General features: G+C 47.1%; 11 protein-coding genes and 7 long non-coding RNA genes across 50 annotated transcripts in view; 6 read left to right on the forward strand and 12 right to left on the reverse strand.

Moving 5' to 3' along the window:
• Positions 1-12,614: 12,614 nt before the first annotated feature.
• On the reverse strand, positions 12,615-45,035 carry RGS9 (regulator of G protein signaling 9). Of its 2 annotated transcripts, XM_064522767.1 has the most exons (17): positions 44,841-45,035; positions 38,304-38,400; positions 35,501-35,551; positions 35,223-35,329; positions 34,370-34,421; positions 33,277-33,335; positions 32,823-32,899; positions 30,933-31,014; positions 30,269-30,331; positions 23,735-23,764; positions 23,094-23,155; positions 20,640-20,753; positions 19,538-19,653; positions 18,967-19,054; positions 18,042-18,180; positions 16,748-16,833; positions 12,615-15,138 (listed from the first exon to the last, which is right to left on the reverse strand). In XM_064522767.1, the coding sequence occupies exons 1-17, from the start codon at positions 44,901-44,903 to the stop codon at positions 14,967-14,969; spliced, it is 1,458 nt and encodes a 485-aa protein (XP_064378837.1). In that variant the 5' UTR covers positions 44,904-45,035; the 3' UTR covers positions 12,615-14,966. The 2 variants fall into 2 exon arrangements, with proteins under 2 accessions (XP_064378837.1, XP_064378838.1); XM_064522768.1 differs by lacking the exon at positions 12,615-15,138 and having other exon boundaries at positions 16,748-16,836.
• Positions 45,036-52,120: 7,085 nt separating this feature from the next.
• Positions 52,121-83,366, forward strand: GNA13 (G protein subunit alpha 13). The gene is made up of 4 exons (XM_026099025.2): positions 52,121-52,525; positions 54,225-54,451; positions 73,113-73,163; positions 78,140-83,366. The coding sequence occupies exons 1-4, from the start codon at positions 52,243-52,245 to the stop codon at positions 78,710-78,712; spliced, it is 1,134 nt and encodes a 377-aa protein (XP_025954810.1). The 5' UTR covers positions 52,121-52,242; the 3' UTR covers positions 78,713-83,366.
• Positions 83,367-96,443: 13,077 nt separating this feature from the next.
• ARSG (arylsulfatase G) lies at positions 96,444-143,504 on the forward strand. 9 transcript variants are annotated; one of them, XM_064522775.1, is made up of 13 exons: positions 96,447-96,541; positions 113,980-114,228; positions 114,329-115,142; positions 115,323-115,510; positions 116,782-116,829; positions 117,316-117,472; positions 117,669-117,806; positions 122,664-122,854; positions 123,780-123,860; positions 127,987-128,095; positions 135,085-135,205; positions 140,331-140,421; positions 141,481-143,504. In XM_064522775.1, the coding sequence occupies exons 3-13, from the start codon at positions 114,922-114,924 to the stop codon at positions 141,810-141,812; spliced, it is 1,677 nt and encodes a 558-aa protein (XP_064378845.1). In that variant the 5' UTR covers positions 96,447-96,541; positions 113,980-114,228; positions 114,329-114,921; the 3' UTR covers positions 141,813-143,504. The 9 variants fall into 9 exon arrangements, with proteins under 9 accessions (XP_064378846.1, XP_064378845.1, XP_064378843.1 ...); XM_064522773.1 differs by lacking the exon at positions 96,447-96,541 and adding an exon at positions 108,569-108,658 and having other exon boundaries at positions 113,977-114,228; XM_064522772.1 differs by lacking the exon at positions 96,447-96,541 and adding an exon at positions 108,569-108,658.
• SLC16A6 (solute carrier family 16 member 6) lies at positions 100,104-108,477 on the reverse strand. Its single transcript, XM_064522778.1, has 6 exons — positions 108,359-108,477; positions 106,724-106,965; positions 106,435-106,578; positions 105,346-105,474; positions 103,293-104,114; positions 100,104-102,662 (listed from the first exon to the last, which is right to left on the reverse strand). Exons 2-6 carry the CDS (start codon positions 106,956-106,958, stop codon positions 102,421-102,423), a joined length of 1,572 nt encoding a protein of 523 aa, XP_064378848.1. The 5' UTR covers positions 106,959-106,965; positions 108,359-108,477; the 3' UTR covers positions 100,104-102,420.
• LOC135330270 (uncharacterized) lies at positions 123,856-127,003 on the reverse strand. The gene is made up of 3 exons (XR_010392185.1): positions 126,805-127,003; positions 124,769-124,886; positions 123,856-124,635 (listed from the first exon to the last, which is right to left on the reverse strand). It is a non-coding gene; the product is annotated as an uncharacterized LOC135330270 (long non-coding RNA).
• Positions 143,261-165,861, reverse strand: WIPI1 (WD repeat domain, phosphoinositide interacting 1). Its single transcript, XM_064522779.1, has 13 exons — positions 165,677-165,861; positions 164,577-164,659; positions 162,777-162,946; positions 158,803-158,899; positions 154,412-154,509; positions 153,279-153,371; positions 152,860-152,930; positions 151,836-151,943; positions 150,791-150,955; positions 150,234-150,341; positions 148,872-148,993; positions 148,374-148,474; positions 143,261-143,797 (listed from the first exon to the last, which is right to left on the reverse strand). The coding sequence occupies exons 1-13, from the start codon at positions 165,823-165,825 to the stop codon at positions 143,750-143,752; spliced, it is 1,413 nt and encodes a 470-aa protein (XP_064378849.1). The 5' UTR covers positions 165,826-165,861; the 3' UTR covers positions 143,261-143,749.
• Positions 164,656-174,345, forward strand: LOC135330269 (uncharacterized). Its single transcript, XR_010392184.1, has 3 exons — positions 164,656-165,456; positions 170,702-170,821; positions 173,737-174,345. It is a non-coding gene; the product is annotated as an uncharacterized LOC135330269 (long non-coding RNA).
• A 2,441-nt stretch (positions 174,346-176,786) lies between these two features.
• PRKAR1A (protein kinase cAMP-dependent type I regulatory subunit alpha) lies at positions 176,787-193,578 on the forward strand. 2 transcript variants are annotated; one of them, XM_064522780.1, is made up of 12 exons: positions 176,787-176,938; positions 177,957-178,019; positions 179,063-179,241; positions 184,411-184,584; positions 185,173-185,264; positions 185,497-185,558; positions 186,088-186,134; positions 186,759-186,917; positions 187,607-187,667; positions 187,953-188,074; positions 188,650-188,731; positions 191,124-193,578. In XM_064522780.1, the coding sequence occupies exons 3-12, from the start codon at positions 179,065-179,067 to the stop codon at positions 191,294-191,296; spliced, it is 1,149 nt and encodes a 382-aa protein (XP_064378850.1). In that variant the 5' UTR covers positions 176,787-176,938; positions 177,957-178,019; positions 179,063-179,064; the 3' UTR covers positions 191,297-193,578. The 2 variants fall into 2 exon arrangements, with proteins under 2 accessions (XP_064378850.1, XP_064378851.1); XM_064522781.1 differs by lacking the exon at positions 177,957-178,019 and having other exon boundaries at positions 176,811-176,938.
• Positions 193,579-195,726: 2,148 nt separating this feature from the next.
• Positions 195,727-210,880, reverse strand: FAM20A (FAM20A golgi associated secretory pathway pseudokinase). 3 transcript variants are annotated; one of them, XM_064522792.1, is made up of 11 exons: positions 210,570-210,880; positions 203,843-204,024; positions 203,710-203,760; positions 203,018-203,096; positions 202,542-202,634; positions 201,291-201,406; positions 200,563-200,743; positions 200,052-200,161; positions 199,639-199,720; positions 199,480-199,539; positions 195,727-196,414 (listed from the first exon to the last, which is right to left on the reverse strand). In XM_064522792.1, the coding sequence occupies exons 1-11, from the start codon at positions 210,878-210,880 to the stop codon at positions 196,150-196,152; spliced, it is 1,530 nt and encodes a 509-aa protein (XP_064378862.1). In that variant the 3' UTR covers positions 195,727-196,149. The 3 variants fall into 3 exon arrangements, with proteins under 3 accessions (XP_064378862.1, XP_025954761.2, XP_025954762.2); XM_026098976.2 differs by lacking the exon at positions 210,570-210,880 and having other exon boundaries at positions 203,843-205,743; XM_026098977.2 differs by lacking the exons at positions 195,727-196,414; positions 210,570-210,880 and adding an exon at positions 198,701-199,343 and having other exon boundaries at positions 203,843-205,743.
• Positions 205,765-285,719, forward strand: LOC112982511 (uncharacterized). Its single transcript, XR_010392188.1, has 13 exons — positions 205,765-208,981; positions 215,033-215,734; positions 243,992-244,072; positions 244,743-244,816; positions 247,713-247,870; positions 267,052-267,268; positions 269,583-270,814; positions 274,295-274,576; positions 275,436-275,845; positions 276,067-276,166; positions 276,362-276,417; positions 279,459-279,648; positions 285,580-285,719. It is a non-coding gene; the product is annotated as an uncharacterized LOC112982511 (long non-coding RNA).
• Positions 219,790-220,664, reverse strand: LOC135330272 (uncharacterized). Its single transcript, XR_010392189.1, has 2 exons — positions 220,530-220,664; positions 219,790-220,161 (listed from the first exon to the last, which is right to left on the reverse strand). It is a non-coding gene; the product is annotated as an uncharacterized LOC135330272 (long non-coding RNA).
• LOC112982512 (uncharacterized) lies at positions 246,061-247,153 on the reverse strand. Its single transcript, XR_003258991.2, has 2 exons — positions 247,010-247,153; positions 246,061-246,587 (listed from the first exon to the last, which is right to left on the reverse strand). It is a non-coding gene; the product is annotated as an uncharacterized LOC112982512 (long non-coding RNA).
• Positions 267,688-297,838, reverse strand: LOC112982508 (ATP-binding cassette sub-family A member 10-like). Of its 12 annotated transcripts, none has more exons than XM_064522784.1 (41): positions 297,357-297,832; positions 296,966-297,223; positions 293,393-293,504; positions 292,426-292,553; positions 291,854-292,064; positions 291,251-291,409; positions 291,051-291,151; positions 289,969-290,195; positions 289,501-289,639; positions 288,781-288,966; positions 287,562-287,709; positions 286,877-287,048; positions 286,242-286,300; positions 285,710-285,820; positions 285,434-285,609; positions 285,050-285,169; positions 284,559-284,697; positions 282,697-282,787; positions 282,410-282,549; positions 281,616-281,735; positions 281,249-281,444; positions 280,229-280,395; positions 279,375-279,502; positions 278,851-278,988; positions 277,826-277,936; positions 276,872-277,042; positions 276,573-276,683; positions 275,467-275,595; positions 274,599-274,667; positions 273,894-273,985; positions 273,368-273,488; positions 272,899-273,016; positions 272,346-272,437; positions 271,530-271,708; positions 270,864-270,939; positions 270,466-270,560; positions 269,888-270,007; positions 269,464-269,604; positions 269,117-269,196; positions 268,981-269,036; positions 267,688-268,306 (listed from the first exon to the last, which is right to left on the reverse strand). In XM_064522784.1, the coding sequence occupies exons 3-41, from the start codon at positions 293,421-293,423 to the stop codon at positions 268,208-268,210; spliced, it is 4,947 nt and encodes a 1,648-aa protein (XP_064378854.1). In that variant the 5' UTR covers positions 293,424-293,504; positions 296,966-297,223; positions 297,357-297,832; the 3' UTR covers positions 267,688-268,207. The 12 variants fall into 12 exon arrangements, 11 of the variants coding, with proteins under 11 accessions (XP_064378854.1, XP_064378857.1, XP_064378855.1 ...); XM_064522787.1 differs by lacking the exon at positions 293,393-293,504 and adding an exon at positions 294,476-294,535 and having other exon boundaries at positions 292,426-292,535; XM_064522785.1 differs by lacking the exon at positions 293,393-293,504 and adding an exon at positions 294,476-294,535.
• Positions 297,839-299,364: 1,526 nt separating this feature from the next.
• Positions 299,365-330,252, reverse strand: LOC112982506 (ATP-binding cassette sub-family A member 10-like). Of its 7 annotated transcripts, none has more exons than XM_026098971.2 (40): positions 328,834-330,252; positions 328,290-328,465; positions 325,275-325,387; positions 324,544-324,754; positions 323,881-324,039; positions 323,042-323,142; positions 322,009-322,235; positions 320,749-320,887; positions 319,886-320,071; positions 319,166-319,298; positions 318,318-318,489; positions 317,166-317,224; positions 316,593-316,703; positions 315,918-316,093; positions 315,396-315,515; positions 314,907-315,045; positions 314,262-314,352; positions 313,521-313,660; positions 312,890-313,009; positions 312,162-312,360; positions 311,688-311,854; positions 311,151-311,278; positions 310,597-310,734; positions 309,829-309,942; positions 308,870-309,040; positions 308,401-308,514; positions 308,125-308,235; positions 307,192-307,263; positions 306,487-306,578; positions 305,406-305,526; positions 304,947-305,064; positions 304,596-304,687; positions 303,672-303,850; positions 303,109-303,184; positions 302,167-302,261; positions 301,236-301,355; positions 300,836-300,976; positions 300,581-300,660; positions 300,437-300,492; positions 299,365-299,627 (listed from the first exon to the last, which is right to left on the reverse strand). In XM_026098971.2, exons 2-40 carry the CDS (start codon positions 328,402-328,404, stop codon positions 299,529-299,531), a joined length of 4,995 nt encoding a protein of 1,664 aa, XP_025954756.2. In that variant the 5' UTR covers positions 328,405-328,465; positions 328,834-330,252; the 3' UTR covers positions 299,365-299,528. The 7 variants fall into 7 exon arrangements, with proteins under 7 accessions (XP_025954756.2, XP_025954754.2, XP_025954753.2 ...); XM_026098969.2 differs by having other exon boundaries at positions 328,290-328,483; XM_026098968.2 differs by having other exon boundaries at positions 328,290-328,516.
• Positions 330,253-331,162: 910 nt separating this feature from the next.
• On the reverse strand, positions 331,163-371,309 carry ABCA5 (ATP binding cassette subfamily A member 5). 4 transcript variants are annotated; one of them, XM_064522797.1, is made up of 41 exons: positions 371,249-371,309; positions 366,363-366,490; positions 365,421-365,538; positions 364,711-364,832; positions 363,764-363,968; positions 362,418-362,576; positions 361,540-361,637; positions 359,503-359,732; positions 357,915-358,056; positions 356,989-357,177; positions 356,499-356,646; positions 355,427-355,595; positions 353,768-353,826; positions 353,061-353,171; positions 352,647-352,822; positions 352,090-352,209; positions 351,150-351,288; positions 350,854-350,944; positions 350,481-350,620; positions 348,869-348,988; positions 348,037-348,238; positions 347,619-347,788; positions 346,599-346,726; positions 346,069-346,206; positions 344,858-344,971; positions 344,206-344,376; positions 342,958-343,071; positions 342,594-342,731; positions 341,988-342,062; positions 341,361-341,452; positions 340,225-340,351; positions 339,836-339,953; positions 339,622-339,713; positions 339,287-339,462; positions 338,537-338,612; positions 338,357-338,451; positions 337,464-337,583; positions 337,087-337,236; positions 335,955-336,034; positions 335,635-335,690; positions 331,163-334,882 (listed from the first exon to the last, which is right to left on the reverse strand). In XM_064522797.1, the coding sequence occupies exons 4-41, from the start codon at positions 364,813-364,815 to the stop codon at positions 334,775-334,777; spliced, it is 4,941 nt and encodes a 1,646-aa protein (XP_064378867.1). In that variant the 5' UTR covers positions 364,816-364,832; positions 365,421-365,538; positions 366,363-366,490; positions 371,249-371,309; the 3' UTR covers positions 331,163-334,774. The 4 variants fall into 4 exon arrangements, with proteins under 4 accessions (XP_064378867.1, XP_025954735.2, XP_025954734.2 ...); XM_026098950.2 differs by lacking the exon at positions 371,249-371,309 and adding an exon at positions 368,507-368,624 and having other exon boundaries at positions 364,711-364,824; XM_026098949.2 differs by lacking the exon at positions 371,249-371,309 and adding an exon at positions 368,507-368,624.
• A 13,726-nt stretch (positions 371,310-385,035) lies between these two features.
• On the forward strand, positions 385,036-436,898 carry MAP2K6 (mitogen-activated protein kinase kinase 6). Its single transcript, XM_026099020.2, has 12 exons — positions 385,036-385,374; positions 408,349-408,415; positions 411,168-411,216; positions 414,661-414,774; positions 416,364-416,483; positions 417,333-417,449; positions 418,208-418,259; positions 420,434-420,561; positions 421,314-421,391; positions 422,861-423,000; positions 425,624-425,669; positions 428,576-436,898. Exons 1-12 carry the CDS (start codon positions 385,359-385,361, stop codon positions 428,651-428,653), a joined length of 1,005 nt encoding a protein of 334 aa, XP_025954805.2. The 5' UTR covers positions 385,036-385,358; the 3' UTR covers positions 428,654-436,898.
• An 18,449-nt stretch (positions 436,899-455,347) lies between these two features.
• Positions 455,348-457,935, reverse strand: LOC112982453 (uncharacterized). The gene is made up of 3 exons (XR_010392190.1): positions 457,367-457,935; positions 457,017-457,218; positions 455,348-456,358 (listed from the first exon to the last, which is right to left on the reverse strand). It is a non-coding gene; the product is annotated as an uncharacterized LOC112982453 (long non-coding RNA).
• An 88,551-nt stretch (positions 457,936-546,486) lies between these two features.
• Positions 546,487-567,270, reverse strand: part of LOC135330237 (uncharacterized) — a 20,937-nt gene continuing 153 nt past the window's right edge. Inside the window, exons 2-3 of the long non-coding RNA XR_010392114.1 lie at positions 565,754-565,823; positions 546,487-546,752 (exon numbers count right to left, since the gene is read on the reverse strand). This is a non-coding gene — a long non-coding RNA (uncharacterized LOC135330237). The remainder of the gene's footprint in view (positions 546,753-565,753; positions 565,824-567,270) is intronic.

A 567,270-nucleotide genomic window follows, 5' to 3' on the forward strand; every position in this document is an offset into this window, starting at 1 on the left:
GTGGAAAGTATACATGGAGTTCCTCAGCTTCCTGATTTGAATGACTTTGTTCTTCTTCCAGAGAAAGGGGGGGTGGGGGAAGAGAAGAGAGGGGAAAGGGAGAGGAGGGGGGGATTTGGCCTAAAATGAAACATTTTCCTTTTAAGTTGAACATTTGAAAATGGCTGGGAGGAAAGAACTGAAACACTGTAATGGCTGATACTGAAGAACAGCCTGGGACTTTTGCTTTTTGAGAACAGAAGCCAGGGAGAGAGCTGTGGTGTGAAAAAGGCAACGCTGTGTGCCTTGAAGGGGAAGGTGTTTGCGGCAGCCCATCTCCTGCAGACACTGAAAACCCCCTGCAAGGCGCTAACCCAATTAGCTCTGCGAAGAGCTGTGCTGCGAAAAGGCAAAGGCACTGACAGTGGTTTTGGTAAAGGCTAAAGACAGCTTCACTCTGCCTTGCACTCCCATCGCAGTCACTTTATTACCTTTGTACTACCAGATCTTGCAAGTGTTGGCTCAAGAGCCTTTCGCTCCGCATCTCTGTCCAGCTGGAAAGCCTTTCTTTGCATTGCACTGGCTCACAGGGCTGTTTTAAGCACGGGAGCGTTTCTAAATGCTGCAAAAAATGGTCATGTCATGAATGAATCTGCCCGCAGGAGATAGATTCATAGGTAGACAGATAGATAGACAGATGTTCTTCTTTAAGGTTGTATTATATACTACCTGCATTTTGATGCTGACTTCTGTGTGCAAATCTAAGATATTATGCCCAATGGATCCCATTAGTGAAGGTCCAAAGAAGTCAAGCAGAATACGTCAGGGATTCATTTGTCTCTCGGGTTGCCTGAGACACCGTGTCCTATCCCTTTTGGGGTGGCGGCAATCTTATGAGCTCAGGGAAACTCAAAACCTTTCTGCCACGTGAGGCCAAAATTCTGAAAAACATTCCTCGAAACTTTGATACCACTTTTGCATGTGAACCACATCCTGGCTGAGACAGGCCAGGCAGGAATCCTTTCCCGCCTCCTCGTTTCATGATTACTGTCCTCAAAACGAGACGCACCACCAGCGTGTGCTCCACACCCTTCTTGTTACGCTGTGTGCTCTGCAGGATACCCAGGAATCTCCAGAAGCAGTGAGTGGATGTGCTCCTCTCAATTTAAAGGGTAGCTTACATTATTCTGGTCATAAGGTGTGTATCAGCCATGTGTGTACCCGCTAGAAGAACCTCTTCCGTTTCACAAATAAAAATTTTGGTCTTACTGCAAAAAACCCTTTTCGGCCCTTTTCAGGGCTAGAATGTCATCTCAATGCATGGTAACGCAACTTCTAACGGAAAAAGAGTGAAGCCCACAAAAGCACACACATGCACACATGTATACGCATGAGCTCAGACACATGCTCCATCCCGCTGCTGAACAAGATGAAAAGCAGAAAATCATCCCTTTCTGAAAGTCTTTTTGCCCTGAATTTCCTCCCCATAGTGATAGGCTTTGCAAGGTATTTTAAAGAATAACTTAAGCAATAATTCCCGGGAAACCATTTGTTACCTATGGTTAATGTCCAATCTGTTCGCATTACATCTCAACTTTTTGACACAGAAATCAAGGAGAACACTCGCAGAAATCAGGATCCAAATTGGTTCAGCCTCTGAGGATAATAAAGACTTAGAAATATGTATAAATTTAAGTGGTTTTGAATAAGGACGGCATTTCAAAAAGCGGTCGAATTGTTACTTTGAAACAAGCCATTATTTTCTGCTTTTTTAAATTCCAGTCTTTAATAGGGGATGAGATCCAGACCGCCGAGAACCAAGGAGAGTTTTTGATGCAAATGAAAAGCAGTGTTTAAGAAGTAGAAGTATCCCATAATAGAGCCCACACCAAATTGTTGGCTCCACGGTCTGCCTGGAACATCTAGGGGTACATCAAAACCCTGGGAATCAGGGCAGACGGGCTTAGAGCCATGGTCTTTCCAGGCACCGACCTCACGGCTCACCTCGTTTCTCCTGGTGAGGACAATTCAGGACCCGCCCCACAACCTGCGTTTGGATATCTGTGGCCGACGAGCACAAAAAGTCTAACCTGGATTCAGGTCCGGACACGTGGCATGGGCAGATGTTGCCATGGCAGGGAAGGGACAGGAAAAAAGAAGAGAAGCTCTGGCCACCGGCTGCCCCTCTGCCGAGGAGGAGCGATGGGGAGGCAGCCGGGGAGCAACGCTCTCCTTCTTGGCACCTGGGGAAGGCGGAGGTCCCTCCTACACCCGGGACCTCCTGCATCCACATCTTCCTCCTCCTCGCGGGGAGGGGACAAACCCAAACCATGAAACGCCACAGGGACCCACAGCAACAGCTCCACAAAGCAGCCGCAGCAGAAACCTCGCCGAAACCTCTCCAGCGCGGCTTTGCTGGGGGGCAGGAGGAGGCAGCACCCCGTCTTCCCCCCCACCGCCGCAGGGCAGCGCGTGGCCCGTGTCCCCGGGGCCACCGTGGCTACACGGTCCCCACACCAGCGGGCTGCGATGAGCCTCCGCTCCCCCCGGAGAGGACGAGCTGCTGCCGGCACGTGCGGGAGGCAGCGGGGGAGAGCCCGACCCGGCAGAGCCCAGAGGACACGGTGAGGGGCAGCGGGGTGAAAATGCACGATTTAAAAAAAAAAAAAAATCAATCTCCGTTATCCACCCTCCTGCACGCAAACGGCCGAAACTTTCCCGAAGATCCCTGGGAAAACAAAAGGGCCACAGTGAGGACCGGCAGGACCAACCTCGCCGTGTACATCCATTTAACAAGAAAGCTCATTGATAAGCAAACCACCTGATGCTTGCACAGCAGAAAATAAAACACCTGGTCCTGCCTGTGGGTTGATAAGCCAATATCTTTAATCTTTTTTTTTTTTCTCTTGATGACTGAAGTACACACTCTGTGCGGCCCTGTGCTCCAGCCACATCGGTAATAGTAACACGGCTTTGATGTCCCCCTCATTCAACAGAATGTTGTTTAGTTCAAAGTGAAGAACAGAGGCAATTCTTTGCTTTTAAATTATTAGCTCCCTAAGTCTTCTGTAATGATATAGTTTGACTGAAGTGTGCAGTTTATTAACTACATAAAGACGATATTATTAGAGCGGAGAAAGGCAGCCGAAAGTTTTGCCTTTCAGCTCAGCAGCAGGGGTTTTTGATACTTTGATCTCAATCAATGCTAAATGTCTTTGTGAGATAGAGGGAGCAGCAGAAATTACCTTTGGCACCATGACTACATCAATTATTTAGTTCTTTTTCTTATAAATTAAAGTGTTCTTCAACTTTTACCCCAATTTTTTCTTCTCCTTTTTTTTTTTCCCCCTTCAGTTGATTGGGGGAAAAAAAGCTGACTAGAAGAAGTCTGGCTGTGAACGTTAATAAAAATCCCCCTGGCCTTTCTCCGTCCTGGTCTGGAAGGGTCCCCTCTGGGTGGGGAGATGGAGTCACGCTAACAGCAGCAGAAGGTAGCTTGGGTTAATGCGCTGTTTAGCCAAATGACTGCGTAGGTGGTTGTTGCAGATTTGTCCATGTCTAGCCTAATTCTTTTCGGTCTTTCTAGCACGAAGGCAGCCACAGAAATGGGATACCTGATGGAAACAGAAGGATTGCTCCGAGCAGGGTTTAAAATGTTGGTGTTTGTTAACGTTCCTGCCACTGCTCCCAGCACGGTGCAACGGGGGGAAATTTTAGGAGCCAAGACTAGACAGCCCCCATCTTGAGCACCAACAACAAAATTCAGGGCTTTTAAGCTAAAAGCTTATAAAGAGCCAGACCACTGTACCTGGGCCTGCGGCAGGCTCCGACGCTCCACACGCTGGATGCACGGGAGGTTCCTGGAGGTCTCCAACCACCTTCTCACCAAGGAGATACCTAAGCCTAGCGAAACGCCGGCCTTTGCTTAATGGCTGAGCCGTCACTCAAAGGCAGCTGCATCGCCCGGTGACACGAGTCTCTTTAGCTTGCACTAAGGTGGTGCTGATCATCCTTTGCTTGTCTGCACACCCCCTCATCAAGAAATTTTAAAACAGCTCCCTATAATCCTCAGGAGATCCCACCCCCCAGCTAGCAGAAGGATTCCCAGTGGCCTCAGTAAAAGCTGGATCGAGCCTGTAGAGCAGTCTGTGCCGAGGGACAGGGAGGTTAACAGCAGCATTTAAAACACCTGTGGGATTCAGGAGCACAAGGTGCAGTTTCCAGGTCAGGTTTGCAAAGATGGTGGAGGGGTTTTACAAAAGCTCCTCAGCAAGTCAGGCCACCAACTCCCATCAAAGTCAGGCCACCAACTCCCATCAAAGTCAGGCCACCAACTCCCATCAAAGCCCCCGGAGCCGGGTAACGAGGGTGGGCCAAACGTCACCAGCTCCTGGCCATCTGTAAGTTAAGCATCCCGTCTTGAATTAGCCCCTATAGCCAGTACAGGGAGTAAACCGTTTCCATCCCGTGCTAAAAGGGGCGACTGACTCCCCTCTCCGGCACAGAGGGAATTCAGCACGCCCAGGCCAGAGGCAGCAGGGTTAGTGCAGCCCCGTGCTTTTGTTGGCCAACATGTAGATGGTTAGAGATGTTTCAAGGGCATTTGCACTCTTTTAATTCTCCAGGGAAGAGGCGGGCGACGGCCAGCGTGCGGAGGCAAGGGAGGAGGGTATCCCTGCAATTTATGGGACGGCAGTCGGCAGCTGGGCTTCGGCGCTGTGGTGCACCAGCGCGTGCTGGAAACCACTGGAAGCCGAACCTCAGCGGGGCACGCGAGCGGCAGGACCACGCAGACGCCGAGGAGCTGGTCTCTGCACCCAGGGCTGTGCCTGACGCAGCCCAAAGGCTTAAAATACCGTCCTTTGCCCTGCATTTCTCTGAGGGAGAAATGAAAGAGGTCTTTGCAGAGATGTTGAAGCATGAACTATGGGAACTTCAGTATATTTGTATGTAGAACATGTTGGAGAACAACATAATTCTGTTTTCATGGTGATCAAAGTTTTGCAAGAAGGAGGCCTTGAGACAGTGCACTAAGCTGCTATGGCAACGTGAATTTTAAGAAGTAAACTGACTTGCAAGGGTTTATCTTTAGTGTGGCGTGGAACAGATGTGGGAATCTCTGCCCTGAAAGGGATGCTGGGAGGCATCACCTCCGCTTCCAGGCCAGGTACACTGCAAACCGCATGAAACATAACCCTGGCGGCAAGGGGGAGATCCCCCCGGTGACTGCATTCCTCCAACGTCCCTGAGGCTCCTGCACCCCAAAAGAGCCAAGTCATGAAGACTCTTTCATAATACATTCAGCACTACTCGTGCTGGGGATGAGTGTGCTGTGAACCACTTTGGTTCCACTCCTCCTGTTCCGGGACCGGAGTGGGACGTGATGTGATGCAGCAGCAGCACAGAGGTGGCTTCCACCCCCGCAGCCGGGTTCCCCAGGGCGTCATGACGCGGGCTCAGCTTACGTCTCGGCTCGCAAGCCGCCCTCGCTCCGCGTGGAGGCAGCGGTGCCGGCGAAGGCTCGGACGGCTCCTTTCACCAGGGGATGCTGCGCGGAGCTGTCGGGCTCTGAGTCAGCCGCTCTTCCCCGCTGGCACGTCGGGCAGGAAGAGCTTGCTCACACAGCTACCCGAACCCCACGGCCTGCCAAAACCACGCTGGGGATCCCACGGGAGCGAGCTCGCTCCCGAGCCAACTGGTGCTTCCTGCCTCCGAGGCCTGATCCTGCTGGGTGCCGAGTGTCCGTTGTTCCGCTTTGAAATCCAGGAGACCTGAGCAACGTACAGTCCAAGACTTCAGGAAGAAAGCAGGTGTTTTTGGCACTTTGGCTCAACGTCCCAGCTGGAGAGAAGGGAGTGAAGCGTTGGGCTTGAAGGGGGATTTGAGAGATGCCGGTTGCCAGGAAAACAGCTCTCTAATTCAGGTGTTTTACCAGGTGCTCGGTGACACGGGAGCAGGTTCACCGAGATGGCCGTGTCCCGGCACACGCCTCTCCTTCCAGGCTGCAGTCGCGTCCCGGGTGCACGCCAGCCCCACGGCGCAACGGCGGAACCACAAAGCAGCCCCGAACCCGGGTTAGGAGGGCAGCTAGGGCTGGCTTAGCCCCAGGCTGGCAGCGCACCGCGGACGCCAGCTCCCGCTTCCCTCCAGCAAGAGGTTGAGGCCTGCGAGGCCGCGGGAAGCGGCTCCCATCCTGTCCCAACAGTGTCCCCTTGAGGTGGCCGGCCGAGGCGGCTGGGGAACCGCTCTCCTGAGGCCTGCGGGTAACCCCAGGGCCCTCCTGGCCGGGCGGGCGCAGCCCAGGAGGTGCGGGTCAGCCTCGCCGGGACAAAACGCTCCGGAGGAGGAGGCCACGCTGGATGTCCCCCCGGGAGCGGAGGCCGCCGAACGTCCACCTGGGAGCGGAGGCTGCAGGAGAAGCCACACGGCCGATTTAGCACCTTCCCTCTCCCTGCCAGGGCTATTCCAAGGGCAGCCACAGTCCACCCGCCGCAGCCCCTGCTTCCGCACGTCCGCCCAGACCTGGGGGACGGGGGGGTTTCTGCGCGCCGGGGCCGCGCCGCACGGGCGGGGTCTTTCCCCTGCCAGCCCAACAGCGGGGGGGTTTCCGAGACACTGCCCGCGGGCAGCGATGACTTCTTCCAGTCACTAACCTCCCTCGTCGCCCGCGTTACCAGCATAGCGCGGACGGCTGCGTCGCCGCAGCCAGCTCGTTCTCCCGGGTGAATCCAGGCGGCTCCAAACGGGGAGCTGAGCCGCGAGAGCGGGAGCGCCGCAGGCCCCGGCACGGCAGGCCTCCGACGGGGCTGAGCTCCTCCGATGTCGCCGAGCTCCTCCGATGTCACCGAGCTCCTCGGATGTCGCCGCGCTCGCCGAGCGGAGCGACGGGAGGCCGTCGGGGCCTCCGCGGCGGCGGTTTGCAGCCTGCAGCCTCCGGGGATCCGCGGGCCGGGGTGGCTGCCATCACTAAGGGAAGCAAGCCGCCGGCTTGAGATGCATGACACGGGGGCCTGCCCCCCCCCGGGGAAAAACTGCAGAAATCCTCAAGTTGGAAAAGACTGAAAAAAGCACCGCCCTGCGGGGACAAGCGATGGGACCCCTCGGTGCTGACTTCTGGGACGTGTAGGCACCAGGCCCACGCGAATCTATTCGTTTTGAGTCTAACCGTGATACTCAGAGGGTGTCAGAGCCCTGACAGAGCCTCCAGTCTGGGGTGCTGAAGCCCTTCCTCTGGTATAAAATAGGGACACGGGGCCAAGGCTCTATTCAAGTCCTCCTTACGCGTCCCAGGTTGTGCTTGCCGCCCGGTTCTGGCACTGGCCGCGGGGCACCGGGCTGCAGTTTGCTTCCTGGGCTCAGAGCAGACACAACGCGGGTACAACCCAACGCAGCGCGTTACGTCTCCGTACTGCAGACGCTGCCTTTCCCGCTGCTGGCACACGTGTGCCGTCCCTGCCTTGAGCCCGAGCCTGGCCCGTCTGCGGAGAAGGGGAGATTTCCCCAGTGTGTCCAGCAAGACGCAGAGCAGTCTCCAGACAGCGTGAGCCTCCCGTTACTGCTGTGCATCGCTGGAGAGCCGGCACGGGCTGGACGGCGTCAGCCTGAGCTCCGCCGGGCAGCCGCAAGCCATATCTGGAAATAAAACACTGATGCCTCCACCCCAGGCCATTGAAAACAAACTCAGCGATATTTCTACAACCCCCCTGTGCCTCTTTACGAAGGCAGTGCCACCCCACCTGGGTCGCTGCGGACAGGACCTGCTTTTTAACAAGGGTTTCTCGGTGTGTTCCTTTGCCCCCGCATGTCATTAGAAAGAGATTCGCATGGTGACTGGGTATTTCATAGCATCCGTTGCAAGACTGTTGCTAAGTCTATAAAAAATAACAGTAGTGTCGGAGTTTGTCCTGGAGAACTTGTGCATTTACCAGGCTGTGCAATGGAAAGCGCTTTGGGACACGACACCTATCTTCCTCGGGAAGCTCAGCGGATGTGCCGGAACCGACAGACCTGGTGGGAAAGCCAGTTTGGGGAGTCGTTATCGAGCCTTCGCCCCTGCTGCCTGCGCGTTCGGGCAATGCTCAGGAGAAGGAAACCACAGACGCTTGGTTCCACGTGACCGCGTTTACTGACTGCACAGAAATGTGACACAAGTCCCAGCCAAAGACACGTTCTGCTACGTCTGTTGAGTTCTGAAGTAGAAGCCAAGGAGCTCCAAAGAGGAACTCCAAACTGGTGAGAGAAATATTACTATTGTAAGAATTCTTATAATATTAACATGTATAATATTAAATATAATATTATCAGTTTGTACACATCACAGTGCCTTCCTATCATTGTGTTTCCTGGATTACAAAACTCTCTCTCTCCAATTAGGAGTGTCTGAATAACAGTATTAACAAAACAATAGCGAAAGACACCACATTTGTCTCTCATGGATAGTAGGTGGCCACCACTAGTAACCACCGCAGCAGAACCAGGTTGTTCGGGTACAGCAAAGCCAAGAAGAGCAAACACACATTCGTACAGAGAGAAACACGGGATCTGCACAGTCCCGTTAGCCTCATTCAGATCAAAACCTTGGCTCCCCACGTGCATCCCAGCTGCTCTGCAGATAAGGTTTGTAGGCAGTTTGCCAGCAGGGCAGTATGGACTGAAATAGCTAGAGTACTAGGCTCTAGGCCACGGGGACACTGGATGTGCGGGATCAGCCAAATATCGCTTTCAGGTGAGCAGCAGCAGGCCTTGCGTGTAGGTCAGGATGCGGCCGCACTGAGCCAAGGTCCCTGGGAGAAGGTAGCAGGGAACAGGGATGAGGGGCAGCACCATCCTCCTGGACCTCTGCTTTGGGACGGTGCGTGTTTCTGCTGTTCTGGGAAAGTGTCTGGAAATAGAGAGGTGACACTTCATTGATTTTCTGAAGCTGTTCTGCTGCCTCGTGATTAGGAGAAAAAGTGTCATCCTGAACACGGTTCTGAAGGCAAGAACCATGCAACAGATTTCGGAGCATCTGATCGCAGCCCTCACCGTCAGCCCGCTGCAGCTCATGTCTCGCCCCAACAAGCTGCTTTTTCTGCTAATCTCTGCCAAGGCAGCCGCATGCAATGCCCTGAACAGCAGCTTCACCTCCTGCCATGGAAACGTGGACCACTGAGCATGCAGGAGAAGGAGAGACTGTGAGTCCTCTAGCAGAAATTAGAAAGATGAGCCATGTCAGCCACACAGGCAGAGCTCCACATGCAATTAGAAAATACAAAATAGCAACATCCAAAGTCACAGGCCACATGGCCAAATTACAGAATAATGAACCACATCACACACATCTAGGAAACCCCTCTGCACTTGAACAAAAAGTCCATCTCAAAACACTGACACCATGTAAGGAAAGCGATGTTCTAACAATCTTGACAATGATGCAGTTAAAGATGGTGTAAATGCATCAGTCTAGGTTTGGAGTGGCCCAGACCACCAACACAGATTTGATTCTGATCTTCCCAGGTGTTGCAGGGATGCAGTTCAACTCAGGGCACCAAGAAGCCACGAAAGGGAAACCGGAGCTAATACAGAAGTGCCCTGGAGCCGCTCCCGGTCCCCTGTAGCGCATGCTCTTTGGGATCATTTTTGTTTTTGATCAAGGAGTGATGTCATCTCATACAGTACATGGCTTCTCATGGAGTGTTTAATTTATTCTGCTTGGCAATCAGCTCTCCCTTAGTGAAACTGCTTTAAAATTAAAAATTCCTATTAACAATAAGGGGTGGACCCAAGCTGGGGACCCAAACGTGCCCCAATCTTGGCAGCACTTGAAGTCTGAGTCCTGCTCTGAAAAATGCCTGCAAGCTCTGTTCCAGCTGTGTTGTGTACAGCGTGCTGACACCTCATGGCCAAGCAAGCAAGTCAGATAAGACACCATTTCCCAGGAGATATATGTGTGTGTATATATGTGTGTATATATATGTATATGTATATATTCTGCATCTGGTATAAGGCAAGAAATGAGGTTCATTTATCAAGAAGTTTGCAATGAATGGATCTGAATATACCAAAGATAGGAAGGAAAGTAAGTCCAGAAATGCTTCAAATTCTTAAATTACAAACAGATGGGTATATCAGGGTCCATTATTCATAACTGTGGCAGTCTGAGCTTCCTTGACGCTGAAGGATGGCTCTAATGCACTTCTTTAACAGCATGGTCCTTGTACTGAACCATACGTGGCAAACGCGGGTCACGTCCCGGCTGCTTCAAGGGCTGCTTGTTACCCAGCTCTGCCTCCTTCTGTAGGGTTCTCCCAAGGGCAGATGACCTCCTTTGCGGAGTCCTGGCAGGCTTGGTGGCAGTGGTCCTCTTCCTCCTCAGAGTCTATGGGGTGGATTCGGCTCTCCAAAGAAACGTCCATTTTTATTTGGAAGAAGCTGTGTTGCGAAATAGAAACTCATCACGCGCAAGGCACTTTTTGAAGCGCTCTCTGAGACAGCAGACACACAGCACGGAGCCTGGCTTTGAGCTTTCTGCCGTCCAAACCCCAATTCGCAAAGCAAAACTCCCAGGCACAAGCCCGCGTGGGTTGAAAGGGAGGAAAACGCGCACTCCCGCCCCGTTGAAGCAAAGCCGCCGCGTGATGCAGCTCCGCCACGGCCAGAGCGTGCTGCCGGCTGTGTAACGAGCCCGCAGACTCGTGAATTTGGTTTTGTAACACGGATTCATGTAGGTGGTCGGCAGCGTAGGTGAAGCAAAACAGGTTGGGTACAGGTTAATTTTAGGGAGGGATGGTGACAGACTCTCTAGGCAAAAATGGCCATTCCTATAGCAACCTGTGCCAAACTGTCAACAGTTTGGAGGTTCTCCCTCGAGATACCTGCCATCCTGCGACCTCTGGGTCTCCGGTGGCTTCCAGATCACTAAACCACATCTGAACCAGAGCTCGGGAGCTACAGGAGCCCGTGGTGCTGGTGGGAGTGGGGACGAGCCCGCTGGGGCGCACGGCAGCCAGCCGCCATCTGCTCGGGGACCTCGAGCGCACGCCTTGTAGCTAAACCAGATTGTGCCAAAACCCCCACGGAAACGGATAAACAGCCTCTCCAGCGAAGGCAAACGAGGAGCAAGGCCCCAAGCGCCGCAGAGCCACCTGAAGCGAGGGCTGACGCCTTGCCGGCGGCGCGGGCGCTCACCTGGTCACCTTCCCCGCGTCCCGCCGGAGCCGCTGCTGCCGCTCGTCCAGCGGCTGGACCTTCCCGTGGGGCAGGGCCGGGCACCGGGGCGACAGCGAGGCGAGCACGGGCGAAGTCAGGCAGCCCCGCTTCAAGAGCCGCCCGAAGGACAGGGCCGCCCGCGACCGGCCGGGTGCCACCGCCGCCGGCCTCCCCGGCTGCCGGCTGCCGCCCGCCGCGGCGGGGAAGGGGTCAGGGCCGGTGGCCGCCGGCTCCCGCGCGGCGCTGGCAAGGGCCGGGGTGACGGGCGAGGGGCAGGCGGTGCGGCGGGGCCGGGCGGGCGACGGCGGAGCCCCGGTGCCGGCGTACACGGGCGGGTGAGGCAGCGGAGAGGCCGACGGGCAGGGCTGCGGGGAGGAAAAGCAGAGAGGTTGGGTGAGGAGACGCAGCCCCGTGGGCCTCTCCTCGCTGTGTCCCGCTTGTCTCCTCAGCCAGATGGTGGGGACAGGCGTGGGGACATGCCGCAGGAGGGGCCCCCAGCTCATGGTGCCCTCTCCCAACAGGCCCCTACCCTCAGGGTCAAACTGGACCCAGCTGAGCACCGGCATTTTTGAAGCCCTCAGTGACATCCAGAAGCAAAAACGCCGCAGGAAGCCTCAGAGCTGCCCGCAGGGTTGGAATCCAAGCCCCGGCTTGGGAAGGCCAGAGCGGCTTCAGGACTCAAGCTGTAAATCTGCACCCCGGTGCGACGCCCAAGCACAGCAGAGGCTGTGCAGGAGCCGACTCGCCGTGCAGCACTCTTCACCCTCAGCCCATGCAGGGAAGGGGAGAACTGCCATTTTTTCAAGCAAATGAGGCACAGAGAAGCAACTTGTCCAGGGTTGAGATGATTTCTGGTCCCACAACACGGACACTTAAGCCCCTCAGGCAGACACCCTCTACCAGAAAGGGCATTAGTGTGGCGATTTGCCCATGGAAAGCAAGAGGACCATTGCAACAGGCCTCACTGAACACTCTATGGATCAGGCTGATGTAAGAGATCAGCTTGTCTAACCCCTTACAAAGATCAGCTCTAAACACAGAGTCTGCTCTTTTGGGAACAATCTTAGTTAGGAATGGCCTAACCCTGGTAAACCCAAAGTACCAACATGCTACCTGCTGCGGTGGCCAAGAACCAGGACAAAACCCTGCTGACTAATAATACAAGATGCTACATGCTGCGCTAAAGGCCCCAGTGTCTCTAGCTGGCACAGCGAAGTCCCAGGCTCAGCCAACAAAGCCCTCAGGACAAGCTGGAGTACAGACGGATCAGCAGAGTACATGGTGCACGGCCAGGTCTCCCATCCATTTCCCAAGGATGCACTACCAGCACAAAAGAAATGAACCCAAAAAGGGTGCCAGAGGCACATACAGAAAATGCATGCATGCATGACGAAAAGATGACACAATGAAGGATGAACACACTGAGACAACAGAGAGAAAGATGAACCCAGTTCTTTTTTCTATATTTATTTTTATTAGACAAACGAATGCATGGAAGTGATGGCCAAGAAATGAAACATATTGCTCTGATTTCCAATGGAAACAAACCACTTCTTGGCTGACACAAAGTTCAGTTCAATTTGTACCATGGTCACACTTTGTACCATGCAACCTTCCTCTTCAGAGGGAACAAGCAGCAAGGGAGCAAGGAGTAGTATCCTGGGTCATACCAGCTTATTCAGTCTATAAGCAGAACAGAGTCAGCTTCTGCCTGCAAGGGGAGGACTGCTCTTCCACAAGCACAGTGTCTCCAGAACACGCAGCATTAACCCGTGCCAAGTGGGACAACTATGCAAAGCTGAGATGACTAAAAAAATAGGGAAAGAAGTGGATAGAAATAACATAAGAAACAAAAGCTACGAACAACACAAAAGTGGAATCAGAGCGACTGACTGGAACACACAGATTATTTGCTATTTATATCCTGACTTGATCTTCCATATGTTATTACATACTAGCAATCCCAGCCTGCCCAGTGCTCTGTCCTATACAAATTCTGAAGAGACAGCATAGCTCACCACATCCAAACAGCTTTGGACCAACCCTGCCAAGCTCCGAGTATCCTTCAATGCCCTTATCTCAAGGTAGGTTAAAAAAAAAAAAAAAAAAAGTACAGTCTCAGCCTGCTTCCCTTTATGGCATTGCAAAATTTGCCATCGTTTCCATTGGAAAAAAGAGCAGAGACTTTTACTCTGATGTCCAGGCCTGCTTGCTAAGACTCATGCAACGTGGTTTCAATTCCTCTAAGAAGATTTATCATCATTAGGTTAAGAGAGGTCAGGAAAATCACCTTAGCTCAGCTGTAAAGTGAACGAGACTAGTTTTGCAGTGATACCAGCTCAGACCATATAGCCCTGATTCTGTCTCTGCTAATATGCACAGGGAGGGCAAGAATTGCTGTTCAAAGCTGTTAGGGACCTAGCTATCGCTCAGCTATTCCCCTGTTAGTGAGAAGCTGGTCCTGTACACCCTGATACCTGAGAGTTGCCACTCGCATCCAGCTTTCTGTACCTCCCGTTTGCTGTAAAATCATCCCAGAAGGAATGATGGATGAACACCACAAACAGGAGGACTTAACAGGTTCCCTGTGTCTCAGTGTTCCCCACCCAGTCCCTCTCCTTCTCCTAAATTCTAACAGACAAGGATGCTTTTCTGCCTCCTCACTCCTTTTATTGGGCTTCGTGGGAATCTTCTCACTTCTGGTAATTACAGGCCTGGTCCAGACATACAGGGGCTTCCCAGCAAAGCCTGGAATCTCCCTGAATTCTTTAACACTAAACCAGTTGTTTAGGTTTCCTCATTCTAAAGAGCAAAAGAGAAAACACTACTTAAAGTTGAAATCAGCTCTTAATGCCTCTGCCCTGGTTCTTCCTTGCCTCTGGGCAACTACCTTATTTTTTATTTTTTTTTAAAACAACATAAAATAGAAGTGCAGGAAAAAGACAAGACAAGTCAGAAAGGATTTGATAAAAGAAACAAAGCTTTGGCTGCACTCTGAAGCCCTCCTGCAGGCTCTTGCAAGAGACTGCTCTCTAAGCCTGCACACCTCGGTCATCATGAGGAAGAGTAACAGGGGAAGAGACCCGAGGTTTCCACTGATTTTCTCCAAGGTGAACAGGGGACTTGGGAGTGTCATTAAAATTGAGGGTGACCCAAACCTTTGGGAACACTCATCATCTTGTTCTCACAGGAAGTCTTCCCCACTGTTCTGTCTGTGGCTCCTTTGCACTGTTTAGCAGGCGCAGGATACTTGGAGGGGTGTCAGGGCTGTCCATCTCCGCACTGAGCTGCCCAAGACGCAACCCCCGAGAGGACGTACACCCATACTGTCACCCTCCAAGGTGGGCTGCCTCACTCTGCTCCCAGTGGGGTCTTCCACCTCTGCTCTGGACAAGGCCAGTTTCAACCCAAAGGACTGGGAGAGCAGAAGGAGCAGAGCTAAACCCTGCCTTCTGCCATCCCACCTCCCTGACTGCCGGCAGCAAAGCAGGAGGCAGAGAGGTGGCCAGGGCACCCGGGCCTCCCGGTGCCTCGGCACAGCTGGGAAATATCCCCCTCCGGAGGGCACAGGGAGGGAGCCGGGGCCTGCGCCATGGCTCGGGCAGCGCTCCTAGGCCTGCCGTGCCTGGGAAGGGACATCTGCCGCCCCAGACGCCAGGGCAACACGCAGCAGGCAGGCTGCTGGCAGAGCGGGCCTGGCAAACGTGAGGCAGCACTGACACCTTCAGGAGGGGGAGGCGAAGCTCAACACCAGCCTCGGCTTGTCTTTTCCCTGCGCTGTGCCCCGGAGGGCTCAGAGCCTACTTGGGAGGCTCCTGTTTGAGCTGGCTCCTGCGATCCAGCTTGCTCATGACCTGCGTGATGTCCACAGTTGTGGCGGCTTCTCTGGCTTTGGCCTCTTCCTCCAGCTTCCTCAGGACGACGGGGCTAGGGCTGGAGCGGAGGTGGCGGCGTCCAAATGGGAAACCGGAGCTGGGCAGAGAGCGAGAGAGAGAAGCAGCGAGTTACTGAGGGGCAGGAGGGCACTGGAAACTCACGCTGTCACTCACTAAGCAACAAGCAACGTCCTGAAATCCCTGAGCATCCGGATGGCCCCAGGCAGAGCAGAATTACCAATCAGAGAAACAGCTCTGTTCAATTAAATCCCTGAGGCTGCGCATGGGGAGGGCACCTGTCACAGCACCTGCTAATACCTGACCTGGCAGAAAAAAGGCTTCTTATACATTAAATACAGAGCTGTAACTTGGCGTTTTGGCTGACTTTGCTCCATGTCTCAAAACTTCTCCCCAAAAGAAGCCAGTGAGAGGTCCAGCAGCCCATTATCAGAAGGGCATGCTCAGATATAGAGGCGAACATGCCACCATACCAAAAAGGAAGTGCAGACTAGGTGGTTTAAAACACAACTCAGTGACTCAGTGTCACGCATCAGCTGCAGAACCGCTAGAAGAGCGAAGACAGTCTTGTCCTTGGAGCTTAGGGCCAGGCAATGACCAGCAGACGACTCCTTTCGTTGTATGCATTTGTAGGTAACACTCAGTGTGAGCCTGAGCAACTGTTAACAGTGGAATCTTTTCTGGTGCCCTCAGTGAGCTCAAGATAGGGACCAGGATGGGTGGGGATCTGGTCTTTGTGATACCTGAAAGAATTCCTGCTCTCCACTTCAGCAAAATATTACCAGCAGCAGTGAAAACAAGTGTTCAACAACCTTTGGAGGAGGTACTAGAGCTTTAGCTTACCCAGGGTGCTGAGTACTGTGTTTCCAAAAGAGACATTGACAAACACGAAGGTAGTCACCAGGGAACAGTCACCATCTGCCAGTGACCTTGTGATGTGCAGCTCAGGGAAAAACTAGCCAAACCCAAGCAAGTCAGCAGGAGGATTTTTTTTTTCCTACTGACTTGAAATGGATGAAGCCAAAGTGTGAAAGTCCATGATTCCTCTTTCTTGCTTGCGAGGTTAAAGAGTGGAAGAGGAACAGAGAGAAGTACTCCACCCAGTTTGGCTCTGACACTGCATATTCAGCTTCAAGAAGCAACTGCAGTTCAAATGGCCTAAATTTGCTATGCAACCCTCATCTTAGTCTGGAAAAAGCTCTTTCAAGCCTGGCCCTTTTAAGACCTTCTACCCTGTGCCAGCAGTCGCTCGCATGTAAGATACCATTTGTTCCAATTTGGCTGCCTTTCACCATCACTTCCCAGGGGGTGAACAGCTTTGTCTAGGCACAGCTGAGCAGAATCGATGGAGGACACTGCAGTGGCTCTGCATCTACCCTGGAAGCCAATGTTTCATGGTGGAAGGCTCTCCCATGCCTGGTATACACTGCTCTTACTCTTTCCAGGAAAGGAGCAATGATTAATTCAAAAATCACACAGCAGGTAGCCGAGAATTGCCAAGTACATTCTGATTGCACACAAGTCATTTCCAAAGGGCTTATAAACAAACAGTGTAATCAGTCTCAAAGCAAGACATCATCTTAGTGAAAAATCTGTTTTAATTAAGTAAACACCTAAATCATAGTAATTTTGCTGTGACTTAAGCTGTTTCCATCCTTGCTACAACAATTACATCCAATTTCACTTGCCTTTTTTTGACTGCCTCTTGTGGCACAACAGCCTTGGCCAGCATTTCCTTGTATATTGGAGACTTTAAATAGCGACCATAGGAGTCCTACTAGGAGACAAAGGAAAACTGGTAGTTATGGGCTGCAAACACCCTTATTAAAATCATCACCAAGTACAGCTGCTCAGGAGCCAGGGAGGCTGGGAACCAGATAATCTCACCCAGCAGCTCAAGAAACTTTGCATCTTTCAGGCACATGCAGTTATTCAAGCCAATACCCTTCCATCTTACTGTAACATTCCTAAGTTTTTTTATCCCATGATAAAGCTTCCCAGGAAAGATCCACACCAAAAGGCCTGCACTCAGCTTAGTCCAGATCAGAGGCATCTCACAGTCATTGCAGGGTGAAGTGCTTATGTTTCAGGAGCTGAACCTTTCAGCAAATGGCTCAAATCAGTATAGTTCTTTTGCTTTCAGTGTCAGTTTACACCAGCTGCTGCTCTGGCCCACAGTGCTCTTTCCTAAGTGTATTTTATATCACTCATAAGGAGGAGTCACAGGTTATTTGTGATCTGATGATCTAATGAAAGCCATGACATTGTTTGCTAAGAATATCGGTCCCCTGGTGACCATGGCTGCACCAGTCAGACCTAAGAAGAAGTGTCTATCAACACAACCACAGAAAAATGTGTGAAAACACTCAGTAAAAGTTATTTCTAAGACATGAGCCATATCCTGTTATGCTCTTGGTACAAAAGTTATGCAGTTATATCACAGTTTCTACTACTTTTCCCAACCACTACTAAATCACAGTTGTATAACAAGCATCCCACCATGAAGATATCTGACAGAGCATACAGAGTGGCACTTACTGAATAAAGGACACCCCTTAAAAGAGAGCACAGCTGCTACTATACAAAACATTGATACTACAAGTGTATAAAACACTTTCAGATGCTGAATGAACACTGAGTTAGTCTCACACCAATCCTGGAGGTAAGAAAGCAGCAGCATCTCAGTTTTACATTCAGGAAGTTAGAAGATTTGTTCAAGCCATGGATGAGCTGGTGACCAGGCTGATATTAAGAAAGCAGGAATTCCAGCACACAGCTAACCTTCATTACCTTAGGCATGCTGCATGAGGGGGAAGGAGAAGCAACAAAGCACAAAAGCCTGAACCAGCACTTGCTTAAGTCAGCAAATTTCAGGGATTTTCAAACAAAGGCCACTTGCAAGTAACACTGATAGCTCACACAGGCCTGGGAAGGCCCCAAGAACATGGAATCCCCCTAAGGCTTTGGAAACAAACAACAAACCTTTTTCATCAGCATGTAAATATGGGTCTGAGCAGCATCTAAAACATAACGATGAGGGTGCTTTAGACCTTTGACAGTGATGCCCATTGTTGTGCCATCAATGTTAATCCAGCGCCTTGCTCCTGGAGCCAGGAAGAGTCTGGAATCAAGAGGAAACAATACTATAGTTAAAGGGAGAATTAATTCCTGGAGATTCTTCTGTCTATGGAACAAACAAGAAGTTCCTTCAACTCCCAGCTGGAATTTGCCACCATACCCTAGGGCAGCCCATCTCTTCAACAGAATGAGCTGAGGTATGACATGCAGTCATTTCCTCTTGCAGCCTAACACACGATATAAACCATGTTCTGGCCCACTGGAGGCCAAACGAGTCTCTCTAGTGCCTTCATAAAGTACCTCCTCTGAAGATCTCAAAGTACATCATCTCCATGAACTAAGGATCTTCTCATTTGTAGGAAGCTTGGGCAGAGGATAATTCTTAGACTTTTCACACTCAAAGTTGATGCCATGTACTAGCTGCTCTTCAGTAGTCTTGCCCTAAGGCAGATCCCAATGAAATATGAATGATTCCTTAAACTACCTGTATTCATCCACTTATGATTTGCTTGTGCATGCAAGCCTTGGGGCAGTCCCCAGATCTTTGGTATTCCACTCTTGTATTTAAACTACAATCTAAGTCCTCTCCTTTACAAGATTTAAATGTAACAGTGGAAGAGAGAGGAGAAAAGTAGTTTGTATAACAAAAAAGTGTTTATGCTTTCATCTTCAAAATGTTCCTTTCCTACATGGGGACATAGCACAGCCACACTTGGCAGCTTACAAAGAAAAGCCTCAGGAATAAATTATTTGGAGAATGGCAATGCATGAAGGAGGCAATGGGGGCTCGTTTAGAATGAGTTTAGGAAATAAAAATTTTCACACTCACTTGTAAATTTCCTCTGCTTTTTCTTTGACTTTGGATTGATCTCCGTACTTGAGATCCTCACAGGCTTCCCAGAAACTCAAATTCTCTCCTGCGCAACAAGGACTCAGTTAGGAGAGAGTGAGACTGAGGAAAACTCAATTCCATTTGTTAACTCCTAAGCTGAATTTGTTTGATTTGGTGTGTACTGGCTCCAGTTCAGAGCATCCCACCCTGAAGATCTCGGGGCTGAAGGAAGAAACAGCTTTCTGCTGCTCTCTGCTCAGAGGCAAATGACAGCTGTAAAAGCATATGAATTCAGCCACAGCTCCAGCTTGTCTGGGAACACTCCCCTTGCAAGAGGGGTGCCCCGCTACTGTATTTTGTGTGCTGCGCCACTAGATGGTATTGCAGGCACTGACTGCACAGCCATCTCCTCCAAAATCATTTCTCAGTTTGCTTTGTGACTTCGTCATTGCCTCAGCTCACAGTACCTACTGTAAAGATGTGCATTTCTGCTATTGCTCTACCTCAGCCGTACAGTGTCCTTCAGTGTGTCTCTCTTCCCTCTGTCTAGGCCACACAACAGACTCACCGCTGAACTCTTTCCTCAGGAAGAGCTGGAAGTTCTGCCGACCTTTTGGGTCTCTTATCAGCTCACTGAAATTCAAGGCCCATCGCTCCACACGCATTTTGGTGGGGATTTCCACTCTGTGAAGGTTTAACACAAACAGCGCTGCCAGTTTCACGTGGCCCATCTATTTGGCATATTAGTTGAAACCTGAAAGCCCTTTACTAGAATGCCAGGAGATTTCTCTGTGCTGTTTTCCAGAATGCTGTAATAAGCTCCTGAAGTCAGCCCACTAAGTAAGTGGTAATTAAACAACTTGGTACATGGTGAGATTAGGCTTTACCTTGTACTACTCTCACAATGCTCTCCCAGCTTTGCAGGAGGTTTGACTCAGCAAACTCACTCTGGAGGAAGCAGTGGTTGTAGCCCAGGGCTTAGCTTCTCACAAATGCACTCTGTGACGGTATCCTTCAGGGCCGTCTAAAGGGACATTAACACTAACTCAAATGAGAACCTGTAATATGCTGTATACGTTTATCCCAGAGATGCCATTGTATAACTAGCACATAATAGCTGAATGGAGATCCAAGGGAGACCTCACAGAAGGGATGGACAGCCAGTATGTATCTGAACCCCAAACTCTCTCCTAAAAACGCACCCTGAGGCGTGTGCAAGGACCAAGGGCCAGTAGTTGAAAACTCTGTATTACTATACCATTGGCAGTGCATGAGTTAATAAGGTTAAAGCTAAGCCAAGTAGCTACACCCAAGCATAACTGGTCATATCCCACCCCTGTGCCAGCAAGGGTCAACTGCACTCATCCAAGGGGAGGATTAGGCTCACTCAGCAGCTGCTAAGTGCATAATCCCACAACGAGTTTGTGAATTCCCATAATGTTAAGGAAGGCTCCACTTCAAGAGGAAGAAGATAATGCTGCAAGTCCAGCACAGAGCACTCCCAAGAGATCGTTTCCTTAGCATGGAAAAGCTATGTCAGAAGGGGAACGCTTCCCGACTCATGATCAGAGGCTGGGTATCATGGTGAGATCAATGCTTCCCCTTTCTGATTTCTGTCAGTATAAAGTTCAGTGTAAAACACAAGATGGTGAGAGAATATAAATACATACAATTTCGCATTGAGGTCCCAGAACTCAGGGTCATCTGTTATCCAGGGGTTGCTGGGGAGACATCCAGACAGGATAGGATCACTGGAGAGGAACTGCTCAGAGTACTTCACAAGCCTGCAAGTAAATTCAACAAAATCAAAATATTAATTTGCAAGCAGAATTGCAGCCAACCCCATTATAACCCCAAATAAATGGTTACACAGACTGTGGGCATCTTCAGAGGCGGCACCCATTTTAGAACTGGGACCTGGAATGTGGCCCCCAGGCTTACAACAAAATAATTAGCACAGTTCATTTTTTCCCCATTTCCCATCAAACAGTAGTCTCGCAGTTATCTTTCAAAGCAGTGATTTTGGCAGCTCAAGTGCTGAGATACAGAAGACTGTCTTCCACCACGCTCCTTTTGCCTCTTCAAACCAAGGAAGTGGGACTAAGCCCCCAAAAGGCTTCTGTCTCCTTCTCCAGCCAACAGGTTAGACTGACAAAGGCCTGCCCCTACGCTGTGTTGTGCCACCCATTAGAGAGGAAAGTGCCAGAGAAAAGGGAAGCAAACATTGCATTCAACTGGACTGGGTTCTCCTTAGCCTTCCCCCTGGGCTTGGGAGAGCCTGGCAAACCCTGGGAGAGGCAAAATAGTGCTGAAGGCACATCTGGCCTCCCCCTTCCTCCACATACCTACTATACAGCTTGTTGTTCTGCAAATGAGTCTGAAAATGGCTTGGCATGAAGTGAAAATCTCTCTGTCCCAGCAGGAACCAGAGAGACAAACACCTCTGCTACCTTCTAGGTTGGCCAGACTAGTAATTACAACCAATTTCACTAATGTCCTGGAATTTTAGTTTTCTCCTCCCTTTTTCATTCTTGAAAAAAGTCATCTGGTTTCTGTGTTTAAAATTCATTCCAGGCCAAGCTGCTTTAATGCAGTCAAAGCTGGGAGTGCACTGTCCAAAGGTTTGTTGCTAACAGGCATCTTGGCAGAGATCCTGCAGTTATACAGCGCTACTGCACAAAGCATACCACAGGTTTGGCATAGAAGTGCTTGATCCTATCTTCTCAGTGGAAATGCCAAGGAATTCAGCACCTGCACAGTTCACTCCAATCCATATATTCTAATCAAGCTACAAATCTGTATTCTAATCAAGCTACAAATCTGTCAGCTCAAGTAACATTGCTCTGTCCTTTTAATGATTAGTGCTTTGCAGCTCCTCCTAAATCAATGCAATGCTTTGATGCATGCACACTATCTAGTTGCTGATCCTACCCTAATCAAGAATAATTAGATTTGGACCCAATCCCACAGTTGAGATAGAGATCCAAATTTGCCAAGGATTTTTGGACCTACGGACTGGGTGCTACATATTCGCAAGACAAGGGCTAATACATGAAAAGCTCCGTTGCCAGACAGTTAAGTATCGCAAAATTCCTGGAAGGTAGCCAAGTCTCTCCCTAGCTCCAGCTCACTGTTTGGAAAACTGAGGTGAGGAGAGTTTTAAGGGACCTGGGAGTCAGTGACAGACAAGGGAGCAGAATTCTTGGTCCCTCATAAGTTGTGATCCTCACAAGAGGTGTTGCTTCCCCCAACTCTTCCTCCCATTTCATTCATCCACAACTATCTTCTCCCAGCTAACAGGCCTGAGCACCTTATTTATCTCAGATTTGATATAAATCAGTGGCAGGCAGTAACTACGTACACAAAACAGACTGATGGTGTGGACTGCACCTCCAGGCAATTGTCCAGCACATAAAATTCCAGGTGAGAAATGCCTGTGGCGAACGCAGCAAACAGGCTAACGCTAGGACTGGGAGCTTTGCACTTCCTTGGCTACATCAAGACTCTGATGAGGAAATGCTCCCTCAAGAAGAGGAATTGCTGATTAGTCACTTGGACTTTCATGGGGACTCACGTGTTCCTTCATAACGCAGAACAGTCAGAGACTTCACCAGCTTCGGGAGTCTATTACCACCCAAGCAAAAACACCCACTGGGGCTGAATCCAGCCAAGCAGGCTTGGGATCAGAGACCAGGAGGGTCAGTCTGTCTGTCTGTCTCCACTGGTTGCTTACCCAGCGCAGGCAAAAGATGGACACACTGCTGTGTCCCAGCAAGATAGCCCCAACAGAGCTGCTTTTCCAGACTGCAGAGCTGTGCTGGGTCCCAAGCCCCACTGCCCGGCCCCGATCAGCTAAAATACCTTGTGATTTCAAAGGGAATTTCAACCGAGAGGGTGATGCTGCTCTACAGACATTCAGACTCTGACCCCTCCTCTGCCTTACACCTTCTGGCCCAGGGAACATGCAGCCTCAAGAGCCAGCACACAAACACCCCTGCGTGTGGCCACCCTACCAATTCCCACGAGTGAGACACCAGCTCCCAGAAGACACAGGTTAATCATCTCATTAAGTGACGTGCACTGAAGACTAATTAACATGTGGACAGGCAGAAGTCAGGACTTACCCTCCCAGGGAGACAGAAGATTTCACTCTGGACTTCATGATGGCCTGCTGACAGTACATGATCTGAGAGGGATCAGATATACCCAGTTAGGAGCATGGAGGTGAGAGAACACAGCCATCTCTATCCAAACCTCCCTCCCTCCCCCAATTGGTCAAGCTAACTACAACACAGACTGCTTCCTCCCTAATTATTGGATGTCCAAAGAATCACAAAATCCCTGTCTTGGCAAAATGGCTATTTTCGCTGAGGTTATTGCAAGTGATTCTAGCCATACACAAGTGTTCTGGAAGATTTAGCAGGTAGTTATCATCGAGCCTTGGCTGTCTCTATACTAGTGCCATTGGATGCATCACCTATGATTTTTCTACCGCTAATTTAGTCTTAGCCCTAGTGCCTGTCCCTGCCTGAGCCTTCCCGTCACCAGGAGAGCTGGTGCCTGTTTGTAGCGGGAGGTGCCGAGGCAGGAAATGTCCTGAAAACACATCAACTGCAAACTCCATGGAGCAGAGTCTCTGCCAGCCAAACCCAGGTGTTTTTAAAAGAGCTTGTCCCCTGCAAAGGGGGCTTTGAGGCCCAATGCAATACTGATATAAGCAATACATGTAGGAGGAACACCTAGAAACGAGGGAAGGACCAGTTACCTCTCTTCTATAAACGTCCATAGTTTTTTTCTGTAAAATAAAGAAACAAATACCATTAAGCTGAGGTAGGTGCTTTCACCCACTTCTTTGAGAAATGAAAGACCATAGCAGGGCTGCCATTGTGCAGCCTTCTTCAACTAATTCTCATTACAATTAAAATCAAACACAGCAAGCTCAACTAATCAGGGTATCATCAAAGCTAAAAGCATCCACACACCATAAATGGTTCCATTAGCTGTATTTACTCTTTAGCATTGCCTCCTCCATCACAGCCTGCTTGTATGCCTTCAATTAAAGGGTTATTCTAATGGAGCTAAATAGATTCGTTTACAAGACAGATTAGATCATTCAGTATTAGCTAAAGGAGACAGGAACCAACACATTGCAAAATATAAACACCACAATTAAAAGCCTCAGAAGCAGTAGCTGCTGTGCACAGGGTGCTTACGTTGAGATTTGAATAACTTAGACTACGTTATATGTCATCCACAAATGAGCAAGCAATTGAAGGCAAGAAATTAACGGCAGGGTGTTTATTCACACAGCTTGCTTTGAAGCACAGTTACTTTGTGTGAAATAAACTTGAGGAGGGAGAGGGAAAGACAGGCTAAGTCAAGGATGTTCCCAGCAAGCCTTTAAAGGCTTACGCAGGCTTTCAGCTCTGCACCTCCTGTTCGAGGCAATGAGAGTCACGCAGCTAATCTGCAGCCCAGAATTATCCTAATTAACCCTGTGGCAGATGTGGGTCTGCAGAGTGCCTTGGGGCAGTGCAGTGTTGGTAAGCGATGAGGAATGAAGCATCTGGTATAAAAATGTCACCAGCAGCACACTTCTCCCAGCCCCTCGCTGGAGAGCCTGGCTCCCGAGCTGCCCTGCTCTGGGGGCGGCAGGGCTCTCTCCCAGGGCTGCTCTGTGCGGGGACCACGGTGGGGGCAGATCTGTTTTTGCCTTTTAACCCTATCGCTAGTTCTGCTCAGAAGGGAGAGGCTGTTCTACATACGGAAGAAAAATATCCACGTTTAGCTGAAACTCAGTTGCTTTTGAGAGGATACACTCACCATTTCAGTGGCAGGAGCCAGATATGCAGCAGATCAGCCAACCTTTACAGCACTAATGTGAAGCCAGCCCATCTGATCTTAACACAAACCTAACCTAGCCAGCATGGTACTAACAGAGATCCTCATTGTGGGATTGCAAGGGGAGGAAGCTTTTCTCTGCTGGAAGTGCCATATCTGGCTCTGAAGGGCTGCAGTGCACATTATCTCAGCAGGGACAACCAGGAAAGCAAACACTAGCAGCAGCAGAGATGCTCTGCAGGCCACACACAGGGAACTGAGATGGGGATTTAAGCACTGACATATCAAGGGAAGTACAAGGATCTTGGACAACAGTAGGATCATTGGCCACAGGGGTCTACAGCCTCCCCTGTTCATGCAAAGGCTCCTGGGACATGTTATAGGAGATGGAGGATGCAACTGTATTGTCTGGCTGGGAAAAACTAGCAGCAACTAGCAGGAAGTAGCAGCTGCAAAAGCAGGAGAGCAGAGCTTATTAAAAGCCAGGGCACTGACACTGGTACCTGAATGTAAGCAAGACTCCAAGGCAACAGGAATCTGGCTCAAAGAATGCAACTCCCACAGCATCAGCTGGTTAGTCTGAAAACTACTGGGGAAAGTGGCTGGCCGGGCAGACTGCACTTTGGTTACTAGCAACAGAAACACTGTTCTGCTCAGTTAGGCCAAACTGTATTCTGCCTCCATTTCAGCCACAACATTGAGCCCGACCCTCTGCTCACAGAAGTCAAGGATAAAATTCCCATTTCCTTCCACAGCCCAGGACCAGGTCTGTTTTGAGTATGCTGGGAGCTAACGGGATATTGATGCAAGGACTAAAGAATAGCTTTGCACCCCTTCCTGCTTTTAACAGTACACCTGATGTCAGGCCTTCATGTAGGCACCATTCCCCATTTCCACAGTGTCATCGTTGTTTCAGATACATTGTAGAAATGGAAGGCAAAAACCCATCTGCTTCTGCAGAGAAACTCATTGCTTTTACTGTCCTAGAATTGTCCTCTTTAGGGAGCTTCATTTCTGTTTCAGGCCAGCTATTTCCTGCACAATAGAAGTTCATTATCTCCTTTGGGAGCCTGAGATACAAATCAGGCCCCTTCAGATTTACCAAGCGCCAGCTGAACTGTTCCATTTGATGAAACTTGAGAGTGGTTAGGGCATTTAATTTAGGAAAAAATCAACAGATTAAAACCATTAGATGGCTTTAAAAGGCCCCTTATTTCTTCTGTTTTGCCAGATGGATGTCTTGGACAGCCCTGGTGCAGTGGGGTGAGAAGAGGTGGATGCTGGCATAACAGCTTGAAGACAGCTCGTATGGTAGTTAAGTTGTGTGAGTCTTCTACAGGGGTCTCAGAGGCAGGCAGTATCACCACGCACACACAAGACAAACAGCTGGTGGGAAAGAGAAAAGAAACATAAAGTTAAATGTCACATAGAGCAAGAAAGCCATGAATTAAAGTACCATCATGTGGAAAAGTTGTATGTAGGTAAATAAAAAGTCAAAGCCAACCCTATGCCTGCCCCCATGGAAAGCTTCTTTGAGTGTGTGTCCTATACCAAGGATCCCCCCTGCCAAAGCCTGAGTGTGCAGGATCAGCCCTCTGGAGAGCCAGACCTGGGAAAGCCAGGGCAGCGCCGGTGGGGTGCCCAGGGCAGGGAGGGGATTTGCCAGGGCTCACACAGACCTGGAGATGGATCAAAAAAGGAGCCCAGTGCTGACCACCACATCCATTCCCCTCCTCACTGAGTGCTGCAGGTGGTGGCTGTGCTCTGCAGTAAGTAGGAAGGACCCCAGCTATTTCACCTTACAGCCGCACACCACTTCCCTTCCCTTCCTCCCCTAGCCCTCCCATCACCAGTGTTTCTGGTTTCACTACTGGAGCCCGCACAGCCTCTCCCGGCTGGCTCCTTTCTGCAAAGTGCCCCAGCAGTGACCCCCGCGTCCCGCTGAACACACCGCCAGTGCTCCTCACCATACCCGGCGTGACCGCCAGCCAGCCACGGCAGCGCTGCCGAAGCGCCCCGTACCACCCACTCACTCTCTCATTTGGAAGGAAATAACATTTGGAACAGAAGAGTCATTTCTTATTATAAGATTAATTTTGCAATGCCCTTAATGACTGGCTTATTGCAATTACCGTGGATAAACTCCCCAGCGCTTCAGGGTTCAAATCAAAATGATGATTAGAGAAAGACCTCAGCCTGGCTCAGGCGAGTGCCACCTGCTCTGCAGAGCATCCTTCTCCTTGAGACACACAGCGGCACTTGGACAGCCAGCACAGCCCTGTCACACCCGCATGCCACCACCTGAGCGCTCACCACGCGCACAACGGCTGCCAAGCGTGGCTGGGGGCCAGCCAGGGCTGCACAAGAGCCCTGTGGCTGGAGCCGGACTAGGTGGCTAAGTCATGAGCTCCTGCGAGTGCTGGGACATCTCCTGCTAATTTTCAACCATTTGCATGGACCTCTATCACTGGCATGGGCCTCCCCGACCACAACGCGGGCATAACAGCCCTTGTGCTTTTGCCTGTCCAACCACTACCGGAGTTTACAGAGACTGTTAACAGCCAGACAACAGTTTCTGTATGTACACTCAGAGCTTGGAGCGAAGAACAAGCTCAGAACTCTTTTTGGACCTGGGCACTACGCGTCACCCCTGCAGCCTGCCTCTGCCCTGAGCGCCCCTGGCACGGCTCCCCATCCACACATGCAGCTCTAAGTTTTGCGAATGACCAGAGGGCTGGGAACGGCGGATCCTGTGTAAAGCACAGCCTGGCCTCTCCCTGGAGCTCACTGTTTCAGCCAGAGGAAAAAACCTGCGGGCACTGCTCTCTTGCACTGCTGCAACAAACAGCACTTGAGCACGCGAACAGGACCCGTTTTGCACATACGCAACACCTCTTCTGTGTGCAGATGTGGGCCTTTCCCTACACACAGCCAGCCCGGAGACCAAGGCACCAGAGGCAAACTTTGAATCTACTGTTAGACCATCTGAAGATGCATCTCTGCAATGCTGTTTCTACCCCAAGAGTGGAAAATCAGGTTTGTAACATGTCCATATGCTCAGTTTCTTTCAAATTGCTGGTTCTCCCCCATCCTGTTTATTGTTTCTGATCCTGTTGTTTGAAACAACAGGACTGATGTAGCAGAAGTTAGGTGTTTATTAGGCAGCTGAACCGACAGAGACACATGATATTAAAGGCCAGCAATGACTATAACAATCTGAGGCTAATTTGCTGCATACAAGAAGCCAGGGCATTTCATCTAACAGTCCTTGGATCCAGTGCAGTAATTTTGGCTAAGCTGAAGCACCATTTAGCAAGACTTTCTGGTTACAGAGGACTGCAAAAGCAAGTGTGTACCTGCAGGCAAGTCACTGGGCTCTGGCAGTTGCCTGGTAACTCGTGTGCAGTGATACTTGATTGGGAGCCTGAGAAGTGGGTAACAAAGGACTAAAGCATCCCCTAATTAGCTGTTCAATGGACAACTGCTTTACCTTATTCTTCCTGTGCAGCTACAACTCTTAGCTCATTATAGTCTTGAAGGATATCCATGGGTCAATAATAAAAGCTACCTTCAAAGGAGTTCAGTGTTTGGCTGAGCACCTGTTTATCCCCAGAGGATTCTATCCCTTAGGGAAGGAGCAGCCCCGCAAAGGGGTCTGAGGCAAGTGAAGATGATGTTCATGCCAATATCAGCTTCAAAGAAGTCATTTTGATATCTGAAATAAATTATCACTAGGAATATTTTCTTTTTCTGCTGTCAAGATAAAGGAAAACTAATTGGCCAGCAAAGTCAAGCTAGATTGAGCGGGAACAAAGCCACAAATCAAATGAGCTGGATTCATGCACTCATTTTCTGCTCCCACTGTTTCACCCACGTCAGCGCCAGAGGCTGGGCCTACAGAAAACATCAGTAAAGCTCCACACTGTCCTCAGCAAGGGGGTAAGATATGGCCAGTAAAGCACAACCCAGCTCAGCATTCACTGATGGAGCTTGGACCATCCTTTCTGCTCAAAAAGGCTGTTGAGCCACAGGTGTTTGAGAGCAGCCTGCAGGAAAGGGAAAGCTGCTAGTTCAATGGTGGGTAAGTCTGGCCTTTCAGCTGTTCTCGTGCACTGTCAAACGTTCTTTCAAAAGCAAAAAGAGGAGCAAGAACCACCTTCCCTTTCCAGCTCAATCTCCACAGAGGAGACATGGCTCAGAGACCAGCTTAAAGCAGAACGGCAGTGAAGTCACCCCAAGCTTGGTGTCCTTTGGCTCAGGCCCGCAGTACTCCTTGGGATCTCCATTTAAGTGCGAAGCGTAGAAGGCCGTGTCTTTCATGTCCAGGGTGGGAACTGAACTGAGATCCACCAGCCCACTTCACCTGCGCTACCAAGCAGCTGTCAGAGGGCTAGGGGCTTTCAGAAAGTTTGCAAACCTAAAATCTCCTTCCATATCAGCTGTAAAACTGGGGGCAAGAACAAGAAGTCAGGCTACTCTTTCAATTCCTGTTTCTCTCCTCCACTCCTTTTCCTCTCCAGTGGCGGCGGGGGGAGAGGAGAGGGGAAGCATTCCAGCAGCTGCCAGTTACAGCATAAAAAAAATAAAATATGCCCCCAATCCTAACATTTTGCTCATTTTTAGTCTCTATGGCAACAGAACACAGTTGGCCAAAGCAATTATCCTGCCTCTGGCTGTTGAAATGTTTAAAGACTGTTACGAAAATGAGAAGTCGTGAGAATATGGCGAGTTTGATCACAGTAACATTTGCATTTAAATGCTGAGACACACTTTGACTTCACTTCCAAACGAACGTCATGAAGTGCATAAAGACAGGATCACTTAAAAGGGCTGATGAAGAAAGGGAAGGTTGGCTCCAGTTCTTCAGCCACTGACTGCATTGGTTGTACTGTGGACTCTGAATTGGTCCCGCTCAATTTTCACAGTCTCAGGTCATTAATGCTGTTTCTTCAGGGCCTTCCTACACAATATACGTTCTTAGGCAACATATTTTGTCTCTAATGCACCACCCCAACTTCTTCCTGCTCATTCCCCCTCTGGAGGTCTTTTTTTTTAAACCTGGATCTTTCCTCTGATCCTTTATACCCCACAACCCCACATAGAGTTCATTCAGCACTAATAAAAAAAAAAAAAAAGCATCAACGAGCAGCTGGAAGTAGAAAATTCCTTACTTCAGTTTCACCAGCGGAGAAAGCATGTCCTGTAATTACACACACTAACTGAAACAGCAAGAGAGCTGATAAAATATCTTAAAGCCAAAAGAAGTTGCCAAACACTATTTTGCAGGCCACACCCCTGGACAACGAGACAGCTTCGACTTCTGGCCCATTCGGCTGTCACAGCTGAGCTGACTTGCTCAGCCTGCAATGCCCAAAAAACCACAGCCTCAGGGGCATTATCTGGGTCCTCCCAAGTAAATTCAGTAGATATGACAGAAATGCTGTCTCACCTGGTTTACCTTATTTTCATTAGGATCTGTTACTCGATCTAATCCATACTCTAGGACATCTTGCATGCCGGGCTGTTATAAACAAGAAACATCAACAGCTTTGTAACTCATTTGTTTTAAAGTCAGTGGGACACACTCCAGCGTGAGGAGAACTCCAAACCCAGAAGGGTTCTCCCTCGTCATTCTCCGCTGCCACCTTGCACAGGATACTCAGTTAAGGCCTCTGATGAGGAGTGGGACCGGGGAGCATCGCTCCTCAGGACAGTCTGAAAGCAGGCTGCGACCAGCACGGCTTCGCCCAGGAACCATGCGGAGGGCAGCCGCCCAGTCGTGGCTCTCAGCCAGCAGTGCCCCAGGGGAGCTCTCCTCCCAGTCGCTGGGAAACGTTCTCCTCCTCGGAGCATAGATGCTGCGGCTGAACCTCCCTCCCTTGCGTTTTTGAGGGCAATCAAGGAGAAACGTGGGGTGGATTCAGGATTCCTTTTGCCTCCCAGTCCGTGACTGGGAGAGCCAATGAAGCTGCAGCATGTCTCCCTCTGTCTATACCTACAGCCTCCCCCCAAACCTCCTTTGCATTACTGCCACCAAGAGCCAGCTTGTCTGTCAGCCCCGCGGCCTGGCTGGGAGAGCACCATTTAGATACTAATGCCATAAACAGTCACCTTCTACTTACAGGGGTTCGATTCACGAGCCAGTAGGCTCTCTCCTGGCAATCCAGGGCATACCTGTCCGCCTTCTTCCGTTCCTTCCCTGCCCTGCAAAGCCAAGAACAGGATTTAGTTCCAGCAGGAGTATTAATGAATTTTCTCTCCCCAAACCAGCGAGATGACAAAGGTGGCACACCCCCAGCCTCCCCTGCCGCATGGATCCCACCCAGGCTGATTGCATGGCATCCTCACATGGACTGCTGCTCCTGACCACATCTTACCCTGCCCAATTCTAGACTCCAAATCATGCTCCTCACATGGCCACACATGACTGCTGCTCCCTCCCCCCTCTTAGTTTTTTGAGAAATCATCTTCTTCCTGAGCTCAGCTGGGAGCAGACACATCCTCTTTTGATTAGACAGACGGCCCTTTGGTGGAGTTTTACGCTAACAACCAGTTACTTGGGGTCGGTCTGGCTGCCTCATGTTTACTGGTCTCAGATGTTGCTGGACAGTGTCTGGGGACTTCCACGCAGTTATGTCCTATACATGTCTCATCCTTGTCTCTCAGCACTGGGTGGCATTTCCTCACACAAACGATCTGCAAATGGTGCCAAGAATGTTCTCAGGCACTAAAACTCAATCATCTCTACTATATATAGAACAGGCACTAGCATGGTTTGGGCCTGACCAACTAATTCTTTCCCAGGCAACTCCTGGGCACAATCTGGGACTTAGCCTGGGCAAGGGAGCATTCCCAAAAGGCTGTTCAAATGTGGCCACCCTGCTGTGGTTTAACAGCACGGATGCAGGCTGTTCTGCAACAGTCAACCTCAACATTATTAAAGTCTCAGACAGGTTTAATCTACTATTTTAGAGATAGTCTTATCTAACTTTAAAACTGTATTTGGCATCTCTTAGCCTAAGTCTAACCTCAGTTTACAAAAAACAGTCTCATGTTTAATGAGAAAATTATCTGATGAACTGTATTCTGACCCAGTGGCTACAATCCCAGGGAAGATAAACAGCCCTTGAACAGCAGAAGCAACACGTGCCATGCTGGAAAGTAGAAAAGGTAAACGGAATCCACAAAAGTGGAAAAGATCTTATCTCCAGAACAGTAATCCCATCTCATATCCACTAACTTCCCTGGGAATCTGAAGCATTCAGTTCTTAAGATTAAGACATTTTGGCAGGGTGCCCAAGTACGTATTTCAAAGTTTTCTCCAGAAGTCTGCTGGGAACATTTACGTACTGCTTCTTAATTCCGATCTGAAGTTCTGCTATCAGATACGGGCAAACAGTAACTGAACTGGACTGATAACAGTTCCTAAGTCCAGGCGCCTGATTCACAAATGCTCACAGGCAAGCCTGGCATTACAGCCAAAAGAGACTGTACCTAATGAGGACTTCTACATTGCAGCATCAGACCCCGGCTTCTTGAGGGAGCCGCATCGGTTGCAAAATCCAGCCCTCCCTCTATACACTTACACATGTGCAAAAACCATTTGCAGAGGCACAAGCATGTGTCAGCAGGAAAGGCACCCACCCCTGCCCACGCTCTCGCTTTGACAGACCACACCGACACCACATCTTTGGTGGACAAACGCCAGGCAGCGAGAGAAAAGCAGGTGCAGCAAAACCTCACCGTCGCCTGCAAGCAGGCATCCAGTCATTTGCAAACAGCTACATTTCTTCATTCATGAGGTGTGAACAAAATGTCTCTCCTAAGCTGAGAAACCTCAAGCTGATATGAAAAATCAGGTTTGTTTTACAATTCCGAGGGGCATTTGCAAGTTATTTTAAAACTGCAATTTATGTTTTTAAACTGTAATTTAACTGCAGACCAAGACGGCAAAGCTTTGCCTCCTCATACCCTCCCCAATGACACAAATAACAGAACCCGAGTCGACTCACTTATACTGCTCTTTGGCCTGCATAATAACAAAATCCCACTTGTAGTTTATTTTTTTATTGAGCATGTTGTAATGTTCCTGGAATAAAAATAAAGAAGCAGTTAGTACAAAAATTCTGGACAAGGCACACTCATCCTAGGGCTTTCTTGACTCTCCACAGTTCGACTAGGTTAGGCTGGCAGCTGAGCCAGGAAATCCAGTTTGTTCTGAGCATAATTTATATGAATTACAGCATTTCAAAAGTACCCCTGCTGAAATTACCATTACCTTCAGAATATTTTTCCCACGCCAGCCACTTTTTCACTTTTACAGTTTTGGCCTTTGAGGCCACTGGAGTAACATTTCATGCAATTGAAAAGAGGCAATTTTTTTGCCGCACTCCAGCTATAGGAACAGACGGCCAAAGCTACAACAAACCTGGGGCTTGCAATAGAACAAGTACAACATCTCCTTACCTTTTCATATTCTTCTAAAAACCCCTTCCTCTTAATGTTCTTCTTTGCTAGGTAAATTGCTAGATGGGGAGAAGCAAATAAGCAGTAATATACCCTTAGACCAACATATCCACATCGAGTGGATAAACTGCCCACACAAACACAGGTATCTTTGGAGCTCGTGCTTGAGAAGATATCTTAATAGCCAATCTCACAAAAAGCTCACTGGAGAAAGATGAACTGGAGATGAATGCAGATTGGAGCAGCCACGCTCCAGCGCTCTGGAACACGGCACAACAAGCAATACGTGCCTTATCCCAGCAGTTACTCCTCCTCTGGGAACTGAGCCAGGGTTTCAAGGATCAGAGAATACTGGGCCAAATCTTTAAGATGTTGAAGTTTTCAGTGTTCTTCCTACAAGCTTTCCAAGTCCAGACCAATGTCTTGTTCCAAGTTTTATTCAAAATGTTCCAGTCTAGAAGTGGGGTTTTTTTCAGAAGATCTACAACATGATGTAGATAAAAGCCACATAGGACAATCTTGGCATAAACAAACCAGTCTGAACTGCACAGCAGAGCCCACAGGAGCAAGTCAAGCTGTTTGGCCCAAGTTTCACAACCAGCCCTATTATAAAAGGCACTACAATGGCAGCAAAAGATCAATACAGAAGAGCTGTCAAGAGGTATTGCAGCAACCACAAATTGTTTAAAGAAAGAACCATCTCTAAATGCAGGGCTTGATCCAAAGCTACAGGGAGACAGTCTTTGGCCAAGATCCAGGAATACACTTAACTACTCAGGGAAATCTAAGCTTGTGTTTAAAGTCTTCCCTACTCAGCAGAGCACTTTAGATGTGTTCCAGTCTGATGGGTCTTGGTAGAAGACAGAAATTTAAGCACTTTATCTAATCAGGGCCATGATAAGGCAGTCACATCCAGAGTGCTCCTTCAATTCTGCATTACTCACAAAATAACATGAAAGAAAATGCAAGGGGCTGGTCACTACATGCAGACACACAACAGAAAGACATGAACAGCAAACATGGTGCAGGACTGTATGCACAAAGACACAGGACTGAGCTGCCCCTCCTAAACAAATATAACGCTATCACTTACCATAGTCTGTGTCATCAGCAGGCCAGCTCTGTGCAGGCCAGAAATAGGGAGTCTGCAAAAAACAAACCCTTGGTTAGTGCACAGTAGCCTTGAACTCATGCCTAGAGGCACCCACAGTGGAGGGAGAGGAACCCTTTTCTCTCCGCCGTACTCAGAACCTCAACTCCCTGGCTGCGTGTAAGCACACACAGTGGTACAGTTAGGCCAGCTGTAGCAGGAGAAGAGGGTTCATCAGACCGCTAATGTCAAATCCACTTCTGCTTTGCGATCTGTTAAGATGGCCAGCCCTTCGCTACTGCCTGAGCATTTAGACTGAGATGCTGGAGCCTAATTTAGCAGCACAGGGGAACCAGACTCCTCATTTGAAGTACCTGTGAGTGTATCCTAATTTCTCATAATAAGGGAAACAGTCCATCCATGAACTTGATCATAACCCATTACTGTGCCTTCTATGTATTCATTATTCAGTTTCCCCAGAGAGTACTAGTTATTACCTAAATATTACCCAGACATCACCTATTACTAGGATTTCATTTGATACTTTAAGACCTGGAGGGAAAAAACACATTTAGAATAAAGAACAGTATTTTACAGTTGAATAAGAACACTAATTTAGTTAAAGGAAGTATCATAGCTTGCTTGTAAGCTGTGATCCAATACATAAAACTGGTGTCAGAGTGGGAAAATTGGCCTCAGGCTTCTCCGTGGACCCCTCTTTTTCCTTCCTTCTGTATGCTGAATGATAAGCACAGCCACATAGCCCGGTCTCGTGACTCCAGCTCCTGGGGAACTGCCTGCTTTTCAAACTAGCTCTGAACTCCCAATCAACATCTTTAGATAAGGTGCAACTCACTTGGAACCTGTACAGGCTGCTGTCCGTTTTAAGGGTGAGATTCTTTGGCTCCTGCAGAGGGTAGATGTATCCGTATTTGACAAACAAGTCTCCCAGGTGTAGTGCCTCTGGAAATGGAGAAGGCAGATGCTTTGATTGCACAGAAACACCGCAGTGGAATTCAGAAGTGAGCTACTACTCAGGACAGAAGAATACATCTAAGGGGTTTTGTCTATGGAGATCTTAAAGTTTTACAAGCACAAAGCTGAAAAGGCATCCCTGTCTACATTTCTACCCACCTTCTTCAGTGATCTGCAAACGCTGTAGAATCCACTGCAGTATATCATTACCTGTAAAGCAAAGAAACTATCAGGCACTTGTAGTCAGAAGTGTGCAATGCATGGGCCAAAATGAGACTTCTCCAGTCCTTACCCCTAACACTGCTCTGGAGCCTACCAAATGCACGGATCCCTTGTTCCATACATGCCCTCAAATGCATCATGCAAGAGAAGCAGAGACAAACCACACTGCCGTTCTCCCACCAGCCATGCTGTCCTTCAGATGTTTCTCCTGACTAAACAGCGATCAGCTTTTGATCGGGAGAGGGAGTGCGACGAAGGCAATCAACTCAGGATAGTATGTTGTGCGCATGCAGAAGACCCACATGTGGCCTGAGCATCACTTAAACCTTCTTGATTGGCTTAGAAAGGACTTAAGCAACGCAACAGCTCACACTCCCAGGGAGGATATCGTGCCCTTGTTTTGCACCATCGTATCTGGAAAGAAGCACTGCAAAGTATCTCCAGATTCACAGAGCATGGTGCTATCTCAGCTTTAGAAAGAGACCAGTGACAGATCTTCTCTAGTCCTTTAAGAGACACTAATTTCAGCATAGAAGCAACATCCAAGTCTTAGAGCCAAGTTGTGGTGGTAACAGGACATACTGAGAGGAAACAAGACTTCTGCATTCACAAACATTTCATCTCTCCCAGTTCATTTGTTGGGATGTGCCCAGTCATACTCACAGTCAGCATAAACTTCCAACAGTCTTCTAATCTGCATCCCAGAATGTAGTACTGTGAACCTCCTTCCATTTAAACAGGGCCAGGCACAAATGCACTCAGTCCCACATCAATACCAACAGCCCCTTCCTTCAAATGTCCCCTACAACTGCAAATTGAAATGATGACCTTTCTTGACATTGGAGTGATGACAGCCTTCTAATGGGGCTCAGAGCTTTTATCCTACTGCCTGTTTCCTGAAATAGATTAAATTAAAGGATTATCTCATCACTCATTTCTAGACAGCTCTCTTTGTAAGCATTTGCCTTAAAAGGTGCACATTAAACATGGATAGTTATTTGCCTTTTCAGTTGTAATTCCACTGGCATGGAATTTACCTAGCTATCTTCCTGAATTTGAAGAGCTGAGTCCTCTTCAGTGGATTAGCATCTACTGATTGATTTGCTCTAATGTCTTCACAGTTCCCTCATTAAACATGAATCAGTCTCTTCTGCAACACCTAGAAGCCAATCAGTGTATATACAGCTTGGGTAGCACTGAAAATATCGTCGTCTAGAAAGTGGTAATGACTGACAGGGAAGGAGACCATAACTCAGACGCTTGTCAGAAGCCGACTTGAATTTATGACCTATGCAAGAGGGAACTCTAGCAATTCTGGTTAAGGAACCAGAACGAAGCAGAGAGCACGCAAAGAGGATGAGCACTCGCAGGCATCTTCCCTCCACATCATCTATCTACCAGCTTTCAGGAAGTGGTATTTTATAGCGCTCAGACGTCAAGAGAAGTGCTTGTTCCCACTTCATTTAATCTAGTTGGCACGTTATCTTCAGTATAGGGGAAACTTCTCTGTAGCACTGCCTTAGCTATTCAACAGGAAATGGAGGAGGCAAGGCCAGATCCTTTGCAGATGCAAAGTGCCACACCAGTTTCAGCTACACAACAGCTACCTAAGCCACTATACAGTTTGGACTGCAACATATAGAATGTGCTCCTGAGAATGAGTTTCAGACATCATCCGAGTTTGCCTTACCATCACACCACCTCATACTGTGTCCATGGGCAAGTAACTGAATCTTAGTGCCTTTGCTGCCACATATTAAAAAAAAAAAAAAAAAAAAAAAAAAAAAAAAAAAAAAGAAACACCCAGAGCAAACAATACACAGGGCCTACAGGGCTTTGCAAATACCATGGGGAGGAATTAATCTATTTGGCCAAGTTTTTCTCCTTAGTTGCCTGGAGCAAGTTCACTGGATTCAGCAGGAGTTTTTGTTCTGAATTTCAAAGTACTGCAGAAAGCCCAAAGCAAGATAACACTTTGGTACAGTTTGTGTGACGGATCCTTCATTGTAAATATTCACAAGAGCTTAGGTGAAGGTCTGGAGAGCTGGGAAACAGAAGTGCCAACAGTGCATTGCTAGTGCCCCGTGAAAGGGACTAACAGGCACAAAGGAAGACTGCGATAGGAGCTGCCTCTAACACTAGAGATGACACATCACAGCACAGCTACCCGTCTGTTTTCTCCTCAGCCTGTTTGAAGGAGGAAAAGCTGTCATTAAGAGGCAGAGAAGTGGGTTGAATATTTTGTTTCTTTCTTGCGAATTGAAGAAAAATGATTATTACCAGAAAATGTTAAAAGGGAGACTAATTGCTTGTTGTTCATTTCTGAAGCACCATACTTCAGTTTGATTCCATTCTGCCTACTTTAACTGGATTTTAATATTTATCCCGATTTGTGATCCAGCACCAGGAGGAATATAACAGGCTCGGAAATTGAAGCTTCTGTTCACCTGTATTCTAAGGCAAAGCAAGGCCAACTGAGTTAAATTCATGTGAGACAGCTGTAAGTGCATGATTAGCATTCCTCGTGTCTCTTCCACACACAACTAGGAGTGCAATGAAACACAAATGAGAATGAGCTTAAGGGAGCAGGTATGTTTCAAAGGATATACTGCAGACAGTCCCTGGGAACAGGGGCTCCGGCATGCATCCAGGCAGTGCCAACACAAGGGTGGCCATGAGGTCCACAATTTTTCTTTGAAGAACTTCCTTGGCTAGTCTCTCCCCCAGGATAAGCTCTTACCTGTCACGGCATGTGGGATGTTTGTGATCATCACCCTCTGAGTGTGCATCTTGACGCCTGTGTCTGGATTCTGCATTTCCATCATAAGCGTCTCGATCTGCAAAGCATGACAGGGATGGGCTGTGTTACAGCAGCGAGCACGGGCAGGGGGGACCCCCCAGGGCCACAGCAGCTCTGGGCAGCCTCACAGAAGGGACCGCAGAGGAGCAGCACAGGGATGGACGCAATGACCACAGTCCTCCCCAAACCTCCCCCTTTCCATTGGGGACGCTGCTTCAAGACCACGTCAACCTTCGCACTGACTCAGTGTCACTCCCTCCTGCAGTCCACAGGAGACACATATACCACTCCACGAGAACTGAGCTAGGAAAACAAAAATCCTAGCTCCTTTTCCAGGCATAGCACTGTGATGGTTTTGCCTTACTGAATGATCTCTCTGCTACCTGTAAATGCTCCTTCTCTGGCTCAGTGGGCTGCTTGCTGGGGCACTTAAAAAGAAAAATGGGAACAAGAAGTCTGGAAAGCTGCTTCTATTGCTAAAATACCCCATCTGTGCACAGAATCAGAGATATTGCACCATGCACCAAGAAAGTCAACAACAGTTTGGCTGGAGACCAAACAGTAAAGGTTCTGTCTCTGACCTGCAGATAATAACCAGATGGGATTTTGAAAAGCGACAGGAAGAGCACGCGACTCTGCTCCTGGGCTGTGCAAGAAGCACAGACCCCAGGGAGGAGAGAACGACCCATCCTTTGGGAGAGCACAGGTGCCATCTGACCAAGTCTTTGAACAGCAGGCCAAGGACTGGTTACAGACGGGACCAGAATTTACATGTGGGAAAGCACACGTGCTTTTTGTCTATGGAGATTTCTTATATGCTCATCTGGGTACCATGAGAGCACTGGTTTTGTGGAAGATGCTCTTCCTTGTGTTCTGCTTCTACGTTGTTCAAATCGTTCCAACAGGACCAATTTTGTCTCTCTGCACATCCATTTCAGGAGAAGATGCAGCTTTTTAACCAGGATCAGTGGATTTAATGAATGTGACTTGATGACACTCATGCATAATGAAGGATAGTGTTTTCACAGGCACCACAGTGACTTTTGTCCTAAGTCTTGCCAAGTTCAATGAGGATTTAAGCTTGTAGTGACAGGATACACTCTGGGCTTGACAGTAAAAATGGATTTTCAACTGTTTTTAAAGCTAGTGTCAAACTAAGACTAAAACAGAGGAGTTTGTTAAAATTTTATATAAATATTTGTATTTATGTAAATGTATTCATACAAGATATCATAAAATAACAAAATGAGACCCAAAGCAGTGGAATATGAAGGGGTTTTTTTAGTCTTTTTAACTGAACCCCAAATTTACTGAGCCATGACACCAAAAGCAGGTCAGAAGGACTCATCCCAGCGCCCTTACCCAGGCAAAACCCTGCCCACTTCAGTGACAGCACCATCTTTGCCAGATCCAGCACAGTCAAAACCAACCACTAAAAAGTGACAAGCCAGGCACCATAAGTCATCACCAAGTTACTTTTAGCTACCTTCTGTGTTTTAAGACTTGAAGGTTCAGATTTCCAAGGCAGTTTCCATAAGACTGCAGGCAAGGACATGACTATTTTCATAGAGGAGAGCTGAGAGATCCGTGAGGTCCCTCAAAGATCGAAGTTGGAAGACCACCTCCCTCCTCCCGTTCCCCAGCTCTGCACAGCCCAGGGAACTGAGGGCTCTGTAATCACCTGGCCCCAATTCCAGCCGCTGCAAGTTCAGGGTCAGGTGTGGAGAGGTGCCGGTGCAGCTGTGTGGCACGAGGAGAGGCAGGATGCTCCAGCAGTCAGAGCACTGAATTAGGAAACCCAGATTCAGTTCCCTGTTCCCCTGTATGCAAATATGGGTAATCTTGGGGAATCACTCTGTCTGTAACTCAGCAGTTCCTTACCAGGGATGCTGGCAGGACTAATACAGCAGTGCCGATTGCCTCCATGCTGCAGTGATGGGGGCAGCACCTGGCCACACACCTCTAATGACGGACAGGCCCCACCGGCTCAAGCAGCATGTTCCCCGCACGTCGTACAGCACACTCTGCTCCAAGCCTTCGTGCCTGGAGCATAGGAACAGGGCAGCCGTTCACTCCTCGCTGGATTCAGGAGACAGGTCTTTACCAGTCGAGAGCAAGCAAGCGATTCAGAAACCCACTCGAGCCTCCCAGCACAGGATGTTCTCTCTTCTAATGAGCGAGGAGCTCCAGACATTTGTTGCTTTTGTATCCTGCTGGGCTCCCTCACATCATTTAAAAAACAACTTCTATTAAAAGGAACAAGTGAGAAGAACAGGGCGCTACCGTTGGGTGGTGCCTGCTGCTCTGGCGGCAAAGCATGCACTTTCCTGATCAAAACTCAGCATGGCTCCTCCTCGTCTCCCCAGGGAATGGTCTGCTCATTACACACCACTGGAGATCAGGAATCGCTATCAGCACCGGCCTGCCAGCAGCGGGCCAGAAGGGCTGGTTGAAACAGTGAGAACATCTGCTTGCTTTGCTACGGGCTCTAGCACATTTTGTCGTATTTTTGGCCAGGGAAGCACTGTCTGGTTTGACTTTATATAGCTAGAAGCCACTTCCTGCCTTTGGTTGGTAGGTGGAGACGCACGCAGAGGTAAACACCAGTGGGAGAAGAGCTAAAGGAGACAGACTGTGGGGCAAGCTCATCTTAAGCACAGAGCCGTCATAAGGCATAAACCCCACTGAGGTCTCCTTTCAAACCAACCTGAATCTCTACACAGAAATGACTTCACCCAGAAAGCCACAGAGAAGACGACAGGAAAACTGTCCCCTGTCTGACTGCAAGAAGTCACCGAGTTCATTAAGTGCAAAACACAACTAAACTCACAAATCATAGGAAAAAAGCATCAGCTTTACAGCAGCATGTGGGAACCCTGGGGATGGTCAGGGTCTTCTGCGCGAAGCGCTTATCGGCAGATGCTTCAGCGACTGACAAGGGACCGCCACAGTTCTGGGGGAGGCAGATCCAACACAAACCCTTTCCCGCAGGTGGAAATAGCATGGACAGATCATTGCTGATGGATCACTCGGGTGAGTTACCCTGGGTGCGTTTCCCATGCCTGTCTCTCCCGGCTTTGCCCTTTGAGTACCAGCTCCCCAGAGCCAGGGCATCTTCAGCACAGGGCATCGGTGGCTGGGTGCTGAGAGTTCAACATGCGACAACAAAATACCTCAGAGGTGAGAGGTTCAAACCCCTCTCAGCACGAACCCAGACAGAGGTATCCTTGCTTAAGATATAAGAAAGACAAATTCTCCAAGCAGGCCCCAGCCTACAGAGCAGCCACTCCTGGTGCTAAAAATCAAACAGCTACTGCTTTCTCTATCATAAATATTCACCCAGACACTGCTAGTGACATTCAGAACATTTCACACTTTGTGAGGTGTTTTACAGAGGCACGTATCCCTGGGTTATCCACTTCAGAGACAGGGAAAGTGAGGACAGGAAGGGAGGAGGCTAGACTTGGCCTAAAACTACAGTTCTTTGTGATACACAGTCACGAGTACTAGTTTCTTGTCCCTGAGATCCCTTGGAGAGAGCATAGGAAACCTGGAAGAGAATTTAGCTGCCTTCCTTCACGCTCCCCTCCCCATTGCCAGCACAGCCTCGGTCCACGTGCTCACCCTGCCACAAGGAAGGGACAAAACACGCAAGGGATCAAACAAGCCAAGGGGCCGGCAGAGGCTTCCTCCAAGGAGCTGTCACGGTGAAGCCCAGCTCCAGCAATGTACGTGGCCTCAAATAAACGGACAGCAATCTACTAAATAGCTCCTTCCAACAAAAACACAAACCAACCCCCAATACACTTCTACAAGTGTCCACGGATGTGGGCAAGCAACTGCTGGAGAGCCTAAACCAGGAGAATTCAAACCAAGATGCTGCTAGGGTTAACGAGCCACGCTGCAGATCCGAGACCCGGTACTTCCCCAGCTACAACGCTGCATCAGGAGGAGTCAACCTGGACGTCAGAGACCCGAGTAAGAGGGAGGCAGAGGAAAAAGGCAAGCGGCATCCATCAACCTACCCACGAGGTATGAGTCACGATGCAGCTCATGTAGCACAGCGAGGAATAATACACAGCCCACCAGCCGCCTGAGAGCACAACCCTGCAAAGTGCTGCTTGATGCTTTGCCAGCTGCTGCCTAATGGAGGCCAGATTCCTGCTGGTGGAGTAGGCAGACACCAAGAGGTTGGTCTGATTCAGATCTCCTGAGCATCTGGCCCGAAATGCGTGTTTGGGAGGCTCCCTCCCTGCCCTGACAGACTTTCCGACCAACATTCTTTCCTCCGAAGCAGTTTAGGAGGGAAATGAATAAATAAATAAAACAAGCCAAGCATTTTTAATGCGAATTTTCATGGCCTGGCCCGTGTTTGCCTGGCTGCCCTGCCCAAGGGCTGAAACATAACATAGGACACATGTGCAAGGTCAGAAGGGGGATCAGGGGAACAGCAAAGCTCAGCCCTCACCACAACTACTGTTTCTGGTCTTCTGCAAAGTCCCACAAGTTTCTTTTGCTTCAGCTCTCAGCAGCACTGTACCCACTGCTGGGCCTAAAGCCCCTGCCCCAGACTGGGGCACAAGGCAGGAACCACAGGATGGTGTCACCAGCCGTGAGGACCAAGCTCTACGGCCAGCCCAAGTCGGGCAGAGCAGCCTCACTGCAAGTACAAGGCACCGTCCACCCCCTGAAGCAAACAGTTTCCTTCTCCCCCTGTTCTGATGGCAGGGCTGCCGCAGTCACAAGCGGCCTGCTGAAGAACCAGCGTACAGAGGAGTGGCCTAGCTCCAAGCAGCAGCACAACGGGACCAGCAGCCTCACGGCACCTGCAGGGAGTCCCTTGGTTACAGCATGTGTGTCAGCTGGTGGCAAGGCTTGAGCACAGAATTAAGCAATTAACAAAGCTGCTCTCTAGGATTTCAGCTCCTTGAGGATCTAATCCTGCAAGGTGCTAAGTGGATATGTGTCAAGCATCCTCAGCGGCCACCACCACCAACTGCTAAAGCTGCTTGGTACTTCAAGGGTGTGCTCTGCTCTCAGAGGACATGGCCATCAGCACACAGACCACATCAACTTAACAGCCAAGGCTCCACCCAGGCCTGCCCCACTGTCTGGAAAAAACAGAGGAGGAAGGAATGTGGAGGTGAGAGCCGAAACCTTTCTACTGACCATCACAGGAGGTTCCTTTCCCAGTGCTAAACAGGTCTTAGACATGCAAAGCGCTGTAACTACTCAAATCCTCACCGCTCACAATGCAAGTTGCGTATTCTCCATAACAATCCACTGTTTTAACAGATCTTCCCACCTGAGGAACTCAGAGCACTTTGAAAAGGCTGTTATACTCCCACGGAGCAGCTAAAGCACAGCTGCTGGAGGTTGTCTTCTCAACGCACACGGTTTCTCCTCTGCACCCCCACGTGCAATGCCATGGAGGATTACTCAGTGCAGAATTTGGCCCAGCATATTTCCTTTGGCAGGGCTTCCCAGACAAATTTACCTAGAAAGGCACAGCACCAAAGAAAATATCCTCTTTATTTCCTCCAGTGGGAAAAGTAGCAGTGCTTTTAGTGCCAAGCACATACTTTGGGACTGAACAGCCTCAAACTTTTCCCCTTTTTCACCCGTAATCCTCCTGCCTTCTTAGGCTGTGGGCACTGCATGAGCACTAACTACAACTCAGACAGGAACCGGACGGCTGTACTTGTCACTGGAAATCCAGCTAATTCCACTCAACAAGATAAGCCGCAGGCAGGAAGAGTAGGTGGGAGAAACGCTAGCTTAACACTATGCTGTTTAAAAAAGAAATCTCTGCAGATATCAGTTATGCTAAAACCAGCTACATTTTTGAATGAACGCTACAGAAAAAAACCTAAAGGCGTTACAAAACTACGCATCCTATCCAAGGAGCGTGGGCACACATCTTCCCACTCCCTCAACTGTTTCTGGTCACAAACACTCATCTCTGCAAGGGGGGAAAGAAGCAGAGAGCAGACAGCTGGCCACGACGCCTCCTCCGAAAGCGAGCCTCGGCCGGGGGCACCAGCCTCCGCGGCCCCCAGTGAACGGGGGCCTAACACAGCAGGTGATGTTTTTCCTCCTGGTTTATGACACCATTTTTAGAGCCTTTGGGGAAAAAGAGGGGAGAGGAAGGAAACTTGTCAGGAGAACAACTGAGCGGAGACTAAGCTGTGAGAACAGACAAACCGGTGTTTGCTTCACACCGCCCCGCAGCCCCCATCCCTCGCCCCAGCGGGGCTCCACCGAGGGCACGCGGCCACCGACCGGGTCACGGCACCCGAACCGCGGGGCCGGCGCTGCTGCCCCCCGCGGCCCCAGGGCAGGCGGCGGCCGGGGCGCCCCACGGCCACGGCCCAGCGCCCGGAGCGGCCCTGCCCCGGGCATCGCCCCCGGCCAGGCGGGGCGTCAACGCCCGGCGCGGTGCGGCTGCCCCCCGGGGCGGCGCGGCTCGGCCCTCACCTTTTTCAGGAACGCCATGCGCGGGCGGTGGCGCTGCCCCTGGTCCAGCCGCGCGACCGTCATGGTGCCGGGCCGGGCCGCCGAACCGGGCGGGCGGGAGGAGCGGCGGCGGCCGAGCTCACCTGGCTGCGGACACCCGCCGCGGCCGACTCCTGTCCCCGCCGGAGGCGTCGCCGGCGCCGCGCGCCGTAGCCAATCAGCACCCGCCTCCCCGCGCTCATTTGCATGAGGGTGCGGGACTGCGCGGCTACCGCCCGGCGCCGCTAGGAGGCGCGCGCGCGTCCGGCCCGCGCCAGCGGGGCTGGGGCAGGATGCAGGGTGCAGGGGTGGGTGCAGGGGCTGGAGCTGGGTGCAAGGGATGGGGCTGGGAGCATGGTAGGTGTAGGGCCTGGGGTTGGGAGCAGGGGACAGGGCTGAGTGCAGGGGATAGGGCTGGGTGCAAGGGTTGAAGGGATGGGAGTGGGAGCAGGGCAGCGGTAGGACCCGGGGTTGGGAGCAGGGGACAGGACAAGGGGCTGGAAGTGGCCAGCCTGGTTTGGGAAGATGCTGGGTGCCTCAGGCTGCCAATATGAACTGAGCTTGATAGACATACTGGAAAAAATCCTTGCGAAACGAGGCTGTTCATGCTGACCAGGCCAGTAATGGCAAGGGGGAGCTGGCAGGACCTGCACACACTGCTCATTCCTCAGGAGATGGGGATGATCCCGCTGAAAAAGACTCCCGGACTGGGGCTGGAGTAAAACAAGGGCGCGTAAGACAAAGCTGTTGTGACTGAGCATCCTGCATGTGCCAGCAGGTGAGCAGTGCTCCAAGCATCTGTTCTTCAAACGTCACCGACCTTGGTCAGCTCTGCTCTCAGCTGTGGAGGCAGGAGCCAGCCTCGTGGTTTCTGGGGAGTCTGAATCTGCCGTCTGGGGAAATTCTCACTCACTGCGACCAGAAAAAGACCACTTGGTTACAGAGCGTTTCCTCACGATGGAGCTGTCTCACGCCAGTGGGTGGGAGGACACTATCTGATTCACAGCACTGGAAATTAAGAGCTTCCTTTGCCCAACCAGGTTCTGCAGAGAGCCGTGGAATCCCCTCCCGCTGCCCAAGGGCTCAGCCTGCAAGTACCGGGAGGGAGGAGAGGGCTGGTTCCTCAACCACACAAAGTGTCCCTGTGCCAAGTCTCACACTAAGCACTCACAGGAATTCATGCCAGCCATGTGGAGACGTTTTGCCTTTTCCACATTACACACACATACTTGTGTGTGTGCATCCCTGCATCCAATACAGAAACACAAAGAACACGCATTCAAACCACACCCTCCATGAACACGTCATGCAGCACCGCTTGGCATGTACTCGCACATCCTACAGATGCACATACATGCATGTTTACATCTCGCCTATACGCATGCATGCTCACACACTACATACACATTCGTTTCCAAGTCATATATGGAGAGCCCACATTTCCCACGCACATGCAAAACCGCTTCTCAGGGCAGTGGCTTCCCAGGCACGGTGTTTTTGTGACTGTTCTGACATTATGATCTGTGGCTCGCACACTTGAGGAAAGCACATTGGCTCTGAACTCGGAGCAGTGCTCTTTTTCCATTCATAGTAATAGCCTGAAGGCACAGGCTGCTTTCCCAGTTGCTTTGCTGCCCTCATGGAAGTATTTTATCTCTGCTCTTTCATAGTATCTGAACAAGAGAGTGGCTTGGAAGGCCTTTCTCCAGTGTCTGCTCGAAATCATTCCCATGTGAAATCCCCCCTTGTGAGTCACAACAGCCTCTGGATCACAGACGCCACTTGCTTTCCAGAAGGCTTTTCTGGCTCTCTCTGCTTTGGGCTGCTAGGTAATTTAATGATTATGAGTAACCTTTGTAGTTCCACGTGCTAATATCAAAGTAATCGTATCAATGCTTCAAGGCATCAGCTGACTGCCTAAAGGAGCAGGAGCAGAGTTCTTCACACGTTTTCAGTTTCCTAATTCAACTGCTGAGTTGCTGTTTGGCTCTTTGAAAGAAAGCTCAAACCCTGGAGGTCCTCTCGCATTGCAAAGGTGACAGAAATTCCAATAGCATGGACTGTCCTGAAGGAAAAGGAAAACAGCAGGAGAGAGGGAATTCAAAGTGGAATCAGCTGAAGTAAGGCAAAGGACAGTGAAGCCAACAGGCATTTTGAGCGTGACAACTACCAAAAGTGGTTCCATTTCTTTCTGAGAGACCAATTCTTTTGGACATAATATCAGGGTAGACACCAGTCAAAACCAGGTAGCGTAGTTTCTTGGTTTGGTAAGCAAACCAGCAAAACTCGTTATGAGCTACAAATGGTTTCTCTGAACAGCTATTTGCATCACCCTTCCTGTGTTGTGGAAGGGCTCAGAAGTAAGCTCTGAGGTGAGGTGCAAACCCTGGCCTAAATAAAGCCTCCAGCACCACCAACGGCATGTGCCCTCTAGGCTGTTCAGAGGAACAAAAATAGTCATTTCACCCTGAAATACTGACTTTAAAAGTTCCACTGAGGGTTGTCAGTGACTTATTTAGGGACAACATTTGAAAACTGAGTCTGCACATGAATTCTGAAAGAAAAAAATCCTTTCAGGAGAACCAGGAAACATAGCTGTGAACAGCTGCAAACTGAGGTGTGAACTCTCAAACCTTGCTGCACTTGAGAGCTCCAAGTCATTTTACATGCTGCAGTTCTGCCACGGAGACTCCCTTCCTCTTAGCTCAGGCTTGCATTTTTTTCGATTTCTAGTGTTTTCTGACAAGCTAAAATAAAACCTACAAATAGCTTTCTATCCATTATAAAGCTACTTCGTCTTTTTTATAAGAAATGTCCAGTGTAAATTCAGCTATGATGTTATTTGTAAATGATCCAAACCACCAAATGCAGAGAAGATCAGGGATAAACTGCTTTTCACATGCTGCCCAGGTGAATTACCCCATCGGTTAATGAGCTGGGACAGATCTGCCACGTGAAGCACAGGGCATTTAGATCAGATTATACAAGCTTGGAAAGGGCAAGGAGTCCAGAGCCCCAAATCGGGAATCCTTCAGTTGGAGAGAGCAAATAGACTTCTAGAGTCTTGGATAGTTTTATATGTGAATTTGTCAGTCAAGAAAGCAAGGGACTAAGAGTAGCAGGAGAGAGCAGGAGACCGAGCGCAGGCAGGAGCTGTGCCTTCCTACCCACCCAGTGACTTCTGGCTTTCCAACTCAGTCCTGACCTACAGCACCCCTAATTATGAAGAAACACATTTCCTGGAGAGATCACTGTGCCTCACAATGCCTGTTTTCTAACATGTATCCAATTTATGTAACTGTAAGTTTACATGAATGTTCATATCCCACATGTGAGGGACGTGATGTCATTGTGAAGATACATTCACATGGTTCATGTATCATACGGTGATGATGCAAGTCCGTGGGTCCTCCGGAGTGCGCAGATCCCTCTGTGTCTGCACCTGTGGGCCATGAAACGCACTCTGACAGAGCAGGGTAAAGCCGGTGGGAGTTAGAGGCTGAATTCTGCACAAGACCCCACAGAGAAAAGCCACACCATACTGACCAGAGGCCACACTTCACACTCAACACACAACAACCCCCACTTCAGCTTACTCCCACTTCAGCTGCGTCTGGTCCCATGTCATCTCCCTTGTTGTAATATCCCTTGAATTGCCAGGGAAAGGTCCAATGGGACCTGAAACTTTGTCTCTCCATTCTCCTTCCAAAGTCCCTTTAAGTTAGCCTCTTTCTTAGTAGACCCATTCACAGCTAAGATGACGATTCTCTTTGCTTTCTCTTGTGGAAAGCATGGTAGGTGGAATCCCCCTTTTTTTATAGATCACATTTCCTACGTGGTTGCCCTTTGTTCACACATCAGAAGTTGTGTCATGCAACACAAAAGGCATGTGGTGAGTAACTACCTTTCTATCTAAGGAAACTGGGGATGGTGGTGAAGGGAAGGAAGGGGGCTAACGTCAGTGAAGCAACGAGAATAGTACTGTGAGCATGTCAAGCACAGACTGAATTTCAGCACCCAGTTCCTTCCTTCCAGGAAAATTTCAAAGCAGTTTACCAAAAAAAGGTGGAAACTGTGGCATGGAGAGAGACATGACTTAGTCTCATGTGCCCTAGCAAGGCAATAGTTAAAGCAATGTCTCCAGAGTCCACCATCCTATCCGGTAGGGCACAACCACTGAAAACGAGGGGCTTCCTCAGCAACCACATGGGAAGAGCTGGGAGCAGGAATGGGCAGCAAGCATTTGTTTCCCGTCACTCCTGGACCTTCCAGAGACAGGAAAGCTAAGGAAAGAAATGGCAAAGAGGAAGGAAAAAGGCAAAACAGAGAAAGACCTTGCACACCCTGCCTTACAGATGAGACCTGGCTGCTGGGGAGAGAGGATGCAGCTGGGTTAACACCTGACCCAGGACTAAGCTATTTTGCTTCCCCTGCTGAGCTGGATAACATTAAGCCCATTTTAATGTCCTCCCCAGGGAACTCTGTCATCCTCAGCTCAGGTTTTAATGTGGTGAGGAACAGTCTTTCCCTCTCTGCAGCATGCTGAGGGCCATGTCCTTTTGACAGAAGACTGGGAATGGTATAGCTAGAAGGTTTTGGAGGGCACAGTTGGGAACGTGGAATGAAGAGGAGAGCAGTGATGGCAGCACTGGGAAGAGGCCAGTGACTACGCAGCAATGAGGTGACCTGGACAGTTGGAAATGGGGAGTGGGAGTAGTGGAGAATGAGGCGACAAATTGAGAGAACAGGCAGGAGTAACAGGGACGCTGTGAGAGGGACAGCAGGAAGCAGATGACTGCAGGATGATGGTTACACAGGGCAGCTGGCTGCGGGCAGCTGGAGCGAGAAGCCAGAGAAGAGGGAGGCTTTAGCAAAGTCACTGGCTTGGTGGGTGGATGAGGGAAAGTGAAGTGAAAGGAGGAAAAAGAGGAAGGAAAAGGACAAAACTGAGACTACCAGGGAGAACTAGACGAGAGGCTGAAGCAGCACTGAAAGGAAGCACAGGTAGTCCTGACCCTCACAGTTCTGACTTCTCGCAAGGGATGGTCTGGGTTAAGAAGGTTGTATTGCTATCGGGAGACACCAGAAAATAGCCTTTACTCTTCTTTCATTCACCCCCTTTATCATTGCACTCCAGGATTTAGGTGCATCTTGCTGTCTGGCCCAGAAGGCAAAAACACATCATCCTTTCACAAGCTTGGCTGTCGTTACCTTTTCTGCTGCACAACCATGATTTTCTTAGTCTGTTTCTATGACTTAATCCAGTTTTCTTTGTTATACTTTACTGGTAGGCATTAATCAGTTTCTCACAAAGGAGGCACCCAAAAATTGTTTTAATATTTCGGCCTTGACTTCTTTAACTCTCTTCCTCACTAAGAGGCAATAAATGTTCATTTCCCTTTAGGAAGAACATTAAACTTTTTGAAGGAAAGCACAAGAACTGTTAACAGTTTCCTTATGCAGACAAGAAGCACGCAATGAGAAAGGTTGGCAGGATTTTCATTCACTGGAAACTACTTAACTCCAAGAGGAATTGTAGGAACTTGGGAGTCTTCTGCGTTTCTGAAGATGAGATTCTCAGAGAACTGTGTCAAGCCAGCAAAGATCACTTGGTTTTAAAACTTGGACTAGAGCTCAAGAATTACTGGCTTTCATTTCTGTACTAAGACCACTAAGATGTGCTTCTTGGATGATTATATGAATTTTATGCAACCACATCCTGCTCTCTTATAATAAATGCTTTTTTTATAAAGACCATGTGGAATAACTCAAACAGAATTTATCTCCTTGTGGGGACATCCCCTATATAAGGTGTGAACGTTAATACCTATCATAGATTTTGATGAAGGAGGGTCCTTGCAGTAAACAGGCAAAGTGACATTTTCTCATGTTAAGCTCAGCTAACAGTTTCCTTATTCATCTCCTCCTTTTTCCTTTTTCAATCTTAAAATTATTGTTAAGAAAAAGCGTAAGAGCATTGAGGGAAGAAATCAGTAGATACCAAAGTTAAGGAGATGTAACAGAGATAAAAGAAATATTTAATAAAATCATTGCATATGCATTTGTGTGTATGTATGTGATTTCTGCAATATATTCTATGAACGGCCACATCAGAAGAGCATGACACAGATGTAGGCACTTGCAGCTGAGCTACATCACTCACGTATGCATGCTTGTTTTTCAGTCACATGAATCCTTACAGCTACAAACAATAACCAACATGTCAGTGGGCACGTATACGAGAGCACAGACAGACTGATTTGACCAATATGCAGGTCGTAGATCTCTAGACAGATTTGAACGACTGTACCAATAATCAAAGGTAATGATCTTTTTGCCTTTAATATTATGGACCAGATCTTCAGTCAGTGTAGGTCTGCGTAGGCAACAGAGCACCATGCTGGTATGTGGTGGTGCGTTCCCAGGTTACTTTCTGCTTGTGATGCACAGACGGTAAAACAGAATCAATTGTCCTCAGGGATGGTTCACATGAAGAGTGGATTTTCAATCCTGGCCATGTCCCTCAGTTTATTTATTTCTCTACCTCGCATGTAGAGGGTTGCCACCCCTAACAAAGCCTCACTAGGAGAACTTTTAAACATTTTAAAGTACTTTGCATTTTATAAAGGTAGGAGAGGACAAAAGGTCTGCATGCAACCCTGCACGAAACCCTGTAGGTTTTTCACTCTGGTGGCATATTCCAGCTCTTCGTAGAGGAGCAGACAGGAAGTACATGCCAAATTGTTCAAAGGCTTTTAATGAAACGATTCTCTTTTTCTACCAAGAACAAAAACTGCTGAGCTGGCAAGCTCCATCCTGCACCCTCTGACCGAGGGCTGAACTCCCCCCAGCCGCCTGCGCTATCGGCTTCCTGGAAGAGGCGCCGGGCCGGGCCGCCGCCGCCATGGCAGAGGCGCGCCTCCCCGCGCCCGCACGCCGCTGCCGGGCCTCAGTTTCCCCTCACGCGGGCACGGACGTCGCCTGGGTTTGCGGTACGACGGCCATAGACGGCAGCGGTGCTTAACGCCTCTAATCACGGCCGCCACCCACCTTTCCCCCCCCCCCCAGGAAACCCCCAACCCGGCCGTCACCCGCCTCCCGCCATTTCCTGTGAGGGACCGCTCGTGGGCGGGGCTCGCGCCGCGGTCACGTGACGGCCTCGGGGGCGCCGAGGCGCTGGGGGAAGGGGCGCGTCATGTGACGAAGGCCGCCCGCGGCGGCCAGAGGGCAGCGGCGCCCGCGGTCACGTGAGAGGGCGTGCGCGGCGGGAGGGGGGGCGGTGTCACATGGCCGGCGGGGCGGCGGTCGCGCATGCGCGCGCAGAGAGCGGGCTGCTGCGGGCCGGGCCGGGCGGCCGCTCCCCTCGCTGGCAGTGCTCGCTAAGATGGCGGACTTCCTGCCGTCGCGCTCCGTGCTGTCGGGCTGCTTCCCCGGCTGCCTGCTCACCAGCGGCGAGGCCGAGCAGCAGCGCAAGTCCAAGGAGATCGACAAGTGCCTCAACCGCGAGAAGACCTACGTGAAGCGCCTCGTCAAGATCCTGCTGCTGGGCGCGGGCGAGAGCGGCAAGTCCACCTTCCTCAAGCAGATGCGGATCATCCACGGGCAGGACTGGGACCGGGCGGCCCGCGAGGAGTTCCGCGCCACCATCTACAGCAACGTGATCAAGGGTGCGTGAGGGCGGCGGGGCCCGCTGCCGCCGCGCCGCGCCCGTCGGGCCGGGCGGGACGGCGAAGGGCCCCGGCGGGGGAGGAGGAGGAGGAGGAGGGCGGGGGCGGGGGGGCCGGGGGGTCGCGGCGCCATCCCGCACGGGCAGCGCCTTCCCTGAGGGCGCTCGCTGTGGCCCCCCCCGCCCCCCCGGCCGCCGTGTGGCGCGGGCAGCGGCGGTGCCCGGCCTGGCCGTTTCCCGGCGGCGGGTGGGCAGAGCGCGCACCTGGGCGCCCGAGGGCGCGGCGCCCCCGGGGGAAGCTGCCGCTGCGCCGCCGCCTGCGGCCCCCCCCGCGCCGAGCCGCTTTCGGCGCACATGGCTGGGGAGCAGGCTGCGGGCTTCCCTGCTGTCATCCGCCCTGCCTCTGCCTTCCCTCGGCCGCTGCCCGTGCTCGTCTGGCTTTCGAGCTGGGCTGTGCCATAGCCGAGTAAAGCCTCCGCCGGGCTCCTCAAATAGCAAAGCGCTGCGAGACCTCGGCCCCCTTCTTGAGGGGGGCTTGGGTGTTTTGTAGCCTAAACCCCTCTGATCCTGACAGAGAATTGTTTTGGAAAACTACTTATAAACCAAGCCTGAAAATAAACAGCAAGGTGGTAGAAATGAGCAGCAGGTATGTTGACTTTATTATAGTTTATTAATAAAGTCAGGTAACTTTTGCTCTGTAAGAGTATATATGCAAGAGCTGCGAATCTTCTTTTGTAGCTACTCTCCTGCACTCATTGATTTTGACAGATGGAAAAATTATGGAAAGACAGCAAATCTTGAAAAGATGGTACTGAACAAGCATGTTATTACAGAGCCAGCTGTTAGTGCATCTTGATTCCTTATGTCTCTCCCATGTCTTCACGGTTGCTTATTCTTTTTGCTGGAGTTTTCTTTTTGTTTTTTCTCCATCATTAAATTTAGTACCAGAATTTATTTCCCTGCATTTGCATTATCAGCATTGGCACCATTTTTTTTCCTGAAGTCCTCTGTAAAACTGGCTTAAAATGTTCGGCTTCTACTAGAGAGTATTTACTATAGCAAAAATAATAAGCATGAGGGTCTTTAGGTGGTAAGATTCCTTCTGCACTTAAGCTGTAAAAACATAAACTTTAAAAGTTGTGATTTTAGTAAATGTTGCCTGCGTATCTCTAATAGCAGTGGCCACTCTCTATGTCTACAAGTAGATATAACTATAAACCAAGTTCATTAGAATGCACAGACTGGGAAACCTTAAAATAAGGCATCAGATAGTTTAATATATTCTGAAATGAGCTTTTAAACATGCTTAATTTGTCTTGTATTCCAGCCAGGTAAATGTAACAGCCAAAAATGGTTCTAGAGGTCAGAAAAAAGGTGTAAATATCTGTAGAAAAGTTTTCTTGGTAGCACAAGTTGAGGATTTACTCACGAAAAGCAGCATTTCTGTGAGAGTTCTACTATGGATATTATATGCATGATCTGGGCTGTGTTTTTTTGATAGCAGATATCTGAGATGCTACTTGTAAATTTAATGCTTTGAGTCAATTTTGCGTAAATTCCATTATTTCTTACTCTGCGGTTAGTCTATTGAACTTCGACTGCACACAAAGTGCATTGTTCAAGTCTTTACAGACTTGTAGGCTAGTGAAATAGTAGATGCTGAGAAATTCTAATTGTGGTGCTCTTTGATGTTGTTAAAGGTGTGAGAGTCCTCGTAGATGCCAGAGAGAAACTTCATATTCCTTGGGGAGATCCCACCAACCAGAGTAATGGAGATACGATGATGGCTTTTGATACGCGATCAGTCACAGTGGTGCAAGGAATGGTGGAGACAGCGGTTTTTTTACAGTACCTTCCAGCCATCAGGGCGCTATGGGCAGATAGTGGTATCCAGCACGCATACGACAGGCGCAGAGAATTCCAGCTGGTAAGATTTGTATTTTAATGTTTTTAGTTGACTGTGTATGACGTCTTGTTCCTATATTGCTTTTCGATGAAACACTGATGAAGCAGCCTCCTTATGGATGTTAAGTGTGTTTGAATGGTAGTGTTACACTATGGTATTGTAAACAGATGTGTTTAACTCCTTTTTTCTTTTTTTAAACCAAGAATAATAAAGAGCTTCTGACACAGTTGTCCTCATTTCGTATGTGAGAGAACTGAGACAAAGTTTTTAATTCTTGTAACAAAGCTAGGAGAACTGATGGTCAGAATCTGTGTAACATGATTATTCTTACCCTGTGTTAAATAGTGTATTGGCATTAAAAAACATGATTTGCAATAAAGAAAGGCTTAATACTATTGTGATTTTTAAGAAAAGATATGCATGGGTTAATTAGAAGAATTTAAAAACCACTCCCTTCTCAATTCCAATTTGAGCTATCTTGCAAGCATTCCCTGTGTATACTTCCTGTTTAAATTTAAACGTGTATGTTAATTCTCATGTAATGAGATTTTTGTTATATTGAAGTTCTCAGCTAAAGATGGAATAAATACACAGTTCAGTAGTGGATTCGAAAAGAAAAAAGGAAACATGTCTTGATTCTTGAGTTGGAGCTTAAACTGTCCCTTCACTCAATTTCTGTGTTAATGCTGCAATAGGAGAGGAAGACTTTATTACGCTTGTGTTTATTCATTTGTAGGCTTGCACAGTAAAATGCCAATGTGGAGGAGCTTTTTAGGGGTGGGGCAGTTTGAGAACCTTAAAATAGATTAAATCTGATGTTCTGTTCTTGCAGAACTATTAAACCTAAGTGGCTTTGTGTTTTAATGTCTTAAAAATAACCTTTGTGTTAGTGTGAATCTGAACAATGGATGATGGTGTCTCCTGTTGAGCTATTATGAACAATTGTGTAATCATACACTGACTTAAATAGGTTGTGTAAATACTCGTTATAAATATGTATTGGCCTAATCCTGGAATGTCTTCCAGAGAATGTAGAATGGGCAAGTGCTCAAGTAGCCTATCAACTGCCCAGCCTAGTTCTGTGCTGTGTAAATAAGTTTCTAATGACACCTGTGGCTCTTTGCGCTACTGTGAGGTGACAGTACAGTTGGATGTTAAAGAAATTGTATTAAAACAGAGTTTTGCCTTCAAAATGATCATAAAGGAGTAATTATTCTACTAAATTCAAGATCCTCTTCTGGTGCAGATGTGACTCTTAGTGATGTAATTGCTGTGATGGGATAATCTGTTTTAAAATCCGTTAAATAAAATTTTGTCTTTCATTAACCATGTTTAGTGACTTCAGGCTGAATAGCTCCCTTTTCCTTTGCTGCCTCTGTCATTTCGAATCTCTGACCAGTAGGTTCTTTCCATAACTGAAGCATATGCAGAGTTTCACTTTGAGTAGGATTTGAAGTATATGTGTTTTTCTGAAATCTACCAGAAAAAAGATTGCTTTCTTTTAGCAGTTCCTAAATCTGTATCATCTTCTCTGTAAAGATGTGTCACATTATGCTTTAGATTGAACTTGAGAATATTTTTAAAAGAGCTCTTAATAGTTAAGTGCTGTCCTAATATTCAATTTTGCAAATAAGTTAACTGCTTTATTTATACTTCCATTGCTTTATTTTCTAAATCCTTTCAAAATCTCAGCCCAAGATATTCATGCCAAGTTGTAAACATTAAAAAAAACGGAAAAAAGAAAAGGGGAAGAAGTAAAAAAAAAAAAAATGTTGAATGATGTCATTGTATTGAGTGTAGTCAGTGTGATCAGTGCTAGCCAAGCGTGAAGTCTTGGTTGCTACCCCAGTAAGCTTCCAGTTTAAGTTATGACAGAGCTCGGTGTGGGCGAAGGAATAATGAACACTCCTGCAGGAGTACATATTCTTGCTGCATCTGCTGACAGGCTTTGTAGAAATGTATTCTGAGAACTTAAGTTGTGTAAAAACTGTAGCATAACATGGAAGGAACACACAAATCGGTTAAGAAGGGAGGTACAGGCATATCCAAGTCGGTAGGAGGGAGAACAGGGGGAAGTTGAAACAGAAGGCAACAGTTCGGTAGTGTTGGGTGCTGACTCTTGAAGTAAAGATTAAAGACTGAAAATTGTTAGTGTTGTAAAATGGGGAGGAGGGGAAAATACTTTTCCACTGCTAGTTCAACTGCAGGTGGCAAAAAATGTAGTGAAAGGAAAGTATCAGTGGTAGAATAATAAGGTGAGTAGGAGAGACGGAAGAGTGGAGGAAAAAGCATGTAATATTGGCATTGAGCATGGTAGAAGAGTATTGTTTGACTGTATATAATCTAACTTCTTTTCAGACTGTCTAGTGAGTTTAACTTTTTTTTCTTTGACTGAGTTTGACGTTGCACTGAAACTTGGCTCGTATTAAGAGGGCCGGGAAAGTACTGTTTATAATGGGAATAGGACACTTTGGGACAAAGGTAGAAGTGGGTAATGAGGAACATAGCAGTGATGAGTAAGAATAAAAGCATCAAAATTATATGGCAATACTGGAGGAGAGGAGCCAAGCACGTGCCGTTCTAAGTCATTTGTAGTTTGAACAGATAAATAGCAAGTACAGAGAAAGAGAGGCTGAGATGAAAGTTCCCGTACATACATAGTTAGAACGTAAATTCAGAGGTGCATGTACAAGTGCATTTGTAAGAGAACATTGAGCTGTTCTTGCTTTTTTTTTTTCTTTTTTCCTCTATCATCTTTCACTCATAATGGCAGAAACGATACTAGCAGCCTAAGGAAACAATGCAGTCTTTTTATAGCAATGTAAGGGGGAAACCCAAAACTCAGTTGTATTTTAATGGAATTAGAAATCAGCATTTCCATGCCTTGTTCACTAGAACGTCCTTCCTCTTTTTGTTAATCTAGCTGGTCATGGAGATAGTCAATATCTTCTATTTCTCTTAGTAAAAATAAAATAAAATAAAAAGGAGCCTTCTGGCCAGTAACCCAATAATTTTTAGGAAAATTCATTAGTTTACACCTCTATAATGCTTTGAAACTGGAAAGAGCTAAATAGAGTTTAATACAGTATATGGCACTTCAGTACTATTTTGATCGCTTTATAATAAAGTTTGAGGGATTATGACATTAACAAAGTCGTTGAAATGATAATTCCACTAACATCGTTAACTCCAGATTTTCAGGATTTTTTCTTTTTTTTTCTTTTTCCTTTTTTTTCCCTTCGTTGCTTAGTCAGTTCCTGTAAGTTGCACTTAGGATTCTAGTTATCATTAAGCTTTATCCCTTCTTCATCCACTGGGCCTTTCATCTGTGGCCTCTGGTCAGGTTGCTAGCATGCATTAGTTGTGTCTGTCTCATCCTAACACTTTCTGTCATCTAATTAACAGTTCAGATTTCCCACTGCAAATTGTTTTCCTCTATTAATCTTCTGTAATGACTTGAATAAACAAAGCCATTATCTTAATTCTATACCATACATACCAATGGTTTGTTTCAACACAACTGCAAGTCAGTATTCCAGTGAGTCAGAAAGCTGATGCTTGAATGCTGGAGTGAAACTTGTATTGCTTTATGTGGAGGAGTAGGAAGGAAGCATACATCTAAATGAGTGAGAAGGAAAGCAGGAGTGCTGTTGTAAGGAATATCTGATGATTTATCTGGAGTTTTCCTAGCTCTCATGTTTGTACTTGTGAAATGTTCATTTACAGGACTGTAAAGGTTTACTGTTTTTGTTGAGATTTGCTTTGAGGCACTGGTGGTTGAGGAAGTGTCTAGTGCTGGTGCTGTGTATCTAGTAAAGCAGAGGAAGGTGCTTCTGTGTAAGAGTACTTCTGTATGCTGCCTCTCACATCAGTGTTAGCTGTGAACTTGCATTTCTTGAATTTGCTGCTAGAATGATTGACGGAGAAGCACTTCTGAAACCAAGTCTTAAGAGTCTTCAGCTTCTTCGACAATGAAAAAGTGGGATGAGAGCTGAATTGCTCAGATGCACCATAAACTTCAAATATATTAAAGGATTATTCTTGGTAAAGGTAATTTGGGGGTGATTTTAGATGTTTGCTGCCAGCATTTGTTGGTCTTCAAATGGACGCTTTTTGCCCTTCTTGTGAGTTACTGTAATTGCTTTTTTTATGCCATGAGCCTTCAGTGTATGGAGGGAGTGATGACACTGTCATCGGTCATTGTACTCTGTTAGCATTTGTGTGGAACTGCTGCTAAAGTAGACATGAAGTACAGTAAGGATGATTGGATATGCGTTTACCTCTGGATCCTGTTTACTTTTGTGGCATGTCTGCAAGTGCTAGATCAGATTATAGAAGACAGGAAAAGGCGTGTTCAACTTTAAGTTCTACTGTTTGTTTTGTTGCAGTTTCTCTGTAGCATTTTGTGTTGCAGAGTAGCATTTTTGGAGAACGTTGTTCAGTTTACTGTAAGGATTTTATTTTATCTTACATTCCTGTTGGGCTTTTCTGGGTTCTCTTTCTGAATCTTGATAAGGCTATTGTACACAAGAGAACATTAAATTACTGCTTCTACTGGAAAGAAGTGACTCTCAAATGGCCACTGCAAAGTGTCAACAAAATTTACTATTCTTTCAAGTCCATAGGTAACAGTTCCTTGAAATGTGCCTGACTGTACCATAGTGATACCAGGAAGGTAGATGGTTTGAAGCCAAACTAGGCTGCCAGATGTTGATGTCTTCTTTCTGAAGTGTGAATGCCCATATTATGAAACAGCTACAAGGTCAATATTCGGCTTCTCTGAAGTCGACAAACATAGGATCTGAAAAAAGATTGGGTCTCTTATCTGTGATCCATTAAAAGTATCCACACCACATTTGTGACACTGAACTTCAAGAGCCTTTCAGCAGCTTGTAGCCTCTGGAATATGTCAGTATTCCTCCCAGTATTCCTCTTCTGTAATGCTCCCCACACCCCTGATTTGTGGGGTGAAGATGTCTTTCCTCCTCCCTTTCCCAGATCTCCTCTTATTTCTGGGACTGGGTGTTCAGTTCTGCTGTGTTCTGCTTGACATGTGTAGGTGGCTTTCATATTGAGGCATGCATGAGTGCATAAACTCTCGGTAAAAACTCAGATGGGTGGAAGAATCTTCTTCACTAAGGACATGAGATCCAGTCACCCGATGTTTCTGTAAATCCATGTATTTGCTATCTGGGCATGTATTTGTTTAACTTGGAATTACTGTATTTAACTACAATGCTGGGATTACACTGATTATTGCTTACATTTCTGTGTAAAATAACTGCTACTGCTTTGTATGTAAATATGAATTATTTTCCCCTCTTTCCCCAATCAATAGGTCTACCGAACATCAAATGACAGGGTGGCATGATACAGTGAACATGACTCGTAAAAACCCTTGGAAAGGTTAGAGCTACCAGTTGCCATCTGTTGGTTTTACTTTAAGTGAAAGTGGTTTATCAAGGATTGTTGCTGTAACTGGAGGGAAGAATGCTGTACAAACTTCTGCTTAGAAATGGGTCATTCAAACCTTCAGAAAAGACTCAGAGTTCTTGAGAATTTGCTGGTTTTCCTGCCCCATAGGCAAGATTATGTTGACTTTAAATTCATGTTAATAAGGCTCCATGTAGGCATTAACACTAGAGTTAAACAAGGAGGCTTGAGTTTCCTTTTTCCTTCTCTTGGTTTGTGGCTAGAAAACATTTAATGTGTATACTAGTGCTTTGGTAATGGTGATTTACCATAATACTCTAATTGATCTGGATTATCTTCAAATGAACTATTATACTAATTTAACACTAAGTTTTAACACTAATTTAATACTAAGTGCCAATTTACTAATTTAACACTAAGTGCCGATTTTTCTAATCTTCCAAATTGGCATTTGATTTTTTGTGTCAGTGTTTATGAGTTACTGCACCTTGTAAGAGTCTGCTCTCTGGGAGTGCCTTCTTCCCCTTTCCAGTATTCTTCTCTTCTGGCCTGTTAGCTTTTTTCTTTTTAGCTGTAAAATACTGAAGTGTTTACCAGACCCCGGTGTTCTCCATTGCCCATTGATGCTGTAGTGCAAACTAGTTCGTTTTCTCTGAAGAACATTGTCTTCCTCCCCTGCCCCCCCCCCCATCCTCCAAACATGCAGAAAATAGATTCATCCTCACCCCCAGTAGTTTAACTTTCAGATTTTAAAATAAATTTGATATAGCCTTTGTCTTTGCTTACAAAGTAGAGTGCTGACTGTGGTTGTTAGGCTGCATCTTGCCAATATATTTGGTGCAATGTGTATCTGTATGAATGCAGCTTTTTTTTTTTTAGCAACTGTTCCAACTGAGTATCTTTTTCTGTTGTTGTTACTAGTTTTAAGTAGAGATGTGGCTCTAGATTGAGAGGTCTTTAAATGGGAGCTGTCTTGATGTGGGCATGTTATCCCCACACACGCATGCCAAATAGAAGCATGTTGGGTTGTCTTCTGACCAAGAACACTAGCAACTTTCTGAAGGATTGTGTGCTATGTTTAGCTTGTACAAACATATCTTGTCCATGTGGTCTGTGTACAGCCTCTGAGGATGGAATTCTTAATTCAAACTTGATCCAAATATCTGTTTATGGAGAACCACTGCTTTTAAAATACTGACTTTCACAATACAGTGTGGGAGCAGAGCACTGAGTTCTTATCCACATTCTGTCTTGAAGAAGCTATGTAGCGTTGATCAGCGTGCATTAGTTTCCTTAAACACTTTGTTGCAGAAGACTAAAAGGTGATGTCGTACTTTTTTCAAAAGTCTCGCTTCTGTTCCTATGTGAGCCTTGATAAAATGAACAGTAAAATTAAAATGTAAGTGGCCTTTGAACATGCTCTGTATGTCTGCAGCTCCTAAAGAGCTCAGTCAGAGGAAGAGACTTTCTCAGCCTTTCACATGTCTTGAACTGGCTGTAGTTCATGGTGAACCTGTTTTCATGAGTGTTTGTTTTTTTTTTTTTTTAATTGGTGCAAATGTGTTAGACAAACTTTCACTGCCTTCTGCTGCTTACAGTGTAACATGAGATCTTGGTACAAAAAGGTATTCAAGCTGATTTCCTTACTGGCTGCTAACTTGCAAGATACTGCATGTTAATACCTGTAGCACTGTCTCTTGCACTGTTTTACACAATTTAAGTGTAGCAATGGCTAGGACTTGTTCTCTGTCTATCTAGAAATGGCTTATTAAATATAAGCCCAATCTACACTACAGTATTCATAGCTGTCAGCAAATCTCCATGCTGGTAAAACATGTGGTATGAATGCAGCTGTGATGTTCCAGCTATATGGGTGAAAATAATTTTGCACCTCAGGCAAAAAATATGGAATGATGTCTTTCATATGCAAATAATGGCATCCTTTAGGATTAAGGTGCAATGCCAGGGGCAGTGTTGATTTGTGCTGCTGTTCCCTAATTTTAAACCTGCTGTAATAAGATTTCAGCCTTAGAGGCTGGTTAAGTCTGCTCTCACTGAGCACACATTGCACTCAAGTTGTATTTGGATGACTGTGTTTTGGCAGTTTTATTGACCTGAACTTCAGTTTGTGATGAATGCTATTTAAAACGTTCTGTGTTCATGCTGTAGTTCTTGTATAGAACCAGCAAAGTGGTAGGAAGCTTTAGCTTGTGGTAGCTGAGGAAGTTGCTTAAGAAAATGTGAGAAAACATAACTACAGCTGACTCTACTAAACAAGAAAAGCAATAGAGTAGCTATATGCTAGTGTTCTACATATAGCGAGAAGTCAGTTGCACTTTTTCCTAATCCTCCACATTAGCACTGTCTGCTTGCACTCTTTTCTTTTTTTTCTTTCGCTTCCCAAGGTAAATTTAAATGGTGACTAAAGAAAATGTTTAGAATCATATATAGAGAGAGGGGCTATGTTAGCAACTGGAATAAGGTCCTGAATAATTCCCAGTATCTTCTTCACTTGCACGTCTGCATTAATGATGAACATTAGGACCTATACATGGAAAAGTTAAGGAATTCTAAATGTAGAAAACACCTGGAGTTCTTTGTCACCATAGCTTAGGTTGTCAGGCTAAAATTACTGTAAGAGGCAGTGTGCCACCTTTCACAGCGCTTAATGTACCATGTATCACACTTCTCTGTCATGATCATCCATGTCTTAAATGTTTTTTCAGTATTTATAATGGTCTGCTTAGTTAAAATAACTGGAATGTCATCTGCCTGTGCAGTGACTTAACCAAAGAACTGAAGAGATGTCGTGTCCCCCCCCCAACCCCCGCCGTTTTTTTAAGTGAAAGGTACAGGAAAGCATAATCACACAGTCAAACAGGAGTTTCTGTATCTTTATCCTTTGTATAATGAGGCCAGATAAATAATTTTAAACAAACTGGAGTCTCAGCAGACCAGCTAGAAACACTTCTCACTGGACACATGACACTTTGATCATCTGCTAGTGACCGAGTAGAAGAGGATGCAGAAATTCCAGACAAGGAAATGCAGTGCACTGACTTCTGCTGCAATCTGACGTATTCTGCAGGGGCTTGCAGGATGATCTGCTAAAAATGTTGCATGTAGATTGTATTTGGACCTTTAACTGTTTTCAGTAGCAAACAGTTACATAGCTGCCTCTGTAGCTTCATGTCTAGTAAGAAATTCCACAAGTGATGTGAAATGTTTGCCTCCTCTTGGATATTGGTCCTGTTCAGAGAGTCTTCTGGACTCAGTTACTGTTATGTTGAGTGCCTTAGACACAGCTTCTACAACTTTTTAAAGAACCAACCACTTATCTAACGATGCATGTAGATCTTCCACAAGACTTAGTAATTTTATCATTGAATCTCATCAGATAGTTTGTAACAAGAGCTGATATTTTAGTATGTCACAAATATTTAATTCTGCTGGTTTAGCACTGTTTGCAAACAGAAATAACAGAATTTAACTGAAATGGATTCTGCTAATTGAGTCAGTGACTTAGAGGAAGGAATTAAAAAGCACTTGGTCGTCTGGATTTCTCATGAGTCTGAAATGGGAACCAAATGCATGTTATAAAAGCGAATCCTAGGGTTACTTCACTGTGTGCGCATCGGTATCTAGTTGTAGGCTTCTACTTTTGAAAGGCTGTGGTTTAATATACAGAATATGTAATAATATGCTTTTCAAGTATCTTAAAATTCAATTCAACAAATTGCAGTACTGATATGTTTTTACATGCCAAACATTTGTCGTGTTTTTAGGAGCCTTTGCCAGTCTTGTACAACTTGGAAGCAAGTAAAGCTCTAAATGATGATGGATGGCAGATTTGCAGACTCACTGCTGCTTCAGTGTTAGATTAAATGCAGTTTGAGTTGCAAACATATGAAGTCATGGAGCCAGTGGGTCAGTGCACTGAAAGAAGAGCAAATGTTTACAGTCTGGTTCCAGTCTGTTTTGTGTGCAAAACATCTGAAGTTTATATAGATGCTTCCCAGAGTGTAAATAGTAATTGGGAGGTGGCTGTTTCATCTTGGTCAGTGCATGTTTTCATATGACGGCTACGAGGTCTCCATACGTGCCATGACCTGAAATCAATGAAATCTGAAAATCTTTCGCAACGTACCAGTGTCTTTCCTAAAGTAAACCATCAGGAAGAGGGATTTGGAGGATAAATACTTGTGAGGGAGAGAAGGGGGGAAGAATAAACCTTTGAGGAAAGAAAGTGCGACTGATCTTCTGGACGGCATATCCTAACTTGCTTTCACGGATTGATTTCTGTTCAGGTTCTGGCAAACAGAAGCATCTTCTCTAGATGTTCTGGCTCTGCAGAATGTGTCCCATATATCAATTGTTGTATTTCTTAACCTGGCTTTGATCTCTGGAAGAGGCTGCAATAGACTTTGGTGTCTGCTTCATATTTCGGAACAGTGATCTTAAGGATGTATGTTACTCCAGTATAAATGTTGTATATTTCTAGGGTTTTTAATTTGGGCGGGAGATTGTTTTGGGAACAACAGATTCCTGAGTTTTGCTCTTGAATTACACAAGCAGAATATCAGTTTGTACAACCCAGAACTACCCAGAGCTGCTTAAAATCCTCGTTTGTTAATGGCATATGGTGCATTCCGATTTCAAGTAGTCTTTCAGAATTAGTTGAAAATAGGATAACTGAGTGTCTTGTATGGAAGAAGCTGTAGTTTTATATGGTTTAATGGCAAACTATTCCTGACCTTGCCTAAAAGCTGTACTGAATTTTCATGGTTTTGAGCGAGTTTTGTTGAGAGCCTGGCAATGGAGGAGTACCTTAGCTAAAGAAAAAAAAATGGTTTTTTTGCTTCTTGGGAAAGCAGTTCTGAACTGGAACAATTTGCTCTGTAGCCTATTAGTATGTGGGTTAAGTTCTGCTTAGTACTAGATCGTGTCTGTATTGGGTTATTTGGCATAGCATGTTAAATCTGAAATCATGGAAATACTTTACTGATTGGAGCAAATTTGCATGTTAAGCAATTTGAAGGCTAGTGCAAGCAGGAGCAAAACCTGATGCTGGAGCTTTATTTGGAGCGTTTAGCACTAGAATCACTTGCACGTGGCTCGACTGACTTCCTCTCTTTCCGTTCGCGGCCGTTTGGGTATGGCAGCCGTGGCAGATACTCCTGGGTGTCCAGCAGCTCCCGGGTGCTGCTAGGTAGCTCGAGTTGGCGTGCTCTGTGCTCCTTCATTTGTTCTCCACAATTTGAGAATTATGGATTAATTGGATTACACAGTCAATAGGGGATAATAGATTAAAGGGATATTATTGGGTTAAAAACCCGTCTTAAACTCCTTCACCTTTTGCTGTTAACACCCTTATGCAAGATAAAAACGTCAGTCATGAAATGAACTTAGTGTGACTCCTCCGTTTCTTGTTTTCTTTGTAGTTTCATGATAGTGAGAGCCCTCCACCAAATGAGAACCAAATCCTATTCCGTTACTAAAAGGTTTTATAAAAGATTACTTTCTTGGGTCAAGACTTCAGCCCTCCTTTTTAGGACAGATGCTCAGTTTGTCTGACCGAATGCAAGAAAGTTTTCTCTTCAGCGTTGTGTGACGCAGTTCTGATTGCTCTGCAAAGAAGCCAGAGACAGCTAGAGCTGCACGCAGGAAGTGCCGAAAAGAGGAAACAGGAGAGTGTTTTGAGCAGAGGTGGGATGCGCTGTGACGCATTTGTGACATGTGCTGGGGGGAGTGAGGTTATTTTGTACTCCTCTGTAAACAAATGTAGTCTGTAACCAAAACTGTCCAGTCTTACTAAAAAGCTATGGTTAGTCCCTATGTCCTTAAGTTTTCCCTTTAAAAATGGGCAGATGAGACTTAAACTAGTCAGTTGAGCTGGAAAGGAAGAAGGTAGGAGATCCTGAAATGTCTGATCTTGGCATAAGGTATCTGCACTTTAGCCCTCTTAAGGCTGTGGTTCCATTAATGTTTCCATTGACAGCAGTGCCATGTTAAGGCAATTTGCCCTTCTCCTTAGGGAGGGGAGAGTGAAGGATTAGTTTTAACCTTGAACAGTTCACTGATCTGGTTGTACCCCATGGCAGCACTAAGGCTTGTGTTGGCATGAAGGAGGACGGCTGTGTTTTGGTGGGAGTACCAGTTTATGCTGGTTTTAACATAACTTTGGCCATAATTAACACTTAGAGAAAGGAAACATTTCTTTCCAGGAAACGTTTTGTGTTAGCACACTTTCAAGTATTTTGACCCAGAATTGCAGTTTGGTAAGTAAGTGGTACTGTTGCTTACCTTGACACTCTGCCCTAAACACTGTAGCACCTTTTTTAAAAAGGAGTTATTGTATATTCTTACTGTAAACTCTTGAAACATTGCTAAGAAAATCAGGGCTTAAAAAAAGAACAATATCAAGTGTTAAAGCAGAGGAGTGGCAACTGGGAAACAAATTGTTCCCCCCCACTTCAGCAGATACTTTTCCTATTTTATAATAAAAGGTCAGCAACTTGCTTGGTATTTGGATTTTTGTTTTTAAACTCAGTTCCTTAAGCAATTTAGAGCTAAGAATGGATAAAAGTCTTGTCCTTTTCTGTTGACTGGGGCATGTTTGCAAGAGAAATCCTCATTAGAAAGCACTGGGAGGAGTGAATGAGCAGAATTAATTTGTAGAAACCTGAAAGCTGAGAAGGAGTCAGTCTTTTTATCGCCAAGTCTGAGGCCAGTGAAAGGAACGGAACCAATTTAAGATCTGGATATAAGACTTGGCTCAACTTTTACTGGTGTAACAATCAAGAGAATTTTGGATTTGAGATCAGTACCTAATTTGAAGCGTGGCATAAATGTAGTCTGGATCATCTGCCTCTTTCATGTAATGCTCTGAACATTACTGGTTTGGGGGGGCAGAGAGGGTTCTCATGCTCTTGACTGCCTCTTCCACTAATAAATCTGCTTTGATCTGACCAAAACATCCCTCCATGAATTGCCTCCATGCTTATTACTGAGCTTTCGAAGACATCTGGTGAAACTTCAGTAGCAGCAGTGTTGATTCACAGTCAGTCGTCTTTTGGAGCAGCCATGTGTGGGGCTTCAAGCAAATGAAAGTTAAACATTCTTTATCTTGGATTCTTTAACAAAATCCCCAAATATGTTTTTATTTGGATTAAACCTCTAACGCCCAAACCGTACATAATGAAGTTGTATACCACAAAGATTATTAGGGTGTTGTAGAGATGCAGAATTTTAATGACTCTGGTTATTCCCCCATCTTTTGCCCTTAGGGCTGCTTTTCCTGTCACAGATGGCTTACCTTGTATCTCAATCTAGGCAGGCACACCAACCTAAAAATGTTGTATTTATCGTCTGTCCTTGCTCCAAACTAAGCTTTTAAAAGAGCTCAGCTTTTTTTAAGAGAGGAAATCTTTGCCTTTCTTTTCCCAGAAATGTGGGTAAGGTCAGGAAGAGAAAACGTTTAGTGGTTGCTATAATTCTAATCTACAATTAACAAGTTGTATCTCTTGTTTTCTTTAAATATCTGATTTATTCTTTCAGATACTTAATAAGTCTTGTCACCTCTGTGTTCCACCGAACTTGCAGCCAAACTTAGATGGTTTGATAAATTGTACATTTCTTTATTTAAAACTTATGACTAAATGTTTATTTGATGTTTTTTTTCTTTAGTTATTGCTATTGGCAAAAAATGTACCATATATGTTCCCTTAACAAGGCTAAAAAACAATTTGGCTATATTAAAGGTTTCAACAAATCATATTCTGATTACTGACAGTGTTTTCATGGAAACCAAGTAAATTGGTGTCACTTCCTGGGTTTAAAAGACAGGTTCATCTGTTGTGCATTTCATCTAGTCTTTTTCTTTTTTTCCAAAGTATTTTTGTGGTTACTTTGCTTTAGGCACTAACTAGCAGCATTTTAGACAGTAATTTTTCTCTGTGCCGTGTTCTGTTTGTTTTAAAAATAAATAAATAAATAAATAAATCTGTTGGACTTCAGAAGGCCACATATGAGCAGTTTTAATGCGCTGCTGTCTTATAGGTAAATGACCAACACAAGCTGTAATTTTGTATTTGTAAAAAGAGTGCATTACATAAAACTTGAAGGTATTTTATTGTGCAGGCATGAGCAAAACAAGTAAAAATAAATGCAGTGTTGTAGGGGAAGCTGTTGTTGTAACATCTAAGTACTTTGATAAGAATATGATTTAGATGTGTTTTCTGGTAACTTCTAATCAATTGTATGTTCATGATAAAATAACTTGGCTCGACTTTCTATGGTAGGGATCCCAAGACTCCAGGCGGCACACAAGCTGTTTTGAATCAAACCTTTCTGAAAATGGAATAATTGACAGTTATGAATAAAGTTATTTAACAGTCAACTTCCTGTGGTTTACATGCATTTCTGAATCAGGAGGAGGCTGAAGGGCCACAGCTGAGATATATGTTCCATTTAAACAAAAAAGTGCATCTTCTACGAGCAATCAAAGTGATTGCTTAAAGTCCAAGATAATATGGTTTATTTTAATTCTATATTAAAGGTGCAAAAGCACAATCTTCTAATGCTGCAAGTCATTCATTTTACTGCATTGGTTTATCTTCAAGAAATAGCTTTATTGCAGTGCTTATTGCTTCAAGTTTCGGTACGTCAGTGTGCATACCAGAAATGTATTTAAGCCTAGGTTTTGCTTTACCATTGATATTGGCATCTTTGGGCCTATGCTTTAATTTCAATACAAGGAAATGGGTAGTGGACAGGTTCAATAGTATGGTCTGTGTGGTGTAACAAACAAATTATTGTTAACCTTAAACCACACTTCAGAGGTTTGCAGTTCAGAACTGCTCGACTGTAAAAATGACTTTAAAAGTTCACCTGCATTTAAAAAAAAAAAAAAAAAAAAAAAGCGCACACATACACATGCAGGCACACATAAAAAGCATTCACCTGCAGCTAGGTTAAGACCTCCATATAACCTGACCAGAAGCATGCTGTGTTATGCAATATGTGATCTTTTGTGGGTGTGTTAGCAGCTCTGCGTTAAAGGGGCCATGCTGTCTCAGCAGACTTACCTGTTTTTATATTTAGCTTGGATGAGCTTTTGGGTACCTGTCTGAGAATAGTTGATCCTTACTCTGTAAGTAGATCTCAAAAATAATTGTAAATGGTATGTGTGTTTTTCACTACTCCTGACTTTGATAGAAGCCTTGTAACTTTTTAACCATAACAATAAAATTGTAGATCTGGTCTTTCTGGCTTTGTGACTTGTTCGAGGGCCTCTTGGTAGAAGAGCCATTCTAAGCAAGTTCAGTTTATCACCATATGTATGTCTCTTTTAACTAGATCTTTGATTGATTTTCTGTCATACGTGTTCCCAGAACATGGGTCTGAGCCCTGAACAGGAATTTACTGCAAGGCCAGTGACCTGTTTAACAGCTGCAGACCTGCAGCTCCTCAAGCTGCTGTCGTGTTTGTCGTTGGCGTGGCTCCGCGGCGGGGATGCGGGTGCAGGCCGGCTGCTGTGACAACGCAGCACGAGTGAGGCACAGTCAGCCGACGGCAGCTAGTGCAGCAGGGTGGGGAAACCCAGTTTCACTTTTCTAGTCATCTCGGGTAAACCAAATAGCTTGCAGTTAGCCTGAAGGGAAATTTTATAATTTCAACAGACAACTGTTGAATGCAGCTGAACAGCCACTGTCTTCGATTTATAGAATGTGAGATCTGGGTCTATATCTAATATCATGACAAAGTAGGCTGACATAGAAACAATACTGTCTTTGGTCTTTTTTTGGCTTAGCAGGTTTTTGTTGTATAGGACTGCAAATAGATCATCCTCTTACTGACTTTTAACAACTGCTGGAATTAAGGTTTTCCTTGGTGGTGTGAAGTGGTTTGGTTTTGTTTTGATTCATTCTCTCTCTCTCTCTCTCTCTCAATATTATATGATACTGAGAACAGTTTTCCAAAGATTTACCCCTTTAAAAAGGATCAGAAGTCTTGCCTGATTGTTTTGTAATGGCACCTTTGTGAGGCTTATGTAAAATGGGTCAAAACTCTGGTTTTGCAGTAGTATGTTCTGATAACGATCTATTGGTCATGGTAGTTTGCAGTTCGAGAGCGTGCCTGTAGTTAGCAGTGCTTAGCCCACTAGCATGGAAATGTCCCGGTCGGATGGAAGATTACCTCTGGTTACGGCATTGGCTTGAGGCTGTGCAATGTACAGGGATGTCTGGAATAAGAAGGAAAGAGATGAGGAGTTTAAAGCTCTTGTAAATTCTCAGTGACTGCAAGTTGAAAAAGTCAGTGAATGAACAATTTTTATTCTTAAAGATAATGTTAGGTTGAGTCATGCTGACAAGCACTTGCTTGGTGTGTCATATCAGTTGTCTGAATAGATTTTGGTAAGGGAATCACCCAGCAAATAAATTGAAGATGTGGAGGAGGAAAACTGGTACATCACTGCTTTATGGACTGTATTATGCTGTAAGTGAATGCCTTTCTACCTTAACCCCTTTTCAGTTTCAAAATACCCACCGTGATATTTATCTGCCATGAAACTTTACACATGATGGTCTCAAAACTTTGGCGGTCTTCTCAGTGTGCTTTTTGACTGCTAGTTAGCTGTCGCATGTGTGGGTCTAGAGTGCTAGTGTTGCTGCAGGCTGATGTGATGTGTTTTGCATTCATGTCTTCCGGAAATCCCCTCTTTTGGGAAGCTGCTTTTGGTGTTGTTTTGTGACCTTTACAGGCTGTGGTTTGCTTGTGTGCTAGAACAGCTCAGTTCACTGCAGGAGCAGTGAGCAACCAGGATTTAAAGGAGAGGCAGTAACTCATGCGTTCCAGCACTGCAGGGTTAATGCTGCTTTACAGACTAGACATTACTGAAGTAATATAAAAAGAGCTGTCTAAGATTAAAATTCATACATACATACATACATACATACTTATAGACTCTGAGGCCAAGGTATTTTAGAATAAATACCTACAGCTGCTGAATCTGCAATGTGGCTGACTTGTGATAGTACTGTGTTTTTGTCAACTCTTCCTAGAATCTAAAAAAGAAATTAAGTCTGACCTTAAACATTTTGTCTTTAGCATTCAGCTAAAGACAGTGGTTTTAGGATCACAGTTCAGGCCTCCCGAATACAGTTTCTCTTGTTTGGGAAGCTTGAAGCAAAAGTGCTCCTGATAGATTTGTACATCAAGGTTTTGTATGGTTTTATTTTCTGTAAAATGGGAATGCTCTCTTCCCTATGCTTCCCTTACAGGAGTGAGACTAGAATGGATTTCTGAAGTATTGAAAAAGATGTAGTCATAAAATACTTAATGCAGTCATCGTGAGCAGTTGCTACTGTGCTCCAAGCAGACTTTAAAATGGTTAGTTGTACTGCTGCAGCTTGTCACCAGAGAGAAAATAGGTAGTGTTAAGACAAACAGAAGGTAAAACAAGGTAGTAGATCTGTGTTGGACTCTGTCCCTGCAGGTGTGTCAGGCTCAAGGCATGTTTCAACGGAAGCCTCAGTCTTGCCTAATTAAAGGTTGATGTTCAAATTGCACGCTTAAAGGTTAGCTATCCACTTTCATTATGTGACTGTTTTTAGTACCTGCAGAACTTGCAAAGCTACCTGGGTTATGTGTCCGCCAGAAGCCTTTTTGGACTGTTACTTTACATTATTGTCCTGCTGCTGTTTAGATGACACAGTTTAATACTGAGGTTTCATAGTCTTCCTAGATAACTCTGAAGAGTTCAAATTCAACTGAGGAGGGAAAGTCCTCATCAGGATGTAACTACTGTCCTAACTCACTGCTCTGACTTGGATGTAGCTGCCCCTATTTTGGATACTTACGGATTTCTCGTCGAGAGAATTTAGCCAGAATTCCTGTTCTTCCATCTCCCGAGTGGGAATACAGATGATTTCCTTTGTGTATTTACTATTAAGAAAGTCAGATACAGCTTGATAATGAAGAGCTTTTAAAGGGAAGCATGTTTCTGCTTCTGCCATGATGCTGAGAATCCTAAGAGGTACTTCCTTCGTTTGCGATAAATTCAATCAGTAATTCAGAGTCGCGTAACATCATAAACCGCCATTTTCCGTGGGCATGTTATCTGGAGCAGACATAAATAGAAGCGTGGGTGTAGCTGCTTGAGCGAGTGCTAGGGAGGCTGCACGGGTCCAGCTGAGTTTGGTAGCTCTGGGGCTGCGCTCGGGAATACGGCTGTGCCGCTCCCGTGCTCGGGCAGCGCTGTGCCGGAGCGGTGAGCAGCGCTGAAGCCTGCCGTGCCGCCGGGCGCAGCGGTTGTTACCTTGGGTACAGCATCATGCTGGTATGGCTGTATTGCCTCTGGAGCAGTCTGGCCCTAGACCAGGAAGCTCTCTGAAAGATGCTGCAAAAAATCTTAAATTATAGCAAGTGAACTCGGGTTCAGCAGTGGCACTATACAGGTTCTTCCTTCCTTTTAGTCCCAGCATGCTCATAGGGCTCTGGAGAGTTGACTGTAGTTCAGGCTTTCAAAAAAATCCAATGTTAGTTCTGCATTACTGGGATTAAGAACTGTGATTGCTACTTGCAGTGGCAGTGATGGCTTGAATTTGGAAGGTAGCACGTGTAGTAGGAGAGAGATCATGCAGCGTTGCAGCATGGAGCTCAGTTCATTACCCCCAGAATAAGGGGTTAATGTCCAGCCTGGTCTTTGACAGGAAAGTCTAGTAGAGTGCTCTGGCTTCATCTGTTGCAGTTTTCTCTTCCCCCTTCTGCTAAACATTTCCCGTGCTCAGGCGCAGTACCCATAGAAATGGGATCTTATTGCAATGCGGTTATAAATGAGCTGATCTCCAGTGATTAATCTCCGTATCTGAATGCCTGTATATCCAGACTCTTCATATGGCTAGAAGAATCGAATGTGTGTCTTTTCATAACAGAGGTGTCTGACCCTGTGGGTGCTTCATGGGCAGTCAATGAAAATAACACCATAGAATTTATTTAGCAATTCTGAACTTGGGAAGAATTTAACTATTATGAATGTGACTGCCTATGCCTTTAAAGCTTGAATATTAAGCGGCCTAAAAATAAAAATTCAGTTGTGTTCTTAGGATTGTTGCTTTTAAAAAAAGATGGTGATTAAAGCTTGCAGCAGTTATATTTAGTTTACATTCTAAAGTCCAGTTAATTTACCTAAATCTGTTGGGATCAAGTGTGCCACTTATTTTAAAAACTGTTTGCTTTGTTTTTTTAGGGGGAGTCTGTAAAATACTTCTTGGACAACTTGGATAAACTTGGAGAACAAGTAAGTTTTGTTTTGTTTTTTTTTAATTTAATTTAGTTTTGAATTTGAAATAGTCTTTGTGATCATTGGGTTTTAAACAGATGAACTGTAAATAGTCGCTATTCTGCTAGCTTTATTTTCAGTAACTTTGCCTGTCGCATTATCTCAGCGGTTTGTCACTGACATGTCACAAACACAAGGCAAAGCAAAGGCCAAGAGGCTGTCTGCAAATACAACTTCTATGGAAATTAAACAAAAAACAAGTTACAGATGTTATCCAGGCAGAAGATTGCTAAAATAGCACTTATCTCCATGTTTATTTTACCAAATTTAAAGATCATACATGTTTTTACAAGAAACTGTTATTCTGCCTTTAGTGTCAGGTCAGGCTGGATTTTTGGAGTTTATAGCAGTTTTTGACTGAAGATTTTGATGTTGGAATATAATCTGATGCAGTAGCTATATTAGTCCATATTGGGTGCAACCAGACAGAGCTAACATGATCAACAAGATTGAAGAGAGTAGGCTATTAGCAGCTAGCTCTGTGCATGTAGACATTGTGTGGTAAGTATGTTGAAAAACTCGCTGCAAAGCTCCCTTAAATATTTATCAAGATAAAGAAAAGTAAATGCTCATTTCTTGCTTATACAGTTGTCAGTGTGATAGGGTTTTTGAAATAGTCATTCTGTAGTGTCAATATATAAAGCTGTTGATCTATATTACCCTTCAGTCATCCAGAGCTAATTGATTTTCAAACATGCCTGCTTTTGTTTTTTCAAATATCCAGTTAAGATCAGTAAATTAAATCGATATACAGGTCAGTGGTACCTTTGTGCAGTATCTACTTTAAAATAAACAAACCTGGTACAGAATAGAATGTTTTCTCTAGAAAAAGTTAAAACTGCTGTAGAATCCTTTTTGATAGAAATGTTGGTTACTGCTTGCATAATGAAGTTGTGTGTTGATACTTATTAGTCTCGTATTGCAGAAATGGCATGTGAAAAAGTGCCTTTAAAATGGGAAGCTAATTTGAATACCACGGGGAGACAGTTTCTCCCTGGCCATTTCTAGCTGATGGTTAACAAACGATGAGGGAATCCAAACCACTTCAGTTGAATACTGCTACAGCCCACTTAATTTCATTTTTCACTTTAGCAGATAAAAATTTAATTTTGAGCCAGTCTATTCTTCTTTGAACAGTCAGTGTTTCTAAAGTAGAGCACTGGTGATCATCTTGTAGGATGCATACAATTTCCAGATATTTTGCTTGAATTCCAGTGCTCATTCTGTCTTTGAATTTTGGTTGATCTTGAGTTGTCTGAGATAGTATGAGAAGCATAGTTAGCTCTTCAGTGAATTAACTGAATTTTCTGCTAATGGTGGATTTCTCATAGCCACTTTTTTGGACACATTTATGTACATATAGGTACAGACTTTTGCAGCTTCTCTTTCAAAGTTCTTGATCAGAAATATTGACCCAGTCTTTGCTTAATGCATGAGACTAGACAGTCACTGGTTAGTTCAAAATACACGTACAAATCATAGGTCTGATGTTCTCATGGAAGGATGAGCTGTGAATTATAGCATTTCCGATTTAAAGTTAGACCAAAAGCTGTTGAGATACAGAGGCTTCTTCAAGATTTGCTGTCATAGAAAATGTTAAGTAGTTGGTAGAAAAAGTGCTGGGTAAGTTACTGAGAGCGAAAGATTTAATAGGTTCCTCTGGTTTATTCTTATCTATATGCAAGTCTTGTCTAATGTGCTAGTGTAAGTATTTTACTGTTCTTATCTGATATCTGATACGAGTGGGCTGGCCTGCAGCTGGACTGCTTGTAAACAGCTAGACCTCTGATTCATGTGTCTGTTGCCAAAAGGGAGCTGATGGCAGCAGCCTTCAGGGGAGAGAAGCTACTGGTCCCATTTAGTCGGCTCAGCAGAGTGAGAGTAACCTGCTGGCACGAGTCCCCCGCGCTGCTTGTGACAGTTCTACTTCTGCTGCCAGTGATCTAGACTATCTATTCAAAATGTCTTGTAAAGAGACATTGCTTTGCATAATGTGATTGGATCTTATTCTTGCCTTAAATCTAATTTTAACAAGACAAACATTGTCATGGTGGCCAGAGGAACTACCTGATAACCAAACATTGCCCCTGTGAAGAAAAGGGGCTGTAGTGAATTTGGGGAAGGAGACTGTTCAGCAAAGACAACAGAAAGTAGAGAGAAAGTTAAAGTAGCGTGTTAAGAGTCACTACCAAAATGTATCCTTGGGAAGAGCAGGTGCTTGCAGGCAAATAGAGCTGCACAGAAAAGCAAACCTGGAAGAAGGTGAAAAAGAAAGCAGTGAACTTGGAAGATTGGAAGTAAAAATGGAAAAAGGGGCTAATTCAGAGTTGTTATAGAAGCAAGCTGTTAGTATCCCAGAAGTCTGTGCATGAGGGAGATAAGAATGAAATCATCCTTCAGGAAATCTCCCAGTATTTTAACGTTCTTTTTAGGAGTTGTATTTAGTCTCCTAAGTCAAGTGATGGCTCTATACCAAGTGCTTTAGTTCCAGTGCACTCATTGCAGACTGTTGTATCAAAGTAGCCATTATCTGGGATAAAACAGGGTAGATCTTCTGTGCACCTAGACTTTAACAGCGCTTGAAAGGGTTTTATTTGTGGCTGAAAGCATGGCAACAATTTTAAATGAGTAATCATATTGAAGAGTGAGTTTGTCAGGAATTCTAGGTTAAGCTCCTTGTTTTTGAAAGCTTTGCTGGGTAAACAGTCAGGGCCAACTCCTAAGTGAGTTTGCTTTATGCTCGTTTCAATATTGAAAGTATATATGGCTTTATCTCTCTCTCTCTTTTTTTTTTTAACTTTAAGAACTCTTGAGCTCTCTTAAGGTGTTTTTTTTTTTTCTGAGAACTTTCTTGAGATGAACTTCCTGAATAAAAAATAATGCACATTCCTGTTTGAAAGATGGGATAAGGATTTAACCTGCTACATCCTGTCTCCTAAATGTAACACTCAGATTTATCCAAAATCCTTTCTTATGTACTCAGTGCCACTTGATATGGTCATTTCTCTATTAACTTCGATTGTCCTCCTTTTCTAACAATTTCTGGTAGAAAAGACACAAGTTAAATATAATGAATAAATAGAAAAGTCTTACTACCTTTTAAAGTTGCTTGTTTTCCTCAGCAAAGAGGATAGAAGCTGCTCAGTTTGAAGAGGATTTGGTATTGCTTCAGCAGCTCAACTCTCCTGTAGACTGTGCAGGTTGTGGATGTGAAATACTACTACAGCAAAAAGTGCAGGGTGGGGAGTCAGTGCTTCAGAGAGCTGCATTGTAACTGCACGCCGTGATAAAGATCAGTGCCTTAATCTCGGACAACTTGAATAAAGAGACCAGAAGTCCGGACAAAACAGTCCCTCTTTAGCTAGTTTCACTTTCAAACTTGCATAATAAAGCAAAAGGATCCTTTAATATTTGGATCATTATACTTACCTCATGATTTTAATTGCTTTTTTAAAGGCGTTGGATCAAAGTTTGCCAGCTCCATTAAGTTTAGAATAGAGTGCCTATCTATATGCATGCTGTAAGCTTCTAGTTTCCTGCCTATGGAAATGTGATGCAATACCAGTATTTAAATTCCCCTGTAGTTTCCCCCCGCCCCGCCAACCCTCCCCATCCCAAGCTTGTTAGTTGAATTGGTCTTTTCTGGACCATGATCTTACAGGTTGTTATAAAAAGCTGCAAGTTCAGTAACTGGCACTGTCAAAGGAAGATCTTCAGCAGCAGATCATTCACTGAGAAGAGACTTAAATTCCAACTCTGAAACTTAAACCACCCTCTCTGATGTTGTGAGAAATGCTGGAAAAATGTAAGAAGGAGTTTCGTAACAGGTGAACAACAAAGCTGAAAATCTCAGCTTAAGCTATAGATGCACTTTTTAAATAGCAGAAGAACCTGGACCATGTGAGGAAGTGCAATTCTTAGAATGAAGAAAGCCCCAATTTGAATCTTGAATTTCATGCCAACAAAAACTAATAAGAATACCTCTTCCTGTGAGCATCTGCATTTCACTGAAGATGGCTGTTCATATAAGAACTACAGAAACTTTCATATTGCATATTTTATTAGGAGGGGAAAAAGCATGTTGTATAAATGCAGGAACAGCCGTCTCGGCCACTCTCCTAGACGGCACTGCTGGAAAAAAGGCTACTGTCCTCAGCTGCCTGCTTTTTCCGCTGATCTACTAACAGCATAGTGTGTTGTGGACAAAATCAGACTGTGTGAGCTCACAGGTGGCATACAGCTAAGCAGAAGTAACTTTTTAGACAGGTACAGCTCTTCCAAAAAAGGAAAGCTGTCCATGGCACAAACACAGCAAGTTGGCCAGGTTTGGCTCTTTTGGCGTGGTTAATTGACCATCTTAAAAATGACTTGTTCAGTGAAACTGATGTCACTAGTTTTTTATTACTATTATTATTTCTTAGTCAGTTGCACAATTTGCATTTGAATGTGGGAGGAATTGAGGGCTCCTGTTTAGAGTGGGGTGCTGCACTGGTTATCGGTTTGAGGAACCTGACTCTGTTAGACCCCCATTTGCTGCACTTCAGCATTGGCAACTAGTGTGTTTTCCAGCTTTGTGGGAAGAGGATGATGAAGCATAAAGTAACTTAGAATGAGGGAAACTGCCATAAGGAATTGATGGTACACCTTTCAGTGTTGTTTATGGATGCTTGTCATATGGCAAATGGAAAGCTACAGTTTTCTGGAGCAAGTGTTTTGATTTAATATTGTGTGTTTCCTGCTTTGGACCCCAGATTTTCCAAAATGCTTCAGTGTTAATATACATGCATGGGTATATTTACTCCAAACGGCATGCTATTCCTCTGCAAACTTTTCTCTAGATTGCAAGTTGGCTGTGATCACCATGCCTGTGACTTGTATCCTAATCAGAAAACTCTGCTTTATTTTTATTTATTTATTTGTTTATTTATTTTTAGGATTATCTTCCATCACAGCAAGATATTCTGCTGGCACGAAGACCCACAAAAGGGATTCACGAGTACGATTTCGAAATAAAAAATGTTCCTTTCAAAATGGTTGATGTAGGTGGCCAAAGGTCAGAACGGAAACGTTGGTTTGAATGCTTCGACAGTGTCACATCAATACTCTTCCTTGTTTCCTCAAGTGAATTTGACCAAGTGCTTATGGAGGATCGGCAAACGAATCGCCTTACAGAGTCTCTGAACATTTTTGAAACAATAGTCAATAACCGGGTTTTCAGCAATGTCTCCATCATTCTCTTCTTAAATAAGACGGACTTGCTTGAGGAAAAAGTACAAAAAGTGAGCATCAAAGACTATTTTCCAGAGTTTGAAGGGGATCCCCACTGCTTAACAGATGTCCAAAAATTCCTAGTGGATTGTTTTCGTACCAAACGCCGGGACCAGCAGCAGAAGCCCCTCTACCACCACTTCACCACTGCTATTAACACAGAAAACATCCGGCTAGTTTTCCGTGATGTCAAGGATACCATCCTTCATGATAACCTCAAGCAGCTTATGCTACAGTGATGTGCAAAAAGACATTTTTATTTGAATAACTTCTGTGTGTTGTTTTTAACTAGAAGTTTACAGCAGGAGTAGAGAAATCCAGATCCTGTAAGACTTCTTGATATGTGGCTAAAAGCTGCTGCTGAACACATTATTGCCAATTTCTGCAGAAATTCAGGCTTAAGCCCTTCCAGTGTAGCTTCAAGTTGACTCAAGTTGTTATTTTATAGCAGACCTATGTCTAAGTTACCTGTAAAGTGATTAAATTTGACCTTTTAAGAGCATGTATGCTAAAAAGAAAAAAAAAAAAAAAACCCCAAAACTAGAAAATTCATTCCACCTTCAGAATTCCAAGTCCAGACTTCAGTGAAATTGTTGTAATTGTTAGACTTTGGCAGTAATTAAAAAAAAAAAAAACTTTTCACATCTAACTTCATAAAGAAGACTGTGATTCCATAGCTGACTCACAATTTCTCAGGTCTTTTGTTGGTTGGAAATTCCATAAATCCTTGCTGGAATCATCTATTTGAGGCTAGAATACCTGGTGTAACGTACTTCCTCTTTAAGTATAAATCCTTGCATGGGTTTTGATTAGGACATGCTTTAAAAATACTTAGATTGGGAGCTTCAGGCATACCTGGCAGGAAGCACTAAGGCAGGCAGAAGTCTAATGACTAGGAAGTAGTAAATGGCACAGTACACTCTTTCACTCCACTGCATTTGTCAGTACTCTACATCCTAGAGCCATGACAAAGCACAGAGCACGACGATACGGTTCTCTTGAAATTCTGATGTGGGAAGGGGGAATAAGCTAAACTTGTATTTCTTATTTCCACTAACCAGAGGTTACATGTAGGTACCTTACCTGTTCTTGAAGCGCTTTAATATATCACTGTGGGGTTTGTTGTTTTGTTTTTACTTTCTTCATAACAATACAGCGTGCCTATTCTTTATCAGTAAGCATTTGGTGATGGATAGAAGTACTCGCAAACCTAAGTGCCTCTTTGTGTTCTGTCCTACAGTATTTTCAGTGGCCTTATGTGAGCGCGCGTGTTCCCAGCAGAGGCCTTGTGTAGCTAACACCACTAAGGTGAATGTTTGTTTTTGAAAAAAGAACAACATGTCACAGCAGAAGATGCTTCAGGTGACAAGATTCTCTTTGAAACTTTCCAATTGGGTCTAGAAATCCTAAGTGTACTTGAGCCAAATATGTTGCACAGCATACTCTAGCATACTGCTTGTGACTAATAATATTTTACCAAAAGTTCCACTGCAGTTCTCTCTCTTTTTTTCTCCTTTTTAGGGGCAGGGGGGCTTTAACATGACCGCGTGACTAAAAAATACTCTTTGAACAGATATCCTCGTACACCACACAGAATATTACTAAATAAAAGTAAGCTTACCAGCTTGCATTTTACAAAGTAGTGCCGCTACCAGGTTTCCTGCAGACTGAAGTTCCCTGTAGACTGTTCTGCTTGCCACTTTGCTCCATGGAAACTGCTAATTCCTGTGGATGATGATGCTGGCCATACTGTCTTGAACGGTTTTTATAACATAATACAAATGTGGCAAGAGGTGTGACACAATATTCAAGCTGCTTTGAGCAGTATCCCTTCAAGTGTGATAATGTTGCTGGAACATGGAAAAGCTGCCTGTCTTCTGAACTTAGCCTTTTACTTACTGTGATTGTAAGTCGTATTAACATCTCTGTACCTCATTCCCCTTCTACTGAAAGGAGAATAGTGTATGTGTACTTTAGTTAAGTGCTTTGAAATACCTTTATTTTTTGATATTGTCCAATGCGTAGTCATAGGTCTTAAACCTCAGTCTGTGATTTATGTGATGGGGCGCTATTTCTGGGAGGGAGGAATTCTGGAGAGCGCTTGGGAGAAGTCACAGCGCATAATCTCCTAAACGTGAAGTCTGGGTGCGGTGTGGATGTCAAGAGAGTAAATATGATCTTCGCATGGGCATACTTCGTGTAGATTTTACCTCCTTATTAGGCATGGATATGATTACTTTTGGTTCGATGTCTTCAGTTCCTGTATGAGCAATTCAAGAAGGATGACTAACTAGAGATATCAAAAGAGATTAATGAGGTTATGTAAAAGATGGGACAGCATGCCTGTGGTGGGGGTCAAAAAGCTCTCTTGTTTACCTCTTTGAAGAAGGATTACAGGTTGATTTGGTTGAGCTATAAATGTTAGGTCAGCAGGCAACGAACCTTTGTCTAATAGCCTCAAAAGTGTATGACAAAGTCCACTGTCTGGAAGCTGAAGTTGAACAAATCCACACCCTTTTAGAGGTGGCAATTAACCATTGGAACAAATCAATGAGAGTAGTAGTAGGCTTTTTTTTCCATTGCTAACAGTTGTTTGAACAAATGTCTTATAAAGGAGACTGTCTGCTCTGTTTAAAATAAGAATTAATTTGGAGAGGGACTGTAGTATGTGTTTGGCAGGATGGCAGACTAGATGATTATAAAGAAGACTTGAAACTGGATATTGGATGATATGAAGACTACCAGGAATATGCCTGTCTAAACAAATTCATTTATATGAAATGCTAAATTTTTACATCAAGGGACCTGTTAATTTGCTAAAGATCCTCAGAGCTGATGATAGTCTAAGGATATTGTCAGTATTCCCAAGGCACTGGGCATTCCTAACACTAGTTAAAGTAAATAATATATTCAACAGGCTTCTCCCCAAACCAAGTCTTTGGTTTCTACCCCCCTCCCGAAAGAAAGAAAGAAAAAACCAACCAAAAAAGTGGTTTTAATTAATGCAGGTTGCTTTCCCTGTGAGTGCTGGGGCTGCAAGCTAGCGAGTTGGAACCCCCGGCCTTGGGTTAGTGCTGACAAAGTAGGTCCTGGTACATGAGCACTATATGAATCTCAGGCAGAAATGAATGATTTTAATGAAATCACTGAGTCAAATCACTTGCCCACTCCCACTTCTTTAAGGGGGTGAGGGAACTAATCTTGATGTAGCTGTTTACATGGCTCCTCTGCTAACAGCATTCTGGCTGAACAAACTGAAGCAACATTGGGCTTTCCACCTTCCAACGTGCTACTTGTGAGCTCCCTGAAAGGGAGCATGTCGTATTTCTCTTTAGATGTGTTTCTAAATAGTATTTCTTTATGGCAGAATATAATTTTGGTACAAGAGATGAGGACTTTGTAGTTGAACAGACTGATTTGTATCCTGAAGCAAATAAACGAGTCATGACTGGCTGGTAAGAGTGAAGGTAGGTAGCGTAAGCCAGCGTGGGGTGCAGGGTCAGGATTTCTAGTGAAGAAGGGAAGAGCAGGAAGGTTCCCGAGACTCTTGGTTCTCTTTCGGGGGAGTGAAGCTTGTTGGAGAGATCACTGATGAATGACCCTGTCAAGATTTACCGCTGTCTTGCACACCCTTCATGTACGTGAAGGTGAAGCTGTTGTTTTAGCAGATGTTCCCTGCTGCACTGTATTACACTTAGTTGTATGACGCCGGAAAACTGTGCCTGTTCACGAGGGCTTTAAAAATTCTTCCTTTTTTTTTTTTGTCTGTTTTATGTGGGAGCTTAAGCCATCAATTTGTGTAAAACTTAAGCTTTCTTTTAGACTACCTGCTCTTTAAAAAAGAAGAAAATCAGGTGGGTTCATTGCTCTCGAGGGCCGTGCATGTAGACTCATTTGCCTCCTAGCAGCTTTGAGCTTTGCCCTCGGGACGGTCCTGGCGATGTTGCCCGGGCGAGGTGGGCGTCCCGAGCTTGGGGACGCTTGGCGAGTGGGATCGATGAACAGTTCCAGGTCGCCTGCTCAAACCGCATCTTATCAGTGTTCTCCATTGGGCCCCAGATTTGTCTGAGGTTTCTTTTTATTTCTCTTTTTTTTAATTTAAAAACAGGAACACAGTACTAGGTGAGGTTATGGTCTCATTGTTAGGAGAAATTCAGTGCTTAAGGGCTGAGAATCATGCGTGTTTAACATGTCCATCGCAGACTGAAGACTTCTCTAGGCATTTCTCTTTAAGGATGATTGCAGAAAATTCATTTTCCAACAATAATGTTTGCTGTTTCAAAATGATCAGAAGGTTTCATGCCATACTGAATTGTTCACAAGTCAACTTTACAGGTCTTGCCTATTTGATGGTACCATTAACGTAGTTTGTATGTTTTTTTTTAATTACACACCATTGCAATACAGTGCCATTTTGCAATTTCTTTGCATTGTACTTGAAAATGAATTGCAGACTATTTAAAACTGCTTTCCTGCGCTTTCAAGTAGCAGTGAGAGCTTACCTTACGTGAAGCCTTTATGTAAAAATATATTTTGTAACAACCTCATAGATCTTTAACAAAACCAAGATTTGTATTAGCTTTGTATAAATGTTTGTGGCTTACAATTTTATATGTTTAACTTTTTATAAACTTTCCAGGGACTACTTTTTATTGTAAATTTTTTTTCTCCTTGCTTTAGTTTGATTGGCAATAAATTATTTCTAAAGGAGGTCATAGAAGAAGAAACATCGCTTCCTTTTTATAAAATGGTTAAATTGACTAATAGTTTAAAACCTCTTACATTTGCCTGTACATTGCTCTGTACATACTCTGCAGAAATGTTGCCTTTCAGCTATTAATATTTGCCTTGTGTACAAAAATTACTGACGATGAATAAACATATACAGTCTCATATTGGTATTATGAAATTATTTTTCAAATTAGCATTTAATATGTGAAGGAAGTCAGCTGACTTTTTTTGCTGGCTGGCTAAGGCTGTCTTAAGTTTTAAACAATATGTCGGAGAATTCAGGCCTCTGGTCTCAAGCAGGCTCCGTGCTCACAGGTCCCATGTGATTCTTATGTTCACCCTGATTTTTTTGTTGTTTTGTTTCCTCCAATTGAGAGTGAAAGTAAAATTGCTGAAGCTGCATTTGACAACCAGCTTAGTACTCGATATTTGAAATATTGATGGCACTTTTGTTTGTGTTCTGGCATAAGTGGTGAACCTCTGTATAAATTATGCATCTCAGTATTGCGGAGTTGGCTGTTATGTAGCTGCATTCTGAATAAGCCGGCCTCTGCCGCCTCTAGCAGTGCATCACTGGCTGTTTTGGAACTAGCTGCAATGCGAAGCAATGTTTTGCAGCAAAACACTGATTTCTTCTTGTTAGTTTTTATAGGCTCGAGATGTATGCTTTATTTTCTACAACGAGACTCGGATTTGATTGTATGTTATGGGCACTTAAGCTCTGAATACTCAGTATATGTAGTAATGCTTATTTGCGTAGCTAATTCTCAACATTAATACGTGTCTTGGTAATCCTAATAGATAGGCTGAGAATTTTTATAGTTAATATTAATCTTTATGTGGAGTAATAGGAACTTGCATGCTGTGCCTCACTCTGCCCTGTGAAGAGCCGACTTTAGTACGGAAAGGGAGACAGCTCAGCTCATTGAAGTGATGAGTTAACTTGTCAAACGGCCTGAAGCTTTTCTCTAGTTTGCAAAACGGTTTTAATTCTGGGTCTTGCCTGTTCCGAATGGAGCTGCTTTGAAAGGATTATGACTTTAGCATTTGACATTTTTTCACACTGAAAGAAGAATTGCATTGAATGAGCACAGTTACTGATGTTGCTCTGACTTTGGAAACCAAACTTAGATTTCTCTTTTTTTAAAAAAAGCTTTTTTTCTTAAGTATCTTACTTTCCTAAGATGCAGTCAGCCACCTGAGGAATAAAATGGACGACATCTGTGACTCATGTTGGCAAACGGTTTTGTTAAGCTCAGTGTCACAAGGCTCGTCCAGACTTCTTGCTAAGGTCATCTTGAATAAGGCTGCCTGTGAGAATAGCTTTTCTTTACTGTGTGGGAAGGCTGAAGCCTGAGGATGTCCTTAGAGATGTACTGGTCATGTAAAATGCCTTTTAAAAAAAAAAAAAAAAAAAGTATGCCCTCTGTGTTCTCCGACCAGATCCTAGGTTAGTGGTGTCGTACTGTTCAGCAGTATCTTGCCGGCAATGATAACCCTACGGGAACTATAGTGTGCTAGGCTGGAAGAGGTCGGGAGAGCCAAAGTGTGTTACTGGATTTGCGTGAGCAATTGAAAGTTTCTTCACTTTCATAAAACTAAAAAAAAAAATACCGAATGGCATATGCTGCCAAATGTAGGTTGGGTTTTTGAGCCTCTTCCTTCCTGTTAAAGTAACAGCGATTACCCAATAACTGACATCAGGGAGCAAGAGGCGGGTGCAGCTCTGCCGCGAAGGCTTCCCCGGCCGCGGGAGCCCCGCTCCCGGAGGGGGGGCTCGGCGGTCCGTGCTGCCGGAGGGACAGCGCTGGGGAAGAGCTGCCGAGGGAGGGGAGCCGCTCTGGGGGCGGCCTGGGAACGGGACCAGTCTGCTCTGGCGCAGGCTCTGCTGGCTTTTCATCCCCAAAACAACGGTACTGGCATCAGGTTACTTCTGGCCAGTCCACCTAATGCACGGCTCGGTTGCGTTTTCCACACAAGCTGAGATGTTTTTGATGTGTTAAATGTGCATTGCTAGATGAAATTAATAAGAAGGGACCAGGTAGATGGAGTCCTAAAAGGTTCTCCAATAGTGTTTTATTTTTGCCTAATTTCAGGTAGCATTGGGTTCCTTTCAATGTCTCTGCTTTCTTCCGTTGTGTTTTTGTGCACGCTTAAAAATGAGAGGCAAAACTTTTGTTTCTGCAAGATCAGGCAGCCAGGCCCATGCGCTGGCACGTGCCGAGCGCAGTGGCAGGGTTGGAAAGGATCCCTGCACTTGAGTGCGGTAAACAAGGGGCAGGTGACTCGGAGATAAGGAATCAAAACATCCAGCAGAAATGAGATGCACGCTCCGCCGAGGACAGGAGCCGCCGGCCCGCCCGCGGTCGGGTGCAGCTACGGCCAGCCCGTGGCGGCTGATCACGCGGCGGAGGAAGTGGAGCAGCTTGATTTATTGTGGAGCGCCAGATCTGACAACCCCAAACTTGATGCAGGCTACTGCAAGCAGAGCTCTGCTTCGGTGCAGCTCCCAGCTGCTGGTGACTTTGTGCCAAGGTTGAAATCTCAGGTCCGCGTCCTCCCAACTCCTGGCTGCAGCCAGCGAGGTCTCTGCGCGTTTGCTGTTTTGCGGGCAAGGAGGGCAGGAAGGCTTCGGAAAACAAGGCTGGAACACATTTGTCAGCATGCCTAATAGATGGGAAAAAATCTCTTTTGTGGCTGGATAGTTCAAAACTTCATCTAATACTACTGGGTATGGTGATGCTGAAGAGCACAGACTGGTTTTGATTCATGTAGGGCTTAGCGAGGAGGAGTACAAGTATGTATCGCTGTACTGGACGTGAGTTCTCCCCTCTCCCTCTTCTGCTGTTCACTATAACAGATCTTGTTTCTCGACGGTGTAGAAGGTGCCGACCATCTTCCTAGGCCTCTTCCCGCTGATAAGCAGCGGTGCTTACAGCCGAAATCCCTGCTCGGTGTCTGTTTCTCTCTCCTGTCCAGTGCCAGGCCAAGCCTTGTACGTCTTGCACTCGTGTTACCGTGTTCTCCATCTTCCATTGCGTGCGGCCTGAAAGACGGTCAACATTTCTTACGTGAAAGCAAGCGCCCGTTTATCAGATTCAAAGGGGAAGCAGTAGCAGGGTGGATACCATACACTTAGCTCTAAAACTCCCCCATGTAGACTTCTGCACTGATTGAATGGCCATTTTTTTAATTGAACCTGTACTGTGCAAATGGTGAAATGACACCAAGTTTGAAGAATTTGTCTCCAGCAGTTCACCACGTCAGGCTTTACGTCAGGAGGCTCTTCCACGGTTAATGCGTGTGGTCATCAGCCCTGACACGTAGTGCGGGTTTGAGTGCTCGGAGTACCCCAGTCTTTGGTTTGGAGTTGTTTGTTTTAAGCTTTTATGGGAAGAAAAGGTAAAATCTTTAAATGATACAGATCTTTACGTGGTGGCCTAGGCATAATATTTAGCGCTTTTTCCATATCAGCTTGATTCTCTTATATTAATCCGAAATCTAATCTGGGGAGCGGCTCTGAATTGATGACCGTTTTCTGGTGTAGCCTCTGTTTTCCCTGAAGAAAAAAACAAAAACCCCGTTAATGAAACCAGCAATTTCAGAGAGTTCATACTAGGATTTTGCAGGGGGGCGAGTTGAGCAAGCTTGCAGCAGCAACAGCCTTGTTACATCATGTCTGGCATTTGTTAAAAATTGTCTCAAATTAAGGGGAAAACTTCCTCTTTTGCTCATACGGATGAACCAAGCAGAGAGTCCTTCCCCCTCCCTGCCCTCCCCTCCCCTTCCCGCTTACAAAACGGAGGAGAAAAGGGGATGTGATTCAGGCGGTGCAGAGCAGGGCGCCCGCGTCGGGTGGCTGCAGGCTGGCGAGAGCTCGCCGTGCGCGGGAAGTGCGTAAAGCGCAGCGACGGACGCACTGGCGTGTTCGTGCTTGGCAACTCGCGCGCTGCAAACCGCGGTGCTCCGCAGGGCTGGCGCTGGCGGAAAGGGACCGCCAGCCTGCAGTGACACTTGGAGCATCTTGGCCAAAGAGATGCTGGTTCTCCTTCCTGCTCTTCTCCTGCCCACAGCTTTCTGTGGATTGCCTTAACGTTTGGGAATTTTGGAGGAGGAAATGTGCCTGCTGCTCCCTCTCTCACCTCTGCGATAGTCAGGGAGAAATATCACTAAATACGTTTTTCAGCATATAGCAAAGTCCTCAGTCCGCCTCGTTGCAAAGGGAACGTTGCTCTCCGTCGCCTTCGTTAGTGATAAATCAGTGCACACTAATCTCCACCGGCTTTTCTCCGTGGATGTGGCCGAGGAAAGGGAACGCTGCTGTAAATGCACAAGCGTCAGCAGCAAGTCACCATGGAGGTTTCTTTGTCGTGTTAAAGCACTGATTGACGGAGACCTCGGCTGGATAAATACGCCGAGAGTATTTAGACGTTTGACATGCAAATTAACTACTAAAAGTAGCTGCTCCCTAGGAGGCAGCAAGTTTTATTTCCCCCTCTCTGCAAGCCGGGATGGCGGGTGAGTGCAGCTGGAGGACGGCCAGCCCTTCGCCCGAGCCAGGCTCCCGCTGTCGTCTCCAGGCCCCGGCCGACTTGCTCGCAGCAAGACCAGCGCCTGTGATTTACGCCCAGGGCAGGAGGACGGCGTAGCCCAGCACCTTTGCTCGCCGCCACGGCCGCTTCCAGCGGCGGAGGTTAGTCCCTCGCACCAGGCCCAGCTGCTCTCTGGCCTTGCAGTCAATAGGCTGAAAAAAGCACCAAATCTCAGCCACCGCGGGCGTCCCAGGTCAGGGAAGACCAGAAGTGACTTTGCCACCGAACTGTCGGACACATTAGACCTCCCACCCGACATCTCCGTGCTTTATGTCCTGATAAAGGGCAGTGTTGGGTGCTAGTTCCCATGGAGCACTCTGAGATCCCTGGAGGAAAGGCCTGTTCCAGCCTCTTGCTGAGGATTATTTTCAATCCAGGGCCCTCCAGCACCTCTTCACGGCAGGATTTCACAGATCCCGTCTCCACATTTGTGTCCCATCTTGCATGCAGCAGTCACACACCTTGCGAATAAATGGCTCCAGATCTTGCAATGCTGTAGGAAATACCCACGTGTTTTACAGCTCCTTAGAGGCAAAACCCCCCCAACAAGGACAACAAAACCCCAGAACAACAACAAAAATCCCTCATGTAAATTCCTGTTTCCTTAGCTGGAACTCTTTGGATCGCATCTTTCTGCAGCATGGGCTATTTTTTCCCCCCTCTTCCCGTCAGACAGGATTTCGGTTTGTGCAGACCTGGCAAGTCTAAATGTCACTCTATGTCTCACGCGGCACGGGCAAACCCGGGCTGCCCGGAAGAGCTCTTAGCGCGATGCCTGTGACAAATAGGCCAGAGCTGCGATACTAATAAGGGAAGCAGCGTATTCGTGATGCACGGCTATTTTGTTTGACAGAAACGGCAGGGTTACGAGGCTGCTTGCTGTGCGCGGTTCTGGCTGAAGAAAAGCCCTGCGACGTTCTGCAGCGGGACCGCTGGGTGCGAGTGACAGTGCAGTGCCGGTGCCGTGCCGCGGACAGTGCCGGGGAGCGACGAGGACACAGAGCATCAGGAGCGCCAGAAAAATGTGAAACCTCTCCGTTTGCTTCAGCCAGAGCCGTCTCGGGCTGCGGGAGAGGGCGCCGGGCTCTGATCTGCGCCCGGCTGGATTCCGGGAACATCTGAGCACTAAATATAGCCCTGTGCTAAAGCAGCACTTTCGGGGAGAGCAGATAACGTCCTGCTGCGGGACGGCTTCGCCGGAGGAGTCGTGCCACGGTAAGGGGAGGCGTGAATTAAATCGCTATCGCTGCATCAGCAAGTCTTGCGAATCCTGGGATCCCTGCCTTTTTGGTCATTTGATTTAATGTCTCTTTGAAATGTTTAAGAGAATAATAATAATGTCAGAAGAAAAAAGATAGAGCAGTGGTGTACGTATTTTGGAACCACAGGCAAAACTCTTCCTCTGTCTGAGCATAGTGTCTCCCAGCAAGCCTTACTCATGTTTGTGAAAGCTTTTGAATACAAAGAACATCAAATGGGTTTTAAATATTAGAGCTACGTTTGTTTGTTTTTTGTAAAAACACCAAAGCACTATTATGTACGTTGGGGAAACGCTGCTGCTGGCAGGGGAATAGAGAGGACGCACCTGTAAGAACCAGTAAACCCAGGAATACCCCACGCGCTAATGTTTCGCAGAAAAATCTTCTCTGGGTTGCATGCAGTCCCTGGAAGCCTTCGAGCGCCGTAGTGAGAGTGTTGCTGGTGCCTGGCCGGGCGCTACTTTTTTTCCCTTGTTTTTGCAAGTTCTGCACAGGTTCTGCTCCGGGGAGCGAGGTGTTGCGGTCACCAAGGCCCCTTCGCTTGCGGTTGGTTTTGCACAGGAGTCTTGCTGGTGTGACGGTGATGCATGGGAGCACCAAATGCAGACAGAGCTCCTTGGCGTGCCGCTCTCGGCGGTGCCCACGTAGTGCTGCCTTGTGCTCCTCGGGAGCCGGGAAAGCCCTCTCGTGATCGATTTGCCCGAGGTGCTTCGGCGAGAGCCGTGCTCCGCGGCGTGCTTTGCTGCGTTCCTCCTGCGGCCGCGGCCGAGTCCTCCGCGGGGCTCCCCGAATCCCGCCGTGCAGCCGGGATCACGGGAAGCGGCAGCTGCTCGTGGGCGCCCGCGCGAAGCAGAGCGCATTGCGTGCTGAGCTGCCCGCAGCCTGCGCCGGTGCCCGTGGGCGCTGGGAATCGAGGCCCGGCTTTTGCACAGAAATCAGCCCCGTTCAGCTGAAGGACACAAACTGGAGTGAGTTGAGAACTGGTCTTAAGCCAGCACGTGCCCGCTTGATGGGGAGCCGCACTGATTTCATGCTTTCGGGAATAAACGTCACTGTGGTTTCTGCACGTGGACGAGCTCCAGCGAAGAGCCCCGAGGAGCCGCGGCGAAGGGAGGACCGGCTGCCTCCTGCGCACGGACAGCACTGGAACTGGGCCGTGCAAAGACGGACGGGTCCCGTCCTGCAGCCGCTGGCCATCGTCGCTTGTTGGAAAGCAGCACCCTTCCTCGAGCCCTGCGCCAGGCCGTGGAGACGGGATGCTTCCCATCGCGAATGAAGCGGGCAGGGGATTTACATCTCCGTGCAGTGAGGTGGTATCTCCAGGCGGTTTTTAGGAAAGATTTTGCCTTGGTTGAGTTATTCGGGTATACAAATATTTTTCCTTCCCACATTCTGCAGAAGAAGGACAGAGATCAAGTCCTGTGTCATTATAGTTTGTCTTGTGTTAGACTCCCCCCGTTACTAACTCACAATGATTAAGAAGTGGAGTGACTTGTAGACCCAAGCAGCATGTCCACCTCCCCTGACGCAGGTAGGGTGAGCTGGAGGCGGTGCCCAGCGCACCAGCCGTAGCCCTCAAGTCGCAGCGTTGGACCACGCTCTGCCCTGCAGGACCCACCGCAAGCTTTGGAAAGCCCACGCTTCCCATAAGGGCTTCCTGAGAAACGCAGGTTTCATGGACGCACTGAAATTGCCCTGACTCGTGCAGCTCCTGAAAAACCAAGTTTTTGACGAATCAGAACTGATCGCTGGTCAAAACGCTCGGAAGAAAGATGTTTGCAAGCGATGCCGTTGCACCGCCTGCCGCGACGGAGATCTCGCGCTCAGGCTGCAGCCGCACGTCGGGTTCGGAGCCGCCCCCGGCTTCGCCGCTGCCTTCACAGCTCCCGCAGGGCCGCCGGCTCCCCGCCGCGGCGGAGCGAAACCCGCCGCCGTGCCCGCCACGTCGCCTCCCCGGGGACCGCGCGGAGGTAAGGGAGTGGGAAAAGGCACGTTTCCTAGGAAAAAATACCTGCTTTTTTCCTTCTGGTGGTTCCCCCTCTGGACACCCCAGGTCCTTATTTAATTAAAGGTAATAATGCAGCACCTCGGCTAATGGTGATCAATCACAAAGTATTCGCATTAGTGTTTTCCCTGTAGTTTTCACAACTTTTAAATTAACTGTACATAACAAAATACACACATTCTCCTCTCTCACACACATTTTAATTGAATAATTAGAATCCTGTTGTAACTACATGCTGGAAAAGAAAACAAACCAACAACAAATGCAGCATGCCAAGTGCCCGTGCTCCCGTTGCCTCGGCAGGATTAGAGATGTGTTGTCCCTTCCCGAGCCGAGGGCCTAGGTGCAGCGGAGGGTCGTGGTTTTCTCCTGCTTTGGTGTTCTTCTTCGTGCTGCCGGTTGTGTTTGCGTGTTTTTAGCCTAACATACTGCATTACTTTGGATGTAATGGCAATAAGCAGTGGCCTTATTTTGTGGAAATATATACTCAGTTACAATAATTATTGCAAACGTTGTCCGTATTGCTATTATGAGGTGTGTAATTTTGGACCACTGCTGTGCAGCAATGTTGTCCTTTATTTATTGGTGAAGATAGTAAGTATTAGTGAAACAAAGTCTTGAAATTGCATGGGAATCGTAAAAGGTTACTTGTATACTTGTGACGTTATAAATGCCATATTGCAGAGAGTGCATGTGTTTTTCTCGTGAGAAATTGGTAGAAATTTGAAATTCATTAAAAAATAAGTGGGAATACTGCAGTTCTGGAGAAAAGCTGTTATGTGAGTTGGTTGACTTAACCAGCTGTAAGATATTTAATAATCCTGTGTTGTTTTGGATTTGTTGCATAGGTTTGCTCAGGGACTCCGAAGTTAGCACGGAAGATCCCGTGAAACGGCTGAAGCAGCACTGTGAAGCCTTCCACTACGGCCTGACCAGTTGCCGTTTCACATCCAGCGTGTACTTTTCAAGTAAATGAACATATTTGCAACCTACAGATTCACGCAGGTATGTAATGAGGAGAAAAGGGGCAGATTGGAAACTGCCTGGTGGCAGAAATGTTGGACTGTTGAAAAACCTGACTCTGAGTTTGTTGGGACGCTGTTAAGTATTGCGGATGGACAGAGAGCTTCAGGTTCTTCGTTAGTGGTTCGTCAGAACGGAGATGTCCGATAGAAGACCGTTCCCAGGATCTCGTGCAGAAGAGCACGGATGTGAGCACACTTTAAAGCTCGATATCTCCGAGGTCCAAATCCCAGCTCCTGCAGCTGATTTGATTCTCTAGTTTTTATTCGTGTAAGTGGATCTGTTGCAGGCAGCGGGGTTCCTCGTGGTCCAAGAGCAGCGGGATCATGCTTCAAGAAGCAGCTGAAATGTGTTATATTCGTGAAGTCCATGGTCTGCAGGGCCTTAGAGTCCCATGAAACTAGTTAAACTTCCTAAGTTAATACAGTGCTCAGGTAGATGCTTTGGCTTCTGTTGAACATAATTATTTAGAATTTATGTTCGAGCTTCAACAGTGAAGATCAAACTCTTGTCAAGGCTGTTTAACTTAAGGCAAATTTTCCTTGGATATAGTAACAAAATACACTGTTTGGTCATTCCTAATGGTGATTTTTTGCAATGTGGTCTGTAGGAATTTTGTCGAGCCCACTTAATATCCATAGGCCTAGGAAGACTTTTTTCCACTAGCAGTCAACAATATATTCAAGCATCTAAATCTATTATTGTCCTTTCTACTTCTGTAAAGTAATAAATATTTCAAGAATCTGTAAATCAGCAAAAAAAATTCTAGGCTACTCTGTCTGGAAGCCAAATCTGCAAAAAGGATTTGCACTCGAGAATCTCAGCTTGGGATGTGACTGTGTGTGAAGGCTCAGACTGGCCAGCTCAGCAATGTGCGTTTCCTCATATGTAAAAATAATTCTATGTGTTCATAGCTTTTCTGTGTGCTTCTCAATTTGTCTCTTGAAAATAGCCTATTCAGTGGTGGGGTTTTTTTTTTTTAGAGGATGTCTTGAAATATCCGAAGAAGGAAAAACCCAGAGATGCTTCCTGCGTTGTGGGAGGAACCGTGACAGACCCGCATCCTCGTGAGCCCTGGAATTTCGTCTCTGGACAAGCTTCCTTGACAAGAGGTATTTCTGTTTGACAGCACAACTTTGTAAGTGGCAAAAACCAAAATGACTTTCAATATGCCAACAATCAGCTTAATAATGGAAAAAAATGCCGAATCCTGTCTGCTGTTAAGTGCGGTGGGGGAAGGTGAGTGGGGGTGCTCAGTGTTTTGTGGCTATGTACTTTTTAGAAGACTGATGTGTTTCTAACTCATTAATTCTAGATGATTTAAAGGCAGGACTGATTCACCGTGCAGCTTCGGCGCCCTCCCTTTCACCGCGTTTCCCAAGCAGACTAAACCGGGGAGGGGAATTCCTGACATACGCACTGGCAGCGCGTTGCTTGCAGCGGGCTTTTTCTGCTGTAGAGGGAAAAAAGTGCATTGATGGTTTTTACATACAGAAAATCCTCGCTGCACATCGATGACTGGATCTGAGTCTCGTATTACTTTGCTGTAAACTGAAAGCAAAGAGTGTGAAAAAGTTGCTCTGCTGGGGAAACAGCCAGGCCCTGGGTGACCTCGCAGCGCGGTCAGGGCGTGAGTTGGCCTCGTGGTCGCAGCAGGATTCTCGGATGTCTAAACCATCCAAACCCTCAATATCTTCCGTGGTCCTTCCATCGTAAAATAGCGCTGTCGTGTATCAGAGTTCCCTAAAAACGTCATGCTGAGAGCATCGGGTGTGTACAAGGTGTGCCCAGCTCCGAGGCGGCTTGGGGACAGACAGTGACAGCCCCGCGGTGGTGCCCTCGGGCTTCAGTGCAAAGTGCAGCTTTGAAACCAAACCGCGGCACGAGGAGGAGGTGCCAGCCGTGATCGCAGCGGCGGGGGGGGGCGGCTCCCCCCGGTGCAGGCGGGGGGGGCCCTGGCGGGGCAGCTCCTCCCCCCCCCCCCCCCCCCCCGCCGCGGCTGTGCCCGGTGGCTCCGCGCATCCCGGGCGCTGCGGCGCCGCGCGGGGGGCGGCAGGGGGCGCCAGAGGGCCGTGCAGCGCAGCGCCGGGCTCCGCGGGGGCGCAGCGGGGCGGGAGGCGCCCGGCCTCCCCGGGGGGGGGGGATCTCGCACCCCCCCCCCCCCCCACCACCACCCGTCCGTGTTTCGGCTGCTGCAGATCTGGCCTTTTTCTGGCCTTTCTGCAGCCTTTCGGGCGCAGAAACCGAGGGAGCGCAGCAGCTCGGCGCTTCCAAAGGAAACTGCGGTCTGCGACATGCAAAGAAGCGCCGGTGGCGGGGGGTGACGGTGGCGGTTAGCACAAGCTGCTTGTTTTGCTCAGCGGGAGCAGGTGGCTCGGAAGGGCCCCGGCGTCCGGGCAGGGTTCAGCCGCGTGCGGGCTGGGGCTGGAAGCCGCTGAGCCGCGTTAACCGTGCTGTCGTCTCTGAACGCGAGCCGGAGGATGCAGCGGCGAGGGAACGATTTTGGAGTTAGCGTTAATCTTTCAACATTAGCATTAAAATCTTTTCCCTTTCTGATCTCATGTTGCCCACCTAACACGTTGTACGTCGGAGGCCTTACTGGCGCGGGTGGGTGAAGACAGGAGTGAGACAGTGGTGGGACCTGGCAAAGGGACCGAAACATGTTTGCTAAAGCATCTAGAGGTGTTTGAGGGAAGCCACGAGTGGGTATTGGGACATCTCAGTGTGCCGCAGCAGTGAAGCATGTGAGAAGTGCATGGTATACCCAGAAAAACTGTTTTTAAAGAGTTACTTTCCAGCATTTCCTACGGCCTATCCCCAAATGTCCTGGGTGACGGAGGTCTATCAGCGCATGACAAACTCTGCACGGAGAAGCCAGCGCTGGTATCACCTCTGTTGGCCGATACCGACTGCAAACGGCGGGTTACGGTTTTCGGTCTCCGCTGATGCCGCACGTATCCGGGGTTTGCCTTCAAACCCTCTTGCACACGTCCTTCATTAACAGAGTTTGGGGCCTGATGTGTTGCACATAGTTGCAGAAGACCGTGCTTTTAATTCTTTATTTCTGGTAAGACTGATAACGGGTTTGCAGGTGCGAGAGGCCCTGCGTAGAGGAACACGAGCGTTTCCAGGTGAAGGGAGCAGCTGTGAACGCACCGGTGTCTTTCAGGGTGCCGTCGCTAGCTGGGAGAGCTGCTGTCACTCACAGGCAGAGCGGGGCGATGCGAGAGCAGCACAGGTCCGGTTGCACTTAACAGCTTGCCTGAAGATGAGGAAAGTTTCTTTCCATAGCTCCTGATTTTTAGAAACCCACTTCACAGGTTTAATTGGCGCTTCGCGTGGCAGGTTTAATTTCCTGTGTCCGGGAGCTGGGTTTAATTCCCATCACCAGGATTTAGTTAGGCTTCCTTTCTCCTTTGCGGGGCCCGGCGGGACGCTTCCTCCTCCCGGCCGGCGGGCTGACGTGCCGGTGCCGCGGCCCCGCGCAGGCGGGCGGGCGAGAGCTCCCGCTGTGCGCAATTTTCAGCACTAATTTCTGCTCTCTGCTTCATGGATCCGCCCCTGCGCTCCCCTCCTGGCTCCGCACGCTGCGAGCAATTAACTTGCTGCGAAGTTTATGAATTATCTGCTGTTCTGGCAAGGAAAAAGCACATACCGAAGTGCATATATCTATGTATTTTTAAATATGGTTTTGAAATAAGCACTTAAAAATACATTTGGGTATTTATTGCAGTTATTTCCTTGCCTATTAAAATATAATCTGATATAAATATACAGTTCATGGCTGATCACTTTATGCATTCGTTAGCTGACCAGTTTGGCCCATTCGTGTGCACCGAAGGTGCTTTTTACTGAGGAGAAGCCCAACGCGTGGGCCTGGCTGCAGGACCAGAGGAACAAGCGTCCGCTCGGGGGTTTGGGAGAGCCACGCTGCTCCCCATGTTCGGTTCAGCCCCGCTTTCCTCGCAGGTTTAAAGTTAGCCATGTGTTTGAAGAAAAACCCTGAGGTTGAGATTTTTGTCTCATTCAAAACTGCAAAATACAATGAATAAAAACCGAGCTGTCAAGATATCACTGCAGATCTGGAGAGGACAGGGGCTCTCAGTGAAAATATTTTACCAGTTAAAGTTTGAATGTATTTTTGCATTTAAATGCTTGGGCACCTGCTTGCCTCGGGATTTCTCCCGGCTGTGCGGAGGGAGGTATTCCCAGGCTCTCCTTGCTGTGAGCTCCTGATTGCAGCATTGCAAAAAGCTGCGAAGGGCTCTGACTCCTCACCAGCAGAGGCAGAAGGAAAACAGCCAAGAAAAGGGAGAGGAAGCAGAAAAGCAGCTTTTTGGCCTGCAAACTCTTCCTTTCCAGGTACAGCTTGTGCAACTTCCTTCTGGCAGAGAACGGGGATTGCGTGAGCTGCTCAGAGAGGGAAAGTCTTGCAAGGCCGAGGCAGCGTCTGTGCAGGTAGACGCCGGCAGGGGTTTTGCTGCAGCCCCCTCTCCCAGGATGGCTATAGCCAGTTTTTAAGCTAGAATCGTTCGAGGGCAGAAACTTTAGACGCCTGGGGTGGGTGTTTCTGAGTGGGTGCAGGGGGTTTTGTGCGCAGCTCGGGAGGAGCGAGCCCCAGCCGGGCGTTCCCGAGAGGGGGGCAGCGCTGGCGAGTGCCGAGCCCGATAGTGCCGGGCGGTGCGGCCGCAAGTGCCGGCTGCCGATAAAGCACCGCTGATAAAGCACGCGGTGCGGGGGGGGCGGATAGGGCACGTGCGGCGTTGGTGATGGGGTGCTCGGGGTCCCTGCACGGCTGGTTTGGGAGAAGCGGCAGGTGCTGTCCTGCGTCCGTGTCCTGCATCCTGCTCGTCCCTCTTCTGCGCATAGCTCAAACGAATGAAAACGGCCTGTTTGCCCTCAAGCCTGTCAGCCCGGGACAGATTTTCTAGCAGGACATGATGTGTGGTTGTAAAAGTGCAGCAATCGATGCCCCAGCTCCTGCTCGGAGTGCTGATTCTGGAGCCGAAGCGTCCGCATGAGGCAGAGCATCCTCGAAATCGCTGGACGGGGTCTTTGGGCGGCCGCGGGTGGCTCCTGGCTTCGGTCGCGGTCGCCATGGGGGACACAAGCAGGGGCACGGACCTGCTAGGGGAACAGTTTTGGGTAACTCTGGTCAAATTGTGTGATCGGTGCTGCGTAAAAGTCTCACTGACTTCAGTAGCAGGTTTGCCCGAGTGAGAGCATCAGAATCGGGCCATAGGCAGCCAGAACGTCTTGGTGCTCCTCCGGTGATCAGTGCGTCCGTCTCTGCGTACGCCGTAACGTGAAAGCCTTGACGTGCATAAATCGCCCAATTTTGATAACTTCATATAGCATAAGCGCGAGCTGGCAGAGGCTAGAAGCGAATCAGCGGAGCAGAGAGGTGCGGTGATGGGTAACGGGGTCGCTGGAGAGAGCAGGCTCATGAGAAAGAAATGCAGGACGACCTCCGAAGCGCTGGCTCCCGTCCTCCGCCTCCGCTCCGACTCTCGGGCACGGCTTGCGCTGCTCCTCTGCCCGGCGAGCAGTCGGCGGCGGGTAAAGTAGAAAAAGGCATCTGCAGCATTAATGAAAGCTCTGACAAAGGGGAAGCAAAGGGAGCTATTGTCTTGTTGGCCTTGTTCTCATGACGCCTGCATGTAATACATGTTTTTGGTTACGCTTGTGGCTTCTGCGACAAAGCAGTGATTTAGGGGGCTGTGTTTGCTGAGGCAGAGCTGCTCGCGCGGGCCAAACTGCTAGCGAGCAGTATTTTACCACAAATCGTTGAGCTTGACAACTGCAGCAGGAAAGAGGGTGGGGATTTATACTTGGTTTATTAGGTGAGTTGTTGCAATTTGCAAAAAAAAAAGAATTTTTGTGCTAGCACAGCCCTAAACTTGCATCTCCTGCAAGTAAAAGCGTTTATTAGTGAACCTGGGGAGGGGAGGACAGTCCGTGTTCTTCTGCCAGGAGCCCCAGAGGTCACTTGCATGGGCAGGAGGCACACGCATTTCAGCCGAAAATAGGGTTTTTTAATTGGTAGCGTCTCCAAGCGCCTGGGAGCCTTTGCCAGGCCTCCTGCCGCAGCGCTACGCTAGAGGGAACTGTTCCCTCTCCAGCCAGGGGCTGAGCAGCCCGAGCCTCCTGAATTGAGTTTCTCTAGATCTGCACTTACTAGTGCAGGTCTAACAGTGGAGACCGGCCGCAGTGGAGTATTCTGTGCAAAACTGCACTAACCGACAGGAAAACGTGTGTCGTCAATGCAGTATTTCGGTAAAATCTCGGGGTTCTGTCTTTTGATGTTGTTAAGCTGACATAAGTGCAAAGTAATTACGCTGGAAAATAACATATTCTCTTTGTCAGTCTTTAAACAAAGCCAAAAGTTAAAGGAATGTGTTTCTGAAGTGGTGCTCTGAGAAATTGTAAAGATGATCTTTAAAGAGGGAGAAAAATCGCTTTTTGTCCTTGCATCATTGTAAAAATTCAGGTCATGTTTACTATGGGCAGCTGGAAAATGATGATCTCAGATACTAACAAGTAACATCTGAAAGGAATCATTAAAACACTTGTGCTGTTTTGTAAGCACCTACTTTTAACTTTTCTTTCAAAAACAGCTTAGCTATTTTTAAAGATTCATTTGTCCCTTTAAGTCCCTGACTCTAGCCTATCTGAAAGAAGTGAAAAAGAACACGAGGTTGCTATTGCTTTTCACTGCAAAGGGAAAAAATATTACCCTATACAGCCTCCTTTCCACCTTGGAAAGGAGAGAGACCTATGGCTTGAGGGTGGGTTTGGGTTTTTTTTTGTCCTTCTGCAAGCTGCCCTTATGCCCTTATTTCCATTTGGCTGGCGTTGGCCTCAGTGGAGGAGTACCACGGCTTGCAGAAGCAAGAATTTCTTTTGCCCTGCATTATCCTCTTATTTACTGGTACAAAGTAGATATATGACGTTACTGAATAAAAAAATAAGTGTTTTTATCCTATTTTGTTCTGTTATTAATGCCTCCATATAAGGATAACAGAGAATCTGTCCCAGGAGGTCATGAGCAATTAACTTAAACCAGGTAGGAAAAATTACTCACAAATTGTTTGGGTGCAGGGAGACATCAGATAGTGTTATGGCTTTATGTGCTTTTACTTATAAGTATGTGAACAGTGTGGAGCCTTTGTAATGTTTTTTGTTGTTGTTGTTTTCTAAGGAAGCTGTTGCAAATAACGTTTGCTCAGTGCTGTAATTGAGCCAGAGTCATATTTGGAGACAGATTAGCTTCCTGGGAATTTGGTATTTGCATTAAGTCTGGTCCACTTGCATGTGTGATCACCTCTGTCCTAGCACTTTTGCAACTAGAATGAAAACAAACTGCAATTAGTGTGTATCGGTGGCATGATGTTTCCTTCAACAAGTAGTTAATTTGCAGGTCTAACATATGCATTAAGTTGGTATTTGGAATTGAGTAGCAGGGCTCAGTGATGCTAGGAGGCACAGATGAAACAGGGAAGGACGTGTTCCAACGGGTGCAAGAAGAAATAAGGCTTTGAGAAGGAGAAGAGTGCCCTTTAGTGTGTCTATCCACTGCTATTTATTAGTAGGTTGATTTGTGATACGTGAGCCGTCTAGCCTGGCCTGCAGAAAGTATTCTGCAATTCCGAGATGATAAAATAATTACATGATTGCCGGCTTCTTGAAGGCAGGAGGATAATGTTCCTAAGTACCGGCCATTCAGCTGCGGCTGGGGAGAAGAGGAGGCTGGTGAGGGTTGAGAGAGCACCGGCGAGGTCAGCGCTAATCCACCCGCTTCCAAGCGAGTGATATAAAAGAAGGTATGATTGCCCAATTTGCAGGGTAAACACGAGGAAGCGGCGTGTGAGGGACATTGCTGAGAGCCCTTGAGAGCGGGAAGCACGCGGGACCCTGCCGTAACACCCCAGGACAACCAGCGACAGCCTTTTCCCAGGAGAGGCGAGGGCGAGAAGGAAAGAAGTACATCAATTTTCTTAAAAGGAAGAAAAAAAAAAAGGAAAAAAAAAGAGAAAGTTTATTGCAAAACTCAGTGTTTCAGCATATTTCCAGAGTCCGCTAGGTACATTACAAACAAACCAGCAAGTCCTGCTCTGAACACGTTAAAGCCCGCGTCTGGGTCTCCGAGGCCGCACGCACACATACTCACTCGCTCACCTGCTCGTGCCGCCAGGGCAGCTACATCGACAGAAACAGAGATGTGCTGTGAGGTCAGTGACAAACATGTTACTCGATCTGTATTGGAAATCGTTGTAAAAAAAGCTACAGTAGAACCTCGTGGATGTGCAGAACAGGGAGCTTTCACACACACACAACACCGGGAGGCCTGATTCCACTTCCAAGCAGAGTTGTAATAGCAAAGTGCTGTAGTGAGGTCTCGTATTACAAAGACTTCAATAATTTTACAATTATATTCTACAGAACATTTACCAAAATGCTTGAAGTATCATAAATTAACAATAAATAAAAGTACACTTTAACGCAACATCGTATTTGTTCATTTACTCACTGATTCACAAAACTCTAGTCCGCTCTGAGGGTCTTCCAGTCATTGGCGCAACTTGGCGAGGTTCTGCTGTACGTGATAAAGTGCTGAGGCATATAAAGGACACAAAACTGCAGCATGGTCACAACGGGTCGCAGGCAGTGACAATGGATTGCTCGAGCCACTTCGTTGCAAGAGTGCCTGTTACTTTTTGGACATCTAAGACAACTAGAAAAAAACAAATCAAGCACCTTCCCGAAGAGGAGATTTTTTTTTACAGATTGTCCCACGTTTCTATGGCTGGTAAAATACAGACATGTCAGTGTAGCAGTTAATGCATGATGCCACTTTCACTTAAATACACAGGTTTTTTTTTTTTTTCCAAAGCATGTGTTCTTTGAACCAAAACAGACTTTTTATTTGTCCCCCTGAGTTGCCTAGAGGCATGAAGATGCATATAGGTGGGGTGAGCAAGCTTGTGTCACTGGGAGGAGGAACCTCTCCCATGAGGACTAAATGAACAGCTAGTATGTTGTCTTTTATAGTTTTCTTTACATGTTATCAGGTTAAAATGCACATAGGGTCCAGTTCATCTTGCCCTGAAGTCAGCAGCGAGAAGCCTCTCGCTGACTTTGGGATGGGGGGAAAGGGAGCAGGGGGGCAGCGAGGGTGGTCCAAGGCCCCACCAGGCAGAGCCCAGCGGCCGTGGGGCTTTGCACGTTCATTCAGGGATGCAAAGATTTACTTGTGCCCCTCGAAGTGAGAGTTTGGGGCATGTTTAGCTATTAAGACATACAGGGCCAAATCAGGGCTGCATGGTGTTCTGGTTACAGCAGTTGAGCTAGGTCCAAATATACCAGCTGAGGCCTTATGGAGAGAGATGCTTTATCTGTAGTTTGTTTTATCTCTTTCTTTTTTAAACAGCAAGTGGGTTATTTAAGACCTACATATTAAAAACAGCTAGTCTATGCTGTAAAAATAAAAGTTTCCCAACAATTTCACAAGCTAGCAATACAAGATAGGTACTGAAAGGATTGATGGAAAGATAACTTTTTTGAATAACAGATTATTTTTCCTCTCCAGTTATTTAAGCTAACAGCCTTTAACAATCTGAGAATAAATTAATAAATACTAGTTAAATTAGAAACAGTACATCAGATCTATCAATAAAAAACAGTTTGAAGGATACTAATTGGGAGAAGAAAAATGATCGTGTAGTGAAATATGTGCAGTAATAACTGGCCATAAAGATGCCTGGAACCTCCCATTTCCCAGCATTTGTGACGTTCAAGTTAATTAGAGGAACATTAACAATTGTTAGAGTCAGCTATCCAGCCTAGCCTCTTCCTCACAAATCCATGTTTTTCTGAAGGAAAACTCAGTTTGTTACTGGTGCCTTGTGACATACTCTTCTTTAGTTAGTATGATCTGTTTGTTGACTGTGCAGGAGTCGCAGCGTGGGATGAAAAAGGCAGTCAGAGACTGAGCTAACAGGGTTCGATGGGCTGCTTCGGATGTTCCCGTTCTCAGTTTTCCACCGGGGATCAGTCCAACCTTCACCTATGCTCGTCACTTCTCAGGAAAGCAGGAGTGTGAATCACATCTTCATGCTAGGCAGAAGTTATTCTTATGTGGCTATCCATATTTTCTATGGAGCTTTCCATTGTTGGTTAAAAAAAAAAAAAAAGTTGTCTTTCTAATAATAAAAAAAAGTTGTTGATAGCAACTGTTCACATTTAAAATTTTGCATTCCCTTTAGAATTTAGTTTTAAAAGGTGGAGCAGAGCTTGCATGTTCCCCTGGGTGCATCAGATGGAGAAGGAACAGTTTTTTATACCACGCTGTCAGAGCCTTTTCCTGAATTTTCTGCTTTTCCAATATCCATTTCGATAAAGTCCTCTGGTGGGTCTTGTGGGACTTCTGCCACGTTTTCTTCTACGCACTGCTTCTGGCTCTGACACAGTCCAACCTTGCACGGCCGCACTAGGGACAGGAACAGGGCGCCCAGGACCATGCCGGCAGCGCAGGAGTAGAAGGCCGAGCTGTAGTTCTGCGTCGTATCCACTAAGACACCTAAGGAAGAAACGTTTACACCAGTTAGCCACAGCCGACTCCCGCACTCCCCTGCCCATCCCTCCTATAGAATATTTTTAATCCAGTTACTGCAGCATTTGGTTTGCAAAAAGCCACACACACCCTAATGACAAACAAATACTACCTTAAAAAAAAGGGGGGGGGGGTAAAGCATCATTTCCAGGGAGAAATACTGTCATCTTCAGGCAAGTCAGAATCCTTTAGTTACTGCAGGGACTTTAAGCCCGAGATACCTCGGGCATCTACTTATTATGTTAGCAACTTCATCTTTTTGCAGAATGTCTGGTTAAGACATGCACAGTGAAAGCAATTCATGTGCATCTTGCACTAGAGCCTGAAATGATGCCAATTTTAGGTTTTAACAGGATCAGGCTAGCTAGCACTGCAGTGTTTTTCCTCGCTCCGAGCTTCCTCGGTGTAGACTGCCTCATCTTTGGGACTCTGCAGAGCTGCATTGCAGCAATCCGGTGGCTCCAGGAGTCTCTAATAGGAGTTGCAGGTCTCTAGCACTAGCCATCGTACCATCCTACCAGGACGCTCCCACAGTGGGAATCAGCACTAATAGCTGCTGTCAAACATACAAAAAGGACACAAATGTTTTAGAGGTACCTGCAAGGGGTGGTCCAGCCAACCCAGCTAAGCTTTGAATGAAGACATAGACTCCAGCTGCAGAAGACATCTTTGCAATGCCAACCACGTCATCTTCTGCCAGCAGCGGGATGTGCGTGCCCGCCACCGTCCCAAGCATGAACCCAAAAAATATGCTACATGTCATCAATCCCCAGAACTCAGAGGCAAAAGGGAAGGCAAACAGTGCTACAGACAGCAGAATAACACAGATGAGTTCAATGTAGATCTTGCGGATAGGCTTTTTGTTGAGGACCCAGCCGGCTGAAATTCTTCCAAAGACCTCTGCGATTGCCATCGCGGACAGTATGTACGCAGAGTGGTCTTTGCTGATGCCGAGGCTGAGACTCAGGGGAATGATGTACAGTGAGGGAGCAAAGAATCCCAGGGTGGCAAACAGACCGAAGAACGCGTAACAGATAAAGCTATAGTCTTTCATCACAGAGAAGTCCAGTAGTTTGGTTTTTGGTTCTGTAGGGGTGCTGCTGTTTTCAACTGGGATCTGTACGTTTTTCTTTGGTTCTTCACTTTTCGGCTCTACTTTGGCGTTTCCAGGCACGTTGCTGGGTGAGGTAGTTATTTCTACTCCTGAGTCAATGGACTCGATTGAGGTGCGCGTTTGCTCGTTTTCAAGCATGTACTTTGTCTCTGCGGGCTCTTCCACAGGCTGGACTTTCACTTCTTCTGGCTCTTTGATCACGATGGGTCGCAGCAGCGATCCGCAGATGACAATGCTCAGCTGCAGCGTCCCAACGGAGAGGAGGCTGTATCGCCAGCCGATCTGCTCCTTCAGAGCAGTGATCGCTGCGGAGAGAGGGCAGAGGGAGAAAGTAACCAAAAACCCTGCTGTTGCACCAAGAAGCTGCTTGAATTTACAGCTAGCGAAGTAACCAAAGCTGTATCGCTTCCAACTCCAGCTAAGCCAGGAGGGTCCCCAGCCCCTCAGCTCACACAGGGGGAGCCGAGCAGGGGTCACTTCTAGCAGTGCACCCAGGGGTGTCCCGTCCAGCACCCACCTGGCACCCTGCACCCCATGTTTGAGCCCAGCTGCAGCAGACAGTAACCCAGAGCATCCATTTAAAGCCTGGCCAGCAGCAGCTATCCTTCTGGTGGCCACTGCTGAGGCTCCCGCTCGTTTGTGATGTGCAAGGAACAAGGTGGTGTTATTTTTAGTGAATGAGAGCGCACGACATTTGCGTTTCCTCTTTCAGCTGACCCCACCCTGAAACCGGCTACTAGAGGAAGTCCGTTAGCTTCACTCAAAGGTGCGTGCAACTGCTTAATTAGGAGTCCTCGCTTGCAATTAAAGCGGCTTTGTAGTGGGTATTAACTGCAAGCAGGCTTGCACATCAGGAGATTGGAGCGGTGAAGGAGACCTTGGTGCCTGCACTGCAGTGACGGGGAGAGGGCAGGTGCCGTGCTGCCTTCCCGGGCCGGGGAAGCTCCGTGAAAGGTCCGGGCGCTCCGGCAGCCGGCTGCTGAGCCGTGCACTAAGCACAAGCCTGCGAACCTGTAGAAGCGGTTACTTCTGCAGCGTATGCTTTAAGTAGTTGACGTTTCTCAGTTGTATTTTTAGCTCTCTAGGCTACAGGGAGCCCAGCGGATTGGGTATCCACCCGTGTGCCCTATTCTGCCCAGAGACGCTGGGAAGGAGAGCAAAGCCCTCTTTCCCCATCGTTTGCCAGACGTGGATTGTGCCTCTTCCCCTCTCTGGGGCCAACTTTCCTTCTGTGGCATTGAGGGCTGGGACTTTTGGGGGTCCCCTCAGGTCAGCAGCTGCTGGGGATGGAGAAGGATGCTAGAGACCATAAGTCTGGTCTCTGCTGTACTCGCAACCCTGCCCGCAGGACGCGAGAGCCCACAGGCAGGCAGCTGCCTGCAAGGCATCGCTCGGGGGGTTTAGCGGCTCACGACGCTAAGACCCGCTAGCGCTAGCCCCGTATTTAAGGCTTTAGGGTCCCACGTGGTTGGGAGGAGGATCGGAGGGGTGCTGCGCTTTAGGCATGCATCTAGGGACAGCCCTCGGTCACCATACCTGGCGCAAAAGAGAAGACAGCAAAACATTCTCCTGTGGATGCCACTGCTGTGACCAGCGAACGTCTTTTGTCAAAATACTGTGATAAAATGGTGACAGTCGGGAGGAAAGAGAGGCAGTATCCAAGGCCTGTGAATAAATGCCAAAAATTGCCGTAACAACAAGTAAGGGAGAAGGGAAGACACCGATGCGAGAACACGTTAAGTCAGCTTTCCCGGTGGCGAGATTACAGGGTCAGTTCGGCCAGCTCAGCAAGTCACCCTGGAAGAGAACCATTGGGGAAACCAGAATGTTATTTTTTTTGGTTTAAAACCAAAGGTTGGGGGGGGGGGGGGGGGGGGAAGAGAACAAAAACCCAAACGTGCTAGATAGTGCCATCTGTTCCCAAGCAGCCAGCAGCGCCCGCTCTGAGGGCCTCGGTCGCTTCAGGCGCCGGAGCCTGTGGCTCTTGCTGCCTTCGGCCAGGCTCACGGCACCCGGGCCGGAGCGGGGACGCGCCAGCGGGGCTCGCCAGCCGCGCCGAGCTCGGAGGATTTGATCCTGGGAAGCAGGGAGCGCCAGGGAAGCGGGAGCAGTGAGAATATCTGCGAGAGCGTTCGGCAGCGCGCAGAGCCAAATCCCCAGCGGTCTGCCCTGGGTGACACAGGAAACCGAGACAGGAAAGGAAAGCAAACCCTCGCGTCCCCAAAGCCATCCCTGCTCTCTGGGGAGCAGGATCGTCTCCAAGGGCACTGGTTGCGATTCGGTGCAAGAGACTGTTTGCATAGGCTGAATTTGCACGTCGGGACTTTAAGGGGAAAGAAGTTAAGAGCAGGAGGGCTTAAAGCAACTGGGTGTCTCATGCACATGGATCTTGGGGGGGAAAACAACCATTTTGTCTGCAAGCAGCTCTGGGAAAAGCTAGTGACTAGGTAGAGTTCGAGTGAAGCTGCAGGGTGACGGATACCCAGTCTTTGCAAAAAAATAAGCCACAGCATGGAGGGAGAGAGAAGAGAGCTGCACGGTAACCCTTAGAGCTAGGGCTGCTTTTGCTGGGAGCTTTGTTAGTGAGCAGAAGCGTTTGACAGGTACAGGAAGAGGACAACTTACCAGAAACGACACCGATGGCGACGTACATGTCCACCACAGTGCGGGCGAAGGAGGCCGCGACCATGCCGGTGCTGATCAGCACCCCTCCGGCCATCACCACGCAGCGGTGACCAAAGCGGTTGCTGAGCACCGTCGACAGAGGAGCTGGGAGAGAAGAGCTGTGTCACCCCAGGGACGTCACCCCGGGAGCTCTGCCGGCTCCTGTCCCCGGGGACCCCCCTCTCCCGCCGCGCTTGTGCTCTGCCCACGGCTCATCCCGTGGGGACACCCAGCCGCGCAGTGCTCTTACCGGTGAAGGTCTGCACGAACACGCATATCGATATTATCCAGGAGATCCTGCTGTTGGTTTCATCAAAGCTTTCCATCAAATCATTGAAGAAGACTCCGAAGGATTTTATAATACCGTATGTTAGAGCTTCCACAAAGAAAAAAGCAAAAGCAACCGTCCAGCCCCATCCTCCGTCAGGCACTTTAGTGTACACGTTTGGAGCGGTGCACGACATTTTTACCGCTTTGACAGTCATTCTTGATCTGCAAGAGAGGGGAGAAAGCGCCAGGCATCAGTTTAGGATGAATTTTGCTTACAAACGCACAGCTTAGTCCCTGCAACATCCTGTAAGCTGTTAGCAAGTCCCTCTGCTGCCAAGATGCTAAATGCGGGAGTCGGAGGGAAGTTTCTCCCCGCGGTGCGATAGGGCTGGTCCGGCCGGCCGCGGCCTTTGAGCCGAGAAGGAGAAACCCGTCGCCCATCGCCGGGCCGGGCTGCTCCGGGCAGCCAGCTCAGCGGTTCGGAGCGGCCGCCGGTCACCTGAGCGCAGCCGCGGGCAGGATGCGATTCGTGAACGCTCCGCCGCGGCACGTGAAGCCTCTCGCCTGCCGGACAAAGCCGCCCTAATCCCCCCAGCCTGCCCCGCGGACCCTTCCCGAAACCCCGGCCGCTGCTCCGGGGCCGAGGCATCCCGCGGCACGGCTGGGGTGGCACCAGCTCGTTTCCCCGCGGAAGCGGATGGCTGTACCCACTGGCCCCCGCACGCTGCGGCTTCCTACGGCCGCGGGGAGTTTTCCCGAGTGGCCGTGGGGATGCAGGAGATGGATCACTTGTCGGGAGCGTGCCGGCTCGCCAAAACCGCCTTCCCCTCCGCCACCCCGCTCTGGGGACCGCCGGCATCCCGCGCGGCCCCCGGTGCCGTCCCGTGGGAGGGGGCTGCCTTGGGTGGGAGACCCCCCGCTCCGCCTCGAGGCTTTGGATGCCCGGGGGGGTCGGTCTGCCGCCGGCGCGGGGCTCCTCGGAGCTGGGGACGCGGCTCGGGGGGGCGAGCGAGCCCCGCGCGGGGTCCCGGCCTGCGCCCGGCGGCAGGGGTGAACCTGCGCCCCGCTGCCCCGGGGCGTTTGGCTTCCTCCATCTTCAACAACGCTGATGACTGTCCTCGGCGACGGCATCGTGCGGGCTGCGGCCCCGTCCCGCCGCCCAGCTGCCCCCGGCAGCCCCCCGGCCGCAGCCCCCCGATACCCGGCGCGGAGGCGCCGGCCCCGCACGTCCGCCCGGTGGGATCAGCTCAGGAGGCAGCCTGCTGCTTTTAAAAATATTAACCCCCCCTTGCAGTGCATTAGGCATTAAATAATTAATTAAGATGAGCGATGGGGGGGGGGATCTCCCGGCGCGGGGGCCCAGCCTCACGCCCCCCCCCCCATCACTTTCCCAGCGTTTCGGGCGCGCTCGCTCCCGTTTACGCATCGCCGCCGCCGCCGCACCGGCTCCGCCGCGGGCGCCGGTGCTGCCGGCCCGAAATAAAGCGATGCGCAAAAAGGGAGGGGGAGGGAAAAAAAAGGGGGAAAAAGGAGGAAAAAAAAAAAAGCAAAAAAAAAGCAAAAAAAAAAAAAAGCAAAAAAAGGGCCCCCCCGCCCCGGGGCCGGGCGCACTCACCGGGCGGCGTGGCGGGGCTAGGGGCTGCCCATGGCCGCGGCGGGAGGGAGGCGGCGCCGCTGCCGCCGGCCCCTGCTGCTCCGCTGCCCGCGGCGGCGGCTGCTCGGCGCTCGCTCCCGGCCCTTATATACCGGCTGCAGCCGGTCTCCGCCGGCGGCTCCGCAGCGCCATGTGCGCGCCGGGCCCGGCTCGCCCCAGCGGCGGCGCCGGCACCGCGTGTGCCGGCAGGGGCGGCGCTGCCCGCGGGGCCGCGCGCGGAGCCGGGCGGAGGGCGGCGCGGCGCGGCGGGGGCGCGCGGAGGTGCGCGGCGGGGGGAGCTGCGCGGGGGGGGGGGGGGGTTGCGCGGGGGCGCGCCAAGGTGCGCGGGGGGGTTGCACGGGGCCGCGGGAAGGTGCGCGGGGGGGGGGGGTTGCAGTGGGGCCACGCTAAGGTGCGCGGGGGGGGGTTGCACGTGTCCGCGGGAAGGTGCGCGGGGGGGTTGCAGTGGGGCCACGCTAAGGTGCGCGGGGGGGGGTTGCACGTGTCCGCGCTAAGGTGCGCGGGGGGGGTTGCAGTGGGGCCACGCTAAGGTGCGCGGGGGGGGTTGCACGTGTCCGCGCTAAGGTGCGCGGGGGGGGGTTGCAATGGGGCCGCGGGAAGGTGCGCGGGGGGGAGATTGCACGTGTCCGCGCTAAGGTGCGCGGGGGGGGGGTTGCAATGGGGCCACGCTAAGGTGCGCGGGGGGGGGTTGCAGTGGGGCCGCGGTAAGGTGCGCGGGGGGGGTGGATTGCACGTGTCCGCGGGAAGGTGCGCGGGGGGGGGGGAAGCCGCCCCCCAGCCCCGGCGGAGCCCCGTGGAGCCCCGGGGGGGCGGCGGGGCCGCCCGAGCCGCTCCGGGCGCAGCAGGTTCCGGCCGGTTCCTGCCTGCGAGGCCCGGGGAGGGGGGGGGCCGGGGGGGCGGGTCGGGGCTCCGCACGGAGCGGCCCCGGGCAGCGCCGGGAAACCGCGCGGGAGCGGCCGTGCTGGTTTGTACCCCCAAAACCAAGTTACCCGCGTTAAAATGCCAGGCGAGTTGCCGACCCTCTGCGCGAGGGCGGCGAGGTTCACGGCTCCGTGCGTGATCCCTCCCTGCTGCTTTTCGCGTTCCCGGGAGAAGCTGGGGGCATCGCGGTGAGTGTAGTGGGCACAAGTCCTGTGAATCCCTGACAAAACGGGCAAATCGTCTGCGTTTCCGCTGGGAAACTCGGCTCTCGCTCATTGCTCGTGGTGGTTCTGCTCAGACCTCTGCTGACCTGAGCCCGCAGCTCGCGGTCGTCCTTCTCCGAGGGAGTTTCTCCGGAGCCGGGGCTCCGGGCTGGCTCACGGGCTGCAGCTCCTGGTGCTGGAGACGTTGGTCCCTGGGCACCCGCGGCCCTCGGCCCGCTCCCGGCTTCGTCCTGCCCCTTATCTCCTTCCCGGCCTCCCGGGAAGCTACCTAAGGATTTTAGCTGCAGCCCCCGAGGTCGCTTGCAGTCCCATCCCAAATAATCCCGGTCCGAGCAGCCGGTGGGGCGAGAGGGGATCGTGCCCTGCGCGGCGTCGCGGAGGCTCATGTTTTCCCAGCTCATGTTTTCCCGGCTCGTGTTTTCCCAGCTTGTGGGAAATCCCTTTCCTGTGGCCTCTTGTATTTTGATTTTTATACTTCCATACTTTTGGGTATGGAAGAACGGTGACCACCTCGTCTGGCCGAGGAGAGCCGCGGTCCCATCGGACACGCTTTGCCCTGCGAGTCGCTCGCCCTTCCCGCGCTGTAATCGCTCCTGGCAGCTGCAGTGCGAGTGGTTGTGGGACAGCGAGAGAGGTTTGTGCCTCCGGGGGGGAATCAGAATGCAAATATCTTTGGCATGAAACAGCCAAAGGAGATTTGCTCCTTGGTATTTCTTGTCAGTACTTTGCATCTGTCTCTGCTTCACCTTCTCATTCTTTCCCTTTGCCCTTTCGCAGGCTTTTTTTCCAAGCGCGGTGAGAGCTCCCGGAGGCCTCTGGGTCGGAGGGGACGTCGGGAGGACGCGGCCAGGCCCCGGGCTGCTCGCTGCCGAGGTCTGCAAACCGTACGGCAGAGCAAGCGCGCTGCCGGGCGCGGGTTGGCCGGGGAGCTGGGCTTCCCCTGGAAAACGCTGTGGTCTGCAGCCCCTGCCTCCTGCTGTCAGGTGGGGCCGGGGCTCCGGGGTCACTTGTCCTGCTCGGGATTGTGCGGCCAGGCCTGCTCGGCACGAGCGGTGCTTCCTCTGAACGGCCGAGCGGCTAGCCGGGTGAAAAAAACCCTCCTGCCTAGGGATCTGGCAGAAGTCCTAGCAAATCTGCAAAAATATGTTTTTGTCAGTGCTGCTTATTCTGGTAGGAGAACTAGTATAAACTGTTCCGGTAGGAAACCTTTTCCTGGAATGATCCCTGGACTGTTGGAAGCACGCGCCGCGAGTCCGGGCGCCCGGCGGCTGCCAGACCCTGGAGATGCTCTTGAATTTCTGGGCTCCTGCTGCCTCCTATCTCGCTGCTTTGGACGTGTCCGTCCGGGCTTTCGGCGGGTTGCGGGGGGTTTGGGGAGCTCGGAGGGGCCGGTGGCGGCGGGAGCCTCTCGCGGCCGTCCCGGCCGGGGACTTCAAAGCGCGGCAGGTCGCTGGGCTCGCGCGCGGCTTTGCTCTCCAGACAGGCGTGAAAAGGGGCAAGAATGTGAAAAATGTGAAAATGAGCAGGCTGGCCCCCAGATTTGTAAACTTTGGGTTAATGTGTAAGAAACGGGTGGCAGCTAGGCTGGGCGCCGGGCCGCGAGCTGGGGCATGGGCCGGGCACGGCGGCATCCCCGGGCGCACGGCATCCCCGGCACCGGCCCCGCCGGGCCTTCCCACGCCGTTTTGGGCAAAGCGGGCTGGGGAGAGGCTTTGGGGCTTCTCTGAACTGGTTTCTCCAGTTTTGACTTATCCCTCGTCGTTCTTCGAACCACATTATCTGAGTTTGTAAAAACACATACTTTTACCTGTGCTGATTATTCCCCGGTCCAAAGTCCCCGGCCGGAGGAGCAGTTGGATAATCTCCGGCGTGTTAAGGAGCACGGTGCGGGTGCAGCTTATCTGGAGGGCAAAGGAGGCCCTAATTCGTGCGTGCAGTTATGCAGAGGCAGCTAATTCAGCCGCGGTGCTGGGCGCAGCCTTCCCTGCCGATGGCCGCTGAGCACGGGGAGAGGCGGCGGGGGCAGCAAGCCGGGGGGAATCTCTTGGGAGTCAGGTTTTCTGTAAAAAATTAAAGCTAAAAGAGGTGCAGAGGGTGCTTTGGCTCCCTCCTCGGAGACTTTTGGAGGAATTTAAGATGGAAATGGTGGGAAAGGCCTCTGCCGGGGGACGCGGGGTGCCGGGCGAGGCGTGGGGGTGAAGGCAGGGCCAGGGGTGGGTTAGGACCGCGGCCCCGTCCCCGTGCTGCGGGGACCCCCAGACCCCGACGTGGGGTCTCGTGTTGGGTGAAAGCGCCTGGCAGCACCTCCGGCCTCTGGATGCCGGCGGGACCGTGCCGAGCCCCGCGCAGGGCTGCCTGTTCCTCGGGAAACCCCCATTCCAGGCAGTACATGGCCCTTACGGTGTGCATTATATACATTTAAGTGTACACCCAGGGCGTGCGGTGCGCTGAAGCTGATGCAGACGGGTGTCCCCGCGCGCTTGGCTGGAGTCGAGCTGCTGATCAGGAGATAACCCGGGAGCGGGGAGGCGAGAGCTGCGCCGGGTCGGCACGGCCCGATGCCCACGTCCTCCCTCCGCCTCTCCGGGCGGCTTCTGAGGATCCGAGAGCGAGGGGTTTGGTCTGACCCTCACGCCTGAGTTTAGGCCCCGGCTGAGTCTCGCTGTGAATTAGCGGTTAGAGCGTGTCCTCTGCGAAGGGGGTTGTTTGGTTCTGCCGGCGGTGCCGTGCCGGCGTGCCTCCCCGGGCCCTGCCGAAGCGCGGGCTGCCTCCGCTATCTGGGTGCCGCAGGGAGGGCGAGGTGCGGCCGGGCGCTGCTGGGCCGTATCGCGCCTGCCGGACGCGCCTCGCCGGGCCGACCCGGAGCCCTTCCGCTAGCAGGCAGCCTCCGAGCAGCAGGGTTTATTTTTCCTACTGACATTAAAAAAAATGTAACTGGGGGAGCTGGAGCATCCTTCTTCCCGTGGTCTCCAGCCCTCCTGGAGGGTCAGGCCGAGGTCCCTCTTGGCTGTGCCCGGTGGATCCGTGCCGAGTTCGACCTTCTGGGCGCCCCGGGACCTCCGTGAGGCCTCTCTGCCAGGGGAAAGCACGGCAAGAAGCAAGGGGTGCTCCCGCTTCCAGAGCCTTTCCCCTGACAAAATCCAAGGGGATTTCCAAAGAAATCGCACAGGCAATTTTTTTTCGCAAAAATAAAGGCAATTTAGCTCTGGTCGGACATGTCCACGTAGCTGATCTAGGTTCTTCTTGTTGCTTTGCAGCTCAGCGCGGGAGGGTTAGCAGTGGCTCCGTGGTCAGGGCCCAACGTGGAGCCGGGCCCGGGGAGCGCTTCCGTCGGGATGGTGCCGGCGGGGCGCCGGGGCGGCGTGTCCAGCTGCCGGGCTGCCCCTCGCGCCCCCTCGGCTCGTGCGCAGGAAGCTTCGAGATCCACAGATGAGAGCGTATAAGTTAAAGCTCTGGGCTATGAATTATTAATTGAGTTACATTCCTAATCACCGTGGTGCTGCATGAGAAGACCTGACGCTGCCCGTCTCAACTAGAGGCCTAAGCTCTTAAGATCTGAATAACGAAGCCTCTGAATAATTTGTTCTGCCAGCTACAAAACTCTCGGCCTACAGATGGGGCTCATTGTATTTTCTCTCCTGCCTCCTTGTATCTCCTCGTCCTCTTTTGTGTTAGATTATTCGTTTATTGACTCTCCCCTCCTGCTTTATCTGGGTCATTCTGCCTGTTGTCCTCCTCGGCTGTGTTGACTGACCCACAAGAGTTGTGTCCTCAGCTGCACATTCCTTCTCCAAGGTCGCTGATACACAACTGGAAACATCTGTCATAATACTGGTCCTAGCTGGACGCCGCTGGCCCGCGGCGCTGCTGGTGCCCGGCGTGCGCTTCGCCGTCGCCCGCCCCATCCTTGCAGACGCGCGGGGTCCGCGCCTTCCCCGGCCGCGGCACTGTGCTCCTTTTTACCAGCTTGTTTTTGACGGATCTCAGCAGATTTGTCTCGGTTTGGCCTTAATTTTCTGCTTAAGATATTGTGTTTCCCTCCCATGTCATTAATTTTCAGGGTTTTCACTCGCTCGTCGTTGCGTCTGAGCCCTGCAGAGCCCTGCAAGCCCTCTGATTGCAAAGGCTGCACAGCAGAGCGCTCAGTCCTGTTAACCCAAATATTCCTGAGATTAATTGCATCCCCGTTTGCCTAGATTTCTGCATTTTCACTGCTTGGAAGCGGCTTTCTGGCAGCCGTCCTGCGGGCTGCAGCGGGCCGTCGCTGGCTGGGTGCGACTGGGTGCACGCCGCAGCGGTGCCTCTTCTCGCCCGCGACCAGGAATGGGGTAGCGCGGGTAAAACTGAGTTTGAGAAATGGGCTTTGGGAACTAACCACGCTCCTTGCAAACTGTGAAGAATTAAAGCAAGCCTGTGCATATTTTTCCCCTCTAGCAGATGTCAGCAATACTGCCTAACCTGGTGGGGCTCGCAAGTCCGATGGAAGAGCACTTCGCAAATCTGGGTGAAGCGATCTGCCCAGGGCTGCTGAGAATAACCATTGCAAAAGAGGAAGCCGGGCTGCTGGGCGTGAGACGGGCAGAATTGTGTGATGACTGCAGGAAAGAGGCACTAGTTGTTTCCATGCACCCAAGCAGTCAGCAGTTGAGCAATCCTGAGCCTGACAGCAGAAGTGCAACTTCAAAGGCAAAGTCTCCGCATCTGGATTAACAGTCCTTGCCCCTGCTGGACTGGGGACCAAAGGAGCTCCTTCAGGTGCTCATTGCTTCTTGTTTTTCTTGCACAGGAGGACTCACAGTGACCCCCCGAAGGGCAATCAGTCCCTCAGCGCCGCCACCTCGTTTGTCCTTCGGAAGAGACGGACAGCAGCACTTCAGAAGAGCGAGACCTGCTGCAAAGATCAGTACTTTAAACTCCGCACGGAAAGAGCCGTTTGTCAAACGCGGATGTCCTCTGGGCTGCCGCAAGCGTAAAGGAGCTGCTCGAGAAAGTCAGGCACGCTCCTGAAGGAAAAAATACTGTCTGGGTTTTGTGTTTAATTAGGTGTTTACCAGGAAAGAAAAAAAGAAAGTTAAAAGTAGAATGACAGTGACTTCAAACGATATTTCTGACTTCTAACAGTGACATCTTTGCAAGCCCTGGTTTTAGGAATTGCAGCTGTGTCTGGGAGTGCAAAAGACGGAGGGTTATAGCTCGGCTGGGAGCCGGGTGATCAGAGTAGGGGCCTGCTGGCCTCTGTGCCCTGAGGACCACTTAAAGGTGGGAAACCTGCTCCTCCGCTAAAGCAGCCGGGCTCAGCGAGTGCCGCCAGCGAGCCGCGGTGCGCCCGGGGCACGAGCCGAGTAGCCGGTGCTCGCGGGAGGGGGCTGCCCGGGCGCCATGCGGGCCCTTTCCCCGGCGGCGCTGCTGGTGCTCGCCGCCGCGCTGGCCGGGCTCCTCTGCGGCCGCGCCGAGCTCCCCGCGCCGAGGGCAGCCGCTCGTCGGAAGCCAAATTTCATTATCGTCCTGGCGGACGACCTGGGATGGGGAGATCTCGGGGCCAACTGGGCAGAGACGAAGGACAGCCCAAATTTGGACGAGCTGGCTGAGCAAGGCACGAGGTAAGCGTCTGGCCGGCCCGTCTCTTTGCGGGTGTCCCCGTCGCAGGCCGTGGGGTCCCCCCGCGGTGGGCAGCCTTTGCAAATACCCTCCGTGGGCCCTCCTGCACCCGGCTCGGGCTCAAGGGCGGCTGCTGCAACCTGCTGCCGCGTCTTGCAAGCGAGGGGTCCCGTGTTTTCCAGATTCGTGGACTTCCACTCGGCCGCGTCCACGTGCTCCCCGTCTCGTGCCTCTCTGCTCACCGGACGGCTCGGTGCTCGCAATGGCGTGACCCACAACTTCGCCATCTCCTCGCTCGGCGGCCTCCCCCTGAACGAGACGACGTTAGCCGAGGTCCTGCAGCAGGTTGGGTACAGCACGGGGGCCATAGGTAAGCCCGAGGCGCTTCCATTGCGTGGGCTGGGATAGGTCTCGGCAGCCGGTGGGACGAAGCTGCCCCTGTCTCTGCCTTGTGATGGAGGCAGCGAAGGTAGGTAGGTCAAATGCTCCATCTGAAGGAAGGGAAGAGTAGACTCCCATCACTTGTCCCCAGCTTGAAGCTCAGGGGACAACTAATGGGGAATTTAAAGGATTGAGTGTGAGGGGTTTTGCACTTCCTTCTCTCTGTTTGCAGTTGCACACGTAAATAATTTATCCAAACAAGTAATATTCAAGCATAAAACACAGCCTGAAATTTGGGTCTGCTCCAATTTTAGATTGAAGCTCTAGTTGCATAACCTTGGAAATGAATACACTCTGTTTTCGTCAGAAAACATGACTGTGCAGAATAGCTGTGTCCTCACACATCCCACGCTGGTTTTGACACGCTCAGCGCTGCTTTGGAGTGTGATGCCGCGATGGTTGGTGTCCGTGACTTGTGGGCGCCCTCCTGTAGATAAGGGATTGTCGCACCGTCTTCCCAGGCATCTGCAGATAACGGAGTGAAAAGTGAATTCCCATTCCAACCTTCAAATTGGGATGGAAGAGTCACAGAAACCAGGAAATTCAGTTAGTGAAATGTATCCATGGTCGTAGCCAGACACTCACTTTCAGTGCAGAGCTCTGCTTTGACTGCAGGGGTTATTTGGGTTATTTGGCTGGCAAACTGATGTGGAGCTAAGCCCTTTCTGGCTTTTTGTCCTACTGAATTTTACAAAGCTCTGGGAGCGGGGCCGGAGCTGGCGTTTGGTCTGCTTGGAAGGTCCTTGAGCAGCTGTGCCAGCAAGGACGTGCGAGAATAGGGTGCCCTGAGCCAGGGCGGCACGGGAGCCCTCGGTTTCTCTCTGCCTGGTTAGTTTTTGCTGTTCTCTCTCATACCAGCGTTCTCGGTGCGAGCAAGGATCAGGACACCAAGGTGTGCTGGAGCTGGGAGGATGAAGCCGGTTGTTTAGAACTGGTTAGAAAGTCCTCTCCTCCACCACTGAATGCGTGAAAGAGCCTTTTAAGGCTTCAGACAGTAGATTTGCTCAGACACCAGATACCTTCAGCATTTTTTCTGGGTTTCTGCAAAGCTGCATTCTAGAAATCAGGCCAGCAAAAACAAGTAGCCTTTTTGTTGCTAGATTAAAACCTGCTGCACTGTGCCCTGTGTGTAATCGCTGCTAACTGCAAAGTCCACAACCAAGTTAATCTCTGAAAAGACTTTTTATGGCTTCTCTGCAGGCAAATGGCACCTGGGACACCATGGCCGCTATCACCCCAACTTCCGCGGTAAGGATTTCCCTCTCTCCTCCGAGCCAGTCACAGACCGATCGTTGCGGGGCTCCAGGGGGACAATTTGCAGAGCGGGGTGCCATTCCTGCCAGTGGAGGTGGAAAAGGGGATACTTCTGGCATTTAAGCCAATATTGAGGGCTTCTGCTTTGTGGCTGTGGTGGGTTATGCTAACACACGCCTTCAGTGAGGTGGTTTCTGAAAGGAAGAGGCTGCCGGGGAAAAATAGCAGGGAAGTGAAAACAGAAGTGAGGTGTCGGTGGACGGTCAAGTAGCTGTGACGTGAGCAGGGCAGATGTGTCTGGGCAGACCTCCCGGATGGGTCGCGGAGGTGGCCTGCAGTGGGGCCTCGCAGCTGCGGTCTGGAGCAGGCTCTGCTCCCCGCGCGCCTAAATGCTCAGCAACCCCAACAGTGCAAGCAATTTAGAAGAGCCGAACTCCTTCCAGCAGTCTCACCCCGCTCATGCGCTGGTTTGAACCTCAGGTTTTGACTATTACTTCGGGATCCCCTACAGCAACGACATGGGCTGCACGGACACCCCCGGCTACAACCTCCCACCGTGCCCCGCCTGCCCTCGGCACGGCGCAGCAGCCAGGTACGGCTCCCCCGGGGAAGGGTCCGTGCCGGGACTGCCAGGCAGGTATTTCCACAATCATCCCCAGCCCTGAGAGCCGTTGGGGCTGGAAGGGGAAGGCTTTGCTATGGGCCTTTGCTTCCCTCGGCAGAATGGCTGGGTTGGCCGTGTTGCATCGTGTCTCTGTGAGCCGCTGGTGGACGGGCTGGTCTGCTCATACTGGTACCGGTGACTAACGGGGCTTGTGATTTCTTCCTGGCAGCTGTGTGAAAAAAGACTGTTACACAAATGTGGCTCTTCCTCTCTTTGAAAACGTCACTATTGTCCAGCAGCCCGTCAACCTGACCAGCCTGACGGCACAGTACGCGGAAAAAGCATCACAGTTCATCCAGCGTGCCAGGTAAGGATGCTGTGCACCGGCCCGGTCCCCAGCGCCCAGCCCTTGGCCGGGGGAGTTTGTGGAGTCACTGCAAGTGTTTTCTGGTCATTACAGGGGAGCAAGATGGGGATGTTGGTGGTAGGTTGCTAGCCCAAGAGAAACGGTGACTCTGGGGTGCTTTCCGTGGGCTGGAGAGCAGTAGGTGTTTCATGGGTGTTCCCCGCCAAGCCTGTTTTTTTTTTCCCTGAGCTCTGCTGTACTTGACAGCTGAATTTGGCAGCTGGGTCTTAGCTGACAGTGCTCTGGCTGTGGCCATCCCACTGTGATGTTGATACTGCAGAGCAAATAAAGCAAACCAGCGCTAGCTGAAAGCTGCACACACGTACGAGGAATCCAGGTCTAAGAAGTGCCGCGTTTGTGTGTTGCTGGGGTGAGCAGATTTTCTCTAATGATTCCCAGCGAGCAGATCTGTGGAGAGGAAATTTCAACAGTTCTGCTTGCAAACCCACTGTAAAGAGGGAGCAGCCACCTAGGATTTCATTGATGTTCTGCAGGATTACCATGAACGTGCTTTGGCTTTCAATACATCTCCTGTAAAGGGATCATGTGCGTTTATGAACACAATTTACTAGAAAGGTCAAAGCTTTTGATCTCTGTGTATGCTGGCTTGTACTGTGACTCGCTCGCCGCGTGATGGGGAGTTTAGTCAGAAGTGCCATGAGATCCCAGGTGGCGGGAACGGAGCACAGACTTTGCCGTGCCGGAGGTGGGAACAAACCAGAAGCCCTGGTGGAAAAGGAGCCGCTGCCCGTGGGAATAGGTGTGTTCTGCAGATGGTTATTTAGCTAAGTAACTCATGGATGCAAAGACATTTTCAGTGGTCTGGTATCCTACAAAGGCTGGGACAGAACTAGGAATTTGGGCATCAGACTCTTATTCTGGTGCCCAATTTTCTCTTTTTTATTTTAATGGTTCCATTAAAATGCTTTTCCCTGGCCCAACAATCTCTGATGTTTCAGAGGCAGGCAAAGATATCATTAGGGTGAGCGTTTTGCCTTGCTGCTCTCAGTTCAGAGGCTCTCCCAGAAGGAGCAAAAAAAGGTCACCCAGCAACCAACGTGGGCAGATTGCCCCTTCTCATCGAAGGTTTCCCCACTGTGTGATGCGGTGAAGCATTTTTTTACAAACAAGGTGGTGTTGCTTGCTGGTGGTCACACAAGAAAGCACATGCTATGGTCTCTTGGGTGAAAGAGGTGTTTGGATATTGCAGGGTGTGGAGCAGAAAAATGCCTTGAGGTGAAATGTAGGAATTAATTAACATGACTTCCCCTCCCTGATGTAATCACTGCCCAGCTGTAGGGCAGTGCACACTTTGGCTTCTAAAATGGGACTGGACGTTGGTTCCTCAGTCCTAGCCACTCTGGAGAAATCTGAGCAGAAGAAAATGCTTGGGGATAGTAACCGGAGCACTGGGACTTAAGGTCCATTTTCTCTTGGCCTTATAGGAAAATTAGGAATCTGGGCTTGTAGTTTCCAAATGAATAAAACACCTTTTCTGAGCTGCGGAGATGAGAACCCTGAAATCTCTGCTGATGGGCTCCCTGTCATGTTTCATAATTCTAATCCCTATTATTTGAGGATTAGGAGCTGTGACTTTACAAAATGTTTTTCTGCAGTGTGAAGAGGGGAAATGCTGCAGGGCAGTGACTGGCCCTGGAGCCATCTGAACCGTTACGGCCCATTGCCGCTGGAGCGGAATCGCTCTCCTTGCTAAGGCCATTGCTAATGGTCTTGTAAGAGGCAGTCCTGAACCTTTTTTAAGTGATAACCACCTGCTTCCCAAGCACAGATCCAGGAAAGGCACATGTGGGTGGTGGTGTTTTTTCAGAAATGCTTGAATAAAGGTTTGTGTTCTTTAAAAGAGTACAAACAAGAGCGGACAGACAGGGAGAAGACCGCAAGAAAATTTTAGGTGTAGCCTGGGCAAGCGGTGGAATTATGGCCCAGAGAAAAGCTCTAAATGCACCAAGTCTCTTTGGCTGAATGCTGCCTGCAAGGGCTCGAGGGGGAAGTCCTGCCTTCCCTGGAGCAACAGGAGCGTATTGCTGTATTCCTGCTGCTCCCCAGAGAGCCGGCAGCGGCTGGGGACCCCTGGGCCGAGCACGACCCAAATCTCAACCAGAGAGTGTAGTACTAGTTTGCTGGTGCTGCCTCTTCTCCTGGGAAATCCTTGCACAAACTTCCGTAGGGTCCACTGAGGGGCCCGTCAGTTTAGAGTTAATCTCCAACTCCTTTATTGATTTATTTTTATATCTTTATATAACGATATAAACTTTTATAAGCCTGGGTACCATTTTGCTTGCAAGTTTCCCTTCTCGGAAATGAGGAAGTGGCCACTGCATGCGACTGTTGCCCTGGCCGAGCAGTGCACTGCGCGGTCAGGATGGAGGGCTATTCTGTGGGCAAGTTGGACACTTGCGTTGGAGTTGACAGACATGCCCAACCACCTGGTTGCGTTTTGGTGCTTGTCTGTTTGAATGCAATTTGTGCAAAATCTGAGCCCTCCAGCCTGGCAAATGTGCTTTGTTAGACTTTGGAACCAAATGGGTGTGCTCCAGGTTAATATAAAAAACTTTTAACCTCTTAATAGATATTTGAGAGTTATCTGTGTTTACGGAGAACTGGATTAAACAGGTACCTGCCTTTTCTCTCACTCTCTTTGATAGCTTATTTCAGTTTTGCTTCGCCTGACTCACATGCTGTGGGGCAATGAGAAGAACACTGGATTTGTCGTCTCAGTGTTTTTTTAACTAGTCATGTCAAGGTTGAGCAATTTGTTGCAGTGAGATTTGGCTCCATCCAGAAGAACACTTAGAGCGCAATGAACATGAGAGCAAAGGCCAAGGACATTAGCCTTAACTTATTGATTAAAGGTTTGCTCTGTTTTTGGGAGAGGGGCTGAATTATGAAACGTAGATGCAAAAGGCCAATGGCCTTTACAGCTGAATAGAGCAGTAATGAGTCCATCTGGATCCTTGAGATTGTTTTCCATCAGTCTGAGGCCAGGTTGTTCACACAAGTCCCCCTTGGAGCGGATGGGACAAACCCTTCTTGTTCGTGTTGCTTCAGGGCTCCAGGCCTGAGCCAGGGCTGTGCTGTGCGGTGTATGGTGCAGACGCAGAGCAGTCTTGCTCCACAGCAGCTGCTAAGCGCAAGCTTAAATTGGTGCAGTTCTCCTGCAGATAAGAAGTCAATTAGACGCTGAACATTTTTGCGTATTGAAGTGGTGAACGTTTCTGCATGAAGCCGAACAGCTCTTTGTGGCAGAGAAGGGCTTTGGACAAACTTTGACCATCTCTGTGGGCTGAGGAAACCAGTGTCCACCCTCCAGGCCGGGCCAAAACGCCCCTTGGCTCTTGGGCTGCTCTGCCGTCCCTGGTAGGGATGGTGGTGGCAGGGTCTCAGCTTGATCCCCTGCTGAAATGGGAGTCAGGGGAAGCTTTACCAGCTTCAGGAGCTCAGGGAGAAAGGTGCCACGTAGAAGAGGTAGGTTTTTTGCAGCAGTGACTCATAAGAAGTACAGTCAACGCCCCTGTTTCTTAAATTTCAGTATTTTACAGGAGCCGTAACAGCCCGGCAAGGTGCTGATAGGGCATAAAACCTTTTCTGGCTCCAGGCTCTGTTACGGAATAAAGAGGCTATTCAGGGAGGGATGAGATTTATTAATTTGTGATCTCGAGGGGATGACATCTGTTAGGCGAAGGAAGGAAGTGTAGGCCATGGGCCATAAACGGCCTTTGAAGAGGCCGGGAAAGCATCTTAATTTCTCCGGGAGCTGGAGTGGGCCGACGAGGTGGCCGCAGCTCCCGGGCCTTGGCGGCGGCGCGTGCATAGCCGGCAGCGCGCGCGAGCGCGGACGGGTCGCTGGGATCCGCTCCCTCCCCGCCACTTGTCATCCCACCCTTCCCTTCGGAGGTCCCTGAGGAAGAGCAGGCCTCATTGGAGGAGATAAATATAGCCATAAACAAGAAAACAGGACGTGTCCGCGGGCGGGCTGAGAGCCCGCAGGCCGAGGGGCAGCACGCGGCCTTGGCTGCGGACGTGCCGCCCCCGAGGCCGTGCTCGGGGCCCGTCTCTCTGCCCTCGTCATCCTCCTCCTCCTCCGTTCACACAGCTCCCCAAAGCAGCGGGGGGTGAGGAGCTCGCCGGGGAGCGGGAAGCACCGAAACGGGCCCCGAGCGGAGCGCGCGAGCGAGGGAGAGGAGCGCCAGGGCCCTGCTGGTGCCCCCGGGGCCGGGGACCCGCGAGCCCCTCGCGGACGTGGACGGCCGCGGCTGGTGAGGGGGGGCAGCCCTGGCAAGCGGAGGAGGAGGAGGAGGAGGGAGGAAAGCAAATACCGTCGGAGAGGTTTGAGCGGGAGCAGGGAAAAAGTGACTCACGGCCGGGAAAGGACGCGCCGCGCTGGGCGCTTCCTCCCGCCCGCGGCGCCCTGGCAGGTGCCGCGCGGGGGGTCGGCCGGCCCCGGCGCCCTGTGGTGCCTCGCGATGCCCTGTGGCTCTCACCCCCATGGCGGGGGGAGCGAAATGGCGGGGGGAGCGAAATGTTAGGGGAGCAAAATGGCGGGGGAGCAAAATGGCAGGGGAGTGAAATGGCAGGGGAGCGAAATGTTAGGGGAGCAAAATGGCGGGGGAGCGAAATGGCAGGGGAGCGAAATGTTAGGGGAGCAAAATGGCGGGGGAGCGAAATGGCGGGAGAACAAAATGGCGGGGGAACAAAATGGCGGGCTCTGCCAGTGGGTTCACCGCCCCAGGCGCCGGCCGAAACCCTCCTTCCCCCCTCGCTGCCCCAACCGACGCTCTTCCTCTGCTTCCCTTTCAGCCAAAATGGACGCCCCTTCTTCCTCTACCTGGCCCTGGCCCACATGCACGTGCCGCTGGCGGCCCCACAGCCCGGCTCCCCGGGCAGGGGCGTCTACGGAGCCGGCCTGAGGGAGATGGACGCGCTGGTGGGGAGGATCAAGCGAGCGGCTGACAGCCATGGGGAGGGCAACACGCTCCTGTGGTTCACAGGTAAAATGGTGGCAGCCGCTGGGGGACGGGGAGGCCGCTGCTCATCGCGTGGCTGTGCGAGGGGGACGTCGGAGCCGAGGCGGGCAGGACTCCCCCCGCCATCACCGCAAAACCGGCTCGTTTCCCCGCTGGCTTTAGGCGACTTCGCTGCGGGCTAGCGTGGGGGTGTGGTGGGCGAGACGCCTGTTTTTGCCCGGCCCTTGGCATCCCGGCCACTCGGCAGACGCGGGAGCGACGAGCGGACGAGGGCAGCCCGCCCGGGGCTCCCGACGGGGGCTGCTCCCCTCGGCCCTGGCCCAGCCGGGGCTGCTGGGGTCCCGGGGCTGCCGCTCCCTCTCACCGGGCAGCTTGTTTTCCGCCCCGCCGCCCCCCTTCGGGCAGCGGGCTGAATCCGGACGGCCACGTCTAATTAAACCTCAAATCCTCGTTAATTAAAAAGCCCAAATCCGCTCTCGCTGAGAAGCCTCTCTAATGAGGACGTCTTGCTCCACTGTTGACCAGATGACAGGAACTGCTCGGGGGCTCATTAAAGCCCGAGGCAGGCACTGCTGTGCAGTCGTCTCCTCTGCCCCCATCTTGGGTTCGGTCGCATACGGGGAACTCGAGCTACCTTGAAGAAATGGGGCCCTTTCACTTGAAAATAAACCTTTATTACCAGCAACTGCCTGTCAGGCCCCGCTCTCCACTCTTGCTAATGTAGAAAGGCATCTGGTGATAGAAGGGAGCGTAGCAGAGGGCATTGGTCTTCTGGCAGGGCACAAAAGCTCCCTAAAAAGGGGGGACAGAGGGTGCCCCAGGTGCCACTTTGACCCTCAAGCACGGAGAAGCCCTTGGAGAGCAGAGGGGTGGCCTCATGCCCTCCATCAGCCCACCCGTGTCCATCCCATCCAGCGATGTTGCTCACGGAGACGTTTTTGTCTTGCAGGTGACAACGGCCCCTGGGCTCAGAAGTGCGAGCTGGCCGGAGGCGTCGGGCCATTCGCCGGCGTTTGGCAGCGGCAGCGAGGTAACCCAGAGCATTTCTGCAGACCCATTTTCCTGTCTTCAGCATACACACAATGCTATCTCAGGTTTTCCCCCAAAACTGCCACGGGGCTGGCCTGTGACACGAGGCCCTGGGCTGCCCCCAGCAGTCCTGTGTCACAGCCTTGCGATGAGTGGGCACCACGAAAGCACCCTGAGTCCCGGCGAGCTGGTGTCTCAGGCCCTTTGCAAACTGGGGGCGAGCAGCTGCTGTTTTCAAACATTTGGTGCAACAGCTTGTTTGGGTTTTTTAAACTGGCGATTGAGAACTGGCCTGCAGGAGCTGGGACCCGAAGGAGGGCACCCTAAGGGCTCGGCTGACCCAGCCCTGTTCAGACTGCTTCCCTGCTGGAGCGTGCCGAGCGTGCTTGTGCTCTGGTCACCCACACGCTGCTGGCAGCCCTGGAGCACAGCGTGGGAGGCTGGTCCACCGCAGGTGTCGGGGCGTAAGGCAGGTGGGATGGAGAAGGAGAGCTCTTGCAGTCCCTATTTTAGGGTCACCAGTTCCGGCAGGGTCTTGCATGCCCTGCTGCGGCGAGCTGCGAGCGTCCTGGGCACGCAGCACCAACTCCTTGCCTCGGAGGAGAAAGCCCCAGCAAGCCCCCCGAGCAGAGCTCTGCGGGACTTTTATTTGCTTTTTCTCTAACATTTTTTTCATCCTTTTCCGGCCAAGCCATCTGGTTGGTGGGTTTATTTCGGCTCGAGCGGCCAGAAGCATGCATGAGTCAGGCGTTTCCCACTTCTGCTTGTATTACGCACTGTAAATGTGTGTCGGGTTATGTTTCCCTGTTTGCTCTGGGTCAGTCGAGGGAGGGGAGGGAAGGGAGGCCGCGGCAGAGGAGGCGAGCGCGGAGGCAGCGCGTCTTTCCTCATCTGCTTCCTGACACCTACCAGAGAGAGGAAGCCGAGGCTGGTTCTCTGTGCAAACACCGCTGCGGGGCTGGCAGGCTGATGATTTGCTCTTCTCCTTTTCCGGTTCCCTGAGATCCTTTCGTTCGGGTGTCCTGGCCTCGGGAAGAAATGAGAACCTTAATTTTTTTAGTAAACAGACAAATCCTGCTGATGACCTGGGCTGCTCTTGAGCAACCGACAGTCACAAGTTGGAGCATATGGTACAAGCAGTCCAGCATCTGGGAACAAAACTACAAAAACACAAACCCCTTCCAGCATCTTACTGCCCACATGCAGCCCTACAAAAACAACCCAAGCCCTGAATATCACATAAGGTTAGGAAGTAGATCAAGTTGTCAGGTTTCTAGGAGCTGGCTGTAAATATCAGCTGGGAGCAATGATTTCTGAAATCCCACAGCTTGTTGTTGCACAGATAATTTGAAAGCAGAAAAACATATCTGGAACTATAATAGCTGCACATTACTGTCAGCCTTTGGCTGATCTGTATCTAATACTGCAAACTCCCATGACCTTAAGAGCTCTGTTTCTTTAGCGCGGCACCATGCAGTACTTGTTTTGTGTAACCTGTTGGGTAACCCTGCCTATCCCTTGAGTGCCTCAGCACTTTCCACCTTCACCTTCGTCCTCTGGCGCTGGGGAATGCGCTGTGGACTGTCGCCGGCAATGCCCCCGGCCCTGCTTCCAGCGGGAACGGGCTCTCCATGCTGCGGAGCAGCATTCCTATGGGGGAAGGCCTTTTTAGGGAAAGGGAGGGAAGTGGATGAAGGATTATTCAGGAGTATATACATTTCACATAGTTCGGCATTTCCTTTTAGGGTCCAACCCAAATTCCAGGAATGTTTTCCATTAACTTTGGTGGTCGCTGGATTAGGTCCTCACTTCGAGCAGCAAATCTATGTGCTTGGCTTCCCCTTTCTCCTGTTTGAGAGCTCTTCTGAAGAGGAGCTTCACCTCTGAAGAAGAGCTTTCCCTTTGCTCTGCAGTAGCCCCCAACCCGCTCAGAAAATCAGTTTCCCATCTCCGGCTCTCAGGGCCTGCAAAGAGCCCTGGAAGGAGGGAAGCTGTGATGGGCACGGGGCTGTCGGGGCCATGGTGCTGCGCGTGTTTTGAGCCAGCTTTGAGAGGAGGCTCTGGACTCGTCCCCCTCCCGGGACCCGCTGGCCAGCACTGCCGGAGGGCAGGGCTGTGGCAGGTGGGGGACCGGCATGCGGTGGTTTTCTTCCTCAAACGGGAATGTTCAGTTGTGCCTTTCCTGGAAAGCCGTGGCCTCCATCAATCTCTGTCACAGCAGGATTGCATCACCACTGGTCTTGAGAAAAATCCCTGGTTTGGTCTGGGATATTTCAGCACAGTTTACTGCTGAAAGTGTTAACGTTAGCTTGTCCACGGGCAGCTCTGGCTTCCTGTGTGTCTAAAGATACCCCAGTGTCTGAAGTGAAATATCCAGTCAGCATCCTTTGAGAGACTCTGCTTGTTAGGGGCTTGTGCCTGAAGCACTGCGCTTACTGGTCCTTGATGTGCCCAGCCTGGAAGCAGAAAGTCATGTGAAGTACAGATGCCGTCTTATGAAGCTTGTATTTAATACGCAGGCAGAGATGTGGATTGATAATAATTGCTATACTTGATATTGTTTCTAACAGCATCTAAAAATATGGGCAGCACTTTAAGTCATATGTGATGCATGCTGGAAGCGCTGTTCATACTTGCAGTAGCCTCAAGAGATCCCGGTGCAGACTGTGTCCCGCTGTCTCAGGCCCCAGAGGGAGGAACTCGAGAGGTTTGGGTGGGGAAGGGGACAGGGGAACATGGCTTGTCTGAGCTGCCAGGGCAGGCAACGGGGTTAGAAACCATGTCCCCGGGTTCTGCATGGTGCCACTGTTGCTGCATAGTACCCGCTACGGAGCAGGGATGACACCCGTGTGTCTCTTCTTTTTCTCCAGTAGCGTAAGTACAGCTGCATCATTTTGAGAATGCAGGATCGTCCCAAATAACTGTAAAATAAGGCCGTGACTCACCGTGACTCCTGGAGAGGCTAGGACGGGATGGTGAGTTCCATAGAAACAGCACACGCGCTCCCAGACGAGAGCTGGGTTCAAAGCTTGTTGTGCAGCAGAAAGAACATCTCCTTTCTCTTGGCTCTGCCTGAAGGAAATGGCTTTGGATTAACGCTGTTGCCATGTGCACGCCTGAAAGCAGGGCAAACAAAAGGAAATGGCCTGTAGCTTGGGAAGTTTGTTTGGTGAATTGGTTGAGATTTTCTCTTTGTCCCCTTCCCCCTCTCCCTTCCCCTCCGGCTTCTTGGGGCTCTTTATGCCACAGCAAGAGCGGAATTTCTGCAGTACCCCCGTCTTGGTGCTCAGGACCCCTCCTGTGGGCCTTGGACCCCTCCTGTGGGCCTTGGGACCCCAGGTGAAAAGAGGGATGGGGCGACTTCCCTGCGGCCATGCAGAGCTGCTTGTTTCCCAGAGCATGGGCTGGCAGGGACCAGCCTCGAGGCAGAGTAGGAGCATTTGGGCTTTGCTGGGAAAGAGATGAAAGGGTTAATTAAATGACAGCAGGGCGAACTGTAATGTTATCAGAAGGAATGTATTTTTAACGGAGCAGTTCTAGCCGGCTGGGGGGGGCTCCCAGCGCTTTCTCAAGCGGAAGGCAGCAGCTCGCATGCAGCTGGGCCGTTTCCAGCCCTGCTTCCCTCACCTGCGTGTCCGTGTGCATCCACCCGCGCACAGGGGCACGGTCCTGCCGCGGCCCCCAGGCCCGCTGCGTGAGCACGGCCCCTTTGCAGCGACTGTCTGCTCTTTGGAATAATTTCATATATTTCCTGCCTTCTCTGCATTCTCACACAACATCAAAGGTTTATGAAAATACTGCAGCTCCAGCAGCTTGGTTTAGGGAAGCAGCACTGCATTTCTCACTTGCTAGAGCAGATGAGAAGTAAAGGGCAGCATGCCCAAACCAGAACCGCTTTTTTTTCCCCTCTCCCTGTTTCTTTAAAAAGCTCCTTTAACTTTCTTTTCCCTCCATGACCCAGCTTCATCTCTCCAGTGAAATCGTCCTCCTTTGTTTCGAAAGGGTCATTTACTTGGTCTCTGCCTCTGAATAGTTCCTTTATATGGGAAACTCGGGTCATGAGATTTTTCCTTTCGTGAAAAGCGCCTTTGCAGGAGGACGCTGAGCGCTGCCTGTTTGTCTTACAGGTGGGAGCTCAGCGAAGCAAACAACCTGGGAAGGAGGCCACCGGGTCCCGGCGCTGGCGTACTGGCCCGGCCGAATCCCCGCCAACCGGACGAGCCCCGCCGTGCTGAGGTAGGGGCAAGTGCTGCCTTCCTGGCACCAAGGGGCTTTCTGCAGACCCGGCTGTAGTTAAGCACTTGCTGTCAGCGAGCACAATCGCATCAGAGAGCGAGATGGCTCCTGTTTGCCTTGGCGCCGCGTCAGGCCCCTTGCGATTAAACCAGGAGAAGGTGTGTTCCCGAGTGCGGTTTAAAAGGACACCCTGTTGCTAGACAGGTGACAAAGCTTTGGGAACCAGGTGATTATCTCAATTTTGGCAGCAGTGACCCATGTTGGTTACTGACTGCATTGTGTAAGACTCTACTTTTGTCCTCTCCCAGGCCCATAAGACTTAATGCTTCAGCAAATAGGAGCTGAAAGCTCTTTTTGTGAGGCTGGTGGATTCACATTAGCAGCTGTAGGGATCTGTGTTTCTCTGCTGCGGTGGCAGACTGCCTCCCGATAATTAAAAGATGACGACGTTCTCTCTCTCCACCGAGAAGCAGGCTTAGGCTTTGTGGTTTGTGAATGGCTTTATGTGGAGGAGGGTGCGGTTGTGGGAACGGCTGGCTGGAGAGAGGAGGTTTACAATCAGCTCAGGATGCGGCAACGTTTAGAGGTGGTTCTGGCTTCTCCTGGGAGTGAGTTTTGGGGGAGAGCGGAGGGGAAGGATTGCTGTCTCCTGCTCCTCACCTCTCTGGGGAAAGTTGTGCTGCAGAGATTTGCATGGAGCCGCAGCTGACCGTCGTGCAGCAAATGCTGGTGGCCCTTCTGCGGCCTGGTGATGGACTGCCAGGATGCGGGCCAGAGCCACCGCGCCTGCTCAGGGGGCTCCAGGCCCTCACAGCCCTGCAGCCGTCTGCCTCCTCACCCTCCTTGCTGCACGCACACCCGAGCCAGCCTGGCCAGGCCCTTTACTGGGATTCACTGGCTTGGGTCCATCACTTCCCAGGGCAGTGCTTCAAAGCAAGGAGATCTGGGCCAACTGCTCCAGGTTTGGGTTGATCCTGCCCTCTTGGCCACCCCTGTCCTCCCCATAGCAGGAGATATCCTCCAGTGTGCTTTCTCTTATCAGCTGCTTGTGTTTGGCTCCCCATCATCCCTCTGTTGACTCCTTCTGTTGTCCCCGGCGCCTGCATGTCTCGCCCCACTCTCCCTTTCAGAGGGGGGATTGCTCTGCAAAGCCAAGGCCTTTCGCTGCAGCCGAGGGTGCCCCAAGCCAGGCAGCTGCTGCCCTGCTGCCATGTGCTCAGGCCGTCTCCCTGGACAGCAGGGCACTCGCACAAGAGCAGCAGGACTGCACGGCCCTGTCCTGAAAGACCTTATCTGCTGCTTTTCCACCTCCCAGATCTGGTCCAGCAGGTTTGACAGCTGTAAATCTAGACAGCTGCCAGTGCCACGGTGGCACGTGGACTGTGCAGCGCGCTGGGGAAGGGGGGTGGCCCTGGAGAGCCCATGCCATCCCCCAAGAGTGTGGCTTGGGGCTTTTTATTATTTTGAAACAAAGACGCGATTCAGTGGGCTGTCTGATTCCCGCGCCGCCCTGCAAAGTGCCCTCACCATCGCGGGGGCAGCCAGGAGTGCTGCAGCGAGGAGACTGGCGTAATTTTGCAGCCATATATGGGGCCCCGAGTTGCTCCACTGACGAGCACGAGCTGGTGCCTTCAGCCCAGCCGGCTTCCGGTAATCTCCTGTACGCTGACGTCTCTGCAGCTGGGACGCGTCCCACCTCACGGCTTCTCCGGTAAACAAAGCCCAAGTTTTGAAAGTGCTGGCCCAGATGCACGGAGTTTGGTTATTCAGAAATGCCTAAGGGGGAATCTGTCTCAGACACGGAAATTCAAAGTCAACAAACCCCAAGGAGGTTTCATAAAGTTCAAGTGTGTGACACAAACCAACAAAAGGCAGGAAATTGCCAGCGAAGGGCTGACGGCCTCGCTGCTGTAACCAGCTCTGCTGTCCAGACCAGCTCCAGCAGTGACGTAAGCAGCGGTGCAAAACAACAGTCGCTGGTTTGTGTGTGCTGCGCTCGCCCGTCGAGGGGCAGAGCCGGGGCGGCAGCCGCGGGGGAAGCCCAGGGTCGCACAGCCGTCAGCCGCGCTGGGCGCGAGGTCTGGGGTCGGGGTACCTGGAGGCCCTGCGCCAGCGCGGCCGGGCCTGGCGTTCCTCCGGGACGTGGTTCCTCTAAGGGATGCCTGCCATCCATCTCGTGCTGCCTGGGCGCTGCCAGCATCTGCCACGGTTTGTGTGCTGATGCACTGGTGACCTTGGTGGGATGGGTTTTCTACCCCAAATCCCTCTGAACCAAGCTCCTCTTTACATTGCAGATACCTGTCCTCCCTATCCCCGTGACGTTTCATCAGCGGATTCCCTTGCATCTTCCCCATCCCATCCAAGCCACAAAGACCCCTTATAGGAGATCCCGAAAACCCGGTTTGAGGCTTTCTCAGGCATGTTTTATTGTCCCCCTGCCCTGCAGAGGACTGCACTTCGGGTTCCTCAGAGCAAGGGGGACCGACGTCCCTGGGCAGTGCTGGGGTCAGGCACTGGCTTGCTCGCTGCTGAGTCTGAGACCCAGAGCGCACCAACGTCCGCGCCGGCACAGCCCGGTGCTGGCTCGGACCCATGCCGGCTGGCTTGGGGCCATGCCCTGGCATCAGGAGGAGGCAATGCCGGAGTTCCCGCTGTGAATTCCCTTTCGGGAGGCAGCGAGGGTGGTGCCAAGACAGCCCGGGGGACGCGAGTGGCGGCTGGTGCTCGGAAAGGCCTGCCACCGCCGTGGCCCGGGCCGTGGCCAGAGCTCACGGCAGGGGTGCGGAGGGGAGAGGCCGCTTGCTGCCTGAGTGCTGCCGTGGGGAGCCCGGCTCTTCCTCCGCGGCACAGAGTCACTCTCCCAGGGCTGGCCTCCAAGGGAGAGTGCCTGCTTTTTGCTGCCCTCCTGAAATAGGGAGGTTGAAGACTTTCCCTCTCGCTGATAGGGATGGGGAAGGAGCTGGAGGGGGGATTAAATCTGAACGTGCCGCTGGGAAACGTCTGCAGGCAAGGAATGACTTCTGTGTGGTTGGAGATGTGCAAGAGAGGCTCTGGGATCCTCTGTCAGGAGCGGCACAAGGGCAGACGATGGGCGAAGGCCTGATTAACTGCCTGCTTAACGCTTCCTTCTGCCCCCGAGGTTATGAAAATGCTGAGAACGTTTGCAGGAGAATAATCTGCCGAGAACTGTCTTGCCTCTACCCGCACCTCGCTCCCCGTGGCAGAGGGATGGGGTGCTCTGCGGGATCCCTGAGGGTGCTGGCCCGCCGTGTCCTGGGCTGCTAGAGCTCCTTTGACCCGCCTGGGCCAGGGTTGCCGCAGCCAGGCCTGGTATTGCTTTGTTTTATGTTCTCTTCTGCACGGGGAGCAGGGGTGAAAGAGGGTTAGCATGGCCAGGGGCTGGGAAAGCTGAAGCCAGCAAAGAAATGCTGATGCTTGCCGCGGTCCTCCCCTGCGCCAGCACGAACTTGTGCCTGCACGTTGATTTGCACAGAAATCTGCCGTGTCGGCTTTTCTTAATATTTGTTGGAGCCTCCTGCCGCGCTTATGCCCTACCCCACACCAATAAAAAGTAGGGCACTGAAGAAATAGGTCAGTGGGATGATGAATAAGGAACAAATTGCGCCAGCCCGATCGTGCATGCGGCACAGAGCTGTGCAGGAGGGGAGCGCGCGGCCCGGGGCGTTGGGAGAGCAGGTTCTGCCGCCCGGGAGCTGCTCGGCGCTGCACAGTCATCGGGTTGTGCCGCTGTTGGCCCGAGGTGGCCTGGCGTGGAAAAGCTTTCTCTGCCATGGTCGTGCCCAGCATACTCATCGTTTCTCCTGGGTTCTCCCTTTGAAACGCCCGCCCTGGGCCTCACCCTCACGCAGGCGGAAGGCCACCTCTCCGGGCTCAGGCTGCTTCTCTTTTTGCTTTGCTTTTCAGAGGCAGCAGGAAGTTGGAGCTCCTTCATTTGCTAGGAGCTCTCTTGGCTGGGTCTACGGCGTTGGCAAAAATGGCTTTCCCTTTCACTGCAAGTGCAGTTTCCCTCGCTTTTCTTCTGGGGTCTGTGTGCTTGGAGGGCCTTTGCTTTGATGTGAACCTTGACAAAAGTCTGTTTGTGGCTCTTTCTGTGGGGCAACTCTGCACTCGGCTGGAAAGATTTTTAACCACCTTTGCCCTCCATCATCCATAACGTTGTCTTCAGACCTCCCAGAGGTCTTCCATGTTCCCTGTCCCAGCCCTTCTCCTCCAGTCTGGTGGTTTGGTCTAAAAAACGGTCTTGATCCTGGACTTGCTCTGTGTCCTGTTGAGCATGTGGTAGGACAAAAAGGGCAAAAATGACAGCTGGTTGGTGATACCTCTTGGCCAGTCTCCAGACGATGTTCCCAGATACTCCTTCTGGAGGTGATATGGGCACAAGGTGGTGGCCCAGAAATCCTAGTCAGATGCAGTGTAGCAGGTTTGGTGTTGGGCTCTCAAAAGAGAACCCTTCCCAGAACTGCAGGATGACCTTTAGTTTGGGCAGCACAGCATTTTTCTTTCATGCTGGTTGATGATCTGTGTGATATTTGATGTCCGATGCCTTAGAAGTTTCCTCTTTGATTGCTCAGCCCTGGTCTCTCACCAGCGTGCCCTGAGGTCCCAGCTCCAAAAGGGCCCTTGTGTCCAGCGCAGAGGCCCGGCACACAGAGGGAAGGCTGGTTATCAGCAGCGGAGTTGCTGTGTGATATACGGGCAAGCAGGACTCTGTGGCTGCGGGGGAATGACCCCGTCCCTGCCATCAGAGGCTGTTCACGGAGGACACTGGTTGCAGCTGTTGGTGAGGAGCAGGTTGATAGCGGCATGGAGAACCACAGGATCTCCTGGAGCCCTGGGTGCAGGAAAGGGTGGCACGCTGACGTAGCCGTGGGTGGGAGGGAATTCAGGACACAGACCCTGAGCTTGGAGTGTGAGTTGTTGGGACAGAGCTTTAGGTGCTTGTCACGTACCTGCAAGGAGGGGCCCTCTGACCAAAGCCATGCTGAGAACCTCCGACCGGCTGAAAACAAGTTGTTTTGGCTGAATTTGTTGCTTGGAGGCTGGAAGCTGTCTGACCACCCAGCATCCCTGCCTTGCAAGGCCTCTTTCAACTTCTAGGGCCGTGACCGTTTCCAGAGGGCCTGGCTGCTGTTTCGGGGCTGCTTTTGGTAACGGCGATTTTAAAGCATACGAATGCACGTGCTGGGGCCAGGTCTGGAGGGTGCTGAGCACCTGCAGCAGCCGAGGGGGCTGCGAGCCCGAGCCGCGCGAGTGCTGGGGGCAGCGGTTTCGGGCGGACTCGCGCTGACCTCGGTGAAATTCCTGCCGGGATGTGCCCTCAGTTTGCGCAGCGGGGCGGCGGATTTTTTCGGCACCTCCTGGCTCGCCTGGCCGCTCAGCCTGCCTCGGCGAGCGCGGCCGTAGCCGGGGCTGCCTTTCAGCTCTCCTCAGCATTGTTTGTTCTTATTTGTCCTCCCGGTCTCTTAGCAGCTAAATTAAAACTCGCTGAACAGGAGAAACAGGGGCCCTTAAGTTCTGGGCTTTTTCTTCTCTCCGATCACGCAGCCGTGTTTGCATGCTGGCCAGTAACGAGGGGCCCAGCGCCGAAGGACACACGTGAGCGAAATTCCTGCTGCCTTCCGGCACCCCGTTGCTCCGCGGCTCGCTTGCACCGTCTGGGGCCCCTCCGCGGGGCAAAGCCTGTGCGCTGGGAGGGGGAGGAAGCCGCCCCGCTTTCGCCGGGGATCTGCCGTTCGGGCTTTGCAGCGGCGGGGCCGGGACGCCGCGAGCGGGGTTAGATAAGGCGGGCTTGCGGGCGGTGCGTCTCTCTGATCTGGACGGAGTCAGGCCTGCCCGTGGCCAGGAAATTCGGCCTGCAAAGGGGCAGTGGCTTTGCCGAGGCTGTGCGATGAGTCGGTGGCAGCCAAGCGTTCCCAGCCCAGCGAGGAGGGTGCTGGACCTGTGGCCCCTCCGAGCCGAGCGGACTTGCTGCCCGGTGTGCGGTCATGGAGATGGTTGCCTTAGAGGTCTGGCTCCGGGCCACGGGCAGCAGGCAGCTCGCAGGCACCAAAGCAGCAGCGCTCGCCCTCTGCGTCCCCGAGGTGCCCGTTGCAGGTGACAGGGTGCTGGACACCCGCTGCACTGTCCCTGCAGCACACCCGTCGCCCGTGGAGTGACCAGGAACGAGCCCCGGGCAGCACTCTGTGCCTGGGGCGGCAGCCCCTGAGAAGAGCGGGTTATGGTGGAAATGCTGACAGGCGTTTTGGTGTAAGTGCACAAAATAGCACTGCTCTCATTTTCCATTCTGGCTGCTATGGCTCGTGCTGCGCGATGCAAAAGTGAGACCACATTTTCCTACGGTGTGGGATCTGCTGTGATTGGCGTAAAAAGTCCCTGTGCCGGCACTTTCTCCGGAGGGAGAGCTGGTGCCTTCCCCGCATGCCCAAGCCCCGGGGCCGCTCCCTTGCTGCCAGGTGCGAGGAGCCGCGGGACGCCGTGCCGTGCCGTGCCGTGCCGTGCCGTGCCGTGCCGTGCCATGCCGTGCCCTGCGTGCCACGAGCGTGAGCTCGTAGGTGCAGGGCTTGCACAACACGTGGCTCGCCAGATGCGGGGTGAATCAGGATGGCCAGCCTGGCTCTGAGCCATGTCTGAGCAAAGAGCTGCAGCGGGGATAGGTGTACGGAGCAAGGCTTGCCCTGGTTAAGTCTGTGCTTGAGTCAGTTTTTAACCTTTTGATGTAGAGCTCGGTTGTTGTGCTGGGTGCTGCAGGACCAGGGCTGAGCGTCGGGCCTTTGCCGGGAGCACTTCTCCCGTCACCGTCTGTGACCCTGGGCATGTCTATGGCCTCATTCCCCACCCGGGCAAGGGCACCGGCAGGGCGGCCCGGCTGCACCTGGCCTAACGCAGCAGATCCGAGCTCAGAGGTGGGGCTGGGTGGCTTCCAGGGTGCTTTGCTCATTGCATTAATGAAATCTACCTCTTCCCTCCAGCACTATGGACATTTTCCCTACTCTGGTGGCCCTGGCTGAAGCTGAGCTGCCTCCGAACAGGCGCTTTGATGGTTTGGACGTGTCCTCGGTTCTCTTTCGGCAGTCGGACAAGGGCCACAAGGTAAGGCAGCGTCACCGTTGGGTTAATTCCTGCCACCGCCTCCCTCGACGGTGGTAGTTAGTGCTTCGTCTCCTATCCCGCCGCGGCTAATGGGAGGCAGCAGGTCAGCAGCGGTGTTACTGCCCTGGTGCTGCCATTCGTCCCCCTCTCAAGCTCATCCTTCCAAAGCCGGGTGGTCCTGCCGGGCTCAGGCTTCGCTGTTGTGAAGCTCTGACAAGAGCCCGGTATCATGGGCCGGGCTGCCGGGGGCTGGCGGCCCCCAAGCACTGCCCGCGGCGCCTGGGCTCCTCGCCGCTGGGGCTCCGCTTCTGCAGCTGCAAACCCAGGAATTTGTGCGAGTCTGTGGTCGTGGCGCGGAACGACTGCCGGGACTCCTGGGGGCCATAAAAGGGCTTTCGGATTAGCCAAGAGTTATCTGCTGAGCAGCCCAGTTAGCAGAAATGCTTTGTTCGTAAATCTGGGATTATAGGTTAGAGTCCGTATGGCTCCAGTGCACAGGGCTGCCGTGACTCCCCAAGTGCCAGACTCGGCAGGGCTGCGTTTGCTGACCCGGGAGAAGACGCCGGCCCCGGCCGTGTGCTTGGGTCCCCGCTGCCGGCACTGGGGAGGGTTTTCACCTCCCGCGTTTTGCAGCAGCCCCGTGGTGCCCCAGCCTGGATTGCCACAGCGTTTCTCTTTTCTGATTCCACAAGGTACACAGCGTCAGAAGCAAAAGATCACGGGCACTCGGACCTAGATGTGTATGTTTTATTTATCTTGACAGATAGAGACATAATTAAGCACTCATTCTCCGAGATCCTTGGCTCAGTAACGTGTCCATTATTGGTGTTTAAGTGGGGCAGCCAGTCCAGTGTCCTGCAGTTTTCTGTCCATGCAACAATAGGAGCTGCTGACAGCTCCTTCAAGCATAAAAAATGCAGGTAGCAGAACAAGCAATATGGTGATGTGTTTTTCTCCAGGTTGCACAAGACTTCTGCTGAACAAAAAAGTGGCTTTAATAGCAATCCCACAGATAAAGCCTGATTTTGCTTTTAAAGTCCATCTTCCTGCGAGCACCACAAGCCACAGGTGGGATCTTGGATTTGCTTTCTGCCTCCATCAGGGTTTTGGTATTTGGTTCGTATTTATGGAGCCCTCTACTGAAGCGTGAGATAAGCTGTGGAAGTGGATGGGACGTGGCCCGTGTGCGCTCGGCCGTGCTCTTCCCGATTAACCTCTCATCGTGGGCTCGCGACGCCGGGAGATGGGAATAACGGTTTGCTGGGAAAGGCCTCCCTTGGCGTGTGCGTGTGGTGTAGGGAAACGAAGCCTTGTTGGCAGTTCCTGCGCGTAACAGGAGCTCTGCGTTTCAGACCAAGCAATAAAGCAGCCCCGAGCAGTCGGTGTGGGACGGCAGCGAGAACGGCCGTGTTCCCCCAAGGCGTGAGCTCCTAACTAAGGAGCTTGTTCCTGGTGCCCCGTTCGCTCCCGCTGGCTCCCCGATCTGCCCTGCCGGCCGGCACGTGCTGATCAAGAGCAGGCGCTTGCCTGGAAGGCCTCGTCTCCTCGAGGGACTTTGTGGACCTCCAGGTATCTGAGAGAGGAGGGGACGGACCTGCGGAGCCTCCTGCTCCGTCGCACGGAGGTGCTGCAAGGCACGTCTTCCCCGCGTCCTCTGCCGCTTCCGACACGCTCCCACCGCCGCCGGCTCCTGCAGGGCATCGCCTCCGCTCAGGAATGCGGCAGCTCCCCGGCCTTTCCGGCAGCAGCAAGTACTTCTGGAGCGGTTTTTAAATGCTCTCAGAGGCAGGGTGAGAGCCCAGGGCTGCGAGTTAACCCCTGCAGGGCTGGGCTCCGCCTGCCCCCGCGGCCCGAGACGGGTCGGCGCTTCGGGGCCGGGTTGCCGGTGCTCTGCCCCGCGGGGCGGACAGCACGGCCGGGCTGCTTCCGTGGCAGATGTGCTGCAGCTGCCTGGCCGCGGGCTCACTGCGGCCACCGGCCCAGCCGGCCGCGCGCGGAGGTGACCTTTCTCGGAGCGGCGTGCAGCGCCCAGCGCTCAGCCCGGGCCTCGCCATACCGCGGCGACGGCATCCCGCGGGAGCCAGCCCGGGTGCCGGTGCCTCCCGGCTTGGCTGCCTGCAGCGCGCTTGGCAGGGCAGCGACGCTCCCTTTCATCTTGAGCTTACGAGCAGCTGATAGCAAAACCACCTTTGATGTCGCAGGGTCTTCCTTGACACAAATCCTCCCGAAAGCAGTTCCCTTTCTCGCCCCGCCGTTTGATTTACGCACGGCGCTGACAGCTGTTTTCCTAATCGCGGTCTCGGCCGTGCTCTGGAGGCCGGTGGCCGGAGGTTTCCTTGCGTGAGCTCCCCGCGGTAACCTTGCTCTGCGTCCCAGCCCGCGCACTAGGCACCAGGACAACCTGTGACTGTGCTGGGGCCAGCGCCAAGGTCCTGTTTTGAGCAAGGGCTATTTACAGTAAAAATAAACACATCATACAAAATGTATCAAGGGTACAAGTGTCAGACAAATAAGCTCTTTCCATTAGCTTAATGTCAAAGGGATGTGCTCCTCCTCCCCACGCACTTGCTCGCTTGTGAAAACAGCCTGGAGGACTAAGTTCAGAAAACAGATTTTCAGGGCAGAATTATTTTTTTCTTTTTAAATAACAACATCACAGATCAATAGATGGGTCATAAGCCTTGGGAACGTTTCTTGAAAGGGCTTCGTAGAATCAAGCACCTTATTTATTGCAGGAAATTTTAATAGATTTTCTTATCGTGGGGTTTTATGAAGCATGTTTAGGAAAAAGCTTGTTGGTAGCAAAGGAAGTTTAAGTAAGTGCCTTCACACTGATGTTACAGCATCCAGACTGGGCACTGTGTTGCTAAAGTTAAAGTTGTCTGGCTAAAGGGTGTAGGCAAAGCGTAGATGTAAGCCTGGAAGCAGGTGGATTGGTTCGATTGCTGCTCGCATGGCCCTAGTAGCTTAGCTCAATGGGCCCTTAAATAATTAGTAATTTCCACTTTGGAGCTGCTCTATTTCCAGAGGGGTGTCAGCGTAAGCGGGCTCAAGAGCAAGGATTTTCTCCTCGTGCAGAGCACGCTGTATGCCTCTTGTGCTTCCTGCCTGAGCCTCCCACAAACGGGTTTTAAGTATTTTTCTTAAAACATGATTTTAAAAAGCAAATTTCAGAAGATGGGTTTTTTCCCCTTATATTGCAATTGAGGGAAATAAAGGAATTCTTTATGAAAATGAAAAAACAGAAGCATTTTGGAATCCCCCCCGGAATTCTGGCATTCTTGAATGGGTTTCGAAGGGGGCCCCAAGACAGCGGCTGCGGCGTGCTCCTGGTAACGGTGTCCCTGGCGTGGCTTAGCCTGGCCGTCACGGGGATCGTCGGTGTTTCCGCTGCTCCGCGTGGTTTAGCTGCAAGGCTGGTACCCAGCCAGGCAGGATGCCATGGTGACGGGGCCCTGGGGGCCCCTCCGGAGAGTCGGGAGGGAGAGATGCTGTATTACACCCCATTGTAAGGGCAGGAGCAAATGCGGGTGATCTCTGACCTCGGGGTGCTCCGGAGGTGCAGGAGCGAGCGCGTTCGCCCGGGGTGCTCACATACCCCAGGGCACAGTTTCCGTACAGGCCAGGACAGCAGGACACCTGCTAAGTCATTACAGCGCTGATCAGCTGCGAACACTGTTACTAAACTTGGCACGGCAGCTGCCTACAACTTCAGCAGATGTTTCTAATTTTTAGCACAGTGGAAATTTCTTGAATCACTTTTAAACTCCATTCCTAGGGAGGAAACCTCTAGTGACTCATCACTAAATGAAGCTATTGGCTCCAGAGCAGATATTATCTGACAGACAAGCCCAGTTAACCGTCCAGCTCACTTGTCTTCTCACTCATGTGTGCCAAGGCAGTCATCCTGTGCAGATCAAGTGTCCTAAATACTGAAATGGACAGATTCGACCCACCCTTCCCTTCCTCTCACCCCGATTCCCATTGCCGTGGCTCTTGTTGTCGGGGAAGGGAGCACTCTGAGAACAGGGTGAGTCAGCCAGAGGAGATGGACCGTGAATGGCGTTTCAACACCTAACTTAAGAGAACAGCCTCTGCTTCACTAGAGACATGAGGTCATCCTGAATTTGTGGCTTGTTTGCTGGCACCAGACAACTGCACGGATCTCTTAGATGTCCCTGCCATGAGCTGAGCTGCAATTACAGCAGGAGGGCTGGAGATGTGTGTCTTCTTGGCATCCTGTTGGGCATCCTGTTGGGTGAAGGTGCGGTAGAAGAATGCCTCAGCCTCTGTACAAAGACCATCACAGCTGGTAGCTCTGAGAAATTCTCTTCTGGAAGGCCTCACACCTTCAGGATCTCATTCTTGCACCAGAACTGGTCTGGGGAGATAAGCTCCAGGGATTAGTATCACTGGGGTAAATCAAGAGCAGAATCTGTATTTCCATTTAGGAAATGATACTGATCTTTTTGGAAGAGAGTGCATGAGATTTCTAGCAAAGGGGGTTGTGGCTGAGGACAAGCAAGGAGACTACAACAGGGGACTCTACATAGTGCTACTCCATCAGCAAAGAAGTAGAGGTGTTACCTGCCATTGCAGGAATGGCTGCGGTTGGGCTAATCTCACCCATTCAAGCACTGAGATGATCCTGTTGAGAAGTGATAGAAACCAGGGTGATCATTACAAACAGCTGAAGCAGATGCTGGAGTCTCCCTTGTGCACAATTAGCGCCCGTCCAGCAGTTGCCGGGGAGGATGACAGGCTCAGTGGGCTGTGGCTGCTGAAACATGCTGCAGGAGGAAGCATCTGTACAGATCCCCAGCAAGCAAAGGGGTGGCAGATCTTTCATGGTCCAGCACTATCTTGGCCATGCCCTCCTGCGGGACCAGGAAGGCACAAGAAAGATGCCGATGTTTCCTGTTTTCCTTTTGGTGTCACACCTGTAGGCTTTTTAGCAGGTAAAATGTGGTTTGTTGTCAAGCTCCTGTGGTTTGCAGGGGCTAAATGGCATCTTTAAATGTGTGCACAGGTGGGACATGGTCTCGTGTGGAGAGGAAGCGGGTCTCGGGACAGAGCAAACTTTCTCCGCTGTGGTCTGACAGGTGATCTTCTGTTCTTCCTGCAGACACTGCTTCACCCCAACAGTGGGGCAGCTGGGAAGGACGGAGAGATAAAGGCACTACGACTGGCTCAGTACAAGGTGTTTTACACAACAGGTACTATGTCTGTTTTGGAGATTGTAAAGTCTAGAAAAAAGCTTCTAAAGTTCTTGGTTCCCTGCTGATAGGCTTAAAAGCCGAATCAGATTAATAGAAGCAAGAACAAATCCAGCAAGGAGTAAGTGTATGCCCACACGTGTCTGCATGATGTGCTTTGCAGCCCTGGGTTGTTGACTGGGGAAGCGTTCTCGGACTAGCAGTGGGGCCTGGGCTCCCAAAGTTGGACATCGTGGGAATGGGCTGAGAGCACTCTTTCTGGCAGCCTCCATTCACCCTGACGTCTAATAGTAGGGGTTTTCTGGGCCAGAAATTTTATATGCTTAAAAATAGGCCTGTACTGAGGGTGTCGAGCTAGTCTGAAGATGAGATGTTTAGCCTGAGGGTTGCCATTTCATGCGACATCAAAGACAGTTTTCTGCTGGAGGACTAGCTGACTCTTGGGCCACGTGGAAGGCCTGGGTTCGCCCCATGGTTGGGAGCGCTGCAGGGTGTCGTTCTCCCGGCACAGGCTGCCTGGCAGTTGTGCCTTGGCAGAGCAGGTGGCTCCTCCTGTGGCTATTCCTTGAGGTTCACCGACCCATGCTGCCTCCAGAGCCTCCAGTTGCTGGTGGTGTCTGGAGTGCTCACCTTCCTCTCCCTCCCTGTGTATTTGACTAGCTGCCCTGGGGCTGTTCTCAGGCCTCTTTTGCTTCTCTGCTGTCAGTGTGCTCAGCCCATGAGATGCTTCGCAGTCCTCTCCTTGCCTTTACATTCTCCAGATGTCCTTCTGTAAGTGGGTCACCCAGCTGCAACCTGGCTGGAGGGCTGTGGCAACCACAGCTGGAGTCACACACCTGGTGCTGTGCCTCTCAAGTTAAAATTATGTGGGGCGAATCCTTTGCCAGACAGTGTAGCCAGCCTAGGGCCTGTCACTTACAGCATTTAGACCGTGTCTCCGGTGTTGCACTCCCCAGTATCAGGCATGGCTGTCACAGATGGGTAAGGAATACAGAGTGATACCTAGGCAGTGGTGACCAGCCTGGGACTCCAGTGTTTTTCTCTTGGTTTCCTCTCTAGGAGGAGCAAAGGCTTGCGATGGAAGCGTTGGGCTGGAACAGCATCACCAACCTCCGCTCATTTTCAATCTGGATCACGATATCCAGGAGCAGGAGCCTTTGGACGTGGCATCCAGAGAATACCAGGCAGTGTTACCTGCAATCAGTAGGGCTTATGCAGAAGCTCTTCAGGATATTGCAACAGACAACGTCTCGGTTGCAGATTACTCCCAGGATCCAACAGCGACCCCCTGCTGCAACGCCCAGCACGTGGCCTGCCGATGCCAAGCTCACGGGTCTCGTGCAGCCTTGCTGGACCATGGCACAGAAAGAGCAAAGCGGCTTTGTGTTTAATCAAGTAATTGCTCAAGCTGCTCCTTTTCTGATTCTGGCTTGTGTTAATGGGACTGTCATTCAAACCGGCTCCAGCCTTGAGGTTGGCCATGGAGGACAGGGATGGAGGCTGTGGTTCCCTTCGCTCTGTGCTATAAAACAGCGTAGGTGAGTTGAGTGTATGGGCATGTGGAGGGGGTCCCCTTTCCTGCAGCTCATCACAGACCAGGACTGTCCCTGCGGCAGACCTGTCCTGTGTTGCTGGAGCAGCAGGTCATTACAGTACCTGGTGGTTCTGGGCTTGTGGAAGTACAGAAAGGAGGCAAGGTTTTGTAAAGCTCTTTTGCTGAGAAAGAGTCAGGACTTGGATGAAAATTACCTTCTCCAAGACCTGGCTTTTGGAAAGAATTCCTCTGGGAAATTCTCTTGCCTTTCCACGATAGAAAATGAACCTTACAGAAGAGGGCCTCTGGGAGCACGAGGAAGGGAAGGAAGGGGCCCACAACCTCTGAACAAACATCCCTTGCTTGATGTTGAGAGCCTGGAAGTTTGTTGTAGAGAGAATATTTCCTGCCTTTTCCATGTCAGGACAAGGTGAGTGCTCTGGGAAATGAAACACCTGCTTCTCTAGCTGCCAAGTGAGGTTTTTTTCAACAGGGGTTGCATTAAAGACCACAACTCTCTGTAAAAGAAAGAGGGTTTGGGGCTCGTAGTGACGGCTGCCCTGGACTTCCCTGGCATCCTGCTGGGCACGATGCTCGGCTTGCGCTAAGGCTGCTCTGCACTGACACAGCGGAGATCAGAGATTGTTCTGAGATGACAAGTAGCCAAGTCGCAGTATTTTGAAAGGCTGCTTGGAAATGCGTGGGAGAGGTGTGTGCTGCAGAACTGGGGTAACTCTTCCCTGTCACCTCTCTTTTGAAGGACCAGTGATGTAACTGCATTTTTGGGGGAGTCGAGTGGAAGGTGTCTGCCCCTAAAACTCCCAGCAGATCAGGGCTGCAGGCAGAGCTGCAAAGGCAAAATCAAAGGTGCAGCTGTAACTTCGAAATGGCCAGGATTTCTCAGCAGCTGAATGAGGGTTTTCTGAAACAGTTTGGACTCAGATTTAGGCAACCAGATCCTTTTCTTGAATCCGTCCATAGGTAGCTTGTCTAAAGCAAAGCAAGGAGTTAAACGAGCAACAGGGAGCTGGGAGTTGTAATTACGGGCAGCTCTGCCGGGATTTAGATGGGCTGCGCGACAGTTTGCAACTAAGCCTGGCCTGCAGCCTCCTCACCTCCCTTGCTGGCACCAGATGAAAGTGGCAATGCTCCGCGGACTTGGCCAGGTCGCGCTGGCCCAGGTGTGGCCGAGAGCAGCCTTCCTTTCACCAGGGCCCCAAACCCACTCTCCCACGCGCTAAAACTTAATCAAGACTGACATCTTTAGGGCCCCACAAAGAACAGCAGGAGCACAGGCAGCGAGCAGCCGGGGACAGACCGTGACTTTATTCAGTCTTTAACCATAGCAAACTGCATCTTCTCTAATATCACTGCAAAAATACTTTGCCTGGGTAAAATAGTATGTATATACTGTACAAAGACATAAGTTCAATATATCTTCCTATAAGTACATTTATACACATAAAACAGCATAAATTAGAAAAGGGAAAACCAAGTATATAAAATTCTGGTTACATACAAATCTGATTAAATTAGCATTTACACTGTGGTTCTAACATATAATTTGTTAAATATAGCAATGTGCATACAGTACATGACCACCCCACCCAGACACCAATTCGAACAAGGGGCTAGCGGGGCCAGGTATTCAGTTAAACATACTGTAGTTAAAAGCAGTGGCCCACCTTGGATTTTTTTCCTCTTCTTTGAGACTCACAAATCTACTCTTCGATATTCCTGGCTCTTCCAAAGAACCTCCCAGCAGCTGTCCTAAGCGCGGATGTTTGCTTCTCATCATGACCTCTTCGCTTTGCCCGGCTGACCTCCACGGCACAAGATTATCTACCAAAATCAAAACAGAACGGCCTTAACTTTTTTCCCAGCAACAGGGTGTGTTTCAAGTTGGTTTTACGCACATGGGAGGAGAAGGGGGAGGGAAGTCCTGCGGTGTTTTACTTTCCATTTAAAGGGAGATTTGTGAGCTGGTTTATTTATTTTCCCCCTCCCCAAATTTATAGTCCTGAGAACAGGAACCATCTGGCTCGGTGATAAATGTGTCCTGTATCTAGCTGGCATGGCGCTGCTGAGCACAGACGCACTTGCACAAATTCGATTGCTAAGGGGGGGACTCGTTCACCTCGCTAACGTCCTCCCAAAAGTTAAGCCCCCAGGGTGGCTGGAGGGGAGAGGAGCGCGACATCTACCACCGTGTCTCTCTGGGCACTGCAGACAGAGGCAAGAGTTACACACCTACATTTTAGACTCAGTTAGGAGAGAGGAGTCTTATCCTAAGTATCAGCAAAACTTTTTAGCGAAAGAATAAAGCAGCAACATACAGGGAATAGGCAGCAGCAAGGACTTCAAAATGCTTCATGTTGGCTACTCGTGTTTAAACACAAGCCCCAGGAACAGAGACCTGTGGAAAGATTTACACCTGATTCTGGATAAAGCTTGGGCAGAGCTGTGGGTTTGCCGCATTACCCTAGGTGGGTATCTCTGCTTGGACACTAACCACGGGTCTCCCTTTGGGTCAGCTCCAGCCTTTCCAACAGTGCCCTGTGTTTCCCAGCCTGACAGATGCGGTCCCCACAGCCTCAGCTGCAGGACGGTCTGCCCAAGATCTGTCTCTCGATGGGCTTTGGGAGCATCACTTGCCCATTCTGAGGATCGTGACATTGGCACTGGATCGTACGTTGCCAGAGGGACCTCAGTTAATACAGTGATAAGCTGGGCTTCGTCCTGCAAGCCCCAGCTGCCCCAAACGCCTGCGGGAGTTAGAGGGGCAGGAGTTGCTCTGAGGAACAGGAGGCCGGACAGATTCTGCCAAAGTTGCTCATCCCCCTTGTGATGAAAGATTATGAGTAGAGCTCCGCAGCAAAATCTTTTGCCTTTCCTATCCCAACAGTCAGCTGCTAAAAAACAAAAAAAACCCACTTAAAATCAGTAGTGTCACGTCTGCACAACTGAAAGAGGGAAATGCCATCCAGGCAAATAGTGAGGAGGAACATGAACAAATACAGGTCACACGTAGCCAAAGACGGGGCGATAACCTGGTTGCCTGTATTAAGAATCCGTGGTTTGGACAAGCGGGGACATGCGCAGACCCCACGCCGGGGCACTGATCGAGGGGACGTCCCTGCCGCCTGCGGACAGCCGCACGCTGCGGTGGGGACGTCGGGGTGCTGTGGGGCTGCGGTGCACAGGCCGCTGGGCGCTGGAGGCACGGCCGGGCTAACGCTCCTGCCCGTCCTTCCAGGGAGTAACCGCAGCGACCGGTTGCTGCTTAACGCTGATCATCAGGACGAGACCTGCACGAACCTACTCGGGCTCTGCATGCAGCCAGCCAGTGCCTCTCGGGCTCCAGGCTTAGTTTATTTGACTTAATGAAACAGCTCTCCTGATAAAACCTTCAGATCAACTCTGTTCCTGAGGCTTTGATTCTCCGAGCCTGCAAAAGAGTGCAGCCAAACACAGGCATTGATGGTGTACGCCTGGAAAAGCACTCGGAAATCTGCTAAAAGAAACCACCTTTTCTACTGGATTTCAGAAGTTTTAAAAGATCTGCTGGTAGGTATTCTTCAGGTCCTCACATGCCATATTATTTCATTCTTGCTGAATCCTGTAGGATTTCTTGTGTAAAACCTTGTAACACTACCCAAAAACTTTTCTAAACGTGGTTTTTTGGGGCAACGAGGGTAGCTCCTGAAAGGCTGAGCTGGCTGCGCAGCCAGGCTGGTGTCCGCAGTGCACTGCCAGGCACGAAGCATATACCAACAACTCCCCAAACTGCTGCAAACTTCTGCAACTCCAGTGAACTAGTACAAAAGTGGCAACTGCTTGGACAGATAATCGGAAAACAGCAGGAACTGACACACCATTTGCAGCCGTAACTGTAGGTAAAACTAGAAGCGACTGTCAAATAAACGGAGCTGGGTTCATTCCTCCCCTACTGCAAGGGTTTTGATCACTCAGAAGGGTGATGCAGCTCCTCCCAGCCAGTCTCAAGCACAGCATCTTTTCCTCGGGGTAGCTTTTAGCCTGCTGTCCATCTCAATAACATCCGAGTACTTTCCGCATAAGATCAACAGCAATTCCAAACTCCCTAGTGGACCTGAAAGCATTTAATCCACCCCTATCAATGCAAGCAAGATACGTAATTGAACTTGTTTAACCTCGTGCTACAGGATTCCTCAGCAGTACTGGCATAATCAGTAACAACAGCCACATTAATTCTTGTTGAGGTCAGTTTTTAAAATCACGCAAGTCCTCCCTGGGTTTCTCATCTCTTCTCTGACCTGTCCCTCCTCCTAGTTAATGAAGAGGCAGTTTCCTGCAATCAGCAACAGACTTTGTGTTAGAGTGAAGCTGTATTTCCTTACTATTAACAACCGAGCCTCTGAAGTTCTGCTCACCAGCACTTGAGGTCAGGGGAAGGCAAAACGTTTTAAAACAGAGAGGCACCGCTGGCTTCTAAGCACTGCTCTTTCCCCAGAAGTATGTCTAAGTTCAAAGCCATACTCGTGGCGTGGGCTGTGGGTGAATATTCCATTTTGTCACAAGTTTTGAGGTTTCTAAACGTCTTTTTGTTGCACACTGAAAGACAAACAAAACCCTTCCCATGTTTCCACAAAAGAGAATGCTGTCAAAACATTTTTGTTGGATAAGGTCAGGTTTTCTCTCCCTTCTTCGCACAGAAGTGACCGATCCCTGAAACCCCTTCTGAACAAGTCACTGGGACTGAACATTTCAGCACTGAGAAAACAACAGAGTTCAGTGAAAATCCAGAGCATCAAAACATCCTGACCAGCTCTCCTTACAAACTAACACAGCAGGAGCCAGTGCTGCACTGGCAAGGAGACCAGATGCAAACCACATTACCTTCAGCAACAGAGGGGAAAAGCCTGAAGTCCTAGCTGCAGACACTATCTGGAAGCTCCTATTGCTAAGCCACCATATCAACGAGTATTTTTGGAAAGCTCCTTCCCTCCCACACCACCTCCTCCCTACGTTACACATGTAAGTTGCTCTGTCAGATTAATTACAGCACAGGATTTTGACAGATCAAAGTCCATTTAATAAAGCGCCTGCTGTTGTACAGCAGGGGTTTGGGGCTGCTTTTATACTGTGTAGTCCCAGCAGGCAGACTCATTCAGCAGCAGCGTGAGTCCTGCTTGCTGGCGTTTGCTTGTCCCCGAACCACATGTTCAAGTGTAGGTTCATAGAAAGAAGCAAAGGATTTCTTTCTGGCCCTGCTGCTCCTAGGAACATTCCTTCCAGATGCCTGGGCCAGCAGCTCGGACAAGAGGGGAGACATTTTAAATATCCTTCCTAGGTACTGGAATAGGACAAACAGAAAGCTTTTGTTCCGAGTTTGCAATAGGTTACGCTACAGGTAACAAAAGAGAATTGGTCCACAGTTTATATGACTTGAAGAGCTGGATTTAGGTAGTGTTTAAAATGGAGTCATGAGCTAGTCATCTTTTACATAACACTTTGCATCAGTTTAAAGTGCCTGACAGAGGAGGTCAGTCTCAACATATGGAACAAATCCTGGGACCCCAGTAAAGTTTTTACTTCCTCCTCCTTCAGGCAAAATTCCAACAGCAGGATGTGTAAAAACAGAGTAAGGGATTCAAAAGTCTGCCAAATTTATAACTTGAAATCCATTACAATATGCTGCTGTATTAATGCATTACTATTATGAAGACACTGCTGATTACAACCAGGTCATATCATGGTAACCAAACTCTGTCCATTTAAGGGTTAAATATTTAACATAATAAATGCTTGTGTAATAGGAAGAGGAGCAGGAGAGACACTGCCAGGCTTATGTTAGATTTTTTAAAAGCCAGTATGTCCTTCCAATACCAACTGAGAAAGTGCCATTTAAAAATTGTAAAATGGTTTAAAACTCTGTTAGGATTTTCATCTTTGTATTCGGAAAAGGAGTTTCCTTTTTAGTTAGCTTGGAAATAAGGAGACCGGTGAGATTCAGTTATGTCCCGGTTGCTTTCCCATTCACTAACACAACTGACTGAAAATGCTGCAGGGAATATTAAGTGTTTATTTCTAAATGATGGTGTTTTTCAAATTAAAGCTATTCCTGTTAATAGTCAAGATATGTGCAAGGCACAAAGGTCAGATCTGGATCTGAATGTCATTCTGCACCTGAACTTCATTCAGCTAGTTTGTTCAGATCCATCTCTAATTATTAGGTTTGATCATCTTTCCCCATCCCTAGCTGCCATTGAGTGGGGGTGTAATCTTCCTGGCACTGTCCCTATAGCTTAATTAGTTACGTTAAGCTTCACAGTGAATTGGGACAAGCTGGGGGCAACAAGATCTCTTCTGTAAGAGGTTAATACTTTCTTCTTAGCATGAGGGTTGTATTGCTGTTTTAGGGATCCTGAATGCTCACAGGAGGAAACTCATTCTCGTCATCAAGACACACTGGTCCAGTTGCAAACTCATGCTCTGGGATAACCTCTCCTCGCAGGGCACCACCATCCTCTGAATAACCTGCCAAAGTAAAAATACCAAACATTAAGGATAAACAGATCTTGGCAAAAAAATCAGGAGATCTGACTTCTACACCCATGGCTTTAACTCTTGGAAACCAGGTTGGCAGCAAGTGCTGTCTGACAAACTGTAAAACAAGACTGGATGTGGTTACTGCTCTTCTAGTGGGCTTCTGCACAAGGAGGAGTATGGAAGAGAGTCCTGGGAAGCAGAACAAAACTCCTGACCTGTTCTCAGGGGCAGAGGATGAACCGTGAGCTCCAGAGATTCCTGCCACCCCAGCCTGCATTGCCCAAGTAACGTTTCTGGCTGCAACGTGCCTTTGGAAGTTCAAGGACTTCCTATTTTGCTCCATGAGGCTTTTGTGCATCTGCCTGAGGAAGGACTTGACACTTACCTGGCATGGTTGAAGTTGAAGGCACTGTACTTTGTCTGGCTACAGTTGCTGCGTAAGATTGAGGTAATGGAGGCTGGAGGTCATTTTCTTTGTTCTCCTCCGTCTTTCCTGAGCCAAGCAGACTAATTGTACAGGAACAAGGGAGAGGAAAAGAGTTAGCTCTGATCCTGCCTGTGTCTCCTCCAGCATTGGTTAGGGCACACACACACACATCCATGTCACCTTGAAACACATCACCCATCTGTAACACTGCATCCAGGCACCGACTGCAGCCCGAGCAGTGCTGCAGAGGAGGAGCTCATTGTTCTCTACAAATAAAGCAGGAGGGGAAAAGATAGGGAAAGCGCTACTACAGCTACAGGACAATGCTGGCAAGAGATTAGAAAGGAGAAGACTGGCCACAAAAACTTTAGATCACAAAGACAAACAGTGTTTCTAGCCACAGAAGAGGCTACGGAGGGCTTGCAACAGGAGTGGAATAGGTGGGTAAAGCAGCACTGCCTAGTTTAGGATGGAGTTTGAGCAGAGATATGCTATGATGTAATTTAACTCATGACCCAAGAGGCCCCTTCTGATGCTAAAAGAGGAACCCACATAGGAAGCCAGCTCCGGACTGCCAGCTGACAACAGGAGCACCCGGGCGTCCGCGGCGTCTGAAGGAGGCAGGCAGGCTGGAGCACGCTGGACAGCTCAGCTCTGAAGCGCTTTTGTTTTGTGACTTTTAAAAAACTGCTGGCATTTTCCTGGCTGTCAGCCACGTCACTACTTAGAGTACATGTTACATCCCACCCCACCCCGAAGGCGTCACATCTGGAGCCAAATAGCCCAGATGTGGGGTTATGTGCTTATTCGAATTTGCATACAAACTAAACAGCAGCACAGAAAACTCCCCTTTGTCACCACAAGCTGCATGCGTGAGTGCATGCATGCATGTGCGTGTGTGCTTGCTTAGGGAAGCTCCCAGTCTTGCTCCACATGATCACAGCCCTGAAATCCTCTCTCTAGCACCCAGCCAGGCCTGAAGGAGGGACTCGGTTCTCCTGCCACCCTGGCTGGCTGGTGTAGGAGACACCTCCTAAGACCCAGCCTGCCCAGCTCTGCCACCTAGGCTGAAATGTCCCAGGGCTGCCTAGGGATCTGAAATGTCTGTGGTTTCTTCTGCAGAAAGCCCTGAGTCCCTGCCTGCTGGTGTGGGTCCCACGGGGATCTCTCAGATTGGACAGCTAAAATCACATGTCACTTCTGACATCCTTGCTCCTACAGCTCCATTTTGTATTTTCAGGGGATATTTCTGTTACTTTTTAAAGGTCAGCCTCTGTATCAAATGTGCCTGGAGCACCAGTGCACTCAAGGTGTAGTTACCTGTGTTTCTTAATTAAGACACACTCCCCTCCATCTTGCGGGTCCAGGTTGTAGATATAGAGATGTCCATCTGACGTTGTCACTAACAATCGAGGCAGCTTCTGAATCCTAATGAGAAAAGCATGAGCCCGAATGCACACATCTGTGTATAGAGCCAAGCGTTTGCAGCAAGGAGAAAGGGTTAAACCTCTGCATCCCCCCGCCCTTGTACTGCTACTTGCTAAGGAGGGACTTCCAGCCACCAGCAGAGCTGCTTCCAGAAGAACATGCCTGGTCTAAGAGCATCCACACAAGTGGCTGCACTAACTGGCAATCCACAGGCCTAAGTTATTGCTGACAGTTAAGAAAGGGCAGCACAGCCTGACCTCTACCCCGATCCTGGACTCTTTCATCCGTGGGAGCCTGTGGAAGGTAGCCCAGATGTGGAAAGCACACACATACGCACACATGCACTGCTCTGCAGGTGCAAGATAATGGACAACAGTTGTGTTCTGCGTAGATAGCTACATCTGTCCACCAGCTGGTGTGACAGAGGGAACACAGATGTTATTACGTACGTGGAAAGGGCACAGATGTTCCTTTGTCCAGAGATGTTTAAGCGGACAGTAGCAAAGGCTCGATCCTGGTTCATCATTCCTGATACTTGAGCAGGGAGGTAGTTGGTGGCAGCCTGGAACATCTTTCCCATGTAACCACTCCAGGTTGGAGGCTCTTCTGGTCGGCTGAGGGGAGGGTCACAAAGCAGCAACAGTAAGGCTACTGCAGCTAGCCAGAACAGATCAGGAACAGCTGAAATGTCCTGATCTCAAGGCTTCCTTTGGAACTGTACACAACTGTACCGCTGTGCATCCTTGCACAACCCCTTCCTTTCCTATCAGGGAGGGCTGATTTGTTGGCACCAAGGAAAAACAATGCAGTGCTGATCCTTGCTGTGCACTTTCTCTTCCCGGTTCCCACTGCAGCGTTAGAACCCTGGATACAGCCATTAGAAAGAACCTTGCTTTAATGTGGGCTAGAGAAGTGGTCATTAAAATATACCAGCTTAGCTGTAAAAATCTTTATCCCCTCCTTTGCTGTGGGGAGGAATGGGAAGAACTTAACTTTTGTCAGTCCAAAAAAAGCTCAGAACAGCCACTTTTGAAGTAATGGGGACTTTGCAAGACTGACTTCGATACAGAGCACTAAGCTGTGTATTTTCCAAGGCTTCAGGAGCACTAGGTAGGAGCAATGTGTCTTTCTGGCCTGTCACATGGAAGGAGGACAGATTAGAGAGCACTATGAAGCCTACAAGGAGAGGATGGATACAGCAGACTCTCAATGAAAGAGCTGGAGTAACAGCGTCTCTCCATTCATGTCATCCCCCCACCATGCCACGGCAGGCTCTCAGGGTGGTAGCTTCACAGAGTGCGGAGGCTGACAAGAAGGATGCAGTGTGTAGCTTTTCAAAGTAGTGAGTCCCTCAAGACAGGAAGCAAAAGAGATGGTTTGCAGCTAGTGTTGTCCGTGGAGAATACATGGTGAAACGGAGGCCAGCTGTGCAGTGGCAGATACCCGAGGCAGACACACCCCAGGAGCAAGCAGGTAAACCCAGGGCCCCCTCACCTGTCAGTGAGATGTTCCAGTTTAAAGATGTGCACAGTCTCCGTGTTACTTGAAGCACACAGGAACTGAGAATCCATACTGAATACCAGAGAGCTGATGTTCACATACCTAGCGTCAAGGAAAGACAAGACTGGTTACATCATGGCACACCACCAAATGGGAACTGTTAGGTTTTGCTCACAGACAAGAGGATGGAGAGGAAAGAGAGCCTCATACGCTGAGAAAAGCACCGTGCCTGTCTGCTGCTGAGGCTGCAGGCTGACTAGCATTTCTCTAATCCCCTCCTTCAGCAGAGCTGAGTTAGTGACAAAAGCCAGGGAGGTGGCAACATCCTTGCTCACACAGCTGTTTGTGGAGAAAACATCTGTGCTTCCCTTTCTAGAGCAGCTAAAGCATCTGGTACTGCAGAGGCCAGGGAAGATGTGCAAAGCACCGGATAGTCCAGATACATGTGACATCTCTTCCTGTGCAGGCTCACCAGGGCCAGGGTGTCTCCGTTATGGCAGTCTCTGCACTACTAGAAGTCGGTATAAAAAAATCACAGGCAGGTCAGGGAAGCAGGACAGGAAGAAATCTGGAAACAATCTACTGAAAACACTTGAGGGAGTCTGCTGAATGGGAGCAACAGCCCGTCCCTGCCTTCAGACTTGGGGTCTGCCCCAAAGACTTGGTAGCTTCAAAACAACCCCTTTGAGAAGGCAAGAGTCAGGAGGATAACTTTGGGGACTTCATTATTTTAAGTAAGAAACAAAGAAGAACACAGCAAATGGACTGAATCTACCTCTGTTCTCTGTCACTGCCCTGTTCTGCAACACACTGAATTGAACCACTAAACTCGCCAGAGGCAACTGGGAGCAGCGTGGCTGTCTGGCACAATGACATTTCTATTTGATATGCTCATTCTTGTTTTCTTTCTGTAAAAGATGCCAAAGCCACCAGGATCTGACGTTGTCATGTCCCTCTGTTTACATTTCTGCTCCTAGAGCCCTCTGTATACTTGTCACTGATGGAGGAATGAACTGACCTTTTCATCCCTCGACGGAATTCGTAGAGCTTTTGCCCACCAGGAATGGAAAATACACGAATGACTGTGCCCTGCAAAAAATGCAAGTGGAAAGATCACATGGGAACAAGGCAAAGAGCGAGAGCCCCTTTTCCAACACACCAAAAAGAGTCAGTACACGCAAAGACTGCTCCTGTTTGTCAGCCAGGATACCCCTGAACCTGGGGTAAACCTGAACCCAATAAATTGGCCTCTTACAAGTCAGCATCCTTCCGTTTGCCCCTCTCCTCGGTCAGCTCTGTTTAAAAAAGCACTGCTCAGAGCTCCTGTTCTCCATGTACCGGGCCGCTGATGCACCAGAGCCAGCGGTGACCCCACTGCCGGCTGTGGGCCGAGAGCAGCAGGCAGCGAGGCGGATGCTCGAAGCAGCGCTCACTCACTTTTTCAGAAGCGCTTGCCAGCTTCGACCCGGTGGAGTTGAAGGTTAGAGCAGCCAGAGGCCCATCGTGGGCAGGAATTGTGCAGGCTGTTTTCTGTAGGACAGAAAGTAATGTGAATGTAAAGAGACATGCTGCTCCTCAAATGTGTAAGAAGAGGGCGTTCCCTGCCTTGAACCTGTCTAGGGCAGTCTGTATGTGTTCCTGGGATCGTAATGCGGTTAGGGTGTCCCTCCAACACCCTCAGCATTTCTTATCTCAGCTCTGCCTCACGCTCCATCTTCCACCTACCACAGTCACTGTGATTAAGCAAAGCTCATTTCAGCTGCAGAAGTCCTCAGCTCCCAATCTCTCTAGACCAGGCTGCAGGAAAGCAAATGCACCTTCTCTGAAGCCCGGCATTTTTTTTGTGCAGAGAAGGAGCTGACCTCCATGCAGTTTGCTCTCTGCACACCATGACTGTACAGTAAATATTGCTGCAGCAACACCACCCTGATACCTGCAGGGAGCCCAGGCCCTTGCTAGTACCTCTCACAGCAGCAGCGTGCGTTTTCCCCTTGTGCTCTGCTCCTCCCCTGCTGCAGATCCTTAGCCTCTTCTAGTTCCCACTGCACGTACAGAGCGACAGCGTTATGTAATCCAAAGCCCTGGCATAAACAGCAGATAATCAAGACCCTGCTTCTAGCCAGGGACAGATTTCCTGAGGGGCTGCGGACACCTCGCCCTCCCCAACGGCTCTGGTTCAGCATCACTTCCAGCCCGTGGGCTGGCAGAGCAGCTGCCCAGGGCCTGTGCTGCGGCTGCGGCTGGAGCAGCTCCAACCCTCCGTGAGCCACCTGGGTCACATCCCGCGCACTGGATATGCTGCTGCAGCTCCCATAGGGCATCTGCTCTCAGGCTGTAGGGCATTGATCCCGTTTTCTTTATTATCCGGTACTGGGAAATGGATGTCCTGATCTCAGAGAGGCAGTCCAACATGGGCTGGGGAACGTGCCTGCCCCGGGCAGCCGATTCCCCCGCAGTCCAGCTCGGCAGAGTGCACTTGTTCCTCCCTCCCAAAGGCCCCGCTGGCTCTGCTGCGGCTCTGTTTGTTTCCAGTCCCTGCCGGTATCCAAACGGGCGAGCTTTGCACTTACCAAAGTATTTCCGTCGTAAAGCACGATCTCTCCGCTGGTCGCGCTGCCGGGATAAGCCAAGTAGGAGTTGGCGTGGTTAATGGAGAGAGCGCACAGACCTGGCAAGGCAAGAAGAACGCAGCTGAGGCCGTTTGCCGGCGGAGGACAACACGCAGAACCGCGGCCATGGACGCGGCAGGGGGTCAGGCGCTGTCTCGCTCCGGTACCGGGAGCGCGCGGGGCACCGCTGGCAATCCCTCGGCCGTGGGGACATCTGCTGGTGCGGGACAGTACGGCTCCCTTCCCCGCTGCGTCCTCCCGGGCCCTGCTCAGAGGGAGCCTAGATTCTGCTTACTGTCAGGCTTGGCTTCTCCCCCGCAATCGTCTCTCGAGAAAGCACAAAGCACAGCAAGGGACACCTCGGTCTCGGGGCTGATAGGATTCCTGTCCAGACACACGGGGACACATCAGCTCCAGGGCGCAAGCGCGTGGCCAGCTCAGAAGAGCAGTGCAGTGGTACATGGCTACGGAGCCTGGGGCGGCTCGTGCAGTGCCGTTTCCTTTTTCTCCAAAAGGAGAAGGAGAGCAGAGAGACGAAACAAATGCCTTAGTTGTGCAGGGAGCTTCTGGTGCACAAGGGACTTGAACTTCGCTAAGTTTTAACCTCACGGGGAATTCTTCCCCATGGGCACAGGGAGGCCCATCCGCCTGTCCCCTCCCGGGACCTACGAAAGGAAAGCATCTCTTCCTCACTCTCATTTCTGCCGTTGGCTGAAGGCCCATCCCAGTGAATCCCGTCACGGACAGCAATGGATCTCACTTGCTGCCCGCAGCAGAAGCAGCGTCCTTGAACACGTGCTCACAGCCCTCTCGGGCAGGAGGCGAGGGTTCGACGTGACCCGAGCTGCCGACTCCCGCCGAGGGGTCCCACGTAGTCCCGCTTGCGGAGGCGGTTGCAGGGCTGAAGGTTATCGGGGACCCTGCCGGGCCCCGCTCTCCAAGCAGGAAGCGTGCACGTATGCAGACGTGCGCACACATGCTGTGCAACCCGTCTTGTCAGGACACTGTCCTGGCCCCGGCCCAGCAGCGGGGAAGAATCAGCTGAAGCTCTTGTTTTAGGTCATTGTTTATAGCTAAACAAAGAGGCTGCAGCGGAGCCAGGGAGCCGCAGGATCAGCCAGATCCAGTCCCTGTCAATCGAAGGCGTTTACCCCCTGCCAGGGACCCTGGGAGCATAGGAGTGGCAGCAGTTACGCGCAGGCAGTGGCACCCAAAGAGGGAGGGATAGGAGGAAAGCAAAGATAATCCTGAAGCTTTGATCATAAAGAGCGAGGTGCCTTTCCAGGGTGAACGACTTCCCCGGGCCGGGCAGCACGGGGAAGGCTCGGCGAAGCCCCTGCTCCGAGCGAAGGACGGAGAGAAGCCTGGAGCTAAACAAAGCAAGCTCTGAGCCGCCTGGGCTGTGAGTCACCCTCTCCCTCTGCCCCGCGCCTGTCTGGAAGAGGCGAACGGAAAACCAGGCCAGGGGAAAACACAAACACAAGTGTACTGAGCTGACCTCAGGGACACGCGGAGAACAAGGACCACAAGGGACACGGGGAGCCTTTGAAGATGCTCTTCTGCTCTCGACAGCCCTGGGGAGGGTCAGTGCACACAGCAGCAGGCCCGTGCCAGCAAGGCGCAGCCGTGGCGCTGGTGCTGCTCAGGATGGCACTTCTGGGAGTGCCACGTCACAGGTGACTTGCTCAAGCAGCATCGAAATAACCTACCACATGAGAGAAGCCTGTCCTTGCTCTAACATGAGCAGGTCCTGCTGCATCTGGAGCCTAGGGGGGAATCACAGGAACTGAGGCAACAGAGTGGTCTGACACTGGCTTGGGAGTCCCCGTCACCAGGAAGGGGGGGCCCGCTTTAAACAAAGAGGGACAAAGTGCCTGGTGGAAAAGCCCCTGTCAGAGCGGTCCTGCTGTCCTGCTGTCCCTCCTGCAGCTGAGCAGCAGCGATGCGATTCCCAAAGTTGTCCTCCCAGCTCCCTGAGATGTGCCCTCATGGCACACACATCAGCACGAGCACTGCAAACTCCTCGGTGCAAATCCCGACTCCGACGTGAGTCACCTTGCAGCCACGGCCCTCCCTTGAGCTGTCCTGCCCTCCTTGGACGGATCCGGGCAGAGATTTGCTGGGGAAAGGAGCCATCCTCCCTCTCCTCCAGCACCACAGACGCTCCCGTGTCTGCGTGTTCACGGTGATGGGTAGTCAGCCCCGTTCAGCCGTGTTACTCCAGGGACCTTGTTTCATTCCCTCTGGCTGCAGAGCAGATCAGACAAGCTCGTGTGCTGCTCGCCTGGAGCTGGAGAGCTCACAGACGAGCAGTGCGGTTTCCTCTCAGGACACAGATTCACTCCTTGTTTGAGCACACACAAAAAATAACAGACTCGCCCACCCCGGGCATTTTCCTCTCCTGCGTGGAGGAAGCTGGCCAAACATTACCAAGATGACAACCTCGAGCATGTGCAATCTTCCTGGAAAGGCCGTGCACATCGTCGCCGCAGGAAACACTGCTTCTCCAGCGCCTGGTCACAGCGTGTGCATGTGTGCGAAGGGAGCAAGAGGTCACCTCGCTTCCCCCCTGTCCCAAGACAACAGCTCTGGCTGCCTCTGCGTGCTGTAAGCACCCCCGGGGCCTGGCCCCACGCTCTGCCAAGCAGCCGAAGGAAAATGACGGACGCAGAGCTGGGTCCTGAGCAGTGGCAGCCAGAAATCTCACAACGACTGGCCAGTGGGTGTGCAGCAAATCCATGCACTCCACGGCTGGCTTTACAGTGCCCGGGATATGCACCAGGAGCCTGGGGGGGCCATGCTTGCTGCGTGCTCTAACAGCCCCACACAGATTTCTGCTCACAAAAGGCTTGATAAAAGAGTGCTTAAGACCCCACTGCCTTGACTTCCTGGACACACCGTCCTTGGGATCAGGCTTGGGACTAAAGCAGATGTTCCAGGGACGAAGGGAGCACATGTGGCAAGCACAACACTTGTCACTCAGCTCACTTCAGTGACAGCTGCTGCAGTAAAGGAGTTTTAAAAAATTAAGTACAAATGAAGTCCTGTGATCCGCAACAGCCCAGTCCTGTCCCAGCAATCGCCGATTGCTGGTGCTTTTAAGCTATGACCAGATCATTCTGCCCCACTGCAGAACAGCTCCAGGCATGGGTGTCCCCATCCTCGCTTGTGCGGCTGGGCTTTCTCAGGAAGGTTTTAAACTTTAATTATATTTGCAGCATTTAGTATGTTTAATCCACACGAAGACGCCATCTGTTAAGACCTGAGGTAGGTCAGGGGAGAAGCCAGGAACAGCGTCCCTTGAAAGCTCAGAAGCCAGGCGCGAGCACATCAATAACTTCACAACCAACCACCCTTGAAAAGATGCTGCAGTCTGCGACCGGGATATCACAGCAACATACGGCAGCGCTGCTGCAGGCACTCTGCCAAGTTTCCCTACTCGCAGCCAAAAATAGCTTCTCTCCCATTAACAGGAAGGCCAGATTCACCCTACGCTGTACAGCAGGGATTTGTTCTGCAGCCACCTGCCCTGCCCCTTGGGTTTGCCACATAGGCGGAGTAATATTAGGTGGCGGCCCAGGCTGCCGGGAGCTCCCTGGCAGAGCTTGCTCGGAGACACGGTGGAATTGGTGGTGTCCCTGGCTGCTTTTTCTGCCCGGGTGCTCTTCACAGCACTAATCGCCTTGGGAGCTGACCCCAAGCACACGGGTAATCGTAGGAGTTTTCCACCTTAGCGGAAAAGTGCATGTCTCTCTCTGTAGCCGAGAGAGAACCTGGTTTAACCACAGGCCTGAAGGGAGTGTCGAGCCACGCAGCACGGCATGAAGCTACGGTGCCCGTCTGCTGACTCACGCCGGCAGCACAGGGAAGCAGGATGCCTTTGTCCGCAGAGCTAAAACGCCACGGACTCTGACACAGGACACTGCAGGAAGGGCAGGGAGCCCCAGAGGAAAATATTCGAGTTGTCCTATATATGGAGGGAAGCCTGTGGTCCTGGCCTGCCTTAGAGCTTTCCTCTTTCGACAGGGAATCAAGGCACATTCCAGGAAACTGTGAGCTGCATCGACATCCCACGTGAGGACAGGAAGGGACTGAGTCTGGGAGGTGAAATCAAACCATGCCGATCATTTTAGCTCTCCTTTGAAGCATTTGCTCAGGACAGAACAGCGTTTCTTCTCTCACAAGCCAGACTGCCCGCCCGCCTCCTGTATGTTTCTAGCTCCTCAGCACTGAATTAATTGTGCTACTAAGAATACACAAACCACAGGTTGGTTTAAATTCTAACACTGTTGTGGCTCTGCAAAGCTCCTGCAGAGCTGATGTCTCCCTTTCACCCAGTCTCCCATGCCTACCTGTTGTATTTGGAGGTGTATCCAGAATAGTCTTCAAAAGCTTCATGTCCTTAATGTTATGGATGTAAATTGACTCCTCCAGGCAAACAATCAGCCTCTGCAACAACAAAAGGGACACGTACAGAACCTCACCAGCACGGGTACGATGCCTCTATTTGCCAGTCCCATAGTTCACGCACCCAAATCTCTGCTGTCTGAAAAGCTCAACAGGGATTTCTGACACACTGAAGTGCAACACAGCTGTGATCTCTTCTGCTCCTACATCCGCTCTCACTGGACGGCTCTGAGTTTTGTGTGTGTCTGCTTTTGAGAGCTGCCTGCATCTGGTCATGTTTCTGAAAGCAGATACAACATCTCAGCTTCTTCTCTGCTACTCTTAAGATCTGATCTACCACATTCCCAGGAATAGGAAGATGCATCTGGGTGATACCCTAGCAATGGGCCTTAATGACCATCTATTTGTACTGCTACTTTTCTTTATAGTTCTTTTCATAGCAAGTTACTTTTTGATCACAAAGAGCAGGGAGCAGAGAGGCTGCCAGCCACTCTTGTCAGTATGTTGGCTGACGGGATTACTCGCCCCTTGCCCTGACTTCTTCCTGATTTTGAGGCAAATATTTAGGTGATAGGCTTCCCACCACTAGTACTCTGCTGTTCAGCAAAGTAATGTTTCTTTTTCCAGTACTCCATCTTCTCCGTGCTTTATGTGCCTTGAGTTGCCTAGCAGAACTGTGTAGAGATCAGCCTGGGAGACATTTGTTCAGGGACAGCGAGAGTGGTAAAGCATTTCACATCTAGGATTTACACCATCTTGGCAGATGGATAGAGTATTTCCAAGTTAATGTGCTTGTACCTCTTCTGCTGAACTGATCAGGAACACCCACCCAGCCAAGCATCAGCCCCACAGCAACTTCCAAGAAAGGAGCTGCCAAATGATGGGGAGGAAAGGCAGAAAGCAAAAGGGAAGCCTGATGTGGTAACCTTCACCCTGGGCCACCATTTCCATGGTCTCTCATGGATCTCTCATCTTGCATAGATGCTTTTTTGGAACCAGGCTTTGGACCTGATTGACAGGTTGTCTTTTCTAAGCCTAGGTAGCACTCAGCTCCACTAACATTAGTGCCAAGTGTCCAGAGGCTCTGAAGACATCCCAATAGAAATGTAAGGCAAGACACCCTCTGGGATCCTGAAGCTGAAGCACCCAAATCCATGTACAGGAAGCCTCCACCCCTTTAGAAATGAGACCACTTATTTAGCATCTAAATGTGGAGTTTAGTTACTAACTTGAAACACCCACATTAGAAAAATCTTTGCCTTGCTCCACCATTCCTGCTCAGATCAAACCCTTTCCCACTTCTATTCCTGCTAACCACAGCATCTGGGGCTGTGTCAGAGCCATTTTGGATTTCCAGGAAGACTTCTCCTTTTCTACAGTAACAGCCCTCAACTTGCTAACTGAGACCGTCAGAGTAATATTTATACAGCCGATTTCAGCAAAACTACCACATACTTTCCCAGAACTGCAAAACACACTGCTGTTGACGAATATGTGAAGGGAGGTTTTCAGATGACAGCAAAGCAGCAGCCAGAGCTGCTGCAAGAGGTGCTGGCACCAACAGGGACAAAATCCAGGAATGGACAAGATGACTGACAGGGAGGGAGGCGAACAGGCAACGCTGGCTTGAGCAAACCCATCAGGTGTTAAAGAGGGCTGACTCTCTGCCTTCCACGCAGTCCCACAGCCCACGCTAACATCAGTGTAAAACATGCTGAACTGAGGAATGGGTTTTATCCTTGTTCCTTTTTGACCATGCCTCCCAGAGGGTGCTGGGGGCTGCAATAGCTACACGTTGTTCAAGACACTGAACGTTGTACAACTACTGCTTACCAGTATTTCTCTTTAAGATTTCACTTAGATATCAGCCAAGTTAAATACTTGACCTGTATGTTGATGACTTAAAGGCATTGGGTGTGGGTGCAGCCAGACAAAAAGTAGCAAATCTCTCCAAGAATTCCGCGGGGTTTTCAGCACAGTGAAGCAAAACCCAGGAAGGCTGCAGGAGAGCTTTCTGCTGGTCCTACAGTGCAGCCTTCTTCCCCACTTTGAGACAAACCATGGTCTAGCTTACACCACATGTAAAGCTGGAAACAAAGAACTCCTAGGAATCAGCAGCAACTGAGGGATTCTTTCATTTGCCTAACATGGATTTTCCACAAAGAGATCAAATCAAAACATGCAACTGTTCATTTGAAGAGATCTCTTTGTATTTTATCTGCCACCATTTTCCTGCGTTATGGTTTGTATGGGATTTGGCCTTCTATGGACTTTTAGCAAAGCAGCATTGCTTTCATACAGAAGTCTAGGGAAGCGGTTCACACATCACAACACGTGCTGAACCTGATTGCCACCAGTTTAAATCCTGAATGCAGATTCAGAACTCTGCAGTCTTTAGTTATATAAGGATAAATTTGGCCCAAAGTATTACTGATCTCACACCGCAGCGCACTCTAATGCGTATCCGCACGCCTGGGTCGGAGCTGCCTGCAGAGATCAAGTTAGCTCTGAAGTCCAATGTGTGTGAACAGAGCTCTGCCCAAGCTGAAAAGCAGGTACCGTACTCGAGTAAGAAGGCTGTGCTCACACCCTGATGTCTGCCACACTGACACAAGAAAAATCACTGTACTTTTGTGAGCGAGACGCCAGGGGACTGTCCTCTCTCTCCCTGAATATCCTGCAGCATCTTCAAATCTACCCAGATTTATCTCTGTTATGGTTGCAAGGCAAGCTCAGCCCAGGATTTGAACCCAAGCTCATAAAGCAGCCAACAGGCGGATGCATGACTGAGCCTAGGCATCATCTACAGGCAGTCTGTGGAACAACACATGGGAAAAAGCCTGAACTTAATGTTAGTCCCACATTGATCTCCTAGAGCTGCTAAACAGAAAGTGCCAGTTTTTTAATATATATATTTTACATATATTTTTACATATATATATATACACACACACACACCTATCTGTAATTAAAAGGAAGTCCATATTTTGCCAGTTCCATTGTAAGTTTCAGTGGGAAAAAAAATCAATTCAGGATAGATTTAATTGTAGTATAGGAACTTCTGGTCAAACACAGCTTTACTGGAAACTCAACCCAGAGTTTCCTTATGGGAGAGCCTTACTACAGGATCCACTGTTGCTAACCTAGGAGAGGCTGATTGTATACAATTATACAAACTGCTTATTTCTTCATTGTAGAACGTCCTCTGCTTCTTATGGCATATACTTTGAAAATAATTATGGAAAAAAAGAAAAGATGACATAAAATCCTCCAAAAAAGGTTCATGGCTGCTACAAGACTGTGTCAGTTCAGAGAATGACCCCTTAAAAACCTTTCTCAAAGTGGCTTGAACGTTTTCTTTATCTTTAAAACCAAAACAAGGTTGCCAGCAGTACTTGAAATGAAGCCTTTTTCCTCATCCATGGAGTTCAAGTTACTTTTGTTTTTTTTTTAACCAACTTTGACAGTCTCATTTGCAACAAAGCTGGCAGAGGTGAGCTGAAGCCTGAAGCCAGGGCTTGGAATGCAACAGATAGAAGATGATGAAAAGGTTTTTTTTAAGCAAAATTGCATGCTGAAAAGGCAAGAAGGCAAACAATAAAAAGCTTTTGTTTAACTGCTAGGAAAACAAGTACTCAGGCTCATTTTACTGAAACAGTTACAGCAGATAATATTAGCAGCCATCCTTCCCCTCTGTCAGAGATTTTTGTTTGATTATGGCACCTGTAGCAGAGCTGGTGAAAGAGAACTTGTACCTACCCTGAGCTCTGTGTTCACAATCTCAGTGCAAACCCACCCTGTTTTTTGCATTTCTGCTAGGCAGCAGGTCCCAGTTACACCCTCTTCTGTGTGAAAAGTCAGCACCAGCAAAGGGACAAAGTGGGACAACTTTGGCTAGCCAGTTTCTCTAGTCTCTTACCTGACGATTCAGCCGGATGGACAAAATATTACTGGAATAGCTATAGTTGCAGATCTCCGTCCCTTTCTTGAAGTGGTAGACATTCATTTGCTGTGGCTTGGCATGACTGACCACAACCACGAGGCTGCTGGAGAACAGACGCTCCACGATGTAAACATCTGGGATTTCATCTAGGTACAGAAGGAAAGTAAGATAGAGTCTTTAGCTTGGAACATGGAAGGTTTGTTTGAAGAGATAGGTGAGACAGCTGAGGAGGGAATCCAGCTGGAAGGCTCACTGCTAAGATGTTCAACATCTACTTTTGTTAAAAATTATCAATATCTGGCACAAAGCATCTAGGTCAAAGTAGGAAGGAGTTAATGGACTTTCCCTGAAGGCAGAATTTAAGCCAGCCCCATTTGACGATGCTGTTGTGCCTCTCCTTGGCAGGACCCTCCAGCTGTAGTTAATCCTTGGGAACAGGATATAAAGAGGAAGAGCTCACCCTTATCAAAGGAAGTGAGTGTCCTGAGCAGCTTGGTCAGGGACCTTCCTGGAGGGAGCGAACTAGCCAGGCCTCACTGAGGTAAGGAGCAACCGTATGTAACTCACTGTTTTTTCTGCATGGTGCCTGACTTTTTCCCAGCCTCCTTAGGGAAGGCCGATGCATTTAATCCCTCTCCATCACTGATTCTATACAATTATACAATGTCATGGTTTCTAGAGAGCTCTAGCGTGGCTCCTGGCTGTGGTGTGGTATGTCTTGCAGAGAGCACGCTAGGGACGACTTCTGTTGTGCTGAGGTGGCACCATTACAGGGGTCCTGGTGAGCCCATCCCAAAGTCATTGGAGACTGTGAATTCTAGCACAGATAGCTGCGAACTGTGTCTGATGTCTGGGCTGTCCTATATGGGAGGTATAAGGACCATGCTACAGCTGTGTTGTGGGACTACCCAAGTTTCAACCCATCAGCCTGAGTGCGTCGCTGGCAGGGATCCATTTCTCCTTGATCCTTTTTTTGGCCCTCGGGACAATACAGACTCCTAAACAGTTTTAAAATATGTCTGTGGCTTGTTGCTATGCAGTTGCTTAGTTACTCTGTGAAGCAAAGAGATGTGTCTGGACTTTGGTCCAGATGAGGCAGCTGTGCCTGGTTCCCTAGGCTCCATCTATGGCCAGTGGGGAGAGAATGGCATCTCCCAGGTCTCAGTTTTATCTTGGCTGGGGTAAGTCTGGGCCAAAACCCTTCTGGTGAGGGCCTGAACCAGACCGGAGTGTGTGCTCCGTGAGGTCTGACTAGTCTCAGGCTAAGTGCGCTATATGTTGCTAACAGCTGAAGACCTTTTTACACAGGAAACCTGTTAAAAACATCTTTCTTGTAAAATCACATTGGGCTCAAAGCCTGCAAGTTATCCAGCATCAATGTGGTGGCCTAAAGCCTCCTGTATGTGTATCTGAAACATGCTAGCAGTGAACTAGCTCTGAACACTGCAAACCAGCCCTGTGTGAGCAGGACAGGCTGTTTTCAGACTGAATCAGCAGTGGAAAAGTGATCTGGACTCTAGACTTGTGGGACTCCTTCAACTTTGTTAAAATACTGCTGGTGGTTGGGAATTTTCTGCAAGGCTGTAGTTCAGACTAAAGGCCCCTGTGCATGATGTAACTACGAGCAGAGTTTCTCTCCTGATATGGTACAGCAGAAACGAATGCCATCTGTGCAACAGCAGTAAGCAGAATAGCTCCCTCGAGGCAGATTAAAGTGCAATAGTACAGCTAAAAACTGTCTGCCAGTATTCCACTGCAGCAAAACGGGAGACTTACTGCTTTCGTGGACCTGGTCCAGTTGCTCCACAGAACTTAGGGAGAAAAGCCTGTATCCAGTTGTGGTTCCGATTGCCAGGGAGCTGTAAAGATAAGACAAGAGTCAGCAAGTCCAGATCTTACGGCTTCCAGGTTACAGCAAGAGTTACAGGAGATAAGGGAAATGGGCGGTTCCTGGTACGGTGATCTGTGAAGGAACAACTTCAGTGTCCACACTCAGACTAAAGCAGATAAGGTGATACGCCCAACCATCCTGCTTTCCATCTGAGGCTACCACAGCCTACGGATGGCGAGGAGCCTCATGAGGCAGCAAGGTATCACCCATTCGTATCGGTCCTGCGGCAGGAACGTACGGACACGTTTCCACCTGCTAGGCTGCAGGCAAGACCCTTGGGACACGGCAGTACTGGAGAGCTGGAGAAGAGGGCCGCTTCCTGAGCCATGAGCTGATCTGTCTGCACTGACACTTTGCTGGGGGCTGCACCGGCTTTGCCTACGCCGCTAATGGCAGCAGCACATGCACGCAGCACAACACGCCCGTGTGCCAAGGGCCGGCTCTGCTCCGCTCCAGCTACAACAAGCAGCAACGCCTAGGTCTGAAGCCAGCAGCTGGCCTGGGGCACCAAAGCGGGGCACCTGCAGGGCGGCTGCGGCCAGCGGGTTGGTGTCGGCGGCGCATCGCCACCCACCAGAGCGCGTTGTTCGGACACCGGACAAGCGCAGAGCGGCTCTGCAGACCCGACAGCCCCTGCAGGTGCAGGACACCGGTACCCGCGGGGCTGATCCCAACCCCGCCGGGGCTGCGCCTGCCTGTGCCACCCGCTGCCTCGGGGATCCCGCAGCCCCGCTTGGGAACGGCTGCTGCACGGCCTGGAAGCAGGTAACCGCGCGTCGAGCGGCGCCGAAACGCACCCAGGCTCCGGGGAGACCCGGGGGGCCCCGGGCGCCGGCTGCGGCTCTGCCCCGAGCGGCCGCGGGAACGGCGGTTTCCTCCCCACAGCAGGGCCCGGCCCGGGGGAGGCTCGGCGGAGCGAGGGCCTCGCCCGGGGCCGCCCCGCGCCGGGGGGGTCGGGTCCGCTCCCGCCCCCCGCCCCGCTTACGTGCAGTCCTGGTTGTAGGAGAAGCAGCTGAGCGCCGCGGGCCCCCCCGGCGCCTGGGCCGCGGCCTCCATGGAGCGGCCTCGGCCCGCGGCGGCCCCGGCCCGGCTCCGCGGCGCTGGCGGCGGCGGCGGGGCGGTGCCGCCGCCCATTGGCCCGCGCCCCGCCGGACAGCCCGCCCCCGCGCACCGATTGGCTTGCGGCTCGGCCTATCCGCGCGGGGCCGGCGGGGCGGCCCCGCCCCCGCGGCCAGCGAGGCCGGCCGCTATTGGCTGGCGGCGGGGAACAGCTGTGCGTGGCCACGTGGTGATGTTGTGGTTGCATCAGACGAGCCCGGACAGCTGTAGCGGCACATCTGGCGGCGGGGGGGGGGGGCGCACATCTGGCTGTGCGCGGCGCCCCGTCTCCCCTCCTGCCCTCGACACGCCATGCTCGGGGGTGCCCCGACTTAGCCGGGCCCGGATGAGCCGTGTGTCAGAGCCCGGCGTCCCCGGGAGCGCTGGCAGCGCTCCACAAAGCCTGTAACTCCCCGGGGGTGGGAGCGTGACTCAGCCGCCCAAGAGCAGGCGAAGAGGTGACCTAATAGCTGCTCGCAACCGCCCGCATGGCCCTTACAAAGACCATGGAACAAATCCCTTCTCGGTGCTGCCGTGTGATAGAAGGGGTAACGGCCACAAGTGGCAGCTTGGGAGGCTCAGGTCGGAGATCAGGAAAGAGGTTTCCACTAGGAGGGTAGTGCCGCCCTGGAGCAGGCTGTCCAGAGAGGTCAGGGAATCTCCATCTTGGGTGTTTTTAAACACCCGGTTAGACAAAGGCACGGCTGACCTGACCTGGTGGGGATGGCAGTCCCGTTCTGAGTGCAAGGTTGTGGCTCCAGAGGCCTTTGCCCTGCAACAATTCTACAGTTCTGCAATAACTAAGACAAAGGAAGCACTGTGCTGGATGGACAGGGTATTGACGCGTGATAGGAGGAAAACTTGTGATTATACCCAGGGCTCACTGCCTTTAAAAAAAAGACAGTCTTCCTTTCACGGAGATTTCTCTTTTACATTTCAGGATCCTTAGATAAATAATGCTTTGAAGAGTCTCACTTTTTACAAAATTTATGGTCTAAACTTATTGCATTTGTTTATTGGGAACAGCTTACTCATGTGTGTAGTATCACCGATACCTTGTAGGGTCAAATCTATCAGTGAAATACGAAAAAGTAGAACCAGTCTCTCAATGACAAATGTTCTACAATCCAGTACAATGACATTAACGGTGCACAGAAACGCAGGGGCAGAGCCTGCAAACCCCCTAATTAGATGAGTAATCCTCATGTGAGTGCTGAAGTCATTGGCTCTAGATCACTTGATGTGCACCACAGGACTTTTGGAAAAAGATCTACATGCAATACCATCTAAGTGAGGCAGATTCCATGTGGACACATATATCTGCCTAGATTAATCCCTCTTTGCAGTATGTGGGCCTTCAGGTGTCAGTAGTATTCCTCTGTTTTAGAGTTTAAGACCTGCAACTGTGAAGATGATTGATTTTTAAGAAATAGGAAAACAAACAGTTTTGAAACAGCATTAGCTTGGAGTGAGGTTGATGGCAGATAGTCCCTAGGACAAAGAGCATATGAACTACACTGCAAAGGCAGCAGGAGAACCATCTTAAATTCATCATGTTTGGGGGTAAAACATCTTCTATTCATAGGGGCTTAGTGGGGAGCTCTAATAAAACCTAAAAATGAAACACAAAAGTTGTTTTTGAATATCCTGAGACTGTCCCTGTGGTTTCAGCAGAGTTTGATTTTGAAATAGTGATGTCAAAGAGAAGATAGGGTTGTGGGGTAGGGAGAAGTTTAAAAAAGTCAGGGAGTCAGTGTCTTGTATTTTAAAAAACAGTTTCTGAGCAATTGCTACAGTTTAATGTTTGCTGCTTGGGCAATAACACAAGACTAAAACGAGCTGTTTTTAAAATGAAGCCTTGATAAAGCAGAGCCACAAAAGCATCTGAGACTTGGGCAACACTATTTTTGTAGCTTGACTGTTGCAACCACGTTAGTCAATCTTCCTTTCGGCTAGCAGCCTACAATAGCTATTTAATCAGCAGAGGTGGAAGAAACAAACTGTTTTTGCCCTCTGCCCCTGTGCAAAAACACTTGGTGGCATTTGGGACAGGTGCTGCTCTTGCACACAGCAGTGGTGGGTGGCTGTAAAGTCCTCCCTGGAGGCCATGAAATGGATGCTGAGGTGCTGTATGCAGAAGCCCTTGGGTCTTTCTGGTAAAGAAATGAGGTGTCTCTGATGCCTCTTATGTAAGGAAATAGCTAAGCTGTGGTTTTCAGGAATGCAGCTTTGGAAGGAAATAGTACTGAGGAGCTGAATTCTTTCTTTGGATCTGGCTATATGTCACACCTGGGAAAAATGGTCTGGCAGGGACAGCAGAGACTCATGCCAGACACCAGAAGGACACTCTTGCTCTGATGCATGCATTTGCTAGGAAGAACACATCAGGAGCTGGCTTCCCTTTCCTGACAATCCTGTGACTGCAGTAGCTCTACTACATGTGCAGTAATCATCACAGTAACAACCTCAACTCAGACATTAACTCCAAAACTAACTCAGAATGTAGCCATCTGATCTTGAATATTTTTCAGTGCAAAAAACTTGTATGATAAATGTTGGCTTGCATCCTCCACCCTTGAGCATATAGATTCAAGCTTTAAAGAGGAAATGGAGGTGAGGAAACCAGCTGCTGTGACTAGAAGGCCCTCTTCCAGCCGCAGCATTCAGCATGTTGCTGTTCCACACGAGAAGGGTCACATAGCTTTTGATATCTGTTAGGCTTTTCCATGGCTCAGTGTTTAAATTCCAGTCAAGCTCTTCACTTTCAGATAAAGGCCTTGTCTGGTATTTGAATGAAATCTGCTAAGAGAAAGAGGTCTTAGCAGGGGCTAAATCTGCTAAAAATCCTCCGCTGATGTTCAGAAGACCCAGGAGCCTATTGAGCATCTGGAGCCTTCCAGTGGGGAAAAAAGGCAGGAGGGGACAGCCAAAAGATGAATTTCTAATAAGGAGAGCAAGCATCTCTCACAGTAAGAAACCATCTCTCGCCTGTGAAAGGAGGAGGGAGAGAAGGCACAAACGCTTTTGCTTTGCTCTTGCTTATTACCCCACCCCAGTGGTATCATGATCATCAAGGCAGAGGAGGAAAAAGAGATTTCAGCCCAATCTTTAGGGGCTTTAACAGCATGAAGAGTCAAGTCCTAAACTGCCAGCCTCGGCTGCTCTAGGATCTCTAGGCAATAAATGCTGCCATCTGGTGCCCTGAGTCCAGCTGCACATGTCGTTCATACAGGCATCAGCATGCAGGGATGTTTTCTAGATAGGACTTCTTAAATGGAAAGAGCTGTCTCTGCTTATTCCTTGGAATATCCAGTGGGCTACCTACACCTCCACTAGCTTTCTAATATTAATGTAGAAAAAAACTCACTGATTTCAGAGATAGTAGAGCAGTCCTGCTAAAAATGTGCTATATACAGGAATATGGAAATTATACATTGCATTCTCCTCTTATTTTGAGTTACTCCTCATTTACATCAGAACAGGTAAGTATTTTTTTCTTGTATTGTGGAACAGTGAGAACAAAGTGGAGCACTGGACTTCATAATGTTAGTGGCTTTCCCAAACAAATCGCTTCATCAGTTTGTTGTTCAACATCTTCAAATGTTGCATGCTGGTGGCTGAAAAAACACAAAAGTAAATTCTTTAAAAGTTCCCCTTCTCCAGTCAGCTTCTTCATTATGATTATAGCTCTTCAAAATTTAAGCCATTATGTCTTCAAGGATGCCTATTTTTTTTTTGTGCCTATACTGCATAGACTTCATGCTTACAATTTATTTATGTACAGAGTATGTTGAGTAACAGTCAGATGAAGTGATCTGTTTGTCTCTTTCCGTGACAGTCACTTTCAAAATCTGTCTCTCCCAGCAATAGGAATGCTTAATTTAGAAAATGACATTTGAGAATATAGGATAAAAACGATTTGGAACTGCTCCTCATATCTTGACCATCAGGGCATAATACCTGTCTTCCTTTGTTAAGTAATTGGGAACAGATTCTCATTCTCAAACAAATCTCATTCTTTTGCTAAGATAAGTTACCCTGGGTGCTGCCCTGTTATGTCAGGACTGCAATTACATGCATGCTTAAGACACTGCAGCCTAGCTGGTTTGGATACTAGCAATGAAGCTGCAACAACCTGAGTTTCATTTGCTGAAGATGAACTCATGATCCTGTCCAAGCTACCACAGTCCAAACTGCAACCCCGGTGCTGTGGCCAGCTGTATCAGAGCTACTCTGCCATCCTAGTTTTTGAATCTATGTGCAAGAACAGATGTTGATCTCTATGTCACTGAATTACAGAAGCTGCTTGATTGTTCTGAGGGTAGGACTGAAAAGCTCCTGCTCACTGAGCTATTGCCTGAAAAGTCCCAGATCACCTGACTTACATCCATATCATCATCCTGATTTTGCTTGTGCTGGAACCTCCTCTGAAACAGACTCCTGGCCAGTGTGAATTTGGAAAAAGCCTGATCACAAGACCTAGACTCTGAAGAAGTCATCTGTTCAAAGCCTTTGCTTTGATGTCATGATACCTGTATCAAATATAAAAATTTGGGGGGCAGCACGGAAAAGAAAAAACAATGGACAGAACATGTCTGTGACGGAGCAAGACTGGCTTGTCTTGTCTTGCTAATTTGGCTGGACAGACATCAACCTAGCAGGTGTTCAGTGGGGCAAAAAGGCTACACAGTGGCAGCATAAGCCATGTGTATGCCATGTGCGCGCACACAATTTCATTGCACTCAGTTTAGGTACAGAGACCAGGAAAGATGCATCGAGTCCTCGAGAGCCATCTGCTGGCACTTGCATCAGTCTGGTGATAGAAGGACAGGAGCAGAGCTGTGTCCAATTCCACAGCCAGTCTGAATGTCACTGAAGTTTTCTGAGATTTGCTTCTATTTTTTCTTTTCAGTTTTAGATGCTGACCCTGAGCCAGATGCTGCCATTTAACAAGCTGTTGTTTGTGAGCACCCCTTTCAGAAGTGCTTGCAAAGGTCAGGGAAGAGCTTGCAAATGAATGCTGCATTTCCTTGTAAGTTGGATTAATGCTCCTTATCTTGTTGTCCTTACTCTGGCAAACATCCCATTTTCCTGCCTAGGATTAGAGATCACACTTACCCTGGTAATAGATTAGCCCACTGGAGGCATTCAAGAATTGGTCTGCCTCACAGCTGTCGTTCAGGCTGGGGTGGCTGATCTTGGTGTCTCCTTGAGGTGCACACTGGAGTCTTTAAAGTCTTTGGAGTCAGTCTCTTCAGCTAAGAACCACAAGACCTGCATCACAGAGAGCAAAGGGGTTAAAACTGGAAGGGAGAAGCGATATTTCTGCTATCCCTTTAACTATGAGATTCAGTACTAATCGTAATTCCTCTGTAATTATCCAAAGATCAAAGAATGTTCTGACATGAGATCAGAACAACCCAACATTGCAAGATGGAGACTGGGAACACACAGAGGACCTGGCGGTGGGGGGAAGGATGGGTTCTTGCACAGCCTGGTGTGACCAGACCAGAGAAGCAACTCTGCTTGATGAGATTGTGGAGGGATAACATCTAGAGATGCAGGCTTACTACCCAAGCTCCTAGCATGTAACTAAGTCGCATGGCCCAGATGGCTGTCTACTCTTTCATGCTAGAGGAAGGACTTTAAGGAGAAATGGAACAAAATAATAGTATAATAAATACACTCACAGCAGCAAAAATAGGAAGGCATCTACATTATCTATGGGACTAGAGTGTACCCAAAGCCAAGGTAACCTTAGCTATTGCTAGCAATAGCCTCTGAGTTCATGTGGATGCAACTCTTGATGACTTTGGCAAACCATGCTGAATCGATGTTCTTGTGACTGGCTCCAAACTTGTTCAAGTAACAACTATTGATCCCCATTACTAGAGCACATGAACATCTCAGGAGCTTGCATTCATCCTCAGCCCAGAAAGTTTTCATCCTCAGCCTGTTGATGGGAAGCTGAGACACAGGGAGGCTAATTGACTTGCCACATGAGAGGTAGGAAATCAGTAGCACAGCAGAAAACAAGAGCCACATCTCTCATCTTGCTGTTTCAGATTCAAAGGTTACAGTTTGAGAATGAAAAAGGCTCTATCCCATTGCTGCAGCAGATGGCACATACCAAGGAAAACTTTGACATTTCAAAGACCTATTGTTTTTAAAGTGGATTCCTTCCATCTGGGAAAATATTCTATAATCTTGAGGGAGAAGCAGTGTTTAAGGGGAGGATGGAAGCATAAACATGCATTGGAAATCACTTGATTCTCTGGCCAGTTTGTTGGATGTCAGTCCAGATGTTGTTTGGATGTCAATCCAGACCAAGAATAGTGGATCTGACTGACTGCATGATGTGTTTACTTTGCCACCTGCTTTTGGAGACAAGCACATAAGTAAATGGCTGTTTTGAATGCTTTTATGTGTCTGTTTAACTTGCAACAGAGCTATGTCACAGATGATGCTCTAAGAAGGAGCTTTTCCCAGACTGCCAGTATGTTAAAAGCTTGTGAACTTAGGATACTTTTCAATGAAAGTATTTACATTCTGTTGCAAAACAAACACTGATTGTATTTAACATGTGTTCCTGGAAAAGATGTCAGCAGTAGCTGCACACTGTCTCATTGCTCTTTAAAATCAGTTTGCGTCAGAGAGATCTTGCGAGTCAGAAGAATCACATTTGCAGATGCTGGAACAGTTCATGAACTGCTGGAGCTGCCCAGAGGCTGTGTAAAGTTAACAATGCAAAACAGAGAAGGCTTGCATACACACTGCAGGAGGCAAAGACCTGCTGCTCTCCCATCTCCTTCCCTCTCCCTGGAGGACTAATCTCCACAGCGTCTTTTTTCCGCAGTGCTTTGTTCTGTGCTGTGTTCTATCTCCCAGTTTTTGCGGCAGCACAGAACTGCAACCTGCATCCATAACCCTCTGCGTTTATTCCTATTCCCACTCAGAGTTGAGGAGAGTCCCTGAAGTCTTTTGGACTCCTGCACGGAAATCTAGGCAGAGTGCTGCCAATAAATACTGTTGGGACTGGGCCTTTAGATCTAGGAAAGGTGCTTGAGGACCTCTTCCCTCACTGCTGAGATGCAGATTAACTGCACCACTTCTTAGGTCAGAAGAAAGAGAGGACACTGAGTTCAGCTGAAACAGATGGCTGAGCGGCAGTCAGAGGGCAAATATCTGCATGAGAATTTAATCAGGGTATCATGGCTTTTTTCAAAGTGTTGTTGAGCTCTTCCTCAAGTAAATACAGGAGAGCTCCGTGACATACCTCCAACAATAACGGCACGCCGGCTGCACTGCCTCTCTCACACTACAGAGCTGTTTAGTAGTTACTCCGGAGGTAAAACGTTCCCAGCATTGCTCCTTGGATGTTGGAAGCTTTCCTCTGGGAACCATGCTGAGTGTGGGGAACGCTGTGTTCGAGCAGGCACGTCTTGCAGATGTAAGTGGATTCCCTGGCTGGCCTATCTTTAAGATCTGGGCACTTCTGGGTTACTCTGAGACTTATCAGTCATTTTCTTCTTCAAAGTAACATACGGAAATGATTGGAAATCTGCTGCTCAAAGCGAATTTGTTCTGCACTGGGGACCCTTTCACACAACTGTCTGCCCAGCTGATGTGCAGCAGGACCAAAATTGGCTTCCATGCACCATCTTTCAGGGTCCAAACACAGGTATTTTAGCCTACAGCACAGGTTGTGGTGGGGTTTGAGTGGGAAGCCCAGGCAGTATCTGTCAGATTGTGTGGTTATTGCTCATACCAATTCCTTGCTCTGTTCCTTCATCACCCGAATTATTCTTCTTTCATGTGGCAAAACTACAGATGTTGATACCAGATTCATTTACACTCAATCTCATCCAGAGGTTCAAACTACATGGCAAATACTGTGCATTGCTGTGCACTGTGTGGCAGGCACCCTTTTTCTCTCTGTGCATACAGGTAAACTGAAGCATCAAGCCGTCAAGTTCACAAAGAGAGTCAAGTCCAGAGTTTGGCGTGAAACCCAGAAGCCCTCACCAAGTAATCTACTGCTAAACTGCATAAGGTTTTTTTTCTGTCTTTTGGCAGCTAATCTATGTGTTTTCCTGTGATCACATTATACTGTCTCAGTGGGACATGATGTGCAGCAGCAATACACAGTTATATTCTGTGCTAGTTAAAGCTTAAACAAAATTACTAGAAATATGCTCAAAGTATACAGCATAAATTCTACCTGCGAACTTGCCACTGCGAGCTCATGGATTTTTCTCCCACTGACTGATTTCTGGTAGATGAGGACTGTAGGGCTGATGGCACTTTCTGTTGGTAGAAGAAACCATTCTGTATCACCCAAGCTTTTTCGTATGTCACCCTGAGGCAGCGCGCACACAGCAGCTGATCAGGTCAAGACAAACTTTTGCATGTTGGGCTGTCTCTTCAGACCATGCTTGTATATTCAGGATGATAGATGTACATGATTTAACATGATTTAACATGTAAAGCACTGTGTGGTGGATAAACATAGGCTGCTTCAGTCTGAGAGCTGCTCGATTGATTTGCTTGTAATCATAGTGACTTGTCTGGGATGGTGGTTCTTCATGGGCAGAAAATGATACTAAGTTAGGATGGTATCTTTAGCAGAAACACCTGCTGTTGTAATTACCGTGTAGCATTCCAGATACCCAGTGGCCCTGCTAATTCTGTTGCCTCTAAAATACCTATCGGGATCCTTTTTTATTTCCTCTGTCCACACAGCAGGGGACTCATCTTGACTCATACAACTTTCCTCCCAGTCACTGCCCATTCTTATTCCTGGGAGAATGCAATTGCTCATAGAGGTATTTTTTCTGGCCTAGTGATCTATGTATTTTGCATTTTCCTTTCAGAAGGATCCATTGACAACTCAGCCACTTCAGCGTCAAGCTATTCGTAACAGCCTTTTAATGCTGTTCCTTGTGCACTCTCCCATGCCATACTTCTGTTCCATGCATAGTTGTCTTATCCGGCAGTCTTAGCATGGACCTCCTTCCTCTTAGCTGACCTGCCACACCAGGAGGCTCTCATTTACCTCCTTGATGAATACTGCAATGCTTTATGCTTGCAGGAGGATCCTGAGTCAGTCAGGATCTCTGTGGGGTTTATATGACTGCATGGTGGTAAACAGAGTAGAAAGCCTTGACTTTTTTCCTTCCCGGTGACCATTCCACCTAGTGCTCCACCACTAAGGGCACGTGATGGTTGTCATCTCTGTAACAACTACTAACAACCCTCGGTGGTTGCCATTGGGGTTGGAACGAGGACTGACTTTAGGTTTGTCTAAAAAGCAAGTTATAAAATGGCACTTTAGGGCAGCTTCTCTACACTGTGGAGTTCTTATTGAACCTAACCAGAAATGGCTAACACAGCTCTATGATAGCCATCATCCTCGCCTTCCCCCTCTCCGTCTGGGATGCTGGTGTGGGTACATCGTGCTGGCAGTCGGGGCGGCTCTGCTCTCCTCTTCAGCAGCCACAGCCTCAGGCGACAGAACGCTTCATGAGAAACTCCAGTGCGTAAAGTTGCTTGAAATGAAAGTTGTGGGAACAGTGCTGAGGGTAACGCAAACTATTTACTTAGGAATGTGTATGACTTAATTAGACTTAATTAGACAATTAAGGCTAGGGTTTGACTGTAATTCAGACTAAATGTAGCAAAGTTTTGTTTTTTAATCTTGTTTTTAAGCCTTTAACGAACAGCATAAGGACTAACACATGAATATGTACCAGCGTATGCATAGGGGGAGCGTGATGTAGCTTTCACGGATAAGTCAGTGCTGACTCACGGCGAAGGAGCTGTGCACAGTCAACGAGAGGGACCTCACGTTGGCAGCTCAAGGCTCCTTTGGAAAAGCTGCCCCGTTCCCCTCGCTGCTGCGCTGCCCTCCTCCCTGCCAGCCCGGAGGGGATCGCATCCCCGGCATGCGGTACACCGGTACACCCCTATTCTTGTTTTCCTCACACAGAAAATGTCGCAGAACAGGTTTTCCATACGGGTCTGAACTTTGTCCCAGGCCCGGCAGGTGGGATCTCTCCCAAACTGACAGCGGGCCGGGTGCCAGCAGGGAGGAGCGAGGGGGGACAACAGCAGGCAGCTTGCAAAAAGGGAAGGCCAGAGAGGAAAAACAGTGCACAGGGGGCTGCAAACAACTGTGTTTTTTCTAGTTTTGAGAAATTTCCAGTAGTTTCCAAATTACAGCTCAAAATATTGACGTGTTGCCACACGAGCAGGTAGATTTGGTATGTCCTGGTGGTGCCCTGTGCTGTGGTAGTAATTCGGGAATATTAACGGTTCCTTACAACCAGCGCCCAGAGGGATTTGATCTTTGGTAAGAACACACGCTTTTGGCTCAGGGTCAGAAAACCTCAGGCCTTGGCTGCTAATTAACCCGAAACGCAGAGAAGCCGCCGCCTCACTGGTTCTGTGCGGCGGGGAAACGGGCTTCGCCGCTATCTGTGGTGTTCAGGGGGGTTTCAGTCGCCCCGGACGCAGGGCGGCAGGTGCTGCCTCAGGTCAAATCCCACCCCGCTGTCTCCCTTTTACACAGCCTAAGACCCGGAACCGCGCTCGCCTCAGTGTATTGAAACCAGCGGGTTTTCTCCTAAAATCGCCGTGTCCTAATGCGGGAATAAACATGTTTATTGAGGCTCGGACATGTCACCTCCCCCCCGCCCCCCGCCGCGGCCTAGCTCCCCTCAGGCGCCCCGCGCGCGGCCCCTTTAAAGGCGGCTCGCGCCCCTTAAAGGAGAAGGCGCCGCCAAGCACAGGCGGACACCGCCCCCCTCCCTTAAAGCTGCGGCAGGAGGTCGTTGCCCTCTTAAGGGGTCCGCGCCGCCCCGGGCGGGCGTGCAGCCGCTCTAACGGTCGAGGCGCGGCTCCGCCACGGCTTTAAGGGGGGCGCCAAACCTCCTCGTTCCCCCTCCGCGCCGCCAAGCGGCCTGCGCCGCGCCTCCCCTTTAAGGTTACCGCGGCGACGGCTCTGGGCGAGAGTGAGGCGCATTGACGTCACGCCGCGCGGCGATTGGCTGGGCCAGCTGGTTTCCGGTGGGAGCCGCCGCCGCTGCTGTCGCCGAGGCCGGAGGCCGGGAGGGGCGGTGGGAGCCCGGCGGAGCCGCCGCGCCGCGCGGTGAGTGGCGCCCGCCCGGCCCGGCCTGGGGGGCAGCGGCGGCCGCCCGGGGTGGGGGGGGGGCGCGGCCTGGGGAGGCTGGGGCGGCCTCGCGGAGGGGAGCGGCCCAGGGCGGGGGGAGCGGAGCCCCCCGGGACCGCTGGCGGCCGCGCCGGGCCCGAGGCGGGAGGGGAGGCCGCGCTACGGGGCCGCGTGCGGCGCCGAAAATATATCCTCCCCCCGCCCTCCCTTCCGCGCTCCGCCGGCCGCTGCGGGCCGCCGCGTCCCGGCTGTCCCCGGGGCTCGGCCGCGGCGCGGCTGGGCCTCGGCGGCGCCCGGGGCGGCTCCGGCCTGCGGGGGGCGGGAGGGCCCCCGGGGAGCGCTGTGCTCCGAGACGTGCACAAGAGCTCCGCAAAACCGCCGCGTTTTGGGGGGCTCGCGGCTTGTTTGGTGCCCGTCGCGCTGGCCTCGCTCCTCGCACGAGCAGCAGCGGCTCTTGTCCGCTCTGCCAGCAGGGCGATGCCCCTTCATGAGGCTATAGATTGCTTTTTTTTCTTTTTTTTCTTTATTTTTTCCTTTGTAGATTGTAATTTGCGGGCTGTCACGGAGCCCCCGAGCTCCTCTGGGGCTGTTAATTAGCATTGACCTTTGCTGCGTGAGTTGCCAAAACAAAAGAAGTAACTGGAGAACTTCAAGGCAGCGTTTTGGTCCATGCGAGCTCCGAACTTGGTGTTTGTACAACATGTAATAAATACATCTGTGTCCCTGCATGCTTCTGCGGGGATTAGCTGTGACAAGAATGAGGCCTCTTTGAAGTGTTAGCAATTTAGTATCAGCTCTAGGCCTCTCCTAATCTCTGGTAGCATAATTCAAAGGGGCACAGTGTTATATTGCCAGTGTGGCCATGCGTGCTGTGTTTCTCAGCCTGCTGTCTAAATAGGATAAAATGTGTAATATGACAGTGCTACTTGACTTTTCAGTGATATGTCATCTCTCAAGCTTACTTTATCTGAATCCATTCTTTTTCACCCTTTAAAAGCTGTTCCTGGGATCAACATATCTTACTGCATATTCATAGCTGTTGCCACTACCCTTGTCCCAGGTAACTTTCTTTATATTTCATCAAATATGCCCTGAGAAGTTCTTTCCTGTTTCTTTAGCCATCTCAGTATTGTTTTATGAAGAAAATTGACTTGAAATGGATTTCTGTGTGTATATAAATATGTAGATATATATGTACATATACACATACATATAATGGTTTTGTAACCTGAAAAAGAACTGCTTAAGCACTTTTTTTTTTTTTTTTGGAATTGTTTCTGTTGGCACTGTAATTCTAAAGTCTCTTGAAAATACGGCATTGTAAGATTTATTTTTATGTATGTGCTTTTGTTTATGTACAATTGGGGATATGTTTTGGGGGGTTGCAATGTACTCACTGAAATAGATGTGAAGTGTGGGCCAATTTAAAGTAGAAAAGCTTTTTGGAAGAAACACCTCTAATTCCATAGTTTCTGTTAATGGGCACTGCCTGGGCATTTGGGTAACTGGCTTTGGCTTTGACCTTAGTATTTCTAATACTTTCAGTACTTGCCTTTCTAATTCCCAGCTTCTACCCACCCATCTCTTGATTGCCATCCACCTGGCCCCATACAGAGCGTACAGCTCTGTTTGTGAAGCGAGCTTTCCGTCTGTGAAATCTTAGGCTTAATCAGCAGAAGGTTCAGCTAGAAACATCACTGATAAGCATCTCATTCCCTGACTTTGAGTGCTCACAGAGCATAATTTATTGAGGCTTTTCCAGCTCAGTTAGATGCTTTTCCTCTTGTGCCTGTGGAATATTCTGTAAAGCACCCAAACTTCTTGTTTCTTCCCTCATGCTAAATAAGCTTTTCCATAGCTCTGTTAAACTGAAGATCAAACTGTGGGATTTAATGTCTCTCTCACTGGGTAGTTCCAAGGTCTTTTTCTCATCATTTAGCTTGGTTACTAGACTTACAGATAAGAGATGGTTTTATGCTATGATAGTATTAAAATGATAATACAGCATAACTTTCTTTTTAGGCAGCATGACATGCCTGACTGTATCAGGCAGCAGCATCTTCATTTTTACTGGTTTATTTAACCTTCTTTTTTTCTCTTCAGCAATGGCAGCTTCCAGCAGCAGCAGCAGTGAGGAGGAGCGTAGTCTTCGAGAATGTGAACTCTATGTCCAAAAACACAACATCCAGCAACTTCTGAAGGATTGCATTGTGCAGCTATGTACAGTGCGACCTGAAAGACCCATGGGATTCCTCAGGGAATACTTTGAAAGATTGGAGAAGGTAAAAATAAGTGCTGGGAGAGAAGGAGAATGGAACAACCTAAATTTACAACCTCTCTATGGAATTTTAGAGGCTGACCTTCAGATATGACCAGCGTTCATATTGGTTGTTTGAAATTAGAACTGAGAGCGCTTTTGGAAAACAAATCCTGCTTTTCATAGTTTTTGCCAGTTGATCGTGTTTTAAAACCATCTCTGTAATAACTAAGCATGTATGGCAAAATATAAACTGATAAAGTAATTTATCTAGCTGGGATGCAGATATAATCCCAATCTAGCATTTCCTCTTAGCAGCTAATAGATAGGATATACTATCCCTTCTGTGGTCAGATGGTAGCTGTCGTTTATTATTCCATTAGGTTTTGGCAGTAGGCATTTGGTTTCCTATATTGAGACAAATTATTTATGATAATTCCAGTGTAGCATAGAAGTAGGCTAATAGTAGTTATCCAAGCCTACCTGAAATCAAATTGAAATACTTGTATTCCAACTTTCCAGGAGAGCAAGCCAGTTTTTGCCTTCTTCCAAGAGCTTAGTTTTGGTGCTTTTTCTTTGTTGTTCAATTAACTTTAAATTCCTATATCTAAGCAGACAAGAAGCTGTTGTGAAAATGTGAGGTTTTTTTTAAAATTAATGCAGAAGAAAGGTTAGATATAACTACTGTATTTAGAATACATCACTAGTAAATAATGCAACTGCGGTGTTATACAGCAGTCATTTGTAGGTACTGCTTTCATTACTTGTCTTATGTCAGGCCTATGTTCGTCTTTCATTCTAGGTAGAAATTAACAGAGATCAGAAGTATGTGTAGTGAAAATTATGTTGTAGTGAAATGGTTCATGCTAGATACTGGAAAAAATGAGTGGATGCTGCAGATTTACCTTCCATTTTTTTTAATCATGTCTTGAATAAATTATTTCAGAATACCAGCAGCAAACCAGGTAGTAATCAGGTTTTTAAAATCATTGTCCCTTCCTGTTGCCCTGTTTCCTTTCCCAGCTTGGATTCTGAAGTTTTGAGGTACTGATAGGTTGCCAACACTTGTGGTGTTATTATTTTAATAATTATCAAAGTAAATTACAATTTATTCCAAGTGCAGTAAGGCAAGCTAATCCATGTGTGGGGTTATAGAATGGGAGTGGTCAGATATTTTCCTTTAGTGAACTGACATGTAATGTGTAATATTTAATCTTGAAACTTAATTTGTCTTTAACAAGAGAACAAACATAGCTCTGAACTTGATCACGTGTATTTCAGAGTTGAATAAGTAATAGTATTTTTGTTCTGGTGCAAGTGGCTCTCTGTGTGCTCTGTCAGCCTACAAGAAAGCTGAAAATAAAAATGGTTAGATAACTTTTTTTTACCTACAGATTGCTCTTAGAGTATCAGGTATGTTGGCATAGATCATGCACATGGCCTAGTGCAATTGTACCTACAAGGGAAAGCATTGCATTCTTCTTACCTTTTTGAACTAAAAAAATGGCTGCAACTTGCTTTTTTTAAGTAGTTTCACCTTTCAGTCTAATGGATTGGTCTTAGTTTAGCCAGGTAAGATAGTACCTTAAGAGCTATCAAATAACAAAGCAGTGGACATCCTGTGCTACATGAGCAAACTTTGACATCTGTGTTTGGAGAGCACAAATGTTGAGTACTGCTGTTAACCAGCTCTACGCAGTACTTAGCTCTGGTTGAGCAAAAAATGTTTGAAAAGGGATTTGTCTCTTTCAGCTTCCAAAGGTACTGTCTGTTACATCTTTAATGAAACAACTGCTTTTCAGTTGATCTTCTGAATCTGTTACACTGAATGAGACTGGGGCTGAGGTACAGTCTTTTTGTTTTAGGACTGAATTTTGAAGGAACATGACTTAAAACTGAAGCTTGATTGCTATTTTCTCTCTGGTTATCCTGACAGGTAATCTCTCCCCAAAACACGCATACAGAGATGATTCACTGTGTCGTGTTAGTAAAATACATTGAACATATTTAAAAATGCTTCTGGATTTATGTTCAGAAACATTAAAATTACTGCCTCTGAAGCAGTTACAGCTCCTTTAGGAATTCAGATGTGTCCTCTCCTGAGTTATGAAAGCTTTCACATGAATCTAATTACTATGCATTGATTGTATGAATGTTTTTATTTTTTTTCTATTCGTGGAGGTCTAAGGCCTCTCTTCTTCTTGCCGTGCAAAGATATCTGGTAACACCAATGTATGCTAAAAGCTAACGGCTATCCAGTGCTGTGCCTGGCTACATAATTTAGTTTGAGCTGTGGAAACTTAATGTAGAGATCATTATTACAGGCTGCAAGATAAATATTAGATATTGGCCATGGCTGTCCACTGCAATAGGTATACTTTTGAAATATAGTATGTAACTTGGTTATGTATGTAATAGTTTTTATAGAAAGCTGCAATTAAGTTTGTGATTGATATCTAATCACTTTACTTGTTCCCCACCACCTGCCCTGTTTCCACAGATACATACCTGAACGATTTTCGTTTTTTCCCAAGGGGCTTGCTTGCACAATCATCTCAGTTAACATCAATTTACTTTGCAGCTGTGAAAAGCTCTGCCTTAAATTCACTTTTTTTAGCTTCCAGTGTTTGGGTGTGGTTTATTTGTTTTTGTGTTTTTCCCCCAAGTATCTGGAGAGCTGATATAGCATAAATACAAATTAAACAGAAGCAGGTGAGGCCATTAATAGTGTAATGACAATTACCAGGTATCAGACTATGCAACCTAAAACATAAATTTGAAATAGTGAGTCGTCTTCAGTAGCTGATTGAATTCCAATATGAAGTCTCATAACTTTAATAAACTCCTAACTTTAATAAATCTGGAGTCTCATAACTTTATTATTTCTTACTAGTAAGTAACAATTTAAATAGGCTAAATAACAACTATTTCTTGCCTGTTAGGAAAAATAAAAATTATGATTAGTGGTCACTGATACCAAAAACTGAACTGCTTGATCAGGTGAAAGATCAGGGTTCAGTATTAGATGTAATAAATAGGCTATCTTTAGTAATAAACCTTTTTAATAACCTAATAATGGTTATACAAACCAGCTAAAGGAAAATGAGTTTTTGTCCAGCATGTGTTTAATCTGAGGAGTTTATAAACTTGAGCAAAGACATTTCCTTGCTCTCATAGACACTGGTTAAATTCTAAGCTAGCTGAGAATAAGAACTGTCAATCTTTCTTCTGGTCTAATATAATTTCTCTCTTATCTGATGTTGTAGCATATGTGATTTAGTATCTGAAATAATAAAGGTGTATTTTAAAAACATGAATACATGAAAAGCCATTGCTATGAAAGCCATGAGATTAGATTCCAGCATGTCATTTACTCCATGGCACTTATGATGCATGATGTAAACGTATGGTGACTTATCTCTTATTCAGGGTATCTTCCTCTTATGTATAGAGCAGACTCTTTAGGATAGCTGGTATATTGCAAGTTAATATCCTGTCTTACCCACTTGTAACTTGTTTGTATGTCCACATCCTACCTTCACATGCTTGTGTGGTGGTGTGTGGTTTTTTTATAGTAATGTTAAATACCAGATAAGGCAGAAATTTCCACTTGTGCTTTTTCTTTCAGTACCATTTCTGTTACTTAAATGGACTTAGAGTCACTTTCTAAACACTCCTCTGATACACAGCTTCCTAGCTAAATGTTACTAAAGTGCTTCTGTCTTTGAAAGCTACACAATTTTGAACAGTGTTTTCGTATTTTATGTGACCTTGGAACAAACAGAGCAGCTGATGTTCACTTATTTTAGGTGTTAAGGGGTTTTTTTGAGTTGTGTCAAGGAGTCTGTCCGTGAGTGGAGAGTGTGTTTCTGCAGTTGGTGGTATTGCCCACTTTGTAGGAAGGTGGTTTAATCACTGCTGAAGCTATTTTTAACAAGACCTTCTGTAATAGATTTCTTTCTCTAAAATAAAAAGAGAAACAAGGCTTTAAATACCTCTTGTCCCCATCGTTTTGAAATGTAGCACTATTTTATTAATGGACAAGAATCAGGAAGTGAAACATAATTCAACAGACCAGTGCAGTTTGTTTGGCTATCTCAGAAGTACAAAATGTAAACTCACTGTAACAGTTATCTGAGGTCCCTTTCCTCAAAGTGTTCCTGTTATACATAGCCTCTGTGTATCTCCGGAGTGGAGTGTGGCAGCCAAACAGCATGCTGCCCACAGGGGAGGGAACAGTTTGATCAAGGACACTGGGACAAACCCAGCTCTTAAAAGTGCTCGGAGTTCTCATACAGGAGATGGTTCCTTGTTCTTTTAAGGCATGTCCCAAAACTGTATTCCCATAACACTGGGAGAAATTGATCTTAGCTGTCATGATTCAAATGCTTTGGCTCCGGGTTTTTTGTTTTGTTTTTTTAATTATCAAGTCTTAGTTAAGTATGGTGAATCTTCTGGAATATAGAAGAATAAAACTTCTGTGTGTTAAGTTAGCTAGGATTTGTTTTATTCCAAGTACACTAGTCTTCTATAATATTACTAGGAACACAGCACAGAGGGTAGCTGAGGGAAATACTGAAAAGGTGTAATGTTCTATGAAGTTGATAAATCTGGCTTGGGCATAAACTGCTGTTTGGCGTCTAGCATCCTTCCTGCAGCTCTTTAGTAAGCAGTGTTCATATTTCTTTCTCCTAAAATAACTGATGGTTATTGAATATCTAGTTGGTTCGTGACTTGACCTTGTTTCAAAAGCTTCTCGTATAACGTGGATTTCTGAGGAATCATTCTTCTGTTTTTCAAATGAAAAAGGCTTAACACCTCAAAGCTGAGGGAAAGAACTTCTGGGTTCACTATTAGGACAATTTCTTGATCATCTGTAGAACTCTTTCATTGCTTATTGAATGCACTAACAGAAAGTGTAGTCAGGTTGTTTGTTTATACTTCTTAATGTATTCAATTATTAATGTAACTTAATACCAATTGGGTATGAATATTATGAATGAAAGGCATATCTACTATCTGTTTTAAAAGGCCTTTGATCTTGATTGCTCTAGTCTCCCACTTGCCTCAGTGTGGTTGTAACAGTACACAGGAAGCTCCCTTGCATTGGCAGACTAAATTGGAATATAATATGTGACTGTTCTTTTTGCTTTACTGGATTATGTGACACAAACATCTATTCCTTCCTGTTTAGGAGGAAACAAAACAGTTGTTGAATCAACAGAAGTCTGGTTCACGCTCAGACTCGCGGGAGGATGAAATCTCTCCCCCTCCTCCTATGAACCCTGTGGTTAAGGGTCGAAGAAGGCGTGGGGCCATCAGTGCAGAAGTCTATACGGAAGAGGATGCTGCATCTTATGTTAGAAAGGTGACCTGCATCTCAACTGTTCAGAAAAATTGCATCTATAATCAAAGAGTTTATCTAAGACCTTCTGCTATTGTGTGCTAAATAACACTAAGCTTGTCTGGCTCATTAAGTCTTGTCATAACTGTAAAAAGCAGACCTGTGTGTATAGCTCTTTGGAGGGTGAAGAACTGTCATGCATTTAAACTGTTTTTGCATAACTTGCACTTGTAAATATATGTAAACATACCCACACAAAGTGCTTCTGGTTATTTCATAGCTGCAACAACATTAAGTTTAGCCTAATGGCTGGGCAGACTTTCAATTATTCATAGGGAAATATGGATTGAACAGATACTGTCACTCTCTTACAAAAAGAAGTTCCAAACTTATCATGGAGTGATGTTTTTAAAGTTGCATAAAATCATACAAGATTTTACTTTCTGCATAGCCCAGTTGTAAACATTGACTATACTTGTTTTTAGATTAATAGTGCTCCAAAAACTGGAAAAACTCAGTATTTTGTGGCAATGTGAGCAATTTATTTGGTCTGGGGAACACACAAGTTTTTCCTCAAAATTTTAACCTGTTACTTTTTTGATTGTGTCCTAGGTTATTCCAAAGGATTATAAGACTATGGCTGCTTTGGCAAAAGCTATTGAGAAGAATGTGCTGTTTGCCCATCTTGATGATAATGAAAGAAGGTAGGAATGGGTCTTTGCAGGATACTTTTTTAAGACAAAGTGCAGACTTCAGAAGAGCTGAATGTGTCATAATGTCCAAAGCTGCACAGCCTCTTTAGAACAGTCAGTTTAACCAGAGAGAGGTAACAGGAGAAGTATTTACTCACAGATTGGAGATACAGATACGTGTAGGAATGCATGTGTGCGTGGCAGGTGACGAAGCATTTGTCTAATTCTGACGTCCTTCTTTCAGTGACATCTTTGATGCAATGTTCCCCGTCACCTACATCGCGGGCGAGACTGTGATACAACAAGGTAAGCAGCAATGTTTACATTGATGAATAAGTTAGAGATGGTGAGCAAGCTGTGACCTGGTGCCTGTGTTAGTATGCTGCTTTGAAAATAAAAACGTTGTCTGGATCCAGTGACCCTTTCTTGCTATGTTATGTGAAGTACTGTTTACGCTAAAAAGTGAGGAGTGGAGTGCTTGTAGGAAGATGTGGTTTCCGTGTATACATTGTCTATTGGAAAGATGCTGGTTTGGCTCTGTAGAACATGTTGCGTGAATTTATGGATCCAATACTCCTTTCAAGTAATTGTGGAAATGCTGCAGATCTCCTGCATACCAGCATACCAGTAGATGTCCTCTTTCACAGGACTAAGACAAATATGAAATCAGCAAAAACTTCACCCTTTAAGCAGTGCAAAATTTGTCTCTGCCAACCTTATTATGTTACATATACCAAAGTTGACATAGATGTGCCAGTTCTGTAAAGCATAAATGTTTGAATAGCTTTGCTTTCCTTTTTGGCATGTATTAAATTTTTGATTTTTTTTCTTTTAGGTGATGAAGGTGATAACTTCTATGTTGTTGATCAAGGAGAAATGGATGTAAGCACTACCAGGCCTTCCTTTAGTGGCTTGCCTCGTAATAATAAGTTCTTACTTGTAGAAACTTACTTTGGTTTTCAGCCTCTCTGCTCCTTATTGACAGCTCAGTCTGACTGCACAGACTGAGGTGTATTGAGTTTCAGGATGAATGATTTGAACATGAACAGAATATTAATGCTTTACAGTTGAAGAGTTGAGTCTAGTTGAGTGTGGGAGAGACTTTAAAAATGCCAGTTTTACTTTTTCCGCTTCAAATGATCCATAGTTGTTGTTTTTTTTTTTTCTGACAACCTCTTGTAAGTCCTTCTAGTTGTACATTGCACAGACACTTTTATAACAGGATTTTATTTCCCATCCAAGTATCTCTGGAGTACACATGCATAGCCTCTGTGTGTGATGTAAACAAGACTCCCTTTGTCAGTGAATCTAAAACTTTTGACCAGCATTGGCACTTCAACCCTGGAGTGTTGATGAAATCCTGAAATGGTCCACTTTGACTTTATAGATACTAGGATTTCTCCCTTTACTATAAAGGAAAGGTGGGGTAGCAGGATCTTTGTGCTGTCTTTGACCAGCTCACATGACACCATGGGCTTGGGCTTACCACCGTGCACTGTCTTTCAGGTTTATGTGAACAACGAGTGGGCAACTGGTGTTGGTGAGGGTGGGAGCTTTGGAGAGCTTGCCCTTATATATGGAACTCCCCGAGCTGCAACTGTCAAAGCAAAGACAAATGTGAAGTTGTGGGGCATTGACAGAGATAGCTATAGAAGGATCCTGATGGTAAGTATTTTTCTGCCTGATGTGTGGCTTATGCCATTGACTCAAGTAGCTGTGTGCTAACCTGGATTATGCTTGTGGCTTTACTGTTCCCTCAATTTCTACTGGTTATTTGACCTTCTCTCAGCTCCTGTCTCTTGCTGGAGATTTATTCAAACTTCTGCCATCTCATTTGTGATCAGAAAGCTGATCGCTGAGCATCTTTGTCAAGAATGGCGGGGGTGGAGGGTAGTCTTGGGTTAGCAGAACAAGAATTCCAGCATTACAAAGGCAGTGTTAAACTGAACTACAAATACAATGCTTACTGGTTAGCTTCTGTCAGATGTTTTGGTTCTGCTCTGCATTTTAGCCTGCTAAGTTGTAAGTAATATGTGTGAATGACAATTGTAACTAACATGGGCAGGTGTTGTGAATTTTGGTAAGGTTATACAGTAAGAATGCGCTTCATAAACGTCAGGGCTATGACAAATGCTCAAGCGCTTTATGAAGGTTGCTGAGCTTTCTTTAATCTTACTGAAGTAATGGAATTTGAAAGCCCTTGAAATCTTGTGGATTTAGGGCCTGTGATACAGTTTAACCAGACTTACTGCATCCTGTATTTCTGTCTTGAATTTTATTTGAAGGCTGACGTCAAACATGAAGTAGAAAAACTTACTTTGGTATGTGTGTGGGTTTTTTTCTTTTTTTAATAGGGGAGTACTTTAAGAAAGAGAAAAATGTATGAGGAATTCCTTAGTAAAGTATCTATACTGGGTAAGTGAGAAGATCTTATTGTAAAATGGGCTAAATTATCATATTGCAATAATAATAATGCTGGGTAACAGCATTACTGTTACATGTTATTGTGGTAGCTTGTTTAAACAGACTGGAAAACCTGTATTGCTTTTCTTCATCGTTCCAAGATAATTCCTATTGAATTCTTGATATTTGTGCAAATGTTGCCAGAGACAGAAAATAGGCTGACTTCTGTATGTAAGGAGAAGAAAAAAATACAATTTGTGCCTCAAAAAGGTAATCAATGAATTGTTGACTCTCTAGAATCTTTGGACAAGTGGGAGCGTCTCACTGTAGCTGATGCATTGGAACCGGTACAGTTTGAGGATGGGCAAAAGATTGTGGTCCAGGGAGAGCCAGGAGATGAGTTCTTCATTATCTTGGAGGTAAGTAAGGTCAAAATTAAAAGCTTGGAAGTTTACTGATATTTAACATTGCTTATTCTGCCTTGAGACCTTGAGAGAAAAATGAAATTTAAGAACATACTTTTAGATAAGTGCTAATAAATTACTCGACATGCAGAAGCTTATATTTAGTTTTGTTATTTTTACGAATGGCAGTTCCAGGAAAAAGTAATATTTCTGGCTTAAATCAGTTTATCGTATTTCAAAAGAGTAGAGACCCATTCTAGATAGCTAGTCGGTCTTGCTAGCATTGTTACTGCATTCTGCATGGTTTTTTTTTGCTATTCATATTGTTGTAGTCGTAGTGTTATGAGAGAAATGGGAAGAAATCAATGTTATAGATAAGTAAATATCCAAGACACTTTAAGTTTTAAAAAAAAAAAAGGACAAGCTATATTTATGGAACAGTCTAGTGAACTATGCATGAACTGTGTAGTGTTCTTAGCCATTGTGATGTCTCAATATTTATTTCTGCAAAACAGCTGATCCCTTGTTGAAATCAATGTTTCAAGTGATACTGGAAATTCCAGTTGTTTAATTGTTGTGATTTATTAAAGGGCACAGCTGCAGTGTTACAGCGTCGATCAGAAAACGAAGAATTTGTTGAAGTGGGCAGACTGGCACCTTCTGATTATTTTGGTGAGTTACGTAGTGACAACTGTGATTACATAGAGCCCTGCCACTGTTGTACCTTACTGTGTTGGTGGCTGCTGTGGTTAATAGTCTTGGGATAGACTTGCTTACTTGCGGTTTTTGCTAACTCTCGTAGTTTGGCTCAACTTCGGGTAAGTATCAAGGTCATTTGGCATTAAGCTGTGTATGTGCATGTTATAGAAAAGTGTTAGTCTTAGAATACTTCATGTTTGAAAGGCCCTCTGGTAATTTAGTCCAATCCCTCTGCTCAAAGCAAGGCCAGCTTTGGAGTTATATCAGGTTGCCTTGGGATGTGTCCATTCCAGTTTTCCTCGTCTCTAAGGATGGACATCTCACAACTGCTCTGGACAATCTCTTTCATTGTTTGACTAATCTCATTGTGAGGAATTTCTTACTTATACCTAAGGAATTTTCCTTTTCGCAACTTCTTGTTTCTCAGCCTCTCACTGTGCACCTCTGAGAGTAGTCGAGTTCCATCTTTATAACCATTCATTACATAGTTGAAGACTACAACTGTAAGATTTCTATTTTAGCCTTCTCCTCTCCAGGTTGGACTTACACAGCTCTTCCAGCATCTCTTTGTACGTCCTGTGCTGCAGTCCCCTAATGATCTGGGTGGCACTGTTGCACTTGCTCAGTTTTGTCAGCATCTTGTACTGGGGAACCCAAAACTGGGTGCAGTACTCTGGATGTAGTCTCATACTTACTGAATAGGGTCTTTTCTGCCCTCTGTGGAAGGTGTTCTTGCTAAGCTAAAGTTACATGGTGGTTAAGGTTTTTTTTTTTAACTTGAAAAAGCTCATGTATGTTGGCAAAGAAAAGTGCAAAGATTCTATAAATACTGATTTATGGAGACTGAGATAATCTTCACATGGAACTAATCACTTGTCCATGGTATGTTGACTTATTCAGAGTTGCACATAAGGACTGGAAGTATATGCATACAGAGCATTCTTGAAGAGTAATATAACATTATATAATGAGATATTCCTGACTGACTAATTCTGGGTTCTGAAGAAAAGTGGCTTGAATTTTTGAAACAAAACCAAGCCAAAAAGAAACCTATTCAGAACTTATTATTTAATGCTTGAATGCCTCCTTCTCAAATATCAAAGAATTGGATTTAAGATAGAAAAGGTATAGGGAGAGAAGACCTAAGCTGTCGTCTTGCAAAAGTGTTCTGGCTGTCTATTCCGTTTTTCAGCTTTGCAGATGATGTAATAAATAAATACTCTATTGCAAGGTCTGAATTTGGATGTGCTCAAGAGTACAGTAAAAGTACTGGATCTGACCCAAAGATCTGTTTCACTCAGTATCTAGTACTTGATGTTTATTGTACGTATGCCAAGTTAGTCTTCTCTAATCTTTCCCTTGATGTATATTCCGTTTCCCACTCCTGAACCAAAAGTTGTTTCTACCATTGCGTTCAGGTGCTTCAGACCTGTCTCCCAAGGGCTTGTTTCGTTTTCCCTTAGAACCTACTTATTCTTTTGCAGCCTGTATTGTGGAGGCCAGTGAGTTCAAGAGTTTTAATTGGGCACAGAGGAAGAACGTTTTTCCTCATTCTTTTAAACATCCCTTCTGATAATGCATGCAAACTTATTCTCAGAGGAGCACCAAGTTCTTTCCTCAGTCCAGAACATAAAGATGTCCAGCCCAACTGCTTAAAAACAGACACACCCTAAAACTGATGCTGGGTTTCTTTTACTCTTGTTCCTAGGAATGTTAGGAGTAACTATTGCAACAAATGGGGGGGAGAAAAAAGCTTGTTGAAAATTTAATTTCTGAATATGTTGTTTAGCAAGTGTAACAGGTATTTGAAAAAAAGGTTTTGGCATGTCTGTGACTTACAAAATGGGAATACTAGACTTCAAGATACTTGTTGGTAAAGTCAGATTCCTGATCTTGATTGGCGATAGTGCAAAGGCTCCTGTTTTGTGCATCTAATAGTTTTACTTCCAAACCTTGGTCTTGTTTTTGCCTTTAGTTACCTAGAAATACCTGAATTGAACAGTTGCATAACTACATTTTGGAAAACTACCTGCTTGTTTTTTAGGAAAATTACATGGTTAACTGAGACATGGCCTTGCTTCAGATAGACCAGATGTTGAAAACTTTTCAGGCATTTTTCAGAGATATGAATGCAGACAGACTTTAAAAAAAAAAAAAAAAAGTTTCAGTAAGTTGCTCAAGTAGTTCTTTTACATTGATTTCACAATTGCTTATGGTGTAACTACATAGGTTCTTGTTCTGATTGATATTAAATCCTGAATTACCTTCCATTCAATTCTTAGAACAGTTTGAAATACAGCAGGGTAACTTCTTTGGCTCTGTGTGTTGATTTTTAACGCTGTTCACACTTTTCCTGTTGCCCTAGGTGAAATAGCTCTGTTGATGAACCGTCCTCGTGCTGCCACAGTTGTTGCTCGTGGCCTGTTGAAATGCGTAAAGCTCGACCGACCCCGATTTGAACGTGTCCTGGGTCCATGCTCGGATATTCTCAAACGAAACATCCAGCAGTACAACAGTTTTGTATCGCTGTCTGTCTGAAATTTTCCTCACTATTGAAAACATGCTTCACAAATGCAGACTGCTTTATTACCCTTGTGCAGAGCCACATTGCCACTGGCATTTGCAGCTTCCTGTCTGTTTTAAAAAGAAAAAAAAAAGCTTTTCATGGCACTATTTTTAATTTAGAGCATATTAGTTCTGTGCTCTGTCCCATTAAATAAATAGGAAAAAAATTCTATGGCGACCTTTGCTGTTACAGCTTCTCTCTGTGCGACATAGTGTCCAACTTGGGCAAATGCAGCCTTGCTTTAGTGAGGGAGAGATCTCCTGACACCTTGCCAATTGCCATAGAGTAAGGAGGTAAGAGTGGAAAAAAAATTTTTAAGGTGTTTCTCAAATTGTTGGACGTATTTTAAGGCTGTAGTCATAATCTGCTGTATTTCTCCTCAGATGAGAACTGCCCTTGTAACTGAGCTTCTTGGGGTTTGGGTTCTTTTTAATTTTTTGGGTACTGTAATCCTGGGTTCAATTGTGAGGCATCAGCTGCTAAGGAAAGCCACAGTTGGAATTTAACAGTATCATTGTTCCTGTGTCTGCTGGTTTAAGATTGCTTAGTTACATTTTTGTCAAGTGTAAAGCAAACAAAGCTTTCAAGGTTTATAGTTCTGATGAACTACTGGAGTTGTTACTTAATTTGCTGACTTGCCGCAACTAATTTTTTTTCTTTTCTTCAGCTGTAGATTTGCCATTTAAAATTTCTCCTCTTCAAAGTGGCAAGAACCAAATGTTGCATTAAATGCCTAACTTTGGTCTCCAGTACATAGAATGGCGTAAAAATAGCACAGCTATCCAGCTGTTAGTAATATTCAAATACTAGATTGGTGCAGAAATTGGAAGCATATGTTTTATTTTCCCTGTGACTCTTGCTTGCTACATATTCCTCAGTTGACTTTTTTTAAGGCTCTTCAGTTCAGCTGGCCCTTTGATACCAGGTAAAACAACTTTGAGTATTTATGGCCAGCATCAATTGCAGGGGAGATCATCGCTGGTCCATTTAGATACCATTATTCTTGGTAGAAAACGTGAGGCAGAAAAAGTGAATGTTCCAACTTTCCAGCGACACTCAGTTGTTTTAAGTATGTTTTGTTTTTTAAATCAATCAATTTATAATTTTTAAACTTGTTAATTATAAATTTAGTCTCAATACAAAAGGTGCATTCTTTCCTTGCTTATCCAATTTACATGACACAGATATTTCATACTTGCTCTCTTTTCTGAGTCTAATATGTTGCGGAGTCTTAAATGTATTTAAGTATTTACCAGCTTTGTGTTACATTATTCTGTGTGCACCAATACTTCCCAAAAGTTTTTACTGAATTCCACGGTTCAATAATGGTAGGCAATTTTTAAGGTTTCCTTTAAACTGTAATTTATATAAAGTAGTGTAGGTTTGTATTTGGGAGTGACAGCAAGCAGTTTTGCATTTGTTGTGCAACTACTTCTAACAATGGAGCCTTGTTTTATTTCTTTTCCAAGGTGATACGGATTCAAATTCAACAGACTCTCTCAGGCTTGTAGATGATTAAAGAGTCTGCTAATCGACGCAAAATAACACTGAGGATATCAGGCCTTTACAAAAGATTTTAGGGTATTTCTGACTGTGAAATCCTACTAGTGGGATTCAAATACTTAAGTGGTGCAAGTTCTCTATTCAGAAAATGTTGAGTAGAGGATTTCGGCCAGAGCCTGTAATGAATGAGGAAATGCTACCTTTTTTGGTGAAACAATTTGCTTCAGTTTTGACTGTCAAGGTTTTTTTCTTCACATGTGTTCTTCATGTTACTTTGAAGCACCAGAAACTGTGTGAACTAGTTAGAGCTCCACAAAAAAATGCACATTTTTTTATATAAGGCTTTCTAATCAAGTTTCACTACTGCATCTTTTTAGCTTGCTGATTACTCCCTTTTGTAGTTTTACCTACAAGATTTTAAGATAAATCAGCTAAGTCTGAGTTAAATATTAATCACAGTTATAGCTTTACCTTTGTGTGCAATTTAAATATGTTTGAAACCACAATTGGCATAGTTTTGCCTTAGCTAACATTCAGGGCTTTAGAACTAATTCTTTTGCTAGTCCACCTTTAGCGAATTTATGAGGTCTATTGCCCTAGAAAGCTATAGTCAACCAGAGGACCATTTTTGTATTGTTACCTGACTATATAAGTCTGATTTACTGTATGTGCTAATATATTATATTATATTCCTTTTGTTATAGATTGTCCTAATGGCAGGTAAAGCAATAAAATGATTTAAATTCTTAAATGTAATCGGTCTTTTTTTTTTTTCCTCCCCTCCGTCCCCATTGTATTTTGTTTTCCTTGGGCCTTAGAAGATGAATTATTAATGAGCTGGGGGAAACTAAAAGGCTTAATGGATTTAGCTTACTGTTAACCCTGGAAGCTTGAGTTCAGATCCTAGCTTACAGGACCGCTGACCCTTCTCCTGGTGCCTGCTGGAGAGCTCGTTCTCCACGAGCCAGGCTGTGCCTCTGACGCGGGAGCTGCCGTGGAGCTCCGGCCTCGGATGGGCATCACGGCTTTGGGAGTGAACGCTGGTAAAAGGTACCTGTGTCTTGCTTGGGTGTCCCTTGATAGCAGCTCTGGGTAGTTGCATCTCTTTTTAAAGTCGTTAATTCCTGGCCCAGTCACTATTACTGGAGCTAATAAGCTTCTGTAAGTTGCCCGCTCCCATCTAGGCACAGCCTTAATGGATGTTCTGAACATGCGATAATTAATCCTGACTGTGTTCTGGTGGACAGATAGTGAGAAGCAGAAGACACAAGAAATCGCCAGTAGAGGGGGATAGAACTGTGGAAATAGTGTCCGATACTGAAATAACTGCCACACCTTGCGTACTCGGTGTCATGCCTTTTATTTTAATCTATTTCCTGTCCACAAGAGTTGATTGAAGGGGGGAAAAAAAGGGGGGGGGGCGGCAGGGAAGGGGTGTCTGTAAACCCACCAACACAGAAGTCAATTTATTTGACTGAACTATCTTAACTTGCTTTTGTGAAAGCTGGAAATAGAAGGACGTGGTAAAATATAAATCAGGCCCAAACAAATGAGCCTTTTTTTTCTTATTCTTTCTTTTTTCTTTTTCTTGCTAACAGTCATGGCTCCAGAATACTGGAAGAATCTCTTTGCTAAGGAGAAACACTTCAAACTTCCACAAACACAAAAATGAATAGAGTGGGGACCTGTAGGGCCATACTCAAATTACAGCTACAGTCTCTTCTCTAGTTTTACAGGGTGGAGACAGGTAGCCAGCTTTAGAGCTATTGTGATGTTAGATTAAACTTCACTACAGTCCCATGTGAAAAGTGATAGCTGTGGCCAAACACGATTTAGTCCTTTTTTGTACGATCCAGGCACTTACTGCCAGCATTACTGAGTTCTCTTTAGGTTGGGCAAAACTCCAACCTGCAGGAAAATGAGCCAGTGTAGATGAAGCAGCTCACTGAGAACCAGTTAACGGCTACTGCCTTTGGTTATGCATCCTGGCAGCATTTGTGCTCTGGTTTGGGGATTCTCCTCCGAGAGATTTGCAGTGCTGTTGATGGCTTTTTGTTTAATTTAAAGGTTAATTTAGAATGATGAGCTTGTTGTAGATTGATTATTTTTCTTCCTTAAGGATGATGAATTATCAACAGAGTTCTCAAATACTTTCCCTAGACTGCCAAAAAGCTCAGTGCAATCACTCTTGAACAGTTAAAGGAAAAAGCTATTAAAGAGAGCTTCAGTAATCAAACCATTCTTAACCCTTGTCCTTGGGAAGAAAGGGGAAGATTGTAAATTCAAAGATCCCTGAACTCCAACCCTCTTTTGGTCTTTAGTTCCTATTGCATCCCAGAGATTGTGTGCGTGCGATCCAGTTCTAGTTTCCAAGGAAAAGCTTAAGTAGCTTAAATGATTTTTAAAGCTATGAGAAAATGACCTGAGCTAGAATCCCCTGCTTTGCCAAAATGTTTTCACTAGAAGTTGGTGGCTTCTTGAATTGTCATTACAGCCCTAAGCCCCTAGGTGGGTTTGGGGAAGGCTTGTTTCGTTTTGAACAGGGCTGTGCTTACAAGGTCGATGGCAATGCATACCTGCCTTGCTCTTATAACCTAAACTGATTTTTTCACCTATAAGACAGATAAAAAATAGAAGTGATTTTACTGCATTGTGAGGTAGTGGGCTTTTGGGCAGCATGCACAGATCAAAGTGGAGTGGGCTGATAACTTTATTTCAGAGAAGAGACCCGGGGGGAATGGACAAGCCTGGTGAATACCCTGCAGGTGCTCTTCAGTTGGACTGTGCTGACTCAATGTGCTGTCTTGTCTCCAAGTTGCAGGTGCTGACCTTGTGAAATAAGGTTGCTCTTTACTCAAATACACTGTCTTGATTACAGAACACAGACTTGAGATGAAAATACTCTTAGCATCTCTTTATTCAAGCCTCACCCTTGGATGTAGTTTGTGTCCTTCACTAGTGAGACCAAGATCCCATGCAGGCTGAGTAAGCCAACACCCATGTATTCCCCCACCCTCCCAGGGGCATGGCCAGCTACAGAACAGGAGGTCTCTGCTTTTCCATGGGGGAGCTGGTGTTCGGGGTGTAAAGGTCTGCCACAGTCGGACCCAGACTTACCAACACACTTGGTAACTTTTCATCCCAAACATGGGGGCTTTGGTTGAGCATTCAGCATAGGAACCCAGTGTGAATCCTGAAAATCTTCCAAGAGTTTCCCCTCTCAATCTCACAGGCTTTTGTAGACAGAGGTTAGCAGCTATTCAAGTTTTCCGCTTGCCTTGCAGGGATCTTCCCTTCCTGGGAACAGAGGCTAAGGACCGTTTTAACTGGTCGGCTTCACTCTGTCGGATGCGGGAGCCTCAGGCTGCGTGGTGTCGTTGGCCACCACCTTGCCTTCTCCATACGTGTCTATGCATTTCCTCACGGCTTTGAGAATAAGCTGTAACCGTCTGTCCAAAGCCAAGAGATGGGGCTCAGTGAGGACGGGTGCCAGGAGGTCCTGCAGGAGGGATTCCCTCATGACGTCGCTGAGCCGGTATTCGGGCTGAGCCAGGAGCTGGAGCCGTAATAATGTTGTCTTCTTTATTCTGGAAGAAAGAGGTTAGGCATTTAATGCAAATTTCTCACAGTATCCTAGCAAGAGCTGGCTGTCTTGGCCCCCTGGTAGTAGGGGTAGGAGGGAGGCAGAGCTCGATGAAGGTATTTGCCAAAGAACTTTGGAATGAAAACATGCTTTTTGGAGGAAATGAAAATTTTTGCAGAAACCTCTGGTTCCTCATTTGTTTTTCAAGATTGCAGAGTACTTGTACCACAGATTTGTCTTCTGAGAGAGAAATGTGGTAGAAATTCTCAGTAATGAGTGTTTTTCCTCTGAGTCAGAGAACCCAGCTCCCCAGACTATTGCAGGGTGGTGCTGCGTTCCCAAAGATGACATTTGTGGGGCAGGGACAGAGGGGAAGTCAAATGAAACAGCGTGGCTTAGCTGGTGGTAGCTGAAAAATCTCCTGTTACAACTCCAAGTAAAAAAGAAGGAATATTTACTGGAACTGATCCAACTGTGACTTTTCCCTTTAAGAGGTACTGATAATTAAATATCTTTCTTTGACACAAACAGGGATGAAAAGCATCTTGGAATGCTGCTGGGGACAAAACTAAGAAATAATTTTTTTAATCCTCAGCAAAAGGTTTAGATTGCAGCATCTATAATATTGAAATTAATCAGTGATTTTTAATTATTGCCTTTGAACGTTGGAAAAAAGCAGTCTGTCTTTATGGAGCCGCTTCCATTTAGCCGAGGCAGAATTTTCAGAGGGGGAAAAAGGTGCAGTCAGAAACCTTTCAAGCGGCTCTAGAATTTGCCTTTACATGCTCCTTGTTTACCCAGGACATCGATCAGTGATAGCAATCCGTCTCTCTTTCATCCTAGTGGGACGCACGCTGTTCCAATGACAGGCTAAAGGGCTGGTGGCTGCCGCTATGCCTCGCTGAGCAGGAGCAGCATCGCGTCGAGCGGCGGTGACGCTCCGGAGCAGCGAAGCGAGGTAGGTGCCTCGGGCAGTGATGCCCGCTGCATCGCACACGGCAGGGAGGAAGGCTCCACGACCAGGCGCCTTCTGTGCGGTGCTGGCACAGGGGCAGGTGATTTAAACCATCGCCGTTGTCCTGGCTGCCCACGAGCCTGTCTCGCATTAATATTCCTGAACGATTCCAGATTAAACCACAAAAATCAATTGGCCGAGCGCTAGGGCCAGCGACGAGGCCTTAAATCACTGTCGGAGCTCAGTTAGGAGGCTCTGCTGCTGCCAGAGGAGCCCCTGAGCGGAGCGGAGCGGATGCGAGCGCGATCCGGGCGAGGGGCGGCTCCCGGGAGCTGCCGCAGGCAAACGCCAGCTGTGTTTGCTCTGACCCGAACAGCAACCGTGCTCGGAGAAGGGGAAAGTCTGACCCTGCGGGGAACGGCTTACTGAACGCTCCAACAGTTACGTACGACCTAGGCAGAACAGGGAAAGCGTGAGATGGAAACCCTTCCCCTGGCCAACGGCGCGAGCGTCGCCCCTCTGCTGTGCTCGTTTGAAGGAGGTTGGACCCGGAGCCTCTAGGGAATCTATCGGCCAAGAAGATGTGTGCCAGCTCATTTGGGGGCTGTTCTCAGGCTTGTAAGTGCTGTTTTTAGGGTTTTTACTCTTCCAGGAAAAGGACCACCTCTCACTGTAGGGGTGTATCTGTGCTGTTTACTGTATTCAGTAACAGCAACGTCGGGAGAGGAGAGCAGCAGACTTCAATGTGTGGGACAAGGACTGGTACAGGAGCTACGAGAGGTAGCTGAAAGCAGCACGGCTCTTCTCAGGAGACTTAAATTTGCTGGAAGCCAAAGGTAGGGAAGAATTCAGCTGGGAACAAGCTGAACATGTTTAATAGGGAAGTGAGTAGCCCGTTGTTGAGCTTCACCATGTTTTGGGTGGTCCCTGTCGGCTGGAGTGGCCTAGACTCTGCACCCATAGGTCTCCTCGTAAATAGAAAATTTACTCGCCTACTAGTAAAATTGAGGAGCCCATAAGGCTCCTCAATTTTCGGCTGCTGCAGGATTTTATTCCTGCTCAGCTGTACTTGGCTGGACTTCATCTAGGACTGGGGAGGTGACTGGGCTGATGGACAGGGGGTCCAGCTAGCCCGTCAGGGCAGGCGGAAATCTGCACCTCTGCTTACTCAGGGAAACAGTTTTATTTCCTTTCCTAGTGTTTTGGATGCTTCCTTATTCCAGATGGATTGTCTGTTCTAGGAAATCAGGTTTTTTGCGTCTCCCTCCAGTGGACTGAGCTGCTTTTACACCGCTTTTGGCCCTAATGGGCTTATTAAAAGGTGAGACTTGCAGGTTGTCTTCTCACTACCTTTTATAAAGAGAAGTAAATTAAGAACAGCTCCTGGTAGGTAGATCTGGAAGAATAGGAAGGATCTGACCTGTGGGGATATTACTATTCAGATCAAATTAAGAGGCAGAGTTAATTTAAACCACACAAAATAGGAGCTCATCGGAAGGATTCACTGAGCGCCTGCAATTATAAATGACAAGTCACACTAGGTGCAAATAACAGTTTTTAAAATTAGATCCAGAAATATAGATGTTTGGGGAGAGAGCGCAATTAACTTCCCAAGGCTTAGACGGAGCAGGAAAGCAAGGAAATAGGTTAGACGTCTCCTGAAGAGAAACCACAGGAAGGAGCAGCTTTTTCCCTGTCTCTTTAATTTAACTTTCAGCTGTTGATTTATGTGAATTAATAAAGGAGTAGCCAAGATAGGGTTCAAATAGTAAAATTCATGAGCTTCTCCTTAATGCCATGAGAGGAAGAAACCTGATTAACTGCATCAAAGTTCTCCCAGGCTTTTGGATGGAGACTTCTGAGCTCCCTGTCCGACGCGCTCAGACAGATGGGTCTGAGAGCACCTCGCGTTGACCGGCTGGGAGATGCTAAGAGACACTTCTGGAAGGATTTGATGCAACAGACAGCGGCTCCTGGTCTGTCAGTGAAAGCCTTGTCAGGGTCTTCCCGGAGCTGCCAGATGGAGCCAAGCCTGGGCCCTACGGCAGCAGAGCTCCAGTCCCTCCCCGGGGAGCCCCAGCCCGGCCGGGCAGGACAGCAAAGCCGGCACTTACATGCAACACTGGGAGAGCGGCGCCAGGATGGAGGTTTCGTCATGGGAATGTCGCCCGAATCTAGGGGTAAGCAGAGAGCGCACAGCTTACCGCCTGCCCGCAGTCCTCCTCCCCTTCCAGACGCCTGCCCTCCGCGAGCCTGCCCTCCGCGAGCCTTACCCTCTGGCGTTGTCCAGATGTAAGAGGAAGCCGTCGTCCCCGAACTTGGTGAACATTTCATAGTGGTGACGGTCCATGTTCCCTGTTGAAGGGGAGAGAGAGGAGCAGAGTTTCCCTTGCAAGCGACTGAGGCACTTTCTGACCTACCCTATATTTTCCTTCGGACCCCCATGAAATATTTACTGCCCTGCTGGCAGTGTCCAAGCCAGACCCCGAGAGCTGCTGCCCTCCTCCCCCGGAGCCCCCCGGAGTGGGCTGGGGCGGTTGTGGCACTGCAGGGAGACGCGGCAGCCTGGGGACAGCAGTCTCCCCACTCCGTCTGCGGAGCAGAAAGGACATCTCTGCTGACCAACGCCTTTGAGCAGCACCGCGGCGTGGGAGCGGAGGCCTGCGCGAAGGACGGTCCGTCGCACCTATTAGGAAGTCAAAGATGGCCATGTCGACGATGTTGAGCAGCCGGTTGCTGTTGCTGTAGGGGTAGATCTCCCTCACGGTGTTGCAGTAGAGCGGGTTCACTTCCCACCTGCGGGGAGAGGGGAGAGGGGATGCCCTTAGCGGTGGCTGCTGCCTCGGCCAAAGAGCACCTCGGAGCTGGGCTCCCTCCCGCGTGGAGGTGGAGCGGAGGGGTGGCAGGGATGTCTCAGCCGTGGCTTGCTGAGCCACAGCTCTGCTGGCCGGGGGAACCGGCTGGCCTGTGGCCTGACCGCCCCTGAGCACCAGCCCGTTTTCAGCTGCATCTCTCATGCAGCTGTTTTCCTCCCGCAGCAGACACAGGTGCCGTGCCACCGGCTCTGCCCACGGAGCTCCCCAGACATCTCCCCCCAGACGTACATTTACTATACGAATGTCCATATCCTGCTCGTTCTCCTTCCCCCACGCTCCATGCGATGCAGACATGGGAATCGGCATCATTTACCCACTTACTCCTCTTTTCCATCAAACGAGTAGGACCGGATCCACGGGTTTGGGATGGAGAGTCGCGGCGCCAGGTTGAGGGACGGCAGGAAGGCGGAGAGGGATCCTTCCAGGAGGTGAGGGTTCCCGCACACCGCGTACTCGGTCTTGCACATGTACGGGCACTTGGCGAAGAAGCACACGTTGCTGGCTGGGAGGAGGACAGGAGAACGGGGAGGGAGCAGAGTCTGCGGGCGGTGGCAATGGCTCTGTCTGGTGCTGCCGGTCCCACACTGGCCCCAGTCCTGACGGTGGTTTCAGCCCGGCGGATGCTCTGGAGTGGAGCACCTCTCACGGGTGGCATGGGCTGGCCTCCTCCCCACCACGGGACGGTGGCTGCATTTGTCGTGTGACCAGAATAGGCTTTTTTCCTTCCATTATGCAACCACATAATAGAGGTGAAACTGCCAGATCATGGCAGGTACCTGGATTTTGGTGGATGGACAGACCCGGGCACTAGGGGATGGTTAGGAAAAGAGGGCGGACGAATAGTTACGGCAGACGCTTCCAGCCGGAGGCTGCAAGATGGATGCCTCTGCTGCAACTGTGCCTTTGCACATCTGTTTCCACCAGGAATTTCACTTCTGCCCGTCAGCACAAGCCCTGCCTGCCCCTTTCCCACGCGAGACTGCTCTGCTGCCCGCTGCGGGCCGGCATGGCTGGAGCCCCCCCGCCCCGGCAGCCCAGCGCTCACCTACCTGGGGAGACAAAGAAGACGCTCTGCAGGATTTCGTTCTTGGTGACCTCCAGGATCTCCTTGGTGACGTTGATCAACCTTCCGACGGTGGGGGGGACCCGCCGGAAATCCAGGATCCTGCATGGAGGGAGAGCTGCTCAGGGGCCTGCGGTGCAGAAGGACGTTACTGCACAGGCTGGCAACGGGGCACAGCGGATGCTGTCCTTGTCCTTTCCATTTGCAAACTGTGGGCCTCTTCCCTCTAGTTTGCACCCAGATGGAATTTTTCCCCCCAGGCTTCATTCTAGCAAATAGCCCAGGTGGTTTTTCCCTCTGCACCAAAAGCAGGCTGAGTTTGGATTTTGGTATTTTAACTGCTGCCTCCTGGCAGAATCTGGATGTTCTTCTCCAGGATTTGTCTCCTCCCTGAGCGGCTGCTCCTGTGTCCTTGCATGCGAGCCGTGTCCTCCGGGAGGGGGAACAGCCCCGCGGGCCCTTGCGCAAGGTCGGTTTGACGCTTGGCACTGAGACGCTGGGAGGAGAGGGGGGGGATCGCCCCCGCTTGCAGGCATGGATTCCTAGTGGATTAATCTCAAATATTCCTAAAAAAATCAGGGCCTGGGGCAGGAGGGTGTTCGTGCCAGGGAATGGAAAGCAGCTGCTGGTTGCTGAGTCAGTAGCAGGGGGTGAAACAGCCCATGCCGTGCTTTGCTCCCCGGGAAATGCCCGCTGCTTCTGAGGCTCGGGCACAGAAGCCTGGATTTAGCCTGATGCTGAGCAATATTTAAAGGAAAAAAATCATTTGTTTGCATCTAGCATCTTTCGGCTCTTAAAACTGCGAAGCGCTTCAGAAAAGCAGTCGGGGCTCGGCTGTCGGCTGGTGAAGCTGGGATGGGGGGAGGCAAACGGACCGAGCCCCAGGGGCAGGAGAGTCCCCTGCGTCGCTGCAGCGATTTAGGGGCAGAGGTGGAAACGGAGGGGAGGAAGGCTGCTGCAGTCCTCCTCTAATGAGGGTACTGCTGATTTCATTAAATACAAATACTGCTGGCAAAGGGTGCCAGGTTAATTGCTCATTAACTGAGGGCTTGAAACTACACGGCTGCAGTTTATCTCGGTCCGAAACAGGCCGTGATGGCTGTATTTGTGTGAACCCCTCCCTGGGAGGGGATGGAGGCTGCACCTAGCACTCGGCTTTGCCGATCGGTGCACGGGGGAGGCCAAGCGCACGGGGCTGTGTGACCGCCCGGTACAGGTGCCGCGGCGGGCCCCGTACCTGTCCAGGTGGAAGGCGGCTATCTCCGCGTTGTGCCTCTGGAAGTCCACGAAGTAGAAGAAGTCCTCGGGAGTCTCCTCCTCGCGCTTCTGCCTGGAAGAGAGCGGGGCGTCACTGCCCAGGCGCAGCCACCCGCATCTCCTGCGCCCAAACGCGGGGCGTGGGTGCAATCCGCACGCTCCCGCGCACGCGACACGAAAGCGCCCGGCCGTTTGCTGGGCCTCCTCGCCCAGCTGAGCACTGGAAACTTTACTTTACCTCCTGGCCTTGTTGGAGACCAGGCAGATGTGGACTGAAAACAACAGTTTTCAGGACACAACCAACAGGAACCGGCTTTTTTCAGGCGCGGGAAGCAGTTGCAGTCGGCACGGTGCAAACCGCCTTGCCAGGGTTGGGAAGTCGTCGGGGTGGGAGCGAACGGGAAGGATCCCCAAGCGCTCCCAGCAAACGCAGAAGGCCGCCGGCGCCTCGCTTACCTCATGGGCTTGAACATGGCTTTGCCGAAGTCCTGGAGCCTGAGGACCAGCTTCAGGTGGACGCCGCTGGGCTTCACGACTGCGGGAGCAGACGGGGCCGTCAGCGACCGGCTGCCTGGAAAAGCCTCCCGGCGCCCGGTTACATCCCGGGATGCGACGGACCCTCCCGCCCGCGTGAGTACCCGAGATGCCTCTTTCCAGCCGTCTCCTTCATCCCTAGTCCACCTCGGCGCTCCTCCCCTCTGCTTTTACGACGTTACCTATATTTTTGGCCTCTCTCCCCTTGCACCCCGCATATTTCCCCCCGGTGCTTCTCCTCCCGGCAGCCGCCCCTTGCGCCGTCTCGCGGACTCCTTGCCCCCACCCCAGTAGAAACCAGTGGTACCAGTGTCCTTGCACCCGCAGCCCAGCCTCTGCAGGGCGGGTTTTACCCCCGAACAGGCTCAAACTGGAGGAGGGTCTGGCAGCGTTGTTGCACGTAGCGTCGGGGCGAATTATTTTCCTTCCGAAAGGGAGAAACCTGACAGTCCGTGTCGCTCCCGGGGTGGCAGAGGGAGCTCAGGTCCGAGCCCGGGGGGTAGCGCAGGGCCGGGACCGCCGTGCCTGCGCCTCGCTGCGGGGCGGCAGCGGACACGGGCAGGATCTGGGGTTCGGCACCGCAATTCGGGGCAGGGACCGAACCGCTCACTCACTCTGGGCGCAGTCGCAGGCGCCCAGCAGAGCCTTCTCGTCCTGGCTGTAGTCTGCAAGGAGAGGAGGAGCCGTGAGGAAGACGCGGGACGCTCCCGGCGCGGCTCGGGGCTGGTTTCCCGGCCGGGGGCTCACCCGCGCTGACGGTGCTCAGCGCCTGCATGTCCCGCAGGAGCCGGCCGACGGCGGCGCTGGCCCGGGGGTAGAGCCCGTCGCGGCTGATGCCCAGGTGGAACTGGAGCCAGCCGGCGTCCGGCCGGAGCTGCGGCACCGCCGGGGCCGTCGCGTTGAGCCCCTCGCGGGAGAGCCTGCGCCTCCTGCAAGAGAGCGGCGTGAGGACGCGGCCCGGCGGGATCCGGGCCCTGCGAAACGGCAGCGTCTCGTCAAAGGTCCGTCTCTTCCCCCCCCTGCTTTCGGGGGATGCAGCCAGCGAGGAGCCGGCACGACGTGGGCCGGATCCAGCCCGACGTGCAGGGAGCCCGGTCCCACCAGCGAGCGCGGCTGGCTGGCTGCTCCGCTGCCCCTTCGCCGGCACTTTTTGGCATAAGAAACGGGGAAAAGCCAGCGGGGAGGTGTGTGGGCGGAGGAGCGTTTGCACAGGTGGGCTGGGGAGCTGCCAGGATCCGGCCACGTCGGCCTCTGCTTTTCCATCCCCACCGACGGGGAGGGAAGGAGCCGCCTGGAGCGTGAGCATCCCTGCGGGAGCGTGGGAATTCCCGCTCCTCCAGCCCCGGGAACCCTGTCCCGGCTCCCGGCCCAGGGCAACCCCATCGCCTCCGGCCGCTCCACGCTCGGCAGAAGCGGGTCGGAGCCGGCACGGCCGCTCGCGCCTCGGAGCGGGTCCGTCTCGGGGCTGGGCCAACAGCGAAGGCTGCCGAGCGCAAATCTTGGAATCTGCTTTGCGGTTTGTGGTTAAAACCACAGTTTTCCACCGCCGCGTGCAGACTGCCTGGGTCCCGGGGGGAGGCAGCGGCAGCCCCCGGGCAGCAAAGCCTCGAGGACCCTCCGCTGTAAGCGCCCGTGCCGGGGCAGGTTAAACCACGACGCCAGCGGCACAAGAGCCGGCCTATTCCACGGATTAAGTGCTCCCCAGAGGGGCCGCAGCCTCCAGGCAGGGATGGAGGAGGAGTTTGTGACGTGACAGCAGCAGCATCGGTCCCGCTCGTCCGGCGCGGTGCCTGCGGAGCCGGGGGACGGCGGCGTCTTGTCCGAGCGGCCGCGACTGAGGCTGCTTCTAGAGTCGGCGGAGACAGTCCGGCCCTGTCTCCAACCGTTTCTTCCTGCAGTGTGAGCTCCCGGACAGCACAGCTGTCGGATTAGGAAAATCGTTCGGTTAGGCTCAAAAATTACCCTCTGCAATGGGATTTGCAGTCTTTAGTCCAGCAAACAGGGATGCCGCAAGGCGATCTGGCAGCGTCAACCTTTAAAACCAAGGTTGAATGTCAGGATCTGGCCCTTCCTTGGCCAGTGGAGCTGGAGGTGCCTTCCCGGGGCCACCATAAAGTGAAGAAGTCTCCCCAGCTGATCAGCACCTTGCTCTGCAGTTGATCAATTAGCATTTCGCTCCTGATTGAAACATCCACAATTTGGACCCAAACGTTGCTAAACTGCAGCAAAAAGGTTACGTAGGCAGTGGCTAAGCTGGAGGGCCGTGACCCGACGCCTGGCAGAGCACAGGGCACTGGTTGCTCATTAACGGCGGTGGAGCCGAGCACGGCAGACGCACTCCTGATAAAGGCAGAACTGAGTTGAACAGCATTTTGGGGGAGAAATCTAGGAAATCGGGCAACGTGGCACGTTCCCACGCTGCCTGGCAGCGGCAGTCTCTGGACAGGTCCATGCTGGGCTCCCGGGTCCATCGGGCGCCTGCGGAGGATGCTCGGGAATAAGGTGCCCAAAGCCCTGGTTGGAAGGAAGCTCGAGGGCTTTGCAGCCGAGCGCCCGGCGGCAGCAGCCGGCACTGGGACGCGCTCGGAGCCGGGCTTGCAGCAAGCCCGCACGAAAGGCCAGCGCCCCGCCGGAGCGGGAGACGGTGACAAGGAGTTGCCCCCGCCGTGCACGCTCCAGCGCGGGCCAGGCCTGGAGGCACAGCCCCGACCCCCGGCACGGGCAGGGCCGATGCAGACCCCCGTTAGCCAGACTCAAAACCCACCCAGCAGCCGCCTGCACGCCTTGAACCCTGAAGCACAGCTAGCTCTGCCTCCTGCCCCTTCTGGCTTCCTGAGACGGTTCCCTTTAAAACCAGAGCTCTGCAAAATATATAATTATATAGGAATCAGGCTCATTTATAACCTGCTATAAATAGCCCCGGGGCTGTCCTCGCTTGCTGCTCAGCCAGAGCATCGGCTGCGTCGCGGCGGTGCGAGGGGCTGCGGGAGGGCACGGCGCGGGGTGACGCACGGGTCCGAGCACCGCCGCAGAGGTCAGGCGCGGCGGCGAAGCAGCGTTTGGGGTTTCGAAGCTGCTCCTCAAAGGATTAAAATAAGTTCTGGAGTTTTTGAGGGCTTTTTCTTTCTTTCTTTCTTTTTTTTTCCTGGTTTTGGAGAGGTGTGGATGTTTTCTGTTATTTCCGCCCTGCATCCCCATCAGTCTCTCCAGCTGGATTTACATCCTGCAGTCAAACTCCCGTTCCCAGTTGAAGTGCCAGGGAAAAGACACGTGACGGGCCGCAGCCGGCGTGCGGCGAGGGCCGGGAGCACTGCTAGGAGGTGGATGTGCGTCGCTGGGCTTCCCTCGCCACAGGTATCCAAAGCGTGCCACGTCCCGGGGCCACGCCGTGACCTGGCAGAGGGTCCCAGTGTTTCCAGTCCAAGTTTTGCTTCCATCTGGCCACCAGAATGATGACAGCCCCGCTGCGATGTCGGTACAGGATTACGCTACAGCTTGTTCCACCCGAGGGGAGCATCCAGCCGCTTGCAAAATGTCTTGCTAATGGTCAGATTGACGCGCGACACAGAAACGTGCTCTTTCTGCCGTTCGAGCCAAGCATGGGATGGCTGATAGCAACCTTGGCAGGAACCGGGCAGCCCCAGGAAGCTCGCGCGGACCTTATTGCACGCTCCTCTACAGCTGTTTTGAGGGGATCGCGACAGCAGCAGCTTCACTAAACCTACGGATTGGGAAGGAGCCACAGGTTGCCGGTCGTGCAGAGGACGCTGCCGTTGGCTCTCCACGAGCGTGTGGACATCTCCCACCGAGCGCGTCGCAGAGGACGTGGGTTACGCAGTGCTTCTGATGAGCTGGGCTCCTTGGGACAAGATTCCTCTATGCCCAGCGCAAATCACGGTCCTGAGAACCACAGCGGCTCCGGGCAGCACCTCCGTGCTACGTGTCCCGCTTGCGGTGCCTGGAAGGAGGGGTGGTGGGGTGACGTGGCCTGAGCACGCTCGCCGAATGCCTCCGCTGTTTATGAGCACCGCGTGCTTTCTTTCAAAGCGACTGAGCACTAATCAATACGCTACCCCCCTTCCCCTTCCCGCAGGTGCAAAGCTAAGGCAAGCAAGGGCAAACGCCATCACACGTTTCCTCCCGACCACCTAATACCTAAACCCGGGAACAAAAGGCAACACGCAGCGACTTCTTCGTGGCAAACAGCGCGTTTGCGCAAAGCAACAAGCTAAAGTAGGCGAATACAGAGTTATTACCAGAGCGGGGGCTCTCCTGCAGGCCAGGCTGGAAACGATGCCAGCGCCGTCGTTAGCGCTTGGCACTTAGTGCTCGGCGCGTCTGGTGGTACTTGGACACCGTCAAACGAGCTACGCGAGCCGATGCTGTTCAAATCGCCCGTTCCCGCAGCGCGCTTGCTTGGGGAACGTCTGTCCTTCCCGAACCCTAACGCGTGCACGAGGCATTGCTCGGCTCTGGGAAGACGTGAACCCTCCGCCGAACCCACGAGGCATCGCGGCACCTCGGCAGATCGGCCACAGCGCGCGTGGACCACGTGTCGCGGATACCGTCATCGCCAGATTGATATTCACACCGAGAAGCCAGCTTGGAGCCCACGGCTCGTGTCACCTGCTCGTACAAGGTGTCGGCACAGCCGAGATTAGCCCTGAAGCAAATTCCAGATCAATATCCACTCGCGGGAACGCCGGCACTGCCTGATAACGCGGCAATGCGCTTCGCTTGGCCTCAGCCGTGTTCCTCCGGCTCTTACTGTGGTCGCGTGCAGTCACCTCCCTGCCTCCAGCGCCCAGCTTCTCCGCCACGCGACTAAACTGCACGAGGACACGGAGAAATCCTGCTCCCGGGAGCCGGGAGCCGCTGGGTTTGCGTTACCCAGGCTCTGCAGCGTTCTGGGCGTTTTAGCTCGAAAGCTGAGCTCCCCTCGTGCGATGCCAGTCTTCTGCGTATCTGCAGGTCACGGGACCCAGCTGCCCGCGGATGCGGCGTGCCGGGAAAATGGTAAATCAGCCTCCTCCAGATTGACCCACGCTCGAGGCGCGTGTCCTGGGGTGGCCCCAGTGCAGGTGCTGCAGTTGGGTGCATGGGACGGCTCCAGGCCCACGGGACCGGCTCCAGCCGCAGGGATGATGCTTCCGTTCCGTCAGTGGGCTCTCCCCATTGCATCCTACTATGAACCACGAGCAAGACCAGGACTGGATGATCCCAATAAAAACCAGAGGAATAAATATCCAAGTGGAGGAAGCAGTAGGCTGAGTGTAGCTTGCTTAACTGGGGAAGAAGCAAACGTGATGGATTCCTGCCTTGAACAGTGCCGGGGCGGCAAGAGGAGCATGTCCTGCGTCTCCCGTTGGCCTCTGTCTCGTGGTCTCTCACCCTCTTCCTCCTCCTCCTCCTCCTCCCCGGCGCTTGCTGCCCGCAGCCACCCTCCTCTGCCCTCAGCCTTTCCCCAGGTGTTCCCACGCCCCGGGCTGAGGCTCCCGATGGTCTCTTCCCCCTGCCTCGCTCCGGCGTCGCTTTTTGAAAGCCTGCCCGGATGCCTTTTCGCAGCTCTCCTCCCGGGAGCGATGCGGCCCACGCTTCCCCACTGCAGCAGCCCGCGGGTGGCTGGGGAAGCAGGGACCGTGTCTGCCAGCGGCCCGGAAAACAGAGCTGGGCAGCAGAGAAGCGCCGAAGCTGCAGGGACCGGGAAAGCAGCAGCTTCTGTTGTCGTCTGAGCATGGCATCGGGCCTGGCGCGGCGCTGGGGGAGATGCAGCAAGACGCGGTCAGGGGCCGTCACAGCATGGGTCGAAGAGCTGCTGCGCTGTGTCTCTGACGAGGGAAGGAGCTGGTGGTGGATCCTGCCCTGGCAGAGCTCCCCTCGCTCCCGGTACGGCTCCCCTCGCTCCCGGTACGGCTCCCCTCGCTCCCAGTACGGCTCCCATCGCTCCCGGTACGGCTCCCGTCGCTGCAGCGCCTTCGCTCGGGCAAGGAGAGGGGGCTGGAAGAGCTGCACGAGGCGCTGGAGCGGGGCCCATCGCTGCTCCCTTGGCTGGTTAAAAGGTGTCCAGGCAAAGCGGGTTGCGCAGACCGTCGCTGCGGGCCGCGGAGGGGGCCGGCCACCGTCACGGGCTGGGTGGCTGGGCTGAGTCGTGCGACGTTTCGCTATTTTTAGCTGCTGCTGCTGAGACGGGGCAGCCGGGGCAGCTCTCCGCGAGGCAGCGGCGCCGCTCGCGTGCACGGATTTGCTTTCGGCTGCCGGCGGCGTCGCCGTGCCCGTGCTCAGGGCGCGTCCCACGCGGGGAGGGGACGCGGGGCCCAGCGGACGCTCGTCCCTGGGGGGCCTCACCCCCCGCCCCGGCAGCCGCCTTCCCCCCCGCTGCCTGCCCTGGGGGTCCCGCAGGGGAGCCCGGGGGGGGTCCGGGCGCAAGGGACGCCGGAGCCCCGCAGCCTTGGGGACAGCCCCAGCTCTGCGCGGGGTGCGATGGGGGGGGAGGCCGGAGAGGGGGTGCAGGAGGGGGTGCTGCAGGGGGATGCCCTGGGAGGGGGCGTGGGAAGGGGGTGCTGGAAGGAGGTGCTCCGGGAAGGTGCCTGGGGAGGGGGTGCCCGAGGGGGTGCCCAGGGATGGGATGCCGGGGAAGGGGTGCTCCAGGGAGGGAGCTCCCGGGAAGGGGCTGCCCAGGGACAGGGTGCCCAGGGACAGGGTGCCCAGGGAGGATGCCCAGAAAGGGGGTGCCCAGGGATGGGGTGCTCCAGGAAGGTGCCCCAGAGGGTGCCCGGGAGGGTGCCCAGGAGGGTACCCGGAGGGTGCCGGGGGGCGCCCGGGGGGGTGCCAGGGGTGCCCGGGGTGCCCGGGAGGGTGCCCACAGGGGTGCCCAGGAGGGATGTGCCGGGGGGGCGCCCGGGGGGGTGCCGGGGGTACCAGGGCAGGTACCCGGGGGGGTGCCGGGGATGCCCAGGAGGGTGCCCCGGGGGGGTGCCGGGGGTACCAGGAGGGGTACCCCGGGGGGTGCCGGGGGGTTGCCGGGGATGCCCAGGAGGGTGCCCCGGGGGGGTGCCGGGGGGGGTGCCCGGGGGGTGCTGGGGGTACTGGAGGGATGCCCAGGAGGGTGCCCGGGGGGGTGCCGGGGGTACCAGGAGGGGTACCCCGGGGGGTACCGGGGGGGTGCCAGGGAAGCCCAGGAGGGTGCCCGGGGGGGTACTGGAGGGATGCCCGGGGGGGTGCCTGGGGGGGTGCGGGGAGTGCCCAGGAGGGTACCCGGGGGGGTGCCCGGGGGGTACCAAGGGGGGTGCCAGGGATGCCCAGGAGGGTGCCCCGGGGGGGTGCCGGGGGTACCAGGAGGGGTACCCCGGGGGGTGCCGGGGGGGTGCCAGGGATGCCCAGGAGGGTGCCCCGGGGGGGTGCCGGGGGTACCAGGAGGGGTACCAAGGGGGGTGCCGGGGGGTGCCCGGGGGGGGGCCGGGGCGGCGGGACGCACCTGTTCCAGCGGGTCGCCTTGCGGCGGTAGTAGCGCAGGGCTTCGCGGGCGGCCAGCAGCGGCTCGGCGGGGCCCCGCGGGGCCGCGGCGCGGTAGAGCGGGTGGGCGAAGAGGCGCCGCAGCGCGGAGGCGGCGCGGGCGCGGGGCGGCGGCGCGGGGGGGCCGCGGCGGCGGCAGGGGCAGCCCGGGGCCCCGCGGGGCGCCGCCAGCTCCCGCCGCGCCCGCGGCCAGAGGTGGAAGTAGAGGTCGGCGGCCAGCAGCGCCCCGAGCAGCAGCAGCACCGCGGGCCGGTCCCGGCGCGGCCCCGGCATGGCGCGGAGCCGCCGGCAGCAGCGCGGGGAGCCGCCGCCGGGCAGCGCGGGGCAGCGCGGGGCGGCACCGGGCCGGGCCGGGCTGCGGCTGCGGGACCGGGGCGGGGGGAAGCGGCGAGCGGGGCCGGGCCGCGGCCGCGGGACCCCGGGCGGGGGGGAGCGGGACGGGGCGAGAGGATCGCGGAGAGCTGGCGGAGGAGGAGGAGGTCGAGGGCTGGGACGGCGCAGGGGCTGCCCCGGAGGCGGCGCGGGGCGAGCGCGGAGCGGCGATGGGGAGCCGGGACCGGGGGTGGGGGAGCCGGGACCGGGGGTGGGGGAGCCGGGACCGGGGATGGGGGAGCCGGGACCGGGGGTGGGGGAGCCGGGACCGGGGGTGGGGGAGCCGAGACCGGGGATGGGGGAGCCGAGACCGGGGGTGGGGGAGCCGGGACCGGGGATGGGGGAGCCGGGACCGGGGGTGGGGGAGCCGGGACCGGGGATGGGGGAGCCGAGACCGGGAATGGGGGAGCCGGGACCGGGGGTGGGGGAGCCGGGACCGGGGGTGGGGGAGCCGGGACCGGGGATGGGGGAGCCGAGACCGGGAATGGGGGAGCCGGGACCGGGGGTGGGGGAGCCGGGACCGGGGGTGGGGGAGCCGAGACCGGGGATGGGGGAGCCGAGACCGGGGGTGGGGGAGCCGGGACCGGGGATGGGGGAGCCGGGACCGGGGGTGGGGGAGCCGGGACCGGGGATGGGGGAGCCGAGACCGGGAATGGGGGAGCCGGGACCGGGGGTGGGGGAGCCGGGACCGGGGGTGGGGGAGCCGGGACCGGGGATGGGGGAGCCGAGACCGGGAATGGGGGAGCCGGGACCGGGGGTGGGGGAGCCGGGACCGGGGGTGGGGGAGCCGGGACCGGGGATGGGGGAGCCGAGACCGGGAATGGGGGAGCCGGGACCGGGGGTGGGGGAGCCGGGACCGGGGGTGGGGGAGCCGGGACCGGGGGTGGGGGAGCCGAGACCGGGGTCCCGCAGCCGCCGGGCCGAGCCGGGGCTCTGCCGCCCCCCTCCCCTCCCCGCGCAGCGGCAGCTCCGGGGCCGCCCGCCGCCTCCCTGCGCCTCGCCCCGGGGCTCCGGTCCCCTCTGCGGAGGCTCCGCCGGGCCGGGGCTTGGGCGCACGGCAGCGCCGGGCAAGCGGCGGCCGGGGGGCCCGGGGGGGGGCAGAGGGATGCGCCAAGGGCCCGGGGGGGCTTTGGAGCCGGCGGAGGGTCGGCGCTGCCTCCGCAGGTGGCTCAGGGCTGGCCGGACCCCGGGGAGCTGGAGTGCGGGCGCGGGGAGCCTGGGTGCATCTGGGCGTCTGTCACCCACCGCCCCGGCTCTGCTTGGCTTTCCACGAAGCAGAGAAGTGGGGGACGCCCCAGGCCGCGGGGCTTGCGGAGGGGCTTGCGGAGGGGCCGGGCGGTGGGCCGGGGGCCCGCGGGCTCGACGTGGGGCAGGCGTGGAGCAGGCTGGGGAGCGCCAGGCCGAGGCGGGGAGATGGAGGCGAAGCTGGCTGTAAGCGCGGGGAGCGTGACTGGACCGGGCTGGCTCCGGCGCCGCTGAAGGGAGAACAAAAAATAAACTGCACAAAGAGGGAAAAGTCAATTGTGCTTTTAGCTGGCTGGCGCGGAGCTGAGGGTTGCTCACAGCACCGCGGAGGGAGGCCGTGGCGTGTGCTGGGATCTGGCGTTTTGGGCATTGCGAGGGGACCTCGGTGGAGCTGCTGGCTGGGAACGCGTCCATCTTTCCCTACTTGAAGAGTTTAGATTGTAAGGTTTTTTGGGGGGGAGGTGCTATAATTTCTTTTTTTCTGTAATACCAAGTTTTATGTATTTTTCATAGTATGTGAAAAAAAAATCAAAGGCATGAACTGGGGATGAAAGTGCCCTTCGTGAAAGCGAGGGATGGCCGGTGCTTCTCAGGGGCAAGCAAGGGCTCGTGAGAGCAACCGCTCTGCTCCCCACCGCGCTCGGCTTCTCTTGCTCGGAGACCGCTGGCAGTTTTGTGCCGTTTTAGGACAAAGTTGGAATAATAATTACGCTGGGATTAATTTATGCTCTAAACCGGACGTGACTTGAGGTATCTAGAGCCAAATTTTGAGGGCTTTCCTCGTATCTGGACGGCTGCCCTGCTTTGCAGGGGCTGCTGCCTGCGGTTTGGGGAGCAGGGGCTCCGCTCCCGGGCGCTGGGTCAGGCTCTGCGGGAGGAGAAGGACTCGGCTGCCGCCGGCGCCCTTTATCGCCAACCCTCCTGGTACCAAAGGAGAGAAGAAGCTTTCAGGATGTAAAGTTTGGGGTGAAGAGGGGGTAAATTGTGGAAGTCTCCCCAGCTCTCCGGCCGCGGTAGAAGCGGGCGCGCAGGAGACCAACGGGGCGGCGGGTGCTCGCGGCACCCGGGCGCCGCGGGAGGAAGCCGAGGTCTCCGGGCCTCCCACGGGCTCGGCCGCTTGGCCGTTTCCCCAAACCAGTGTCATAATATACCCATTGTGATGAGCTGCCGCTAACAATGGGATTCCTTTCTTTTTTTTAAAAAAAACCCCGAGATTAGCCAGCTGAAGTTCACAAAATCTGGAACTGAACAAACCGGGATGAATCACCAGGAACAAACGTTGCTCGGTGGCTCTGGGGCCTTTAAAAGCCGCTCATTGACTCGCTTTAAACTAAAGGGCAACTTTTGACAAATGCTCCATCAGAACTGGCTAATACTCGCTCCGCTCCTAATCCTCTCTGAGCTGTTGCCCAATCGCTAATCTCGCCTAGCGACCACTATTAAATCTTTCCTTGTTTGCAACACTCATTCTAAACAATTGCATCAGGAGAAAAACATTAGCTGGGCCTGCGTCTCCGTGTTGCTCGCATGCTCCCCGGCAAGATCATTTAGTTTTTAATGAGACTAATAAAAAAGAAACAAAAAATAATACATCAATCCCATTAATCTGTAATAAATTGAAACACTACCGCCTTTCCCAAAGCGTTAGGGACTGCCAGCTCCTAACACACTGGAATGCAAAATTATTGTTCTTGTTATTATTTAAAACGTTCCACCCGTAATACCAGCTTCACCTGGATTTTGCAAACGCGGCCGCTTGCCTGCTCAGCCGTAAAGCCCCGGCGCACAGCCGCTGCCGGCGCGTCCAGCCAGCCGGCAGAGCTGGATCCGGCCCCGACGCAGGGGACGGGGGTCCCGGCCGCGCTCCTCCCCGGGCGCAGGGGTGGTGGGAGGCTGCGAAGCCCGCAGGGGTATATGGCAGCAGGGAGCGTTTCATCTCCGATTTCAGAGGCCGGAGCACTCCTGGTCTGTAATATCTAAGTCTCTGTCACAGCTTTATTCTTTTTTTAATAGGACTTTGCACTGAGCACAGCTCCGTCCCTGCTGCCTTTGCTGGGGCTGCTCGGGGTGTTGAAGTTTGCGTTGCCATGCTATTACTTCTTTGCAGGACGGGGCCTGTACGCAGGTGGAGTTAAGCAATTCCTTTGGGAATATTTTCTTTGTTAGTCCGGGTCAAGCGCCCTTTGCAAGGGAACAGCAGTGCTCGGACCAAACCCCTTTGGCCTCGGTCCACCCAGGCCGCCTCGTCGCCTTCGGCACTGGTTCAAACCAAGGTTTGAAGCAGGAGCTGCTTCCTTAGCTCCTAAGCACTGTCCGGGGCAGCGGTAGCTATTTCGGTATCAGGCTCGGAGGCCGGGACCGGGGAACTCCGGCTGCATCCTGGAGAGCCCCGTGAGCAAGGGCCGAGCTCCGGGGCGTGAAGCTAAGCGCCGGTTCCCAGCCCGAATTTTAGATGTGCTCATCCAAGCAGACCGAAGCAAGGAGCCTGTTCCTAAAATTAACCTGTAAAAACTGATTTGATAGGACACTGACAGCTAAGAAGGAATCAAATTATCGTTTGGAATTATCATGAGATAATTGGCCTCATTTACTATTTTAAGACTGAAAAAGGCTCCCTCCTCCAGACAACTGCAATGGAGGAATAGTCAGGCGTAGCTAATGTCCCCAAACATATCACTGAAAGCCTTAAATAAATGTACAATGACATCTCGTATTGAGAAAGACTTCCTTTGCATTTCAGATAGTAACTAGCAGGTCATTTTCAAAGTCATCTTTCATAAAAAAAAGGTTTTCCTTTTGTTTTCCTAGATACGTAATTTAAAACAAAATATTTGGAGATGGAAGTATGCAATTTGAATTCTTTTACACATTATTGATTTAGAAATCGTCTTCCTCAGAGATGCCTCATACTTGCCAAAGGTAAATGCCTTTGTCTGCTGTGTTTTGTCTCTTGCCTCTGCTTGAAGTGCTGCAGAAATTACACAGTCTGATCCAGCAGATTATACTGTTTGCAAAAGGCAGAAAGAGCTGAGAACTATCCCGGTCTTGCTGACTGTCTCATTAATTACTAGGATTAAACTCCACGGCGGCCACGCAGCATTATAAAGAAAATATAAATACGGAATGAAGGAGCCAAGTTCTGCGTTTGCCGCTGAGCTGTCGTAACGCGTCCAGGCGCGGGGCAGACGGACGAGGACGGCCGCTCTCCTGCCACGCTGCCGGCTGCCAGCTCCTCTTGTGGCCTGCGCGGTCTGGTTTTTCCCGTGTCCCTTTCCCTTTCCGGGTGTAAATTCGTGACTTTTCCAGCCCGGGGAAGACGCGGACTCCGTCAGCGCTGAGGAAAGCTTGCCTGAAGCTGTTAAAGACATTTGTACTTTGTGTAAGAGAGGAGCAAAGCCTGCGCGGAGCAAGGGAGGACGGGGACATGCTTGAAGCAGAGGCTTGGAACCGCCCGAGGAAAAACCAGGCTGACGCGCAGCACTTCTGGAACGCAAGCTGATGATGGTGGAGGTATCTGCTGTTCCCCCGACTCCATGACGTGGCTGGGTTTGGCTGCCCTCACGGCTCCGCTCGCTCCCACGAGCTGCACCGGGTTTCTCTGCTGTCCCGGGCTTTCCTGCCGCTCCCTCTCGCTAGCGGCAGGGCCCGGCGGGGCCGGACGGAGAGCAGGCCCGTGCATCCCGGGGCCGGATCCCGCTGGCCCCGGCCCCTGCTCTCGCGTGCCCTTCCCAACAGCAGCGAGCTCCAGGAGGCGAAGCTGCTGGCTCGGGCCCCGCGGGTGACGTCGGATGCTGAACGATCGCATCTGACCGGGAGGTTTGGCAAGGCAGGACACCAGATACAGCCCAGATGTGTCCGCCGCCGAGCTTCCCGCGCAAGGAGACGCCAGAGGCTGCAATTTCACCCTCTGCCTGCAACAAAAACGACTATTTTCAAAACGCGCTTTCCTGCCCCCCTGCACCCACCCGAGTTTTCCAGCCCCGGCCAGTTTAGGGCCAGCGAGGCTGAACCGGGCAGTGAAACCTCCCGTGGGGACACAGCCCCGTCCCCTCCGCCCTGGCCCCATCGGCCAGGCAGCAGGGGGAGGAGCCAGGGCCTGGGGGAGGAGCCACTGGGTGTGAAGCCCCACCCAGAGGGGGAGGAGCCAGGAAGGACCAATCAGGAAGCAGCATTGCCTATAAAAGCGCTGCGCTGAGGTGAATAGCTTTTTGCTGGGTGCAGACAGGGAAGGGGGAGGTTGGTGCATGGGCAGCTGTGAAGCTGGGCTGGGCGCTGAATCTGAGGCCTTTCCAGGTCCCCTGAGGTGGTGCGAGATCCCTGCTGGTCTCTGCCGCGCTGGTTTGGGTGGGGAAAGGCTCGTCTTGGCTCTTGGCTTCTGGCAGCCTCATGCTCCCCCTCGGCTTCGTGATTAAAAATGAAATATTTGGAAGGAGTGTTTAAATGAAGAACACGTTTCTGTTTGCTAACAATACAGAGAAAAGCCCTGGAGACCCTGATAGGACAGTTAGTGCCTCTCCACTTGCACTGGAGATGAGTGTGTTGAGACAGGGAGCCAGATAACTCCAGAGATTTTGGGGGGACAAAAATGTAATTATAAAGGAAGAATTTAGAAATATGTAGAGTGCAAACAAGCGGTTGGAAGCCTCCTTTGCTGCAGGACGGAGGAAGCAGAAGATGGGACATCCCCTCCAGCCCCCGGCACAGGCTTCCCTGCTGCCTGGAGCTGCCTGGGGCCTCTCCAGTCCGACCCGCCCGGGCCCTGGCAGCAGGTCTGGTCTGATCTGCTCTTGGTATCGTTCTCTTCCTTCCTTCTGCCTCTCCTGGCTGGTCTTTCAAGGCGTATGCTCCTGGCTTCGGCAGCCTCTCCAGGGCTCTGGGCTCAGGCGGTTGTTATCCCCCTTGGCAATTAGCTGTTGTACCGCTGAGCACCAACGAGTCGGGGAGGAAACCATGCTCGTGGGCCAAGGCTGAGGTGGGCCACAACGTGCAGCTCCCGTGTGCCGGGGCGGTGTCTAGCCTGTCCTCTCTAGCCTGTCCTTCCGGGCCTCTCGCCCCTCCCGCCACGCTCCTCTTCGCCCTGGCTCAGCCGTCGGCCCCCGGCACGCTGTCCGGCGTGTGCGAAGGCTGCTCCGCTCCTCCCGAGCGGGCCGCTGCCCTGCGCTGCGCTGGCCGGCAGCAACGGCCAGCAAAGCAGAGGAGCTGCTGCGATGGTAAAAGCGAGCAGCTGGTTGCACGGTGAGCACCAAAAGCAGAGCGGGGCGTGAGCCAGGGGCTTCGGGCCTGAACTCAACCACGGCTGAGGCTGATGTGTGCTTAGACCGATGGTTCAGGTGGCTGAGGCGGGCTCTCCACGCGCAGCCCCCGACGCCAGGCTGTCCTGTTTGAGGAAGGATGGATGGTGGTACGAATCGTGAGCGAGTCGTGAAACCCTCGCCCAACGCACGGGGCCAAGAAGGCTGCACCGGCCTCCCCAGCGCCGAGCCCCGTTCGGGGGCTGCGCTGCCTGCGCGGGGTCGGTACCAGCCCTTGTTCTTGTTGAGCTCCATACAGCTGGGCACATGGACAGTACTTTGTGTTCTCGCTGCTGTACGTCCACCCCTGCAAAGGCAAAGACACGGGACTGTTTTTCTTGGATGTGTCGGGGCAGACTGGAAAATGACACTGACCTCTTAAGCAATATGGGGTTTTGGCCGTCTGGACACTGGCTCAGCTTGCATTCGATTTACGAGATCTGATTTCCAAGATAGTAAAAGCAAAACAAGCCTCTTCAACAGCCTATGTCACTGGCTGTTGTTGCCTTTGCCAAAGAGGACAGGAAAAGCGCGTCTGTTGTTAAAGGTTAAATAACAGCAAATCACATTCCTTCTCTCCTAATGGTGCTGGGTTGCATATATGCATTCTTTAATCAGTATTAAGTTTGTTAAATGACTTTTATTGGTAGTTAACTGTGTAATGGTCTCAGTGGAACATCTGGTCCATGATTTGAAAAAGAATATTCCTCAACCCTTGCTGCGTGCAATTACTTCTGGATACAAGTGGAGGCTTTAGAGCCATTAAGAAGATAAAATGCAGATTGTCTGCAGACTTTCTTATAATTTTAATGGCTTTTAAAGAGAGGAACTCTTATTATTATTTTTTCTATTGTTACGGGGCGGTATAGTGGAAGCCAAGCAGAAGAGCTGCGAATCTGAGCGGAGATGGCAAAGCACAGATACTCTTGAGTTTTAGGGTCCTGTTTCCCCTTGGCTTGGCCAGGCACCCAACTCCCGGGTAGAGGGTTTGAACTGCCCTCTGAAGCGCCTGTGACTTTGTTTTCTGAACCTTGCTCATCTGTCAATCCGTTTCTGAGTAAAACCACTGTGGGCTGGTTTGGGGCTTTCTGTATAGTGATTTCAAAGCATGTCAGTAAGTGGGACAAGGGCTGTTTACAAAACGGAGGAAATGAAGGGCTTTGTGCTTTCTTCCATTGGTGGGGGAATAACAGATGGATCCCAAACCTCCTGACTCCCAGCCCAGTACCCGTTCATCCAGACCTCAAACAAAAATAGCTAGTCTCTGGGCAGCTGATGTGCATGGTAGGCTGTGACAGCAAACAGAACACCTTTATCCTGAAGAATATATGTTCTTGAAGGGAATGCACCAACTTAGCAGTAGAAGATCAGTTGCCTCATGAATTGTGTCCTTTTTTACACTACACCCCTCCATGGCCAGAGCTGGCTGACTCTGTTTGCAAGAACAGTGCTTTACATTATTTAGTGGAAACGATACAATCCTAGCTGTTGTTTGCAATACGTTTGCATCTCGTCACAGTGAAAACCGCATGCAGACATGCAGTAAACTTATGGCAAATTATTAATAGGGAGATTAAGTGAGACTGTTAAACCAGGTAAGGATGGATGTTCTTAGTCTATGCTGGGGACATGTTATTTATTGCAGGGAAGATCAGAGATTTGAGGAAGACCCTGTGCTACCTGCCATGGATGGCCTTGGGAGTGCCAGAGGCTCAGTTATGGGACGGAGGAGAGAGGCTGTGGCTGTGCATGTTTTCAGATGGAGAGGCCCTACAGAGGGGGAAATAGTGAAAATGAGGCTTCCCAACCCTTCTTGAAAAGGGTGAAACCCAGCCACAGCCTTAGGGTGGTGCGGGCACCTCGCCTGTGCTGGTGGGGACATCGGCAGCTCGGCCAAGGTGATCGCAGCTGGTGCTAGTTATCAGAGCAGGGACTGCTCCAGACCTCATCTCATGTGCAGCCAGAGGCAAGCTGAGGGGAAGAGCTGAATCACCCCAAACTTCAGTTGGAAGTCAACCAAAACGATGCACTCTTTTGGGCTGGGGTTTAGTAATGAGTTTCAGGAGGAAAACCTATGCCAAATTATTAAAAAAAAAAAAAAAATCAGTGTTTCATTCCAACACTGCTATATGCTTTGACTTGATCTTTTTGAAATGGCCCTGTGTTTCAGAACTACAAGGGAAAGAAAAGTAAAGGAGGTAAATTTCTTAATCAGAGACAATGCTTTGATATTGTTTTGGTTTACTGAGAAGAAAAAATCCTTTCAAGTTGGTCTGCAATTAAAGGTCTGTTTATTAAAAACCACCTGTATTTAGGGATAGTCAAAAGCAAGTCGAGGTAGTAACTCTTTGCTTCCCACTACACTGCAGGTGTGTGTACAAGCAAAATGTCAGGTGCTGGGGGGCAATCCTCCCGCTTCACGTGCGGCCTTTGCAGCACCGCATTTGTGTTCAGATCTTCCTGCTTCTGTTTGTTTCTACTTGTTTTTTCCACTCCTGACAGTATTAATCTTTCTGCCACTCACCAGGGTCAGCGAGGACGGGGTCATCTTGACCTTGGCTTGAAAGCTGACCGCAGGACAGCTGACCGGAGTAAGCTGTTTTGCAATAGCTTTTCTGGGGGAGCTCTCTGCGTGAACATAGGATTCTGCAATAAAAGTAACAATTTTGGAACAGACTGTTCGGGTCGGGAGCTACGCCTCAACAACTTATTAAATAGCTTGTAAGTAAATGCAGCATAAATTAAAAAGCCAGAACAAATGGAGCTAGGAAGGACCTCAAGAGGACAACTGCTCCATTCATAAATGTGCCAGGGTAGATCTGTCTCCTGGATCTCTGCAAACAACATTCAGATTGATTGCCTACAGGCTCCTCTGACTTTCTTGCCATCAAAACAGCTTGAACTATTTGGGCCTTAACTGGCTGTCAGCTTTGCTTCCTGTTTTCTGACTTTGTTGGAAGTCAGCACTAGTGTTGAGGGTTTCCCCCTTCCAGTGGGAGCTGTCAGCAGCCGACCTTTGGGGGTGTTGGATCTGCAGCCGTGCGGATGCTCGAGGCAGAACTGCGAGCAGGTGCCCAGCGGATGCCGCGTGCCGGTGCCTGCAGCCGGCCCTGCTCCAAGTACAGCCAAAGGCTGTCGATGGCTCTAAGCACCGCTGGGAAATAAAAGTGAAAGAGAAATGGTGAATATGCGAAATAAAGTGAAAGAGAAATGGTGAATCTCTTGGGCTGGCAGGACAGGAGCGCCCCGCCGGACAGCCGCTGAGCCTGCGCGCGTTTGCCTGGAAGGAGCCTGTGTCTGTCTCTGGGAAAATCATGTGTTCAGATCCAATTAAGATGCAGTTGTGGCACTGGGACTTCTTGTAGGTTGAAATGTCTCTGTATAAAAATGCTTTTAACATTTTAAACATGGGCATTTGAGCAGAAAGATGATCTTTGTGACTTACCCTGCCCTTTCTTACCTCTTTAGGGGTCAATTACTATGGAAGGGTTGGTTCATTCCCTCTCTCTGGAGAGGACTTGTGCCTGGTGTGACAGCAGAACTTGCTGTCTTGCTGGAGAACTGGGACAGTAAGCTTTTTTTTTTTTTTTTGAACAAGAAAATAGTCACCCTTGGAGGGAGGAGTCTATCAGCTGAAAATTCAGCTGTTATTTAATGAAGTCCTTTCTAGACTTCTTTATTAACCCTTAGTCACCACTGAAGTGTGACTATCAGGGCAGGGGGTACTGTGTAGATTGGAAACAGAGGTGCCATCTAAGGGGAAATAATTGTTTCTGGGAAATAGGTTGAATACTGAAGTAGATAGTTTTCTTGCAACAATGCTGATTTTTCAGGCACACAGTCAGAACAGATTTTCCTGATAGTCCCAGAGAAAAGCAGTTGAACAAAGCTGTTGAAGTGCACTTTAAAAGGCTGGGACAGGTGCCAAGGTCCACTTGCAAAAAGGGGACACAGGGGCAAAGTGATAACCTCAGCCAGGGTGAGCACAGGCTGCCCTTGCCCATCGATACAGCAGCAGAATATTAGGGAACCAGCCTTGTGGTAGTTGTTACCTACTAGGAAGGACAGAGGTGATTTAGTTTTTCTCTTAAATCTGCTTAGGAATGCCACTACCGTGCAGTGATTTACTGAGGTCCCTTACAGCAAGGAGCAGGCAGGTGGAGGGAACCAGGCTGGCAGTGCAGCCAGTGCTTTGCATTGACATAACTCCCTTGTCAAACCTCCCTGGAACCAGGAGGGCTGCGGCACGAGGCCTGTGGGTCCGGGAGGCTGCAGGCGGAGGATGCACGAGGAGTGTCTGGCAGAAGTCCCATGCTGCTGGTACCCCTGCAGGCCTTCGGCTCAGGGCCTGTCAGGCGTTTGCGTGGCTCTCCTCCCTCTTGGAAAGGGCCAGTGCAGCTGACAGCATGATAAGATAAAGCAGGGATAGAAGCGCAACTGCAGAAATTTGTTCTGTGAAAAACATGTCTAAACTCGGGGGCTGTCTTCATGTCTGGTATGAGACTCACCCTTCCCAGCCAAGTGATTCAGGCTGCGGCCAGCCCGTAAGGCTAGAGGGAGAGAAAACAGGGATGAGCTGTCTTCTCTAGACCTCATCTGGAGTTTCAGAGGTTTAACCCTTCATTTCTACCTAGCATATTTCCCTAGGAATTAGGACAAAATTAATCACTTCCAGCTATGTCTTAGTTCTGTTTGTGTTTCTGCACTCAGTGTGCCAGCGGTGTGAAGTTTGGGTGCTTGGATGAAAGCCTGGATAATCAGGGTCCACTTAGGGTGTATGGACAGGGCCTGAGAAGGTCTCCCTTCTCCCTTCCCAGGACCTCCAAGATTTGAAAACATTTTTAACCTTGTTTTTCTCTGTATTTTCAAGTCTCTGCAGTCCATGGGAAAGGGCACAGGTAGACTTTCCCACCCAAGCATGGTGTGCTCTGCAGGGTATGCCTTGGAGAGAGGTGATACCAATTTTAGGACAAGTTCCTGCAACAGAAATAGATCTTCCTGAGCGTACACTTAAATCTTAGTAAATTATATCTCAGGCTAAACTATTCATTAGAGTGCCACAGGGGAGCTTCAGGCTGGCTAGGTACATCATCACAGGAGATAGGCTGCAAATTATAGTAATTTGGAGAGAACATAGATTTGAATCCTAGGGCCTATGGTGAAAGTCATTGCACAATGAATTATTCCACTTAGCAATTCACACTCACGCACAGATTCAGCTGGAGCCCGAGTAAGTCTATAGCACAATATTTCTCTGATGAGCTACCAGGCATATCACAAGAGCTCTTGTGGGGGATTTTTTTGTGCTTGCTCTTGGGTTCATATTTCTGCCTTCACTGCTCATTTGGAGTTAAATGGCTGTGAAAGGGGCTTGTTCATCTGCTGTGTGCAATAACCATAGAGCAGGGAATGTTTCTTCATGCCCTCAGTGGTCGTCTGTGATGATGGCAAGCAAAAGACTGCAGAGTCGTCGTCATTTGTGCCCTGGCTAGTGGAACTGCAGAGCCACGCTGATGCACAGAGTTGTCTAATCTTTTTACGAAAATTGGTCAGGGAAACAGTCTAATTGGCACTGAGAGAAGCCTCCAGCTGTTTCTGTAAACTGTATAAATTGCCTGTTTTTATCAACTAACTGGAGTTTTCCTGGTGGGAGTCCCTGCGGTCTCCATGTTCCTTTTGGCTTTCCAGAATCATAAGTAATACCTGGGGTGCCCTTTGCATACGAGAGACAAAAAACAGCTCACAAGAACTGTCTGCTGATCACTTTCTGAAGTGCAACTCTTTGGAGAGTCACCCGGGAGGACAAACCGTTAGCCCTCGGCTCCCACGTATGCTCTGCGGGTGCCACGCGCAGGTACCCTGTGTGACAGGCTGCTTTTGGACACAGGTGCCTGCTGGATGGCAGCCTGAGCAGAGGTACGAGGCTATGCACGGTACTGGTGTTTGCTCGCTGTTGCTCCAGATTGTTTCTCCCAAGCTGCCTGGTACCCTAGAGTGACTGGTAAAGGTAGGAGAGTGATGAACGGAGCCCGCACTCCTGGGAGAGGGACGGTTTGGGCTTAGGTGGGTGAGGGACTTCCCTGCACGTGGCTGCTGCTCTCTGGGCAATGCTTCCTCCCCATGCTCTCCCCCGTGCTTCAGATCTGTTCAAGAAAATGGGATCTTTTGGCTCTTCTTTTCCTCATACCCTCTCTCCACTCCTGGGAAAGAGAGGAGTTTTAAGACATGCATGAAAATTGCCCTCAAATTTTGATGCTTGCTCTGTGGAGACGGCTGGGATTTTGCGTGGTTTCTGTAGCTCACAGTGACGTGGTAGGTCAGCAAAACCTCGGCAGCTCATCACATGGTCTTGTCGGCCTGTTTATGAGAGCACTTGTTATTGCACTCCTCCCGTTTGCTGGGCTGAGGTCCTCTGCTTGGCTGATTTTCTGTCTCCTAGCACCAGCAGCTGCAGCTCCGGAGGAAGATTTAGCAACATACAAAGAAATCTGCAACTCTGAGGAAGATTTTTCTCCTTCTCCTCAGCCTTACATGTTATTAAAAATAACTACTTTAATTATTAATGCCAGGGCCTGTTCATTCTGTGAACAAATGAGATATTGGTGCATGGAAAAAAGGAGCTACGAGATCACTCACACTGACTGATTTGTCCATCTCTGTCTAATATGCATTCAGGGGCACCTGTAAGCACTAAGAGTTTAGGGGAAAGATTTGAACTATATGTAATTCCATAAACATTCCTTATAATTAAAAGAGCCATGTGGTTTTGCAGGGGAAAATCTTGACTTTGGCCTTGTCCTTTCTGTTTTCCAGTGAAGCGTTCAGTCATTGTGTTTAAATCTCGCAAAAAAAGCAGATGCGTGCTGGAGATGCCAGTCTGCGTGGGCTATGTTAGCACCAGTCAGGAGGTTTCTGGTGGGAATTGCAGTTGTAAGAGGCCTGTGTTTTTTTATAGAACAGCTTGGGCTTTGCTGAACTGTATCTCTAAGACCATGGGAAGGTTTCTTTTTGGATAGGTCCAGAGTTAATGTGTACCTGCCTTATGGGAATGGTAGCTCAGAGCCTCCTGCCTTACAGGTGTGAGTAGATACATTGGCCACATGGCGGAAGAGCTACAGCCCCCAGCCTGGCATCAGCCTCTCGGCATTGCCCCTGTGGCAGATCTGCTTCTGGGAGCACTTCCCATTTCAGTCAAGTGATGCTACAGCTTGCAGTAAACATTTTAAAGAGCTGACCTTTGCTGTAGCACTAACCTGGCTTGTTTTATCTGAAATAAGTTATAGCGGAAGCCAGCTGATTTAAAAGATGTGATGAAAAGCTGGAAGTAATAACCTTTTGTAGTAGACCTGGGAGCATGCAAGAGGTATCTGTTCACCTCCTAACCCCTTTGCCCCTGGGACTGTATTGCTTTAGTTGGGTTGTTCCCCTCCAGAAGGACTTCCCTTTCAAGGTTTCCAAATCACATTTTCCAGTAATTTTTCAGCGCACGAGACACAAACATTTAGTCCGTGTGTCTAAGTTGAGATGAAAATAGCAAGTTTTCTCCTTGGTGTGGGTGCCCTGTTGGCTCAGACTCTGCCACTCCGATAGCCATTAAAAACATCTGTGAACCAAATGACTGAAAGAACAGCAAGAGAAAAGACTTCAGCTTAGTTGTGCTCAAAGTCTTTTTTAATCATTCACCTTTCTTCTCAGGCCTCAACTCACACGGAGGCCGATGGGGCACTCTCAAGGACCTGCAACAAGCAGCTCGGAGAGGCAAGCCTGTGCTCTTTTTTGTTATATTTGTTGTGAAGGCCTCTGCAGGAGAAATGTTAAGAGGCTGTTCACTAGAAAAGGTTGAAAATTACTGAATATCTGCACAGCTCTCAATTGCTGTCCATCTTCTCCACCATTTTTTTCAACATAGAGAGCAAATGTGTGTGGTGATTGCAGCTATTGCTGGATTACATAGTTATTCATGACACGCAGATTACAGGGTAGTAATTATAGCTGAGGTTGCTATGATTTTACTAGATCCCTAAGTATCAAGCTCTCATAAGCACTGTTTTTTTTTTCTTGTATGGCCATGGTTAGCTTTAGTTGGAGACACAAGCAGGGAGCTTTCAAAATGTATCCTAACTACTGGGTAATTACAAGCGCAAAATCTCCTTGAAAATCAGGTAACACCTGAATCTCTGGACTGAATTTGCCCCATTATATTCTGGATGCTATTCTGAGAGCTGGCACAGGCTCCAAGTGGCATTAGCAATGCAAAAATAGCACTGGGTTTGGCCACATCCAAGTTCTCAGGAGCGGATTGGTGTTCGTGGTGGCTGAGAGGGTGGCCTGAGGCTGGCCAGAGCGGGAGGCTGGCAAATCAGTTCACTTTTGCCCATCACAGGATCTCACACCAGCAGGTTATCTTTTATTATTAAAGACAGAAAAGCTACAGTTTTCAAACCAAAGTACAGAAGAGCACTTTTAAAAATAACTTTCTATGCATATCCAAGATGAATTTAGCCCTGAGACCAGTGAGTCAGCATGGTAGGCCAGGATCAAGTTCTGGAAAACCAAGCTCTGGTCCAGAGGCTGCTGGTGCTCTCAGTACCTGCTCTGCCAGGGCAGGGAGGGCTCCTCTGGGAGCAGGGAAGGAAGCTGGCATCTTTTGGCCTGTCTACTAGAGGAGAGCCTGGCTTTTGTAGGATTCACCAATGGAGGAAGCCAGGTTGTTTTAGTCTGGCCTGCTGGTTGCTGCTTCTCCGTCAGACTAGGTGTTTCTGCTTGTTCCCTGTCCAGCCTGGGGAAGGTTAGTTGTGAAGACCTTACGTCTGAATCAGTGGTCCGAACTGTTTCCTTGTTCCGTATCTGGGAGGTCATGGGTGAGTCCTGAGGTAAAGTTAGCTTCTGCATCTCCTAGGAGACAGAGATTGGGGTGAACACACAGGCCACCATCCCCCCCCCCCCCCCAAGAGATCAGTATCGCATGCCTTTCTGTAACATCCATCACTTTAGCACATGAATGTGTGTGGGTGTGTATGGATTCTGCCTGAGGGGGCAATGACGGAGTGGATTTCTAATTATAGCTAATTGCAGGCTTGATAGTCGCTGGATTTGGTCTGATAGAAGTCAAATGATTTCCTGTTGTTCAGTGCTCCATAGACACATACCCAGAGGCATCGGGATGGACGAATTTTCTAAAGGCATCGAGCCAGGCAAACACACACTCTTCTCTTTGCTTCCTGTGCCCATACCTCAGTAGAGCAAAACACTCCACCACAGGGTCACGCTGTGGTCTTGGGCAATGTTAACACTATATTTTATTAAATAGTGCAGAGATAGCTAAACCAGTTGAAATGGTCTGGTTTGGTGGAGTGGCGAGGGCTCCTGGGAGGAGTGGGATGACTTGGCCATGCTGAGTGCTGGGCTGTTGCGGTCAGTTTGCTTCTGAGAGGCAGGCCAGCTCCCTCAGTTAAGTACGTTCCTCTGCACTGCCTCGTAGCTGGTAACGTTGACAACCCTTCACACCAGTCACTTAAGAAAGCTCTGGCACAGAGGTATTTTCTGACAAATCAGAGCTGAAATAATTTAACTGTGTTCCCTATAGTGGTACTTTGTGCATTAATTAGTTAAATATTTATACTGTACTTTTAAAATCAACATTGTGTATGTTCTAAATATTATCCTAAGTTATTAAATTCATACATTAAAACATAATGGGGACATTAGAAGTGCATTTCATGTAGTTAATATAGTTGTAACATTGTATTGTCAAAGAGCCCAAGTGATAGAACGGGAACTCATTAGCACAGGTATTGCATACAGAATAAGGCAGATTTCAAACATAGAAATGATCAAAGTTAAACAAGGGTTTAAGAAGAAAGACAGCATCTTCTTGAACTGAATAAGGCAGATTTGACTCCAAATGTAATTCTTTTTAGCTTGTCGCTCACACAAGCCAGGATCCAGAATGATGGTTTCATAGCCTTTAAAATGTTTCAGACAAGCAGTATTTTTCTCTAGGAAAAAATACCCCCTCTCTTCCACGTGTCCTCTGCAAGTTGAACCTCCAGTCCTGAAAATCTGAAACTGATGCTGAGCATTTTAATCTTATCAAAAGTAAATGATGAGCAAAAATTAACATAAAGATTGATTTTTAAAAATATTTCAATGTTAACATTGTAAGTCGTACTGTAAGCAAGTATATTATCTGACTTTGGGTCTGCTCAATACTTTTTAAATAGATGCTGCTGTTATTACAAATGCTGGTCATATTTCTTTTCAGATCTTTGTAGGAAGTTAAATGGAGAAAAAAAATCTGCTTTAGGAAAAGCCCAAAGTAAAATGGAATGAAAAGAAAGAGCAAGCTCTCTGGGCACTACTGAGCAGCAGAGTTTGAAAGTCTATTATAAATCTTCCTGGTAGGACGAATTTCAGCAGGACAGGGGAGGTTAGGAGACCGGGAGGACACTCACTGTGATTGCCAAGGCCTTGAAAGGTGAGCAGATGGTCCCAAACGGATGGCATTTGCGAGCACTGATAGTCCCAAACACTTGCTCACGGACTTTTCTTCTTGCTCTTCTTTCCATCAGCCCATTTTCCACATGTTGTCTGAAAAAGCTCTGGCAAAGAACAGCCTTTGTGGCAAAAGGGGTCTCTGATGCTGTGAGCTGCTCAAGTTAGGCAGTCCTTTGTCGCTTGGCAAAGGGTGGCATGTTACTTATCAAACCTCTGACCCTGATCTATTACTGGATGAAACATTACGGCTTGTGGTAGAGAGCAGAATGTTTTAATGACTGCTTCTGATCTTAAAACCAATGAATCTCTGAATTGCCATCCAGTCCAGAAAATCCTCCTTGTACTTACACTGGCATTACGACATAAAGATGTACCAAAGAATATATAAGCACAGAGATCTTTGGAGATTACTTTTATCATCTTTCCTCTATTAAGAGGAAGCCCAGCTCTGCCGCCTTGCACAAGAATAACATTGGCTTGTCATTACTTTTAGGAATCATCCATTCAGTCTTTTTCAAAATGCTGTTCAACCATATATTTGCTCTTGTGTTTGCAATAGATTGGATTATGCTATTGCATAATCCACAGAATGTTCCCTGTGTATGATTTTTTTTTTTTGCTCATTTATAAAGGAAGCAACCTTCACTGCTTTAGCACTTCATACATCTTTTAATGAATCTGAGCTTGTGGCAGATTCTGTTATCTCTAGCTGTGAGGTTTTGCCCTTGGTTGGGAGCATGGAGTGGACAAGGTCAGAGAGAGGAAGATGATCTCACCAACTCACCTTGTGATTTTGTGGGTTAAAGGTGCTGTCTAAGAGCTGTGAAGGGGCCAGATGGCTTTGCATGGTACCCGCTGAATAACCCTGGCTGAGTGATGCTGACTCAGTGCGGGGATCGGCTCTTGGTAACTGAGTCTCTGCAGAGAAAGAACATGGTCATGAGAGGCACAGCTCAGCATCTCTCAGGAGGAAGGGGTGTCCTGCTGAATTCCTTCCCATGAAAGGAGGAGAAATTGCATGTAACTAATGCTAAATGGCATATCATTCAAGCAAAAAAAAAATCACACCTCTTTATTACAGAGATTTATCTCACTAGCTGTGTCAGGGCCTGGCAATCATCACCAGATGCTCATCTTCCCAGTCGCCTTATTGACTTCTGGGACATCCTCATAATTGCTAACAGTGGGAAATGATTCCCCAGCATCTGGAATGTGCTAATACTGGTTCAATGTGCTTATCAATCCACCTAAGAAAAGCGCGTATGTGCTGGATGCACAGTCAAGGGCAGCCTCACAAATTCAAAAGGATCATCATTTGATCCTATTTTTCCCCTGAATTGCTGTTGAATTCTTGATTCATTTCCACTGAACCCTGCTGCAGTTTGAACAGTTAAAGGTGGGAAGGTGTTGGCCAGATGTCATGTCACCCATCTGGTGACAGGGCTAGGAAGTTGCTGGTCCAGCTGCCCTCAGCCTTGGCTGGGGATTGTATGACAGAAGATGCTGAAATGCTATCTAAGCACAAGTTGTCCTTCAGCTCATGACAAGTTAATTTGACAGTTAAGGCCCAATAGAAATCTGCTGCTAAATTAAAGCTACTTCTGTTTTATTTTTTGGTGTAGGTTCAAAATGTTCCCTGCTTTCTTGGAAGCTGGCTGCAGCTATCGATAAGCACACCTGCTTGGAAACTTTTCAGCTAGGTGTCTTTTAATAGAAGAGGGAGTGTTGCTTGGAGATCCATAGAGAGAGTGAAGTCACAGGCAGGTGGGTTTCTGAGTTGCAGCTCTCTCCGGTCACCTCAGAGTTAGGGAAAGGGATGGATAGAACTATTTAAAGCAGATGTTTCAAGAACTGCTCAGCACCACTTCAAAGGTACCTTTTTCATTCCAGGTCAGAATACAAACATGATTTTAGGCAGTTTAATTTTTTCCCCCCCTCTTTCTTCCCCAGAAAAGTCTAGCAGCAGGGGCGAGTGTAGCCAGGTGACTTCAGTAGAGGCATTTGGTCAAATGAGAGAATTTGTACTGGCATGCGTGCAGAAATGTTGGTAGCCTCTGATCTGCCAGGCAGAGCTTTGAAGATGGAATTTTTTGAGGGAGACAATTATGCAAAAGAGTCTGTTTGAACAAGGGAATTAAATATTTTCCCATTTCATTCCTGCTTGAGGAATGCTGCTGAGTCTTAAACAATATGCAAGGGCAGGGAAAAGGCATTCTTCAGGCTTGCTGAGATCCAGTGCTGTCTAGACTTCATAATGCAACGGTATACACCGCCCTGCTTTGAACTCTTGCCATGGCCTCTCTCAACACTTCCTATAAATGGAAGCTGAGAAGCCTTCACTCTGCCAAAGCCTCGGTCACACTAATGAGACCCTAGTTCCTGTCAAATTTGGCAATTTGTCCCACAAAACCAGTGAACTTGCGGCAGGTGGTAGCAAAGCTCATTTCCAAAACCACATCCCTCTTAAAACAAAAAGCCACACTCGACTTCCCATGGTGGGATGACAGCATTTCCCTCCAGGTTAATGGACATGCATGGGGGACTGGCTTGGCAAGGGGATGCTCCTGCGGAGGGTACCTAGAAGCCATCACTCTGCAGAGGTGATCTTTGGAATGGCACCTTTCTGCCAAGTCAAACTGCTGTCTACGTTGTCTTAGAAAAGAGACGCTGCTTGAAGCCTGTCTCAGATATGAAAAGAGCACTATCTGTCTACCTGAGGTTGCAACTGTCAAAAATAACATGTTCCCTGATGCTTCTCTCCTATCTGCCTTCATGACTCTGTTGATGGAGTCTGGCTATGCAGTGTTGTTTTGGGTCACCCCGGCACTAGGATGTGTTTCGTTCCCCCGCCCTCTCCCTCTCCCCTCTCTGGGATCATGTTTCTTGCTGTAAGTGTAATCTTGTCTTTGCATGCTCCCCATTGAAGGCTGAATTGGGGTTTGGTCATCTGTTTTTCTAAACCCAGCCCAAGTAGTGAGCATCTGCCAGGAGGCAAAGGTTTTCCCTAAGCCCATGAGTTAAATAACTTGTTTGTTAAAGCCTTGTTCCTTTCCCAAGCACATGCTGCCCACGAGAAGTCAGCTATACTGAGCAGCACTGTGCGTGGGAAGGATGCCTTCTCTAACCGCTGCATGCTGGCTCTTGCAAAACCTGTGGTAGTATATTGCCATCAAAGCACAGCCATCCCCTCACTGGCCTGAGCAACTTCTGGCTTATGTGCATGTAGCAGTGGCCAGGTTCGCTGGCTTTGGTCCATTCATGCTCACTCGAGTATTGATACAGCCTCTCCCACGGTATACGACTGTTCCGTGGCTTCTAAAGGATTTTACTATCAAAGTCTGTGTGGTGTGGAGAAGTATGCTCTCTGCTTTTACCTTCAGAGAAGATAATTAAGTGACGGTGTTGAACAAAGCTGGGAGTATATGGTTGAGGCAGAAAATGAACCTACATCTTTTAAGTCCAGCACCCTCATCCCAATGCCCCCATGCCTGACTCACAGGAACTTATATCCAGAACTGGCAGAGCACGTTACTAAACTGATCTGACAAGTTGTCTTATTGTGAGCCCACAGAAACATCACTACTCCTATTAGTAGGAAATTAAGATCTTAGCTATTGTATTTTAAAAGATCTTGCAGTTTCCAGGAGCGCCCTGTGGTTTGCGTGCTTGCAGTTTTGGGTGCCTGGGAAGACACTCCTCAGACAGTACCAGTTTCCAGAGCTTAAGTCCTGAGCAGTGCACATTAGATCTGTTTCTCTGTGTGAAAATAGAGGCAGCTCAGATCTTTTGTCATTTTGATATATGTTCCTGCACTTCATCAAGAGACAGTGAATTCGTGTGCAAAATGGTAGGCTGTAAGCAAATAGGCAGAAGAGAAGTCAGTGAATGCTGCAAAGATCCCAGCAGACATTCAGCCCCTGATGTGAATGTGAGCTTTGGATTAACAAGCTTTTCAGACCTGCTGCAGTTTTTGGTTTGCGGTATTTTTGCATCTCAGACTGACATGTCATGCATAGGTCGTGTATCATGGACAAACATGTCAGGAACCATAAAGAAATCACGTTGCCTGTACGAACGGACTACTCCATCCATTAGGGATCTTAGCTCTACCTATCCTAGGAAGGGCAGAGGAGGTGCACAGGCTGAACAGAATGACAGAATTTACAGAAAGTAAATTAGAGCCTTGCATCCAGGATGAGCAGTCCCTGCCTGCACACATTCATTTACGTGCAGGGAAACTTAGGCACAGAGAGCTCCTGTGCTAAAGTTACACCGAGTCTGTGCAAACACTGAGAAAACCTGCAAAGTCCTACTCCAATTTCCTGCTCTAACCCACACAACAGAGACTAATATCCAGGGCCAGGAGCCAAGCACACTCAAGTCAATGGAAAGATTCCCCTTGACTTTAATGGTCTTTGCATAAGTGCCTAATTCCTTCCTGTTCGCAAGCTCTCTTGGGCTTAGTTGTGGAAACAACTGCAGACATAAAGTGCTGCAGCGAACTGTAAACCCTTCAAAGGAGTGCAATGGCAGATTTTGCTGTCCTCGCAGACAGTTGGAATGGATTTTGCTTGACAAAAAGCCTGATGTCTGTTCCAACCAGTGCCGTGGCTACAGTGTGAATGAGAGTTTTAACAAACATGTTCATGCGGACAGGGTTTGTGGTCAGCCCACTAGGTTTTGGAGCCAAGCTGTTCCCAGCAAGACAGGAAAGGCAGGGAGCTGGTGTCCAGGCTAGGCAAAGCTGAACCTCCAAGGCTTTGACAGGCCAGCATCTCTCACAGCTGCGGTTTTGCCGCTTGATTTTCTAGGGACCAGTTCAATTCCCTGCCTACAAAGGCCACATTAGTGGTAGTGATTAGATGTTGCCCAATTTTATCATCTCTTTATGATATGTAAGACTTTTTGGTTCAGAGTGTATCACTGCCAGACATTGTCCCATCTTGGGCAGAGGGAAGGAAACGAGATCCCAGTTCAGCAATGCTCTTGCTTAACTATAAAGATAAAGGTACAGTCCCACTGCTGAGCTGAGCACATTCCTGCCTGTCAGCTGAGTAACTCCTCATGTGCGTGCCATCAACGCACCCCATGTTGTGAAGCAAAATGCACTACCTTGGCCACCTTTGTGGCTCACTCCATAGGACTCCCTCTTTGGCAAAACACTTAAAGAGGTGCTTAACTTTAAGGACATACTTAAGTTTCGCTGACTTCCATGGACATTAAACATATTTGGAAGTGTTTGTCTGGAGAGGCATCTCAGTGCGTCTGGCTGGCTGTGCATGGCCATTGAGGAGTATGTGGGATTTTGTTCCTGACCTCTGGGACTGTCAACTAGCATCTTTAAGCATGAGATCTACCTGCTCTGGTCTAATCATACAAGGACCAATAATGGCAAACAGATTATTTAGTCTTTAAAAAGCCCACAGACATGCAATCTGACTCTCTGTTGGAGGAACAGTGACTTTCACAAGGGATCTATCTGAGTGTTTGAGAAAAGAAGAAACTATTTTCCATTGTGGAAGGTTCCTCAACTGACTGTCTGGGGAGAGGAGGTTGATTATGATTGCTCTTTCTTTCTCCATTTCCTAGAAACTTTCTGGATAGAATTAGGGGGTTAGAGTTTCCTTTCTCTCTGCTGTTCAGACATGGGTTGTTTTTTGTTATGTTTCTTTTTTCTACATACCCAAAGGATGTCAGCACTGCACACCTGCACATCCCACATTCGTTGTTACTTAGCACGATTATGAATATGACTCTGTTTACAGTGTGGCCTTAATGGCTTAGATTCAAATTCATATTCCTGGAGCCACGTTCTGCAAAATGAACAGAGACCTCACTTTCGCAGCTGTGCATTCCTGAGATGAAAAGGACAGCTCTGGCCCAGGCTGTTTCTTAGCAATAAGTCAGACCTGTGCAATCTATGGAAAAGTCTGGCAGCTGTAGAAAGCTGTCTGACTGTTAGAACAATCAGTGGCTCCATCTGGGTCTCCTCCCCATGCCCTGATTTGGGGAACACCTCCCCTCAGATTTCAAAGATTTCAAACTATTGCCCATCAGTCTCACTAGAAATGTGGCTCTATGAAGACTTCCAGTTTAGAGCCTTAGGAAATATAAAATGCTGGCCTGGCTCTTTCAGAATGATTATTTGCTTTTTAAACTCACTGACTGCAACCTAAACTGATCATGCTATTTCAGAGGAAAATAGGCAGCAGATGAAACACGGATGAAGCAATGAGTTCATCTCTTTGCAATCTAGCCAGGTACAATTTTTTCCCCTGGAACTTAATTAAAATACATACATCTTTCCTCACATATTTTATGAAGCTTGATGGCAAATAATGGTCACTCTCTAATTACACCACAACATTAACTTACTTTCATGGCTAAAAAGGACAGATCCAAGGGCAGTATCATTTCCCTGCATTAGATTACTTTGGGATGCATTAATTCCACCAAGCAGTTAGAAATGCAGGTAGTATAATCTAGGCCAGCACTCCCATGGGCTAGACTGTGCTGGTCAGTGGAAGATAGACTCCTCCAGGAGCAGCAGAAAGTATATGCATTAGTCTGGGCTTGCTGATAAATCCTCACCCTGCTGGTACTCTTCCCACTCCATTTTGCTGGCATTGGCACTGGCCCCATGGACTTGCTTTCCCTCTGGAATTTGGAGCTCCCCTGGCCTGAGAAGCAGCCCATCAGCCACTGCTTGTTGTCTGGTCACCCTGCTTTCTTTCTTGGCTTTCTTTTGATCTCCCCAAGGCTCCCTGATGAAAAAAGAAAAAAAAATTTGGATTGACTAATGAGGTATGTTAAGTATACCAAGCCACAAAACTGGTCATATTTAGTCAGAGGAAGTTAAACAGAGACCCTCCTTGTGCATCAGAATAGTCTGCTCTGTAAAGGAGGCCATGGGCTCCTTTGTGGGAAGGACGTAGTTGAGATGGAAACAAACAAACCGTGATCCCATGGCCTTCTGCTCCTTCGGTTATTGCAAACTATGATCAGCATAGGCAAACCAGCCCTAGTCTCAGCCCAGTGAGCCACTGGCATCAGTATTTACTGGTTAGTGCAGCTGTCTGATGTGCCTGGTAGCCAGGCTTTACAGAGGGTTTGATGCAGGCCCAGCAATGTCTTTGCATGCTTCCATGATACCTTTCCAGCTCAGTCACATCCTGCAGGGTCACTGGTTATGAAACAGCTAGTTTTAGAGTGACATTTTTAAAAGGCAGCTCTTCTTTTTAATATAAAATTGCTTTTCACGAGTATGAATTTTCCAGTGTGTTGCATTCTGCTTAAAATTACTGCTGTTCTATTGTGCCAAGCTCATGACATTTTGTTCCATTTTCTCTCCTAAAGCTGATCAGTTCCATGACATCAAAATCAAACCTGGAATATTGAAGTGTCTCAAATTGCAGTGCATATATTGGAAATGACTGTATTTTGACATGTTGCCAGGACAGTTACAGTATGAGCAAAGGCTACAGAACAGGCACAAACAGGTACAGAAGAGTGCTGTAGCTCAGTAGGCTCAGTAGTAAATGGGAGTTACAGCTTGAGATGGACAGTAATTGGCTGTAGTTTTCAAACATAACTGATAAAGCAGCAGAATCTGTTTCACTGAATCTCACTTCGGCCTCACACTAGTTTAAATATTAGACTTTGTGTAGGATTTTTAGTGCATTAAATTCTTGGTTTATGTCAGATGAAGAATTCTTTCACTTTGTATTGCAAAGACAGTTTAGATCTCAGCTGTAAGGCCAATAGCAATGTCCTACCTACTGTTCCCCCAGACGTTATGGTCAGGCTAGAGCAGAGCAAAAGTGTTTGCTCCGGCAGTGTGGACATGCTTTGTGGTCCTTTAACTAGATGAACTTTCAGGAGTTTGTTATGCTGAGAGAAGAGGTAGATTTTACTGAGAGAGTCTTTGTGAACAAGTGGCCTTAAACCATTTGGTTCTCTCCATTTAATATCCACTTTGGCCCAAAGCTGCTCCCAGAGACTCTGCACAGTAAATGAAACAGCCCAGACAAATGTATGGCCACTCATTTTTCTCCTGGAAGGGAAATAACTTGTTCCTTGGGTTAAATGCACTGAAACGCATAGGCAGACATAACTCCACTGAAGGTCATTGAGTTGAGCTGTTTATGTTAGCAGCAAATTCAGTTCTGAAAGTCTGATAGTTTGTCATGCAGTCCTATCCTTTCTCTGTTCCCAGGGCACTGAACAAATTCAGGTCCAAGATTTCTCTTAACCAGCCATCAGAAGTGGCAGGCTGCATTTCTCTGCTCGCGGGGTGGTGCTGGCACAGAGCGTGTGAGCCCAGTGTGACTCCACCAGTGGTTGGTATGGGCCTTGGCCAAAGCAGCGAGGTTGGAAGGATGTGTGTGGCTTCACTTGAGCAGTCTGTGGCTTGACCATCTGCAAGGAGACCAAATAGGCACCGTCTCTCACATCCACGCCCTCCAATTTAATGCACACATGGAAAAAGGCAGTGGTAGCTGCTGTCTGTATGATAAATGGTGCATCTCTAGGGCTTTCCTTTAGAGGCTCAAAGACCTTGGCAACACTACGCCTAGACCACCACACACAGTTCTGGGTGCCTCTGACAGATGTAGCAGGAATGAGGGGAACAACAGAAGAGGTGACAGCAAGACCAGCAAGTTCAGTTGAAGAGCAAAGAGCTTAGCTTGGCTGACTATTTTGGGGATGAGTTAATCAGCTATAATACGTGAGCCCTGCAAGGCATGGTGATGAGCAGGAGCATACGGAGGGGGAAGGGGAGATAGAAGAGCATTGGTGATAGCACAACGGTCTCTCTCACAATGTGATTGATTAGACTGCGAAAGTGTCTTTCAGGTTAAGTGGCAGATGCTTTATCATATGAGACATTTAATGTAAGATGAGGGCAGTTTTATTGTAGGAAATTGTTCTTTATCTGCAAGGGAGGCCCTGGACAAGCTGGACCAAGTTGGCATCTCTGGTTCTGTTACTACCGTGGCTCTCATAATGCTCTCAGTCAGAAAGAGGATTTTAAAATCTTTTTTTAATGAGGTGCCTAATTGAATCATCATCCCTGCCCCCCATGTGCACATACATTTGCTCTGCCCTGAAATGTGAGCTAAACACGGCTGGCGAGAAATGTTTTCTGAACATAGCTGAGGAGGGAGAGAGCTGAAGAGGGTGAAAGGGGAGCAAATTCATGACATTCTTTTTAAAATAGAAGATTGTAAAATACTAAAAAATACATTAAAAATAGCAAATAAGTTGTTTGTGGTTTCTTAAGCTAGTTTACATTCCTGGAAGTTGATGAGGCCCTAGATTATTGTTGGTTTTTTTAGATATCCTTCCATTTTTTAGGGTAGTTTGTCTGTAGTGTGGGTAGAGAGCTGGTGAATATGCTGAGGGGAAAAAAGAAGCTAAAAACGGTCATCAGAGGCAGAAACTGGCTGACTGTATATGCAACTCTTTTTTTTTTTTTTTTTTTTTTTTAAGAACTCAGAGCTGTTAAAGATTTGGGGAAACAGAGGTGGAGCATCAGGCATGACAAAGGAAGTTGACTTCATGCAATAGAGGGTATTTTCTACGTCATTAATCATCTTGCCTCTGTGAGTATGTAAAGCTGTGTCTCACTTTGCAAAATAATGAGTCCAGACTTCTGATTTATGTCATTTGGAAAGTGCCTAGTTCTGCAGTGAGAAGAAGAGATGCAGCCAAGCAGTCTTAGATCAGCATGCTAGAAAGGTGATGGTATGGTGATCTTGCAGGTTTTGTGTTACCGCCGCCAAGAAATTCTTGTTGCTGTCCAGTTTTGGTGTCATATCTTGTTTTGGCATTCTTGCTTGGAAAATAGTCATCTTCTTCATGAAAGTATTTCTTTCTCCTTTGTGTTACTCAGGCTTTTGCAGAGCTAAGCCTGAACGGTTTCCATGGGTCGCTGTTTCTTTGCTGGTAGTCCATTAAATCCAGAGTTAGTTCAGCAGGTCCTGGTCCAGACCAGAGGGAACATGGAGAGTGAGAGGGCCAAGGTCTGGTCTCATTTATGTGAATGTGTGATAGCCAGAGCATCCTCTGGCTATTCTGCTGATTTCCTGAAGGTCGCCCTGGATTTTTATTGCTTGTGCTAAAAGAAGTGCCTGGCTTGTAGTTTTAACATCTGAGAGGGAACTCAGAAGAAAAAACAGTTGCTGCATCAGTGTCTGTAGAAGAAATAACTGCTTCATTCTGCCAATAGCCCTGCCAGGATGTGTGCTGGTTTCCTGGGGAAAATGTTTCTACGTTTGCAGAGACCTTTGCTCAGACACCATATGATTCTGCCCTGATCAGAGGTGACAGTTATAAGAGGTGTGAGTGCCATAGCTGCCAGCTGAAAAATGCTGATTAATTTTTAACTCAAAGCTCTTTTCCACACTAAAGTTCTAGAGACAGGCCAAGATCACAGTTTCCTTTTCCTGCTACCAAACCACAGACTTTCCCAGTTAAGTGTATCCAGTGGGTATATTCTTTGCTCATTGCTCCTTTCAAACAGAATAAAGCCTTTTTTGAAAATTGCCAATTCACTGTCTTCCTTTTTTTCCTCAGCTGGAAGGTTCCTTGTAAAACATTAATGTCTGTAGGGTATTTTTTTTTTCCAGCAGGTTAATTAATATTTGATTCATAACCTCAAAAGGTAATGGATATTTATCCAAACCATGAAGGAAATGAATGTCTTCTAACAGTAATTGTAGTGACACTAAGTAATGCTCACTAACAACTGAGCTTTTTTTTAACCTTTCTGCTGTTTCAGGAAACAAATTCTGCTTAGGTCTGGAGGAGCTAAATCTAACCTTTTCACAGGGTTGGTTTTGCCCTGGTCTGGCTTGGTATTTTTCATAGTTTGACTTGACTTTGTAAACATGGTGCCTTCTTCTGAGAGAAAACAACAGCATTTGTGCAAAGGGACATAGACAGCATAGCGTAATTGCTCCAGCCTCAGTCAGCTAAGGCAATTGGAGACCTTGGGTGTTTTCATGGACTGGGAGGTCTCTGGCACTCTGTGAAACATTGTTTACAGTTCTGGCTATTGAAAAAAAATCCCAGATCATTTTCAAAATACTGGATAGCCCTTTCAGAGCTCCCATCTGCTTCACATAAATGGTGTTTATTGTCTTTGTCTCAGCTCTCTAGCTATTGTCATCAGTGACCTTAATTAGGAGCATTTTAGAAATTATGTTTAGTTTGTTGCTCACACGTACACAATTAAAAAGTAGTTATTTACTTGTACTGTTAACTGGCATGTTCTTCCTGGATACTGCTCTGCATGCACAAGCATACTTTAAAGAGTGTCAACTCTTGGAGAAGAGTTCACTGGAGACGAAAGTCCTTGTTGCCCATCATAGACTTCAAGGGAAAAATAACTGCATGGGTCTTGGGAATCTGAACAAGGTGAGCAAGGGGCACAGAGGTGGCATGAGAGTTACTGGGGGTCCTGGGTGCCAACCAAAGCAAGACCTGTTGCAATGCTCTGCCTTAGCTTTTCCCACCGCCCAGGCCATTGCTCACTGTTGCCCTTGGCTGGGTCAGCGCTGGACCTCATGCTCTGTGTCTCTACTAGGGGTCTAATTCTGCTCTCATAGCTCCAGAAGGGCCAGTGGCCTACCAAGAGCCATTCCAGCCTGGAGCAGGGCTGGAAAAATGATGCTGACGTTTCTAGGCCACTGACTTCACTAAAACCCAGGGGACAGTGTGCCCTGGGGTCAGGGTGGTGGACTATTTGCCAGGCACTTTAGCAATGGCACTGGTTTTGAGGCAGCGTGAAAGGAGCCAAGTGAGCTTGCTCCCAAAGAGGCTGTGTTGCTCACTCCCTTGTTTTTTATCATAAACAATGCAATTTGTGAGGCTACCTCCTGGAAGCGCCAACCTCTGGAGTCACGAGATTGTATATATAAAAAAATAAAATAAAAAAAATAAATCTCCATTTCCTATCCCTCACGAAAATGCTAACTGAAAGCTTCAAGCACAAAGGAATAGCTAGACTTTTTATGATTATTTTTAAAACCTATGCTATTTAAGATGATCTTACAGTTTTTTTTTTTTTTTTTTTTAGGGACATTGGCTCATGAATTTTTAATTCTTGAGCTTGGCAGCACTGGTTGAATTAGAGACACAACAACTGATTTTAATGAGTGTAAGATTAATGCAGATGAGCTTGGCTGAAACTGTGATCCAGCTGAGAGAGGATTTTCTCACTTCACCTACCAGTTCTCTCCTCAGTGGGCTATTACATTACAAGCATTACCATAGCAGAGCATATTCTCATTACTGCTCATTACCTGGGGGAGAGATACTCATTAAATAGCTTGTTTTATACAAGAGATTTTGCATTTTAACCCTTGGTGGCTGTCCCAGGCCCTTAGCGGTCCTGTATGGCTGACTATAGCTCTTGAGTGTGCAAGTGGGGAAGGAGGAGCACTGTGGATGGATGTGCACTGGTAGAGGAGAAACCTCCCTTCACTCTCTGTGTCAGTGCCCACTGGAAGAGGAGGGGAAGGAGGAGAGGAAGGGGGAGAGGAAGACTTTTGACTGTCTTGTGGAACCACCCTAGCCAGCTTCAAACAAGGTCACAGTCCACATAGTCCACAAAAGGAGCTTGGCATGGAGGATAAGCCATCCTGGAGGAGCAGTGTTGTTTGTACAGCCCCCAGCACCCGAGCTATCTTAAAAAAAACACAGAATAATGCACACTGGCAGAGACCTCAGGAGATCTTCAGTCCTTCCTTCTGCTCAGAGGAGGGTCAACACTAAATTCAGGTGAGGTTGATGACCACAGGCAGAAGGAAGGTTGTACACAGTGTTTGTCTCAGAGGTAACTTTAAGTGGTATGTCAGAGTTTGGGTACTTACCAAGCATGGCTGAATGCTGAAGGGTTCTTCAAGTCCCATCTCTTTTTCTGACCAAAATTTCCCACAAATTTCCCATCTGCGGTCCACAATCTGGCATTTTTGTCTGAGGAGCCACTGAAGATGAATGAATCTGACCCAGACATGAAGTGCTTAACACTCACTACTGTTTGTCTGGGGGCCCTCCAGTAACAGAGATTTCTCCAGGGATCCCTAGGCAGAGTAAATAGGAGAAAGAGGCTCAGCCATTGCCAGGTCCTTACCTCTCCCCATCTGTGACAAGTGATGTGGGACCTGTTACATCCAATAGTACACAGTAAGTGGGCTTAGCCCAGGTCAGTGGGGTTCAAGTAAAGAGTAGGGTTACTCAGGGAAGATGCACTTCTCTGGATGAAACTAATGCAGACTAGTGTGTCTACATCTGGCTTTTCTAACAGAGATTTATTTATATTTTAGAATCACAACAACTCATAATCATGATAATTTCCCAACAACATAAAACACAAGCAAACAGCCTCCACTGCAGAAAAGTTCCAAGATTTGAGTCATCAGAATCCAGCTTTATGCCACATGAAGGTGGGGGGGTGGGGACGGGGGCTATACTCTCCAGAGCTGTTGAACAGAGAATGTGACCTGGGACTGCTGAGGTGCAGAGACAACATGGCACTATTGGGTTGTTCAGAAACCTAGCTCCTGGCTGTCTGCATTTCTTTCCCCTACTAGCATTTGTGTTCATACTTTTCTCTCATCATGACATATCCCTTGGTGGAATGCTGTTTGATTTGTTTGATAAAGTGCATAGCACACTGGATTGTGTAAGTAGCAGTTATGGCTATGACAGAACTGGTGCCACAGAACACGCTATCTGCATTGGGCAGAGCTCTCCTACTGCTCTAAGTGATGCATTAGGCTTAACGACTTGCTTTCCTATACACCTAAAATTAGATATTTATATTGTGAGTGATCTTATTACCTGAGTCTGCAATAAGGAAAGATGAGGGAGGCTGAGCTGAACTAATTTTATTCGATTCTGTGGGCAACAGGCAGTTTTATATCTCTCATTTTTTATATGTTTTTATCAGGTAGCACTTTCAGAGACTGAAACACTGCAGTTTTTGCCTGTTTGGGCTGTAGAGCGAATGTGGCAGGCGCGTTTATGAGTGAAGTGTGACAAACCATAAATAATGAGGAGTCTCCCCGGAAAGCATGAGGGGACAGCGGAGGAGAAGGCCTGCCTGGCAGCTAGGGAGCTCACTTGGTGAAACGTGTTCAGCGCTCGCTTTGCGGGGATCTCCTCTCTGACCGTGGGTAAGGCATTGTGTTGCACTCTGCTTCGCTTTCCCATCCATGGTGTGGAAGCGAAACCCGTGTAAGGTGTGTTAGCAGTCTGCAAGACCCCTTGCATCCCATGGGGATTAAAAAGAGGAGGCTGCTGCGCTAAGGCTTGGGACCACAGTGGTAGACGGGCAGGACGTTGCTTTCAGTCCAGTTTGCCACCACAGTTCTGCAGCTCTCAGGAGTCTAGTAAAGAAATCTGTGAGGGTGAAAGGGGGTTCCTGGGACAAAACAGTTGTACACAAGAATTAGAAGACCCTGAAAAATAGTGGTCCAAAGCAACAGCGCGCTTGCTGTGCCCTTCTGCAGTACCCGAGGGTCTCTCCATGCTGGGGCTTGGGGCTGGGCAGGTGCGGGACTCCCCACGGCTGTGCAGACATGCCGGCTGCAGGACACCGATGTGTGGCTGGCAGTGGCCACCTCGCAGCTTTCGCTGGGGCTGGTCACACAAGCCCTCGCAGACCCACACCAGTCCAGAGCACGGTGCCTTACCAGGCCCTTCTCGGGCGATGGCTGGCGGGCCGGGACCCTCCACTGCAGGGACCCAAACACTTTCCCTCTGGCTCCTGCCACAGCGTGGCTTCGCTCTGCCCCGTCCTTTCCCCAGGCAACCTTTTAGAACCGGCCCATCCCGGGAACCTTCTAGAACAGGTCCATCCCGCTCCCTGCTCTGCCAGAACTGGCCAGGAAATGGCGGTCGCCACAAAATGGCGGTCCCCACAAAATGGCGGGCTCCTCAGGGAGCTCCCCCTGTGAGAAGGCGTCTTCCCCTGCCCAAAGCGGTCTGCTCTGGGAAAGCAGAAGCCTCAGAAGTGCAAATTTCCAGGGGCAGAACTACAGGCTTCCCAATATTTTGGGTCGTTTTGTGCCTGCCAGGCTGGATGCGGGGCGTCGGGGTGTGCCTGAGACACGGTCAGGGGCCCGTAATCAGCACCGTCCCAAACGCAGATGGCTCTGCCGGTGTCTCCCGGCATGAGGACCGTGTTTGGGAGGTTGGCTGCCGAACCAGGGATGGCACTGCTGCTTTGGCCATGGCACAGAAAACACCTGAAGCACTAAGAGAGGGTTGAGGGTGGACACCGAGCTCGGGGGACGTGTCCCGTCCTCTTGAGACACCGTGAGGGTCCCCGTGCCTCCGGGAAGGAGCCCTCAGACTGCGCAGAGGCGGGAGGTGGTGGGAGCACGCTGCCTTTGTGAAAGCTTATCCTGAAGTTTTAAAGGATCTTTTCAGCTTCAAAAACTGTGTATTTTACAGCAAAATTTCTCATGTTGTTAATATCGCTTTCACCCAGTCGGAATTATTAGCCTTAGCTCCGCTGCCAGTGGCAATGCCGGTGATTTACCTTGTCAACCTCCTTAGCTGCAGCAATGAAGGACAAACCAGTTTCACCTTTTGATTAGCTTCCCACATTGTCTTTCTTCTCATGTTGAAGCAAAAGTCTACAAAAAAATGCGCTGTCGCAACATCAGGAGACTGCAAACAACCCCCTCCGGGTACAGTTTTCTTGGAACGTATTAAAAAAAAAAATAAAACACCACAAACCCATTTCTCCTCATCCAAATTTCCCCCAGTAATTTTTTTCTCCGAGCAGCCTGAGCTGCTGGATGGGGTTTGCTGTGCAAGCTGTCGCCCGGCGCCGCGGTGCCGGGTCGGACCAGCCTGTCCCCTTGCAGCTGCCCGCGGCCCCCAGACGTGCTTTGTCGAGCAGTTGCGCCACGGCGGTTTGCCGTGTTTTGTGCTAACTCTGTCACACCGCTCCTATTTTTAGCGCTGAGGAATACAACTGCCTCTCCTCTGCACCGCGAGCAGCAGCCCAGGCTTCCGTGCACAACGGCACGCACGTTGCAAGGTATTAACTCGAGCTGTGTTCAGCACCTGTCCGAAGGCGCTCGGCGCGCCCCGGTGAGGAATGTACCCGCTCTGCGCCAGCTCCGAACGGCAGGGCTTCTTCTTCCTTGAAAGGAGAGGGGTGTCTTCATCCAGGGCCAAATGCCTTTTGTGTGGCTGAGGGTTGTTTCCAGTTGCACTGAAACGCAGCCTTCCAAGGGGACCTCATTCACCCCGGGGTGGCGAAGGGGAGGAGGTGCGTGCACGCTTAGCTGCGTCTGCTCGGGGCAGGGCTGAGCTACAGCTTGCAGGAGAAACCTGCCAAGGAAACCCAGCATCTCCCATTTCTGGGAGAAGCTGGTTGCCAGTGAAATCCACAGTTGCGTTGTCCCTTGTGTGGAAGGAGCCATGGTTTTGCCCTCCCAGTGAAGTCAGCAGAGAGAGCTCATCAGCTCATCATGGGCTTCATTTTACACAGGCGCTTACCACGTACAATTACAGTCCCGTGGATTGCCATTTCCATCCATATACTCTCTGGCCTGTTTTTTTCTTGGTGCCAGACTAAAATTATCTGCTCCCACTGAGTATGGCTGTGCACTGAATACCACATTTTTTCCCCTTTTAGCACAGCAATTTCCTTTATTTTTCCTGGGCTCAACTTAATGTTTGTGCTTTGTTTTTTATTTTTATAGGGCTTTTATTTCCCCGACGGGCATACTGAAGTGGAACGTCTGATCACTGGGATAAACACTTCCCAAGATAAAGTGTTTGTATATCCTATTTTTAAAGTTGGTCTTGTAAAATGTTTAAAAGCGTTTCTATTTAGCTAGCATTTCAGTGCCCATAAATGGCTTAAACTTTTTTGAGCTATTCTCAGTGGCAGTATCTATAACCCAGTGACTATGATATTGCACATTCAAAATGAGAAAGAATAAATAAATACATTAGGTAAAACACAATGGGTCAGCTACCTGGTGTTATGTTGGGAAAAGCTGCTGATTACAAGGCGCAGGAACTCCTGTGGTTATTTCAGAGAGAACAGGTTGCAAACAAGCTAGGATAACTTGTACTCTAGAGCTTTACCCTTCTGAAATGTATCCCAGAAATGGCTGTGACCTGGGCCAGGATGTGAGACTGAAAGTTGTGTGTCTTCATAGTCTCAGTGATGTGCTCTGAACTCCTGGGTCGAGACGTTGGCTCCCACTGAAGTCAGTAGGAAGACTCCCAAATGCTATGATGGAGCCAGGATTTCTGCTGGTCACCAGGCCTCCATGACCAGGCCCTTCATCTTGCTGAAGTCAAGAACAGAGCAGATTTAATGGCATTACCAAACTCTACCACCAAAGGCTCAGAAGAACTGCTTGGTTTTCTGAAATGCTGTTTCTAGAGCAATGCTGGAGGAAGAGCAATTTATCCACAGGAGGATGTGACCTAAACGGGCATAAAGAACGCATTCAGATCACGCCTAGCCTTTATTTTCTCCAACTATCTCCAGACCTCCAGGCCTATGTACCCAAAACTTTCTTAAAGGGTAACTCAGCCCCTGTATAATATTAATGAAAATGAAAGAAAAGAGCAAGAAGCGTTGACTATTGAGGGCACCAAGCTTTCTCCTGGAATTTCTTAAAAAAACAAAAAACATGCAAACAACACGTGCATACACACACATGCATTTGCAACCACTCACATACACATTTTAAAATGCTTTTATTAGACTGCTTGGGTCAATTTCTAGATAACCAACGTCAGAATAAATCCATCTACTCTCAAAAAGCCCCATTAACATTAGTAGCATGCAGGCCAAAACTCAGTTTGCCCCCAGAGGGCTGGATCAGTGACCCTATGACATTTTACACTGCTGTTTTCCACATTTTATATTTCAGCTTTCATACTCACAGTCCTGTCAGTATAATAATAGTACAGCGGCTTTTCATCTTCAAAGCACTCTGCAAACATTAATTATGCTTAGAATGGTGTTTGAGAAGCCCTCACAGTTTGCTCAGAACCCTGAGATGATCTCAGAAGAAGAATGAAAGTTTTCTGTGTGAAGCACCTAGTTTACAATATATTATTTCAACAAAGATGCCACCCCCTGTCAGCCTCTTCCCATTCCTAACCAGTTGCATTAACTGCGATACGGAAGATAAATAGAAAAATGTTGGAGAGCAGCTGAGATGCTGACGTATTTAGCATTAAGGCTTTAATAAAGATGAATGCTTTTTATGAGAAAAAAAGAATGTGTAACTTGGAACCTGTACAACTATGCAACATGCAAAACAGGCCTATTAACTCCCATGGCCTACAATTTAATAAATAACTCTCCATTAGTCATCCTGAAGCAAATGATACCCTTTCTGCTGAGGCTCTCTGAGGTAGAAGTAGGCGCTCTGTGATTCTGTATTCCAGACCTCAATTTCTCCATCAAAACTTGCTGTAGCAAAAAGTCCAAGTGCAGGGCAATGATCTACTGCGAAAAATGTCCTCTTGATGCAACTGCCCTCCCCCTTCCAAGAGGGCTTTGGAGAGACTTGTAAGTCCTACAATCAGAGAGAGAGCAAGAGAGAGGGTTAAACCAAGCTTGGGGTTTGCTCCCTTGGTTAAGCAGTCGTATCAGGGAGTTCAGGAGTGGAGCAGGCGTGTTACAAACCCTGCCTTTGCTGATATACAGAGACAAATGTTATTTGAAGTACCAGCTAGAGAAGAGTGTGCTTTTCTGCTGGAAAGCTTTGGTTTTAGTGCTGCATGACCTATTCAGCTCTCTGCCGGTTTGACAACTACGTGCCTCTGACTTCAGCTGTACTTCTAACCAGCTTACCGCAAGGTCATTTCTGCGGCTGTAGCTAAGGAATATGTCTCGTACCTGAAAGCCAGGAGTGTCACTGCTGTGGTGAGCAGTGCAGGAAAGCCTTTTCTTTCTAACAGGCAGCTGTTTCCATCCGGTTTGTCCTCTCCCACTTACCCCAAGCTTGCACAAGTTGTTCAGGACAATGTGGCAGCTGCCAGCAGGGTTTGGTCCTGCAGCGTGAAGGGTGCTGTGATTTCAGCTTCTTCTGTCGCCTCCAGCTGGTGCAAGATGTGAGTGCTGTGAATGGCCCAGACCTGTCCCAAAGCAAACACGGTTAGTTTGACCCAGCCCAATATTTGTATGATGTTTTCCAAGCCTGTGGGAGGAGAAAGGCAGATAAAAAGATGCTAAATCATGCTCCCATCCCAAACAGTGAGGAGGGTAGAGAGGATCAGAACTGAATCGATAGCTCTAAATGTAACTGAAAACATCAGGAGAAGAGATGCTTTATCAGAGAGGCAGGTGACTCATTGGCCCCAGCGAGAGCTAAGGGGCAAGGAAAGTCAGTCTAGGGAGAACTGCCTCTGGGCAGAAAAATCCTTGTGACAACCCACCTGGAGCTGGTATGGGGTTATATCATCAACTCTCCTCTGGGTCAGAGCACAAACCTTGATGGTCCCATTGCCTGCTGCGGTAATAAACTTTACTAGGAGGGGGTTGAGGACCATGCGTATTATCCCTTCTTTCCTGTGTGCACGGCTGATGGAGAGGAGTTTGGTACCTGCCTCAATGTCCCACACAGTGACTGTGGAGTCTTCAGATTCTGTCACCACCTGCCAGGAAAAGAGAACTTACTTTGACATATTCTGCCTTGCAGCATTTTGCCTTTGATTGATAAAGAACATCCTGAGAAGAGAATTGGAACTGTGCCAGCATGTGCGGCAGAATTGCATCTTCTTTGACTGGATGACCGGTACCTTCTGCCTTTAAAAGGGAGAACCACCATGGCCAAGGGGGCACATCAACTACCTGCAGGTATGTGTTTCTGCATGGTGCGTGTACCACACACAGTCAGATTGGGAAGGTAAGCACTCATACTCTGAACTGTGGCTGGCATTACACTGAGCCTGAGTTTGGAGCACAGACAGAGCATCCTTCTGTTCTTTTTGTGTTCAGCAGGCCTTTATCTGCCTGAAGCACTGCAGCTGTATGTTATTCCCATAGTGGCCTGAAGCCCCAGAAGGTAAATGCCAGTCCGTCCTAACCATGCTCATACAGAGTTGTTCCCTGCAAACCATCCTCCCCACTCTTTCTGTGGAACATCCCCCAAAATGTTCTGTCTCCTGGGGGGCTGAGTCTATCAACCTACAGATAGCCAGGGCAATCTCCTTTTCCTCATTTCCACCCAAGGTCTTGTTGCTACACTGCCTTGGGCCAACCTAAACCATTTCTCTCGCTCTTTGACATTTATGTCTCTGTGGAACATACGGTACCTATTAGCTCTTGCACTGAATAATCAGTAATGCAGAGGTCAAATGTGGGCTGTGTTAGGTTTTACTGAGTGTGAAAGTGGGGAATATTCCAAATATATCTGTAAAAGACTGGGGTTGGGCTATTCATTACTGCTGTGTGTTAGGAACGTTTCCAAGGGGAGGCATGTGCTGGGCTGGTAATGAGCTCTCTTTTGGCACAAGCAGAGCTTTGAATGGGTGTGAAAATTGGAGGCCGAAGGCAGTAAATGACAGACTTGGGGAGGGAGAGAAATTTGCAGCTGGGAGAGTGCTCCAGGTTGGGTGCACAGCAAATGGCTGCTGCAACAGAAGGGTGCTGCAAGGCTCTGTGCTCTGTGATGAGCATGCAAAGTGGCTGCATGGAAGAGGGCGAGTGGGAGGATGCAAACGGCTGCGGGGACACGTGAGGATGACAAACACCTCTTCGTCTCACAGCAGAGGCCGAAGTGGTTATCAGAGGATCCTAGCAGCAGTTTCTGAGTACTGCCAAGTGCAAGACTTTCCTACGTCAGCCAAGGTGTGCGTGGGTGGGGTGTGTGGCGGGGGGAGTTTAGTGGGCTGGTTTGCTGTCTCATCCCAACCCTGTCCCTTCCAGATCCCAAAATATGACAGAAAACACTATGCTGAGGCCAAACAAGACATGACAGGAGCCAAACCATGACATGAACTCAGGGGCCTGCAAAAATGGAGAGTTAAAAGGCACTTGGGACTTGTTTTCCAGGTGGTTTTGTGGGGCGTTGTTTTAGCCTTGCCTTCCCTGTTTACTGCAGAATGAAAGAGCACTCAAAATTGGGCCACTCTTTTCTTGTGGCTTCTGACATCAGTTTGGGAGCAGAAAGGCCAGGGCATAGGAACTGTAGCTGTGTTTTTCCAGTGGGTTTGGGAAGTGAGTGACTAACGTCACAGTAAACATGCTGGGCTGGGTGTGCCCTGCTGCTAGTCACTGCTTGAGATCTGCAGTGGGATGGGCTGGTGATGTGTCCACACACCCACAGACCTGGTGGCAACTGCCTACTCTTGGTTTGGGAAACAGATTAAGATAAAAAAAAAGAGAGAAGGAACTGAGGCACTATTGGTGGGTTTTGCTGCATTTTACCTTTTCCATAACCTAGTAAGGATCTGCCCATGTTCCTCCAGCTTCTTCTTAGTATCTCCAGAGCCCCACATCAGCCTCAGGCACTATCTGTCTTTCCCCTTCTCTGGTCCCAGAGCGCAAAGGATGCTACAGCCCCCTCATTACCCTCCCCTTAGGCCTTGTAAGATCTTGCTCCTTACAAGACAGTGCAGAGAAGTTAAAATTTGTTGTTATGAAAGTAAGGATACTGTAAGGACACTGTCTGGATGCATGTGGAAGAGCCTTCCCTGGCTGGGCTATTGTAAATGGCACTTGCAGAAAAACTCCTCTCTCCTAAAGTTAGTAATGTAAAGGTTTCAGGAGGGCCTGCTGGATTCTCTCCCACCCTGTGCGTTCTTACTGTGGTCACAGTCATTACTGGCTGCAATTGCACATTTTTCCATCATTAGGGATGACATATCTCCCTTATGAGGAAAGACTGAGAGAGCTGGGCCTGTTTAGCCTGGAGAAGAGAAGACTGAGAGGAGACCTTATCAACGTATATGAATATCTTAAGGGAGGGTGTAAAGGGGACGGGGCCAGACTCTTTTCAGTGGTGCCCAGTGACAGGACAAGAGGCAGCGGACACAAACTGAAACACAGGAACTTCCATCTGAACGTGAGGAAAAACTTCTTTACCGTGAGGGGGACAGAGCACTGGAACAGGCTGCCCAGAGAGGCTGTGGAGTCTCCTTCTCCGGAGATATTCAAAACCCACCTGGGTGCGATCCTGTGCAATGTGCTCTGGGTGACCCTGCTTGAGCAGGGGGCTTGGACTAGATGGTCTCCAGAGGTCCCTTCCAACCTCAACCCTTCTGTGATTCTGTGATTCTGTGATATGAAGCAAGCAGGCCAGTCTGTGTGTGTACAGGTTCTGGCCTCCTCCTGTATGAAGATGCCAACGAACCCTGCCTTAGGTGCACGTATAGATCAGAGATAGTGTGCTGCAGGGAAAAAGGAGCAGAAAGAGTTGGTAAAAATCTGTCCCAGCTAGACTGTCAGATCTAGGGAGAATATATCTCTAGTACCTAAAGAGGCCACGTTATGACTCATGCATTCAACAGATTTCATCTGAGGAAAGTCTCAAAAGAGGGAAGAAATAAAGGCAGGCATCGCATTTCTTTTACATTCAATTTTCTAAAACTGGTTTCTATTGTAAGTGTAATGCAGAAGCCTGAGCCAAATGCTGGGCAGCTTCAGAGAGAGCAGACTGGAGCTGGAATTCTTTCATTCTTCCCTAACTAGTAGGGGACAAAACCATGTGTTGAGTGTTGACAATTTGCAGGGCTTGCATTCTGCATTTCCATCCAAATTGGATGGCTGTCTTGGGACAAATCTCTCTGGAACTGCTGATGTGAGCAATCAGGGTGGCTAACCTGCTGGATGGAGGGGTTGCAGAGAGCACAGCACAGCAGGGCCACATGAGTCACTACTTCTTCATCCCTACTGATATGGGCAAGCTTTAACATGTATGCCAAACACGAGACTAAGAGGAGGCTGTTGCATGAACATGAGGGGAAAATCCCACTGCTCTAAGTGTTTGTCCTGGCTGGAGCCCTGGAGCTTCAGCACCAGTATTTGCAGGCAAGCCTCTGAGAAAATATCCCAGACTTTCAGCACCTAGGGAAATGAGAAAGAGAAAGGGAAGCTGCAATTTGTGCCTTATGCTTGTAGCTAAAGGTGGCTACAGAAACCTTGATTAAGCCTGCAGTTTTGGGAAAGTTCAAGTCGGAGCTTTATGGCTTCAAAAGATCTGGGTCTTGAACACTCACTGTAGTAGTGAGAAGTGAACAGGAGGAGGCTATCATGATGTCCAAGCTAAACACCTAACACAGGCAGTCTGAATATGGCCCTATCCTCCCTCTGAAGTAGGCAATCTGGGTTGCTCATTATTGTCATCCTACCCAAGGGCATAAGTCTAAGGAGGCAGAATGCCCCTATAAGTCAAGGTTCTGCCTGGACATGTGCTATGCACCGCTTGCTATGGATCATTACTTATTTATTTCTTTTCACACCCATCTTCCAAAGGAACTAAGGACAATAATGGAGTGCACATTGAGCACTGAGTGCTTGCGTAGTCTCAGGATGCTTTATGATCACTGCAGTTTTAATCCTTATGGCACCTCTGGGAAGACAGACAACGTTCAATGACCATTTTACAGCACCATGCAGTCAGCCCTGCAGAAGAAGAAATCCTTAGTAGTGCTGGCTCTGGGCAGAAAGTATGAATATAAGTGAGTTTGCATATACCCAATCCCACTGCAGTAAGCTCGAGAAGGTGTATCCATTCTTTTTATGTTCTTATGTGATTTAGAGTGACTAATTGCTGAGAATTCCTCCCTCCATTTAATTGTCTGCAAAAGGAGAGATTTCAAAGTACAGTAATTGTGGCCACTGTCAAAGGGAATAGGAGATAAAAAGCAGCTTCTATTACCACCGAATGGCCCCACATGTGTTCCTTGTCCATAGCAACTGACAGTATTTGTATCAGAATAATGCATCAAATACATATTTAATATTTCACCCAAGGATTTAAAATTGCTTTTCAATGAAACATTAGCTGAAGGAACCCCACACAGCCCTGATTAGACAGACAAAGAAAATATGAAAGTCATTTTCCCCAACTTGCAGAGTGAAACAGCTCAGCTTTGCAGCACTGGGAGGGAAAGTGGCATACTGTGATTGTGCTCCACAGGGAGACTGGGACTGGAAGAGAGCGAATGTGCTGAGAAATGAAAAGCAGGTCAAAACCCTCTGTTTTGCGAATGCTTTGGACACAGTAGCCAAACAAGGTAGTTTAAAGGTTGCTGGGTATTTCTACATGGAGAGCGAGAACTGAAGAACCCTCAGAGAAGTGATCTCCCCAGGAAGGGTTGCAATGCCAAGCGCAGGCCCAGCAGCTATACTGTGCTGGCACTGCCAGCCCAACAGAAAATCAACTGACAGCAGCACTTCTATGCTAAGGTCTGGGGTGGCCCAGGAAATGGGGCTGCATATTTAGGAGCCACCACTTCCACGTTTGTAGGGAGCACAGACATCTTATACCCCAGAGTGTGCCAGCTGCCTCCAGCTCTGCAGGACCAGTGGCTTCATGATATGAGAGCATTCATCCCAGAGCCCAGCAATACCATCTGTGGCTTTTGGAGACCTTATTCTCAAATACTAGCTTCCCTTCTGTACTCAAAGTCCCCGTCACTGAGCCAAGAGACCCAGAATTACCCAGTGCTGCCGGTAGCACCCAGCACAGCAGCAACACACTGAGTCCTGGGAACAGCTGAATATGAGGCCTTTGGCTCCATGGATGGCTACACCAAAACCAGCGGTGGAGTGTCCCCGAAGAACAGGGACGGGCTGTCACATCGCGGCTCCAGAGGCACACAGCATGACCACCCCTCCAGTGACCAGGAGACTCGGGGGCCTGCAGTAAGCAAAGCACCCCCCACCCTGGAAACACAGGCAAGGCCCCATCAGTCAGGTTGTCTCAGGTGTCCTCAGCATCTCCCCGCACAGGCTGCGTCTGTACTGCGCGCTGCAGACCTGGCTGGGGAGAGATGCCAAAAGAATTTTTTTTTTTTTGTCCTCTTCACGTTCTCAGCTTGTGACTCAGTTATCAACTGTTGTTACCTTTGCATCTCTGACAGATAAAGAAAGCATAACAGAATTAGCTCTATATCACCAAGGAGCGCTTAAATATTGTGATTACAAAATTCCAGTCTCGCATAATCTACTCAGACATGCAGGAAGAAACCTTTGCAATTAGACTCCCTGTGCTCTGACAGGAGGGCAGATCTTCCTTTTTTTCTTTTTTCCATGACTATATCTTTCTGTGATTCTATAGCAGCAGGGGAAAAAAGTCTGTTAGAAATGCTTTGTTATGCTAAGTCTGTTTTTTATTTTCCAATTGCCAAAGCATGATGAATGGAAGAGAGATAGAAGAGAGATTACTTAGCAACTTCCAAAAATTTGTTTTCAAATTTTATTTTTTTAGAGCCTCATTAAAATTGCAGGTTTTAATCTACGCTTTGTCCTTTGTACAGTAGAACAGCATCATCACCATATAATAGCAGCCATACTTTTCATTCAAAATTAAAACCAGATAGATGCTTCTCATGCTTTGCTTTCAAATCCTATTTTTAAAAATATTGATCAAGTGTGTTTTGTTTTTCTTTTCCTCTGGCGCTGCCAGTACTGTAAAGGACAGTCACTAATGAAAGACTTTCAGTCCCGAATCTTTGTGTATTACTGGGTACAGTTTCTTTTGTAGATTTAGGAACAGCTTTTGGATAGCATAACGTATAGACTAAAAACAACAAAGTGATTTCCGACACTATGATAGGCAAGAAAATAGATTTAAAAATAATACCTCTGCTGTCAGGGGGCACAGACCAGTTTGGACACATCAGCATAGCCTGTGATGTGCCTAGGGGCATGTTTCAGGAACTAATTGCTGTTGAAAGATCTGTTCCTCTATTACTTAAGAAAAATATGTCAAAAAATCTTCTCATGGCCTCAGGCACATCCTGATTTCTGCTTGCTAGGAGAGGTCTGGAGGAGGGTGACAGGGGCTGGGCGTGAGGACAGCCTGGGGGCACAAACAAAACCCACCTAGTGTATCTCATAGTGTTCCCTTTGCTCATTAATGAAGCTTAGAGGTTTCAGGACAAAACAGCCTTGAGCCAAGAAAACTGACCCACCTTCTTGATTTTCTTGTTTTTTTCTTGTACATCTTCCTCTTTCTATGATGAGGAGTTGCACTGAGAAGTCTTCTTCTGCCTCACACCAGGCATGGGAAACAGCTTCCTCGGGCACATGGGGATGGTGTGAAAGAGCAGGAGCTGGCTGTGTTCTCTGCGTTCCTGGAGGAAGGTAGAGGGGATAAATGGCCCAAGGCAAGTTTATCCACTAGTGCCCTGCCTTGTCACCATGGGAGTGGGAGTGAGGACAGCCCATCCTTATGGTGCCACTATACCAACCCCAGCCACTGTTGAGAGCACCATGACTTGGTGTAGAGGTGAAATCCTTCATGCCTGGATCTGCCCAGAGCTGACCACAATGCTCAAGGTGCTGCTAGTGATGTTTTTATCCAGACTTGACCCCAGGAGCTTTGAACTGGAAAACAGCTCATTTGGAAGGGTTTTCTGTATTTCCTTCCAGACCCACTCAATAAGATCCAATAATAACTAGCTGCTTTTCTATTTATAAATGAGAACAGTGGTGAAAAACTCGGCTCATGTGGTTGGGGCCACCGCAACCCCGGGTGCTCCTGTACAATGCCACGGCTCTAGCCCTTTGCCATCAAACTGTTCTTCTCCACTGTCCTGCCCACCAGCTCCCTAACAGGCCTGCCATTCTCCCTGGGAAAGAGCAGTTCCTAAAGCTGTTGCCTTTGGATACACACACATTTTTTTTTGCCTGTTGACAGGGAGTATTTTCCAATTCTTTTTAAAAATGGATTGTTTTTGTAGCAGCTCCTACTCCAGTTTGTAAAACAAACATTTCCTAAGCACTCAAAGTTTCTGATGATGTTATTGTTACTGGAATGTCAGCGGGAATATATAAGAAATGTATTTCTTTCTTAGTGGAGCCTGGGGATTTTGTGGCTCTTAGCATCACCCACTGAAGATACTCTGCTCATCTCCCAGCAGTCAGATATGATGCAGAGGGCTGGTGTATCCTTTTGGCTGAGGCAGCTGGATGCGGTCCCTGCTTTGGGTCTGAACTGGAAAAGCATTTGGGCTTAGATTAACACGTGCTAGCCCCTAGCTCTCGTGTAGCCTGCACACAGGAGGGGAATATTAGCTTCGCTCCAGCTGGCTCAGCCTAGGCTGGAGTCAGGCTGCAGCTGCTGGGCTGCCACAGTGCTGCCCCTTCTGCCTGTGCTGGCTGGACATCTCCGGAGCTCGCTGCTGCCAGGCCTGGAGCACCAGCACTTCTCGACTGGCCAGTACATTCATCTTTGCAATACGCCAGCAAAGTTCCAGTATCCCCGCTGTCCAGGCAGGAGACCTAAGCATGGAGAAAGGAGATCTGACAGCATGGTAGCATCAAATTCACTGGCTCACTTGCCCTGGGCTGTATTTCCCTGGGTGCAGTAGGCAAGGAAAGTGCTTAGAAAGGATCACCATCCACCACAGGGCACACATATCAGCAGCTGGTCCTATCTGCCCTCACCTGAACAAAACCTGCTTGTGGTCCCAGCTGATCAGCAAAGGGCTTTTCAAACAGGCCCACGCAAGGCTGCAACAGCCTGAGCAAACTAATTACACCATGGTCATCCCCCCAGAGCAGCAAGGAGTCCCTGGGGACTGACAAAGAGGCAGAGAGGGGTTGGGGCTTGCCTAGCACAACTGGAGCTCCTTTCCTGCTCCATCAGAATGTGCTCAGCAGCTGATGAAATGCATGGAGAGCAGCGACAGCCCTGGGATGCTGCAGAAATGCCCCCTGCACTCCCAGCTGATGCCAGGCAGCAGACGTGCTCTGCTTTGGTGGTCTGGTGAACTTTGGTGATCTCAGGCAGGAGCCCTACGTAAAGGGTTGCACTCCGGGAACTGGTCCTACACCCCCAAAAGCAGACGCCCAGATTTGTCTCTGCCTTCCCATATAGCTCTGGTGTCATGGTGGACTAGACAATTTGCAGCCAGTTCTGTTTCTGTCCACAGGGAAACGTACCTGGGAAATGCTGGATAGAGGTGTTTTCACCTGATACTTTCCCTCGCTATCTCTGCTAAAGGCAGGATACCAGATGTGATGAATATGCTCTGATCTGTTCCGACAAATACTCTGTTCCCTGGTGGATAACTAGAAAATCTTCCCAGACAAATTCTAGTTTCACATCTGTATACAAACTTGTTATTACTTTAGTATTAACTAACTTCTCCTTCTCACCCTGAATCTGGGGGCATTCTTAGCCCCTCAGACGAGAAAGGGGACACAGATTTATTGCTGAAGTCAGCATGGGACCAAGCAGATTCTTAAGACTGTAAAGACAGACGGTCAAGACCCTTTCCCGCTAGTGCAACCTGTGCATGTCCTGAGCAAATGAAACTCCTCGGAGAGGTGTGCTGTGGACACGCTGAAAAAGTGAATATCTGTGCTGGTGGGAGACACTGCCATTTTGCAGACATTGGCCATGTACACAGCATCTGTTGTCCAGCGTTTAAGCCTCCTTCTTCCCCTCTGTGAATCCTTGTTATCTGCCACAACCTGTTAGAAAGTGAGCACACAGAGCTGCAGAACAAGACAGTGGCTCATAAGAGAGGCAGCGGTGCCACCTTCTGCACAAAACAGACGAGTTTTCATGTCCTAAGGACTGAACATGTCCTGGGCTGGTAGGAACTGACCCACCTCTCCCAGCTCCCCTGGGAACTGGAGCTTTTCCTTGCATGCCTTTGGTAGAAAATTGAACACATTCTGACAAAATATTCTTTGGTTGTTGTACATTTTCCCTAAGAAAGAAGAAAATGTGAGCAGTGGTATCATGGGACTGATACAGCATTACCTGATGAGTTGTCCTTAAACTCAGCCCAGTCCTTTATAGCTCTCTTTACCTCGCATGCTTTCTTCCCTGGGAGCCTGCAGTCCTGCGTGGTGAGAGCTCCTCCGCTGCTGATGCTCACAAACCGTGGCAGTGGGAGGGAGGGTATTGCCAGCATCCTAGTAGGTGCTTCTTGCTGGGAAATTAAGGTAAGAAGTTGGTCTTGCACCAGAGGCCTAAATCTCTTAAAGGCTATATATGAATCAGTTCTCAGTTATTCTCAATGCTGTGTCTGTAACGCAATCGTCATATTCCCTGGTAGCAATATAAGATGGGAGTCGCACTCCTTTGTGGTTAGAGAAGTATTTGACTGAAAAAGTGATCCTGAAGCTGGCGGGTTGTGATGCACTATTTGCATGACTCCCTGGATTAACATGCTGGGCCAGGTTTCCTGTTTCCCTGTCAGGCCAGAAGAGCAAATTTTACCTAGCCCTTTCTCAGGCTGAGATCGCTATGGTCACAACAGGCACTTTGCGAGAGAAAGATTAGCAAAAGCAGCATACGATATTGCTGAGCTATGTGCTGAGAGTGCTCACATCCTCACTCCAGGAATTCACCTACCCCGTTGCCCTGTGTACGTCTCTCCACTCACCTTGTTTTGCACAGCGTGATGGATGAGGGGCTCAGTCTCGAGAAGAATCTCATTTCTGGCTTCCCTTAAGGAGTCCCTTTCTTTGTAATACAGCAGTAGGTATGTGCAGAGCTTGTCCTGCTCAGGAAGGCCATCACGTGTGGTATCACCCTGCAAAGTGGCAATGAATAAAGAAGGGGTGAAAGGAAGGTGACTTCTCCAACAGCGAGTGTACAGGCTCGGAAGTACCTGCGTATTTACAGTTAACTGTTTGTCTGAGCAACCCCCAGTACTAGGAGCTGTACAGATTCAGAATGAGAGGTCTTTTTTGGAGTGACAAGGACCTACACAGAGAAAACACAAAGTGGCTGTGACCAGCCCAGATGTCGATCTGCATGCTGTAGGTTAGGACCCTAATGGAAAGGAGACACCAGAATAAGATGTGCATCAACATGCTGGCAGGAACTCTCGCTGGCAAGGATGGGGGCAAACAATCAGTATGTCCTTAATGGGCCTGAGTCTTTTAATCCAGCATTGCTGAAGCGCAGGCATGTTATCCTCTAGACACCCTGCTTTCATTTAAACAGGTTGTCTCTGGTTATTGTGTGAGGGAGGGAAAACTGAAAGAGTGCTGGAGACAGCACCAGGCTGTCATGGTGCCTGCTTGGGTCTGCAAAGGCTGAGATGATGCCTCAGAGGCACAAGCTCGCCGGTCAGCAAGGGCACCACGCACCTGGATGTGAGGGACCAAAGTGGGAAGAGCTCGCCTTCTCTCCCTTTGCTTCGGTGATGAATTTCAGCGATGCACCAGCTGACAATATTGCCCCAGTTAGTCATGGGAGGTAAATATGGATCTGGGTTTCATCCCCCGGTCTGAGGCTCTTGTCTATAATTGTTAGGCTGGGCCAGTCCAAAAGTCTGGACCACCTTAAGAGATGGGAGCAGGACAATTGGTGGCAAAAATACTGTGCAAACAAACCTACCAGCTGCTTGGGAGCTGGGATGTCACCCCTCCAATATCCTACTATCAAGAATCCAAGCCACGCACTGCTAAGTATAACCAGGAGATGGCACACAACGAATAGAGATGTTCCTTGGGAGAGCAAACTGAAAAAGGCAGTTAGGCCTAAGGCGTCTGCTGCACATCCCCAAAAATGTGAGTGAAGTGACTCACTATGGCAGTTCCAGGAAAGAAAAGTCTCACATCTTCTTTCTTGGAAATCCATTGTGCAAAGTCCTCTCACTTGGAAAAAAAAGCACACAAACCCCCATTTTTATTTTGAAAGAGGGGAAAAATTGAGCACATTTCCCCCCATTTGAAAACATGCAGCTGTCGGGATATACCACTGCCTTCTGTCCCCATGGCCTTTCCTGTGTGAGCGGAGCCTCCTGTGACTCCTGTTTCTGTTCCTTTCATTCAGCTGCCCTTCATTCATTGCTCTAATATCCCATCTGTTAACGCATTCCTTGAAGAAACTCTGTTTATGGCTTATATGAAGTCGTATTAATAGTCAGCAAATAGAAGAGGTTTCTACCGACAAATCAGACCAAATAGCACAGCAATGTCTGCATGTCTCCATGGCTGAGCAAGGAAAGTTTGCAATCTCTGCCTCTGGACTGTAGGTCTGGATCTGCTGATTCACAGACTACATGAAATACATTTTTCGCGTAGGGCTTGTTCAGCCCATGTTCATTTGTGGGAGCAATTTTTCAGCACCTGTTTCTGAGGTAGTATAGTAGAAAATAACAAACCAGTATTTTTTTCTAACCATTGGCAATTCTCCCTTTCTAGGAAAGGAAGTATAAAGGTTGTACAACCAGCCATTTAGAGACCAGAAGAAAGATTTGTTTTCAATAAAAACATTACCTACAGAGCTTCTGCTACAAACATTGCATTTCCAGGAAATTATTGTCCATATCTCACTTGAACAAATAATTTCGAAACACATTGGTGTTATTGTTAAACCATATACTATGCCACTTAGCACATACCCAGCTTGTAACCAAAGAGGAGCTTCCCCTCTTCCCCCCAGAAGAGAGTTCTTTCTCTCTCAATTTTCTCTTCTTTGTCTTAAACATCAAAAATTAACTGAAACATTCAGTCGACAGTGACTTAAATAGTCCTAAGAAAAACAGGACCAAGCAATTCCTTTGGTCCATTGTCAGAGTCCTTTCAGCATAAGAGTGCAAGGACAGGGCAAGCCCATGGCGACACTGCCCCAGGCTGCTAGTCAATGCTTTGAGGCTCAGTCATTCCCTAAGCCTGAGGATGTTTAAGAGCTCCTAGTGAAGCATTTTTTCTTCCGTGAATTTGTCCAGGTGCTTTTTACAGCCAGCTAAACTTTTAGCTCTCACAGCATCCTTGTAGATGAAACTAGTTCAATTTCATGCCCTCTGATTCTCAGACTGGAAGAGTCGGTGAAGGATGCCACCATGAAGGACACATGGATGGTAACCAGGAGTCATTACTCACTGTCCCTTCCACTCCGAGAATCCCTATCAGTTTGCCCATATAACTAATACAACCATTCTTACATGAAATCCCCAGGACAGTAGATAGATATTCTGCAAACTCAAGAATCAGACAAAGATGATGTGCAACCATTCACTCACTGGAACCCATTTCTCGCTTTTCGATCCCTTGTGACATGCAATTACATATCCTCAGGCAACATGCAGAAGGATCAATTCCTCAGCCAGTGGCGTTTGGTATAACTATGCTACATAATGTTGGTGGGAGTCTTCTATCCTATCCTAAGAGGAAAAAAAAACATAGCTGTTTCAAGGCCAGTTATTTTTCAAATTAAAGCAGCATAAAAAAGTATATTTGCTTCTTTTCATTGTTCCTTCTAAATTCCTACTTAGCATCTTGAAAAACCTTTAGGGGATTTGCATTTAGAACTTGAAACAACTTTCTTACAGCGTGGCCAAAGAAAACTAAGGCGTGTGGGTGGAAGAAGCTGCGGTTGATGCCAACAGTCAAACATAGCGAGTAGATATCTTCAGCTACGTAAAGCGAGGCCAAATGGAGCACAGCACTACTTCAAATCTTCCTCACACCCTAGTCTTTAAAGACAGTTAGTAAATATGTGCTGGGACTGGGCACACAGTGGATATTTCCAATGGCCCAGTGCAAACCTTGCCTGTTAGTCCACCTGTGGACACACCACTTAAATAGCCGAAGAAACCTAAAAATAGACCATCTACAACTAAACACTAACAGTACTAAAACCTCCTTCCATAGCAGTGCTCCAGCTGCTAAATTACCTGCTATCAATTACTTTCACGAAGGCGTTCTCAGCCTGAAGTGTGCCCATTGGAAGCTGGGATCCTGGTGGTCCTGGAGCAGGTGATGGCAGACAAAAATAGCTTCCTTCATGTGCCTGCTTGTGGATGTCATCTTAGGTCCTCTTGGCAGGTTTTGCTGCTAGAGGAGCCAACTGCTGGCCCAGCTCCTGGCTCTAGAGGCCATGAGATATGGAGAGAGGGAGTGGGAAGGCTGTTGCAAAGAAGAAAGTGCTGCTCCAAAGTGAGGGTCAGCATGGTGTGTCCACCTGTAACAGAGCTGCCTATTTCATATATTCAAGGTCCCCCCCGGACTGGAAACATTTACCTAATAGAGACAAGGTAGTTGATGGTAGTTGCAACTCCTCCAGCAAAACCAGAATATTTTGCTGTCAATAGCTGTCATAATCAAGTGGAATGACCTGCTCCAGCATGCCCCAGATTCCTGGGAACGGCTGCCACTGCCTTTTACTGTACTAACCTCATGGGCACAGACAGCCCCCTGAGTGGAAGCTGCCCGGTGCCAGCAGTGGGCTTCACCCTCTGCAGAACGACACCTTCCAGGCACACGGGCAGCCAGGGGGTCTGCAGAGACTTTCCCTCCTCGTGATTGGGGAGGAAGAGAAGGGCTCCTGCAGGGAACAGCTTCTGGGCCACATGGAGCTCTTCAGAGACATCCTGTATCCAAAAGGGACAAAAAACATAAAAAAGCTGGCAGAGAAAATCCCAGTCTGAAAGTGGGGCACAGGAGGGAGAGAAAAGGGGGAGGAAGAGCAAGAAATCTCAGCAAGAAAAGGTTATCCTAATCCAGCCTTTAGCATTCAGGCCTCCAGCTCTTACTGAAATCCATAACGCACTTATCTGCCTTCTCTCATCTGACCTACAGATTGCTTTACTTACTGGTGTACAATTCTGTCATTTTCTAATAGCCAAAATTCATTCAGAGAAACATAAGACATGGCAGAAGGGATGTATTCAGTCCCCATGCTGACACACAGGTGGTTCTCAGCTCCTGCGCAGCTCATTTGCTAGCTTGCCCATCCATAAAGCACTACCTGACATCTGTGCTAGGACAAAGATGCACAGTGACAAATGGACACTTCCACTTTGCCTAGAACATAAGTTCATGAACTTCTATTATCATTCAAGCATGGTTTAATTAAAACAGCATGACTTACACAATCATCTCTCTCTATGTCCCACTCTCCACTCTTTTTAAAAAACGTTTCCTGCCTTTTCCAGCTGGACAAGCTATCCTTCTGCCTTCTTTGAAGTAAACATTTTGTTGGGTTTGGCTGCTGTCACAGCCACACATAGTCTTCTGCTTAATATTTTATCCATCTGCTGCTAAAGAACTAGAGAATGTTTTGCGCTGAGAGTCTTAAAAGAGTTTTGAGATGCTAAGTAGAGTTAAGGAGCAGCAATGCAAGAGGAAAATGTATTTCTTTTCAGCTTTTACGTGCATGCTAATTTAAGCTGAAATGCCTTAAAAATGAAATATTCTCAAAGATGTTTGTTATCCTAGTGCTCACACGCTGTAAATTGGAGAACACACACTGCTTTATTAGCTAAGGACCTGATGCACCGTACTCACCCCCCTCCATAGTTCACATACGGAGATGTAATCCAACACTAATTTCCTCTTTTGTCTCAAATGAATGGAAAAAGAGAATTGAATTCTAGTGCATTTGCAGTTGCCAACATCTGCCTTGCCTCATTTCTGTGCTTGAATAACATCTGGCTCTGCTCTAGGACAGCCATGTGTGGGCAATTGTGCTGCATGGACCAGGCCATGCTTCCTGTGATAAAGCCTCTCTAAGGTCTGTCAGTCTGAGTTTAACTTCTGGCAGCTGCCTGGAAAGACTTGTTCCTTCTCACTGCTCTGTTATTCTTTCTGCAAGTTGGGTATCTGAGCCATTACTTGCCTTATAGGTGGAGGCCACTTGCTAACGTTGTGCTTCCTTTCCGAGCAGACGTAAATAACTTCGTTTGATGCAAGTCCTGTCTCAGATGTTTTTTTTTCCAGGGCTGCTCTGAAGAAAGGATGTTTTTCGTTTGTTTGAGCTATGAGGCCTGGAAATGCCTGCTTGGGAGAGAGCACGTGTGGCAGGGCAGCTCCTGATGCAAATGCGGTAGCGCAAGCACGGGGCTCTGCGCAGCTGGCTGCGGGGACCGGGCACTTTGCCTTTACCTTCCCGGGGTGTCTGTAGGCAGAGTGCAGGCTCGTGGGCAACCACAGGAACTGTGTTACAGGCTTCACGCAGGACGCAAACCCTTCACTTGTCCTGTCTCAGCTTTACCCTTCTCCGTATGAGTTTCTCTTGTGCACATTTTGAAGTTTACATCACCGCTTTTTTTGAAGTTCCTTGAAATTCTCAGAAATACCACTTTTTGTTGTCACACTTAAGGGGAGCTGCTTAACTAGCACTTAAACTAAACAACATTAAATTAATATTTGCAGTACAGCCACAAGAGGAATAGCAGACTTGGAAAGCTGTGTCCTTCTTGCCTGACGTTTTCCAGCCCCCACTCCTTCGCTCACCCTGCAGGGTGGATATGCCCTCCCCTAGCTCCCAAAGCAAGGGCACACACGTGCCTTGTTTCCCCTTGTCTCCAGTATTGAGAAGTGACAGATTGACATGTTTTTTCTCATCTAACCTGGAACACATGGCTGCCCTTTGCTGTCCACTTCTGGAGGCCTGCTGGATAGGAAGCGGGTTTGGACGCGGCCGGCGCTCAATGGCCCATTGTGCGCATCCCCCGTGGAGGCTCTCTGCCCTTCAAAGCGCTCTGCCCGGCATCTGCACAAAATGCTAAATGACAGCGTAACATAAAGAGGGCATTATTAAACCCAACAAATAAGAATCTCTCTGGCAATAAGGCTAACTTGTTGCACAATAATTATTTTCCACAAGTTTTCTAAGGGGAACACGCAGCAGCCACAGCAAGGAGCCATCGCACCCACTCTGGAGGCTTTGCACTGGAGAGCTGCAGGCACGGTTCCTGATTGCCAAGCTCCAGGAGGTGGTGGAGGTGTCCTGCGAGGCAGCGCAGTGCTCTCTTTGCTTCAGATTTATCAGCAGAGAGGTCGGCTGTATAGAGGGCTTGTGGGGTGCTGCAGAAACAGGCAGAGCAGGTAGAACTTCAGGCCAGGTTCAGAGCTGGTTTGCCTGTCAGAGCAGTGTGGCTCACGCTTCTACGGGGCTGCTCTTAATCCTTCACTTGAAAGCCCTCTAGAGCAAGTGCAACTGTTATGGTCTTTATTTTTCCCTTACGGCTCAGGACAGGGGAAAGGAGAGAGGCAACGGAGAGCTCTGAAGGGAATATTTAAGATGCCTGTTAATTTCCCAGAAATCTTTCTCTTGTTCTTTTTCAGTAGAAAATCTATGTCCTCATGAACTTTACAGGAACTTTTGCTCGTTCCCTTTTGCCTGGCTGAGCTCGGCTTTGTGCTGCTAACAGACCCCAATTCTCCAAGCTCTGGCCGGTGGCCAGGACCCAGAATTCAAGACTTTGTGGCAGCAGTGGCACGAGCCCTATCTCCCTTCCCTGCTGGGTGATATGAAGCCCCAGGCTGAGCTGACTCCCCTTTTGGCAGCTTTCTGTGGTTTTGTTTCCCTTTATTCTTTGTGCAGGAGGCGATGGAGGCAGCTCAGCTTGCTCTGGCCTCCCCCTGCAATGCCGAGTAATGGAAAGCACCAACTATGGTGGAGAAAAACCTGTCAAACCCACGGTGCCAGAGTGGGGAGTAGTTAGAAAAACTGATTGTTCAAGAGGTGTTGGAAGGAATAGTCAAGGCTGGAGATGCTCTTTTTCCTCAATAAAAGGTGCAAAGCCTTACCTCTGCAATGCAATTACCATGGGGAAATTTTGTATCTCAGTCCTACCTGCTTTTCTGTTGCGCTGTGCTCGTCGTCTCCTCCATCCCGCAGCGACTCTCCCCCAGAGGACAGGACAGCCTTTAGCCCAGCGTCCGTGCAGGCAGGTAACGCTTCCCCTTCCCCTCGCACATCCAGCTCCGCTCGCAGCGTCAGGGGAAGGGTTTCTGGCTTGCTCCTAGGAGTGCCCCAGCCCTGGCAGCTTTAGAGGAGGCCCTTGTTGGCACGGATGAAGGAACTGCCTGCAGCCCCGGGAAGCCACCAAGAACGCTTCTGAGGAATATAATCTGCAGACCTTGGGGCTGTTTGCTTAGCTTTCATTCCCATTTGTACCTCTGTGTCATCCAAAGATCTCCAATGGGCCCAGATCCCCTTGTGCTATATGACAGAAAGATATTTCCCGGTTACAGAAGCGAGACTCTGAATAAGGGAAGAGACACAGAGGCAAACAGAGAGGGGCACGGGAGGGAGAGGATGGGGAGAGGCGAAGAAAGTGCAGGGTCCATCTGCACACCCCTTCCCTGCTGTTCCCCAGGGGCAGGCAATGGGGAGAGCCCTGTCCCCACTTCCAGCGGAGTGTGAGGCAATGCCCATTGCCCTCCAGAGGTGCCCGTTCTGCTGGGATGAGCGCTTTCCAGATGTGTAAGCTCACACGAGGGGGACTCCAGCTGATTTTATAGGTCCACTCAAACCAGCAGCCACCATAGCGAAGGTGCCCCTCTCACCAGCCAGCATCTCTAGAGGCATGAACCACAAAATGCTAATGAAAAAATTAACAGGAATGGGTCACGTAACCTGACATTATGGAGGCTCATGGCTTGCACTGCCCTGCGTTCTCTAACTCTGCTGATATCCCCGGGGCACTGAATAAGGCTCTTGATTTTCACTGAGTTTACATTTTCTGGAGCTGAGTGTATGAACAGGTGACCAAAATGTTCAGTGATTTCACTTACTAATTTTCCCAGGGGTGGTGAGTAGATCCAGAACCACTGTGCAATCAGGAGGGAAATCATCTCTCTCAAAATGTACCCTCCAACAGCCAAAACATGTTTTGAAGCTGAGCAGGAAACATACATAAGCAGTGATTGCAACATAGCCACCACTGCAGTTATATAAAGAAAATTGGACGTAATATTTGGACTTAATGTGATATTCAACAGCTTCTGTTGTTGTAAGAAACCCATGATAGGATGCTTTGTGCATGTGCATGTTAATAAACTCCTTCCACTTTTACAGTGGGACATTTGAAAAACATGAAAATAGAGAAGTTTCTGCTGTGCTGTTTGCTCGTAAACTCAAGGACAAACCTGGTGGTGACAAACTGACTTACCGAGATAAGAGTCCCTTTACAGTTGGGGCAATGCCCGCAGCTGGCAGTGCAGTCAGGGCTACGGACAAACATGTGGCAGCGCTTCAGTGGTCTGTGTGTTTGTCCCCAGGATGCAAAGTCCCTTCCAAACTTTTGTTTTCTTTCTTTCAGCCAGCACACGTGATTTTACAAACCCTTTTGGCAGCACTGTAAATATTTGCGCTCCCCTCTAACCAACGTGGCAATACAACTCCTTTTTTCCTGTGACATGTCAGCTAGGACAGGGCTGCCACACAGATCCATTACGAGATAGGCCGACAAGTCTGGGTTTCAAACAACTGACACACAGTTTGTTCCCGGTCCAACATCTGGATTAATTGCATTTCCCCCTCATTTGGCTCAGTGACCTCATTCTCAGCAGCAGTTCAGACACCCACTGCCCATGGCTAAAGCAATTGCATTGCTGCTTTGCTTCTGGCATCAGCACTATTGGTACCAGCTCCCACAAGCTTTGACTGGCTTCTGACCTTAGCGATACTTTATCAACCTGCTGGGGAAATCTGAGCAACTTAATGGAGTCATCCAGAGCAAATTAAATCCAACCATAACCTCAGTGGTGCTGAAGTAGCTGCAGACCAACACCAGCTTTGACCTGTGACATTTTAGTTGGTCATTGCAGCAAAAAAATGAAGCTAAACAAGTACGAGGTTAATTTTTGAAAGCGCAGTTTAACTCAGGAAGAAAGTAATGGATCTATTGTGAGATGTGCAGAACAAACGGCAGCTTTGCTTTGCAAAAAGATTAGAAAGAGATCCAGTATGCTTCCTTCCTAAAAGCTCTGTAAATGCATCAGCACCTCCAGTTTTCATGGAACATGTTTCTGTGCTGTTGCCATACCTTTTGGTGGGTTTTTGGATGTTAATTGCTTTTCTGTCATAGCCTGTGCAAGAGAAGTGCGTCCCCCCCATTAATGCTTTCTTTTTCATTTGCTTCTCCTTTCTTACCCTCTCAAAGGCTTCGTATCTGGCAGCTCCTCAGACTCCCCTCTGCTAGGAAAGCTAACTGCAAAGATTGTAATGAACTGCTGAAAGGCTTCCAGGCAAGAAATGCTCCAACTTTGATTACAAAACAGGAAATATGAGTGGCGCCTTGTGAGAGCCACTGGTTTCCAAGGAGAGGAGTTGACCGCACAAGCGACAACGATGCAACCCAGCGTGGAGGAAGCGCAGAGGTGAGTGTGCTCCGAGAGCGAGACCGCAAAGAGCGTAAATACGAGCGACTACAACCGCCTGGCAAACAGTCCTGTTTGGGCCACTTGCTGGATACAAGGACAGGGCAAATTTATGAGGTACTTCTCCAGGCACTCTTTTATGGTTCAATCCTTTGCAAATCAGGGACTTTCTGACCTAGACCTCATTTCTATGAATTCAGAAGCACTCACTGAAAATCCAACTTTACTGTGAAACGACAAACTTGTGGCAGGCTCCATATCCTGGCCCAAGGAGCTTAACTGCAGTTTCTGGTCATGTTACACCCTCTGTCCCACCTCAGCCACCTCTTTCCCTATAGAAAAGAGTTCAAGCTTACATAGCTACACCTGCTCCTGAAGGCCCCGCACAGCAACAATGACATATGTGGGTGTAACCACAGTTTCTGTACAGACATTTATTGGAAGGATATAAAAATAGAGTGTAAATTTTAATAAAATGTATTTAAACATGTCTCAGACAAATAGTTCCACACGTGTTACTTGGTGGGAGAGGAGCCCAGAAGACTGACAGCATGGCCAGATTCCCTGATGTGCCCAGATCCACCAAGCAAAACAAAGCCTTGATCCCAGAAACAGGTTACAACCCTTCTTTCTGCACATCTTTCTGGTCCCTTTGCTTCCTAAGCCTCTGTCAGATCTGCTCTGCTTGACAGCAGCTCTCAGCAGCGTGGGCACTATTTCATTAACCAGTCACTGGAAATATGGAGTAGGGCTCCATGTAGACATGGGCAGAGTCCACTTGAAACATCTTCTGAACTGGACAGTAACCCTCAGCTCACGCTCTCCAGAAAGAGCGAGCTTGTTCCTCTTCTCGTTATGCTGATAATGGTAGTAAATACGTGCAGTATCAAATCACTTAGGTTAATACAGAATAATTGTATAAATGAGCATCTCAGGTCTTTAACTGTCTTCCTGCTGAAGTTGTTTCCATTCAAAAGTTCCATCCAAACTTAGATCAAAATTATCCTTCTCTTGCTCTCGGGAAAGTTCCAAAAATACCTGAAATGGTCAATATAAACCTCTAATTATTTCTCTAACACTCACTAGACACTGCAATGAAGCTTTATAGGAAGTACAGCTCTGCAACACCCACAAGAGGTATGTGAAGTAGCTTCAGTGGGTGGGGAACAGAAACACTGGCTGAGACACCTGTGCTTTCTGGTTTACCCTGCCAAGAGGTGCAACAGCAGACTGCCTACAGGTAAGTTTTACCCATCAGTGGATTAACATAAGTATTCCTCAACTTTACCACAAGCCTTGTACAAGCAGCATTAATCTAGTGGTTCAGGAGCAACCAGAGAGGCCAGACACTGGCATTTTATCGAGGCCATCCATACCACTGGACAGCAATGCAACTGTGCACTCATCTTGGGTGAGTGGAGCCAGGCAGCAAACCAAGGCTTGTGCCCACCATGCCTCTTCCCAGCACGTGAGGTGTTGCATTGGAAAAATAATAATTAAAAAACAACAAAAACATTTTTCACCACTTACACCCCTCTCAGAGTAATCCTCCCCCTGATACACACCATGAGCGTGCACAACAGAGCCATGACCCCACCACCCCAGGCAGTTTCTCCGAGGAGCATCCTCCTGCCGCAGTGCTGGCTCTGGCCACTCTGCAGCTTTCGATCCTGCACATCCTTTACAACATGTCGAGCTTTGAAATCACTTGCCTGAGCCAAAGTATTCAAAGAGAAGCTGTACTCCTCGAGGTTGAAGGTTCTTTTGGCTGTGGAAAAATAAAAAGAGAGCTGAAATTTAGCATACTGTGTTCCACTTTTTCAAAAAGTCATTGTGTTTTGCTCTTACCTTCCTCTAGCTTGGAGAAAGACTGAGACAGGGGCACTGCATCTTCCATTGGGACCTTGTAGACTAGCAAAGACGGAAACCTGGAAGAAAAAGAAGTAAAGGTGACTCTTGTTCTGTACTGAACTTCTAGGGTTAAAAGTTTAGCTCACACTATGGAGCTAGACATTTTGCTGCTTGGATTACAGCAGGGCTGGACCTAGTGACATTATCTAATCACATCCCCATACAGAGACTTGGACCCATTCATCTCTCTCAACCTGAGATCCTGTATTTGGTCATTAAATTCAGCACATTTTTAGGGTGGAGGCAGTTTTGCAGCCACCATTCATTCTGTCTTTTATAGTTACCACTCCTGACGGGCTGCGCCTGGGAAAATCCTCAAAATCTCGGCATGCAGAAGATTGGTGCGCTCTGGGTCCTTGACTTTAATTTCCAGTAGGTAACCTTTGCCGAACTTGTTCTTCAGGTACTGAATGGAGCCAATGCACCTGCAGAGGGAGGAAGCACAGTGAACGGACAGAGATGTCAGCGTGGGGGTGCAATGAATCCTTTGGTACCCAACCACCTGGTCATTCCCAAAGGACACTGTACCGCTCCTCTCACCATTGCAACTAAGGGAAATATTTCATGAAGTCCACAGTAATGGACTCAAGCCAGGGAGGCCAGAGGAGCACCCCTGCTGCTCCACGGATCACAGAGGGGCAGAGACATGCTTCTAGCCTGGCCGCGAAGGGTGAGCAGCCACACATGCTGCCCCGCACTGCAGCCCACCGTAGCTGCCCGGACACCATGATGGCCACCCGGTCGCACACTGCCTCCGCCTCCTCCATGTAGTGTGTTGTCAAAATTGCTCCTTGCTCCTTGTTTTTCAGTGCAGCACGAATCATTTTCCTGAAGATACAGAGGGGAAAAAAAAAAAAAGCCAACACTTCCTAAGTATATCAAATGCTTCTTATTATACCTTTGCTGCTCGAAACACCTCTTCTCCTATAATAAGTATAAAAAGATATAACAACTTTAGACTGATGTGCACATGACAGCACTTTGAAGAAAATGACAAATTTTTAATCTTGACTCAAGCCCTTCCATAGCTTCTTCTGAAACCCACGTATAACTGTTGAGAAACTACATTGTCTACTGGGTTGAATTCACAACAGGGTTTTTCCTTCCCTTCGCACAGACTTTAAGCTAGGGAGGATCAGGAAAGCGGAGTTTCCAGCAAAACTGTTGGCAACAGGCTAACAGCGCTAACCACGGAGTGGGTAAACTTCTTTCTACCTGTCTCTGGGCGCCTGCTCTTGGCTTCCAGCCCCTTTACCCCGCAGCACAGTGCCCGAGGCACGACTCACCAGACGCGTTGCTGCCCGTTGGGGTCCATGCCGGTCGACACCTCGTCCAGAAGCAGGACCGTGGGGTTACCCAGCATGCACACCGCAAAGCACAGCTACAACAGGGAAAGATTTTTGAGCCAAATCTTCCACGATGCCTGGCACTGTGTGTGCAAGCACCTCTGGGCAGCATTTAACTCACTTTATCTACGAGAACCAGGGTTCTGATTTATAGGAAACGTGAACCTGGAAAACACTAGCTTACATCACCTTCAAATTGTGTTTCCTCTGTTTCCTGACACAGGAGCGGTGCCAGTTTGATGCCAAACTGCGCAGATCGACCTTGTCATCCACATCTCCATAAACCGAGGTAACTCTACATTTCACAACAGCTGTAATTTAAAGAAATTAAAACACACCTTTCTGGTTATCCCAACAGATAATTTTCTGGTTGATTTTTTTAAATACTCCTGAAGCTCCAGAGCATTCACTATTCTGTGGGGAAAGGGAAGAAAAGAAAAAAATATGAACATTTTTGTTATTCTCAGTTCCACTGCCTCATCTGAAAACAGTAAGAAAAAGGGACTTTCTTCCCCCTGCCTCTTTGCTCCTGCTTATTTTCATTAAACCTTTGAATTTATTAGAACATAAGTGAATATTTGAAGCAAAGTGTACTGAATAGGTGACAACCTCTTTTCTAAAAATAATCATTAGCATTAATAGCATTATAAAGCCGTTCTACCTTGCTTGTGTTAGTTGAGCGGGCAGTACTTGAACACCCTTCTTGTTGTGCCAAACTATAAAGTCAGAGGTTTTAGAAATCCTTCTCACAGATAAAATACTTAAAAGGATGAGAGGTAAATATATCCCCACTAAATGCGCATAGGTGAATGGGAGATTTTCCCGACCCACTCACTCAATCAAGGTATTTAGCACTGAAATATTTTTGCAGAATAAATTCCTGAGTTTCTTTCAAATGTTGTTTCTGGCCCCCAGTGAAATCTGATGTTCTGGTTCCCTCCCCATGCCCTCGGACTGGGGAAATAAAGCGTCCACTGAGAGCTGGAACCATCTTCCCTCCGTACCGGTTGACAGCAGCAGCCGTATCCTCCTTCCTCACCCCCTTCACGGCAGCGTAGGCCTCCAGGTGGTCTTGGACCGTGAGGTTTGGCCAGAGCGGGTCCTCCTGAGGGCAGTACCCCAGGAAATCCGGCGCGTGGTCCCGAAGGTGGAAGCTTGCTCCGTCTCTCCTCAGCATCAGCACCTGCACAACCAGGCTGTTTGCTTTGCTCTCATATAGCCTTTCCCACATACAAGCGTAAGGTTCAAAGGAAGACTATGGGCTTCTGCACAATTTAGGAACGGAAACCCAAAGGGCAAGAGATTGATTTTACAGCCCTCTTTCACAGAAATACAAGCAAGGTAAATTAGGGGAGATGGATCTCTTCCAAAATTTACTCAGGGTAAAACAGCCTCCAAAGATGCCTATTTCTCTCCACTGACTGTAGATGTTAGGCTTTGATTTAGAATTTAGTTCAATTTCTAGCTGTCTAACGTTAGTTAAGATTTAAACAGGTATATAGAAGAGTTACAAGCCCATCACCTCCATTCAGGAAATGTGCAGATGCGTCGCTGGTTTATCTCTACCTTTTGGCTAAAGACCATGATGTGTGGAATGAGTTTATGCTGCTTCTAGTTGTTCTATTCTATTACTGGTTGTCAAAGTCAGAAGTAACTCACAATAATTTACATTAATAATTTTAACAACACAATGCATTCGACTAAAATCTCAATCCCTACTATTGCTTGGACTGAAAATTATTGCTTAGCTTAGGTACAAACTGCACTCGCACCTCTATTGCGAGTCTGTCCCTTCCCTCCAGCCTACAGGTGCCTCCTACCTGCCCAGCAGTCAGTGGTGTCTCTCCAGCAATCATTTTGATAGCTGTGCTTTTACCAGCTCCATTGGGCCCCAGAAGTCCTAATACCTCTCCTGAAATCAATATGCACCATTTCTTAGTAAGACTTACCATTCAACAAATATCAGGAGCAATCACCATAAGAAAAGAGCATACTGGTACCAAAGATTTTGTAAAAATCAACAGCAATGTAAGGACCGTGCTGACAGTCCCTAAATTACTTCTCAACTCTCTACAACTGGTCCAGCATTATGAATCTTAGCACTGATCCAGGTCACTCAAAAGCCACTACTGAAGTGACTTGTGTAGAGGAGGGTTACATAATTTTAGATAACGTAGAGTCAAAGGTAACAAATATGAGGTATTCCCACTGTGCGCTAACGCATCAACCACATACCAGACATGCCTTAACTTTGAAGCAAGTAGATTTGACCTTTATGTCCTTGTTCAATAACTGAGTATCTCCAGAGAATTAACTGAATAGATATGATCGGGGTCTTTAAAATAGTTGTAGTAGAACAGTACCAGTTCTCACCTTTTTTAACACAGAAGGAGACATTTTTGGTTGCCATTTTCTTCTTCTTCTTAAAAACAGAACCAGCTTTCTTTATTTTATATTCCTTGCACAGATTGCTGACAACAACAACTGATTTCTGAAAGTGAGGAGGAAGAAAAAAGAATAGTGTAATATAGTGGATACCATTAAGACTTCAGTAATATTTTTCCCTTACGAAAGGAAAAATCCTTCTTCCAAAGATCTTTGGATTCATTTTCTAGTTCTCTGAGAATACGATGTGCAGTAGGACACTTAATTGCCCGTGGTCATCTTAAAAACTTTCTTCTCTAGTCTGATGGGATCCGCTCAGTCTACTCGGGGGGTTGATTTTCCTGGTGAGACTAATACAGCCAGAGCACTGACTTCCTTATTGATAAATTAATATATTTTTGCCAGCAGGCTTCTTATGAATATAAAATAAAGAGAGAAGGATAACACTTAGTTTTACCTCTTCCTGACTTGGAGATGCTATGGCATTTCTCACTGCTGTTCTTTCAGCTTTAACATCTTCATCTTCTTCTTCTAGCTCCTCCGGGTTCTGGTGGCTGGTCTCTCTTCTTGGGAAAATCCTGCGAATCCAACAGGTCGTCTATCTTAGCATTTTATTCTTTACTTTAGCTCTCCACCAATACATTTTGGATAGATCAGGATTGAACATCCCTCTGGTTCAGTGTTTCTTGTGTTTTCTATTATTTATTGTAGGGCTTTCTGTATTGTACAAAGAAGCAGGTTGGTATGTCCACACAATGCAGGCAACACCAAGTGGAGATACTAACGAGCTTGAAAGCCATTTAGTATTATCATAACACTGTAGTACTTAAGGGGCTATTTTAGTTATTAAAAAAAATCATCAGTATTAAAAAAATAGGGACAAAGGCAACAATTTTTGATTAAAATGTTTTCTTCAAGGAAAAGCAGTGTAGTTGGAATTTATATCTCACATGTGCCTATGGTGCATGTGCATTTATACAAACCTAAATATTGGGTCCTTTCTGAGAACTGCTCTTCCATATTTTATCTCCAAATATCGAAGTAGAAAAATGAAACCCACAGAATGGATGTAAGGCTGAAAAAAAGAGGTTGCCACATTAACAGCCTTGCCTTCCGCCCTACTACGGCTGAAGCTGAAAAGATGGTGGCAATGTTATAGCATGTGGGGAAAAACACATATGTGAAAATAAAGTCCATTAACATCTAGAGTCAAGGTAAATCCTGAAGGCTGTGAACTTTGTTAACACTTATTAATATTGCAGAAAATATCACTGGAAAAGAGAGAAACATAATTCATAAAATAACAGGACTGCATTAAGGTGTGATCTGGGCTTATTTTGCTTTCCCTTCCCCACTTCAAAACAACAAAATTATTTTTGCACAGGTGGGTAATCTGTCATCCTGATCCACCAAGATCCTCCTTCCATGTAAAATGAACTCAGTTTTCTTGCCTCCCTTCCTCACAAGTGAAGATGTGGCAGCAGTTAGTGCTCTCTGAACGGACAAGCTGCGATTTGGGTCTGAGCCCACCCTGAAGCTGTCAGGAGATGCTCCATCCCAGCGCAGCCGCTGATCCAACGTGAAACTTCTGTCGTGTTAAGCGCGGGGGAATTGTACACGTGTTTACATTCAGCGTCTTTTAGGAAATGAACATTCCTAAATAAAGGTAATCTTAAATGTTTTCTTACTGCAAAGACAGCTATTAGTACATCATTGCTTGAAGTCACATCAATTATTTCAGTCTCTTCTGTAAAAATCTATAAGAATAAAAAAATACACAGTGAAGATCTGTGATTCTGTAGTATAATGCTGGCTAACATTGGAACAGTTAAGTAGAAACAGCAAATACTTCAGAAATACATAAAAACTTCTGATTTACTCAAAATGTCCAAAAAACAGATGAACAGATTCAAGATGTCACAGTGCTAAATACAAGCATCAGCCTCTCCTTTTTAGGAATACTGGTCTATCACAGGAAAACATCTGTTCTCCTCTCCTTTGGGGTCCCAGTGGAGAAGAGGTGGAGGAAAACAAGAAACGAAAGGAGAGTCTCCTATTTGGACTCACCCTCTTAAGTCATTTATAGCACAGAAAGATATGGTCTTGTGTGTAGCTGGAAGATTTTGCTAAATTAACAGCTACCTTTCCAGCATCACCCCTCAGCTGACATGGAGTAAAACATCTTGTGAGTATTCTTAATTCTTGCTCGGTTTCTATGCAAAGTCAGAGATATAAGCTCAAATTTTCTCTTATGATTGTTCAAGCCAAGATATTTGACTTTGTATGGAGAGAATTAAGAGTGCTTACCAAATCTATAGTCATGGCTCAACTGCAAGAGAAGTAGCCCGTAGCGACAGTGAACAGCTGGAGAAGTTATATCTGTTCTGAAATGGTCATCTAATGACACACTCTGGTGACTCGGAAAGTTCCACCAGTAAGAGAAAACTAATGACCCTTCCTAGACACAGTTTGCAATTACCATCAGATTTTGCCCTCAGAAATACGTGCTTTTGTTTTCTGTACAGATGCATCCCGCAGCTCGGCACCATAGCTTACCTGCTGGCAGTTGATCACAAAGCCCAGCAGCGAGTACGTCGGAAACAAGAGAGACATGATGTAGAGGGAAATTTTAGGATCTGATGAGTAATCCATGACTCTGCTGATAATAAACAAAACCAAACCTACCTAAAAATGAAACAAGAAGGCAACTTAGCTGACAGGAAGGGTTACACCTCTTCACCGGCGCTAAGAATTACATGCATCAATATTTTTAGGTCCCTGTTGAATTTCTGACAATGGGCAACGAACACAGAGACAAGAAACGCTGAGGGTTCAGGAGCTCCTCAGCCATCTCTGCCTGAGTGAAGGCTGCTGCTTTGGGTCTGCCAGGAAAACTCCTCCCCAGACACAGGCCTGCTTTGGGCAGGAGAACGAGGTAGGTGATCCCTTCCTCTTCTTTCCCAGTCCTGGTTTATGCCAAATATTCCACCTTCTTTGATATCAGGCTTAGGCTTTCTGTTTTTAACCCAATGACTGGCATCTCAAAGCTTATGTCATGCAGACATGAGGTATTGAACAGAGCGATAAATAACCTTACTGACTTCCAACCCTTCACCAGCTCAGTATGAGTCCAAGTGTTTCCTCTGTTCATGGCAGGTTAATCAGAAGAGGGGCAACGATGTGGATCGCTCCATGGCTCTCCCTGGGACTGGCTGCCTTGTTCCTGCTTCCACAACTAATCACCCTCCCGTGCAAGGTGGACTCCTGAAATAGGCACTTACATCCTGCTTACAACCTGGTTGAAGCTGGTTAAATAGTTGACCAAAACAACAGAAATTCCCCATTGGTTTGGTTTTGAAACTTCACCATGAGCAAAACACTGGGCAGGAAAGAAAGAACTGCAGCATTTGTAATGAGTGATCTAAACTGTGAAATGACTTCTCATTTCCAGAGAGGGAGAGCAAAAGGCTGGGGGAAAGCAGAGGAACTGACACTGAACAGAAAAAGGTGAGGCTAGTTTGATATAGGATTGTCTGCTATAAAATACATGTCCTTATCTATGTCCTGGATGTACGTTTGGTGTTTTAACTTCTAATTTATCCCTAAGAGCTCAGAATATATTTTTGTAAACCCTACCGTACATTATCTAGCCATATACTTACCACTATCAGGATAAAAGACCAAAAATCACAGTTCCACCCTTTGCGAAACAGGAAGGAGATCAAATAGATGAAGAGAACAACAGACATTCCATAGCCCAAAATAGCCATAACCTGTAGAGAAAGAGCTTTCGTTAGAGAAAACGGAGTGGTGTAAAGAACCAGAAACCAGAATTGTTTTGGTTTAAATATACATACATTAAGATCAGAGCATTCAGAAATTACCACAATTACTCCCGAGTATAAAGGACTATAGCCCGTTCACTCCATAGTGAATCAGTGACCGACAGAATTATATTTACCAGCAAAAAGAGGCTGCCGACGCTCCCAGAAATCTTGTTACTCATTGCGAACTGAAGCCCAAACATCGAGAAGAGAAAGAGCCAGCTCAGAGGGATGTCCACCAGTGCCTGGCCGCACCAGTACGCCGAGGGCAAGAGCCCCGAAACCCGCAGCTGGGAGCGAGCTCCTGTCTAGGGACGCACACAGAAAAGGGCAGCTTATTGCAGGCCTCCGGCTGGCCGGTTACACCCTTGGGAACAACTCCATGAAATATAAACCGGGGTTGTTTTTTCCTGTCACCACTGTAGTATTATTCATCTACTGGCTGTGTTTCTCCGCTTGTGATAGAGCGCAGTGACAGCACCATGTCCTTGTCCCCAAACAAGATGCCTTGCTGTCCAGGCAGCCTGGCCCTGGGGCACTAATGCCTCCCCCCAGGACCAGCTCACCCATCCACCTCTCCTCCAACCCCGAGGCAGCCTCACACCAGGAAACTAGGAAGTTTCCAGGAAACTTGGGAGCCTCTATCCAGGAAACACCGGGACATGGAGAGCGTTCATGGTCTGCATGCCCACCATGCACGCTGCATAGGCAAGGAAAACTAAACAAACAAAAAAATCCCTACAAAAGCAAGAAAACACAGATAAAAGACTGCCACGATGACACCTATGTTTGGGAAGCTCTCGGACACTGCTTTGTCTTTCTATTTATCTGTAACACTCTTACATATACTTGCATTGTTTATTGTTCTAACCATGCCCTCGGGTTTGTTTTCTCTGGAGTGACCTGTCTGCTTTTATCTTACTGGGGTTAAATTCCTATCCTTTTAGTAATTTGTTAATCTCTGCTGAATGCAAAGCTGCTTATGTCCATCTCAAAATAGCTCAAACAGCATGTCACATTCAAATGGCCTAGTGACAATACAGTTGTAATCCCTTCTTCCCACCCAAGATCTGCTCCATTTCAAGGATTACCTTGTAATCCTGCAAGTAGCCCATTGCAAAGTGAGGAGGAAAACCAGGGAATAAAACCAGCATATAAATGAGGTAAAAAGAAACAAAATAATCCCAGAATTGTGCATCTACCTGAAAACAGAAGAATAAACCATTTGTAGAAAACAGTCACATCATAACAGATAGATACCACGGTTAATCTTACTGCGTTTTCATGATTTAAAATATGGTACTAACACAAAATGGGATTTGATGCCAAATATTGGGGGGAGAGAGGTTTTCCCCTTAAAAGACTAAACACAGCCCTACAAGGGGCTTGCCACTTGTGAGGAGAGATGGGTGGTGTAGGTGCCACTCCCATCCCAGACTGTGATAAACTACACCTATGGATCAGTGGGCCACAGCCTGATGAACACGGCGTAGGGAATAAAGGACCTCCTCCTCAGCCCTGGAGAAACCTCGCAGCCTCCCTCGCTGCTTGGCAGCCCTCAAGACCCACAAGGAAAAAATTAGCATCCCCCAGATGTTCTTGCTCGCTTCCCTCTCCCCTCCAGAGAGGCTGCTGCTAGTCCCAGGGACTGCCCAAAATCAGATGTGATGCTGGTGCCGGGAGATTTCCGTCGGGAAAGGAGAAGGCCCATGAAAGCGGTAAAGAACTGTCAAGACAGAAGGTTATGGGGAATTATCTCATTTTACAACTAAAGGTTAGTCTACACAGCCTTTTATTGATGGACTTGAACTCGCAACTGTCTGTGCTGGATTGGTCACCTCCTATCAAAGATGCTATTATGCAGCTTCTGATCCAGAGCTGGTTTGCATCCAGCTATCTGAGAGCAGAGGCAGAAGCTGTGTAGTTGTGCAGGGGCACGTGTTAAATTTATCCTTAGGATCACTCCTGAAATCAACAGTGCTTGTTCCATAGCCAACGCTGATGAAGGTAGATCAATGTGTATAAGCAACCTCATGTGGCTTCCTATTATTGAAACCTTAAGTAATTTTAAGAACAGTTGTTTGACACATTCTGGCTATCAGACACTGACACTTACAGAGAAAAATGGATGATTCCAAATCCGAATACGGGCAGTGGAATTGAAAGTTCTCAGCAGAGCATTGCTGATGATGTTCACGAGCACTGGAAAACAGTTGATGGCCTCCATGTGGCATAATACAGTAAACCTGTAGTTCTTCAAAGAGCAAGAAAACAAGATGAAAACTCAAAAGTTTTTTTTCTACTGCAGAGCAGCAGTAGAAATGAATATGCCAGGAGAATCCAGAGTTGAATTAATTTTGCCTATACCTCGGCCGCTTTAAAAAAAAAAAAAAAAAAAAAAATTACCAGGTACTAAAAAGTCTGTGTAACTATTACAAAAATAGTAAGGTTTGAGGTGGAGGACTGGAGAGATGAGGCCTCCTCTAGCATGTAGTCTACTGGTTAAAACACTTTCAAATCTCTGTACCCATGTCTTATTCAATAGGACCATCACACAGGTTCAACAGAACTGATTGCAGCATCTTGCTTAATCATTAAATTATTGGGAAGAAATGGGAGGAGGAGAAGAAAAATCCTTACCTGGCCTTCTTGAGACACTGTTATAGCCCCATTGTGTTTTAGCTCCTCTGTGATATTTTCCCCATCTTTTACTTCCACTGTCAGATCTTGACTTTCCAGAGCGTGGATAAAGTCTTCAATGCCTGATCCTAGTGTGAAAGCCAGAAGTGGAGGAGTCACAATATTGAACTATTAAATATTGAATGAGACTGCCTTTTTCCTTTTTTGGATCCCTGATGACCAAACAAAAACAGAGAAAATCTAATGACTATGGAAGTCAGACAGCATTTACGAGGTAGGTCATTGCACTTTCTGTGTAATGAATGGATTCTGGTCTCAATAACTGAAATTTTGCACTGTCTTTTTTTTTGGTCGTCTTCTTGACCTACTGCAAAATGTCATTTCCTTTCTGATGAAGCAACAGTATCATACTCTAGCAAAATAACATAGAATAACATACATACATAGGAATATCAAATGTAAAACACTGGAAGTAGACCATTCATTTGACCCAGCATTAGTGGGCCTTTATTGGTGCTGGCTTTCCGGATCCCACAGATCAGAAAAACAGAAATTGTTTGTATAGAGGTCTGGATTTGGGGCATGGAATTAACTGGGGAACATCTTGGACCCCCTTTAATCCTATTTGTTAGGATATCCTTTTTCAAGTCAGGATCTCATCAGCTGCTAAAGCAAATGGAGGCTCCAGTCACAACCCCTTTAACAATTTCTGTGCTCTTCTCTCATTGAAACTTTCATCACCTCTTGTATTCTCTTCCTCCTATAACCATCTGCCCTTTCACTTATTTTTCTTGCAACAGTAAAAAAACCCAAAAATAGAAAATTATGCTGATCAGCCTATTTGTTCCACACACCTGTTTTATTGAGGATGAGCAAGGTGGTAGCCTCCAAGTGAGCCTTCTTGCCAAGCGGAAGAAAATAGTTTGCAGATGACAGCTCCCAGGCACTGACACTCTGCCATGCAGCAACCAGGGCCATTTGCAAAACCACAGGAAGCAGAAAAACCACACAGAGCAGCAAACTACAGCGAGAAGGAGATGAATAATCCTTTTGAAAACAGACATTGTGCAGACTGCATTCGCGTATTGTAAATAATATACTATGTTTAGCTTATCCAATACCTTTGCTGTTAAAAATATTTTAGCAATTTTATTTTCAGAAATTCTAAAACCTTAATCATTCACAAGAGCCCTCAAAATTCAGCAGGAAGAGGGCCTCGGATCTAAGCAAGTCATATTTTTAGAGCCATGAAATCCCTTCAGACTTGCCTAAGAAACAAGTTTTTCATAAGTTAGCATTTCCCCCATTTCTTGTGCCCTGCCGGGAAATGGTGGCACACCAAACTGAAGACCAGTGAGGCCAAATGAATTCAAACACTGACAAAATGAGAGAAGTTTAAAAAAAAATTATAGAGGAAGTTTGCAAGTAATATTTTTTTCCTCCTCTTTTTATACCCAAGTTTATTTTAAAATCCCCTCTCCCACCCAAAATAAAACTATTCCTAAATGGTTCTTTTCTTCAGAAAGAAAATGGGGTTTCCCTTGCACATATCACTCTGTATAGGAAAAAAAAATGCACAAAATAAACCAGGTATCAAAATTGTTAAAAATCAAGTCATGGCTGAAAAATCAATGATGGGAGAGATGTTTGTGTCTGAGGGAGATTTTATACTGGTGTCACTGGAAAGGAAGAAATTTTCCTGTCCTCTGAGTGTAGCAGATCACCGAGATCATTCACAGCTATGACCTGATTTCAATTACTCCAAATGCTCATTGAAATGGGGGTGTGAAATCTGCCCCCCCTGCAGCAACTGTGCTCTTCACAGCATGCTCTGAGACTTCAGATCTGCAGAAGAGAAGCGCTTTGGTACTTACATTGACCCAAGGTTTTTCAATGAACTCTTCAGCTTCAAGAGATGAACCCGTGCCATGGCAAAGACCTGCTGCCTCCAGAGAGCCATGTCGCTCACAGTCGCCTCTACAATATCCGAGAGCAGCAGGGAATCCTGCTCCAGCTCATCTGGGGACCTTGTTCCTGCCTCGCTCCACTCCTCACCAAAGACATGGTCATCTACAGAGAGTTTTCAATATGCACAGTTATGTTTGAGATCAGGTTTACATCGCAATGTGTGAAAAAATAAGAATGCCTTAAATAGTGAACTATTTGTGGCATGGCAAATATTCCTGTAAAGTAGCCTCTCTCTTTATCCGAGAAGTGTTTATTTTGGAGCCGTGATCGTACCTTCTTGATCAACTGCGGTTTCTCCCTCCAGTTTCAGGAAGACATCCTCTAGGCTTGTCATGTTAACTCCGTAATTGATAATTCCCTGGTCAGAGGAACCGTCGAGACCACTGAACAGATCTGCAAGACAGAAATAACGTAAGTGCCTTCGAGGTACTCAAACACAAGCACAGGTCTCTGGAGCAGACTGTGGTGCATCTGAAGTCGGTCTGACTGAAGCATCTCCCAGTCGTAGGGAAAACAATAAAGCAACGAACCGGCAGAATGCGAAGGGTTAGGAGGGAACAGGAAACTGCCATATCCATCATTTTTTGAAGATTTTTTCCAACAACAGAGTTTCAGACTGTGTGTCCTCTCATGCAACGGGGCTAAGGGACTTCCAGCGTGGGTACAGCAGTGCATCACCAGTTACGGTGAGTGAGGGTCTTCCCACGTGCAGCAGCAAGCACAGAGAGGTACGGGCTGCACGGGAAAGGCTGCGTACATATTCTGGCTCTTTGCTGAGCTAAAAGAAATAAAACCAACCTTCAGATAACAACCATACACTAAGCTCTGAAGCTACTGAGTTTCCTCACCAAGGTTCACCATTACAAACAGAAGACAAGTGTTGTATATTTTGATATTAAATGTTTGGAAGTTAAAATTGTGGGAGGGGCCAGGGGGGAATAAAATGCAACAATTGTAAAAAGTCCTTATTTGACTCCCCGAGAACTTCTCCCTTTCCATTTCTCTCTCCCTACCTTTCTGATTATCTTTTTTTCATGGCAATTCTCAGTAATCTTAGTATACGCTACCTGGGAATTTATTCACATTTTCCAATGGCAGTTTATATCTCAGCTCATACTGACTGTGTCCTGAGAACACGGCCTCTGGGATGTACCGTTTAACCAGAGCTGTCACGTTCTCTAAGTCACAAGACTCGCTGACATGGATCCTGTTCAATTTAAAAAAGTAGATGGTTAATTTTGAACAAAAACACTGTATTTGCTAGGATCTATTAAATCAAAAGATCAGCATACTTCATTCATCCCTTACTCTACAGTAAAATAATGCTACCGGTTGTTAGAGCTTATGTAGATACCTTAAATGATAGCCGATGCCCCATTTTTTTTTCAAGAAGAGAGAAGAACCAACACACTTCAGCCTCCCATGCGAGATAAAAGCCTTGCGATCTAAAGAAACAAAAAGCCAAGAAGTTTATCCTGTAGAGCAGGGGTTCAAAACACGCTTGCAACTGAGCCTCATTTGAGAAGATCAATGTGTTCTGCGCTTTTCTGGGGCCGGTTCCCTTCCCCCAGCCCAGCACCACAGCCTTTCTGGCTTCTGCCACCCGTGCAGTGGACGGTGCAGTAAATACACAGACATCGGGCCATCCTCAAACTCAGTTCCAGCTCGAGCACTCGTCTGCCAGAGCTCAGACATGTGAGCTGAGAGTCCTACCAGGGATACGCCCAGGAAAACAGCAAGTGTCCTAGAGAGGTTGTTTGGTTATTTCACGCAACATGAATAGAGGAGAACAGATCTGCAATGAACTTGGTATAATGCTGTGGCGGACAGATGAGTGAACTTTTGCCTTAAACATTTCTTGGTACATAAGGCGCAAGCAAACCAAAACCCCGAACAAGCCTTCTGTTCCCGGCGGAAACAGGACCGAGCTGCTGCGACCCCTGAAATGGTCTCCCTGCGACCATGCGGGACACACCGAGCCTGCGCTGAACCGGACCACGATCGGACAGAGACTTTGGGACCTGGACTGCAAATTACTGCCGCTTAACACAACTTTTATAAAACTTGCTTAGCCGCGCTCCCTAGCTCAGTGAGAAAGGGCCCCAGAGCTGGTGCAGACTGGAAAGATAAGGGAGTTACAAGCAGTCTGCATTCCTGTGCGTCACGCTCCGGGAGGGAGGATGTCAAGGCTTTGAAATAAGGCCTGCTTGGGCGCCAGGACCCTGGGAAACAAAGCCTCCCCTCACTGCTGAGACAGTGTTAATTAGGGGGGGTCTGGACTATCTCCCCCTCATCAGGACCTTGGAAGATAACACCTACTGTCCCTGCTGGGGCAGTGCTAATTGCTGGAACAACGCCTGTTTGTCAGGGCCCTGAGAAAGAAGGGCAGAACCCAAGGAATCAACACATTTGTCAGCAGAAACCGCAACAGTAAAGATAAGGGAGAAAAGCAGCCCGCCTGGGAACAACGATGAGACCCAACAGGGAGCAGGAGACCCCAGACCCCAAAAATTACTATTGGTCTGAACTACCGCGTGAGGGGTGGGAAACTTAATTTGAAAAAGCTATAATTGCCCAGGGATTTCTTTGTTCAGGGTCCCTCTTCGGAGGCACCCAACTCGAGCTGTAACTACTGCACGCGTGTCATTCTGAACTTTTCAGCGGGAACCTAGGGTCGGACCCTGCTCGAGTTGTAATTACCGCACGCGCATCGCTAAAATTTACACCCAGGGTGAAGAGGACCAACGGGACGCCGCTGGATCCACGGGTGGTGATCTCTCTTTCTCTCTCCCCCTTTTCTCTCTCTCCTCCCCTTTGCCTTTCCTCACCTTTTCTCCCCACTGTGTGGAAAATAAATTTAAAAGGTTGTACGATATTTGACCTGTTTTAGCGTCTTAATCTCGTCCTTGGGATCGTAACGAAACCCTCACGATATTGGATCGGGACAAATGGGTATCGCCAGGGAAGCAGGACAAATGCCCTGCATTGCTAAGGAGAGCTTTTATTCCCCTAGCAAGGCTAAGTCTTGCTGTCCTTGTTGACCTGGAGTTTCTGTTAAGGGCAAAGATAGCAACTACCTAGTGCTGTCAGTGCCAGCGGAAACGTTGTCATGCATTTAACAGGACCAGGATTTCATCCCGGGTAGCTTGGCCTGGGCAAGGACTTCGTGCTCAAGGCTAACTCTGAAGAGAAGCTCCCGGGCGAGCCCGTGCTTACCTGCGAGGATATCGGCCTCATCCATGAACTGGGTGCTGAACAGAATCACTCGCCCGCTTCTGTGCTCCTTGAGGAGGCTCCACACCTGATGCCTGGAAAGGGGATCCAGCCCAGCTGTCGGCTCATCCAGCAACAAAACCTACAAAAGGAAGAAATTCCCATTTGAAATCAGATGTTCCTTCTTGCCAGGAGTTACTGCATGTCTTGTGGTTTTTGGTATTCTCCTGAAAACCTCAGGTCCTGGAGTCAAGAAAGGCCATCTTTTACAGAAAAGCAACCATTCTGGGACCTGTACAGTGATGAGGGAAGTATCTGTATTAAAACTAGACCAGCAGAATGAGGTTTGTGAATTTACTATCTTTGAGATATAATCACAAGAACTTTAAAAGGTACTGAAATCACGGGTGAGCTTGTAGTTAAACACCTGCATAGCATTTCAGTTAGGTTGGACCCAGCCTATTCATATTACACAGCTGCGTCTGCCACTTTACCTGGGGATTTCCAAGCAAGGCTATTCCAATGGATAGCTTTCGTTTCTGTCCGCCACTCAGTTTCTCAGCTTGTGTGTCTTGAATGCTGCTGATATCCAGCAATTCCAGAATATTTTGCACCTAGAGAAGTACAAGAAAGTCCATTTCAAGCACCAGTATTCCTTTGGTCCTTTTCTAGCCATGAAGGAGATCTGCTTGTGTCTGAAGGTGTGCATTCTGGCTAAAGCTGGACACTTGCTTTTATTTTTGGAGGAAACTGTCAGCTAGACCTTTTGTATTTCCCAAAGCAAAACAAGCCTTCACTGAAACGTGGGATTTGCCTAGTCTAACATTTTCACCAGAGCGCTGTGCAACGATGCTTTTCAGGGGAACACGCACACTCACCTCCCGCTTTACCTCTTTGGACTTGATGCCCTTGATTCCAGCAAAAGTCTGTAAATTTTCTTTCACTGTTAAAACTTCAAACTGGACATTGAATTGTGGGCAAATGCCAACCATCTCTCTGATTTCTTCCCTGTCTCCCATTTCAGACAGCCTGGAGTTGTATATGGTTGCAGAACCTGTTTGCAGGAATAAACACAACGAGGTGGAATGAACTTCTCTTGATCCACAGTTTTTAAATCCAGCCCACCCCTCCACCACTTCCCCTCTACATCCTACCTTCAGAAGGTAAGGTAAGTCCGCTGAGCACATTTAACAGCGTCGTCTTTCCAGCCCCACTGTGACCAAGTAAGGCAGTGATCTGGCCCTCATAAATATTTAAAAATAAACCTAGAATAAAAACATTAGGTTTGGGGAAAAACGAGCTTTTATTTGCTTCTGCTCACTGTCACAGGCATCAGCAAGACAAGTCAAGAAACATAAAAACTAAGTAGAAATGATCCATCAGAAGTGCATTAAGCAAACTGAGGGGTAAATTTTACAAATTAGAGCTAAATTCATGAGAAGTTGCTCTGTATTTAGCAGAGAAGACAGAAATAAAACAACTAACAAAAAAACCCTTCTTCCTCTCTATACTCTCAATAAAAATGGAAAGTCAGTCACTAAAAACTGAACAAAATAACAACCAATTGCATCAACTAATATTTTAGATAAATTTTCAAGCAGTACAATTATTGCTGTTTTACTTTGAAATATTTGCACAACTCTCTTTCTTCTTCTTTAACAGCAATCAATATCACAGCTTTCATACCTCTTAAGGCTTCTGTTTTCTTGTCTTTCTGTTTATAAACTTTTTTAATATTGTTGAGTCTAAAAGGAAGGTAGGAAGAATATTACTTCAGGATTCCCATTAACACATTTCCCTGGTACCCCTTTATACATCCTTACGGATCTTAATTCCCAGTACCTTACGTCTTTCGTGTCATTCCTGTCATTTTAAATAGACATAGAGATTCAGCAGGGTTTTGCACAAACACAAGTGTGTAACACAAATGGGAATATCAATATGTGGCATGCAATAACAGAGCATCAAGCCTCTCCTGGACAAGGTTGAGCCCATTGCAACAGATGGCCCTTTCGCTGCCCTCCGGCTTCTCCCTGTTGTCACTAAAGAACCTTTAACAAAGTCCACAGCAAAAAAATAATAAGCGAATGGTTTGTCTGAATTTCACCACTTGTGACTGGGCTGAATTACCTGCTTATCTCATCTACATTTTAACTCTAACTTTTCTCCATGAAATGCTTTGCAGAAACGTCATTAATATGAAAACTGCCAGGATAAAGTAAAACAGAACTGGTGGCACAAGCAGGGGCGGTGTTAGTGGGAGCCTTGGACCTGAGCTACCGAACTCAAACGGCGCGAATAGGAACTCCTCCTCTCTCAACCTGATGGCCTCCTTCCCCGTGAATTCGGGGGGCACCGGCTCTACATCATCGCCAAGTAGCTCCTCAGGGCTCGCTTCAGCCTGGGGCCTCTCGCTGGTGGAGCCTCTCCTGCCCTTCGCCCAGTACGAGGGCTTCAGGCAGAAGAACGGCGGATCGGGGATGCCGTATTTGCCTAGTAGGAAAGCAGAGAAAATGACCTGTGATCAGTCGAAAGCACAATCAAAGCATCGTTCTGGATCAGACAGTTAGGAGGGTCTGAAAAATACTTGGCTGCCTCAAAATTATTACTTTGTGTTGCTGGGGAGTTTTCATTAGTGTGCATGGGATCCGGGCCAAGAAGGGCAGGTTCAGCGCTATTTCTGATGAGTTCTGTCTTTCATTTGATGAATTAAAATATTGTCCAGTACATTATAACACTATTTTCTCACAAATAATTCTACAACAACATAAAAAGAAAAAAACACCACTAAATACTTCACTGCCTTTGATTTGGGAATTACCAATCTAGGCCAGAAGTAGGAAAGTCACTCAGCAATATAATACATTTTTTAGAAACCAAAGCCTATAGCAGTTGACACAAACAGTGGCGCATCCTCTCATTTCCCTGAAGAGCTATTACACACAATTGACATAAATCAAAAGTATACAAGAAAAAAGTATAGTTGTAAGTATACATCATACTTACCAGGCAGAACTTTGTCAAAGTAGATAGCTAGCAGCAGATACAAGACAGAGTCGAAGATCAGCATAATGTAAGTTGAAAATAAAAAGTATGATTCCTCCATAAGGTTAGAAAAATGGAAACCTATTCCATAATTTTCTAAAAGGAAAACCTGAAATAAAGGACAAAGTAGAAGAGTTTTCAGGCTGGAAAACCATGAGCTTATCATCAAACTATGGATGCAATCAACTTGTTAACCCAGAAATCTTTTGGAAATGCAGCACTGACCCTTTTTTTTTTAAATTTCTAGTGAGAAAGAGAAACAGATTTACTCCAGTCAGAGATCCTATGTTTCCATTCAGAATTTTCAAAAATAATCCAGAAACAGAAGAAAAGATCAGAGTTTTATAGAAATATGATATTGGATATAAGAAATATGATTTTGGCACACTTACAGAATTGTGACAGTGAGTGTCATCTAATACAAAAATGGTACAATTTTACACAATGATTGAATAAACCTTATGGCAAATTTGTAGTAAACTCAGTCTATTTTCTGGTGGTGCATAATTCTCCTCTCTGACAGGAAACCAAAAGATTAAATAACTGGTTCTCCCTGGAGCCAGAAAGCAGCATTTGGAGCCATCAAGATGTGACTGGCGGAAGACTGAGAAACGGAGCAAAATTACCCCAAGCGGGGATGGAGGAGGGAGAGCCACGGCAGAAAATATGAACCACGTCTGCACAGAGCTGCTGTTGCCAGGAGGAGATTTGCTGCAGCAGGGGCAGAAAAAGGGAATGACGGAGCAGCAAAGAGCCGGCGTCCCCGAGTCAGCTCTGGTCTGGCCCAGGGATCACCCCAGCAGATAACGGTGCTGTTGAGCCGTGGCCATGGGCTCTCTCCCATTCACATTATTCGGTGAGGACCATGACTCTGTAACGGGCCATGACCTCCTTGGCGTTTGTCGACTACTTAACTTAGGGATGTGACGGAGAGATTGGAGCCCCTCTTTGCTGCCCAGCTGCAGGTCAGCTCACACTGAGATCTCTAAGCAGCACATGGATACAAATGCAAACTACCTGCTGAAGATCTTTTGAAATGAGGGCTATAACTTGTCTTTCTCTACCACTGAAGCACAGTAAGATCTTTTATTGCCGTTATCTGTGATAAAACACACTCTGCCTTCACCCCAAGAGGACCCAGCTATGGAGAAAGTTCAATTAGGGAGGTAACGCACCATACCTTTGCGATTCCAGCATTAAATACAAAAGGACAAAAGAGACCGAGAAACCACTTCACAGGTTCGGGAATATTTTCTATCAGCACTGCAAGGCTTAAACATCCAAAGACAAAGGTGAAGAGGAACCCAATGGACCCAACGAGCTTTGGACTCCTTAAGAGGGAGCAGAGCAGGAAAACAAAGTGGACCTGTAAGAAACAGGAGATTGTCGTTGGTAAGATGCATTTCCAGTGCTACCATCCCCAACCCGAGACACGGAACGTGGCAGGCATGTGCCGAGGGCGCACGGCAGAGGGACCGTGCTGAAGGGGCTGTTCTGCTTCTGCAGCACCTCTAAGGCGTATCGGCACATGCACACAGGGCCACTCCAACAACTGGAGGAAAATAAATATCCTTAACTAGCAGCATTTCTACTTGCCAGGCAAACAGATCTCTGGTGAGCCGAGTCTATGTAGTAAAATACACCAGAATAGTTCTCAGTGGGAAGATCTGAGGTTTCGTCTGTAGCCAGTCTGCTGCCCCTCAGATCCTCAGGCTGCAATTCAAATCACTGCCAACTATGAGATACAACTGAGTCAGAGAAGCCACTTACCTATTTTATTGGCACGACCAGGAAAATATAGTTCTGAGTGACTGCAAGTGGCTCTGGAGTAATGTTTAGGCTAATCAAAATATTAATAAATTATGTGCTGAGAAAATTTGGCTTTAAAATCCCAACTTACACTTGCTAGGCCATACAGGAAAAACAGCAGTACAATTGCAGGGAAGCTGCTAAGGTAGAAAGTGTCCTGCACAGCGATGGCTGTCAGAAGGCAGGACATGACCAACACATAGACAGCATAGAGCAAACTCCAGGAGAGCCTGAAGATGGAAAGATAGTATTATAATTTTCTTTAATTAAAAATTGTTGTTCGAGCTTCGTCTGCATGGGAGAACCATTTAAAATTATAATATTAAGTATTTCCCAGGGTGAACTCATTCACATTCTACAGCACGACCGAATTCAGGTGAAAATGTCCAAAGAGAAAGAATACCCCCCGCTCAACCCTTATGGTTTGTCCTTAGTACTGGAGTGAAATTACAAACTCATCCAACTTGTGAACTCCTTGTGCAAGCACCCAAGGGTACACTGATTTTTGGTAAATAGGTACTTTAGTTGTATTACTTAGTTTTACTACTGAGGAACTTACCAAAATGCAATATCTTGTAATCCCATCATCTTCATCAGCACTTTGAGCTGCTTCTTTTCTCTTACAATATTCATTGATAAAAAATGCATGAATGAAGAGAAACACATCACTATAGTAATCATGAAATAACTGTACTCCAATGAAATTGAGGAGATGACGCTCCGGGATCTCATACGGACACCAGCAATTGATTTCATTTCTTCCCAGACAGAATGATTTACCACCCCCTGAAGGAATTCAAGGTAGAAATTTCTCATATAGCGAGGTGTAGTTATATAACGAACCTTCTAATTCACCAGCCCCAGAATTATTTTTAATGCAGGTCTATATAAAGCACAAACAAGCACAGCAATAAGCCCCGTGGGAAGGGCTCGTCTGACTCGCTCAGCTGCCTGCGCCTCGGCTAGACTCCCTTGTAGTCTGCTGAGAGAAATAAATCCTTCATCTCATCCCGAGGTAAATATCCAACTGCACAAATGACTCACGCTGCCCAAGATCCTGTTTCTCCCCGTGGGTAAGAAAACAGTCTAGATGGCTGCACAGCTAGACGGAATGACCCCTACCCAGACACATTTTTGAGGTACAACTTGGAAAGAAAGGGCAAGAAATGACAGACAGGCCTCCTCTAAAAGAAATTCATCCAGCAGACAGTCATACCACCCCAGCTGGATAAGGGCCCAGGCTCCAGCAGGAACTGCCTTTTTCTTGGAATCTGGAATATTCTCTAAATCAAATAGTGATATTGCATTTGGTTCACAGCCTTTAAGAGCAATTTTAAAGGGAAACAACAGTAAACAAACGCAACAGTCAACAAAACACAGATCTTCAAAGCAAAATTGAAAGCATGTCATTTTTTGCAGGGAACCTCGAGGTGGAGGAACTTCCAGTTCCGTGCGAGTTCCTGCTGCCTCTGCCAAAAATACTCTAAAAGCCTCTCAGGCATCTGAACAATTTCAGGTATTTGTTCTTCTGCAGAATTTTCTGATACGCCTATCCCTTGCTATTGTCACAGAGCAATTTGTCTTTTCTTGACCAAGTATAAAATAAAGAGAAACGCACTTCAGTCCATAAATTTTATTTACCTCTATAATAGCAGCATTGATACTGGACTGCAGGGACAGGAAACCTCTGTACCAGTACCTTGGGCTGTGACAGTATTGTGCTGAGAAATTATAACAGGTATCTGCAAGGATGAAAGGTTGAAGTATATGCATTACTCCAACAAAGCTATACCTGTCCATGCCAGACAATCATATGCCCATAGATATATATTTTAATTTACCTATGTATCCAAAGTTCTCATTTGGAATAGTCACATTCCCAGCAGGAAACCTGAGGTGATAGGAGAAGTTGTCTTTAAATACAACCCCTATAATTTTGTTATTTGAAATCCATGCTTCCTCCAGGGCTCTCTCATTTTCCATTGCCTCTAATTTTATACCTGTGGTTTGTAAGAAAAAACATTGCAATGAGTTTCTGCAGGTCTGAAAATGTGAGCATGGGAATTGGGTATCTATTCTGCTTTTGACAGCTTTGCAATTCCCTATCTACAGTTCTTCTCACTGGATGAGGTACCTTCACAGTAGATAATTTACACTTAACCAGTTGAGAAGTAGGATTCCTCAAAACAATGAGCCAAAGTGTCTTAATAGTATTATTCAATATAGTGAATATCTTGCAAGGCAGAGATGCTTCTCTCAGAAGCAGAAGCTGAGCTTACTAGTCATTTAAATATTACTAAATACTAGGAGAAATATTTGTGAAAATGGGAGATTTGGGATGAATTTTCTCTGTTGATTGAAGATGCTTAAAATCCACAAAAACACAACACAGGTACAATAGATTAAATAATGACAAATCTAAATATTTAAAAGACAAAATATACCTATCATTACAGAGTCCAAGGCCACCTTATTCATTATCAGCCTGGTGGTCACTGTTACGGGTGTATAAGCAACAGTAACCCCAGTAGCATCATAGACAGGATCACTGAGTTGTCCCAGATAAGCGTAAGGCACTTCTGGATGGTAGCTTCTCATCGTGAACAAACCTACTATGAATATCAGGGGCAGAAAGAGCAGAGACAGGGTCCACTCCTAGGTAAGGGGGAAAATGAAGAAGGAAACTTAATAATTTAACAGTATAAGAGAGCACATTCTCTGTGGAATTAAGACATAAACAAGGGGCACAGGGTTGCCCTGGCCTCTTAGAGGTGGATTAACTAAGGTCTTTGCACTGTACACGTCACTTCAGTGAATTATCCTGCCCAAAGGGCCCATCAGTGCTTTCATACATTACATAAATACAATTTCTTATAACAGCAAAGTCTCACAAAGTCTTCATTAGCAGCTGGGTTTTTAACTTTGCAGAAAGAAACTGGGGTTTAGAGAAAGGCAGGGATTGGATGCTCCTCCGTGTTTAGCTTTTCGCTGTTTTCTTTTCAATTTTTTAACTTACCTGAAAGCTCTGCATTTTCATCCTCCATTTGATAAGCACATTCTTCCACAAGAGAATTTTTGTTTGCTGGAATATGCTCACGTTTCTCTGAAGTCTTTTCATCTCTGAACCTATAATTTTTTTAATTACTTTCAAATACAACAAAAGAAAGAACAGCAGTGACTGTTTTATTTGCAAAACCCTTGCATTTATGCCAGTGCATAGAATTTTTTTTAACCATTTAATTGCAAGAGAGAAAACTGAAACAACTTAGACTGCACCGCATGGATCAATGCCCCAGCCCCGTGCATCGAGCACAAGGCCAGCCCCACATCACAGCTTTCGGCAGCAAGGGACCACTGTACCTGGAAAGGCTTGCGCTGTCCTCAGCACACTCTTAATCCTTGCACTTCAGCATTAAGGCAATGATTATAAACAAAATCTCACACTTCGGGGTTTCTGCAGGAAGAGGGTAGGAACTATTCCTAAGCTGGCTTCCAGGGACCTTTTTGCCTTCTTCTGATGCATCAGGGATATGATATCTGGTGCTTAGCTAGGGTTTGTCCCGCTGCGGCGCACGCTGTACTTCGCCTCCTCAAACGCGGTGCAAAGACCCCACAGAGTGGTCTGTTCTTGTACAGGGACTGATACCACTCCTGCTTTCTGTCCATGATACGCTATTTACTTTAGAGAGCTGAACTATCTATTCAACTCAAATCTCTAAATTGGGAGGAGGTATTTATGAAACGTAACGGGAAGATCAGACTGCCTGATCTCATTGGCTTGGGCGGCCTTAACGTCCAAGAAATGACAACTTTGTCATTTAAAATCACCAAAATCTTTTTGTGTGTAATTCTAATCTGCTATAGGCTTCACGCCAAGAAGTGTTGAGCAACTCCTGGACGTGTTACAGGCTGAGCTCATCCTGAAATCGGTGTCAGCTGAAGGCAACTTGGAGTTATGAAAGAACAAACCCTCGGATACGCACTCAGAGAACTGTCGTTGTCTGGGACGTTCATGGGAGGAGAGAGGGGAACCAACAGCCACGAACGTGCCTTGGTGTATTACTCCAAAAGACTTGGCAGCATCCGTAAACATTTCTGGCCAACGAAAAACAGTAATTTGTTGCCTGGATAATCATTAATGACAGTATTGGAAGCTTAAAAAGCTAGGCACAAAGAGGGTTGTTTAAGTCACTTTTGCAGATGAGATATGCTCACGTGAGCTGCTAGTAAAATAATCATGAGTAATTTAACAGAGTCAAAGGACTTAGTACCCAAACATAAAAGGTCTATATTCATAGCCAAACTACTCTTCTATCATATATGTAGCTAAAACACACTTTCAAACAAAATGGTTTCCTGATCTTTTGTAATTAAACTCTCAGGTAGAAGTATCGGAGTATTTGTATACCCAATCCTTTTAAACCTTCTTACTTTGTAAAAGGAAGATGTGTGCTCTCCTATTCCCTTTGGGAAAACAGTGTCTTGTGGTGCTGACTGGCATGTTGGAGTTCATCTTCTTCCAAACACTTATATTCATGTTTTTCCTCTCCCTCATTATTCTCCACTCTACCCCTAACCCTGCCAATAGCTGCGTTTTATGGCAAACAGAGGGTGCAAAGGAGAGAAAAACAAGACCAAGAACGCACACGTGAGTTTCTTGGGCGAGGAAATGCATCGCAAGCCAAAGCGTTTACTGCGAAGTTTCTTATTCCCATCCCTCCAAGAGGCGGAGGTCTGTCTCCCGGACAGCCCCAAAGGGATCTGCTGCTCCCCTCGGGGGAGACATTGCAGCAGCGAGTTGCAGGGAAGGAGAGGGCTTGAAGACATCAGGTGGAAGCAGATCTAAGACAGGAGACACCTTCCAGACGCATAGGACATACAGAATTTTAAATAAAACATCAGACTGAGCTTCCTCAGAGAAACACCTGCAGATTTCCAGAGAGGAGACCAAGCCCATGCCGAGGGGCAGCAGCTCTGTTACTTCTCTCAAAAAGTACATGTAACCTTTGGGAAATTCTCCAACCACTCACACGGGGCTGGAGCGGCACCACAAACCACAGTCTTACCCTGCCTGGCGTCCTAGCAGCTGGCAGAGCCCAGCAGAGATGGCAGAGCCCGTGTCCTACCTGGAGGAAAGAAATCTCAGCTGTAATTACACAGCAGACCCCAAATGCTGGAAAGGCAGCTGTGACCGAGGGTCTTCTCCGGTGTGCACTCTGCAGCCTGACACACGCGAGTGCCTAAGCTGGAAATGGGGACTGGAACACAGGTTTAACAACAGAAATCGGCTATTTCACCAGCAGGCTCTAAATGGACTTCTCTCTTACAGATTATATCACTATGTACAGACATACAAAAATAAAAAACAGGTTCTGGCAAGGGATGCCAAGGACAGCAAGAAGGGCTGCTTCAAACACATCAGTAGCAAAAGGGAGACTAGGGAAAATGTGGGCCCGCCACTGAATGGGGTTGATGCCCTGGTGATGAAGGATACAGAGAAGGCAGAGTTACTGAATGCTGCTTTTGCTTCAGTCTTTACTGCTAAGGCCTCAGGAATCCCAGACCCTGGGGACAAGAGAGAAAGTCTGGAGAAAGGAAGATTTTTCCCTTGGTCAAGGAAGATTGGGTTAGAGACTGTTTAGGCAAGCCTGACACTCACAAACCCGTGGGCCCTGATGGGATGCACCCGCGAGTGCTGAGGGAGCTGGCAGATGTTATTGCTAGGCCGCTCTCCATCGTCTTTGAAAGGTCATGGAGTACAGGAGAGGTGCCTGAGGACTGGAAGAAAGCCAGCGTCACTCCAGTCTTCAAAAAGGGCAAGATGGAGGACCAGGGAACTACAGGCCAGTCGGCCTCACCTCCATCCCTGGAAAGGTGATGGAACAGCTCATCCTGGATGTCATCTCTAAGCATGTAGCAGAAAAGAAGGTGACCAGGAGTAGTCAGCATGGATTCACCAAGGGGAAATCATGCTTAACAAACCTGATAGCCTCTATGATGGAATGACTGGCTGGGTAGATGAGGGGAGAGGAGGGGTTCTTGTCTGCCTTGACCTCAGCAAGGCTTTCGACACTCTCTCCCACAACATCCTCCTAGGCAAGCTCAGGAAGTGGGGGTTAAATGAGCACACAGTGAGGTGGATTGAGAACCAGCTGCACGGCAGAGCTCAGAGGGTTGTGATCAGCGGTGCAGAGTCTAGCTGGAAGCCTGTAGCTAGCGGTGTCCCCCAGGGGCCTGTACTGGGTCCAGTCCTGTTCAACTCATTCATCAGTGGCCTGGACGAAGGGACAGAGCACACCCTCAGCAAATTTACCGATGATACAAAGCTGGGAGGAGTGGCTGATGCCCCAGAGGGCTGTGCTGCCGTTCAGAGAGACCTGGACAGGCTGGAGAGCTGGGCAGACAGGAACCTCAGGAAGTTCAACAAAGGCAAGTGTGGGGTCCTGCTCCTGGGGAGGAATAACCCCATGCACCAGGAGAGGCTGGGGGCTGATCTGCTGGGAAGCAGCTCTGCAGAGAAGGACCTGGGAGTCGTGGGGGTCAAGTTAACCAAGAGCCAGCAAGGTGCCCCTGTGGCCAAGAAGGCCAGTGGTATCCTGGGGTGCATTAGGGAGAGCATTGCCAGCAGGTGCAGGGAGGTGATCCTGCCCCTCTGCTCAGCCCTGGTGAGGCCACATCTGGAGTCCTGTGTCCAGTTCTGGGCTCCCCAGTACAAGAGAGGCATGGCACTGCTGGAGAGAGTCCAGTGTAGGGCTACAAAGATGATTAGGGGACTGGAGCATCTCCCTTACGAGGAAAGGCCGAGAGAGCTGGGCCTGTTTAGCCTGGAGAAGAGAAGACTGAGAGGAGACCTTATCAACGCATATGAATATCTTAAGGGAGGGTGTAAAGGGGACGGGGCCAGACTCTTTTCAGTGGTGCCCAGTGACAGGACAAGAGGCAACGGACACAAACTGAAACACAGGAACTTCCATCTGAACGTGAGGAAAAACTTTACCGTGAGGGTGACAGAGCACTGGAACAGGCTGCCCAGAGAGGTTGTGGAGTCTCCTTCTCCGGAGATATTCAAAACCCACCTGTGCAACTAGGTGACCCTGCTTGAGCAGGAGGGTTGGACTAGATGGTCTCCAGAGGTCCCTTCCAACCTCAACCCTTCTGTGACTTAGCATTTTAAAAATTCTGTGCTTAGTTTGCTCAGCACGTAGGAAAGAATACACTCAGATATATTAGATTGCTTAAAACACTGCACTAAGCCGAATTTTACAACGTTCTCTTAAAGCCGAAGATGCAGAAATATATACTGTCATAAACTGAAACCTATTTATGCATTCTTTCATATCAAACTAAGGTTAAAAAGACTCTACCACCTTTAAATAGTCAAGAACCTTAATCACAAGTTTAACTGAGTCTTTTAGAATGAAAGACTCCAGATGACCTATGTGCTCATATTCTCACACAACATTATTTACGGTGTTATTAATTACCAGATGCTTTCATCTCTTTTAAATAATTCTTTAATCCTTAAAAAAAAAAACCAATAAAAACAGATATTTTACCTTAATGAGAAGGTTTGAAAAGTATCCCAAGTCTGTAGCTCGTAACGTGCCCGTAAAACACGCTGTTCAACCCCCCCCAGACGGACTCGCCAGTCGCTGCGGCTCTCTGCAGGGCTCCTCTGCTCGTATGCTCATTTTTTCATTCTGGCATTCCTGCCCAGAGTCATTCCTCACGCCAGCACTTCTCTTTTCACTGCCTTTCCCTTCTTCTCCCCCTGCTCCCCCTTCCTCCTTGGCAGATCTTCAGATTTATTTATGCTATAAAAAGCAAACAGAGCATATTGTTGTCGAGTGGCTGAAGCAGATTCTCTGAAAAGTTACTCAGAAAATTCTTGAGTCTTAGCCAAGAAAGGGAAGAAAAAAACAAAAAACAAAAGACTCTTCAACAAACCTTACAAAATCCTTTATCTGGCAAACTCCATTATGTTTCTCAGTGCAGCAGCAGAGGTTCGAGTCAAAAGCAGTATTATGGCACGCTGCTCAAGGTGGAGGAGCAAACGTTGACCCTTGCTTATCTCTGAACGGCCACAGTTCTATTTGCAAACAACTGTTTCAGTGAGACGAGCACCCGCATGCCAACACCAGTAAGGCACTGCCACCTGGGTGGAAACAGTCCTGCGCTCTTTGGATTACAGGAGAGCTCATAAACTTTAAAATAAGCTTCTCCGGACTAACAGGTACGCTTCTAAAGAGAAAGCTTCTGCTTTCACCCCTAGACTGGATCCCCGGCTCTGGAGCATCCCTGCTTCTTCTCTGCATGTCCCTCGCTTCCCAGCTGAGCAAGGCTTAAAAACCCAGCAGTGGGAGGGAGCAGCGAGCAGCCTTGCTGGGACAGAGGTTGGGCTTGCAAATGCAAAGGGAGCCGGATCTGCTTCCCTTTGCTCTGCGTAGAGAAAAAGACAAGAATAATAAGGTTTAAATAACGTGCAGATGTCTCAACCAGACCAAGGCAGATTTCAGAGGCATAAGTCAAGACACAGCGTCGAGTTAAGACCTGCCCCGGTATATCACTCCTAGGTGTAGAAGCCTTTGCTCCTCCTGCTCACCCCCTCCTCGCAAAGGAAAAAAAGAAAAAAAAAATGTTGTTTTAAGCAGGGAAGTAGACATGTCAGTTCTTTGCCAGTGAGTCTCAAGCAAAGGCACTTTCCTGCTCATCTCCTTAAGAAAGGCACTTACTTTGGAAGACCCCTATGACAAGCAGCTCCCTGGGTCTGCGGGGAGCAGCCCGTTGCTGAGCCGCTGCAGCCACCTGCCAGCACCCACCAGCCCACCCTGCGGCACCCGCGCATCCGCCCTGCGTCCCCGCGCCCGCATCCTCCAGCTGCAGTGTCCGCACCCGCGTCCTCCACCCGCGTCGGCCACACGTGAATCACCCACCTGCACCATTTGTGCACGCATCCACCCCCGCGTTGTCCACACCTGCATCTGCGTGGCCTGGGGAGCTGGTGGCACAGATGAGGGTCACTGCTGTGCCTGTCCCCAGGGACAGCGCTGCCTCGGCCCCACGTGGGTCCCAGGCCCCAGATGCACCCAGCCCATTCCAGCACACGGGGGGTGTTGGGGGACAGGGTGATGGGGCACACAGGGAAATGCCCAGCTGCCCGGACAGGTTATTAGTTTGCTTTCTGTTTGCGAGTTTTATCCGCCTGAGAGGAGCAGTGGGGTGAGGTGGGACCTGGTGGGAGCCTGCTCTGGCTCTTTCCCCTGCCATGAGAAGCAGGGAGCAGCAGTGCTTTGGGCTCAGCGGTGATAGACCCATGGCCCCAGATGCAGATTGTACACAGATGCTCGGCACCAAAGTCTTTGAACTCAGCATACAGGAAAAAAAAAAAAGAGATAACAGCTTTGCACCCCCAAGGGATGAGCAACCATCTCCTAACCTCTGGGCCCCAAATTCAACTTGAACAACAGGAGCCTGCAGAAACGGTCAGGACCTAGCATCCTTTCTCCCCCTCTGCATGTCCCCAGGGGTAGGGACCGGAGGCAGGCCAAGCTGGCCCAGAAACATCTGAAACACAGCGATAGCTGCTTCTGGGGGACAAAACACAGCCCTGAGCACTTCCACTTGCCCATGAGCACCAGAAAGTACCACCTGTAACACCAGCCAGAGGAAATTTTCTCTGCACTGAGAAGGCTAAAGCTCCGGTTTCCACAAGCCACGAATGAGTGGCTGTTTAAGAGACATCCTCTCCGTTCATACGCTATTTCCCCCTACGACTGCTTCTGCATGCACAGCAGCAGCATCCGCGCCTCTTCTCCACCAAGCGAGTCTGGTCCTTCAGCTTGTTTTGGTGAGCTGACTCGTGAAATAAAATTTTTTCTGGTAGGGTTATTCCTCAACAAAACAAATCTCACAGGTCAATCTGAATAGGGGTAAAGATGAGCTGTAGATACCAATCTGGCAGAGAATCAAGGCTTTATTTATTAAAATATGTATTTTTTTTGGTGCAGCAGAAAACCTACAGAGCTGCATGTGTTGTGACACTGATAACCAAGTCCCAGGGCGGTATCAAATCACACACAATAATACTGATAAAATATACTGAAAGGTTTCCTTTCTGGCTTAAAGGGCTCTGGGATGAAGTGGTCTCCAATCCTGAGCTCCGCTGAATGCTGCATCCTCATCATGCTCCTCGGGGTCCCTGGTGAGGTCTACAAACACCTGCAATGGACCACAATCCAGTTATTTCCAAGGACCTGACAATACCAACACTGATTATACATTTTCTTTGTCTCTCTCTCTCTCTCTTTTTTTTTTTTTTTTTTTTTTTTTTTTTGGAGATAAAGGTAATTTCTAATCCTGCCTATGAGGGTTTTTTTTTCCCCAGATAGACTTATGCTATTTCTTTTATCTTATATGAGATACATTTCTCGTATGCACAGCATTCTCATTTGCAAAGGTTTAAATCAACACTATAAAAGGCTGATCTTTTTTCTAAAGTATCAGTACCTGTCTGTCATTTATGGAACTTACTTAGAAATCAACATTCCCCTTCAAACTGTACAGTGAGATTTGAATTGAATTACTTTTTCATGATGCCTTTTCAGCAGTAGAGTAACATCTCACTTTCCAGAGTGTCCCTGACATTTTCATTTATCCTTTTAATATCAGTAACTATTTCTTCTCCAAAAAAACCTAATTTAAGCAATAATTTGGCAACCTTTTTCCTGCATTTCAAGCTCCACAACAATAAAATATGCTTTATAAACCAAATGAAACTTTCAGCATAGTAAAAGCACAGTGCATTCCTACTTTGAGTATGCACACAGTGGTAAGGGCTTTCCCATTCCACTTTCAGCACTTAAGCCTGGCTAAGTCACATTTTTTGGATATTTGTCTCTGACCCTGGTATGCAGGAAGCCCAGACTCCCAAAAAGCATGCTCTGAATCACACCTGAAGTAGCCCAAAGCAGAGGGTGTGAACACACTCTCAAGCCCTTTCTGCACTAAGTAACTTTTGCATGACCTACCTGTTGCAAGGTGCGCAAAGACAAGCTATATTCCTCAAGCCTTCTATTTTGTTTAGCTGTGGAGGGATGGAGAAGGAATTCTTAAAAATCAAACCCAAATGAGCAGTTTGTAAGCAATCTTCATATTCAATTGTTGCCTTTTACCTGCTTCTAGCTTGGAGAAAGACTGGGACAGAGGTAGTACATTTTCCATTGGTATCTTGTAGATCAGCAAAGAAGAAGAACTACCAAAAAAAAAAAAAAATCCATCACTTTGACTCAGCACTATGGTTTAGGAGCATTCTTATGGCTACTGTATTCTCAGATAAATCACTGAGCAGAGTCACTAGGAGCAGTACAGCGGCTCCGCAGGGTGTCCGGCCAGCTGCCCAACCCCACGCAGCCCCGCAGTGCAGCAACCTTTCCTGCTGAGCCGCCGCGGGGAAGAGCCGCAGAACTTCGGCGTGGACAACATCTCTTTGCCCCGCATCCTTCATTTTGACTTCCAGGTAGTAACTTCTGCCAAACTTACGTTTCAGGTCCTCAATTGAACCGATGTAGCTGCAGAGGAGGGAAGAAGGAAAACAGTGCTCTAACCATCATAAGCAGCAAATAAAGCTATCACTGGATGTAAGCAGCAGATACACTGCTCTTTAGATCTTATTCTTCAGCTATTTACACCATGTTCATTACACACTTGGGGCAAACCAAACCAAAATTAACATTTTCTATTAGATTAATAAGAGTAAACTAAAAACATTGACTAGGACAGTGCCGGAGCTGGAGACAACCCAGTGAACGATGCTATCCCGGTGCCCACCGTAGCTGTCCCGACACCAGGACGGCCACCCGGTCGCAGATCGCCATGGCCTCATCCAGGTAGTGTGTGCTGAGAATGGCTCCCCTCTGCTTGCTTTTCAGTGAAGTCTGAATTGCTTTCCTGGAAACAAAGGGATCACAGTTACTTCCAGGAACAGCTGCAGAAAAGTTTGTTTTATTTTTCCCCTCAAAAACCAACAGAAATGATAAAATAATACAAAGTGGATGACCATTTAAAAGACTTTAGTAGCAAAGGAAATTTCCATTAACAAACAAAAGACCAATGCTTTCCTTATTTTGCTCAGAACAGCTTCTATAGCACTGAGTTTGTACGGAGAAAGCAGTTACTAAATTTTGTGCCTGCTTTAATTAAAATAAATGATTTGAGCATACAGTCCATTTTCCTTGGCCTAGCTCTCGTTACTGCTTAAGTTATCTTGCTTAAAGATGACATGTGAATGCTAATGCTACATTGCAATTTGTCGTGTCAGCATCCTTCCAAATTTTACAGTTTCAGGTAAAACAGCCGTTGAAAAATAACAGTAAGTACTAGAGCTGAATGGTCAACTAGTTTTTGGAAAGGAAGAACTACCTATAATTTTGTCGCAAGCTCTGAAGAAAATAGGAGTTTTTTCTTTTGTACCAAAGGTATGGTTTCAGTTGGAGCCTACTAATAATTTTTTGATGATGCTATCACTAAGATCAAATCTGATGGCTAGTAATGGCTTGTTGCCTGCTGAGTAAGGGATTTAGTAAGTGGTACCCTGTGTAAGTAGGAAAAGGGAAAATATGGACATACTCTTTCACTGAAGCAGAAGCTATTTGCTTGTCCAACTGTTACCACAATAATGAGGATCAGATCCATTCTGTTACAGTTGTACATCCATAAGCTATTATACACCTCCTTGTTCTGCTAAAACAGCGCTACTCACCACATACGGCGTTGCCCCTTCAGATCCATGCCTGCTGACGGCTCATCCCAAAGCATGACTGTTGGGTCACCCAGAACGCTCAGCGCAAAACACAACTGAAATGGGAAAGACATCAAGGTAAGGCCTGTTTTTACTTTGTCTGGGCAACTACACTAGAACCAGGGAGTTGTCCCTGTACAGCTTAATTCCTGTAAATCTTTTAGGAGCTAAATCTCTTCATTCAAAAATACAGTAGGAACAGAGATTCAGAAACTGCCCCCAGGTGTTCTTAGTTAAGGTTTTAATCTTACAAAATCAGCTTCACCCAAACATCCAAGCCTGCCAAGGATTTGAAAGTGGTTTTCCATCCTATTTACTGGCAGATGCATGTTACGGGGCACAAAGAAGTGATTATCTGGTAAATCCAATTTGTAGTTATCATTTATCAAACACAATGCCTTGAGTGGGGAAAGAGGAGAGCGGGGAATCCTGCCAAGCCAGATTCAGAAGATATTGATGAAAATAAATCAGGCTAGAAACACACTTGCAGTATGCGCTTCTGTGTTAGAAGGAAGCAGCTCCCCTGTAAGGGCTTGTAAGGGCTATAATAATGCACGCTCTGGGTCTCCCGTGGCACAGAAAGCAGTGAACATCTCTGCCTGACTAGGGGACAGAGCAAGGCCAGGCTGACTTCACTTCCCCCTTGACTCTGTGGATCTCTCATTAGCATGGCATATTTGCAGAACAAGTTATACAAGACAGCATTTTAGTCCTTCTTCCAGGAAGAAAATTTCTACTGAGTGAAAAAAAAAAAAACAAAACTTCTACAGTGTCGAGGACCACATTCTGCTCTTGCTGACACCAGTACAGAAGCCAAATAACTCCATGAGCCTGAATGAAGGTTTCTTTGTGCATCATATTTGAGAAAGAGCAAGCAGGGATTTGGTTAATTACAAAACATACCTTTCTAGCTTCTCCCACAGACAATCTCCTAACTGCTGTTTTTAAATGCTTCTGGAGCTCCAGGACCTCTGCTATGCTGTGGAAAGTGGAATAGAAGACGGCTAAAATACATATCTCCATTTGCTAACAGTGTGGTCAGGGGCACTGAGGAACCCTGGAATCAAAGACTAATATACTTGTCACCTTGGGTTACTTGGTGATTATATTTCTAGTTCTATTGATAAATTAAGGAATTTTTGCAGAAACTCATGACAGTAAGTACAGCTAATCAGAGAATGGGAGTTATTAATGTAAAGGCCCAAAACTGAAGCAAAATCAGATGCTTTCTGAAGCTTCTCTAGATAAACTAGGGTGAAAATCTTCATAGACAAGGGATTCAAACACTATAATGTAGCAGACCTCATCTGAAGTCATGTTCCTCCAAGGTAAACAGGCAAATTCACTTCAGCTGCTGTCTTATCCACACCAGCCAGGTTTATTAATGCAACCACCTTTCCCTGTCTCCCTGTCTTTTAACTCTGGAGAGATGAAGAGCTGAAAACAGAAATTATTTGGCTTCATACCGACTGATGTTAACAGCTGCATCTTCTTTCCTCATCCCTTTCACAGCAGTGTAGGCCTCCAGATGTTCTTGCACAGTGAGATCTGGCCAGAGTGAGTTCTCTTGAGGGCAGTACCCCAGGAGCCCAGGGCTGCCCTGCCCTGGAGAAGAGGCAGCCGCATCACTACCCTTGATCAGCACCTGCACAAACACACACCATTGAAAGTGGTCTGGGTTATTCTGGAATGAACAAATGAGCCCCCTGGAAACTCTGTTTTCTCCTGTGTTGTAGCATGAAATAATGTGGACCTCATAAGCACACAGAAAAGGAAGTCCAGCAGTATTCAACTGGTATCTCCATCGGTCATGACATCTGCTCGTCTGAATCCAGGAGGGTGTTGTACAAAACCAAACGTGCTCACTACCACAAAACACAGGCTTTGGGTAACAGTACCAACGTAAGACTATTATCTCCTAATAATACTTTTTTTAATTTCAAACATTCAGTCCCAAATCTGTAACAGCAACAGTATTTCCCTCCAGCACATTTCATTAGTCATCATGCACATAATTAAATGATGGATTGTTACTGGCCCAACTCTCTTCACATTCATTTTCAATTTCCTGGCTTTGCAAGGCTTTATGAAAAGAGTGCTATTTTCTAAGATGTCAACATTTTTTATAGTGCTTGTGAAATTTCAAAATGGGCTTCATATCCACATTGAAAATTGTGTAGCTCAACCCTTAAGACTATAACATTAGTTTTAATGAAAACCAGAATGTGTTTTGAGGCCATCAACATTTTCTTTTTATTTCTGTAATTATCCAAGGTTGTGTATATATAAATTCCCTGACTACAAGGCTGCATTGCTGTTCTGCCTTTTCACATCCTTCATTTATAATGGCATCAAGGTTACTCCCCAACTGCTCCAGAGGAATCACTTACCTCCCCAGCAGTCAGCGTTATGTCTCCAGAAATCATATTTATAGTGGTGCTTTTTCCAGCTCCGTTGGGTCCTAACAGTCCTAATACTTCTCCTGCAACAAATATGCAGGAATCGTTAATGAGACTCTCTCCCCTGTGTGCTAGACAGTATCTAAAACTACAGTAGAAGAAAGGGGTATTCATTAACTTATCCCAGAAAATTAAACCCACGAATGTAAGAACCCGGGTGTAGAAAATGCCGTGTGCCTTATGCCTGGTTATACATGAGAAAGTTCTAACAAAACCATGGTCTCCAAACATGACCTTCACATTAGACAGTCATTTACAAAGGTTGCAGCAAAACACTTGAACCTTTTTTAACGCTGAAAGAGAGATTTTTGACAGCAATTTTCTTTTTTTTCTTTAAAAAGGAGCTGGCTTTCTTGTCTTCGTATTCCTTGCGTACACTGTTGACAACGATAACTGGATCCTGTACAGAAACAAAATGGGAAATAAAAAACCCTCCTGCTATCATATAAGACAGCTCACCTGTTCTTGCCATTATGTAAGACTCTTTAAAGAGGAAGATACTAAATTAAAAATCCAGGAAACAGAACGGAAAAATGGAAAAAAAAGTAGAATGTGAATAAAAATCTAGTTCCAGTCTTTTCTGCACTAACTCCCTCTGCTGCCAGGGCATTGTGGGCTCGACTGCAAGGTTAACACTTGGAAATCAAAAGATCAATAAACAAAAGTGCATAAACTAAGAAAGCAGAGACAGACCAGAAGATGGAGCGTGAGAAAGGAAACAACCTAGAACATTGGTTTTACCTCTTCCTGTGGCAGAGACCCTATCACACTCCTAACTCTCTCCCTTTCAGCTTTAACTTCTGCAGCTTCCTCTCCTGGATGGTCCCTGTTCTGGTGGGCGACCACTTTCCTCCGGTATATCCTACAAGCAGAGGAGGAGAGAGGATGTACACCGTGAATCACTTCCAGGAGTCTTTTAAAGTTTATTCCCAGGGTAGTGCCAATACAGTACCCTGCATAATTTATCTGAATTAAGGGAGCCACTCCACAGACACCATTTGCTCAAATATTTATCCATGGGAGGGGAAGGACAAATCAGTGATACACATGAGAAAATAAAGGACAGCATTAGCTTTTCTTCAACCAGTATTTACTATTCCCCTGCTCAACACATGCCAACAGTCTGTTCAAGGAACAAAATACATGACCCAGGTTTTTAAAGCTATTTAGGCATCTAATTCCCAGCTGATGCACATTTATTAATGTTTGACAATTAAATACTTTTAAAAAATCAGATGATCAGAGAGCAATTAGCAAATAATCCTGGCTTGACAAAGCTTTAGAGAAACTGACTGTCCTGCAGAGAACAACACTGAGGCATTTGAAAAGGGGTTTAAATGTTTCATTTCAATTTATAATTATTAATTCAGCCAACTACAGTGAAATGTCCTGAAATCAAATCTGTGAATAAAAAAAACTAAAATAACATTTATTATTCTCTCTAGTACACTGTAATGTAACTGGCTTTATATTGCAACATACTGGACTGGAATTTGCCGGATAACTTGTTGGAGCTTCCCTGAATGTAAGTCTGAAACTGCAGTGACCCAAAGGAATACAAAATTCCTCCCTTAGTTCTCAACTGCAACACCCACCCAAGCAAACTGGTTAAAATTAAAATTTTGGCTTTATTCACACTTTGCAAAATTTTTTTAAGCTCACTATAGGGCTAACTGGGACTCTCACTCTTGAGAGACTTTACTTCGGCTGTCAGAAATAAGCAGTGAGGGCACTGCCTCGCTCGGGGGGCCTGAGCCCACCAAGTACACCAACATAGCCTCGGCCCTCAAAGCACACAGACACTTCTCTGCTTGGCACAGACCTGAAGATGGGATCACTTCTCATAACTGCTCCTCCATATCTCATCTCCAAACAGCGAAGGAGAAAAGCAAAAATCACGCAGTGGATATAAGGCTAAAAAACAATAACGAATTAGGTTTGTACAGAGACAAGTAACACATTTGATTAATTTTTAACTATAAAGAGATGCTAAGACCTAACTTATTTACTTCAGGTATTGAAAAGGTAGTCACGTAGGTCTAAATTAAAGCTCAGGGGAAGATGTTAAATTGAAGCTTCATATACATTTCCATCTCACAGGCAGATCATTTACAAAAGCCTTGACTTTATACTGCAGTTTTAGCTCCAATGATCAGCACTCCAAAGGACTTTTTTTGAGGCTTCTTACAGGATCAGAGAGCACATCTTCCTTTTGAAGAAACAGCATTACACTGTTAGTTCTTTAATAACAACTTTTCACAGGTTGTCTGAAAGTCTGCCTAGGTTCTGCCTTATACATGAGCTCCATTTAATCCCCTCAACATTTTCCACATATGGTATAGCGTTTTATGGGCACATGAGACACAAGCCCTTGACTCCTCGGATGTACCTCCCCTTCATTCAATATGAAACTTCTACCACATAAGCCATGCTTTATTGATGGGAAGAGTTATGCAAACCCAGTGCAAGCCCATCACATTAGAACAAGAACCTTTTACAAAATAGCCATCATCAAATTGCTCCTTACTGCAAAGATAGCTACAAAGACGTCGTTATTCCATGTCTCAGGATGACTGTCACTGTAAACATTGTAAAATTCCTACAGGAAAAAAAATATCAGTCAATTAGAAAAACTCCTTACTATGGCTCCATTCATGCAGGGTGAAAACAGACATTTGGCACACAAGAGAGGCCCCATGGAGTGCAACCAGTACACTTAGCCCACTATCTTCCTCCTGGAAGTGGCAAAAAGCAGCTGCCCAGGGAAAGAAGAGTGCAAAGGTGCTCAATTTTTCCACCTCTGATCCTGCCTCACACGTACTGCAGTTTGCAGCAAGGTCCCAGGGGGAGGTAGCTGCAACACTGCTCCATCCCCACGCAGTTTAAAATGTTACTGATATGCCACAGAGCAGGATCAAAGCAAGTTTGGAATGTAGGGAGATTTAGCTTTTTTGCAGGATTAAGGAGGCTTGTTCTGTACCTATTTTTTTGGGGCTCATACTCCCTCAAAGACCTATATGGCTTCCATGGTTACGGCTAAAATTCAGGTGCCCTGAGTTGGACAAATTAGATCAATCTTTTCCATCAATACTTCTCTCCTCTCAGTGTTTTCGTTTCCTTTGGTCTGTTCTCCCCATCAGCCCAGTTCCTCCACTCCCTTCCCCTTCCCACGCTAGTCTATCTGCCAAAGTACAAAGTACATTATAACAGCTGCCTTTTATAATGAAACAAAAATCCAAATCAAGCAAAACTCTAAAGGACAAAATTCAAATTTTGGTCACTTCCCTTACTCCCCAGCCTGAATGATTTCTTTATTGTCTTTTCTCACTCTTTTATCTCTTGGACAGTTGGCATTTTGGGACAAGGAATTTGGGAAGTGTTTCATTTACATGAGTAGCACACCTTTCTAGGTTGTGCCACAAAGAAGCCATATTTACTTTAGGGGAATATGTTTACTTACACGTACAGCGAATATGAACCAGCCCACCAAAGGAAACACAGGAGCCACAGCAGAAAAGACCAGATAGGTTATACCTCCTCCGTCATCAAACGTATAGAAAATGTAGGTAATCTAAAATAAAGCAGGAAAAGTATTTCTAAAATTTATGAGCTCTTGCTAAAAACTAGTGTGTCACTGATTTTGGTTTTCTGCTGAATATCAGTATGCTTGGAGTGAAACCTCAAGTGGCCTGATGCGTAAATCAAATATCGCAGAGTGAAGGTTCACTTCACTTACCAGAGTAAGGATGAAAGACCAAATATAACGATTGCTCCGTCCCTTGCGAAATCTAAACGCAATTAAATAGACGAGTAGAACAAGAGATACTCCATAACCAATGATGCAAACAATCTAAAGGAAGAAACTGATATTAGTGACAAGGAGATGGATGTGAATAAAGTAAAACCTGTCTACAGCTGTTCACTTCAACTAAAATACTGAATGCTTCTAGATCACAAAGTACTTTGAACAGTATCTCATTGTGAGGACAGCTTAGTGATTCCCGTTGCACACAGAAACATCCTGAGACAACGGCTTAGAGGCATAGTCAGACGTGCTGAGTAACTGCAGCTGATGAAGACAGTGTGCACCGAGATGGCAGATGAACAACAAATGACAACAACGCTGGCACTGAGGAAACTCACCGTAAAATGAGGGGGGAATTTGTGGCTGACTGTTTTGTAGCAAATAAAGTATTCGAGCTTACCAAAGAAAGAATCATGCTAGCATTCAAGATGCTGACGCGAAATAACAAAAGCAGGATCCCAAACGTGAGGCTGACAAGGGCCCAGAAGAGAGAGACATCCACTAACGCCTGCCCACACCAGTATGCCGACGGGAAGAGCCCAGCGAGCTGCAGCTGGGTGCGAGCCTTGATCTGCAAAGGGGAAAGGGAAGCATGTCAGCAGGGCTGTAACATGAGGCCTCCGGCTTAGCTGGGGTCTGGAAATAGCGCAAGGGAATAGAGATGAACAAATCCATTCCTGCTCACTGTCTTCCTCTAATTACCCTCACTCCTCCCTCCACTCCCTCACAAAGAACACTGGAAGAAATCACCATAAAAATCTAAATCAAATTATCTCGAGGGGGAGAAAGACTGATGCTATTTCTGATCACCAACACCCAGGAGGCATTCAGATACCGAAGTTAGCTGCCAGTGGAAGCTGAATGCCCAGAGGCAGGACTTTGGCATTCAGAGCCCCGAGATGACTGCAGAGGAAAAAACAAAAAAATCCAATAAACCAAAACTCGAAAGACTTCCCAGCTCCAAAATCTTTATTAATTGACAGCCAAATTGTTCCCAAGTTGTTCTGGGACCAACCCAGTTCTCTGAGATGAAGGCTAATGAGCTTTGGACACAATGATATGTTCGTGTGGCCGTATTTCTTCCACGACCCCAGACTAGTAACCCTGGCCAGCCTACTGCATAGAGACACTGTTCATACAGAGGCCTCCAGTACGGACAGCATTGTGTTGTAGACACATACGCTGCATCTTTCCCCTGTGCCTTCAAAAAACAAACAAACAAACCCACCACACAACTCTCTTTGCTTTTTCTCCCTAGATTCTGAAATTACAGAACAAAGCGATGAGATTAAAATCTATGCAGAGACATCACATTTGCATTCATTTCTTCTTGCATAAGATCGCTTTCAGTCCATTTACCTTGTAATCATCCATGCTACTCACTGCAAAGTGAGAAGGCAAACCAGCAGTCAAAATCAGCATGTAGGCGAGACAGATAAACACAATATTATGCATTGTAGCTGGGTTTTGTACCTACAGAAGAGAAATTCATAATTCAGAAATCGTCAATAATCAACACTTCCCCAGTAAAAAATCTAGCTAGCACAACCAATATTCATCACACCTGCATGCACCACGTGGCACACAGGCAAAGTGTTATAGCACAACTAAGTACACAATGGAACAATAATATTTATGATAAATCATTTGTGTTTAAGAACACAATACAAAGCAATAAGCAGAAGCGTTTCGCTTCTTAAAATTTCCAGAGAGAAGTACTTCAATTACTGCAAATTGTTGAGGATAGGGACCATGCTTTTTGATACTGATGCTTGCCAAATGGAGGCTAAAACAAGATGGGGCCCACAAAGTGCTAGTGCTATTCTCCTAGCGCATTGCCAACACAGCACAACACAAGCCTAAAACATGTCTCATGGCACTGAAACCCTAGGAAACGCTTAAAAACAACTAGAGAAAAGAATTCTCTTTAAATAACCCATGTAATGACCACTGAGAAATGTCAGTAACTGGCCAGCAGCTGGACTTAATATTGTTGACCACAGGCCTTTGAGCTCGCTGGTCCAGCCAGGTTTCCACGCACCTTGCAGTCTGCCCATCCAGTCCTTATTTTGCTTCAGTTTGCTAACTATTTCTAATAATTTCCAGCAAGAAAGGTAGGACACTTACACTAAAAAAGGGGTCACTCCAGATGCGGATATGTGCTGTGGAATTGAAGAGCCTTAAGAAAGTGTTGCTGAGGATATTCATAAGCACTGGAAAACAGTTGATAGGCTCTGCACTGCACATGATCGTATATTGGTAGCGCTGAAGACATAAGATCAGAAGACATTACCTTCTTGCCTAGGACAGTTGGGAGGAGGAGCTAACTAGTGAGGATTTTAGGGAAAAGCAACGATGAATGCAACCTTGTTTTTGGGAGGAGTGAGAATGCTGAGACCTGAAAGCATGCTAACAGTAATCATTAGCAAAAAGATGAATAAAACCAACTATTTTTGGAGAGGAGCACAAAAAACTTTGTTAATACTCTTCTTTAAAGACTATTGTAAAAAAGTATGCAGTGGAAGGAGAAGCTTCCCACAAACAGAATTACAGATAATATCTAATACGTCAAATAAGTGTTTTCACCTTTTCTGATCTTTGCATTTCACTGTCCCTCATTTAAACACATTTCAGAGAATCATGTTGACATAGAGAATGAAAGAAGAAAAATTATCATTCACCTTGCCTTCCAGGGATATTTTTATAGCTCCATTATAAAGCGGCATACTTGTGATGTTTTTCTCAATACCTATTTCCGGCACTATCTTTTGAATCTTCAAAGCATGAATGAAATCCTCAATTTCTGATCCTGAAATCAAGCCAAGATTAGAAATTATTAGAAAAATCTTCCAATTACTCTAGACCATTTCTTACAGACAAGTTGCCACTCGTAAAGCAAAGGAGAAGGATGTTAAAAAAAACATACAGAATCTGAGCAAAGTTACATTTTTTATTATCTTTTCATTTTTTATTGAACTGATTAAACACAATAAATGTTTGTGTAGTTAATTTCATTACTGTTACTTTAAAATTATTCTTCTAAATTTTGGCTATTCAGTTATCATCATTATAATTGGATTTTGCTCAAAAGAAAACACCTCCCAAAGCCACAAATGTATGAAGAAACATACATAAAAAGTAAGAACAGTTAGTTTTATCAACTCTAAGAGGACTTAGAGAGATGCAGAAAACAAATTAACACCACATGTTCTTTTCACCTGTGTCATTGAAGATGAGAAGATTCGTTGACTTAATATGAGTTTTCTCTTCAGTGGGAAGAAAATACAAACTAGCAGTCAGTTCCCAGTTACTGAAGCTGTCCAACAGTTGAAGTGCAATAATAAGGAGAAGAATAGGAAGGATAAATACTCCAAAGAACAGCAATCTAGATGGAAAAACAGACCATAAATGGGTCCAGAAGCATTCTACCTTTCACATATGACAGTTACATGATATATGGGGAGGAAGGCAATAGGAGATTTAAGAAAGGAAAACTTAAGTAATTCAGAGTTCTACCAAGAGGTTCTAACTGCCCTTATTACTGTATTTTTTTAAAAACAATTTCTAGCTAGTTCTTAGTTTCCAAAAAAATCTCCACCAGTTTTTAAGCCTTCCCTCAGTCACTTGAGGGTACGTTCAGATACTTTGACAAGTATCAATGCCACAGACTAAGCAAGAGCTCCCATACTTACAAGGACCTGAGTAATTTTCCTTCATGCTTTAGCTTTAAGAAGCGAACTCTTGCCATTGCACGAACTTGTTGTCTCCAGAGCTCCATGCCACTTACTGTGGCTCTCCCTCTCTCCCAAAGCGTCAGCAGGCTTTGGTCCATCTCCTCAAGGTTAAAGCAGTCTCCACCTTCTGTGTGATCATTACTAAAAACACTATCATCTACAAAGAGGTTTCAAAGGACATGTTTTAAGCCCAAAAAATCAACAAAGATTTCTGTTCTAAATCTAGGAACACTCATTTTTAGCAAGAAAAGAAACAATGACAGAGAAAAAAAGGGTGCTAATTTACACAGAACATAGTTTACATGGGTGAATTCAGACTGGCTGAACCTGGACTCATAAGGCTATATATGCAACATCTTAACTGGCCTTGTGAATTGCCCTCTGACAAATTTCTCTCTTCTTCCTACCTCCCGGTCTGGGCAGTATAACTTTCAGAGTCATTACAATGTCATTCTTCAATTCTCATATTTAAAAGCCTGTGAAAATTGAGACTGAATCATCTAGACTTCTCTGGAAAGATATCTGTCACTAAAGGAAATCTGAATTTTTAATGTAACTGCTATTCTTGACCCACTGAAAACTATGAAAAGTCACATTTAACAGAAATTCAGTACGAATTCAGTTAAAAAAATGTATATTTGGAACCTTAATCACATCAAGCTTGCAAATTAAAGTCCATATTTTACCTTCTTGATCAACAGCTTCCTCACCCTCCAGCTTCAGGAAAACATCTTCCAGAGTCATCCTGCTAATCTCATAATTAACAATCCCCTGCAAGAGACTACTGTCGAGGTGGCTGAACAGATCTGCACAACAGAAACAGCACAGTCAGATGCAACCCAGGGACCGAGGCTAGTGTTGAGCAGAAACACAGACTGGCAAGATTATCACTGTACTTTCTGGGCTTCAAAACCACTCATCTCCATAATTTAAAAAGCACAGCAAAATTACTGTGCTCTTTAGAGGTAAGAGTGAAGAAGCATAAAATTCAGTGCTCTTAATTACCACAAGCCTTCCTGGCAGGAAAGTCTTATCTTGAAACCACAGAAGAGTCATTGGAAGTCCAGCTTTTTAAGAGAGTGAATTTTAGCTTGTAGATTAGTTGGTAGATTTTCTTTTGTTAATCTGCAGTATTACTAGTAGCATGTTCATTAAAGGTTTTCTTTAAAGCTGATATTTATGCAGCTCTGGGCTCCCTAATCATATGTAGTACAGATAAGAGAACATAATCATGACCTTCTCAGCAACTTCGCTCTCTGATTTTCCCACCACTTAGTGTCCTTTTATAACCTCAGCGCAACTACAGGTGTTTGTTACCTGGGAAGGTATCAGTGTTTTCTGCAGGTAGCGTGTAACACAGTTCATCCCCCTTCTGTCCTCTGAACACAGCATCAGGGATATACTGTCTGACCAGGGATGACATGACGTCAGGGTCACACAGGTCATTTATGTGCATCCTGTTTGTATTAAGAAGCAAATGCCAAGTCATGCAATAAGAAAAAGAATGCATATTTCATCCAGTTAAAATACTAAAACAGCAGTCATTCTTCAAGCCATGGGGAAACCTCCAAATCTAGGCAATATTTCAGTGGGAATTTTTATAGACATCTTCCAGCTCTGCGGTACCCGTTTTTACCATGCATATAAGAAATAGTTGAGGTTAAGAATAATGATCCTGGCTAGTAATGCCAAACCAAGAACACAGATTAAAATCCAAAGAAAAGCAACTTTACATTAAAGCCATTGTATGTCACTGGCACCACAGACTATGTGGAAATTGCAATTCATCTTGCTCTGGTCCCCTTTTGGCTGCTAGGAGTTTGCAGTGTCATCTTAGCTACATGTTCAGAGCTTTCAGGATTGGGTCCAAAGAGAAGCATCTTGCTATGGAAAGCAAGATATTTTTGGCAGCCTTAAAAGCCTTCTAAAATGAATTGTCAAGATTTCTATTTCTCTATATGGAAACTCTAAGAGACACAGACCCTATGAGCAAATACCACATCAACTAGAAGGTGGTTTTCATAAAAGTAAGTGATGACCAAAAAGAGAAGAATTTACCTTAAATGATAGCCAACTCCCCATTTTCTCTTCAAGTAAAGAGATGAGCCAACACACTGTAATCTCCCATTTGAGAGAAAAGCTTTCCGATCTAAGGAGGTATGAATACAAAGGATTTAAGTGGGATTTACAACTGTATAATAGATCGGCTTCATTCAGCTCCTTCTGAACTCAACAGCCATTTTAATAATGAAGTCAAGAGGAGTAAAACCAGGTCAGTGCTGAAATTTTTTGGTCTTTGCTGTTGTTGTCTTTTTGTTTGCCTTTCTCCTAAACACCAAGGTTACTCTTCATTATGCATTCTTACAGCTTATAGAAAATTTCCCATGCAGTCCAAGAGCAATAAGGAAACAGGACAGATATTAATTCAGACAATATCACTAATTTGCGTAAGTGCTGCTAGTGGCAAGTTCAGATATAATGTAACTGCTTCATATTGAAGCAAAGTATGAACTGCAAGGTCTTGGAACAGTACTTCAACCTGGTTTTATCTTTTACTCAGCTCAGGTGGGGTAGTTGCTATCAGATAAACCTCGCCTAGCAAGCATAGACCGCATCACGTCAGCACTCCATAGGTGGTGCTCTGCAATGGGAAGCCCTCGCTTCCAAATCATATTCAATCACAGCATGAAAATCTGGGCTCACCAGCATGAATATCAGCCTCATCCATGAACTGGGTAGTGAAGAGCGTCACGCGACTAGCTTGATGTTCCTTCAGAAGACGCCACACATGGTGTCTGGAGGAGGGATCTAACCCCACTGTTGGCTCATCTAAAAGCAACACCTACAAAGGTGAGATCACACCTTCATGCTCCTGGGTGTCCAAGCCAGCACTTCCACGTTTACACAGTTCCATTTGAATGCTTTTTAAAATCTCATTCTAAAGGTAAAATGCAACCCCCAATGACTGCCATTTTTATTGCTCTTTCTCCTAATCTAACATTACACTTTTTGTTTAAAATACAGTTTTCATTGACCTAGATTCCTTGTTCCTTTTGGCGGCCAAGTGAATTAGTAGGTCAGCAGATTTTTTTTGAGTGCCAAGGGAAAAGAAGTAGAAATGTCTGTGCCAAATCAAAATGCAAAACTATGCGCTAAACCTTTGTATATGTGTAAATATGATCTGCTCCCTACCTTTGGATTCCCTAAAATTGCAATTCCAAGAGACAACTTTCTTTTTTGTCCCCCACTCAGGGTATCAGGGCGGACATCCTGAAGATCGGTGAGATCCAACGCTGTCAGAACTTTCTGCACCTTGGCAATATACAAAAACAAAGGCCAGACTTCAGTATCAAGGTTTGGAGACCATCTGCTGAAAACACACATTGGGAAGTAGCAGCTGAGCCTGCTACAATAGCTCCAAAATATTGGGCACTTTTTGTTTCATATGTGGCTACAAACAGTACACAAGAGTATAGCTTCAAGATTGAAAACTTTACTGCTTTAAATGGATTTCCATTGAGATAAATATTGCAGATCAGACTGCTAACTCTTATGATACGGGAATAAAAGAGAATTAAAACACACTTCTCCCCTAAATTAGGGCTAGTCTAATTTTCAAAGAATGAAACACTGGTGATAATCTTTTATAAATCTAGCTCAACAAACTCTTCAAGATGCTGTAAAATAGAGGTCAGTCACCAAACACATACCAACCTCTTGCTCTACTTCCTTCTTCTGAATCCCTTTGATGTGAGCAAAAGTTCTCAGGTTTTCTTTCACTGTTAAGACTTCAAAATGTAAATTTAATTGTGGGCAAATCCCAACGATTGCCTGAATTCCTTCCATATCCTGTATTTCAGATACTTTGTAGTTGTATATCATTGCAGAACCTGTACACAGGAATAAATGAAACAAATTTTATAGTGTACAGTACTTCCCAGTCATATGGGGAGAGCACGCTGCTTTGTGTTCACACCTTTGACATTAAATCCAGGATCATGACTATGTCTCAGATGTTAAAAAAAAAAAATAAAAAAAAAATAAGGTGGGCAAAATAACTTTCTGTTGTCCAAAGCTGTTAATACCAGTCAAAAATATTTCAGAGCACCAAATCTCTCTGAGGAACTAAAACATATTTCCTGTAGATAGGCAGCTCAAGGAAAACATTGGACATCCAGGTGGGAAATAACCATCTGTGCATGTTTGCACACCCGAGCATATCCATGAGCGATATATTAGTCCCAAAGCATTTGTTAAGAAACAATCTGCGCTGACAATGAGCTAGACTGAACGACCCAAGAGAAAGCTGCTGCTTTTTTTTTTCTTCAGCCTAGTACACTTGAAAGCCAGACAGCTTCTTATCTTCAGCATACAGGTCCATCATCCTACCTGCTGAAGGCTGGGCAAATCCACTAAGCACATTTAATAGAGTAGTTTTTCCAGATCCACTGTGACCAAGTAATGCAGTGATCTGGCCTTCATAAACATTCAAGGACAAGCCTAGAATAGAAATAGGATAATATTAGGATGAAAGTCTGTGAAGGAAGTAATTTGTACCTGTAGTTTTTTGCCAAGTATGATAGAGGTATGTCATTTCTTTGGAAGATGACAGGCAAGAGCAGATCCCAAAGCATGGGTTGCATCTTCACAATTTAGTTTACATGTTGAGAGTGTTGAGGTGTTTTTACATAATGGTTTATGGCTGCAAATACACAGCTTTCGAGGAGACTCCTGCTATTGCAAAAAATAATTAGTAGTAATTTTTCTGGAGTGAACAGGAAAATAAGATAACACACTTTTAGGAATCCGCAAATAACCTACACCACCAGAAATAACCGCTGCATAATGTATTTTAATGTCACAGTGCTGAAGGCAGAATTAAGTATATCCAAAACATTTCAAAACAGTTTTGATTCATAAATAGTGAAAAGTGAAATTAAAACATTATAAAACCCTTCTTACCTCTTAAAGCTTCTGTTCTCTTGTCCTCCTTTTTGTATGTTTTTTTAATATTGTTTAGTCTAAAGGAAAGGCAAGTAAGCTGTTACTACTGGATCTCGCAATTCTGCCATGTTTTTTCTGCCTAGAAGTAACCTACAAAAACTACTGGAATGATATTTCTCAACCTCCTCCTCAGACTGATCCTGCTTGTCATCATCAGGAGGTTAGTACATTTCCTCATGAAAAAACCTGCTTTATGTAATTCATCTCTTAAAAGCAGATTTAGTTAATGCAATGTTCTAAAGGATAGCAAAAAGCCTGAAAGTTGAACTCAACAAATGATTAATTAATGAAGCAGGAGGCCACTGGGAATGAAATAGCACATGGTTGTATAATCAAAAGTGATCATAATGCACACGTGCAACGGGGCCTGATGACCACAACACGCAAAGCCTTTTTCTTTCATTTCCTAACTTACGAGCACTTGACTAAAAAAACCTTTGCAGAAGTTCCTTTAGCACTTTTCCATCCCTTCGCTTGCTCTTCTTCCTTTCCCTGGAGCATCTACAGTGATGTATGTATTATTGTAGCAGGTACGTATTTACTTTTTAGTCATCAGTATTGTGCAGCAAAAGCAATGGGCCAAACTAACTCCATAGGGATGTAAACAACAGTATCTTATTCAACATGCTCCATCCGTAGAACTTAAAGATGACAGTGAAGGGGAACAGACTCACTGCTGCTGCTCTGCAAGGAGGAAATTGCTAGGCAGCAGGTAAGTCACTGGCACAACCAGGAGCAGACGCTGCATGCCCCCTGCTCAGTGTTTAGATCCAGAGGATGACACATCAAATAAATGGGGAAAGAATGACAAACTGTACAAACCCTCCATTTGCAGTATAAACTGCTGCCAGTTTTTCTCAATATGTTGACATAAATGACAACAAGGACTCCAGAGTGCTCCACACACCTGGTGGGCCAAATTATACCCTATTACAAGCAATAAGAACTTCTCTGATTTCAAAAGAAGTGACAGAATAAGAAAATCCAGCCATTGACCTTACTGTATTTTAGACAGCTTGCTCTAACATTCACCAGAGCAATAGTGGCTATGCTATCTAGACTCAGATATAACATGTAGCGGTTGTTTTTCATGACTACAAAAGTCTTTACCTGATTGCTTCCTTCCCATCAAACTCTGGGGGCATCGGCTCCTCGTTATTACCAAGGAGAGGTCCATGGCTGCTCCCATTGCCAGCTCTCTCTTCTGTGTATCTGCTCTTGCGGTGGAACCAGTATGATGGTTTCAGGAAGAACAAAGGAGGATACTGTACTCCATATTTGCCTAATTCAGAAACAAAAAAGGTGAAATATCACCCCCAAATTGCTGTGTGTCAATTCAACTTTGATAAATGCCATATTCAGCCATCTCTTCTTCCATAGGCACAGAATGAATGCCTTTTGGCGGAACAGAAGGGTTGGTGATTCCTGCAATGAAAGTTGCCTGCTTGTCCATATCTGTAAATGCACTCAGGCAACAATCACAGCAAAGACCTCATTGATCATCTCTTTACTTGTTTTCAAAACATATTCTCAACCAATATCCTTTTAAAACCCAGTGGTTAGGACTGCTGGGGTAGATGTGAGGGATCTCAGTGCCTCACTGCAGGATTTAGGGTTCCTTTTGGAGGCTGTTTCTGAGGCAGAGCCAAATCAGGTAGCTATATGCATCTAGCCTCTGGGAAAACAGGTTTCTTCCCAACATCTTCCTCATGAACATGGCAATTCTCAATTCTAGTTTTCAGCCCCTCATGTAATGTGGCGTGGCACATCTCCATCAAGATGCTGTTCCACAACCTGACCAGCTTGCTTCTGGGGCATCATTTTTGCTGTTTCACATAGATTAGAATTTCCAGAGCTCTATTCCACTGCTCCTCAGCACCTCACCCTCTGTGAGAAGGGAGGGTTATAGAAAAAAAGTGCAACTAGATTCATATTCTTTCCCATACGTTTCTACTTACCAGGCAAAACTTTATCGAAGTAGATGGCCAACAGCATATATAAAACACTGTCAAGGGTTAGTATGATGTATAGGTTAAAGAAAGGGTACAATTCCGGTGTAAGCGCTGCTCCATATTTTTCTAATTTTATAATCTAGAGGGGAAAAAAGTACAAATCAGATGCAACACTTCCTTTAGCCCTAGAGACTATATGCAAGCCCCTGTTGTGTTGTCATGACCTTTTCTTCACCATAAACCAGTGCCTGCTTGCGATCATGACATTGTTTTTAAGCTCTGCAACACTGTGACGGGAAGTATCAGAAGTGCTCCACTAAGCGAAATTCAAATTTTGTGTACAAGCTACTACATAGGAAGGGTGATGCCGCATGGTATCCTCTGGGGAATCAGCCAGACTTCACTGGTTCTTGCCGAACACAGAACCCGCTGGACACATCCCATTGTTACAACAGTTTTCCACACACAGAAATTTATGGTATATACAGAGCTGGTAAAATTCATGATGCAAATGAGAGGCTAACTGTGTTTGTAACAAATTAGTATGTTCATACTTTTTGGAGTCGAGCTTTCTTTTTACAAATCACTTAGCACAGAGTTGCCCTGACTGGCTAACTGTGGCAATGGAGATTACACAAGGCAGCTCCCCTGTCAACTGTCCCAAGTCTGTAAGGTGTTTGTTGTAGGTTAAACTTTTATGACATGCTGGTTTCATTTTGAGCGTACCTTTGAGATCCCAGCTGTACAGGCAAAAGGACTGACGAGATTAAAAATCCATTCTAAAGGCGGAGGTAGTTTTTCAAACAATGTCATAAAGCCCAGACACCCAAAGATAACGTGAATGACAAAACCCACAAAAATAGCAACGTTAGGCTGTTTTAACAATGAGCTGAGCATAAAATAGAAGTGAATCTGCAGAAGAGAAAAACAGTAATTAGCAGGATGCATTTTTGCTGATGATAAAGGAATACCACAAACAAAAATCTAACGAGTAACATTACAGACATGGTTGGGTTTGATTGTCCTCTAATGATCACGTTCTGAGAAAGTGAAATCAAAGACCACTGGGCGCACATGGCATCTCACAAGGCTTGCCTCATTTAGCAGATGGCTGTAATTTAGGGCAGGTCTATAGGGATGGATGCTCAGACCCCTCTCTGCCTCCCAAGTAGGCTGGACAGGAGGCAGCCCCAGCACCATTCAGCACCAGGCTTTCCATTAATGTTACTGCTGAAGCCTCTCGCTTTACCGCAGGTATGTTAAACCTGGGACGATCCATGCACTTGACACTGGTTGTCCATACAGTCTTTAAAGAAATTACCATTTTTCCTTGGAAGGTCCCTGCTCTGTGTATAATGGCAACACACAAAAATTGAGAAGTTTGATTTCAAGTCAGAACCTCCCAAAACTCAAGTGATATTTTAGCCTACCAATTTTAACGATAAAACCCTAAGCAGTGCAGCAGTTTTTTTGTTACCTCCCGATACAATGCCCCGCCCAAGAGTATTCTGTAATCTAAGTTTATAAATACTTTAATTAGCAAATGGAAAAAATCCATGCATAATTTAAAAACACAGAAGTAGACTTACAGATGCTATGCCATAAAAGAAATAAAAGAAAAATATTTCAGCAAAGTTGCCTTCCCAGATTACTTCTTTTATCGTGATCGCTGCCAGCATGCTTGCCATTATTGAAATGTAAACAGCGTATAGCAAGCTCCAGGATAACCTGCAAAGGAAGGCACAGTTATTTTTTGCCTCTGTAAATGACTGCAGTTGCCATGACATATCTGGTACAAGACACACACTTTTTAATTCAAATGCTTAGTAATTCTCCAAACACACTTCCGTGTACAGTTTCTAGCCCAGCGTGCGCCAGCAGTGTGCTGTGCACCTGCTAGGCTGCAAAGCCCTGGACGTCCTCTCCTTGCCGGAGGAGGAGGAGAAGCGTTTTTGCTGTTGCACCGAGGTGGGCGTGCAACTGCCCACGAATCTGCAGGTGCAACGACACAGGCAAGAAGCCAAGGGGCATTTAAATGGAGGCTCTGCAGCCAGGACTATTTATTATGTTTTTCCTAATGACCTAATAAAGTCATGCTTAGAAGGCTTTGGGAGCAAATCTTTCCTGCTTTGGTAGACCCTCGATCATTTCCAGCATACTCCTAAATTTCTCATTTCCTCACTTTTTTGTTCTCTGTGCTTACTGACCCATTTCCTATAGGCATACAAAACCTAGACCCCAAGATCTTTGCTACGTGTATCTCTGCTACATGGAGGACATGCTACCTCTCTGGAGGAGAGAACGCCTTTATAAAACAAAAAAATAAATCCGTTATCGGAGTAACGTGCTTGGAAAATCAGGTCCTCCAGCAAACAATACACTACCAATAAAAGCAGCACAGGTTTCTACACATTGCTTCAATAACGTGCGGAATGGCTTGCTTCAGAGGGTCCATGCATACAGCTAGACAATCACAACCGACTGCTGCCAGCATCTCCTGGATTCCTGCTTCTCAGGTGAGCGACGGCAGCAGACCCACATCCGTACGTAACATACACGCTCAGGTAACGTGCTTAATTACAATTGGGAAAGTATGAAGAGCCCATACACTGCAGGTAATTACATCTCATGACTGGCAGAACCTCTTTAAGCCCTGGTAGCTTAATCACTGGCAGCCAGGCAGTTGAGGACACAGAGCCCATGCATGGCATGTGGTCTCCTGCTCAGCCCATCACCAGGGCTCTCTGAGTTTGGAAGTGAAGCTGAGCTGCCCTACGGACTGACACTTTTATTCTAGCAAATATAATTCCTGCAATTATGTCCAGTTTATCTCCTTCTACTAGACTTACCAGAATGCGATATCTTGTAAACCCATTGCTGTCATTAAAACCTTGAGCTTCTTTTTCTCTCTTATCACCTTCACTGATAAAAAGTACATGTATGGAGAGAAAGACAATAGAACGTAAAAAATGAACCAAATGTATTCCAATTTATATGAAGGTTTGATCAAGGGTGATTTCAGACGAATGCCACTAATTGATTTCATTTCTTCCCAGACAGAATGATTTGTTTTCACCTAAAGAACAGAAAGTAGCCATTAGTTGGATTTTTCATAATGAAATAGTCAACATCAGAATAAAGACCTATTCATAAGCATTAAAGTTATTAATTTTTTCAGTGACAATGTTAAGTTCTTAAGTGGCAAATTAGTCTCAATATTTAATATATTTCCATAACAATGCTGCCTTGAGCTATGAGTACAACCATGACCTAAAAAACCAAATGGAACAGAAACATAAGAGAAGCAGTACAGAAGTTATAGTATAGCTAAAGGACAGGAAATGCACAGCTTTACTGCTCTGTAAATATTGTGTTTGGAGTTGATCAATTTTTTATGATGAAACAGTTTTCCACTGAAAAACAGAGTTTGGAAAATACTGAACATTTCAAATTTACTTTTCAAAAGGGACCAATTTGATAAAACCCAAAATCTCAAAAACAAGACAAAAGTTTTGGCTATGGTGTTTCCATTCATTTTACTGTGACTTTTACTGTAAATTTGCAAAAAATAAAAGAAAAAAAGTAAGGAAACAAAATGAATTCTACCTCCACAAAGGGATGGTCAATCTCTAAGTGAGCAACAGACCATAGTTACTCCACAGCTTGGTTCTGACTGCTAATTTTCAGTGTAATACAGGAAATCTCTTGTACCCAAATGATAGGTGCAATTTGCCAGGATGATGCATTGTTCTTTTAACTTTCGAATCACACTAGTATTTAAAAATTAATGATCACAGAAAATTAACCTTTTTTTCTTTTGTAAAGTTGAATAACTTGAAAAAAACAAACAGAAAATACATTTTCCATTATGATGATACTTACTTCTATCATTGCTGCATCAATGCTGGACTGCAGTGATAAAAAACCCCCGTACCAGTATGAAGGAACATTACAATAGCTTGATGAAAAATTGAAGCAGGTGTCTGTAACAAAGAAAGAAAATGAAGCATTTTAGCTATATATGTACAAAAACATACACATATGCATATACATATACACACACAAATGTGTGTGCGTGCATGCATGTGGTGGGGGGTGACAGTATATTTGACCTAAGTAAGAGTCAGAAAATTAAGATTTAGTATTACTCAGTCTTTCCCCTGGAGCTGCCATTTTCCCCAAAGAACGATGCAGTTTTGGGAGTTGATGGCTTTGGCTCCATGGGCCACCTGATGCAACATCAACGTTGTCTTCACTGCACTGCAGAGCCAGCCAAGCTCAGCCTCCCAGCACTTCTGGCAGAAACTCTATTTTGTTTTGGATGGTTTGTTTCTTTTAGTTAGCAAATAGGGGTGCATTTGGTCTTACCAAAGAAAGATGTGCACAAATGTGGGTGCACGTTTATTTTTTAATACATTAAATGTGTATCAATATATAGATATGTTAGAAGTAGGTTAGTGCACACAATGTTCATTTTCAATGCATGATCTGACATGGTATGACACAGAGGGAGCATGAGAGCAAGGAATTTTGAGAACGTGTGTTAACATCTTTTTTCCTGCTGTTTAAATTTCTGTTTAAGGAAACAAAAATTCAAATCCCAAATATTATACTCTCTTGAAGTATTTAACACATACAGCCTAGATCCCTTCCAAGTGGCAGAGATTCATCTAAGCAGTTTGTCATGTAAAATCAATTCTCTAGGTTCATTTATTTGTTACCCAAATTGTCAAAGTCATCGTTTGGAGTTACTACACTGTAGCTTTGAAATCTGAGACTATAGGAGGAGTCATCCTTAAAAACAACACCAATAAGGTCTCCATCCAAAATTCCGTTTGTATCCAGCATTTTCTCATTTTCGACTTCTTCTGTTTTTATACCTGTCATTTCCAAACAAAACACAGCAGAATTTCTGATTAGCGATGCAACAACATGAAAATATGCATCAGCAACATTTTGTACTCCTATAAATTGTGTTGGCCAATCCTCCCCCCCAGTTTTGCTTTGGTTTTTTTTTGGGGGGTAGCTTTTTTAAGGTATGCAAGGGACTCTACTTGATATACTCTGCAATGAATTATCAGTAAGAGGAGATTCAACAGGCATAGAAGGAATTCCTCTGAGCTTTTTCCCCCACTGTTAAATAAAATACTTCGCTATAGAAAGACTCCCAGGTGCCTCCTTGATCATCAGTTAGGTGCGTGCACTCTACCTGGGCCAGCATGAAATCAAATCTTCGGCTTACAGAGACAATCTGCTAAGAAAGGACCAAAAAAGGGGACAGCTACAACCAGGCCTCTGACACCAATAATGTAGACTGATGTACTCATACCATCAGGGTAAAACAGATACCGTAACTATAAACGAGGATTTAACAGCTGCATTACCCATCATTACAGAATCTGAAGCCACTTTATTCATTATTTGCCTGGTGGTGCTTGTTACAGGTGTATATGCAAGTTTAACTCCAGTAGCATTAAAGGCAGGATCATCTAAGCGTCCAAGGAATTCATAGGGGATTTCTTGCCGTGGGAAATGGAATATCAGATTTGTCGATATGTATATTACGAAGATAAAAAGCAGCGATGTAATCCATTCCTAGATGAAAGAGAAGAAATAAAGGTGAGCAACAGCACAGTGTTTTGAGTGTTAGGTGGTATGGAAGAAGTCTGGTCCTGCTTCAAGGACTCTTCTCATCAAGCAGTGATCTGACTGCAAGGTCCAGTTCCTCCACACATGAATGTTTTCTTTATGTAAATGAGGAAGAGCTATTTTGCAGGTGTAATAATTTTAGAATAAGAGGAATGTTTGAAGTGAAAAACATGTTTTCTTAGTACCAGAGCCAACGACGTCTGCAGATAATTTTGTTCCAGTAATTGTGAATTGGACATTGTGTTCTTCTGAACAGCGCAGAAATCGGATCAACAACTGAAAGCAATAAGCCAGCTTTGAAGCAAGCTGTTACTATGCTGTGATATTGTTGTGTCACTGAAAGAATTGTAACTGCTGACATTTTCCAGAGAACCACATTATCAGCTGAGGCTTTTCATATACCACCTGCTATAAAAACATTTCAGAGTGGAAATCCTATCTTCTCCTTGGTGGAACAGATACTTGCCTGAAAACTTTCCGTTTTCATCCTCCACACCATAAGAATATTTTTCCATAAGAGAGCACGAGTTTGTTGGAATATTTTTGAGGCTCTCTCACATATTCTCTGCATTTTCCCAGCTAGGATGAGAAATAAAAGAGTATCATTTAGAGTAACAACTTCAGAGAAAGCAAAAGAACATGGCAAAGGTTAAGAGCTTTACCCATTTTACAGTTTGGACATCCAAGGAGAAGTTCAAAGGAAATGGTCCATGATCGCACAAGAGGCCACAGAGCTGTGCTGGACACAGCTATCTCTTTCAGATTCACAACTTAATCCTACTTCATCCCAGAGAGACTTAGCAGAAAGATGCATTTAACTAGCTATAATTTGATTAATAAACTACATAAAGTGAACAACAGAAACATTATTCTCTTTTGTACTAAAAATTTGAAAAGAGTGGCAAATAAAAGAAAGAATGTTTAATTTTCAAAATATTTTTTATCCAGTTATTCAAAACAGTTAAAATATCTATAATTCGCAGCAACAGTGTAAATTCCAGCTTTTGAGCACAAGGGCCCTGGTTTACACTCCACATCCAGCTGAGCCTCAAGTCCTGCATTTCGGGAAGCAAAGTTACGGGCTGCCTTAGACACGGGGAGTTTGGCGGTAAGCTGCTGCTCGTGCTGTCGGCTCCAGACATCGCAGTGAGCCCCAGAGCACCCTTTTACAGACGGCCCGTCTCCCCACGCCGACCACAGCGGGAAGGCAGCTGCCATGCCGGAGGCCAAGTTAGAAACTTCGGTTAGATGCTAAAAAGCAGCTAAAATAGATGCTGTCACCATCTCCCTTAAACAAGTTAGAGACCTACTTGTCATGCTTTCACACAAACGCTAATATAAGAAAGAATAACTCTGATATAGCTAGAGCAGAGGAACATTAAGAAAACACTGGTTTATTCCTTTATACCCACCTAAATACTAAGCAGGGAAATACTAGAGTTGGGGAATTTTTATTTCAGCTCCGACTTTGAGCATGCAGCCACGCGGCAAACGTCCTGCGCAGTAACAGCAGCAATTTCAGAGTGACTGGTTTCACCACCTTCCCAGAACAAGAGCTGGGAAGGAGCCTCAAAACATGTTTTTGTATTTTATCCTTTAGAATGACTGAAACCCAAATCAAAGCAACCTCCAACGCATTGTGCTCTTTTCCCTTTGGACATCATTTCCTGATTTTGCAGATTGGGCAGCTGGAGTTAATAAATGATTCTACTACTCTGTTCCCTTCATTGTTTGTTTTTGCAAGAATTAAATATTTGCATACTCCAGGGGCAAGGGATCCAGAATCTCTGTTTACCCTCTGACTGTTAGCATAAAGTCTTATCTCCATGGAGCTCTGCTTTGTCTGCCTGGAACTTTCTCCTGTTCTTAGACATCACAGTCTACTATGAAGGATAAAGGCAACTAGGAAGCGATTTCAAGGAAATGCTTTTTTTTTGCCCAAGCATGGATTTCACTCTTCATGAGCCAGCAGCCCATCAGCAACAAGATATCTGGGCAATAAACAAAGTTTCATGATGGAGTATTTGGGGAACAAGAAAAACATCATGGTCTTGTAAAAATTGCACTGAATTTCTACAGACATAACAGAAACACTTCATTAAAAGTCCAGCTAAATTCGTACCAGTTTTAACCTTATTTTTGCCGTCAGAGAAAGAAGCACATATCCCCTGCAACCTGAAAGATTAAGCTGCCAGAAAGTCAGACAATGATGCCTACAAATGCTGTGTGAACTCTGTCAGGAAGAATTTCAATTTAAATTTGATATTAAAAGACAAAACTTCAGCAGGAAAGATGCACGCCTACCTCTGCAAGACCTGAGATTTGAAACAGCAGGTTTGGAAGACAAAACTAACAACCAAGAATACATTTTGAGGTAGCAATGTTTGAGAAGTCATTAACCAGAGCACCACTTGTAAAAGTAATGGTATCACTGAACATCTCTGGAAAAATTTCCTATTTGAGGGCTCAGTAAATGCACCCACACTTCTTGTCCTCCAGGAACACACTTCCTAGTTATTGCAATAACTTTCAGTGGGATTTTGTCTCTAGTCTCGTTATATCAAAGGTTGTCCCAGGAAGGCACGTCCCATATAAGCACTTCATTTCTTCATTTACTTACTGTCTCAGGGATTTCCTACTCGGCACCTCCTCAGATTTTTCTCTTAAGAAAAATTAACAGAGCATATTGTGACTAACTCCTAAAAGTTGCTCTTCAGGATTACTGGCAGGAAACTTCCAGTGCTGGCTACAAATACAGAAACGTGGGTTGCATCTTGCTGTGCTTCCAAGGGGAGCCGCCGACTTTCCGAGACAATGATTAATCGCTGCGGGGAGGGAGCGCAGAGGTGAACACGCTCTCCCAACGCAGTCCTGTTTGCAAATTACTGCAAAACTAAAAAACTGCAGCTGGCCCCTAAACAACCCTATCTTCACCACCTGATGAATGTAAGACAGATTTATACTAATTCCCCTCTTTAATACAGAGCTTTTAAAACATATTTTTTTTTCCTACTTTCAGCTCCAGAAAGTTAGCTCTAAACCTGTCCTGTATCAGAGTCCAGCATTTTAATTTATACAGAGAAGGGAACTTTGACAATCCCCATTTTTAGAAGCTGTTACTGGTGATAGCCAGGCTGGGGAGGGAGGGGAATGAAGGGACAAGTAGTTAGCCGGGAGGACCCAGAGCTGGAGCATTCAACCTGCGGTGCTCAGCCTACAGCAGTACATGAGTGGCAAGAATCACAATCCACACGCATCCAGGAAAGGAGAACATTTTTGTTCTTTTGCCTCTTAAACATTTGGATGCAAGGTTCAATGTGTGTCAGAACAGAGCTGGAAAGTAGGGCTTTTGTTCTTTTAACATAACATCGTATTAAGAAAATAGAAAGAAAAATCATGAAACGCAACACCCCCCCCCCCCCATGAAAACACAACAGGTATAGTTTTTCCACTTACAAAACAGAAACATGAAACTTCTTACCTGGTAATGTGTTTTCCATTAGAAGTATGTCTCCTGCAGCTCTGAGATGTCTGGGATCTTCATCTCTTTGCGGTCCTGGAGATGGTTCAATGCTGTAACACAGCCCACTGGCCATGCCCCTCTCCAGCCTGACGTCACGAAGTCAGTTCACAGCGGTGTGAACGCTCTCAACATTTCTGGAGCAACAGCAATGACTGTGCCAACCAGTGAGCTATCTGGAGCAACATCTACAAACCAAGTGGCCTACAGCTTGGAGACATTAACACTACATTTCGCTGCATTTAACATTGCATTACACATGCATAGTGTGTAATATCATAGCACATTTCTATAGAAAATACGTATAAATCATGAAATAATGGGAAGAAATATCAAAACATAAGCTAAATGTGAATTAACATAAAAGTCATTTTTAAGAAGAAAAATACTTGATTGTAAAAAAAGTCCACTTGATTTTACCATATTCACAACAAAATGACACTTTCCAACAAAATAGTTTTAAAGGAAAATTCCAACCAGCTTAAATGTTTGTTCATGCATTTACCTTTGCTAAGGATTTCCCATGTGCTCCGATCAGAGTGGTGGAGAATTGCAGTAGGAGTGCTGCTGTGCGCTGAGACAGTGTGGTCACAAGTTCCTGACCTTACTCCAGCTTGGTGGCGAAGGAACCAAGTCCTTGCCTGGTAGCAATGAACTATCTGGAGGGGAAAACCTCCACTGCCTTTTGCCTATCTTGCTCAGAGCCTGAGTCAGCAAGTATTCCTTCCTCTGCAGATGACTCCTGTGTCCAAGGACCAATGGTATTTTTATTTCTTTTCTTCCCCCCTTTTTGTTCTTAATTTTCGAGTTTCCACTCCTTTTCGTTGCTTTTCCAGCAGCTGCCACACAGCTGGAATCAGGATAGGGAATTTATTTATTTTTTTAATAGGTTTTCAGTGGATTTGCTTTCAAAATAGGGAGGTAAGAAAATCAGATAAGCCAGGAAACACAAATGAATTGGAAGTGTGTATACCCACACGACAACTCAAGTAGGTAGAAGAATGCAAGTTGATTGTGCTGGAACTTCAACAGGAGGACTCTGCATCTGATTTGCAGAATTAGGTAAAGAAAACAAAAGCAATCTGGTTGTTGCTTAAGAAAAGGCCATAGCTCTTTTGCAGCTGCTGAGTTTGTCATTTCCAAAGAATAGGGTCTTTAGAAGAAGAAAGCATCTGTACTTCACTAAACAGCATTATAATGTTTAACATGCACACCTGCAAACACGCACTCTCTTTGGAATAGCTGGTCTAGTGCAAACAGCTCTGGCGTACCTTCCTATCTCCAGAAAATGCATTTTAACACAAAAACATCTGTTCTTGGGAGTCCTTTGGGTTTACCTTTCTGTGTCCTGGAGGACTGCTTGGGCTCTGCCAATGAGCTAGGGCTCCACAGAGGTGAAGCTTTGGAGCTTCACTGAAAAGCAGCTAGATAGCATGTATCATCTTAAAATCCTGTCAATAAGATCACTAAGCAGCTGCACTGCAAGGTTTTTGAGGAGGGAATTCGGGGCCAGCCAGAGAGAACAGCCCTTCCAAATCTACCAGGAGGAGAAAAGGATGTGGACACTGAGTCAGCGCCCTCAGAGGGGAACACTTGAAACAATTCACTTCAGAAAAAAGGAGAACTGAAAGCTGTGGGAAACTGGTTTCCAAAAAATAGTAATTAAAAAAAAAGAAACAGAACCAGGGGTTTTCTGAAGATTTCTAAGGCAACACTATAGGAGAATTAACTGACCTTACTGTCTTTAAAAAATGACAAGCTACACCCCTAAGACACCACTGAAGAAAATTTAGTGTGAAAACCTGGAAAATTCAACCAAGTTCTGGCTTGATTTCTTCAGAATTAATTTTTCCTGACGGGCACAGCAGATTCCTCTATAGGCACAAGCACAAACTCCTGTTGTTGCATTAGGTCCTTAGATGACCTGCAGCGCTGGAAGCAATCCCGTCCTCCTCAGCCCCCAGTCTCTTCAGCAATCATCGCGTTTCAGGCAGGGACGCAGCAAAACCCAGCGCCTCTCCCCTCGCACCCCTCCAGCCACACAGTGAATTTGTCTGAGGCACTGATCCAAATGAAAATGAACTGCTTTTCTTGGTGTGGGATGAGTTTTCAAGTGGATAAATCTGATTCATCTCCGCAGATGCAGAACCACCAGTGCCAGGAGCATGCAACTGCCTTGGGATCACTTTTAGCAAGAGCCTGAAGTTGCACTGAACTGATCTGGCTGTGAAATGAGACATTTTGCTGTGGGGTGCTCAATCGAAAGTATTGCAGTATCATTTTTTTGGTGATTCATTACCATCGATTACAAAACACTGTACTTCCCTGAATCCAGTTAAAACCACGATCTTAATCCTTGCATTAAAAAGCTAGTGATTAAACCCACCATTTTCATGATCTATCCCGCTTGATCTTCACAACCTGGAGCGGCAAATAAAACTAAAGGAATGTAAGCAAAACCAGGAACCCCACAAAACCCACAGACCAAACACAAATAAGGACCAAATCCAATAAAGGATTTAGGTGCTAAAAGGAAGACTCAGCATTTAGACACCAAATCACAGACTGCAGTCCAAAAACCTTCCCTCTGAGCTGCTGTCCCATCCTCTCCAGCCTCACCGCGACAGCTGATGCAGCCAGCCCCGCATCCCAGCGGGAACCCAGACTCTGCGCTCTCCTCCGAAGCCCCAGGAGCTGCAGGGAAAGAGCTTTTCTCCACCCAGCCCAGCCAGACTTGCAAAGTTTGCTTACCTTTACGCCCTGGGGCTCTCCAAGGAACATCAGAAGCCCTACTTCTAACACAGCAAAAACACATGCATAACAGAAACACGATATTTAACAATCCAATCCTCCTTTATTTCAGTAGCACTTTCTGCTGGAAAAGGAAAAAAAAGACCCTCTACTTACTTTACAAATACAACAAAGTGATAAAAGAAAAAGACAACCACAAACAACAAAGTGATAAAAGAAAAAGACAACCACAAAATAAACCACGAACGACTCAAAGTACCCAACTGTGACATGAGGATGAGCATCAGAAGTATAACACATTCAAACCTGTTACCTTCTGTTCCTACCAGAAACACTGGCTGTCCTCTACATGACAGACTGCACTCACTATACAGACGTATTTTTAAATAAGGGCTTTTCTTGCTAATGTGAACAAGATCAGAATTATTAAATTCCCCCACATAAGAACATATCCTTATGTTAACCCTACAAAGTAAATGTATCTTCAAAGTTTTGTATATACTAGCTAATTATTCTTCACAACATCCTTGCAAGGTAGGTAAAGAATCATTATACCTGGGAACGGTGCACCAAGTTAAATCATTTGCCCCAAGTCCCACAGGCGCATCACAGAACATGAACCTGAATCCAGCGCTGCCCTGTCTTCCAGCTCTGTTTTAAATCCTAAATCACAAACTGTTTCTCACAATTGTATGGTTGGGATTCAGTTCATCACTGATAACAGGTGAACTACAACAGAGGGACTCTCAACTTGAGGAATAACGCACTCTTGGGTTTTCAGGTTATTCTGTTGTTTGATTTTGCATCCATTTTTCCTTATTCTTGCAATTATAGACATTGCATGACACTTTGGAAGACTCTTGATTACAGTACAACAAGACTTTGGCGAAGTTTTGGGGTGGTATTTTATACCACATTGAAATGTGGTATTGCCATATAAAACAGAAGATCCTACCCAAATATGCAGTTAATTTAATGAGCCCAACTCTATGTGCAAGCAGCTGTAGTATGAACCCACCATCAACTGGGTTATGCCAGTATAAACAAGAAAAATACCAAGCTGAGAAAATCTAGATGCTAACAAAGTTTTCATGTGGTCTATTAAAAATATTAAAATAAGACACCTACTAGAAAAGTTTTGGTGATGTTATCCGAACGAATACTATGGTATAGAGTAAGAATTGCTTTACAGCCTATTAACTATGGCTGTAAACGAAAGAGAATAAAATTGAGGAAAGATGTCAAGGATAACAAGTCAGAATTGTACTTTTGTAACTTTATGTGAAGAGTATGCTGTACACCGCTAGACAGATGTACAGATGACACAGCTAAAGCAGTTTTAATACAATTTACAAAGATGAAATGAAGAAGTGTAACGTGATTTGGAGAAAACATTTATCTTGTGTGTATATTCACGGGAAAGTATCACGAGACAAAATTCTCAGTCTCACCTTTATTACAAATACAGGAAAACATTCAGAAATACTGGCCAGCTGCAGGGATGTAGATGGGAGCAATTGGCTGGTGGATTCTTAGGTGCTAAATAAGAGAGAGCAACAGGACTGCATAAACGAAAGGGCTGAATTTGGGTCATTTTTCCTTTCTGACAGGAAAGCTTTCAGGGAAGCCTGCGAAAGATTGCTACTGGAGCTGCAGTTTACACACTAGTGCTTTAAATCAGTTCATTACCACTATTTCATTTGCAGCACCCCAGAACTGGGCATATGCAAGTACCATTGCACAGGGCTTATCAGATCGATTGTCCACTCTCCTACGGGAATGGGCACCTTCCCCTTCGGAAGCAAACCATAGTCAGGAGGCACACGGGACATCCAGATGTTTGTGCAACTCTTGGGCTCAAATTTAACTACAAAATGTTATATGCAATTCTAAGGGTACAAAGGAGGAGGGAAAATTTGTACACATAGGGTTCATGTCTTCCCATACTGAATTAAATAACAAGGTTTCTACGGATATGGATGAAAACAGATTTGGGCTCTCAACATTATAATAAATCATTGCCATAAATATTACATACATTTTCATCTGGTTATTATAGATAGTTGGGAAACAAAACTTTGCCTTAAGCCATAGTTTTCTGAGTTTTGACAAGAAAAACAAGGGTATTTACTAACTTTAGTGTGAGCATACAGAATTGATATGACTTATGAAGCCAATGTTTTGATATAAATGCATCACTAAATGTGTTCATTGCAGAACACAATGAACTATTAACAATCTTTAATTTCACCTTATAAAACTAAATTAGCAATGATAGCTTTGTGTAGAAAAACAAAAATAATGCATCTTAAACATACATCTGTCACATCTGAGAATAAAGGATCACATATTCCACTCCTCTTAGTCCTCCTACTGTAAACTAAAGGCACCATACTTACTGATGAGGTTGTGCATTTGGATCTTACGCTTTCGGGTTTACGAAGCTGAATGAGAAACTACCATGCCAGAAAGAAGCAAACATTCATGTGCCGAGCACACTACTGCATCACTTACTTCTATCACAACAAAGATGGATTATAAAATATTGTTGCATGTGCTTACGAATCTGTTGTTAAGAACAATGAAAACATCTAAAACGGATTGTGTCTAAAAACAGCTGTCAGAATAAATGTGATTACACCCAAGAAAAGAATTAGACTGCATTGACAAAGGCTAGAAATACCAACATTTCTGCAAATATTGTAACTACATGGTTATTATGTCTTTGTACTTTTACTAAATGGGGGAAAAAAGCATCCGTTACTGTATACCCCATTTAACCCCACAGTGCACGCATTATAAACATTAATGCCACCTAGAATGGCAGCATGATTTAGTCAGATCTGCCAATTTGCAATAGAAAGGAATATACTGTTGGCAAGTGCCACATTGTATCTGTAAATGAACATTTATACATCAGCTGGATACCAAGCTAAGCTCATTGTGTAATTTAGGACCCTATTCACAGTGAATACAATACTTTGGAGCAATTTTTCCCCTCAGACAGGAGGACCTCTTCTAAGCAGGTGGCAGTGAAAGAAAGCTGTGCTCTTGGGTACACACCTACGACTGGCATGTCTATGTGCAACAGCAATGCCCACAGATGGCACAAGGTAAAGACAGCCACGCAGAAACAACAACTGGACCCACGGGAGCAGCATCTATGCCAGGTTACTGTTTTTGCCAAAATGAATTATTTTCTGCAAGGCGTGCTTAACCTCACACATAGCACTAACACCAAATAACTCCTAAGCCAGGAGAGCTGATCAGCATCACTTCAGCGTTTAAATGAGCTCTCTGCATAGCAAGTGGTGAGCATGAACGGAGGGACAAATGTGAGGTGGGCATGGCCGTAAGAGCGGAGCAGACTGACCAAGACCAAGAGGTGAGAGACTGTCTTGACAGTTTCTTCTCACTCCTCACTCACAGTGAACTAGAAAACAGTGAGCAGAGAAGGAATTTCTGAACTGACAAATTAATGAGGGAATTATTCATTCAATCATTATTCAGCAAGCATTATTCATATGATCAGGAAGGTGGAATGTGCTCCATTTTTTCCAAGTATTTTCTTTTTCCTTCCTCACTATGATGTTTTTCACGCACCTGACACCTCTTCTAGTGCTCAACACGTAGTACAAAGGATTAGCAGCTGTACAAAACATGAACTGTGGAGCATGTCTACTGAATCTTTGAGTTCAAAAAACAACTCTATCTTCCTGTGTTCTTTCCCACCAAAGCGTGCTGTTAAATGTGCCAAAGCTGCTATCTTCCTCCTCTTGTTCTTTAGCAAGTTCCACAAAAACCTAAAATTGACAAAAAGGATATAAATATATCATATTCCTTGTAAGAACTTACACAGTCACAAGATGCAGAATTCATGGTAAAAACCTTGCAAATATAGAATATATTGCTTCATATCCGAATACATATTCCAAGTTTCAGTATTTTGGTGTTTTCTCCTTGCTTCTACCCTCCCCCCTCCTCCCCCCCACACCATTTCTTTAAGAACACACTGAAAAGGAAGTTGAACCAAACACAAACTGAAGGACATTTATTGTCAGCATTAACTAATCCAGAATAAGCAATAATGAACCTCAGCTTTACTCTCTTTTCTGAAATAAATTGCAAAGCCTATCATTTGAGTAAGTGGCATTTTCAGTAATGACAGTCACTGCAGTTTACATGTCTTATTTCAAAAGAAAACGTGAAAATTGGAATAACACAATCAGTGGAGCTGACAGCCCAAATTTGCTTTGGAAAACGGGGCCTCTCTTCCCCAGAAACATAAGAATGGGAGTCAGCACAGTCAACGTCAGCTGAATGAAAGCTGGACATCACGTTCAAGCTATTTTTACAGGGTTCACCCTGGAGCTTCCCCTCTTGCTCCTCCCTCCACTGACAAAAATTTGCTTAGACTGGATGCCCGACTTCTATGTGGCAGAAGCTAAATGAATCCACCCCCAGACACCTGTGAACATATTATCTAAAAAACTGTTCCATAACATGTTAAACTGGCATGGTTTACCTTCATGAAATATAATGTGCTTTAACATACCTGTTCCAGGGTTGCCTGAGAAAAGCTGTACTCCTCAACATTAAAGGTATGTTTTACTGTTAAGAGAATTCACAGGAGTGAATACGCATTACCTGAGACAGCTTGATTTCAAATATTTTAAGCTAGCACAAATGCTTACTTTTGACTTCACAAGAAACAGAGTTGAGGACAGCAATAGTAATAAAAAAAACTAAATTAAATGAATTTGGAACAGAATGTGAAAGTGACAAGCTAAATCACATGCAGAATGAAGGCAAAGGTTTGAGTTACAAAAAACAGAATGATTTCTTTATATAATGTGTGGCAAAACACTTAATTACCTTCTTCCAGCTTCGAAAAAGAATGTGAAAGTGATTGTACATCTTCTTTAGGAATTTTATACGCCAAAACAGAGGCAAAACTGAAACAAATAAACAAACCAAAATTAACTTCAGATGAAATTACTGAAAGCAAAAATATTAAAACCCAAGTGAATGCACTTGAATCCATTTTCTAAAAGCCATGCCAGGCATTTTGACCTAGCCATCATCATACAAGAAAATAGTAACAGTCCAAAACCAGGAGATCAGCTGATTTATTACTCTGTCTCAAAGCAAGCAGGTCAAGGTGCATCAGGTAAGACTCCCGAGACAACTCTAGGATTTTTACACGCTCTTTAGCTAAGAGTCAGCCATTTATATTCTACCTATAAATTCTGCTCATGAAAGAAAATCTGTGTCAGGGGCCCAAAGAACATGTGATGTTTTGCCTTTAAGATGAACTTAGCTAAGTGTCACAAAATTTCTCTGGACTTTCTGCTGCATCCCGTGGTCCCTGCAACCTAGACTCCAGAACAGGGAGCTGCTTTACCATATTAATTTGTTTCCCAAAAAATAAACTCTCCTCCTAAATCCTCCACATTTGAGGAAACTTGCTTTTTTATGTAATTCCTACAATTCCCTTCTCTCAAATTCTCAATAACGGAAAGCAAACTAGACAACAGTAACCCTAGAGTTTATACAACAGAAACTCCAAGCTATTGAGAGGCTCAGTAAAATGCCCCTGAAAAAAACAAACAACCCTCAAACTCTGAGGTATCCACAGAAAACTGTCAAACATTTGTACATAAACGACAGTGATTTAGTGACTCAAATACTACCCACATTTCCTGGATGAAAGAGGGGCCCCTATCAAGAAGGAAGCTGTCAGGCAACAGCTATGCAGAAATCTAGTTTTGCTTCCCCTGTGCCAAACATCTGTGCACATATTGCTCAGAGATGCACAGCTCTGCCTATCAGCACTAGCAGTCTGTTTTATTAACTTGCAAAACACTTCCTCTTTTTTTTAGCAATGTACAAATATTTTTTTGTTAATTTTAATATCATGGCATCCCTTATGAAGCACTGATAAGTCACTGACAAATAGGAAGCTTGTATTAATATGAAAGTTTTCCGCATATTTATTAAACTTTACCTTTCTTGACGATTTGCATTTGGGAAGATGTTCAAAATCCGTCTCTGAAGATACTCCAGCTGTTGTACATCTGCTGTTTCTTTTAATTTCATTTCCAAAAAGTATCCTCTGCCAAATTTACTTTTCAGATGTTGAACGGTACCTATACATCTACCAATTGGCGGAGAGAGAAACAGGTGTTCTACATGTTACACCTCACTCAAAAAGTAGATTAACATTCAACAGAATCTTGTACAAGTTCAATTATGCTGCTCTAAGTCTAAGATGAAGGTAATTATCTACCTGCTCTTCCAAAGAAATGTATTCAAGTCAACAGGGGTCTTATTTTCTTTAGCACAAAGCATGCGCATCAGGTGGAATGCACAAGCCTGCTATACCTGAGCTGCCCAGACACCAGAATGGCCACTCGATCACACACAGCATCAGCCTCTTCCATATAGTGAGTGGTCAAAATAGCTGCTCTCTCTTTATTTTTAAATGCTGCTCGAATTGCCCGCCTAAAAAAGAAACAAACAAACTTGAGAACACAACGGAAGCAACAGTGAAACACCTCTGCAGCCGCACGTAAAATGTAGAAAGATACTATCGGGGAATCAAAGAGAAAGCTGCAGTCCTCCCACCATTGTGAAAAGCTAAACAAATTCACTCTTAGTTTCCTTCCGGTTTCTCAGCTGCTCTAGTTAGGAGCAAAATATTGAAGTATCAGTATTTTACAGAGATCTGGACAGGCAAAACTTCCCAATACGAAGAGCATTTCTATTAGGTACTGTATTTCTTCTCTCTCAGCAAACGTGTAGTGTGGAGACACACTTACACTGGCCCAGCGTTTGATTTGTGGAGTAAAGGCAGCCACCTTGTTAGACTGATGTCTCTTTTAAGGGACTTCCTGAAGCCACCGGGACATCTGACATGTTACAGTAAATCTTGGTTTAGTGTGAACAGAGTATCTGTGATGGCCAAACAAATCTCCTCACTTCAAGGAGCAGCATTACTCTCAAAACCACAGTTAACACTTGAGTCATCTCTGTGAGAAATTCAGAACTCATACTTGTTCTTATATACTACTTTACTTGGAAGATTTCTTTTTCTTGACTTTAAGTTTTTAATCTTCAAACTATTCTGAGAAAAGACACAGATGAGGTGCACCTTGCATGAAGGTACAATGCTAACTCCCTGTACTTGGCTATTCTCAGTGTTCACAGGAACGATGCACAGACAAATAGGAAAAACCCAAGTATCTGCTTTAAGTGTGACACCAAATAACACTCACCACATGTGCTGTTTGGCTTTTGGATCCATTCCAGTAGATGGCTCATCTAACAATGTAATCTGAGGGTTACCCAGCATACTCAATGCAAAGCACAACTGAGAGGAAAAGAAAAGTAAAGGATAATTATGCTACAGCCTTCTGCAAACACTGAATACAACAGCTTTAAAAGCTTTTCCATACCTTGCGTTTCAATCCTATTCCTAGCTTCTTTGTTGTTTTCTGCAGGTGGTCTTTTAAGTCCAGGGCACTTGCAATGCTGCAGAAGGAGAAGGACCACACATAAATGGCCAAAATATGCCAAGAGTGTGATCTCAGCTTTAGCATTCCTTGCACCATACAATATTTAAACATTCTCATTTAAAGAACTAAATTACAAATATTTTTATAATTTTATTGCTTTTTCTACAGTATCTTCCTTCCAGTGTTTTGTAAGTGAAGAGAACAGACTGTATGATATGACCTTTCCTACAAATTGACAATATTTTTGCCCCCCTGTGAGAAATGGGCACAAATCCATCAAATGTGTGGGACAAAACAACCTGCCCAGTGTCCCCAGAGGAGTCTGTGCTGACAACCCAAAGAATGGCTCTAGCCACTGGACTACCCATCCTTGCAGTGTGCGCAAAGATCATCATTAGAACTTCACTCCTTGCTCAAAATGTGTGGCTGAATACCCTTAAGTACTATACATCCCAGTGGAAATAACCAAGTATACAAATATCAATGGAATTTTGTGTTGCTGAATCTCTATCAACTAAACTACAAGCTAACACTTGCTGAATTTGTTAAAAGGACCCTACCATAAACTGGAATGAAAAAATATTACATTAGAAAAAGGAAAAAAAACAGTTACAAGATTATTATAAAAATATTTGAAGTTTTAGCTATATTTTCTTTTTTTTTTTTTTTTTTTTTAACTAAACCATTTACCGTTTTAAGACTTCCTTTACATCAGTCTGACTCATTCCTTTGATAGAGCCATAAATTTCAAAATGTTCCTCCAATGTAATATCTGGCCAAAGAGGATTTGTTTGAGGGCAGTACCCTACAAATTTAACTGAATCATCTTCACTATTCAGTCCAAAAGAATCAGAACCCATCAGAACCTGCAGGAAAAATGTATAGACTTTACTCAATAATAATTTCGCATAAATCTCACAACTCTTTTTATAAAGTTTTAGCAAAAAAGGAATTAGGAATCCTTGTACTAATAAAAATATTAAACTTAGATTCATTTTCTACTTAGTGTGCAGCATGTAATTTACCTGCCCACCAGTCGGCTCAATGTCTCCAATGAGCATATTGATCAGTGTGCTTTTCCCAGCTCCATTTGGTCCTAACAGTCCCAGTATCTCTCCTAAAAAGGGAATGACATTCAAAATATTGCCTGTGAGGTCCAAAAAAATTGAACTGTGAATTCAAAACCAAGACCCATTTTTGTAAATGTGGCAGTTCAACAGCAAGCAATTTAACTCAAACCTTTTTTTACGCAGAGAGAAACATGTTTTGTTGCCACTTTCTTTATTCTTCTCCCAAGAAGAAATTCCTTTCTTTCATCATATTCTTTATGCAAGCCACTGACCAGAATTGCTGGTATCTAAGAGAAAACAGAGATAATGCTTAGATCAGTAACTAACCAAGTGGGGTTAGCACATGGGCTCTCAGTCAGTGACGGAAAGTAGAAGAATGTGGCTGCCCTTGCTATGTGGGGTTGAAGTCAGAAAAAGCAATCCCCAAGTGCCCCTTCTGGGGTCTGAGGTGACTGCAGGAAGGGAAGGCTGCAGGAAATACTAGATTTTCTTTTTTGGTAACAATGGGGTCATGTTTCATACTGCCCACTGGAATTCAAAGCAGAGGCATGGCATTACCTCTTCGCAGTTCTGGCTGCTTAACAGTTCTTTGACTCGCAGTCTCTCTGCCTTCACATCTTCATCTTCATTCTCATCATGTGGGACATCTGGGCATTTCCACGTTTTGGCTTTTGTAAAATACTTTCTAAGAGGAAGAAAATAAAATCAAGCCTCTAATTCAGCATTCAGATCAAACAAAGCTCTCAGAGAAATCAGTGGAGATTTGCCCTCTTAACTGATAGACAAAGCAATTTGTGTTTGTCAAACCTAGAAGTAACATGTTTATGTAGCACATCTGAGAAGCCCCAAAAGGCAAAGGAAGAGAAAGAATGATTGCATTTATGCCATTTTTATGCTGAGCTCTTTGTTAAGGGTATCAAGTTTCTAGTCAGACAATGAGAAAGGAAGTTCATAATCATCTGCAAAGCAAGAAACAAATCTGCTTTGTTAGCGGCAAGCGAACTCCATCCCAGCGGGCAGGCAAACTGCACTGACCTTCCCTTCTGCTACACGCTTTTCTGGATTTTACACCAGTTGTTTCTAGTTATGCACTATTAGAAGAGGCAAATTTGAGGGAAAAATCTCAAGTTAACTCTATGTACAGATGATGTCCTTAAGAATTTCCCCATTTTGCACTGAGATAACGAAGTAAAAACCACACTTTTGCTCTCTGATGACTAAATTTCAGGCAGCTGAAGTTAGGAGAGCAAATTCTTTAGGCACTTGGGATGGGATGGGATATAACTATCCCTGCGGATATGCCAAGGGAAAACCAGTATCTGCAATAACTAGCCATGGTTCCCTTCTGTAAACAGTTTTCTAAACACAGGTGGAAAGTCTGAAGCTGTATGCACATATTTTAGGGCCAAATAGCATTTTATTTTAACAGAAAACATTTCTGTCAATGACACATTAATATAGCATTAAGTGTTAATAGAAAATGGAAGTTGTAGGGATCAAACCACTGCTTCCTTGTCAAAATATTTAATAACTGGATACTCCTGTGGTAACAAAGGGATGTTTTTGTTTTATTTTTTGTAATATCCTCCACAGCTATGCATTACATATTCCAGTTTACCTGCCAGTGTTATTGTTAAAAAAAAATCTTCTTCAGACTATTACTTTTTAAAAATCTATTCAACGTAGAGACAAACCTGAAGAATGGATCCTCTCTAATTGTTTTACCTCCATTCTTCACCTCAAGACATCGCAACAGGAAGAGCCACATTATACACTGCAAATAGGGCTAAAATAGACAAAAGCAATTACAGTTAATCAAAGCACTGCTAGCCATCTCCACATGGACCCTCTCTTTTGTCCTGCCCCGTTCATTCTCACTTCTTTCACAGCCCCTTTTCACCCTCTGCTTTTCCCTCCATCTGGCTTACTCTTGCCAAATTTAAGCTGCCTTCCCCTAAAGCCCACTAGTGCTGGTAGATGCTGCTTAGTGAAATGATACTGAGGACTTACAACCAGAGCAAACATGTCTATTTAGATTTGATGGCAATCATTTGGTCTTTGGGAAAAAGAAAGGACTGCCTTCTCTGGACTTCTTGCTCCCATAATAATGAAGATTAATAGCAGTACCGTTAATAACACTGCTAAAGCAGATGTTGAGCTGGAGAGGCCAGTAGCTTTTACTGATATTGTTCATGCTGTACTAGGTTGCAAAGCAGGAGGCTACAGTGTTGCTAACTATTAAACTGAATTTAATCTTAAAAAAAGGACCTCCCAGACCCAGCAGCAGTTAATGTTTCCCTATGGCAAACAGCCACGCTTACAGCTATAACTGCTACCAAGAGCCTGTCCCACGGGTTGTAGAATCCTTCATTCTTCTGCTGGTCTTTCCACGAGACCTGACAATGCAAAAAACACATTCAAGTAAACAAATATCCCCCAGAGGCTGCTTATTCTACATCTTACTTAAATCTCAAATCAGCCATTTAAGCACTTTGAGCTCTACAGAAATCGTGGTTACACTACTTTGAAATCAGTAAAATTGCGTAAAAGTTCCTGGAGCTGCTCCCAATTTAGAACCACAGACTGCAAATTAACCCATCCGCCCATCACTGCGTTTGCCAGAGATGGTCTCGCAGCAATCAATGCATCAAACTACCTCAGTTCCACAGGATGAGAAACAAATAATTTTTTATTAAATATTTAAGGGAAAACTTTTTTCTTTTATCATTTTAAAACTGCAACACTAACAAGAAAGAAGTTGACTTTTCACCAGCAGTTGCTATCCTTAATGCATTCAGTGGCTACTGATGACATTAGACAGCCACGCAGGTAACTGCTGTCCTATTTACATGCATTAGAGTAAAAGGCAATTACCAAATTCCAGCCATTAACAGGTGTTCCCGAGAGGATCTTCTGCATTCTCTTACCTTTACAAAACAAATCAGACAGCCAATAAGGGGATAGATAGGAGTGAAGACAGAGAAGACATAGTGCAGGATGCTGGTTGCAAGGTAATATCCCATAAAAAAGGCCACTTCAGTGACAACAGTACAGACCAAGGCTGTCTACAACAAAGAAAAAAAATCCATTTTCGCTCAGTTCAGACTCTGACAGTATAAGTTATCTAATTAGAAACACACTTTAAAGCTTTTATCACCTTGGGATACGGCAGCAATAAGGAAACATATTCAAATAAGGACACACATTCAAGTATAATAACTGGAAAGTCTGTTGTGGCTTTGCAGTTAACCTATCTTCATAGTTAAATAAATTCAGGATTAAGTTACTCACCACTGAAAATATAAAGGACCAAAATTCTTTTGTATTTTGCACTTTTTTAAATGTGAAGGAGACCACATAAGTGAACAGCACTACTGATGGGACATAGCCAATCAGACAAAATATCTGCAAAGATTAAACAAAAAAAAAGGTTTCTCAGCAAATATACAGCAAGGACCTGTGATTGAGTATCAACGGGGATTATTTTAAGGTGGAACTCTAATTTTGGACACATCTTTGTCACTTAATTTGAAATATTTTTCCACACTGGTACATACAGCATGTATTACTAAAGATTCAAATAAAAGAGTACATGGATACGTAGTAACTCAATTCACACAGAATGGAAGCTTTGAGTTTCCTTTATGCTATTTCCTATTTTTTAAGATACAGGCTGTCATAAATGTTGGCCTTGAGATTTTGGTAACTATTAGGAATTCCATCTGCAATTTTATCATTTTTGCAGAAATTAAAACAAGAGTAGATGCACCGGTACAAAAATAGCTCTGCAGTTTTATGACCGAATACCAAACACAATTAATGCAAAGGAACAGATTCTGGGAAAGCAGCTAGGAAAATCTGATTCTTTTCAATTACAGCTGAGAACTCAGAAAAGCACTCAGTATAAAAGATACGGAGACTTGTACTCTCCAATTTAATCACATGTTGCAATTCATTGTCAAGCTGGCTTGCGTTCAAAGACATTTTAACTTCGTCGGTAAGCGGTATGCCACTGAAAAGCAGAACAATTATCAAGTGGTAAAAAAAAACCCAACAAGTAGTGCAGATCTAGCAAACAAGGCACAGAAAGAAAGCATATTTTACTGGAAGAGCCTGATATTTTGAACTTTAATTTTATTCCAGTTGTGAATGAAACTCCAAAACTCCCTAGGAAGAAACAATATTTTGCCTTTGGTGTAATCTGACTAGTGTCTCTGAGCCAAAAGCCCTGGACACATGTCCTCAGGGCTTTCCAGCTCCTGGTTTCCCATCAGTCTGCTAAGCAGCCTGCCAAGAAGCTGTCGTGAAATCAAGCAAGCAGTCCAGTGCAACCCTGAGTGTCTTCTTACAATTGTGTCAAAACCAGATCATCTTCACTCACATTCAGATTTTATCAGGCATTTTCTGTGAACATGGGTTGAAAAAATTCTGCCGAATCATCAGTTCTAATAAGAATAAACGCTTGTGGAAAATAACACTAACAAAGTCCTTACATGCCCTTACATGCTCTTACATGCTATGATCCCTAACTACACTTACCACAGCAAGGAGCTTGCCAACATAGAAACAAATACCATAGTGAAATGCAAGCAGGCTGCCTATCATCAGGACAAGAACGGAGAAAAACAGTGGGAAGTCAACAACTGCTTGTCCTGTCCAGTAAGCAGATGGATAAAGACCCGCTATCTTAAGTTGTGTGTATGCTTTGATCTGCAAAAGGAAAAGGAAAAGAATGTCAACAACGTTAATTCTCCCCGGTAAGTGAGCTGGACCTCATTCTTCACTCTAATACAATGCTTTTAGATTGCAGTGAGGTCAGAGTAATTTACTTAGATATTCCTGACCCAAAGTTTTTAGCTGCCAAAGAAGCATAACGTATTTCCATAGGAGGCAAAAGGGCTTTTCTCATATCTATTCTACTCAACGTAGCGAGAACAATGCTCATGTCTGCATAGTTGTGCCTGCCTTGTTCCTCTCAAGGCGAAAGACAGCATTTAAAATGCCTCTTAAACTTCTTCAAAAAACTGAAATCTAGGTTGAGTTCTTGTGCATTCTATGAATCAACACTGCACTACAGCAATTACTGGCAAGCAGCTGCCGCATGACCGTATGTCCTCAGAAATTCTCTTATATGGCTAGATATGCACTTTTCAAATGTGTCTCAAACTGCACATCTTAACTGAAAGTTTACCTTATGGTTTTCTGCATTCTCCATGGCAAAATACGGTGGCATTCCAGTAACAATGATTCCTAGTAAAACAGATTGAAAATAGAGCTCTAGCTTGAAAACTGTGTCAGGAGCATCCTGAAAAATAAAATAGATTTATTTGATATGACGAACAACAAAACAGACACACACCAAAAAAAGAAAGAAAAAAAGAAAAAAAAGGATACTTGGTTATACATGCTTTTAAAAATTCTTATGTCTGGAAAATAAATTTTTATCAGACATAAATTTTCACTCCTTATACAAGTTGTTTTTAAACAATATTGCTTTTAGTATAGATTACAAAAAAAAGAAGAAAAGAAAACACAACAAACCATTTAACCATGGCATAGTCCATTCAGATGCTAATGCAAAAAACCCTAGTTCATCAGCTACAGAGTAATACCATGGAATCTAGAATGCATGTGACAAGGAGTGCATTAGTAATCAGAACAGGGCTATAAGTTTCAAAACATACACTTTGTACATCTTAAATTCATCTGAGCAGTAGCAAGGAGGGAAAAAGCTTATGGAAGTTTCTGGAGCATTGATAACTTGCAGTGTCTAATATACTACTGGAGTATTTATTCAGTGCAGTATCTTCTGCAGTACCTAAAACACTACTGAGAGTATTTAGCTAATGCAGTTTCTTCTTGACTCTCCTGCTTGCCTCTAGCCCTTCTGCTGAAGGTTATTCCCTGCAGTGCACAGGAGGAGGCAGACCTCCAGTGACCCCACGTTCAACTTCTCAAAATTGCAGGTAATCATGTAACAGGTATTTTCATAGGTACCAAAATCCCAGCATGTCATCCTCTTTCAGAGCCCCTCTCCCTCCATGTCTACATCAATTATAAGCTGCAGAGTGAAATCCCAGCTCCTTTCACATCCTCTTAAATTCTGTAAACATCAGCACTGCCTCACCAAGAACCTCCTCTTCAGGCTTTTGTTACCAGGGTCCAATCCTTCCCAAGAGAAAAAGCAGCATAGGGAATGGGCCTTCATGCATGGGGCGTCAAGCCCCAACCACCGGCTCACCAGTTTCTCCCTCATTTACCACGTTTTTCCCAACAGTGCCTCCTGCCCATGTGGAAGCTTTATGAAGGTCTTTAACAACGTGCTGCCCACTGCATGCTTAAGTGCAATCGTGCCATGAGCTCTTTTAACAGTGTCTGCTGCAGACAGCAGGTGCTGCTTACCTGAATGAAGGGGTTGCTCCAGATTTGAATACTCTCACTCACGTTCAAATTGCGAAGAAGCAGATTGCTAACAATATTGATCAAAACTGGCAGAGAATGCACCATGGTACTGTTGAATACGACTGTGAAAAGGTAGTACTAGAAAAAAAAAAGTATTTGCTATATTAATTGGTCTGCATGAAGGGTAATACCCTGCACATTTATCTTGATAATATTCCATTCTGTTAACACATGAATATCTCAGGCCTCTGATATTAGCCATATTTCCTTCATTATACTATTCAATACTTGAGACATTTTAAAATTTGACCTTATTATTAAAAATAACCCACAATTTCAACACCTGGAGTTGTCCTCAAGTATTCATACGAACAGCACAGATGAAGTTAATTCTATCACCTCTACTGAACGATCGGTGTCAACCTCACCAAGCTTATCCTGAATGTGTTTGTCAGGAAATAATATGACAAAATAGTCACCAACCAACTACCGGTCTTTGGGATATGGCAGTGCAGGTCCATCCTACTTACCTTTCCTGATTCAAAAACATTTAAAGCTGCACTGTGCGGTGCAGCTGAAATGTAATTACTGTCATTGACCATCTCTGATAATATGTTCAGGCTGCCAAGAGAGTTGACAATGTCATCGATATCCGATTCTAGCATAAGACAAAGAAAATGACATTACTACTCATCACCAGCTTAGAATATTTTACACAAAATTATCAATCAATTTTCCAGTCAACAGCAGTGAACTTTTCTCACTGATACAACCCTATCATGAAAGATCACTGTTTCCTTACACGTGCCTACCACAAATATCCTCTGCTATTTTGAACACCACAAATGTTTTGATTTCAGCTTCCCACTCAACAGACTCACTAGAATTAAAGAAAAATTTTTAGCTGCATTATCCAATTAAGTTGTACAGATCAAATACAACAGTCAGGAAGCGGCGGTGCCAAGAAATATTATCAGAATACTCAAAGTTTCAACGGTACAGAGAATTAACTAACAAGGCAGGAAATCACTGTCATTCTGACATGGTATTTGGAGGACTAATGTACAAATTCTGGACTGATCAAGTATGGGTTTGTTTCTATTGCACATATTGCAGCTACACAACTTTAAACATTCTGAATTGAAACAAAATGGGATTTTCCAAAGTGTTTTGCACTCAGACTTTAATGCTGACATACCTGAACGTCTCTGCTATAGTATCTGCTCAATTCATTTACAAGAGTCATTGCTCTTTCTCCAGAAATAGAGAGCATGGAAATACTACACATGCAAGAAGGAAGATCTCTGAACTGATAGATACCTATTCTCCATCAAGTTTAAAACTCTTCATGATAAATTATTTGGAATAATTTCAAGCAACATTTGCTCACAACATAAACACCACGTTGTACATGCTATCTTTCTGCGCAGGCTGTGTGCTTTCTTTCCTCACAGTGGTGAAATACTACATTTTAGTGTAGTAGGAGCAGTGTAATACACTAGTAGTGTAATTAGGAGCTATCCTCACTGAGCTGGCATTTGCTGTCCTACCTGTGGAGTTCTGCAAGAGGAGACGAGTTCTGTACTTGTGATATTCCTCTCCAGGCTTCAGCAAGTACAAATCTGGGGAAAGTTTGATAGGAGCTACAGAATTTTTGAAGTAGTGGTGTACAAGAAACAAAATAATCTGAACTAAAAGAAAAATCAGAAAAAGCAATAACCTGAAAGAAATAAAAGTTTCATTTTTATTAAAATTCAGTGAAAGCAGACCCAGTTTATATGTGCGTGTCAGTTGAAACATGCCCTTCACCCCAAAAAACATGTATTCAACAGTAACAGATAGTCTCACATTTGTTATTGTTTAAATGTAACTACTAAAATATACTAAATCACATCCTCCAGCTCCTCTGTTGTCATTCAAACAGATTTTGAGAATTTTGTACGCAAAGAAGAAAGCCCTAATACTTACATAACTCTCACAGATTTACTTTCCCGTCTTAGACTAAGGAAGTGAACTTTTGCAATAGTAGAAACCTGCTTCTTCCAAAGAGCTGTATTGCTCATTGCAGGTGATTTTGTCTCAGAGAACACCAGGAGGCTCTGCTCCATATCATCAACTGATTTTGTATCCACTTCTTCCTGTACTTGCTGGGAATTAAACACACTATAATCTGAAAAAGAAAAGAGGAAACTTATAAAAATTTGACTCTGACAGCACTATTGACTATGCAGTTTGGAATCACAGGGCTGGAAAAAAGTTCAGTGGCCATCCATTTTTCCTCTGACTTTTAAACTGGAACTGAAAGTAAATTCAAAGGAGGGAGAGATACCTCAGTCCTAAGTGCAGGTTACAAATATTAATGTCAAAGCAGGTAGTTGGAAACAAATTGTATTTTGTGCATCCACAACTGCACAGAAGTACAAACTTCCATAAGGAAGATGAAGCATATGGCCATAAATGGTGACACTGTAATGCCAAGAAGTCAGATGCAAGTACACTAGATGAAAAATTAAATACTGCAGAGAAGGCCAGTAAAAGGCTTTTCAGTTCCTGATCCCCCTGGAATCTGTTCTCACCTAAATCGCTCTTTGCTTTTGAATATTTCAGAAGTCTGGAATAACATGTGATCTGCTGAATCCTGTACTGCCTGATGGATTGCTTACAGGTGGATTTTTTATTCTATCGCTGTAGTGAAACTATTTTAAGCTGTGCCATGGTGTAGACAATTGCACACTAATTATTAAGACTAAATTGAATACAAGGGAAAACATAGAAGGAAAATATTAGAGGTCTGTCTCACCTGCTTGATCAATCTCTGCTTCAACTTCCAGCTTCAGATATACATCCTCCAACGTTGTCATGGAAACACCGTAAGTAATAACACCCAAATGTGAATGAGTGTCAAGATCAGAAAATAAGCCTAGAGGAAGAAATGAAATATATTGGTTGCTCTGAAATAGGATTACATCATCTTCCCAAGACACTTTCATTTAAGTGATTCCATTTAAGACTCTCTGCATCCCTAGAGCCTTCAGCACGACACTCTAAACGGCAAGTGGTGATAAGCTCCTTTAAGCGCAGAACTTTTTGAAATGTCTGGTCAGGTAGGGAAAATGCTGCACTGTTTTCCTGAAGCTGTGTTGTTTACTAAAAACAGATCACCAGCCTAAAGTCTACCTGTGCTTAGAGCTGCCTATCATCTGGCTCCAAACACCTCTCTCATGGAAACACCAGCATGGGGACTGCAGAAGAACTCACACTATATAGATCTGTGCCCAAGCACAAAGTGATTTTACAGATAAAATCGCTGAATAATTTCATGTTAAAAATTACCCACATCTGTAAAGCTACCTTAACTGGACAGGATATTCTGGGTAATGTGCATAATTTGAAGACCAAAAGTACATTCGGTGAGAACATTCATTAGCACCTCAGGACAAAAAACATTTTCACGCTCTTGCCAATCCTATAAAATGAAGCACTCAACAAAACCAGGAGCCTGAGTCAAGGTTAAACTGAAAGAAATGAAAATGCAGAACAGTGGGAAGGGCAACTAGGACACCCAGTGGAGCTTACCAGATCTCTGTAATTTTTTCTACCTCAACAGCAGAGATATATTCCTAACCTCTGCTCCTCTTTAAAATAGTTTGGGGGAATTGATTCCATCTTGCGTAAAGATGCCTGTTTTTCAAAAGTACGCTCAGTAACTGCTAAAGATAAAGCTAATAAATTATTAACTAGTTAAACGCAGTGAGAAGAAGATATTTATGAAATATGAGCTGCATTCACATCTGTATTGGTCTGTATCCTAGCTTTTCACATTGTTAAAAGGACATACTGTTTCTTCTGCTTTCTCCTGGGAGATGAACAAGGAGCCCTGTGTATGACTGATCAGATAATTGCTGCCATCTAGTGAAATCAGCACATTTGTTCCACTCTTCCTCTTTCACCAGTGAATTTTAACGTAATGACAATGTTCTTTCTGGCTCACAACAAGAGGGATTACTGTAGGACTTGTGCCTTTCTGGTTTCCTGCTGAAGGCCAGCCTTGTTCATTAAAACGTTCTGCAGTAAGATGACACTTCTACAAGACAATTGCATTCTTGGCCAAAAGGTCTCTACATTTCTGCTAAAAGGCATTTCCCCAATATTTGCTATTGGGTTCCCCCATCACTCTTAATATACCACAGTCCCCTCAGAGGAAGAGAGGAGGTCCTCTCTCAGCTGACAAAAATGAGTCAGTGAGAACTAAAGCAAAGACCTCACTGACAGATCTTCAGCAAAATCATAGTCAAACAAGTACGTGTAGAAATACATACATACAGAAATGATAATATACAAGCTACAGCCACGCTTGACAGATTTCTCTTCTACATTCTTTCAACCTTGCAACCCCAAAAACCCACCAATACCTGCAAACTTGTCCATGTCTTTGAGCGGCAAGGTGTACACAAGCTGCTGATCATTCTCTTGTATCAGGCTGGCTGCAGGTATATGCTGTCTTATCAATGATGTTGTTGCTTCAGTGTTGCAATACGCATCTATGTGCATACTAATAAAATACACAGAAACAAGTGGGTTTTTAAAAAACTTGCTTTTCTCCTTGTATCTATACCAGAAACATCACCCAGTAGAGCACCAAACATTTAGCATGAGGAAGGTAAAAGGATCTTCTTTGCCATTTTCTTTTTTTGCAGTGGGGTGAAGCAGGGTGCTCTCATCGATTTCAACAGAAAAAAAGGAAAGATAAATGACACCATGTAGCAGATATCACAAAAAGAGTACCTCAAACGGTAGCCAATTCCCCATTTGCTTTTGAGAAAGAGAGAAGATCCAAGGCATTTTAACATCCCTTGAGAAATCACAGCTTTACGATCTAGAAACAAAATCAAAAGCCCCTTTGAATCACAGTACTGTCAATTGGCTCCAACTCCCCCCCCCCCCCCCCCCCCATGTATTTCACATAATCCTGTACTCCAATGATTGAAGGAGCATCACCTTAGGCACTGTAACGCAACTGTTACTCACAGACAGCCTCTGCCCTTCAGGACTATATCACCCAGCATCACAGCAGAACTCACCAGCAAGAATATCTGCCTCATCCATGAAATGAGTACTGAAAACTGTCACACGACCCGCTTTTCTGTTTTTCAGGAGATTCCAGACGACGTGTCGTGAACATGGATCCATACCTGCAGTTGGTTCATCCAGCAGTAAAACCTAGATGCAAAATGAGAAACATTTTCAAGTCTATATTCACATCTCAGGAAATTCTACTTAAAAAGAGATATAGGCCTTTTTTGTTTGAAGGCTGCTCTATAGCTGTTTAAAACATCTGGAAAAAATTCTGAAGTATGCAAAGCAGCTATCTTCACTACTTTTTGAACACATACACCACCTGTTGCGACAAATGGAAAAATCACAGTAAGTTAATGCATTTTATTCCTTTTCTAACACAATTACATTTAGCTATCTATTGACTCGTTGTATTAAGTGATTGTTAAATATATGCATATGCTTTTAAAATCTCAGAGAACTGTCGCACTTATTTTTAAATACATATGTAAAAGTAGCATCAATTCTCGTAAGTCACAAATATGCAAGTCTGTAATACAGAAGAGCAGTACAGCTCCATTCCTCACTCCACGTGCTTGCTTACATGACTTTGCAAGGAAAGTCTAATGACAGTGGGTTTGTCTGTTGCAAGCCAAGCGTTACCTACCTGCCAGACAATTTAAAACTTTCATGCTACTTACCATATGAAGTGATCGAATCCATGGCTATTGCCATCACCTAAACTTTTAACATCCTGAATCATAAAGGATGAAATGTTTAAGCCATTTTATCTGTCTAAATCACAGATGAGAAGAGGGAACAAAATCAACAGCTGCTCACAGTAACAACTTCTGCATCCTATATATTACATTATGTTTTATATATATATATATAACCTCGATTTTAACAAAAAACAACATTTAGGTGTATTAAAGTCAAAGTCAAGAATTCAACTGTCACACACACCTTTGGATTCCCAAGAATAGCAACTCCTACTGATAGCTTCCTTTTCTGCCCTCCACTTAATTTCTTAGCTTGATTGTCTCTGATAGGCTGCATATCCAAATCTAACAACACTTTCTGCACCTTTGAAAAACAGGAAGCAGAGTTATTGTTAATAAAAGCAAGGCATTTTTTTTTACAGGATTACAATTCTCAGCATTTAGATTAACTGTTTCTAATTCACAGAGTATGTGGTATTTGAACTGTGCACCCTGCTAACAAACCCGTAAGTCAAAATCAGGGACTTAAGCTACAGCAAAGTAAAAGTTAGAAGATGTCTATGTTTCAACAAAAATGCTAGAATTTAAGTGTTCCACCAGCATTTTAATCTCCTAGGAAAGATTAACTATTTATCTTTGTAAAAATATCTGTCTACATTCTGCCTCCTTATCCGTTGTACTGTAAGCTAACATTCCTTTGAACACTTGTCTTAAGGAAGCATCTTTGCAGCGTAGGGCCGTTCCGCCCTGCTAGATTAAAAATGAACATGTAATGATGATACTTCAGTCTAGCTGACTTACCTCTTGTATCAAATCATTTTGAGGTATTCCTTTAATTGCAGCAAATATGGATAGATTCTCTTCCACAGTTAATATATCAAAGTGTATATCTAACTGAGGGCACACACCCGCTATTCTTCGCACTTCAAGCATTTCATCAATTTCAGAGACTTTGTGTCCGTAGACAGAGACGAACCCTACAAAAGCCAAGAGTAACCAACTGAAGTTTTTTTTACACCGAGACAGAAAGTAGGCTAACATGGTCAGTTAAAAATGGACATTAATCTAAAGTGAACACTTTCAGACAGAAGCCAAGGAAAAAGTTAGTGCGACTTGGAATAACCACAAAGGTTAATGTCTTCCATTTTCAAAAAAAAGGTTAAAAAACCACTGAGTAAAATACAGTCGAAATTTCTTAACATCAGAAAACCTCACCATCCGTCGGTGGACAAAGCCCACAAAGGATGTTCATCAGCGTTGTTTTTCCTGTCCCGCTGTGGCCAAGCAGAGCTGTAATCTGGCCTTCATAGATGTCAAAGGATAAATCTAGCCCAGCAAGGCAAAAGCAATGGGAAGAGGAGACATTAGTGATATATTTGAGCTACCCCGCAACAGGCTTGTATCACAGAAGTAAATTCAAATACTGACATATTGGGTATGCATTTACACTCTGCTCAAGGGAACACCTTACCTCCATACTTCGGTACGGCACGGAAAACACTGCAAGAGTAGCAGCAAACAAAGCTGGGGACGGTCACTGTTAGCACTGACTATGGCAAAACTTCATATTAAAAGCAGTAGAAGGTTTCATGCCACATGGGAAATGACATGAAAGGGAACAGGAAAATGGGGCAGGGAAGATCGCATTGCTTAATGACAGGGATGGAGGAGGAATAAAGACCAAGATGTCACTAGATTTTCTCTTAGTGACAGAAGGGCTTCTCTTTTTGTGATACAATTTTAGATAGATTACTGCCAAAGCGGTGAGAGAAGACACACAAAAGCATATCTGGCATTCATGCTCCAAGTCCCACCCTGCCAAAAGAAACCAAAAAGCCAAACTGAAACACAAAAGACCACTCATAATTCAGTTATTGCTCCTCTGTATCTCATAAGCAGCTTAAAAACTAAAATGTTCTTACTTCTGAGAGCCTCCACAGTTTCCCCCTTTTTCCTGAATGTTTTCGAAACACAGCTGATTCTGAAAGAAGACAGGCCATTTTATAAACTACTTTAAGATCTTTATATGTCATTTTGATCGATCAACATTATGCAACAGTCACAAAAAAGACGACCATGCTAAAGTTGCACAAAATACATTAAGGAGCCATAAAGGCAAACCACAAGACAGGAGATCTCGTAGGACTTACTGCACCTCCATACTAGCATCAGAAAGTTTCTTCTCAACACCTTACTAGATTATTGTCTATGATGACAGAGTAAGTTCAAATCTGTATTTCTTACAGAGTAGAACAATGCACTAAAGACTTCCCAAACTAGGGGCACAGCTATTCCCCAATGATTTCGCAGTCTGACAGAAGATTTAACAGACAGGATATGGAAAAGAGGTTTTAGTACAATAGACTCCAAAGATGCAACTGCTGACAGTTTTTGACAAAAATCAGGCAAAGGAACACAGGTTCTTTCTCTCCAAGAAAGGTAAAAGCCTTCCTTCCAGCCCCACTGTTTTTCAAAGTGGAAAAAAACAAAAACAACCAGTTTAGCTAAAGGAACAATGTGAAAGATGGGTTTTGGAAATGCATTTGAAAGCCTGGCAGGCTTGCCAATAGGGTCAGAGAGTGAATTACAAGTGTAAAGGATGGGGAGGAGAATGTGGAATGAAAGACAATGAAACCTGTATGTACAAAGATGGCAAAAGAGGGGGGGGAAATGACAGAGAGCTAGTAGAAGGAAGTTATGGAAAGAGTCCAGGGCAGATGAGCAAGGCAGAAAAGGCTACAACGTTCTCATATGAACATCAGAGCATCAGGAGAAAAAGCAGACCCTTCAACCTGTGCTGGACATCCCAAGAGACACGGGTAACAGGGACAAACGCAAGACTAATTCTGGTCACTAAGCTCAAATATTTATTTGAGCCTAGTTGAGCCAACACAGAGGAGTGAAGATGAAGAGTTTCTCTCAGGTGACATCATGCTATTCGATTGGAAAATAATGAAAACAAGGACTAAGGGAATGATTCTGAAAATATACTATGAAAAGCATTGGAAATACACGATAGTCCAGATGAAAGGCAACATGAAACAAAGCGTGATGAAAGCAAGCAGATCAGCTTTTCAGTTTTCTTTTACCCTCTTACATGACATCTGGGGTAAAACAACCAAGAAGTTCTCCAGTTTATGGAGAACTTCGCCTTCACATAAACCTAGAATTTAACTCTCTCTCCAGCAAGACTCAGATGTGCGCTAATGGAAAATAACCCTCCCAGAAGAGTAGGCGTCTCAACATCTGCAAACACTTACGCCTCTTGTGGCCTCAGTGAAAACGAAGGAATGGAAAACTGACTGTTTTTGAGAGGACTCCAACTGAAGGAATACAATACACAAACAAATCCTTTCTTTAAGCTGAGTGATGTATCCTTGGAGGACATCCATGTAGTTGATGGGACTTCATTAAAAATGGAAATAGTTGTGCTGTGTGTGTGGAGAACTATCTGCAATGCATACCATATGCTATTTGAATCAACACACTAGAAAAACAAGAATGATTTTCAAATCACACTTTAAACATCAGGAATTCAGGTGATCTGCTCAACTGAACTTGGGGAATGGGATGAGTCATACCTGATGGCTTCCTTTCCCTGAAATTCAGAAGGCACAGGTTCAACCATCTCACTGAAACTTAAACTGCCATTGATGCTGCTCTCATACAGTTCCTTGTAATTTTTTCTGTGCTTTGACCAAAATGAGGGCTTCATGAAGAAAAATGATGTTCGGCGTAGTCCAAACTCCCCTGAATAATAACAGGGAAAAAGAAAACTTCTTAACAGTAACTGTAGATGTATCTCGGCATTTGAGTTTTGGCTATAAAACCTATGAGCAACCCTGCAGCAAGTTTAGGAGCCAAGCCCATGTCCTAATGCTGGAGGGATCTGGGCAGCCAAGTTTATATTATCTGCATTTAAGCCATCATTCCCATCAGTGCCCCTAGCAGATTCTGGTTTAAGTATTTAAATACATGCAGAAATCTCTTTCGACTCAGTAAAAATTCCTAGTAATGAAAGAATGGTGACTTAAATACATACAATACAAAGAAACATACATCACAAGCAAAGGAAGCCGAAGGGCCTAACCAGGAATTAGTAGTAAGATTAACAACTTCATTCTATATTCTGTGTTAAAACTATTGCTATCACAAGGAAAGATCTGGAACAGGCAAAGCAGTCTTTAATTTTCAACCCTGTAAAAACAAACTGCAAAGGCTGAGGTGCTAGTTAACCCAGCAAAGAAGTTTTTCCTTTTAAAAAGATTGTCCGATACAAAAAAAAAAAAAAAAAAAGAAATATCAGCTGACATATCTAAAAGCAGTCAATTCTAACCATGCTAATACCGTCCTCACATCTCTCAGTTTTATTATAATAAAGATTTCAGCAAAAAGTAGTCTAAGCCATAATTAAAAATATATTTGTAAACAGCAGGCACCATCTCCTTTCTGCATAAAATTGAAATTAGACAAACACCACACTACTACAGTGCCAAGAGGCTGAGTAGTAACACCACAGTATGTCGGAGCCACTGAGAAAGCACCTAGTTGTTCAGAAATACCATCTAACTCTGCCACTGATTTCAAACTGGGAGCTCAGGATTTCAGGAAATTGTGACGCTGGCGCAGTTCAGTTTCTTTTCATGAACATACCTGGAATAACCTGATCAAGGTAGATGGCTACAAGCAGATAAAATATGCTATCCAGCACCAATAAAATAAGAGAGAGAAAGAGTGGGTAAGGACCATGATTTAGATTCGAAAATGTTGCACCATCTTCGTAATCTTCTAGATGCATGACCTGCCAACAAACATGGACAGACTGAAATTGGTACAGACCTGCAATTTTATCAGTCAGAATGAAATGACAGAATGGTGCAAAACTTAGGAACAGAAAAGATCAAAAAGTGACTGAGATCACAGCGACAAAGAATAATAGTTGCCTGATAGTCTACTGCATTTTACTTGATATTAAAATTGCCATAGAGACTTATTAAAATAGCCAATTTCCCCCCACCATCATCAGTTTTTTTAAAAAAAGAATTAAACTGTTTAAAAATATCTACATCACTACCACTTTGAAGGTGATGCAAGACAAATGATTGCTATGAGGCTGCAATCTGAGAAGTACTAGGTTATTTACCTCTGCGATGCCAATCAAGAAGGTGCACTGACACAATGGACTCAGAATCCACACAGACGACTTTGGGAAATCTTCCACCAGAACAATACTAAGACCCACAAAACCAAAAACCAGCGTCGCCAAGAATTCAACTATACCCACATTTTTTGACTTTTTAAATAGAGGCGTCAGCATAAGTGCAAAGAAAACCTAAGAACAAACAGATCAAAAAATGTAACAAGGTAATACATAAAAAAAAAAAAAACCCAACAAAGCACAGAAAATATAAAGTAGAAAGACCATAACTTCATTTTTTTCTCTGGTAAGCAAATCATGTTCCTGATATAGCCAATTCAGCATTAACCCAAGACCCACGTGTCCTTTAAAAGCAAACTATCAGGAGCAACAGATTTCCCAAAGATGCCAGGCAAGGGACCGCAGAAGAGAACCATGAAAGAAAAATATGAAGCCATACTTTGCAGTATGTGTACACATTCTAATTAGTAAACCTGTTAAGAGATATATAGTAAATAAATATTTTTGAATTGTTTATGAACTTTGACAAGTAATCTGCTATATTAAATTGATTCTTGAGTTTAATTAGGGTTTTAGCATTATACTATATAGTAACAGCAAATGTTTAGAAGTGGGCATGGTTTGGGACTTCAAAATACTACTGCACTGCATTTTTTGTTCAAAGACAGATGATGACTATAAATTCAAATACTTCGGTAAGGAAAGCTATTTCTCATAGCCACAATCAAGACCTGCACAAGCTCCTGAGCCAGAATGGACCACAGAAAGGGGATGGGGCACATAAGATACCCAGTTACTATATTGTTCTAATAAAACTACATCCAAGCTGTCTAGAAGAGAGAACACTATCAGACAGGAATGAAAAACTCTTGGATGCGATGGCCAAATTCAACGCGATTGAGAGTACTTACCGAAGAGATTCCATATAGAAAAAAAAGAAGAAATATCACAAAGGCACTGCTCTGGGGAAAGAGCGAAGAGGATGTTGCAATGACCGCCATAAGAATGGCCATGACGAAAATCAAACTTGTGTAGAGCAGCACCCAAGAAAGCCTACAAGCAAAAGGAGCGGGGCAGTGGAGGACACACACACACAAAAAAAACAAACAGTGAATGAATTCACAGTCTGAATTACTCACAGAATTAGCTAAAACTACAATTCTTTAATATTCCTGACATGCACCAAAGGACAGGCTTGCAGCAAAACAACAGCCCCCAAAAGAAAAGAGCTCTTGTAAATATCAGTATAACTGAAGCATTAGAACATGCCCATCGATACCAACTGCATCAAAAAGAAACAGCTAGATGATTCATGATATTTTTTGAACTTGCATAATTAATTCCCTAGTTTAACCAGAAGAGGGTAATTGAGTAGTATGTTTCAATAATTAAAGAAATTCTATTTAAAATTTAATGCATTAGTCAGTCCAGTTGCTGAGCAAGGTAATAAAATACTCTTCTGTATAAAAACAGAGTTGAAAGTCAGTGGGCAAGTCTGATCTCAGGAAACAAATTCTTACAGGTGACATTTTCCTCACAAGCAAGTCGGTCAGGCTTTTTTCAGTGGTCTATCAAAGCTGCACTACCAACATGCCTTTGCAGATCACTCCCATTTTACATAGGGATTCCCTGAAGCCAAAAATTAAAATGATTTTCTCAAGATCACAAATTCTTAACAAATACTGACTCATGAGGAGCAAGTGAGGACCGCTAGCCAATACTGTAGGTGAAGGATATAACTCATTCTAAACAAGACTTGTCACTAAGGAAATATCACCAAAAAAAAGGTCAAAAAAGAGCTTTGATAAAAACACAGAACAAAAGCAATCAGACAAAACCAATCGCAGCTGGCTGTTACAATGCACCAGGACAAGGTCCTAAGATGCCGTGGGCCATCGCTGCTGGAAGTGCAAAGCTACACCCAGTTTTATCTCTACAACTACCAATGTTTACAAATTAGTACATCCACTTCTGTGGAAAAAAGTATGTTGTATTACACAGGACAATTTCCATCACAGTGGAGAAACAACTTAAAACCTGTTGTTCAGACTTCTCTTTCTGTCACATTAAAATTATAGAGTTAGACTGGATTAATTATGGGTTGGGGAAATGCTGCTGATAAGCTCTGAAGAGAGACTGCATGTTACCTGTTTAGCCTCAAGAAAAGGTGTTACTGAGGCAGAGCATTAAAAATGACAAAACAAATTACATAAAAATCTCATGCATCATTTTATTCAATCCCTCCAAGGCTGGTATAGTTCTGTATTTATAAATGAAGCAGCATTACTCCAGTATTTACTTACAAAAACATGCCTATTTCTATGATACAATAAGTAGCTCCGTGTTAGATTTTCCAGAGCAGTTCATTTTTAGGCTGCTGCAGTATCAATCTGATTAACTGAAAACAATTAGTGAACTAAGAATAGGATAGATGGGGTTTATTACAAGGCTTTTTACATTTTTTCTAGAATGAACAGGTTATACTGAATACTCACATACCAAAAGGCAGTGTCATGAAGTCCCAATATTTTTAAGAATTCCTTCAACTTCCTCTCCTTTTCTGCCACAATATGAATTGCCAAATAATACCCAAATGGTGAAAAAGCAATTACTAGGTAAATTAAAATGATTGCACGAGGAAAACTGTCAATTTCCATCACTTCAGCCTCTCCCATAATGACAGCTCTTGTTAATTCAAGTTGTTCCCAAACTGACTGATTAGTCTTCAGCTAAAAGGAAAAGAAGGAAGAGTTATTCTTGCATTGCTTCTGATTTTACATCCCCATTCCACTCGCAAGACTGCAATGAATAAGGGCTTAGATTGGTGAAGAAGTTACTACTGCTCAACCGACGTACAGTTAAGTATCCTCTCGGCTCAGACACCTGCGAGAACACACACATTAGTGCTGATCTTCTCCACTGCAATTTAAGCCAACTCATTTTACCTTACATGCTTGTGATAGGCAGCTACCACGGCTCAGCTGACACGTGGTATCTCAGAAAACTCTGCTAAATCAGTTCTTCATCTGGGTTATAACTTCACTGACATGGAAAGATCTGGAAACTTCAAGGAAAATCTGAGACCTTAATTTCCCCACATCCCAGTCCGAAAGCACAGAAATAGAACATCTGAAGACACGGAGATAAAATGGACAACAGCTTTGCAATTCCTGTCCTCTAAAAAGATAAGACTTACTGAGAGAAGTGCGATGGGAGAGAAATACTTAGAAAGGTATTATTAACAAATACTGACCAGGAACAAAACAGCAAGGCAAATTTTACAGCAGCAGAGGCAAATGAACAGTGTTTGCAGCACAAGAGTGTGTATGTGCATGTGTGGGTGTTACAAGACAACCCTGGGAAGCTCAGAAAGAATGTCTGAACTAGGCAGGTTAGGATAACCTCTATCTCTCTTCTCTAAAAAGAAGCATTCTTTAATCAAGGGCATCCTAGAACTGCTAAAACCCTAAAAGCAAAATGTTTTATTTCTAAGTATGTAATGCCAATCTGGCAAAAGAATTGCAGGTCCATGTATCCTTAACTGAAGACCTTGGGACTTGAACTGTAGCTGTCTAGAGGTAGCCACTTAGATAAAAGTTGCTTAGCATGAGTAGCTAAATTTGCTGAAGCCTTAGGCCGCACTCCTAGTTCAGTAAGAAAGGGCCCCAGAGCTGGTGCAGGCTGGAAAGATAAGGGAGTTACAAGCAGTCTGCATTCCTGTGCCCCACACTCCGAAAGGGAGGATGTCAAGGCTTTGAAATAAGGCCTGCTTGGGCGCCAAGACCTTGGGAAGCAAAGCCTCCTCTCACTGCTGAAACAATGTTAATTAAGGGGTCTGGACTATCTCCCCCTCGTCAGGACCTTGGGAGATAACACCTACTGTCCCTGCTGGGGCAGCGTTAATTGCTGGAATTACTATCTCCCCTTGTCAGGGCCTTGAGAGACAGGCATGGGACCCGGGGAATGAAGAAATCACTAACCAGTGTAAAAGGGAAAACTGCAAATCCGGCAATTTGTTTGTGTAAATGCTACTTGAAAAGTTGGGGGGGTGTGCTTGATTTGCGGGAAACCACCGAGCACCCAGGCTTGCGCAACTCTGAAATAAATAAGCAAATGTCTCTCCTGAGTGTGTAATTATTGGCTTATTGCACACCGGGCAATGAATCTGCTTTTCGGACAACATAGGGAGGAAAGCAGCCCATCAAACCACCACTCATTTTGTTAAAGCATCTGAAGTACCATTTTGGGGTGACCACTGTCAAACACTTATATTTTAATGACTGCTATCATGTATGCTTCAGACTCATTTAAACACAGAAAGACAACAAATGTCCACATTATTCAACTGGACAAGAACATTTCTGTACAAAATATGGAAAACCCACAAAAAATATCCTGCCTCCTCAATGGATGTAAGCTAATGGTCGGTAAGGTATTTTATACAGTTAACAGACAACATCACAAAAACATTCAGAATGAAGGCAATTCAAGGATTTTAACTTTGTTGGTCTTATTAAACTGTTTATTGACTCTTACCTGTATAATTGCTGCATCGATGCAGGCTTGCAGAGCTATAAATCCTGAGTGCCAGTATGTTACAGATTCACATCCTTTCACCAAGCTGGAGCAACTAGCTACAGAATAGTCAAGGCATTTAAAAAAGCAAAAAGCTGGAGTTACAGCTGTCCTACCCCTAATGTAAAGATGTCACAGGTTGATGCAATCCCTTTTAAGTACTAGAAAGAACTTCTAAAAATACATATATACATCTACATATTTATATACACACACATATGTATATACCTAAAAAATATAAAGGACTAATTTGCAGTACTGGATTCAAAAGGCTCCCTTCCCCAGAGCAGACAAACAGCATGAGGGACAGGCTATTAAGCTTGTAACTGCTATACAAACAGTGAAAGGATAACAGGATCCGATGAGCTACCAGATAATCTTATGGATGGTTTATGGAGTGCTGTCAAAAACCCCCCGAAACCCAAGAACAAAAAACCCACGGAGCATTGCTGTCTCCTATGTTCTGAACACCTGCAAAGCTGCTTTACTGAAAAAGCCAAGTCATGCCAGGATGCAGCAGGTCCACAGACTTGCACACTATGCGGCAGAGAGCACGTCTGCACAGCACAGCGCGGCAGGGCCAGGAGTGCCCCCGCCGGCACATGGCCTGGCCCCGAACACACTCGAACAGGGAGAGCTGCAGAGCTGCTCCAGACTGGCACTGCACTGAAGCTAACCTGTGCATCTTACTCATTTCTGCATTATGCTAAATTACACAGCACTCCAAATAGCTTAATTTATTGTAGCATGCAACATCAGGCCAAAAAAAAAAAAAAAAAAAGGATCTGATTTTCTAGCTGATTCCCTTAAGAAGTAAAAATGAGAGTGTGCACATGTACCTCTTGATTCCACATAAACAGAAGACATGGTAACAGAGTCAGGAAACCTAAGCTGGTAGGACATATCGTCATTGAATACTACACCCACAAAGTTTGAGGGTTTAAAAGCACTAGCCTCTTGCAGTTCTTCTTCACTTAAATATTCTTCTGTGATTATGCCTGCAAGATAACAAATTATCATGTTAATTTAGATATCAGCACAGCAGCAAAAAAACCTGTGCAACAGTTTATCTTAAAGCAAAGTCATGCCAGTCATTGATAATTTGTTTGGATTTGGATATATAAAGGGCTATGCTTTTGTCCTGGTAAAGTAAACAAGTATTCCCATGAATGTAAGCCTGCAGCAGTGTCACGTTAATAGTGGGGTGAATAATTCAAAGGGAAGTTACCCCAGCACTTTTCCCTCAATCCTTTTTCCCCATTTCTCCTGTTCCAACAGCTTCTGTGCCTCAATTCTTACAGGCTACCTGAGAATTTATTTTCAAGTACCAGTACTTTTCAGCAAGGGCAGACCAACTGGCATAGAGAGTTAAATATATGAAAATACAGTATTTTGCCACTGACTTCAGCAAAGGACTTCAGCTCTCAGCTCACAGAAAGCACAGCAGCAGTTTTAAGGGAGAACAGACTTTGAAGGTAGAAAGTGGAATCATTTACTAAAAACAGAAGAGAATATCCGTAATGAAAATGCAGACATCAGGCTGTGCTATATCTTAGTGATACCTTTGAAGCATGAATACCACAAGGAAGAGAATCAAAGATACCAAACTAAAAATACATTAGAGTGGTTTTGGATAGATCAGTTACCACTAGCTGTGTCAGCTATGCAGAAAAGGTGCTTTAAAAAAAATCACTTTTAAAATCAAGGAGGTGACACAGTGTTAATGGGAACCATCATTAAAAAAAAAATCATTGTTTTGATAGTAACAACAGGATTGAAAACTCAACCTAGAATATCTGCAGATCAGTATCATCCGTTGAATTTACCCCAGGATGTCACAGTATAAGTACTAATTAGTTCTAGAGAGTTTCAGTGGCTTTTGGTACTTTGCATTTGCTCTAAAAACCTTTCCCTTAACTACGTAACACTTGCAACCTGTAACAGGAGTACATATGTGGAGAACGTGAACTACTCTGAGAAGGCAATGCAAGAATATTTACCAACCAAAAAAAAATGTCTTCACAGCCTGTTCTCTTTAGCTGTGATTGAAAAGAAATGCTTTCCAGTCTGTCAGAAGCGGACAGGTCTGATCTACCATTAGCAGCAACAGTGAACTTCCTCTTTAAACACAAGCCAAAGCATGAGATATACTTAGAAAAATAAAATGCCTAGGCATTCAGTATACCATCTTCAAAGTTATCGAAAGCCACTTTCTTCATGATTTCTCTTGTCATGCTGGTTGGTGGCGTGTATCCAATGACAAAATTCACCAGCAAGGAGGTATCTAGAGTACCAAGATGGGTGTCAGGTACCTCGCCGTATTTCTTATGTGGATGCATCATGCTCATGAGTATTAGCCAAAATAAGAAAAAGAGTGGGAAAAGGATTTCCTGTACAAAGAAATATAAAAAGTGAGAATTTCAAAGAGAAGTAATAGGAAAAAAAATTTCCTGAGTCATACAAAGTTTAAAGAAGGGACTGTGTCTTTAATCACTTGACTGTGAGGATTCCTTAATGATTTCAATGCAATAACAGATTTAGTGCCTTTAATGCCAAAACCTACTCTGTAGCACTGCAGCAGAATTTTAATAGCATACATTGGTAACTTGAGAAGCCATTTTAAGGAACAAAGGAATAATTCTACCCATTGTAAGTATCAGTAAATTTATGCTATTTAGAAAAAAGAAAACACAGACCATGAACCATTAAACAAGTCAAGCCAAGCACTGAACTGTGTTGTTCACCTCAGAACTTCCCTTAAAATTTCATACACATTATCTTTGCACATGGCTAAACCTCTAGAAGAGATAAAAAGCTTTTAAAGACGTCTAGTCCTGCAACACCAGTCAGCTATGATCCCTAGAAAGCATTTGGACTTTTCTGAAAGTGCACTAAGACTGCACGATTAATTCAAGGATATCTTCTAGATAATGCCTTACATTCTTATGATACTTTTCCAGTCCAAGGACCATAATAGCTTCTGAAAAAGCCTATTTCAAACCAGAAATCGGAGCAGACCTAGAAGCTTCAGAAATACCATAATGAAGCTGAGCATTGCCTCCAATTCGGGAACCACTTAAATGTAGGGAAAATGCAGACACAAAGATGACAGTAAACAAGCACTCCACTTACCTGAACACTACTTTTTTTAGTCCTACACTTAACAAGACAGTTCTTGAATAAAAGAGCTCTGGTTTGTCTCCATACTCCTGCCTCTCTCTGAGTACTTGGTGCCATTTTTCAAGACTAGTTTGCTTAACAGAAAAACAAACACACAAAAAAATGACAAAATAATTTAAAAACACATAAGCCAGGCAGTTACAGCATTCATTATCTCTAAAAAGCACTCTCCAACATACAAGCTAGACCCCTGTTACATCAAGAAGCTGTTAGCACTCATTTACAATCAGAGAGTTGTGCAAACAGGGCTAGGAGAGACCTCAGGATATCATCTGAGCAATCTTCCACTCAAAACCAGGATCAGCTCTATGCAAAGCAACAAGATTCAAGCTAACCTCAGCTTATTTTCATTTTATTACCCAGATATTATAAACAAATGCATTCATCTCAGTGCATAATTCCAATGTCCAACACATGAGTTCACGGCAGCTAGCCAGACCAATGCATTTAAAGAGAGATGTATCACCCCAGGCAAACTGTTCAATGTACTGTGAGTAATACTTTTTACTACAGCAGATGCAATACTACTTATTTTCCTAATTTGCCTTTTCATTAGGCAAGCAGAGTGAACACTACAGGGTCACTGAACATAAATGTGGGGGAAGGGGGGGATCTGAAAATGTTCTTTCAACAGGCACCATTTAAATTCCACCAAGACGTACCTCGTGAGCAGAGTTAACAGTAGGATGGGGAATAATCAGGTTTTTATTCCCAGTTCTGCCACCAACTTGTTGACAGAGGTTTGAAGTCACTGTTTAACCTCTATCTCCATTTCCTCACCTACAAAAGTTGAAATATAATCATTAACTTCCCAAGAAAGATCACATGAGAACAAGTGCAGGTCTTTATATTACTTGGCAGACAAGCTACTCTAAATGATTACCACTACTGTTTCTAGCTCCTATCATACTAGCCCAGCTAAGAAGATCAGTGCCAAACGAGTTACATGGCAGGTCTTGCAAACTCAGGGCCTGTCTCCTGTCTAGCATCTCCTTCCAATACAAAGATGGTTGGGATTACACAAGAAGAAACCATTCGAATGGCAGATGCATGGAAACAGAAGAGAACACCTTGGTACAGAGAGTTTCAGAGACTGCTCCCACATGGAACCAAGCATCTTGGGCCACGACTCTTGCCTGCAGCAATATCTGTATGCCACAGGTGAACAATTCGGTCATTTTTCAACATTTGAGTCAAAACATAGTACAGATTTTAAGAATTTATCTATATTTCAGGTTTTCTGGTTATCAACCCTTATTCAAAGGGTTGATAAATGTTTTTGGTGACTGCACATTCAAATCAGTTCTGTAACAGGACCTAGCTGTTCTGCTATCTTTTAGACAACACACAGTTCAAGGCGCCTTCCTTGCTATATTGTAATATGGAAACCTATTTTGGGAATACAAACACTATCTAACTAAAGTAACACATGAGGTTGCTCAGATGTCAGCACCACTGCTACGAGTTTAGCTTGTGCAATGAAAAGCTTTAAATTATCAAACTGCTTACAGATAGGTATTTATATCAAAGCATGCATTTCTTTAAGTGTAGGAGGAACGAGAAGAGAGGAAAGACATCTGCAAGCAAACAAAACCACCACTCACCACTTTCTCAGGCTCTGACACTCAACTTGGCTCTGCACAGGCAGGTTTGCAGATGCTCGGAGCCCGTTGGGGTCAGTGGTCCCCTGCGAGGCAGCAAGGCTCTGGCCAGGCACATGAAGCGTGAGGGTCTGCAGGAGACATGTTTGCAAGTCCACTGAAAATGAAGCCTTAGGAACAGGTTCCAGTCAGAGCAAGCAACTAACTCCTAGAGTGCCCTTAATAGCACTGAATTGAATTCTACTTTAAAAATTAAACATCTTTTCCCTCTTTCTATAAAAACCAAAATGCTTAAATGTCACCATAATGCCACTAATTAACTCTCCTAGAAAAAAGAAAGGATGCAATAGCACTAGATATTTTCAAGTGAGAAGCACTTTAACATGACAAAAGAGTTTTAAAAAGAATCAAGAAATGCAGCTATTGCTTACAGATTGCAAAAATCAGTGTTTCTTCTCTCTCTTCACAAGTACTAAGCACTTGGACTTCCACTGTTTGAATTTCAGGAGCAGATTTCAAGAGCATTTACAAGTGGAGAAGCTCCACTGACTTCCTTGCTGAACGCAACGTGACTGGACTAAAATACATCTTCCTCAGTCACACTTCATTATTTTAATGAAATCCATAAAAGTGGCAAAGCTAATTTAATCACATATAATCACTAAGGTCAATGACTTCTTTCTTTCTAGCCAGTAAAAAAAACAGAAAACAAAACAAAACATAGCATCATTTCCACATATCCATTGGAACGCTTCCATGCTTTAATTCACATCATTTAGGTTGAAGGGGGAGCCATTGTAAGCACATTAATTCATTTCTTGGTATTGCATCTGGGAAGCCATCTCAGCAAAGTTTCCAGAACTACATTACAAGCAATCAAGAACATTGAGAACTATCACTTCAATGCTGAAGAACTGTATCTTGGCAAAAAATGCTTTCAGAAACTCCAGGCGAGGAAAACAAATGCATATGCTGAACAGAAAAAGGAGCTGCCGAGACATTTATTTGAATAAGTATATTAGACAAACTCTCTTAACCTGCAAACGTCCTCAACAATTTAGCCACTTCCCTATGATCTTGCACTCATAGGAGAAGTGGCTGAAGCGCAACTGCTCGTGGGCGTCTCAATCAAAGCAATCTCAAGCAAGTTACCGGTTTTGCGCATTTAATTCTACATTTGAGATACTGATGATTCTCACAGGAGAAAAAAAATGATAAGGTGATACTTGGAAAGATCTCCCTCTTTTCCCCAGATGTCAAGCTGACAATAGTCTGTAGCGGTCCATTTATATGATTTTGTGCTTCAAAGCACATTCCCTTGTTTTTTAAGCTAAAGAAAGTGAGAGCCTCAAGCAATTGAAATGTGGCTTTGGGGGGGGGGGGGAAGGAAGTATATCAACAGACAGCAATATCCGCAAAAAGAAAAAATAGATTACTGATCTTGCTACAAGTAGATAACAGACTAAACCATGTGTAAGAAAAACTCCAACGTGCCTTTATCGGTCTATGAACTACTTAAGCTAAATACTTCATTTATGCATTTAAAAGACAGACTGAATTCCCTTCCCCATCTGAATCCCAAAGGAAAGATCTTTCTCCTGCTGATGAGCACCAAGAGGACCGGCAGTCGCGGAGCACTTATCCGCGAACTCATCGCTCCTTAACTGCGGGGTAACGAAGCCAGAGGCGGCAGCGGGCACGCTCCCCGCGCCGTTGCAGCGGAGCTCCGCCGGCTGCCGCTTCCCCTGCCCAAAGCAGCTGCTCGCCGGGGACCTGCGGCAGATCGCGAATTGCGAGACGGCGCCGGGGAAGGGACCCTCCTCGCCTGCCCTCTTCTCCCCAGCGCATCAGAGGGCTGCTGCACGCTTGCACACACGCCCAGCTAAAAAAACAACTAAGTAAATAAAGCAAATCAAACGCGCTATGCCAAGGCGTTTGCTCTATAGCAACGACGTGCACCGAGTGGTATAGCAGAACTCCTCCTCTTCCCCTGCTTTTTTCCTCCCCACACCCGTTTTGTCCCCACAAACGCCCCACGCCCCCCAGCCGCAGCGACCGGCGAGGCCGGACCCCCGCCCCGCTCCCCGGGCAGCCCTTCCCCGGCGCCGCGCCCCGCCGGGGGCACTCACCGCCCCGGGGGGACTCACCGCGGCCCGGCCCGGCCCGGCGGAGCACGTCGCGGCGGCAGGACGCAGCGCTCCCCGCCCGGCGCAGGGCGAGGGGCGGCCGCGCTGCTGCCACCGCCCCCGGGGCGGAGCGCGGCCCGGCCGCCTCCCTCCCCCCCAAGGACCCCCCCTTCCTTGAGCTGCCCCCCTGCAGCACGACCACCGCCTTCCTCCGCCTCCTCCTCCTCCCCTGGGCGAGCAGAGCCGTGCGCCGGGGTTTTAAGGGCGGAGCGGGAGCCGCCGTGCTCAACGCAAGGCCACGCCGCCGAGAGCCGCCCGTGTCTGGCCGCATTACCAAAAACGCAGTCAGAGCATTGAAATTAGTGCTTTGAGAACAGCTGCTGAATTCCGACCCCTCGTGCCGGCTCCCTCAATCGCCAGCTCCCGCAAAAGCAGGGATACGCTGACAGCCGTGATATGGCCTGCTGAGTCACTCCGCGTACACGGGAAAGGCCTTCGTCTTAGTCCACGGCCAGCCTTTTGCGGACAAGTGCAATGTTCTGTGATCAAAAACACGGAGTTTTAACTATTCCGTTCACACTGCTGACAGACCAATTTGGCATGCTCATTTTTAAATACCTACTTCAAGTCCTTAAGAGAGAGGATGAGCTGAAAATTAAACCCAGAGGTATTGCTGCAGAAGAGATGCTGTGCATGTGTTGAGGAAGAGACTGTGCAGCTCCTTGCGCTCCGCAAAATATTGCTTGGCAACAGCTTCCTCCAGGGAAACATGGTATTTTGATGGACGAGGTTTTGAGCCAGTATTTCAAAATGCCTGTTTGAGCTGGTTTTCTGTACCTGGTTAGTGCTGTATGAGCATCACATCTCTGTGTTGAAATGCAGCTGTATAACAGCAGCAATTTGGATTCAGTATTTTTACTTGAAAAACTGCAGTTGAGTGCCAGCTTCCACATCTGGAAGAAAAAGGTCTCAAGCCATCTTATTAAACAGAAAGCTCAGTTTACATTTCTAGGTACCACGGCTGTGCAGAAGCCTTTACATTCACACTTTCACATGCAATGATGATTAGGCCTATTTATGATTCAAGATACCTCATCTGCAGTTTTGCAGAGCCTGGTCCACTACAGCCATACTCCTGGACACAATAAACCATCTTCCCCTGCCTCCTTCACTCCCTGATGTGATTTTCTGCACACTCAGTGCCGTTACAGGGAAAGCGGTCTCAAAACTCAGGGGAACATCTCTGCCCATATCTAGTCAATGAGTGGCCAGCGCCTTCCCTAAGAGGCAAAAACATGCTTTGCTTGGTAGCTTGCAGGCAAATATCCCCGTGGCCCGGGCACCCCGGAGGAGGCTTTGTGGATGAGAGTGCTTCCACCAGGTGTCCTCCGAGAGCGATGCGACTCCCAGCACAGCATAGCGACAGCTTCCCCGACCCCGATACCTGCTTATTTCTATACAGCGCATCCAAACGAGTAGCTGTGAGGCAGCTCCCAGGTGGTTGGGTTCAGGCATCTGCAGTTACATCACATTTAGAAAATGATCAAGTCGCATCTCATCTTCTTGCTATTGCTCTTTTAGAAAAAAAAACAGCCACTGGCAAGGGCTGCTTTGACTAGAAAATTTTCTTTTTTCTTCTAATTTCCACACAACAAAGAGTATTAGATACAAATACTCTAAATAATGCCTAATTTTGCCTAATGAATGCTGAGTAAATACAATAGCATAATTTGAGCTTCAAGAAAAGTAACTTATCTTCATCTATCTAGCATTAAATATAACAGAAGGCCTGTCCAGGACTGAATTTTTCTGGTCACTTTGATGTTTGCTGTGGTCTCCTTTTATACTTAAAACTAACTTTAGCTACTTGTATTTATATTCTACCCAGAAAGTTTTGAAATCTTGGCAGTTCAGGGTATTTTAGCACAACAGCCCCTCATCAGTAGGTTGACACCTCTTGTTGAAGAGCTCAGAGCTTGGTATCTACAGCAATAGCCCATCTTAACACAACTCATAGCAACGGCAAAATGAACAGTGCACAGAGCACTGAAGTGGTCGGTCCAAATCACTGTGCCCTTCTACGCAACGGAACATGCAGATGTTTCAGACTATGTCATATGGGAGGATAACAGGACCTAAAATACATTCCGGTTTCAAATAGATGACTCTAGCAGCAGTAACTAACACCCATCACACTGGGCATCGTTGCAGTTTCTGGAAAACATGGCATGATGTCAGTGTGCCACAAAGCACACGTGCTGCAGAATCTAGTGGAACAAGCAAGTCAAAAACAATCCTCAGAATGGGGAGAGAGCTTGCATAGAGTAATTATCACCTAAAGTACTTCAATGCTTTTCATCTTCAAAGCACATTAAAACCATTACCTAATTAATTTTTACAACATCCCTGTACGTTCAGGTGCCTTAAATATAATCTCCATTTATAGATACAGAAGGCCGGGCAAGAGTTACGCAATTTGTTGAAGGCCAAAAGGAGTCTCCATGTGAGAAAAGGATGCGTATTCCCTATTTCAAACAGTGGCAATCAGAAACATCTCCAACTTTTACTTCTTGGCAAAAAAACTTTCAATTCAAGAGAAAGCAATTTTACTTCCTTAACTGATGTAATGTTTTAAGCACCTAAAACCAGGCAATGGGAATTATGCAACAAAGCTGCATGAATATTGAACAAAGGTTCAACAGGTACAAAGTATCCTATCTTCTTTACAGAAACTTAGACTACAGAACTATAGTTGCTACTTACCTCAAAATGGCAAAGCTTTCACTTCTACATCAGTGGTCTTTTCATCAACATCAGTCAAGGGTACAGTCCATAACAAACATATTGAGAGATTACACCTGGCAAAACAGTTAAGCATTAGGGAAGAGACAGTAACATTTGTGCAGTTATTTTAAAATTTTGGATGTTTCTTCTCCCTGCTGATGAGGGAGTTGTGTAAACACTCCATAGTTGAAACAATTGGTGCTTAGACTAAATTACAAGAGTTTGACAAGAGAAGGTAAAATACTTTTCCTGAATAATCTGTGGAGTAAGTTTGAGCTGGAATTCTCTTAAAGATAGCAGGTAATTCATGAGGGGTGGCTTTGAGAACAGCGAGGTCTATCTGACCACCAAAGGGGCTGGGGGATCCAGGCTAGTGTGAGAACTGTGTTACCTGCTCGAGGAGTTTTCCAGCTAAGTTGGGCTACAGCTCTTGAGAGCACTCAGTGCTGAGCGTGAGGCTGCAAGCCCTCACAACTGCTTGAGCAGTTTAAGGAATTCAGAGTGGTTCCTTGCAATAACGTTTGGCAACTTTTGTGCCAGATGGCAGGAAGTTTTTTCTTCAGTTATAAGGCAGCCCCAACCTTTTCTCTTTGCTTCAGTGGTTAGTCTATCTTCAGTTTCCACATAGCCAACACCACCTAACTGAAGGAGATGGTTAAAAGAGACAAGAGATTCATCTAAGTAATGCTGAAAGAAATCACTGTTTGGAGCCAGTATAGTCATGGCTGAGGCTAAAGTGATAGTGTTTCACTAGCTGCTCCTTTGAATGCTGTTTCTGCATGGCATATATAAACTCTATCTGCTTGGTTAAGTTTGGAATACATAATTCAAAAATTTAAAGAAATCTTTTCTGAACCCAGTATCTTGCCAGTGTTTATGCTAGTAAGTCTCAAGTTTGCTTTCTGTATACAAATGACTGACGGCTCATGACAAAACGGTGAGATTTTTTTCCAGTTCTCATCACACTCTGCTGATTTACTAATCTACGTTGTACCAGGAACTCTGAAGCCATCGCAGCACATGTAGAATAGCACTTCTTCCCTGATAAACTGCAGATGGACATTCACTTTCTTTCTGGAGAATCTTATGGAAATGCTTCACTGAATACTTGTGAATTGCTCAATGTTGTACACAGCTGTTGGATTCTCACCTAAGGAATTTATTATGGAAATGATCATTCAATACGCTGAAGTTCTAATATGCTAATACAAAGTGCTTCAAAAAGGAAACATGAAGTAACTTAATTTCCTTTCTCTGAGTAGGTAGTGACTCAGCCTTTAATTTAAAAAGCAAACATCAAAATCACAAAGAACCCTTCTGCAAATTCCTGCTAGAGAAATGATCGTGCAATATATTCTACACCTGAATATGGAACAGAGCAAGAGAGAAATGCCTATGTCAGAATGGCCATTATTCCTTGAAATCAAATATGGGAGTTCCACGGATCCTTTGTTGTGCTGCGTAAAGAAGGAAGAACAAGTTCTGCATGCAGATAACAATCAGATGGCCAGAGCTGGAACCCTATACTTGGATTTCAGTTTTGTGGATCCCAGGTCTTCTCCTGTCACTACACTTTTGGCTCCCGCATGGCTTTTATGTCACAGGTGGGAAGAAGGTCCTGTTCTGACTCCTCTTTCACATTCATCAGAGAGTCTGCAGAAAACCTAGGAATGCTCAAATGATTTTGATCATGGATGCTGAAACTTCAGGTAAGCAACTGTTCTTTCACCATTTCTCTTTTTATCAAAGCACTGCAAAAGAGATTTGAGAATCAGAGGCCTACCACATACATTGCTCAGAGATTCAAATACAGACAAAACTGAACTCTGTTTTACATCTTCCTTTGGACCTACCATCTGCTTATTAACTGACTTGAATACTACTCCTTGCCCATTTTTTGTTAATGTTTAGATCAGTTTTCTCATGCAAAATGTTGGCTTGTGCATTGGTTACATTTGTGCCTTTACTCTGCTGCAGACGCTCTCCTGACCTTGGAAACGTCACTGTTGCAGCGGAGACTGTACAACTGTAACCTAAAGGCTACTTTACTTTGAGTATTACCAGTCTCTGGCAGGCTATTCAGGAGAAGATTACTCTGTCTGGACTGGATCTAAGAGTACCTTCACTTTCCAGAAAGCAGAAATAAAAAAAGAAACAGCATTTATACCATAAATCATACATGCTTTTGTCATGCTATAAGAAGGCACAGATGTTCTCAACCAACAAAAGGATTCTTCTGTACCCTAACTGGTGATCTGTAAGCGCTCGAACATTGTAATTCTCTTTAAGAGTACTGGAAGAGAGCTGGTGCCAGGTTTTCTGCTTGTGCTAACAGCCTGGTTTCTCACTGCTGCAGGATTGCATTGAAGAACTGTTCTTTTATTTCTTTGAAGGATTGCTATTAGAGACTGTGCCAGGTAGAACCAAATTATATATGAAAACAGAGTTACCCATTGTGTCCCAGTTCTATCAGGAGACAGCATTTCCCATGTGCCCTGCTTTTCAATAGAACATAGACTGGGAGAATAAAACCACAGTAATATGCTTGTGCCTTTTTTGTTATTGTTAGTTTTGTTCGGCTGCAAGTCAGTATGTGGTATGGTACATCATTATGAACAACAGGGGTGCCAAGCTGTAGCAGAAACCACATCAGAAACTGCTGCTGCTTCCCAGCTCAGTTCACCTATTGTAGTTTCGTCCTGACAGAAACAAAACAAAACTGTTAAAAAGGCAGATTGTCTGGAATTTTTTTAGGTTTAATTAAGGATTTTCATGCTGACCTGGATGTACCTGTCAGTGCAGGTGAAACTCGACAGCAGATTATTTAGGCCTTTCCTTCAGGTCAGCTATTCTTCCCTCCTTCATACAAAAGAAGTCTAAAGGGGCACTCAGACAGTTGCCATGAACAGTTTAATCCAGAGACCACCTCAGAAATCAGGTAGCTTTGCTTGTGAACCATTATTCCATCCTTTGGAGCAGATGCAACAGCTCATAAGAAGGCAGAAAATACTTTAAAGAAGAAATAGATTCCATGTTTACTGGAAAGGATGTGCTTGCATCAATAAACCTGCATATAAGCACAAAGATGATGCATCCACATGATCCCAGACTCTGTCAGGGAAGCTCTTCAACGGTAATTCTGAGCACCTAATTTAGAGGCCTAACTCCTTTTCCTGAACTATAAGGAGGTTAAAATTAAACTGTGTGAACACCAACCTCCTTCTGTATTTCCTCTGTACTGTTTTTAAAACTCTGCAGCCAGCATACCTATTTCAACACCCCAGCTGAAGTGTGTTTTGCCAGCCTACCAAAGCCATGAACTCTTTGCCACCAAAACTTACTTGAAATTTAGACGCAGGGCATGATTATGAAGCACAGAGCAATACTGACAGCCATTTATACCCGTGGAAAAAGAAAAGAAGTTAAAGTGCTGTTCAGAACGGCAGTATTTTGCACCTCAATAAATGGTTACCCAAAATGCAAGTCCTTTAAGAGTCAGTTTTGCTTATGGCATGCAAGCCATCCTGCATGAACAAAATTTTATTTTGTGCCTTTATCCACTTTCTATGACAACATTAAAGCTGGCTCAAAATATAATTTCATAAAAGAAATTTCAGTCTTGGCCTAAGACCTGGCACAGAGAGTTTCAACTCAGAATAAACTTTTATGGGAAGTTAGAAACCTCTGAAAAAAACTCAAGTTTTCAAAATGAAGCATCTACAGCCTCTTGACAATATTAGTGCCAGAGGATACAAGGATAATACATACATTGTATGCAATGCATATAGAATACTGTAATTATAGCCATGTCTATACAAACATATATTCATTCTGGTCATGAATGATACCTCACATTTGTAGAAAAAACAATCAAAATGCCTATTTTAAATCAGTTTTGCAAAACAAGCAGAATTGTATCAAGTTCTCATCCAGAAAATACCAAAGGGCAAACTGCTTTTTTGCTCATACGAACATTAAGCAAACTCTCATTTTGTCCGGCTGCGGCTGAAGAACCAGGCTAGCTGCTGAGGGAGAATCGTGAACCTCCCTCAGGTAATCGCCGCCAGCACTGGTGTCAATTTGTTTTCTTAGGACTGGCAGTGCAAGGATGCTGGATAAGCAGTCATGCAAAATTTACACAGGGCAGAGGGGTTGTTCTGTAGCAGGCTGTTTTGAAAGGCAGGATTTTATTTGCCTCACAGGAGTCTAGCGCTAAGCAAAGGTGTCCCTCTAGTTAATGAAATGCAGCAGGAAGCAGGTGCTTTTCACCACTGTTCATACTGTGTATGGCAGCATCTTCTCAACTCAGTGGTTGTCAAACACTTGCCCAACACTAGTTATGTTCCTTTCCCAGTAAATTTTGCTGTATAGATTATGAAGTATAATTTCCTGTTTTAGGTAAGCGCAGCACTGGCTGACTTTGTATTTAGGTATACTCTAGATATACATGTCATTTAAAGAAAATTATGCTTCCTGCTGCCAACCCAATAAAAATATCCCTTCAGACAGAGGCTGCTACCTGTCCTTATTTAGCACTGCTTTTCTGAGAATCTCACATTTTGAGCTGCTAAACCTCATTCAGCAGTGTTCGAGAACATTTTTATAGTAGATTCCTCCTTCTCTTCCTTCCTTTTCCTGGCTGTCGGTTAGGCATGATCTTCTAGCCCTCAATATTTGAGCAACACAACTCCTTCCCTTGTACCTTCAGTACCTGGAATTTCCAGGTCACCTCCTCTCCAAAACCTGGGCAGGCCCAGGACAGCGTGTAGCATTACAGCTATTACCAAAAAGGCAGCTGGCAATCACAGCTGAGGCAGGGCTGCATGCTCGGCCAAGAGCTCCAGCTTTGGCAAAGCAGTCAGGCAAAGGAGCTCCAAGGTGCACGGCTGAAGTGGGCAGCGAGGCCCCCAGACACGACAGTTAACTTCAGAGCTTTAGCCCCCCCTACAAAGCACAGCTCACAAGTGATCTTCACTTTCAGCACATGCTCAAGGCCTGCTGATGTCAATGTTTATATTGAGTCATTCAAATTTGTATCGTGTTGAACAGGAGCACAAAATACTACCACAGGCTTTTGACAAACTCTTCAAATGTATTCACAAAGAAAACAGGCTCCAGTAATTAATGTCAGATCATATTACCCTGGGAGCTACATAAATATAATAAAGGTTTAATAAACCACCTCAAGAAAAACACTCATGTGGTGGTTGTTGTACATACAGAATGATAAAGACCATCCCTACCCTGAAGAGCTTACAGGCAGGCTCTAGTCTGGCAGCGAGGTTTGTCTTGGGTGCATTCCCACACAAAGCCCTCTATTCTCGCGGCACTCAGAACTGGAGCCTAAAGCCCTTGTAAACACCTATCGCTCACTCGCGTGCGTGGTACTTTGCATGGGGCTAGCTTCACTAAGTCCTCTCACAAAAAGCCCCTTGATAGGAGCATGTACAGACAGAGCTCTGCATCTGATGGGGGAATCCAGAGCAAAGAATGATTTATGGTTGAACTCTTTTTTCCAAGTAAAACAGCCTGCAATTCATTTTGTTTCAAAAGCTAAGGGCTTGGGGTAAGGAGCTTTTAAGCATTAGTCCTGAGAGTTTATTTCTTGTCAGCTTGATACAGGCGCCATCTTTACTGGTGGAATGAAGGAGTCAGGAAAAAACAGCAAGAGACAAAGTCCAAAGTACAAAGCAGTACTGCAAGGTGAAAGAAACATACCTAAGCCAGTTAGAAAGCCGCTGCTGAGGAAGGATATGAGGCAGGTGACTTGCTATAGACCAACATCTATTGGGCCAAAGGTTGTGACTACATCTATCATGGAGTTAAGAGCAATCAAATCACTGTTACTGAGCAGCATCGCAGGTCTGGTGGCTCTTGCTCCCAAGGTACACATCTCTGTCCTGCCCCCACCTCTACCTGCCTAGGAACAAGAGACAATTGCACCGAGATGAATGCAATTCAGTTGGCATTTATTTAATTATGCCAAAAGGCACTCATCTTAAAGGAACCTCAAAGGAGTCATTTAAAAGCACTCTCACTTGGCTCTCTGTATAGTGTGTATGCTGCTTTCACTAAGCCTTATGAAAGGGGTAGGATATTTGTGCATGGAGAAGTGCTTGCCTTTTCTCTACACAGACACAGCCAAACAGAATTTAGAAGGTCAAGAGTCTGAATTTGCCGATTACTGCTCCTCAGGACAAAGCCAATGAACACTGCTAGATGTTCAAATGAGGGCTGGCAAAGGACCTGCAAGTCTTAATACAAAGGAGACTGAAGACTGCAGCTACAATCCCAAAGATATTTAAATTTCTAACTCCCAAGTGGAGCTGAGCAATCACAGGCCCAAGAATATGAAGCTCTCTGGGTACTGTCTCAGAGAGGCTGGCTGATGTACACCGCTGAAACAGCTGCACTGAAAGGACCAAGAGCAAACACTGCAATTCTGGCAGAGCACAAAAGGTCTGCAACTAAAGACTGAACTAAGTGCTCATATGACACATAAAGGATATATTTTGGTCAATTACTTAACCAAAATAAACAGGGAACCTATTATATATACATGCATGTAATACAGAGAGAAGGAAATCCAGACAGGAAAAGAGTAAGCAATGTATTAGCATCAAAATCCACACTAGCAGTCAAAAAAAATAAAATAAAAAAGATACAATGCTTAGCTCTGCCCTAAGACACATGAGAGAGGGTACGGGAGCTCTGATGAGAGCTTTCTACATGTCTGCATGCAGGGTACATGTCTGCATGCAGGGTACATGTCTGCATGCAGGGTACATGTCTGCATGCAGGGTACATGTCTGCATGCAGGGTACATGTCTGCATGCAGGGTACATGTCTGCATGCAGGGTACATGTCTGCATGCAGGGTACATGTCTGCATGCAGGGTACATGTCTGCATGCAGGGTACATGTCTGCATGCAGGGTACATGTCAGGGCACAGACCTCTGCATGGCAACACATCAAAAATGTGACCATGTAAAACACATCTGGTGAAATTTCAGGCTTTTTATGAGACAAAAATGTCAATCAGAGCACATCTGTCTGTCTTCTGATAGCAAATTCCAGAAAAAAAGGACATGCAATATAAGATATGCCATATAAGAACACCTTCTGCAGACAGTGATATGAAGCTGCTTTGGTTTGTGTGTCTCTGAGTACTAATATTTAAAAAAAATCCTATCTTGCTCTTACATCTTAAGGTCAGCCTCTTTTAGCAATTCAAGATATATCCGATAATTCTTGCACCTCCATTTCTTTATCCCATTTGTTTAGGTTAAAGGAGACTAGTCCTTTCACCCTCACCTGTCCTGGAACAGCATGCTCAACCCATTATTCTTATCTACCAGTGTTTACAGCTCTAAGACTTCATTATTATCTAGGTTATTTAAGTTGTAAGCAGGCTTTGCTTATGAGGGTACTGACTTCTATGAGCTGCACGTACTTCATGGATCATGTTATCCTATATGAATTCCTCAGCTATCTGGTTAAAGCCACAAGACCACTTTCACCAACTCCCTATTCTACATGCACTGGCATAGTGTAGTTTAACTTCTGCTAACTGCAATATTCTCCTGTTCTTTCGATCCAACTATTTAAGATATTAAGTGAAAAAATGCACTATGTACTAATGGCTGTAAGAGAAAATGCTTGAGAAGAGAGAGACAGAGGAAGTCCAAACAAAAGGTAAGATGTAGCTGAACTCTCAGGAACTCTATTTGGCTTTCAAAATGCTCACAGCCTACAATTCCCTTTAAACTGGAGAACAAAAGAATGCAGGATATCATTTTGCACCATTCAGGCTGGGAAAGAGCAGATGGTCTTTCCTCCCATAAGCTACTAGTTGCTTAGGATGGCTCATTGTTTATCACCTCCTCTCTTAGAGGGCAAGCACCTTATTCTCTTTAGCATCTGCACCCACTATTTGCTTTGTCTTTTCTTCAAGCTCCTTCCCCAGACGTTCCCTTGGGGGCATCCCTTCCTCCAGCTAGTCCCTTTTGTCTTGGAGAATCTCCTATAGTTTATCTTCTATAGCAAAGGGCATTTCCTTGTCTGCCTGCCCCATATCAAGCATACCCTTTACTGTGCTTACTCTTACTATTCTTTGTTTTCTTCTGGCATGGCCGTATCAGAGCTTTGTACCCCAGAAGCATTAGGGAAACAGCCGGCAGTGCTGACAGCTGCGATATATCAGCAGTAAGACAGAGGAGCAGCTTACCTCTCAGCACTACTGCTGCACACCTTCTCTGAACTCAAGCCAGCACCACTGCATTGCTTCTTATCAACTTTGGTTTCAATGTTTTCTTCAAAGCTATAGCAGAGCTGTCCACTTAAATAGAGAAGAATCCAGAAAGCGTTCAGTTGGTGTGGGCATACCTTCCCTCTCCACATCCAGTTACTTTGCTTCTTTATTGTGGCTCACCGCTCTGTCAATTAAAAAAAATTATAGGATATGTCATGGGGTACTGTCTGGGGACAGGATAACACTTAATGTCATTCTCTTGCCTGGTGCTTCTAAATGCCATCATCACACTCACAGGAACAGACTAAGCCAAACCCTCTTCATGCTTGCCCCACAATATCCTTCCTTTTCCACAGTTTCCATTCCCATGGAAGGAGATGATAGCTGGATCAGCACAATCCAATAAAAATGCAAACCGGAAATAAAGGAAACAGAAATAGTCACTGAGTGATTCTTTAGAGGTACTGTTGGAGCTCATCCCATCTTCCTGCTCTGTGGAAGCTGACTAACGAAGCTCCTTTGCTCTGCTTGATTTCTTTATTGGTAATGTGTATTGTTTTTGGAAGATCCCACTTCCCAGGCACGGTGACTTCTATCCTTCCCTGCACATAGTTGTCATCCAAAGTACACAACAGCTTTAGAGGCCAACTTTAGAGTGGCAATAGTTATGGCATATTTACACTGTGTGACATTCTGTAAAAACTTATTTTGAGAGCAAATATCTGGTCTTGGCATACAAGAACCTCAGAGGTGTTTCAGACACCAATTTTACTCCTTTCTGTTTCACACTGTATATGCCATAACAGTTATAAACCATACATATGAAGAGCATGTGGTAGACCACAATCTGTGTTTTCTAAACGTCAGCATAAGAATTCTTAATGATGGGATGTGAACTAGGGAAAAGCATATTCCTTCCCACTGAGTAAGAAATTGAAATACAGAGATAAAGAAACTTGACAATAGTCATGCAAGAGTAAAGTGGGAAAATTTTAAGGAAACAGCTTTAAGCTTGCCATTGTGTGCGAACAGATTGCTGGAATTAATTTTTGGCCTGTAGATTATTCACAAGCAAACATTGAAACTGAAGCTTCTAATTGTATTTTTACTGGACAGAAGTGCCACATGACATAGCATGCCTTCCAAGTGCCCTGATCAAAGCAAACACCGAAAATGAAGTCTTCATATTTAAAACATACATATTTCAATGTAAATCAGTTTACAAATGTGATTAGATTTTTCAGTAGTGTCCTGAAGCCACAGCATGTTTATCAAATTTCTGTGCAGCAAATTCATTTCATAGCATAGTAATGAAAAAGCAAGCTGAAAGCAGGAATAAACAAACCATAGACATGTATAAAATTTGAATGATTATATACAGATAGTAAACACCACAGGAAAAAGTTACTGTCAGACAGATCTGGAAATCAGATTCTTCATTCAGCCTTATAGATTAATCATAAAACTAAGTTTCTTTTCATTCCTTGGAGCTGCTTTATTTTCAGGCAGCTTGCAGTATATGCTCTACTTAATTAGTTGTCCAAAACTTCTGTGGGTTGCGGTTAAGTGTTGCTTGTAGCATGTGAACCTCCCAACTAGCAAACGGTGATCAGAATCAATACCGACTCCACTATAAGCATTACAGATGCTTAAGGTATGCCATACAAGCGTACATTAATGGACCATGAACAAAGCAAATAATAGCAGCAGATGCCCTCTGATGGTTTATCACCGTGATACAGAATTAACATATCCTACGCTCTGACATTTACTTCATGTAGACAAACCGGTAAGTTCCTTTATAAGAAGTCATTGCATAGGTCTGCATACAGACATGACGCTACTTATTGACAAAACAAAATGCTTAAAGTTATGTTCCTACTAATTTAATTATATGAACATATAGGCTTGTATAATGAACCTAGTTATTCTGTCCACCGCCTTTCAGTTTTTAGATATGTAACCATGCAAGAAAGGATTTTTCTGTTCTACTTCAACATCTGCTCTGATGAACTAACTGCTACACAGCTAATCAAAGTGTTCTATTATAAACAAACCAGGCAACCAGCAACTCAAGCTGTGTTTAAAAATTACTTTAAAAGTGCTCAGAAGACAAATGGCCTTTTCCACAACTCAAAAATGCTTTTGACCAAAGGAGATGGTTTGAAAACCAGAGACTTGAACCTGCTACTGAACAGGAGCAGGCTGAATCTTAGCTAGGGAAAAAAGAAACTTGGTCATATTATCTACAGAATTTAGAATTTAAAAGTGAAAAAGATATGTCACTGGGAAGCTAAAAGCAGAGGCCTTCACATAGAGCTAGCATAAAGGCTGGGCGCTATGTTCACCAGAGCAATCTTGCTGTCAGTGCTGCTTCATTTAACAATAGAGATAATAAAAGTCTTTTGGTACCACTCAATTCAAAGTTGACATATTAGCTTATTCACAGCACTGTGGGCTTGATGCAATTTCTAAGGAAGTCCACAGGAGTTTGTCTATTGAGACTAGTTCTAGTTACACCAGGTCACACTTTGACATCATCATTTGTGTTTTGATCAGGGATGGATTTACTGCAGGCACCAGGGAAGGCCTGCAGCTCTCTATAATCGCCTGGTGCGGATCATATGCTTCAGGGCAGCAACTGTGTTGCTGTACAGCCCAAACCTCACCATCCATACCACCTCCGTCCCACCTTATCCTGCCAAGACTTGTCCACGAGATGAACTCTGTACAGAGTCGAACCATATGCATATGAATTACTGCACAGCACATGACATATGGACAAGTCTTTGCAGGTTCCAGGCTCAGACTAAACTAAGCCTGGAGAAAATTTTACTCAGCATTGGCAAGGTACCGCACAAGAGTGCCCTAATTTCAGTGAAGGACTGTAGGCAATACTGCAGTAATACTCAAGTTGCCCTGCATGCCTATGGGGTAGGGGGAATAGCGAAGATAAAAATGTACATTTTAATTGTTTTTTACATTTGGTGGATTTGAGCAATTCACCACGTTTCTGTGTTCTGCTATGCTGTCCCAGCCCATGTGTGCAACGGAGACGTCCTGGAATGCAGGACTTTGTCTGCCAGCCAGCGAGGGGGCAAGCAGAATGCTTTGTAAAACTGCAAAGAAAAAGGACTCCACCCTCTATAGGAAAAAATGCATTAAAACAACTGAGTTCTTGTTCTTGCTTGATGGATGTTCTTCGAATGGCCATCCAAAAAATTCTTCATGAATATCAAAGCAAGAGCACTCATTTTTCCCCCACATGCAAGTTAGCCTAACAACCACTCATTAGAAAGATTACAAGTCAAATTAAGAACTATAGCTTCACTACACATCCTCATACAGACAAGGTGCACAGGACGCAGTTGGCTTACTATGGCAATACTCAAAAGCTACCCATGCTGCTGCTAGTTTAGCTTATAGCTACTGAATTGTAACACTGCCATTTGTAATGTGTTAGTTAAGGGTTTGTCAGCATTTCCATCGTAAACCTTTCATTTCAGGGATTTATTGCTTGGCTATAAAGATCTGCTCTAGTTGGAAGTTTGGCATGAAAGATCACATACAGCAGCATATTTCTCTCACCCCAAACAATCACTTTCAACATGAGAAAGTTATACAAACATATTACTAATTGAGGGTTACAGTCTCCTTCAGATTTTGGCCCTTACAGCTAAAAATGGCAAAATCCTGATGAACTACAGCCTAATATGATCTCAGTCACTAGGGGAGTGCTGGGAAACAAAACAGTGTGAGGTTGCAGTATAAAAATCTGCTACAATACACATTTTCCAGCCCATGAAAAAAAGCACTGGTAGCACTGCTTATAATTACAGATGTATTCTCAGTGGAACCTTTTTACACGATTTTATACCTTTGGCATCAATATTTTGCTGGAGCGTAAACAGACATCTTTGCCACTAGTGTAGCTGTAAGTATTTTTTCTAAGGGCCCATTTCTTCGCACCTCTTCTCCCCAACCCTTTCTTATTTTTACCTCCTCCAGTGTTCCATAACAAAACATGTATTTAAAGTGTTGCTGTAGGAAGGCCTATCTTTTCTTTTCCTTAGGGGCTTTTTTAAGGTGGGGTTCTTAAGTATGGCAGGGGGCACATTTGCGGCTGCCCATCTAACACACTCCAGCATAACTGATGTCCTGATCACTGTCCATCCCTCCGGGTGACGCTGCTACCCATCGCACTGAAAGTACCTTCTGCTCGTTATGATGGTTTTCACACAGAAAACTGCTGTGAGCCCACCGGGACCGAGCTGGCCGTCGTGGCTCTGACAGCAGAGTCACCACCTCAAATATTCCATTTCAGACTTAGGATAAACTTGCAACATCTGCTCCGCCTGCAAGGGGGGAAGAAAAAACAAAGATTAGGAAATTGTTAATATTATATAACATGTCTAAGAGTTGCAGTCATAAGTCAGGATGCCATTGTGCTAGGCATAATTGTATAATGCACTCGGCATTGTATAAACACAAAGCTAAGAGGCTCCTTTCCAAGGGTGCTTTAAAATCTAAAACCGGAGACAAAACGGAGCCCGCCTTTATTCTCTTTCCACTCTACTTTTCCGCCTCAGCATCTCTCGTTTTCATCGCAGCGTATCTCAGCTAGGCCGTGCCAAGAGGGACGTCGTGTCCGAGGTCACAGGCCGCCCCGTCCGCAGCAGCTCGGCGTGCACCTAGGGGCGAGGGTCCCCCGCAGGACGTGTGCTGGAGCGCTGGCTCCAATGGGGCTGCACCGCCTTCGGCGGCACGACAGCCTCTGCGGGAGGAGCGGTTACGCCACCAAACCCGTCCCGGCTGGCCCCAGAGCAGCCGAAGTCGAGGGCGGCCAGCCCGGGTGAGAAACGGGTGACGCCACCTCACTCCTCCAGGCCGCCGGCCTCCTCACACGCCCGCTGCTTGCAGGAGGCCGATGGCACCGGCCTCCCTTCCGGCCACAGCCCGCAACGCAGCGCGTTTTGGACTTAATTTCCGAGCCCCACAGTGCAGACCACGAGGTGTTTCTGTCAGGCGAACGTCCTCGCCGCCCCGCAGCAAGGTAACTCTTAAGATGACGGTGTAAAAAACACAGGCAGCGGGGGCCTCCCGCCCGCCCTCTCCTCACCGCACTCGCCAACAGGGCCGCATTAATTATTATTAAAAATAAAGGGGGGGAAGGTGATTATAAAAAAAGGTGGGGAAAAAGGCGATTTATTATTAAAAAGGGGGGGGGAAAGGCGATTTATTATTAAAAAGGGGGGGAAAAAGGCGACTGGCCCCGCTGAGCGCACCAGAGGACGTCAGAGAGGTCAGACTCCCTGCGCTGCCCAGATTAAATAAGCAAAATAAAATAAAATAAGAATTAAAGCCAGCCGCGGCGCTATTTCCGCGCCCCCTCGCCCGCCCCCGGGGGAGGCGGCGCCGCCGCGGCCGCGCGCAGGCTCCGCGCCCGCGCAGCGGCCCCTGCAGGAAGCGGCGCGCGCGGACTACAAGTCCCAGGAGGCGGCGCGGCGCCCGTCGGGAGCGCGCCTGCGCACTGCGCTCCCCCGATCCAAGTTTGGAGCTTTTAGCTGCCAGCCCTGGCCCATCATGTAGGTGCAGCAGAGCCTTCCCTACCATTGCAAGCAGGGGGGGAGGAAAACCCCCCACTTTGCAAGCTGCCCTGCAAAGTGTGCAATTGCACGGCCCCCCGCTGCAAGGAGACCTGCTGCAGCAAGTCAGGAAAACTCCAGTTGCATGAAGATTGAGCGCTTGCAGTTTGCATCTTTGTTGCAAAACTAGCTCCAGAAGAGAGGCAAGGCAAAGTCTTTTGTGCTCCCCTCCCCCATCAAAGCAAAGGGGAAAATGTCTCAGTCGAGAGGTAAGGCTCCTACTTCTGTTCGTTGCAAATATGCAAAAAGTCGTGCATGCATTTTTAAGTGCATGCATGCATTTTTCGGGATGCAATTGCATTTTGAAGTTTGAGGCTTTCAATGGCTCTCAGTTGCATTTCCTGTTTAGTATGTGCCTTTTTGCAGACACACACACACTCACACACACAGTTCCTGTAAGGCAGGGCTTGCAGTTCAGCTGTGCATTGACGTTATTTGAATTCTTCTGCGGGGATTACTGAGCCCTTTTTGCCTTTTGCACAGTCAGGACAGATAAAGGGTGTTGAAGAGCAGATGCATTCGCTACTGTATATATGCATGCAAAATGGGCACAACGCATGCGAATTGCAGATCATTTTAAGTGCAAAATTAAATGAAACTTTTAAAGAAGTCTGCGGAGGAGATGAAAGGTGAAACTTGAGTGGAGTTACCGGGAATTAAATATATACCTATGTTTCCATGGGAAAGTATTGTTCTTGTGCCAGGACTGAGATCATTTTCCACCGATTTCTCCTCCTTAATATTTGGTAACTTTTGGTCAGAGGCAGCAGTGTGGTTTGTAACACCAGATCGCTAAGAGCATGCAGAAGACAGCTTTATTTAGCATTTAGGAGCAGGGGCTCAGCACTCCGGATGGAGCAGGAGGGGGATATTTGGGTAGAGGACAACAGTGATTTTTACCAGCACCGTGGGGAAGGCTTGATCTTGCTTTTTAAGTTTGTGATTATTCAGGAGTTGCTTTGCCTTGTGTCCTGCAAGGGAAGGGGGGGAGCTGGCGGATTTAATATTACAAAAATGCTGTGGGAATGCAATAGTCCCTGCAAGACCAGGCTGCGATGTTTAAAGAGTTGCTGCTCTGGCCATTCATTGTGAAAATAGATGCACATATGTCAGTGCCTGGCCATGCAAATGCAGCTTTTGGAGCTTCTTCTAAACGCTTGGATTTCATTTTGCAGCCACTTATTCTTGTATTTTGCAGCAATTGCATATTGGGGAACAAGGGGGTGGAGAGCCACTGCATGGCCCAGGTGGGAGTGCGTTCTCCTTGCCAGAACTTTTTTTAATAGACATGCATGAAGTCAGTGGCCTTTCGCTATATGGCTTCCTAGGGGGACCTAGGAAGGAGGTGCTTTCTGAGCTCTTGCCACACAGTTTTCCTTTGCAAGAAAAATGTAAAGTTGTTGTATAATTTATTCCTAATTTGGGTTTGCTGCAGTCATCTTTTCCAGCCAAGTAGAGAATTGTAAAAGTTTCCAAGAGAAAGAGCCAAGGAAGTTTGATAATGCAAAACTGAACAAAAATGATACCCGCAGCACATTTGCGGGACGCTCGCTTGGGGCTCTTCTGCATGCAGGAGGGTCCCTGCGTGCCTCAGAGGGACAGGGCTCTGCTGGGGAAGGAGGTGCTGCTTAAGGAGCCCCCAAAAGCCTTGGAGGTGGGAGACACTGGTCAAGCAGCACTGGGGAAGGAGACCTGCGTTGGGGTCACTGGGGAGGGGGAGCAACCCCTCGTGCATGGCTTAACATGCACCCCGCAGTGCCCGGCACTGGTCTCGTCTCTCCTTCTCCATACCAGAAAAATGGGAAAATGCAAGTAGCCAACCCACAAAACATGATCTCCATGAATGGCATCATTCTTGAATCAGTTTTCCATCCATCTCCTGCTCTGCAATTTGAGTGGCTGAAGTTTGAATTCCTTGCATAGATAACTTTTCCAAGTTCAGCTGTTCAGGCTGAGGTTTTTCTTGGGAAGGGGTTGCAGTTCCAGGGTCTGCACCAAAAGTGTCATTCTTCGGGATGAATTAAACAAGGCATAACATGCCTTTTGGAGTCAGCTTGCTTGTGCCGCATGGGAAGTCACTCTTCAGGTTTCTAAAACACTAAACAGATTTGGCTGCTGAGCTGTGCAGCCTTCTCCTTATTTTGGGTTGTTGCCAAAGTTGTCCTGAGAAGTTGGAGATTTTTTTTTTTTAATGCTCTCGTCAGGGGAGCAGTGGGCAAGAGAGGGTCATTCTCTGATAAGACTATTCCATGCAACGAATCTCACCCTAGTTAAGAGCTCAAGATCACTCCTCAGACACTGTTTGCTATTTGAAGGAGCTGCTTCCAACACGACCATAGCATTTGCCTTAGAAGAGAAAACTCTACCTGGGGTTGTGAAGCAACAGCTTCACTCTGGTTCTTTCCATAGCAGAAAATAGCAGATGCTCACAGCACCTCGCTCGCAATACCCGGCCGCGTTATCAGTGCTCTGCGGGGAGACTTCCTAAGACTGTGGTCAGCAAAATACAGACCAAGGCAGAAAGACTGCTACCAAGCACCTGCATTTCGGTGCACGCGCGTTTCTACTTTCATCCCCCTTTTCAGTTGCAAAATGGTGTTTAGGTGGATGGAGCAATGTATGGAAAACGCAGTTCCCCCGAGCACAGAACATGCAGGCAACCTGTTCCTTACCTTTGGTGTTAACTTCACTCTGGACAAGTGTGACTTGGTTTTGATGGTAGTTCAGAAGAAATTGAGTTGTTGCCCAAATATGGAACATTTGGCTGCCATGACTAATAGGATATTTTTCTGAAAGAAAAAAATGCAGAAGTCCATATTAATTACAAGCTAAACACAGCTTGAAGCCATAAATATGAACTCTTGTGACAACAGATACAGTCAAGAGTCTTCCAAAAATCATTGTAATGGATGAATTATTCACTTAAGCCCACATCAGAGAAAAAACTGTAAATATGCAAATTTTCCCCTTCCCTTTTGCAATTTCAATGGAGAAAGTTCCCATTAGAGCACTAATTCATAAACGGTTCATTGAAATGAGGTACATTTAACTAAGTGTTGCTGCTCATTGCTCTCATTCTTAACTCTTGCACTTAGTTGTTTCAAATATGATTTTTTGCTCTTCAGGTTCCAAAGGGATACTGAAATTATGAGAAACATGTCCCACGTGATGCAGGCTGAACATGTACCCTATGGACTTTGATCAAAGGCACTGCACCTATTCAAAATACTGCTTTTTAAAGTGCTCTTTTTTTTCCCCCCCAGCTAGAAATGTCAATGGAACAGATGTAAAACCTAAATGGTAGCTTAAAAAAAAGCATCCTGGGTAGATGGCAGGTTTTCACTAGTATAAAAATTAACCTTTCAGCATTGTGAAGATCCCTGTTGGTTGTGCAACGTACAGCTTGCCTACTCAGCAGCACCTCCGAGCTTCTTGCCCTTACCAGCCTCCCCTTGTGCAGTCCCTTGGCAGGGGAAGGGTTTGCAAAAGCAGGGTGCACAAAGACCTGCCACCGTCAGCAAGGTGCCAGTCTAGCAAGGCCTGGGCCAGCAGGAGCCACCAATTGCAGTTCAAGGTTTTTTTTTTTTTAAATATATATATTTTTTAAAGAGAATTTAAGAATTGCTCTTCTACCTTGCTGCCCATACCATGTCCTCCCCAGCTGTGGTGGAGCACATCTGTGCATACTTTGGCCCAGAGGAGGGTCTTGGGGGCCTGCAATGAGGAGCAGCCCCCAAGGAGCCTGTGTGGCCATGCGCAGCAGCGCTCCAGGTTGCAAGAAGCCAGAGCACATTTGCAGGGTGCCCTGTCCCCACGGCCACTCGGCACCTACTGCACACGTGCTCGTGGGGACAGCAGCTCCCTGGTGCTGGCCAGGCTGCTCAGCAGCCACAGGGACACTTACAAGCACTTAAAAACTGTAAAAGTAGTTGTAGCAACAAAAGCAATAAATTGCAGAGGAAAAGGAGTAGAGACCCATTTTCTCCTCCCCACTGCAGTCAGTGTAGATCTCCCACCACCACGCTAAAGCATTGCTCAGTTTTTACTTTAGTCACCAAAACCCTGAGCTTCCTCTGGGGCGAGCTCCCCCATGACACACACGGGCTGTTAAGGTGAAGTGAGTGATACGCGATTAAAACCACAGGAGCAATTTAGAGAGATGAGACACTTGATTCTTGCAAGAGCATTGGCATTAATGGAGTACGATTACCTTCAAAGTCACAGGAACTGTTTGCCAATTGTGTGTACTACAGCTACAAATAATAACCAGGATGACTGAAAAATAGTTTTTCCCCAATATGGGCATTCAACATCAACTGTTTCTCTTGCTAAAAAGTCATAAGACATTTGGAACCACCTCATCTAAAACAATTCCTATCCTTTAAGGTTTAAGAATTATATGGTGGCATTGGGAGGAAAGTTAAAAATAACATGGGATCTTCCATAGCACAGGAGCATGAGCTCCGTTGCAGGTCTCCGCTGTGAACATGCTTTGAGGACCACAAGGCGATGGCAGCACTTTCAGACAGCAGCACATCAGAAAAAATAATTCTGACCAACTACAGTAAAGGCAGTGGGCTAGAAGGCAGTGCATGCAGATGTCACTGCAGTTGCTCCCATTTCAGGGACAATCGATGCATTGGAAAAGTTCAGCAGCGTATCCGTACGGCTACCAGGCTCACGGAAGCAGCATCATTATGTAATACGTTGAGTCCATCCCAGGTGGCTGGATAAATTGTGACTATTCTTTTAATTTTAGACATGGCCAGAGCTATAATTAAAAAAATGTTTCATTACCTGTGGAGTTACTTAGCTCCCTTCCTTGGGGCCTGTCTGGGAATAGTTTAAGAGATTAGCATTATCAGCTAGAGCAATGTTAGCACTAAAGCAGATCTAGGACCCTGGACTCCTGCCACATTTGATATTATGTTCTGTGGTGAGAGAGCTGGTGAAGGCCATTCAGCAAAATGCCCATATTTACTCAGTGTGCAAAAAAGATTTTTTGCTTTTTGTCTTCCAAATCCACATCATTTTGCATGCTGACAAATGCAAATGGAAGAGCATCTCTTCCACATGGCGATCCTGGCTCAGTAAAAAGCAGTTTGGAAGGGGGAAAGCCCAGAACTCTTGCCTGTAGTTATTTTTTTTGCCTCAAAGCCAAAATTAAAGCTATCCTTCCTTTTAAGCTAGAAACTCCAAACACTGGGTTGACATTTCAGAGTTCATCCCATCATTAAAGTCTCTAGGGTGCTGAAGTACTTCTGAGTCAGCTCTACTTTGGAGGTGTTGCAAGCAGATGCTCGACATCCTTCAGCAGAGCTTTGGGAAGCCGCTCACACGTCTCCACCTTGCAGTGCCAGCCAGGCTCTGGCTGAACATTGCTCCAGAGTTGCACCTGGTGTCAAGGGCCCAAATTTGTATGAATGCAGGGAGGACTTTGGGGTAGGAGCTGCTTGGGCTCCCATCCCTGGAGGTGGCTGCGGACATCACTTATGGGGCTGCTGCAAAAAGCCATCCTGCATGCAGCCAAGCCTGGGAAGCGTGCAGACAGCCAGAGGCCTTTGCAACTCAGATACGGTTTCATATTTATAAGAAAGATTTCAGAGAAAGAAAACATTTTTTCCTGTCAGAGCAGGAAAACTTGACTGACCCGAGCTGATCTAGTTTCTTGCTGTTTGGTTAGCCTACTTAGCTTGCAATTTTATAATCACAGCTAGATTTTTCCCAGCCTACTCCGCACAGATCAAAAAATCATTAGGAGAAGCTAAAGCCCAAGCAGCATCCACTCTCCCTGCACTCAGATGAGACTGGTGGAAAATAAAGCAGTAGAAGTTGCAGATGAGATGCCAAAGATAAGGCAGCAACAGAAGATAAGTGCAGGAGTCAACACTTCACTGGCTGCCGTAAGAGGCCTTTCGTGAAGGCTGAGTAAGCCTAGGCTTCGTAGCCGCTTTTGAAGGAGAGTCTTTCTCTAAACAAAAATACATAATGGCACTCCATGAAGCAATGCTTATCAGTGCCAAGTGGCCTTAGGGCATCATGTGTCTGTTCTGCTGTGGAAGACCCAAGCAACATGTTTTTGCACTTACTTTCGTAATTTAACAGGGTTTGATCATGAAATTTCTCATTCATGTGCTTTCAGCAGGGCATAGCTCAGTTATTCATTGGTTTGACACTCAAGCAACAAGTTACATTATTACACACAGCTTTGTGCCATGTTATCATTTCGCATGTTTATTGCTTCTCCAGTAGTTCAAGGTCAGATATAGAAAGAGACTTAAAATTCCATCTTTAATGGCTCTAAAGTAAGAGTCCCCATCTGGAAAAAACAAAACTCGGAATAACAGGGTCATTGAAGAGAAGGGAGGAGAAAATTTTTTTAAAGGGTAGCCCAGAATTGATTACTTAGTTTCCCTAGACTTGCTCCATTATATCCTTTCTCATTAACTCTCAACACACCACATCCCATTTCCTAGCCAGCAGCATACTGGGGAACCCCCATAACAGCCCACTGGACCCGCATGCTCACACCAGTAGCTGCACAGAAGAGATAAAGCCCTCCAAAAAGGGGTCACAGACGAGAAGGTCCTTTTGGGACAAGCTGTGTGCAGAGGTTTGTACAGCGCCTAGCACTGCCCTTGGCACAACAGACCCTGTCACCCTGGGGCCCTTCTCCAAGGCTGCCAGAGTTATTTGAGGCACAGTTTCCAGCCTTAATTTCAAGGCAACTCAGTGGTGCTTTAACTGCCTACAATTAGTGTTTCTGCAGCACTGGAGACCCTAAGAAATAAAGCCAAGTTTGGCTTCATAAAATCTGGATTTTTTTTCTTTTAAGCAGCTGATGCAGCCTTTTAGAAAAGGAAGTGTTAGACTGATTGTAACATTTATGCATGCTACTGCCCAAGATTTAAAAGCAGAGGGATGTTTGACATTTATTGTAGTTTTATTTGAGAAGCTAAAGCACCTGTAGGATCCAAGAACAGCTGTCCCCCTTCTTTTGCATCAACAGGAAAAGGCAGTGACTTTATGTGCCATCATTAAAACACCAAAAACCCTTTAGGCACAGCTACATCTTAAGCAGAATTGTTGAAGCACCAAGTCCCAGCACTGTCCCCAAACACCTCGCCAGGAGCACAAGCTGCAGCGCAGTGCCCTAGCAGGGTCCCCGAGGGGACAATGGGCCCCCCAGCTCCTGCACCAGGCCAGGATCTGGCCAGCTGGCACTGCTGGTGGTGTCGATGCACAGGCAGAGATCTGAGCTTACTTCCAAACCCCAGGCAGAGTTTGAAGCAGCAACAGAACATGGAAACTGAGATAGTTTTCATTGCAAGCTTGAACCTCGCTGAAGTTTCGGAGGGAGAGGTGTGACCTTAGCCTGCAATACCCTCATGCAGGTTTGCTTCTCTTAACAGAAAGATGCTGATGGTTGATGCTGAAGCTCATTCCCAAGCAGACCTTAGTTGCTTAACTACTAATTAAATGTTTTCAAAAACCACAAGATTGACCTTTACTGCATGCCCACAGATTTTTCTTATTTAACAAGCCCAGGTTGACAGAGTAGCCTATTAAGGCAGAAGAAAGGCAATGCTCTAGATACTGTTGTTTTTTTCAACCTGTTCCAGAGTGTTTTCAGCTTTTTTAGCTGTAAGAGAGAGTAACCATAATCCCCTAATAACTGCTACCATGAGAAACCAGCTTGGAGATGGTGAGAGCTAGGATTGGATAAGGCAGAGTCTGATCAGATAGTTAACACACCTAAAACCAAAGTTTGCTCAGATATCTCTGCAAGAAGCCACAACAGCTATTATATGCACAGGTACTTAGGTAACCTATTCTGTATGATATAGGGCTGTCCTCCAAGAGATACCCTCTGGAAAAAATAAAGGCAATTAACATCGACTGACTTCCTTACCTTTCCCAAGGACACCAGTAATGTGCTTATTACTAATAAAACTTGGAACATCTCTACTGAGGGCTTGAATTACTGCCAGAGAATCAGTTGTACAAATTAACTAAAAGACCAGGCTGGTGCACTGCATAAAAGGACATCGCAGAACAGCCCACTGATAGAGCAGCATCCCAAGCAAAGGGAGAGCCCAAAATAGTCCCTGGCAGCTAGAGGGAGTGACACAGACACGGCAGTCAGAGATTATTAGTAGTAAATTGCTTTCTGAAGATAAGAAAGGCTGAATTCACAGCAGGCACCTTTTGGCAGAGCAGGACCTTTGGGCTTGCATCTCTCCAGCACTTCGCAGGGGAGACATGCCACCCAGAGCTCAGGGCTCTGTCCTCGCTTGTACCCATCTGAGCAAGGCAAAATAGCAAGCTTTTTTCCATGTGGCATGACTAAAGTTTCATTCATGTCATTAGGAAGCTTCCTTTATAGCTAAGCATGTGATTTTTTTTTCCCTCAAAAACATTTGGTACTTCCCCCGCAAGAAATCAGAAGCTTTATGTCTGATAAGAGGCTGGAACAGCTTCCCGCAGTCGGAGAGCAGTCCTCTGCTCACCCTTCCTGCGCACACCTCAAAACAACGCCAGGATCTGCAGCATTAAAAAGCACTTACTTTGCCTTGTCGGAGCCTGATTTGGGGCCCATCCTGCAAGAGCATCTCCCCAGGCAGCACCTCTGGCAGAGGGGCTCTGCCCAGGGAGGACCTTGCTTTATAAAGGCATCGCTGCAGCTGAGCTGCAAGGAGCAATCGGGAGAGTGAATCAGAGCAGATTCAGAGCAGCTGCAGCCAGCAAGGCCCTCGTTTGGAGGGGCTGGGGCCTGAAATTTTTTTTTTCTTCCCCCTTAAAAGCTGAATGTGATTTTTTTTCATATTCTGATCTTGAAAGTATTTATGCATGTGCTGAACTTGCAGCGTGCGAGTCCTTCTGCGGGAGTCAGTGGGACTGAATGTGCCTGCAGTCGAGCACACGCATAAGAATTTACAAGGTTGGGGATATATTTTGTCCCGGTTGCTAAGTAGAATGGACATTATGGGTCTATGTGGATGATTTATACTACCCTGCTTTCTCTTGGTTTGTTTTTTTTCCCCATTTCTGCTTATCTAGTCCTGCAACTTGGAAAAAAATACTGTTTTTGAGAGCGTGTGTGTTTATAAGTCGAACTACAGTCTCGCGCAGTCTTGCGCAGGGACTTCTATAGAGGCTTTGATAGAAAGGCTTATAAAGGGAGTTTTGTATTTATGGCTCCTGATTTAGAAGGCTGGGTGGAGGGTTGTAACCGTCCAAGGGGGTGCGATCCAAGTGGACCTGCGCAGATAGAAAAAACCCGCTCGGTTGCGTCGGGGCGCTTTGTCGGGGCGAAAAACGGAGCAGCCTCGCCGTCTCCCAGCGCGGTGCCGCGTCGCGGTGCGTTTCCTCGGCGGGTTCTTCCCCGGATGGAAGCAAAACCCGCGTGATGGGACCCGGGGACCGGCCTCTGCCGATTTCTGTCGCCGCGGTGCGAGCACACGTGTGCAGCCCGTGCCCGCGCGCCCCGCGTGAGGCTGCCCGGCCGCCTGCTCGGCCGCGTTGCCAGCAGAGGGAGCGTGAGTTAGCTCCTGCCATCTGCACTCCCCAGACCTGTCAAATCCCAGCTCTAGCGGTTTTGCTCCAAAAATCAGCAAATAAGCTCATAAACGGGAAAAAATAAAAAAGCGCGAGAGGGCTGTTGAGCGGGGTGGCACAAAGGCAGAGCGGCCAACGTCTTGACCGTTGTGAAAACTCAGTCGCGATACTGGGCTGAACGTCAAAATAAATTCCCCGTGACGACGTTCGGAGCAAGGAAGCGGATCTTGCTCCGTCTTTGTGCAGCGCACAGCAGCGTTTCTCCGGGGGTGTCTTGCACAGCTTTGGCACTGTTTAAACCTTTTGAACCCGGAGATAATGTTTTCCCGTGAGGAGCAGCATGACAGTGGCAGGTTAAACTGTGGTCTAACATAGCGCTTCTAGTGACGAGAAAACTTCAGCACGGGGTGAAGATGCTTGCTAAAGAAATGGCTTGGGACACATTTCTCTATTTCCATGAATATCTTCATTTGGAAGTAAAAGTTATTGACACTCTAGTTACAACTCTCAGAATAATGAAATCAAATGGCCAGTTGGCCCTCTATGGTGTTTGGAACATAAATTGCTCCTTTTTTTCCTAAGGTGGCTTCATTCATGAGCATAAAATTAAAACCCGAGGTTTTATATGCAGTGCATCAGCAGTAGAAGATGGCTTGGTAACAGCACAGTTAAGTGTCCAGCATTTACAATATGCTGCGGAAGTTAAATGTGTTTTTGGTAAAATGAGACTGCTGTGGCTGCCTGGAGTACATGGTAACAGAAATAAAACCGTAGATCAGATTACCATGTGATACCATTTATGTGTTGTTATATCCCACTGGGCGGGTGATGACACCAAGACAGAAATCCCTCCGAAAAGGAGAGATGCCTGCTCGGAGGGCAGAGAGATTGCTGTAAAAAGATACAAGTGCATTAATGCGTCGGGAGCAGCAGTTCAGAACTGGAGGACAATACAGGTACATGCTTTTTTGTTGGGGTTGTCCTTTTGGTTGGGTATGGCTGAGACATAGGCTTCAAACCTGCAGACACCTAGGCACGGCACCCAGCCTACAGATGCTTGCTGTAAAGACTTAAGCTGACAGTCCAGGAGAGCCCTTGGGAGCACATTCCCGCGCTGAAGCACAGCCTCGGCGGGCACACGTGCTCGTGTTAAGCACGTGCTTCCCTGTGAGCATCATCAAGGCGTGAGAACTTCCCTGGCCAGAGCCCTGCGCCTGCATCGGGCTCCGCGGCTGCAGCACAGCTCCGTGCAGCCAGTGTCTGGAAACGTCGCCTTCCTTTTCCAAAGCGCTTTGCATTTCCCGGGACTGGCAGTGCCTCCGGCTTGGAAACCCCCGTCAGCTCTCCCGGCACACCGGGGCCAGTCCTGCATCGGGGGAGATTGGTCACCTTTCCGGCTTCCAGGAAGCCTGGCAGATACCAAACGCAATCCGTTTTCTTTGGGGGGAACAAACCTCTGCGGTGGAGTCCTCGTTCGAACGGTGGTGCTGCTTTAAAAACACCTTGCGCCGAGGCATCGGGAGAAAAGCCCAGCTGCACTGAACACGTTCGGAAGCTGAGAACCAAAATTGAAACTTGGGTGAAGCCTCGAGCAAAAAGGCATGTATGGGCCGTTTCGCAGGAAGGAGATTACTGTGGCCTATCTAAAGCCAGATTTAAGAAAGTTGTTTTCCGAGGCTCTGCAGAGCAAGGTTGAAAGGACATGGATGTTTTGTTACTGTGGCAGGTTTTCCAAGGAGCAGCGAGTTAGGAAAATGAAGAAACATCTTTTAGCTGGGTTGGGGGCTTGCAAACTTAAAGCAAATCCAAGCTCCCACCGTGGCTGGGGCAGAAAAGACACCTGATTTTGTGCTGTGTATAGAGAGGCATGCTGCGGTCTGCTAAATATGCATGTAGGAAGGCCGTCAGAGCCCCGTAGTTGCACGTGGTCACCACTGCGGTATTTCGAGGCGAAATCTCGGTGGATAAGAGGAAATGAAACAAGCAAGTGGAATAATGAGAGTCACACAAAGCTCGCGGGTGAACCTGGAGCATCCTTTCTCCCACGGTCAGCGTGAGAGCTTCAGCTCCCGACCGAAGGGGCCGACGTGGGCAGAAGTAGGCTGACCACCGGCAGAGCCTGCCCGTCCCTGCGGAGGCTTTTTAGGGTGCTTTTGCTGCAGTGAGGGGCAGAGCACGTGCCAGCCCCTGCGCCGGGGTGCGGAGAGGCAGCGCAGGGCACAAGAAGCTTGGTTGGGACCTGGCTGAGGGCTTCCAGGAGCTGAAAGGCTGTTGTTGTAAGGGCTGAGCGCATTCCTCCCCCTTTATTAATTTATTTTATGCAAGGAGCTGAAAGCTCAGATTGCTCTCGCTTTGTAGAGATTATAATCTGCCCGGGGAGGTTCTGCTGCAAGTGAGGACAGAGATGGCTGTTTTTGCAGGGTGGAAGATGGAAGTCGGGTGTCACCAGGCCCAACCTTCAGGCAATGTACATTAGCAATTGTCTGTTGATTTATTTATCGTTTGCAGACTTTGAGTAAGCCATCCAGCATCCGTATGTCTTTGCACGGCTTGATCCATCGAAGTTTGCAAAGTGCTTTCCCTGTCGGCCGTGCAAAGCCCTGCTCGTGTTGCCTGGAGGAGCAGGAGATGATGAGCTCCGTGCTGGCGTTCGTCCCCCGCGCAGCAGGTCGCATCCACCTCCGCTGGTGTCTGGGTGCCCGTGGCAGGTGCTCTTGGACAAATAAGCAAAGAAACGGAGGTAGCAGCGGGGAAAGCAGCCGCGGCCTCCCAGTCCTGGTGCACAGAAGCCCTGTTGTTCCCAGGGTGAATTCCAAGGGCCTTTCTCCAGGTCCGAGTCCAGCAAACTCCCACTGGATGCAGGCGACCAAGGTTTTGAAAACAAAGCAGCAACTAAACCAAAAGTCCCTCGTAAAAATCCCCCCGAGGGCCAGGAGGCTCTTGACAAACAGCTTCCCCAGCCCGGGATTCCTGTGGATTTCCTAATTTGAGATAAGCAGCAAAGAAAACAGTCCCTGGGCCGGGAAGGCAGCGAAGCCAGTGGACCTTGGCAGGAGGAAAACACGGGCTTGATTTATGGTTTGCTGGTGATTTGAGGGAGTGACTCCCCCTGCTGCTCGTAGCGCTCGGTTTTTATTAGTGTTATTTCTAGCGATAACGGGGGCAGTGGGAGAGGTCACGGGGGCTTGCAGACGGGCCTTGCAGCGCCGCGGGATCTCCCTCCGCTGCCGTAGCTTTTCCAAAGCATTTCCGCTGGGCAATATTGCGCCGAATGCCATGGCCGTGTGTTTGGTGCCCCTTACTCGAATGTGGGCAGTTTGACCTCGTTCTTCGGGTCCTCGCATGGGGCAGTGTCAGTGTGAGCTGGGGTCGTGCTGCGGCTTGCTCGGGAAAAGCCCTTTTTGTCCTTTTTGTTTGCCAGCCAAGGGCCAAGGTCCCGCTGCGGGTAGCTGCCCCGTTTGCAGTGGAGGTGGCTTTGGCGCTTGCAGCCTCAGCTGGGCAACAGCAGATGATGACCTGGGTCTGAAGGTGCTGGGGACGGCATGGAGGGAGCAGAAGGGTTGAAGTCGTTTTTCTCTTGGCATAATGAGGACAGCTTGGGCCGGGTACGGAGCGCTGGGTGGAGAGAGGCACACGTGCGCGCAAACAAGGGTTAGGGAACTTGCCCGCAGTCCTGGACGGGGTCCTTGGGGCTGCAGCTACAGCGTGCATATCCTGACGGTGAGTCTCATCTGCTCACCATCTCCTTCCCTCCTTATCCCATGGCTTACACAGCAGAGCGTGTAGATCACGCAGCATCTCCACAGCTGGAGTGAATTGTTGGAGGACCATAGATTCCCATTTGCCACCAGCCCAGGAGATGCCTGCGCTGAGGAGGAAGATGGTGATCTCCTGGAGATGCATGCTGCAGCAGGGCTTCTGCTGGTGGCTGGTACCTGTGCATAACTGCTTAGCGCCCGACGAGGCACCTGCACCGTGCTAGAGCCTGGCTGCGCTGCATCCAGAGTGCCTTCTCTGCTAGGTAACGTTGCCACCTTTTGCACAGAGATGCCAGCTATACGTAAGGAGTCCTGCCCTTTCCCCTGGGGCTTCAAGGTCTCATGAGTTGGTATACATACAAGATGAATTCAGCCAAAGTATTGTAACAGGACTTTTAATATTAAAGTCTCTTGTGCCCTATCCTGAAACCTGTAGGTAGGCCGAACCTTGATTTCTACCATCTCCCGCTGTTTGTCGTCACCTGCCCGTTTCCTCCGAGCCGTGAGCATTGGGAGGGAGCGCGTGGGGAGCAGGCTTGTTCTCTCCTGGCTGTGGTTCTGCGTTATGCACCTGCTGTTGGTGTGGAGGGAGCGTGGTGGGGAGGAAGGGTGGGCAGTCTTTGGGCTTTGGGCTCCTCCACAGCCATAAGCTATTGCTGAGTGTGAGTGTGGCTGATGTCAGTGAGATGTTATATGAGCAGCCACAGTACGGCACTGGTACAAAAAGCTGTGCAGGTCCCAGCTTAAACCAGTACAGAGGTAGCAGGTAGGGGATGCAAAGCCCCTTTGTACATGGCAGCTCAGAATTGGTCAAGGGACTGTGGTCTTACAGTGACTGGCTGTTTTCTGATGGTCTGTGAGTGTGAAAAGGGTGCTGAAGGCCCCTTTTCCTATCACGATGGTATTTCTGTGACCCAACACTGGAGGGAGGTGCAGGGAACACGTAGGGGCAGAGCCCAGCTGGAAGTGTGGTCCTGGGTCCCCAGCCATGGAGAATCTGAGCAAGTGTTGGAGCCCGTAAAACAGCTCAGCAAGGTTGCAGCAACATCTGTGGGGCACAGAAGGTCACCCTGAACCATCATACTCTGTGCCCTGCCACTTGGTTGTATCATCCTTCATCAGATGGTCAACCTTCATCTTAAAACTGGTGTTGGGGGTTTGCTGCCCCACAAAACCTGCTGGAAGGTTGTTCCAGTCTGTGATTGCTCCGGTAGCGCCTGGCTTCCAGCGAGCTCCTGTGGACTACAGGAGGTAAAAAGCTGTTTTAGCCCCTTACCCGCACTTCCCACCACCCCTGCAAACCTGAGGTCGGTGTGCATGCCTTAGCACAGGACTCCTGTCTAATCTCTATCAAAGCATCTCTTCCGTTTCACGCTCAGAAAGTCTTAACTCGTCTAAAATTTAGAGGTGCTGTCTTATCAGAGTGGCAGACTCCCATAACCGAAATGTGCAGCTAGATAAGAAGAAATCGCATCCCTCAGGTTTCTTTCGGTGCTGACAGGAACAAGCTGACACAGGAGGCTGCCGCCCTTTCGCAGAACGTGTTAAGTGAAAAATGAGCGGAGTGAGAGAGATCAGACCGAATCAGGAAATTAGCCTCAAAACAGAACTGCTGCATTACAGCGCTTGCTGAAGGGCAGGCGCAGAGGTTCTGGTATTTGCACGGTTTGGTGGCATTTCTGTGCGTCTGACTGGGAGGGTGCAGGGGTTGGTTCGTCTGCTGGAGTCCTGCCGGCAAAGCTTGCTGCTCCGAGCGTTGCGCGAGTGTTTTGCGCTCGCCCTGCTCAGAGCTTGGCCCGGCGTCTCCCGTCGGAGGCCGGGCGTGAGGCAGGCGTGCAGGGCTGACCTTGTGCATTTACCCGGCAGCAAAACGAAACATCCTTGTCTTCGCTGTGTCTGTGCCGCAGCAGAGCTGACGTGCATCAGGCACCACGAGTTGAAAACGCAGCAGAGACAGGCCCTGAGACACAAATAACACCGGCTTAATCCGTGCGGACGTTGCACAACCTTCCCCGCGTGGTTCATTCAGTGCACCTCGGTCGCTGCTTGCAAAACCCCGGCTATTTTGGTTCGGGGCCTCTCCTGCGCCAGGTTCATTACAGGTTGCAGGACTGAGTCATCGGAGCAAGTGAGCGCTGCGAGGACGAGGCCCGCGGGCAGCTGCCTGCTCCGCTCGCGCGCCGGCACCGCGGCCTCTGAGGGCCCCAGCAACGTAACGGAGGTGCTGACGGCCTCAGCGGAGACTTCGGGATCTGCCGTACGCAGCGAGAACTGCTCGCAGGCCTGGGCACGCTCTGCTCCGATCTTCAGGAGCGCTGGGAATTCACATGGAAGAGGAATCCGCCATCGCTGGCCCCCGTGACCTGCCGTCGGCCCAGGCTTATCTGCGGCGTGGGTTTGCAGATGTTGATTTTCCAGATGTTAGCAGAGGGTTTTTCTCTCTCCTTATTCCCACTGCATGGGCTGACTTTGCAAGAAGAAAGCAACCGCCTCTGGGCTTTGGCTCTGAGGCCGTCTGCTCCTTGCCAAACCCGGTTGGGTTGTATTTGGGGTGATGTGTCGGCTGCATTTAAGGCACTGGGAGATTTGCCACTTCCCTCCTTCGGAGCAGCTCCCCGGCTGAGCGCAGCTGCCTCGGCGGCCGCCGGCACCACAGAGGAGCAGGGGAGGAAGGGAACCAGGAAAAGTGACTCAAGCGCTCTGTTTAGTCCAGTGGCATTTCCAGGTTTGGTGTTAAATGAGAGATTTTTTTATTTTTTTGAGAAGAGCACGGAGGAGGAATGGAAGCGCGAGACGTTCGGAGGAGCTGCAGGCTGTCCCGTGGATATCCCTGCGCCTGGCCCGGTGTTTCGGCCATATCCTGGTTCCGGTGCACGTTGGCAAGGCCCACCGCAGTCATAAACACGCTCTCGCCTTTCCTGCTTCCCATCCCAAAATATGCCTGCTGGGAAGGGGAAAAAAAAGAAAGGAAGTAACGCCTCAGTTCTTGAGAGGGAAAGGTGCGAGTCTGGGCCAGGGCTGGGATCCGCCGGCCGCCGGGCCGGGCCGGGCCGGGTGAGCCCGTGGTGCAGGCCGCAGCTCGCGGCGGCGACGCGAGGCGGAGCGACGCGGCGGTTAGGAGCCGTCTGGCAGCACCGCCGCACGCGGCCACTCCGCTCCCTTCCCGTGAGCAGCCCCACGAGGAGTTGTTAAGGAAACAGATTTCCAGTTTGCCGTTTCCAAGGAGTTATTGCAAACAACCGCGGGTGAAGGCACAGATAAAAGGCGTGCGAGGCATGGCCTCCCCGTTCCGTGCAGCAGAGGCATCGCGTTCCTCGCCAGGGCGTCTCTGTTTGCCCCCGGCCCATCCGGTTTTTCCCTGCAGCGATGGGGAAGCAGCCGGGTGGTGGCACTTGGCCACCCCTATTTATTGACAGGGATGAGCAGAGAGCAGCTTGATGGTGTTTCAAGGGGGCAAATGCAGCAAAACATTCACTTCATCTTGTCCCTCGGCCTTCAGCTGATACTTCAGTGGCTTTTGAGAATCTCTTGCATTTAAATTCCTTTTCTGTGGCTTAATGAGGGGCTGGAAAACAGATTTTTTGGCCTGCTTTCGTGCCACTTGCTGCTTAGATGAACACCTAGCTTTTGTTTCTTTCCAGCTGTGGCTTGGCTTAAGATGTGCGTTTGCAAACCGCGTGGTGGGGGCAGCTCAGGCCTCGCTCTGTCCTGCCCGCGGCACCCCGCTCTCCCGTCTGACGACGCTGCTTTACCTGGTGCCTTGTAGCGTCAGTGAGAGGGTTATCAAAATACATGATCCCGGGAGTCCCAGCCGGGGAGGGTGAGTGGTGGGAGAAGAAGGCCTCCCGTGAGCCACCCCAGCCGATCCGCCAAACCCCTGTCGCTGCCACCAGCCCCCCGGGTGCTTCTGTATCCCCTGCAGATCTGTCCCAAAGAGATCTGAAACCAGCGGGCTCGGTCTGATCACCCGCTCTGATCGCCCGTCTAACATAATTCAATGGATTTGTCCCAGGCGAAGGAAGGAGGTGGTGACGAAGCACCTGCCTGCAGGCCTGCTGCGAGGACCTGCGAGAGGGCGGGTGGGCTCTTGCGGGAGGGTGGCAGCCTTGGAAGATAAATCTGTGCTAATATAACAACCAGAAGTCGCTAGCTCATGGATTTGTGCCTGTTTGTGTTTGTTCTTTTTGACCGAGGGCTTGATTGAAGTTTCAGCTGGACTAGAGCCAGCTTGCGAAGAGTCCAGGTCCCGTCCCGGGAGCGTGCCTGCTCCCTCAGCCCTGCAGCCCGCTCGCTTTAAACACACGTTGTTATCTGTGTGTATTTTCATCCTTAGGCACAGCGCGTTGGCCGGGAGCACGAGGCGCCTCTGCCCGCTGACTTGTTTAGTCTGGAGGTGGCGGGTGCTGCCTGCGGGGATGCAGGAACGTGCCACGCCGCTGCGGTCCTCGGGCTTGGCTGGGGCCTCCTCGGCGGTGGCATTCCCTGGTGGAGAGACATGGGCAGAATTCAGCGCCTTTCACCTCGATAATTAATGAGTGGCTGATGAGTTGCTGGAGCACGATAGCCGAGGACGGTGTGAGACAGACAAGTCCATCACCTGCCAGTGCGTCCGCTCGTGTCTCGAGGTGGGCTTGTAGCAGCTGGGACCATCGCTCTTGTGTTAACCTTTAGTGATTTGCAAACATAAATAATAAACATGTGAGATGATCTGTAATACTTTTCATATTAAAAAATTGGGGTGTTACCCTCTTTGGTCACCTTGTGTGAGAGTGATGTTGAACATGAGGTTGCTCTGTCTCCTGCAGCAGGTCCCCAAATTGCACCACGAGAGCCTGCTCTGTGCGTGGTCCAGGCGTGTTAATGGGTGACGTTCTCAGAGGTTGGGTGTTTCCACTCCTGGCCCACAAGGCTTGAACTGCCCAGTGACAACGCCGAACCTGTCACTGCTGAAATGCGGGCAGGAATTGGGCCCCAGGAACGAGATGCCCTTTGCGTTCAACAACCACGTCTGTGCCTGAGCAGCTGTCTCCTGCAGGGCATTTCTTGGGGATCCGGGACAAAAAACTTCACTCCCTTTGGAGAAAGGGCAGATAACTTGGCTTTCAATAACTTTCAAGAAAAGCAGACAAAAAATCATTAGGAAAGCCAGGAATAGTAATGAGCCACTTTTCTAAAGTGGGAGAAAGAGGCATTTCCCTCCTGTGAAACTCTACCAGCGACTCGTATGCTAAAGAGTATTATTTGAGAGAAAGAGTTGCTCCATGACTATTGAACATGGCTTTAATAATAAATTGTGGTGAAGACAGAACTGGTTAATATCCTTTGAAGGAAGTGGGAGCCTTTTGTGGCAAGAAACCATTTACTTTGGATTATATAAAAAGTTTTTGACTGCAGTGAAAAGTCCGGAGACTGGGGAATGGGATTGTCCTCCAGAAGTAAAAGTTTATTTTCTGTTACAGCACACGTGGGTAGTGAATTCCTCTGTCTTTCCTTTCTTTATTATTCTCTGTTATGGTTCCTACAGTTTTTTCAGTGAAACTTTGAAGTTTCCTTTGTTAATATTGATATTTAACATTGGGCTAATTGAAATGGGCTAGCAACATTAATCTCTATGTACGATCTGTCAGTGGCAGTGGAAAGAGGTTAATAAGCCTATTGGAAGCTGTATTTTTCTCCCTTCCCTCAGGAATTGGGTTTAAGACCTTCACAGGGAAGTGTGTAATGTGTTTTTGCTAAGTCAGTTTTTCTTGCTCCTATTATAATTCTGCCTTTAGACCTCATTTTATTCTCAGCATTGACTTCCCTGGACTGGTGTAGTCAATGCCCATTTTTAGGGCACATAATGTGCGTAGCTGTCGCAGAGAAAATTGCAGTGATGTTGTAACTAACACCTCAGATTAGTACTGTCTACGTCGTTGGACTTTTCTGTTAAGCACTGAGTTTTTTTAAAGGTGGCAACTTCTCTAGCTTCGCTCGGTTCAGTACTTGCTGTGGGTAATTGCTTTGCTAAACGGGGGTAGATTTAAGCTTGTGCTTAAAGTCAAGGACACCCTGAATGTTTTGCTGAATCAGAACCTAGTTCTGAAGCTGTTTCTCTGCTTTGCTCAAAACCATTCTCTTTTTCCTCAATTATTCTGAAAAATTGGCTTTTGGAGTCAAGTGTTTGTGAAAGTCTCCGTGCAGAAAATTGCAGGGACAAGCTCTAAAATGAGCTTTAGCTCACAGGCTCGGAGACCAGAAAGCCACCAGTGGTTGTTTATGCCAGAAACACATGATTTTTTGGATGTCTGGAAGCAGATGTATGATCACATCTGTTAATTAGCCAGGACTGTGAGCCTTGTGCAGAAGGAGCCGCGTTTCGGCTTCATGCTTTGTACGATGGCACCCGCGGGCTTGCGTTCTTGCAAACAAGGAGTTGCAGCCAACCCCCCCAGACTACTGATGCTCCGGCCCTGGAGGGTTTGTGCATTATGGTCAAAGTATTTTGGTGTCCACGAAGGCTGAATGCCACTTGGAGCTTTAGCACGGCTTGTACGTGGATGCCTGGTGTCCAGCACGGGCCGCTTTTGTGCTTCGACCTGTCTCCGAGTTGGGGGACCTCTTTCTTTAGTCACCTGTTTTTATGCGATCTGCGGTCTCTCTGTTTCTCTGCCAGCTTTGGTTGAAATTGGCCAGTGGATTTAAAGCTATTGCAAGGAACCCAGGCTGACAAATGCGCCCACACCGTGGTTTTCCTCAGGAACCAAAGCTAAAAATAATAATGGTTCATAAAAACATGAAAAATATACTGTTTTTCTGGTGGATGGAGTAGGCAACATCAAATTTTGTATGTTACTGATAATTGTCTGAAAGTGAAGAGCCTCCACACTTGAAGCTCCTTACAAATGGCTTCCTGCTCCAAATTGCAATTTTAATATAGTGTATTCTTCCAAAGCCTACGTCTTCTCTGTTAAACTGAAGGCTTTGACAGAAGGATCCTTGCTTGGCAGTTATTATTCAGGAAGACGGATCTTGGGGCTTCCAATTAAAAAAAAAAAAAACCACTCCAAGCATCAGTGCTTGAGCTGGGGGGAAGCTCCTTGCAGGGAGGGCGAGCCGGCCCTGGAGCCTTGGTGCGGATGCAGGGTGCTGGCACGCGCGTCTGCAGCAGAAGCCCATCGCTGCCTCCGTTGCCTGGGGTCTGCTGTGGTGCCTTTCCCGTGTATTTTTTATGTAGAGCGAATTTAGCGCTGGAAAAGGGGCAGCATGTTCTGTATTGTCACCGCGGGTGTGTTTGCATGGAGGTGTCCGGGATTTCACGCAGGGGTGCAGCAAGATCGGTCCCTCCGGACGCAGGTGCACGGCTCATTGCATCTCCTGCCCTGCTGAAAGAGGCTCTCTCCCTAATCCACATGCTCCAAGTGATAGGCGTTAGCTTGCATGTTTGGGTTTTTTTTGCTAACCTGTATGCAAGGAGACCTGGCATCTGGAGCGATTTGGGCCCAGACCTGGCCCTGTGCACAGTGGTGAGGGTGACCGCGCCGTGCTCCGGATTTTAAGGCAGTGTCAGGTTGGTGCTGCCGGTGTGAGTGCCGGCTGCGGTAATTCCGGTTTGCAATTCCTCCTCCTGGTGCTGTCATGAAACCCGTGTTTTCTTCTTGTCGTTGTTGTTGCTTTCTTCATTCTTGAAAAGAAAACCCCAAAGAACGTTAAACTGTGCCTGTGTCTTGGCAACTCGAGGATGTGAACAGATTGTGCTTCAAAAAAATGGCAAAGTTTCAAAATATTGTATTCTGTTAAGAAGAGGCAAGGAAAATAAACTCCCCAAAGTGCAGATTTTATTTCACCAGAAGGCGGAAGGCTTTTAATATTTATTTGGGTTTGGCATTTTGCTACCTAGTTCTTCTGCTGACACCACTTGTGAACCACGATAAGATTAAATGTGGCACAATCTGTTCTGGTCCGTGTTCAAATTAGGTTGATTTCCAGCAGGTTCGTTTTCACCCTCCCAGAACTGCCTGCGAGCAGGTTCCTGAGACGCGGGCGCAGCATGTGTGATCCTGCAAGCACATCCGCATCCGAGGGGAGTGGGGCTTGCGGAGGACGGAGGCAGATTTTTGGAGGCGGAGAGATCGCTGGGATGGCAGACTCAGAGATTGCCAAAGAAATTGGATTTTTGTTAGTTTGCATTGCAAGGCCTGTATTTTTGAGATTCTGGGTTTGGGTTTTTTTTGGTAAAACAAGATGACATCAAGAATGCTGTTACCAATTTCTTGTCCTGCTGGACACAACGTGCACTTGACCACGGCTTGGGCACAAGCAGTAGCTGGAGCATCCAGCACAGCAGGGCTTGATTCTTGGTTCTGCCTTCTACAGAGCTTTGTAATACAATTAAGAAAATAACTGGAAATAAAAGGGTCAAATGAACAGCTCTGCTAACTGTAGAAATTCCTGCGCTTGTTCTTATAATTATTTTTGCTTCCCTACAGACCAGCTTCCACCTCTTGGGAAATCTGAGAGCTATTCCTCATGCCTCTGAGTAATCCTGCTTCTTTTAACTTTGTATGTGGCCTTTTCTCTGTTAGACTGGAAGCTCCTTGGAGCAGAGAACTGGCTTTTTTCTTCCTATTTAAGTCTGCAGCTCTGTAGATGTTTGACAACAACAGCGAGTGTGCACAGTAGTTTCCAGTAAATGCTTTTCCCGCAAAGTGTCAGCTGGATTGTAATGCCTGTCCCATGCTGGAATTATTCCTTGCCAAACAGAGCGAGCGTGATCTTGTCTCTTGGAGCAGACTAGAAAAGAAGATTGGCAATCTGAAATGGCTTATTGCTTCAAAAAAGGTCATTTTCAGTTCTGGGTACTTGTCCTTTGATCTAGCACCCCTGCGGCACTGGGATGTGCAGGCATCTATCGACCTGAGTTTGTGTCAAGAGGAAAAACAAACTCAAACATGCATAGGTAACGTTTGAAGGAGAGTGTTGGGAACAGCGAGTAGAAATCATGCTTAAAAGAAAGGCAGTAATTGATATAAATTGTTAGGTTAAAAATGTTTAAAGTCTAAATTAGATGCTTGTGCTTTTTTGGGGACCACAGATTTTATTACACACCCAAACAGCCAGATGTTTACCTTGGGGTTTTGGTGACATGACTTATGTTTCAGGTTATTTTATCCACGAATTCAAAACCCCGTGCTGAAATGTGGCTGTATATGTTTAGTCATAAAAGGGTTCTTGTGTTTCTCTAGTCTGCCTGGCTCTTACATCTGCCGACTTGGACCCCATTTACAGGAGAGCCTGCATTTGAACTGCTTCGGAGTTTGAGTTTTATCCAGCTCAGAAAAGCTTGGCTGGTCAGTGTGAACAGAAACAAATGGTTTTGCAGCCTGAAAACTTATTTCTGCTTTATTTTTGGTGGGTTTGCACAGCTTTAATGACCACGAGGTGAAATAGCAGTTTAAACAGGATCAGAATCTGGTTCTGGACTTTCAGATTCAATTTTAAAAGACTTTAAATCCTGCCAGAGTTCACACTTGCATATCTGGAATGGTTTAAAATCTGTCTAAGAAACAGTCTAAGAGATCCTATGTGGGTAGGGCTGGCGAAGGAGAAATACCTTTCTCTCTGCATTTTCACAGGGCCTGCCTTTGCCAGAGCTCTTGCCTGTTTTCTGTACCAAGTTGGCAGCCAGACCTTGCAGGTCTAAATGAAGCGTTACTGAACAAAGGCACTTTATGTTTTGAACTCTGTGCCCTGAGTCTACACCACTAGTCTGGCCTGGCATTTATGTTAAATAAGGTCAACAAATATAGGCAAGCTGTGTTTTGCAAATTAAAACCAAAAAAGAAAAAAAAAGCCTTTCTTTAAGTCTGCCTCTTGCTTGTTTCACAGGCAAGAAGAGAAACCCTGGGCTGAAAATTCCTAAAGAAGCATTTGAGCAACCACAGACAAGCTCCACGTAAGTCTCCAAACGCTAAGGGAGAATAAAAAGAAAACCACGAGCCCAAGCTGCCTTCCAGTTTGCTAGAGCTTGCGTCGCGGCTGCCGGAGAGCGGGCGGCTGTGCGGCCACCGTGCGATGGCCAAGCCGTGTCCCAGCAGGGACCAGGGCTGGTGCTTGGAGATCTGGGATGACTGAGACCCATCACGAGGAACAGAGGCAAATCTGCCTGGGTTAATTTTGGCACTGTCAGGAAAGATCATAGTTAATATAATAAACAGGAGATTTAGTCCTCCGTGCCTGCCAGTATCCACCCTCTGCTTCCTCCAAGTGCTGGGGAAATCAGTGTTCCAGCTTGGTACCCTGATTATAAGCCTGCAGCTACAACTCCCCCTCTCCCTCCGTCAGATCAGGAGCTCTTCCTGCAATTAAAGTGCCTTTAACTTCAGAGAGGTCTTTCAGCAGGGGAGATGCTCTTTTCCAGGGCACTGAGTTCCCATCCTTCAGGTTTTGAACCTTTATTCTGGACTCTCAGCCCTTCTTGCACAGTTCCTGCTGGGACACTGGGTTGTTTTCTGGGCCCTGGGCTGCTTTCTCTCCTAGAAAAACAGCCCTCATGTTTCTCGTGTAGCTCCAGATACGAGGCAGTCTCTCCTCATCCCTTGTGCCAGCTCCCTTTCGTTGCCGCTGGACCGTCTGCTGGTCTCCCTCCTCTGTTGACCAACGCTGAAAGGCTTCAGATAGCTTCCCAAGGTGGGGCAGGAATGCAGCAGAGCAGCAAACACCCGGCGCGGTCCCGCGCGGTGGCATCCGGGCGAGAGAGGGGCCGGCGGCAGCAGCTCGTGGGGAGGCTGGGCTCGTGTGGGGCTCAGCAGTTTTGGAGAGCAAGCAGGAGTCTTGCTTCAGGGAAAGGACAGAGCAATCTTTTCCCAACTCGTTATGTTGCCTGCCACTGATTAGTTATTATGGTAATCCTCTGTCTTTTAACTTGTTGAGTTTCAGTGGCCAACGCCACTGTGTTAGGAGATCTAATTTCCATCCCACCATCATCTGAAAAGCGAGGGTGATGCTGGGAAAGCCTGACTCAAGGCAGAAACGCCAAATGGCCTCTGTTGCCATTCGGTGTGAAGATGCTGATGATGGATGAGCTCCTCTTGCTACTCTTTTCATGAGTTCGGAGGTGGGGGGTTGTTGCTCTGCACCCCCTTAGAGCTGGGCCGGAAGGAGTTTGGATGGAGCAGCCCTTTCCCACGGCAGCTGCATGACCTGGGCCGGCGGTGGTGGCCAGGGCTGTGCCGCCCCGGCTCGGGAGGTCGGCAGCACTCGTCACCACCTGTCACCGCTTGGCTATCTGTTTGCACTGGCAGAGCGGCCCAGCCTGATGGGAATAAACCCACCTGCCCAACGCTGCGACAAGTCACTGCCCCGGCCCTGCCCTGGGCCATCTTTGCTCATCTGCTGGGTTCTGGCTGCTGACAACTCAGAGAGACGGGAGGATCAGGGAGGACAGAGTGGCCAAAGCTGAAGCAAAGTCACATCTCCTGGAGGGGTGAAAATCAAGTTGGCTGCCCTGGTCAGTGAGAGAGTGATTTTGGTTTCTGCTGCGGATGACCCTTATTTTCCTTTTTTTCTGAGTGACCTGAAGCAGCTGTTGCCAGCAAATCACACTTTCTTCTTGGACTTCTGTGGAGGTCTTGTGAAGTCAACAGATGTTGGAGCCCACTTCTGCTAAGATGTGGGGACTACTCACAGCCTTTTTCCATCTGTCCTCATGTGGGAATAATTTTAGGACAATCACCCTGTTCCAGAAATAAATTAGCAGAAAGCCAGTTGTTCCTCTTCCTTCCCTCCTACATCCCCAGCTAAATTGGCAGCCGTTTGGCGCATGCCATTGCCACAGCTCGGAGGAGGCCAAGGCCTCGCTTCTCCAGGTCGATCAATCAGGCAGTTCAGCCAGCTAGAGACGTTTTGGAGAAGGCAGACTGTTAACCTGTCTGCTTAAGTCAGGTAATGAGCAGTCGCATGGGCCATCAATCCGTACGCTCCTGGACACATGCCGACCACGAGCGCAGAGACCAGGGTTGACAGCAGCCAGATGTGTCCGAGCTGGAGCACTGCAGCTCTGCGTGCACAAGGAGCGCTTGCCTTCTCTGGCATGAATACTCGTCTGTCCAGGGCTGGAGCAGAGGAGATCCGTGTCCAGCAGAAAGCACTGTTCAAAAGAAAAACCACCCCTACATCTATCATGGCCTATTAAGAAACAGTTTCCCAAAATAGACAGAGACAGTAATAAAGCAAAGCGTAGGACTTAAATGAATCTCTTTGCTTTAAACTTAGATGCTTTTGAAAACCGTTCCCATATCTTATGCAAAAAAAAAAAAAAAAAAAAAAAGAGGAAATGGCTTGGTTTTTGACCTCTACTCCATTTTTTATACAGGCTGACAGAGACTGGATTCTTTCCGCCTTGCTTTCCTTCCATAGGAACCGGTTGCGATCTCAGCCCGTTGAAGGCAGTAATCTCCCTGCGTCCCTTCGCGTGGGAGTTGGATGCAGATGTGTGAAATTCCAGCCCCAGCAGCTTCCTTCCCTTCTGACCCCTTTCTGGGGGGACGTTGTGAATCTTGGCAGTGTCTGTTGATCCTGCAAAGCCAGGAGACCTGCTGGTGCAAGGGGATAGCCTTGGGGACCCCGTGGCCGTGATAGTTACTCTTCAAGGGAAGAAAGATCTTTGTAAGGAGCAGTTTACATGTTTTCCCTTTTCTCTCCCGCAGGCCACCCAGAGATCTAGACTCCAAAGCCTGCATCTCCATTGGCGAGGAGGTAAGGTTGGGAGTTGCGATGAGCAGAAGGCTGTTGGGGGAAGGTGACCGTCCTTGCCGAGCTGCTGTGGCACTGGGTGCTTCTCCAGATGGGCTGCTCGGGGGATTTCTTCCCAACTAGGTTCAGATAAAAAGGAGCAGGTTAATAAACACAGGTTGCCTAAAAAATGTGGCACATTTGCATGAAACGGGGGGGCCCAGCCAGCAGATGAGAGGGTGCCAGGTCTTCTGCTGGCTCGGGGAACATAGCTGCAAGAGGCCGTCACGTAAGCAGATCCTCCAGTGAGGAACGTCCCCCGGTGACTCCCCTTTGTCCCCCCCGGGGATAACTGAGCGTAATGAGCTTTGTGCCACCTTCGCCTGGATCTTACCTAACGCCCTGGCAGCACGCGGCTGGTGTTATCAACAGCAAAGTGCGGCTGGGGGTGCGGTGCTGCTTGCTGAGCCCTGCACCGCGTGGGAAGCTTTCGCCTCGCTCTGCTCCGAATGCGGAGTGTCTGGGAGGAGTAAGAGCTCCGAAGAGGCAGCCGGGGAGTTTGCTCTTCTGGGCTCGCGCGAGCCCTGGCAGCCCCCTCCAGCTGCTGGAGTGTCTCCCCCGGTTTCAGCCCTGGCCCGGGGCCGCTCTTGGCAGGCGCCGCTGCAAAGCAGCCGTCCCTCAGCTGGAGCGCGAGCCCGGGGAGCGCTCGGCTGGCAGCGGCCGTGCCGAGCCCGAGCTGCCCGGCTTAACCCCGAGCCGTTTCTGCCAAGGGACAGGTGGCCAAGTGCAGGTTGCAGTTTGCTTGTTTCCCCCCCCCCCCCCCCGAAGGACTCGGGGTAGCTTTTCCTCGCACAGGCGGTCATGCGCAGCCGGGCTCCGGCGAGCCCCCCGGGTCGGGTGCAGCCTCCCGCCGCTGAGCGGGGCCCCGGCAGGAATTGCCCTTTTGCATTTTCGTAAACTGACGAAGCTCGGGAAGGTCTGTCCTGGGTCTCCTTGCGCTCTCCCCTTGTGTTTCCAGACGGGACACTGGGGTCCCTTCACATTTTCCACTGCAAACGCACTTCATTGAGAAAGGCAGAGCATAGCGCAGAGGGAAGGCTTTTCTAAACTGAAATCAGGCCCAGCTCACATGTTTCCAATACCTCATGGTTATAACCCAAGATCGCATGCTGTTTTCAAAGAGCTTTGGCTGCATCTCCTTCAACATAGCTATGTGGGGAGAAAGGAGTCCCTAAATCTTTCTGCAGTCGCTGAGATCACTGGAATTGCTCAAATACAGCATTACAGTTGGTGCCTATGTATGTACAGCCTTCGTGATATTTTTTTGTACATAAAAATCAGGCACTGTGTTTATTTAGGGGAAAAAACCCCCAGACATTTTGCCCTCCTTTTTGTTCAAGCAAAAAAAAGCTGGTGAGAACACAGGTACATCTGAGATCTGGAAATTCCTGCCTTGCCTCAACGAGGTGCAGCTAGTCCCCTGGAAACATCAATTACAAAACAACAGGATTGCTAACTGCAGACTTTACTTTCCTTTTCAATTCCTTTGCTGATTTAAAGCCTTCATCCAAAGTATTTCCCCTTGCTCATACTGAAGGCCTTCTCATCAGGAGTCTAACTCAGGGTAGATCTTCCTGTCCTGGAAGCAAGTCCTGGTGGCAGCATGGAAACCATTCCCTCTGATGTTATAAAAATACAGCAGAAAAAAACAAAACCAAGGACAACTATTTTGATAGGTGAAAATGGCACAGCAGCATTCATAAAAGCACATTAAAGCTAGGCAATAAATTTATTAGGTGCAAAAGATAGGCCTCGGTGTCAGTGAGTTAATTTATGAAGTGAAATACGAATCCAACGGCATTTTATAATGTCTATCTTTGGATGCTTTTCTTTCATTTTGGATTTTGTATTTTCCCTGGCATAGAGCAGGGGCTGGAAGGTGGAAAGAGTGTGAGATGCCGCTGGAGCAAAATGGCGCGGGAGCGCGGTGGCGAAAACGCCTGCTGCTAGAGCGGGCGCCTCTTCCAAGAAAATCATTTCTCCCCCCGCAGTCCCCGGGACGAGGAAAAGCTGCAGCGCTCCAGAAAGGCTCCGTGCACGGAGGCAGAAAGCCCGTGTTGGGCGGTGTGAAGTGGCACACAACCACACAGCTCCGGCTTTTTCGCGTGTCCAGATATGTGGCAACCTCGGAGGCTGCGACTTGCCCCGGCTTGAATTTCGTACGGACCGGCTACGTGTTTGTCCGGTCGAGTTCCTTTAGGATGTGATCGCCTCTTCCGCAGGCCTTTGCAAACTTATCCCTGATCCCTAGAGAAAGCCACGTCCCCCCGCTCCGCTTAATCTTTGCTGCTAAATTTAAGAGCAGCCCCGAGAGAGACAAAGCGCTTTCTCGGAGAGGGCCCGTTGCAGAGTAGCAGCGGGGTCAGGCAGGAAGAGATGCGCCGATCTCCGCCGTTGCACAAGCCCCTTAGCCGGGGCTCCGGCTGCGAGCGGCTCGCCGGGAGCCGGGGCCGTGCAGCAGTGTGGCGTGTGCCCCCGCGGCCCGCGGCCCCTCCAGGCAGCACGTCGCGGGCTGCCGGGCTTTGTGCTGCGCCGGCGAAACGCGGTGTGGGATTATGCGCCGTGAATCGCTTCATTATAACCCGCTTCTTTCTGTAGGGTGATTGACTTATGTGGTTGTGCAGCAAACAGAATGGCCCGTTTTAGTAGCAAAGGCGCATTGGAAACGTCCAAAAATAATAATAAGCAAAAAAAATAGAGTCGCTGCACAGTATCGCGGCAGAAAGGAGAGGGGCAGGTTAGAATGCAGGGCGCAAAACAAAGTCATGCTTTGTGCGCGGCCGGGAGAAAGGGATCTCGAATGCTAGACAAAATAAATCCTTTGTGGTTTAAAAACGGGGCACACTCAGCTGGTATTTGGCCCATCTACAGGTCTGGCGAAATAAGCTTTTCCAGGCCTGAAATCCATTTGGAGATATTTCCATGGTTGTTTGGGGGAGGAGGACAGAAGGAAAAAAAAAAAAAAGGAAAAAAAAAAAGACACAAGGCAATTTGTAGGGGAAAGCTGTCTCGGCGTTTTCCATCCCCGCGCTTGCAGGACTGAGCCTGAGAGCGCAGGCGGCTGCGCGTGGCTGGACGGGGCTTGGTTGGGTCCCCGTGGCCGGGCTTGGAGACCTCCTGCCTACGGGAGCAGCTCCAGGAGGGATGAATCCTTCTCGTCCTCGCCCTGTCCGGGTGCTCAGAGGCACGGGCTGTTGTGCGTTTGTAAGGCATGACCTCCACGGAGCTATTGCCAGGCAGCTAATCCTCGTGACGGTCCCCAAAGGCCATGGCTTTGTTTCTAGCCTCATGAAGCGGCTCGGGAGGGGATTCGATTTTGGGGGTGCTCAGCTCCTGGTGCACGCCACGGCCGTGGCGACGCGCGGTCACCGCCTGCCCTCCTGCCACTGACGTTTTTTCCCCCCGCAGAACTTTGAGGTGAAAGCCGACGACCTGGAGCCCATCTCCGAGCTGGGACGAGGTGCGTACGGGGTGGTGGAGAAGATGCGGCACATGCCTAGCGGGCAGATCATGGCAGTGAAGGTAGAGTGAGCCTCCCGAGGTGCTTTCTGTGTGTGTCGTTGTGTGTGGACGCCCTCTGAGCTCTCGTTCGTGCACGTCTCTAAACTTGCTTGTTCTCATGCATGCCTTTGCTGGGGATGACTTCTTCCCATGGGAAATCCTTTTTCTACACGGGGGCAATAATGCCAAGGTAGAGTTGGGCCCTGTTCAACCAAAAAAAGGGATATGTTTTAAAAGTATGATACTTAACCTGTTTTTAGCACTGTGGTGCATACAGATGTATCGTTCATCTGTATCTCAACATTTCTTTTTCCGTTCGGATTTTAAAAGCTATTTGCTGTCATTTTTAAATGTGCGTACTTTTTTCTAGTGTAGTATACCCTCAGATTCAGGGCTCTGCACGACAGTGATTGTAATTGTAAGTAACAGTGTACTCAAAATTAGATTGCATAATATAATATTCTTCGGCTGGGACTTTTGAAGTCTCTTTGGAACAGGAACTTTTTTTGTTGGGATTTTCACATAATGTCTAGTGCAGTAGGGTCATAACAGAGGTTTGTAGATGCTGTTATGAAAAATAATACTTTTGTTTCATAAGCGTGCAGTTTAAGAAAATAGTCATGGAAAGATTTGTGTCTTGGGCAATTTTTGCAGGGCCAAATGTTAGCTCTAATTTCTGTTCAGAATAAGAAAAAAATGAAAAAGAGGTGCAGAGCTGAAAGGTATGCGCAAACTGAAAGAAAAGTCTTAGCTCCTCAGTCTGTGACTAGCCCTTGCTGTGGATGCCGGGATGTGTCTCAGGGCCTGCATGCTGTGCATTTTGTCTTCTTGTTTGCTTTGGTGTTCACCAAACTGCAAAAGACCTCTCTAAGTAGGGTGGAAGGGGTGAAGAGGGGTTGGCAGGAACATTCAAGCCTGTTCTTGCATCTGTGTTGCTGAACAATTTAATGCCACCACATTATTCACCTTAAGTGGCTTTGACCAAGGAGCCTAGAATTTGTATGTGTGGCCCATGCTGAACTGTGTCGTGCCCCTGTGTAGCACTTCGCAGCTGAGGATCTCCAGATATTTCACATAAATGACATCTCTTGCCTGGGAGACTGGGAAATGTCATGTCTGTTTTCCAAAGCTGTGGGGAGCACACGGCCTCTGGCTGCAAGGCCTGAGCTGTCTCGTGTCCAAAATCCCTGTTGATGTGAACAGATGCGCTCTGCAGCTCCAGAAGTCATGGGTTTCCACCTGCCTAGAATTTGATTTCCTGCACCCTCCTCCTCTCCCAAACCACAGCAACTTCTGGCTGTTGTGAAAAGAGTGGCATGAGCAGGGAAGAGCAGAATTGCCTGCAGCGTGGGGTGATGTGTGAGGACCCCTTCTCCATCTCTTCCTGTGGCACAGCGGTGCTCCCGCTGTGGATGGTGTGCTTCTGCCATGCCTCCCACAAAGAGGTGTGATAAAGGGGTAGCACAAAGGGGTGTGATAAAAGGGTAAAGGACAGGCGTGGCGTCAAGGCACTGGGCTGCACTGGGCACGGCGGCATGAGTGCCCGTGCAGCCGCAGGTCGCGTTCTGCGGAGACGCCGACAGCCAATGCCGAAATGCTTTGTGTTCCAGCGGATCCGAGCCACAGTGAACAGCCAGGAGCAGAAGAGGTTACTGATGGATCTGGATATCTCCATGCGGACGGTAGACTGCCCCTTCACTGTCACCTTCTATGGGGCGCTTTTCCGAGAGGTATGGCATCCTGGAGACCCCCTGCCCTGCCCCCAGCCCATGGGCTCGGGAGGCCCCTCGTGGGCACTGCTAGAGAAGAGGAGGTTGGGCTCTATCGAAAGTCCTTTTCAGTTCTTCTCTCTGTCTGGGAGGCTGGATCCATCCCAGGCTCTGACGGGGACTCCCTCCAAGTCCCCATGCCAGGGGCTTTAATCTCCCTCTAGACATGAAGACTTGGTAGAATTTGGTTTTGCTCAGTCTCTGCCTAAGCATGTTACATAGGGTCATTTCTTGGCACGCAAGGAGAGGCACGCTCCCACACGAGGAGGAGCAGATGAGGGCCGTGAAGAGGCCCCTGTACTGGGGCACTTGGACTTGGTCAGGGGTTTGACTGATGAGGACAACCAGGTGCCGAGGGCACCGACTCACAGTGTGATCCTTCAGTGCTAATATTGTCCTGACTTGCAATGAGAGAGCCACATGGAGGAGAAGCTCTGAAGAGCAAGACTTATTGAAGAATTTAAGCACAGCTCTGCGGAGCTGAACATTTCCTGGCTCAACATTTGTGGAGTGACCTGAGTGCTTAGTAGCCTCAGTCCCATTAACTTTCAGGACTCCCAAATTACGGGGACTCTGCTTTGGGAAGAAACGGCAGCAGTTTCACCCTAAATGTTAGTAAAGGTGGACAGCATTTGCTTCCAGTTGGAGGGGGAGAAAGATAAGGGCCAGTGGAGTTTTGCTGAATGACTTCTAAAAGACAGAGAAGAGTCAATGGGCCAGCAAGGGGCAAGTGTTAAAGAAGACCTTTGCACATGAAAGGGAAGGATGGTCTGTTCTAGTGCGCAGATATTTACTTTCTTTCTCCTCCAGGGAGATGTGTGGATTTGCATGGAGCTGATGGATACCTCACTGGACAAATTCTACAAACACGTCATTGACAAAGGCCTGACGATTCCTGAAGACATGTTAGGGAAAATAGCCGTCTCTGTGAGTATTAGCAAGGGAAGGAGGGAAGAGAGAAGGGAAAGGGGGTTTCTTCTCGAAGCCAAGTCCCTCATGACCCGCCCTCCCTGCCGTCTTTGTGCTGGGAAGAGTTTGGCCCACCATCCGGCACATACGTACATCCCTAGGTGGCTTCCAGTATTTATCTTGAGATGATGTTCTTTATAAGCCATAAATACCCCAAAATGTGCCTGTTCATGTTGTAGTTCAGAGGCAGCACAGCATTAGATGTGGGGAGGGTTCTACAGCTGCTTTGCCTTCTCCTGCCATTCCTGGGAGATCCCTGGATCCCCAGCATCACCTCTGGCTGCTGCGGGATGGAGGGATGGGGGTCAAGCAAGGCTCCTTTTTGGTGACAGGTGGCAGCCAGGTTGGCCACAGTGGAGGAGAGATGAAATAGAAACCAGTGGGAGAGCAGGACCAGTTGAGGGAGACATTTATTTGGAGGGCTGTCCCTAGAGCTGAGAAATCCAGGGCTAGAGGAAAGTGGTAGATTTTGTGCACAGCCAGGAGGTGGAGGAAGGCTTGAGGGGGAAGGCTCCCAGGTCTCCGCAGCAAGGTGCTGCAGAGTTGCTGGAGGAGTTTTCTCCATGGCTTGCCTGCAGGACTCACCGCCTCTTGGGAGACTTTGTTCCCTCCCTCCAAGCAGGTCCAATGAGGATAAGGGGGCAGTGAAGCCGAGGGGCGGTTCCTCCCCATCATGGTGCTGCCAGCTCTGATTCACTCTAGATTTGTTGTTTCAGATCGTAAAAGCACTAGAACACCTACACAGTAAGCTCTCCGTAATCCACAGAGGTAAGTGCCATCCACGCAGCCGGTGACTGTGCTGGCTTCTGTGAGCCCTGCGCCGGGTGCCCTTATCCTAGCAAGGGCTGGCCTTGCAGCCAGGCATACTGCTCCCAAAGTACCCAGGGTAAAATGGGGCTTTGATAGCAAAATATTCCCTAACATCTCAGGATTAGCAAAGCCTAGTCAGAGGAAATGTCTGCTGATTTGCTCTTTAAAAACTTCATGCTCTCTCCAGCATTTCCCGCTGAGGTGGAAGAGAAGTGGCCTCCAGCCTGATTCTGCTGGCAGAGAGAAAGGGCTGTTTTCCTGCAGCCTGGCTGAGTTCCCTTGGATTGCATTTCCCTAATCAGAAGGACTAATCCGTGCTCTACTTGAACACCTCCACAAAATTAATAAAAGGCTTTCTCTCTGACCTTGGTGGGCTTTGGATGAGGCTGTGTGCTTGCAGGCTTCTCCCCTAGCATGGCAGGGGAACGCTGCTCTTCATCAGTGTGCAGGTGAGCGGTGTCTCCACATCGACATGATGGCTCATGCAGTCATCAAACCAGTCACCATCCCCTTCTCTGGCCGTCTCCTAGTACCTACAGGGCAGAATGGTTAGGTGTCTAAAATAGCATCAAGTGAACCTGTGAATACCCTCCTTAAATTCTTTTGACATTTTCCTCCTTAGAGCATCTCAAAGATGCCATGAACATATTTAGAAAGAAAAAAATTTGCAGTGTTGCTGCTTGACACCTTTATTTTTAAAGGATCATTTTCAATTTGTCATGAGGAAGAAAAAGCTCTCTCTGGAGTGTGTGACTGCTGGGGAAAGAACCGTTTGAATTGAAAGGAGTTCAGCTGTAGCAGGCGGTCACGTTTTGTACATTATGCATGTGGCTGGGGGTTGAGTTCCTGCCTTCTGTATAATTTTAAGTGGGTGGAAAATGCTGCTCAGCTTCTGGATTTCTGTTTGCTTGTTTGCTTTCCACTGAAATAGTATTATTTTAACATAATAACAGATGGGTGAGGATCTCAGATACCTGAAGCTTTTGGTTGCAAAGCACTGATTAGAGAGAGGATGTTAACCAACTGTAAACCACTCAGTTCTGACGAGCAAGACTCAAAAGTGGCTTCTGACCCCCTTCAGACAGTGTTTCAGTTCTTCTATTTAATAGTTTATCATATGTAGATAGAGGACCTTCTTTCAGAAGAGACCTCTTCTTTCTGGGTGGCAACAGGGAAATAAAGATTGCTCCATTTTGAGGATAAGTCTTGGGACAAGAGAGAGCAGGGTAGTCTCTTCTCCGTGCTGGCACAGAGCTCTGCTAGTCACTGGAGTCAGCTCAGGAAATGGACTTTGTGCTGAGATTTAATCCGGGAGTCACCTCACCGGGAGGGATTCCCTGCTGTGCAGAAAAGCACCTGCATGCTCCCGTGGGCATCACTTCTAGCCTCTCCTGGGCCTTAACTTCCCCTTTTGATGGTGATTGTAACTGGCTTCATGAGAGAGATGCAAATGCAAATACACCAAGGATTATAAGGCCATGTTGGGAACCAGATAAATCTGACAGTAATAGATGAGACATTGGCCTAATTTCCATAAGGTGTGGAGCACCCACACGCCTGCTGCTGTTCCCGTTGCCTTCAAGCTTGGTAACCTTAAAATCAGAGGCCACTTCTGAAATCATGATCCTTCTGTCTTAGTTTGCTGTTCCCTCCTTCCCCTGAGACACACACTCCTCTTCCCCTCTTCTGCCCACCCCTCATCCTTTTCCCAAATGTTTTTTCCTTATGCTGCTATGAGAGCAGCTCCAGCTAGTGACTCACCGGCGCGCTGGACTTGTGCAGACATCCTCTGGAGATGCTCCCAGCCCTCCTGAGGTTGTTCCTCCGTGAGCGCTCCGATGATCCACTGCAATCCGCGCTTGCTATGACAAGGTGGCCACGTGCAGTATTATGGCCCAACCAGTCACATCTGAAGGGGGGTCTGCAAGTGAAGGGACACTTGCAGGATATACGACAGGCCTGTGAAGCACTTGTTTCACTTTTAATAGCTCCTGGGCTTCTGGTGAGCAGTAGCCGTGGGGTTTGCACAGGCACCTCTGGTGCCCTCTACTGATAGGAAGCTCATTAGCTGCTTTGGCTTGGTACAGCCGCCCATGCGTGACAGTGACTGTGATATGTGTTCCTTCTTGCAGATGTAAAGCCCTCTAACGTGTTGATCAATACGCAGGGGCAGGTGAAAATGTGCGATTTTGGAATTAGCGGTTACCTCGTTGACTCGGTTGCTAAAACCATGGACGCAGGATGCAAACCCTACATGGCTGTAAGTTGAGCCGCGGAGAAGCCGGGTGTGAAACCTGCTGCAGGGCAGCCAGAGGAATATGAGCCTGGGCATCGGGTTGTCCTAAAGGGGAAGGATCAGCATCTGGCATGTGTCCTGGGGACTCAGTTTGGAAGACATATCTCTGAAGTTATATGTAAAGGGGCAGAGAGGAGGCAGATCTTACAAGTCAAATCAGGTCTCCTGGGCACTGCTGCCCGCTCCTTTACTGCCTCTGTGACCTTGAGAGGGGTCTGTAATTAACCTGTGTTGCATTTTTGCCATTTGCCCAGTGGGGACAATAGCACTTCCTTTTTGGGAAGAAAAACAATCCCTAGGGAGTGGGTCCTTCAGGCTCCTGCTTGGGAGCTGCAGTTCATGACTTGCTCTCTGGGGAGCAATTTCGCAGGGTGAAAGCAGTTCTGGAGGACTGAGGTTTGTCACCTCTGAGTTGCCAGAGGTGTCAGAGCTCCACCTCCCCAATCTCTGGGGCAGGAATCATTGGCTTCTGGTGACCCATTTCTCTCTCTGCCCTTACTGGCAAAGATGTAAAACCAGACCTGCTCCCAAGATGGCCAAGGGAGCATACTGAGTGGCCCGGGATAGGTAGTCCTGGCCTGCCACCCTTAAAAGACCCGGCTTAGATTGGCTGCTGTGCCAGGGTACGTGGTGGCTCACACTGGAGAGCCCTGGGTACGGGAACACTGAACTGGAGCCATCCGTGATCTTCCACCTGTCTTTATCTCTCTTTGCAGCCTGAAAGAATTAATCCGGAGCTGAACCAGAAGGGATACAGCGTCAAATCTGATATCTGGAGCCTGGGAATCACGATGGTAGGGTGATCTGAGGGCTTACAGCAATGCCAGTGGGTTGGATGTTCTTTGTGAGTTAATTTTCTTCCCCGTAGCCCTCCTGACACTGGTGGCACTTGTTGCCTGGGAGGCTGGCGGAGGCAGGAATGGGAATAGTCAGCTCTACTTGTACCGTTCACCCCTAGCACATTGCAGGGTAGAGGGGAAGCAATCTGGAGCTGTTTTGCCAATTCCTTGCCAGTAGCTTCACCACCAGACCTTCGAACTGAGCTCAGGCTCGTTCAGAGGGTGACACGAAGAGGACAGGCTGTAGGTCTGCAGCAGGCAGTCCATAACCCTCCGGAGCATCCCCCCGGGAGAGCTGCCCCGCTGCGCATACTGCAGTGAGATGCGCTCCTCAGCTGAGCTACCACCGTCTTCTGCCGCAGCGGGGAATAAAGAAATCAGGAGCAGGAGACGAGGCAGCGCTAGCACCCGGCTTTGGGTGCAGGGTGCACAGGGTGGCAAGCTGCTGCTTCTCGCATTTAGCAGGGTTCCCCTCTCGGCAGCCCCCGGGGCTGTCCCCGGGGTGCCAACCTCGCACGGGTGCCGGGCTCCCTGGGGACAGCCCTGCCGCGGTGGCGGCCGGCTGCCGGGAGGTGGCAGCATGGGCTAAGGCGGGGGCGCGGGCTGCGCGTCCGGCACCGCGCGGCTGTCGCCTTGGAGCGGGTTTGGTTTCAAAGAAGAATAAATCCTCCTGGCGTTTAGCAATTAGCAAAAGCTCCCTCTGAAAAGCAGAGATCAGTGGCATCTCCCAAATGCCGGGAGAATCAGTGTTTAGAGGGAACCCATCTGCTTGCAAGTCGTTTTCTAGCGCAGTTATCTGTTCAACCTTTTTTTTTTAAACTCTCTTAAGTGAAGTCTAATATAAGGGTAACAGAGAGGATCCGCTGGATCTCCTTAGGCCTTTCTGGTGGGGGAGGTTAAACACAGCCATGGGCAAGAGAAGATTCCCCAGGAGAAGATCATGGCCATGTGGGGTGGGGAAGTGCCGTGTATTTGTACGGGGCCTAGACAAGCGCACGTCCAGGGAGCGTGCACACCTGGGAAAGGGCGCGCGGAGCTGTTCCCGCTCGGAAGAGCTGTCCCCGGGCTCTCAGCTATCGCAGCCTCAGCCAAGTCGCTTCCCTGAGAGCCCGTTTGAGGCCGGAGGAGCCGGCTTAGCTCGGGTGGCTGGACCGAGGAGGTTCCCAAGGGAGCTGGAGAGGCTGAGGAGCCAGGCCGGGAAAGCAGAAAGGGGGGGAAAAACGAACCGAAGTGTCCGGTATCAGGGAAGGAAAGTCAGCAGACCTCATGGGTGTTTTAAACCTAACGCCACCGGCCAGGCCGGGAAGCTCTGTCCCGGGGCGGGAGGCGGCGGCGGGGGCCGGGAGGCGGCGGCGGGGATGGGGAGCAGCCCCACGCGGGTGGCATCCCGCCGCGGGGTCACAGGCCTGGGCGCTCTCCCGCAGATCGAGCTGGCCATCCTGCGGTTTCCCTACGACTCCTGGGGGACGCCCTTCCAGCAGCTCAAGCAGGTGGTGGAGGAGCCGTCGCCGCAGCTGCCGGCGGACAAGTTCTCGGCGGAGTTTGTCGATTTTACCTCGCAATGGTAGGCCCTCGCGCCCGGCAGCCCCGAGGGGACAGCCGCGTTTCCCGGCCGAGCGTCCCCCGTGCGAACGGCGGGGGCTCTCGCGGGCGCACGTGAAAGTGTCACGTTCACCGCCGTTTCCGCCGCGCCGGCACGGGGTGGCCGCGAGCCTTCCCTGCGGAGCCGAGCGGGGAAAACGTGAGCGGGGCCGGGGAAGGGCCGTTTCCTCCGGCTTTGCAGGAAGCGGCCGGCTCCTGCTGCTCCCCGCTGCCGGGGCCGGCGGGAAGCCGCTCCGAGGGGGAGCGCGGCCGGGCCCTCCGCGGCCGTCCTGGCGCCGGGGCCCTCCGGCGCTCGGCCCGGCTGCCGCGGGACGCGGAGCTGGAAGCGGCAGCAGCGTTTGGCTGCCTCGTAGGAAAAGGGCTGGAGCAGATGCGCGCTGTCTGGAGGTTCGGCGAGCTGCATAGCGGGGCCGGCTCTCCCAGCGCCCGGGGAGACGCGCGGCTGCCCTCATCATATGGTTCAAAGAGAGCTGGCGGCGGCCCCGCGGCTCCTGACGGCTGCTCCCTCCAGCTTCCCTGGAAACCGCTCGGGAGGCGTTTTTATTTTCCAGGCGCTGCAGTGCCATCCGCTCCTTGCCAAGTTGGCAGGTGGATGGTGGTTTGTGCCGTAGCCAAGAAAGGGCTGCGGATCGACAAATACAGAAATGTGAGACTGTTCCTGAGCTGCCAGTGTCAGGGCCTGGAGCCCGGGCGGCTCTGCCGTGACCCAGGAAGGGGATTATCGGCCGCTCCTGCCCGGGGACTTTGCGTACCGGCTCTCGGATTCTCTGGAGCCTCGTTCAGACACGTCTGCGAGCTCTCTGCAGCCCGCTGCACGCCTCGCTCTGCCTGCGCACGCCGGGGAGCACCTGCACATGCCCACGCTGTCGTGTGTCCACCAGCAACGGGAGGTGGCTTGGGAAAGCCCTCTCACAAAATAGCCACCCTTTTCGCAAGACTCACACTGAGATTTTGGACCAGCTTCCCTTCTGCCGTGCTGCCAGCTCACTGCTTATTGCAGAGTTGCCCGTACGTGCCAGGCGGGCTGGTGCTCCCCACGGAACAGAGGCATGTTTTGCTTTTGCAAGCACAGTGTCTTGCAGCTACTGCCATGAGCCGATTTAGGAATCAGAAACCCACGGCCATTCACGGTGGTTATAGTGAGAAGAATGACCTTGATGAGCAGCACCTACGTCTTGAAAACACGTGCTTTGGGGATCCCGTGGCAATTCCTCTCTTTGCAAATTCTACCGTCTAGGATTGCTGAAGACTCCTCCATACCAGTACTCCAAAAATTGCAGCTTTGGCTGCAGTTTGCTCTAGGTTATGTATTGTTGGAGACTTGAGAACTTCTTCCGACACTGAACGAGGTCACGTCAACTCATGTAGTGAGATCACTTACTTATTATAGGGGCCCGGCTTAGGCCTCCCTCAAAGTCAAGAGGTCGCAGGGTGAATCACACCATCTGCTGTCTGGGGCAGTGAAGCTCTCATTACCTGTAGCCAATGCAGGGAAGTTCCTGTAACGTCCGAGTTGGCATCAGTAATAAGTAATCCAAATATGGCTCACTGTTCCTGAAGATTTACACTGATTTCAGTAACTTGTCATCAGATTTCCTAGTATTAATATCCTGGGAACAAGGTTTTTGTTTGTAGAGGATATAAATTAAGAGGATTATACCTACACTTGAAATTCACCTTAGCAGCTCATTTTGGGCTGCTTTTGAGCTCAGAGGATGTGACACATCCCATACCTTCAATTAGGCAGTATTGGCACGTATCGTTACTAGGTTCCTCTGTTCATTCACAACATGACACTAAACATGAGCGAGCTACACACAGCAAACAGGAAATATCTATTCAGTGTGTGTCCTCCACTTCCTCTGGGCTCCGGCTAATCCCAGCAGAGCACCGGCTTATCATCACCGAGGTTCTCACTTTTGTTTTGCTCAGTGTGACACCTTTTCCCCGCCACCGACGTGTACGTGTGTGAAGATCTTTTCAAGTTGCTCCAAGTGTCTTTCCCCTAAATACACTGTCAGGAAGTGAGTAGAGATTACGTCCTGTCTTTTAAAAGCTATTTTCTGCTGGAGGGAAACCAAAATAACTTCCAGCTACAACCCTCCAGAGCCATCTGTTGTAGGAGAGGAGAAAAAAAGGATGTCCCATGTAACCGTCCCGGCTGATAACAACGCGGTGATAAACAAATAGTTGTACACGTGCTTCAGAGCCACTCAGTTACCACTCCCAGTTGGAGGTTGGAGGCTCTATCCACTTCCTTAGTCCCTGTTTTAGCAGGTAGTACCCAAAGGACCAATTATGCCAGTTCCCCAGCAACGTGCAATGTATTGACTTGTATATGTGGAGTCTCCGGATCTGGGTTTGACCTTGAGCTCACTGCACTTGTCATGCCCAGCGCTGTGTACCACACAGGGCCTATGGGCAAGCTGTTGGCCTAGAGCTGTTGGTCTAATGTATGGACAAGGGGTTGGACTTACTATACAGGGACTTGAAACCTTGCTTTTGTAAAGGTATACTTGTATGGTGTTGCTTGAATTGCACACAGAATGTAACTTTTTTCCTTTTTCTTCTTTTTTTCATTAAAGCTTGAAGAAGAATTCCAAAGAACGGCCAACATACCCAGAGCTTATGGTGAGTGTGGATTAAGTAGTGTCTTGGTTGAAGAGCTTATACATTATTAGATGCCAAAGCCAAGGTTTCCAATTGTGACTGGGGATTTGGGATACTCAGCATCCCGATGTTCATAAAAGATATGAGAATCATGTTGATTCAGTGTCTTGGGATAGTGGCTGCAAATCAGGAGATGCCCTTGGAAATCTTGGTCAGGTGCTGATACAATCAGATCAAGGGAAAACATACTTGAAAAATGTCTAAAAGCAGTTAACATAATTACTAGGGCATAAGAATGAGGCTGCAGAGAGTTAGTTACTGAGGGTATATTTCTCCCCTTGGTTTGTGTGAGGGCTTCAGACACCAAAGCCCAATGCGTGCACTGCTGCATGCACCGCGTGGGCTGCAGGAGCTGAACAGACTGCCAAGCTTTACTGACATGGTGCCTTGGAGAGGAGAGTTTTTGGACAGAGTGATTCCTGGATGCTAGGGACAGAGATAAGGCTGTGGCTAATAACTCTGGTTGCTGAATTTCGTCTGCTGCTTAGAGACTGTTTGCTGTGAATGTGGCTAGGACAGAGGAGTAACAAAGAGGAAGAAAATGCTGATAAACGCTCGCAGTGGTGGGGGGGAATGCAGGACGGCGAGGGCTCTGTGGTCAGATGTACTAATGCTGACAGACTCCCAGCAGTACAGACACTGGCATAAGCTTAACCAGAGCTCTGGGCCGGCCCTGGGGTGGGATTTTTCTGCAGTGCCAGGGCTCCAGCCTTGCTCTCTCCTGCCCTTCTGGGATTGATCCTGGTACTGCCAAGAGCTGACTAAGACCAGGCGAGAAGAACCACGCCACTTGGGAAGTCAGTGTTTCGCTCCCATAAGCATCTGTTCCCTTTCTCATTGCCACTTGATTCATGGCTTGTTAAAGGCAGGAAGGTGCCTAAGTTAGTTACTTCTGGAGATCCTGACCCAATTGCTTCGTCTGTGCCTTATGTCCACTCCATCCTTGGGTGCCATTGGTAAGAACATCTGGACCAAGGGTGGAAGCTTCTGCAGAATACGCTAAGGCCTTAGTGTCTCCTGTTACTTGTGAGAAGTGCGTTATGCCATCCAGGGATCCCCCTCACGCTGCCCGCATCTGACACCTTCTGCCTGGAGGTGCTGGGACACGTATGGCATGAAGGTGCCAGGGTTTGAAGTGCTCTTTAGGTGCAAGATGTGCTGGAAAGCCATGCACCTTTTAAAAATGAAGGGTAAGCAATGAATAATTCCTGTGGCATTTCTTGCTGGGCTCTGTAATGCAATTAGACTATATATAGATCTGATTTACGCATGGTTTGCTCAAACACTGGTTTCAGACAAAGGGAGGCCCAAGGTTTATGGCTTTTTTTTCCTTTTTTTATTATTGAATAAATACATATATATTTTAAGCAAATCTCTAAAGTTTGCCAAATGGCCTTTTATCAAAAAAGTTCACCGGAGCAGCTCTGTCTGTTACAGCATTAATACCAGTTGGCAAGTGAGTGCATTTCTATTGAATTAGGTTCTTGGATCACCTCTCCAGAGTATCTCAATGCTGTGGTATTTTATGGCTGACATGAATGTTGTGAGGTCCTGTGGCTGTGGGTTGGTGTTTTGTTTTGTTTTGTTTTTTCTGCTCCCTCCTCTCTCTCTTATGGCATTAAGTTGCGGTACTGGATTGGACGTGTCATGTAGACCAAGACTGCTCCCTTGCTTTCCTGTGGAATTGAGGTTTCTCATGGAAAATATGACTCTGTGCTATCTTGAGCATCAGGAAAACTGATACGGATGCTTAATTTCATTTTAAAACCCACTTCCCCAGGTGAAGTGGAGCGTGAAACTACTGCAGGACTCCTCCCCTGGTGGTCTGGGCGTCGTGCTGAGCACGTCCTGATGGCTGGCTTGACTCAGCTACGCAGTGTTTGGACCCGGTTGTTGAGCAGGGCTCAGGTTCGGGGCAGATGGCATGGCACTGGCCTGTCTTTAACTCACCCGGTGCAGGTGTGAACGTCCTGCCATGAGGGGAGCTTTGAAAACCCCTGCAAGCCCCAAAGCCTTTAAAAGTGTGGTTTAAATGGAGAGGGTCAGGAATCGAACGCAGCTCCCGCGGGCTGATGTATGGGAAGCGCAAAGTTGTCTTGCACAAGGCGGAGGGAGGCTGCTCGCCCGAGCCCTGCAGGACCCCAGAGCCTCTCGGTTGCCTCTGATGCCCCGGGGCCCCGATCCCTGCCTGAGCCATTTGGGCTCAGCCCTCAGTGCAAGCAAATATGAATAACTGCGTATTAAATGCCAAGGTGGTGGGTGCTGAGCAGCGTCATCGCTGCCGCTGGTGACAAGCCTGCGTCGCCGGTCCTAGCAGCGAGGGGCTGTGTTGTGCTGCGGGGATTTGGTGGTGTTTTTGCCCCTTACACGAATTTTTCCATTTGTGCTGAGATGCAGCGAGGTTTTCTGGCAGGATGTCTTCCCACGCTGCTCACGATTAAGCAGTTAAACACAGCGCGTGCTGCGGGCTTTCCAGCCGGGGTGGCTTTCCTCCGCGGTGGCCGGGGTGAAGTAGCCGTCTCCTGCTGGGAGCATGAGCAATCCCGGGGAAGAAACGAGACTCAGAAGTCACCGGAGGATAAATACGCAGATAAAGCCGGAAGCCGAGTGCAAATCCACGGCAGGCAGCCTTCCTGCGAGGCTCTGCCTTGCTGCCGTCGGGGCGGGCAGCACGTCCCCTCCGGGGAGAGGATGCAGACCGGGACCAAAGTGCAGGACGTGGAAAGCCCCACGTTATGGGGCTAGCAAAACCCTGTTTTTCACTGTCTAGGAGCTTGGCTAAAAAGCCGTTAGGTCTGGTCCTTTGAGTTGTGAGTAATAAGTTTTAAGACGTTCTCTTTTTTTTTCTCTCTTCTTGTCTTTCCCAGCAACATCCTTTCTTCACCCTGCACGAATCCAAAGAGACAGACGTCGCCTCTTTTGTCAAGCTCATCCTGGGAGACTGAGAACTGGACTTGTAAATGAATTGCCCTTCTGTGGACTGGTGGGTGCCGGGGAGGGGCGCGTGGCAGGACTTGTCATGAAAGCACCAACAGAAAGTCACCGTGTTTTGTTTTGTTTTGTTTTTATTCTGAGAAACCCCCGCCTCTCCGAAGTTTTTAAAAGGGTTCTTTGGTATCCATAGTGACATAGAATGAGCTGGTTAGTGAAATGAATTTTAATAAGGTTGGTAACCTTAAAACAAACGCAAAACAAAAAAAAAATTTTTAAGAGTGATTTACATATTTAATGACAGTCAAAATCCCTCTCCCTAACTTCCTCCTCATCCCCTTCCCTTCCTTCTGAACCGGAATTTGCTTTGTCATGGTAATAGGTGCTATGGTAGTCATGAAGTTGTATGTAGATTTATATTTTGTCCCTTCCATTATTTTAATATTTATGTTAAGTGCTTGATGGAATAGATTTCTGTTTTATATGAGGATGAATGCGTGGTGACGATGATGATGCTAAATGAGGCCACAGCAAGCGATAGTCGTAGGGCTTTGCTGGCGAAAAGGTGTCACGGGAAAAGAGGAAGAAGAGAAGAAGTGTCTGTGTTGTGGAAAATATTTAATGTGCATCGTAAAAAGAATTTATAATCAAGGCTCTCAGCCCGGCTCCTCGAGCTGCCTGCGCGGGGGCCGGGGGGGGGCACGGGCGTCCCGCGGGGTCGCCGCTCCTGGGGGAGCTCCCGGCTCCGGGGCGGCCCTGCGTCCTGCCGCGCGTCCCACCCGCTCGCGCTGCCGGCGGCGGGCGGGCGGCGAGGTCCGGAGCGGGAAGGCAGCGTCGGATAGTGTCTGGGACAACGGGTCCGGGGTGGAAAGGTGTCGGGTGAGTCGCGCGAAGGTCGGGAAGGGGCTGTAGCAGCCGGCGTGCTCGCGTGGGGCTCGCGAGATGCTGCTCTGGGCCTTCCTCCTCCTCCTCCTCCCAACGAGAGGGATAACAGTCCGCAGAGCCGGGCGTTTGGGAGAAAGCAGGGATATCTGCTCCGCTCCGCTGGAAGTGCTAGCGAGCACGGCTTGCTCCGCGCCCCGCTCCGCTCGGGATGCTGGACGGAGCCGGGAGCGCGGGCTCGAGCGCGGGCTGCTGGGGAAGGTGGAGCTGGTGGATCCCCGCCAGCGGGAAGGTCCGTGCTCCGGTCGCGGCGACAGCCCCCTTCCCTTCGCTCCCAGGCAGTTTCTGCTGCTGGAGACTTTCCCCTACAACCTGCTGCTCTGACTCCCTCTATGTCTTTTCCGTAATAGGGGAAGAAAAATTCTTGGAGAAAGTTGGGGCGAGGAGAAGGGATTGCAGGAGCCCCCGGTTGTCCTGCTGCAATAGGCAGAAATGTGTTGAGGCTCTGAAAGAAGCTGTTTGCGAAGCCCGTGTCTGCCTGGGGACTGTCTCTAAGAGCAGACTCCCGGGGCCACATCCCGACCAGACGCACGCCTTGCTTGGCAGCGCGGAAGTTCAGCGGGATGTAACTGAGCCCGGGGTCCAGCCCTTTCCCTCCCGGGAGAGCGGGGCCGGCGGTGCAGACGGGGCTCCAGGGCTAGCCGGAGCATCCGTTTGGGAAGAGGCCGACGGGGAGGATGGCGTTAGAGCAGGGGTGCCGGAGCGATGCCGGGTGCACCAGGGACCGCTCGTAGATGTTGCTCATGGGGATTCGCCGATCTTGTCCCCTGCAGCTGCAAAGCAGGACAGTTGGAGAAGGGCTGGCACGCGGAGCCTTTCCTTGCTGGCCGTGAGGATTTTGGGAGCTGAGGTTCCCCATTCCTCCACCTGGGCTTTACGGGCCAGCCTGGCCCGCGGTAGCGAGAAGCTCCATGTGCCGCTTTCCATCAAGGGGAACCTTCCGGGTCCCGTGCTGTTGTGGGTGAAGCCCAGGGATGTTTTACTTCTCGGCGTAATTCTAAAAGGCCTCGCACAGCTCCTGCCCTGCCCTCTCCTCTCCCGTGGCGGGTGCGCGCGTTCGCTCTCGCTCGCTTTCTCGGAGTCGCGGGGCCGCTGCGATTGCTCGTCTGAGCTGAGCGCAGAGTCCGGCCAGCCGCTTTCGGGAGCTGGTTCCAGCATCAATTCTCGCTTTGAAAAACATGACATTTAAAACCACCCTTTGGTTTTCCTACATATGGATCTGATGCTTTTCGTTAAAGATTGTTTTTGCTGCTTTTCTCCTGGAATATAAGTCTCGTTTGGACACCACATCTCCTTGACCTCAGAGCACCTTTATTTCAGTGCCATTCTAATTGACAGGCTGAATTTATGTGATACTGTCAAAGTTCAGTATTAATAGCAGATATTAATGTCACCAGCGTTTTCCAATAGAAAATTAATGTCAGTGTTGTCTGCAGCTAGTAGCCCTCTATAATGACTCCCGCACGCCTCAACACTACATGCTGAGTGCTTTTCTTTTATGCTTTTTGCTCTTGCCGTGCTTGGGTCGGCTAATCCCTTTGTTTTAATGACATTACGATGGGGGCATGCAAGAAATAACTCCCCTTCCCTCCCGGTTCTCCACGACTTTGTTCCTTTAGAAGTCGTTTACGTCAGCACCAAGTGTGAATCCGTGTGACCAGCGTGACTGAGATAAGTGATCCAAGCGATCGCCGCGGCAAAAGGCAGTACGGCAGCAGGGAAAGGCAGGGGCTGGCTCCGGCTCGGCAGCCCGCGAGGTGAGCGCGAGCACAAAGCTTGCACCGGCCCCGGTTTTTCTTGGACACCTGAGCGGGTGGCCTCCACGTGGGTGGAGAGCCAGGATCTCGTGTCCTTGACAGCTCTGAAAACACGCTGGGCTGCAAGACCGGAGTCCGTTTCTTTGTTCTTTCACTCAGTTGAAACCTCTGCTCGGAGCTGAGCCCAGAGCTGTGGCCTCGATGGCCTTATTCCCGAGGGGAACCTGTGCAAACGCCTGGCAGCTCCCGATGTTCCTGGACTCTCGAGGCCTTGCCATCGCTAGCTCGTGCTCTTCAACCGTAGCCAGCAGACTGGCTATGGGAAAACTGTTTTCTGGGCTCCCCACAGACCCCTTGAACTTGAAAGAGAAGTTGGAGGGCATTTGTTGGTTACTGTGTCTACGTGCCAGGTTCGTGCTGCTGCGGTGGGTGACCTGCCCATCTCTTCTGGAGGTTTTCCAGGTGTACAAAACTTTACACAGATATCTATGTACTGTATTTCTGCCTTTTTCCCTGACTTCTGCTGTGTTCATTGGCTGGGAAGGAGACATTTCTGTGCTAGAGAGGTGGGACCACCATCTCTGGAGGCAGCTGGCCCATCCTGGGAAAAGGGGGAGGCAGGTGGTGGGCCACTACTCAGAAATAGCTCTTTTGAAGAAAAAGATGCGGTTGAGCTCCCATTTCTTTGGCAGCTGTGGAGGGATGTGGTGGTGAGCCTGGCGGGTGCCTCTGCCCACCTGCGCGTCCTCGCCAGGGCTTTCCTCACCCAGCCTCGCCGCGGCGTCCCCTTCGGCACTGGGCACCTTGTGATGCTTGTGACGTTGTCTGAGTTTTGAGCAGAAGGAGGGAGGGTTGTTAGGACAGAGCTGCTGGTCTCGGTGCAGAGGGAGGGCACAGAGGTGTCCATAGGCAACGCGTGCCCGTAGCCAGGATTTCTTCCTGTCGGTGGCAAGCCAGAAGCTACCTGCACATCTCTGTTGTTTCCTAGACCTTTTGGAAGAGGAAATACAGCTCTGCTGATGCAAGATTGCATTAGTGGCTGGTCTGATACAGTTCAGATGAGGTTCCCACCAGCTCCCTTGTTTAATAGACCTCTTCTTTATTAAAAACAAACCCCAAACTCCTCTCTCAGAAAAGCCAGCCAAGATGCTCTTTTTTTCCCCTCTCTTCCATCTTGTTCCTCTTTGAGGAACTCTGGGAGCCCGTCTTGGTGCTTTCACTCTTTCACATGCCAAAGATTGCTGCTACATCGCTCTTAGTAATGCGTCTGCCAAACCAGATCTTACAGTCTTGCCTCAAAAATCATTCACTTCCCTGCTCCTTGGGGTTCCTTTTGTTGCTGTGGCTTCATTGAATTTCCTCGTGTTTATTGACATGTCTATTGTTGAGCTTCCTGGACACATGCAGCTCGCTTTTTCGGATGCAGAGAAAGACAAATAGTTGCCTTCCCTGGTCTGGCCCTGCAGTTGGGGAAATACTGCTCGCAAAACGATTCCTGCAAATGGGGATGGGTCTCATTTAGCGTGAGGGTCAGGCATGGTGTACACTGGCATTGCTCCATTGGCTTGGCTGGAATAAGGCCAGCTGTGTCCAGCTGAGAATCCGTCCTTAATGTCTAAACAGTTATTACCCACTAATAAAGATTAATGATTGTAAATCCCCGAGGATTATACATAAAATGGCAAGTTTTACTCATTAATCTTTATTGCCATATTATAGCTGTTTATGTCAGAGGAGTCTTCGCGCTCTGTTCTGAGTCTGCATTTAGAAGTGGGGGTTGAGCACGGGGGGCTGTGAAAGATGGACATAACAGACCAGATGTCCACGTGTTTTACAGTCTGTGTCCTGCCCCCGAGTCGGTTGTTTCCTTGAAAGCTGTTAACCAGCAGCAAAGGATGTATCGCAGAGCTTCGTCTGCTCTGCTGGCCTCTGCCTGAGCTATAAAATCCAGATTGTTTCTGGTGAGAAGGGATCAGATCTCCTAATTAATATTTCAGCTCAGGCTTTGCTGGAGCAGATGGATACTACGGCGTTTGACGGGTGCTCTGGCAGGTCAAGGCGCTGCGGTGCAGTCGGGCTCGCTCGCCCAGGCCCCGCGGGAGGAGATGCTCTCTGCGCAGTAGGCAGCTCTGCTCCAAGCTGGAAGGACGCTGCTCCTTCACGTAGCCCCACACCATAGAAACTGCCGATTTCACTATGGAAGAGGCATAGAAAAGGCCCCTTTGAATCTTGGCTTTCGTCTATTTGCAGATGAGTCTAGGCGTGGCTCAGAGGTGGTGGTGTCAGTGGTCTGGACGCAAAGGTTCATGCCGGGTGCTGGCTGGCACAAGCCGTCTGAACATGGGCATGTTGCCTGGCGAATGGTTGGGTTTGCATGGGTAGTGCTTCCTCAGGCAGCTCTTCCCTTGTCCACCTCTCCCTTGTTTTGTTTTCTTTTTCCTCATTGCGGCAGAGAAGAAAAATATCCTGGGAAAGTCAACCTGTAGCAGGGTTTTTAGCTGAGGCCATTCGGCTGCGAGCGCTGCTGGGCTTGTTGCCTGATGCGTGGTCGTGTGCACTGCTGCTTCCTGTGCCAGGCTCGTCGGTAAGATCCCGAGGTCGGACATAAATAATGGGGAAAGCATGGGAAAGGTCTCTGCAGCTGAGAAGGAAGAGAATAAACCTTTTAAGATTGTCTCCAAATAGCCTAATGGTAGGAATATCCAACTTAGAGTCTGCAAAGATGAATTAATCCTTCAGGGACCTGTGTTGTAGGCAGTGATGTTCCACCGGGACTGATTTTGTCTGCGTGCCATTTTGTACTTGGCCTCCTCTAGGGCACTAGCAGGTTGCAAGAAAGCTCTTAGCCTCTGTTGACACCTCTTGGTTCTTGGAGGAGAAGTTAGCTGCTTGTCCCCTGCCCAGTGACCCTTTATGGGAAGTCGCAGCGGGGCTGGCTGCCCTGCAGGTGCCCCACCAAAGCGAGAGCTTCCCCAGTCCACCCGCATGCTCTTCCTTTGGGATCCATTGCCATCACCGTAAAAATCCTTTCCTGGAAGTGGAGCAGCTCTGGAGTGACCCCAGCCTGGCTGAGCCGCGTTGGGCCGTGCCGGTGGCCCAGCTCCAGCCACGTCCGCTCCCTCGAAAGGCTCCGGGTTCCTCTGCCCGACGGGGCAGAACTCCAGCGGCTCCGAGGTGCCCTGAGGATAAGCTGGGAAAAGCTTGGAAGCGCCTTAACCGCTCTGGAAGTAGAGATGGAAATCTCACAAGATCAGACGGCTTTCGGCAATTTCCAGGGCTGTGTGGTTTTCCCCGGAGCGGAAAACCCTGCCTAGCAGTTTATTTCATGGTATTTTGATACGTTACTTTCGCTTTTGGGCACAGCGAAATCCAGGATGCTCAGACTAGTGTAATTTTTAAATGAAGAGAAAACACACACACACCCCAAGTACTACTGGACTGTTCAGGCAACTTTCTGTTTGCTTTCTCTCGTAGGAAGAATTCAGGCCAGCTCAGCGTCTGTCCTAATTCAGTCCTTTTTTGCCCCAGATTATTATTCTTTTTATGAGAATCAGAGATCTTGAGTCCAAGTAAGAGCCAAAAAGGTGTTTTTGGAGATAAATTCCAGCCTGCGTCAACGTTTCGTCCCCCCGTAACTGTGAAGGTGATGGGGACAGCTGTCCCCGCGCCAGCCGCCTTGCTGAAAATAGGCACGGCATCCAAAACTGGGGGAAGTTTGCGTTTGTTTTTTAACAGCAGGACATCGAGGCGGAGCTGCTAAATGCAGCTTCTTGCAAACTGGGAACGTGTTGGAGCAAAACTTGTCCTTTCTTGTAAAAAGGAAAAAAACAGTCTAAAAATGTCTGAAGTCTTCAATTTGAGCAATTACAGCTTTATTGGCAAAGTTCCGTATTTTGCGTCAAAATATATGAAGTTTCCAGAGTTTCCTTCTCATGGTGTGAAATCTACTCTTTCTCGAGATGGTGGGAAATTTGTAAAAAAAGACATTTCCACACACTTTTAGCTGAGGAAAAAAAAAAAAAAAAAAAAAGAATTGAGCACCATCCAAATGCAACCACTTCCCAGTGGGCTGCAGGTAATGAAGAGGGCACAGGCAAAGCAGCTATTTTAAACACATTAGTCAAGAGAAGACTTTCCAACCTGCTATAATAGAAGTCCTTATTTTATTTTATTTTATTTTATTTTTATTTTATTTTATTTTATTTTATTTTTTGTTTTATTTTTTACAGCAACATCTTTTGTTTTGTAACTGTGAAAGTCCCTGCTTTTCCTCACATGTGGGAAGCTGATTTTTCTTTCTCATATTATTTATTATTTATCCATTTCTGGTACTACCCAAGATGTGCTGAAGGTATCACCAGCCTGCTCTGGAGCCGTGTTGAATCACTCTGGTATCTTCTGACAGCTGGAAGGGCGAATGTCAGCAGATGGCAAACTGTTATTATTTTAAATTATATTTATAGAAATCTTCATTTTCTTTAATTTTTTTTTTTAGTGACCTGGTCTGCTCTGGAATTCAGGAGGGGGGATAAGGAGCCTTTTCGAAAGAATTAGGTTTTTCAGTTTCTCTTTAAGCGTTCTTGGAGGCTCCTGAATAAACGCAATCTCCACGTTTTTAAAAGGAAAAGAAGCAGAGAAAGCGCTGGCTGGGTTGCGGTCGTTGAGGTGCATCGGGTCCCGCCGGGCTGCTTGGTTTCCCTTGCCCGGCCGTGCAGGAAGCGGTGGTGGCTGAAGGTGGAGGTGGAACCAGTCTGGAGATTTAAAAAAAGTCAATGCTTAAGGTATTTATTTCCGGGCAAAAGCGCAGCGCATCCCGTCTCCCATCCTTCTCTTAATCGCCTGGTGTTTGTCTTTCCCGCCGGGCCCTCGCTCGGCGGGGAGGGCTGAGCCTGGCACGAGACCCGCGGTAGGAGCCTGTGCGCAACTTTAGATAGGCTTTTATTTAATGTCGTCGTCGTTTAGTGAGATGCTTTCAGGATCGGCGCCGTGCTGGATTAAGGACGTTGGCGGGACGACTGAACCGGCCGCCAGACCCCCGCTGCCCCACATCCCGTCCCTCCGCCCCGACCGCTCAGCAATTCGATTGGGAGAATATATTTAACTTGGGGGGGGGGAAAAAACCCAATACCTTGCTGGTGGGGTAAGTTAATGCTCTTTACTACGCTTGGATTTTATTTCTCAGGATACCCAAAGGTTAATTACTGCTGCTGAGAGAAGGGGACAGTTACACCTTTTGGAAACTTCAACCACTGTAGCCGTTTTGCAGATGTGTGGGTGTGCGTGTGGGTGTGCGCGTGCGTGCGTGTGTTAACCTCGGCACTGGGTGTGCGTGTGCTCTGCTGGGTATCGTGTGCATCTCCGAAATGCTTCAAACAACTGCCTGGAAGTCAGAACCAACCACCTCTTTCCAGTCGTATGTTTGCCGTGACTTTTCATAACCACACTTGAACTCGTGGTCTTGGTTTAAATAGTCGAAGAGCAGGGCATCTTTATAGCGATGGTATGTCAGTCAAATTAAGAAAAATGTACACAAAAATAAATAAATGAACTTTAAAAATAACACGCTGTCAGTCTACCTGTATTTATCAGGGTGGAAGCACTACCAGGGCCTGCTGGGAACATACTTCATACTGCTTTTCTTATTTGTATGGAAGATTTTTAAGGATCATCTTACTTGTAAGAGCTTATCGTCTTCTGCTGAGAACTCAGGAATGCTGAAGCTGGTCTACGGAAATAACTGTCAGTCTTTCTGCTGTTGGTTTTTCTCTCTGCGCTTCAGCTCGCTTGGCTGCCGAGCCTGGACGCAGCCTTGTGCTTTTATTCCACCAAGTCGGCATCCAACTCGTGAGGCCGCTGCTGGCCCCGACACCGTCACCGCACTTAAGCCTTGCATTTAACAGGTAACTATTAGGCTGTGCATTTGTCGCAGCGCAAAGCCGATTTTCACCCTTAATTCATTAGGCTCAGTCAAAAGGCATTTTGCTTGGGTAAAGCATGCTGGCCTGGATCATCCCGAGGCATGAATAGCTCCCTATTCCTCACGTAAATAAAGTTATGTTTCCATTTATATCAGAATTGCTGAAAACAATATATCAGCTCCCTCTGCTGACCCTGCAGTCCCAGCTAAGGCAAAAGCACCAGCAGCGGAGCCGATGCACTAAGAAATGAATTAAAGAGAAATAGCCTGGGTAATGTAATAACCTTTAAGGGCAGAGGAAAGCAGAGTGGCCTGGGCTGAACGCTTGCAGATTGCCGGGAGAAGGTACCCGGCGTCGGTGGTGAGAGCACTGGTGATACGAAGCTTGCCATAAAAATGTCCTAAGAGCTGCAGGAGGCACATAACCGTTCCTGGGAATCCTGAGCAAAACAGCTGCTGAAGTTTTAGCTGTGTTGCAGTATGTGTGTGTGCTCTGTTTGAAAGGAAGAAATTAAGAACCATACTTTTATCAAATCGAATTACCCTAGCATGTTCAGAATATTTATGCATCGGTACTTTTTTTTTTATTAGAGCTTTATCTCACTGTAATCAATTCCAAATACAAAACTATTTTTATCGCCGAAATGCAGCAGTAATTTATAAGATGTAGAGGGAACGCACACGAGATGCCAAAAGCAATTTTATAGAGCCTCTTTTGTTGTCATCTACAATGCATCAGTTCTTGCCTTCAGCCTCCCATCAATTTTAAAAGCCCCAGGACGAAAAAAAAAAATGAGAAGGAGTAAGTGTGCTGAAGCAGCTGCCAACCCCTAAAATAGTTGAGCGATATGTATGCACCTTTGGGACAGCAGTTGATTGAACAAGGCACAATAATGTAAGCCATGCTGAGCTTTGTAATGCAATTATTTTAGTTGGCAAAATGGCAGATCTTGTTCTCACTGTCTCCGTTGCCTACTAGATAGGATTTCATGTGTGTGCAGAAAAAGGAACTGCGAGATAACGCCCTACGTTATCACAACTAAGGTCACATTCGAATGAGGGAAAGGAGAAGAGGGAAAACGGAGGAAACTGAGGCTGCTCACAGCCAGATGGGAACATCCCTTTATCTGGCAGTACTTCAACACGCGTCCAGGCTAAAGCCTGTGCTCTCGTGGGGTCGTTATGCGGGTGGCTTTCCCAAAGGACCAAAACTGAGCCGATCACACTGCACATAAGTTGCAGGGCCAACTCGGGGTCGGGACTGGGTTCTCGGAAGTTGTAGGCACCTTCTTAATGCACTGTGGCCATCATTAAAGGTAAAACTTCTTGTAACAGAAAGGAAAATTAAGCTGGAATGAGTGCCTGAATTTCATCTAACGGCAGCCACCTCATGGAGCTGAGTTAAGAGGAGCCATTTTGCAGAACCTGAAGTTTTTGTGAGCCCTCTGAGTCTGGGACTCCTTGCACCCATGCAAGACAAGGGATTTGGCCCCTTAGTGGGGCTTCAGTACCTCCTGTGCCAATCATGATAAATTTGCTACTAGAGTGCGTTTGAAATGCTCAAGGCTAGAAAGAGGCCCTTGCCCGGTGCTTGTGCATGTGCGAATAAACACGCAATGTTGTTGATGGCTTCCTCCTCACATGGCACAGGAGAGATCTTCTGCACAGCAAGCAACGCTTGGAGAAACGTCCCTGCCCTTGGGAAAAGGACCTTGGCCAGTGAACATGTCCTCGTTTTACATGTACTTGGCGGTTGCTGAAATTTGAAAGAGATGATAAGGAAAAGGCAAATTTTGAGGCATAAATAATTTTTAGCTATTGCAGGTCATAAAATTGAAGAAAAAGATGTGTTCAACAGTTTTTTCTTACTAAATTACTAAGGATAGCCTTGAATATCTAGAATCCGATGTTGACTGCTGACTGTTCCTGGGACACGCTTTGGTCTGACAAGTGACGTTTTCCTTTGCTGAACCGATGAACGCTTCTCCGTGGTGCCAGAGCTGCAGGACTATGGACCAACGACTGCAAAAACCTCCAGTTTTCTTTTGTCACGTGGTACCCGTTCAAATGTCGTCCTTCTTCTGCAAGTTGGATCCATTGCTGGTTGATTCCCTTGTGGCTATGATAAAGCACATAAAATTTAACATTTAGGTTGTATAAAACGGAGCATGAAAATAGGGTTCTTTAAGCAACGCGTGTTCTTCCTTGGCACGACCTCCTCTGCCACCTCCCCTTCGCTGTCAAGAAGGATGAGGCTGGAGTTAGCCCAGGCACAGCAGCGCAGTGCTGCTCCCCCGCTCTTCTCTTTCCTCCTCTCCTCTGGGATCCCCTCTGGGTGTGCAGTAAGATTTGCTCCCAAAGGGTAAATATGCCAAATCAAGTGCTCGGAAATTCCCATCCCATTTCTCCATGCCGCAGTCGGCTGCTGGGTACCTGCTCCTTCCAGGAGGCTCCCAGTGCCCCTCGGAAGCACCAGCAACAGCAACATCCATGTTTATGTTCACGACTACGGGTTTAAAACCTTGTTTCTGATCTTCCCAACAGAGACATCATTTCTGCTCTAGAATTACCCCTACATTCCCCCTTAGAAAGCCACATTTCACCGTTGCAGCACGCTTTTGGTCACAGTTCAGGCGCTCTGGCTCTGCGATGTTGGAGGCACATGGTATTACGCTGAAAGCTCTGTATTGCAGAGTTTCCTAGGAATATCTTGCATATAGAGATGATGTAGCTTACAAATGTTATAGATGTAGACACTTAATTCTCAGTTTGACTTGCTTGCCAAATCCGACTAATGTTATGAGAGGAATAGACACATTGGAAGCATTTTCTGCCATACAAAAATCATGCCATTTTAATACCCAGTGATTGGTTTTAATGGCTTCATGTTAATACACTTATTTCAACATATTACTATTAAATAAATTATAAATTACTATAAATACTTCTATTAAGTTACAAATTATTATAAATTGAATAACACTACACAGTGTTAACAAATTATAAATCGGAAACGTGAGTAAGAAATGTTAGTAAGACACCTTTCTTGTTTGCATACTGCTTTCACATCCAAGTGTTTTTGTGAAATAATTGTAATAAAAAGAAATCCCTCTTGAAGGAATCATTACTAAAGCATTTCGCATGCAGATTACTTCAAGCCCGAGCACTGCACTTCTCGGCTAGGTTGGGAGATGAAGGCCAAGATTTGTTGATTGAGATCAGATGGCTGGTGGCGAGAAGGAATCTAGATGACTTAACTGGAGGGATTAAACTCAAGTCTTTTGGCTTCCATTTGGCTGTTTTATAAACTTAACCACGGGGCCAGCTCGTTGGGCTGGGTTCCCCTCGTCGTGTATGTGTGATGTTAGCGAGCCGGCTTGTAGCATCAGCCAGTCGCTCAGTATTAGCAGTCCAGACGTTCTGGGTGAGAAAGAAGACGACAGTATAACCGAAAGCTAAAATTAGTCCCTGAAGCACCCGTGGGTGCACCTCCAGCTCCGCGGCCGACCTGCTGCTCGGCCTCTGCCGGCTGGAGCACACGGGGCGGTGGTCCCCAGCCCGGCCAGGCCCCAGCTCTCCAGCTCTGCTTTCCGCGATGTGCCCGGGCGGAGTCGGCGCTTCCAAGAGCTCCAGCCCCTTTTTCACCCGCCCCGTCCAAGCACTCTTGCGAGGCCAGAGAGAGGCTTCGTATCGTCTTGAGATCTTGCGTTCCTTGACCTAGCGCCATGAAATGTGGACTTTCAGCACCCAAAGCACAACTGTACTTTCCCGATCTGTGGACCGACCTGTTTCCTGGCAGCGCCCGGCTGTTCCTCCCTCCCTGCACTGCTGTTGCGTGGCCGTGAGCATCAAACGATGCACAAGAATGAGGATTTTGTTACTGGCACGCTGCGTTTGCAGCCGCACCCACTAGACATACCCTCACAGGCACAGATGAAGCTTGCTTTCTCCTTTCTTTCATAGCCCTAACCTTTAATTTTACAACACTGATTGAAACCAAGAGTGGAAATAAAAAGTCAGATTTACTCCCTGTTTTCCTTCCCCTCCCTTCCATTATCTTCTTACTTTTCCATCCATCCTCATTTCACATGCCTCTCAGATTGCGTCCCCCTAGTTTTCCAGTTATTTATTGACCTAGACCTAATTCCTTACTTCCAAAAATATGTCATGAATCCTGCCTTTGAGTCATTCCCTTTTTGCTTTCCAGGCTCACCTCTTTGACCGTGTTTTCCTGTAAGAGATAAGGAGAGGGGATTTGTAGAGTAATCGCAGCAGGATGCCTGGGTTTCATTCATAGATCTGTTGCCACTGGCTCATTATGGAAAATTAGGAGAGTTATTTCACCTTTCAGTGCCTCACCTCAGTGTCACCATCTGTAAAACAAGGCTAATAATTGTTATCTCTTCCTTGCAGGAGAACTGCAGAGCTTCACTAATGACCATCTGCTAAATGTTCTCGGAGCCTCACATGAACATTTCTACTGAAGTGCAAATTATTATTAGAAACCAGGGATTGTTACTGGATTGATATCAAATCATTGTCGACAGCCTCTCTGCAGGGAAAACTTAGGCGCAGCCAACAAGAACAAGCTGCATGTTTTGAAGTTGTGCAGTTGATTATATTGGCTTTCATCTTCTGGTAAGAGGATCCTCTGCCATCTGAACTCTCTGATCTCTGGGAACACAATTCATCCAATCGGTCTGGAGGAAAATAAACCTCCCAAGACAAAAAATAAAGTATCCACCTGAGATCGCATGAAGATAGAAGATGTCAGTTAGTTCCCAGCCCCCCATCCTTAACTCTTGTAAACCCAGTGTCTTTCTGACCCACCAGGCAATGCTTAAGAGAACTATATAATGCATCCATTATACATTCTCAGTCTCATAAAGCTTAAAAGTACTGCAGAGAGCCTCACAGGTCGGCCTGGACTGACTTATAATTGAAAACATGCAAATATTTTACAGCGAAATTGGTGCCACTGAAGGCTTATATGGACTGTCTTAGGGATAATTTTTGATGTCTTGTTAGGATACGGAGATTTGAGATGCTGGGACAGATTTCAGCTGTGGTTCCTCCCTGCTATGAACCAACCGGGGCCGGAGAGGACTTCTCACATTGCTTGAGAAGCTGATCCAGTGGATTTTCTCCCTAGGGTAGCCTCAAGCTGTCCACCCGTTGCTGGCGGTCGATGAGTTTGGTTGCACACTGAATCCTGAGCCCATGTTTATTTAATACAGACACGCAGAAACAGCCGCGGTGCCGTCACTTCCATGTGAGGCCTGGCCCGAGGTGCCAGGAGCCAAATGAATTTCACGTCGCTCTCCACTGATGCTTTTGCGGAGAAATACTGCCTTGCACAGAGCCCAGCCTCCCATCCCTTCGGTGTATGGGCTCATCCGTCATATTTTGCTGGAGAGGGAGGATTGCTGGAGGCTACAGCCCGTTGCTGCGTATTCAGAAGCAATGCTGTCAACGTGAGCGAGCAAGCTGAGACCGTGCTGCAAACGGGGGTAATTGCAAGGACCAAGCTGCGAGAAGCAGAGAGCTCTTCCTCCCACGACACTAAACGGGCAGTATCTACCCAGCAAGGCTTAGCGATGGCCCTGACTCGCTCCCCTCTGATACTGTTACGTGCCATCTTGCTCACTGTTCTTTGGCAGTTCTCTGTTTTAAGTAGAATAAATTTGTTTTAATGATGCTGTTACTATCCAACAGCAGTAGTGATGCTGCGCTCGTGGAAACCTTTATGAAGCAATGCAGCTCACAGCGGGAGAAAAGGGGTGACCGGAGCTTTGGGAAGCTCTGAGGTTAACAGGAATAACAGCGGGGCCAACGTCTGCAGGGCGCTGGTGGCTCCGCAGACAAGAGCTTCGTCTCTTGTCCAGCGTGAAGGTGCTGTGCAGAGCGTAGTAGAAATGGAAAAAAAAAAACTCGGTAATTTTTTAATTAAAAAAGGATAATAACATCTTGTGTTAAAATTTTAAAAAGCAACGCTTTACATTTAAAAATATACCTATAAAATAATACGTGCCTTTGGCTATTTCCTATAATACGCAACTTGAGTCACATGGCTCTCATTAAGACACCAGAAAATGTCATAAACTGGCATTTATAAGCTCAACATAGGAAATTTCTGTATTTTTATTTTGAATTTATAATCCCAGTCCAAGATTTGCTGAAAGATATGAAACTTTATGTGAGGTTTTGGAAATGGAATGATTTCTGTGCAAAACAGTCGTCTTCTGGTAAAAACTCCCATCTGTTCAAATTTTGACATTTTCTTCAGGCAAATACGATTTTTTTGCCTACAAATATGCAAATATGAAAAAAAAATCTTGGCTAAGAGCATAGTCACTAATACTTTTTAAAAATGCAATGTTATGAAATATTAACAGTTTAAGATAAAACTACCTAAAATGCATGGCAGCATAAACACGCCTTCTCGGCCCGTCTTTGCAGAGCTGAGGCATGCCATAGAGGATTGCTCTATGTATTTGCTCATCCTATTTGCAAAAAGAGAGGAAGTTTTGCTCTTTCGCGAGCAGGCTGCAGGTGGCAATGCGTTTATGCGAGCGGCTGCTGCCGGTGAAGAGCGGTGTCGGGAGGGGACGAGCGTAGCTGCGGGGACCGTTTCAGAAAGGGAGCAACTAGGCTTCCTTTCGCTGGGCACAGCGCGTTTCTGAAAGCGGCTGCTGTGACTTTTCTGCTTCGCTTGCAGCTGCGGCGCAGGGAAGTCGCCCCGAAGTGCAGGGGGTCCCCGAGCCGTGTGACGCTCTGGGGCACATCGGGGATGTCTCAGCATTGGGAAGGATGAGAAGATGCAGCTTCCTTCTCGCTCCCTTGGCACGCTTGTCCTGCCGTTCTCCACAGCCCAGGAATTCAGACCGGCTGCTCTCCCTCCTTCCTTACGGAAGGGTAAAATTTGGATGTATTAGGTTATTATTTATAGAGTCCTTAAGCACTCTAGAAACCCCCATCCTCCAGGTGTTGTAGCAGGATGCTCCTCATAGCGGATGGCCTTCGCAAGGGGCTTGAGCAAAGCCCACGATAACCGCACAGCTTGGCCGGGAGGGCTGGCAAAGCTACGGACACGGCCCCAACCCTCCTTCAGCAGTTTCTAACGTGCTCATTGCACAACTGCAGGGGAAACCAGCCGCAGACGGCCCACGTTTATCTCTGGAGATATCTCTGCTATTAGCACTGACCAGGGAGAAGAGGGTGGCAGCACAGCCGGGTCTGCGTACGGCGCTGTGCCCCCAAGGCCCGTGCCCCACGGGAGGGGAGCACCTCCGAGCACAGCGTGCACCTGAGACGAACGTCTCCGAGGGAGGAATTTGTCATTCCTGCTGCAAAAAAAAAGGTGCACCCAGAACAGGTCCTGGAGCGGGACCTGGCCGAAAGCAGCGCCGCTGCCTCCACCCTCCCTCCCCTGCAGCCCTCCCCGTCATCCCCCATCCCGGCGACTGCGTCTGCAGAGCCAGGAGGAGGGTAAAAGGGCAACTCCAGCGATACCTTTGGCTTATCAGTGACAGAACAAATTGATACCAGACTTTTAAGAGGGTGGGGAAACGTCTCTCCATAAAAAGAATCTAAATTTACCATCGTGTTAACAATTCTGTAAGACTTTTTGGCAACTCCTAATGGAAATTTCAGAAGCAGATGGAAATATTTGGAAACGTATAGAACACATGAGCCTGCAACATCCATTTTTATTTTCTCCTTGGGAGTGTGGAATGGTTTCATGTTGCCTTTAAATTTTTTTTTCTTTCTTTCTCTCTTCTGGATACTAGGAAAGCAGGAGGGAAAGCAGGCAACGGCTGTAGGCAGGAGTTTTCGGTTGCTTTTGCTGCCTTGATTCCCCTGTGTGGTCCGTGATGGGATGCAGGAGAACATGGCACCAATGCAGGGACTGGGCACCGGGTTCTCGGGAGCCCAGCGGGATCTGGAGGGCACCTGCTGGCCTTGCTCCGTGAGCTCTCAAGAGCCACTTCACCTCTCCCAGCTTGAACTGAGGTGGATGATCTGCGTCCACCTCCCACGCAGCTTGTGAGGTTTAATTAATGAGCGCAGAAAGGCCTCAGGGGTTCTTTGACGAAGGCAATGTAGAGCACGCAGAACGGATTTTACTGCTCCTGGTGGCCCCTTCCCAGTCTCCCAGCTGCCCCCAGCAGAAGGAAAGGGAGAGGGAGGCATAGGACGCACGGCTGAGACGTACACAGGTCAATGGGCAGCGTGGTCTAGGTGGCCCTGCTTGAGCAGGGGGTTGGACTAGATGGTCTGCAGAGGTCCCTTCCAACCTCAACCCTTCTGTGCGTCTGTGATTCTGTGAATGGAGGGCATTGCAATGGTGAATCAGACATTTGCAGTCCGCTTTGCCTACCGAGCAAGGAAAGCTCGTGATTTTTAGGTTTTATAACCCATCATACAGCATGAAATTCAGTGCAATATGACAGGAGTCAATAACAGTAATAGACACTCCTACGTGCAAAATCTGGGATGGAAATAATAGCTATCAATTACCAAGTTTCTGGACTGCTGCTGATCAGTAATGATTAGGAATGAATGAGTATGCCGTGTTTTTCAATGTCTCTGATGGCTTAGTACAGTGAGGGCCAGTGTACTGGCTTCGCTGCTGGTCTGTTCTGCTAGGATAGACGTTAATTTTTTTTTATGTGGGTAGCTCATTTGGAAACTGAGGCATTTTCTAAGGTGTTTACATTGTCCCGCTTCCACTGAATCTCAGCAGCTCTTGGAGTATCCATACTCAGAGCCTTTAATTAGAACAGAGACTTCTGGGCCTGGTGGTAGCAACATTTATTGTGCTTGGAAGGGGACTGAACTTCTATTATAGCAACAGCAAAGCAACCCAGGGCCAACAGCAGTTACGACAGTTATCACATCCATGGCTAGATACACCTCACGATAGGAAAAGAGCGTGCTTTGGAAAATGAGTGCAGTTTTCCCTTGAAGCACAGGGAAACGAACTTGGGCGATGACAGAATGTCTTCTCTAGGAACCGCTCGAGTAGCAAACAGAGAAAAATAAGTTAAAAGTCCTTCACTGTCTCTATAAATTAATAATAACATTCACAACTACTTTCATTTCATGGTAGTAGCTCAAAATAGGGCCAGTTGAGAAACTGCCACCCTTTCTGACGGCTACGGCTGTGACCTCCTGCGAGCAGGTAGCCTGGTGGTTTCCAAGAAAGCGGGTGCGGATTTGTGGCCTTGGGAAGCGGCATCTTCAGATTGTAGCTTCTCCCTCTAAATGCTCCCCTTGATACCTTGTACAGCATGCACAAAGCATTTGGAGTGATTAACTGTGTGCTCTCCCTGCTTAATTGGAATGTGATCCCATGTGTGACATGGTAGTTGCTACAATAATTCCTGCTTTATTGACTAGTGGTGCATAATTATATTGTAATCCCTCTCTCCGTGATAAATACGCGTAACACTTGCAGCTGCTTCGAGGCAGGTTTAAACCACATGCTCAGGCAACTTGAGCAGATGCTGTGTACTTTAATGCCTCCCAAATCAGAAGAACAAACAAACAAAACCCTCAAACCAGGTTTTATTCAAAGCAATCAACAAATATAAAAACCCAACAACTGAAAAGAAAAATCTTCTATGGTTTGGGAATCATACTTCCATTAAATCATTTTATTATAAGTATATGCAAAATCTCTATTTTGTTTGCAACCCACTTTTCATCTTTAACACCTTGAAGAGAAACCAGCGAAAGATAAATCTGAAAACAACTCAAATTTATTTCACTCTGAAATATAAGGCACTGAGGTAGAACATTAATAATAGAGGCAGTTGGATTTTTCAAAGTTAATCATTTGTAGTCAGCTAAGGAAGGACCATTATCCATAATGTAGATAAATGTCTTTGCCTACAGCTGTGATTCATGTGCTAACAAGGATCCTCTCTTTCAGCTCTCCTTCCTCTGAGATGTTTCAGCTTTTTCCCACTTCTTTGTGCAGTCGTGATGTTATAAACAAGGCTACTCTCCTTCAGCGCAGAGCGCATGAAGCCAGGGCTGTGCACGGCCACAGCGGGCCCTGGTCGTTTCCCCTTTCCTCCCTGGCCACCCTCGCTCCGTGATGCTGACGCGGAGGAAGGCTTGGGAGCTGGAAGAGAGTCCCTGAACGGAGCCAACCACCACCAAAATGGAGACCTGGCCGCTCTCGAAAGCCCTGGGATAGCTTTGGAACTGCAAAACCTGTCCAGGCTTGGCCCCTTCTCACCATTGGTGCTTTTGTGTTTTATTCAAATCCCTCCTCCGAGCTGCAGCCCGTTTCATAAAATAGGGCAGTGCTGGATCTTCAGCCTTTGCCTATCTCCGATCTCGTCTTGTCCTATCAGCGAAAAACACAGCACTTTGTCAGGACATCTCAGCAAAAGCACTTTCCAAGCAAAAAGAAACAAAGCAACACATAAAATAAAACCCCCTCATGGAAATAGCTGGAGTTTGGCTCCTTGTCGAGCGCTTGTGCTGGAAAAATGGGACCTGCTCGGAGGACATCCGCAGCTCGTTGCAGCCCTGCCAGGTGGGAAGGTAACACGATCCTCCCGGTGCTCGGGGAAAAACGGGGCTGGGTGCTGAGTGTTTGACAAAAAGCTGGCCGAGGTACACCGAACTGCTACCTCGTCATCCTTCAAAACGATCCTCTCCTTCCTCCTCCTCTTCTCCCTCATGAAATACTAGAAGATAGAAAGAAGGGGGAGGCGAGCAGGGGCTCGGTAGTTTGGGGAGGGCTGGGAGCTAATGCCTTGCAGTGGACTTTGCATCTGGCCTTGCAAGCTTTAAACTCTGGAAACACTTGGAGGAGGAAAGGACTTATTGCCATCACGATGGATGATGTGTCTGGTACAGGAACAGACCAGCTTCGAGCAGCGACCACGGAGCGGCCGGTCCCGTGGCGTGCCGGGGTGACACCGAGGCGGAGAGGGAAACGGTGTGCGCACAACGGACTGCAGGACCCGTCCAGGAGACCTGTCCGCGGTCTCCTTACCAGCACGTCGCTGTCTCACTGGGATGCAATTCAAATAAAACACACAAGGCTTTTTGATTTTACAGAACTCCATCAAATCAGAGCATCCCATTGGCATCCTTACCAAAAATCCAATGTTTCCATTATCTCCAGGTTTTCCCTTTTCTATAAAGAAAGCTCCAAACAGGACCAAGAGCAGCAAGGCCAGTCTTGTAGTTAAAGCTTCTGCGCTGGTTTGCCAGATGCTCTTTCAGACACCCCATCTTTCTCCAGACATGAGATTTCTCCTTAGCTGCCTCCGTATCTGCGGAGCACTCGCCCACCACGGCTGGGCATTTCTCCTCTACGCATTGCCCGTTGCCGAGCCCAGGGAGCACCAGCCTCATGGGGACATAGACACAGCCTCAATCTTTCCTACTATGCACAAAAAGCTGGATTTTTTTTTTGTTTTTGCTTCTTTTCTAGTGGCTGGAGTATATCTGAATGTATGTTGTAGGTGCAGCTTGTAAAGCCTCCCTGTCTCCGAAGCGTGTGCCAGGCAATCCGAGCAGGATACAATGGAATATGCTGAGTGGATTTTCCATTGTCCAGGATAATTCAAACTGGCACGAAGGAATTCTTTAAGAAAACACAGGCAATCAGCTCTAACCGAACTTGCAGGCGTTTAAAGGTCGTGACTTCACGGATATCGGGCCAGCAAAACAAAACTGATCTAGTCAGCGTTTTGGCTGTGACTTATTAAAAATGACATAACTTAAAACACTGTCTGGAAAGGTTGGTAACTGAGACCAACAGCCTAGATTTGGAACGATCCTCGAGCAGTCTGTAAAAATAAAGGTGCTCTGGGTTTTGCAACCCGGTATCCCCGGCAGAAGGATTAAAGCCTGAAACATGGAAAAAGAGGACTGCAGGAGTGAAAGCCTGAAACGCTTCACTTGGACCTCTTGGTGTAGGAAAATGTTTGGAGGTGTTGAAAAAAGTCCTCAAGCATGCACCAGGCGGTGAAATAATTTGCGAGGTCACTGAATCCGTTGCACGAAGTGACCATCGCAAGCCTCCTGCTAGGCTGTGAGGAGCAGTTTGCCTTTGCCGGTAACAGCCAGGTGCAAACCCACGCTCGCTTCTTTGGTGGCTTCTTCCATCCAGCACCAGGACATGGTCCCACTCTCATGCTGGTGCTCTGCTTCGGCTCATGGAGCTTTGCAGGAGGCCTCACCTTGCCATTCCCAGGCAACCTGGATGGAGTTGTGCTGTGAAATCCTGGAGTCCTGGCCAAGCTGCCCAGAAAATGGCAAAAAAAGGAATAACCGTGTTATTCATCTCCGCAGAGGAAGAGTCATGCCTCTAGTTTCCTTCCAAGAGAAGCTGCCAGCTGCGTTCAGCAGAAATGACTCTCCTGGTTGAAAGTAACTACAGTTTCTCGCAGCTGCTGGTCAGGGGTGGTTTTCTGAGGATTTTTTCGAGATGCTCCTCACCTCCAAGGACGGTCATCTGCCCCTACACACAAGCATGTGCTTGTTGCTCATAGGCATGGAGGGGGAAGAGCGCAGCTCTATAAGCAGAACTAACGGAGTGACTCACGGGGACTTCCAAGCCAGCTTTTCCCAGCTGTTATAAATTAGCGCTTGGACTTCAAGGGAGCTCTGCCGATTTACCCCAGTCACTGACCTGGCCCAACAACCCGTTTTCTGCTTGTGGAAAATCTGTGAGCAGATAAAAGTTTCCCTAAATTTCTTGGCTTGTTTGATGAATCCCCTTTATTGATTGATTTATTTTTGTTTACTTTGATGAGGGACTGAGCCTGTTCCAATCTCAGTCACGTTGCTTGACTGCGACCCATCCCATGCAACCCAGGGATTTTTCTGTTCCCTGATTTGATAAGTGCCCGAGTGCTTTCCTCACAAACATGGCAAAGAAGTGAAAATTCAGATTCACCTTCTCTCCCTTGAGTGACGGCCTCCAAAAAGGGATGACGGCCTCCGAAAAGGGATGCTCACGGCTATTGCTCATTCACCGATCTATGGGAATAGCTGTGGAAAATATTTTGCATTACTCAGCCCCAGATATAACACGATTAAATACATCTCACAATTATGCTTAGTCTAAAATTATAGGCCCTTAAATATCTTGCATGCCGCTCACAGCTGGTATATCTAAATTTAGGGTCCCACTGGCGGCGAGCAGCGTGCCCCGGAGCACAGACTGGTGTTCAAGGAGACCTGGCCAACGAGGGGGACGGCAGGTCAAGGAGTAACAAGTCCCATTTGCTTTTGAAATCCCTTTCCGAACCTCTGGATGAACTCCCATGGTGTTTGCCGGAAGGGCAGAGGTTCACCCTGACGCTTTAACCACCGTCGCTCCCGCGGCCAACATGCAGCGGGGCTGAGCCCTTCCCGCCGTGTGAACCACCAAAATGTGGTCACAGAGCGTTTGGATCATGCAGGAGCTTCCCCGGAGCTGGACGCGCTCCCGGAGCAGCTGGGGCTGGTTTTTAAGGGAGGCTTTGGGAATCGTTTGCTTGGAGCGGTCGGTGTGACCCAGGGGTGCTGGGGCTCTGCTGGCGGTGGTGGCACCTTGCTCCGAGGGGCAAGCGAGACGTTTGACTGAGGCTCGGTTTTGTCTCAGCTCCTGCTTGGCTTTTGCCGCAGTGCTGCAGAGAACCGGCTCGCAGCTTGCCTTGGTGCATGGCACCTGCATCCCACGGCACCCGCTGCTCCCCTCGCACGTCCCTGCCTATGCCCGCCCACCTCCGAGGAGGAAGGAGCTCTTTTTAACTTTTTATTTCCCACTTGGGCTTTATTTTTCTTTCCACCACCTCTTGACCCTGGACGTGGAAGTACGGGCCGGCTTCCACTGAGCTGAGAAAGTTCTCAGCATCTTCTTTCCTTCCTGCAGACATCAAAAGGGGGCTGCAGGCCTGACGGCACGTTACAGCACAGCAGTTTTTGATCCTCTAAGCCTAGGAGACATCAATCTTCTTCCTCTTTCTTTCTCTGTTTGGGTGTCAATCCTTTCCTGTGTTCGGAAGTTTCTCAGGAGAAAATGCAAGCCCGTTTATTAGCTGATTACTTGTCTACAGATTTTTACCCTGGTGATCCTTATCATCACTCCTTTGCTGTGCAATACGTCAAAACCCTGCAGCCATTCTGGTCACCATTCCCCCCCCGGGATAGATCAGGATACCCCCCCCGCAAGCTGGCGGGGCCTGTGGGGGGGAGGAGAGGAACCGGGCACCCCGGGGAGCAGGGGCCGGCGCGCCGCGCTGCAGCAAGGCATTGCCGCTGCCCTCCTTGGCCAAAGCCACCCCAAAACGCAGTGTCTGATGAAGGCTGGGGGACCCAAAGGGAGCTGGGAAGGTGAGAAGAAGGCAGAGCCCAGAGAGCGGAGCAAGCGCGTGGCAGCGGTGGGGCCAGGACGTTTCTGCAGTGCCGCATTGTCCCGGGAGCAAACGTCGCCTTGTCCGTGCCCATGCCACCACCTCCTCCGCGCGCTGCCCGTGAACGTCCCCCAGGGACTGCGCTGCCTCTCGCACCGACGAGCCACAGTAGGAAAATACTGACGTTTCCAAGCTGCTTTTTCAATCTGCTTTAGCAGTCGGAGCCAGCAAGACGCGAGGCTGGAGACCCACCGGCTGCGAGCGGGCAGTGCCACTGCACGGCCGGGAAGTCCCAGGCCGTGGGGCAGGAAAAGGGGCCATCGAAAAGGCTGCTGACAGGGAGACGATTTCCTGATGATATGAGGGAATCGGTAGAAAAAATTACGGAAAACGGCAGAGGAATAACTACATAGAGGAGTTTCTCCTTTCTCATGTGTGTCGGTGAGCTTACTGTGCAAGGGGAGGGCTCCTAGCTGCCTCCGCCTGGCAGTAGTAATAATAACAGTAATAATAATAAAAATAATAATAATCATCATCATCATCGTAGCCCAAGAAGCAGGATACAGCAATGTTCCCCGGTGGTGCCTGCCATGCCCTACCCACCAGTAAGCACAACCAGGGGGCAATTTGGGCAAACAGCCTCCCGTCGTGCCCAGGGGGCCGAGGGGGGGGGTCGGGCACACGCAGAGCCCCGACCACTGTCGAGCAAACTCTGCTTTTAATGCAATCACTTGAATGCCAAAATTGCAGTGATTTACTACCAGGGCCATGAAAAAGGAGAAAAAAAGTGGGAATGGGGGAGGGGGGAGGGAAGGTCATTCCAGTTTCTTCCTGCTTATGCCCCCGGCAGCTTTCGGATACAGGATATCGCTGAATGGCAACCTCCATGCGGGATTTATTTTTAAGCCACTGATAGCTTTCTAAGTGACCTCGCTGAACATGAGCAACATCAGCCAAGAAGCTGTTTTTTTCCGGCCCTTCGACGTCAGATTGCTTCCTTTGACACCTCTGAGAGCCAAAAAATGGGAAGCATTCGCTTCCCAAGGTGACTGTATTTTTTTCCCCCCGTGATACAAGTGCTGGGTTGTCTCAGGCCCAGGGGCTGGGGCTGCATGGATGGCCCTGCCGGGGGGACACGGCCCCGGGGTGAAAGCTGGAGGTCACCGCTTTGGGGCAAAGGGGCCCAAATTAACAGCTCCCTGGGAAAAAAATTGCCCTGGCTGCAACCAGGGTTAGGGCAAACTCACTGCAGTCTAAAGGACTCTGTCATGTGCTTGTAACTTTTTTTTCTCTTTTCAGGACAACTGGGGTTTTCTGAGCTACCCCAGCTCACATCTCCACGACCCGTTCACTGTGATCTCAGCTTAAATGCAAGTTTTTGGACGGAATGCAAATAACTGAATGTCACTACAGCACAAGCGGCTCTGAGACCCCAGGAGAATCCTGACGTTATCCCGGTGCTCGGAGACCAGGGATATTTGTCCAGCTGGGCTTGTGCAGGGCTTGGGGATTAGCAGGAGAAAACGGAAAGTGAGGACACCTTCACACCTGCTTTTTGAAAGCGTAGGTAGTTTTAAGCACCCTCACATGAAAATAACAGCCAAAGCCCCTGGGCCCTGTCTCGGACTCTGCGATGGACCTGTGGAGCTGCTTGCCTGGTCAGTGCCTCAGTTTCCCCTCTTGTAAAACACGGGTTAGTACCGGCTAAATGACGGCAGAGCCCTTGGCACCTGAACCAGCCCCTGCAGCTGGGGATCCCCTCGCGGTCCTGCCGCTGGGGTTTGGTGCTGGCCCTTCTGCACCGTCCCCGCAGGCCCGGGCTGCTGCGCTGCGTCCAGCGCTTCAAAGAAACCGGGCGCAAAACCCCGACCGAGAGGAATCCTTCCAAGCCGCTTGGTCCTGCGTCACTCGGCGAGCTGAGGGCGCTGGGCTCCGGGATGGGTTTCTGGGCTCCAAAATGTCAGAAGGAAGCGATGGGCTCAGAGGAAATTCTTGCGACGGTCTAGGAGGAAATGGGAGATGTGAAAATACACGATGTATTTTCCTCCCACAAGCTGTGCGCTCTGTTTTTATTATCATAAACCTGCACCCAGAGGATGTCGGGTTGTTTATTTATTTGTTTAAATGAGATTTCGCTCCTGGTTCAAACGTTCTCCTGCTGGCAGCTGCCCCACTTTGGCCCCCGTTCCCATCTCCCTTCACTGAAGAGGGGCTGGTTCTTCCCTGGATGCCCCTGCCCGTGTCCCGCCATGGGAAGGCTCTCCTGGCTGCGGTGGTTGCCACCTCCAGCTGCCCAGCCATGGGGAGGACCTCACGGTGGTGGGGTGTCACCCCCAGCTCCCCAGCCATGGGGAGGATCTCACGGTGGTGGGGTGTCACCCCCAGCTCCCCAGCCATGGGGAGGATCTCGTGGTGGTGGGGTGTCACCCCCAGCTCCCCAGCCATGGGGAGGATCTCGTGGTGGTGGGGTGTCACCCCCAGCTCCCCAGCCATGGGGAGGATCTCACGGTGGTGGGGTGTCACCCCCAGCTCCCCAGCCATGGGGAGGATCTCACGGTGGTGGGGTGTCACCCCCAGCTCCCCAGCCATGGGGAGGATCTCGTGGTGGTGGGGTGTCACCCCCAGCTCCCCAGCCATGGGGAGGATCTCACGGTGGTGGGGTGTCACCCCCAGCTCCCCAGCCATGGGGAGGATCTCACGGTGGTGGGGTGTCACCCCCAGCTCCCCAGCCATGGGGAGGATCTCGTGGTGGTGGGGTGTCACCCCCAGCTCCCCAGCCATGGGGAGGATCTCACGGTGGTGGGGTGCCACCTCCAGCTGCCCAGCCATGGGGAGGACCTCACGGTGGTGGGGTGTCACCCCCCAGCTCCCCAGCCATGGGGAGGATCTCACGGTGGTGGGGTGTCACCCCCAGCTCCCCAGCCATGGGGAGGATCTCACGGTGGTGGGGTGTCACCCCCAGCTCCCCAGCCATGGGGAGGATCTCACGGTGGTGGGGTGCCATCCCCCAGCTCCCCAGCCATGGGGAGGATCTCACGGTGGTGGGGTGCCATCCCCCAGCTCCCCAGCCATGGGGAGGATCTCACGGTGGTGGGGTGCCATCCCCCAGCTCCCCAGCCATGGGGAGGATCTCACGGTGGTGGGGTGCCATCCCCCAGCTCCCCAGCCATGGGGAGGATCTCACGGTGGTGGGGTGTCACCCCCAGCTCCCCAGCCATGGGGAGGATCTCACGGTGGTGGGGTGTCACCCCCAGCTCCCCAGCCATGGGGAGGATCTCGTGGTGGTGGGGTGTCACCCCCAGCTCCCCAGCCATGGGGAGGATCTCGTGGTGGTGGGGTGTCACCCCCAGCTCCCCAGCCATGGGGAGGATCTCGTGGTGGTGGGGTGTCACCCCCAGCTCCCCAGCCATGGGGAGGATCTCGTGGTGGTGGGGTGCCATCCCCCAGCTCCCCAGCCATGGGGAGGATCTCGTGGTGGTGGGGTGTCACCCCCAGCTCCCCAGCCATGGGGAGGATCTCGTGGTGGTGGGGTGCCATCCCCCAGCTCCCCAGCCATGGGGAGGACCTCACGGTGGTGAGGTTGCCACCCCAAGCTCTCCAGCTTGTTCAGCATCGCTGGCCTTCAGCCCCGCTCTGAGGATGGAGGATGCCCTGCCCCAGTGTTGCACAAGCACATGCACAAACCAAGACAACCCAGGTCAAACAGCAGCGTGCATCACATTTAAATCGCATCTTGAATTCACCACCACCGACACGGAGAGGGCTTCATTCATCACGCTGCAGTTTCAGCCAGCCCAGGACGTTTGCCCAGGGCCCCCCTTGCTGCAGCAGCAGCTCCCCGCCAGCGCTGCTTCGGCGCTGGGAGAGCTCAGGGCGATGTGAGCGGAGGCACAAACCGGCCGACCTCTCGGGGCAGCGGCAGCCCTTGAGACGCCTGGGAGCCGCGAGGCGGGGGGCAGATAGCCTTTGCCCGGCACGCCGCAGCCCCGCCGGCTCTCGCCCCGCTCCCCGTTCACAGAGGCCTCAGGAAGCTCCCGCGCGCTTTGGCGTGGCGGGGAAAGCCGTGGGAGATGCACCTGGGAGGAGAAGCACTTTGCTCGAGGAAGAAAACAGGATCTAACATATAAACAACATCCTCAATGGCTCAGCAAGTGAGTCGCTCTTTCCAGCGCCTGTTTTTGAACCATTGTTGCAAACCGCCCCCCGGCCAGGAAGCGTAATTAAAACAAGATAGTAGGAGCTGGCCGAGCCGCGGATGGGCAGCAGCAGCGACAGGGATCCGCAGCAGCGGAGGGTACGAGTGCTTCCAGCTCTGTGCCAGCATACATCTAATCTCAAAGTGGCTGAAATAGATGGATGAGGCCGCGATCCCACCCCTCCCAGTCTCAATTGGAATTATTTTGTTCTTCATTTGGAAAAAAAAATGCTAATTTGTTTTTTGCTCCCTTTTCCTTACTTTCTTCCTATAAAGCAAGGGTAACCGAGTGCATCATTGCTGGCAGCAAGTCCAAACCACGGTGGTATCTGAAGGGACCCAACCGCACAGGCTCAGCGGGCCGGTGAGCGCACGGATGCCGTGAGCGTGCTGCGGCTCGTGCTGTCCCCAGCGCTGCAGGTCCCCGGCCGCTTCGAGGGCCTCCCGGAGCCGCAGACCAAGGCAGCCACCCCAGCATATTCTTCGTGTCCGCCTGTCATGACACAGTTTGTTCCCAGATTTATTTTCCGGTTTGTCTGTAGGAGAATAAAGTGTTTTCTTAACCTCGCGAACTTTCGCATGCGTTCGGGCAGACTCCCACCGATCTGGAGAGGGGCCCGAGCCGTCCTGCTCGCCCGTGGCAGGGAGCAGATTCACGTCCCTGGCCCCAGGATCCCGTGGCTATTGGTAGATGCTATCCTGCTTTTTTGCTGTGTTTTTTCTGTGGGGCTTCGACAGGCCCTACTGGCCCCACGAGCTCCGTCCTTCGCTGCCACATGGCAGCCCTGGCCTGGCCTGATGTCCCCATCAGGGTCCCTCCCCCTCGTCCTTGCGGGACCAGGGCCACGGCTGCAGCTCCTGTGTATTAACTGATCTGATCTCCTGCCTCATCGGGGCTTGCCATCGGGGCTGCTTCCTTCCAAGCGACTCCAAACAAGAGGCTCATGTGGCTGAGCTACATCCCGCCCTGCCCATCGCCCTCCTTCTCGCATCCGAAGAGCCCTTTGCTTCCTGCCGAAATCCTGCCTTAGCATCAGCCAGCAACGCTGGCCCGACTTGCTTCCAAATCCTCCTCTTTCCCTTCATTTTCTCCCCTTCCTCCGAGACATCTCCATCTCAACCGCTTCTCCGCCATCTGCACGGACTCGTTGCCCTCCCAAGGGCCCTTTTGAGCCCGCGGGTGCTGGCACTGACCAGCTCCGGAGCTCGGGAGCTGCTCCTCCACCTCTGCTGCCCAGACGAGGTGCTTCTCCCGGCACCAGCCCCGGCCAGCGCCGGGCACCGTGGCCGAGCTCTCGGGGAGGCACGGCCGCAGCAGCGTGCTCTTCCTCTGCGCTGCGCTCTTCCTCCACGTCGGCCGCGTGCCGCCGCGTTCCCGGGAGGAAGCGCGAGGTTTCTTGGGGCAGAAGAGGCAAGCGAAGCGTTAACGTGACCGCGGCGAGCGGAGGTCGCCGGAGCATCCGGCCGCAAACTTCCTGCTCAGCCTCCAGCCAGAAAACAACAACGCGGGGGGACGCGGTGGATGTGTTTTTCCCTTTGCTTACCTTGGACCCACTTTCCCGCCGGCGCTCGCGGCCGCCCGCGTTCCTGCCCGGCAAGCGGGCATCAGCCCCCTCCAGCACCCCTCTGCGCGGCTGCAGCAGCGCCCGGCTTTGATGTGCTCATTGCGTGACCGGTTATGTTTTTACGCCAGGGGATCCTGCGCTGGGCTGGAGGGGGAGGGAACGAAACCCAGCTCGGGAGGTTGCAGGCTCCGGGAAACGCTCTCCGCGCGACGCGGTAGATGTTGCTCTTCCCTTCGCGAAGGACGACGCGGCGCTTGCAGCAGGTGGGAGCCGGCCAGCCTGACCCGGGCACGCTGCGAAGTCACCTGGCAAGCAAGGGAAAACGATGGGAAATTTGTCTAATCTCAGTTTTATATCTGTCCCTTCAACCTCCAGGCACCAGCCACGGCAGAGAGGACTGTGGGTAGCTGCTTGGTGAAACCACAGGGGAATGCATACTACGGAGGGGGACCAAAATCCTCGGTTCTCTGCCTAGTCCGGGCCGCTGACTCCCTAGGCAGTCTTGGAAAGTCAGCAAAAGTGTCTCTATCTGCTGCTTTTTCCAGCCCTTGATTTTTTTTTTTTTTTTTCCAAGTGAGGTTTTTACAGTAGCTGGGGTTCCTGCAAAAAAAAAAAAAAAAAAAAAAAAACCTTTAAAGGTAGAGAATGTGGAGACGCTATGCCAAAAATGAGGTTGTAGTAAGCAATGACTCAGAAGAATGAGCTGCTTTTCGAAGCTGAAGCGCAGTGCAACTTCTCTTGTTTGCACACACGCCCCAGCCCGGGGCAACGGCAGGGCACAAGCAGCACGTGCAGTTACTGCATGCAGTCCCGTGTCGGTGCCCAGCTCCTTCGAAAATGTTTGGTAGAAAGAACAGGCCCCTACAGAGGTCCACCACAAACTTTTGCTACCTAGCAGACACAACCGGGATGCGTTCCAGGTCTGAAGCAAGATGCTCAGCCTGGCAAGGGCCGTTAGCAGTCACGACGCGCACAGACAGCTCTGTTTCGAGGTCTCGAGATCACGCCAAGCATCGCAGGTCACCGCTGCAGGCCGTCGAGCGCGGGGTTCTGCAGAGCAGCCGGCTCGCCAGCTCTCGTGCGCGGGCAGCGCGCGTTTCAGCGGCACGTCTTTGCAGGGGTCCCAAAGCTGGGAGCTTGGCCTTGCTGCCGGCCAGCCACTGAGAGGGTTGAAAACATCTGTGCTTTTGAAACCACTCTTTGAAAATTCAAGCAGGAACAGCTCAGCCGCCAGCTTCCAAGGCTCTGCCCACCCCAGTGGGTGAAAGGTCTCGGGTGGGCTCTGACCGGCCACCTGGGCCACATCGCCGTGCCGCGGGGGGACGGAGGAACCGGATCCACGTCCATTAGCAGTGTTCTCCTGGCCCCTTGCTTTGTGATGGCTGCTTGCCCTTCTTTATGTGCCTTTGCATAAGGTGTAAAGTCCAAAGGTCCCAGGGCCCATAGACCCTTAAAGAGGAGGAACGCAACTTTCAAGCTTCCTAACAGCTACCGACACACTAATGATGGTTAAGTCCAATATACTGGACTGCATTTTAATTCCTTCTTTTTCCCTTTTTTAGGGATAGTGCTGAAAGACCTGTTCTGTAGCCACCATTGCCTGGCTACCTGCGTTCAGTATTTATGTTGCTTTGAAGCGTTTGATGTAACGAGAATGGACCTTGCTGGACGTGGCTTGGAGCCGCAGGACAGAAATGCGCAGCCTCGCTGTGCCGAGCGCCTTCATAGTAACGCGTGGCTCCAGGGGAACGCGATCGATGCCGTGATTAGCCATGCTAAATTGAAATCTTATGATCTTCAGGGTGGTTACATAAAATGCCAATTAGTATGTGGTCTGCATTGTTTCATATAAATGTTTTTCATTATATTTTGCTGTCAGCAAATGCTGGTGTGAAACCAGTTTTCATCCCTCATATGGCCACCATGAGGAGGTTGGGAGCCGCACGAGCGTGTCTGAAGTCTTCCTTTAGACACGATATCTTGTCCACCCAGTGCTGGTCCAGCATCTCCTCTTGGGGCAGTGGGATGGATGCTTCCTCGCTGGGGAGGAAGGGCACGGAGGGGCCGGGGGTCACGACGGGTCTGCCGCAGGACACCCCGGCCCTTGCCCAGCCCCGAGCCCCCACGAGCGCACAGCTCGCCGGCTACGATCTGCTGCGGTTGCCGCTTGCCGCTTCTCCAAATCCTATTTTTGATATTGCTGCTTGGTCAATGAAGTGCTGAGTCACGCGATCCAGGCAATAGTGTGCAAAATAGCCGCAAGGGACTCCTGTTTGTTAAGATGTCTGGGATGCTTCCTATTAAATAATAACAAAATGCTGTAATAATAACTTGGCAGCTCGCTGCCTCCGTCAGTCGGATTCTCAGTGCTCGTCGGCTTTCCTAAAATTCCTTTAAGGATCTCGGCAAGTTACACGGGAGGAAGGAAGGCCGCCCCGCTCTTGACATTTGCCTGAATACATTCTTGTAATGAGCGACTTTCTTCAAGAGATGCAAAGGATGAGAAGTGCATCTTTGCATCACATTAATTGTCCGTAGTGGGGGTTTTTACATACCGTATTTCCTGCTAAACCAGGGGTGGGTTACGAATTCAACAGGGCTGTGATCTTGCCAGGTTTCCCAAGATCCGCAGATACAGGTCACTGGTGGCGTGGGGTCACCTATTGGGGAAGTATTACAAAACCATCTATGTTCTTTTCTTTAAAAAAAAAAAAGACAAAACCCTGGAGATCCACCAACACCCGCTTTTCATCTACTTTAATTTCCTGTTTTATTGTGTCATTTAAAAGTCTTTGGTAATGAAACATTTTAATTCACACCTAATGTCAGAGTCTTAAACAAACTGGTATGGATGCTTTCATTATTTATTGAAGAAATGTGTCTCCTGACTGCTGGATTTATCCGAGCAGTTTTCCTGGCCTGGGTGGCACCAGCTAACCCTGGCCAACGCATGCTGGGACATGCCCTTCACAAAGCGTCAGTGCTGGGAAATCTTCCCAAAGAAATACATTTTTTCCCCTGAATTCAGGACAATGGAAGTTAAACCAGATGAAACATCAAATATATTGTGCTGACTCCAATATGTGGGTTTTTTTGAGGAAAAATGCCATGCAGAGGGTTTTTTAAAATGTTTTGCATGAATTTTTATTCTCCTTTGTAAGTCTTCCGAATGAGCAGACCCTGGGTTGCAGGGAGCTGCAATCTCATGGCATTTCAGAGGATCTTTTTTGCTATATATTCTGTTCTACTGCTTTTCTCCTTAAAAAGTCAGGTAATTTAATGATGTCCTTGAAGTCACTTCTGTTTTAACTGATGGCCACAATAAGGTCTTGTTTCACCCTGTTTTGTCAGAGAACAACTGAGAAAAGTTGTGGACAGCGCTCATCATCCTGAGCGACGGGGCAATGAAGTGCCAGCAAGTCGCACGGATAAATGTAAAGGGCTGAAAAATGACAGATTTAGGGTTAAGAAGCAGCTTCATCAACTGGAAACCAGAGAGGAGGAAATGGAGCATTAGATTTTTATGACATAGTTATGACAGTGCAACATGATGCTCTGATGAACGTGATGCTCTGATGAACAGAGCAAAGGCAGCTCTCGGTGTGTCCACCCAACTGCCGAGAGAGATAAGGGGGTATTCCTGTCCCTGGGCAAAGTCGAGATAAAGACATATCTGGAAAAGTGGGCAGTTCTGGTGACTGTTCAGGAAAATTAATTGGAAGGAGAATGGACTCAGAGAAGGTCTGTTGCTTGACCTAAACACTCCTCTAGTAACAGGAAACTAGAAGCTGTTGGTTTTGCTCAGCCCAGGAAAATGAGGGCTGAGAGGGAAGGGAAGTGCTGCAGGAGGAAACCCCAAATAACGTGAGCGGTTAGAAAAGACGGGAGAGCACGGGAGCGACAGCAGGTGCCGGGGGAAGGTCTGGAGCACCCTTCGGATGCTGCCGGAGGAGGCGAACCAACCCAGCTCGCAGGTGGGGTTTAATCCCGTTTGCAAAGGATGCTCTGCAAGGGCAAGGAGCGCCCGCGTGCCGTGCCCCATACGCGCTTGGCCTCACAGCCAGCGAGGAAACGTTTCTAAAAAATACAGAAATTCACCCTGTCCTCAGCTAGCAGTGAAGCCTGGGCTGCAATACAGTGAAGGGGAACTTACCATTGATTTAATATGATTAGGATTTTTTTCCCCAGGAGTTTGTGTCTGTTTATATTATCAGGAGGATCGGCACGGAGTCCTGAGTCAGGCAAACAGCTAGCTTAAATCCATCCCTATTGAGAGCAGCAGTCTTTGGGTGGACTTCAGAGGGACCCATGCATGTGCTTAACATTAAGGCTGTGCTTACAGGCTGTCCTGAATAATATGCTATAGCGCATTTCGAGAACTCATTTTTACTTTTTATTACAATAATAACTTCTACAGTGACATGAATTCCAATATGAAGCACTGAGAAATAACATACCCTTCCAAATGGTTTTCCCCTTTACACTGTTATTCGACTGCATATTAAGAGTGCAGCATATTAGAAGACAAAGCACTTTCCAGAAGGCACATTTTCCTCAACCCCACTGCAGCACAGCAGGTACTTCATAGTCAAAGATTAATTACATTACAGAGTCTGCTTCTGCAAATTGTAGTCAAATGGTTCATTAAAAGAGAAGGATAGCAGGGATGATTGCGAGGATATTGCTTCTGAAGGGCCCAATTCTTCAAGGTGCTGAGCTCCTGGGGCTGAGATTACCCTCTCTTTTCCCCTTTCCTTTCCAAATTTCATGCTGTTTTTGCAGAAAATGATGTGTTTGACAAATAGTCCTGCTGCGATGCTGACAGTATATTGCATTACTGCAGTAGCACAGCTACCACGGCACGGAGCCTGGGATTGCAATGAACGGCCAGTTCCAGGGGGTACCGAGGTGCCTTATGATTCCCTGTGCGTTTAGCGGTAATTACAGCCTCAGCCCTAACGAGCAGCGTCAGACACAAGGCAAATCGCACCCCAAGGCTGCTCTGGGGCTCGGAGCTGCGTCCCCGTGGTCCGGGACCGCTGCCACGGGATGGACCACGCGCGGGAGCCCTGCCCCGGAGCAAGCGATGCCGCAGCCGTTGAGTCGTGCCCAATTTTAGACCAGATTAGCCGTAGGCAGCATGAAAACGGTGGATTTCGTGGAGAATAAGGCTGGGAAGCTAAGGGGGAAAGTCCAGCGCTTACGCTGCAGTTGGTGTTTGGGCTCAGCGTTAGCAGAGCTCCAAGAGCCCCCGACACGTCGCCTCTGGGAGAAGCGGGGATGAGCAGCCGGCTTAGCCTCGCCGCCCGCCGGCTCCTGGTCTTCGGGGGACAGGAGCCATGACAACGCTGCCACTGAAAATTTGGCTGCAAAAGGCAAAACAGAGCTCGGACGCAGCTAGTTTTATCCGTGGTTTAAAAAAAAAAAGCAACACAGAACCCCCCAAAAAAACCCAGCAAAAAAACAATGGGAGAAATGAGCAATATTTGCCAAATAAAATCACTCACTCGTTCCTTGCGTTAGTCAGGAGAGGAACAAACTCTCAGGAGACGGCGCAGCAACCCGAATGCCGCAGCGCAGCGAGACAGCGGGCAGTCAGGACGGGCGGCAGCTCGCCGGAGCCCCCGGCACCCTTCGGCCTCGGAGGAGCACCGGTGCCTGCGGCACGGCCGGCGGCGCGACCCGTGGGCGGTCGCCCGTGCGAGGTCAGGGCCTGTCGCCGAAAAAGGGGCCGCGGCCGGCTGGGCCGCTCCGAAAGCCGCCGCGGCGCAGGCAGCGGAGCGGCTCACGGTCCCCGGGGAAGCCGGCGGGCAGCGCAGCGCCGAGGTAAATTCCACGCCGTGACCTTTGAGTCTTCCTTCGATTTGTTGTCCCGCGGAAGTTTTCCCTCCCTCCTTTCCTCGCCCGAATTTGGTATCAGTCGGACAAAAAAGTCAGGCACCCAGTAAGCGCCGGGGAAAACGCGCCAGGCTGAGGCCGAAGAGCCGGGGCAGCACCCGAGCTGCGCAGCCGCCACCGCAGCGCCCGGGACACGGCGGGACGCTGAGCCGGCAGCGGCACCCGGCCGTGTGCGCTGGGTAATGCTGAAAAGACACCGAGGAAAATCAGAACGGGAGGAAAATCCTCGGGAAAGCTGGCCCCAGGTTCGTAAAGACGGTAACAGATGCCCCCGAAGAGGAAATTACAACATGTGGCAGCCGTGTTTTTGGGTTAAGCAACTTTTTGTCGAAGTTCAAAGCATCTGGGGAAAGTAACCAGTAACAGGGTGAGACAGATTTATGGAGGCCACACATGGCAATATTTTTGTATAAAATTAGTAAAAAACCATTATGTCCCTAGATGAAGCAATTGATTCATACAAGTTTGCATTCTTTGAAGAGCAATCATATTTTGACTTGGTAAACTGGAAGAATTGAGTAATTTCTTGGATTAACTGATCACAAGAGTTGTAATCCATAATAAATATGCACACAGGGCGGCCAGGCGTTTTCTCGGAGGACTAGGGTAATGAGTCGGTTTGACATTAGCAGAATGCATCCCAGACTGCCGCCACATTACCTGGATCTAAGGGGTGGATTTAGAAAGACCAGGCAATTAATCAAAGCCTTCAACATATTTTTTTAATATGTGGCAATTTATTGTTTATGCAAGTTGCTGGACAGATGCATTTGGAAGAAAAGGGCAGCACAAATCGACAGTACACGGCATGGGCACTGCCTGCAATTACCAACTAGCCCCGGTGTTGAGCTAGGTGCCACGACAGCATTTCCACATCCCAGAGCCCTTGGCCGGGTCTCCACGGCGGTCCCGGGCGTCACGTGAAGATGTCTGCACATCCAGGCTGGTGCCACCAAGTAACCATCGCCTTGGCCTCCAGCTTTGCCTCGGACACTGATAAATCACAACCGACTTTGGGTATGAGGATGGAAAGATAAAGGTTTGAATACTTACTTCTAGTCCTTTATATCCACGACTATCCATCCTCCGATGAACTACATATATAAATATATGTACGTGCATATACATTTTAAGTGAGGTTATGCTGCCCCTGGACATCTGGCCTTCCAGCCAGGCCAAGACCAGTCTGCAATGGTCCATGCGGAAGGTTTGGCTTCATCCTCTGTTTTCGCAGCACCTCGCTCTCGTGGTCTGGGGTCCCGGCGCGGGCCGGCCTCGCCGCCGGGGGAGACCCCGGGGGCCCCTTGCCCAACGTGGGCCCTACCGCGGCCCCCCCTCCCGCGGGAGAGCGCCCGGGGCGCGCGGGTGTCCCCGGCCCGGCGGCCGGCGAGCGGGGCCGGAGGAAGCCGCAGTCACGCGAGCCGCTTGCGGCCGCGGGGGCCGGTGCCAACATCTCTCACTCTCGCTGTGCCGGCGCTGCTCCGAGAGCAACCCGATCTGCCTTTAATCTACCCCGACCGCAGGACGAATGGTTTGAATAAAACCCTGCCTGACTGAGTCACTCCGGCTCTGGCTTTTATATGACATACGGAGGAGCGATGGTTTACTTTGCCTGAGTAACAAAATTAATATAAGAGAAACATTTTTGTTATGTGGTAACCAGGAGAAAAAAAAAAAAAGAAGAAGAGACGTAGAGAAACTTGGGCGGGATGTTTGCACTCAATAAAAGGAAAATCAAGAAAAAGAAAGTAGTCGCTTTTCTTGGAGCCGCGGGGTAGAAGTAACACAGATAAACAGCCCTCGCAGACGGGCCGAGTGGCTCAGTTCAGACGCGGGGGACGCGAACGCAGCGGGACGGCGCGGGGCCGGGGGCTTCGTCACCCCGCGGCCCCCTCAGAGCTGGGTGCTGCGGCCCTGCCGGGCGGCGATGCCATTTTAATTGCATTGAAATGAGCTGTGAAAGACTCTGCCCCGAGCCCTGGTATTTGCCGACAGCTACCTGCCCGCCAGGATCTGGTGCCACCAAAAAGGCCCGGAGCTGGTGCAACGAACGGTGCCGGGGAAGGCAGGGCGCTTCCGTCCCGTCACCCGGAGCCTCCTGGGAATAACAGGAAGGCTTCGGAAGGGAGAGGTTTAAACCCTGGCAGCACGCGTTTCGCTGGTCGCAGACTGATAGAGCCTATAGGAAAAGATGCGCTTTGCTTTTTTCGTTCTTTTCTTTTTAATTAGAAAATCTGATGATTTTCAGTAGGCTTTAGGACATGTAAGCTAATATCCTGGCCTCAATGAAAACAGCAAGAATTTCCAATGACTTTTTGAGGTGCAGACTACATCTCAGGTCAAATAATACTTTCTCAAAAAGAAAAAAAAAGGTTTGCCATGCCGGACCGGAGCCTTACGGCATCCCGAAAGCCAGCGCTCGGCTCCTGCCGGGAGCCAGTGCCTCGTACAGAGGCGAGCGGGGCACGATGCTGGAGACCTCGTCACCCTTCGCGTACCACATGGGATGACACCACGCCATTATTTCTACCACATTATTTTTAGGGTCATTTCTGCATTGTGTTTCATCAAAATACCTGCGCGTCGCGGTCCGGACGCATCGCTGAGGCTCTGCCGCAGCCCAGCAGATCCTCTTTGAAGTGGGAACCCGGAGGCTTTTGCGGGAAGCAGGGCAAGGAAAGGAGCGTTCCCCTTTGATGTTTATTACTTATGAGCATTGCTGGCCCCTTTCGGAGTTGATTTCATGCATGGTCCCCTTTAAGAATCAGAAATATGTTTTACCAACATTTCAAATGTTATGAAATGCGGCATTTGATGGGAAAGAAAAAGACAAATGAGAAAAATATGGCACTTTTTCGTTCTCTGAAAGAGGTTGCAGTTAGAAAAACATCCACTGCCTGTGCAAACGTGAAGCCCTTAGCTTTGACTCCCTGCTATTCAGGGGGGTCTCTGCGCCGGGAAGCAGATGCTCTACGTGGCTTTTGGATTTGGAGACCCAGCACTGTCGCCCAAAATGTACAGGGGACACTTACAGATATCACTTTTAAAAAGTTTTGGGGTCATAAACAAAACAAAGTCAGCAAAGACCATGAGATCCCCCTGTACTTCCCTTTATTGTCTTTGGATTATGTTTTTTAAGGTGAGTCAGTGTTTATCAATATAATAACGTAAGAAACAATGCACTATCAGAGCCGTATGTTTTCCCATGTGTTCATTGTCCCTTCACTTGCTGTAAAACCCATGTGACGAGGAATTAAGCGGGGCCACCTGCTTTACTTGCGGAACCTGGGTTTCATTTTTAAACTTTAAACAAAAGGAAAGCAGCTCTGGCAGCCGTCTCAGAAAGGGCTTGCAAGGTCAAAAGGAGCAGAATATAAAATTTGCCCTCGCCGGTGGGAACGGGAGATGGCTGCGGAGCAAAGCGCCGTGTTGCAGAGGTGTTGTGCAGCCTGATGCACGGTTCGGTGGATTTGGGCTGGCCCAGGGGTGGCCCGCGTTTGGTCTGGGCTGAGTGGCCTCTTCTGGTCCTCGTCTGGTTTGTCCCCATTTAGCAGCGACTGGTGTTCATGGAATGGGCCGTAGCAGCCAGATGTGTGCATCTGGGAAACGTCACAGGTGGGCAGGCACGAGGGGGTCCAAGAAGCACCTTGCAACATCTCATTAACCTGGAAGACAAGAAGTGAAATAGGCGGATGCTAAATGCAGCAGCTACCTAAATTTTGCATAAAACACCAATCTGCTTTGCAGTGTTTAGTGTCTCCATTTATTATTTATTTCCTCACTCATTAACTACTCCAGTAGCCTGAGCCACAGGTCTTGAAGCCAGATTTCTTACCTGAGAGACGCTTTGCCTTTAGCAGACGTGGCTCTCCCATCAGATACGCTTTGAACAACTCTCCTTTCCTCTGCTCTTCTTCAGACCTGCTGAAAGCACAGACCCTATTTTGCAAGATTATGTTTGCTTTTGGAGACCGCTTACAGGAACGTCCTTCTGCAAAGCAGCACTGGCCAGAGTTGGTACCAGCAGCCCTGGTGAAGCCAAAACCTGCAGGAAGGAGCAACAGAGAAGAGCGGTGGAGTGTGTCATCCTCGGAAATCGTCCTGCCAAGCTGAGATGCCTCTGGAAGATGTCCCTGTCTCCAAAAAGGGATAGGAAGCTTGAGGGCAAGTGAGACGCTACGCTCCAAACCATACACAAAGTCTGGGTTCATGCTCACAACCATCCCATCTCAGTCCTGAATTCTCTCAACCAATGCAAAAAACATCTCTGCTTACGTCTTGCCTTCTTTCTACCTCTATGTCTTTTGATGTTTGGCAGGCAGACAGCTAAACTAAATAAAAAGAGATAATTTTCAAGAGAATCTCAGAGAAGAAACTATATGGAGCAATCATGTAATCCAGAAACAGTATCAGCCTTGCTGGAAGAGAATAATTCATAGGGAGAGAAAAGGCGAAAGACTGAGAGGCAGCATCTACCACCCCTTGGTAAATAAAAGGCTCTTCATTTTGCTCAGAATTACATCCCGGCTCAAGGACTGTGGAGCGATCACACAGCTTCTTTGGGGGTGGCTGGGTTTTGTGTTTTGGCAGGAAACGGAGCCATGAAGCCTGAACATCAGAGCAGAAAGCAAAATTCCCCACGCTACGCACAGATGGATTTAACAGCACTCTGCTTATTCACGTGTAAGTGTTTATATGGAAGGGGTCCAACTTTATGACAAGTTTCACTAGTTTCTGGCCAAACAGGGAACCTCTCTGGGGATGTGGATTTTGGGACTGAACGACTTTCATCAGATTTGCATGGCAGACCTGGAATTAGAGGGATGAATGACAACTTGATGGTGTTGGAGAGGCTTCTCTAGAGACTGTCCTCCACCACGGTGTCCAGCTCCTCCTCCGTGGTCTCCAGCTCCTCCTCCGTGGTCTCCAGCTCCAGTTGCCTCCGGTGCCGGTGGAGCCCTGCAGGCACCTGCGCGAGCGGAGGGGGCTGCTGCTGCTGCTGGCCACGGTCCTCCAGGGAGGCACGGGCTGTTCTCAGCTCTTTGGAAACCCATGAGGTTTTGGGGTGCTCTGCAGGATCAGGGCCTCTGGTGAAATCCACAGACTTGATCTGGATCAAAAATGAGAGGCACCTGTGCAGTGGAAATAGTCGCGTTGTCCCCGATTAATTCACATGTTTGAGGGAAAATAAAAAATACTGGTTTCTCGACATAACTTTAGCAAGTATGCCAGGTGGCTAGTGTTTTCAGAGACATATTTTCCTGTCCCAGGCACAGTTTGCTGTACTTTCTCAAGCATGAAGATGACCTGCCTGCAGAAATAACCACGCATCAAGAGCCGTTTGTGCGGGCACCGGGAAGGCAGCACAGGGACGAGTGCCTGCTGCGGACACAGAGGGGCTCCTGCAGCTGCTAAGTTAACCGGTAAATCTGGCCTCCAAATACTTGCTCATGGGAGACTTGCGACAAAGTTATTTTTGCTTAGCGTTTATTTGCTTTTTCTGCTTGCGCGTGTGTGTACACACGTTCGTGCGTTCGTCTGCTGCACTGACTTTCAGATTTCGTTTGCTCCGGCTGTAGTTTCCCAGCTGAAGTCACAGCTCTGCGGCTGCGGCATCAGAGCTGGTTGCTGCAGGAGAAGTTATGATGCCGTCGAACAACCTGGCAATTTTGGCTGGGGAGCATGCAGAGGGAGCAGGTTTTATCTTAAGCAATAATGAGCTTGTTTTTGTAGAATAACCTCTAGTTTTAATAAAATGCAGAAAATATGTGACATACTGGCAGGATAATCTCAGAACAGAATCCTTGCAAAGTTTCCATGAAGTGTCAGCTGCTCTTTAATTAGTACCTGGAGGGACATCGAAGAAAGTTGCTAATTACGAGAACATCATAAAAACGTAAACATTGTGTTCCAGTTTTATAATGGCAACACCTTTCATTTGCTGTAGATGCGAAAGCAAGCCTGGATTGGCTAATGAATGGAAAATCAGGGGATTTTTCTTGAACAGCTCATGAGGAGGCATCTGCAGTTATAAAATCAACTATTTCCTTTGGAAAAGAAATGAAAATATTTGACAAAAATACCTTCAAGTTTTTTTTTTAAATATATCCCAAGAACAATCAAAATCTTCAGTTTTTGAAAAAGAAATCATAAATCAAGATAGCTTTATTGAAAACCATCAGTACTTCCAGTATTTTGGGATGCCTGAGATCTTGCTCATTCCAACTTCTCCTGTTTGTTGTCTCTGTCTTCCTACGCCGTATCGAAAACCGGCGGGGCAGTGAGATTTACTTGCTACAGTGAAAAACCTGACAAAAAGAAGCTATTTGCTGGGACGGTTAGCATTTTGATTTTAGTGCAATAGTTCTCTTTGAAGGGGATCGTTTTGTGTTTTATTTTATTACGGAGGCTCTCAAGTTTGCACCCCTCTGCTGCGCGAGAGGGTGTAGCTGGTCCAGCCAGACTGCGCAGCCGGTACGTGAGGATCATTGCACGTTTATCCGCCTCTTTTCTGCAATAGCTCTACCAGGCTTTTCCACTCCCAGTGCCCTAAGGCAAACAACCTGCCCCTTTCCAGTTTGCATTCAGGGCAAGTAGCAGAGAAGGTGGCCGAGCGAGGAGCTGAGCATTTAAGGCCAACAATTTAAGCTCCACGTGGTTTCTGATTTAAGTATATCCATTTCTGGAAGTCCAGACTGAACTCTCTCAGGCCTGATTCTCAGAAAGGCTTGAATTCTTTGGAAACCGAAGCTGTTCGGCACTCCCCAAAACCAGACCAATATTGTGTGTTGCTGGGCACAGGATTCAAGGTTCAAATCTCTCTCTCTCTTTTTTTACAACTCTGACAAAGCTCATAATCATTTTGTGTCATAAAGTATTTTTAACTCCTGCTTTCTTTTGAGGGAGACTACATTAAAAAAAATGTGAATGGAGAAAAAGTATTGTTGAAAAATATTTTCCTCTGCACTGAGAGGGCTGTCACCTGTTCTTGGAGTTACTCGGAGGGACGCGGAGTGCAGCAAGTCCCGTCTTAAATCATGATGCAACCACAGACCAGGGCCAGCTCTTGCCAAGGGGGAGCATTCGCTCAGAGCCACATTTTGATGTGCCCCTTGGTGTCCGTCGTCACTTATGTCGCAGAAAGTGAAGGCTGAATAAATTAGCTCAAAATAACTATTCCCACCTATTTTGTTCTCAGCATTTGGTCCCATCTCAGTGGCATCTGACGGACAGCAAAGCCGCCCATAGAGCTGGGCTGAAATTAAGGAGTTTAACTTGGGGGCACAGAGAGCGCAGCAAGGGCAAAACCATACGGCAGCTAATTCAGAATAAAAGGGTGTCCCCAGAGGTCAAGAGATGACTTCAAACAGGTTGAGTGGTTAAACAGGGCTGATCGGTGAATCTGCATCATTTGCTGCAGCCAGATGCAGGCATTATGCTGCAAATGCGGGTTGCAGTTACCGGTGTAAAAATCTGCCAGAATCCAAATCCGAGGGACGTTCGTGGGCTGCCCCAGAGCCGTGGAACCAGATCGTCTGTGCGGAGGCATCGGGGAGCAGCGGTGTCCCCGCGAAGCCCAGCTGCACTCCGTAACGAAGTACCTGCCTGCAATCAGCGCCGTGATTTATCACCAACGCCCGCAGCACACGTACGTCTCCGTCCGAGAGGACACGACTTTGCAAGTGGGAGCGTTTAATGTGGAAATAACCAAGACAGCTGAAAGCACAGTCTCCCTGGAAGGTTTCCAGCTGAGAAGTTTGAGGCAAAAGCTCGATGTTGCCAGTATGGGAGAAATCTAAGATCCCGAGCTGACTGCATTTCCAAGAAACTAAACAGGGAAAGTTGGCCACTGCCGCGGGGTAGGTGCACGGGAGTTCATACCACGCAGCCTCGCGCCTGCCCGGATTTACGGTTTCTAGGTGCTCTAGTGCGGTGCCAAACTGCCACTCGGAAATCAGATATCTTGAGAAAGTGGGTTTTGTTTGTGCTCTTCAAAGCCGCAAGGCTGAAGTGGGGGAATCTGGGAGCGTTTTCCCTTCCTGTGCTCCCCTGCCTCGTTCCTACCGAGGATTAAACAAAAGGGCAAGGAGGCCGCTGCAGAGTAAATGAGGCCCTTAATTTACCATAAAAAGAAGACGACTGGCTGTTAAGGTTTTATCGGATTACAATAAAGGCTCTTTGCACTCAGGAGACTGTGGTTTGATTCCCGGCACTGCTGGCAGGGCCGGAGCTCGTAACCACAGATTACAGCAGTGAGCTTCCAAATTTCCATCTTCCAGCCAAGGGTGCTGCTCCCCAGCGCGGCTGCTGACCCGCCGATGCCTCGCGCCGGCCCGGGCAGGGTCTGCAATATCGTCCTGGCCCTGGGGACGGGCCCGCAGCTGGGCTTCAGGTCTCCGGTGGTGCCACCGGTCCTGGGGCGGGCTCGGGTCCGGGGCTGCTGCAGGGACCTTCTCTGTCGTGGGACGGGAACAGGAGCGAGGCCCTGCTGTGCTGTCTGTTTATTTATACAGCAAGAGTTTGGAGATAAGGTACCTTCTTCAGCAGGCTTTTATGCTGTAACTTTTCGCAAGCGAATTCTCCCTCTTCCATCCCAGACGTCTCCCAGCCTGCCAGGCAGTCTGAAGTAATGAAGTGAAGTAAGAAGAGCAGTTTCTGACAAATGCGATTCCCTCCCCGTGAGCCAACCTTGTTTTTTTCCAAACTCACATTTCACTAGGAGAAGGATTGTATTAACGCAACGCATTTTGTTTCAGCAGAGCGAGCGCTGGTGTCTCGCTGGTCAGCTAGCAGACGGCGTCGCAGGAAGCCCCGCGTTACTAGCAGTATGAACGAAAGGACTTTGATTGATGTTGTGTGTTTGCCTCCTGCAAGACATGTTTGCATTCGAACTTGTGAAAGAGAAATGTCATTTCATCTTTTTTCTCCTCCCCTTTGTTGCAGTTGGTACATAAAAATATATATATACGTGCTTCCGCTTGTGCATAGGAAATCTGAGCTGTGGTTGAGCTAGCGCAGTGATGCTGCAAAGCCCTACTGACTTCTGAACTGTCCTCTTCAGCTGGTGCTGCCTCACCAGGACCTCGTTATACCGACACTTTTAACCACCCGGGAAGCTTTTTCTCTCCTGGGTGTGGAAGGGGACAGCGGCAGTGCTGCCCGCACCCGCCCGGACCGCACGGGACTGCGCCCAGTCGCGCTCTGAACATCTCCAAGGATGGAGACACCACCACCTCTCTGGCCAGCCCCTTCCAGGGTCTGACCACCCTCACAGTGAAAACTTCTTTCTTCTTAATGTAGAAATGGAATTTCCTGTATTTCAGTTTCTGCCCATTGCTTCTTGTCCTGTCACTGCATGGCACCGAGCCTTCTCTTCTGCAGAACAGAAAAGAAATCAAAATTTTCTAAGAAAATAAAAAGAAACCACACTTTAGAACATTTCATCCCTAAAGCTTAACTAAATATAGCCTTTAATTTCATCTCTGCATTTTATATCCTAACGTGGAGGATGCACGGTGAAATGGAGTCCCTCAAGTCCTGGGTGTGAGCTTCCAAACCTGCGTGTCCAGAGCAGGCATCGGACACCTCAGTAATGAGCAGCAAGAAACCAAGAGGAAAAAGGCTGAAGCTTGGGCTCCTTGTGACGTTGCGCTTCTCATAACTGTCCTGCTTGGTTGGGTGCACATAGCACGATCTCACTGAATCTCCCTGCCATAAAAGCAAGCAGAACTTCATGTGTTTAATGAATGTATGCTAAAAAATGTATGTCTGCTGGGTCCTACTGTCGCATTAAGAAAGATAGTGTGGCCTATTGCTCTCCATTGCATCCTTCAAGGCCAACGCTGTGTCCGGCCCTTTGTTACCATCCAGCGACTATGGAAAGCTCCAAAGTAAAATTTGTTTGCGTAGATGAAAATAATGATTTTCATTTTAGCTTTCTAACGTGTACTTCTATAATGTAATACATTTAATATATAAAAATATTAGAGAAAATATAACAAAACCAAAAAATTCAAAACAAAAGCCATTTCAGAAAGAAAACTCTAAACATTTTGTTCTGAAATAGTCAAAACAGAATATTTTGACATTGTCAGAATTTTTCCCTCAGGTTCTCTTCCAAAACAAAATTCCAGAGCAAAAAAAAAAAAAAAAAAAGTTTTGTTAAGCATTTCCATTGAACTTCCATTTCAGCTCTGCAGAATCCAAAAGAATGTTTTTTGTAGAAACTTTTATAGTCAGCATTTCTACACATAAACACGCACTGAATAAATGTCTGTGTATTTTGATCTGATAGATGTTTTTATGTTTTTGCATGTAAATAAACCATAGAGTAATTAGAGTAGAAACCTTGCTATAGTCAGTCTGTAATTGATAACGAAGAAGTTTTAAAAATAAATTTTGGCTAGCATGGAAACAGCACAGTAGATTCAGTGGACAACCAGCTTAATAGTAATGAGCACAATTATTTCTCCATTCCTAAAGTCTGGATAGCTCAGTTACACTATTATTATTCCTGTTAACTGAAGTCTGTAGAACAGCTTCAGATTTACACCTGATGGGAATAGAGTAGGATTTAAGAAAAAATATTTAAGCAATGGTCCTGAATTTCAACATGAATTTATATACTTCATATATACATTTTTCCCAGTGGGAAGTGTTCCTTGAGATACAGAGAAGTATTGAGCTCCCACTGAAGGTATCTCTTCACGGACTTGCAAAATCAGCAGAGCTGTTCCAGGAATGACTCCAGAAGCTGTCTCCTGTTATTGCACACATCAGGGCTGAAAATGGAGCTCTGCCAGAGGCAGGCTCACAATATTGCAAGAAATTCCACCCAGTGAGTGGCAGGCTATAAGAAAAACAATATTGATGTATTTTCCTCTATTTGTGGTTTCTTTTGTCCACAGAGTGTTTTTTGTCTGTCAGTGACGTCAAAGCAAAACTTTCTTGCAGAATGACAAGTGGAAAATAACCCTGAGAATATATTGGATTTCCTAACTAGCAATTAACTAACTTGAGCCTAATGGAATGCAATATATATTCTACCGAGGCTGCAGAGGAGTAGTAAAACAACAGTAATAGTTGCTTTTGTTTGTTGATACTTCAGACACAAGCCCTTTGCACTGCGTTTGGGGTGCCCGAGCCCCCCGCGCAGACCCCACGGGAGCAGCGACCGGCAGCTGCGGGTGCTCCCGGCTGAGCCACCAAAGCGCGGCACGGGCCCGGCACGGGTCCGGCTTGTGCCCATCGGTGCCCCGGCCGACAGCAAGAGCTGGGGGCTTTGGAAAAGCACTTTTGCCGTATTTAAGCATGCGCTTACTGTAGTTCCCAGAATTCACTAACTAGTTCAGATCGCGCTTTATTCTTCTCCGAGGGTGCCTTATTCCTGCAGACTGGACATGCTGTCTGCATAGCGCTTTACTGCACGCTGCCTTTTGTGATTGTCTAAAGGAAAAAGCGGTCTGGTTTTCGCAGAACTCACTGTGTCTTTAAGACTGCCTCGCAGAAAGAAAAATACCAATTTAGGCATATGCTCCATTGTGTAATATCGGAAGGAGCAGGTTTCACTGAGATTGTCTAGGACAAACTCAAACAACAATGGACATTTTTCCTTCCTCTATAAAATAGTTTTTTGATGACTTTACACTAGTCGGTCCCTTGCAGGAATGGATAAGAACGGAGACTCAAACCCAAACTCTGAAAGTTATGTCAAGGTTTCTTTTTTTGTGGTTTTAATCTGCTGTTGCTGAGAAAATTCTGCCTTATATAATATCCAAGAGTTTAACGGTGTAAGCACATGACCTCACTGCTGATAAAGCTCACACGCAGCAGACCTTGGCGCGACCTCTGTCCAGCCCCGTGCACAAACAGCGAGCGCAGAAACCCCTCGGGGAGGTCAGTGAGACTTTATTAACTGCTGAGTAACTCAAAGGGCAGCAGTGCATTGCTTCAGCCACGTCGCTGCCTTCCAATAGAGGCTGATGCGAAGCTCTTTCTGCTCTTGGTGTCTTTGACCAAGACTCCCACTCTTCGGTATGATTTCTGCCTTGCTTAGCATGGGCTGCGGGTCATGGGAAGTCCATACATGTGTGTGAAGTGGACTTCGGAGGCCAGCGAGAGCCCTGCAGCTCTGAGATCCAGATCCCTGGAACGGACTTGGTGGCCTCAATGTCCCTTCTGTCGTTACTGTGATACGAACTATTTCTTCTTCCTCCTCGTTGTCCAGGTGGCCCCGCAATCACTATGGGGAGAGTTAGACTTCAGTTTCCTGTGCATCTTCTCAAAATTAGTGAAAATGTCCTTCCACCTAGAATTATCCAGCAAAATGACACTTGGTCACATTTGCTCTGGGCTGCTCAAAACAGACCTTTAGTTTCTTGGAAAAGATTTAGTTTTCCAACGAGATGTTTTTCATGACTTTAGTGAAGCACCAATGTGTTTTAATAAAATTCAATAAAGTGTATCTATGTCAGGGGAGATTTAAGGCTGATAGTTGTGTTGTGCATTGGAGATTCAATTATACTTGGGTCAAAAACACATGAATGCTGCTTAGCCCATGAGTGAAAAGAGAACATTTAAAAAAATCAGCTTTATTCAGCCAAAGTGGAAATCAGGTGAAGGAATAAGACTATCTTTTCGCCAGAGGAGAGACTATCCATGTGCTCTGCCCCGCAGAGGGAGCTTCCTGTCTAGAAGACAACGGTGTTTGGAGATCTATGGAACAAGTGTTTTCTTGCTTTTACATCAGCAAAAGCAGATGTTCAACCTGTCAAAACCAGTGGAGCTGACATTATGCGTGGTGAGGAGCCGGCTGTCCAGATCAATGGGGTTTCTTCTGATGTAGAGTTTGTAACTGGAATAACATGGTCCAAGTTCCTACACCGGGGCAGAAATTTTACTTCGTTGGTTTTTCCCCGTGCTTTCCAGAAGAGCGGGTTGCACTTGTGAACTCCTGCCTAGGCCCTGCTCAAAACAGTGATGAAATGGGTTCAAAACAGCGAGCAGCTCTTGAGCTGGCTCCGAGCACTCTGGGTGAGTTTAAGCCCAGGGGAATATTTTATTTTGCATTGCTCGTTGGTCAGTTCTCACTTCCTAAGTCCGACTTGGATTAGGGGAATTTGGTCAAAATCCCTGGGCTTTGTGGCAAATCCATGCCCTAGGTCAGGTTTTCTGAGGAGTGTCCTTGATTTCAGCCGCGTGCCCAGGAACCTCATCCCAGCTTTGCATTTGTAACGAGAGCTGAAAAGGGGAAAGCAGGTCGCCCAGCTCTGCTTAGCACCCTTCCTCCGGCAGCCGCTGCACAGAGCGGCCGGGGAGGTGAGGCGAGCTGAATCCAAAATGAAGAAGACCAAGTTTTACAACCTATTCAGAAGGTCATTTATTTAATGGAAAGATTTGTCTGTAGAATTTTCTGTGTTATGTTTTATACATCAAGTGCAAAATTGAGCTTTCAAAGTTCCAGCATGAGTTTCAGTTTGAGTACTGTGCATTGAAAAAGAAAAAAAAAAAGATCACCCTTCCCCTTCCACCACATTCGACAAGTTGTTAGCCTCAGGGCAGGGAAATGAGTGCAAAGGGCCATTACTAAACTGCGTCTTCTGTCTGCCAGTGGCTGATACTTGCTGGAAGAGCGTAAGAGGCAAGCATGCCACGCTCTCCCTGCTATAGCCTCGCTTCGGATCGCTGCAAATCAAAAGCGATTTGGTCTGCAGAAATCAGAATTTAGCAAACCTCAGCCTGCATCCATGTCTGCTCAGTTTAATTCACAGACCCCCCACAACTGACTGTGTTAAATCTGCCTGGCTTGCTTGGTCACCGCTGGTGTCCGAGAGGGGCACGGGTTGTGGTGCTGACGCCGACGCTGGGCTCCAGGACCTCCCTCCATGCCCCTGGGAGCTTCAGAAATACTTGCATTAGAAACGATGTCCCAGCTAGGAGAAGGGGGAAAGGTTGCCCACCTCCGAGCGTATGGGAAACCGAGGCTCACGTGTTCGTAATGACGGCACACAAAGTCAGCGCCACGTTGTCCGTCCTCTTTACTTCTCAGGAGAACTAAAGTGAAGTCCTTTTTCTAAAGGGTCCCTTGGAGGGAGAAATCTTTGAAAGCCAAGTGATTAAGAGAGGGGTCAGAACCACGTCAGCCTGCCTGGTTATCCTCAATTTTCAGGTAGTCTGGAGATGGAAACGTTTCATACTATGTAAAACAATATTGGTGAGCGCAGCATGTTGCCTCCGTATAACTGCATCTGGAAAAGGGAGGTCTCTGCTCTTCAAGTGTTGAGTGACATCTTACAACCTGCTTCTTTCCAATCAACCTGGAAAATGTACACTCAGATTTCAAGAGAGAGGAAATATAAAGTATTTTCTCATCAAACTTGGCATTATCTGTTTAGCAGGCGGGCCTCTCTCCCGCTGTACAGTATTTTTCCATTGTGTTTTATCAAACTTTATTTTCAACTCTGCTTCCCCATTCTAATAATAATGACGTGGCATTCAAAGTGTGGCTTTGCAAGTGATTCATTTCCTCAATACTGCTGATTGGAATTTTATACTACTTCAAAGGTATGCAGTAATTTGGCTTTTTAACACGTTAGAGATTACATTTCTTTTGCATTGGGATGAATTCATTATGGGCTGTAGGACCGGCACTTGATTATTTGCAGACACACAGCACTACTGTTCTAGTGATGAGAGTAAAGAGATGAGAAAAAGTAATAGAACGGGTAAGAACTCATTAAACGTAGAGGCAGAACAATAGGTTTTTCCAGCCTTTAACTCCTTAGATTCATCTGGATCTTTCAATCACGGTATCCTCCAGCCACTTGAGACTAAAACATTGAACAGAATTCAGAAAAAAAGGTAGGCAGTTACTTCGCTCTGCTAAAAAATTAATGGGATTCATAAAGTCAGAGCAAGATAAAGATGCAAGACGTGAATTGGAGTTACTGAGATTTTGAGGTAAGAAAAAGAGAACAAAACGGCAGAAGATAAGCTAGTAACGGCTACCCATTTGAGACAGGCAATGATTTAATGAGAAAAGCCCTAAAAACAAATACCAAAGAACGCAGGAATCTGTGTATCTGCTTTGGACTTATCTGCAGATTCTCCGCTCTTCTGAGAAGTGGGGTGCTTACATTTTAGCACCCAGGTGTAGATTTAGGTCTCTGCCTTGTATTTAGCTGATACATGTTCTTTTAATGTACCTTGGATTGCTTTACACGGTTGACAGGCACTGTTTCTTTCTGTTGGCTGTATATATAGCACTGCATATGCAAAAAGGCTGCCTGCAATAGCCAGCTCTTTCTCTTCTGAGGTTTACATTATCATCTTTGTCTCATTATTCCTGGATGACTGCCCATCATTTCTTATACAGATCTTTCTTCAAAAGATGAAAGGAGAAGGGTGTGGGAAGGGAAGGGAAAGAAACCTTGACTTAGAAAAAGGAGCAAATAATTCATTCAGCAGAACGGGTTTTATTATTTATGCACAAGGTTCGAGATATTAGCATGTCAGTCAGCTGTGAACTTACAGAAAGGAAAATAAAGACGTCTCTGCTGTCATGGGAGAAAAGTGCTCAGCACATCATTTCTCTCCCCCTAATTCTGAAGTGGCTTATGAAGGAGTAAGAAGGATGCCCGAAAGAATAGCACCAGATTAGCAGAATAAACACTGAGGAGCCACGAGCCGTGCCGTTGCGTTGCCATGCACTGCGGTATCCGCGAGCCGAGCGGAGGACCGGTGCCCGCGGAGCTGCGGGGCACACGGTGCAGGATGCCGTCCCGGCCCCAGCGCGGACCTCTGCAGAGCCGGATGCAACCAGTAAACAGCAGGGCAGAGGGAGCGGAAGGGCTTTGCGCGGGAATGACTCAGAGCCGAGGAAGTCCGTCTGTCTGGGGTCACTCGGCCTCCGAGCCCGCAGCTCATCCTTCCCCAGCACGAGCTTCTGCACAGCACAGACACAGTTTTGCCTTTCGAGAGCTCATCACAGGTGTAGCTGTCTGAGTCTGCCTCCTGCCAAGCATAATAATAGCCGTTACTGATTAACCTTTACCATGGTACAGCATTTCAGAAACCCTGAATGCCCACAGGCAGCTAGTCTTGAGTTCCCGCATGCTCACGGGGATGTACGAATGCCGCTGTCACCATTCACGTGTGTCCTCACGGCCGTTGTTCAGGCTCTATTGCACCTCAGCCATCAGCGTTTCTCTTAGCAGCTCAGCCGCGGGGTCCTCAGCACAAGGCATGCATGGAGGAGGGCAGCACTGCTTGCACATATCCCTCTGTGTGCGTTTCCTTGGTGCGTTGGCAGCCTGGAGGCTCTCAGCCCAGGGAAGGCGGATGCTGATGCTGAAGACCTGCACAAGACGGTAGAGATCTCCGAACCTCGGTTCACCAGCGGACTGCTGTAGAGCTGTCTCTTCCACAGAGAATGACATTCACACTTGAATGCAGGCTGAAGAGACCATTACACTCCCCTTAAAGCCTAGGCAGAGCTTTCAGAGAAGGCATACTTACAGCAGAGGCTTTCGAAGGCTGAATTTGACCTCGGAGGGACATTCGTCCCAAGGGAAGTGGCACTGCGGAGTTGTCCGACCCCCGTCAAGAGCCCGAGCTGCAGGTTGCATGTGCGGACTCGTGAAGTTTCTTTTTTTCCCTTGCAGGTGAATTCCTAAGCCATCTGCAGAAAGTTTTCCCTTCGCGGCTGGGAACACATGGCCCGAGGGTTGGTGGGGTGGTTATTTTAACTCCCCCGTTCCCTCCCCCAGGCTGAACAAAGCCCTTGATTGAGAGGTCGGCTCTGGACTTTGCAAGAAAAGAGAGCTTGGGGGTTTTGTGTGTGTGTGTGTGCACGTGTGTGTGTATATGTGTGTGTGTATTTTTCTTTTCTTTCCATCATACTAATGAAATTTGCAGACATGGAGAGGAAACTGAGAGTTATTTATAGGAGTGAGAGGAATGTGAGGCCTAATTGTGCTTAGTCTATTGCTCAGTATGTAATCTGTTTGCTATTAAACTTTACAGTCTTGCAGCAATATACATAGGTCCTATTGCTTTTTTCTTTTTATTTTAAGGGGAGCACATACATTTGACGAAGAAAAAAATCTGAGTAAGGTGCTTGCAAGCTTTAAGAGCAAGTGACACAAGGCAGCACTTTAAAGGAGGCAGAGCCATTTGGGGAGTTAATTAGGTTGGATAATTTTTTTTGCCTTATCCTTCGAGACTTTTTAAAAAATACTCTTTTCACGCGCAGAAGGTTTCTATGTCCCTATTCATGAGCTAGCAAAGCTGCCTGGAGCTGCCGGCTGTTCCCGCAGGAGGTGGCAGGACCTGGTGGGCAGAGCATGGGACGAGGATTTGAGATGGTTTTACCTTCGCCTTTTGGCAGCGTGCTCCACCTCTCAGTGCCCAGCAAATACAGCCTGGCTTATCTTTAGCACTGCTTTCAGCGCAAGGCTGTACGGCAGCTTGCGGAGAAGGTAGCCCCAGGGCTCAGGCCCGCAGCAGAGGCGTCCAACCTCACCAGGGCCCCCAAGAGGTCCCTGGTACCTGGGCGAAATGCCCTAAGGAGGTGTAAAAGTAGTGGGTCCTTGGGCCTTTGCAAGCTGCTTTATGCCGCGCCTGCCTCCAGCTCCTTCGCCAAAGCCCTGCCTTGCAGGAAGGGGCACCAGTGGCCGCGTGCCCCGATGCAGGGACACATCCCAGCCCCATGCCCCGATGCAGGGACACATCCCAGCCCCGTGCCCCGATGCAGGGACACATCCCGGCCCCAGGACCGCTGCTCCTGTGCAGGCTGCAGGGAGCAGAGGCGAGGGCGAGGGGCGAAGCTGGTGCAGCAAAGCGAAGTCACTAACAGAGGGCTTGCATGGTAACCTGAAGGATGTGAGCTTGCTGAGCTAAGCGGCATTCCTCATGGAAAAAGGGAAAAAAGTCAAGCATGCAACCTGATACAATTGCTAATATCTCCCAGACATCAGTCGAGCACTCGAAGGGCTCTGGTGTCAGCTGCTTTCTGCTGCTTATCACTGTCTGCCCTTTGCGGCACAGTCTATTCCTGCTACTTTTTAAAGGGCCTAAAGGATCCTCTCACTTCCCCTGGGTCGAAGTTTTTCTCTTTTTCAAACAAACATTTTTCTCGGGATATTTTGCAAAATGCCACAGTGACTCACTCAGTTCTGTCATTGCTCTTTACTAGGATAACAACACCGAGGAGAAAAACAAATGCTATTTACTCCCAGTGTACAAAATTGGCTCTGCCACTGTGTGCAAAATTTAGCGAGACAGAAATAGAGGTGCTATTATGGCGTGCATGGCAATTAAGAGGCAGCCCTGCCTTTAACAGCAAAGGAGTGGTGGCAAAACGGAAGATCCTCCTCCAGCACTGCTGCCGAATGCAGATCGCCTAAATCCAGGGATGTCATCACTACTTTCCCAGCTGGCTTCAGAGCCGTGCGGATGGCATGGCTGCCGGAGGACCCCACGTGCAGCCACAGCGCGGGCAGCATCCCGCAGGCAGGGGCTTCGTGCCAGCGGCCAGCCCCCCGCGGGACCCTGCATCCCCACGAGAAAGCCCATAGCCACCTGCCTGGGGAGGATGTCCTCACTCTAGCAAACCAGTCGGCCCATTCCCAAAGGGGTTAGGATGAGTGAAGAGATGCCTGATGTACATATCCACGGGAATCATCGAGCCCTTGTCCAACTCGCTTGCAGTTCCCCTCCAGATTCTGCTCCCAATTCAAACAAATTGACTTTGCGCTGCTGGTGGTATCACGGTACCTCCCAAGAGCCGTGGGAGAACGAAAGCCTGTGCTGTTTCTGCCAGGCCTCCTCGGAAACAGTGATTTAGCATGTGATGTTTGGTGTATTTGTAGGGCAAAAAAAGAGAAAATGCCAGGCAGGTTATCTGCAGCAAGGCACTTAAGCCCTACTCCACTGCGAATAAGACGTGAGATGCCAGTTGGCTGGTGGCCAGTCGTTTGGCCACTGACCAACTGGCTGACATTCGCTTCTTCCATACTTTACTTCTGGACTTGGTGAGAGGGGTGTTTTACAGCAGCAATTAGTTTATTCCTGGGGTAAACAGTAGAAATTGGAGGGTAATTGCAGCAAGACGTTTGCTTCCTGTTCCAGTGTGAATAACCCACTGGCAGCCAACTGGACGTTAGCCCTCCGATCCGCATGGCCAACTGGCAGCAGCTCGGCATTTGTCCCTCTTAGGGTTTGCAGATGTATGTTGGAAAGTGTGGGAATGGGGATACCATCAGTCAATCAATCACCCGGTCTAGCCAGCACTGTCAGAAGCTTTCGCTGGGGTCGGGGTGAGCCAGGGCAGGGCCGCGCGTGTCGTCGAGCTCGGTGCAGGTTGGGCGAGGGTGGTGCTGGGAGTCACCTGGTGAAGCAACCTGACTGCTTTCACCTCTTTCCCTTGCTGAATGATGGCCGCTTTTCTTACTCAAGGTCCTTCCACTGGACCCCTTGCACACATTAATTGGGAATATGATGCTAAACGATGCCTTCTTATCCCCTCTCTTTCCTCTGATGTGCTCCTGGGACTGTTCTCCCAGCAGCATCCCAGGCCTCCTTCACCTCACGTTAGACTTCTGCAGTGGGACCTATACATTAGTGCAGGCCTTTGGCTGAGAGGAAGCTGCTCGCTGGTCTCAGCATCCCAGCATGTTGCCAGAGTAATTCTCTCGATATTATTCAGCTAGCTGCAATTTGCTCTGTTCAACATTGTCAATACACAGTCAAGCAGGACATACATACTTCTGTTGACCTTTCTTCACAAGTCAAGCCTGACACACATCCTATCTTTTTGTTTGCTGACAAAGAGGACAGTAACTAGAAAAGAAAAACAATCGCCCTTAACATGCTGCCAGAATGGAGCATAATATACTTAGATCTCCCATACATAAGCTACCAAGAAATATACCCCCCTTACATTACATGTCTTATTATCTCATTGGTTTTTCGTATTTCCCTTGATGAAATGGATCCTAAGATCAATTTGCTGTTCTTTTTCCAAGTTACAAGGTCCCCTTTGTTATTTCACCGTCTTCACTGATATTTCAGGCTTCTCTCGATTTTGTATCCTTACTTGCTGAGATTTCCTAAAGGCTGATGTCTTCAGGCCAAGCTATACTGCACTGTTTTCCAACTGGGATGTAACGAACGCATGCGATCCAAAAGAAGGACTAGCATTTCATCCTCCTCGTTCTTGGATTCGAGTAGCAGTGGTGGCTCAGAGCTGGAGAGCCAGACCACGCTCTCCATTTAGGTGGTGAAAACCCCTCAAATCCATCCAGTGATTTAACTGGAGTAACACAGAGAAAAAAGATCAGCTCAGCAGGTCCAAGGACAGCTTATTTGAGTTGCTAATATTACTGACATAAGGAAATATTTATACTAATTCGGACATTTTCCATTTTCACTTTGAAAATACAACTTGCCTTCTCTGTTATAAAAAATAGACTTGCCTCACCTCTACCTCTTGTACCTTTGCATGATACTCTTTCAAATATTTGAAATAAAGGATTAATAAAATACATGCTGGCAGCTCCTCTTTGTAGGTTCTTCTTGAGACTGTCTAGGTTGTTCACAGAACATTTTCTACTCTTTCAGTGCAAGTCAACGGTAGAGCTCTCCTTCAGCACACTGCTCTTCCATTTCTGCTTTAGAGTAAGTATGCGGCACTGCAGTAATTTTCTGTCAAAGGAGATCCTGTTCACCCATCTCTACTCATCTGTCTGTATCCCCACCACTGCATTTCGTGCCTATAACAGTTGCATTTCAGCCTAAACCCCGTAACCTTGGCAATTTGATGAGTAGCGGTCCAATCTTATAAGGACCTGCTGCGCCCATGAACACTAACTTCTGCCGAATGGCCACTGCTTTTCTGGGCAGTGGTTGATGGGATGCAGATGTCTGTTCCATGATAGCTTCACTCATGGAGACTTTGCCACCAAGTCCTCCAGCTGTGCTGGGAAAGAAGACTGGGGTGCAGAGGTAGGAGGGGAAGAAAGAGTGAGGTAGGTGAGATGATGGTCATATCTCCATTACCTGCCAAGGGCTTCTCTGAAGACCTGACTTTTGGGCCAAATCAAGGGAAATCCCAAAAATGTGGCTTGAGCTTGGGCAGGTCGTGACAGCAAAGCCTCCTCCATGCCTGCCGAGGGAGGAGGAAGAGGCAGCAGATTTTGTGCTCGTGCCTGCCCAAAGCAGCAGCAACTCCCTCTCGTGAAAAAGCAGCCAGAGCTACAGCAGCCGCTAACAGCCACCGAGCCCTGCCCGTGTCACCCGCCGGCAGAGAGAGGAGATGACAGATTTTCGTGTGCCAAACCTGGCTCCTTCATCCTGGAATACGAGAGAAGGACTTGCCAGAGTGTGTGGAGGTCACATTAGGAGCTCTCTATTTTTAAACGATATCATAAATCAAAACTAAAGCAAGAGCAGATGGGGGCCTGATGCATTAGAGCTCTCCAGCATGTAATCTCCTTCTGTGGGGCACCGAAAACAGAGTGAGAGGTTGCAGTTGAATAGATAATCAGTGAATAATAATACTTTTATCAAGCAGCTATGTTATAAAATGATCTGTGGCGTAGTACATTATATTCAAGCAGAGTTTGGAATAAATCACAAAACAAGTCCTTTGGCTGAAGCATCCTTGAACTCAGGATAAAGAAATTTCTATCCCTTGGATATGTTCTGTCAACTGATGTAGCTTTGTGAAATTTATTGTTTTTGCAGAAATCAGGACGACATATTTCAGGGTAGTCCAGACTTCTCTGGCTGCCTGGATTTCTTCAGTTAAACTTCATTAGTACCCCTCCCCCTAAAAAGAAAAAAAAATCAAGACCTTGATTCACCTCTTAGTTTAGAACAATTTATAACAAACGAGCAAACAAGTAAACAGCCTCTGCCTGGAAAAAAATCTGGCAAAGAAAACAGCAAAAGAGGAAAAAACCATTTCTCTTACAGATACTAACCTTTCCTCTGTGAGGTGCATTTGTCCTTCAGAAATGAGCAGCTGTGTAAATCGTTAGGAGGTTGCTAAGGATTAAGGCTAGCCAAAATATATTCTTTTACTGTCTTAAATTTCCTCGGTGTAAAATAAACGTAAGTTAAGCTGTTCTTACTGCGGATGCTGCCACTGCTTACACAGAATCCAATTTTGATATGGATGGATCACATTGCTCCTTAAACTGATTTGATACTAGCATGTGACCTGAGCGTGTTAACACATGGTATGGCACATCTTTAAGGAATCTGAGGCAGAAGAAAGAGCTGAATCCACATGGTTCGACTTGCAGCCAGGGCAGGCTGGTTCCTGGAACACTTCCAGGTCGTTGATCCTTGCACATGGGCCAAGCGATGGGCCCAGAGGAGCCTGCTCCCTCGGCAAATTGCAGTCAAGGTAAGCACAGTCCCCCATCATTCCTGCTCTGTGTATTTTTGGAGTTAGCGAGAAAAAAGCCCCCTGAATTTTAGCATCTTTGGGTAAGGGACAAGGTTTTGGTTCTGTATTGCACAGTCCCATGTATATCCCATGCAGTGCCCTTTGGCTGCAATCAACAGTAATAAGCGATGATAATACCTTCTTCTATCACCTGAGCAATTTGTTTCCTTCCTCTAATACTGTGCATCTACTTTTCAAAAAGGTGAAGCCCCAGCCCTAGTATTCCCAGCTGCTGATCTTTTTCCTTATGTCAGAGTTGGAGATGGGCAGTATTTTGCAAGATCAGCCCAAGAGGCTGGCAACAAGGTGAGAAACGGAGGTGATTTGAGTATGTTCTAATGAGGCTCCAGCTCATGCCTTAGAGTTGCCTGATTTTCTTCCCTTGCCTTCTCTAGGAGTTTATATATTCTGAAACATTTATTTCTTTCCTCTTTCGTAAATCTACGGTACCCTCTGTCATCCCTCCATCTGTGCAGCTTTCTTGGACGTTCAGGGCTGTTTTGGCCCTTGGTGATGTTTTGCTGTCCTTGGTGGATTTAGATGCACCCTTCTCATTATCATCAGCCATATGCTAGGAGGATGCTGTCAGCTTTGACGCTGTAATTGTCAGGCAATGGATTTTGATTTGAAAGTTCACCCCTATGAAGACCTCCTCTACACATCCCTTGAGCCCTGAAAATGGTTCCTGAGAATGTGCACGGATTTTAAATGGTTGTGTTGCACTGAAAGGGATCCCACTCGAGGGAACAGGGCTCGAAGGAACCGCTTTGAGCACAGGAGTTGCAGACTCTGTACTTGGCCTTGCTGATAAACCAGTGACTCCTTCCAGCAGGCCTAGGAACGCGCTGGTGGGATGCAGACCATGCAGTACTTTAATGTCCTGCCTGGACTCAGCTACAAGCAAGCAGGGACACCTCTACCACTGTATTCATCCAGAATTTGGTCCACTGATCCAAAGAACGGCTGCTATTGCAGAGCAGCTCCAGATTAAAAATACCAACAGAGAAGCAAAAAATAGTAAAAGGTTGCAAGCAGTAACCTTGCTCCTCTCAGCTTTGAGTAGCTGCTGCTGCCTCCACACACTGCTCCGACCTCCCAATTCCTTCTAATCCTCTACCTAAAGGATGAGAGGAACCGCTGCCAGCACAGCCCAAAAGTCTGGCTTAAACAGTGCTGGTTGAGCAGCAAAAGCAAATTCCATTCTTGGAGCACATGCTGTTTTGCAATCTCATCATTTTTTTGGACCTTGCTTACAGAAGAAGGCATGGCAGTGAATCAGCAAGTTAAGAAAGTTAACAGTTACTTTCAACTGCGGCAGATAATTACAGCATCATCCTTACCTTTTAGAAATAACAACATTTTCAATTAGGTTTCAGCTGTACATGTCAAAAAAGGAACAAGCCTAGAAATCAGAAATTCAGACTGTGTCAATCTGGGCAATTTGCTTTATATCATGTGCTGAATTGGCTTGGTTAAAAGGAACAGATGGCAAGAGGCTTTTGTTATATATATATATATGTTTATATAGATATGTGTGTCTGTGTGTGTATATATATATATATGGGGGGGGGTTGGTAATCAATTGTAAATCAAATTCTTTCAGTTGTCTTCTGCTGCTAATGAAGACTTTCTATTACCAGGCCAGTGTGTTTGTATAACTATTTTAAGTATTGTTTGGACTTGTGTATGATGCCAAATAGTTAACTGGCTTGCGGAAAGAAGCAGCCAGGTGACAGTTCTTCACAGCTACATATGTGCAAGCTTTGAACTTTTACTTTCAGAGTTTTCTAACATCCTTGCTGTTAAACAGGCTCCAGGAATTATTTACTCCATAGTCGTTCTCTCTGCTAAGGCATTCTCACAGCAGCGTGTGTAGCTGTTTTATTGCGGATAATGATAATAAAATGTTCATAACGTAACGTTCTTGTTCTCTTCCCGCAAGTGAGACACAGGCTTCCCAGCCAGTTTTTTCCTAGCCAGCATCTGCTTTACAGCAGAGCTCCTGCAAAGATGACCTGCCCGTCGGTTTGGGTCCGTCAGGCCCAGAGATGTGGCCGTGTCACGGCAGGACAGAGCACAAGCACGAGCCGGGTCCCTCAGACTTCCCTGACCTGGTAAATCCATCGATGTCAGCGGGACTACTAAAGTGTGCAAGTCAAATATGAATGGGGATAAATATAAGACTGGGACATTCATATGCTTTCTGCACACATCACATCCTTTTTATTCCTCTAGAGCTTATGGGACTGTGTGTCTTGCTATGCCACTTTTACTCAAAAAGGCAAAACTCAAACCTGCGCCTGCAGGAAAGAGCTATATGGGAAGGTAGTATAAATACCATACCAAAAAAAAAATCTCTTGAAAATCCGTCAGATAATGGAGACCTGTACATAGTCATGCAAACATAGACCTGACATTGAGGAATGACTGATGAATCAGAAGATGTTAAAACAGACATTTCTTATTAAAAACATTACCAGATCTTGATATGAACCCAGAAATCACACTTGAAATCAGTGGAAGTACTTGTGAAGATTGTATTCAGGGTGAGTAACAGCATCAGATCCAGCTCAGTGAGACTGACTTTACAGAGTGTTTAGTCCCCCATGAAGACCCACCAGCCGGGCGATCAAATTCTGTCAAGGACCAGGAAGACCCCAGCTGGGATGCAAAAGCCACTGAGAAACTCAAAAAAGAGCTTCCCTGCAGACTGCCCCGGCTGCCTCCGGCTGCTTTTGGTCTCTCGTGGTGGGACGGTGAGAAACACTGAGCTTCCATGTGTGACTGCCTGCTACACTGGAGGTCAGCCATTAATAATATTCATTATATATTGGCAACCAAGAGAAAAAAAAACCACAATTCTCTTTGGTTAGAGAAAGTAATAAAGTAAATGGGGTCTCTTTGTTAAGGAGGAGACACCTAAATTATAATCAACAAGTTTACTTTTCTTGAGTCAGAAACCATGAATCATTCTGTAAAATCAGATGAAAATCAAGATTAGTTTCTCATGGTATTTCTGAGGAATTTCAGATATTTCCATTCGGAAAAGAGTTATTTCTTTAACCTTCCCAAGGTTAGTTTGTTCAGCACTAATTTTTGGTTGCATAATGAAGGTTACCCAAAGGTAAGGAATGTAAAGATCTAGCAGAGGAGTCAAAAAAAGGGGGAAAAAGTGAGCTGAGGACAAGATTAAGAGACCAAAGACAGGTGGAGGGACAAATGAGACTACGTCAGCTAGGCAGAAAATTCATAAAAGCTTATGACTGTCTTCTTAAATACTGTGCAAAGATATTTCAAGCCACTGGCTGTAGAAACCTTCTCTGGCCAGTTATGTGTGTTGTAAATAAAGCAATAGAGAAAGCTATATGGACACAGGTTTCAAGAGTTTTCTCTGTAATGTGGCAGTCTTGCAACCCCACAATATCCAAGGCATGTGTTAAGACTTCAATAAACCTGTAATATTAGTACGAGTAAAACAGTGCTCATTGCTACTAGATTTTACTTACAGAGTGCCAGAACGTGAATCATTCCAAAGCATTCTACAAATCAAGGGTCGTATGCTGTACCCATTTTTGGGAAAGTGTGCTTAAAAATTGGTGACATATTACTGTCTTTTTATACCTGCTATTACCGAAAGTTCATACCCCCCAGGACAGCTGGGCCAAGAGGACTTGCTGCATGATTAACGGTCTGGAGTGGGTTTCCCCGAAGCTGCCTCTGTTTGCTGTTTGCTGTATTGCCACAGACTCAGCTGCATAACTTTGAGGAAGGTATTTTCACTCTTTCTTGGCCCACTGGATCACCATGTTGATAAAATGCAAACAATGATTCTTGCTCAGTCTCACATTTTTTGCATTCAGATTTTGCCGTCTTTGGAGTAGGACCTGTCCCCTGCTTTGTGCACATGCAGTGCCCAGCGGAGAGGCACCCTGTCCATATTTCAGTCTTCTGGGGACAGTTGACTCACTAATGCTGATCTGGTGGCATCACCGTAAGGTCAGACACAGTGAGATAAAACGTAACTTGAGGAAAGCAGGACAATTTCTTCTGCATAAACTCTGGGAACTGCTTGTTCTATTTCTGTCTTTGAATTCACGAGTAGTTTTGTTCCCTTCTTTCTCTCAAGAGTCGTACCAGTAACATAATGGGCATAATGGACCAATAACATAACGGAATTTTAAGCCACGCATTTTTCCTCTAATCCAGCTTTGAAGGATTCTCTCATTACACGATGAAGGCAGAAGCGTTCATTTCTTCTCCGGCTAATAGCTGCCTATTCATGCTGGGCAGCAACGAGCTTTACTTATGCAGCTTCACGTATGCTCTTGGTGACTTCGTACAGGCCTGAGGCAACGAAAGCCGGCTCCTGACCTGACCGCACAGTGGTGGACGGAGCACGAGCACAGGGGCTCCAGGGCCAAGCACCGTCCCGGGCTGGACGGAACCCCCGTCCTCGGGTGTCCCTGGGGAGCGCTCCGTGCACGGGGCTCGGCCCACGGAGCTGCGGCCCTTCCAAAGCTGGCGCGTTGCCTAAGATCGTCGCCTATTTTCTTCCATTGCCAGAGGGGGAATGACAGGAGCATCCAGAGAGTGATTCATCCACCTATCTCAGGATGGGCTGAATCACCCTCTGAGAGCAGTATCTCCCTCCAGTGACTATGGGAATTGTAGACAATTGGCTTAAAATAGATGCCTAAATTTAGACGAGTAAACGTAGGTGAAATGAAACCCATCCTATGGGATTTTCCAAATCGGGTCAGTTAACAGTGTCCCTTTATTGCTTTCTTTCGGAATATTCTCTCGTCATGACATATATTCAGGCAAAATCTTGCCTACTCATGGGGAAGAAGTGTGGCATTTGATGATGTTGTTGTTAAATAAAGCCTTTAGCCAATTGTGTTGAACCAGCGATGCTGAGCAATAGCATTAGAAAGTGAAGCTATGACTACATGGGCAGGATCTTTGATGCAGAGGGTGAATAATATTTCGAAGTGAAAAGTATCATGCTATTTTCACCTCCTTCTTTTCAAAGGAGTAGGAGGGGAGAGAGAGAAGGTGCTCACTGAAAATCCTGAGTTAGATTTTTAATAATGTCGATATTCCCCCTATGTTATCCCCTCCTTTTTGCTTCACATAGTGAGAAACTTTCCGAGGTTGCCAATGGCACTAAAACAGCCAGTCCACTTTCAGAATTTCAGTCACCTCTTAAACACTTAGAGGCTGAATTGAGTGAAAACCCGTTTTCAGAAGAGTTTCCAAGGAAGTAGAAAGTTTCCACACCCTGAATCTTACACTCAAAGAAATGGAAACTGAATCGCTGCTGCCAACAGTCTGAACTGCAGTATCGCAGGCTGTTGAATGTTAAATTCTGTAATAAAAAATGTGAACATGCTTGGTGCTATATTAAAACACACAAATACACTTTGCAAAGTTTAGCTGAATAATATATGACTTGCTATTTCTTTTTTGCTTGCATTTTCTAGGCATAATGCTTTTAGCTGTCTGATAACAAATAAATTCTTCTGGTGAAATGCCACAGCTTGTGTTTTGCAAAAGATCTAACTTCATGATCACCGTGACCCTTTCATAAAGCGGATAGGAAGGAATGTAACCAGCATCAAAGACACCTGGACAAGAAAATCTGTAGACCCAACTGTTCATGAATGACTAATCAGGGAGTGTAGGTGCTGTACAACCTTTCACTAATCTTACCTATTTATGGTTTAAAATGTAAAGCCTAGACTTCACATCGTGCAACAAGGAAAAATAAATGATAAACAGGACAAGGAATTGTAATCCTACTCGGAGATCATAATTATCTGGAGACTCCTAGTTGGAAGCAAAAGTGAAGCTTAAATCTGCGGCTGTTCTGGGGAGCTGAGCCCTTCCACCATTCAGCAGCGAGGGCAGGACCTGTGTGCAGTTATTTTCATTCCTTGCGCAACTATTTTCATTCCTTCACACAACATCACACAACTGGTGCACCAGTAGCAAACCATTGGGAAGGTAAACGTCACAATTTATCAAGCTGCTTAGGTCTGAACAGGTTGTCTTGCAGATGAGCTCTCTTCAGCTGGCTTGCAACTGGGACTGGACTGAGTGACAAATGTTGGCATAGGGTATCTAAGCCGCTTGAGGATCATGATGAAGAGGACACTAAAGAGCTTAGATGCTAAAGTCCCACCCGAGATGGATTCAGCTTTCTGACACTTTCATAAGACTTGACCATAGCAGAAAGAAGTTTCTGATAAGCAAAATTATAGTCTTCTCTTTTCTACTTGGTGTAAGAAGATCTATTGTTTACAAAATTCCATTTAATGACTATTTTCATGCAAGGGTAAAGGTAGTAAAACAAAAGACAATATTGTATTTTAAAATTTGCTCTAATTCTGTGATTGAGCCAAACCCCATTGGAGTCAATGGACAGACTCTTCCTGAACTTTGAGGTCTTTGGGTGGGGCATTATCGGGTTCTCATTGTTTGACCCTTCTTGATGATATTACATCTATTAGGTAAAACATAACTGATGACCCATTCAATCACTAGCTCTAGATGACAGATATTTCCAAATCAGAGGAGGGTAAAAGTAATAACAAAGCTTGATTGTGAAGTTGCTTAGGAGTGCTGGTTGAGAAACTGGAAAAGGCCTTTTTGGGATTCCTCTGTGCTAAATGGATACTTGCTGCCAATGTCAGGCTTAGTCTTGTTATCATTTTGGCTACAGCACAGCAAAGCTGAATTATTTTAATTAAATTGTTGTTATGTAAAAGCTGATTGCTTTGCATTTCCTCTCACATTATACAATAGAAAGCAGTTATTATATAAAGCAACCAATCAACCAAAACAAAAATCCTTTCCAGAAAATCCTTCTTGTTTAAAGTGTGATCAAATACTAAAAGCTTTTGTAATGAGCAAATAAAGTTTGTGAACAAGATTTATTTCTCCACAAATTAACTTATTTTCCATTCCAGTCCAAAAAAAAAAAAAAATCATCACCTTTTCCTGTTCATAAATTTCAGGATCAAAATGCCAAGTCATGGGTGGGTTAGGAAAATCTTGTTTATAATCAAAGGTTTGGCCACCTTCCTACATTTTTTACATTTTAATTATATACTACATTGGCATCCTGCTACAAAGACACTATTTTCTGGAAATTCCAACTATTTACATGACTAAGCCTTAATTAAATCAAGGATTCTTGCTTTTTCCTTTTTTCTTTTTTTCAGGAAAGAACTATCATTATCATTATTTGCTGCAGAGAATATTCCTTTGCTCCCGGTGGATGCTGGTAGCAAACGCAAACAGGACTATGGGCCTCATGCAGCGTTGAAGACACATGGTCAAATGAATCAGGATCTATATCTTTCAAGGAACTGTTAATTACTGCTGCCAAATCAAATTAACAGTTCCTATAAAATAGATGTAAGTGTCCAGGTTTTGTGGTTTTCCAGCAGCTGGAAGCATGTAGATACAGCTTTGGTACCTGCTTAGGAGAAATAATGCGCACTAATCCTGTGCGTCTACACAGGGGTTTAATGCAGTTTAACTAATTCATTGGAAGAAGCTCACTCAGATTGCCTTTCCGTGGGGAAGGGAAAGAAAACCGGATACAATTTAGTCCATGAGGAGTGTCAATAAAATGCACAGCTGTACTAAGAGTGAAACCCATAAGCCTGCTGCCCAAGGGCATCTGATGAGCAACACATCAAGGTGCAGAACGAAGCATGCTGGAAACACATGGTTTTGCTCCGTTGAAGACCCAACACCTTCTCGCCAAGCGCCCGACCAGCTGCAGGACTGGTGGCCCTGGCTGACCATCACGAGAGAACGCGTCGGTGCTGCAGAGCCGCGGGCGACCCTGGGCCCCTCGCGTGCCCATGGCAAGGCCTTGGGCCACCCCCTCTTGGGCAAGTCTTCCAATGGGACTTTAATCAAGCTGTTGTGAGAATTATATGTCTGCAAAAGAAAAACATTACATGTAACACTATCTTCTCCTCAGCATAAGACAAACTCTAAATCTGGTGATTGTAGCTGCATCTTCCTTTTTCTAGCAATTTCAATGGGTTCAACATGTTTCACTCCTTGTTACAGTTTCTTGCATTAAGAAACTCAAATGAAAGGTACGATTGAATTGGAAAATATTATTATTACGGTAATAGTCATAATGAATTGGATTTGTACAAAACTATAAAGCAAAAACACTGAGATGATTCATTATGCATCACATGGAGAAAGACGTAATGTTGTTAATATGGGAGAACAGATGTGTCTATGTATTTTAAGTCTCTTTTTTCTCTGATGAAAAGTTGTTTTTTCTGAAAAAAGAAAAAAAGAAAAAACCCAACCTGATCTTGATTACTGATACTATTGAGAAAGTTCGTTGGGAAATGAAAGCAGTCATTGCTGTTGCCACTAATCTCATTTTATGTTAGTTTGGCTTTTACTGCAGAAAGTAAAAACTCTTGGGTTTTCTTTCATACCCGGTCCCATATGTGAGTTAAAGCAAAGTTGACAAGCAAGTCCTTGACGTAACCTCACGCATGCTGTGGTTAGAAGCTGTATAGCAGCAACAGCCCAGATGTGATTTCCTCACTTCATTCAAATTAATTAGCCTTTAATTAAAAACGCAACACTTCTTGCTTTGTTTTGTTTTAAAGAGACATGGCTAAAAGCACTCGTTTGTTAGTTATCTTTAGCTTTTTAGGGTAAAGCTATTTTGATGTGTGTGAGAAAGAAATTTCATAATTTTCCATTCTGTCATACCTCAAGCTTTTGATGCAGGGACCAAAACCATGCTCATCAGTTAATGAGATCTATACAGCAATACACTGTGTTTTTAAGCGAAACTGCACTTGCTCGTCTGAGTGAGGCCAGCTTGTCACCGAGGGCTCGGTGCCCCATCCTGCGTGACTGCACTCTCTCCAGAGGCCGCATGCTGCACAGACTATGTATCTTAATCCCCTTTATTGTCCAGGCCAGTGGAGGACAGATCTATAGAATTTATTAGACGGTCCTTCTGGATTTTAAAATTATAGTATATGTTCGTACAGGGGAGATGTTCCTTATCAACCCTGAAGGAGTTACTCGAAACACGCAGGACGTGCAAGGAGCTGCCTCCTCTATTGCCTGTGCTGCAAGAAGGGAGAGATGTAGCGTCTCGACTATCTGCTAGGAAGAGCTACATTAAAGATGCAATTTCCGTTAGTGTCAGACAATGCAGAGCAGAAGACGGTGAGAAAAGCAAACCTGGGAGAAACCTGAGAGAAAGAGTTTTGGGGAGCAAAAGCAACTACCGATGCTGATCTGCTAAAGGAAAAACACCTCAGAAAGCTGCTTCTTCCGTAGGAGCTTCATGCTGGACGAGCTGTCCCCACTGCTGGTGGTGGCTCCTCACTGTTGGCGAAGAGCAAAGCTGAGACATCCCGGCTGGGCAGGGAGCCCCTTACTGCTTGCTGCTGTGGAGATGCAACCAGCTCAGAGCGTACGGGACACGTCTACATGCAGCCACATCCAGGTCGCACGGGACGTCTGCAAGGGCCAGAGGCAGCCAGCTCTGAAAGAGAAGATATTGAGCCCAGACTAATGCGGTGCCGTGCTCTGGGCAAGCAGCCCATCTTCTTGGGCCCAGCTCTGCTCTGCGTGGCTGCGTCAGCTCCGCGTCAGCCTGCCCGTGGCACACGGCGCGGCAGCCGGCCGAGCACCCCTCCGCCAGCACGCAGCCACACGCAAGCAGATCTCCCGCGCCGCCGCCCAATAACCGTTATTACTACTGTCATTAGTCAGTCCTTCTTTTATAGTGCCCAAAGATTTGCTGCGTCTTAGCCACTGTTGGAGGTGATGACTTTTTAATGGCAGCCAGCATGCCTGAAAATTTCCTGAGATGGAACAAAATTTTGCAAGCAGACTTCTCCCTGTAGGGCCAGCTGCCCGCCCTCCCGTTGCTGAAATATGGAGGTTAATTCGGGAATTTGAGCACTTTGAATTACCACTACAGTATAAAGACATCTACGTGCTTATTTTTAATGCTTTATTTCAGATCCTTGTAAAAATACCAATGCGAGCTTTAGTTATTACTAATCACATTAAACTAGTGGACACATTTTATTAGTTGGCAGCAAGTTTATCCTATGTACTGTAACTGAGTCTGCAACAAGATTCCCACTTCATTTCGTTTGCTTACTTGGTAGTGCAGATAGAAATGGGAGGATGCCGAAAATTAAAACTCTATCTAGGCCACATAATCTCCTTCATTAGCTATCAGAGATGCTGGATAAGGCTCACTTGGGAACCTATTAATGGAAACACATCTGCTCTGTCCATAAGAATAAAAAATTTGATATAAAGAGATTAATTGCTGCTAATGGGAGGAGGCCCTACTCCGGGACAGCCAATACGCGGCACACTTGGATGCACAAAGCACATAGCACAGATGAACGTAGCTCTTGCTGTGTCCTGTTTGCAGATGCGAAGAGAGCTCTGAGGACTGTCCAGGCTACGTATGGGCCATGCCGAGCCGCCTGGCCTCTGGCTGGCAAGCCCCTTCCGTGCAGACTTCCTAAGGTAACAGCGAAGTGGAAAAGAAGCCTTACAGACCTTTTCTGAGTCGAATGCGTTTTATTAGCAATATTTGTATTATGGTAGTCACAAGAGACCCGAATCAAACTGGGGCCCTCTTGTATGAGACACTGTCCAGACACGTAATACAGAACAGCTCTTCCTTTTCAGAACTTACAGGCTTGCAGATAAGGCAGAGCACAGGAAGGGAAACCAGACACGACGCGAGAAAGTGACATGACCCGCCTGAAGTTTTAGAAGACAACTGAGATCTCGTAGGTCTCGGTAGAGCGTTACTGGCCCATACCTGCTGCATGAGCGGAAAACGAGGTACCAGGGCCTCGGCAGGCGGGAATCAGCAGGCAGCCGCTAGCAGCGGGGCCGCAGAGGGCCGGCCCGGGCGAGGGGGCTGAGCAACAGGGCGAAAGGATGCTCTGGATATTTCAGCAGAAAACGCAGGAACATTCCCAAGCTACAGTGACCTTCTAAGAGGGCACGCCATACCCTTTCAAACACATAGAAAGCACGAGCCAGAACGGCAGGAAAACCCTGCTTTTTTCCAGGCACTGAGCAAGCTGAGTAGGATCCAGATGAAGACAAAAAGGCTGCAGTTCTGATGCGCGGTGCCAGGACTGTACGTTTCTGTAGAAGATCTAATGTATTCATGCTGTCAGGTCACATACATTAGACCTGGAAACCTGGTGTTTCCTTTCTTCTTTTCTCCCCCCTTTTTAGAAGCACTTTGAGCAAATATATTGAATGAGACATTTGCAAACATGGAGCCCATTAATAACACAAGCCGAGTGCAACGCTGCAGTCTTATTCATGCTGCTCTTGGGAGCCAAGGAAATTAAAATCCTATACATTTCTTTTCTGCCCTGGGGAAATTAAAGCCAAATCTTGGGATGGGGCTGATTAGAGACAGGTGAAATGTCTGTTTGTTTTTAAAACTTCACAGATCTCATTGTGCTAGTCCCTAGATTTTTCAAATGTGTTCGGTGGCTAACGGAGGATATAGATGGCTGTAACAGAGGAAAACCAAGTTTGAAGACCATCTGAGAACCAGGACCTGTTCAGATGCCAAAGAATAAAAGATGCTGCAGTAAAAGGCTCCCTTCTGCCAGCTGGTGGAGACACCCGTCTCGTACTCACCAGGCCACACATTTGCAAGAATAGGAACCTGTGGTCCCGTCACTGCTAAAAGAACAATAACAACAACAATAACAAAAAACTGCCATGAGTCTCAAGGAATCAGGAAACAATGCAGTAGACAGTAACAATGAAACTCTGCATATGCATGTATTTTGTATGCAAAATTACTCAAGGCTATATTGCTACCGTATATAATGCACATTTTATTCAAGGTGTACCAGAGCCGTGTCTGTGCGTATGTAATGCTCAGCACTACTCCTTCTCCAGGCAACCGCTGCAAACCAGGATGCAGATGTCAGTTAGGTTAGTAGCATTAAGTGGGCAGGCGGTCATCAAAATGACTTTGTCACAAATCTGATGTTCTCATCTAAATAGATATAAAGAGTCTTGTTTTATAACTGCTTCCTCCAGTCAAGCTTCCACGACATACTGGACTTGCTTAGGCTCTTTTTATTGCTGCCATCTGATTGTATAACCTTCCACTGATAGCAGTTCTTCATATTGCATCGATTATAAAGAGAACAGGAAAATGAACAAAATGTACTCATTCTGTTTACAATTTGAACTATAATTTTGTGGCCCTCTTTGGACGTCTTAACAGAAGAATCAGATGCACTTTTCTCCATGTTTGGCAACATGTTCATAATTTGTCTGGGAGCTGTGTCCAAGTTTACTCAGCTCTTGTAATTGTGCTTGCCTGCTTTCAGGAATTACTTTTTTTAGGGCATGGGAGACGAACAGGACTCTTGGTGAAACTGTTGTGACAAGGCACAAGCTTCTGTTAAACCAAGAATTTTGGAGGAAGAAAGGATGCTCATCAACCCCGAAAAGTGGCAGCGAGTGCACAGGCAGCCTCTGCAAGCAGCTTTTTCTCTGAAATTAAATGGAGCAATTACAATATGAGGGAACATGGAAGGTGATGCACTTGGCAGGGATTACACCTGCCCTCTGAGCTCGGAGTATCAGGATATGGTGGTTCTCCATCGGCAAAACCTCCCCCGCTCACCGCCTCGGCACGCCACAAGCCCAGGCTTTGCTCTTCTCTGCTCCATCATGGTGAAAGACTAAAGATTACAGTATCCTGATTAAATTAGAAGTTTAAGGTACAGTGAATCCAATTTTTTGGGGAACCGAAGCAGAGGAAAAGGAATTTATTTATTCATCTCTTCTTCCATTCTAAGAATTCCTATGTAAATTGAGTTATTTTTTTATACAATTACCTTCCTTGCTTCAGGGCCAAGTGACACAAGTGGGTGTTCTTTCACTCTTCTGTACTGTGCAAAAACCCCTTCAACTAAGGTGCTAACTACTTAAAGTGCTAGTGCCTGTCTTGCTCAAGTCACCTCAGATATAATAGAAAAAAAGGAAGCAGTTTGGTGAAACTCTGTAAGAAGATGGACAATGCAACTCTGGGCAAATCAGACAAGCCTGTCTTTCTATACTAGGTTCATAGTCAAGCCACAAGATTGCACGGGACCAAAGGTATAACCAGGATCCAAAAACAAGAGGCTATGCTGGTTCATCTTCACGTATTGCTTCTGGAGAGTGTGCACTGAAGTTTTTGTAGGAATATGGGTTTTTCCTGGCAGTGGATCAATATCAAATTTCTCTGAATATGCCCATGTAAAAAAAAAGGCTCATTAGAGGAAAGGAAACCTGAACCCAGTTTCCTCAGTTTCCAGGTTTGCTGAACAGCAACATTCAGAACAGTGTCACTAATACTGTTTTTGTTTTGTTTCCGTAGTCTTCATTGATTGCGCTTGCTCTCAAAGAGACTTCACAGCATTTTTCCCATGCAAAAGCCTCACTTGGCTCTTGCAGTGGTCTGTTAGCTGTTGTCTGCCCAGTGATGAGCTTAAACCGCAGCGAGGGAGATTAGATAACAGGAAAAGGAGGTTAGATAACAGAAAAGCAATGCCAACACACACCAGAGATGTTGCAATAACATGGGCAGGGAAGGGCTAGAAAGCTGTAGCGTCACTTGTGGATTTTAAGAAGTGGTCAGATGAAGACCTATGGGAATGGAGGAACCCGTCTTCGGTCAAGCTATTGGCTATACAACCCCTCAAGATCTCGTCCAGGCCTGGTTTCTATGGCAGGGTGAAATTTGTCATGGGCAAATAAAGATTAAATAAAGCATGAGTAATGTATATGTAGATCTGGAAGATATTTTGGCACTGAAGTGAATTTCCTGCTCGGACAGATTTAGAATGGTTTAGTTTTCTATGGAGATTGGAAAGTTGTTTCAGAACATCTTTCCTGTGATGCTTAAAACCCTTTTTCACATTTCCATCCTAAATTTATTCAAAACCAGCTTGATTCTGGGCCAACATTGTCCTTTAGCTTAAATAACTCTCTCCCTTCCCTGGGGGTTTACCTGGGCTATTAATAGAAAGCAATCAAATGCCTCCTTTTCCCAACCTAAACACAGCTATTTTAGTTTCTTCTCCCACTGCCCTGCTTGCCTTGCGCTCGTCCCCTGGACTCACTGTCCTTGCCGGCCTCTCTCGTCAGCGCTCGTCACGCCCCTCAGTCATTTATCCTGCTGCCATTTAACACATCCACATCTTTCTTCTCCTTTTCCATTGGCAACTTTTGCACCGTATCACGGTCTCATCACTTGTCCCACATCCCACTTCTGTTCCTCCGAATGCCACCACCAGCAGCAGAAGGAGGTGCGTTGACGGGCTGCAGTACAGAGCAGGATTTCTATTGCTACGTCAATATAATTTCCCTGCTTTAGTATTGAAACGCTATAAGTACGCCCTTGATTCAAAAGTCGGACAACCCAGCCTGAGCTTGTTACCGGCGATCCCTTAGGATCAATGGGAAGGAAGAGGTCCATCACCCTCGGATGTGTGTCCACAGGCGGTCAGAGCTGTATTTTGGAGGCGTCTGTTTTCCTTCAGGGATTATAAAGGGAGGCCAAGGCATGAGCCCAGGCTTAGTCATCTAAATTTTAGACACCATGAGGTTAGATAAGATGAATTTCACTTCTTTTATCCACACAGGCACACGTTGACGAGGTATTGATGACTTGTGGTAACTCTGAAGTGTCTCGCAGGAGGCAAGGCCAGGCTCCGGGTCCAGGCAGGCGACCAGCAGATCACGAACTGCCAGACAGCAAATACATGCCCTTTCTGAAGATGACATTTTGTCCCATCTGTTTTGGGCACGTGCATACGAATACAGAAGGAGAATTTCAAACTCCCTGGTGTTATCCTAAATCTGCTCTTTTTAAAGTGCAGTAGAAGTTCATCACTGCCTGCAGAGAAGCGATGTAACTGCTGAAAGTGCCTCTTACTGTGCCTGAAAAAATCTGGTGAATTCGAAGTTGGTCATTTTTCACCCCGGGTTAGATACAGCCTTTCTCTACCCTTGCAAGAGGTCGCAGAGAGCGAGGACGGGAGCCGTGCCTGCTTCCCGTGACGGCCCCAGGGCACCTCCGCTCCGCGCGGGACAGGCCACCCCTCCGCTTCTCCTGCCAGGGCATCCAGGAGGGGACCGCACACGTTCCTGCTCCCCTGGATAAAACCTGCCCACGAGGGAGTCAGCACAAGGTAAGTGCGAGGCGTGTAGATCTCGGGGCTGTTTGTTGCGATGGAATCTGGGCAAGAGAGAAGACTTGGAATTCACCATGGAAAATACTTTTGAACGCGGTTGTGGAAGAAACGTTACTCAGCTAGCGTAGGAATTATTTTGGTGTACGATAAATCTTTGTAGTTCTGCCGTCTCACTTGTCAGCTGGCACAACCAGCCTCGTCCCCGGCCCAGGCTCTGACAGGTTGCGCTTTGGACACCGTGCCCTGCCGCGCTGCTAGGAACTGACTGGATTTCTGTCTTTTCCTCTGTTCCTTTCATAAGCCTTCCATGCTGTGTGAACCGAAAATATGCAAACTGAAAACATTTCTTTGTGTTTACGGGAAGAGCGAGATTGCTCCACAGGCACGTGGGAATGGCTGCTTCCTAGACCTCGGGTTTACTTTTAAGTGCCTCAAGGTGGTGCACGGACTTTGGGACCTCCCGTTGCAGATTTTAAGCCCTTACCCTGAATATCCCCCCAGCAGATGCCTGAAGAAAACTCCCCCCTTTCCCCAAAGTATTATGGCACGGGCAAATTAATGACTCTGGAAAGGAAAAGCAGCATCTTAAGGTTTGTTAACGAATGTGACCCTGCTGGAAGACGACTGGTTTCACTTGGCCTTCGAGGCAGTCGCGAGCTGAAGGCCAGGGGTGAGCTGAGAATTGCTCAGATGTCTATCGTGCAACTTCAGCGAGAGTCTGCTTGGCACATCTCAATACGATGAAAACCACACAGAAATATTTCAGTGTAGACTATTAGCAGAATGGGGAAAAAAATGACAGATGCGTAGTAATTGATCTCGTCCCTTGAAATTTGCTTATGCTATTTCTTCCCTTCTTTAATCATCGTTAAAACCTTCAGCAGGGATGGGAGAAGTGACAGGATGTTTTAAATAAATGTCTCAGTCCTAAGTACATTTTTGAAACAAAAGAAAATAAAAGCAAAGTGTTTTGAGCCTGACTGTTAGTGGCTGGCATCCTGTTCTCAGATCATCAGTTAAATGCAAGTCCAAATGCTAATACTTGTGTAGCTAAATATCCAGTTCCTTTAATTTTCTGTATCTTCAGTTTGTGCTTTGCTTCTGTCGGTGGAGTTAGGTCAGTTACATCTCCGAGCCCTCGGACTCAGATTACTCAGAAATCAATTTTTTCACTGGACGGATAGGATTTTATTTTAAGTGGGGAAACTAGATACGTTTGCTTTGAAAAACAATTATTTGCAGCATAATGGCAGATATTCCTCTGCAGAAACTGCTCTTTATTCTTCATGGAAAGCACCAAGAAGCTTTTGGAAAAAGTACAGCATACTTTATTTGAAACCACCATAGCAATTTTTCCCATTCGGCTTTGTCAGGAGTATGTTTAAATGGGAAGTATTTCATTCTATAGATGGTTTGAGTTAATCGTTTCCCCTTACAAGCACGCGCGGAGACACGTTTAGTCAGACTTTGGAGAAGTCGCACTGTGTGGCGTGAACGGAAAGCTCCAGGCATCTGATGCAGAAGGACTAGAAACAGGACCAGAGCCGGCAGTCAAAAACCACAGGCCCATACATGACCTAGGAAGGAAGCAAAACGGTGTTTCCGAAACCCATAGCATATAATAATTCACTTTACTGTTCCGTTGTTGCCTTGCCTCCATGGCAAGGAAATCAAAATGGAAAACTTCAATGGAGATTTAGCAGAGCAAACTCGTCCCCTGGTTCTCCGGCTGCCAGGGAAGGAGCCGTGCTCTCTGCGCAGCGGTTCTCGCAGAGGAAGAGCTGCCTCGAGGCCGTGCAGAACAGCTCTGCAGGGCAGGACGGAGGTCCCAAGGCAGCTTTGAACGAGCTGTCTGGCCATGCAAGTCCCTTGATTTGCCCTTTGGAAGAGGACTGGGACACAGCAGTTCAACTGCTTCAGGCTAGTGAGGAAATGGTCCTGCTCCTGGGGCTGCAGCCCCCTCATCTTTCAATGAGTTAAAATGGCAAAAAAAACCCACATCAAAGCAACCTGCCAGCGAAGCAGTAATAACAGGACCTAGCTTCATCCAACAGAGAGGAGACCATGCTGCTACTCTTCAAAACAGGTAAATGGGACTATTAGCTTCAGTGAACAATTTTTCACCCTCTAACAGGTATGGTCACTGCATGTCACTAAAAGCTTCTGAAAATTTCCCCCCGTTTTTCTATGTCTTGAAAAGCACCAAGATGTTGATGCCTGATAGAAACTTCTGATAGCAAAACAACAAGCAATATTCATTTTGGGGGTTGTTTAGATAGAAATGCTATTCTGGAAATACAGTGAGTGTTACCAGTCTGGAGAATACTCTTTGTCAAGAGGCAAAAAGCAAATGGCTATTTAAGACATCATCAAACTCCCGTTGGGCCTCATCATGTCCGACAGATTTGTGAGTCATTAAGAGGAAGTATTTTACTGCTATCCTGTTTGGTCAGCAGGTGGAAGGGAAATAGCTCTTGCAAACCTTGGAAAAAATGAATTTAACAAGACTTAAATTTCAGCATAGTCTTAATGCTTTTAGTCTCAATCTCACTGTTAGTTTTCATGTAGTGCCAGCAGTTTTGTGGCTATTTTACAGACGAAGACAGTAAGACAAGATTCTTGGCATAAGATTTTTTTTTACTTTACATCATTTTTGTGCTGCTTTCCAACTTTTCACCTAGTACTATCTTCTTAACAAACCTAAAGAGCTCTTTTCCTTTCTTTGTTCACTTTTCCTCCAGTGTTTCAGAACTCTTACCCCTCCTCTCCACGAAATTTTGCTGCAAGATGAAAACTATCTTTCTGCAGACAACCAGAAGTAGTTTTTCTTAAAACTACAGACTAGGATCTGAAAAGGACTTGGGAAGTTCACAAACATCACAAAAGGGATGGATTTCACCCCTAAGGAAAAAAAGAAATGGCAGATATCTCTCTTTTTCATAATCCAAGAAAAATAAGAAAATGAATTTTGCTGAAGAAAACTGATACGACTATTTCCCAATAGGAATTTGGGAAACAAACAAAAAAAAAAAAGGTCCCAGTGCTACAGAGAACATTGCCTAGCTGGAAGCTGGAGCCAGCTGATGTTCTAGTGAACAAATTGTAGCATCACTCACTTCACGCACCGTTTAAGAACATTAACTCTCATGCTCTAACATTCATTTGCTTGCCAAATGCATTTTCAGGATGTTGTTCTCCATTGCAAAAGACTTCACTGAGATTCAGCAACACGAGAAGTGAGTGTCACCATAGCAAAACACGGCAATTACTCACAGCACCCAACGTGAGGTACCTCACTCAGCTCTCCGGTTTCCCTCCGCTTTATCACGGAGTCGAGGGAAAGACACAGGCTCCCCTCCAAAACCTGAGCTGCTTAAAGCTGCCATGCAGAAGCCTCTTCGCCTTTGCACGAGGATGGACAACCTGTGAAGTAGTCCATTGGAGGGATTTCCCTCCTTGCTGTTGAGGAAGACCTCAAGTCTGGACACAAATTGCCCAAGAGAAGGTCGTGTGTTTTTGAGACAACCCTATAATAGAGATCAAGCACTGAATATCTACCAAGAATTCAGAAGGCCCCAATAATATTCAGACCTGACTTACATGGGTTTATTGCAGCATTGTTGTTAGCCTTTTACTTTCCTTATTACAGTCCTCTAAAATGTAATAGGATAATCCAGCTCCTTAATCAAGCCTTGAATATAAATTAGCTTTGAGGACCTTTCAGAGACACTTTTTCTCACTGTTTAAACATTTCTGGTTCAGCAGATATCCATCTCGGCACAACAGTGAGAAGAGACAAGAAATGAGTCCATTATTCAGCAAAGTACATAAAAACTCTGAGGTTTCCTTAAAGATGTTCCAAAGAGATACGTGATCTTGGGTGCTCAAATCTGAGACATACAAGAAGCATTTTACAGTATTCCTAAATAAATTAAGTCCCTGCGTTAATTCCAGCAAAGCTGATGAGAGAACAAATGTATAAAACAAGGAATGATCCTCTGACCCGCACCATGTGTTTGTTTCTGTAACTACATTCAGAGAGAGGCTATTGGGAAGTTCTGCGGTGTTTTGATGCATGTGCACATCTCATTTCAGGTTCCACCTGGGACTTGTAGTAGCCGAACAGCCAGGAGAGCAATTGTTTTTGTGGTTTCTTTCTGGCTCGAAGCACAGGCTGATGCACCAGAAGTCTTACGAGAAGTTCTGATTTGTTGGGATTTCCTGCTCAATTCTGCGTACAAAGGCAGTCCAAACGATTCAGCTGACACAGTTATTGGAACCTGCAGACACTTTTCCCAACACAGATTGATTTTGGAACCCTGCTTTTCACCCACCACTCTTTGTTACATCCTACGTACTTCCTGCATGATCTAATCTGGATATACTTTTTTACTAAACATCATTGAGTGTTATGAAGTGTCTTTGTATCCTGCTAAAGAACTGCCATCCCAGAGAGAGATGCATTTCAATGGCCAGGAAGAGATTTCCAGTTACCGAGGTTTAACAAGTTACCATGCAGCAGCTGAGCTGTAGGAAATATCCACATGTGCTTTCTTTTGTTTTCTAAATCTGTGGCAAATGCAAAATGAAGCATCATGTTTTAAACTGCTCTCACCGTGTGCTAAACAAAGGTGAATTGCCTTGCAGTAATCACGGAACATGGTTACGCACACGTACAGCTAGCGGGTAGTAACTCGGGAAACCATGGGAACTTCAGCACGAGGCTGAGCCTTGTATATTTGGAGAAGAACCAGCACATTGTTTTGCATATAGCATTGCACTGTTTTATTAGAAGTGGCAGTGACTTATTATCCTCAGGAATAACAACATCCTAAAGCACCAACTCTTGCTTCATGACGAGACGTTATCATCCATGACTGCCGAGGCTGCGATATCATTACTGTTCTGACACCCTGCTCTGTTTAAATACTTCCTCATTTATATAGTGTCAGCAAATCACCATAATGCATAAGCTGCTATTCTTCCAAATAGCTAGTAAAGGGGGAAAAAAAAACAAAAAAAACACCTGGCCTTTGGACCGGGAGGTTTGCCAAACAAAACTCTTTCACTCACTAATGGATGTGCATGGGGCATTTTCACGCTGCTGCCTAGATTAATGGTACTCTACGTGGTCTTTGCTTTCCTCTGCATTATCTGCACCCTTCCTTTCCACTGCCAGAGCAAATCTCTGCACCAGCTAGGGGCAGAGGGAAGCAAGGTGAAGGAAAAAACACACTTATAAAAAAGAGTAAGATCAGGTTTGCCAATAGAAAATATTCAGCTCGCACGAACAGAAAAAAATTCTTGATGACAAAAAAACAACAGCGAAAACTATCCAAACAAAAAGGCAAACTAAGGTACTATGATTGCAGTGAATAAATGAAAATCATTTGGGGATCAAGAATGCATTAATGTACCTAAATGAAAAGGAAAGAAATTTCATTCTCTCGCCAGCCCCATTTTATTTGCCCATTGGGGAGGGCAAAGTTGACGGCTTGTATTCCGAGACCGTAACTGGGAGGAGATCGTGCTTTTAACAGTGAATGTCCACTTGAGATAGTCGTCTGTTCATACAAGCTAAGGCTGCTGCATGTCTCTAAAGAAGCATCACGGGGTAAGAGCCCAGCAATGCGGTGCCTGACAGACAGGCCGATTTGGCAAGCTCATGTCTTGGGGACAGGATGGTTGAGGTCTCGCCTTGGGGAGAGGGAAGAAACAGGTTCTCTCCCAAAGTCTCTTTTAGTCCTTATTTTTAGATTTATGTGGAGCTTTGATATGGTGATTGGCATTGGCAGACAGATTTTTTTTCCCAAATAAAGAGCTGAAACCGAAAAAAGCCCACTGGCCAAAAATCACAGCTTAATTGCAATGAGATATGGAACCGAATATGTTAAACCTGAATGATGGCAATATTACTCCTAAAACGTTTACTGTATGATGTGAGTCACGGTGTGGTTTGGTCTTCTGTCTATGCAGAGTTTGCAGTATTTTTTCTTGCAGCAGCAGAAGATTCATCAAAATGCAAGAGCCTGATGGCTTTATCAAGCCCGGAGAGCCAAGCCTGGCAGCCGCGTGCGGCTATCGATTCCACAGGAGGTGAGAAAGCCCTGCGAAAGCACCTCACCAATTGCACAGCAATATCCTTTTGAGGAAAATTCTTTCCTGATCCTTGCTTTAAAGCAGTGATTTGAGATTAATGTAAAGACCATTTGTCATTTCGGTTATAAGAAATGCTAATGGCTTTACCAGCCTTTTGCATTTTCTACAAATTAAGCTTGTATTGTGAACGTCTCCGTCAAGTGCACTGCACAGAAACAGAAAAAGCCTCCTCCAAATGGCAAAGCCTGAACTGACTCACTCATCAATTCACTGTTAATTGTCAAACGTGTTTATTGCATGGGAGAACTGATAACCTGTAACAAGATGTGATGGATTTAGCCAGCTGTGTTTCTACAATTTCAGGCTGGTGTAAGTCCAGTAGAAACCAAGCAAGCTACACGAGTACAAAAAGAAAAAAAAAAAGTGTTGATTCAGCACTGGGGTATTTTCTTCTCCTGATTATTTTTGTAATAACAAGTGTCTGATAAGTGGGTCAAAGAGCGACTGAAGGATATGGGATTGGAAAAGAATTACCACGATGTTTGTTGATATTACTCCAGTTAATTGGAAATGTAGGCAAGTCATGGAATAATTTAGACTGGCAACATGTTTCATGAGACTTTCCTTCTCGAGCTGAAAAAAGAGAACATGCTGTCTGTATTAGTAATATATTTAGATAAGTAAATGGAATCAGAACTAATACTGCCTCCATGAGAAATAAATGGAGACAGAATCCACAGTGGAAAATGCGTCTGCTTCTGACAGGCGTTCGTATTAGCCATGGCATCGGAGCAGCTCAGTCTCAAATTCATCTGCCGGGAAACCCTGCATGTGGGTCCCTGCAGTTGCCCATCTCTCGTGTGATGCTCTTCCCTTTTCAGCTGAAGCTGGAGGCGTGTGTACAGCCCTCTCTGCCTCTCACACGTGGCCACTGTCCCACCGCCGAGCCCTGCTGGGTAGCGGCAAACCTGGCTAAGCCAGCCGAGGAAGACCATCCTGGAAGGAGCCAGCTCAGACCTTCAGCTACCGAAACCAGAGACGCCTCTGCAGGGAAGGCTTTCAGCTCCTGAGATACCAAGGCGGGAGGACAGTGTGGTGGCACCCTCATCTGGTGATCTTCTCTTTATTTTTCCTCTTTCACTAGCGAATTTCCTCCTACCAAAATCCTGCCAAAAAGTTAACCACTCCAAATACTGGAAACAGTCACTTGATATTTGCAGCTAACCACATCCTCCCAAATCTTTGTCGCTGCCTACTCGGATTATGAGCTCTCAGAGACCAGCTCACCCCCCGCCTGATGAGGGCTTGGCCTCAGCCAGACTTCCCAGCAGCCCTGCAAAAATTGGGCATGATTTGTGAAAAAGTGGTATGGTCTTAAAAACTAGAAATGTTCTGATAATGCTTGACTCTAATGAATGTGTAGCGACCAAAAAGAGCTAATGAGACATAGCCATGCTGGCCCTACACAAATCATACAGTGATTAATCACGCAACGAAACAAGCATACATAACCACAGTCTTCACATAAGTCACATATGTCTTAGTGGTAGATAATTTCTAGAGGACACAAGATTACTGTGCTTAGTACATCAAACTTCATGAAGGCCTTTGATCTCTGCCACATGGGGTTAGATTAGAAAATGCATGAAACGTATACAGTCCTTTCCAATTTCAGGGAAGCTATTCCTTGATCACAACAAAGATATGAATCAAGGAGATTTCCTTAAGGAAAATGCCAAAGTTCAGGGCTTTGACAGTGCCCTGAAATACAATTAGGATGTGGTGAACCCCAGTTTGATCTTGAATTCACCTGCGTGAGCTGAAATTGGACATACAAACCCTACGGCAGCTTCCAGCACATTTTCAGCCTGGATTTCATTAATATCTTACTGGGGCTGGGATTATTTTGCTCATGACTGGCGTTCAAACCTGCTCGGGTCTTGTCTGGAAGCTGAAAAACTCTGCTAATGGAGGTACCCTTTATAACCTAACAGAAAACGATAGTGTTCTATAGCTTTTTTTAAAAAAACGACCATTAAAATTTAATACATAATCATATTCCACTACAGAATGCTATAAGAGCATTAAAAATAACCCAACAGGAAGCATAAAAGTACTTATTAAATTCTACAGGTATTTACAATAATTTCTGTATAGAACTCTATTAAATTTCTATAGTACACTCCACTCCATTTCTACCAATTTCCACAGGATTTTTCCCAAATGGTCAGCTATTTTCTTTTTCAGTTTCGATGAACTAAGAAACAAAGAAACCTGCTTCTTCTCTGAGGTCTGATTACACCAACCTCAGGTTCTGCAAAACACAGCACCAGACTTTTAGCTGGTGAAATTCAGAACAAATCGGCTGCCGCCGTCAAATCCAGGCTCAGGGGCTCCAGCACCTCCCCTGCCTACTGCTCACCTCGGTTCACTTTAACTGGATTATAAATCCATGTGGGACCTGCCTTTGGCTCACATTTACTCGTTAGTCAACTTAAAAAGCTATTGTTTTGAACTTTGGTTTATTTTAGCGGCTGTAAAATTAGCTGTGTTAGTTCATAACTCAAGGGAGGGATTCCTGATGTGTTATTCCCTCCAACGTTTTCTTTTGGAGGTGGATGGAAGAGCCAAGGACTGAGGTCACCGGTGCTTTGTGCTCAGCAGCCCAGGGAGGATCTGCAGAGCTTTCCAGCCCACCGTCTCCCAGCGACTGCCAGCTGTGCAACGGGACGTCTCCTCGGTGCCCCGGAAAGCCACAGCCTCTCTTGCTCAACGATGCTCCTTCCCAGCTAGACCCCGCGTTTCAAAGAATGGCACTTTCCGACTCCCCGGACACAAAAGCACAACGGTTTCCACCACAGAGCTCGTCTCCCCAGCCCGGGCCGTGCCGGCCCCGCGGAGCGGCTGCCTGGGAGACGGCACAACGGCACGGCGCGGAGGGCTCAGCGCCGCTCAGCTGGTTGCCAAAACGACTTCTGGGAACAAAGACGCTCCCTGATTTTCCTGCAAGGGTAGTAAATCTCAGGCAAAAAACCCAGAGGGAGCTGTTGGCACGTATCGTGCAGCCATCAAGCAGGAATCCTGCTCGCAGCTCAGCCAGCTTCTTGACAGGCAGGAGTTTAGAAACCATTTAAGGCACAAAAACTGGTAAATATGTATCTACAACATAATATACATATAACTCTATAGGCATATGAGAGATTTATGCAAATGGAAGCGGGGCTAGGCATATCATTTTCCAAAGCTGAAAATGTGACACTCAGCCCTAGTGCTGAACCGAGAGCAACCAAACTGGTTGCTTTGAACACTGTGATAGTGAGTCCAGTGCAGGCCCACGGAGCTGCTTTCCACCCACGGCTGTGGTTTTAACAGGGTGGTGCTGGCCAGCTGTTGCATAGACACTACTGCATGAAACTGTGGTGAATGGCGATATATTCTTTTCAAAACTTTATCGCATACTGCCTGCATAGATTGCAAACTTCCCAATATATGAGGGTGCCTTTTGGGTACTGAAATGCAAGCAGAGGTTCCTATGCAATTAAGTCTCAAGGAGTCGCATATTTACACTAACTTTGCACTTGCTGGCAGAGTTCTCTGAATTACTACCAGAAATTAACTTTAACTTTGGCTTGAGAGCTCACAGCTGAACGAGAAAATTTTTCTGCAACTTTGCTCATTATTTTGCATGTTTTGGGGACAGACTGCTTGTCCACAGCTACTGTGTGAACAGGCATCACCTGTGAAATAAAACTCCCGGAGCAAAACGTATACTGGGGATCAAGGAAATTTTAAAGCCATCCTTGTGCCTTCAGTAACTGTTCAGTTCATCTCTCAGTGAACGACAGCGTCTGCGCAGAATCGCTCTCCGTGGAAGGGACGGAGGCTCCGGGAGCCACGGCAGAGCTGTTACAGGGAAGCCCTGACAGTCAGCGTTGCATCGACTTGCCCATTAAGCTCTTGATGGACTCTGGTTTTCTCAGACGAGTTTTCTGTTTGGCACTTACCTCGAAGCTACGCTGTGCATTAGATAACTTTGCCTGGCCTGCATCCAGCCCCGGCTTCGCCACGGCAAAGCTGCTTTGCTCTGCATCAACAGGCCGGGTTTGCAGAGGGCATGCGCTCCTGGAGCGATGTGCGAGCTCGGAGCGGTTCCCTCGCGAAGCGGCAACGCCTTGGCTCCGACACCGCCCTTTAAAAGGCAGCTTCTTTACTTTCCAGGTGCAATTTGTGCTTCAACTTGCGCTTCCCACCGCCTGGTTCCCAGCTCCGATGGCACAGCACGGAGTTAGGCGTGGGCCACCTCGTCTCCCTCGGGGCACAGTTAGAGCCTGCAGCGAGGAAACGTCCTCTGCCTCCTGGTGACTGCACTGCACGGGCCCCTCTCCAGCCACATCCACAGCAAAGCTCACGCATGGTTTTCTCCCTGCATCTGTTACTGTGTCTGCTGTTTCTGAGAGAGATATGGAAATGCTTCTGATAAACTCGTTAGCATAAATTAGTGCAGAACGTCATTTGCATGACATTGCTTTAGTGTCATCCTTGGCAGGGCTGTCATTTTGTACAGCAACACTGTACGCCTACATGAGTCACACGCACCCACACGCGGTCCCGCACCTAGGAGCACCGGCAGGATTCGTTCCCCCACTTCCTTACGGAAGAAAGATGCCATTGTCGCACATTGTGTCATGACAGGTCATCTTTGAAGAAACGCTGTTGGTATCACTTCAAAATCGGGTCTGTTAGGCACCGTGCAGTGCGGCGCGGATGAACACCAGCCTGGGTGAGCTAGTTCAGATGGGAAACAGGCAGCATGACGCTCTGCCTGGGCTGTTGCACTTTGCTTTTTAGGCTATTGGGAACGGGCTTGTTATTTCACAACACTGGCTGTGTGTTGTATCCATCTCTACCTCGAGACTCTCTCTTTTACCATCTTCTCACCATCCCACTCGTACTACAACAGATTTCAAAACCCTCAATGAGCATTTCCTCTCGACACACAGTAAGAGTTGTGCAGAAAATGCAAGTGATAGCTTTTTTTTTTTTTGATTTATACTCTCCAGAAAAGTCCATTCCATCTTGGAAGGAGAAATCGAGTAGTGGAGAATCCAACCGTATCCACTGGAAATCTTTCAACTGACTCAACAGGAGGATCAAATCTCTATAATGTAATAAAGCAGACAAATGAAAAAGATTCTGTAATCGAGGTGAGGTCCAAATTTCCTCCATGTCAATGGGAAAATTCACTGGATGCTCTTCAAAAGCATATTCTGTGCTGACCAAGTAAGTAATGCACAGGATCAGCAGCTGAGCAGTTTTGGAAAGATTGCACGGTAGGAGAATAGAGGGCTAAACTGATAATCCTATCATGAAAATATAACTTAATCTGGAGCTACGTATGCAAGATCAAATCCAAACCATAGCAAATTCAACAAATTTGCCTCTATTTGCTTCTAGTGCTGACAGAGGAGAAGGCTGCCTGCTGTTTTGATCATATACTGTGTGCAGTTGTGTCTAATTGCCTCAATCACATCACGCTAAGTGCACAGCATTCATTAGAGGAGACTATCTTTCCGAAAGTTTAATCCCTGTAAGAGGATTCCCAGCGATCCCTGGCAGAATCAAAAATCAGGCTTTTCACACTGCCCTTAGGAAAAGGAGGAATTTCGATAAGATTCGCATCTGCGTCCCAGCTCTGAGCAGGAGCTCCTTGCACAGGACTCCTCAGCCTCACTGGATAACTGAGCAAAGCTGTATTCCAGGTTAAATCTTTATGGCCTTCCTTTTCACTTTTTCCATGTTTTTTGCTTTTGTTTTTCTTAGAGACCCCTGTTACGTCCTTGTGGCCTGTTCATGGCACATTCACAGGAATTAAGCCTTTTGGGTGCTGAACTAGAACATGCTCCACTACATCGACTCTAAGCCTCTAATATCTCACCACCAGCAGCCAATCTGCCCGTGGGGCCCTACCAGATGTGGTCTCCCAGGGTCTCAGCCTGTGGCACTGATCTTACACAGGTCCAAGCAACTTTTTTTTTACTATAGTGAATTAAAAACATGCCGATGTCAGACCGCCCATGCCCTGGAAGGGGCAGCTCCGCTGAGCTTGGCTGCAAGTTTTACTGTTATCTACTAGGACTATAACTGAAAACATAGATGCTTATCTAAATCAAGCCCACAGGCGCACATGGTAAATAAAGAAAACATTATTTAGCTTGCCTTCGCTGCTGCTGAAGGAAGCTCAGCTAATTATCCGCAGCGAGCAGAGAGCGTGTTTACAGGACTGAGGACACCGGCACCGTGCCTCCACCGGGTCAGCTCTTGCTCTTTCAGGGCCACGGAGCCCACGGTGATCGGTGCCGGTCCCGCGGCTGCCGCTGCTCCGGAGGCACTGGCCCAGGCGTGCCTGAGGGATGTGGAAGGACACACATCGATGCGATACAGCTGCCAATCAGTCAGTGGGATGGGAAGCAACGCGGTACCGAGGCTGGGCCCAGCCCATGCAACCTGCGGGCTTCGTTAGCAGCTGGCCTCACCCACGTAAACCGCCGGGAAACAATGAGTGAAGCTCGTCAGTGCCCCTGCCGTGAAGTCATCCAGCAGCGGATAATTGGGAGAGAAGGAAAACAACAGCTCATGGTTGGATGGACTTTGTTTTCGTTTGCTTTGAAGGGACTGTCCAGGCCTCCTCTGCGGGAGGAGCAGGGACCTGGCTTGTGGAGCCACCCGAGCTGGGAAGCCCCTCTGCCAGCAGAGAGGAGCTGGTCGGAAAAATGCACGTCAAGCAGGGACCACGCTGGGGGCAGCTGCAACGGCAGCCTCTGCGGAGGATGGAGGCACCGTGACGGCACCGACCCCTCGGACCTGGGATGAGAGTGAGCCAGGTGGGGCAGGAGAGGCTCGTTGTCCCTGCTCTCCTGGGCCACCTGCAAAGTCATGAACCACCCGTGTCAGTGGAAATGATAGGCTTTAAAAATGAAGCCGTGCACAACACAAAAGCAGGAGGTTCATGCCCAGTACATCAGGACTGTACATCATGTCCTGCGAGCCCCGATTGAGCTTCTCCAGCTTTCAGCTCCTGCTTTGACAGGGGATCTGTCTCTAAAGCTATTTGCAAAGCAGCTGCCTGACTGATGGGGCTGCAAGTATCGAGGAAGGACAGATACAACGTGGGCCTGAGCCACTCCAGGGTTATAAGCCACTCGTTAAAAACAAGCTGAAGGACCACTCAGCTCTGTGCAACAGAAGCAGTTCTTGGAAATGAATGAAGGGAAAGAAAGCGTACGCTCAGCTGCATGGTACACAGCAAAGAGGCTGCTGCAGAGAAAAGCGTTTAGCTCCCAGCCCTTGCAACGGCAGCGACGAAGGTGCCCGTGTGCCACGCGGCTCTGCATGTGCGGGCTGCAGCTCCCAGGGACCACTTCTGACCCCATCCCACCGCTGCAGGTCCATCGGTGGGGCAGGGCCATGTGCCACATGCAGCTGTGTGCAAGCATGGGTTTAAAAGCACGCAAAGAGCACACGATGCATGCAAAGAGCTAGCGATCACCCCGCGACCGTGCTCCAGGACAAGGAGCTGCTGCCCGCCGGCCCTCACCATGCAGGGTCTCCACCGAGACCCGAGCTGCTCAAGCACCCTTCTCCAGTCCATCCTGGGGTTGCCAAATCTCTCCAACCTCCTGAGCTAATCTGGCCTCATTCAAGCTCTTTTAAAGCCATGTGAGAACTGGAACAAGCCTGGAGTGAACATTTTCCAGTGGAGAAGTCCTTGCCCTTTAGTGCTCTGCTTATACAAGGGACTGTGGCACTTCAGGAAGATCTGAGGAGCTCTCGGCATACTAGAGCCACAGGGTATCTTGCTTAGCACATATGTAATTTGTTAATGGGGTAATGTAAGCATGATTGGCTGCAGATGTGGCAGCAGATTTAAGCACTGGGTCTGCATCAGAATTCCTTTCAGGTTGCTAATATAGCAAACTGATTGATTAATTAGCTTGCAAGCCATCTGACTTCCCGCTTTTGTAGCAGTATCTGGTGGAATATCAAGTCACTTGACAGTAAGTAGAGAAAAACCCTGCGAGATGCCATACATACCAAAGGCAGCAGATCAGGTTTTTGACCAGCCGTTTCATGTCTGATCAAAAAATGTCATGTTTGGAGATCACTGCGGTATAATTAAATGCAGGGAAAGCAAACAGCGCAGCTGCTACCTCCTTGCTGTGCTGATCGGCTGATCGCAGCACAGGTTTGAGGGCTGGGGGAAGCAAGCCGGACAGGCCCGCTTGGCTGAAGAACCGAGTTTCTGAGTGTGTAGTACCAGAAACTGGAGCCAGACTTTCAGTCATGCTCAGCCTCCTTCTCTTGCTCACTTATGGGGGGGAATCACTCAACCCTCCAAATACTGGTGTCAGCCCAGAGACCTCTTGATACAAGGCAGCATGGTCTAGGGGGAGAGCACCCAGGGCCTGGGTGGGCTGCTGCTGGCAAGGGCCCCTTGCCCAAGCTCTGCCTTCTGCAAAACGGCATTTACCGGAGGGTTCCTGGCTGCGGGGCAAGCCGGCAGCTTGTTTAAATAAAGATATTTGCTCAGAGGAAGCTTATTAATTCTCACTAAGTGTCAGCAGCAGCAGAGAAACGGCATGACGAAGAAGTTCAAACACTGGGGAAATACAGTCAACCTATAAACAGGAAGTTAAAAAAACCAGCCCCAATCCCAAGGCATGTCCTGCCCTTAATCACCACCTGCTCAGCGGCCCCTGCGCTGCCTTTTTCCCTTTTTGGAGGCGATTTTAGTAGCTTGTCCTCAGCAGAGCCTCTAAGCCTCATCAGCAGGTGGACTCGAAGGTGACCAGGCAGGAGCAAGCAGCATCTCTGCCGGCAGAGCATCTTTACTCTCCCACTCGGGGCCACGCAAAACTCCTTGCTTTCCTGCTACCGTGTTTCAGAGGTGTTTGCTGTATTTGTGGCAACCGCATGTCAGGCTTGAGCTGCGCCTGCAGAAAAGGATATCCCTAAACGCGTGGCCGAGCCTGCACTTGCTCCCGTGCTGCCGCTGCTGCGATGGACCCAGTCCTGCACCCGGTTCACGGAAGGGAAGGTTTTTTTGGCCTTGGGCGCTGCGGCGAGGGACGGTGACTGCGCATGCCCTCTGCTGGCTGCACTGCTGTGACTTCAAGGGGTTTGGTGCAGTGACCCTTTTTTAGGGGCACCTGCACTCAGTCCAGGCCTGTGCAGGGCCCTGGGGTTTTCAAGGAGCTGAGTTTGCTCCTGGAGGGGAGATGCAAGCAGCTGACAGAATTCCTAGCAGATTTTTTCCTTGTTTTGCAAAGATCCCGTATTAATGGCATGCTGTTGCACAGGATCACGCGGAGAGGAGACGGGCGAGCAGCCAGCAGGGCGACAGCCGTGGACGGGGACGGGCAGGCGGGAGATGCAAGGGGAAGGGCACCGTCCCCCCGCGGCGTCTCACGGCATCCGCGCAGCGGGCGGGAGCAGCCGGCGCAGCGAAGCCCGCGGTGCGGGAGGCAGGGAAAGGGCTGACGCACGGCCCCGCGCGCCTGCCAGCACAGCCGGCTCCCGATGACTTCAGCGGCTGAGAGAGTTCGCTGTGTTTCTCCCTCTTCCCTTTCGGCACAGGAATTGTTACTCATTGTGTACACAATGCCAGGTACGGTTTATTGTGAAGCTGGGAATGACACGGAGCGGCTGGGCATGGGAATGCGATTGATTGGAACTCTTGATTTCCTATATGACTTCAAATTATAACAATCCCAGATATTAAGATTTTGGCACTGGGACCGGCTTGGGGGATAATTATGTGCTATGATTTAATTTTCAGGATTTGCAGTTAGTGCCAAATCTCTATGGCTTTCCTGCCTCCCTCGAGAGCACTTGGAGCTGCAGGTTCCTTAACTGCCTCGTTCCCCAGCTAGTTCTGACTTTTTCTCAGTGTCTTCCATCTTTCTCCGAGTTTCTTGGGAAAGCCTCCATCCCAAACGGGAAGAAATCACACTCTTCTTCTAGGGTCCTTATCACTGTAGTCCATGGGGAAAAAGAAATTAAAGTGTAACAGAGTTGGCATCTTTTGCCTTTCATGCACCATTCAGTTCTTTAAGTTAATGCTCTCTCAGGTTCAGTAACTGATGTCTGTGTCAGGGTCTTAAGGATGTATCCAAAAACCCCTCCAACTTCATCAGTAAGGACTGAAGAGCCATTTTCTTCAGTACTTAGTAAAGAGCAAATAGGCAGTGAAGGAGAACTGCTATGTCCCAGGGCCAACGTCCCCTTGAAGGAAGCCCTAGGAAAGTGGCTTTACACATATGCCCTGCAGGAGCCTTTTAGGACAGGGGCTTCCCAGTGGTATCACCTGAGCCACACTGACGCTACCGGAGCGAGAAGTGCAGTGGTTGGTGCATCAGCTCGACCGGCCCGCGTCTGCAAACCAAACCGTGCCAGTAGCCATTGCCTTTGCGGGCATTTTCTTCTGTAAGTAACTAAACAAGCACAAAGCAAAGCTGGGCCTAAAGCATGCAGGGGACGTTTTTCTCACTGCCATCCCCCAAATCCCTGAAATGTGCAGCAAAGGCTCTCGCTCGCAGTGCTCGCGGCTCGTAATTCATCCCCTTCCAAGCCTCTTTCAGCTAAAATTGCTCTGGATATTATCTTTGCTGTGATTCACTCCTTCACGCCAAAGCTAATCCCTCTGAAATGCTGTTTCACTTTCTGTGACTAATTTCAGGCTTTGTGTTTGCAGGCGTCAGCGCTCCGCGGGGGCCAAGGCACGAGGCGGGGGGGAGGCAGGCTCCCGGGCCGCGACCCGGCGCAGGCGGCGGGGGCTACGCGCGGCACTGGCCGGTCCAGAAGAGGAAGAGACTGAGATGAAGCTTGTGTTCGGCTCTTTCCTCCTGATAGCGAGGGCTGGCCTCAGCGTAATGCCCTCCAGAGCCAGCTCTCACCGCGACCGGGTGATAACTCTCGTCTCTGAACCAGCCTGCGATGCCTGGAGATGTGCAGCAGCCCGGACAAGCACTGGGGGCTGGAGGGGACCTCTCGGGTGGTTCAGTTCTGTTCTCATTAGCACTGTGACCGTGGTAAAATCCCTTTCAGAAACACATCAAGCTCCATCTGAAAAAATGCTAGGTTTTTGTCCTAGCAGAAGGCTCTTTCCCAAGAGTTTCCCAAGAGCTCTTTTCCCTGGGTTTGAGAGGTTCTAGTGATCCAGAATCCCACTTCAGCTCCCAGCTTGCAGTGTCATGGGATGGCCACAGTCTCGGGATCACTGAATCCGGTTATTTTGTGTTGGAACTAATAACTGTTAAAGTCCACAGGAATCAGGAACGGTTTGCTCACGAGCAAAGACGACTCTTGCAGGCAGGGAGATACTCTAGACAGTGCGTGATCCACACGTGCGTCATTCAAACACACACAGCAAACAGGTCTGCCTTACTTCTCCAGAAAGGCAGGAGGCTAGACCACGATTTCTAAAATGCAGGCTGTGATTTTGGGTATCTCGGTTTGGGGAGACTGGGCTTCATGTTATCCAAAAATCCTTACTTCTAAGAGCCGAAGCCCCCTGACCAGCACCTCTGCTCCCGCGTGAAGTGGTGCGTTTCCGCAGAGCACTAATGCTGCCCAGCTCCATCGCCATCTCCATCGCTACACCGTGCTTCGGGACGCCGTGGTACCGGTATCCCGTTTACAACAGCACTGCGGCAGCGCCTGCCTGCGCGGTCGGAGCTCGCGCGGGTAGATTTAGTCTCTTTTCCGGCTAAAGCAAACCATCCCCCTCAGGCTTGCTTTTAGGAAAAAAAGAAAATCAATCAAATACTAAAAGCATGTTAAAATAAACAACGCACACTGAAAATCTGTTTTCCCTTGTTTTGCTTAGTAGGAAGTCAGCAGCCTCGATGGGACTTTGATGTGGGGATACACATTTGATGTCAGCATTAACGACAGGCAGGCCTCAAAAGGCTCCGAACGAGGGTTTGAGTTCACACAAACACTCCCACGTTCGCATACTTATCCGAAAGGGCATCCAAGCACTTGGAATTGCCTGAGTCTGCAAAACCCGGATCCCGAGATCTTGCAAGAACAGGCTCTCGCAGGACACCTGCTCTGAGCCGCAGCCAGAACAGCCAGTGCGCAATTATTATTTTTCCACTTTGGTTCCTGTGCTGGCTGGAGATTAAAACACAAGGTGTAGGTGCTCCGGGAGAGGCTGGACTTGCAAAGGTTTGATCTGAACTTTGTAAAAACTCAGGTGAGTGAAAAAAGCCCAGGAGCCTACAGGAGCTTCTTTTACATGGAACTAGACATTTCCATGAAAAGACTAGGATTTTAAGACCTCTGATTTACGGAGCAGAGTGGTGGCTCTCCCCAGGAGATACCCTGCAGTCACCTACCGCGCTGGTCAAAGTACCGAGTAGAAGATCTGCTCGTACTGAATATTTGTGGCTGCTCAGACCGACCCCAGGATTTGCTTCCCTCCTTGCTGTCATCTCCGTGTAGTATCACTGCCGTGGTTATCAAGGCGGCACGATCCTCTCAGCCCTGCTGAAAATCCTTCTCTAACCGTCATTGTCCATCGAGAGCCACTGAAATCGGGAGGAATTTTCTTCTGGAGCTTCAGGGCTCCCTTTGCACCGCCCTGTGATTTCCTGTTTCCAGGCATCTGCACCTTACAAATTCGAGAAGGCCATCTTCTCAAACCTCTCCAAAAACACAGACAAGCATGAAGATGTCTTAACATCAGATAAGGAAGGAATCTCATGCCTGGGTGGTACAGTTCTTCTTTAAAGTGAAGCTTGAGGGCCTGTTTCAGCAGAGCTGGCCTGGAGCTAACTAACCTTTCAGCCCTGCGACTTTGGAAACAACATCCACTTGCCCCAAGCTGTTGCTTGACCAGAGAGATGGTTTCTGTTGACACCAGATGGTTTTCATATAACTCAATATTTTAGTTCTGAAACAATAACATTGCAATTGTGAATGAATTAAATTGTCTCAGCCCTCACTTTCCCACCAATTACAGTGAATTATGAACAACTCTTGAATAAGAGAATCTCCCTTCTAGTTACTGGTGCTACAAGATATATTAGCCTTGTGGCCAGCTCTATATTATTTGACTGATTTATACATCTATAACTTATGGAATTAGGGGTGATCTTTTTTTCAGAGCTTTAGCTCAAAATGGTTTCTTTTTTCTTTGAAAATCATGTGGAAAATGAAGATGATAGATTTTCCCTCCATATATTTTCAGACCTCTAATAACAATCTCACTTGAAGCTTTCTATTCTGTATCCTTGCCCTACGCTAACTCCGAAACATGCCATTCCAAACACGCACTCCGTCTATGCTCAGACAAACTTCAAATTTTCTAAAATATTGATCGACCAATACCCCTGCCAGTAGACAGCCAGCAGAAAACTAAGGAACCTCTTAATAAACTTGTGCAAATGGTGACTTTTTTCCATTGACTGCCAAAACCCCAGAATCAGATTTTACACAAAGAATAGAGTATTATTATCTTATCAGCAGAAATCATCTTGCAGTAACTGCTATAGTGCTGTTGCTAAAACATCTTTCTTATAAAAGGAGGAGTAAATTTGGGACGCAGAAGAAGAGCCACAATATTGCCTCCTTTTTAGAACTGAACTCACACAATGCTTAAAGCCAGCGCTGCAGAAATGCTGAAGTATTTTAAGACTATTCTTGTGTTACAGCACTGCCATGTCTAACCAGAAGTGGAAGTTTTAGAGACAAAATGCCTATTGCAGTGAAGGCGTCGACTTTCCCATCACTTCTATGGAAATCGTTGGCATCTCCATGGGCGTGTTGAGTTTGAAGGATTGTTTTAGCAGGACAGAGATGCCAACTCTTCCACACTTATCTGAACCAAAGGCAGACTCTCAGATTTCTCCAGACCTAATGTGTACTTGGAATTGTTGACAAGATTACAAAAGAAAAGCAGCCTTGTACTTTAAAAGTTATCCTGGGATTGAAAAAATCCAAGAGATTTGGGGATTTTAAAAATGTTCTCTTTAAAGAAAACAGGTTCTTTGGCTTCCTGTTCTGAAGGCTGCTAATCTAGTGGAGAAGATGTCTATGAGGAATTCTGCTGCTGTTGGGCTGGAGTTCAATTAGATTTTAAAGTTATTTTTTCTGGTAATATCTAATAAAACGAAAACCTGACGGTAAAGATACCTCTCTCTGGCCCACCTGCAAATGATGTCATGGAGTTTCTCTGTTCCCAAAGTGTTGCCCAGCCAAATGTCTCATTAGAAAAGGAGGGAGGGAGGTATTTGTTGTGAAATAACAAAAAGAGAATATTTAATAGGTCAGGCTTGCAAAAATGCCTCCAGACAAGCCAGGCCAATTGGGGTCAGTTAAGTCTCCCAGGGCACAAGGCATTAGTAATTTTTTCCACGGGCTAAGTACAAGAAAGAAACTTTCCTCTGGGTATTGCTCCAATACCTGTGTTGCCTGCAATGATTTTTTTGAAATCCTGGTATGAAACAGCATCTGCTGTTGGAGCCTTTCGAATTGGGTTACGAAAAATCAGTGGCACTTTGCCTCTGTTCTTTACTCTATTCCGTTTTCTGGATCACATTTTCTTTGACCCCAAAGTCATCCCTTCGCTCGCCCTGCCCTTGTCCTGGTGCTTGCTGTTCACGTGGTGTTGCTGTCTGGAGGACGGGGATGCTGCGAAACAAACCACCTCACGGGCTCCCAGCGGGCGCTCGGCACTCGGCGTCGCCCACCCCGCGTTTGCAGTACGGGGTTGTCGCGCTCGGCAGTGGTGGCTCAGCCGTGCGGGTCCGTGGTGAGTGATAACGCTGCTCTTCCACCTACATCACGCCCGACCCCGGGAAGTGCCGCCGGAGAGCGGTGGCCTGGGCTCAGCGGTCAGAGGGGATCACGGTGCTGCAGGTGCCAAGGATGCCAGGGGCTCTGCTGGCTTGAGGTTCAGCACGGGCTGAGGGGCTCTGCACCACTCGGACCCTGCGGCCCCCCTAAAGCCCTCTGAAGAGACAAGATCCACTCTGCTTTTTGGGCAGAGTTGGGTCCCTTTCTTGCTAGTGGCTGAGATTTAGGCTGAGATTTACGTCACATCACTTGAGAGCCAAAACTGGGCACTTCCAGGGGCCCCTTCATCCCACCTCCAAGAGGCAGGTATGCTGGGACGGGCGGCAGCACCCTCTGGAGATGCCCAGCTCTCTCCATGGGCCTTGGGCTGGGTTTAGGGGCACGAGGCCGGCCCAGGTGTCTAACGCAGATGCTGGGCAGGGACATCTGCTCCCGCCCAGCTCCTGCCATGCATGTCCTGCAGGCAAGCGGCTCGGACAGCGTCTCTAAGCCGCACTGACCATCACTTGCGTGTAAAGCAAGGGACCGGCACGGATGGGAGAGGGACCGCGGGATGCGGCCGGAGTCGTTTCGCCGAGGAGTCCTCCAAGGAGCCCATCCTTGGCGGAACGATCACCTCTAAGGCTACACATTATTCTTAACGGGGTCCCTGGGCCCGTGACGAGTGCTGGCCGAAAGCCACCGAGCCACTTTGCGCTTCCCGACCTCACATTCTCTCGCCATCTGCAGATGATTATTTCCGAGCTCAGAGTCCCCCGGCTCGCGAGCGGCTCGGGCCGGTTCTCCCGGCAGGCCCATTCGGGGCGGTGTGTGCCAGGGACGGGGGGAGCGGTGGCGTTATTCATCTCGGGAGCGAAAGGTGCTCGACTCTGGTTTGTTTTAATGGTGCAGTAACCACAGGCTAATATTATGAACCGGTCCTCAGCCGCGTGCCAAAAATCCAGTCCTGTTGTGAGAGGAAAAAAGGAATAAAGCACTTGAGAATCCAATATCTTTGGTGCTAATTTTAGGCATGTATGCTGGCACGGGGAGCTTGTTTCATCCCCTCGAGTCTGGTGCAGTGCCACAGAGTCAGATTTACAGACTATTAGTGTCTCAAATAGCACTTCATGTGCAAGAAGCGAGGGGAAAAACACTGGGTGCCTCGTCTTTGTGGGGTTTGAGCTGAGTTGTCCAAACAAAGTTACTTCAGCTGTGGAGTTATTTACAGGTTGGCTCGTAGAAGTCTTAGTGACAGATTTAAATGAATTAATTTTTCTACGATTTTCATTCTGTTTTCCCTCCCTCTCCCCCTCCATCCCCTCTAGCTATTGCACGGAATTACAGGAAATCTTAGTATATCACATCTTCAAAGAGACACATTGAAAAGCAATAGCAGAGATATCCGTTTCTTCCTTCGCCACTGTTTGTCCTGGCTGGGAATAGTGGGGGGAGGCCGGGCTTTCCCCGCAGCCCCTCCGAGCTGTGCCCGGGTCACCCACCGGCGCCGAGCTCCTCGCCGCTCCCGGGCACGGCGGGGCCGGCAGCAGCCCCGCGGCATCGCCCAGAGCTTTCTTGGCCCGGGAAACGGCTCTTCACGACTGCACGAGACCCCGAGAGCGAGCAGCCGAAATACGGCCCTTTCTGCTCTTCTGAAGCGCTGAAGCAGGAACGTAAACATGACTCCGATAAACCTGCGTGTTTGCTTGGACCCCACGGAGCAAAGCAGCTCCGGGGCTGGAGCTCGGCACAGAGACGGGACGCGGCGAGAGCAGCAGCCGGTGGCCGAGGACGCCTGGGCCCCAACGCCACGACAGCCCCTTCCCCGGGGCCACGTCCAGCGAATCCCTCCCGTTTCCGATGACATCTTTCACTGCAGGGCTTGCTCTCTACTCGCTACAGCTACCTTGGATTTAATAACACTTCCAGCACGTCACAAGTACCTAATTGTGAATAAACAACACTTAGGACACAAGAGTACCTCTCCGAATAAACACGTGTACGGATGATGCAGAGCTACTGTACTCACCCCAAAATCTCCATTAGTTGCTTTTATATATATTACCTGATTATTGAAAGAAAGCATAAAACTAGATTAAGAGGGAAAAGAAATCAAGTAATGAAGATGGTGGATGTAGCTAGATTAAAAGAGAGAAAGAAAAACACGGCTGGTATGGTTGCCTTCAATGAAAGAAATTTGCATTTTTAAATGGAAAAAAAAAATGTTTCCACTGAAACTTGGGCAGAAAGTCAGAATCAAATAGATACAATTTGAGACACAGACCCAAATGAGGGCTTACATTACTGAACGTCTTTCTTCTAAATGATCCTTCTTTTAATTTTACATAATGTCTCAAAAACCTCTTAAATAAATACACACTGTTTGAAGTTAAGTAGTTGTAAAAATCTTTTTTTTTTTTTTTTTTTTAGCACAGGCAAGTCAAATGATGATGGCTTGATCCAAGAAACACAATACAAGTTTACATGCAAAGCAGGTAGTGCTGCTTCCAAGAGGAGTAAAAATGGTGCAAACTAGAGTGACTTCCCCGACCCTTGCACAGAGGCGTATAAGGGAAACTGGATTTAAACAGCATCAGGTCCGAATTCCTCATCCATACAGAGGAATCGGAGGACGTGCACAGGACATGGGATCAGTTCTAGATGTGGCTGAGACGACCTGACTTGCCACCAGTTAAACCACAGCGCTGACCTTCTCCTTGCACCTTGCTGTGTTTTCACCACAATATAAACCGAATTTAAGGCCAGTGATGTCACCGGTCCAAAATCCCCTCAGTCCTTCGAGTAAATACAATCCCAGTGTCTCGAGCACTTTTGTAAGTCCCTGCTAGAGAATGATAAAACACTTGTTTGATGAACCTTTATCTTCTAGACACAGACACGAACCTCCAGAAGTGACAGGAGGGTTAAGTACAGGAAGTCGGACTGAAAACTGGACTCAATTAAATAACATTTAGACGTTTTTCCGGTCTGTAGATGTAGACCGAGTTACTGGGAAGCGATACTGGTCCTCTCTTGCTCTCACCAGCGCTACTGCAGCTGTCACTAGTGAAGCATCTCGGGCAGCCTGGAGCGCGATGTGGTCCCAGGCGGAAGAGGCGGCCGATGCCCAGCTGAGCCTGTGCTGCCCGGTCCTTGCTTCCCAAACGAAGGTAGGATGATGGACTCTGGCAGTGCTAAGGTGAGTTACGGGACCAGTCGCCTCTCAGCACGCTGCCCAGGCCATGGCAAAAAACCCAGCTCTGCCCCGAACCGCCCCAGGGACCTGCAGCGTCCCCAAAGCCAGCAGCGACCAGGAGACACGAAGCTCCTCACACTTCACGGAGAGCGGCTTAGCTCTGCCGGCATCTCTGCTAATGCCCCTTTTTGCCCACTTCAAGCACATTAACTGTAAAGAGGGGGGAAAAGGACTGTGATACGGGGCTAATCCACTGCATATTGCATCTTTCCTCTCCTCAGCTGTTCCCTGCCAGTCAAAAAACATAAACAGACTTTCACTGAATTGGGCTGTTATGGAAATAATTTGATGTTTATTTAGTCTCGTAGTCTGAGAATTTGTGAACTGTAACAGCAACACAAACAACAGGAAAAATGGTGCTAATAACAACTTAACCCCTTGCGGGGAGGTAGCCAGTGCGGGAGCAAGCTGCGGCACTGCTCTGGAGCAGGGAATTCAACTTCTCCCATTGGAAACCGCCAAGGGAATTTGGGGAGAAAAAAACTGAAATCACACGGGGAGGACTTTGCCCAGGACACTCTCCGGTCCAGCTGACACAAATGCAAAAATCCCTTGCATGTCCTGCGTATGCTTTTCAGTTGTATTTTCTTAGGAAATCAGGCTTAAGTCTCCAGGCCCCGGGTGGGCTCGTGCATGCACACGGCTCCTATCCCTCCTTGCAAAAACCTGGATCAGCGGGAGCTTCCCGGCCCCTCGCCGTGCATCGCGCTGCTCCGGCGTGGAGGCTGCACCGCTGCTGGGTGTCGAAAGCTCCGCTCAGGCAGCTTCAGGATTAATCACCATATGGTTGTAAGAAAAGAAAAGGAAGTGTGGAAATATAAAGAGAGGTGGTTTGGATCATCCATTGCAACCAGTTGTTTTTTTCATTGACTTAGCTGGAAATGAATCTAGGCCAGCAGCAAACACTGCGGACAGCCCTGGACCGCACTGCACTTCTTTAGGTACCCAGCCTTCCCGCAGGACACGGCACGAATGCCGACCGCTTGATGAGTCTCACTGTCTTTAATACGATCACCAGAAATGAATGAATGCTGGTTCGAATCCAAATGGAAATCTTAAATTAGGCAGAGCATACAGTACTGGTCGAGGGGTTTTGGAAGCGCAGGCATGTGGCAATGAAACGCTGCCCGTCCGCGGACGCTACCCTTGCTACACTCTGTTTGTCTTGCAACACCTTCTTAGCCCTGTATGGTTACAATTTAGTTCGATTTTTTTTAACCTAAAAAAGAGTAAAGTGAGAAAACAGAGGGGAAAAAAAAAAAAAGGATTTTTAAATCAACTGTCAGTTCTGGCAAGGCTGAGGATCCCAGCAAGGTATTTGTTTATTATCAGGTATTTCCTCAGGATCAAATCCAGAGGACAGAAGTCTGGTGCGAGTTAAAGTCTGCTCAAAATCCTGCTTGGAAAGAGATTTATGCGAGGAAATTACCTAACCCTAGGCGAGGGGCTGAGTCAGAGGCCGTGCACATTGTTGCTTGCAGCGGGGTTTTTTTCAGCCGCTCCGAGGGTGCCCAGTGGGAACAGCGGCAGCGCGGGGCTCACACCGCTCCGCAGCGCTCCGACTGCTTCCAGGGAAATGAGCTGGCGGGAGGAGCGTGCCGGCCCCGCGCCCGTCCTCGCCCGGCTGCTGAAGGCTTCCGCCGCCCCGCGAGCTGCCCTCCACGGTCGGCCACCGTGCTGATGCCCCATTAGCTGGTCCCCACCGCATCCCGGCCACCGGGGAGCCGGACCCACTTCCCAGGCTCGCGGCACGGGATTCCCGCTCTGGCTTTTCCAAAAAATGTCCCTGCGCTCTTAATCCCCCCCGGGGACACTCGGTCCGCACGGACAACGCACGGTACCAGGGTTGACGTGAGGCTTTTGTAGGCAAAACATCGGCCAAGTAGGTTGTCTCGCTATTTTTTCGAGGTCGCCAGTAAAATCTCTGGCAGGATTATAGTCCAGCTGGGAAATTTTACCGTACTTCTAGAAAACAAGGAGTATTTTTGACTCCGGTGCCCGACCCGTTGCTGTTTGTGTTGGTTTAACTTCACTGACCCCAAAATGCAGAACGAGAGTAAGGCGCTGTTCTACTGGATCCTGATCCGGCTGTGAGTTATGAGTGTAATACAGTAAATTACTGCGAAAGAAACATTCAGCAAGTCTCCTGCATGGAAACTATTTCTCCTTTCATCTCCATCGATCATTGACGTATCTGCTGACAGAGCGTGGTTATGCCTCCAGCCTGTGATCAGCTTGAAAGGGCTCAGAAATATGTCTCCATGCAGTTAAGGTTTTCCGCTGCAAAGAAATATCTTAATGCTAAAGGTTTGTTTACAAGGGGTGACTGTTTCCACTTGCTGGAGCATTTAAAAAGTTGTTTTTTCCAACCACTAAGTAGATCTAAACATTAAGCGTTCCTTAAGCTGGTTTTCCAGCTCCTAGACTGCTATAAACATTAACTTCCATTGGTTCGAAACGAAACAAAACAAAAACGTTGCTGCTTTCACTTAGCCTAATGTAAAAAAAAAATATTTTTAAAGAGGCTTTGCTCTTGAAAGGGCCCTTGTGCACTCGCCTCGCCGTCGCCCGGGGGGCACGTGGGGCCCGCGCCTCGCTCCCGCTCCGCCGTGCCGGCCGGCCGCGGACGGGAAGGCGAGACGCTGCCGTCGCCTCGCTGGGGCTGCAGCCGAGGGAAGCGCGACTCATTCCGCCTTCCCCCGCACGTGGGAGAGCAGCCGAGAGGCAGGAATCAGCTTAAGAGGCGGTGCACGCGCCGGGCTGCAAAGCCACGTCGCTTGGATGCTGCTCCCGGCTGGATGCGACCCCGGGACCGGTGTGTCTCCAGCATCTGCATCACTTGGGTGCAGGAAGCCACGGAGAGGTTGGTGCCCACCTTGCTGAGCCCGTTTAGTCAATCCTTCTGCGTGCCTAAGTGCATTCGAAAGTGTCTTAACACCCCACGCATCAGCCCAGATTTTCAAACATCCCAGCAGTGGTGATTGCCACAATTTCTAACTACCCTTCTCGAGAGATTGTAAAAAAACCCCTCATTTTTGCAGGGCAGGAGATCAGGACTCTGGAAACATCTGGCTCCTCGGCAGACTTTACGATGGCTGTCTGCAAACTGTGACGACCAAAATTAGTAATTTCATTCTGAAAATACAGGCTGCTGTATCATTACGCATTCCCAATTAGATCACTGGAAATGAATGATCAATAGTAAAATAATTGCTGTTTTGGAATGGAAAACACTGGGTCTGGAAAACACTACTGGAATACAAAAACACAGCTTAAATCAGCTGTAAGTAATGCCACTAACCACTGTAGTAGCTGAACACACCCACTGGTACTACAAAAAAGACTCTTACTCAGACACAATTTTTATTTACTACAGTGTTTTTCCCACCTCTGTGAAATTAAGGCGCTTCTGGTGTTGGTGGGAGTTAATTCATGACTTGACGGTGCTGAACCTGCCGTGAACTCGGTGTAGGCTGGAACTCACTGTGGGTTCAGTATCTGAATGACTAAATTCGAGCCTGGCCAGATGGGCCGTGAAGATGCTCTTCACTGCCCAGGAAGTTAGAGGCACCTTCTGACGGCCTCAGCCGGCGCTCGGGCTACAAGAAATCAGCTGTGACGACTCGCAGCAGCGGTTTTCCCATATGGGAAAGTTCAGGAGTTGGAAGCTGTTAATGAGCTGGTCTCCTTAAAAGGAGAGAAGGAACGGGTCTGAGGTGGCCTGCACATTCAATGCATGTCCCTCTTTAGCTTTTTTTGCTCTAAATGTGTTATATATATTACAAATGGCACATATCAGACTATCAGAAAGGTCCTAGATATTTGGGCATGACTCAGAAGTGGAATCTCATTGCTACCATCTCTACTATCCTTTACATAAAGGAAGGAGAGATGGTCACAAACTGCAAATCGCACAGTGTGGTTGAAATTTCAAAATTATGTGATTTTTAACTGGAAATCTGAAAGCAAAAACATGTTTTGCTTCTCAGCTGTTGTTATTTTAAAAGGTGCTTTTAATGAAGAATTTGCATGGACCTTTTCTTGATTAAAAGAAAAGCTACTTATATCTCCAACATGTTTCAAGTGGAAATTGTAGCTACTCGCTAATGTTAGCCAAAAATGTAGAAGCATTTCACTATGATTAAGCAATAAGTATCTGTCATTCTTCTGTGCAGTCACTACTCTGTTTCCCTTATTATGTTGTTCATTTAAATGTGACCACAACATCCAAGTTTCCTATCATCAGAGTTTATTCTGGTCTTTCTCATTTCCCTTCCATAACCTAGCAATCTTGACTTATTTTGTAACTCTCAGGCCATCCAGCGCCACCGTAGGAAACACCCCACAACAAATCATGCAAATGGGAAATAGACAATGAGAAGAATTTGACAGTGTTAGAAAAGCCTTTTCCTTTAGTATTTTTTCCTGATATGTCAGCCCAGAATAGATAGCACATTGCCGAACTGCTTTAGCTACACGTGCATACGCAGCTCTGCTGGACGCCGGAGGAAGACGGCACACAGCAGAAGACCAGCCAAACTCGTCTCCGGAGGAGACTGGAGCGCTTGCGCCAGCTCTGCCGGCCACGGCGCGAGCCAGGAGCAGTGCTGCCGGCGGCTTTTTGTTCGGAGACGGCCGAAGTGGGACAGGCAGACGGCAGGAGCAGAACCTGAACCTGCCTGAAGCCTGCCTGCTCACAGCCCGAGGAACGGCAACGTTCTGCGCAATGGGCGCATTGGGCGGACGAGCCCAGTTCCCTTCCCGGGACTGGAGAAAGCAGGGCTGGCAGTGACCGCGCAGCCTTGGCAGGTCCCCCCTCGCCGGGAGGCATCTCCAGGCTCCGGCAAGGACGCGAGCGCGGCCGCTCTCCGGCTGGGTCTCCGAGCACAATGAGCGGAAGCTAGCGAAAGTTTATCACCGTCCCCGAGACAAGGATGGGCGAGGGGACGACACATGTTCACGCACCAGGCAGAATCCAGAGACTTATAAATGGCACATTTTAGAAACGCGAACAGGATATGTTTTTCCCATGGTTTGGGAACAACGTGAATACTTTCTCACAGGCTGTTGGTGAAATATTTTGGCACACCTGTGCATTTCGAGAGGTCTATTATACTCCAAGGTCTCCTAGTCAGCTGTTAAGGACTCTTTTCCTCTCTAAGAACATGGATTGATTATGTGGAAATATGATTTGGTTTTGTATTTGTGCTGGATCACAGATCAGAAGGAAGCTATAGTATGCACTGGCTTCCGAACTGAGCTTTCTGCTCTGCGGCTCAGGAGCGAAAGGCAAGCGAGGGCAATTCGGAGATGTTTACACAGCTCCCTTTTCTATTTGTGACGATACTGAATAGGGAAAAATTGTTTACATGCTACAGAGGATGTTTTAGCAGTGTTACTTCCTACAGAAATGTCCTCAAGCTTCCAGTGTTGGCAGGGAATGGCTTTTCCTCGTATCTTTGACCGGTCCTGTGTCTCTCAGGCACCGTCACTCTGCAGTAACATCACCTCATCATCAGCTCCACCAGGTCAAAACAGATCGTCGTTGCTTCAGGGACCCGAATCCGCTTTCCCCTCCCGCTCTGGGGGCTGCGGGAGGGTTGAGCTGGAGTTTCCTTGTGTCCAAACGGGCCCTCGGCTGCCTCGGCCCCGGCCAGTGCCTCGCCAGCACTGCTGGAAGTGAAGAGCCCTGAGAGCGTAAACCTAGAGACCAGCATACTCAAGCATCGCTGTCTGGGGCAAATTTTAAAGCGTGCTGAGCTCCAGCAGCTCCTGGTGTATCAGTGCATCTGTCTCGTGTAAGGATGACAGCAAAGCCCCGTAAAAGAGCGATTCTGGAGGTGTTTTTTGAAGCTGTAAAACACAGGATGGCTGCAGGAAATCAAACAGTCACAGATTTCCATCCCCATGAAATAGTTAAATAGGGCACAAAAAGCCGGAGAGTTGCAACATTTTCCTCATAAATGTTCTTTAACAATGTTTTCAGTGATATTTGGCACAGGAATATAATTTCCATCAAAACCTGTTGAGGGATAAAAATGGTTTCTCTCCATTCTCTCCACAACTGGGAAGAATAATTTGTCCCTGCAAAAAGTGTAAGAAATTTTCCAGATTACAGATGAAGCTAAAAGCAGTACCTGGACACACACGTGCAGCCACATGCACACACACGCACACGCACTAATCCAGCACTGTTTCCCTTAGTGAACTTAACTGCTCATGCGAAGCGCAGCCCATGCCATGCTGCAGCCTTTAAAGGGAGTCAAGAGAAGTAAAATGAAAAAACACATGAGGCAGCATCACGCACAGCGGACCGAGCTACCTGTATTTTATAACATCCACTCTGTTTCCAATTTCATCAGCTTGGCAAACGCTCTCTTGGTGGAAATAATTGAGGCCTGAAAGTCAAAAGCAATGGAGGAAATATCTAAGCTATGAAATGTCAAGTTGCTTTCCAAAAGGGCTCCAATCTCCAACCACATCAAGAAGGGTGTCTGAAAAGGCAATCAGGCCTTCGGTCAATTAAATGTCTTTCTTACTTCTTCTTTTGCTCGGGAAGGCACTGGCGAAGGAATGCTCAGCACCACGGTGTGGTTATCCTCCACGACCCTGCAAACCTTGTTTTTCAGCTGCAGGTTCATTTTCTTTTTTTTCTCCTGAGGTATTTGTATGTTATATAAAGCGTAATTTAGATTATTCTAAGCAAGCAATTTAGGATTTTCTTGTTTTCATTTTATTTTTGCTTTGGGAGGGTGAAACCGTCAACACTTACAAACTGAAGCCAAGGAAGCAAAACCTGAGCTAAAAGTAAATACTCATTCTCCCATTAACTCCTACTAAAAACACATTTCAATTGACCCAAGACCACAGCGACAGCCTTTTGCATGGCGGGATGAATTTTGTACAAGTACCATTCACATTTACTGCCTAGCAAATCTTTAAATATAGTGGTTAAGACTCAAAGAATAGCTAGTGGATGCACTCTGTCTAATAGTCTAAACACCAAAGCTCACAATTACTTGCTTTTAAAACCCTCGGCACTTCTCACGGTCAGCTCTTCCATGCGGTGATAGTCGTCCAGGGCTGCAGATGCAGTAATTGAGCAGCTCTTCCTGCAACCTATGAAAGCTTTTAAACTTCATGAAACAGGGAAAAGAGGGACGAATGTATTTTTGAACTTAAAGGGGGGGGGAGTCAGCTTTTTTTCCCAGGGGAATTTAACTATATTAGTTTACATCCTGTGGTATGAATAAATAAACAATCCCTAACCAATTTCAGGCTTGCCGCTGTTTTGGCTGGCAGAGCCTCTGCTAGACCAGCCCCCTGCCTCCGAGCGCCCATTTTCCTCTCTCATTCGCTTCTGTGCTGCTGGGCCTCCCTCCTTTCTCTTCTCCCTCTTTGCCCATCACTTTTCTTCTGTGTTTTTCAGTTTTCTCTGTTGCTGTTCTTGTCGGAGGTGCTGTCCTTTCCACATACGTCCTCTCAGCGCACCCCACACTATCACTCTACTGCTAAAGCATCTCTTGTCCTACCCGCTCCGTAAGCCAGGTGGTCTCCATAGAGCAAATACGGGCTCGGGATAAATAATGACATCTGAAATGAATCCATTGCATCCTAGTTTCTAGAGCTCTCTGCTCTTAAAGAGAGGAGAAAAACAGGTACTAAAATAGCAGACTGCAAGGTGATTAAAACCTTAAGTATATTTAAAGAACTCTGGATAACAATAGGTGTGTCTTCTAATGCAAAAATGGCACACTTCCACGCTGAGACCAAATAGGCCCGGGGGAAGCATGGCACCTCTTTTCTTTGCCAAAGTAGACTGATCATTTGGTAACAGCTGGAATTGATATGGTTTCATTTTACAGAATATTAGATCTGCCAATCTGTCACCTTTTTCATCTAGAAATAGGGAGATATTAAAGGGAGGGTTGCAGGGAGTCCTGGGACCAGTGAAGGTGATGAGATCTAAGCAAGCCACGGCTGGCAGAGCGCGGCTCCCGGGGGTGCCTCCAGCCTTGGCCGTGGTGCCCGGGCGGATGCTGCCCTGGGATCATACGAGGTGCTCTGACAGCCCGTGGGTGTCGAGGGTGGGCATCCCTGGGAAACCTTGGGGAGTCTGCTCTTCCTTCCAGCACAGGTCCCTCGAACACCCAAAGCTAGCCCAGCTCCTGCAGCCAGCGCAGGAGGACTCCCGCTTTAGCTTACTGCAGCCTCCCTCCAGCCTCCAGCCAGGGCTGCAGGGCGCTTTGGGACAGCAGAAGCTGCCAGGTACCGCTCTAAAACCAAATGCTCTCCCCAGCCTAACCTGTGCCCTGGCGGTGTGCAATGCCTCCTGGTACGCCTGAGCTAAGGGGACGTGCCAGGAGGCAGCGTCACCCCGACGACACGAAGGCTGCGATGCCTTTGGGCAGGAGCTTGTGTCCCCACGAAGCACGGGGCATACCGCGGGCACGTGCTCCACCAGTACAGGGGTACTCTACACTTTGCAAGGACACCTAAAGCCTTCGCCATTGCAAATCGCAAAGAAAAACAGTGTTTCCAAACTGCCGGCAAGGACTACGCACAGCAGAATAAAACAGAGCAAAAGCCCACCCAAAGTAATCTCCAGAGCACCCTGTCTGCTTAGCCGGGGGCTCGGGGCACTCGCAGGCCCACCTGCAGGTCCTTCCTCTTTCGCTCAGGACTGCGTCTGTACCTTCATTAATGTGATTTATTTCAGCAGAGAAACCTGTCTTTCTGGGTAGGAGTCCAGCAGGAGGGACTGACGGACGGCCTGCCGCAGCTCCTCGGGCGGCACGTGCGTCGAGAAACCCGAGGGCCTTCTCTTATTAACAGGGATCAGGTAAAAGAGTGACACAGGGGTCTCTGGGAGGAAATTGGTATCATTTATTAAATATCTGACACCCTGCTCTAAAGATATATATATATCTCCCCATATATAACCCAATATAATGGCTTTTGCAGGATACAGAAAGCGATGTTGTTCCAGTTGTCTGAGCTGGCGGCTTCTAGTTTGTGGCCATATGGTTGGCTGTGAACTCGGCTAATAAAAATGGAGCGAACCCTTTCTCTTTTTCTGTTCTTCCTGACCCTAGTCAGTGCCATAAATACCTCTATGTAGCGCAGGGTTTATAAATAGCACAGTAGCATCCACCGGCAGCAGCCTGGTGTTAAGCCTGACCGGCAGGAGCTAGATTGCAGCACCGTGGAGCTGGAGTGGTCTGGGAGAGGAATACGCAGCCAATAAAGATTTGTGAGGCTAAAGTCATTCAGAAAGCTCAACGCTAAACAAAACCATGCAAAAAATACCAATCTGCCACAGGACAAGGTTCTGAAATGGAAACACCTTAAGCCAATATTGCCCCTCCGAGGTAGCACTGAAATTCCATATAAATTTATGGTGCAGCTGACAGCGAGCTTGACGACCTCGATGTGTCTGGATGTCTGGCCCAATCCAGTAATAACATGAGAGCATTTTGTACGTATCCTTTGCTGGTCCTGAGACTCGGCACTGGGTTCCTTTGGAACTTGTTTTGTTCAACGATTGCCTACAAATTGTTGGATTCTCAAATGGATTTGTTATTCAAAATTATTCATAAGTTTTCTCAGCAATAGCTCCTGGTATGCAAGATCTTCGCAATTTCAACACTATCCACTAGTTATTCAGCTCATGTGGTAATATTCTGGTTCCCTTATTAGACAGTCTGTGTTACCAGCTTCCCAAAGTATTCAAAAGTCATGAGTCAACCTCAGACTACTGGGACTGGCTTCAAACCTTCATTATTTTTAGTAAAAACACAACAAAATTGGGTTTTTTTATGTGCCTTCTTGCTTTTGAGTCTGTAGAGCTCACATATTCAATCTGCTGGAAACCAACTTCCAAAATAAAGCAAGCTGTAGTTTTTCCCACATAAATTCAGCACTTTGAAAGTTACTTGAAAATAAAAGTATTTCTGGGAAGAGAACTATTAAAGGCTGATTTTCGATGGATTTTTAGCCTGCTGGATTCTTTGATGTCTAATACAAGCGTGAGTGCCAGCTGATGCTTTTCCCAGTTGGGACTTTCCTAACGTTGCTCTTCAGGGTTGACTCTCTGGCGTTTATCAGCAGCTGAACTCACCCCTCGGAGGGTCCTTCAGCAGGGACAGTAATAGCCTCACTCCCTTCCACCTGCCTGCCGGTTTCCACAAAACTCTAGGAAAAAACCTCTGCCAGTGGTTTATTAAGAGCTTGTATTTAGAGCAGTGAAAGTAATGGCAGCCAATCACAAATGGCACAGCTTCGCTTTAAAATAAAGTATTCCCAGGAAGAGACTTTGGGGTGTTTGAAGCTGAGTGAAAAGGTAATCTTTATCTCAGTTATGATTCAGGGTAGCAGCATCAGCTCAGAGCTGAACCCAAGCAAAGCAGCCTCCCTCTCTCCACAGTCAGACTTCTCTTTTCGCTTGAAGAACAGAAAACACCGAAAAAATGAAAAGTCTCGGGGAAAGGTCAAATTTTCCTGTTGGAACATGAACGGTTCTTCCTATGTCTTGCGAGGGACATTTATGTCCAGAGAGACAGCAAATACAGAGGCTCAGCTGAGCTGAGCATCCTCGAGAATATTTGGGGTTTTGGTTACATCATCTACTTGCAGCTTAGGACATTGCCAGACAAGTTTGAAGACATCTCACAGGCCACCAGAGAAGGGCTGTAGCCCACAGAGTAGAGAGGTGGACAGAAAAAGCAGGAGCTGAAAGCCTGCTGGCCTCTCCTCTGTCCGTCCATGAAGGTGCGTACCACCAGCGCTGCTCCTTTTTACTCCAGTAACTTTCTGGATGAGAATTAGTGCTTTTTCCTTCCCTTATTTCTCTTAATCGACTGCAGTTGGACGAAGACAGCAATGCAATTGGAGATGCACAGACTTCTGAATCATGTCCCACTGGAATTCAAGATGGGTTTAGTTACATGAAACCCTCCACCTTCTTCATTTTCACATTTCAAAGCCTCTTCCTCCGAACACAACCCTCCTCCCCCCCAAATTTTAACGGAAAATCCTGTGTTCATTTTTCAAGTAAGAGGTCCAACAGTCAGAGCTGAGATGAGAGTTTTACCTCTTTTCCTTCCCTCTTTTCCCCTTCCTTTCCAATCCTTTTTCCTTTTTTCTTTTTTTTCCACTGACAAAGGAAAACAAGAAAAACTGAAACAACGATAATCGTCGTTTTCACATCCAGTTCACAAATTTTCTTTTTGCTTTAAAATGTAAAAATTGTCTAACTTTTTGTACACGTTTTATCTCATAAGAGAAAACAATGATGAATTTACATATAGGCACTCACAAACTGTATCAGAAACAGCAGTATTTATCTCAAGAACTGCTTTTTTGATTCTCCAAGTAAATTCCACTGTTCTTCATGGATTGAAGCAGACGGGAAATCATTTGAGCTTTCTGTACATGTCAAGCCTCTGCAGTAAGGTAAATGTTTTTCCTACAAATAATGCCTTGCATGTTTGATCAACTTTGTAACCACAATATCTATAAGCGCCTCAAATGTTAAACAATGCGCCAGCCAAATATATTTACCAGCCAAGAGATTTAAAAGCCATTCTTGACGTCAAGCTGTGAAGATCAAATACTCTAACGTGATGGCTGCCAATACGGGTTCCCAACCATTGTCTAGATCCAAAACCCATTGTACTTGTTTTTGTTTTTGTTTTTGGCATCTGAAGTTCAGTTTCTCTCTCAGACCACTTCTGTTCTTACATAAACACGTTTCTAGTTCAACTTGCTGATGGATATTAATACAGCTATATTTTAAATCTAATGGTAGTATCAACTTTTCATTAGGGTATAAATTAGCTTTTAGGGAACCTGAGAGTTGTACAGTCCAGTCTGAAGTTAGCGACTTTTCCAGAAAGTCTGTTTTATTCCTAGTGCAAAGATCAAAACTCAGAGATTTTGCTTTCTTTTCCTAGATGGTCTTTTTCTCCTGAGCCTAGTTATACCCCAATCTGGTCAGATACCTCGAGAGAAAGCATTTACTTATGTAATATCCCTTTGTCCTTTTTCCGTATTTGCTGTCCCCACCCTCAAAAAGGCCAGATGACGAAAGCTCCCCTAACCACGCCAGCCCTCCCGCGTGCTCTGGCCTCGGGAGAGGACACGAACCCTCCGCGTCTTGGAGCGGGAAGCCGAGACGCGAGGGGCCCCGCGTTCCCGCGTGCCTGCGGCTTGCGACTATCGTCGTCTCCAATCAAGGTAGAACTTAACCGGTTTGGTCACTGTGCAAACACCCAGTGAACGACCTGGTGTCCTGAACAGCTTTTCACATGAAAGGTTGGATTCGTACTGAGGATAGCTGACAGTTTTCTTCTCTTTGCCAACTACAGAACAATTGCAGAGATAAAGGGCCAGATTCTGGTATCATTTTCTGGCTTAAAGATAACGGTGCCAATCAGTGAGGCTGCTTGGGCCAAACTGCCGCTGAAGTCGAGCAGGCGAGTTAGAGTTTGCCTCTGCAGCTGCCCCCGCCAGGGCAGCACCTCCCAGTCTGGTCTGACATCTCGGAGACAAGGACTCAACCTCTGCAGCAAGTGATGAGCACTTACGGCCTTCAGGGAATGACAATGGGGAGCAATTATTATTCATAATGGGTAAGGGTTGCTGAATCAGAACCGGAGATAAGCTGAAATGCCATTATGCTGTTGAAAAGGCAATAAACTTCATTTGAATTTACTCAGCTCTAAGGTGCTGATGAAATTTATGGTGAGGATGTCATCTGAGGATTTTCTATTTCTTTCTTTTCAGCTTTGTTTTAGGAACAAACTTTCTCCCCCCGGGTCCAAAGGTGATCCCGTGTCCAAGGCAGGCTGGCAAGGAGGCTCCTGGCAGCGTGGCAGCAGATAGAGATGGGGCTCCAGGTAGCAGCGCTGATGTGCTCTGCGGCGCTTGGCCATCACGCAGGATCCCACCGGGTACCCAGGGCTATGGCCCCTCCTCACCTCAGGGGACTGTGCCCAGCAACGCATGTGACTGGTTAATGACCCCCTGTGCAATAATTACAGCGTGTTCTGCATTTTAGTTAAAAAACGAAGTCAAAGAAGGGTAGGGAGGAAGGGTGAAAGAATAAAACCTGGCACCTGCCATGTTGTTCAGCATGAACAGTAAGAGAAAAAAAGTACCTGGCTCATGCATCCGCTGGACAATCCAGACACCACAGTGCTCTGAAGTGTCTGCCTTTCCCCAAATTCAGTTACTCAGTCTGATGCTGTTCAGCCTTTACACCCCAGTTCAAGTCTGAGCCGGATACCCATGATTTAGTACTTGTTGTGTGGCCAGGAACACAAAATGTGTTGCAAGGTACAGAGGCCATAGACTACAGTTAGCATCCTCTCTTGTAGCCCCTGAAGTACAAATTAACTAGTCTGGTATTTGATCATGGGCTGTTCTTAAAGCAGTATTTATTCTCTACTTTTATTTTCCATGGATGCTGCCAAGATAGAGTCCTCTCCAGGACCCCTTCCCATCCCATCCAATCCCCTGGTTCTTCATCCTTGCTTTTAGCTTTTTATTTTCCAGATCAAAATTTGGCTTCTTCTACCCCTTCTCTTCCACTCTGGCTTTTGTGGCCTGCTTGCGAACTTGCTTGTGTATTTTATGCAAGCCCATGAAATCTCGCCTTGCTGGCACCGCGTAGTCCTAGTGTTCTCAACAGTTACTGGGTTTGTGTTTTTTTAATACCGAGCTGTTCTGCCTTACTCCTGAGCACTGGACTGCCATGAAAAAGACTGTAAATTAATGAAATATCTATTGCAGCTGACTCTAAATTATCCTAAAAAAATAAAAGTTTAAGTCCTACTAGTTCTGATTAGCTCAATTACCTGCCAGTACAGGATTCTTCTTTATATTTCCTAATTCTTTGCCCAATCTATTATTAAATGTCTGAAGGAATCGCCTTCCTCTGCTTTCATTGAGGAAATAATTCCAGTGCCTAATAGCTCTTCCTGGCAGGAAAGCTCTTCTTAAAATCTTTTTGCACCTCCTCCCTTCACCCAGGCTACACTGAACAATTCCTGTCTGTCCTTGAGTAGTATGTCTTCACATATTCACAGATTATTATTTTTTTTCCACTTTCGCAATATTTAGCCAAGAAGTAGTTCCATTTAAAAGATCTGTCTCAGACACTTTGAGAACATCGCCTCATTACCTGCAGCGTAACCACGAGAGGCAACATGTCCAGTTTCTCATCTCAGCTCTAAGCGTTGGTGTTACACCCAGCTCTAGGCCAGTTTGGGCTCTACTCCTGATTTTATACGAGGTTTTGGACTGACGGTTTTTGGGAGATGACACCCAATCGTGGCAACATTTCCTCTTCCCTCACTGGGTAGAGAGCTATCATTTACACAGACTCAGCCATGATCCGCCTAGTCAGGACACCCACATTGGTAAATAAGACACAATTAGCTGTTTTCGCTCCAGCAGACATGGTTATCTTCTTAAGGGCAACTTAGTTGAGACTGGTGACTCACCACGAAGTGCTGTGTGGCCAGCTGGGAGCGAAGCTGGGTTACTGGGACCTACAGGAGCCCTTGGTCTGCTCCCGCTGCCCGCCCACAAAATATGCATTTCATAAGTTGTTTTATTGCAGAAATGTGTTATAACCGTGCAATAACTGCCTTCATGGTCTTATGACAACTCTCAGGCACAACTGCTGTGTCTAGCTAATTTGTCCTCGAGATATATTTGGCAAAATGACACAGGAATGTAGCATGAAGGTGAAATCTGAGAGACAGTGACAGAAAGCGCTGCTGCCTCATCGGAGGCCTGCGAAAATAGGAATCATCAGTTCTAGGACAGAATAAAATTGCTCTGCTACAAACAGATCTATTATATTATCACAGTAATTTAGTACAGTAATTATTTCCAATATATGCCCACACGCATCAAGGTTCTCCTGAAAGTGTTTCATGGTTTACAGGCTCTGACAGACTGTTAAAAAGAAGATTAGTATTAATTTTTAGGAAACAGCTTTACTTTTGCTTCTAGCGACTTTGATTTTAGGTAAAGGGTGTAACCTGCATGCAGAGCCCATCTCAGAGAGGCCACAGCTCAGCTCGCGGCAGGCACCCAGCAGCTCTGCCCGGAGCCCGGAGGCGCGAGCGCAACACTCCGATCCTGCTGCAGGGCTCACGAAGGGACTCACGCTTAACAAGGGCAGTTTAAAGAACTCTGATTTCACAGCAAAACAACTTAATTACTCTTTATAAGGTGCTTTGCTTTTCACATCACCTTTGTAATAACCAGATCGTGCTGGTGGTACTGCCTGCTGTCAGTCCTAAAGGCTGCAACACAAAAGCAGCCCTTAGCTTGTGTCGGATCAGGTGGGACAGATCAAGGCAATTCTTTTCTCTTCTTTATTACAAATATTAATTTCTCATATAGCAAACAGTTTGGACTCCACTGCTTCAGTCAGTCTTTCATTTGAGGTGATGAGAACTCCTTACTCAGTTATTATTTTATACAGTGCTCTATATCTAAAATGATTTAAGACATTCCTGGGGGTGGGTGGGATGCCTGAACATCCAAGCCTGCCAGCTTCCAGGCTGAGGGGAATTTAAATGGCTTAGTTTTAAACTCTCAGAAAATAAAATAAAACTGTGAATGCTCTGAATGAAAATTACTCTCTGCTACAATGGCATCAGCAGAAATGCCAAGCTTATCTATTTATAATGTTATCTGTGTCTAAATACCCATAAATAGCTATGTAAAACACTGCAGTTATATGTATATGTGTGTGTATGTCTTTTCCAGCCACTGAAATGTTAAATCAATTTTATAACAAGTTGCTTTTCCAGCCACTGAGTGGCTGTAAATGTTAAGTGTTTTTACAGGCGATTTTTTCCCCAGCTGCTAAGCAGCTTTAAATGTTATCAAAAAAAGTTGCTTTTCCAGCTGTTCAACCACTCTGAGCATTTTAATGGATTTTTTTTAACTTGCTAAAACCTATTTATATTTTACTCACAAAGCAAGTGCAAAATTGTCCTGGCTCTGTCTATGTCTTGTTTTTATTGTATTTTTTTCTTTTTTGAAACTGTGAATAAAAATTCTTTCTCTGTCTGAAGATTTTTTGGGGGAAAAGGAAGGGGCTTTCATTTAACGAGTCCAAGATGAACATTATGAGTTCATCTTAGCATTTAGGTACCTCAAAAGCACCGTCCTTGTGGTATGTTCAATGGAAATACTGTTCTTGTGGTATGTTCAATGGAAATACTGTACTTGTGGTATTTTCAATGGAAAAAATATTATTGTGGCTTTTCCAATTCAGGAAATGCTGGTCGGTCTTTAAACCAGGGGAAAAAGAGGGAGTGGAGGGTGAGAGAGCTAAATTGAGGTGACAGCGAAATGGAAGAATTATTTTATTGTAACGAGGTGGGGAGAGATATACGAAGAGTTTAGGGCAGGAAAATGGAAAATTCTTGCAGCCCTTGAGGATTCATAACAGTGGGAGAAGGAAAAAGATCTGGGACAGAGTTAAGGAAAGGTGTAGGACAAAGTTAGGAAGGAAGCAGAGAACGGTTTGAAGCAAAAATGAAAAAGAGAAAAGAGACAACATAGGAAGAGATGCGTTAGAAAAAAGTGGCGTAAAGGAGAGAAATTGCTTGCTCAATTCAATGATTAAGCACATGCCTCACTTAAAAATACGCAAGAAGTCCCATTATCGGCGGGGTCCAAAAGTCAAATACCTACAGGGACATACTGCTGCCCTGAAAGCTACGGTCAGAGAAGTGAGAGGATTTTGCCATTGCCGCTTCTGGAGCGTGAAAGCCCTCCAAAGCCAAGCTTTCCTGAGACGGCCTCAGTGTGCCCACACTGGAAAGATGACTTTTAACATTTCAGAGGCTATTAACCACGGTTAGGTATTAACCAAAGAAAGGTAAAAATTAGCTGGCCTTTCCCACTAAACTGCTTCAGGTTGCCTGAGAAAATAATTTTGATGCAAAGCCTGGTTTCAGGAACAGAATTAGGTCTAATACACTTTTAGCAGCTTCTGTTTAGGGCTTCTGCCAAGTGACAGCTCCACTGTCCTGAGGCTTCTGGGTTCACAGAAGAGGCCCCCAAAAGCAGCCAGATTGCAAACTGCTCTATCAGGATCCCGTTAGGATGGTTCAGCTCTGCCTGCAGGGACAACAGTGACGCAGTTTCTCTATCACATTCTTGCTCGAGAAAATCAAAAGAGGTTTTGACCTGCGTGATCGAGGACTCCAGCTACAAGGCAGTGGAGGAGAAGACTTGCTTTCACTCACTGGTCATGGGGTAACTCTAAACCACCATGATGTGGCCTGGCAAAAGCAATCTAAGAAAACAAAATACTCCTGGGAGGAGAGAGACGGCTGCTGTATGAAGCACTGGTGAGACTCCATCCGGACTACTTTGTACAGTCCTTGGCAGAAGAATACATGGATTTCAAATAACCACAAGCAGAGTAGGCTAAAAATCACATTTCTGGCTCTAAAAGCACTAAGATTCTGGACTAACATTTCAAAAAAGAATAACGGGAGCAAATTGAAATTGGTTTTGATATCAAACAATAATTCCTTGGGAGAAAGATGGGATTTGGTTTAGATAGGAAGTAACCAAGAAGTTCTTTCCAGTCTGATACGCCTAATTTTAGTGATTTTTAGTGGTATTTACAGGTGTGCATAGGAGAGCAGTTTATTTCACGTATGCTTTAGGTGGGATTCAGAGGCCCTCTCAACTAAAATAACATGTCCAAGAGAAAGTACCAAGTACACACATAAACACTGTGCTTTGTCCCCATCTATTGAAAGTACATATTCTATATTTATGCGTATTTATATAACAGCATAAGATGCCAGTTGACGTGTTTTTAACATAAAAATAATTTGAGCTTTTCATCTGCTCTAGTGGTAGTTCAAGAACTATGCATCTTCTCAAATCTTTTTTAAAAAATTCATCTTTTATTGCAGTTTTAACGTGTACTTTAACTGATATTAGATTCATTCAAATTCATATTAAAGTCACTTTGGCCATGTTCACATCCCTTTGTCTTTGCTTTCTAAGAACTTCTGAGTTATCAAGTTTTACTGGCCAAAAACATCGTAGAGAGCAAATTTCAGAATCACACACAGAAGTATTTACAGAAACTGACATTTCGGTTTCTACCAGGAAATATTTGCACCAGATGTGCTTACACATGCATCCATTCAGGACTGGAAACACCACCATGTGACTCGTCTGACCAGTCACAGTTAAGTAACTCAGATCAAATTTTGAATACTCATTATGAGTCCCCCGAGTAAACGATTCAAAAATACAATGACCCGATAAACTCCAAGGACTGAGCAAAGTCAATGGACAGATTTCTAGTCTCTTCAGGAACTTCGGATCAATACCATCACAAATCAATTTAAAGAAAGTAGAATTTGCTTGTAGATAGCCACAAAGAGAAAAGACGCTAAGTGGTAATACCCTGAACACTACTAATCCTGCTGGCGAATCATTATAGCTGTAAATTCTGCTCCATCTTCTTCGCCTCATGACATCTGCCATTTCTCCATAAAACAAGTTAGCAACTGAGAGCATCAGAGAGCCAGTTGTCTAGGCTTACAGTAATTTTATAAGTCTGTTATTAAAACACATGCATATTTAAAGCTTTAATTCTCTCCTGAACACTGGACCATCTGGTCCTAGGCACTTAAATTATTTTGCCAGAGTGATACAGCAAATCTGAAATTGTACTTTGAATGTAATACTTCATTCAGACCAATGTTAATACCTCCTCTAATAGACAGCCAGCATCTATGGATGACTTCCTGTTTTTAACTTATCGCTTATTTTGGTTTATTCTCTCCCTTGGTTCAGACAAGGATTCTGATGCCAGAAATCAGTATCCTGGATTTGAAACCGTCCTGTCGCTCAGCTTGCCATTTTGCAGTATTTCAGAAACACATGTAATAGTGCTCTGACGGAAATGTTCAGAGAGTTTGACCCAGAAGTGTGAATGTGCCGCGTGTCACGGCAATGCTGCCCGCTCTCCCTCTCCAGGGTATCCCTGGTGGCAGTGAATCCAAACAAGTCCTTTAACAGCATGCTGAAATCAAAGGAGGTAGCACCAGAAACATTGACTTGGCCTTCTCAGTTTGCCCCCTTTGCTAGTGCCAGACTGTTTAAGATGCATTCTTAGTCTTCCGTACAATCTGACGGCAAACTGCTCAAATAATGGAGCTTCTCCCACATCCTTTGGAAGAATTTTCCACAGTCTAATAAGATTTCAGCACTTGGAAGTTTATCTGGTTATTCAGCCTAAACTTTCCTTAAGATTATGCTTTTCGTCGTTATATCCTTTTCACCATCCTAAACAATTCGTCTTCTTAGTGTTTACAATTCACAAGATTTCCTTCTTCCTTCCAAGAAGAAGTTTCCAATCAGTATTTATAAAATGGAAAAATAAATGACAAACAGAAGGTTCAGTAGAAAAGAACCTCCTGCACTACAGCAGTCAGATGTTTGTGCAACAACTCTGCGTGCTTCAAAATAGATTTTATTTCTATAGCCTAGTAGTATCCAAATATACCACTGAAGGTGCTAGACACTTCTTTAGTCCAAACAAATTTTGAGAAATAGAGAGCCGCATACCTTGAACTTCCAAAGTAATGTGTTTTTTTCTTTTTTAAATTAAAGCCAAACAAAAGCAGGGATTTTTTTTCTTATTATTTTGCTATTGTTATTTTTGATTGAGTATGGAATGACTGGGTTTACATGGTCAAGGGTTTGTTTGTGAAAAGCAGTTGCATTATGGTGCTTGGGCATCATGTCCATATAAACAGTTAACCTCCCAGGATGCAAGATCTTTGTTGTGTCTGATGAAGGCAGACTTTCATTAGGCCTTTTACCACCAGCTCTTGGAACTCTTCCACTTCATGCAAGTAAAAAAACCACAAATATTCCTCTACTTATATCAGTACCAGAAGCTGGAAGCATGGAATGCTTCAGAATGCTTTGAACCCCGTAATTGTCTCTTGTAATAATACATTTTTTACATTCGAACTCGTGAGTTATCAAGGAGAAAGAACGTAGCAACTTGGTTAAAATGAAGAATTAAATTATGGTCATGGAAAAAAAAGGCACTTTCCACTGTTCTCAAAGGAAAGTGTCTTTGGGAAAGAATGAATCAGAATGGATCTCTTTCTCCATGTGACTTTACGTTGTATTTCATGGACCTAGTGATGGACAGTAGGAAGCTCATGGTTGGACAGGCCTGAAATAAAGGTCTTCTGTGTCTTGGAAGTATTTCGTGTTATAACACCTTTTAAGTTAGGGTTTTATGCACTATCTCAGAACTGTATGAGAGAACAGGTAAATGTTATCCTCATGTTTTATCCCCCAAACATGGAGCTGTCCTGTCTCTTCTACAGATCACTATAACACATCTCAGCTCCTGGGCCCTCCTCACTGCTGGCCCATCACTTCTCAGCTCTGCCTGACTTTCGCTGTGCTCCACACAGCACCAAAATCACTCTTCTTTGCCTTGATTTTGCATCTTGATTTCTTTGGGGTTCTTAGATCCAGATTTATATCCAGAAGTTCTTTTACAGGAAAAAACCCAATGTTATTCAGTTTTGATTGCATATGTGGACAGCAGGCTCTGAATAACTGCTTAGTACTTGACTGCGTATTTCTGCGGTATCTTCCTTTCACAGATTGTAGAAGAGAAACATCATTTCATTACCATGCTCTTCCCAACCTGTACTGGAGAATTCACCTTAGCAAATCCTCTAATATTTACACAAATGTAACTCAGGAAAGAGTTTGGCCACGGGAATTTCAATCCTCCCATCACGCAATATGGCAAAATACATTCTCTTCCTGAGAAAGCCCATGACTGGGAAATCAAAGGGAGAAAAAAACAGATCGCTGCTAGAAGAAAAAAGTTATCTTTTAAAGCTAGCTCAAGTCATTGCTAGCATCCTCTCATTTGTTCAGACCCCAAATCCACAAAATATATAAGAAAATGAAAAACAAAAACAAAAATGAAACCTAGCCATGTTATAAAGGAAATTACAGTACAATCATTTTGTACTAAATGAAAGGAGTATTTACATCTGGAAATACGTCCATGGAGACTGTCTTTTTATTTTTTCTAGATTGATTTGATTATGTTTTCAGAGTTAGGGCACCAAACTCCAAAACAAAACGAGAACCTTTGACCACTGGGGCTCTCACATGAACCGCAGTGGATTAGCACTGTGTACCACCACCACAGAGGTGGCCAAGAGCACTGGACCCCCAGTGGGCTGGGGGTGCTGCACAAACACATCCATTTTAAAAATACCTGGTTTGGAGAGCTCAGAGTTTAAGATCCCACGCAGAGTAATGCAGGCTTTTGTTCCGCTTCACGTGCACATGATCCTAAATTATCTTTTGAGAGGGAACTGCGAGTTCTCCGAGATGAATGAAGCCGCCTGTAGCTGAACAGGTTCCCAAGTCTTTGAGGCCTCAGTCACGACAGGCTGCAACTCGGGACAGCACCAGGCGCCTGGACGTGGGCAGGAGCTGAGGGACAGAAGTGAGGGAAGGCAGGGCAGCTGGATCAGGGTAAGGAGGCTATTTTCAGCATTTTAATATTGATTCATATTTTTAGGAACTTGATTAAAGAACAGACAGCTTATTCCTGGCTCAATCCCATTAAAGATCCAGGAGAACTGTGCTGCTTTGCTGCCTGCCTCTGTGGGCCATGCTGCATGGCCCCGTGGGGCAGGGGGCCATTTCTGTAACTCTGGTTTGTGTCAAATCTGCCCGTTTTGGCTTTGCTGCCACATGTTACCCAGCACAAGCAGCCTGCGACAGAGCCGCACCGCACCGGGCCACACGCAGGAGCGTGGAGCGAGGAGAGAACGTGCGACGGGCTTTGAGAGAGGAAGGAGAGTTTTTGCTCTCACAAGCCCAGTGGAAACAAACCCAAAGCAGCCCCCAAAGCCACAGAGAGCATATAAAAGCTCTTGTGCATGACTTCACATCCCCTCGGATTATGTAAGCCAGCTTTCATGTCGCCCTCAGCTGCCTGAGCCGGAAGCAGCTCAGGCACCAGAGCCGCGATGCTGCTCCTCGCACCGTGGGGCTCCTCATGTCACCCCAGAGCTGGGGGCGTTTCACTCCCCACTGACACTGAATTATCCACCTTAGTCACCCATGCTAAAGCTACCCAGGGAAAGTGCGGGGGACACATGAACGAAAAGGAAAAGGAAAGTCATGGGTGTTTTTCTGCACAGGGACCTTCTCATCCTGGGAACCTCCAGCTCGGGTTCCTGCTACATGACTTCAGCGGCTACAGGCAGCGGCCGCTTTCTCTGCTTTTACTGCCCCAACAATGGGCTCGGGAACTCGTACAACCTTCCATTTCCGCCCTTTTATTTGTAAATTACTTTCCTTTAAGAATGTTGCTATTTAGCAGATTGGTTATGATGTCAAACTCTTTAATAAGTGCTATACTTTTCCCTCTGCAGTTTTGTTTTTATTCTAAACACGATCTTTTTCCTAAACAGATATAATTTTATGCAAAAAAAAAAAAAAAAAAAAAAAAAAAAAAGCCAAACATGACCAGAAAAGACCTTATTTGTTATGGAAAAATTATAACAAAGATTTCCTGTGGTTTTTTTTCCTTTGCTCTTCCTGTTGTTGGTAATAAAAGAATTTTTATTGTTCTTTGGTGGTAATCCTAGCTTCATGTTGAAAATCAGAAAGGATTTTTTCCTTCTTTTTCTTTTCTGTTTTTGGTTTTGTTCTCTGGTTTATAGCCTGAATGGAACTAAACCAAGCATTGAAAAAGCTTGCCACACGCTGCCAGAAAAGGCACTCCTCTGTCTCAGACAGCTCGGGCAGCGCGGTGCTAGCGTTGCTTAGCAAAATATTAGTTCACCTAAAATGACTAAGAAGGCATTAGTAGCATCTGTGCATATTCTGTGGTCAATTCTGATCTTGGTTATATAGCTGTAAGCACATAGTAAAATCACACAGTTTGGAAGAATTAGTCCAGGTTTACCCCATGGTAAGTGACATCAGGAACAATCCTGTGCACATATAGCTATTTGGAAAATTGCACAAGGTATGGCACTAAGGATGGCTGAAAATTCTGCATCGACACTTTTCCCTAAATGGAAATAACCTTTGTAGAAATTTATTATTTGGGGGACTAGCTCATACTTCTTTCAAAATTCATCCTTTTTCTTCTCTCCTGGTGGTGGTGGTGGGAAATCTACAACTGTTTGGAATTTTTATGACTGCAAAACTGGAAAACTGAATTTTGTTTTTTATATTGGAAATACTGCCAGCTGAAATTTTTCACAAAAGATCATTGTAATTTCATGACTAGTTTAACCAATACATCGCCTGAGCAAAATCCTGTGCTAACTAAGATAACCTTTGTTTTCCTCCTTCTATGTAACCTGTTCTGCCAATGTTCCTATGAACAATCTAGGCCTGGATCCTTGTCACCTTTTAAAAAAAAAACCCACCCTTGATTAAAAAAACAGTATACAAAGACAACCAACAAAGAGACACAAAACAAGAAAAGACACCCTTCTTCCCCTCCTGTCCAGAATTAAAATATTCCAGCGACAGTATGGGGTAGGAAAGACTTGTGTTTGGTAACGCTAGTGGGATGGGATCACATTGCTCCAGCACCGTCTTCTTGCGCAGGTAGACACAGCACTGCTTGAGTCCGCGCTTCTGGGACACTCAGTGATTTAAGAGCATTTCCATTCAGCACAAGTTCCTACACATTGCCCAAATCCCTCCCTGCTCAGTCCATCATCAGGAGCTCTGAATATGAACTAAGCAACATGAGGGACGTGGATTTGAGCACTGGAAAGTGCTTTTCCACTTGCCTGTACCCATACATGATAATGTTGAGAGGAAACAATTAAAAATAATGCCTCTTTTATTATAACTGTGTCTAGAGTCTTTCAACATGATGACTCTGGCAAGACTTGGAGAGACATCCAACAGACTAATAAAACATCCTTAAATATCAGTTTTGAAAGTTAATTCATTTGGAGCCATACTTTTTTGCCAAAAAATGAACTTTTTTGCTGTGAATGTTTGTCGATTTTTCAGACGAGTGGAATAACACAGCAGTCCCAGAAAGTCTTCTGGAAGTTATCAATATCTAATTTGCCACTTTAGCCTTCTCATTCACCCTGTAAATGAGCTATGCAAATATATCCTTTGTGGTGGGAGACTGGCAGAGCTCGAATGCAGTGTCTGAGCTCTCTGGGAAATGGGGTAGAAAGGCTGCGCTTCAGATGTTTCTCTCCTCCTGCCCCCACCCCAAGGAAAAACTTACACACTGGGAATCACAGCAGCTTTGCTGACTTTTGCAACCAACAACAGCACTGAACGTAGCGCAAATAATGTTTCCATTGCTCACTATTTTAGATTGAGAGTGTATTTTTCTTGGAGCATTCTTAAGCTCTGGGGTCTTTTCATGTGATTTAGCCATTGTGTTTGCTCCTTCCTTGTTTTTTTACAGGGAAAGCTGAAATGACTTACAATTAAAATCTTTTTTTAACAGCTTTCTCCTGTCAGTTTGGCAAAACAATTTAAACAGTAGAAATGATACAGTGCCATTTACTCCCTTCTCAAACAGTTTCCCCTTCCATCAAGAAGTCCCACTCAACCTGGGTCTGATTGTCTGCCCGTGCAGAGAAATACCTCGTATCTCAAACAAAGCTAGAGAGATCTGCACCAGCTGAAGATTTGAACTTGCACTGTTAACTCAAGGGACAAATATATTTATGCTGGGCTAGATTCTTTCAGCACTGCTTGTTTGTTTTTTAGTTTTGCAGGATCAGCTTGTGATTTATGCTGGTGGAACTGCGAACAGAATCCAGTCAACTAACTGAAGGTGATAATGACCAGTCAGGCTATAACTGGAGGTAAGCCGGAGCCACAAATTGCTCATGTGCTCCATACTGTAAAATGTGGGAGGATTCAGGATTTAGGAGTCCAGTTTTACCCACTCTAGAAATAGAAGCTAACCATGACACTCCCACGTGAATGCAGGAGTGCTTTCCTGTCATTTCAACTCGGTGTTATACAGCCACTTCCAAACTTGGGAGGGTTTCCAGTTCAGAGTTTGGACTCATAACCTATCTCTACATACAGCACAGCCTAACCAAGATACTTTGGAGAAACTGTCTGTAGGGCAAGCAGTTCCTAAGCAGCACTCTGCCGTGACCCACTCCTAGCCAAAGACTTCACCTCGGTGGCGTAATATTCTTGATGATTTTCCTCAATGAGTGTATTTACTTTGAAGATAGACACATAAATCACACCATTTGAAACCCAAGCACACATATGACAAATACGGTATTTTTAAAGGTTATTATTTTTTTTAAATGAAAGAAAAGCAAGAGGATGGGGTTGGACTTTTATGATGTGCAAAAGAGGTTGTAACCACAGAAAAATCTGCCTCCAAAAGCCAAATATTATTCATTTTGGTGGAATGCACTGTTAAAATAGCTCAGCCTTTTAGGAAGAGGGAGGCTTATGTAAACCAGCTAGTTTACTTTCTTTCAAACATACAACTTAAATCCTTTCTGTATGTACATGTGGTACCTTCCTCATACATACGTATATATATATATGTGCACACACACACACATTGTGGTCTTCAACAGGCTCATACAGCACATTTAAGAGAAGAGGTAATCCTACAGGTAAAGGAATGCTGTAATCCATGACAATCTACTGGTACCACTGACAAGGACCAACAAATCCCAGTGCTTTAACAGGATCGAATAAGTTTACACACTTCGCAAGTTGGCCACATATTTAAGTTAACATTAAAAAAGGCATATTAAGCATTGAAATATTACACAGATTTCCCAAGGGCAAATTACAGCTGATCAACCTGATTGCTTTCCATGAAGAAATGACAGACTTAGTAGATAATGGTAAAGGAGAGGGTATAATATGGATCCTCCTTCTTGCCTTTATACGGAGATTCGCAATGCTGTTGAAAACCCATTTTCCTTTAAACAGAATTTTTGTGGAAAACACATAAACTTAAATTTATACATCTTTCACAGCTTGAATCCTACAAAATACTTCAGTTATCTTGACATGGTATTCCAAAACCCAGAGATCTTTCTGGTCTTTCTCTCACATAAACCTTCCTTCCTTCCTTCTTCCTCTTCTAGATTAAGGCCCATATTCAGAAAGTGTCTCAGCAAATGCTTAAGTCTCCCACATTCACATTATTAGTGTTAAGGTCACGAGACTTCCTGAATAAGCTTTCATGAACAAGTATGCTGCTGTTCTGCCCTACAGTCAAGTAGCTAGGAAACTGCGCTTTGAAAGTCAGCAAGAGTAACATGCAGATTAAACATTCATGTTTCTATTTCTCATCCTTTCATTTTTGTCCCATGAAGCCGTAGGGGAGAAAAAGACTGAAAATATGATGCTTTAATTGAAAGTTTAATTTGACAGAGTTCAAAAACATGTAGAATAGAGGACACATGAGTTGCAGCATTTTCTGTACACTTCATGTTTGTTAATTTGCATGCTTCTGCTTCTCTTTTCCTACCACATTCTGTCCCCGTCACTTACATTTTTTTTTTAATCCCTTTTAATTTTTGCTGGGAGTAGATGAAACACTGTGGCTGCTTTTCTTGGCCTAAGGAAAAGTTATATGTGTGCAGTAAAACTACTCCCTGCTATTATCACCCTAGGAGTTATACATATAAAACCAGTTTTTACCCATGAAAGAAAAGAGAATAGGAAATGCTTATAAATTATTATAAGTGGTGAAAAAGACTGAATTCAATGGGTGACTTTCTCCATTGTTATAAATGGAAGTAGACACTTTCTACCTCAAGTGGACCTATGTTGGTCACCACTTAAGTGGTTGGACACCACGTAAAGATCTGACCCAGAGCAAGAAGGGGAAAGCATACAACATCTTATTTTTCTTGTGGAAAAAAAAGAAAAGAAAAGGAAAAACCCTGGCAATAAAATCCACTGGGTTTTAAAGAAGAAAGTGTATAAAGAACATACTTGTATGAAATTTTGGGTTTGGAAAATGAGACCAAGGGAAAACAGTACAGAATAAAAATAAGCCAGCACAGGTGAGAGAGATGATGTTACCTTTATGATTAATCTGATGATTAGGTTATCCTTAGGTATATGGAGTCATATGCAGAATTTTCAAGGCATTTTCAAGACAAAACAAAACTGGTAAAACTGGCAATATTTAAAATGCTATATCTAAGATGATTTAAAATGATAGATTTTTCATAACTCTCATTGAAAGTGTTTATCTCAAAGAGTAACAGGAAATTCCTAGTTAAAATGAGAGAGTCACCATACTCTGAAAGAGCCAGTCTGAATAGCCTGATTTAGAAGTATCCATATCCCAAGGTATTTAGGTAGTGGAAATGGGGGTCTCTTTCAATTTTCTTCTGTGGGATCCATAACACATTTAATAAATTATTGATTCTTCATTACTGTAGGCGCATGAACCTAGCTTCCTTATCTGAAATTAGCGTTACAAGCAGAGAGGGAGAGAGATTCCTGCTGCTTCCCTGGAATACTTGTTTCTACAAAGCAGAACCTTTAGAAGAGATCAGTTGTGTTTCACATTTCGGCTTGTGCAGCACCCTCCCATCCAGCAGACAGTGAGATGTTAGCAGTTTGATGATGGGGGGGAAAACGGCTTTGATAAACACAAAACCCCATCATTACCTCATTTTGGTGCATTCTACATTTTTTCCTAAACAAATTCCATGGAAAACTCATGTAGGAAACCATAACTTGTTAAAAATGAGAACCCACACATTTAATTTTTCTTTTCTGAGTACGTGAATGCAGGGATAAAATTACTTCACTGAGGAACGCACGGCATGAAAAATAACAGAGGCATAAAAGAAACACTTTATCCTAAATCTGCCAATGTCTAAAGCAATTTGTCTGGGAAGAAAAAAATCCTATCTCAAAGTTCTCCTATAGCAGAGTGCCTAACAATGGCACTTGAAACGGATGTACTGCCCATACCAGCGAACAATTATTTGTCATTACTTCTTTTCAGTTTTCTATTTGGTCCAGGTAATGATTTTCCTTCAAATTGAAAATATCTGACAATCATTAAAATATTAATAAACAGGCAACTTGGGAAATAGGCCAGTATGATATGCAAATGAATCACTAAATTGATCCTTAAAAACCCAAACCAAAACAGCAAACCTGAAGCTAAAGTTCAATCACTATTATTCATATCTGGTTCTGCGCAGGAACTAGAAATGCCTCAAGACCAGCGATCCTAAACCTAAAAGCTTTACAGTTAGGATAACACTTGTGTCACTATATTCTACAGAGTTGCTCAAGAATGACTCAAGTTTTCTCACAATCAGTAAGCTGCTTCTGTTGTTTATGTGCACCAACTCCCTCCTCTGAGGAACTGTTCACCTCCAGCATTAGCCAAGCACAACAGTATGCTGTTCGATGCTGTGCAAACATGCACAAATTACAACCTAACGACGACCATGATGCTGGCCTTTTTTCTGTGGATGGTAACAAATATAGGTCTCTACTTCTTCTTAAAAAACTCATTGTCATTTTTGGTCTACTGTTGTACAGGATGTTGATGTAGTTGGAAATTGCTCTATGGAAATCATTAGAATATGCCAGTTAAAGCCGAAAACATGATTTGCCCTGTTCTAATTTCCTGACAGAAGTTTCACTGAAACATATCTGAAGTCCAAGATGAAAAACACAGATAGCTAAAAAAAAAAAAAGATGCCTACTCCAGAACTAACCAATGCTTGGGCCATCTCTTGGTATTCAAAAATGCCAGGTTTAAGCTCTTGCCAGGGTCTACCCAGTTCCTATCAAGGTACTGGGGATTCCAGGCAGAATTGGGGTAATGCTCCTTTTGGAGCTATCCCATTGTGTATAACTATTCCTTGGCTCGATCCTTACTTTCTACGTCTCATTGACATGGATTAAAGAAGTACTGCCAAATTCCCTCTGTTGTAGATGAGCACCAAAGGTTTCACAGACACGGCATGCTCAGCCTGTTCGTTTGGTACGTCATGTTCCTGTCTGTCCTAGTGATTCCTGTGGCCTTGTACTAGCTAAAATCTGTATTAAAATACTGTCCCACAGAAGCCACTGTGACTGGTTATCATTAAAAGCAGCTAAATAAGAAAAGCGCTTCCAAACATACAGGGGAGCAAAAACACCATTTTAAAGCTATTTGGAGAGACTTCCTCTGCCACGAAATAAATAGCCTGGATTACTGAAGTATTTATTAATCATCATTTACTCTTTGCCCAACTCCTACCACTTCTATTTATAGTGCACGCTTTGTGTCTTTTCTTTGTCTTAGGTCAGTATTACTCAAACTACTATTGCTTTTGGAGTCCAGCAACAAGGTATCCACAAGGTGAGGGAGCAGTGATACTTTTTTTCAGCTCATGTCTTCACCTTCCCATTACGAAACACTCACACAGTGTTTTAGACATTATTTCCGCTCTGCCACAAAACTGCAACTCCTTGGAAACAAAAGTGCACACCGGTTGTACATAGAAAGTCAATAGTAGATGGTGCACCTGGATACACAGAATAGTTTCCTGTGGGTCCACTAAGACGTAGTGTTGTGAGTTGCAAATGACTCCCTCTCCTTACTTTCTATATCAATTCTTAATATGGTGTCAGAAACAAACAGCTTTACTCATTTAATACTTTGTCGTGGCTGAAGAGTCACTTCAGGTATGGCAATGACCAATATACTATTCTCTAATGCAATGTCAATCCACACCTATGAAGAAGATCTATCATTTTCGAACTCTGCACATAACCTCCTTACTTGAGTTCATACCACAGTTTCCAGAAATCAGGGCTGATATGGTAATGTTATAGAAGTTGTGGTGCTTCAGCAACCACAGCAGCTCCAGGGATCTCCAGTATTACTCCACATGAACTCTGAATTGCACACGATCTGGGATTTGCTACGCTCAAGACAAAGACTGAATGAAGATCTTCTTAGTCGTGGTCAAACACTTAAATCACATGGCATCCTTTCTGTTCCCATCATTAATCTTTCTGGCAAGCATACATTTTCCTTAAACTCTGCCATGTTCATGTAAGCTAAAGGTAAACCGAAGTGTATCTCACTTACTATTTAACAGTCACTTAAAGAAAAAGGACTTTTCTACAGAGCTGGTTTTGTCTAAACTACTTCTGGTGAGCAACCAGGTATTTAACTTTTTTCTTGTTGATGCAGAAACAAGTGTCTGTCTCTCTGAAAAACTGGGAATTTTTATTGGAGACTTTTTGGGCAAAAAGCAAAAGTATTTTGGCTCCAAACCAAAAACTAAGCTTAAAATGGCAAACTTCTCATTTTCAGCCAAACAATGAAAACGTTGGTTTTGGCTGGACATTTTTGGTTTTTCAACACAAGGGATTTTTTTTCTCAGTCAAAAATTTTCCATGAGGTGAGGGATAAACTTTATGGGTAAAAGCCTAGTGCAACTGGAAGGAAGGAGTAAAAAGAGAGAGATAAGGAACAAAAACAATTTCTCATAACCATCATAAAGCTACTGTTACCAAGGTCTGTCACAAGCTACTGTAGTGATGCAGTGAAGAAACCCTGAAACTTACAGCCTGGTTTATTTATATCATGATTCATGGTGACTGAATGTTCTATAAACAAATTTATGGAACTGTTTTTCTCTTGATTGTTTCTTTTTTTAGAACATCATCACTAGGAAAAGCTCTTGCAGACTTCTACCTGGACAGTTTTCACAGCTGTCCTGACGATCTCAGATGCTGCACAGGCAACAAAAGATCCCATGCACTTGTGAGCAGCCTGGTTAATTCACGAAAAGCAGAGGCGTCCCATGCAGACATCGGCAGGCAGAGGAGACACTTAGCCACCTTCTTCCCCCAGCCCATACACAGCCATGCTCTGTAGGGAGAAGGGTGTGCACTTAAGAGATGCTGAAGCCATCCTAGACCACAATGGGAGATTCTTACAGAAACAAGGCCATCCTAGCACCAGGCATGATGTGGATAGTGTGCCCAGCACAACTAACCAGCATGTGGGCTCTGTAAATCAGTTCCTCTTCCAACATGAATCGCATCCTCCTCCTCCGTCCCTGTTCTGCTCTACCGCCCACCCTCTGTGCCTGAGCGAGCAGAGGGAAAGGCAAGGAGATGGAGGGAAATCAGAGCACCTCAAGGGGAGGAACAAGCTCAAGATCAGGCTCCCTGTGCTTTCACTCCACATGACCAACCTGGCTCAAAACCAGGTGTGTACGTGGAGAAGCAAGGCAAGCCAAGCTCCCTGCCAGCGTGGGCTCTGCCGGCGGCGTGGCAGAGAGCGTGGGCCCACAACCTGGGGCAGAGCAGCACCGAGCTCTCTGCTGACGGGGTGCTGCAGCGCCTCGGCTAGGTCTGCAGCTTGGCTTGTGCCAGGTTTTCAGCAGCAGAGATGGCAGTATCAACCTTACTGTACAAGCGGGTGCTCAGGAGGCTTCTTGGCTGATGTGGCGTGTTTCAACAGGCAGTGGGCAATCACTGCAAAAGGGATATGGCAGGAAAAGCTGGAAGGGAAAAGGACATGGACCCTCTAGGTTAGCAAAGGGAGAAATGAATCCATGTTCTGCAGCCAGAAACTGGCTTGTAGGGAAGAACTCATTGAAGGTGCATACTTGCTTTCTTTAATTATTTTTAATTTTCTGCTTGACTTTCATCTTTAAAGGGCATGTTTCAGCACAGCACAGTGCACAGCTACGCCTAAACAGTAAACCGAGCAGTGTTAAGAGAAGAGCATGCCCTTGAGTTACTAGGGAATGTCCTGGTGTTTTCCTTTTCTCTTTCCATGTTTTCAGGAAATCCTCAGTCATTCATGAAAGCACGGCTGTCTGCATCATATGTGTAAGTCTGACTAATATGGGAGAAAAAGAGGAGTTAAAATCAATGTAAACTGCCAAGGATCAGTGCTTTCACTCCTTATTTTTTGTGCAGCATTCACTATCAGAAACAATTTTTTAATCACTAACTCTTTTAATATTTCCCAACCAGTTTATAAAGCTGCTTTTAGAACATGACGCAAAACAGCAGTTTAAAGCCATAGATCTTTCTAGTTAATCTAAAAGATTAAGCACCTCACAGCCACTGGAGAGTGTTCCTTGGAACCACAGCATTATGGCCCTGGATAAATCTGGTTTTATAATCCCTCTTAGTCTACACTGATCTGGATAAGCAGAGACCCATCAGTTGAGAATGAAGCTCAGAAAGCATGATTTAGGCAAAGGGAGGAAAACAGGAACGTGTATTTTCAACAGGGACAGGAAGGTGGCACAGGATGTTAAATCACGTTAGGGACAAAACATAATCCTCAGTTGCCCTTTACAATGCTGCTTCCAGCAGAGTCACCTTACTATTTAAGTCCCTGCAGAGAGAAATAGCTGATCATCCTGGAGAGGAAGGCTGTGATGAGCAAGGAAGGCTCCAGGGGAGAACACTGATCCTACACAACCTAGCTGGCATCTCTGGGAACATCCTTGGTTTTACAGGTAGGAAAAGGAAAATTAGCCTTAGAGGCAGTAGTTACTGCTGACGGCTGATGAGGTATCTGATTATCTGAGGACTGGCAATGCACAGGGCATGTGACATTTCTCAATCACAAGCAGAGCTCACTGAATAATGCAAAAAATAAAATTAGATGCCTGCATTTCCAGACATTCACTAGCATTTTGAAAACTGTAACTAGCCCCCTTGCATTGCTCTCGAGTTCCTTTTCCTGGGGCACTGTGTGGGCCAGCCTCACCTGGAGGTGCCATGGGTCTGAATGTGCATGACTACTACTGGGCTCAAGGAGCTTGTAGGGCAGCCAAGAGACTTAGTCACAAGGGAAGAATAAACTATGCTTATCTCCCCTCTTCACCTTGGGGAAAGGACCAAGAAAAGAAGTAAACATGATCACACACCAGTTGATTATCAGGAACCCTAGTCTGCTTGCCAGCACTGAAACATGGGTAAATTTATCTCTAACAGAAATTTCTTGTGGCCTGAGAACTCAGCCTCTAACCCAATGCGCCACCCTTGCTGTACTGATAACAGTCTTTAACAAATGGCAGTGATATTTTTCTGGGGAGAGCAGTATATTCGTTCTCTTTTGCTTCGCTGACTTGTCCCTTACCAGCTTTCTAAGAATGCTGAGAGAAAGCTTATTGCGTTACAACTGTTCACAGAGCAAGGAAAACAAAACCAGAAGGCTCCCTTTCGCACTTCCAGACATGGGGAAAACTTTACAAGTGTTTACCTGGCTATGTCAGTGGGACTGTGCAAGGTCAGTCACAGCAAACTGTTGAAAACAAGCTTGCTGTGCATCTGTCCAGGAGATGATCTTGTCTGGGGTTCCAGGGAATGGCCTGGACAACCTCTCTAGTTTCCTTGCATCTCTATTTACACGACTCATACGTCTCGTTCAGTGCTGACAATTCCTCTGGTTTTATTACCAGGCTCACATTATTGAAAGCTCCCCATAAAACTCCTCCTAAATACATGGTACCTCTAGCTTACATTAATCAACCACATTCTTGAAGTAGTGTCTCAAGAGCTGCAAAGAGGACATGTAAAAAAACATTTTACAGCCATCAGGCCTGCAGAGAAAAGATGACTCGCATGGAGTCTAAAAGGTTAAAACTCCAGAGGCAGAGAGATGAACAGCCTAGACTGTTGTCTATTAATTTTAAATGTTAAGGCATACATTGAGGGTGCTTTGGAGTCTGATTTATAATTTTTAAATGATTGCAATACATGAGGGGCTTTCCCCTCACCTCCTTACAGGCTGTACAGTGGAGGAGAGAAGGAACACATCTGTGTAGACACAACCATGACACGCAATGTCGGGGGGACAGTGCTGTGTAAGGGACAGAGCATTGGGCAGGAAGGTAAGGGGACCTATTTTTTTCTTCAGTTTGGCCAATAGGCTCATGGATATAACTGAGGCAGTTGTTTTCTGTTTCTTCATTTTTGTGGGTAAAGACTGATAATAATGGACACTTTTTCTATAAAGCTGATGAAAGGCTGAAGTGCCTGTAGTGCTGTCAATATTCTGCACTAAAAAACCCTCCATTCTAAAAATGCTTCATTTTTTCTAAGAAGTTTTTGATTCAAGTGTGATCAGCTCAAGCTTAAAGTGTATGAAATCAATCATTTACATCACCAACTTACCTACTGTGTGACTAAAGCACTGATTGAAGAACTAGAAATATTTGCTGCAAGTAAGGATCTTAAGAAATACTTCTTTAGCACTTGTACAAGGAACACCTGTTTGTACATATACTCGTGCATAGTGCAAAATACATTAGAAATGAATATATCTTTAAATCCAGATTGCCTGTATTTCTAGAAGATGTACAGCTAGATTGTAAGTTACTAACTCAGTATAGAAAATAGTGGGCAAAGTTCGCTCATCTATGCTTTGCAGAACACAAATTAGCTGGTCACAATGGTTTTATATTCTGAAGAATCTGTGAACAAAGAGCAGAGAGCACTGGATTTGCATTTGCAAACACAGCTTTTGCAGTTAACCCACAAACAAAAATCTGTTTGAATACAGAGCTTTATAATGTACAGTCTTTGTCTCTTGTGACTTGGTGCAAAGCTTTTGGCAATGAAGACAGAAAGATTGAAAGTGTTGAACATACAGAAGTTGGATCCTACTCACTTTCAGTGATAACATCAAAATATGTTCTCTCTCCATAAACTTGGTGGCAGCAAAATCCAGAAATGAGGAAAGGAAGCTTTTAGAAAACAAAGGAACTCACAAAAATCTTTACTGTGAGACAAGAATTACTACTGCTATTATTTAGTTCCTGCAAGCCCCTCTGATGAAAAAGGACTCTTCTAATGCCTTGTACAAAACATGAGAGATCACTGTGTTCACAACTTTAGTGTATTAAGAAAGTACATGGATAATGAGTCTCTAAATAGAATGTCAGCAGTTTTTCTAAGCTAGCTGGAAATCATCATATCATAACAGGGCTTGAGCTGGCCACTTATTTATTTATTTTTTAAAAATCTCCCTTATAGTTACACAACTTTCTTAAGAGTCTGGTAAGGTTCTGGAGAGGAACTGTTCTAGAGGAGCATGAATTGCCTACTCAGCCGTGTGCTATGGAGGGAAGTGCTTTGGGGTACATCAGAAGGCTTGAGAATAGCAAAGGAACCTCAGACTTGCAGGATGTCTGTTGGAAAGGAAGGTGTGCTTAAAAGATAACAGTACTGAAAAAGTTTCCAGCTTTTCTAGGAACCCCTTCTATAATGAACACATGTCAATTACAAGCGTAACCTTATCCTGCTGTTCTGAAAATTAAGTGACTTAAATAAACAAAACCCTACTTCTACCACTAGAGAATCTGGCTCCCTTTCCCAAAGGAAGAGGCCATTTTTCCATTAATGGTTAGCAGAAAACAAGCAAACAAAAATCCAAACTCTTAAAGGCGGGTAGATATTAAACCAGACAAAAGCATAAGAACTGACTCCAAGCCAAAGTGAATGTCCTGAGCTCTATTTTCCCTTAAGACCTTGGCATCGAATCCTGACCACCTTTCTGATGCCAGTAACTTCACATATGCAAGTGTTTCCCTTTGGTTTACTCTTGTGAGTAAGATGGTGCTTCGCATGCAAATGACGCATTTCCATGGCAACAAGATTCTGGAAAGCAGCAGTGGCTTCGTGCTTTTGGCTGAACATTTGGATAACGCAGATTGCTATATGTATTGTGATTAGCGGACTATCTTCTTGGCTCACAAAACTGCTACAGGGCCATGATAAGGAAAGATTCAATTTCTAACACAGTTGTCATTATCCAGAAACTTAGCTATCATGAGGAGACTTGGAGCCAATTTCTGCACTGAAATCATTTGAGCTATGGTTGCAGCAAAGTTTTGGATGTAGTTTGCCTATTATTTCCCTCACTAAAAAGTTCGCATCAAATATATAACAAAAAACTGTCATATCAGCACTGAAAATTCTTCTTCTTTCTGCCCCAATGCTCTACTCTATTACCTCCAGAGAAAACGATGTCACTGTTGGTGTTAAAGGAGTAAGATCCAACAAAAGCAAAGGTTACACAAGCTAATACAACTACTCGTGTCTCCAGATTTTCTCAATACTGACTCTAACTCTAATTCAGAAGATATGCCCTGCCTGGGAAACAATGCAAGGTTGAATGAGGACAGAGTAAAGAATGACATGTCATAAAACCCTGACGTTCTTGAGTGCCAGCAGAACCGTTCTCTTCTGATGGGTGCTCTTGGATTGCTAATTTGAGGCATTTGGAGCATTTGGCATACAGCTGTTCTGTTCAGAGTGCAAAGGCAAGCATTTTCAAGCTAAAACCACAAGAATGAAATGAAGATGCCGTTTGGAATCCTGTTAAGAGAACTCACCTCCTTTGACTAAATTGCTGGTTTTCAGGAACAGAATACAGCTTTTACCCCCTCCTTTGCCTCCTTGCCTGCTGGTTTTCCCTTTGTACTTCTCTAAGTGACCTGACTTGCCAGAGCTGCGGATACCAGAGGCGATGCAGGCTGTCTCTGAAAGAAGATGGGAGACAGAGCAGCTTCAGTCATGTTGGGTGGTGCCAGTGGTAAGATAGATGGAGGAAAGAGAGGGCTAGTTTCAGGAGCCCTCCCTTCTTTTTCATTAGAGAATCTATACCTGAAAGTAGTTAAAAAGTATCTTTTATCTCTTGCCCAACTAAAGCACATACACCAGACAAAGCACTTTGTAGGCATATTATAGTGGCAGGCATTGGCTTCAGCGAGAATTGCCCCACAGAAGGGGATAACAATCAGCAAAGGTTTTCCCAGGGCAGATTGCTCCTGATTAACCCATAAACTGATGTTTTTCTGACAAGCAAAATGTGGTGGATGCAAACCTACTTGAACTGCCACATGCAGAGATACTCATTAAACTAAAGAAGATAAAGACTACTGTAAGAACTGGAAGGTGAAGGCATTTGGGTCAAAGGAACATGAGAATACATACGAGACTAGAATGCAACTGAGTGGTTCCTCAGGATAAGTCTTTGGGCTAATCTGATTTTAAAATTTTTACGAATGATCTTGGGCATACTAAAAAGCTGGGGTTGAAACATGGATGGTGGAGGAGGGAAGTATCAGATGGGAAGAACCAAGCAGTCACAAGGGACTGAGTAATGCAAGTGAGATGGAAATTTACCAACATATACTGCCAAAACGTAAATGGTAACGGCAAGAATTTCTGCTACATATTCAGAATATATCAGATAGAAAAGAAAAGAGGAAGATGTGATTATGACCACAGGAAAAAGATGAATCCAATCCTAGCATATATCAGAGAAGATATTCATAGAGAGGAAAATATTACTGTTGTTGTACTATTTTTTTTTCAACTGGAAGACTATGTCTTTTTTCTGAACCACAATCATTTCTTTGATACTATGTGCAGTTTTATTAGATGGCATGGAGAATCAAACACAAGACTGCTACCAAAAAAGGGATGCATTCTTCTGTAACTAACTACTGAAACCTTTGAAATGCTTGATTGGGAAGCGTAGGAACGCTCAACCAGGCTCCGAAGAACAACCCATGTCTTAGAAATTGCCCAGATCTCACAGTGCCCTGAAACCTGAGAGGCAACTCCTGACTCCAAAAAATGAAACTTTTACTGGACCATAAAAGAGCAAAGAGAGGTAGTATCTGTTCACGTGCTTTTTAGCTGCATCTGGATTGACATAAATGGGTGCCTTTTACTGCACTCACAAGGAAGCTGTTATTTTAACTGTTCCCCTGTGATAAAAAGGCAAACAAAAAAAAGGTATAAGGAAAATATAGGATTTTGAAAACCAGTTCACTGGTTCCATAAAAGTACCCTGCCCTCTGAATAGGTATTTTCTGAAAGCTGGAGGGTTAGTGGGAGGATTTTGCTCAGCACATGCCTAGGCTGTTTGCTAGGTCACTATGGCATTAGCCTAGGCACATGGCTGAGTCTGTGGCATGCTAGTGCAAAAAACTAACAATGTTCACTAACTACAGTTATAGGATGAGTGGTAAATATAAAGCATACTGCCAGATGGCAGTGCTAGCAATATACCTGTTTAATCAGTCATGGAATGGGGTATGTTTCTGAAGAGAAGACATACCAAAGCATACAGTCCCAAACTAGATAATTAGTTGGTCAGCCAGGGGCAGGAATGATTAGCAGCGATATAGTGTGGTTTTTGTAGGAAAGCTAAGTTAATCCTTGAAACGCAGAGCTCAGTCTCTGGAAGAACTAATGTTGAAGGAGCAACAGAAAGAAACATAGAAATGTGAAAAGAATTTCAGTACAGCTGATCCTTAAAGAAAATGGTGGATTGGCTCTGCCTGGACTGAAAACTACTCCATTAGCTCCCATGGGCAAGAATTAATGAAAGAGCCACCTCCCGCTGGACCATTAGACCCTATTCCTCTGGATCATTTGGAAAAATCCGTGAAAAGTGGTACTTTGATTAAACAGAAGGTGTTGACTGAATCTGGTATCAGCTTCCCAAGGCGACCCTTTGTGAAGTTCCTCAGCAAGAGGCTTCATGGTTCATTAAGTTTCAGTACTGGGCATATGAAGTAGCTTTAAATGTAGAAATACAAGAGGAAAGAAAAAAAAAACAGAAGAACTTGGACAAAAGACTAGGAAGACAAAGGGCACTCTCTCTTCAAGTCGTTTGTGGCTTATCTATCTGAGTCTTGAGTTTAGATTATCATATTCATTTATTAATGTCAGATAAGAAGTTTTTTAATTGAAATTTGCCAGGATGTCAAGAGCAAGTTGTGTTAGGTGACCAGTGTGCACTCTCTGCACACACTGTACACAACTCCGTATGTTGCTTACTCTCCTGGAGATGAAAACTTGTTTTTAAAATCAAGTCATCCTGCAAATAATTGTGCTGAAATACTCCCTTGTGTTTTCCTGAAGCAGTAGCAGAAAAATAATCTGCTGCAACTGAGGGAGGGATGAAGAATATCTAAATTCTGTCCAGTTTAGTGATACTGCTCTAGTGTAGCCATCACTAATCAAAATGTCTTCTTCTAACGCAACTTTCAGACAAATTTCTGAGAGGAACATCAACTCCTTCCTTAAATCTGAGGCCGAGGCTGGTACAAAAGTTTCCACAGACTTTGCCTTCAAATGCCTTTGCCTAGTTCACACTGCTTTGCCACTCTAGGTGTTCCTTATTACAAAGTGAGACTGCATATACAGTAGGAGTTAAAACATCAGGGCTGAGGCACTCCTAGATGAGAATGCATTGGCTCTGTCTGAATTAAACATTATTTCCAATGTGGCACTTCTGTAGGTCAAATCTTACTATTAGCTGGCAAAACTCACTTAGTCATAAAACCCTGCACTTTGAACTGGCACTTGTTTTCAGGACTGTCTTCGTTTTAGGCCTGGACTTTGTGAAAATTTCTATTGATGCTTCATTTTATAGGCACCATTGGATTCTGCTCTTTTGCCATCACACTGAAGCCCCAGCCCATGTGCTGACAGTATCAGATCCTGTTTGTATGAGTAGAGCTGAAATAATTTGTCCAATTTATTATACCGGTTTTGAATTCTAAGTTTGTCCCACAAAAGGCTCTGCAGGATGGGATGGGTACAGACCTTAACAGACCCAGCCTAAAGTCTTCCCCTGTTCTTAACAAGAAACAAGATTTTTTGGTATAATTTTCACTCAGCTGCTCACAGTTCTCCCCCATCTCCCCGTGAGAAAGTTTATCAAGAACCGATTTCCCAAGTGAGCTTACAGGGTGTTACAGAAAGCCTGGGTCTAAAACTCTGCTGAAGTCAAGTTCTCCTCGCAGCATACTTTAAGGTTATTAAAAAAATGAGATGGCACTAACTTAATTTTTTGATAAATCTATCTTTTCTGCTTCTTCTCACTTTATCATCCCCATGGGTGCTTAAACACTGATTGCTTAATAATTCATTTCTATCTATTTTCTGGTACCAAATTTGTCCAATAGATCTACAGCTTCCCAAGTCTGTCTTTTCTCCCTTTTTTATGATCTCTTTGCTCTTCTCATTTCCTTTGGGATCTCACAAGCATTCCATGAGATTGTGAAAGTAATTATTAATTGCTGAAAACCTGCTCCAGTTTGCTTGCCCAAGTACTTGTGGATGAAGTTCACAAGGCCCTAAACAGTGGCTATTTCAGCCTCCTATGTCACATACATTTCCTCTTTTCTTCATTTTTCTGATATTTCTAATGCATTTTTCGACTATCTGATCACTAACTTTGATATCCTTTGTTTGCTCAAACTCATTTTGTATCTAAATTTTCTTGATTTCCCTTTCTAAATTCTTGTGCTATTTTCTATAGTCATCCTTAGTAACTAATCTGCTTTTAAAACTGTATCAAATTCATCCAAAAAACCACCAATTTTTGAAAACAAAGAGAAAAAAAAATGTCTGATTCTGTCCTATAGCAATTATTCATCTATTTGCTGTTTTAAAAACTGTACCTCTTACATACTCCATGATTTCAGGTACTTGGGCAGCTCTTCAGATCTTGTTCTTCAGATTTTTCACACCCTTATCAAGAAAAAGAAAATAAAATAAACATTTGATTTCTTACATTTTTCAACAAAGGTCCTTGAATATTGTGCTGGAGCTTCTAAGTCACTTTGCAGGAAAACGCTGACAGAAAGGAGCCCACAGTTACACAGAGAAATTGTAATAGAAACACTAGCATTCTTGCTCCATTCCCTCCAAACTATGCATGCGTTCAGTGCCAGTTACTCTGCTTCTTAACTGCCCCTGAAAGCTTGCGAATCCAACTTTATCAGGATTGTTGTGTTTCTTCATGCTGTTAGTATTTCCATCTGTTCCTGCACTTCAGACCAAATGAAAATTAAGCTGATGTTTAGCATGTACATGCTGTGCATAGCTCACTTGCTTGCCTATTTTTCACTTCCTTTTCACATCATTCTTAATGGGCCTTTAAGGACATATCTGTATTCCAGCAGTGTTATTTATGGTTCTGACATCATCCCTCAAGGTGAATAGTACTTTGCTGTAGAGTATTTACTCCTTTATAGTAAATCTGCCTGCTGCTTTCTATAAAAACAGGAAAACAGCTGCAACTTTTATAGGTGAGAATGAAGGTTTCTCCCTCTTCTTTTAACATACACTTCATCATGGGGAAGTTGAAAGTCATCTTGGGAGGAGAAACAAAAAGCATGAGTGTGGTCTTTCATGGTTAAATTTTATCTGTTTTCCTTCAGCTGACTTTAAAGAAAATGCATAAAGCCACACCAGATGTTTTTATTATCATTCATTACTTATATGAATGCAATATGGGCAAGCATGGTACAGAGCAGAGGAAAAAAAAGGCAGCCTTGGCTCATGAGACTAGATCTTTACAAATGTTTTGTTAAATGGTTAAGTGTATGCACGGTGCCTTTGGGTCAATCAATGCAAAGAGAAGCAAAATCAAATAAATGAAGAAGTAGGTAAGTGGCTGCTGGTATCTGAAGTCCAGGAAGACTTGCCCTCATTTACAAGAATGCTAAATAGCCTAATCAAGCCTCACCATTCAGTGTCGCTAAAATGTAGGCACTAACAATTTCAAGTGCAAACCAGACACCTAACAAGATCCTCTTTTGAAAGGAAACCTTCAGCTTTCTTTAAGTAATCTTGAATACATATACTAGTATGAGAAAAAGGGCAAGAGATCCTAGGTTTAGCTCTAACACTTTAGGTAATTTGGGAAAGAATGTCTGATCAATGCCACATTTAGATCAGTATTTGCAGATAACACATGTGGCACGTTTGGAGCTCTCACACGCACGGGAGGGCCTAAAGCACTCTGTATCGAGTACCACCATGTTGAAGCAGCAGACAGCAAGTTCACGCTCTGCACAGACAGTCGCTGAGCAGTTAAGGAAGAAATGGCAGGAAAAAAAATTCAGACTGTCTGATATGGGCAGATGGATTAGAATTGCAAAAGCAATGACTGAAAAACTTTTTCATAAAAAAT

Source organism: Dromaius novaehollandiae, chromosome 18 (assembly GCF_036370855.1).
Source record: "Dromaius novaehollandiae isolate bDroNov1 chromosome 18, bDroNov1.hap1, whole genome shotgun sequence".
NCBI lineage: Eukaryota > Metazoa > Chordata > Aves > Casuariiformes > Dromaiidae > Dromaius > Dromaius novaehollandiae.

Coding starts and splice junctions, on each gene's coding strand:
- RGS9 (XM_064522767.1), bottom strand. CDS start 44,903: ATGACGGTCGCGCGGCTGGACCAGGGGCAGCGCCACCGCCCGCGCATG. Junction 32,900..33,276: donor TTTTAGAAGAATATGAAAAG/GTAAGGAGATGT, acceptor TTTTTATTCCAG/GAACATTACAACATGCTCAA. Junction 31,015..32,822: donor CAGGCCAAAGAGCAGTATAA/GTGAGTCGACTC, acceptor TTGGCTTTGCAG/GGCAGGGAAGGAACGGAAGA.
- GNA13 (XM_026099025.2), top strand. CDS start 52,243: ATGGCGGACTTCCTGCCGTCGCGCTCCGTGCTGTCGGGCTGCTTCCCC. Junction 52,526..54,224: donor CTACAGCAACGTGATCAAGG/GTGCGTGAGGGC, acceptor ATGTTGTTAAAG/GTGTGAGAGTCCTCGTAGAT. Junction 73,164..78,139: donor TGGATAAACTTGGAGAACAA/GTAAGTTTTGTT, acceptor ATTTATTTTTAG/GATTATCTTCCATCACAGCA.
- SLC16A6 (XM_064522778.1), bottom strand. CDS start 106,958: ATGACTGTCAAAGCGGTAAAAATGTCGTGCACCGCTCCAAACGTGTAC. Junction 104,115..105,345: donor TGTCTTCTCTTTTGCGCCAG/GTATGGTGACCG, acceptor CTCTCTCCGCAG/CGATCACTGCTCTGAAGGAG. Junction 102,663..103,292: donor GGCTGGACCACCCCTTGCAG/GTACCTCTAAAA, acceptor TTTCTTCCTTAG/GTGTCTTAGTGGATACGACG.
- ARSG (XM_064522776.1), top strand. CDS start 114,922: ATGCGGGCCCTTTCCCCGGCGGCGCTGCTGGTGCTCGCCGCCGCGCTG. Junction 117,807..122,663: donor CAGTTCATCCAGCGTGCCAG/GTAAGGATGCTG, acceptor CTTCCCTTTCAG/CCAAAATGGACGCCCCTTCT. Junction 122,855..123,779: donor CACGCTCCTGTGGTTCACAG/GTAAAATGGTGG, acceptor TTTGTCTTGCAG/GTGACAACGGCCCCTGGGCT.
- WIPI1 (XM_064522779.1), bottom strand. CDS start 165,825: ATGGGCGGCGGCACCGCCCCGCCGCCGCCGCCAGCGCCGCGGAGCCGG. Junction 164,660..165,676: donor TCCTACAACCAGGACTGCAC/GTAAGCGGGGCG, acceptor TTATCTTTACAG/CTCCCTGGCAATCGGAACCA. Junction 143,798..148,373: donor ACGAGAATGAGTTTCCTCCT/GTGAGCATTCAG, acceptor TGATTTTGGTAG/ATAATCTTGTGCCGTGGAGG.
- PRKAR1A (XM_064522780.1), top strand. CDS start 179,065: ATGGCAGCTTCCAGCAGCAGCAGCAGTGAGGAGGAGCGTAGTCTTCGA. Junction 186,135..186,758: donor TTGATCAAGGAGAAATGGAT/GTAAGCACTACC, acceptor ACTGTCTTTCAG/GTTTATGTGAACAACGAGTG. Junction 188,075..188,649: donor AGTTCTTCATTATCTTGGAG/GTAAGTAAGGTC, acceptor GATTTATTAAAG/GGCACAGCTGCAGTGTTACA.
- FAM20A (XM_026098976.2), bottom strand. CDS start 204,401: ATGCTCACGCTCCAGGCGGCTCCTTCCCTCCCCGTCGGTGGGGATGGA. Junction 200,162..200,562: donor TCGTTTGATGGAAAAGAGGA/GTAAGTGGGTAA, acceptor CTCTCCCCGCAG/GTGGGAAGTGAACCCGCTCT. Junction 199,540..199,638: donor CATCTGGACAACGCCAGAGG/GTAAGGCTCGCG, acceptor GCTTACCCCTAG/ATTCGGGCGACATTCCCATG.
- LOC112982508 (XM_064522784.1), bottom strand. CDS start 293,423: ATGAACGTCCCAGACAACGACAGTTCTCTGA. Junction 274,668..275,466: donor TTGTGATCAACTGCCAGCAG/GTAAGCTATGGT, acceptor TTATTCTTATAG/ATTTTTACAGAAGAGACTGA. Junction 273,017..273,367: donor CATCTCCAAGTCAGGAAGAG/GTAAAACTAAGT, acceptor CCTCACTTTCAG/AAATCAGTTGTTGTTGTCAG.
- LOC112982506 (XM_026098971.2), bottom strand. CDS start 328,404: ATGGCCAGTGGGCTGTGTTACAGCATTGAACCATCTCCAGGACCGCAA. Junction 300,977..301,235: donor CTGGTGTCGGGACAGCTACG/GTGGGCACCGGG, acceptor CCTCCTCTGCAG/CTACATCGGTTCAATTGAGG. Junction 300,661..300,835: donor GCGGCGGCTCAGCAGGAAAG/GTTGCTGCACTG, acceptor TTTTTTTGGTAG/TTCTTCTTCTTTGCTGATCT.
- ABCA5 (XM_064522797.1), bottom strand. CDS start 364,815: ATGGCACCAAGTACTCAGAGAGAGGCAGGAGTATGGAGACAAACCAGA. Junction 342,063..342,593: donor GTCTGATTTGTTTTGTAAAG/GTAAGAGAATGC, acceptor TTGCATTGTCAG/GTCTCGTGGAAAGACCAGCA. Junction 341,453..341,987: donor TCTTGGTAGCAGTTATAGCT/GTAAGCGTGGCT, acceptor TGTCTATTTTAG/CCCTATTTGCAGTGTATAAT.
- MAP2K6 (XM_026099020.2), top strand. Junction 421,392..422,860: donor GGAGCCTGGGAATCACGATG/GTAGGGTGATCT, acceptor GCTCTCCCGCAG/ATCGAGCTGGCCATCCTGCG. Junction 425,670..428,575: donor CAACATACCCAGAGCTTATG/GTGAGTGTGGAT, acceptor TGTCTTTCCCAG/CAACATCCTTTCTTCACCCT.